The sequence below is a fragment of the Balaenoptera acutorostrata genome, chromosome 2 (assembly GCF_949987535.1).
Source record: "Balaenoptera acutorostrata chromosome 2, mBalAcu1.1, whole genome shotgun sequence".
Taxonomy (NCBI): Eukaryota; Metazoa; Chordata; class Mammalia; order Artiodactyla; family Balaenopteridae; genus Balaenoptera; species Balaenoptera acutorostrata.
Genome location: NC_080065.1, coordinates 54,669,035 through 55,245,750, shown reverse-complemented (window position 1 = coordinate 55,245,750; position 576,716 = coordinate 54,669,035). Strand labels below are relative to the sequence as shown.

The 576,716-nt window shown below is 37.3% G+C and overlaps 4 protein-coding genes across 8 annotated transcripts in view; 2 read left to right on the top strand and 2 right to left on the bottom strand.

The window, feature by feature from the left end:
* ADAMTS6 (ADAM metallopeptidase with thrombospondin type 1 motif 6) overlaps positions 1–138,591 on the top strand; it is a 274,639-nt gene extending 136,048 nt beyond the window's left edge. For both annotated transcript variants that reach the window (XM_057541697.1, XM_057541698.1), the window contains exons 10-25: positions 13,920–14,066; positions 22,298–22,439; positions 33,876–33,983; positions 43,809–43,954; positions 46,102–46,165; positions 62,452–62,554; positions 70,096–70,229; positions 71,849–71,972; positions 72,497–72,577; positions 86,219–86,382; positions 86,808–86,946; positions 103,330–103,459; positions 110,861–111,065; positions 120,141–120,317; positions 122,810–122,966; positions 135,516–138,591. In XM_057541697.1, coding sequence (XP_057397680.1) covers positions 13,920–14,066; positions 22,298–22,439; positions 33,876–33,983; positions 43,809–43,954; positions 46,102–46,165; positions 62,452–62,554; positions 70,096–70,229; positions 71,849–71,972; positions 72,497–72,577; positions 86,219–86,382; positions 86,808–86,946; positions 103,330–103,459; positions 110,861–111,065; positions 120,141–120,317; positions 122,810–122,966; positions 135,516–135,625 — 2,131 coding nt within the window. In that variant the 3' untranslated portion in view covers positions 135,626–138,591. The remainder of the gene's footprint in view (positions 1–13,919; positions 14,067–22,297; positions 22,440–33,875; positions 33,984–43,808; positions 43,955–46,101; positions 46,166–62,451; positions 62,555–70,095; positions 70,230–71,848; positions 71,973–72,496; positions 72,578–86,218; positions 86,383–86,807; positions 86,947–103,329; positions 103,460–110,860; positions 111,066–120,140; positions 120,318–122,809; positions 122,967–135,515) is intronic.
* A 96,011-nt stretch (positions 138,592–234,602) lies between these two features.
* CWC27 (CWC27 spliceosome associated cyclophilin) lies at positions 234,603–483,430 on the bottom strand. 3 transcript variants are annotated; one of them, XM_057540311.1, is made up of 16 exons: positions 483,275–483,430; positions 482,971–483,167; positions 481,983–482,050; positions 472,507–472,603; positions 463,354–463,466; positions 460,986–461,129; positions 458,843–458,941; positions 458,129–458,232; positions 456,363–456,432; positions 445,446–445,525; positions 444,435–444,468; positions 441,294–441,451; positions 362,886–362,989; positions 310,330–310,439; positions 305,917–306,020; positions 246,965–247,390 (listed from the first exon to the last, which is right to left on the bottom strand). In XM_057540311.1, exons 3-16 carry the CDS (start codon positions 482,022–482,024, stop codon positions 247,228–247,230), a joined length of 1,422 nt encoding a protein of 473 aa, XP_057396294.1. In that variant the 5' UTR covers positions 482,025–482,050; positions 482,971–483,167; positions 483,275–483,430; the 3' UTR covers positions 246,965–247,227. The 3 variants fall into 3 exon arrangements, with proteins under 3 accessions (XP_057396296.1, XP_057396294.1, XP_057396295.1); XM_057540312.1 differs by lacking the exons at positions 482,971–483,167; positions 483,275–483,430 and adding an exon at positions 482,144–482,217; XM_057540313.1 differs by lacking the exons at positions 246,965–247,390; positions 482,971–483,167; positions 483,275–483,430 and adding an exon at positions 234,603–234,931 and having other exon boundaries at positions 481,983–482,250.
* Positions 482,468–542,026, top strand: SREK1IP1 (SREK1 interacting protein 1). Of its 2 annotated transcripts, XM_057540314.1 has the most exons (6): positions 482,468–482,662; positions 493,727–493,774; positions 511,355–511,498; positions 533,366–533,438; positions 535,809–535,897; positions 536,521–542,026. In XM_057540314.1, exons 1-6 carry the CDS (start codon positions 482,650–482,652, stop codon positions 536,559–536,561), a joined length of 408 nt encoding a protein of 135 aa, XP_057396297.1. In that variant the 5' UTR covers positions 482,468–482,649; the 3' UTR covers positions 536,562–542,026. The 2 variants fall into 2 exon arrangements, with proteins under 2 accessions (XP_057396297.1, XP_007176096.1); XM_007176034.3 differs by having other exon boundaries at positions 482,471–482,662; positions 535,809–542,026.
* A 124-nt stretch (positions 542,027–542,150) lies between these two features.
* On the bottom strand, positions 542,151–560,497 carry SHISAL2B (shisa like 2B). Its single transcript, XM_007176039.2, has 3 exons — positions 560,307–560,497; positions 556,001–556,158; positions 542,151–542,275 (listed from the first exon to the last, which is right to left on the bottom strand). The coding sequence occupies exons 1-3, from the start codon at positions 560,495–560,497 to the stop codon at positions 542,151–542,153; spliced, it is 474 nt and encodes a 157-aa protein (XP_007176101.2).
* Positions 560,498–576,716: the final 16,219 nt, after the last annotated feature.

Here is a 576,716-nt window from a genome sequence, read left to right as displayed (position 1 = left end):
CTTTTAGTGGAGAATTTAAAAGTACATGTTCTATGTACTAGTGATTATTTAACAAAATGAAAGGCAGGGTTTAAAGTACCATAGTTATCTAACAAGAATAATGATAATATATTAGCAACATGGTAAAATTGATTGCTTAGACACAAAAATTCAATTAAGCATTTTAAGATTTTCCTTAGCTGTACAGATTTTGTTAGGTTTGAAAACATCTATTTTGATTTTTAAAAGAAATCCAGACTAAATGCATATTAAATTTATACTCAGTAGTCTATGTTTACTCTTTTTCGTTTTTACAAATCTTCCAAAAGAACCAGTAATAATAGTGTACCAAAATCAAGAGTAAGCTGTTATTTTGTGATACAATATACATTGTATTACTTTTGAAATCTTAAGTGGTCATATAATATATGGTGAAATGATGTAAAGTATAATCACAAATGAGCTGCCTCTTATATATCCTAAAAAATACAAAACTTAAATTCTCTCCTTATATATCTCACCATATCTATCTATCTATCTACCTTCGTATAAAAGGAAATTTTGTTTTGTTACATATAGTTTCAAATGAAAAAGTATCAGTTTCATAGAAAACTATGTACTTTACTAAAAAAAGTATTCGAGAAAAGCGTGTGTAACAATAGATTCATATATATGATAGACTCTCCCTGAGTTATAGAAGCTTAACTTAACGAATAACCTTTAGTGCATAATCTCTCAGTCTCTATATAGCCACCACCTTGTCTCTGACTGGTGATGCCATTTATTTTGACCCCAAACCTCTCCTCTCCCCCTCTTATTACTTTTTATATGATACTACATACTTTTAGTACATTATTTACTATCAAGAGAGGTATACATGTATGATACTTACCAAATTATGTCTCATGATTTACAGTTGATCAGTAGGTATTCTGTCAATGATGTACAATTTAATTGATTCCAGAGATTCACTGAGCACCTGCTATATTTACCTAATATAGAATGTATTGTGTATACAGTGATAATGAAGATAAAGGCTCCTCTCCTGAAGGAAGATGTCTTTTTATTCACTTTCTCTTTTCCTACTCTTGGTCAGTTTTCCAACTCTTGATCAACTGCTTCAAGAACATCTTCTAACTCACTTCTTTTTTTGTATTCTTTTTTCTTCCAGTTTTATTGAGATATAATTGAATATAACACTGTGTAAGTTTAAGATGTACAGCATAATGATTAAACTTACATACATCATGAAATGATTATCACAGTAAGTTTAGTAAACATCCATCATTTCATATAGATACAAAATTAAAGAAATAGAAAAAAAATTTGTGATAAGAACTCTTAGGATTTACTCTCTTAGCAACTTTCATATGTAACACATGGCAGTGTTAATTATATTTATCATGTAGTTACATCCCTAGTACTTATTTGTAACTGGAAATTTGTACCTTTTGACCACCATCATCCAGTTCCCCCTCCCCCTACCCGCTTCCTCTGGTAATCACAAATCTGATCTCTTTTTCTATGAGTTTGTTTGTTTTTGAAGCGTAACTGACCTACAACACTATGTTAGTTCCTGTTACACAACACAGTGATTTGGTATTGTTATACATTTCAAAATGACCACCACAGTAAGTCATTACCATATGTCACCATACAAAGATATTACAAAGTTATTGACTATGTTCCCCACACTGTACATTTCATACCCATAACTCATTTATTTTGGAACTGGAAGTTTGTACCTCTGAGCCAAAACGAAAAGCAAAACTGCTAGGTTGGGGTTATGTAGTGTTCGTGGTATATCTTTATGAAGGAAAATAAGAAAAACACAAATTTTAAGATTCAGACATAAAAGAGTCAGAACCATTTACCTACAGAACTTTTTGATAATACTTACAAGTACCTTTTAGTACTTCTTCAGTAACTTTCACTTATCTTTTCCTTTAGTAAACCTGCTTTTCTTTGAGTACTATTAATTCTACAGAAAAAAAATTAAAATGTATTCCACTTTGTTTACTTGTTAGTTCCAACAGTGTTGTCATATACTATTATTCATTTCAGAGGCACAGTTTTAGCCTGTAAAATAGGTTAAATAGGCTTGTGTAGGCTACCCTGGACATAGAAAAATAATTTATATTATTATTTCTGGAGTAAAATGTTTCAAGGTCCCCAAAATTAGCTTTAAAACTTTAGAACTAAGTCAATTTACAAAGGCAAGTCAGCTATCTTGTATAATTGGTCTGAAAGGAAAATTTAATTGCTAAATTTTAGAACAAAGTATTCTTTATATGTTCAGGTACATGTAATTCACTATATATTTTCTTTTAAAATATTTTACTTTGAAATATTCTGTGTTTGTGTATGTATGCTTGTATGCATGTGCGCATGTGTTACAACAGGCATCCGTGAGCACACCAATCAGATTTAACAAATGTTAGTATTGTTCCATTTTTGTTTTGGAGCTTTTATTGTTGTTATTTTCAAAGGTTCCCTGTGCCAAGATCATGTTGCTTTAATTACCATAGTTTTATAACAGATATTGAAGTTCTCCCCTCCTTCTTCAAAATCCTCTTGGTTTTTTTCTGACCCTTTACTTTCCTATATTAGTTTTGCAATCTTAATGTCAGTTTTCATAAAAAATATATGATAGGATTTTAATTAACCTTTTTATTAAAATGGCATTGATAGGTTAACAGGTGCTTTGTATGATTCCTGAGTGTTTCTCCATGCACTGAATGAACACCTGTTCTCATATGGGGTGAAGTCAAGAACCTAGGTTGCACTTTAGTGAGAGGGACCATCCAGGTAGGACTGTGCCCCAGAGAAGAGAAACCCTGCTGGATAGGGCAGGTGAAGAAATCAGGCCAAATGAATAGAGTGCCTTTTCCCCCCCTCTAATGGTATAGTTGTAATTCTTAAGATCCTATGTTATTTAAAATTATGTTTTTAAATGTTTACATATGAAAAAATTGATTAGCAACCAGAGTTTCAAACTCACTGCTTTACAATTTTTCCTACAGAAATTAAACTGCTAAGGGTTTAGATCAAACCTGACAAACCTAATTGCATCATCTTTTTCTTTTTAACCACACTCCACAGCCACTGTCTTCTCTGTCCCTTTTCCTTGACCTTATATTTTTGCCTAGAGCAGCACAATGCATAAGCATCAATAGTTCTTAACAAAAGCACACAAAACCATGAGTAAAATAACACTCTAATAAAGCAACTATGTGTTCCTATGCTATAGTCATAAGCTTTTATTTTCTAAATTGGTCTAGTTCCCAATACCTCCTGCTATATAATCAACAGGATCTATTTAAAGTAAATTATGTTAACTAATTAATTAAGCACATCATATCCAATTCACTTTGTGAGAACTTTACTAGTTTAGTCTGCCAGCAGTGTTTAGATAAAAATTCAGTCAGGAAATTGTCAATATCAGGGAAGTCCTGTAGATAGCTGTAAGTGTGTAGCCCAGAGGGTGAAGCATAAGGGAATCTGGGCTACATACCCAGAACTTCAATACCACTAAGCCCAATGGAATCCCTGATCAAAAAGAAGTGGAATACTGGTCAAGGTCTCAGAGTCTCAGGAGTAGATGAAATAATCAAGGAATTCAGTTACTAAAGATTTATGTGCAAGGTAGTGTCTTTTTCACAAGAAGTAGGACCAGAGCCCAACAACTACAATTACCTCAAAAACTAGAACTGAACTGGACCAACAACATGCCATATTTATTGCTGTTCCACAAAGCTATTGGCTTCAGTCTCTGTATATTCTCCCTAATGGTGAACAAAGTTAGTCCCAGAACCCATGAGCAGAGTTGAGCCTTCCTGTACTTGTGAGTTATATAACTCTAGTTATGGTAATTTCAAGAACAAGTGCAGAAAAAAATTAAGTTCATTGTAGTGAATATGGAGTGTCAGATTCTATGGATTCCATGCTTTATAAGAGAATGTTTATTAGATCTGCATTTTAACCTTGTGAGTCTCCTCAGTTTATCCAAGTTAAATCTCAGCTGATAGATTTTTCGTTCACTTCACTAACCCTCTAAGTGTTCATCTCCAATTATTAAACTCTGATCAGATGTTAAGTACTGTGAATAAAACAAAATATAAAAAAAAACTTTCTGCTTAGTGAAGTAACTAGTATAAATAGATCCCTTTGTCAAGCCATACATAAGCTTAAGATGTATTATTAACAGTCACTTGGGAAGACAGTTTGGCATTTTCTTACAAAGCTAAATATATTCTTACCATAGGATCCAACAATACCGACATGTAGAATTCAAACCATTACAGGTTTTAGAACATATAATAGAAGTAAGACATAAAGAATACTAACCATTAAGTATGATTGACCAAATTAACTACATTAAAATTAAAAACTTAATTGAAAAACACCATAAAATGAAAAGATAGGACACAGTGTAGGAAAAGATGTTTGCAAATGACAGGCAGCTGATGTAAGGAACTCCTACAAATTAAACATACAAAGTACTTGAACATTTTACAAAGGAAGAAATCCAAATGCTTGATAAACATATATGTCAAAAGATGTTCAATCTGATTAATAATCAGGAAAATATAAGTTATATCCACCATGATTAGCACAAATTTAAAAGTCTGAAAATACCAAATATTGGTGAAGATGTGGTACAACTGGAATTCTTATACACTATAGGTGAGAATGCAAATTGGTGCAACCACTTTGAAAAGCTGTTTGGTATTATCTAGCAAAGTTGAAATTTTATCTAACTATGACCCAAGAATTTATTTTCTACAAATATCCCAGAGCAGTGGTTCTCATATTGTGGTCCATAGTCCCTGGGATTCCCAAAGCACTTTCAGATTAAAACTACTTTCATAGTAATACTAAGACTTAATTTGTCTTTTTTTTTTTTTTAAACTGTGTTGTTTACTCTGCGCAAAAACAGTGATGGTTATGTACTGGCACTTTAGCATGAATCAAGGCAACCATACTAATAGTCATTGTATTTGTCACCATCATGCCAGTTTCACTTAAGAATGTCTTTGATGAACCAAAAGAATTATTAATTTTATTAAATCATGACCCTTAAGTACATGTCTTTTATCAAATCATCTGTATCACAAAATGGGAAGTATGTAAAGCACGTTTTGCTCCATATCTCAGATGAAATAGCTGCTTTTTCCCTGGAACACAATTTTTTTTTAAAGAACAAATGAGAAGTTATGAGTTGTTGGCAGAAATTCACTTGAAAAATGAACAAATGAGTTTATTGTTCAAGGAAAACAACCAACATTATTTATTGCCAATGATAAAATTTGAGCTTTTGAGCAAAAATTCAAATTTAGGATAAGTTCCAGCTGTCAATATGAGCTTGACAGCTTCCTAATGCTTAAAGACTTTTCCAATGAGATTGGTGATATTGATGAAACAGGATACAAAGAGATCACTGATAATGGATTCAGAATCCACATTGCAACTAACCTTTAAGAAATTACTAGTTGTCAAGTTTTCTTGTAGAATCAAAAAAATCTATCATTATCTGAAAGGGCTAACGAAAATACTCTTCCCTTTTCTAACTATACATTAGTGTGAGGCCAGATTTTCATCATATACTTCAACCAAAACAAAATACCACAATAGACTGAATGATGAAGGAGATATGAGAATCCAGCTATCTTCTAGTAAGCCAGACATTAAAGAGATTAGCAAAAATGTAATTAAACAATGCTATTATTCTCACTGACATTCTTTTGTTTGGGAAGATTTTTTAAATTAAAATGGTTATTTATGTTAGCATGTATTGGGTTTATTATTACTTAAAATGAATTAATAACTATTTTAAAAGTTTCTCAGTTTTAATTTTTATTATGATAAATATCACCACATACACCCTCATAAACAAAAGATCTTTGGGGTCTTCAATATTTTTAAGAATGTAAAGGACACCAAAAGTTTAAGAAGCTGTTTTAGAGATACTCTTACATATATGACCAGGAATTATGTTTAAGAACACTCATAGCAACATTATCCATAGTAGCCCCATATCAGGAACCACAGCAAATCCTTCATCGTAGAATGGATAATTAAATGGTGTATTTATAAAGGAAATCTATATAGCAGTGAAAATGAGTGATGTATATAGCTAGACGGCTCAGCAGAGATGATGCTTTCTAAAAAATTGTTGAATAAAAGAAGCAAGTTTTAAAAGAATATATACAGTGTGATTCCACTTTTATAGATTTCAAAACCAGGCAGAGTTAACATATATTGTTTAGAGATGCATAGGGAATGATAACCACAGAAGTCAAGATAGTTCTCTCTCAGGGGAGGAAGAAGAATATAACTGTTAAGGTGAATACAAGAGACAAGCTTTTATTATTCTGAAAATGTTGTACTTCTTAAATTTGGTAAGAGATAACATGGATGTTTGCTTTATAATTATTCTTTAAAATGTAAATATATGTTTTATTCTCTCTTAAGTATGTATGATATAAAATATCATATAGTATGAACATAAGAGAATAAATTAACCTCAGAAAAACAAAACAAGATAATATAATTAAGAAGTATGACAAGGGAGTTAATCTGACTGGTGACCAGTTTCACTTGTGTTGTATGCATTGCCTGCTATGAAACTCAAATAGAGTCACATAGAGTCAATAAACCATCAAACTTTTACATTATTTTTAAACAAAGCTGAAGTTTATCTTGAAGCAATTTTTGTTAGAATGATTCATAAGACCTCTATTTCTTGAGTTCTTGTTCAAAATGATTTTATACTCAGTTTGGCTGGATGCAAGATTTTTCCTAGGCACTGCTGTATTGTGTGCTGCTGTTAAATGTCACCATGGAGAAATCTGAAGTTAATCTGATTGTTTTACTATTACAGGTAATTTGTTCTTTTGCCCTGATTGCCCAAAATATATTTTATTTTTGATGTCCAGTAAGTTTACTGGGATGTGACTCAGTGTGGATTCACCTGTGTCAGTTTTTCCTAGTAGAATAGTTCACATTTGATGAGATTTTAGCCATTTTTGTTTCTTGAAATTTTTCTTGTATTTTTAAGTCACTTTTCTTTCTGTTTATTATTTTGATTCTTCTCTTTGGGGACAACAGTGATATATATATTGGATTCCTTTACTTTGATCCTTTTAAACTCTTTGTACAACTTTATTTTGCTTGCTCTTTTTACTTCTATGAGGAATGTTTTCAGCAGTTGCCTTTTTTTTTTTTTTTTGCTAACTCATCATGGTCTTTTTCCTGTGATGGTTTTATTCAAACCCCCCCCCACATTTATTTCCTCTGACAGTTCATGCTTTCATCTCTCATCTTGCCGTATCTTCCCTGATTGCTTGTATCTCTGCGTTAAATTCTTGTTTTTATGAAATGATGGCTTTGTTAAGTTTGAGTTCATATGTGTCCAATTTTTATCTTTCCTGTAGCAATATTTTTTTCTGCCAAGTGTCCCTCATCTTCTGTTTGTATTTTCCTGTTCTTTTTTTAAAAAATTATTTAATATATTCTAGACATACTTCTTGTTCCTTTTGAATCACACATCTTTGAATGAGTTTGATTTTTCTGGATGAACTACTTGTAGAAGGTTTATGTTGGGTAGGCACCAGAGCTACTTTCTCAGCAGGAATTTATTACTGATATACAGTATTGTATGATTCAAGTTCTTTAACCCTGTATTTCTTTAACAACTGCTGGCAAGGTAGAATCTCTCTTTCACCTTTCCTCACTGACAGACTGATTCCTACAAATATGGTTTTTATGACTCCCCAGTTAGCCCCATCTACTCTTCCTCTGACAGCTAGAACAAGGGTGTATATTCCAACAGTTTGCACCCTTACACCAATTGCTTATGAGAAAGTATTGTTGGTTTTGTCCCTCAGATTGTTGCACTTAACTTTGGAGAACATGCTCTACTCGTTTTAGCTTAGATCACTTCTTCTTGTCCCCTCTGTGTGTCTTTCCACATTGCTCTGATTTTTCTGTATTCAGTCATCCTCCCACATACATTATGATATGGTGGTTTATGGTTTTAGAAGTTTCCTACTTTTCATTAAATGTAAAGTTTGTGTTTCTTTTTTCTTATTTTTCTTATTGCTTTTGGGTGATATCTTAGAGGAAAAGGGAAAACTTTTTACTCACAATGTAGAAATAAGAGTGTCCTTTAAACTTTTGAAATAGATCAGAAGTACTAAGATATGAGAAAAGGAATTTCTGATCTTTCATTTGTTTCCCCTGGGAGATTTAGTTGAAAATCTTCAACATATAATTTATTTCCTGGGAAATAACTTACTTTGTTTTAATAGATTTGGGGCTTCATTTTCTGAAAAATTAAGACTAATTTTGAAGTACTTTAGTTTCAGGATTACTTAGCTTTCCATAATTGGGTATGTTATCCTAATCAACTACAAACTTCTCTCTCATTGAGTTTGAGATTTGATTTTACCTTATTTATAAGCTAATAAGTTAACTTATTACCATTGCATGGATGCTAGCAAAAGACATGAGATTCCTGGATCAGAGACTTCAGCACAGCAAGCAGCATAAGCATCAGCATATTTATTTTGGTTCCTTTTGGCCCCAAATCCCAAATGGACAACACAGTATGGCCCAGATGAATGCCACACATGTAGTGGGTTTGCATCAAAACTGAGAAACACCGAGCTTGGGAAATCTAATACTTTTATAGCAAGTAGTAAGTAAACGTGCTTTGTCCAGGGGGAGATGTTACCTCATTTCCTAAAGTTGTCCTGAGGAATGGCCTGGGTTAAGAGCAGGCCTTGCAGACTTGGCATACTCAGCAAAATGTGGGGGAATCACAAGAGGCCTAAGGAAGACTTTCTCTCCCGATTTTCTCTCTTTCTCTAACCCTCCACAAATGAGAATCATTGCCTAATCTATTAATTTTATTAAAATTAAATGATTAATTTTATTAAACACATAAAACCAACCATGGAAGTATTCTCTTGTTATCACTATTCACTCACTGGGGTGGGCGCCAGGTTCACCAAACTCTCTTTTGTTCTTTTTTTTTTAAATTATTATTTTTTAACTCAAGAGCAGAGAGTTGAGTTTATTTTCTATCTATCTATCTATCCTTATTTCTTGGCACAACATCATTATCAGTCCCAGCAAGGCCCCTTTTTGTTTCATATATGTGTGTATATTTCTATATTCCTATTTTCCATTCCCATTTCTTCCCTCCCATAGATAACTCCTTTAATAAATTTGATATCTATATTTGAATTCATATGTATCCTTGCAGAATATTGCAGGTTGTTTTATATATGTCTGTGTTTATTTTTTAACTTTTTAAGTTTGAAATGTTTTCAAACTTATGGAAAATTTGGTACAGTAGAAAGATTTCCTATGTGTCCCTGAGTCAGATTTAAAAATTGTTAATATTTTGCAACATTTCTTTCTCTCTTTTTGTATATGTACATGAATTTTTTTCTGTACTATTTGAGAAGAAGTTGTAGACATGTCCCCTATCCCTAACTATTTCAGCATCTGTTTCCTGAGAAGAAAAGATAATCTCTTACATAAGAGTATAATTATCACATTAGAAAGTTTAACATTGATACACTACTATTATCTGATATATAGTCCTATTCAAATTTCCTCACTTGTGCCAGCAATATTTTTATAACTTTTTCCCCCTTCAATCCAGTTTCTGTTGCATTTGGTAATGTCTCTAAAGTCTTTAATCTGGAACAATTCCTTGGCCTTTCTCTGTTATTTGATAAGATATATGTAATTTTTGTTTGCATGTATGATATAGTGCTATAGACCTTGTTCCTTTTCTCAATTTTTTCAGTGTTTTTAAGATCTACCTATATTTATGTGTAGACATCTATCTTGTTTGTTGCTTCCAACTTCTGCTTAGTATTCCATAATATGCATCTGCCAAAGTTTATTTATCCATTCCCCAGTGATGAATACCTAGATTGTCTTCAACTCCTTGCTATCATAAATAACTCTGTCATGAACATCCTCATACATGTTCCCTTTGGGAATATTTCTGGGATATCTCTCCAAGAACAGGATTGCTGGGTCATAATGTTTCCTCTATTTAATATGACCAAATACTGCTGAATTGCTCTCTGGAACTGCTGCCTGACCACACTATAACTGTTGCATGCTAAGATCCCAGTTTCTCTACACCACTGTCAACACTTAGTCCTAGGTAGCATTCTAATTTTTGCCAGTATGATGGTTTAAAGTAGACTCGTTTATTTTCTCTAATCACGAGTAAGTTTCATTTCTTTTGACAAACTCCTCACTGATAGAGTTTCCTCAGGAAGGAGCTTATCTGTAATATATATGTGTATATATATACATACACACACACACGCATGCACGCACGCACGCACACACACACACACACTCTCTCTCTCTTTCTCCAGCTTGGTCAGTGTATTAGAGGGATCTTTTGAAGCTGATGTCATGAACGGCAATTGTAAACTCCCATTTCACTTTGTGTCACTGTCAGTGAACTAGTTGACATTGGTCAGGTCATTTCTGGGATGTCTTATGTTTTAAATATAAGCTGCAAAAGTATACATTCTCTTAGACACCTGAAACTGAAATCCTTAAGACAGCTATCTGCATCTGACACTTAAACTATAAGGATTGTAAGTAGAACTAGAATTTAAGGTTTACTTCTTCAGATACTTGAGTTCATTAGTTTTTAAATCGTTTCCCTTATATACTTCTGAATTTTTTTTTAACATCTTTATTGGAGTATAAGTGCTTTACAATGGTGTGTTAGTTTCTGCTGTATAACAAAGTGAATCAACTATACATATACATATATCTCCATATCTCCTCCCTATACTTCTGAAGTTTTAAAAACTATGTACCCTATTGTTTATTTTTCAGTTGATGTCCAAAATTTTTTGTCTGACTAATTGCAAAGGATAGAATTTCTAGAGTACTGCAAAAATTAGTATGTAAAAAATAAAAACCTCCTTTAAATATACCTGATTGAATCTAAATGCCATAGCAATTTGGTAACCATCATTATGCATTTTAAAAATACACTAACAGGGGACTTCCCTGGTGGTCCAGTGGGTAAGACTCTGTGCTCCCAATACAGGGGGCCCAGGTTCGATCCCTGGTCATGGAACTAGATTCCACATGCGGCAACAAGGATCTCACGTGCCGCAGCTAAGACCCTGTGCAGCCAAATTAATAAATAAATAAATATTTCTTAAAAAGATTATTAAAAAAATACACTTAACAGCTTCTTATTTTATAGCCAAAATTTGCATCTTTTTTCCCTCCTTTAACTCAATATGTCTGCTCTTCCTTTCCCTCCCAGAATATCAACCCTAATGTATATTTTAATATTTCTTAATATACTTTTAAAATATGTTTTTATGCTTAAAAGTATTTTTAATTATATCAAATATCTCTGTAACAAAACAATTTAAGTTGTAATTACATTTTTTAAATTTCCTGTGATCATAAAAATTTTTTTTCTGAATTATATGTTCATTACATTACAACTATTAGTTAATAATTGATTAGAAGAATATATCCATATTATGAATTTTAATAATTAAATATAAAAATAAAGTTTCTGTTAGAAGACGTATCTTTAAATGTATATTTTCAATTACTGCCGTTACTTCATTACTGCTAGAATGAGGCAGGATTTCAGCACCAATTCAATTTCTTTATTTTGTTTCTATAGATGTGAATGTTGAGAAAATTGGATCACATAAGTAAATAGATAAGATGAAAGGAATTTATTATAGAAATATCACTCTGTTCTTTGAGCTCCTTTTGAATTCTTTGTCAAAACGTAACCATGGTGATCTATCATCAAATTTTTTAACGACCCGTCAGCTGTTAATTTGATTATATCTTCCTATAAACTTGTTGAAAACAAGAAACTACATATGTTATTCAATCAATAAAGTCATTCTTTTTCTCAGTGCTGACCCTAAATGTTTCCAATTGTCTCTTTCCTTGACACCCATTTTTTTATAGCCAAAGGCAATGAACTATTGTGAAATTATGGATGACTGAAAGATAAGTCTTACTTTTATAACGTGGTAGAAATATGATTTCAAAAGAAGCTTTACTTTTTTTTTAGAAAAGAGTAAGTAAGGAAGTTGGGAATCTCAAAAGTGATTTTCTGAAAGCTATCTGTGCCTGCCTACAACTATCTTAATATTACTCAGAGATTTGTATGAGACTACTGCTAAAAGGAAATAATATTTTTTAAGCTATCAGTATCATCATTTGAAAAGAATCATAGTGTAATCACATCGTAGCATCAACCTTTGAGAGAAATGTAGAATATTAAGTTTATTGAATTATAAATTTATAGTAAGGAATTTTTAATGTAAATCTATAGCTGATTGTTTTCACAGAATATATGTCTAATTCAACAAACAGTAAATTCCACCATTATGTTCCTAGAAGAGGTTGACTTGAGTGTGTTGATGTCAAACACAAGAAGACTAAGTATTGATGTTCTTGGAAGGTTATTTGGTTATTTGGAAGGGCTCTCATATGATTCTCTTCCTTTGCTTATGTTAGTCCCTATACCTGAATTATTAGTTCCTCCTCCCTCCTCCCGCCATACACGGACATATTATATGTCTTTATTATAGCTCTTTTATATTGTATTTATGAAGGCCAGTTAACTCACCTTCCTGAACATGTCTCAAATCTAATCCCACTTCTCTATGCCGTGCCCTAGTTCAGACCTACATCATTTCTTAATTGGTTATCATCTTCTCTCTGCGCTCCCTGGCTCTATTCTCTTTCCACTCTATTGTTTCCACCACAGAATTACTATAATGATCTGTCTAAAATACAGGTCAATTCCACATTTTCCTACTCAGAAATCTTCAGTTGCTCCTTCTCACAAATCTTCAAAGTCTGTACACTGCCAAAAGTATTGATATTTACTTTCATTTATTATCTTGTCATTATCTGTTCTCAACTATCTCTCCAAATTTTTCTCCAGCAACTATTCTTATCTGTATTATACTAATGTCACACAAATTAGTTATTCCCTTGAACACATATCATGGTGCATTTATTAGAATGTCACAGTGGACACAATAAGGATTTTTTTAGTGATTTTCACCTAAACTTCTGGCTACTTGTGCTGAAAGGCTTAAATTTATTCATATGCAGTGGATAGATCCTTTACAGAAAAATTTTATGATTTATCATTGAGATATGTTTTTAAATCACATTGATAACACTAAGCATGGCTACAGGACACAGGAAAAAATGACAAAGAAAAGCTTTAAAAAATCAGGGAGGCCATGGTAAAGAAAAGGCTATATTCATAATCCTTAAATGTATCAGGATTTTTCAAAAGGTGTTTTGAAGACACATACACACACAAACATAAATTACATAATGTATTTAATTCTCCTTTATCCATATTAATAAGAAAAAGGACTTTTATGTTTGGCTTATAACCTAGAACTCTGGATCATAACTATCTTTTCATAATTCCCTTTTGGATTCAGCAAGTGAGGTAGCTTGAACTCTAGCATGTTAGAGGTAGGTTCTACTAACAATTTCAACACTTATTAACTGTGTGATCTTTAATAGGTTAATTACCTTTAGTAAATCTCAGTTTTTCTCATTTATAAAGTTAGAATTAATATATATCCCCTCTCTGTTCAAGGAGAGACTGCATCATATGAAATAACATTTGAGAGTATATGATAAATTTAAAGAGATTTAGAAATATATTGTATCATTGAATTATTCCTTAATCTCTAACATCAATTCTATATTTCCTTAGAGAATCTGGTCTATCTTGATGGAAGCCATATGTTGATAAGGCTAATAAATGATCAAATAAGGAAATAAAGGATGTATTGAGGGTTTGTTTGTTTTATTTTTTTCTTATTTTTTTCTTTTATGTTTCTTATGTTTCTTCCTTGTTAAAACAGTTTTGGTATGAACCATGATGGAATTGGAAATTCTTGTGGGACGAAAGGTCATGAAGCAGCAAAACTTATGGCAGCTCACATTACTGCAAATACCAATCCCTTTTCCTGGTCTGCCTGCAGTCGAGACTATATCACCAGCTTTCTAGAGTAAGTAATCTCTGGAGAGTGATGATGAATTGCTCCAGAAGTCAGCCATTGATAGAAGCCTAATATGTAGTGCTTCAAACTTTGCATAATGAGTAACTTTTATAGGGCCCAGTGTTCCCATATTTCAGGCTGTTCCCAAAATACTTTACTATATCATTGTGGCAAATTTTCTCCTGCATACTCAAACAGAACACAAACTGAACAGATTAGGGGAACTGAAACGAGGCTGTAAAAGGGGTTGATGATGTGAGTGTTAGAAATGTTAAATAAATGGGAAGAAATATCAGAAAGAATTTAGATTTATATAATTTAATAGCGCATAAGCCAAGCTTTAATTCAGTGATTACATATTTCATTTTGTTGGTAAAAAAAACTAAGTTCTATAGGAATGCCAAAGTATCTAATAGTAACAAACAACAACAACAAAAAACCAACGCCCAGGAAATGAAAATGAGAAAATGAAAATTTGTCTTTGAAAATTTATTATAGTGACTCATCTTTTCTACAGTTTGAGAACTTCTTTGCTGGTCCTTTAACATATATTCCAAGAGTCTAGTTATTTAAATATGAAGAATATAAATTAGCTCAGGTATAACTAACTATATTTAAGAAAGCAGATGTTTTTCCACATGTCATCTGCATAGGGCTTCAGGATTAGACTTTGGAAACTGATAGACTTAGGTCTAACTTCCTAACATTGTGACCTTGGACATATTACTTAACCTTCCTAATATTCAGTGACCTCATTTGTTGAGTGAGTTTAGGTAGTAATACACACATCATCTGGTTGTCATGTAAATAATTATGTATAACACTGTAATGTATATAAAACACTTAATAGACGTTCATTAAGTGGTATATTATTTTTTTTAATAATATCGAGGTTTTAAGCACTATTGCTCTATCATTACCTTCAACTATTAAATACTTTGTGAAAAAGTGAGTCATACATAAAGTACAGGCAAGCAACAAAAATTCTTTTCAAAAATTGTCTTTGTTCAAAGTTCACCTTAACATGATTATAGTGTAAAGTTTTAGAAATTCAGATAGGTTATGTAGGGCAACATTATTCATTAAAATTTTGGTTCATATCTGCTAATAGCCAGATTATATTCTTAAAACTTATAGTTACATATTTTTAAAAGCCCCAAACAAGAGATTTTCAATTACCTAGCACAATGCTTTACTCAAAGATCAAAAGATAAATGTTTAAAATGGGCTCTTTTGAATTAATTAATGTGATGATGAAATTGAAGGAATTGGAAATTTATTTTAGAAGGTAGCTCTTCTGAATAACCATACTATAACCTAACAATTTTTAATGTTAGTAATAGATAAATTATAACACTGTACTTGCCTTGTGCCAAAACTGGGTAAAGGGCTGTAAAGATAGACCACAGAGAATTTGTTTGACATCTTTTGGTAGTTATTAACAGAAAGCACTAGCAATATCATTTTCTGAGATGTTTTTAGCGAGATCATATAACCTAAATATTAAACATTGTTGAAGATCTACTCTCCCCAGAAATCAAGCCAGTCTGGAATTTCTCCCTTGACTTGGCTCATGTTTTTATAATGGAATCTTAGTGTCTACCACCAGAAAGACAAACTGTATGCATGCTCAGTATTCCTGTGCATTTTTGAAGGCTTTCCTCCGCTTGCTTTTTTTTTTTTTTTTTCCAAGTACCATTTCTCTCTCCTCTATCCTGTTTCTATTGCACAGCCCATTTGCTAGGACAATCTCTGTATACTAAATACAAGGACCGGTTTTGATCTCTTGCCAGACCCTGCCTAGTTAAAGCTCTATGAAGGCCTTTAAACTCCAAAAGGGAATCCCTAAATTGCTGATAAAATACAGTCAAGAAATCACCACTGGTTTTGTCAGAGATGTAAGATTATTACTAGTTGCAATAAAGTGTTCCATTGAATTAATTGAAAGAATTAATCCAAAAAGCATTATGTAAGCCTTATTGCCTCTTTGCATTTTCTATGTGTAAGCATGATTAGTGTTGACAGGGCTGTAATGGGTTTAATTATCCTGTATTTTATAAAAATATTTCAGTTGTGCATCCTCATGGGAATGCTCACAAAGTTAAAGCCATTAGTAAAAGATAGATGTGAAAGACAATGGGTAGAGATTTTGGGGAAAGTTGGTGCTTTTTTTTCCCTCTTTAATAGTAAACTGAACAACTCTGATTGTAATCTGACCAAGTAATAAAGTTTTTTTAAACACAAGGCCCTTTAAAAAGGTCAGTTCACTGGAGCACAAAGACATAATAGTAACTTTCTTGAATTTCTTTTTTCCTCTTTATTAATGCAGTGGACTTAATTGCTTTAACAGCTATGTGTGATATTTTAAAAAATGCAGTGATATTTTGATCAGGGATTGAGATTACATTTATGTTTTATAGTTGGCTCAAAAAGAGTCATAACATTTTATTTTAGTTTCTCTTCTCAAGAAAAAGAAATCCTGAAAGATGAATTGTTTAGGAACTGCAGCCCAGCCAACAGAATGCATACTTTTCTCTACTTAGTGACTGTATAGGCCAAAGATGATGGTGGATTTTAACAATGAGCTTTCTATGATTTATAGAGATTCACTATTCACTATGTTCAACTGAAAACAGTTTCATGGCCTTTAAATGCCAATAGAGTAAAAAGTCTCTCGTGTCATTCTGAAACACTAGGTGCTATTGATCAATCAGGAGATGGTGTTTACCAACTCCCAATATTTTTTTTCAGATTTCTTAAACTCGGTGATTCAATAAGTGGTTCATGAATCGCCCAGAAGCCGTCCTGATTAAATAATAAAGAACCCATTACCGTTAAAATGGACGTGTTATGCCAGCTTCTGATGTTTTCGACGACGGCTTTGCAGGTAGTGTCCTTCCTATCTGCCTGCGGGACTTATTTATTTATTTATTTATTTATTTATTTAGAAACTAGAGAAGATGAACCTGGTGTTATGGCTCACACTCATTGATGTCTGTGGGCTAATTTACCAGGCAGTGGAAGGCAGCCAGAAGTAATTTAGGCCAGTTTTTCATACATTTTCCACCACTCAGTGGTAGTACAGAGTAATTTCATATAGTCTTCAAAAATCCTGGGGCCTCTGTGAATCAACTCTTGCTCTATTTAAATTAAAGTCTGTTATATTGTTTGAACTGTCAGAGATCCATAGCAAAATTTCCTACAGTTCCAAATTAAATACAGACTAGCCATTTTCACAGAAAGGATGAAAGCTGAAAAAAAAGAGAAGCAACATTATGGTTGAAGATGAACTAGGAAGAAAAGTAGAGCTGCAAGAGAAGTGATATAAGATGAACAGGACAAGCAAGGTGCTTACAATTCCTCTATAGCAATTACCTTTGAAAGTCGCTATCAATAATTTATTAGAGAGAAAACAAATTTTATAGTTGGGACCTCTTTTTTATGTGGAACCCCAATACAGCTTAGCAAAACAGATTTCTCCTTCCATTTATCTGACACATTTTGGGACTTCACTCTAACCCATAAATATCTTTGATAAGTCATAACTACATATGGAGAAAAAGAGCATAACTTAGTAAACGTTACTAGTATAGTGTTTGTATATTGGAAGCCTCAAGTTCAGTTGTATTCAAGCATCCTAGTCATACAGAGGGCAAGAAAGAAAGGTCTGACTTAGAGTAACTCATTTTAGAAGGTAATAATATTGTTAGTTTTCTGAAGATTGATAGAGCAGTTTATGAGAATGTAGTAGGTAAGACACTTGACTTGCCATAGATGAGTTAACCTAATTCATTTTTGCTTAATTTAGGTATATTAGCACAATTTTGTGGGAAAAAGTAGGAGGTGGTATTATCTGTTAACTTTTTGTTGTTGTTGTTAAGAAACTGTTAAGATATGTACAGGGTTATATAGAAAGATTTATTTCTTAGATTGACCCACTGTGTTGTAGACTGAAGGCCTGTCCTTTATAGTATAATTGTTTAAGTGAAAAATAAATCTAAAATTTCAATTAGGAGTATGTCTTCATGTGTTCTGGAAACAAAGCCAACAGACCGTATTTTACATAAGGATCTGTAAATTTTAATTGAAGACTCAACTCTGGCTCATGTACCTATTTTTAAGGCTAATTTTTGAACTATGTGAATAAGACTTCTCTAATTAGAAGTAGAATACATAAAACATGACTTTGCTATCATACTGCAAGGATTCTGGAAATGTAAACATACTTTGATTTACTAATTTCATAATCAAGGGAAAAGCATGTTCTCAAACTAATAGACATTTTTTTGCCTTGTCTTAGAAGCATAAACAAAAGTAGAGTGTATTAATTCAATAATTACCTATAGTGCTGTAGATATTAATCAGGATTGGGCTTTTAGTTGTGAAATATATGCTGCTAGGGAATTAATCATAGTTCCACTTTTTATGTATACAGTTTTGCTCAGGACATGCTTATGCTCTATGCTTAACAACAGTAAGTTGTAATAACATCTCATATATGGAAACTACAGTGTTCTTCATTTCATTTATTAATGAGTGAGGTTTATGTTTTCTAAGTGAAAAAATTCACATATGACACCAGGGCACAAACCAGCTATACTTAAAAGTGGCATTTTATGAGAAAATTCACGATGATTTATATATAGTATTACCACTATTAATTTGAAAATAGTAGCATAAATAACCCTAGGCTTAGTATCATAAGAATTGTATATTGATTAACTAGAACCCTAGATTAAATAAAAATTACTCAGAACTTCTTTTTGTTAAAAGGAGACAATTACAAAATATAAGAAAATAACTCATATCTAATATTTTTAAGAAAAGCATTGGTACCAGAAGACTATACAAAAATGTTTATATCAGCATAATTTGCAATTTCCAGAAATTAGAAATAACTTAAATGTTTATTAATAGAAGAATGGATAAATAACTGTGGCATAGTCTTAAATGGAATATCAAAGAACAATATAAATGAGCAGCTTACAGTTACACACATCAACATGGATGTGTCTCACATTCATAATATTGAGCAAAAGAATAAAGTCACAAAAGAAAACCTACAGTATGACTCCTTTTATATAGAATCCAAGAGCAGGCAGATGAATAATTGGGATATGAATAATTACTGAGAAAACCAAAGAAATTATTATTTTAAAAATCAGAATATTCATTAATTCTTGGGGAGACAAAGAGGAGTATGATTGGGGTTGAAAACTGGGAAATTTTCTAAGGAAAAAAAACAAAGAAAAGCACTCCTAGGGTTATATATACATCTCTCAGATTCATGTCCTCTATACCTATATACCTTCCATACCTATATCTGTGATATTTCATAATGGTAATTGATGGCACAAAGGCATGAACATATCCAGAATTATTATCTTCTAAGAGTTAATTAATAATTGTGGTCTACAGATTTAACTTACTTGAAAGTAGCAGGAAAGTGGCACACAAGTTTTAGTAACATTATGCAAAAAAAATATTTTCATAGCTTAACCCTCAGTTAAGAATTAAAGTATGAAAACTATCTCACCCCCCAAATACTTTAATCAAGGTTTTACTGTATGTAATGTTTATGGTTACTAGAAGGAAAATATGTAGTACATTTTCTACCCAAAATGTACAAACAGTTTAAATCAACCTTGCACGTATCCCACACTTGCTATCCTGGAGCCAATACTAGTAGGTAAGACGCTTGACTTGCAAGCATTGATATTCTGTACAAATATAGCCAAACCCATTTTAAAAGGTCTTTGTTGATGCCATATTCCTAAATACATGTTCATTATTTAAAGATCTATATAATTTTTCACTTATTGTATTTCATATGGTGTTTTGTTCTTCTGCAAAAATATACTGGAAGAGAGAACGAGACATCTAGATATTTAACTAGACCACATTAATACAAAGCAATAGTTACTTCCAAAGAATTGAAACACAAATCACTTTTGGGATAGACTTTCTCAGAAGAATTTTCCCACAGGTGACCACAGTGCATGCCATTACTTCGTCGTCTGGAGGCTCCTGCAATGGTCATCTAATTTGGTATTTTTTTACAGAACGTGAACTGTGATTTGAAGACCATTAATACCTGGGAACAAGAACTTTAAATGAAGCAATTATTCTTGCTTCCTCCTGGGTTAAGCCAATTCTCAGTTTGCTATCAGGAAAGAATTTTTTCCTCAGGTTATTTTTTCCTCAGGATTCTCAGGTTATCCTAAACTATTTTGGGGGGTCCACATACTTCTTCCTCTAAGTTTTTAGAGTAATTTTCTGTAGTAATAAAAGTAATTATGTACAATAATTTTTAATGGATTTTGAGTTGGTGCCACTTAGGTGAATATATCTTATACTTTCTTTGTTATGCTATTGGCAAATATTTTTATCCGTAGGATCCTGTACTTAAGTACTTCAGTGCTTAAAATTTTCCCGTTGATTTATATAGAACTTAGCTTGATATTTTATTTTTATTACATATTTAGCTCCTTTCAGATAGACTTTTATAGTTTTGTTGTAGATAGAGATGAAACTAATATTTTAGGAGGCAAATTAGGAAATTAAACTACTAATACAATTATCTCATAAATTCTTCTTCCATTATACTTTTCGCATTGACCACTTTATCACTAACCTTAATATAAATTTTGAATTTACTAGTAGAATTACATTTGCCTAAAATTTGCATACCCATATATTTTGCATAATAAAATAAAAAGAACTTATTATTTTTAAAATTCACTTAGAAATAGTTTTTCTTGCTGAGGTACATGACAATTTCTAAAAGTACAAAAAACAGAAAATAAAAAGCATTCTGTCATGAAATCTGGATAGTTGGGTGAAAAAAAGTTGTTCTCAAAAAAAAAAAAAGTTGTTCTGTATTAGTTAGACACCTAGAGCAGTGACAAATGAAATGATTATAATAGCCAATAATAACATACATCTATTCAGTACCACATTTAATATTCCATTTAAATATTTTTATTGTTTAAAAAATTTATCAAGAGGGGCGTAAATGAAAGAAAAAGGGCATAAAGAAGATAATTTTCTATCCTTTGGGTCTTTGAATCTATCACCTTATGCATAGTATGGTTCAGTTTTTTAAAGGTATTTGCTACTGTGCAAATATACATTTTTATATAACAAATTTGCTTTCGCATTTTAAGAATATGATAAAATTTTAAGTGAATATGAAACATTATTATGCATGGTTCTTTCTTACTTACCTATAAATGAAAATTTGTACTGTCCTAAATAATAGTTGAGGAACTTCTACTTGTGAAATTATTTTCCTTTGGCAAAGTGGATGGAAAAGATTTGGAAAAAAAAACACAAGTGCTGGCACAATTGACAGGAATGTTGGAAAAAATTTTTAAATGTTGGCATAGGAATTCTTTAAAAATTCTAACTTACTCACATATGAAATGAAAGTAAAAAAGCATCTGTCCTATTTTATGCACACTGACTAAATAAAAATGAACAATTATATTTAGCAAAGTATAAAGCTGTTTAAACTAAGATATTCTCTCTGGCTTTTGGCGATCTTTATGTTATTTGTTCCACTGAATTAAAATATTATGTTTGAGTGCAAGCATACTTTGAAAAGCAGAAATTATAGAGAGAGGAGAACATTCTCTTTTCCAACTCTGATGATCCTAGATGAAATATGAAATTTTTGAGAGACTAAACATTTCTAATATACTTGAGAGGACAACTTTGGATCTTGGCCTCATCTGTCATTCAGCCCATTTGTTATTGAAATATTTCAAGAAGCTTTGGACATGTCTTACCACAGCATCTATTGTTCTGCCCAAGGTGGAAGTATATAGATTAGGTCTTTAAGGATCACAACCACAGTTTTTTTCCACATTTTATGTTTTTGATTCTACTACCAGATGTGGTTATATTTCCACTGAAAACAAACAAGAAGCTTAGAGCAGTATGAAATTGTTTTGATTCCTTCAGAAATTAGTTTAAATCAGTGTTTAAAGGCCAACATAACATTTTTAGATTGTTTTGTGAGATGCTTGTATTGTGTCTTGGTGCTGGAAAAAACTATTGGAGCTCTTATTCAAGTTGTAGTAAAGATATACTATTTTGCCATATGATTATTTATTTGTAGAATATATTGTTTTTCATGCATCAATTATTAAAACAAAGAGCTCAACACATGGTTTCATAACTGTGATTGAAATAGTCCACAGTGTACCTAATTTCCTTTGATCCTTTATGTTGAACAGTTCAGGCCGTGGTACTTGCCTTGATAATGAGCCTCCCAAGCGTGACTTTCTTTATCCAGCTGTGGCCCCAGGTCAGGTGTATGATGCTGATGAACAATGCCGTTTCCAGTATGGAGCAACATCCCGCCAATGTAAATATGGGGTAAGAAGTCTTAATCCTTATGTTTAGTCATTTATATGTGTTTTTCATGACACAGTTGTTAAGATGGAATTTTGATGAATGTAGTTTACCTCTGGTAACAGTATTAACACAAATATGGCCTTTAACACTGCTCTTTTTCTGATATAATTTGTATAATATCTATTTCTAAATGTTTGAGTAATCCTTAATTAGACAAGTTTCAAATGTCTTGTGAGGGTTGTGGGCAGAATTTTAAAATTTTCTAACGTATTCCTTTTTTAAGTTCTGAGTTTACAATACCAACTTTTGTTTGTCTTTGAAATATTATGATTTTGAAACCTCCCTGACTCCCCACCTTTTCTGGTACTCTAATAATTGGGTTAAGGGCATTTTTACTTTGTCTAGGAGCCTTTATTTTAACTTATACTTTTAGTATTGAGTCATTTCAAGTTACTTTATCCACTGCCCACATTCTAACACGATAACTGAGTGCGGACAAGATGACATTAACCCAAATAGAGGAACAAGGAAAATTGCTATGGAAAAAAATGGAGGTATAATGATTGACTCTTCTTGTTTGCCTAAAAAAGTCTCAGTGTCTATCTCAAAATATGTGAAAAAAAAAATTCTTTTTTAAGTCTCATAGAGAAAGATTTCAGTGTCTAATATTGGAAGATGTTCATAGTAGATACACAATAAAAGCATGTTGAGTGAAAGAATAGGATTTTTAAATGAAGAGTTGTTTGTCAAAAAATATTCAAAAAATATTTAAAAAGCAAGTTTAAGGCTTAGTTCCAACTTTTACGCAAATAGTGTATTTAAAATCCCTTTTTAAAAATAATAACAATAAAAGGAATTAAGTTTTAAGGTAGTTAAGACTAAACAATATATGCGTTGTACTGTACCAATTATTCTTCTTGGGTACAGTACAAAGGAAAGTGATTTTTTTAAATATCCCTTGAGTGACAAGTATATTATTATTCCTAGTAGGCTTTGGCAGCACATTTTGTGCACTAGATTCAAAGATTGTGTGCAACTATCTAAAGATCTAGAGCCTTGAGTAAAACTTTGGCATTTCTTGTCTCTCTGTGAAGAGTCTGTACTTGTTTCTTGTTTCTGTATGGTTTTAGTTTCTTTTTTCCCTTGGGTTGTTTTTTCCCTCAGAAAAAGTCAGTCAAACTGTAATCACAGTCTTTGTATATACTTGTAGCTTAGTAGGTTGAAATTCATGATCAAATGTGATTACAGATTTTCTGTTAGATTATTCTCATCTATGGTCTCTCATTTCTTTGTTAGCAAGTGAAAATGTTAATCTACATTTACTGCTATATATTACTAACAAAGTTTCTTGGGTTGTAACAGATTCTTTACAACCACTTACGCCTCTTAAGCTTGTGCCTGAAAAATTGGGTTTACACAATTGACAGCACACACACACACCCCCCCAAAACACATGTGTTTTATCGGGATTATCCCTAAGATTTTAAATGATTCTAAATGCTACTTTAGAAAATAATAGTGGCTTTGAAGGTGAGAATCCAGACAGGTAAACAAGTCATGCTTCAGATGGTAGCTGGAGGGAAAAACAAACCAGCCCTGATTTAGATGGCTATCTGAGTGTAGTATCCTGAGATGAATGCTAAACACAAGCACTGGAGGTTTAGAAAAGCACTGTAGCCTTTTAGTGAGGAGATACATTTGATGTTGAAGCATCATGAAATGATCCCTCTTTCAACTAGCAGGTCTCTAATGATGTCAGGGAAGATTTTAAACAATGATCTGCAGAATGACCCAGAACTGGAGCAGTGGTCAGCTTTCCATCTCCGTCATGTGGTCATTGTGGAGATTATCAATGACTACATCTGTAGTTATGAAAAATCTTGCCTGAATTCCTTGTGAGTAGGTTCATTAATACACATTTGGCAATTTACCAGTGGAACAGAATAGAGACCCAAAAATGAACCTATGCATATACGATCAACTGATTTTCAATTAGGGTGCCAAGAATACACAATGGAAAAAGGATAGTCACTTCAATAAATGGCTTTGGAAAAACTGAACAGCCACATTCAGAAGAATAAAACTGGACCCTTATCTTACAACAGATGCAAAAATTAACTCAAAGTGGATTAAAGACAAATGTAAGACCCAAAACTATAAAACTACTAGAAGAAAATATAGGGGAAAATCTTCTTGATTTTGGTCTTGGCAGTGATTTCTTGATATGAAAAGCACAGGCAACAAAAGTAGATATAGACAAGTGGTACTACATCAGAATAAAACGCTCTGCACAGCAAAGGCACAGTCAACAAAACAAAGAAGCAGTTTATGGAATTTGGAGAAATTATTTGCGAACCATATACCTGCTAACAGGTTAATGTCCAAAATGTATAAGGAACTCCTACAGTTTTAGCAAAAAAGCAAGTAATCCAATTTAAAAATGGGCAAAGGAACTGAATAGACATTTCTCAAAAAAAGATATACAAATGACGAACAGGTATATGAAAAGTTGCTAAACATCACTAATCATCAGGAAAATGCAAATCAAAACTGCAATGAGATATCACCTTACACCTGTTAGGATGGTTATTATAAAAAAAAAAAAGATAACTAGTGTTCACAAGAATGTGGAGAAAAGAGAATTCTTATACACTGTTGGTGGGAATGTAAATTTGTGCAGCCACTGTGGAAAACAATATGGAGCTTTCTCAAAAAATTAAAATAAGAACTACCATATTGGGGCTTCCCTGGTGGCGCAGTGGTTGAGAGTCTGCCTGCTAATGCAGGGGACACGGGTTCGAGCCCTGGTCTGGGAAGATCCCACATGCCGCGGAGCAACTGGGTCCGTGAGCCACAATTACTGAGCCTGCGCGTCTGGAGCCTGTGCTCCGCAACAAGAGAGGCCGCGATAGTGAGAGGCCCGTTGCACCGTGATGAAGAGTGGCCCCCACTTACCACAACTAGAGAAAGCCCTCGCACAGAAACGAAGACCCAACACACCCATAAATAAATAAATAAATTAATTAATTAAAAAAAAAAAAAAAAAGAACTACTATATTATCTAGGAATCCTACTCCTGGGTGTATATCCAGAGGAATTGAAATCAGGATCTTTGAGTGTGTATTCTCATATTTATTGCAACATTATTCACAATAGCTAAGACATGGAAGCAACCTAAATGTTCATTGACCACCAGCAGATTTTACTCAGCAACAACTTTTTACAGCGAACAGCAGCTAACTTGTTCTTGAAACCTTTAGAAAGTTAAAGAGTATGACAAGCATGCAAAGTGCTTTTCATTTACCTGGCACATGGCAGATATTCTATACATGTTTCCCTTTCCTCTATGAATATCTATGTCATCCATGATACCATCCTATATAGCTGATATGCTAATAGTGCTTTAGGAGAATCTGAGCCATCTGTACTTTGGGGACCATGTTAAGATACTCTAAGGGTCACATTTTGACTCATTCTCATCCTTCAATCTCAGCTCACATGCAGATTTTCTGTCTGATCCATCTATATGCAAAGGCTTCTCCCAGTTACTTACATTTATGCTCCCAGTTAAAGCATAAAGGAAATTATGCTTTTTATTTCCTTCATAGCACTTATTACAATCCATAATCATTTTGCTTATTTGATTGCTTGTTAATTAGTTAAATGCGATCTTCTAGGCAAGGCCTTCCCTAACAACCTTATCTAAAATTGTGCATGCATGCATGCACACATGCACACACGTACACAGACACACTCAATTCTTGTCATTTTTCCTTGCTTTATTTTTCTCCTTACCATTTGTTACTTTCTAACATACTATGTATTTTACTTGTTCATCTTGCTTACTGCCTGCCTATTTATTCATGGCTATTTATAAAGTGAGTAGCACAATGCCTGCCTCATAATAGGAGCTCAGAAAACATTTGGTGAATAAATGAGTGAGAAGAATTATCTGGTAAAGAGAGAGAGGAGTAAGTTGATACAGCCACTATGGAGAACAATATGGAGCTTCCTCAAAAAACTAAAAATAGAACTACCATATGACCCAGCAATCCCACTACTGGGCATATACTCTGAGAAAACCATAATTCAAAAAGAGACATGTACCACAATGTTCATTGCAGCACTATTTACAATAGCCAGGACATGGAAGCAACCTAAGTGTCCATTGACAGATGAATGGATAAAGAAGATGTGACACATATATATACAATGGAATATTCTTCAGCCATGAAAAGAAACGAAATTGAGTTATTTGTAGTGAGGTGGATGGACCTAGAGTCTGTCATACAGAGTTAAGTAAGTCAGAAAGAGAAAAACAAATACTGTATGCTAACACATATAAATGGAATCGAAAAAAAAAAAAAAAAGGTTCTGATGAACCTAGGGGTAGGGCAGGACTAAAGGCACAGACGTAGAGAATGGACTTGAGGACACAGTGAGGGGGAAGGGTAAGCTGGGATGAAGTGAGAGAGTAGCACTGACATATATACACTACCAAATGTAAAATAGCTAGCTAGTGGGAAGCAGCCGCATAGCACAGGGAGATCAGCTCCGTGACCACCTAGTGGGGTGGGATAGGGAGCGGGGGAGGGAGACGCAAGAGGGAGGGGATATGGGGATATATGTATACATATAGCTGATACACTTTGTTATACAGCAGAAACTAACACAACATTGTAAAGCAATTATACTCCAATAAAGATGTTAAAAAAGAGAGAGAGAGAGGAGAGAGGACCTTTGTGAAGACCATGAGGCTGTGTATTTGGAGAGCTGAGAGAAGACCAGTGAGGCCGAAGCTCTCAAAGCAAGCATCATATACATGAGGCTAGAAAAGAGTAGGATCCAAATCAGACTTATAGGCCATGTTAAGAATTCTAGGTTTTTAAGAGCAAAGGAAAACTACTGAAAGATTTTTAATGAATGAAACCAAGAGAACTTACTGATGTGCAGAGAATCACGGAATTTCAAAGACACATTATCTTAGGAAACAAATATGATTTTGTAATCTGGGAAAATCATATTGGAAAATTGATGACTTTTGTAAAGTGATCTATGTCCTCTTCCCTTCCCTTTTCTCTTCCCCTCCAAAAACACCCTACACAGAGTACTAAAGCAACTCTGCCACTGATAATACTCCCTTATAGCAATGCCCTTGTTTTTCTAGGGAATTGCAGATTCACTCTTATTTTATGGGAGGGTGCTGCTCCATAATTTTATGAAATGAATGGAGGTGTTTATGTACAGAAGTATGTGGGCTCCATAATTTTGACTTTAATATTGCAGAATCCCAGTGTATTGTGGTGGAAACAGAACATACAAAAAGAAAATATGACATTGCTTTGGAAACTTTAAGACTTCTCATTCATTTTGAATCTTTCCAGGGGAAATGTGTTTGTGGCAAGTGCTCTATTTTACTTACAGATCATTAAACTTTTTAATGTTTTGCTTCTACATACCTCAATTAAGTGATTAATGATAGAATAATCTATAAATGGCTAAGTGTACTATATTTGTTCCATACTTTAAGTTATGAGAGATTTTTAGGATCTAATATTAGACATGAAAGATCAAGGGAATATATATGTTTATATATAAAATTGGATTTATTAATTTATAGTAAGAAATATAGCCTCTCTGTTTATATTCAGTCAACTGTACTGAAATATGAACATTTTATTACCTAAGGAAGTCTACCCAGTAGACAAATTTATTATCAAAAGTTGTTTGGTAAGCATAGAATTAAAATACAGGATAGTATAAATTATTTTTGTTTAACATGTTAATTAATATCTTTAATAAGCATGCCATCAAGCTGTGTCTGCCTGAAGTATAGCTCTTTGGAGTAAGCATAACCTGCTAAAGATAAGATATTTGAGTTCTCTAATCAGGGTATTATCCCTGTGGAGTATACTTAAGACAGACCTCTTTTGTCTCTTAGACTCAGTTTTTAATGTTTTCATGCTTACTCCCTTTTGTTTATTATTTTATCACTATCAGCTAAGATTCAAGTAATTTTTGCTTTCTCATTGAGAATCATTCCAATAAAAATATTTTATTAGTCTTTTTAGGGTACTATTGACTACCTACCTAATTTTTTTCTTAAGAGATGCAGATAACTTGGGAGAGGATAATAGTGAAATACTTAGAAGTACATATAAGGGAAGTTTAAAGAAATTGAGTTTGAATAGCCTGTGAAAAAGAAAGCTAAATGTTGGCTTCAAAATCACTTTCAGGCTTTGGAACATTTATTATAGTTTGATTCCTGGTAACAAATTGTTCTCCTTCCCCACCAAGAGCATAAAACAACACAGTCGCCTTAATTTTTACAGCTGAAAGGTTGTAGATTAGGTAGTAGGAAGAATTTCAAGTTATTAAATATTGAAATTTTGTACTGAGGGAGATTGTAGAATCACTTTCCTTGAGGATTTTAAGTTGGCATAAATATTCTACAATATGGTTTGATATGGGCTTAGGGAATAAAAGGTATGGAATTGTTTTAGCACCTCAATATTCTTTTGGAGTCCAAACATATATATCAGGCATATACTTGACAAGAAGTTGACGTAATTTTTATTTTTCCTTGAATTTCAAGCCAAAATCATAGGTTCATAATCATTTGTGTTCTTAGAGATCAGTAGTTTTTACTCTGGGTTTGCTTCTTAGAAGTATTTTTTTAAAACAAGTTAATAATTTTTAACCCCTTCAAATTGATAATTAATTGTTTAATCTGCATTTCTAGATTAGTTTTTTGTTTATATATGTATATATGTGTGTGTATTTAATGTATATATAAAATACATATATAACAAAAAACATATATAGATATAATCTTTTTTGGGTTTTTTTTGCCTTTTTTAGGATCTCTTGCACCTAAATTATCCACATAACAGGATTAACCTATTTAAAGCTGAAATAAGGGTGCATTATTTTCTTTCTTCAAATGACTACTAAATACCTGGAGCCAGGCCACAGGGTCACCATATGTTGGTTTTCAATTTTCCTTTGTGTGATACAATGATAAGTAACCTTTCTAATCACTGATGCTCCTTCTTGACTTCTTCAGTGCTCTGCTCTCCCCCTGGGTCATCATGATCCTTTATTCTAAACAGCTGTGGAGAGATATTACCAATAGGATAATGAGGACAAAGAGAATATTTCATATCCAGAAGCAAGGACCCAAGATGGCCTGGGCTTTAGGGTTTCCCAAGGGCAGAAAATTTGTGTGTATATCTTTATTGATCTTTACAGTTGTTTAAAAAATTAAAAAACAAAAACCATCTAGCAATAAAAGTGCCATTTTCTCTTCATATACTGTTTTACTTTCTTAATGATACAATAGTTGCGAAATGGTTTTGCGCTTTTATGATATCCCTTTCCCCCTTATGTAAACTGCAAATTTTAATTTTCCCAGGTAAATCAAAGGGCTTTTCTTCACATTTTTAGCATCATTTAATAGCTATAGTTACTTGAAAAGAATGGAAACATTAGAAAAGATAATCCTAATTTCTTTTATTGTACTGAAAGGGTCTTTGACTGTAAAATAATCAATTATTCTATTCTGATCAAAGGAGCCCGAGTTCAGTTCTTTACAAAGTTATTTTCTGAATATCAGGTAAATTATTCTTCATTAGGTAATTACTTTAAAACCCTCTCTCTATATTTTAAATTATGATTTATACTTGCTAATATTTTCTTTGTTATTAATGTTTGCAAACCGTGTCATTCATTTGAAAAATCAAATAGAATAGAAATCTGGGAGTTGATATTAAAATTTTAAATAAGCAGGAATGTTTTAAATGTCCTGTCTTTTGGAAGACCATGGAACACTTTTGAGGAGTATGTTAACAGTATCCGTAAGTGGTGATGTTACATTTAGAAGTTCCAATAATAATAATGTATAAGTTGGTGCCTAAGCTCATCTATTGAATGGATATATTATGAATTAGTACATAATAGTCTTAATTTGAGATATCGTCCTTTAAAATACGGGTAAAGGGTAGGAGGATATTACAAACATTTAGTGAGTTTTTGTATTATATTAAAATACAAGTAAACCTTTACTAATCAGCCTTAATTGGCCAAAGACTTTATTCAATTTTGATACATTTAAAAGAAACTGAAAAGTAGCTTAATTGTGTGGAGATATTTTGGGCATTGATATCAGACAGCTGATTCAAATCCAGATGTAGTTAGGATTGAAGCAAATTGCTAAGTCTTTCTGAACCTAAGTTTCTCATGCTTTCTAAGATAAGAAGATTGTCATGATGCTTAAATGAGATACAAAGATGCCTAGCACAGTAGTTAACAGTATACCCTGAAAAAATGTTAGTTTCTTTCTTTTTTTCCTGCCTACAACATTGCTGCTAAGAGGTTATTTAGTGTATGCTGGAGTATCTCCAGTGATGGGAAATTTCAGTTTTATTTTATGATTGTTCAGGTCTGACTTTTGGAAGATTTTCTGTACATTGAACTGAAATCTGCATAGCCCCCAGCTTTTTTAAACCTTTTTTCCCTGGTTTTATTGAGAAATAATTGACATAGATCACTATATAAGTTTATGGTGTACAGCATGATGGTTTGATCAACCATGGTCTAGGATCTAGCAGTTTAAAGAAAGAAGGGTATTTCTGAAAGTATGAAATTGTTCTCAGATTCTTTCAGGAAGTGTACATCTTGCTCTCTCGGTAAGAAATAAAATTTTATTGTTTTTTGTCTTCCAAGAGAATATTTTTTATCTTGGGATTCTTAATTGGGGTATCAAAATCTTTCTTAACCAAGTTAATATTCTGAATGAGAGATCTATTTGAAAACTCTTCAGAGTCTTCTCCAAGACTAACTTAACATCTTGAGAGTGTTTCCCATCCTTAGATTTCTAGTCCCATACTTTAAACAACAATCTGTGAGAAGTTAATGCCCTAGCAGAATTCAAATCCCCGAGAGCCCACTAACATAATAAAATCTTTCAAAAGCAAGAATCAAACTTTCAAAATGTGTCATTCCCTGAAGGATAAGAGGGCTTTATCAGAGGACTGTATTGTGAATCTTGAGATTAAAGTTTTGGAAAGAGTATCTTGAGCACTTGCCATTTTGGGTAGAGATTTTCAAGGCATTTTTGGAAAATAGTTTCTATAACTTGACTAAATAGTATGTTTTCCTAATAGGTTCTATGAACATTGTCCTTTTCAATGATAGAATTTTCATTGCATGGTTCTGTCTAAAGAAACTTTAGGCTTCTTTTACTTCTGTCTAAAGTAATCATAAAATATCAAGAGGATGGTCCAGGATTATGGATAATTTTGTTAGCAATTTCCTAATACATTGTCCTAGCAGTGCGTCTCTGTTTTTGTGAACATATTTCTCTTTGAATATGAATATTTTTGATACATGGGATAATATTTTAAGAGCTTAAAATGGTAATCCTACTGCTTTTAAAATTAACTAAGAGAATATATTTAGGAACATATAGTAAGAAACCATCTCCTATAGAAAAGGAAGAATAAAGTAGTATAAATAACATTCTCTTTAAACAGAAACTGAAGCTTTGAAAGAAAGAATTTGTAATACCTTGGATTGTAAGAACAGGAAAGTTTTATCTTTATATTATGATCCACAGCACATGTTTTTCTTTTCTGATGTTTTAACTTTCTTCTAGCTCAGTAGTTCTCCACATGGAATTTAAAGTAGATGAATAAATTAGATATAATATATAAATTTTGAAAAGTATTTTAAAAGTCTAATATAAATTTTATGTCTCTTTCTCTGCCTGGTGGAGTGGAGCACCCTAAAGAGGGGCCCATAAAGATTCTTTCTTTTTGCTATACTCTGTGAGGCATCTCCATTTGTAGTAATGGTTAACCAGTGAATTCAATGTTACCGCTGTATTTCTGAATTGTGTTTATGTGACATGAATTCTTTTTAAAAATTTTTAATTAAGATATGATTGACAAATAACATGTTAGTTTCAGTTGTACAACATAATGATTCAGTATTTGTATATATTGCAGAATGGTCACAACAATAAATCTAGTTAATATCTATCACGATACACAGTTACAGACTTTTTTCTTGTGATATGTGACATAAGTTCTTACAATTATGTTTTGAGAAGAAAAGAGCAGTTGGGGAATAATAGCAGTAGAATTGAATGTTATATATAAATGTATCTTTTTTTTTTTTTTTTTTTTTTATGGCTGTGTTGGGTCTTCGTTTCTGTGCGAGGGCTTTCTCTAGTTGTGGCAAGCGGGGGCCACTCTTCATCGCGGTGCGCTCGCCACGCCTCTCACTATCGCGGCCTCTCTTGTTGCGGAGCACAGGCCCAGACGCGCAGGCTCAGTAATTGTGGCTCACGGGCCCAGTTGCTCCGCGGCATGTGGGATCTTCCCAGACCAGGGCTCGAACCCGTGTCCCCTGCATTGGCAGGCAGATTCTCAACCACTGCGCCACCAGGGAAGCCCCTATAAATGTATCTTTACATTCAAGATTAATATATTTTTTATTGTAAATATATATTTTTTACTTAATGGTTCCATTTTAAATTAAAAACCTTTAATATCAGTAATGATGCTAGTCGACGACCATATATAACAATAAACTGAAAAATTTGAGTATTTTCTTCAAAGCAATCTGTGTTTTGGCTGTTCAAAGACTTTACTTTGGGATATGTTGGACAGCTTATTTTAAAATCTGATAGATTAATATAAGTGTGAACAAAATGAGGTATTTTATATTACCAACATTGCAATAAGTGTAGTTCTCCCATGGTGAGGTGGGATAATGAGAAATCATAATAAAGAAGACAAGACAGCGCCAAATAACATCTGAAATATATCAGTTATGGAAATGGCACATAAATAGCAGCATTTGTTCAAAACCAAATTTCCCTTTCATGAAAGTGGGCTACATTGATGAACTGCAAATAACATTGCTAGATTGTTCTTTAGGCATTTATGAATTTTATAAATCACTTCCTGTCCATTCCCATAGTCTCTCTCTTTCTCTCTTTTTAAAAAATACACTTTATTTGAATATTTCAGTAGGACTAGGAAATCACCTACTTGGCCACTCTATTAGTAATTGGAAAGTTTGTGCTATTGTATGTTTTGGGGAGTAATAAACATATATTTCCTTTCTACATATTCATTCTTTCTCACTACTCTTCTCTGTTAATGAAATTTCTGCACATTATTTTAAAAAGATTCTAATCAGTATTAAAAACTAAGATATACTTTATCCACTGAAATAAGAATTATAAAGACAAATATTAAAATGATTTTGTGAAATGAGTAACCTACCTTCCAGAAGGACCACCTCCAAAATCCTCATCTCTGATGCTTCAACACCAGCAAGAGATGAGTAATGCTTAGTATTGCTTATATACTATGGGTATTTTTATGGAAGAGTGGACATGATTTTAGTCTCTACTTCTGATCAACTTGCTTTTGCCTTCTTTCCTAGGAAGTGTGTAGAGAGCTCTGGTGTCTCAGCAAAAGCAACCGCTGTGTCACCAACAGTATTCCCGCAGCTGAGGGAACACTCTGTCAAACTGGGAATATTGAAAAGGGGGTAAGCTCAAATGATTCATTAGCTATTTAACATGTAGACTAAACTGATAAATTTCTGGTGTTGATATTCAGCCACTAGGAAATCATGCATACTAATTAAAATGTGCTTGAGAAAATAATAAATTCCTAGCCTAATGAATTATCTTGATATCTGCAAATATGCATTGTTTAGCAAAGTATAAAGAGCATTTTCTGGGTCAGTTTCACCTTTCTATATGTATACGTTTGAGTTATATTTGCACAAAAACGTTCAACAACAATCTTATTTAATAGAGTCTGTTTAGTCATATGTCTGTTTTTTTTCTGACAGTATCCAAGAAAATTACGTGATCCTAAAATAGATTTTATAACTATGGTCTAATGAGTCACTTTTAAATTGCAATGTGAGAGAAAGATCTAGTAGTAGAAGAATAGTTAATTTATTGAGCATAGAAATTCTTGCTAAATAATTTTCAGTTTCATCAGCCTAGTTTTCAAAAACTATAATTATTAAGAATTGTTCAAACAGATAAGAATATTTTAGGGTATTCCTGAAATTCTTTAGGAATTGCTATATATGTGGATTCTAAAATTTATTGCTATGGCCTGAATTTACAACAATAACGACACTGTCATCTGTTCTCAGTTCTGACTTCTTCCATGTTAGTTGGGCTAGTTTCAAAAAAGATTACACTGAATTCAGCTTGCAATCTGACGTTTAAATAAAAAGAATGAAAGCTTTTGGGCAGCTGTCACAATTTATTAATCCTTGCTGACGGCTTCATTCAGGACCCATGACCTAGTGCCATGTTGATGGCTTTTCCATGCTGAGTTTGGAAATGTTGGTAAATTATGCTAAATGTATGAATTGATAGGGTCATTTTTTAAAGATTAAGGATCTTTTTTTGAAACTTTTGTAAGTAGCCAATAAAAATACAGAGACCTTCACACACTACCAAAAATTCCTTGCTTTTTTTCATAGATGTAATAGAAAATATTAGGAACTGCATTCTTGAAACAACAATCTGGGTTTATTTTGGAACCAACAATTCTTGTCAACGACAAGTAGCAATTTTTTTTTTTTTTTTACAAGTAGCAATTTACATCAATCTGTACTTAGAAGAAATACACAACTGTAAGGGGAAAGTCACAGTGAGAATCTGGTTCTTTATTTGCCACTGATTGATTATTATTATTGTGATGTATACCAGTCGGCCACTGTTTCTATTTGCCTGTAATAATACTATTACTAGGCCTGATGGACCTTTTTATTTTACTTTATTGTTTAACCCAAAGCACAAAGAACTCATTCTTTTAAACCTAGAGCTCTCCTGAAAGCATTGTATAAACTATATAATCACTCTAAATAGGTAAACAACAAGTAGTGGCTATCTGAGAACACAGAACTCAACTCAGTCATCTTTATGGTAAACACATATTTAATATCTTATCATTTGTGCTTAATGGCAGGACTCTGGAATGTCATATCTTACAGCTTATGTGCGTATATTTGACAGAGATGACATTTACATGCCAATTACAATTTTGAAGGCTGCTTAGAAAATGCTCAAAATAATATCAAAGCTAACAGTATCGAATTTAAATTTAGATAAGCGAATAGAAGGGAAATATAATTACCTCTAAGCATAAATAAGAATAAGCACAGACAAGAGAAAGTGAATAAAATGGGGCAGAAATGTATATCATTTCTAAAGATTCACTTTCTTAATCTAGGCTAATGGTTGTCAACTTTTTGATCCTTAAACCCTTTATTCAAATGCATTCGACATAGTCCTGAGATATACATTTGAAAAAAATGGAAAAGCTCAGGTTAAAAGAACCCCTTGGCTGCCTCCTTACCCTGTCCTTAGAATCTTGTCAGCTTCCAGAGTATCTTGGCACAGCATCTTGGGCTCCATGAAAATCTATTTAGGAACTTGGAAGCGTAGCAAAGTTTGTATACCAAGAGGTCATTAATATTCACGACATTAGAGTGTAGTTTCGTAAAGGCAATACATTGGATTTCATCATCTCAAATTAATCTACGAAACAAATCTTAGCCATTCTTCCAGAGGCATGGAAGGTCTGTAGACAGCTTTAGGTATAGCACTAGGAGGTTTTTAAGTGAATGAATAAATGAAAATAACAAATACACATGCAGACTCCTAGAAAGAAAAAGGACAGAGTACTAGGAGAAGACACTCAAAATATCCCTATCATTAACTTTGAATTTATAAAAAGGCTTTTAAAGAATTAGATCAACTTACATTTTTAAGGGAAAAAGAATACAAAGAACTATTCATGTGAGCTGAGCACTTCATTATTTTTAACTTATTTTTTCACTAACTGCATATGCCGTGTTATCTATTCATGAATCTTCGTTGTTGTTGCTTTTTTGCTTAAGAGAGAAGCATGTTTACTATTGACAAATGTGGATTTTCCTCTTAAGGCTATACCTATTTGGATATTAAACAAGAGCCCAGAATTTTGACTCAAACCAAAACAGTCATGCAAACACTTAATGACAAAATTAAAGTGAAATTTTCAGTTGGTCTGGTCAACTTTGTGTGGCTAGTCTGTGTTCTCTCCATCTATAAATAGTTGACATTATCAGTAATAATGATGATAATATAATGAATAGTTTTATTTTTTATTAAATTTATTTATTTTATTTATTTATTTTTGGCTGCATTGGGTCTTCGTTGCTGTGCACAGGCTTTCTCTAGTTGGGCAAGCTGGGGATACTCTTCGTTGCGGTGCGCGGACTTCTCATTGCAGTGGTTTCTCTTGTTGCGGAGCATGGGCTCTAGGCACGTGGGCTTCAGTAGTTGTGGCGCACAGGCTCAGTAGTTGTGGCTTGTGGGCTCTAGAGCGCAGGCTCAGTAGTTGTGGCACATGGGCTTAGTTGCTCCGCGGAATGTAGGATCTTCCTGGACCAGGGCTCGAACCCGTGTCCCCTGCATTGGCAGGCAGACTCTTAACCACTGTGCCAGGGACCAGGGAAGTCCCATGATATTGAATAGTTTTATCCTTACACTATGCCAGGCGCATATTTGTTCGGTTTACTACTGACAAAAATTCTATAAGGTGGGTACTGTTTTAACTCCATTTTACAGATGAAGAAAGTGAGACTTGAAAGCCTAGGATTACATAACAATTTAATAATAGAGCTGAGATTCCAGCCCGAGTCTTTCTGATTCCAAAGAGGAAAACTTTACCCCTCTATACTGCCTCTGATTATACTTTACTTTCAGATGGGAAATTGTGTAGAATAAAAAGCAGATTTTCATTGTCACAGGAATAGTGAGTCACTGAGCCTGAGATGGGTTAACAATATGTTTTACCCTTTATTACTAAGTGCATTTTTCATTTGTTTACCTGTAACAGTTTGTTACCTCTGGAATCACAATAAAAAAGGCACCCAGACAGAACATTGAGCTAAGAATATATGATAGTGTTAAAATTGGCAAAATAATGAATCTCCACTTTAAAATGAGAGAAAATCGATTTCTACATATTTCATAGAGATATTGTGAGGATGGAATGAGATAATATCTCAGTGAGCTTTTTGTTGCCTTCCTCAGAGGGAAGGTGTTAATTTATATTACTAGAGCATCATCATTACTTTTCATTATTATGTGCCAGCCTTAGATGATGGTGGGCAGAAAATTCTTTGCCAGACTGTTTTAACTGGCAGTAATGAGCATAACAGACCATAAGCATGAGTTTGTGTGTCTCAGAAGCATGAATGGTATATCCACGACCTCTGATCTTAACTCTGAATTTCAAAACTACTCTCATCAGAAGGAACAAGAAAGAACCTACATCCTGTCTAGCCAGCAGGATAAAACCAAAGCTGCTCATAGCTTTTTGAATAAATCTTTTTTTAAAAGGTTGGGGGGAGGGGAGAAATATGGCTCAAGTGATAGCATAGACATATCCAGAGGACTGGATCCACAATGATCTCGTCAAACTCTGGCTGCAAAAGATATGGGATCTTTGCCCGGGGGCGCAGTTCCACAAATGTTCCATGTAAGTATGGGAACTGTTCCATGCACATTTAGCAGATGGAGTAAGAAATATGGCCAAAAAATTAAAAACTGATCTTTGCGTGAGTCCTGGGGGGTCTGACATCGCTATTACAGCCATTGGATGTTTGCCTGAATAAGCCATTCAAGGACTGAATAAGAACCATATGGTCTGAATGGATGTGCTCAGGGACAGTAGCATTAACCAAAGGAGGAAATTTGATGAGCCCAGACAGTGCGCTGGTACTGTGTGTCCATGGGTCATGCTTCTACAAATCAATCAGTGTAACTTTCAGCCAAAAGAACTTTTCTTAGACATGGCATCAGCAATAGCCCTTTGGACAGAAATCGGAGGGATGCCATATTTGATGAAATGGTAAACAAAGATCTACACTATAAAAACTCTGATAGCAGTGTTGGCATTATTACTGAACAGGATATTAAGGATAATCAAAACCCAGTCCTTGCAAGCTCTGATGGTGACCACAAAGAAGGTTTCAAATACTTGGTTTATTGCCAAGAGATTGATTTAATGATTCTACAAGCCCCAATTAGAGACATAACCCAGCATTTGGGCTTACATATACATGACATTGATTCCTAATATTTTTGCATGGGAAACACAGGGCTGGATTAGAATAGGATTATTACATGCCCTTCTAAAGCACTGGATATATAATAGGACATTTGCAGCCTTAGATCTTAATTCACTTAAAATAGAATGTAATATGTTTTGACTGAGTCCCAAACTATAAACACAAGAAGTGAAGAAAGAATGACTCTTCCAGTTGCTCTAGAAATTTAAATAGTATGGGATGACAAGTTCTGATTTAGAATTTAGGCTGAAATAAAATTTAGCATTCCCGCACCTGCAGAGCAGAAAGATAAGGCTTTTAATAGCACTGTGCTCCAACTCTCAGCTTTTCTGATTTAGGAAGAATGTTCTATATTGAATCACCAATATCACTTCCTTTAAAATCTTAGGATTTCCTTAGAGATATCTTATTCCAGATGCTGGCTAGACCCAGTGCTGGCTGTGGTACAAGATCTACCATAATCACATCCTAAAATATATCTAGTTTTAAAAAAATTATTTTAAAATACTGTATATATACTCATTTTGAAATTTTCCTTTGTAGAATTCTGACAAATTTTCAAAGTTAGATTTTTTGATTCATAATATATCTTGCTTAAGACAATTCCCTGATGGAGATCGTGAAATTCAGTGGCCTAACAGAAAGAGATGTTGTTTAATGATGAATAAGTGTTTCTTAAGAAAATAAGTGTTTCACTAGAATATATCATCTTTCTAGATAGTTTTAAAGACATATTTCTTTTATTTAGAAGGAATGTGAAAAACAAGAATGAGCAATATGAGATTTTATTTTTGAATGCGATAGTTTCACTTCTTTCACCTTTCTGAATCTGGTTAAACACACCTGAATTAGCAAAAAGAAAGCCAGATTTATCCAATTTATCTGGATAATTTAGGCTATAGTAATATGACTGATATTTAGAATAGTCCAAAATCACTAGATTGGATATAACCCTTGGGAATAAAGATTAAAAACTAGCTTTCATCTGAATATTGAACTCTTCTAGTTTAAGACATGAAGTAAAATTCTATGCCTATGGAAATAGAGCTTTTACAGTTTTAGCACCTTTAGATTAAAAAAAAAAAGGATAAAAATAGGAAATACAAAACTCAAAATTCTCACCTTTAATGTGCTTGTAGGATTTGTGTACTTGAATCTACTTTATTTGGTGTAATCCAATTATATTAATTATGACTTACATTAAAATCTTAGTATATATTGGTTAATATAGTCATCTAGAAAATTAGCTCAAATAACTTGATTCACTTGAAGTTCCCTATAGGTTTCTTAAAAAACTTATTAAGTTAAATAAGTTTCTTCTGTTAAAATCATGTACTACATCAAGATACTTAATACTACCAGAAGGAGAATTAGCAAAAATTCCAAGGAGATCCTTTCCTATAAACACAAGGTGAGGGGAAAGCACAAAAGAACATTTTGCTAGAGAACAAAATTAAACAAGTCGTTTGATAGATTTTTAACTTCTTTGAGGGTATGTCTGTATAGAACTAATTTCTATAGTCATCCTAATCCAAATCATATTATAATCAAAAACTAAAGTTAGTCCCCATTTTGTAGTCAGGGAAGCTAAAGAAAAGAAACAAATGACTTGCTCTGGACCAAAGAAAGATATTGCTAGAATGAGAGCTCAAGTTTGTAACACAGGATACCCACAGACTGAAGTCATCCCCACATAGACTGAGTTGTTAATTAGTTGTTAAACTAGACACTAGTCTCTTGTCAACTGCTAAATGACTGATACTTATATTATTATTATGAATTCTGCATTCTTTACCCATTAATCTATGTTTTTTAACTTTCTGATATAATTGTCTATTATATTATAACTCTATGGAATAGATATAATCAATAGCATAAATTTATGCAGTAAAAGGTTTTAGCAAACCACTTATAGAATACTGCTGCTGTGTAGATATTAACTAATGGTAAGAACTGAGCAACATTTTACAAACTGAATATTTGTCTTTATCTTTTACCTTCAGAATAAGTTTTAAAAGGAGAACAAGAGAATTTATGTGACTCTTTCCCTGTGCTACATTTTGTGTGCATCTAGGACACATGTAAAACAATATTATTAAATACTTTAGAATCTACAACTTTCAGTGTTTTTGTGGCCTTCACAATTTCGTCCCCTGAAAAATACAAAAAGTGGGATTTTTCTCCTCTGCTAATTATGAGAATACTCAAGGAGGTATGAAATAACATGTGGTTGTATACTTGCAGCTAAGTGGGTTTTTTTTAAAAATCTCTAGTGTTATTTTGTATTTTATGTAGTAAAAACAGTTCAGTAAAATATACTAATGTATTCTTTAATGTCTTCAAATATGTAATCCTACACATCCAATTGATTTTTTTTTCCACTGTTTTTTTGTGCGTATTTGGACAGCTAATCCTTTTCTGCCAGTAAGTGACCTTGGGCAAGTCAACCTCCTTCAGGTTCTGGTTTCCTCATGTGAAAAAATGAAGTGCTTAGACCACATGAATTCTAAGGGCTCTTTGAGCTTTAAGTGCAGCTCTCTGATTATATAAAATAAATGTAAAATCAAATTTTATTGTTATTTGAAATCAGTAATACTAAGTTTCCAACTTGAAGAAAATAGGCAAATTTTAAGATTTGGAATTTTTTAGTATTAAGTGTCATTAATTGAAACCAAAGGAAAAAACAGTAATTGCTGGTTAATACTACATTGCTCAGTTACTCTCATAGGTGCAGGCATAAATATTCTTACACATAGCTACTTGTAATAACAAAAATGTAAAACTGGAGATTATTTGGTCCACTGTTGTGACTTTTATATAGACGAAAATCTAACGCAATTGGTATATCATTATGCACACGGTTGGTCTTCAAGATCAGTTAGGTAAATCATAAGCTGGCAGCTGGAACATTCTCCCTCTCACATGCACATTATTAGCAGCCCTGCTCCCAGAGTTCGTACTGTATTATCAGTTCAGCCAACTACCTCTGCTTCATCATTTTGGACAGATGATTTTCTTTTTCTTCATGGTAATTTTTGTTGCCCAAAACTCGTAATCTTTTTTAATGTCCAACTTTAATATTTATTAGATTTAGGGTCAGAATGTTTGGTCTTATAGCCAACCAAATTTTGACTTCCTCTTGCCTAATTGCTTAGCACTTTTCTTAAGAAGTCCTTTATGTTGTTACAACTGCTGTAATATTCGCTGAATGCCAACTACCAGGGAAGCAAAGATGAATATGACTTTCTTTACCCTCCAGTGTCTCCAGTTCCTTCCTGAAATGTAGTAACCAAAACAGGACACAGGATTCTATAATTTAATGTATTCATTCATTCAATAAAGTTTTGTTGCATATCTACTACATTCTAGGCACTGTTCTAGACATTCAGCATTTCCAATTAGAACATTCTGTGATGATAGAAATGTTCTATATCTGCTCTGTCCAAAATCATAGCCGCTAGCCACATGTGGCTATGGGAGCCCTAGAAATGTAGCTAGTGGGTCTAAGGAACTGAATTTTTAATTTTAATTAATTTAAATTTGAATAGCCACATTTGGCTCTCAAGGCTTTTACGTACTAAGGAGAGGAGACAATAAAAATAATGAGGAAGTAATCTGAGAAATAAATAGGGTGATTTAAAGTAGGTGTAAGAGGGGACTAAAACAGGAAGATGTAATCTCTATACATCCTGGAGTAGGGGGAGGGGAGGGTGGAAGGGGTAGTGAAGTACAACCACTTCAGAATAAGAGTGATCAAGGAAAGACCTCTCTGACTGAGTGACACCTGACCTGAGACCAAACGATGAGAAGACAATATAAGGAATCTGAAGAGTATTCCCAGCAGGACCAGCAAACGCAAATGCCCTGAGGAGAGAACAGGTTTAGTGTATGGAGGAAAAGAAATAAGGCCAGTGTGTCTGGAGCATTCTGTACCAGAAAGAGAATAAGGCTGGAGAAGGAGGCAGAGGCTAGGTCACAAAGGCCACCATTGACCAGAGTTAAGGGAAGGAGGAAACCACCACAGTCTTTTAAGCAAAAAAGTGACATAATGCCGTAATATGTTTTTAAAAGAGCTCTCTGATAGCTCACTGGAGAATAGATTGATTATAGGTAGAAGAAAGTGAGGCAGGGGGACCAGGTAACAAGCTGTTCTATTTGCTAGTTTGGTCTAGTGGTAGTAGTACAAATGGTGAAAGTGAAAGAATTCTGGATATACAGAATTAATATAATAAACTGATTACTTTCAAAGCATCACATGTCATAATCCCTTTACATTTTAATATAATGGTTGAATTTTTATTTAACAATCTAACATTGCTGACAGTTACTCAACTCTAATAATGTTCCCTATTGTTATTCATATAAACAAATGACTTTCATAGCATCAGTATGGTTCATCAAATTTTGATAACTCAGAAAAATGCACCAATAAAAGCCTAGCCTAATGCTTGGTTTAAAAAAAAAATCATTTTTACCAATTCTGCAAATAAGATTTATCATGTTAGAGTTATGAGCTGATTATGTGATGTCTGCATCTCGATAAATTATTCCTGGCTTTCTACTTATGTGCAGTATGTGTGGTTTATTGCAGAGAGTAAAGCTGAGAAGAATTCCAGTACACATGTTCATGCAGGGACTATACACATGGCTAGTCACTGTATATAAGGGTTTTTTTGTACCCTGTCCCTAGTGTCTTGGCATTACTTTTATTATGTCTGCAGCAGTCATGTAGATGAAATGCCACAACACATTCTTTTACTATTGTAGCCTCAACCGGCCTTTTTTTTTTTTTTTAAAGAAAAAGCAATTACCATCATAAAAATTCCTTACTGGGGAACTTTCCATATTGCGTTATCATTCCATGAGTCTACTAATAGTGGAATATAAAGAAAAAAATGTTTTAATACTAAAATATCTAAAAAAGACTTTTGAGGTCTCTATAATGAGAAACACTAAAAGTCTGGAGGAGAAGAAATAAGGAAAAAAGAAGTAAAGTCAAGTTTTTTAGACTCCTGGTACTTGTTAGAGATTTATAAATCATTGCCTAGCTAAAGATAATTTGCAAATCACATGCACCTTTACCAATGTCTAAACACAGTTAAAGAACTCTCAGTCTGTTATCTATTGGGAGAATGCTAATGCCTGACCCTTATGTATTTATTTCTATCCTGATAGCTCTATCTGCCTAAAAGCTAATTCTGTGTTTTCTGTGAAATCTTGCAGTGGTGTTATCAGGGAGATTGTGTTCCTTTTGGCACTTGGCCCCAGAGCATAGATGGGGGCTGGGGTCCCTGGTCACTATGGGGAGAGTGCAGCAGGACCTGCGGGGGAGGCGTCTCCTCATCCCTAAGACACTGTGACAGTCCAGCGTAAGTAGCTAAAGTAAGCCGGAGCCAACAAAAAGACACAGTTGGAAATGATTCAAAGCTGTGGTTTCACATGTTATCTGTAAAAACGTTTCACTAGAGAGCCAAGTGCTTGTCTTCAGAACAAGCAATAGGCACAGGAAAGTGGAGGAGTCTTGTTAGACAGACTTTCTTTTTCTTCTTTTCACCTTACTATGTAACTAAAAATAAAAGAAAAAGAAAAAAGAAAAGCATTGTGTATCTTATCCCAGGTATAGCCAGACTTTTAATCTAGTAATAATCAGATAGATTTCCTCCTCCAAAAACTACTGAATTATGGATGAATCCAGGTCTTGTCTTAGCTACATTACCATTATTCCCAGGAAACATAAGGTCTTTTCACATGTCACATAAAATTATTACTGCTACATTAGTATTAAAAGGACCAATGAGAGCACTTTGAGGGTTGAAATGCCTTGATTCGCATCACAAATCACAATGAAAAGAATACTGCCCATGTGTTAAAATAGTTTCCATTCACATGCCCCCATTAATCACCTTCCGGAGCTGCATCCACTTTTCTCCTCACGATTGTTTTATGCAGGTCAGACTGCTCCTCTCCCACCACTCTTTTTCTCCAGCCGGAGTCCCCCTGGCATAAAGCCAGCCCCATCAGTATTTCTTGCTAGCTGTATTGCTTCTCCCTTCCACCAGTGCCCTTTGCAGGTGGATGATTCCTTTAGTTGGTCTTGCGTGTCCTCCTGGAGACTAAACTGCTCCTTAGCTGCTTCTTGTCGAGTGCTCCCATTTCTGTCTAGAGCTCAGGTTGAGGACCTTCTTTCCTGACAATTATTTGGTGCAGAATGGTGTTATAATATCACTTCTGCTTTTTTCCCCCTGCTGGGGTAGAAGATGGTCTATTTTTATTTTTTATTTTTTCTCCTTTTAACTCAGGATACCTGTCTTTGGTTCCTCTCTCTAAATGTCTCTTTTCTTCTCTTTTATTCTTTTTAGCTTGAAATTGTTTCCCTTTGTATTAGTTCTGTGTTTTCATTCTCCCACTTTCTATTATTACCATCCTGCTAAACAGAGCTCACTGTCACCCACTCATAAAACAGCATTGCCACCACCGTCCCCACTACCTTGTTTTTGTCTGACCAACCCATTTCTCCCAGCTGGTTCAAGCTGGGCCATTTCCTTCCCTTGCTTAAAGTCAGCATTCACTAGCATTCAAAATATATTCAAAGTGTAACTTTAATTTTCTCATTGATACCTGTGAGCCAAAATTATAATTGAGACTTGATCTTTTTAAAACAAGTGCAGAATAGTTAACCTAAGTTCAACTGCAGGCTACTGTAATTTAATAATCAAAAGTATAAAACCCTATGATAATAAATAATATACCCAAATACTTAAGAGAATGACTTGGACCTCTTTTAAAAGAACAAGTTAGTTTTTCCCATTCAAAAATTGCATGTCCAAATAATAGCATATGACTTTCTCTAATGTTAAATACTCCAAAAATTAATTTATATATAACACGTGTTTAACATCCTAATTTGAATGTAATATAAAGTATCTATATAATGTAAGCCTATCTTAGATTTAGATTTTTTTGAAACTGAAGTTTTTAAAACTTCATGTAATATTTGAATTGAGATAGAAATTTATGTCTGAATTAAAAACTTTGAACTGAAGCTATTTCCAGGGAGTTATTTTGTGTCCTTTCCTTATTTCCAGTCTGGAAAAAAACACAAACTTTCCATTTTCTACTTGGTGAACATATAGTATCAGATTATATGTTTTGTTGAATATGATTCAAATGGCTTTTCATTATAAATGATTTTTAAACTCATTGTGTTGAGCTGAATACCTGTTTACTATGATAATTAGAAAATACATTGATTTAATTGCATTTTCTTAAGAATGTATATCATCACAATTAAGAGCCTTATAAAGTTACTCATAGTAGATTGCCTTAATTTTTTGTTCAACAACCATAATCATTATTGCTAACTATCACCAGCATGATTATTATTTTAATAACTAATAAAATGTCAAATTTTTTATTTTCTTAAAGTAAATATTAATATGTTTTCATCAAGCAATATATATGCTGTTTATGTGGTTAGATATATTATATTCACATGTTAAACAAAATGTGTTTGCAGACCTTCAGGAGGTGGAAAATATTGCCTTGGGGAAAGGAAACGGTATCGCTCCTGCAATACAGATGTAAGTAAAACCAAACTCTGCTATGAAAAATTAGCTTACATTTCCCCTAGAGCAGGGAAATTTTTTAAATTGTGAGCTATTTGATCAGAAATCCATGTGCGTGAGGGTCACATGAATTTTTGAAACTGAATGGAACCAGCCTCAGGTCCATCAATTCCTTTAAGAGTCAAGAGGAAGCTCCAGCACTAGAAGTAAATACACTCTCCCCCAGTAGGAATCAAGAGAGAGAGACACACCCCCTGAACTTCCCTGGCCCCCCAACACTCACAGCTTTGCCACTGTTATCTTTCTTGAGTTCAAAAAACAAGGATTAATCTTATTATGGCTTGTATTCCATTTTATGTTTGCCACTGCAAGAAGTCCCAGACTTCCATGTCACTCCTCATCTCTTGCCATCCAATTCCATAAATCTCTGCATATCCCTTCTTCTGTCTCCTATCCCTGCCCAACCACCGAAACTCTTCTGTGCCCTCAGAAACTCGTGGTCCATCATCAGCAAAATCCCTTACATCCTGACATCTCTGAATTTTTCTTCCCTTCACCTTCTTGTTCTAATAGAAACTGGCTCTCCTCTGAAGATACTGCTTCCTCTGCAGGCCTCTAAAGTTAAGGACATGTATTTTCTCCCTTAGCTCTTGAAAGACTGGGCCTGGAAGTGAATTGACTATCTTCTTTATATCTTATTACTCCTCCCAGATAATTTTTCCTTCCTCCTATCTAAAAACCACAGCTTTTAATTTCATATCATCAGACTATTACCCACACTCCCACACTATTCCTCACTCTTACGCTCTCCAACCCTATGCCTATCCTAATACTTGTTTATTCATAAACATGGATGATTTTTTCAACATCTTCTCTTCTGGGTTTTTCCATAACCATACAAACATGCTGTTATTTCTCCTATTTTGAGAAAAACAAAACCAAAAATACTTACCATATCTAATTCCTCTTCTCATTTTTCCCTAAAATTGCTCATATAAAGTTTTTGCCTCCAACATTCTACTGAAAATGTTCCTGTCAAGTCAAAGATGTCTTCCATGTTGCTAAACCCAATAATCAGTTCTGAGTGTTTATTTTACTTGATCTTTACCAGGCTTCCATGACACTATAGCTTTTTGGTTGTCCTTCTATATTGCTACTTATTCTTTCTCATTCTCCTTTGCTGGTTCCTATTCTTTTCTCTGACTTCTTAATGTTAGAGTACCAAGGACTTACCCCCTTGGTCTTTTTCTCTGCCATACCAATACTCATGTCTTTGGTGATCTCATCCAGCTTCATTGTTTATGATACCATTCATACGTTATTTGACCCCAAATTTATATTTTCATCCCAGACTTCTTCCGTGGATTTCAGACTCATATCTTACCATTTATTAGACTTTTAATAGACATGTACTATTTAACATGTCCAAATGCTGTCTCCAAAACATTTCCACAAACATGTTCTTCCAGCAGTTTTTCCCATCTCATATGTCAGCTTCATCTGGCTCAAGCCAAAAACCCTTGAGTCATTCTTGATTCCTTCTCTGTCTCACAGACTATATCCAGTCCCTCAGAAAATCCCATTGGCTTTGCCTTCAAAATATATCATGAATCTGACTTCTTCTCACTGCCTCTACTGCTACCTACCACCCTTTCACTGGATTACTCTAAGGAGCTTTTTCAGTGGATTTCCAGATACTACTCTTGCTCCCTACAGTCCTCAGTGTAAGAGGCAGAGTGATTCAGTTTCAGTATATCCTTTACCCAAGACCTTTCGATGGCTCCCTGTTTTACTTAAATCCAAAGTTCTTACAAAGGCCTGCAAGGCCTTCACAATCTGGCCTTCTATTACTTCTCTGAACTCATCTTTTATTATTTTCCTCCTTATTCACTCTGCTCCAACCACACGGGCCTCCCTCATTGTACATGCCAGGCATGCTCCCAACATAGGGCTTTTGCATTGGCTGTTCCCTTTGCCTTGTATACTCTTCCAACCCAAATATCTACATCGCTAACTCCCTTACCTCACCTTTACTCAGCTGTCATCTTCTCAATGAGGCCTGGCTTGAATACTGTATTTAAAGTTGCAACCCTCCCTACTCCCTACAACCCTGGGATTCCTAGTCTTCCTTACCCTGCTCTATTTCCCTCATACTACCTCTAACACACTCTATAGCTTATTTATCATATTTAATTCTATAAAATTTACATCTTGAATTCATTACATGTAGCTTCAATTACAATTATTATATTGTTTCCAGCATTATTTATTCATTCACTCAACAAATAATTGAGTGCTTACTCTTTATCAGACTGTGATAGAGTGAGAGAGGCTCTGCCCTCAAGGATTTTATAATTTCTTGGGAAGTTGCAGAAAATCACAATGCAGGGTGATAAGTGATATGATATGATATGATATGATATATGATATGATATGATAGAGTAAGTATGGAATGCTGTAAAAGCATGTGGAATTGTCACATAGCCTAATTAGGGATTTAAGGATTTCTTCCCATGGGAAGCTAAAGATCTGAAAGGGCAAATTGTAGCTGACCAGAAAAGAAAGAAGTGACAATGAAAGCATTCTAGGCACAAAGAAAATTAAGTGCCAGGTGGGTAGGTTAAAAGATTTAGCCTCAGATTTATGCTTTAGATAAAAATGGGTTAGGGAAAGATGAGATTACAACAGAACAGTAAACAAATCAAGAAGAATTTAAGGATACTGGTGAGAATGACGTGCTGAGCCATGCACTCTATACTAGGGAATGACAGTGGAGTCTAAAGAAGGCTAACGGGGAGAAAATTAAGGATGTAACTTTGAAAAATCCATAAAAATTAAAGAACCAGTGTTGTAGGAAAAACAGGGTGAGAGAGAGAGCAGGTGAGGGGATCAGAGAGTGGAATGTATTTGAATTTAAGATATGAGAAGTGAGACTGTTCTCAGTGGGAACAAATCTGGAGTGTGGCCATGGGAGTGCATGCCTAACCTTGAGTGGAGGTGAAGGAGTTCTAGGAATGTTAAGGCTAGGGAGTTTGGGGAGTCTTCCGTGTGGATATTGGATTCACTCAGGATGTTATTAGGACTTGGAGTGTGTAGTGAGACTGTGAAGCAGGTATCAAGCTCTTTAACAAATGAGGGGAAATGACCATCATAAGGTTAGGAGAAAGCAGTGATGAAACTAAATAGTGATTTGGATGAATAACATGAATCTCGGAAAATAGAGGTTTTATGCAAGGGAAGAAGAATGGAGTACCTACTGCATATTAGACTGTGTTAGGTAGGAGTGAGAAAGGCAAACCCACCTCTCAATTCCCATCTATTTCTGTTATGTAGTTGTAGGGGTGGGCACACATTTTGGGTCTAATAACACAGGTGCTATACAATATGAATAATGTATGATAGGTAACAGAAAAAGGAAAAAAAAGTGCCAGACACACATGCCAGGCTTGTTGCATTTTACCCATGAACTATGTTTTAGATGCTCAGATTGTAGAGTTTGTTATTGGTAGATTGACATTTCTATTACTATCTTTGTCTTCTGTTTCAGCTTTTTGCAAATGTTAAGGAGATATATTTAACATATATGTATCATGAATATACAAATAATTATGTTTTCTTCATTAATCTTGTCTCTACTAGTTCAAAATTTGAGACAATTCAGTTACCACACCAAAATTTATTTTCACGCTATCCAAGTTAATAAAGCGGTCTGAACATAAGTTGTATAAACTGGAGCCTTTTAAAATGTAATCTAATACATGAAAATTTAAACTTTCAAAACACGTAATCTAGCCCAGCACTGTCCAAGAGAACGTTCCTCAATGATGGAAATATTCTATCTGTGCACTGTCCAACCTGGTAGCCAGTAGTCAAATTAGCTTTTGAGTACTTGAAATGCGCCTAGTGCAACAGAAGAACAGAATTTTTAAGTTTAACTAATTTAAATTTGAATAGCCACATGCGGCTAGTGACAACTGTACTGGGCAGCACAAAGCTAGTCTAGCTATGCAGTAGAAAAATAACTGTTATGAAGAAGATTGTATCTGTTAATCCCAAATCCCTAATTTATCCCTCCCCCTTCCCCTTTTGCTAACCATAAGTTTGTTTTCTATGTCTTTGGATCTGTTTCTGTTTTGAAGCACAGGGGACTATATTCAATATCTTATAATAACCAATAGTGAAAAAGAATCTGAAAAAGAATATATATAATATATATATATAACTGAATCACTTTGCTGTACACCTGAAACATTGTAAATCACGTATACTTCAATTTAAAAAAATTTAACAGTATAAAAAGAAGACTGTAAATATTATGTATAAAATTCTCAAAACAAGTCAAATCAATCTTAGTTCATTTTAGAAACAAACGTGAAATTTCTATTTTTGGTAATGATAGATTATTCTGACAGAAAAATTTTTTAGATTGCTGAATAAGATTTTTTTTTTCACATTTTAAAATCAGCAAAGAGCTGACCAGATAGTAAGGGAAATGCCCTAAGGTCATATTTTTTGAAGGCAAACTCAAAAGCATCAAAAAGGAAACATCAGAGCAACTAAGGTACTCTTACCCTGACAATATTCAGAGAAGAGATTAAGTGCTCCAGTGTGTCTTAAGTATATGAAAAGTTTTTCCCGAAGCTTCTCCCATGCTACCTCAGCAGACTTCCTTCATATTTTATTGGCCAGGAGGCCGAATGCCCACCCTTAACCCAGTCATGGGCAAAAGGAATGGTATTACCATAATTGGTTTTGACTAATCCAGATATGCCCCTAAAATGGGGTTAGAGTCATTTTCTTTTAGAGGTAGATTCCTGAGCAAAAATCAGAATTCTGTTAGCAAGAAAGTAGGGAGTGATAGATATTGAGTATGCCACAGATGTCTGCATCAGAGCTCTTTTAGTTTCCATCTTTACTAGTAGAAGTAGCAGCAACAAAAGTAGTAACGGTAGTAGTAGGACTAGTACTAGTAGTAGTACCAGTAGTAGTAGTAGTGATGGTAGTAGCTGCTGCTAACATTTATTGAGCACTTACTACATACCAGACCTATTATTTTAACCATATTTTCTTTCCATACTGAGAGTTCTCCTCAGTGGTGAGTTGACTTGGTAAGATATTTTTAATTTCCATTTGTTCAATATAAATCTAGAAAAACTATGCTCTAAAGTTGTGTTATAATCTGTTTTGTTAAAGCCTTGTTTCTGCAACACAAATTAGCTCATAAGTGACTGAGTTATTTTGTGCCGCTAAGAAATACAGCAGCTGAAGTCAAACTACGTTTTGACTTTATACAGCTGAACAGCTGATGAAAATTGTACTGTACATGATGACCATTCACCTCACACTCTTCTTTTTGTTCACTTTGGCCACATGCTCTGTCATTTCTGTGTGTGTTATTGTGTGTTTCTGCCTGTTCTTTGTACATTGGCCTCTTGTCTCTATAATGTATAATGTTTTAAATGTTCTTTTTCTTTTTTTCTATAATGCCTGGGTGTCTGTGTGAACTACCCTAATTTAAGGGACTCAAGATAGTATACTTGTCTTTTATCAGATCAGCCTCCTGCCTTAGTGCATGTTTTATTTAATTTAATACTTTACACATCATATTGAGTGACCCTGTAAATAAGATGTGAGAGAAAACTTTCCAATTAGTTAGAATCAGTTTGACAGTCAAGACCTAGAAAACAATTCATAGGCATTGTTGCTTTGTCATTTGTGATCCAAGAGCTTTTCTGGAGACTTAAATAGGGATAAAACAATGGATAAATTCAAATGATCCTAGAAGAATTTTCAAATCAGTGTCCAGAATGAGATTATGTTAGGCAATCAAAGAGTAAGAGCACCAGCGTTCCTTATCTAATGTCATGAATCTTTGAGGCTTGCTCTCTGCTTTCTAACTTAAGCATGTTATAATAGAAAATAGGAAATCTAGGAGATATAAGCCTGATTAACATATATTTGATACATCCTACTTGCATTTCTTTTAAGATCTTGCGACCCATTCCAAACAACCTATCAGTTTGCCGTATAGTATAGCAGTTTTGACCCTATCTTTTCTGTGATTGACCAGCTGGTACTATAGATTACAGCTTAGTTCTTACGTTTTTACATATAATAATAATTATAATTATTATTTATAACTCTCTTATTAGAATTGAATTAGCTTCATTAAAATCACAACAGAATAGAATAAATTAGAAAATCAGAAGAAAAGGAAAAATAATATAAGGCTGGGATCAGTACCTTAAATATGTACCACAAGGTCCTTTCACTCACTAAAAGTGGGCCATAGATTTTGCTCTGAGTTTCCTAGTAACCTGAGTAAAGAAGCAAACACTATCAGTTCTAAGATTCATAATGTCTGATAGCTATGACGAAAGGAGATATATCCACAAAGGAACACTTCATTATTTTGAAGCTTTGATACTTCTCCTATGTGGATCCCTACACTAGTGAATCAGATTGAAACATACAAGGCTGACAGTGTTCTCTCTGCTTAGGTTTGAGGAGAAATTGGACCTAGAACCAATGCAGGCCAGTCTTAAAAAGTGGCAAGCACAAAAACAAGATAGCCACACTTTCTCCCTAATCCCAGTGTAATTCCTACCACAGACTTTTGAAGGGTACAGGAATGGTAAGAAGAGAAGAGCTCTCCAGTGGAAAGACAACAGTGTTCCCATTAAGTCCTGTCCTACTTACCCCAGTTTCAAAGAAAGCGATCCACAGAAATAGAAGAGGCAACTTATAAAGAGAGAATCTTTAAGATTTTAAAATTAAACAGAAAAGCATAGCCAGCTGTAAAATTGGCCTGACCACTCTCAACAGCAACATAACCAGCCTAGAGGCCAAAGGTATTCACACAATAGACTCTGAGGCTGGTTATCTGCATCAGGATGTATTGGATGTGCAGTTTGTTCCCTACATCACCATTGGTCATCCTCAGGAGCCTTCAAAGCCATCTAGAAAAAGATTCATTCTTTGACATTAACATCATGGTCTCTAGGACAGAATACCAGGTAAAGACAACAGCTGTGGCAGGAACAAATGAATACGCTTTTTGCCTTGAAGCTACTGAGAAACCAGGAGCATCTACTAAAGACATAGGATATTTGGATGATGTTTGCTCTCACCATTAAACCAGGAACTTCAATAGAATATTTGGGATCATAAACTAATCTAATAGATATGGTCTTAGGGAACTTGGGTTTGGAGAGCAGAGATTTATGGAAGTCATGATGCTGAGGGTTCATTGTTTGAGGACACAGTTCCCCTCTTAGGACTTAAAGATAAATGATTGATAAGGTCCTGACAGTTTTTATAAATGAGCAAATGTAGGAACTAGCATGATTATCAGGTAGTGCCATTATGAGAAATAAAGACCCCAGATCTATGCTCAATCTTCTAAAAACTGCTTTGCTCAAGAGCTGCTCAAAAAATACTTTATTATGTATATGGAATCTCCCTTTTATTGACACAAAAGAATATTGACTATTAAGCAGGCATTTCTGCTTTCCTGAGCAATTTTCCACTGCAGTGACTGAAACTATCACGCAAAATGTACTCAGAGGGTAAAAGTTGGTGTACATAGTATAAGTATTTTAAGTAGCAGAATTTATAGGTCAGTGTTATAAATACTTGAAAACTTGATATTTGTCAAGAGTAAAAATATTGTTATATTGAGGTTATAAATCAAATTTTATATCAAAGCCTAAAGAAGAAATATTAACTACTGTGCAAAGGACTCTTCTACATTTCTAAAAAGAATGTCCTGGTGTTGCTTGGCTATTTTCCAGAAAATCCTTGTGTTTTTCCTATTCCATTTTATTTGTGATTTGCATGTCTGCTTGATAATGTGACTAGGATAGAACTTCTGGTGAAAAGCCTAAGCTCCACCTTGGCTGAGGTGAAGTCATATTATTCTTGCATCTTAAGCATCTCATTTCCTCCTTTATTTTATGCATCAAAACTATAAAAAATTATGGAGACGAAGGATGTTCCAGGTTATCTGTGGTCTGTTCTAAAATTTAAGCATAGGTTATGTAGTACAGGCACATTTTTTCAGTCAGCTTTGCTAGAGGCGCATGCTGTTCTGCAGTTTTTTTCTTCTTCATTGCGTAAGGTCATTAAATGGTGTCATTGCCTTGGTTGTGGTACACAGGAAAAGTATAGCCTATATTCGGAAGTAGTACTGTAGTGAAAAAAGTATGGACTTTGGATTCAAACTGACTTAAATTTAATCCTGACTCTAACAAGATTGTTTCTGTTTTACCTTGACAAGATATCTAACTTCACTAAACTTCAGAGAACTCCTATATAAAGAGTATAATTATATCAAACTTGCAGGGTTGTTTGAGAATTAAAAGAAGTAACACTTTAAAACATCTAGTGCTATTCCTGGTACTTAATCTGTATTTACTACAATGTAGCTATTACTGTATACACTTATGTTTTATAGATTACAAAGTACTTTTTATATAACCTAATCAAATCTTCAAATCACTTTTATAAAGGGAAGGACAGGGTTTTGTTTTGTTTTGTTTTTTAATATTTTAAAATGAGGAACTAAAGCTCAGCAACAGGCTAGTGTCTTGGAAGGGATTCAGTAAGGCATAGAATTCCTGAGTGCTGCTCTAGCACTCTTAGAACAAACAGATGGAGCCTTTGGGCCGTGGGTGTGGCAAAGTAAGCTCTGAAAGAGTTTGGTCACCTTTGACATTGTCTTACTTCCAGTCTAACCTTACCCTGCAACAGAACCAGATAGCTGAGGACATTATGAAACTACAGACCTTGCCCCCAGGGAAAGGTGTGGGGTAAGTGATGCCAAGGTACAGAGTTGATCCATTAACTAAGTGTTATAACTGTGTCCCAAGTTATAATTAGAAAACATATATGTATCAACCACATTATTCTCATATACTTCAATATACTTATAAAAGTAAACTTTCATATATATGTATATATATGGGTGTGTATGTATATATGTATAGATATATGTATCTATACATATATATATAATGGCAAAAAATAGCAGGAGCAGTGTCATTAATCTTTAGTATGAATTTTATAGAGTGCCTCTTGTTGTGAGAAATAAAGATTCGCTTTTAAGCACAGAATAGAGCTTGCTTATTTATTTTGTTCTTTAAAGCAACATTTAAAAAATCACAAAGTAAAAGTTTGTTTCTTAACATTTTTACAGGCTTAGGGGAAAGGGTCATGCTATGGATAGACGACATTTAAATTAAATTTAGGCCATACAAGGCATATAGAAATAGCTTTAATTTTGAAAACTTGCATACAAGATTATGGTATCAAACATGACAGCTAGATTTAAGTTTGTCTAGACAATGTAGGTTTATCAGGCTTTTGTTTTCTTTTTCTTCAAAAGTAAAGGTACAGTGAAATTACTCCCCCAAAATCAGAAACTATTTGGGGGAGAAAATATGAGAAGTTTTCCTCAAAACTGGGGTTGAAATGATTCACCACATTCATTGAACACTAAATTTAACCTTGGAAATGCCCTTGTGAATTACTTTAATGAGCTAATTAGTACCTGATAATTAGGAAATCAGGAGTTTTGTTTGCAACTTGTAAAAGAGGGTGTGGAAGCAAGGCTTTTGTTAGCCCATGTGGCATCTTTATGTGTATCACTCCTGTCTGGGTGAACAAGCAGAAATATGTCCCTTCTTCACAGTCTCAGGTCAAGTGCATGACTTGCTAAGCAAAGCAAAGGTTGAAATCCAGCCTCCACTTATGCTCCTTCAACTAACAGGGTATAATTGACTAAGAGTATGTTGCTATCCTGAAGAAAAAGAACATTAAATTTGGGGAGTGTAGAAGGTTGGTCTAGTGTAATAGTGAAGAAGCACAAGTGCATCTGGCATGAAAGTAAGAAAGGAAGAAGAAGCAGAAGGTGGGAAAGAGAGAGAAAGGGAGTAGAAGAACAAAATGCCAGTTTTGCTCAGTTTGCTGTGTTCCCTGAGGCTGTAGGAATCCTGGCATCTTCCCAGCCTGTAGGAATGCTGGTATCTTCCCAGCCTACGCATCTTTTTTTAGGAAGAAAAGAGGAAAGGAAAAGGGGGGAAAGAGTTTCATTCTCGGCTTGCTTCTCACTCTTTATTACCCATAAGACATAATACAGTATTTGCAGAATTTTCCTCATTTGGAAAACATTTTGGGATGTATGGCTCTTGAAGGTAAGGGTATTTGGGGTGTATTTTGCAAATGAAAAAAAGAAGGCACAAAGAGATTCCGGGACTTTCCAAGGTCACCTATTCTTTGGGATAAAATCCAGATTACAACTCTAGTAACAGAAATGCTCCTAGACAGTTGGTCAGCAGAAGCTGAGATTTCTTTCTGCAGCAACTTTTATGCCCCAAGGAATTTTTTTTTTTTTTAGATTTATCTACCAATAAAAAGCATAGTCAAAGGAGATTCTTTTAATCTATCAGTATAACTGGAAGCATAAGATAGTCTATAGAATGTGCTAACTTACATATTTCTCTAAAAAAAAAAAGTAGTGAAAAAAGATACTAATATTAACTTTTTGTATCTTTGAAAATACTAAGATCAAAAGATACTGAGACCTGAAGTGTTGCTTTCTGGGTCTATGTGGGGCCCTGCTGGTTACTTTTTAGAAGAAGAGGATGCTTGATAAGTATTAACACTAGGAGGCTGAAAACCCGTCAGGCTTCACATAAAAAATTTGTTGCTTATGCCTACTGTTTTCTGTTGCGGTTTCTGCATAGTGTCAACATTTATTATACTTAAGTAACTTAAAAAGCATTACTCCCTAAACTCTCCACTATTCTTAAACAAAACAAAAACATACTTTATGTAATTTTTCCTTAAGAAATTACTCTTTTCTTTGATCTCTCTCATTCTTTGCAGCCGGAATACACAACTCCTACTGAGCTTATTTCTAATCAACACAGATTCAGAGCATTCACTGAAGGAAACATTTAAATCAAGAGAACAGAACACTAGCTGATATATGCTAGAAACAGAAAGGCATGGGATCAAGTCCCCAAGTCTACTACAGTTTCCAATTACAGCACCTTCCATTTTCCATGTTTTTCTGTGAACATCCGAAACACTCCTGCCTCAGGGCTTTTGCATTTAATGTTTCCTGGAACACTCTTTTCACAGGTTTATATGTAAGTCACTTCCTCAATTTCTTTTAACTCTGCTCAAGTGCCACCTTATCAGAGAGAATTTCTCTTGCTCTACCATTTAAAACAACTCCCTCACCTGCGCCCAGCCCACCCCGCCACCTTAGTACCCTGCTTTATTTTTCTTCTTTCTCATCTCCAACTACAGTGAGCTCCAGGAAAACAGGGACCTAATCTGATTGGTTTATTCTCCAGAGCCTAGATCATATGCTATGTATAAAAGCTTTTTATATATATTTGCTGAATATAAAACAGACACGTAAGGCCAGTTCTTGGTGCCCGGTTTTAAGAGTACTGATGACAAGTTATTATGTCCCCACAGGAAAGCCATCAAGGTCTAGATACCTTTCAATAAGGGATTAGATTTGTTCAGTGTGGGTCCAGAAGAAAGGCACAAGACCACTGGGTTATGGGAAGGAAGACAGATTTTGGCTGAAAGAAAGAACCAGATGATAATTGCAGCTGTCTGAAAAGTATTTGATCTATCTTTCTGTAGATTATGCAGATTGTATGACCACTTTGGGGGTAACTGTACAGGAAGTTTAAGAGTTTTGTGCAAATTATGTTATATTCTGACATCAATTCTTAAAAGTGTATGATTCTGTATTGACTCAAAAATTAATAATTGAGCTTGGTTCTTCTGCAAAATGCTGCCAGACAGATGTATCTATATGTTAACACCCGAAATAAGGGGTTGGCAAATTGCACCTTCTGGGTCAAATTAGGCCCATCGCCTCTTTTTGTAAATAAGATTTTAGTGGAACACAGCCCTGACTGTCATTTACATAATGTTTATGGCTTCTTTCACACTATAATATCACAGTTGAGTAGTTGTAACAGAGGTTATATGGCCCACAAAGTCTAACATATTTACTGTGTGGCCCTTGACAGAAAAAATTTGCCAACCTCTGCCCTTAACCAATAAATTGCAAAATGTAACACAAGGAAACATAACTCTATTCAGTCTCCCGAGTACCACTACCACTACTACCATTTCCTCCTCCTTCTCCTCCTTCTTTTCTCCTTCTTCATCATCATCATCATCAACTATTTTATCTGTAAGATCCAACCATAATAATATAAACCACTCTAAATATTTAAACAGAGGGAATCTAATGCAAAGAATTAGTTACGTGGATAATGGAAGAGGCTGACAAGCCCATAGATCAGCGTCAGCAGAAAGATACCACCACTCCTACCAGAAAAACATAGGAAGGAGGTAGTTTTATTAAAGCCTAGAGGCTGAAATCACACAGCAGAATCTGGAACCATACAATTGGGGGTGGGGGGGGCTGTTGTCTGATGTTGGAGCCACAAAAATATTCTGCTTCTGCCTAAGATGCTGCTTGAGGTAGAGAGGAAATGAGAGAAATACCCTGGCTTCTCCCACTAGTGCCTTCCATTGCCTGAACTCAACCAGAAGTCAGCTGACACAGAGGCCTAGGAAATGGAGCCTGCAGATTTGTTCCCCCGAAATAAAGAGCAGAGCAAGAGAATGGTGAGGAATGAGTCTATGGATGCCTAGACCAAAGACCACACAACTGCTAATGGTTATTGAGTGCTACCAGTACCAGGTACAGAGCTAAACAGTTGACATGAATCCTCACCTACTGAGTAAATGCTAGTGTTATCTCCAGTTTATAGATGAGGCTTGGAAAATTAATACATTGCTGAGGGCTATGAATTAAATACATAAGTTAGAATTGAATCCAGGTCTGTCTTACTCCAAAATTCTTACTTTCAGCCCTCTCATTTTATAAATAAGAAAAAAGTAGTTTGGAGCAGATAAACTTATAGCTGGTAAAGACAAGGCTAGGTCTAGAACCCAAGTTACTCCTATTAGGTTTTCGTACATCTTAAGAACTTCAAAACCTATTGTAGCATTTAGAGAGTCCAGAGGAGGCCCCCACTCAGATGCAGGAAGTGTCTTTGCACCTTGAAACTATTACTAAGCAGCCTTCCTGGACACAATTTACTCAGTTATAAAATGGGATTGTTAATCATAACTACCTTATGAGAGTGTTGAGAGAGCTTAAATAGATACAGATCTAGAGACCTCTGAACAGTGTGCCATGAGATAGGTACTTACTAAATGCTTGGGAAAAGGTAAGTAGGTGTTCTTATTGTTAATATTTTTATTATGCTGAACCTGGGAGTGGTTATCACAGGAAAAGAATAGATCAGAAATCTTATGAAATGTTTATCCAAGTTTGTCATTAAACAGTAATATCCTCCTTTTGGACCTTTTACTTCTCTTCTATCTAGGATAATAATTACAAGATAGTCAAGAATAGGATTTTTGTTTGTTTTTTTTTCTTTATTTTTATTTATTTATTTATTATTTATTTATGGCTGTGTCGGGTCTTAGTTGCGGCACGCGGGATCTTTCATTGCGGCAGGCGGGCTCTTCATTGCAGCGCGTGGGACTTCTCTCTAGATGCGGCACTCGGTCTCAGTAGTTGCAGTGCACAGGCTTAGTTGCCCTGCAGCATGTGGGATCTTGGTTCCCCGACCAGGGATCGAACCTGCATCCCCTGCATTGGAAGGTGGATTCTTAACCACTGGAGCACCAGGGAAGTCCCTGTTTGGTTTTGTTTTAAGTGAGTGGCCCTCGAGATGCCTTAGTTTATTAATTCAGGGCTTTTTTTTTTTTAACCAGTTCTTATCTATGAAGTGTTATCTCTTATGCTTCTATACAGTTCCTTTCTTTCATCCAGGATAGCTGTTGTCCAGCTATTCCCAAAATATGACCTTTTCTTTCCTGTCCCCGTGGCTTTACTTGGCTTCATTTTTAATAGAAGTCCTTTTTCTTTCTTTCTTTTTTTTTTTTTTTTAATATGAAGTAATCTATTTTTTTTTTAATTTAATAGCTACTTTATTTATTTATTTATTTTTGTCTGTGTTGGGTCTTCGTTTCTGTGCGAAGGCTTTCTCTAGTTGTGGCAAGGGGAGGCCACTCTTCATCGCGGTGCGCGGGCCTTTCACTATCGCGGCCCCTCCCATTGCGGGGCACAGGCTCCAGACGCGCAGGCTCAGCAGCTGTGGCTCACGGGCCCAGTTGCTCCGCGGCATGTGGGATCTTCCCAGACCAGGGCTCGAACCCGTGTCCCCTGCATTAGCAGGCAGACTCTCAACCACTGCGCCACCAGGGAAGCCCTCCTTTTTCTTTCTTAACCAGCTCAATTCCTATAATACTTTATAATATTATAAAGAATAAGTATGTATGACACTTTATTATAATTCTTATAATATACTCAAGATTTTCTTCCTCAACGAATATTTCCCTAACTAATCACATGGCACATTGATCTTTCACCTATATACAGCACCTGTAGACAATCTATAATGTGCTGTCATATACTTATTGGCTGAGATAGGGCTGTAGCTTTTCCATTTTTATCTTGTTACTCCAAATAGATTGACAGTCATGCTTGGGTGAAGTTTTGGGTGGTTGGTGCTTTACAAATACTTAAGTATTGTGTGAAAACTTGTGGCTAGATTTCAAGTTACCTGTGTTTTATTAAATTGATGATATTTGCTTAAAAACTAGCTAGTCTTGCTACATGGCAAAGCCACTGACAAACTTGGTCGTTTTCTGGGATTCCCTGAAAATGGCTTGTAAAGGGAAGCATTTCTTTATTCCAAAGATTAGCATACCATGAAACAAAAGACCCTGGAAGCATATCCTTCCAGTGTCATGCAGTATGTAACCTATGGTAAATAGTTATTTTTCATTTTTTTAAAAGGCAAATAAGAAGGATAATTCGACAGGCAGAACCATTAGGTTTAGCATTGTAGTCTCATATTTTAATTTGCAGAAAATATTTTAAAATGCAAGGCTCATAACAGAATGTAGACCTGCTGTCACTATTTTCAGAATATGAGGCTTTGGACTTGATATGGTAGAAATTTTAACCACAGTATAGGAAGTAATGATGACCATGCACATATTTGCACCTTGTGGTCTATTTTGCACATGCTTCAAGGGACCATTTGCAATGTACTGATCTCAGGAAACTGTATAAAGTAAATGTAGAGATCTAAGGGAGGGTAGTAAAATGTCCTCAAAATGATCTCTGAGAATGTAACATACTCGCCATTTATTCACAATTGAGACTTTTATCTAATGACTTATTTTGTTCTGTCATATTTAAGGGAAATGTTTTCCCCACCCATGTTTCAAAAGCAGTACTTTGCTTTTTAAGTGCTACTGCTCCAGAACTCTAAAAGATAAGTCAAATTAGGTCATATTTCCTCAAACACTATGAGAAGTTATACTTTTAATTCTTTGTGAACTTTAAGATTAAATTTAGGATGGCCCTGTGGTATTTGGAATCCAGACCTAACTAGATTGGCAAGATTTTCTTCTCTAAAAAACTTAGGTAGAAGAAGCATTCCAAACTTTTAAAAACAAATAATCCTCTCTTCACCCTCTCAACATCCTTCTCTGCTCCACCACCCAACACATGTACATGTTTTGAAAATTTAGTATTTTATTTTCTGTGATGTTAATAGATTAAATGTAAATCTTAATAAGTCTGAATTCCTTGAATTTAAAGGTGTTTAGACTTGAGGCCTAGCATTTTGCCCAGTTCATTCCACATCTTAAAATATGGTTTTTGTCAGGGCTAGACAGTAAACAGCTATAGTAGTTGGGATCCAAACCACAATTAATAGTGCTGAATGTCATGTTACAAACCTGCCTCTTAATTTCTTAAAATAAAGAGCTGGGAGTAGCTGTGGCAACTGGACCTCAAATACTGTTACCGAAAAGGATTTTGTGTTTTACTTTCTTCATCTAGTTTTTATGTCTGTTTATAAGGAGATACCTGATGGATTGATTGCCAAGTGGACTATGACATGCATCTGAGTGTAAAAGTTGTATGGAAACTGTTTAACACTTAACTTTGTTTAAGTCACTTCAGTTATTTCTTCTGTGGCTAAGATTACAATTCAGACACTTCAATCAGAATACTGGTTGTAAAACAGTAAAGCAAATGCCAGAATTATAGCCAGTTTATAAGGGAGTGAGCTAATGTGATGGAGTTCAGGCACTTTTAATTTTAGGGACATTGTCCCTTGGTTTTGGTATTTTTCAACAATCATACTATTTATGATTTTATTTTATTTTAGCCATGTCCTTTGGGGGCCCGAGATTTTCGAGAGAAACAGTGTGCAGACTTTGACAATATGCCTTTCCGTGGAAAGTATTATAACTGGAAACCCTATACTGGAGGTAATGTATAACCTGGCAGAGTTTTCATCATGCTTGAGAGCTTTGCAAATATAAAGGAATATATAAATATATACAAACATGCCTGTACATTCATATACATACTAGTAAAAATTAGTGTTTGCAAATCACAGGAAAGTGCTTCTAGTACTATAAAGGTCTCGTGTTTTACTTTCCCTGTAATAAAGTTAATATGTTAGTACAAATGATCAGAAATCATTTTTTAAAACCCAATTCTATTTAACAAGGTACAAAGTTCCTAGAAATGATGTAAATCCAAATAATATTTCTGAGTTCTTGAGACTTCCTTGGGGTGTATAGACATTATATTATAATAATTTACAATTATTGAATATGTGGAATTATCACCCTAAAAACAAATTATAACGATATAAATCAACTCAAAAGAGGCCAGGAAAATCTGTGTCTTTCTTGGTCACAGACCAAGGATCTTTCCATAGATGATTATTGTTCTTTTTTAGCGAAACATTTTTTGCTCTTTATTTTAGACAAGTATCAGACGCTAATTGCTCTGTAAGCACAAGAAGTTTTCTTACGCTCCCAAAATACAAACTAAATTTTGTTAAAATTTTCTCTTAGAAAAATAGAATGTACTCTTAAAAAAACTTTTATTTATTGTTTTTCCAATATCTTAGTTAGTCTTTTGTTTTTTTTCTTGGCCATGCCACACGGCTCTCGGGATCTTAGTTCCTCAACCAGGTATTGAACCCAGGCCCCAGCAGTGGAAGCACCAAGTCCTAACCACTAGACCACCAGGGAATTCCCCCAACATCTTACTTTGAAAACTTTCCAACATAGAGCAATATTAAAACAATTTTGCAGTGACAACTATATACCCACCACCAAGATTCTATCATTAATATTTTTAATATACTGTCTTTATTACATGTCTAGTCATCTCTCTATCCATTCATTAATTTATTCTGTTTTTCAGGTGCATTTCAAAGTAAATTGTAGTCATCAGTATACTTTCCTCTAGATGCTTCAACTTGTATAAGTTTAACCACAGTTCAATGTTTATTTTCTTTTTTCTTTTCAGGGAAGATTATGTACAATGAAATGCACAAAACTTAACTGTACTTTCCCTGAGTTTTGACAAATGCATACACCTGTAAAACCTTACTGAGTTATAGAACATTACCATTACCTCCAAAATTCTCCTAGTCCTCATACTTCCTCCCATTTAGTAGCTGCCTCTACCTACTTCCAAGAGGCAACGAGTTCTGACTTTTTTTCCTTACCATCAATTAGTTTTTTCTGTTACAGAGCTTCATGTAAAGGAAATCATGGCATATTTACTCTTTTATGCAAGGCTTCTCTAAGCCTAATGTTTTTGAGATCCATCAATGTCCTTGCAAATGTAATTAGTTCATTCTTTTTTATTGCTGAGCAGTATTCCATTGTACTAACCAGTTTGTTTATCCATTCTGCTATTGATGGAAACCTGGATTGTTTCTAGTTTTCAGCTGTTATGAATAAGCAGCTATGAACATTTGTGTATGTCTTTTTGTGGGCATATGTTTTCATTTCTCTTGGGTAAATACTTAGGGGTGGAATTGCTGGGCAATAGGGTAGCTGTGAGTTTAGTTTTAAAAGAAACTGCCAGATGTTTTTCCAAAGCGATTGTACCAGTCACACTCCCATCAACAGTGTATAAGAGTTCTGTTTGCTCCCCATCCTTGCCAACATTTGGTGTTTTCAGTCTTCTTCTGGTGGGTGTATAATGTTGTCTCAATGAAGTTTTAATTTGCATTTTCTGATCATTGAATATGTTGAGCATGTTTTCATGTGCTTATTGAGCATTTATATATCTTCTTTTATAAAATGTTTGTTCAAATCTTTTACCTATTTTTTTTGAATTTTATTTATTTATTTTTTATACAGCAGGTTCTTATTAGCCATCCATTTTATACACATCAGTGTATACATGTCAATCCCAATCGCCCAATTCATCACACCCCCACCCCCACCCCCCGCTGTTTTCCCCCCTTGGTGTCCATACGTTTGTTCTCTACATCTGTGTCTCTATTTCTGCCCTGCAGACCGGTTCATCTGTACCATTTTTCTAGATTCCACATATATGCATTAATATCCGATATTTGTTTTTCTCTTTCTTACTTCATTCTGTATGACAGTCTCTAGGTCCACCCACGTCTCTACAAATGACCCAATTTCGTTCCTTTTTATGGCTGAGTAATATTCCACTGTATATATGTACCACATCTTTATCCATTGGTCTGTCGATGAGCATTTTGGTTGTTTCCATGACCTGGCTATTGTAAATAGTGCTGCAATGAACATTGGGGTGCATGTGTCTTTTTGAATTATGGTTTTCTCAGGGTATATGCCCACTAGTGGGATTGCTGAGTCATATGGTAATTCTATTTTTAGTTTTTTAAGGAGCCTCCATACTGTTCTCCATAGTGGCCGTATCAATTTACATTCCCACCAACAGTGCAAGAGGGTTCCCTTTTCTCACACCCTGTCCAGCATTTGTTGTTTGTAGGTTTTCTGATGATGCCCATTCTAACTGGTGTGAGGTGATACCTCATTGTAGTTTTGATTTTCAGTTTTCTAATAATTAGTGATGTTGAGCAGCTTTTCATGTGCCTCTTGCCTTTGCCTATTTTTAAATTGGTTATTTATCTTTTTATTCTCAAGTGGTTCATTTATCAGATAGGTTTTACAAGTATTTTCTCACAGCCTATGGCTTTCTTTACTTTCTTTGTTTTTCTTTATGTTTTAAATGGTGTTTTGGATGAGTATAAGATTTTAATTTTGATGAATTCTAATTTTTCAGTTTTTTAAAATTTTATGGTCATTGTGTTCTATGTCCTGTCTTAGAAATCTTTGCCTACCTTAACTCAGGAAGATATTTTCTTCTAAAAGCCTATGGTTTTGATCTTTGTATTTAGATCTACAGTCTAAAAATAATTTGGGGGTATGGTATGTATTTTTAGTGTATTTATAGACTCTGTTTTGTTTCATTGATCTATTTGTCAATCCTATGCTGGTACAACACTGACTTGATTACTCTAACTGTAGGGTCTTGGACATGGGTAGTGTAAGCTCCTCCTACTTTGATCTTTTTTTTAAGAGTCCTTTGTATATTCTAAGTGCTTTGCATTTCCACATAAATTTTAGAATCAGTTGTTAATGGTTACAGAAGAACATGTTGGGCTTATGATTGTTGTCATGTTGAATCTTTATATCAATTGAGGAAAAACTGATATACTAACAATATTGAATTTTCCAATTTATGAACATGGTATATCTCTCCATGTTTTCCTTAATTTCTCTCAGCTATGCTTTATAGTTTTAGGTGTAAGGTCATGCACATCTTCTGTTAAATCTATTCCTGAGTAATTTATGGTTTTGACACTATTGTAAATAAAAGTTTACAATTTTTTATTTTCAATTGTTTCAATTGATTTTTATATATTAACTTTGTATTCTGTGACCCTTCTAAATTCCCTTACTAGTTCTAATAGTTGCTTTGTAGATTGTTTAGAATATTCTTGGTAAATAGTCATGTTATCTGGAAATAGAGATTATTTTTTTCAATCTTTGTACCTTTTTATTTTATTTTCTTACCTTAATTCACTGACTTGGCCTTTAGTACAATTTGTGCATGTGTTAATTATATGTGTTTTTCTTCTTTATTCTGTTAATATAGTGACTTAGTTGATAGATTTTATAATGCCAAACTGACATTTTACTCCCAGGATAAACCCCATGTGATAATGATTTATTATCTTTTTATTTATTATCTTGTTATTGGGCTTAATTGCTAATATTTGATTAAGGATGTTTACATCTATCTTCATAAGGAATATTGATTTGTAAATTTTTTTCTTGTCATGTTTTTGATAAGTTTTGGTATCAGAGTTACTCTGGCTTCCAGAAATAGAATCCTTATTTATCTTGAAAGAGTTTGTAGGGTTGATAATACGTCTTCCTTAGAATAGGTTTTACTAATAAAATCATCTAGGCTCGGTATTTTCTTGTGAAAAGAATTTTTTTATTTTTTTTATTTTTTTATTACAAACTCAACTCCTTTAATAAATAAAGAGCTATTCAGATTTTTTTATTCTTATGTCAGTTTTTGAATTTGTGTCTTCAAGAAATTTGCTACTTCCATGTTGTCCAATTTATTTGCAGATAATTGATCATAACATTCTCTTATTATCCTGTTTAGTATCTATAGGATCTGTAGTGGTATACTGCTATTGATAATATGTATCTTCTCTCTTTTTCTTGATCATTCTTGCTTGAAGTTTATCAATTTTATTACTCTTTTCAAAGAATCAACTTTTGGCTTTAGTACTTTTTTCTAAGTAATTTTTTGCTCTTATTATTATTTGGGGAGAGGGGTTTATTTTGCTGTTCTGCATTCCTAACATTTGATGTATTTTTATTTGCTTATTTACTAATAAAATCATCTAGGCTCGGTATTTTCTTGTGAAAAGAATTTTTTTATTACAAACTCAACTCCTTTAATAAATAAAGAGCTATTCAGATTTTTTTATTCTTATGTCAGTTTTTGAATTTGTGTCTTCAAGAAATTTGCTACTTCCATGTTGTCCAATTTATTTGCAGATAATTGATCATAACATTCTCTTATTATCCTGTTTAGTATCTATAGGATCTGTAGTGGTATACTGCTATTGATAATATGTATCTTCTCTCTTTTTCTTGATCATTCTTGCTTGAAGTTTATCAATTTTATTACTCTTTTCAAAGAATCAACTTTTGGCTTTAGTACTTTTTTCTAAGTAATTTTTTGCTCTTATTATTATTTGGGGAGAGGGGTTTATTTTGCTGTTCTGCATTCCTAACATTTGATGTATTTTTATTTGCTTCAGTTCAAAATATTTTATTTACATTGTGATTTCTTCTTTGACCCATGGGTTATTTAGAACTGCGTTATTTTTGTCTCTAAATAGTTGATTTTTTCCAGATTTTTTGTTATTGATTTATCATTTAATTACATTATGATCAGAGAATACTCTGTATGATTTAAATTTTTTAAATAGTTGAAATTTGTTTTATGATGCAGCTTATTGTCCAGGTTGATGAATGTTCTATGTATACTTGAAAAGGATGTGTTTTCTCCAGTTGTTGGATATAGTGTTCTATATGATAATAAGGTCAATCTGGGTGATAGTATTGTTCAGATCTTTTATATTCTTTCTGATTTTTTTCTGCTCTGGTTTTTTAATCAGTTCCTGAGAGAAGTGTGTTAAAATCTTCAACTGTTTTATGGCTTTGCTTTTTGTGTGTGGGTGTAGGTTTTTGCTTCATGTATTTTGAATCGCTTTTATTAGGTGCATATACATTTGGGTTTGTTTTGTCTTAATGTAGAAGTAAGTCTCTGAAATAGTTCACAGATTTAATAATTAACATCTAGATAATTGTGTGCTTTGTAAATTAACCCTGAATTCATAATAAGCTTTAACTGAAGGTAATTGGTAATGTGACCTTCCATTCAGAGAATCATCTTAAATCCCTTCTTGAAATAATAACATTACCTCTTCTGAAAACTTATTGTAGCAGAGGAAGCTGAACACATCTTCAGCAATAAAGGAAGAATAAATATATTTGTATTATTATCACACAGTGTAGTGGGCTAAGGAATACAACCAGAGCATTTATGTGTTCTGCCTATCAAATACTACCTTACATAATTAATACTAAAATTGTGTAAATAAAAGACTCATGTTCTCTTTTTATAGTCTGATGCATAAAAAGCTGCATTAAATTCCAAAGCATTATAATAAAAAATGGAGAAAGAACTACACTGGGTAGTAATGAAAAAAAAAATCCCAGTTAGATCTGTGGAAATTTAGAGCAATTTTATTCATGAGAATCTTATAAAAATAAATATAATACCTTGATTATCAGTTCAGGAAGAAATTATTTTATTTATTACTTGTTATTTCTGTGCTCAGTACAGCAAAATGTATCATTAACCTAAGCCTAATAATAACATTATGTTATACAGGAGTTCTATAGCCTGTAGACATTGAAAATGGAAGAAAACACGGACTTCAGCCAGAGGTTGTAAACTGCCAGTTCAGTCACCGTTTTTACTTATATACATGTTTTAGCCTCCACAGTATTTTTGAAAACTTTATATGAGTTGCCAAGAAGAGTTTATATTTTTAAAATCTAGGTTTCCATCTTCTCTTGAAAAAACAATGTCTGACAATATTGGGCCATCTTCTTACATGACAAAAGTCAACTGTAACAGTGATCTACTTTAATCGATTGTTCTCTCTATAATTTATCATTGTCTCCATCACTCAGTTGGCTTCTCTTTTACTTCACCCCATAGAAACCTGGTTTCTGCCTTCACTGAGACCTAGGCATGTCATTTCATCTTTCTAATTTTCTTTTTTAGAGGTAGTCTTTTTTATTTCAAAGAAATTTTATCAGATCATTATAATAAGGCCAAAGTGTTTTAAACATCATGAAACAAAGGTTCAAAAGAAAGTATTTTTAAGTCCTAATTTTAATCAATAATTACATTTTTATAAATAGCTTTTTTATGTTCAGTTTTGAATAAAGTAAATCCATATTGATTGCTACTTTTCCAATATACTGAGAAGTTATGATATGTACTTGCTTGTTTTTTTTAAATTGCTACTATTTATACCTATTTTTCACGTCAACCTTGAAATACACACACAGCTATTGAAATACAAATTTCAAGTTACAAAATGAAAATTCTCAAGTTACTATATGCGTTTATTCACAATATAAAATTAGATTTTTAAAAAATTATTCGTTTATTTCTTTAAGTTTTTATTCAATTTATTTAAACTAAAAAAAGTTTGATGCTATGTAATATTGGGTTGACCATCTTACGGAAAAACCCAAACGAACTTTTTGGCCAACCCAATATTTATCTTTGATTTATTAATCTCATAAGAATTTTTCAAATTTAATGCTATAATTAATTTTATCTTTGACTTGCTAATCTCATAAGAATTTATCTCCATGCTAGAGCCACTTTCATGGAATATGATATGTTTAAAGCAGGTCTAAGTTTACTTTTATTTTATAATTACCGTATCTCTGGTTGAAGTAGCAGTTTTTGTATCGTATTCAGTAACAAGTGATATAATTTGCATAAATTCCTATTTGTCATACAAGGTCATTCTCAAGGACTTCCTAAACTTTATTTTTTTAGTTTTTAAAAATTGCTTTTATTTCATCCATTTTTTCCAACATTCAGTTACCTCCACTGTGATCCCTTTTGACCTAAAATATATTGAAAATCTATATGGGAAATACCTGAAATTTTAAAACCTTAAGATTACTCAGCAGGTCCTCCTTCAAGTTGCACAAGCAATGAAAGTAAACATGAAATTTTAGCAAAGAAGAAAAGAAATCTACACATCTAGGTATATAGTCAGAGAGTGATGGTCTGTTATCAATCGTAAATATGCTGTGGATGATACTGAATCACTGTTCCTTAGGAGAACCACTCCATTTATTTCTCTTCTATATTTGTCCAGGTGGGGTAAAACCTTGTGCGTTAAACTGCTTGGCTGAAGGTTACAATTTCTACACTGAACGTGCCCCTGCGGTGATTGATGGGACTCAGTGCAATGCAGATTCACTGGATATCTGTATCAATGGAGAATGCAAGGTTGCTCAGATTATGAATTTCATTGCTTTTTGTTGGGGTTTTTGAGACTTTTGTCTTTTTTTTCTCAGATAGTAGCTCCTAATTAATACTATGCTAATTTTTAAAAAAGAGAGCTGCATTTTAATTTAATTTTCAGTAAGGAAATATACATAGTTACAGGTAGAATTATCCATTCACATTCAAGCACCACGCAAGTGTGATTTATTCTGGTGTTCTAGTTATGTTTATAGGGATTGCTAGAGCTATGAAAATATTTTGGAATTTAATTTCCATTATTCTTCTGTTCTGTTTACAAACAAGATGATAGCAAAGAGGGGGAATGAGGATTCAGCTCATTCATATGTCTACTGTGTGTTCTCAATGAAAGATTATTTGATATATTTCATAGCATAATATTTCCTCAAAGTGTAAAACAGCTATGCTTTTCCCATTTTGTCTTCTTTTGAAGCATTTATAATGGTTTTCGCTATAGGATTACTCTTACCTTATTAATGCATTTACTTCAGAGAATTAACCAGACCAGCTGGGAATTGCAGGAGCAAATCCATGGTATTTTCCTAGACCTGTGTATGAATCTTATCATAAGAAATTAGCCACAAAAACCACTGTTTTCTTAACATTTTTCCTTGTCTGCTTTTGTTTGACCTTAAAGAGAAGCATAAAACTAAATGCCAGAAACTGAGAAAGATGAGATAAAAAACACTGTCTATTTTAATTAGTCTCATAATTTCTTGCAAGTTTCTGTCCTTCTGGTTAACTTGTCTCCAAATGTATCTGATGTTGCACTCTGTGTGTGTGTGTGTGTGTGTGTGTGTGTGTGTATTTACTTGAAGAAAAAGTTATTTCTGGGACGGTGTAAAAATGTTTTTCAGATAACCAAGACCCAGGCACAGGTTATATTCAGACATTGCATGCCTGGTATCAATGGCTAAAAGTCAAATTACAAATTTAAGTGCCAAAATATGCCAAAAATATATGAAGGCCACATTTCTATGATTAAATACAAAATTGAAAGGTAGAATTTCAGCTTCTACAATAAAATTTCATGTTTACATCTCCTTTTTCTTTATGGTAATTTTATTCAGCTAATGGAAACAGGTATTCATTTTTAGAGATTTCCTCAGGCATGAATTCCACAACTAATCCTTGACACTAACACTAACAATTGGATATCCAAAAGAGCCAATGGTTTAGAAAGGGCAAACCATAATGCTCAGTTAAGACTCTTGTTGTTATAACCCTTGTTGTGTAGGACCATATGCCATTTTTTCTTAGTTCTTGCATTTCTTAATTGAGGGTATAAGTAAGAGCCCATTGCCAACAAATTACAATATTTTAAGAATTGGAGCCTGGTATCTATAAATGAAGAAGAAGTCTAAGCTAGAAATATAGGTGTACATTCCTGGGGAATCAGAATTTTTTTCTTTAAACGTATGTGTTGAGAAGTGTTAGCTAGAATTACTTAGGGAATGAAGGTAAAAGTGGAAAGAGGAAAGTATTTCCTGTTTAGATTTCCTGTACTGGAAAAACATGTAAATAAATAAGTTATATTCATTTGGTTAGTGGGTCCAAGAGTTCCTCCTCTTTTTGACACACTGATTATTCTTCTCCGTTTTCAGCATGTAGGTTGTGATAATATTTTGGGATCCGATGCTAGGGAAGATAGATGTCGAGTCTGTGGAGGGGATGGAAGCACATGTGATGCCATTGAAGGGTTCTTCAATGATTCGTTGCCCAGAGGAGGTGAGTGTGTAGAAAGAACTCTTCCTCACACCTCTGGTGTACTTGGAATAGCCAAAATATTTGATTTCCCCCCTTATTTTAAAAATTTCTTTATTCAGGCAGACAATGGTTTTTCCCCAAATTGCTTTCAGTCCTTTAAATATTAAATGTGGCTTCAGGTTAGATATTTTAAGGAAATATTACTCCATTTCTACTTGACTTCATTTAGCCACGTTTCTTTAAGATGGGAATTCCCGCAGAGCCTTGAAGTGGGGGCCATGTGTTGAGGGGAAAAAAAAAAATGAACCAATATTATATATCTTGAGACTTTAAAGATATCTTGAGATAATTTTAGAGGAAAAGAAAAATACTCTTAGATGTATTCATGAACCCAAAGGGGAATTTGCTCGTTATTCACAATTTATAAAGTGTAAAAGAAAGCATGGAAGAATAAGGAAACTGTTATTACTGAATGCTTACTAAACACTCATTTTCTGACGAAAGCTCCAGATGCTGCTTATTACTGGCTGTCTTCTCTGTTCCAGGCTACATGGAAGTAGTGCAGATACCAAGAGGCTCTGTTCACATTGAAGTCAGAGAAGTTGCCATGTCAAAGAACTATATTGGTAAGTAGCATATTTTGCTAGATTTTAAAAATTAATGAGGAAAAGCATTGCAGTATCATGAAGGAAAAGACATACTGCTTTGAGGTAGAACACTTTCATGTTACAAAGGAAGAAGTTCCACATGAAAGAACTAAACAAAAAAATTAGTATTTTATAGCTTACTCTTCACTGGGTTAGTTGATTTTTTTTTTTTTTTTTAATTTTTGGCTGCGTTGGGTCTTCATTGCTGTGCACAGGCTTTCTCTAGTTGCAGCGAGCGGGGGCTATTCTTTGTTGTGGTACGCAGGCTTCTCATTGAGGTGGCTTCTCGTTGCAGAGCACGGGCTCTAGGCGCACGGACTTCAGTAGTTGCAGTGCGCAGGCTCAGTAGTTGCAGCACGCGGGCCCTAGAGCGCTTGGGCTTCAGTAGTCATGGTGCGTGGGCTTCAGTAGTTGTGGCACATGGGCTCAGTAGTTGTGGCTCACGGGCTCTAAAGCGCAGGCTCAGTAGTTGTGGTGCATGGGCTTAGTTGCTCTGCGGCATGTGGGATCTTCCCAGACCAGGGATCGAATCCATGTCCCCTGTGCTACCAGGGAAGTCCCATAGTTGATTTTTTAAAATCAATTTTAGTGAGGTATAATTTACATATAATAAAATGCATCCATTATAAGTGTATAGTTCAAAAAGTATTTACAATTTTATCTGTATCTATCTCTCTCTATATATAGATATAGATATCCATATAAATACCACAACCAAGATGTAGAACATTTCTGTGACTCCAAAACATTCTCTCATTACCCTTTGCAGTCAAGTCCCCCTAGCCTTAGCCTCAGAAAACATTGATCTCTTTTCTGACATATTATTATTTTACTTTTATTTATTCTGGAATTTCACATAAATAGGATCATCTAGTATGTACTCTTATATCTGGCTTTTTTTTCATTCATAACAATGTTTTTGAGATTCATCTATATTGTTGAGTGTATCTGAAGTTCATTCCTTTTTATTGCCAAATAGTATTCCATTGTTTGGATATACCATAATTTATTTATCCACTCACTTGTTGATGGATATTTGGGTCACTGTCAGTCTTCGACTATTATGAATAAAGCTTCTTTGAACATTCATAGACAAGTTTTGTGTAGGCATATGTTTTCGTTTCTCCTGGGTAAAAAGCCTAGGAGTGAAATCACTGGGTCATATGATAAGTACATGTTTAACTTTATAAGAAATTAATTAAATTAACTGTTTTCCAAAGTGATTGTATCATTTATATTTCCACCAGTAATGTAAAAGAGTTCCAGTTGCTCTACATCCTGTCAGTACTTGGTATTGTCAGTCTTTTTTTTTTTTTTTTAAAGGATTTTCTTATTTATTTATTTATTTATTTATTTTTGGCTGTGTTGGGTCTTCGGTTCGTGCGAGGGCTTTCTCCAGTTGCGGCAAGCGGGGGCCACTCTTCATCGCGGTGCGGGGACCGCTCTTCATCGCGGTGCGCGGGCCTTTCTCTATCGCGGCCCCTCCCGTCGCGGGGCACAGGCTCCAGACGCGCAGGCTCAGCAATTGTGGCTCACGGGCCCAGCTGCTCCGCGGCATGTGGGATCTTCCCAGACCAGGGCTCGAACCCGTGTCCCCTGCATTAGCAGGCAGATTCTCAACCACTGCGCCACCAGGGAAGCCCCTGTCAGTCTTTTTAACTCTACCCATGTAGATATTTTTTTTGTAAAATATCTAAACAAATATTTTGCCTATTTTTACATTTTTTCTTTTTATAAAGTTATGAGTTCTTTATATATTCTAGTTATGTCTTGTTCAAATATATGTTTTATGAATATTTTCTTCTAATCTGTGGCTTGTTTATTTCTATTCTTAATGGTGTCTTTTAATTCTGATGAAATCTAATGTATTAATTTTTTTATGACTTGTGCTTTCACATCCTATCTTAGAAATTTTGCCTACCGCAAGGGTGCAAAGATTGTCTTCAATGTGTCTTAAAGAAATTATGGGTTTAGCTTTTACATTTAGATATATGGTCCATTTTGAGGTTTTATGTAAGGTATAAAGTAAGGATTGAAATTCAGTTATTTTCACATGGATATTCAATTACTATAGCACCCTTTGTTCAAGAATGTTATTTCCCCCATTGAATTACCTTGACATTTGTGTTAGAGATCAATTGCACATGAATGTATGGATCCATTTCTGTTCCCTGCCATTGTTCCATATGTCTGTCCTTAAACCAAAACCACACTGTGTTGATTAATAGAGATTTCCATTAGGTCTCAAAAAGAGGAAACATTAGTTCCTCAAATTTGTTCCTCTTTCTCAAAATTATTTTTGCCTTTCTAGGTCCCTTACATTTCTATATACATTTTAGAATCAGCTTGTCAATTTCTACAAAAAGAGATTATTTGGAATCTATAGATCAATTTGGGGAGAATTGACATCTTAAAAATATTGTCTTCCAATACGTGAAAAGACTTACCTGTATATTTATTCAAGTCTTTACATTTGTTCAGTAATGCTTATTTTTCAATGTATATATCTTGCACATATAGATTTTTTAAAAATCTATCACTAAATATTTCATGCTTTTTGATGTTATTGTAAATGATATTGATATTTTAATCTCATATTTGAATTGTCAGTTGTTATACAGCAATTGATTTGTTTTTGTATTGACCTCATGTCCTGTGACCTGGTTATACTCATATATTAGTTCTAATATTTGCTTTGTACATTTCTTTGGATTTTCAACATAGATTATCATGTCATCCTTCAACAAAGGCAGTTTTACTTCTATCTTTCCAATATTTATGTCTTTTATATCTTTTTTCTTGCCTTATAATAGTGATCAGGACCTTCAGTACAATGTTGAATAGAAGTGAGGAGACTGGACATCCTTTCATTGTTACTTATCTTAAAGGCAAAGAATTCAGTTTTTTGGGGTTTTTTGGGTTTTTTTTTTTTTTAACCACTAAATATAATGTTAGCTAGAAGATTTATGTAGATGCCCTTTATCAGGTTAAGGAAGTTCCCTTCTGTTTCTAATTTTGAGAGTTTTCTTCATGAATAGGTTTTGAGGTTTACTGCATGATCAAGTGTTATTTTTTTTCCCTCCGTTTCCTGTTAATATAGTAAATGCATTGATTGGTTTTCAAATGTTAAATCAATCTAGCATTCTTGGGATAAAAATCACTTTGTCATAAATTTATTATCCTTCCTATATATTGCTACAATTGATTTACTAATATTCTGTTAAGAATATTTGTTTGCATCTATGTTCATGTGGGATATTGGTCTGTAGTCTTTTCTTATAACATCTTTGTTGGTTTTTATATTAGGATAAACCTGTCCTCATAAAGTTGGTTGGGAAATATTCCTTTCGTCTCTATTTTCTGAAAAAGTCTGGGTAAAATTGGTATTATTTCTTAATGTTTGATAGAATTCAACTGTGAAGCCGTCTGGGCTGGAGTTTTCTTTGTGGGAAGTTTTAATGAAAAATTCAGTTTCTGTAATAGGTATAAAGTTGTTGAATTCATTGGCATAATTTTGTGCATAATATTCCCTTATTCTGTTTGAATGCCTGTAGGATCTGTAGTGATGGCTCTTCTCTCATTCCTCACATTGGTGATTTATATCTTATTTTTCTTGATTGTTCTAGGGAGGTGTTTATTAACTTTATTGATCATTTCAAAGAACAAGCTTTTGGTTTAAATGACTTTTCTATTATTTCTCCATTTTCCAGTACATCGATTCCCACTCTTCTCTTTATTTTTTCCTTTTTGCTATTCACTTTGTGTTTAATTTGTTATTTTTCTAGCTTCTCAAGATAGAAACTTAGATTATTGATCTTAAAAATCTTTTTTCTAATCTAAAATAGGCATTTTGCAGTATAAATTTCCCTGTAGACAGTGTACCGGCGCGCGGGGGAGCCTCAGCCCGCAGTGCGTCCCGGAGCCGGAGTCCTCCCTGCACAGAGCCGCCCGCCGGGACCGTCCCGAGCGGCGACACCCCGGGCGTCCCGGCCAGGGAGCCGGCGCAGCAGCGGCCCCGGGACTCGGCGGCAAGCGCTGCGGGAGGGATGGTGGCGGCGGGGCGCGGGCCAGCGCAGCCGCCCCCGCCTCCCGCCAGGCTGCGGCCCCCGGCCCCCCGCCCCCGCGCCCCGGCCGCATGCCCCCGCGGAGTTCGCCGCCCGCGCCGCAGCTGAGCCGGGCACCCCACCATGCCGCGGGCCCCCGCGCCCCTGTACGCCTGCCTCCTCGGGCTCTGCGCGCTCGTGCCCCGGCTCCCAGGGGACACAGGTTCGAGCCCTGGGCCGGGAGGATCCCACATGCCGCGGAGCAACTAAGCATGCAAGCCACAACTGCTGAGCCTGTTCTCTGGGGCCTGCGAGCCACAACTGCTGAGGCCCACGCGCCTAGAGCCCGAGCTCTGCAACGGGAGAGGCCACCGCAATGAGAGGCCCACGCACCGCAATGAAGAGTGGCCCCGCTCGCCGCAACCGGAGAGAGTCCACACGCAGCAGCGAAGACCCAACACAGCCAAAAATAAATAAATAAATAAATAAAATTTAATAAAATAAAATAAAAATGAAAAAAAAAAAATTTCCCTCTAAGCATTGCTTTAACTTCATCCCATATATTTGATATTGTTTTTTTCCAACACTCAATTTAAAGTATTTTATTTACCATATGACACATGACTTAGAAGGTATTATTCAATTTCCAAATATTTGGGGGATTTTCTTAATTCCATTATGGACAGATAAGGTACTTTGTATGATTTTAGTTCTTTTGTTGAGGTTTGTTTTTACAGCCCAGAATATGGTCTCTCTTAATGAATGTTCCATGTACACTTGAGAAGAATGTATATTATGGTAGTATTGGGTTTAGTATTCCATATATGTCAATTATATTAAATTGGTTGATAGTTTTGTTCAAATCTTCTACATTTTTATTTATTTTCTGCCTCCTTGTTTCAGCAAATATTGAAAGAATCATGTTGAAATCTCCAACTAGAATTGTGGATTTGTTTATTTCTCCCATTAGTTGTAAGGTTTTGCTTCATTTATTTTCAGAGTTTGTTATTAGGTGTATAGACATTTAAGATTGTTAGATTTTCTTGATGTATTGAGCATTTTATAATTATCATATGTTCCTCTTTATTTCTTTGTGTTTTTTTTAATTAATTAATTAATTTATTTATTTTTGGCTGTGTTGGGTCTTCACTTCTGTGCCAGGGCTTTCTCTAGTTGCGGCGAGCGGGGGCCACTCTTCATCACGGTGCGTGGACCTCTCAGTATCGCGGCCTCTCTTGTTGCGGAGCACAGGCTCCAGACGCACAGGCTCAGTAATTGTGGCTCACAGGCCGAGTTGCTCTGCGGCATGTGGGATTTTCCCAGACCAGGGCTCAAACCCGTGTCCCCTGCATTGGCAGGCAGACTCTCAACCACTGCGCCACCAGGGAAGCCCCGTTCCTCTTTATTTCTGATGATATTCTTTGACCCTCGTCTATTTTGACTGATACTAATCTAGCCACCCAGATTTCTTCTGATTAGTGCTTGCATAGTAAATTCTTTTCCATCCATCCACTTTTCACATGTAGGTGTTTCTGAACTTTAAATATGTTTCTTTTAGACAACATGTAGTTTGACTCTGATTTCTTGTTGTATCTAACCATCTTTGCTTTTTCAATTACAGTCTCTAAATGGGGGGCTTGCCAAACTTTATCTGTAAAGGGACAGATGGTAAATATTTTCAGCTTTACAGGACATGAAGTTTCTATCTCAGCTATTCAGTTCTACTATTGTAGTGTGAAAGCAGATACAGATAATACATAAATAAATGGGTATGACTGTGTTACAATAAACTATTTACAAAACAGGTGGTGGGCCATAGTTTGTCAGCTCCATGTCTGGATCATTTATATTTAATGTAATTATTAAAATCATTGGGTTTAAGTCTACCATTGTGCTATTTTTCTATTTGTTCCATGTATTTTTCCCTTTATTCTCCTTTTATGTCTTCTTTTAGGTTTATCAAGTGTTTTATAGTATTCCATTTGGACTCTACTAATGGCTTATTAGCTATACTTCTTTGTTCTATTTAATTAGTGGTTGCTCTAGAGTTTACAAAATGCATCTTTAATTTATCACAATATACCTTCAAATAATATTATACCGTTTATGTATAATGCAAGATGCTTATAACAGTTTATTTCCATTGTCTTCTTCCATCTTTTGTGCTAATTTTTAAAAACACATTTTACTTTTTCATATGTTATAAACCCTACAATACATTGTTATTATTTTTGTTTTAAAGAGTCAGTTATCTTTTTTAAAAATTTAAAAATAAGAAAAATTATTTTCTATTTACCTACATATTTATTGTATCTGGCATACTTTCTTTGTGTAGATCTGAGCGTCCATCTGTATATATCTTCCAGTTTTTTCTCATTATATTTGTTTGCCTTTAAAATCCTTGAGTATATTTATAATAGCTGTTTGAGAGTTATTTTCTGCTAATTCCATAATTTCTGTCATTTCTGAGTCTGTTGCTTTTACTTGGCTTTCTTCGTGGTTTGTACCACGTCTTCCCCTTTCTTGCCAGTTGTAGTAGTTTTTCATTGGATGTTGTACATTGTGAATATTTTTTTATTGAGAGTCTGGATTTTGTTGTTGTTGTTTTTTCCTTTAAAGAGTGTTAACTAACTTGTTGATGAGCTTGATATCTTTGAGGCTTGTATTTGAGTTTTGTTTAGGTGAGTCCAGAGTAGCCTTAATTCTAGAATTGCTCAGCCCTACTAAAAAGGCATGATTCTCTGCTGAATGCCCTAGTGGTTGAAACTCTCTGAATTCTTTCTCTAGAAATTTTTCTGCTTGTGGTTATCTAGTTTTTTGTTTTTGTTTCTGTTTGTTTGTTTTTTGGTGTTTTTTTTTTGGCCTGGCTTCATGGAATTTTATCCTATGCATACATGGATTACTATTCAGCAGCAGATTCCCTCCTTTTACTCTGATTCTCTGGTTCTGCAAATTCCAATTATCTTAGCCTTCCCAGTTTCTGATCTCTGTCTCCTTAACTCAGTGAGACCACCATCCTCTGCTTGGGTTCTCATGGTCTACACTGACAGAAAGTGCCTCCAGGCAGGAAGCTAGGGAGATTATATGGCTCACCTTGTGTTCCTTTTTGCCTGTGTCACAGTCCTGCACAGTCCTGGACAATGTCTAAAAACAGCTGATTCATATATTTTGTGAGTTTTCTAGTTATTTATAATTGGAGGGCAAGTCCAATCCCAGTTATTTCCTCTGTAAAGAAGTGGAAATTCTGTTTATTTGATGTTTGATCCCTTGAGACAGATTTAGACTCTGCAGAGACCCTTATGAAATCTGGTTGAGTTCTTTTTCCCCTTAAAATACCACCTCTTTTTCCTTAAATCTTTTAAAAATAAGACTATATCTAGGGCTTCCCTGGTGGCGCAGTGGTTGAGAGTCTGCCTGCCAATGCAGGGGACACGGGTTTGAGCCCTGGTCTGGGAAAATCCCACATGCCGCGGAGCAACTAGGCCCGTGAGCCACAGTTACTGAGCCTGCGCGTCTGGAGCCTGTGCTCCGCAACAAGAGAGGCTGTGATGAGAGGCCCGTGCACCACGATGAAGAGTGGCCCCCACTTGCCACAACTAGAGAAAGCCCTCGCAAAGAAACGAAGACCCAACACAGCCATAAGTAAATAAATAAATAAATAAAATTTAAATTAAAAAAAATTCATTAAAAAAAAAAAAGACTATATCTAGAATGCATCTTTAGGTAGAATACCAGTATCATCAGGCTCCTCCTTCCTTTATTTAGGAAGACTCCTTTATTTTTACACCATAATTTTAGATTCTCTTCTGCATCAGCAAGAATCAAAACAAAAATAAGACATCAGATGTTTTCCCTTTGATAATTCTTTGTCCATAATGTCACATCCTCCTCCCTTAGCAAATTCTTATTCAGTCCTTCTTAAATGTTTGGTGTTTTTCTGAACTACGTTATGGTACCAGCGAAGGTGAGTTAGGATTCCTTAAGTGAGTAGATGGGAAAATGGAAAGTGAGAGCTTAAATTGAAGGAGAATTCAAAGCTGCTAGAGGTTTTGTTTTTATTTTTGTTTTTACTGTTTCATGTGATACAGGCTCAGATGTCCTTATGTAACCAAGTAATTTTGATGTTTCAAATGAGACAGACTATTACTGTAAGAGTTGAAAATAAAAAATTTTAAATACAAGACAAATTTAAGACTAAATAATCCTTAAATTTGGTTAACATGTTCTTATCTCAGAAGATTAATTAGATTTATTTTTGACAATCAGATGAATTTTATAACATATGTGAAGTCAAGAAAGTACAGATACATTTGCCAGGCAGATGGGGGTGGGGGGAATGAAAATGGTCTATACTCTTAAGGACAAGTGGCAGAGGTCCAGAGAGTCAGAGACTCTCTGCATCATGACCCTTTTAGTCCTTTGGGCATGCTTGTTTATCTGGCCTGATAAAGTTTTTGAAGAAGCTAGCATACTAACAAAAAAATTAAACTGACTTGTTTGTCACTGTCAAAGCATGAAAATCATTATCAAAATTATCACTCATTTATTTATAGAAGTTTTTGTATAGTAGTGCTAATAACCCTTTTTCTATCACATATTTTTAAACTTTTTTATATGTTTTTTCCTATAGAGGTTTAAAAAATTATGCATGCATATCTACTAATCTTTTTCTTTATACTTTCTGAGGTTTTGGTCATGCTTAGAAAAGCTTTTCAATACCCCAATATTATTTTTTAAAAAGTACTCTTACATTTTCTCCTACCACTTTATGATTTAACTATGTTTACGTTTAAATATTTACCCATCTGGCATTTATTCTTTTCTCTCTTTTTTTTAAACTTTGTTTTTATTGAGGTAAGATTCAAATAACATAGAATTCAAACATTTTTAAAGTGAACAGCGTACTGGTATTTAGTACATTCCAAAATATTTTCATCACCCCAGAAGGAACCCGGTGTCCATTAAGCAGTTACTTCCCATTCCCCAGCCCCTGGCAACCACCAATCTGCTGTTTGTCCCTATAGATTTACCTTTTCTAGATATTTCTTATGAATAGATGCATAAAATATGTGACCTTTTATGTCTAGCCTCTTCCACTCAGTGTAATTTTTTTTTAGTCTCATCCTCATTGAAGCATGTATCTTCATTCTTTTTTATGGCTGAATGTTATTCCATTGTATTGTATATACCCCAATTTGTTTATCCGGTCATCCATTGATGGACATTTGGTTGTTTCTACCTTTGGCTATTGGGAATAGTGCTACTATGAACATGTGTGTACATATATTTGTTTGAGTACCTATTTTCACTTCTTTTGGATATATACCTAGGAATGGAGTTGTGGTATCTATTCTTATATAAAGAATGAGACAAATTCAGCACTTTTTTTTTTTTTTTTTTTGGCCAAAAAGCTAGTCTTTTGTTTTAGTTCCATTTCTTGTTATCTTTCCTTTACTAATTTAGGATGCTTCCTTTGTTATATATTAATTCCCATATATACTTTTGTTTATTTCTTAACTGTCCATTTTGTTGTATTGTTCTGTCCATCTGTGTGCCATACCACAGGTTGTTCCCACCCCATATTTGTATAATTACCGTTTTAATATTTGGACAGGAAAATCTGCTCCCTAACCCCACCTCCATCCCCAGTTATTCCTTTAGTCATAATTTCCCTTGGTAGTTCCACATTTTTATTCCTATAGATAAGCCTTTCATTCCTTTCTATCAATAACATTATAAATACTTAATATCTTCTTGACATTCACATGGAAAATTACTATTTTAATTTGTGCTTAAGAAAATGGTCAAGAATCCCATCTCTACATCCAGCACAGCAACAGTACCCTTGGCTGAGTTTGCAACAGACTACTATCATCCAAAAAGATCTATCTAGTTTCTATAGGGGCCACACAAGTGAAGTAAATAGGTATATGGTAGAGACCACCACCCCTGCACACTTTAAGACCTTATGGGTAGCATTCACCTCTGGCAATCCACACTCCCACCGCCCCCACTCCAAGATGCAATATTGTTTGTAGTTTACTGTTTTAGCTGGGGGAGGAGAGAAGTTTCAGAGACTTCAACCTGGTCTTCCCCACTGGGATAGGTGTTATTTTACAGATCAAGAGATAAACGTGAAGGTTATGCCAGCTACCAAGTATACTGTTTCCATTTTAAATTCACGTCTGAGAGAAATAACCACTGACTGGATTCATGGACTCAGTGGACACTCTGTGAGCTGGACCTGGTTCAAAATTCCTTTTATTACTTTACTTCTACGTGCCCTTATCCTAAACAAGGGACACCATTTGCCACTTCAGGTCAACTCAGTCCCTGTGCCCAACAGTCCTCAATATATTTGGATTTTCCCTTTCCCTGCTGGTAATGGCTTTTATGTCCTTTGAGGAAAGACGAGGAAAAATTACCACTGAGTGCTATGGTGTTGTGATGTTGTAGGATCCTATCTCCTAGTCACCCAGCCTTTTCTTAAGCTCAGTGGGTCTGGATCAGAAAAGTGCCCATCTCTTGGGCCCCTTGGAAGACTGTATTCTGTTAAATATCTCCATGACTGCTCCTGACTGCCATGCTAATTTGTTACTGTTTGTGATAACTGTGCCCACCTCCATTCTAATGGTTACGCCATGCCTCCTGGCCTCTAGTATGTTGGGATCATCCCTATTGCTGTCTGTGAGCCCAGTTCTGTAATGACAGTTCCAAGCTTAAAGAGAAGAGCATCTCAGTGATGCTGGTGCCTGTCTCACCAGCACATTCTTTTTTTTTTTTAAATTAATTAATTAATTAATTTATTTTTGGCTGTGTTGGGTGTTCATTGCTGTGCGCTGGCTTTCTCTAGTTGCGGTGAGCAGGGTTACTCTTTTTTTTTTTTTTTTTTTTTTTTTTTTTTTTTTTTTAAAGGATTTTTCTTATTTATTTATTTATTTATTTATTTATTTATTTTTGGTTGTGTTGGGTCTTCGGTTCGTGCGAGGGCTTTCTCCAGTTGCGGCAAGCGGGGGCCACTCTTCATCGCGGTGCGGGGACCGCTCTTCATCGCGGTGCGCGGGCCTTTCTCTATCGCGGCCCCTCCCGTCGCGGGGCACAGGCTCCAGACGCGCAGGCTCAGCAATTGTGGCTCACGGGCCCAGCTGCTCCGCGGCATGTGGGATCTTCCCAGACCAGGGCTCGAACCCGTGTCCCCTGCATTAGCAGGCAGATTCTCAACCACTGCGCCACCAGGGAAGCCCTGGGGTTACTCTTCATTGCGGTGCGGGGCCAATTTTAATATGCTATTAGATTGCTATAATATGTTATTAGATACATATCTGGAGCGCAGGCTCAGCAGTTGTGGCACACGGGCTTAGTTGCTCCGCGGCATGTGGGATCTTCCCGGGCTGGGGCTCGGGCCTGTGTCCCTTGCATTGGCAGGCAGATTCTTGACCGCTGCGCTACCAAGGAAGCCCCAGCACAATATTGTTCTAATAAATGGAAGGTCTTTCAGGCCCTTGTGTAGAATATAGTCAGCTGATAGGGTTTTTGCCTTATATACTATATCCACTTTTGAATGTCCACTTCTGTGAACTTTTGATCCCTTCCTCTTCTCCCTGCTTCCACCTCCTGCTGATAAATGCTACCAGGCCCTGCAGCACCACAGTGCTCTCCACAACCATTTGGGAATTTTTATTGAAAGTCACTAAATCTATAGCTTAATACAGGCAAAACTGAGTCTTTACAAGAACAGGTTATTTCTCTCCACTTGTTTAGATCATCCTTGATGATTTTTATTAAAATTTCATAATTTACTCCACTAAGAGTTTGCCTGCCTTTTGATAGAATTATTTCTAAGTATTTGTATATTTTACGTTGCCACTGAGAATGTCCTCATTCAAAACTGCTTTATAGGAAGAGATATGGGAACATATTGTATGTGTATAACTGATTCACTTTGTTATAAAGCAGAAGCTAACACACCATTGTAAGGCAATTATACTTCAATAAAGATGTTAAAAAAAAACTGCTTTATAACTGCTCTTCCTGATGTAGTAATACAACTGACTTTCATATATTGATTTTTATATCAAAACTTGCCAAACTTCCTTATTAAATATCTTATTTTTCTATAATTTCTTTTAGATTTTTTACATTAAGATGAAAATTATATCATCTGCAAAAAAAAAAAAAATGAGTCTTTTGGCTCTTCTTTTCCTTCCTTATTGCCTTTATTTCTTTTTTTCCTACTCTGTTACACTAGCTAGATCCCACAGTCAATGGTTGAATAGAAGTGATGGTAACAGGCATCCTTAACTTTTTCCTGATCTTAAAGAAAATGCCTTCAACATTACATCTTTAGGTTTGATGTTTACTATACATTTTTGTTTGAGTGTTTTTGTTTGCCTTTTATAAAATTAATGAAGTTCATGCTTTCCTAGTTTACTAAAATTTCTTTTAAATCATATATGAATATTGAACTTTTTTTTTTTTTTTCAGTTTTATTGAGATATAATTGACATTATTTGCTTGTTTTTATATCACGTAATTAGTTGTAGTTATCCCTTCTGAAAGTACTCTAAAAGTAGTATTCAGTTTTGATTCCTCTTCTTTTTTTTTTTTTTTTCCACACACACACACTGTATTTTATTTTTACAAGAGATAGATAGACTGACACCAAGCATTGTACATGGATGACCACAACAAAAGCAACAATGATTGCAATTACCAAACATGAAACACACTTATACTATGTCATAACTTTTAAAAATGCTTTTTCTGCATCTATTAAGGTAATCATCTGCCTTTCTTCCTTTAATAATATGAAAAAGTATATTAATTGATTTTCTATTATTAAACCAGCATTGCAATCCTAGGATAAACTTACCTTACTTCTGATGTATTAACTTCTATATTACTTTATGCCAATTGCTAATATTTTATTTAATTACTTACATTTTGCATGTTTGTTCAAGAGTGCTGTTGTTGCATAATTTTGATTTATTTGACTGGCCAGGTTTGAACATGAAAATGCTGGACTCATAAAATGAGATTGGACGTATTCTCTTCCTCTATCCTCTTGGAAGAGTTTTGTGAAAAACTGAAATTATTTTTTCCTTGAATGTGTGGTAGAACTACTCTGTACAAAGTTGTCTGAGTCTGATGTTTTCTTGTGGGAAAATTTTTATTGACTTTGAATCATCTGCATTTTTTGGTATTTTCTGAGACACTAATTCACTGGCAGGTGAATCACAGTACTTCTACTTTACCAAATTATATAGCATCATTATCTATGAGAAAGAATGTACTTACTGAATTTCTACCATCAGTGGCTGGAGATTACCAAATATTTCTGTTTCTGTGGTAGAATTCCTGGCACCTCATTAGGAATCACTTCACAATGTATATCTGAGTAACAAAAAATAAATTGTTGGTGTTGTCTGTAAAAAAAAAGAAAAGATTCCCATCTCTAAATGGAAATAGATATTCATTGTACACGTCAGTGCAATTATTAATGAGTGACATTGTGGTAAATGAAGTTTCACATTTTTAGGTAGACAGTGATTTTTTTTTTTTTTTTTTTTTTTTTTAGCTTTAAAATCTGAAGGGGATGATTACTATATTAATGGTGCCTGGACTATTGACTGGCCTAGGAAGTTTGATGTTGCTGGGACAGCTTTTCACTATAAGAGGCCAACCGATGAACCAGAATCCTTAGAAGCTTTAGGTCCCACCTCAGAAAATCTCATTGTCATGGTAAATATGCCTTTGCCGCTTCATTTCTAATCTTTGTAATCTGCCCTGTGAAGTAGGAAGGGGCAGGCTTTATCATCTGAAATTAAAGTGGTGAAATTAAAGTAAATAAAGGTAAAATGGTATGCCCAATGGTGTAAAAGTCTGTGTAAAGTTAAGACCATAGTGCTCTTTCCATATGACTGATCTTTTCAATGCCTGCTTGAATAATATTTTTATAACCAAATAAGGCAAATGAGAGAAATGGCTCCAAATTACCCATGAAAACGGAAGTAGAAAATTCAATATAACTGCATGTGTTCTAAAAGTTGTCTTAAATTTCCCTTAAGACTTACATTGTGACATTTTCTTCTTCAAAAGAAATAATAAATATCTGAATAAAGGCTCATTGTATTTTAATTATCTTCACCAGTTGTTTTCAATGTCAGGTTCTGCTTCAGGAACAGAATTTGGGAATTAGGTATAAATTCAACGTTCCCATCACCCGGACGGGCAGTGGAGACAATGAAGTTGGCTTTACATGGAATCATCAGCCTTGGTCAGAATGCTCAGCTACTTGTGCTGGAGGTAAGACACCCACTAGGCAGCCCACCCAGAGGGCAGGATGGAAAGCAAAACATTCTGAGCTATGCTTTGTGTTTGCTAAAGAAGCTAATTGGAAATATTTCTTGCAGGTTTGCTTCAAGCTGTAATTTAGCAAAAGAAACTTTGCTTTAATTATATTATATTCCGTTTGTTTTTAACCTCATGTAATTTGTACAGATTTGTTGGTAAAATACATCTTGGCACAATGAGTGTCTCTGCTGGTGCTTCTCCCAAGACTATCTTGAAGGTGGGCTGTTTGCTTTTCGTGAACACATTCTTGGTAAAGAACATCAAGAGTTTTAAATAAGAAAATGAGCAAGAATCAGACGGCACAGATGTAACGTCTTGTAATGGGGGATGAGAATGTATGTCTGTGTGCTTGTGTGTTTGTGTTTGTGTGCTTGTATGTTTCCCACAATCCTATTCAAACTCCCTTCTGCAGCCATCCAAGTTAAGGGGCTATATACTGGGATACTACAATAATTACTGGTGTCTGGGTCTCTGGGTTAATGGTGTTTGCAGACCCCATGATAGTCCCTCAGAGAGGTAGCTGCTAGGCGGTGGTTGGTGATGTGTTGGTTGTCCCATGTGCGTTTTTCATGGGTGCCTTTTCCCCACAATTTACTCTATTCCTAATCCTCCTCCCTCTAGTGGCCACCAATGCAATTCTTTACCTCTGGCTGGGAGAGCAGGACAGTTGGCTTCCTTCAAAGCCAACACCCTTGCTGCTGCATGGACTGGTGAGTAGAAGTGCTGTGCAAGCAGCATCTTCCTTCTCTCTGGAGACTAAATGCATCGCCTCCACCGTACACCTTGGTCCCAATAGGCAAGGAGACAAAACCTATCCCTCAGGCCTGTGCTGGACTAGAGCACCTCACCATTCCGAAAGCAAAGATTCAATTTTGAATAGTGATATTTAGAATGGGAGAGATGGAACTAAAGTGAATCATCCCATTTTACCCCATATTCCAATGTATGACCTATTTTTCCTTTCTGAACCTCTCAGAAACACATGATTTACATGGACTTCATCCTATCTTGTCCTGTACTCACTGACTCTCTAAACACTTCTGATTCTCAAAGCTTGAATCAGAGAAATTATTTTCACAGAAGTGAATAATCACAATAATACATTCAGTAATTTTAGACTCATACAAAATTAAATCATGGATAATCTCCAACTCCAACTTAAGTAGTAAACACTATGCAAAAAAAAGCAAATGAGCAATAATAATGTTTTCCTCCTGTGTGAAGTGTCATGAAACATGGTTATGTGTAATCTGTGGCATATTTTAAAAGATCTCTAATTCCCATCCGTTCTATGTATGAAATGGCTGGTGATTTATAAAGTTTTAAAAAATATAGGGCTTTACTATTTCTTTTAACAAAATAAAGGATATTTGAAATTAATTGTTCAAGTGAATGCCATTATATTATAGTGGCATTTATATATATATATATATATATATATACATATATATATATTTCTTTGTTCCAATTAAATTCCTTTTTATTTAATCTATAAATTAACTCTCCCCTTTTCACATACCAAAAAGAAGTCTTCATGATAACAGTAAATACATAATTCAGGCCCTGAGGTAAGGTGGGATAAACTTATTAAAGAAGAGTCAAAATAATTTAAAGTTCAGGAAATCTAATGAAGTAGTCTAAATGTCGAGGTTGATTAGCTTGGAGAAGAGAAGGCTGAGGGAAAGTATATTATGATAGTATCTTCAAGTATGTGACAGAATGTTGAATGGGAGGTTCTTAGTGCCTGTTCATCTTTGTACTGAAAATTGCTATATTTGGGGATGGTTTAGATACAGTCTTGTCTGAGGCCAAGGAGGGATTAAGTGAATTCTCAATGTTCCTTCTAACTCTATTCTTTTGTTCAGAAAGGAGATAGTGCAACAAAAAAGGGGTGGGGGAGAAGGCCAAGAGAACTGAATTTAGAAGAAAAACTATGATTTTATTAAAGTAAGGAAGTATGAAAAATCTGAATGTGTGTTATTCTTTTCCATAACACTTGTATTGAGAAATCATAATAGAAGAGTGATTTCTTGTGATGGGGCATAAAACAAAAGAAAAACAAGGAGGGAGCAAAACCCCTGGAAAGAGAATTTTCTCTTTATTTTTTATACTTCTTTCTTCTCTTCTGGAGCTACCAATCCTAGATATTTGAGGTGGTTCTGGGAACTGTAATTTTGCTCAATTGTGAGTGAAAAGCCTTTATAAGGCCATTGCCTTGTTTGGAAGAGAGATGTACAGTGTTTGAAAATCAGCAGGCATAGTGTGATGAGCTGCATTTCTTGGTAAGTGGTTCTCAAAGTGTGGTCCCCGAACCGGCAGCATCAATGTCACCTGCGAATTTATTAGAATGCAAATTTTGGGGCCCCATCTCAGACCTACTGAATAGAGTCTCTCTTTGTGGGGCCCCAAAATCTATGTTTTAACAAGTTCTCCAAGTGATTCTGATGCTTGCTCAAGTTTGAGTACGACTGGTCTTGGTTGACAGAGAAACTGAAACAGCACTCTAGACACATAGAATCCACGTCCTCATCACTGGAGTCTATGCATCTTTCTAGACTCATTTTGTATCTAAAACAATGTCTGGAACATACTAGGAACTCAATAAATGCTTACAGATAAGTGAATGAACAAAAGGAATTAATTATTTTGGCAATTATGTATTTGTGTTATTCTTTCCAGTGTGGGAAATGAGAGTTTAGAATTGTTATTTTTCTTGTAAGGTGGGGCAAAGCAATTGCCAGGGAAAGATAGTATAATTTTGATTGTATTCTTTTGTTTACTTTGAATAGGTTGGAAATATTTCCTAGAATATAGAGTACAGATATCAATTATTGGAGTTATTCTTCCTACACATAACCCCACTTTTAACCCCAGGTTCTTTAAATACAGGAGGCTTAGGATTGAGGAAAGGAAAATCCCTTAGGACTCAGGAATCTTGATCAAAGAGAGAGCCAGAGTCATCTGCTCAGTAATGGTAAATGGAACTTCATCTGTAGTTAGGGAATCTTTCAGGAAAAAGTCACTTCTTCTCAGTTTTCACTCAGAAACTAAGGATGAATACTAACGTGTGTTCTTAATTGGGATACTCCACTCTCATCTTTCCAAAGTGGTGCTAGGTATCTTGAGACTGCCAGAACTTTTTAAAATGGAAAAAGAGGGAACAAGAAAGATCTCAAAGAACTTTCTATTGCAGTCTCACAAGACTGTTCAATGTTCTCACGACCTTTGGACTTTGAGTTTGGGAGCAATGTTGATATTTTCTCTTACGAGATCTTTTAAGATAAGAAGTTTTGAGATTGTTTTTCTGTTGCTTAGCAGACCCAGTGACAAATCTAAGACTGCAGGAAGCACTGCTAGTGATTCAGTCCAAGAAATGGTCTCTTCTCTGAGTCAGTGCTGACACACTTCCTTAGCCTGAATAAGAACATTGAGATGCTGTGGAGTGTTGTCTTCAGGATAAATGTGATTTTTAAGATACAGTTATGACTTTTCCTTTGAGAGGATTAAAACTTGACTATTTTCTGAACCACTGTTACTCCCACTAGAGTTTTGTTTCTATACTCTGTAATTAATCTGACTCCTAAATTTATATACTACTATTGTATTCGTGATTAATGTGTTGATTGATAAAGCTTGGCTAGGTAGTGAGAACTGTACTATTTTAAAATACAAAGCTTTAGGAGTTTTTTTAAGTAGTAATTTATGCCGATATGCCTTTGCACTGTGACTTTTAAAGATTGAAAAAATAATGTGTATTCATCTTTTGATTTTAGTTATATATACTCTCTTTTTAGTGATGTTTGGCTAGATGTGTGGTTTTCAAGTTGTAGTGTGCATCAGAATCACCTGGAGGGCTTGTTCAAACAAGATTGCTACGTTCTGCCTCCAGTTTCTGATTCGGTAGGTCTGGGGCAGACTCCAAGAATTTGCATTTCTAACAAATTTCCAAGTGATGCTGGTGATACTGGTTCAGCAACCATACTTCAAGAAACATTGGGCTAGATACTTAGATTTCATAAAATAAATGTCTATTAAAACAAAGTGACATATCCTTTAGGTAATAATCCATATTACAGTTATAATCACATTACACCTAGTGTTGTTAATGATAAATGGTTCTAGCTCAGCTATGTAATGACAAAGAAAACTTTACAGTTTATGAAACATTTTTTGGTGCCCTGTTTCATTTGCTCATTCTCAGTAGCACCATGAGATAGGCACTGCTGTTGTTATTCCTGTTTTACAGATAATACTCAAGTGAAGTAACGCTGAAATCAAGACTTAGAAGTCTAGTGATTTTTTTTTTTAATGTAGCATTTTCTCTTGTAATAAAAATGGTCCTTTACCTTGAAGAGAGCTTTTTCATCAGTTGACATCATCAATAGAGCAACATGATATATTCCCCACTCAAGAATTTCTCCTTTACTAGCTTGAAATTTCATTTTTTCAAATGCTTTCCCTAAAGCAATGATTCTCAGTTTTGGCTGCACATTGGAATCACCTGGGGAACTTTAAACAATTTTGACGCTTGGGCCCGTCCCCAGAGATTCCGATTTAATTGCTTGGGAGTATGGCCTGGGCATCAGATTTTTAAAAGGTCCCTAGGTAATTCTAATGTGTAGCCACGGTTGAGAAGTACTGCCTTTGAGGCTAATTGAAGGTTTATTTAGTATTCAAATAATTTACATTCAGATGCAAATACCCCTGGGAGCATTACTAACTCACATCTCTGTTATTAGTTGGCTACTAGTTGAATGCAAAGGTTAATGGGATTTAGGTATAAGCATCTGGGGTGGGAAAGTAGCTAGGGACATCAGAGAAGGGAATGAAAAAAGTGGTAGAATACCAATTAATTTCATAATTTTGTTTAGTGTGACCATTGGCCTTGGACATGCCTTTAGAAAGCTTTTTTGTAGTTTAGTTTATTTACATGCTTTCTTCTTTACCTGATGGATCATTTATAAGCAGCTAATTAATGCTTTCAAAACTGACTGAAATTGTGCTAAATATCATTTCTTGGCCTTTTGGCTAAGATCAAGTGCAATTGTGCTAAACAGATTTTCCAAAATTCTTTCTTCTCATTTCAAGTTTCTGTGGTACTTAGGGAGCTAAAATGAATAAGTGGTTATGTACTTAACCAACTTTAATTTAGACTCGCAAGTCAGAATATGAGGCCCCTGTTTTAACTCAACATTTGTGAAAACTGATCAACTTTTTTTCTCTTTGTGACTTACAGTTGTAATCAGAGAAGGCCTTTTATTGTTTTAGGAAATTGTTGTTTTTGTTAGGGAATGAATTTTTGCAAAATGCAGCAGTATTCATGATAATTTCCTCCCCTATCTTTCTGGATGTGCTCTCATTTCCCACTATTCAAACCATTCCCCTTCCACCCCCACCCTACTCCCCGCCCCCCCCCCCCAACTCCTCCTCTTATTTAATACAACCCTTAGGCTTTAAAGCAAAACTTCCAAAACCAATTAACTGAGAGTTGATGCTGTACTGTTGTACCTGTTCTGTTAGGAAAGAAACCTTAAGGATCCTTTAGTTGTGCAAAGAAAGGTCAGAAATACATATGTATTTTCATGTATTAGTTTTACATTTATACTGTAAATATACAGTCTTTGTCCTGCAATCAGTTCTACTGACACTTCTGATTGTTTTTTGAACAATCTTCAAATTGTTTTTTCTAGGCTTTTCTTTCTCTTTGTGTTGAAGTACAAAAAATTGCATACCAATTTGGTCAGGTTTCTGCTGACAAAGGCATCTCTCTGCTAAACATTCATTGCTTAGCAGCTCAGGGAAAAAAAAAAGATAAGCTAAAGCTATGCTTAGATGGAGGACTGGGAGGGGGAGACAGGTTTATTTTTAGAGGCAATTTTGATTTTGTTTGAAGATCAAAGAGCACAGATTTTTCTTACTTATACAATGGAGTGTTTCAGGAATGTTTCTGATCAACTGTCTTTGACCATTTAGAATGTTATCATTACTTTTTCTTTTACATTTACATAGCCTAATTAATTTTTATTGTGTGTTTGACGCTCAAATTTTATATAGATGCTTGTTTTATTTGTTATTCTTTTTCTTCCCTGGATGGCATCTTAAGCCTAATGTGGTGTGTGTGTGTGTGTGTATGTGTGTGTGTGTGTGTGTGTGTGTGTGTGTGTGTGTAGCATATAAATTTGAAAAAGATTTTCTATGTTTTTCCTCTTTTTAACTAGGGCAAATTCTTTTTATTTTACTTTTTGTGGTTTCACCTGGCTCACCTGGATTCTTATACATATTGAAACTGGTTTCTACTCTTTAAGATTTTTAAGATGCTTTACATAGTTTCCAAGTACTATTTTGTATTTTCCTGATTTAGGGCCATATTTTTCATACCGCCCCATAGTACCCCAGGACACTACAGCAGACTCACAAGAGGCACTGCAGAATATTGTACATTTTCAATGGAAACACAGTGACACGGTCATACACCACACAAATTATTACTATTGAGTTGTTTAGACCTAACTACTTAATAAGTGAAACTCAGATTTTTTTTTTTTTTTCTGCCTGGGAGGGCTGTGAAAAAAGTGCTGGGACACTAAGAGTACTGTGAACCAGGAAAGTTTGAGAACTCTTGATTTCAAACGAGTGTCCGTAAAGTTGGATAAAAATTAGTCACCTAACTTCCTTTCAGTAGATGGTGAACTTCATTTCATAAGAGGAAAAAAATGCATATAAAACTGCTTATTCAGCGTCCTGGTGATGTTCAGAGTTTAAAAATGGAGAGTCTTCTGCACTTTCATTAAGAAACTAGAGGTTTTGAGTAATATGTAAATTTCTCCTTCATATCTGTATTAAGTATTTCTTCTGATGTGCCCTCCTGAATATGCTTCCTTCCTCTGTTAGTTCAGTTTCAGGTTAGTGGGTGATTAAAGAGAAAGAAAAAAGAGAGAAAAGAAAAAGAAACTATATATTTAAAAGAGCCCCTGATAGCAAATTCTCCCTTGCAGTTTACTACCTAACAAGTTTATGTAATAATCCACACTATTCCATTTATTAATAATAGACTTTTCAAATTATTTTAATGAATCTATCATGCAGATTACCTGGCCCCTTTAGAAAGCTGGATATTTCTACACTGTTTCTATGGAAGCACTTTATGTTAATGTTACATATTTTATTGTTTTCAAGAATGATACAACAGAACTATAATTGTGCACTTAAAAGTACGGTTAAGTCCATTCTAAAATAACAATTTTAAAAAGTAATTATTACAAAAATATAATGCAATCTTTTTGGCAGTACTAGTATCTGACTGAAAGAGAATAGCTCTCAAAGTACCAGATAAAACAAAGGCAAATGCTTTACATATTCACAGATGTCCTTTTAATTTCTTTGCTAATTCTAACATGGCTAACATATTTAACATCACTGATAATGGTCAGCTGACCATTAACACGTATTGCAGCTTATAAAGGACATATTCACTTAACTTGGAAAGAAACTCAAAGTGGAGGGGGTCCCAAAATGGAACAGAGGAAAACAAAATTCAATTGTTTTTCAAGTTTCAAAATAGACTTGATTGAAATTAAGTGTGAAAGACATTAATAAGTCAAATCTTATAATTGTTTGCTTCACTTTGATTTAGGAATTACCATCCAAAATTTACTTTCAGAGTTAAGTAAAAGATACCAGATGGAAATTTTAGTTTGAATGATGAAAAGCACTTTAGTCATTGTCATTTATTTCCCTTTGAAGAAATATAGTTATATAATTAGTTTTTAAGAAAAATTCCCTATAAAAGATATTTTCTGTGTGAAGTTATACTATTGTTTGAAACTATGAGGGTCCTTTTACATTTGGTTCCTCTATATACCAAACTTAGACATAAAACAGATGACTGTGATATTTTTAATGATACAAGTCCGTTGTAAAACGTGACTTGAGTTTACAAGGAATAAAGATTTGCATCAGCTTTGTTCATTATTCCGTAATTTTCTCTTTGGTCTTTGAAAAATAAAATTTTTGTAAGACTAGACAATAGTCTGTCATTGCATTGACTGTGGCATTCCCCTATTCACTCTCTCCCATCATCCCCTTCTTTCAGTTCATTTTCATTGTTGAGAAGGAAGAGTACCCTTTAACATATGGGATTAGTTGTACCAGGCATCAGAGCAGGGCACCTGTGAACATCACAGCTCCCAAAAGCCTATGCTCTGTAGCCATCAATTGCATCTGGCTCAGTTCTCATGTAACATGCCCTTGAGAGGGCTACTCCTCTAGGTAAACTCATGCTCTTGGCTGGTTCATGGTTCGGAAGTTAATATGTTTTTTCTTTCATTTGTCTCTAATAATTATTTCTATTTATCTTTTTCCTTAAGTATGTAGTTTCCCCTATAGAATACACTTTTTAAAAAATTCTTTGAATTCTCCTGTGTATTTTCAATATAATTTAAGCTTTCTAACTTCTTGTAAAAAATATACATATGAAAGTTTAGTTTGATAACCTGACATTTTTTACTGTTTACCCTTGCATATTGTGGCTTGCATTTTCTCTAACGTTAAGATTTATAACTGAGGGCAAGAAATCTGTGCTAACCTAAAACATTCCTCCTAATGCTGTTTTCCTTCCTCTTCCATTTCATTTCTGTTGCTTTAGAGATTATATTCTTCTCTAACATGAATAGGGCCTGGATACATCTTACTCACTAAAAAACTTGGGTAAGGCTGAAACCAAAGTTTAAGTGCATTCCTATTGTATTTATGGTCTATGTGTCACAGGTCATGTTTCACTTCACTGAAATTTTGCCCCAAATCTCATTTTTGACAATCATAACACTATGCATCTTTACAAGGTATTATGCATAAAATACTTTTGGAAAAAATAAAACTTCTTAAAATGATAAGCATTATCACCCAGATTTTATAGGATATTATGATATTATTATTCCCATTTTTTATCTAAACAAAATTAAGATTTTAGTTTAAAACTATACAGCTTGTTTATGATTGTGTCCTTGTTATAATTCAAATCTGAAATATTTACTCTTTGGTTCCAAGAAAAGGATTCTATATATAATTAAAGAAAAGCTTCTTTATTGGTAATAAATCCATCACAATGTGTGGAAGAAACTCAAGACCTCCTTGTACTCCAGCATCATTCCTCTAAAATGTTTAATGAAATACCCAAAACAAGTAAGCTCCTACTAAAGTTCATGGAAATTCCTTTTTAGTATAATATGAGTTAATTCTTTTTTTTTTTTTTTTAAAGAATTTGATACAACCTTTTTTTTTTTTTTAATTATTATTTATTTATTTATTTATGGCTGTGTTGGGTCTTCGTTTCTGTGTGGGAGCTTTCTCTAGTTGCGGCAAGTGGGGGCCACTCTTCATCGCGGTGCGCGGGCCTCTCACTTTCGTGGCCTCTCTTGTTGTGGAGCACAGGCTCCAGACGTGCAGGCTCAGTAGTTGTGGCTCACGGGCTTAGTTGCTCCGCGGCATGTGGGATTTTCCCAGACCAGGGCTCGAACCCGTGTCCCCTGCATTGGCAGGCAGATTCTCAACCACTGCGCCACCAGGGAAGCCCCAAGTTAATTCTTTATATTAGGAAACTTGTCTCTCACAAAGTCCTATTTCTAGTTAGTGTTCTGCCTCTTGACATGTCTAACCCCTTTGATACGTACCTCACGCTGCTAAGAAATGAGACACTGAAACACAATGCAGAACCAAATGGAATCTAACAAATGCCTGTTTTCCAGACTTATTATTCTGTAGAGTACAGGGGAAAAGCAGACCTAGAAGGGGGGAAAAATGAACAATTGAATTGTGGAGGAAAAAAGAAAAGACAACTTTCACAGAATTTTGGATCTGAAAGGAACATTAGAAATCATCTAATTTTTTGGTCTCATTTTACAAAGGAGAATGAAAACTTGCCTTAGGTCATTTACCTAAACTGCCTAGAACTCAAAAAGAGGTAGTTACTAAACATGGCAGAAGTCAGAGTGAGGAAAAAAATATCGTAACAAGATAAAGTGAAAGGGAATTACATCATAGACATTTGGCTATGAGAAGAGTTCTTAAGATCCATGAAGATCAAGGAAAGAGAAATCAGACAGCAATATAACAAAATGAAGGAACTGTAAAATTAAAAATATTACATCTGAAAGTGCATTGTTATATTAGATAAGGTAGGTTCCATAATATAATTATAATGGTACTTGCCTTATCCCCTCCCTTCATTATTAATGTAATCTCATTGAGGTCAAGTCTGTCTCACTCATTTTCCCCCTTATGATAATGAAAACCCATGGCTTAGACTAAGTAGGAATTCAATGAGTTAAGTTAGACCTTTCCATGGAAGAGATTACTGTTAATTTATAATGAGTAGTCGGAATTCTCTCCAGGGATAGAGTGATTTCAAATAATCGCAGTATATGCATGTGCCACCCTACTTTACCATCACTAAACAGAGCTGCTCTAGAAAAATAAATATTTTTAGAGCTGCATTTTCCTTTTCTTAATCCTGCTTCCTTGGGACATTTAATTTTGCTTAAGACAGAAGGGAAGACACTGGAAAGGCAGAGAAAGAAAACCTTTGGGAGATAAAAACTAGCAGGAGGCTCTTGAGAAGAAGGAAGCAAATGGGTGGAGCTGATTGGTACCCTGATGCCAGCTGTTAGATCCAAGGCAGATGGGCTTTGCTCTGCCCTACAAATGCTTATGTCTGGCCAATAATCACACAGCACAGCAGCCAGATTCCAGCCATGAAAGGCAGAGCAGAGAGACATTTTTTTCCTGGCACTTGTTGCTCTCTGGATGCTATCTGCACTGAAGATTTAGATTAAATTAATGTTGTTGGCCATATGCTCTGTATACTGTGGTTATATAGTGTTGTCTTGGTTGCTAGCTACTTTGGATGCTGTGGTTAAGCAAATTGTTGCCTTAGCCACCAACCACATTTGTACTGTAAGCTCTGACTTACTAACTTTTTCCCCCCTATTCTTCAGAAAACTGTTTCTTGTGTAGATAGGATGTGCTCTGCCACTAGGTTAAATTATCTAGATGTTGATTAGCCCATCAATCCCAAAGTTACACTTTTCCTTTCTTTCTTTCCCTTACTGACCTACATGTAGTTATAGACTGCTCACTTACCAATTGAATCGTCTAGGACTGAAATGCTGGTTCTTATGAGTAGATTTGAGAAGACCTAGAAGATCTTTCTCTTGCCCTTAACCTCTCCCACATCCTTCTTGGTTTAATACATATCACTCTTTCAAATGAGATTCAAGTGGTAATTTCTGTGCATTAAGTGCCCTCTCTCTACCTTTAAAATGATGAACTACCCTGAGAAAAGCAATAAATTGCTAAATATTGTTACACATGAACTTCTTAAATGATTTAATTTACTGAAAGAAGAGAGATGGGACATGAGAACATTGAGCAGCTTATAAGAAGAGTAGAAGAGGGACTGAAAAGGAGGCAAGAAATGAAGAGGAAGAATGGTCTCTAAAGTCTTCACTCAGGATTGGCTCTGCAGCTGCTGAGCAAAAGACCCTATATTCTTGAACCATCACCATTTCCTAGAGTAAGCACAACAGATGAAGGGTTCCATATAGGACTCACGTGCAGCTTGGTGGACTTCTTGCTCATTTTCCTATGGTATATGCTACTTCAAAATACTAAATGCCATTTCTTCACGTGTAGCTTGAACAGTGATTCAAGTTGGGTACTCCTCCCTCCCATTGGACAACAGAACCTTTGATAGGCAAGTAGATCATCTGTAACTTTTAACTATTAGCAGAAATTAAATATAAGATCTGACAAATTTAAACTTCCAGGCTAAAAATAACAGTTACATTTCCGTGTTAAGAACCATCTTTGGGGGCTTCCGTGGTGGCGCAGTGGTTAAGAATCCGCCTGCCGGGCTTCCCTGGTGGCGCAGTGGTTGAGAATCTGCCTGCCAATGCAGGGGACACAGGTTCGAGCCCTGGTCTGGGAAGATCCCACATGCCACGGAGCAGCTGGGCCCGTGAGCCACAATTACTGAGCCTGCGCGTCTGGAGCCTGTGCTCCACAACAAGAGAGGCCGCGATGGTGAGAGGCCCGCGCACCGCGATGAAGAGTGGTCCCCACTTGCCACAACTAGAGAAAGCCCTCGCACAGAAACGAAGACTCAACACAGTCATAAATAAATAAATAAAAGAACGTGAATTTCTTAAAAAAAAAAAAAAAAAAGAATCCGCCTGCCACTGCAGGGGACACAGGTTTGAGCCCTGGTCTGGGAAGATCCCGCATGCCGCGGAGCAACAAAGCCCGTGAGCCACAACTACTGAAACCCGCGCACCTAGAGCCCGTGCTCCACAGCAAGAGAGAAGCTACCGCAATGAGAAGCCCATGCACTGCAACGAAGAGTAGCCCCCACTCGCCACAACTAGAGAAATCCCGTGTGCAGCAACGAAGACCCAAGGCAGCCAAAAATAAATAAATAAAATAAAATAGATTAAAAAAAAAAACAAACCATCTTTGGTATCAAAGAACCAAAATGGTAAGCAAATTAAAAGACTCTAAATAGGATACACCCATTTTAGAGAGTTTAAAGTAAATATATATTGGTAATGGCATCTTTGTACTTAAATTTTGTAATATGAAACCATTAAAGTTTTTGGGTTTTTTTTAAGCATGGAAGAAGAATTGCGTTTAAAAACAGAATTGGTTATAGAATTTGCATGCCAGTAACTTCAGGTGTTTAAGAATAAAATATAATTAGTGCAATTTTAAGTCTGACCAATTAAATTCTGCAGAACACCTGCATATCTCCAGGGGATATGGGTACTAAGCCACCAGAATTTTGTTTTTGATTAGGCATATACTGACTGGTTATACGGACATTTTATGTTTTCGGTTATAAACCATACATCTTTAGATTTGAAAGCATAGTGGTTTTGTGTAACTGGATGTAATTATTCCTGAAAAGGTTTAAATCAACTTCTTAGCAATGTTTTACGGATTACTTTAAAAGAAGCTATGTACAAGAGGGTTGATCATATAAAAAGATGCAAAACTCAATCATTTCTCTTGTTGACTTGGTTTAGATTATTTCCAGTTGATCTGTATTTTCTAAAGCTAAAAGCTGCATTTTCCTTAATCCAAAAGTATGTGTTGAAAAATCCATCCAATTAGGTGCATTGGTTTAGAGAGTTATTCTGTTGCTGCTGATTTAAAAAGAAAAAGAAAAAAAAAATTCTGTAAACCTGCCAAGTGTGGGGGTAAAAGTTGGAAGGAGATTTGTGCTATTGAAGGGAGATAGTTCAGCATTTTAGGAAGGTTTGGAATAGATTACTAGTATAGTCATTTCTCGAGTGTGAAATACCACACTGTCTAATATGACATTTTAGAAGAAAATTAATAAAAGATGAATGCAAGGAAAATGCATCTTTGTAAAATACAGTTATTTCAGCTGCTTATTCAAGGACTTTAATTTTTACTTCATAAAAAATAGCATTCTGAAATTATGAAAGTGAAATGTACCCCCCAAATATCCTAAATTCTAGTTTTTAAGAAGTCTCAGAGGCATGACAAAATTAAGTCAATTTGTAATTCTCAGCACTTAGCTCAATATCTCATAAGAAGTACAGTGCCTTGTATTCAGTAATTATTCTCTATTGAATGAATGAATGAATGGATGAATGAATGAATGACTGCCAACCATATTTAGCTGGCATTTTTAGTTGTGTACTATGTAATTTTAAATTAATTACTGGATCCCACCAAAGAACAAAATAGCCTTAAAACTAAAGGTCCAGAGCAAAGATATGAGATTGTGGATAATTTTTATTTTGTTCTTTCTGGTTTTGTGTATTATCCAAATTTTTAACAATAAATGTTATGTAGCTGAATTTTTTCAAGATCATACATGGCTAGAATTTATCTTAAAATCAAATGTAAATCTTACCTCTAATAACTAATATCTCATCTGTGATTCAAATTGCAGAGGCCTTGCTTTTATATTAAAGGCTACTTTTAAAAACTAATGTCATTATAACCAAACAACATTTCTAAGATTTTTAAAGGAAGTAGAATTTTATCTTAACCTGTAGAAATTAAATTGATGTTTCTGCCACTGATATAAAACAATATCAGTTCCATTTTGTAGTGTTGGAAATGTTTATCCTCCCTCAGTATAATAAAATAAAAATAAAAAGTTTATCCTTTTCTGAAAAACAACCGAGATACTAGCTTGAATGCCAACTTCCTTATTGCAAGTTTAATCATTTTTTTTTAGTTATTAAATGTATTTATAAAAGTTGGCTGAAGTTGTAAATCCTTTGTGTAAGTGGATGTTTTGAGTCTCCCCCCTCCAAGTATAATCATATTTGAATGGTTATTTAAAAAAATAACCATGCTAACCTATAAAAACAGTCCCCTGCTCCTCCTGATAGGAGCAAGTATTGAACCCAGGTAGATGGCTATTGTGAGCCACTGTGGCAGTGGGTGTTGAATCCTATGACTAATAATAGAGATTTTTGTCCAGGTGAATCACATGGACTTAGTTATCTGCCCACTGGAATGACACAATGAGGAGATATGTGGTGAATACTGTGGAACATCTGTGAATGGGTCAAAGCTATGCCTGATGTGAATCATTCTTCCCTCAAAAATCTAAAGTTTAATAGTTAAAAAATTCCAAACTGTTGTCGCATAAACTGAGATATTTGGCCTATTCAAGGGGTTGGGATGAAATGAATACAGCACATACTCTGAGACATTTTGCAAGTAAGTTGTTTGGCTATATTTTAAACCCCTAAATTTAGGAAAACCAAAAAACTTGATCAGTAAGAGCCTTGGGTCACTGCAAGTAATAAAATATACCTTCTTCATCTGCTCACCACCATCATGGAGGCTATGGGACTTAATGGTTTTCCCCATCAAGGAAAGAGATTTCCCTATCTTTAAATTCAAAGTGCTTAGTTAGAAGTGTGCAAAACATGATGACTGAGGTACTCCCACCTGCAGACGTCCCAGGATGTTTAAAGGACCTTGGGGAAGCATTTGGTGCGTAGCTCTTTAGGTGACAGTTTCCTTCACTGAATGGTCCTGTTTCACATTGATTTCCCTAATTTGGGGTCAAGCTCTTTTCTTTAGGGCACTACTAAAAGCAACTGAGAAAAAAAAGAGAAAAACTGAAGGTTTGTGTGGGGCTAGGTAGGTATGAAGCTGTAGTTGCTTGGATACTGCTAATGCTGCTTTTGTAACTGGTTCTAGGTAATTTAGCCTACCGGGTTATAGAGATGGGGTGGGTGAGTAGGGGGATAGCTTAGTTTGTGCTTTTATTTTCAATTCTGGGAGTAAGCTGCTACCTCTATAGGATCTGGAACATTTAGCATTGTCTTGTAGATTGACTTTCCTCTGAGACCTTGATACACCTATCTTTGCTTCTTTTGATTCTTCCACACTGAAGAGAAAATGAATCTGCATAAAGTCTATTCACCAGGCATGTTTACAGATAAGAGTGTGTTTGTGTGTGTCTTCGTATTTTGTGAAATGTGAGCAAGGTGTGGTCGATATCTTTGCCAATAAATAATAAACATATATTTAGAATTTTACAAATTTTATGAGAATATTTTTAGCTGTGGCAAACAGGCTACATAGACCAATTTTTAAGAATGAGATAAGTATTTTGTAAGTTAATATTTGATGGAATATGTGTATATCTGTTTGCCAGTGGTGTAATCAACAAGGGCCGACTCTATCAAAGCAAACAGATTACTGATGGGTTGCAGTCCAAAGAGGCTCACTGCAGTCTTTAAATTCTAGACTTTGTGGGCTTTCAGAGAAATAAATCTGTAAATGGAAGGGGAAAAAATGAAATGTGTGAATGTTACGTGTTCCTAACAAAGACTAAATTGATTGGATTTGTCCTACAAAATATTAAAAAGTAAATTTGTCCCTAATGTTTTGTTTTTACATAGATATACGACCATTGTTTTGCACTGAAATGTATATTCATACATTTTATCTGATGATATTTTGGGAAAATAAAGTTTCTTTTTTTAAAGGAAAGCATGAAGAAGAATATACAAATGGGAATACTAATTGTTTAAAATTACCAATAGTTTCTTTTCTGAACTTGAAAACAGTTATGTTTCTAAATATGAGAACAATAATTTTGCCTAAATTTGCAATATAATGACCAGGTCTTCTCTCCTTTTTAGAGGAGCAGTCAAGTGTTTCTGGAACAGATAAGACAGCAGCGATCCAGTGAGGTTGATTCCCCACAGAGGAAAGCTATGCATACCTAACTTACTGGAAGGTAAACTACTCTTCAATTAATGATGTCCTCCTTTTCTCAAGGTGTCCAAAGACAGGAGGTGGTCTGTAAAAGGTTGGACGACAACTCCATTGTCCAGAACAATTACTGTGACCCTGATAGTAAGCCACCTGAAAATCAAAGAACCTGCAACACTGAGCCCTGCCCACCAGAGTAAGTAAGAGAAAGAAGTGAGAATTATTTTCTTCAAGTGCAAAGAGAAAAACATTAGATATTCTTATTTGGAAACATACATTCATACGATATAAATAAATTAGGCTGAGAAAAGGGGGTAAAACATCACAGAGGGTGGAATTTTGATTCCTGTTTATCCACAGGACTTAGTAATTAACCCCTTTAAAGCAGGAACTTCAATAGGTTGATCCTGGCATAGTGCTGGCAATTGTCATATTTCATTAATTCTAAAGCACATATCATTTGCATTTTAACATCTCTGAAATTAGATTCATTTTGCAATTGATGGTATCTTACAATAATAATCGGCATTATTTTTCTTTAATGGTACCTAAAATAATGATATCTTAGATCCAGTAAAATATAGTAGATTGGCGTGCAGTCCTATCTTTTCCAGATATTTATCCTAAAGGCTTAAAGACTTTTTAAATAGTTTAGAAATATTCTGTAGTGGAGCATCAGTGCTTTAATTTGCTGACCCACTTTTAAGTTCTGTCATCCTAAGGCATCCTGTCTTCTGAGTGTAGAGTACATGCCTAGAGGTGTATTTTAGTCCCTTTCTGTTGATTAATGTAGCAATTACAACTCACTGTAAAGGGAGGCACAAGAAGAGAGCCCATCCATCTTAATGATGACTTTTAAAAAATTTAAACTTAAAAATATGAGACCTGCTATCAGTGGGCCACACTGTATAATCTGTAGGAACAGAAAGGTTTCTTGTTTGAGCAAAAGGCAATAATTATGTGAAAAAGGACAGAGATGCTGAGTTAATCCTGAAAATACTGATCTTTGTAAGGATTTTGCCTGATTGACAATGGCAAGACAAAATATGTGTGAATGGCATTTCATTCTTGTTTGAGAAATCAGAGTAACCATTATCCCCTAGATTAGCTAATTATCCCAACATGAAATTGATAAAGAAAACGAGAGTAGGCAAATGAGATTATGTATTCCAAGCTCCCTAGAACTGGAGAGGAAAGCTCTATAATGAAGTAATCCTTTTTCTAAAAGTGGAGTCACAAAAATCTGGGACTTACAATGGATAAAGAATGCAGGTCCCTAATATGGTTAAAGCAAGATGCATTTCTTGATATTTGTTCCAAAATAATAATGCCTTTGAACTTTCAATATCCAAAGTCAGTGTCTGCCTGAATGTTTTAATCTTAAAGGGAAATACTCACTCCTAGTCTCTTGAAAAGGTTTAGGGCAGTGGCTACCAAATAAGGAACACAGAATCTAGGGTGATAGAAGTTTTTATTCTAAGACTTTTAAAATTTCATGTCTCTTCTTTTTCAAATGTGATCACCATGTAACTAACTCCTTAAAAGCCAGACATGAGAAAGTATAGAAATACAACCTATGATATGTATTACAAAGACAAGATATTTAATTGTTTTTTTATTTTCCTTTCTTCTGCTAATTATTTTTATAAATTTATCTCAAGAGAAACTGAAAAGCTATATAAAACAAAGTGATGCTCAAAAACCACAAGGTATTTTTTGACGTTTCCAATAACTTAAGCATATTTTCATATAATTGTGAGCCTCAACCCAGTAAGTTAATTCCCCGACACCCAGTACTTTAAGTATTATGTTTGTCATGATCAGCCATTTAAGGCATCTGAGTGGGCCTGGTCACACCTGTTCTATTTTGGCCTCAGCTTTTTATTTGTTTAAGTTCAAATGCTATTCAAACATCCTTTGAGATTTCAGTGGTTGGTCATTTCATTCCATATATCATGTGCTTGGATATTACATGGGAGTTTTTTTTTTTAACATTTTAAGGATAATTGACGTATTGGAATTAACCTACGCAATTAAAATTGTTTCATATTTCCCTTCCTTTTGCAGTTCGGAAATAAAAAGTTACTTCTTAACTTTTTTTTGTTGTTTGGAGGTAAGAAAATGGAATTTGAAAAAGATAGAAAATTTAGACAGACAGTTTTCTTTGTTGGAAAGAGCTAATGATACATATTTAAAATATTTCTCTTTTATCAGTCCACTTTTTCTTAGTTCCTTTTTAATTTCTTCTTTATTCCTTTAATTCAGACGATGAAAAAGGAAATCTTAATTATTCAGAATGGTTGTCATATGTAATAAGATTCCCAGTAGACATTGGTATTATAGAGATAAGGCTCACTGAAAAACTACTGAATTCAGTAAGACTTTAAATGAGTGTGGAAGAGAGAAGGTTTTTCAGATGACAATGTGATAATCATATTTGGTTTTTATCATACATATTAAAGCATAAAATTTTTTAAATGCAGATAAGTAGAAAGAAGAAACTAAAAAACCACAATACTTGTAAGACCACTGTTAATATCTTGATCTATATATTTCATCTTTTTCTATGTCTACATAGGCACATGTATATAAAAAATGGAATTATATTATTTATGATGCTTTGTAGTCAGTTCTCAACATATTGAACATTATGTTGTTCTGAACATTAAACATCATCTACAACATTTAGTAGATATGTCATTATTTATTTAAATTGATTTCCCACTGTTGAACAATTTTGTCTGGGTCCTAGCTTTTGATCCCTTTCTATTCCACAGCATTAACCATTTTTGCTACTAAAATTTTGCTCTCTATAATTATGCCCTTATGCTAAATGAATAGGAATAAAATTTCTGGTTCAAATGGAATTATATTTTACTCTTTGAGACACACTGTCAAATTGCTCTCTAGAAAGAATGTATGACTGTATATTCCCACCAACAGTACGTATATGACTGACATTTTCCTGAACTGAACAACACCGGGTATTATTTTAAAAACAATCTTTAACTATTTTATAGGGAAGAAAAATGCTTGATATCTAATTGCTATTTTATTTTTTGTGCTAGAATTGCTGGTGAAGCTGAACACTTAAAAATTATGTTCAGTGGCCATTTGTATTACTTCTTTTTTGCTTTTCCTCTTCATGGCCTGACCCATTTTTCTATTGAAGTGTTTATCATTTTGTTATTGATTTGTATGAACTCAATGTATTAAGAATATTAACTATTTTAGACATATTTTTTCCTAGTTTGTTATATATTTCCCATATTACTTATGGTGTTATGATCTATTTTTACTTATAAAATTTTTTAAATACTATGTAGGAAAACTGTCAAACTTTTATTTCTTTCATTGGTATAATGTTATGAAGGCCTTACCCACTTTATGATTATACTTTCAAAGTTTTTTTTTAAGGTAAACTCTATCTGAAATATATTTGCCTGCTTTGAGGAAAGGATCTATATTTATTTTCAAATATTATTGTTTTCCCAATACCATTAATTTAAAATCCTAAATGGTATTTTTAATCAGAAATTATCTAATGAAATATTTTAAATGTCCTTTAGTCATATTGGAGACTTTATAAGTAGAGTATGGAAAAATAGAGGGCAGTAAGGTTTATCCTTGTTCTGCATAAAGAAAATACAGGGGACTAGGAAGAATAGACAAAAGAGGCATTGGTAAAGAAATAATAATAATAGTGTTTATTTGGAGGACCTTGAAAGGCCAGAGGAAGCCTTGCTGGGAAAAAGTAATGTGGTCAGAACAGCAACTCTTTCATGAGAAAAAGAATAGTAGTCAAGATGGTGAGGTGACGAGGGATAGGAAAAAAACAAGAATTCTAGAGGCATTGAATGAAGATGGTAGGATTCATGACATAGGCAGAAATAGTTAGGAAAAGGAAAAGGGAGGAGTTGATGTTAAAGAGCATGACTGATAGGAAGCTAGTGCCCCACTGTAAGAAAAGGAAGTAATGTTGAGTTGGAATCCAAAGAGAAAGGCCAAGAGTTCAGTTTTGACCATGCTGTCTTTTAATAGCAAGAATATTTGTATATATGACCTCATGTGAAGAGTCTTTGGATACTGAATATAATTCCTGTATGTTACTGTGATTTTTAAATTTGCAAAAATCAGAAAGGTAAAAACAATGGAGTACAGTACATTGTGATAATACTGTGACCAAGAATTAAAAGACATTTTTTTAAGCAACTGCGATATGGAAGGCACTGTGCCTTAGGAAATGGTTCCTTTTCCTAAGGACAATCTAATTGGGCAAATACATATAAAAATATCTATAGTACAAGGCAAAATATGTTAAGTACAGTAAGAGTTATAAGCAAAAGGGCCAAAGGGTGGTCAGACTGGAGAGAGATTTTTACCCAGGGGCTAGGTTTTCTTTAATAGTATCTTTTTATTTTGAGTCATTGCACCTCACCCCATGGACAACTATAATCTGTTATTTTAAGTTTAGAAAAAGATCATCAGAGTCCTCTATAAAGCTCCAAAATGTAAGACCTGGGAAGAATCATAGAAATCATATAAGTCAACTCCCATCATCTCATTCTCTTCCCCCAATATTATTGTTTGTCCTCTTAAGGTACAGATAATGTAGATCAGATTACACACAGGCTGCATCAAGCCACTCATTTCAGACACTCAAACATGAATCCCACTAACTGTATACCTTCTTCACCCTGGTGAGGATGAAGACAATTTTATCACTGGGTCTTCAGCTCAGAAAGAAATAGCCCCAGTATTATTCAGATTATAATAATTCAGCAATTGATAGTCTCAGAGAGAATTTTCGTGCTCATATTTTACCACTGAAACTAGAGGATGAAAAAAGAGAAATAGGGAGAATGTCATCAGAGGGTCAAATACATGGAGAATGAAGGTGAAGGAAGCAGTCTGTCTTACACTGGACAGGAGGGTGGTGAAACTGGGACTAATAGATGCAGTGGTAAAATTGCAAAACTATTTAAATAACTGGATGGTGATTTAATCCTTTAGAGAGGCATGGGAAGGGATGATTTGGTGAGCAATAAAGACGCAACAGGGACTGAATGTGAAACCTGAAATCAGAGTTAAAGTCAGAAGGAAAATTGGAAGCGTAGTTAATATTTTTACTTTCATACATTCTGAGTTAAATGCTAGAGTGATACATCTAGGTTAAAAGATGGTTGGCAATAAAAGAGAGGACGAAGAATAAAAAGACGGAGGTGGCACTGGCCTCACGCACCAAAAAAAACAGCAACACCTCCTGAATCACTGCTGTTGCTCTGGGCACCTGTGTTTAATTTGAAGGCCTCCATCCCTCTTACATTATGAGACCTAATGAGATCATGGCTGGAGATGGTATGACTGAACTTTTTGTGGCTGTTATACACATTGCTGTTTTATCCCCTAATCTTGGTGATGAAATCACTGCTGCGAATTGAATCAGAGTTTCACTATGGCTGGCATGCAAGTTATTATTCTCAATACACATTTTCCTCTTTACCAAAAATGGTACTAACAACTTAGGATCCTGTTCATCTGCAGAAAATAAAACGGAAAGAATATGGAAATCACTTTAAATCTCCTCGGAAAATGACTTAGAAAAAAAATGTTAATATCAGATTTTTTAAATTCAGGATTAAATTGTCATTCTATAAATAAGTCTTATGTTGAAAATTTTAAAACTTTTGACAAAATATATTTTTAAGTTTGAGAAACTGGTTAATTATGATATTTCTAAATGCTGGTTTCCGTCTGTAAGTAAAGATAATAAAAATATAATAAACAAAGGCCATTGTGGCTTATTTGGCTGAGTGTAGGCTCAAATTTAGGATACTAGTACTCTGACTTCACTAACGTATTATCTTCCACATACAAAACTGGCACACATGAGCTAAGTTCATGAAAAGAGGTGAAATTTATTCTTAAACTTTAATACTCTTCCCTCTGGTTACTCTTCTACTAAGAGCATGAGCATATCCATTTAGGATATACGTGTGATTTATAAGCACAGATGGAAGAAAATGTCTTCTGACCTCATGCTTGTGATCTAGATCTATTATTTGGCAGTGTTATAAATGAAATCCAGTGGATATCAATTGATGGGGGATCTAGTCCTACCTCCATCATTGCACTTTTCATGATTTTGGAGAACTGTTTTCCTAACACTGGGTCTTACTTTCTTCTATAAAACAAAGCACAGTGCTTTGAGCATAGTAGGCATTCAGCATATATTCATTACATTAAATACAATAATATATCAGTCAGGACTCTGGTTGGAAATAACACAACTTCAACTTTGGCTAGCTTCTGCGCTTAAGAGGATTTATTGGTTTATATAACAAAGCTGAGGGAAGCATAAGAGTGGACCTAGCTTCAGGAATGGCTGGAATCAAGCACTCAAATACCTGCAGGACTCTCTAGCTCCTCTGCATTCTTTCAGATCAGCTAATTCCACTTGACAGGGGACATGGCCATCATCAGCTCTTATATCTTTATACACCTTTCTGACCAGAAAGGAAAGCGTCCCTTTTGCTCTGATTGGGATCATGATTCATACCCTTGGACCAATTAATGTGTCCAAAAGAGTGAGTCCTGCAGAAATACTACACACACACACACCTGAAATTGTATATATGAAAGTTCATTGATGACTTTAGGAGTGGTATACCTACAAATATGAGATATGTTCATTTATTAAGACACTTCTGTTTCTTCCCACATTAGCTGTGTAGAAGCTGTTTTTAAGAGTAAAGGGGTCAAAGCAAAGGATCTCCATGTTTTCACAGAGCCGGCTCAGGGCTCTGCTCTTACCGCAGAGTTTTTAGGACTCCCAAGTCTTCTGGATGGATACCTGGGCCATCTCTTCCCCTGTAAGGACAATAAAGACGTCTGTCTTATGCAGAGCGTGACATCCATTTCTGGGAATCAGAAAACAAATCCCTAGCTCCTGTAGTGTGGTTTTATCACAAAGTCCTCAATTGAGGGAGAACCTGCCTCAATGTAATAATAAAAATGGCTACTGTTTCTTGTTTGTTGTGTGTTAGACACTGTTAGAAGCTCCTGAGACCCTATTACTAGCATATCTTCTCTTGTTCATGTTCAGTATGTCAAGGTGATAGGCTGAAATTAGCCATAGTGAAGTATTTATACCACAAAAACTGGCAAATGCAACAAATCAGGATTCCATCCCTCCGATGAGGAACCAGTTGTTACCATTTACCAGCACATGGCTTGGAGCTTCATATGTTACCTTGCTTAATCATCAGGACAATCTCATGATTGATATTGTTATCCTCGTTTTAGAAATTAATAAAAAAGGACAAAAAGAAGTTTAAAAACACATAATGCATTGCTTGTTTGAACCTGGGTTCTGCCTGCTCCAAAGCCCATGCACTGTGCTCTAGAAGGCAGCTGACAGTGGGTTATCTTTTCCTTAGCAGTTCTTCCATTTGTCATTTGTCACATCAACTGACACTGAAATGTTAGCTCTTCTGAGAAGAGGAGGTAGTCCACTGAGAAAGTGCCTTCACTCTGCTGAAATCTCTGGCTGCACTGAGGGAATGCTTTTCTGTGTTTCTTCCACTTCTTGTTGCAGGTGGTTCATTGGGGACTGGTTGGAATGTAGCAAGACTTGTGATGGTGGGATGCGCACAAGGGCAGTGCTCTGCATCAGGAAGATTGGACCTTCTGAGGAGGAGACATTGGACTACAGTGGTTGTTTAACACACCGGCCTATTGAAAAAGAGCCCTGCAACAACCAGTCATGTCCACCGCAGTGGGTGGCTTTGGACTGGTCAGAAGTAAGGAAATCTGAGGCTGTATGTTTTGAGATGTCTTAGCTATCAATACCAAAGCATTTAATATTAAGGACAGCTGAGCATGTGAGCACCTTAGAACTCAACAAGTAAGGGCTGCATAACTCTGAATTTGGCCATGTTATATTTTTTTTGCTGCTTGCCAGGAAGTAAAGGTTTTTGGAGTAAGGAAAATCAATGAGAAACTAGTCATCAATTTAATTAAAAAACAAGCCTGAAGTGAATTTGAGAGAATATTATAAGTGGGTTTTCTTCTTCGTTGCTATTCTTGAACAGCATTATAGGCTCAGAATTAGTGATGTATTATATCTTTTTTTCCAAGTAATGTTCCAGCCTAACCATATAACTCTTACATATGAGTTTAATTTATCATCACATGTTATATATCTATATATATTTTAATTGCTTCTGGGGAAGAAACATGGAGTTGAGGGTTATAACATATCAAAAAGTCAAATTCAGATTTTATCATTACCTCCACTTATATGATCATTGAGGAAGATCTGACTAAGATAATGTTTTTCTGGCATACATGTATATATAAAAAGTCTTATATAATCCCGAGGCCTCAGAAAAATGGTCTTATGAAAAATGAGGTAAGAGGTAGAGTTAATTCTTGACTCTTCATCCTGCATGAGACATATACATATACACACGGTACCATTCTCTACATTTCCTAAAGAAGAACTGAATCCTTCTGTAGTGTTGGTTAATGTTAGAAAGAATGAGTATCTGGCTATATAACTAAAGGTCATTTTTCTAAGTTAGCAAAACAGGATGCATTTCCTGCTGGAAACATTGTGGTACTTGCTTTAGGTATTTCCTGTAGACCTCATAAGTTTGTCAAAAAATAAACAACAAAAAAAAATTAAACATTGTTCTTTAGGAACCTCTGGATGTAACTTTTCTCCCTGTGAATCTTACTGCTTGAGTGGCCTTATTTTGCTAGAGGCACAGGGCTAAAAGAGAGACCTGTGTTTAAGATGGTACATGGAAATGGAGATTCTGACCGGTTGTGGTTATCTGTGGAATCTTTGGCAGAAGTTGGGAGTGTTCTTCCAAGTTTCCTGGCCATAGTCCAGCTTCAGTAATTACATTCTGCCTACCTGACTTTTATTTGTGTTTCAATCAAATGTAGAGATATTCTCGGTATTATTCAGTGGTTATGGAAAACAGTATGAACTCTTCTGTTCCCTAACAGTGGGTGGATTAACTCCTACATTCATTTGGAAGATAAAATCCAGTGATAAAGAAGAGACATTTTACAGAATTGTACACATGTTAGTAGTTATTTTACTTGCAAGTCAGTGCCCAAGACCCTTATAGAAGTTCATAAATAGTCTTTGATAATAATGGCAACGTTGTTATTGGAAAATCCTAATGGGAGACCTGATAATTGGCTGCAACATTTTTAGGGTTTCAGGCCAAGTCAGTAAGTATAACTGGGTGCTTTCTAACCACACTGGGATAGGAGCTATGGAGAATTCAGAAGAATCTCATGAACTTGGGAAAATAAGAAATATCCATGAAGCAGCTAGAGAATAACATAAGACAGTGTTTAACAAAATGGTGGATTGTGAGGTATAAATGTATAAGTGATACAGAAATTCAGAGCTGAGAAGGTCAGAATAGCCTGGAGTAAGCTCAGAAGGCTTTTTAGTTGATGGCGGTTGAACTGAATGTTGTAGGAGTGTAAGATTTGAAGTAGGGAAGAGAACAAGAAACTGGAGAAGTATTCCTGATAAGAGAAACAACTGAACAGAAACACAAAGATCATGTGGTGAAAGTAGAGTGGGAGAAAAGGATTTGTTTTAAAGAATAAATGGAAGATAAAATTGAATAAAGTAGTGATAGGTAACAAGAAGGCTTGAATACAGAACTTTATACCATATCATCTTTCTACAAAAAGTGGAGAAAACTCAACAAGTTCAAAAACAGAAACTAGAAAAAACTTCTGCTGATCACTAAAAGGCCAAAATCTTCTCATGTGCAGACTCACTTCACATTGGTCTCTGGACCTACATTTTTCTGTATCATTATATTTTTAACATAAAACACCAAATATAATCACCTTAAGGAATAGATTATGTATATTACTGTATGTTTCCATTCCAAATACCATTTTAAGATTTTCTTCCTAACTCAACTTAATACAGGTTGTAGTTACCCTACTTTTAGCATTTTGCTTCTCATCTACCCAGTCTTAGAAGTGGCTTGCTCAAATGGCTTTGCGAGGCTGTTAGGTACTCCTGGAAGCTGCCTGGAGAAATATGTTTAAGTTAAGGGGACTTTTAATCACATTTCTGCTATCTTCTTTAAGATAGCTGAGTCAGGGCTTCCCTGGTGGCGCAGTGGTTGAGAATCTGCCTGCTAATGCAGGGGACACGGGTTCGAGCCCTGGTCTGGGAAGATCCCACATGCCGCGGAGCGGCTGGGCCCGTGAGCCACAATTGCTGAGCCTGCGCGTCTGGAGCCTGTGCCCCGCGACGGGAGGGGCCGCGATGGAGAGAGGCCCGCGCACCGCGATGAAGAGCGGTCCCCGCACCGCGATGAAGAGTGGCCCCCGCTTGCCGCAACTGGAGAAAGCCCTCGCACGAACCGAAGACCCAACACAGCCAAAAATAAATAAATAAATAAATAAATAAATAAGAAAATCCTTTAAAAAAAAAAAAAAAAAAAAAAAAGATAGCTGAGTCAAAGCTTAGGGGAGAGAAGTGGAGCTGGGGGCATAGAGTACACATGTTGGGACTATCACTTCCAAAAAAACCAAAAAATAGTGCCTGTTGTCTCTCCACAGACAACACAGGAAAACTATTCTGGGGTAAGCATGAGTCAGGAAATCCTGCCATTGCCGTCTCAAAGATCCTAGCTGAACATCATCTATACCATTATCTTCATCCTTTGTTCAGGAGGAAAGAGATGATTTTTGTCCCCATTCAGTCTCTCCTGTTTATTTTCCAAAGGAGAGGGTGCACTCTCATGCTTCCATTTCCCTTTACCATAAAACCTACCTCTTCTCTAGATAAGTTAAAAATAAGTAAAAGTAAATAGCATTAAGTGAAAAAAAATGTCTGAGTAGCCATGGAGAACAAAGTGAGAACAAGGAACCTGTTCTTCTCAGAGGAATGTAACATCTCCCACTAATGAAAAGAGGAGGTCCCAGCAGAAGAGCAGGCAGTGTTCAACCTCTTTCACTTAACTTTTGCAAAGATATTTCACACAATATCTTTTTCACATGCCCATGAAAACTTCCCTCCTCTTTCTGCCCCCTTCCCAATTCCAAATATCAGCTGTCTGAGCTCTGCTAATCACAAGAGTGAGGTTCAACTGGTGAAAACATGTTGCAGTAAGAGGAATGTACCCTCTGACCTTTTTCTTTTCTTTGCCGGCCGCTCTAATGTAAAATTTCCATTGTTGCAAAGCCAAGAACCGTTTTCATTTTCCCCATCAGTGAAACCCACCCAGTGCTTATGGCAAAAAAAAAAAAAAAAAAAAATTTTAAGCCAAATTACCTTGGTGGATAATGGCTCTTCTGCAGTCTTTTGTGAAACTAATGAAGCCATGGCTTTCCCATTTCCTACAATTTAGCCTCACTCCTGGGATCTCCCATGCTATGTTGGACTTAAATGGCTGTCTGTTTTTGCCCTCTCTTGGCATGTGACTCTTAAAGTGTTGCTGTGAACTGTGAATGGGCTCCAGCAATCCTTAGCCATTCTTTTGATGTATAGGAATGGTTTCTTTTGACTCCCACAGAGTACCCATTGAAAAAGTTCTGTTTTTTGTACTTATTCTTGGACAAATAGATGACTGGCATCATACTCAATTGACTTGATGGGATTTACATTTAGGTAGCATTACTTAAGAAGGATGGGGTGGGAGGAGTCTTCCTACGGAGGCACTGTTCTTTGTTTTAGTAGATACTTGTGCTGTCACCTATTTACTCCTAGGTTCTACTCTGATGCCATAACTAAATAAATTAAACCCACCTCTCCAGAGAGAATTCAGTCTAACCCCCAAATGTTAATGTTTCTATCCTTTACAAGTGAGAGCCAAATTATTTTCCCTGGTGTGGTTTCAAATGTTTTCTCTGCAAAATATGTTTTTGCTTCTTAATCATAGAATGTTGAACTGAAGTATAAATGTATCTCTCATAAAAATCACCTCCTGTATCCCACTGAGATGAGAACAAAAAACAAATGGTCTGGTCAGATTTTAAATAATTGTAAGATTCTGATTATATGAATAAAAGAAGAAAAAAAAGATATTTATCTGCAATGAGGAGAAATAGTGAGAGAAGTAATTTTACTAAAGAATCATTTTCCACTGAATTATCTTCCACCCAGCTACCTTATGGTTTATTACGAGAAGGAATTGAATGGATTTTGATATTTATAACTAGACTTTAGTCTAAAAAAATGACGTTTTATTACTAAGTATTCAATTTCTAATTATTTCTAATGAATTTTACTGCATACTCAAAAAGTGTGCAAAAAATAATACCCTTTACATGGGTATAGACTAATGATTATCTCTGAAACATGCTCTGAATCATTTATGATTAATTTAATGCCTATTAATCATATACATAATTGTGGTTACATCTTGCTTTTCTAGGATTTCGTATTTTTTTTAGGTAGTTAAATAAAACTGAGGCTGTCAGGTAGATAAACATATTTATTTATCAGAAGGCTAGAGGGGCAAAGATGAAATGTAAGCTAAATAAAGCAGAGGGAAGAAGCAAAAATAAGAACAAGCTGAGGGATGTCTCTGCTTGAACACCTCTGACATAAGGTCAGAAGAATTTGCAGGATAGAGTTCTACTTAAAACGAAGTTGGTCTAAGTGGCATCCCTGTGCCTTTACTATTTTTTACAAGCAATTTTTAAACATTTAATTTTACAGTCACCCTCTAGAAGTGCAATATTTGCAGAGACCAGAGTTGAGATTCCAGCTATAGACATGTAATATTTGTGGCTAGATCTGCAGGGCTCAGGGCTGGTATATTCATTGAATCTGAATGTAGTTTTCAGTCATTCACTATTTTGAGAATCCAGTTGATTATCTCTACTTCCAGAGCTGTAGGATAGAATATCTGTGACTTATTTAGTGGAGCTTGGGCTATAATTTTCTTAATTATTTCTTGCCTCAATAGAAGATGTCGTATGTTAAGCTTTGCGTATAACTTCACATTGTCCCACAGAGGGTTTGTGTCTTTGTACATTTATCTTTCAGAGCATTATCTTTTTCAGAGCTGCCATCTGAATTTATCTGTACTTCTCAGTACTTCAGTTTCCCACTAGTAAAATGGGTGTGAAAACAGCACTTCGTGAGGTTTCCATGAAGATTAGGTAGATTGTGACATGCAAAGGACTTAGAATGCTGCTTGACACTTAATAAATTTCAATGTTGCTTTCTCTTTTTATTCTTCTCCCTATTATCGTCAATCTTATTTGTTTTTTTGTCTTTGATTCCCTGGGGACTTCTCAGACACAGATGAATGAATTGTCTGTCTTTGCATTGTCTGCCTCCCAGAACTGTAAGCAGGACTTTGGCATAGGCTCTTAGGAAAGACCGCTAGATGTTACTGCAGTCTTCAAATAATAGCAGAAGCTTCTTGCTACTGGAAAAGGATATTAGAATAAGCGAGAGACCTATGTCCTAGGCTTTAATTAATTTTTGTATTGAAGTGGAGTTGGTTAACAGTGCTGTGCCAATCTCTGCTGTACAGCAAAGTGACTCAGTTATACACAGACAGACATTTTTTTGTCCCAGGCTTTAATATACATACATATGCTTTTAAAATGCGAAGAGGGAAGGGGAATGGCACAAGTGCCTTTTTCAGTAAATTTTCCCAATATAGAAAATTAATCATAGCCTCAAAATACTAAAACTGAATACTAAATACTAAACTGAATTCCTGTACATCCTAGGTGTTTCTGCCTCTGTCTCTAAAGTCTGAAATACCCTTCCATCCTCTTGTACTTTATCTCATTTATTTTTATAATAATTAATACTTCTTATGTATTCTCAAGACTGTTTCTGCCAATGCTAGGAGCTAAAGTATAGATCAGAAGGCTTAGGATTTAGTTCCAGCTCTACCACTTGCTGTCTGCCTAACCTCGATTAAGTTGCTTAAGCTTTCCTGTAACAAGACTCAAAAACTTATATGAGAATAATGTATGGAAAGTATTTTGTGAACTGTGAAGCTCTAATGGAATATAAGGTAGTGGTGTTATCATTATCAAGTAATAATATTAAGCATTAGGAGAGTGACAGAAATCCTCTAAGGCTGTGTCTTCTAACACTGGTGGACGGTGGAAGAGACTTGGTGACAAGTCAAGAGGACCAGACACAAGTGGGACAAGCTCAAGAGACTCGAATCAGGGCTTTATTCATTCTACAGAATGCATGATTGCAAGATAGGGTTGCGTGTCTTGGTTTCTTGATATATAAAGTGACAGGGTTGTTTTGAGGACTAAATGAGATAATATGTGCAAAGTACGTGGTGTAGTGTCTAACATGCACTCAGTAGGTGGTAACGTTAGGTCTGTCATTTAAACACTGCATGACTTTGTACCAATCACTTACTCTAGGTTGTTTCTTCATTTTAAAAACAGAATAATAATTGTCATCTCACAGGATTTTTGTGAAGACTGTGTGAATTACAGCGCTTAGCACAGCACTTGCTATCTAGAGTGTTTATTAATTGGCAGCTGCTATCAATATTATCATTATTAATAGCAGCAGTAGTCATAGTAGTAGCAGCAGCAGCATTAGCTTTGTGCCTGGCGCTGGGCTGGCACTAGGAATACTGTACCTTGTTTAGTAGGGAGAGGTGAATCTGAAGAGGTAAGCAGAGCCTTCCTATCAGTGTATAGTAAGCATATTTAAAGAGTTTGAATTTTTATCTTGAAGACCACTGAAGGATTTTTTTTAAAAATCAGAGCAGAATATAACTGATGTGTGCTTTAGAGAGTGGATTGGAGTGAGGCAAGAGCAAGAAACAGGAGACCCGTTAGAAAGCCATTGCAATGTTACATGTAGGAAATGATGTTTGTCTGTAGTAAGGTTAGTGGCAGCGGAGACAAAGAGAAATCAACAGATGTGAGAGAGATTTACGACTTAGATTAATAGAACCTAGTGACTGAGTTATATGGGTAGAGTGAGGCAGCAGCTAGAAATAATGATGTTGATTTGGCTGTGAAAAATAATAACAGGGATCGGGAATTTCTCTCTTGATTTCTAAATCCCTAACTAAAACCTTTTTGGGAACCATATTGGAAAGAACTGGATGTTATTCTCCTTCAAAATGCATCTTAATGTAATGTTTTCTAAGTTGGAGGAAATGCACTCTGTTACCACATTCATTGTGATGAAGAGTGTTCATGAGATCCTTGATTTACACCTGAAAGAATTTTAATATTTTTCTTTCTTTCTATGACATGAACCAGGTTCAAGGATTACCCCTGACAGAGCCACTCAGGGGTGTGTACATTGTTCATGAAGACATTCCCATCCCACAACTAGTACATGTTGATTTACCTAAAAGTAAATCAAAACCATCATCTTCCCAAATAAAGGAGGGTATATATTTATAGAGTGCTTTCTCAAAACCCTCTGCTGGATCCTGAGGATGAGGGTGAGGTTGTGTACGAAAATGAAGCAGAAATGAAGTAATTTTAAGGAGCTTATAGTCTGGTAGGAATGAAAAGACTTATGAATACATAATTATAAAATAAGAAATTGATGATTAGGGGCACAAGAATTTATATATTCTTACATCCTCTTTTATGTTACTTAACCTTGTGTTCACATATCTATCTCCTACATTAAAACTGTGAGCTCCTTGAGGTACAGACTGACTTATTCATTCTTATGTCTCCCCTCCCCCCGGTCTAGTGTAGTTCCTGTAGGAAATTTGGAAATGGCTTTTGAATGAAAGGTATAGAAACAGGGCTTCAAAATGTGGGTAAGGTTCTCACTTCACTGAGAAGAAGTACAGATTATAAGGAAGGGCTCAGATGTGCAGGGGAGAAAGCTGGAGGACTTCAGTCAGCTACCACGTTGAGTAGGTGGCTCTAGAACAGAGCACTCCAATTAACCTGGAAAAGAGGTAAGTAATAGACTTCATGACGTAGGAAGAATGATCTTTTCCTCAGTATGAAGAGCAGACTGGTCCAACTAAAGAACAGCCAAATTCATTATGTTTAACTGATGGACAAGCAAATGTCCAGAGATTTCCTGTACAGTAAACCTTTACCTGCGATCGTGTATCCTTAGCTAGCACACTCTAAGAATACAGTTGGCCCTCTAGATCTCTGGGTTCCACATCCATAAATTCAAACCAACCAAAGATCGAAAATGTTTGGGAGAAAAGTTCCGGGAAGTTCCAAAAAGTAAAACTTGAATTTGCCGTACACTGGCACCTATTTACATAGCATTTACATTGTATTAGGTATTATAATTAATCTAAAGATGATCTAACGTATACAGGAGGGTATGTGTAGGTTATATGCAAATACTATGTCATTTTATACAAGGGACTTGAGCATCCATGGATTCTGGTGGCCTCCAAGGTCCCGAAACCAGTCCACTGCGGATACTGAGGGACAACTGTACACATCTAAATCAAACCTTAGCTTGCTTCACAAAGACAACTTCTGATGGTCTACTAGTAACATAAGAATTCTTTTCAGAAGACTACACCTAGCAAGTAAGAAACCAAGGATTCCACATTCCAAAAATTAGCAGAATCTTATCACAACTGAATATGGCCAAGAATAGGGAGGAATCACGGAATAAGCCTACACACAATAAAAGAAGAAAGTATACTGCCAAGAAAAGCAAACTTTGGTTTTAGCTCTTAAAGACCTTAGGGAAAAAGATAAAAGTTCTTCTATTTAAAAACTTAAGGAATTTTCATATCTGTAAGACTTTGCCTAGAATTTAGTATGTGTGTATGTTGTTTACCCAAACAGCCATTTACTTGGAGAAAGACTTTCCTCAAATTTTTCTCTATCTTTAGACTATCATTATTCATTAGTATTTGTTTTTTTTACAGTGCACTCCCAAATGTGGTCCAGGATTCAAGCATCGGATTGTTCTGTGCAAGAGCAGTGACCTTTCTAAAACATTCCCAGCAGCACAATGTTCCGAGGAGAGCAAACCGCCTGTCCGCATCCGCTGCAGTTTGGGCCGCTGTCCTCCTCCTCGCTGGGTGACCGGAGACTGGGGCCAGGTAGGGCAGTTGGACTGTGGGCTCCTGCTGAAGCAGCACCTTGAGAGACTTGAGGTTCCTGATGGGGTCATTGTAGGGGCTCAAGAGATGAGTAACAACACATAGAGATCCAGGTATGAGATGTGAGTGTGAGACAGTGCATAGGCAGCAGCAGTCACACATAGACACACTGAGCCATGTTTCTCCCGCACCTGCACACTTCCCACTTTCACCTACTCCTTGGATTCTAACATTTTAACTTAAAGAGAAATAGTCTAATGGCCAGAGATTTGAACAAGCTACCAAAACTTTGGATTCTAGTGCCAACTCCCTCAACTAATTCAAGACCAAATCAGTTAACAACACCATTGTCTTAATTTTCCCACTTGCAAAATGACTTCTCTTAACCTCACAGAAAAGATGTGGAGGTTTTAATTAGCTTGATAATATGATTGACAATCTTTGAAATGTTATTAATACTTATTCTTCAATGGATTTAGCTGATGGACACTATGAATTTGGGAAACAGGTATATAGGGCTTTTAGTGTGTATTCTTATATTGATTGGACTCATTTCTGTTTTATGTTCCAATTCCTGTTTTTTCTTTCTTCTTTCTCAGTTTTAAATTGTGTTATCTTGCTGAAGGTCACCTTAAATCCTTTAAAAGCAAATCGATATATTTGGATAGAAGGAAAATTAAGTATTGTTCTTTTGAATGTCAAAAAGGAAATTTATTGGGTTATGTTAAAAAATAATGCTCCATAAAGTAAATTTCTAATGAATCAATGCCCTTTTTCTGTGGCTTTATAATTAACCTTGAGCTGGTCATTTTCTAATATCTGAGACCCAAATAAATCATAGTGGCATATAACTACACCAGCATGATTTTGTTTGTGCTCTGGGCCTGCCATTACTTATTAATAATGGCGTTTCATAGAAGTAGTTACCAAAATTATGGCCAAAATTCAATATTGCTAGAGTGCAGCAGTATCTACAGACTCTTTGGGGAGCGGGCAAAGATTTTCAGTCTCCATTAAGGCAAATAAATATACTTGCTCTGTGCTCAGCCCTGTGGGGAAACAAAAGAAGTATGATCATAAAATAATTAACATTTGCATTGTCCAACAAATAATTAATAATTTGCTTTTGTATAACAGTATTTAGTTTGATTTACAAAGTGCTCAAGTGGAATATACATCATAAGCTTAAGTAAGCATTGAATGCAATAAGTGTTTCTCTGTAGAAGTGTGACAGTTTCACAATTTATAATTGATATTATGCTATTAAAGAATCAGTACAGACATGCTCTTATGATTTTTATTTAAACCGGCTAGGAATTTCCTTTCTTATATATTCTTTGTTGCAATTCACTGTTATATAAAGGGCATTTGAAAGTTTTTGCGTGTTGATAATTTCACCAAATTTACAGTTGTCAGTTTGGGATTGTCCTTTTAAATGTTGTCAAGTCCTTTTCTTCTCCTCTATATTTTCAATTCAGTTTCCTAAAATTGAGATTAACCAGTGAAAATACATTTTCAAAGATGCTTTACTACATCTTTATGGTGCATTTATTTTTCATTCTGTATTTAGAAACTTAAAAGTATCTGTGAATATCCTTGCAAGTCCTGTAAGTGCTTTGAGAGTTTTTGCAAATAAATCCAACAGGGCCTCGGTTTGTTTACCTTGTAAACATCACCATCACCTGTCTTCTGCACAATTAGCTCCTCATCCCTTTGATCCCAAATCTCACAGGCTTTCTGGTATTCTGGGCGGCAGGCCCAAAGAATAGACCACAGCTTTATTCTTCAGCCTGGACAGCTGATCAGTCCCAGCTGAAACTAAGCCCCTCAGAGGGTAACTTCAATTCTAAAGTAACCGAATCTCCGAATAGATGAAAAAGGAGAGAGAGACATGCTAATTGGCTAACACCAGACCTCTTCTCACATTTGTCTCAGATTTGTGTGACTGAAAATACCTCACAAAACTCAAGGTACTTATTTATGCTCTTTTTCTTTTATTTTCAAACTGGCCCCATCACCAGGCCCCACAGCAGTCACTGCTGTTATACTGAACTAATATTTTGATCAGATTAAGAGCACTCCAATAGACTATCAGGTTGTCTTCCCACAAATCTATAATATATAAATAGGCAGCAATAATGATGTCCCAGCCCTAGAAGCTCTGATTATTCTACTTCATCACAAATATTTTCTCATTATACTCTTATTTAAGTTCACCAGCACTGCTTGGAACTGTTGAAATAATAGCCCAAGAAATCTCCATCTGTTGTCTCTGAAAACTAAGTTGCTTCCATTTTCTAGGGCAATAACATGATCCTTGAGCTTCCAAACCAGTTCTGTAGTAGAACGACCTAATCATATATCTCTCCAAGGTGAACTACATATGGGCTTTAAAAGCTAATATCTATGGTATTTGAAATGACATAGTATCTTTTTTACCTCCTGAAAATTGTTGAGATCAGTATTTTGTTTCTCCCTGTCTTTTGGTTTAGTGTTCTGCTCAGTGTGGACTTGGACAGCAAATGAGGACTGTGCAATGTCTTTCCTACACTGGACAGGCATCGAGTGACTGTCCAGAAACTGTTCGACCTCCATCTATGCAGCAGTGTGAAAGCAAATGTGACAGTACCCCCATTTCCAGTACTGAAGGTAAGTTTCCCAGTACCTCCAGTATAGAAGGTAAGGGGCCTCTGTTCTCTAGTGATTCACCTATACTGATTCCCAGAGTTCGAAGAGCCCCATAAAACCACTGTTGTAGTGTGTCTGCATAGAGCATTTGTGAAAGCTACATATATACTGGATATGTAATCAGGAAACCTAAGTTTTCTTCCAGACTCTTCCATTAACTGCATGACCTTATTAAGTCAACTTTTCTGGAGCTAAGTTTACTTACCTATGCAATGAGGGAGTGGAGTGGATAATCTCTAAGGTTCTGTCCAACTCAGCATTCTATGTTTGACTTGTGCTAGAAAGATAGAGATGATTTCTAATGAACCAAGCTTAAAACTGAAAACGTCTATTTCTTTTTGGCTACAACAACGGACCTCTGCTGTTGTAAAGATTAAAATTCATGCTTGTGATACACATAATGAAAGCATATGTTTGAAACTACTTATGTTACAAATGCTAATTTTCTCCTTGAAGAAAAATAGAAGAATGTTTTTATATATAGCTGTTTATATAGGAGGACAAAAGTCTTCAGACTCTGAAATTTCTCTTTGTTATATATGGGGAAATCCCTTTATTAACAGCAGATGCCCATTCAAATCCTGAATTTTCTTATATCTTATTTAAATAAAGGTACTTTGTTTATTCAGTTAAGCATTCATTGAAATTTCCTGAATGCTACTATGTACAAGGCATAATAACAGAAACTATGGGGAGTATAGAGACAAATACGGCATAGTCAGGAAGTTCAGACTGCCTTCTCACATGAAAATGGAAGCATGATCAAATATACAAACATCTGAAGCCATGAATTTTAATTATGTAAGAAACCCAGCCATCGGACTCTGCTTAAAAAACAAATAAAACAAAAAGAGCTATGCTGACTATAATTTGTGACTACTTTTCAAATGAAAATGATATGGTCATTATTCTATTAAAAAGAAATTGTTTCTTTTGATCAGATCTATCCAGTTTGAGGGATTTTTTTTTAATCCTATTTTTCAATGTTTCCATAAGGAATTTCATTTTAGGAAGAGCAATCATCTTGCATGACAAGATGCAGAAAACTTGGATCTTTGCAAGTGGCCTGGTTCTTATATCTGAGCCTCAACACAGTATACTTACTGTGTAACTTACTCTTTCAAAGAAGTAAAGCCTTACCCTATATTAATTCAAAATCAGAATTTTAATTTGCAAAATCTCTGGATCTAGTGCCATTTCCTTTTTTTCCCTTTGGTAACGGATGTTCTGGAAATCTAGCTTTCCTTCTCTTGAGAAGGGTTCAAAATCTATGACAAACAGAAGTACTTTTCATAGCAAAACTATTTTCTTTAAATGATCTAAATTTTAAAAATATCTTTTCTCTAAGATTTGTAGCAAACAAGTCTTTACGTATTGTAAATTATTGGCATTCAGTCATGTGGGTTTGGGAGTCTGTTTTTCAGAGTTGGAAGATAAAAGGTTAAGGTGGAAGAGAGGATATAACTATCATATTAAACTATGTTGGGTATTATGTTAGGCCCTTTATATTTATTATCCATTTTATATATCTCATATACATAAATATCTGTGTGTATTGTATAATCGTGATAACAACCTTTCGAGAGTTGGTATTACTGATGAGGAAACTAAGGCGCAGAGAGAGATAATGGCTTACCCACATTACAAGAGTAGGAAGTAGTAGAGTCAGGATTTGAACCTAGATTTGGAAGAGCCCTAGGGCATGTCATTTTCAACTACGTTTATATGCTATTTGTAATTCACTCTTTAAAATCAGGAATTTTAACATGAAAACAGAGCTTGTGATTATGAAGTACAGACACTTCTGGCATGACTGTCAAAAGATTAAGTCTTGGGGCTTCCTTGGTGGCGCAGTGGTTAAGAATCTGCCTGCCAACGCAGGGGACACGGGTTCAAGCCCTGGTCCGGGAAGATCCCACATGCCGCGGAGCAACTATGCCCGTGCGCCACAACTACTGAGCCTGAGCTCTGGAGCCCGTGAGCCACAACTACTGAAGCCCACGTGCCTGGAGCCCATGCTCCGCAACAAGAGAAGCCACCGCAACGAGAAGCCCGCACACCGCAACGAAGAGTAGCCCCTGCTCGCCACAACTAGAGAAAGCCCGCGCGCAGCAATGAAGACCCAACGCAGCCAAAATTAAAATAAAATAATTAAATTAAAAAGAAAAAGTTTAAGTCTTAATCGTTGTTGAAAGACTGGGTTTTTTTTTTTTTAATTAATTATTTATTTATTTATTTATTTTTGACTGCGTTGGGTCTTTGTTGCTGAGCACGGGCTTTCTCTAGTTGTGGCGAGTGGGGGCTACTCTTCGTTGCAGTACATGGGCTTCTCGTTGTGTTGGCTTCTCTTGTTACAGAGCATGGGCTCTAGGCACGCAGGCTTCAGTAGTTGCAGCACGCGGGCCCTTGAGTGCGCAGGCTTCAGTAGTTGCGGGGCATGGGCTCAGTAGTTGCGGCACGTGGTCTCTAGGGCGTGCAGGTTTCAGTAGTTGTGGTATGCGAGCTTAGTCGCTGTGGCACGTGGGCTCAGTAGTTGTGGCTCGTGGGCTCTAGAGCGCAGGCTCAGTAGTTGTGGCACACGGGCTTAGTTGCTCCGCGGAATGTGGGATCCTCCCGGACCAGAAATCGAACCCATGTCCCCTGCATTGGCAGGCGAATTCTTAACCACTGCGCCACCAGGGAAGTACCAGAACTGGCTTTTTGACATGCCCACAATAATATATGTTGAAGTTATGTTCATAACTTCATTTTAGGCCATTTTAATAATTTCTCCAAACACTTCTCTATAGTGGGTAATTATCATACCTAAGCTTTGCAGCTGAAAATGTAGTGCTCTTTTTATAGTGGGCAGAATATCATTTGCAACTGCACTTATTTCTGCCTTAAAGAAATTCTCTTAAAATGGATAGGTGTTAATCTGATATTTCTTGGATTATTTGGAGAAATACCTCATAGTCATTTCTGTCTGGCCAAATCACCTTTTATTACTATTAATCTGAAGTAAGCAGTTAGGACAATATTTTTATCCTTCTCAGTAAAGGAGGAAACTTTTAGGAAATTATTAATCCTGCAAAGTATGACTAATCTTAGAATTGTTATTCCCTAAAGCTGTTGACTCATTTAAGACACGATCACTCTCTTTTATAAAATTAGAATTAAAGTGGAAACAGTATATCTGTTGTAACTTGTTTTGTGTTCTCTTTAGCTTCCCAATAGTATATATTGAATATATTTAAATACCTGAAACCATCTGTTCATTTCATTCAGAAGCTACTTATTGAATGCTTGCTGCGGCCAGCCTCTGCCATTTATTATGGAAAATTCAAAACACTTATAAGTTCGTAGTCTTACGGGGAAGATACTTCTTTTTTTAAAAAAGCAAGGTAGAATGTGTTGTATGGAGCGGTTTACACAAGTGCTAAGAGTGCTCGTAGGAATGACTGATGACTTTAACATTTTAGATCAAGGCAAGCTTCATAGACTAAGTGGTCCGTGAGCCAGTTGTAATCTGTAGTTGGAAAAACCCAGTGTATACCCTGAGAAAAAGGATGAAACAGTGGATTGAAGTCATAACTTGTCATCCATAGAGATATGAAATGGGCAGATAACATGGATTTTAAAAGAGAAGAGGCTCTTGCATGAAAGTAATGTGAGAGTGACCTGATAGAGCTTCTGGAAATCAGATCAGGGAGACAGGAAGTGCCTCTTACAAAGGGGAACTTGGGAGGAAAGTCCAATTGTGGGGGAAGGAGCAGGTTCTGGTTAATGCAGGACGTAGAAGAGGACCCCTTTTTTTCTACCAGAATCAGGTTCCCTTGACTCTTGGAAAGGAGGCTATTGATAAACTAGTTCACCTCTACTCCAAGCAAGACAGGGTAGGACTAACAGAGCTCTCTTGGGATCTAAACTACAGTCTTTCAGTGGGGTCTTTATGGGTAACACGGGCCACTGACTGAATCTTGAGTATTGTTTCAACTACTGAAGTTTAGGAGATGGTTCCTCTCCTGATATCTTATTATTAAAATAATAAAAAGTTTCAAACATACAGCAAAGTTGAGAGAATTTTACAGTGAACACCTGCCATCTAGATTTTACCGTTAACATTTTACTGAACTTGATTTGTCACATAGATATCTATCTGTCCGTTCGGCAAGGTGATGGTGTTTAAAAAATGTTCTCTCCAGTCATCCAACCGTAAAGTCATTTAATTAGCAAACCTACCTACCATGTGCCAGCCACTGAGACTAGGAAAGGTTCCTGTCCTCAAAGGAAGCACAGTTTAGGAGGGGTGGCAACATGCAAACAAACAGTTTTCACAATATGGGCAGTACTGTAATAGGGGTAGAAAGAAACTACCATGAGTACACAGAGGAAGGGGTTATTCAGCAGAAGCATCATGGAGAAGGAAAGCTTGAGCAGGGCACTGGAAGGTGTGAAACAGTTGGCCAAGAAGATGTTGAAATGTTGGGCATTGCTGGCAGAAGGTGATTGTGTGCAGTCACGGGGCTGTGGAGTCAAACATAGTTCAGTATGGTGGCAGAGGGTGGCAGATGAACAGGTAGTAGAGATGAGGCTACAAAGAAAGAGACAGGGACTTGGTTTGGAGGGTCCTGGATGCAGTGGAAGGAAGTTAGGACTCTATCCACCAGTTCTGGGAACAAGTGAAGGAAATTGGGGAGTGACATACTTAGGCTGGCCGGTGTATAAAGGGGCAGAGGGAAGATAGCCTTGTGTGGGAGAAGAGTTAAAAAGTTGCTCTAAGAGTCCAGCCTAGAGATGATGAAGGCTTGAACTCAGGCAGATATAGCAAGGATCAAAAATAGGGTTAAAAAAAAAAAAAAAAAAGAGGGTAATGAATTGGAAAAAAAGAATAAAATGGAAAGGAGAATAAAAAGATCCTGATGAACAATTGGACATAGGGATGAGAATATGATGTGGAAATGTTCAGTATGACTCCCAAGTTTCAGATTTAGGGAACTGGATACTATTAATCATGGTGAGGAATTTAGGCATCTATATGGAAATTAAGCACATTAGTCCCTGAAAGCCATAATAAAACAGTGGAATTTGAATAACATTTTAAAAAATAAAAATAAACAATAGAGAGAGATTGAATAAATGGAAGGTTAAGGCAGCAAAGGATAGTAAGAGAAAGAAAATCAGAAGTGGAGCATCAAGAAATTAAAAGTAAATATTGAGAGGGAACTAGGAGGAGGAAGAAGGAAGATATAATTTGCCATGTTTAACATCTACTTTAGCTTTTTATTCCTGAAAGCCTTCGGCTAAGAGTGAAGGCATTATAGGCTTGATCTTAACAGACTGCCACTGATGAGGGTAACACTACATTGCTGCTAAGAGTGAATTATAGACACACTGGGTATCACTGCATTTGAAATACTACTCAGTAATTTTTTAAAGTACATCTGGCAGCTGAGACTAACGTACTCAAGCTCACCTGAATTTCTATCCCAAATGCCATTTTATTCATCTTTATTCAGTTTCAGGTTCCCTTGTAGTTTATATGGTGAGTCTTTTCAGCTTCTCAATAGCACAAGGCATTCTGTCATCCAGTATTTATTGCTGCCAAATAATGATTCATGGTGTGGAAAGATGAGCAGGAAAGGTGTGGTTAGTATACATTGGTTTACCAGACCAGGTTGTCTAACGGTGGCTTTGGCAGGTCTCAGTCTCCCTCAAGTACATGATTTTGAGAGAGCCTAAGTAGCTCCAGAAATCTCCTGAGAGCCATGGAACAAAACAGCTACTGAATATGGGTTTTAAGGTGGCTGCTGATGTATTAAAATCAGTGAAAGGAATGAATTGTGAAGGTCATTTGAACTTTGATTTCAAGGAGGTGAGGAAGACCGGACGTTTTTGTTGCCATTTTTTAAAATGGTCATAATCCACCTTAGCATTCAGGGTTTCATTCCCGGCTGTCTGGTTTGGAGGGAACCCTGGATTTGTATTGGGATCAAAGCACCTCAAGTTGACTGTGGGTGGCATCCAGAGAATAAGACTGGGTAAGAAGAAACCAAGAAAGCAAAGAGAGAAAGAAATGGCTTAGTCCATGGTAGGATGGAATCAGAATAAAGTTCCATAGTTGATATCACCTTGCTTCAAGGGTAAAAAGTCAGTGGACTCTTCGCACTGCAGTGAATACTGTCAGGTTCCCAAGCAAAACATGTTATTCATCCTTTTCCAGATTGAATGTGTAAAATATCAAGGACTCAGGTACAGTTTCATCAGGAAAAGTCTGCTGAGTTCACATCCCCCGCCCCCAACTCCTGCACCACACATGCACATGCACAGCCTTTGCCACCATCTCACTTCTCACCAGGCTCTGCGTCTCCATGGGCAGTTTGACAGAGGTACAGCTGGTTGTACTTTTGTAATCCAAAGGATAGACCCTTAGGTGAGAGTCATAACTCTCTGCTTACTGTGCTCTCCTTCTGAATTTCAGAAAGAACTTACAGGCACAGAGAACATGCATTCTCCAAAGAAGGATGCTGCATGGTCCAACTTGGTCATGGAAGGCTATGTCCCTGTGTATCCCAACTCCTCCATTGATATGATTTAGGCAGGCTTGGCAACATTTTCTGAAATGGATACAGTTTATTTACAGAAATAAATACAGTTGCTCTTATACTCTGTGGATTAAGTCAAGCCATCAAAGTCACAATGAATCCCAATCCAATTGCATTCTAAATTCATAAGCCTATGTTCAGTGTGAGTATTTTGAAATCATGTCTTTTAGGTCAGAGTTTTGAAATATTAATGTAAAGCACCTGGGGAAAAACTCACCGGCACTTCAATGATAAGTAGATTCATGTGTTGCCTATGAAACAGGTTGTCTAATTTTATCATTCAACTCTACCAGAACCCAGATTACCAGTGAGACCCACTCCAGCATACCTGGCAAGTTGCTTAAGATTCTAAATCATGGGTCTAGTTCACATCGTAGGGCCTACGAGCTGGCTTTCAGCCCTTGATACATCCCTAAGTCTCTCTGAGAAAATTTAGGAATAGTCCATAAATTGTCATTCCCACCAGAAATCTCTTGCCTTGGATAAAGTGAAACTTTATTTTCAGGCAGGGAGGTGAGAGGAGATTTAAAAAAAGGAGAGGCTAGTTAGGTCCACAAACTATTTCCTAGAAACCGCACAGTAAGGACCTCTCACCCTTCTGATAGACTCCAAAGAAAAAAGGTAAAAAGAGTATCTTGTCATTCTCCTCCCTAGAGAGTACTTAACTGGTACATGAAGATAGTAGAAGAGAAAATCGGGCTCCTTCATCTTAAAATCTTTGACCCTGCTGGCTCAGATTCTGCTACTTAAAAAGCAGTAGATACAAGTGTATCTGTGTGGAGAAAACATGATAGTAAAGATCAAACCTTCAAAATAGATCAATTACAAAGTGATTATATTATTACAAAAAATTCTACCTAAACTAAAGGATTCCTTTCAAGAGCTCTCCTAGTATAATTGTTTATGTGCAGATTATGTATTACTTGGGTAGAGAGAAACCAATTTTTAGATATTTTAGATATTAGCTAGAAATCAATACCAACTGAGGATCATTCAGAAATTCAATCAAAACATGTCTGTTATTGTTTTGATTTCAATGGGAAAATGTGACTTAATTTATGCACAACTTTTCCAGAATGGTTTTATCACAAATGTAACCTGTATTGTGTATTGGCTGAAGGGTAGGAGTGAAGAGGCTATTTAATATTTTAAATGGGCTTTGGGGATGAGGCAGACAGACTAGTCAATGGTAAGTTTTATAATTAAGGCCTCACAACTACGTACATCAGCAAAATGTCAGTGAGTCAGTCCAAGGGCTTATCAGGTCATTCCTCTCTAGCTAACTAAAAAAGTGACACATGGGCTGAATGCACCAATATAATTTAAAGCTTGTACTGATATTTTTAAGATTATACTCAGCTTTGTGTAATAATGGGGCTTTAAAACTTCTTGGTGTGTTAAAATTACCTTTCATTCATGTAATTTTACAAAATCTAGGGAGAAAAAGGGGTAGTTGAAGAAATGTATTCAGGCTATTCTGAATGCCCATGACCTAGAACCCCCCTTTAAAAAACTATTTACCCCTTCTCTAAGGTGGCAGAGCAAACCTCCTGATAAGGATGTCCCCAAAGATTGAATTATCAGGGGTATCAGCCAAGAATAAGAAGTATTGACAGGCAGAAACCTTTTTGCGTTAAGATGCCAAGAATGCTGCCAAAATAGAGTGGTTTTGGAGTCAGACAAACCTGAGTTCTGGTCCCACTTCTTAGACCAGCTAGCTGTGTGATCCATAGTGAGTTTCATACGTAACCTCCTTGAGCTTCAGTTTTGCCATCTGTGTAAAGCTGACATTTTATATACTTAAAACGATTAAATATATATAAATATGTAAAACTGCCTAAGGCAATGCCTGGCACATAGGAAGCACTTGATAAATTATTTTTAATGTTATCATTACTAGATTAATCTCTCATGGAGTTAAAAGACTGAAAGAATATAAGACCAGTCATTGGTGAGTAGGTTTTCATCACTCTGAAGACTGACTCTTCCAGTCTAGGCAGTCCCTAGACAGCAAAACCAAGAAGTAGGAATGGGACCTTCCTCAGGGCCCCTCCTTCATGGGAGCCCCCTACACTCCATCAAGGCTGTGTCCTTCTACAGCCCAAGAGTCACCATTTAATATCTCATCAAGGCCCATTATCTTCTTGGCAGTCCTCAACCCTGGGTCTTCCCTCAGATCTCTCCCTATCTATCTCATCATAATTTACCTGCTCTCTGTTAAAATCTTTTCATTAATTTGCTTATGTGTGCCAATGAAGAGCCTATATATATTTTGACAGGGATCCCGGAGAAATAATACAGGATGGTTGTTCTCAGATGTGTTATTGGTAACAGTAACAAGAGCTGATAAACTGAGTGCTCACTCTGTGCCAGGGCCACACATGTGCTGTAGGTGTTACCTCATACAAGCCTCACAACATCCTATGGGCTTCATGTCACAGATGAGGAAACTGAGGTTTAGAGAGGTGAAGTCACTTGGCCAAGGACAAACAAATGCTGGGAGGAGGCAGTGCCAGAATTCACCCCCAGATCTGCCACCCCTCACCACTGGTGCTCTCAGGTCCTGGGACACACACAAGCAGTCCCTACCTCCCTAAGCTTGATCCTGCTCCTAGGACCCAAATGAATTCCTGCCTTCAATCAAGTTACTTGGAATCGAGTTAGCTGAGAACAAACTTAAAAGAGGTATTGGGAAGTTCAGAGGGGGACACCCTGGCAGCTGGCCTCCAGCTGGCCCCTAGACTGGACACTGCTCCTGGCCAAAGGGCTGTGCTGGGGCCTCTGCATGCAAAGGAGGCTTCTCATTTCCAGCACCTACCTAAGGAGCTGAATCTCTGAGTATTTAATAGCCTGAATGGGTGGATGGAGGGGGTGGTTGGAGGAAGAAATAATTTATGAATATTTTATTTTATTTATTTTATATATAAAATATATTTTTATATAAAAATTTATATATAAATTATATATATAATATATTTTGTATATAAAAAATATATATATTATTTATTTTATAATATTTATTTATTTATTATCTACTATTTAATCAGATTCTAAAGTCTAAATCCAAAAGAAAAATCTGTGAATTTTCTTGTATTTTGCTCATCTCAGAATTTTCCTGGTTCAGAAACTCTTCCAAAAATGGAGTAATGAATCTCCCAATAAAGTTGTACCTCAGGAAATATTCTTCTTTGTTTTGTCTTCAAACTGACTTGTGTCTATAGGACAGCATTTTCTCAGTAGTAATCTAAATATTGCATGCTTGTGGAGAAATTCAGAGCACAACTTACTGTCATCAGGTAGTAATAATAACTAATAGTGATAATGATAATAGTAATTCAGTATATTATACTTATTGAGAGCCAATGACCATTCTATGCACTGAGCTAGGTGATATCATAGGATACACATACTACATGCGGGAGTGGGAACACTCGTCTTCCCTATTCACAGATAAGGATGCTTAACCTCCTAGGCACAGAGAAGTTAAGCAATTTGTTCAGAGTCATAAAGTTAGTAAATGGTAAAGCTGGGCTTAAACCCAGCAGCCTGGCTTCTAATTTTATTTCCTTGTACTATTAAAACAACCAGTCGTCCTCTATCCATTTATCAACTAAATCATTTTTATATTTTAGCAAAATAGACCAAAGCCAAAGTTTATTTGGTACATTAAGCAGTCCCACCAAGCCCTGTTAACAGAGCATGACGGTGGTAGTCTCCGCTGGAGGGCTGCCGCATTAGGATGGTGATTTGAAATTAAAGATGAGTGATATGTGTCAGCTGTCCTCATCCTTTATGCTTAGCTTTTCTCATCATTTTAATAAATGCATTATCTGGACAATATATTCCTCTAGGTAACACTGATACAACTTTTTTTTCCCACAAAAATATTCTTAGTCTAAACTTTTTTTGGTTACTTTTCACTGGTCATGACAGAGAGGGGAAAAAAATAACAGGTGATTTCCAAATTAAAATATATGGGGACTTCCCTGGTGGCACAGTGGTTAAGAATCTGCCTGCCAATGAAGCAGACATGGGTTCGAACCCTGATCCAGTTAGATCCCACATGCCACGGAGCAACTAAGCCCAGGCACCACAACTACTGAGCCTGAACTCTAGAGCCCATGAGCCACAAATACTGAGCCTGTGCGCCACAACTACTGAAGCCCATGCGCCTAGAGCCCGTGCTCCGCAACAAGAGAAGCCACTGCAATGAGAAGCCTGCGCACCTCAGTGAAAGAGTAGCCCCTGCTCGCCGCAACTAGAGAAAGCCCACGTGCAGCAACGAAGACCCAATGCAGCCAAAATTTTTTTTAATTAATTAATTAATTTTAAAATAAAATAAAATATATGGAAAAAATAAAATAAAATATATGGAGATATTTTCACCTCAAATTCAAGCTTGATTCACCAAATATCATCCAATTTCTTTTTTTTACTACAAAGTTTAAAGAAATTTTTAATGTCTCTCCTACCTTCTTTCAGCCAAAACTTAAATTTATTGAAAATCTTAGTGTAGAAAGTTTCTATTCAAATTTCTGTTATTCTCTTTGTAAATCAAATCTCAAGTAAGGGAGTTCGATGGTGGCAGAGCTTATGCTTTCAGAGGAGTAAGGGTTACAGTTTAAAATTTTCAGTCTTTCACCAAAAGAGCCTTGAAAGTGAGATCAATAAAATTGTTTCCTTACTTTTTAATAATAAGAACTGGAAACTTTCCCATTTCTTTGCATTTAATTTTCCATATTTACCATATGTACCATCATGTACATGGTACAACCATGTACATGATCTCTTAGAACTTTAGTGGATTTCTGAAGCCAGGAAAGATAAACAAGGAAGCAACAACAACACTGTTACACTGAACATTTCCCAGGGTTCTGCCTGATTCTAATTACCTTAAACAGTTTACCCAGGATGCTTCAGTATAACCACCTGGAAAAACGAGGGTGGAACTTTGATTCTGGGAGGCAAACATAATTACTAGATTTACAAAGTATTTTAAAATCCCCAGATAAAATTGAAGAGAGGACTGGAGAGGAATGTCACTATTAGCAGTAGTGAGGTTGTAGGGGGTGGCGGGGGTTTCTGAGAATCAAAGGTCAGTGTCTCTTTTTCTGCACTGGCCCCTCAGCCCCATCTTGTGCAACCAACCTCAAGGGGAGGTGGAGAAAGAATCATTTATTCACCTTCTGGCTGCAAGAACTGCAGACTTCAACTGTGGCAATTCTAGCACTGAGGAGAAAACACACATAGGAAAAAAGAAGGCCATGTCTCACTTCCAAATTAAAAAAAGACATTTCTACATGTTTCCATAACCCACAGACTGCTGCCATTTGAGGCCAACCCCTCAAAGTTTTCCTCTTTGTCTAGTGTAGTTGCTGAATCTAGGCCACTGTCAGCAATCCTTTTCATTCACCGAGGCCCATCCCCACACCCCACAGATGCAGAAATTCTCCTGGGACATGTGTACTTTGGTATCAAACAATGCAACTCATGTTTGATTTTGGATAACCTTGCACTGCTGAATAAAATAACCCTTGAGAAAGAAGCAATAAAAGCGCTGTAAGAAAAATGACTCATGTTTCCAAGCTGTCTAAAGTGATCACTTATCCCAACAAATGGTAATTCTTTCAAGACACAGTGGGCATACACCATACTTATAAAAGTCTGGGAGAAAAGCCTTGCAATCATTTTTTTAAAATTTGTGTTCAAATGTATCAAAAGACTATTTCTGGTAGGGTGTACCAGACAGGGTATGCTTGAAAACAAAAACAAAAACCACATGAATGTGAAAGCCAAGGTGCACTGGCCCAAGGAGGCGGGATGGGGCGGGGGGAGGGGGTGGTCCTTGCTGGACATCCAGGCTCATTGTTTATGTACTTGTTTATGTGCCTCTAATTGTTTTCCCCTTTCTGCCCTCACTCATTAGAGTGCAAAGATGTGAACAAAGTGGCTTATTGCCCACTGGTGCTGAAGTTCAAATTCTGCAGTAGAGCATACTTCAGACAGATGTGTTGTAAGACCTGCCAAGGACACTGACCCATGGAAAGCCAGAGAGAGCGCCTTGTCATTTCATCGTGGAAATGCATCCATCACAGAGAGCCACCCAGAGGAAGAGGATTGATGTCCTTGCAAATGCATTACCCTGTGGAAAACGTAACCACTGGTCAGCCCTAGCTGACAGGATTTCAATATTATTTTAACTTCTGTGAAGTGGGATTTATTGATCCAAAGTGCTGGACACGGTATTAGGAGGGAATGCCAGATTGGAGAGATCCAAACAACACAGGGAGACTTGTTTACTGTGGAACGTTTGTGTTCTTTCGAGTAAGTCCAATAGCCTGTTTACCTCCTTGGACCATTAAGATAATTTTTATTATGGACTTAGCAATGACACTGAATCCATTTGTATTTAAAACTGTTTAAAATGTAGCTGTTTTGACTTGGTCAACTATGGAAGTAAAGAAGATTCAGAAATCTTAAGTCATAGCTTAAAAATATTTACTATACTTTATCACTACAACAGCACCATGATTTAAATTCTAAAACGGGCTTTGAACTGTAATTTAAGGAGCAATTATAAACCAAAAGTAATGAAAGTTTGTATTATTTTTCTTCATTCCACTTAATTTCCTTAGGAATAATCCCCCTGTTCTGAACACTGCTGTGAGCCATATATAAACTATATTAAACTGAACAACAATGAAGGACTTAGTTTAAAGCAGCGCATCAGTTACTGCAGCTGTGCAAGTCTATAAACTCACTGCTAAAAGACTGTGGCTAACTTGCCATTGTGCAAGTGAAGCTGAGATTTCCATTAAAACTTTAAGAGAAAAACATTTCAATTTCATGCAGAAGCCAGACCTGGGGTATGGTAGAGACTGAAGTACCAGGCCTTTTGCTGCCATCACACAGGATGCCTCAGTTCTTATTTGAGTCACCCCAACTCACTTGTGTTTACATCCTCTCCAGCCACAGAACGGCTTCTGCCCTATTGGATTGTTGCATATGCATGTTGAGCTTGCTGAGATGACACCATGCAAAAGATAGACTGGCTCAGTGACAACCAGGCAGACCCTTTTGCTGACAATTACGATGGGTTCCAGATGTCCCTTCTTTGATATGGCAGAAGGGCATTTATTTATATGAGAACAAGTGTGTGTGTGTGCGAGCGCTTTTGAGTGTGTGGGTAGATGAGTGTGCTTGCACATAGATGTGCTATTTCTGTGAGTTTTAAAGTAGGCAAGGGATAATAACCAAAGAAGAAAAACTCATGAAGACTAGAGATCATAAAGCATCATTTTAATAGTCACTCAACCAAGTATTTTGTATTTTTTATGGATACTCTGAATGGCAATTAAATGTGAAACCCAATTTCTTGGGCAAGTCAAATTCTAGAATCAAGTCCACCTAAATTAAACTGACTAAGCTCACATTTTCCCAGTCCACATCACACTCATCAAGAGATTTGACAGTGAGATTTTTAAAAAAGAGGAAAAAAAAGAGGGTACTTGCTTATATGAATATTTTGTACTTGAACACTTGCAGCAGGATCTTGATGAATGTGTTTTGTGTCCTGCACATGCGTGCACCTTGCGACACCAACGCCTCAAACTCAAACCAAACAGCTACTCTGTAAAGCTACTACTTGCAGTTAAAGAGTATGTCTGGCTTAAATCCATCACAGTGCTCTGAAACAACATGTCAGGTGTGTCACGTACACCATAACCTAAAGTGGTTGATTAGGTTTTTTCAGAAAGGGAGACTCACAGACTTCAAAACCAAATGTCAGCTTTGCTGTGGACAGTCAGCACGGGACGCTTGTTGCTCTGTGTGCTCAGTCGCCATCATCTGAGTCTCCTCACCTGCTTTCTCTCTCAGCACCACAGCTCATGTCCCTGAGTTTCCAGAGAGAGCGACTGACAGTAGACAAGAGTGGCCAGGACCCCAATCTCTGCTGCCTTGGAAGATAGCCCAAGTGCCACCTCAGCCATCAGTGAAGGGCAGGCGGCCACAAGCAGCACGGCCCCAGCACTGACCTCCTTTGGCCCCTTGCAAAGAGCACTTAACTTGGTGCTAATGTGCCCTGGTGAAATAAAATAAGCGAACAAAAGATGGTTGGTTTCTCTGGCATTTTAGGCATAGGTTTGCTATCGGGATCTGCTTTTCTCCAACGTAAATATCAGCTTATGTTTTTATTTCAAAAAGATTCCTTACATTACTGACTAAAGGCTACTTTTCCCCTCACCCGGGAACTAACATGGTGAGGGCCATACCCCTGAGCCCCGTGCAGCACCCCAACTGGTGCTAGAAGAGGAGGGCAGACGTGTCCCTCTGGGGTGTGCAACGGCACCAAGGCCAGGGGTCAGAGAACTCCCGGGGACAGCATCAGATTACCTTTCTAGAAGGAACCAAGCACAGGATGTGTAACAGGACTAAACTTTCAATTGGCCTTGAATTTAAACCTGAGTGAGGAAAAGTCATACTCCACAGCACATCACAATACTGCTGCTACTCTGTCGTCAACCACGTGGCTACATGATGCTCTATTCCTAAATAATAACAATAGGATTGTCGGCAGATGCTGAGCCACCATGGCTGGCCCTCCAAAATATATATAGGCTACTTAGGGAACCCCAAGGAAACTGGTACCCCGTGGCTGAGAGCAGTATCCGCCACTGGCGTAAGACCCACCAAAAAAGGCAAGGTAAGCGTACCCAACTGACTCCTTAAACAGTCCATTTCATTAAGAATTTTATTATTTGAGTGAATGTCACATAGGTATCCTTAATAATACAGAATGAAATTACCTTTGTATTATTGCGATTAGTTGTTGCTTATTATTTTATACTCAGTATTAATGTGGTACACTGTTACTTTTTTTTTGCTTTTGTAAATTATATTCTAATTTATTGCCATGTTTCCTAACACGTGTCCTACATTCAATCTCCTGCTTGTAATGAAAATGAAAAAGTCATTGTAACACTTGATGGAGTGAAATTCCACACCAGGCACAGATTTTTTTTTAACATAGATAATTTAGTAAAAATAAAATTCAGCTTGTAAGAATGATTCAGATGGAAGTTGTCTATTCCCTGAAAAGCCGGTGTTAAACTCACAATAGGAAGACTCTCTATCCCTTGCAATACCACACTACATTATCCAAATTTTCCAGGTAGTGTACAGGATTGCGATAACTTGTTGCATTCTTTTTTTTGGCCGTGCCGAGTGGCATGCGCAATCTTAGTTCCCCGACCAGGGATCGGACCCGAGCCCCTTGCAGTGGAAGCGCAGAGTCTCAACCACTGGCCGGCCAGGGAAGTCCCACTTGTTGCATTCTTATTACCCTCCTCAGAGATTGCATCTACTTGTATTTCAGTAACATCTAAATGCAAGGCCTCAGTTATTTCTGGTGGGGCTATATCCCCAGATGCCACCAGCCAGCTATTCTAAGACCAGAAAGGAAGTCCAGATTGGCCACTGCCACATACCTTCAGTCACACGGCCCACAACTCTTTTGCCCCCTGCTTCTTTTGCCTTCCATGTAAATTCTTTAGCATAGAAGAGGACGCAAGATATTTCACTGTGGAAAGGGTGCTGAACAAAGAATTCATACTTGAAGGGTTTTTCTACTCAGACTCAACTGGGAACGAAGAACATTGGTGAGCATACTTTTCTGCCTCCAGACTTTTCCTCTTAGGCTGAGCCGCTTTGCTAAACTGGGGGATACTATCATATGCAAAGGCAACTCAGCAGTTAATCTGAAGGTGTCCCTCCTGCATGCTTAGCTATTTGAGTACTTTCATAATGACAACTTCATCAATTACATAAGAAGATGTACAATGTCCAGACATGGTTGTGTTTTAATGCACTTACCCCCATATCCCTCCCCCACAGATTCAATTGTATACATTAGAAGAAATCAAGTGAGGTGATTAGAAAGTCCTGGGGGGTACTTCCCCAAGGTCATCTTAGGAACCAAAAGTGGTGAAGTATTATGAATTCTTAGTTAACAGGAAGACCCTGGCACCGACTATTTTAACCTCCCACTGCATTTGCAAAGGGTAGTTCTGCCTAGGGGTCAGGGAGGGGGGGAATACTGAGAAACAAGGCTTACCTTAGCTTAGATTCCTCAGATTCAAGTCTATCTTTTCATCTACAGTTGTTTTCAAGCTTTTGGTTTAATGTTTCTCTCCCGGTGGAATATCTACAGGGCACTATCCTGCTTAGGGCTCTGACCCCAGGGACAGTCTGCCTTCCATTAAAAGATTTTGCCACCTCCCGAGGCCAGGTGACATTTTTTCAAGTAAATTAGGAAGAAAATTGGCTATTGATCTTGGTTACAAAAATATGTGAATTTGTGTGGCAAGGGTAAGATTCATTACTTTTAAAAGAAGAGAGGAGAAATGTAATTCAGGGAGAAAAAAGTCATAGGCCAGGAGGACTGGAAAATTCTAAATAAGTGGTCACAGAAAAAAGATCACTCTCTGAATAAAAAAAGGGACAGATTAACTATTTTTGCAATTCTGTCTCATGCATATCATCAGAATGTGTGGAATAAACTAACATGTTTTTAAAAAGAGCAGCTCTTCACAATGGTTTTGTGCCTTAAACTTCAAAACCTCAGGCTGGAACTTAAAAGGAAAATGGTCTGTTCTCCCGTCTCTTTCTCAGAGGGTTATTTCTAGCATTGCTTGTCCCTCATTTCATCCACAGATGATATCTGAGGCCAGAAATGGAATAGTGGTTTGAGAGCTGGAGGAAACCAAGGTTATGCCCATATTGTCTCTTGGTCAGTGGCTTTCCTTAGCCCACTGAAAGCCTTGAGCTTCTTGGATCTTGGTTTGGATACCTTACCTTACAGAGAGGTTTCACATAAGAAGAGGTAAGTTATCACACCAGCTCCAGGCCTCCTAGCAGTCAGAGTGCTTCTTCAGGTCAATGGCTCAAGAGTTGGTGGCATCCACCAGCCCAAGGCGGATATAATTCTTGGAGGGCCTGGTCTGTGCCCCCAGCAAAGGCAGTTGTGGATAGCAGGCTACCGTATGGGCCCATAGAACAGTAATTATGAGATGAGGCCCCTGAAATCCCAAGCAAAGGTGACCTGAGGAAGTGCCAGTCTAGGGCCAGTCCAGGCCAGGTGTGGCCTCTGTGTCTGGAGAGCGGCATCAGCCGCGGTCATTCATTCATAGCAGTATTTGCTAAGGCCCTACTGTGCCCAGGTTCTGTGCTAGGCACGTAGCATATGCTCTCTCATGGAATATTCTCTCAACAAAGCTATTGAGGACAATACTGTCAATCCCCATTTACAGATGCCAATACTGAGGCTCAGAGAGGTTAAGTTGCTAATAGTCACAGACAGATGAGGAAGAGTCAGCTCTCTGACACACGGAAGGGAGCTGCCTGGTCTGCCTCCAGGACAAGGAAGCTGGGGAGGATGCTCCTCTACCAGAGAGAAAGTGACTCACCAGGCCAGAGGAAGCGGGGTCCTGCTTCCCGGGAAGCAGTGGGCCTGAGGCCTCAGGAGGGGCCTCAGGGGACAGGGAAGGGTGAACTTTGGGCTCCTGTCTGGTAGGTGGTGTTCGCTGTTCACTATGAAAATTCCTATGTCTGGTGACAAAATTACAGGTGGGGACCAAAAGTGGTTTCTTTTTTTTTTTTTTTTAAACAATGTATATTTTTAAAATTTATTTATTTTTGGCTGCGTTGGGTCCTCGCCACTGCACACGGGCCCTCTCCAGCTGTGGCGAGCTGGGGCTACTGTCTTCCTTGCGGAGCACGGGCTCCAGGCGTGCGGGCCCCAGCAGCTGCGGCAGGCGGGCTCAGTAGCTGTGGCGCACGGGCCCAGCCGCTCCACAGCCTGCGGGATCCTCCCGGATCGGGGCCTGAACCCGCGTCCCCCGCATGGGCAGGCAGACTCCCAACCGCTGCGCCACCAGGGAAGCCCCCAAAAGTGGTTTCTGAGCATGTGGTTAGAGTTTGTGGGAAGAGTTGGAGAAGGAAGGTCAAAGACATTGGAGGATGAACGGTGTCTGCAATGGCAGCAGCCAAACAACATGAAGGCTCTCACCTCCCCTGAAATGTCCTGTTTTGAATCACAGAGCCTGTCCCTGCCTGACAGCCCCCCACACCACTTCCAGACATGCCAGATGGCCTTGCTGACCTGCCTCCACGCAACTGGAGCAGAATGATTCCCGTGTTGGCTTTGGGGTAAGTTTTGAAGAAGAAAGGTGGATTTCTCTCTGTTTCAGTCAGAGCAGGACCATCGGGGCTTGAAAGCTCAGGCCATGGCGTAGCTGCCAGCAAGCACATTCTTTGACCTTCTGTGGTGGGTCCACAGAGTGGAACCAGGTGTTCTTTCAGCCCATGCCAGAATGTATCGGCCGCCCAACTGGCCACCTGCCTCCACCCCAGCGACAGGGCTTTGGCTGGCCCTCTACCAAACAGCTGTGCTGAGAGCCGCAGATGGCCGCCCACGCTTGTGCCCAGGCCAGCAGCTGCACTGGCCTGACAGCCTGGCAAGGTGGACCTCGTGTGCTTCTGCCCTCCGTCCTAAGTCCTCCCCAAGCCAGGTCACTCAAGGGGCTGGGAAGAAGGAAAACCAAAGCTCACATACACTAAGGAATTGCTTTTGTGGTCCAAAGGCAAGCAAAAAGCACACTGTTCTCTTCCCCTTCCTTCAATATCATCAATTTTAGTATTTTATTTTTAATCATTCAAGTTAATCTGATATAAATGAATCAATATTTAGTTCCTGTTTGTCGAGTGTATTATTGTTAGAATAAAAAAAACTCCTGATTTTTTATTTTCTATGTATCTATACAAAGGCAAAGGAGGATGACATCCCAAGTTCAAAAAGACAGTATGTACTTATTATCTAGATAATAATAAGCATTGCTTGATATTTTGAAAAAACACCCACAGAAGTGGCTAAAGTGTGAGTTTGATTTAAAATGGGTAGGAAAAAAAAAGTTATCACAGCTGAACTAATTGCAACAAAAAATCATTTGATTCAGAGTTTTAAACTTTAGAACAGAAAAAAGTAAAATTGAGAAATTAAATATATTTTATTTTGAGATTTAAAAAAGGAAGTATATGTTGAAATTACGAAACAAGGTAATAACCTGGAGCCCCATTTATCTTTGAAGATTTTCTGATTGTAGGCTGGGCCCGGAAGACATTATTATCTGCTGTGCTCAGGAGCCAAGTCCCCACCAATGTGGGAAGCTCCTGCTGGAGGGAAGGAGGAGGGGACCCACTGTTTTATTTCTTCCCACATTTAATCTCAATTGCAGAAACTGCGTGTACCAGCTATCTCCTAAGTCTGGCTTTTAAAATCGATACATTAGAACTTAACTCTCCAAATGAGTGCTGTTCCCTTCCATGTAATCACCGGAGATCACTCTGTACTCATTCTAAGAGCAAAATCATCACTCAAAACTGTCTTAAAATTGCTTGTTTAGATTATCTTCCAGGGTAAGATAGATTTGATTTTCATAAAAGTCCAAAACCAAATCTGGTGAGTAATTTGCATATAATCATTTTGGTTACAAAATCTTCTGTGTCTTATAAATTGACCCCAGGTGATACCACAAAAGCAATTCCAAATATTCTTTGAGTAAGTGACTTTTTTGAAGGATTTCACTCATTTGGGTACAGAAGTGCTGGTGTTTTGTCTAAAAATTATTGGCACTGCTGTATAATCCAATTTAAGACTGATAGAATACAAGCTTTCACTAAATGTTATACTATTTCCAATTCTAAAATTAGCTGGAACCTGGACCACCTAAACTGGCATGTGATCTGTTAGGGAGAAGAAAGGTCTGTGACCTCTCAGAATTGAGTCAACCCTTAAATACAGGAGGCAAAACCACTGTCTCAGACCCTGGAGGTTAGCAAACAGCTGTCCTTCCAGAGGGCTAATTAACCAAGGTCCGCCAGCAACACGAGCGAAGCTGCTGCCAAGTGTGCAAGACCTGGTGCTCTGCTTCCTCACCGCTGGGATGTGCCGCGATTTACACAACTGTAAGTGTGTTCCATTCCTGTAGCTTGAGTCCTTTCCCATTGGCTTAAATGATAATTCCAAGATGAGCCTGCCCCCCCCCCGATCCTGAATTGGCCGGGTGTGGGGCTGACAAGCCAGCCCTGAGTGTCTTCTCCCTTAGTCTGCCTTTTTCCTAGAGTTTTCAAGGAAGTTGTTAATGATGTGTAAATAGATAACTCAAATCTATGGGGCCGACTACTGCTGTGAAGAACTCCCAGAGTGGCCTTCTGAAGAGGAGAGTTACTCCCTTATTCATTCAACTTTGAAGGGTGAATTTTCACCATGGGTTTTTATACAACAGATAGCCGTGTAAATATCAAGACACAAACCAAACTTTTGTTCCCAACATTTTTGCTGGAACATGCCTTAAAATCCACAATTTTTATACTTTTTTTCCCCCCTGAAAGAACCAAATCATTTTAAATTCACACCCTTTCTTTCTAAACAGCTTCAAAAAGGCTTCTTAGGTGGCCAAGAATCCTTGTTCCTCAAAATTAACAATGACAGCTATGGTTGGGGACACTGTTGGAGTCCATTGTCACTCCAAATCAAGAAGAAAACTTCACTTTAAACATGTTTACAACTCCCGCCTCCAGTAGTCTAACCAGATGTATCTTTTGCATCAACTTCATAATAATTCAATTGCTGATAATTGCCTAGGAGAAAAGCTCTGATAAGACAGATGGGGTCCCTTCAGGAAGTCCTAATGAAGAAAATAATGAGTGACTGTGTGCTTATTTAATGCAATATCCTTTATAAGAGTAAGGGGTGCTGAGAAATTAATAGTGTTTCCTGCACTGCTGAAGATATTTAATTCAATTTCTTTTTTGCTTTAGTCAAGAAAGTATCAACTTTGCTTATTTTGTTTTTATTTATTTTGGAAATTTTCAAGCATATGCAAAGAGCAGAGAGACTTGTTTAACTACTCCAGCCTTCCTCACCCAGGTTACAGCAGTTATCAACATGTGACCAGCCTTCTTTCCATCTATACTCCTCTACTGTGGATTATTTAAGCAAAATTATTTCATCATTAAATATTTTGGAACGTGTCCCTAAAAGATAAAGACTCTTAAAAAAGACTACACTACTATTTTAAAAATTTATATTTTCATTGTAAAATTGCATTTGCTCTTTCTAAAACTACTGTCCCCAAACTTGAAAAAAGTAATAAAAATTGTATATACCACTTAATGAGCACCTATTGTATACTCTATTCCAGGCAGTATAGTAGGTGTATTCTGTCCATTATCTTATCATCATTATTATTGATTTTTATTGAAGAGGAAACCGAGGCTGAGAGAGGTTAAGAGACTCATCTGCTGGCAAGTCGAGCCCAGCAGGACTGTGGAAAACCAGGATTTATGAGAAAACAACTCTGCCACCACCAGTGCCTATCCTGTTTCTCTGTTGCAAATCACATTTAGGAAGAGGAACATCCAGCATCCCTCTCTGCTTGTTGGTCCCAGAAGAGTGGTCCAAAAACAAGTAACTCCTGGAGAAAACTATCCTCCTTCTCTGGCCCTTCTGGACCGTGGCTGCTTCCAGCCTTAGTGGCACAAGTGTTGCCTTCCTGTAACTGCCTTGTTGCTGCAAATGATTTCAGCCATATTTTTCTTTACAATCAGCGAGTCAAAATCTACACTAGTTAACGAAACTTCTCTCCAACTCCAACTCCATTGCAAAATTTCTAACTGTAACCATACGTAATTAATAATTAATTGTAACAAACTCAACTGTGGAATAAAATGTGTAATTAAAAGTTATCTGTAGGGAAGTGTCATGATGTCTGCAAATACATAGCTTTCAAAGAATTGATTTTTTTAATGGGGGGAGGGACAGAGAGAGAACAATAAAACAAATATGGCAAATGTTAATAATTGGTAAATATAGGTGATGGGTAAATAGGAAGAAGAAAATTCATCTCTGTAGAATGTGTGTGCATGTGTGTGTATGTGCATGTGTGTACATGTGTGTGTTCACATGCATGTGCACGTGTGTACGTGTACGTGTATGTTCACGTGCACGTGTGTGTGCATGTGTGTACGTGTATGTGTGTGTTCACATGCATGTGTGTGTGTGTGTGTGTGTGTGTGTGGAGAGAGAGAGTGAGAGGGAATGAGCAATGGTTTATTGATATCTTGGTCAAAAAAGAAAGCTTAGTGAACTAGTCTTTCCTATCCTTTTTCATCTTTCTAAGCAGGAAACCAAGTGAAGGGCAGGACTTGGAGTCACAAGTCTTTCATATAAGGAGTAGCCAGAAAGGAAAGCAACTGGGCTAAAACCCAATTCCTAGTCCTGGTCCAAAAATGAGTTTTTCTCAAGTTGGAGCAGTGGTTCCCAGACTTTCAGATTTCATGGACCAGTAAAATTTCAAACTACTTTGAAGACGGATGTAGAGTGGCTAACGTTTTGCTTTGCCAAGCAAAGACATTTTAAAAAATCTATCATTTACTATTGCCATAAAAGTACCTTTCTAAGAGAAAGTACATTTTAACCCCAAAGACATGAATATATTTCTCTTTAGCGGAAGTTACTACCTTGTTCTTATTTTTCCATTTAACATCTTTTTTCAAATAAGAAGGCTTTTAGCTGCAAGTATACAAAACTAAACAACGAGTGACTTAAACACTAAAGACAGGGCAGTTCCAGTTCCAGATGGAAGTCCACTGTTCCACAGGGTCCTAAAGGACCCAGGCCTTCCCCCACCTCTCCCCTCGGCCTGTCTCCATGTGCCCATGGCTTCCCTTATCCACAAGACGGCCGTGGCAGTTTCAGGGGTGCATGCAGAAGAGACAGCTGCTAGCAGAGGGCAGAGGCTATTTCTGCTGGCGTGTCACCATCATGGAGAAAGAGTCTCCCAGAAGCTGCAGCTCATGGACCCTCAGGACGCAGCGGCCAGGACTGAGCCACACTCCATGCTCCAGCACCAGGGAGGCTGAGACGATCTGCAATATCTTTGCATCTCTACTGAAGCTGCCTCTGCTACGAGGGTCAGGGATTGGCTGTTTGTAGGGACCAAGGGACAATATCAGGTCTCTGAAAGCCTCATCTGGGGCTGAAGCCTGATATTTGGGAGCTCTTCACTTAGAGCTTCCCATGCTGAGGCCTGCAGTGCCTGCTGAGCATATATCCACAGTCTAAGAAATGCTTTATTTAGTTTCATCCAAGTTGAGAGCAGAGATTTATGTAATAAGTCTCAAAATCTTCCCGCATTGCAAGGGAGCCTGAAGAAACCTGGCCAAATGATATCATAGCTCTGCTGAGAAAAGCTTGAATAATCTCCCATCATTTCACCCCCAATTGCATGTGAACAATTACTCATCTTTATTAACTGCCTTATTGAATTATTCATGAAAGCCAAGGTATTCAGACCCACAGAACTGGCCTTCCTCTGCTACATAAAGGAAATTGTAACAGCTCCTAGTGAGAATCGTTAGCGTAATTAAAATGAACTTTTTACTCTCTTGACAAGCTGTGGAAAATGTGATAACCCACAGATAATTTTAAAACAATGCTTTAGCCTGGAGCTGCAGTCTCTTTTGAGACATGTACCATCACTGAAATTGTATAAAAGATAAATTACAATTTTAAGCAAAAACTAAAGAAACGGATTTCCAGGATAAAATGACAGAATAAAACAATAATATAGAATCTCTCTTCCCCCAAACCAATAAAATAAACAAGAGGATTTTTAAAAGGACTTAAAAAAAAAAAAAAACCAACAACAAGCAAACAAGAGAGGCAGAATAATTTTCTGCTGTCAGTACCGAAAAATGGTAGCTGAAGGGAAGTCTTGCGTAGTCCACAGTTGACGCGGCGTCTAACTTTGCACCCACCCATCGTCACTGGTACTCAGAAAAGAAGGTGAGTACCAGTCACCTTTACTAATCCTTTTAGGATTAGTAAAATCGTAAAAATTCTTAGTAATACTCTCAAACATGGGAAGAAACAGACTGAGGGACTGAATAGGTGGCTCGGGCAAAAACAGAGAAAAGTCATCAGCAGCAGAAGTCTCTGCTTACCACAACTTCAGAGATAAGAAAGGCCACAATCTATGAAAAACAATATGGGCATTCCTCAAAAAATTAAGCATAGAATTACCATATTTTCCAGCAGTTTCACGTCTGGGTATGTACCCGAAAGAATTGAAAGCAGAGACTCAAGATATTTGTACACCCATGTTTATGGGTGGCATTATTCACAACAGTCAAAAGGTGGAAACGACCTAAGTGTCCATCGACAGATAAACAAAATGTGATACATACATACAATGGAATACTATCAGCCTGAAAAAGGAAGGAAATTGTGACACCTGCTACAACATGGATGAGACTTGAGGATGTTATGGTAAGTGAAACAAGCCAGTCACAAAATGACAAATACTGTATGAGGTACCTAGAGGAGTCAACTTCATAGAGACAGAAAGTAGAATGGTGGTTGCCAGGGGCTGTGGGGAGGGGAGTGAGGAGTTAGTATTTCGTTGGAGTTTTAGTTGAAGAAACTGAAAAAGTTCTGGAGATGGATGATGGTGATGGTAGCACAACGACATGAACGTGCTTACGCTACTCAACTGTGTGCATTAAAATGGTTGTTGTAAATTTTATGTTTTGTATATTGTACCACCATTTAAAAAAGAAAGAAAGTCTACAAGGACTTGCTATCTCCTAAAGTACTGTGCAGATTTTGGGAAAAGATCCGAAGCCCACAGGATAGGGATATACTAGCTACATAAGTGTGTCATGATACAGGGCTGTGGTGGAATGTATTGTCCTTCCCAGCTGCTCCTTTGCTTCCCCATCCTTGCCCTTTGCCCTGTGACTTAAGGTGGCCCCTGCTACGGAACAGAGTCTACTCCCTGCCCGTTGACTTTGGGCCTGGCCATATGACTTTCTGTGTTTAGCCAGTGGAATGTGAGCAAATGTGATATACTCTGTATCTTGGCCATTGGCGGTTGACTCTTTCTTTGTTCTTCCTGCCATGAGATTGGCTTGTCCAAAATAGGCACTGCTTGGATAGTTTCCACTTTGGATGTTCACTTGAGTACATTGGAAGCACACATCCACACTAAGAACAAGAAGAAAATGTTGACGTGTTAGCTCAAGGGATCCTCTTTCCCTACCTGCTCTTCTCTCTGTAACCTTCCCCCTTGTTTCCCCCAGTAGGGGGGATGCTTCCTGAAAACATTGCCCTAGATGGAATGTTCTTTTCTGCCACATGCCTAGCTGCCCAATCTTGTGAGCCAGGTTCTAGCTGAGGGTGACTATTCTGAGATTCCATTGTGAAATCTGTCTTCCTCCAAATTTATCTAGAGAAATGAAAACAGCCCATCCTTATGAGCTCATGGGAAAATCCTGGCGCTCTTGCCAGAGCATCAGAAGGGAAAGGTCATTGCTTCAGACAGACATGGGTGTCCAAACCTGGAGTGGAGGGAACGTTTTTCACCGCAGCCCCATCCCTCAATGTTCTTCCTCAGCTCATATAAATATACCCTCTGTTGTTCTTGGTTTTCTTCTTTATTCCAATATTCAGAATTTTTCTACTCCTACTTGAGATGTGTAAGTTGCTAAATCCAGGGCAGATCCTTTCTTTCCCAATCTAATACTGCAGGAATTCTTGCCTGTTCCCTCAGTGTCTGCCCGAAATAGGTACAGTTATGAGAGCGGCTGCTGCCCACAAAGTGCAGGCTGCTGTGCCCTGGGCTGTGGAGCAGACAGAGGGAATGAGAGAGGGGTTTTGCTAAGAAGACCTGTGGCAGAAGACTGGATGCACACACTTGCCAGACAGAAAATAGCCCAAGATGATGATCTCAACTTATTCTTGATTGCTGCTAATTTCTAGTTGCTGTACTGAACACAGAGTGAGAAACAGTCTGTGCTCGGAGGGTTTGCAGTCTAAGCTGCCAGTGTTGTGCCCTGTGCATGAGGCTGGTCAATAACTATCATTTGATGAGCCAGAGGTCTTTTGTGGGGGACAAACCTGCTCCCTGAAGAGTTCAAGCACTCAGTCCAAGAGGAGAGAAATGGGATTCCGCCAGAAGTCAAAGTCCGGCCTGGATGAGAAGTAGTAACAAAATGATAAATAGTCATGCCTGTTTATGAGCAGGGAGCTTTTATGCCACAGGACTCAGGTACTTCTGAACATAGCTCCTGCCCCTGCCCAGTGGCCTCAGGAAGCTTCGAGGGACAGAATCATCCCCATTTTTGAGAAGGAGAAGTTGAGTCATGGAGACATGAGTCAGCTTTTCCACGGTTGTATCGTACAAATAGCCCCAGAGTTAGTTTCCTGCCTACCAGCCAAGGGAGGCGTTTTTCAGACCTCTCGCCTCCTTCTCGGGAGTTCTTGTGATACAATGTCACCTGTCAAACATCCAAAAAGTTCTACAGCCCAACACAGTTTGGCTTCAAATTCAAGTTGGCAACAGTTGGCGACGTGAAATGGAGACCTTTCCTCAAAAGGGCAGGAGTGAGTGTGGCCCAGGGCGGCGTCCTCTGCTGGAGGGAAGCAGACGGACACCAGACACCTCTGCTTCCCTGATGTGGGGCCCCCCACAGGTGACAAACAGGACAGACCCCCCTGCCAGTGCTCAGCTCGTCATCTGAGACACTGGATAACAGTTGGCAAAGAACAGACCCCACACCTGGCTGGTCCGGCTCAGACCTCTCAGAATGGGCAGGTGGCCGCAAAACCCCTGTAAGTGCCTCCATTCAGCTAACCTGGGACAGTCTGAAATGTCTAGAACCAACTTAAAACAGCAAGAAAACTCAATGGCTTCCCCACAGGCATGGTTGCCAAGTTGATCATCAGCAAAAAGAAAAATCAATAAGCTGAGTTATCCTGAAAAAATGAAGTGGAAGCCAACTAGTTCAACCAAAGAGGCAAGAACCTTAGCTCTTTAAAAAAAAAAAAAAGTCACCAGACACCACCAAAAAGAATAAAATACAAAGCCAAGAGTTGCCAGTCAGTAGAGACTTGGCATGTTGAACGTGGTGGACCAGCTGTCCAAGATGACAGGATTGTTGTTGACGGGTACAGGCCTCCAGGGAGATGGGCTTTGGATGGTGTTGCCATGGCCTGAACACAGTTGTTTACGTCTGTTCCTTGGAATACTAAAACAGCATTGTACTCCAAGCCCGGTGCCTCAGAAACTAGCTGCTGCCCCCTTGGAAGCACAGACAGCCCTGTCTTGAGAAGATCCTCCAGGCACAGGTCAACTAGAGGGCACAAGGGGACACCGGGGCAGAAAAAGCATTAGGTGAGGGGTCATAAGAGCTATCTTCCACCTCTGCCTCTGTCACCTGTCTGATGTTGCTGCTTCACTTTCCTCTGGGTGACGTGCAGCTCGTACTTTCCTACCCCATGTGCTGATGTGAGGCTCCAATGACATCTTGTGTGTAAAATGCCAGGTCTTGAGGTTGTTGGTGTCCCAGGGCTATTCCACCACCACCACGGCTTCTGGTAGATCTCAAGGTGGTTCTGTGCCGTCATCTCAGTAACAGGTGGGGCTTGGCCTGCCACTCCCTCCCTCAATTCTTGGAGTGTGAGTGTATCTTTGGATGTTCCTGTGGACTGTGGGTCCTGTTGGATGATCGCCACCTAGGGGCTACAGTGATACCCCAGCGTCTTCCCTGTTCTGGACATGTTTGCTAGAATCTAATGTTCACTCTACTCCAAGCAAAGATACTGAAGATTCTGGCAAAGGCTTAGAGTGTCTCCTAAACCTGCCCCCAAGAATCAATCCTACAGAAGATTGTTTGACAAATCCTGAGAATCAGCATGATTATCTCTACGTTAGAGGAGGGAACTGAGAAGCCAGGACTAAAAATGGAGATGCAGTGCTTCATGAGATGAAAAGCTTGAGACAATCAGAGTGAATGCATGAAAACAAATAAGCACGTGGAAATCATGAGTTGAAATCAGACTGTGAAGGATTGTGTCTTTTGGGGTGCCTGCTCAGCCCCTCTTCTCTGAGAAGGGCCCCCTCTCATCCATCAGGTGAGAGTCTCACAGCCATATTTCTAATATGTGTCCTTGCTTCCTTGGCTACAGCTGATAGGGGCCTTGGTGTGGAAGGGCTGATGGAATTTCCCTGGAAATGTGGTGTTGGGATTTAAAGATGCAGCCAGTCTCTGGGCGTGGCTGGACCTGCAGGACATATAAACTTGTTCTCTGTGGAACAGACATCTTCTGGAGAAAAAGCAGACACACAGAGACAGCCAGAGGTGAGAGCCCATATAGCCCCAAGGAGAGAGTGGCCGCCTTAGTTCCTGACAGCCACCCACTCCCTTGTGAAAGCAGCTCCTTCCCACTATTCCATGAGACACTTCTCAATCCTTATACCACATCCTCCTTTTCTCACTTATACTAGATTGAGTTCATTTCTATTATTTGCAGTTCTGTAATATAATTATATAATATAATCATAAGGAACTCAAGAATCTTGCCGATCAAATGAAGAAGTTTAGACGTTATTCTATAAGCAATGGGGACGGTGCACAGCCAGTAAATCAGTAGCTCCTCAAACCACCACTTAGAGAAAATGTTGAAATGTATCTGGCACAACATCTTCACATAACAGCCACTCAATGAATGGTTCTTGAATTACAAAGTCAGGATAGGACTTGAGTCATGTGTAGTCCACTGTATTGCATTTCAGTAAAGGAGAGGAAGACAGTGAGAAAAAACTGCTTATAGGTCTTATTGATCATCATGACAATTGAATGATCTGTTACTTAGGAAATTATACCTGGGGGCCTCCATCTCCTCTAAGTAGTAGTATTCACATGGTACAAGAAAGGCAATATTTATGGAGTCTTCTTTTATGTACGGTAATTACAGACAGATGGATCTACACTTCAAAATACTTCCAAGATGTCTCCCAAATATATATATAAATATTAGACAAATGCTGGGGGAAACCTAGTCATTTCCTTTCCAGTGATGTAGGGCTTCTCACCCTCCTCCATTGTGCCACATTGGAGATTATGCTGGGGACCGAAGAGGGATAGACACGGACAAACTAGAAGATGAACATATGACTCGCCATATGAGGGGACTTTACATTAAAGAATGAGGTCTTAGACCAGGGAATATTTGGCATGGAGATGAATTCTTAGTCTTTACACCTGTCTTTAAATATTTTAAAGATTTTCAAGTTGGAGAGAAATTAGACTTGTCATAAGGCTGTTCCAGAGGAGGAAACTACAGGGGCATATTTTTCATCCAGAAAAAAGGCAATATCATCTCAATATTAAGTAGTTGGTATGGGTTCACTACTCCTTCTGGTAGCAGCTGCTATGCTTGGCCTCACAGTGGGCCAGTCATGGAATCCTGTGACTTGGCCTTACCCATTGTTTGGTACGTGAATCAGGAATTTCCCTTTCCATTGGTGTCTTTGCCTGTTCAGGCTGCTATAATAAAATACCGCAGGCTGGGTGGCTTATAAACAGCAGAGATGTATTTCTCACAGTTCTGGAGACTGGAAAGTCCAAGATCAATATGTCAGCATCTTCACATTCTGGTGAGGACCCTCTTCTTGGTTCACAGCCAGTGCCTCTTGCTGTGTCACAGGGTGCAAGGGGCAAGGGAGCTCTGTGGGATCCCTTTTATAAGAGCACTAATCCCATTTGTGAGGCTTCACCCTCATGACCTGAGCACCTCCCAAAGACCTCACCCCCTAATACTGTCATCTTTGGGGTTAGGATTTCAACATATGAATTTGGGGGGACACAAACATTCAGACTGTAGCAACTGGGTTCATGTTACAAGCAACCAAGAGAGTCCTGCGCAGGATCTATAAGAGCTGCCTGATAAGAAGCAGGATGCCCCTCAGCAGTCAGTTACCACGACGGGGCACGTCCCCAGAAGGGCTGGAAGCCGCTGAAAGGGCACACTGGGGGAAGTGAAAAATCAAGATGTCCTCTGCACTAACTGTGATCCCTCTAGCTTCCTGATCACTGAATAACGGTAAAATTCTTCTTTCACAAATTATTCACTGGCAAGCAGAAAATAATGCATAGCCCATGCCACATAAAAAATAAAAAGGCAGCAAAATGCTGTAAGTGAATTAATATTATACTGAATGACAATTTGCATTTATTACTCAGCTCATCTTTATTAACATCTACCTCTCTTCCTAGCCTGTAAGTTCTTGAGGACAGTGTCCATATCTTTCTGGGGTTTGGGGAGTTTTGGTTTTTGGTTTTTTTCTGTAACCCAGGACCTGGGACAAACATTTTTTACAGAATTGTGTATAGGTGGATCTTTGTTTTTAATAGTTTTGAGCTTTTAAAGGAAATGACTTACTTGAATTCAGGGATTTACTTAAACTGGCAAGTGTACTATCTTAGTCAGCTTGAGCTACTATAACAAAATACCATAGACTGAGTGGCTTAAATAACAGATATTCACTTCTCACAGTTCAGGAGGCTGAGAAGTCCAAGATCAAGCTGCTGACAGATTCAGTCCCTGCTGAGGGCCCTCTTCTTCTCACTGTGTGCTCATTGGCAGAGAGTGAGCTCTGGTGTCTCTTTCTCTTCTTCTTTTTTTTTTAGCCTTTCTTTTAAAACATTATTTATTTAGTTAGTTATTTTATTTTTGGCTGCACCGTGTGTTAGTTGCGGCATGCGGGATCTTTCATTGTGGCATGAGGGCTTCTCTCTAGTTGTGTCGTGTGGGTTTTCTCTCTCTAGTTGTGGCATGCGGGCTCCAGGGCACGTGGGCTCTGTAGTTTGTGGCACGCGGGCTTAGTTGCCCTGTGGCATGTGGGATCTTAGTTCCCCGACCAGGGATCGAACCCGCGTCCCCTGCATTGGAAGGCGGATTCTTTACCACTGGACCACCAGGGAAGTCCCTCTCTTTCTCTTCTTACAATGACATTAATCCCATCATGGGGGGCCCATCATCATGACCTCATCTAAACCTAATACCTCTCAAAGTCCCCACTACCAAACACCATTATACTAGGGTTAGGGTTTCAACATATACATTTGGGACGAAAACAAACATTCTGTCCATAACACACATTTATTAAGAAAAGAAACTCTCCCCAGTCTCACTCAAGGTCCAGACTTCCTCTTGGAGGAAGAAGAGAATGCTCATTAAGGCTGTGCACTGGGTTAGGTTCTGATTTCCCACTTCCCCGGGGGCAGCCCACCATATGGGAGTGTTTGAAGCAGGCTCTTTCATATCCCAGGATGGGACTGGCCCTCGTGGTGGGTTGTCCTGCTGCTGTGAGAGGATTATATTAGTGTCAGATTTCTTACCTTAGCCCCAGACTTGACAAGACTTGGAAGCTTCCCTCTGGAAATCAGTCATGATAAAATTAGCCCCACCAAACTCCAGACAGAACGCACCAGAACTCTACAGGCTGAACCTCCATAGGCTGACCCAGGGCAGCAGAAACTGTTAGAATGTTTAAGGAAGATTTCTTGTGGCTTTGGCCATTACTGTTCCCCTCTGACCCCAAGTGCCTATCCTCAAGGCCTCTCAGATCACTACAGGTCAAAGGCCCCAGATCTCCCTTGCATAAACAGTTGTCAATCACCATCCAATAGCATCCATTGGACCCTGGAATCCTGAACATATGGAAGCACTGGGGAAATCTGAGGAGTAGTCATCTGTTTTTTGTAGAGTACGGTCCTTTATAGGGTGAGGGTAACCAGACAGAACTGTGATCTCTGTTCCTGGAGAGAGAGAGAAAACTTAAAAATCATTTAATTATGACTTTGGGGCTTAATATTAACAAGCTCAAAAGTTTTCCAACACCCTTCCACAAAGCCTCTTAGCCTCCAAATGACTTCAGCTGCTCCGAGACAATCCACTCTGTGTCTGGGGCATCAATTTGATTTACAGAGCATTTCAAAATATTTATATATTTTTTAGGGTTTCCATCATGGCCTCAGCCAGTAACCTGCTGTGTTTGAAAATGTCTGGGCAGTAATTGTCATTGTTTGCAACAGCTATTTTGGACTCCAGCGAGTGCCGTGGCATTTTGTAGAATCTAGGAATGCAATTACCAAAATTGTATACATAATCCAAGTGACCTCCTGGCTTCAGAAGCTCAGCCCCTAGGAAAAAAAGGATAACAACAACAAAACGTTTGTTTAATTTTTCTTCTGTACTTGGTCAGTGGTAGGTGGATTATATTATGGCCAATTTGGCAAAAAGATGATTAGTGTAACAATTCCTTATAAGTACAAAACAATGTTGAATTAAACATACAAGAAAGAATATGACTGGGATGATGGGCTCTTCTGACCCACTTTCTTACCTAAGTGTTTGTGGAAGAAACTGGATACTGAGGGGACGTCTGGGTCCTGTAATGACTCATCCTTCAGGATGCAAGAGATTGTTTTTTACCAATTAAAAGTGGTCACTCTAATGTCATTTAAAAACAAGTTGCTAACAGTCAAGAAGTTTATGTAAAACAACAACAACAATAACAAAAAACACTTATTCGATAAGAAGAGACCATTTTGGAGTCAGTAAATGAATTTACAAATTGCCCCCAGTGTCATTAGGGATTTAAGTTTCTTGGATCTTATCAGTTTCTGACAGGCTCAGGTTACTCCCAAATTAATTTCTCCTCTCCTGTTGTTTTTCTCCTTTCAGATACTATCTGGAAACTGCACTGTGAAAGCCCTCCCTTGGTGTGAAACAGAGTTGTCAGACCTAGGTAAGGAATTGATAAACACGATCTCTTGATTTCCTAGCAGAACAGTTGTTTGGGTAACTCTGTTGCTGGAAATACAGAATTGCCAAGAACAGCCTCCAAACTTCCAGACTTCCCTTAGAAAAAAACCAATAATTTGTCATATAGAAATACCCAGGATTGGGCTTCCCTGGTGGCGCAGTGGTTAAGAATCCGCCTGCCAATACAGGGGACACGGGTTCGAGCCCTGGTCGGGGAAGATCCTACATGCCGCGGAGCAGCTAAGCCCCTGCACTGCAACTACTGAGCCTGCGTGCCACAACTACTGAAGCCTGCATGCCTAGAGCCCGTGCTCCACAGCAAGAGAAACCACCGCAATGAGAAGCCTGCGCACCGCAAGGAATAGTAGCCCCTGCTCTCCGCAACTAGAGAAAAGCCCACGCGCAGCAATGAAGACCTAACGCAGCCAAAAATAAAATAAATTAATTAAAAAAAAAAGAAATACCCAGGATCATTTTGCTAGTACCTTTCAGGCTTACACAGCAGCTCCCCTCTCCTGTCTGTCCACAGCCATGTACAGTGCCTGTAGATCTAGACCCAGTATGTTTCAAGCCTTTGCCAGAGCTTTCCCTCAGATCTAGCGCTAGGTGGATGACATCGCTCCGCATGCTGCCCTGGGCCTTTGCTTGATGATGGTCTTTGTTTTCCAGCTTGTTCACAAGGTACTTAGCAAACTAAAATGAAACTGGCCGTAAGCGGGTCCTCTGAAGCTCTGTGAGGGCCTAAACCTCCCTGAAGTGACTCAAGACCAAAGAAGCGGGCCCTCTCACTGCTCTCACTGTCTGGGGTTCATTTTTATTTATTCTAATTCTTTACCAACCCCTTCATTTCATCTACTGTTTCTTCACTCCTGCATGGAACTTTACTAAGTATAGACAAACACCCTTCAACCCTCACATCCCCCCAAACCACACGTTTGTTCAGAAGGCTGCTCTAAGCCCAGGCTGGGCTCCCCAGCCGCCTAGGAGAACAGCAAACCAGCGCGCCAGGAGCACACACACGGGCTGTCTCCGAAGGAAAGCACTGCCAGTGAGTCTCATTTGGGGAGGAGCTTCGTCAGGACAGGCTAATCACTGCCAGTCGAGCTAGGTGCTGCGGGATTGTGTGCAGACAGCTGTCGGCGGTGGTTACAGAGGCGGTAGCCGGCCCAGAGAGGCCAGGGAGAGGTCCTGAGCCCAGACTCGGGAGGGTCTCATTCATGGTCATAATAATTATCTCTAAAGTGTCTGCCACCTAAAGAAGTGACCTTATGTGCAGGCTCTTGATAAATCATCTAGAAAGCTCCAGCGGGAAGTTGTCCTCCAGGAAGGTCTCTGGTTTTTTCTTTTCAGGTTATGCACATGACCAAGATAAAATATCTCAGTGGCTACCGTTTACATAAATTATATGGCTCTGAAATGCCAATTTTGTATCCAGACAGGCAAATCTTTCAGCCAAAGGAGCTTTTATAATGTGAGCTTTACTAGGTACCTCCTCCCGCTTTCATGTATACTCAGTTACCCCGGTTTGTCTTTTATTACTGTAAGCATGGCTTTTGATTAAAGGAAATGAAAGCATCGACATTTTTGTTCATTCATTCATTCATTTTAAAAGGAGCCTGATGCTTTTGTGATGTAAAGATGTTCCCTGGGAAGCAATGACAGCTCTGCTGGAAGAGCGGATTTAACAACAAATACATTATTCTTGCAGAATTTTTCCTTGTGCCAGGAAAGCAAAGTGATATGAGCTTCATGGGGGAATGCTGCCCTGTCCGTGCGAATTCAAGGCAGTGGAAAGGGCTCCAGACCCTCTGGTGTTCACTCCAGCTATGAGCTAAAATGCCCACACCACGAGCTAGCAAATTAACCCTTTAACATGTCTTTAACTCTGTTAAAGTCTAGATAGCCAGGGAATGAGGAAGCTACAAATTTATCATCCATCATGTATGCCTGAGTCTGAATGAAATATTTGAGAGCAGATTTTGACAGACGGGAACCACAGAATGTTAGAGTCTAAAGAGTCTTTAGAGGAGACCAAACCCAACCCCCCAGTCCTACATTCTACTTTCTAAGTGGTCTGGACAATGCCAGCCAGTCTCTGAGACAGGTCTGTGGGAGAGTGGTTCTTTGGAATTCTATTCCCAAGTGATATTGGTCCTAATTCTGTTGTTTGGAGCAAAATACAAGACATTCTTTTTTCTACCTAAAGGCCTTCAAATATTTGAGGATAACCACTGTGTTTCCATTCAGTATTCTCTTCTCTGGGTTTCTGTTCCTTCGGTCTCTCTTCATATGGTATGATTTCCAGACCCCTCACGTCCTAACTGCCATCTGCTAAACCTGCTCCAGTGGATCAGTGTTTTTAAAATGTGGTTCCGAGAACTGAACACAGTATTCCAGGTGCTCTGTGCTCCAAACAGTCCAATTCTCTTCTCAGAGCCCACTCTCTTGTTGAGCTCAAAGCCAGCTTTCTTCCTCATGAACTGGTATCAAGCCATGTCACCCGCGTCCTGTATTTATTCTTAATGTAAAATTTATATTTATCTGTATTAAACATTTCTCCTTGATGCTTCCCATCTTGGTTGTATCTTGATTCTGACACCTTTTGTACTTGCTAACTTACTTAGTTTTGTGTCAATCTCAAATGTGACAAATAGGTCTCCTATTAATGTTTATCAAAATCATGGGTAATAATATTGCATAAGATATGAACAATGCCTGAGATTTGTGGCATGCCACTGAGGACCTCCCTCTAGAAAGAAACCAACTCACTGAATGGCATTTTTGGATTCTGTTCTTATTCACTTTCTACCATGATCAATTTGTCTTTGTATCTCCTTTAATTAGCCCACTGCCTGGCACGGTGTAACTTAACTGTTTACTGAATGAATGACATTCACTGTATTTCTCCACTCGATGCATAAGAATAGACACTTTATATATGTATATGTCTGCATTGTCTTCCCTAATCTATTAATGTGGTAACCCATGTAAAAGGAAATGAGTTTGTCTAGAATAACTAATTCAGGGTTGCATTCTTTCCCAACCAGGACCTGTACTTTGGTGTAGCATACCTGCCACAGCTGGGAGCCCAACCTTCTTTGGAGTTTGCCTATTCTTCTGATTAAGTCCTGGTCCTCAGTTTTCTCTGCCATCCTGCAAGAGCTGGGAGCCTTTTTATATGACATGTGGGAGGCCCTTTGCTTTCACACTTCACTTTCTCTTGCCTGCTTTTTCCTTTCAGCCTTTTATTGTCTTTTCCTAATGTCCATGGAGCTTAGCAATATCCATTCAATTTCATTGGCTTTCAGTTATTGTTTGTCTCATATACCTCAAAAGCCTGACACTTTGTCCCAGTTCATATATTTCCTTCTGCTGGTATAACATTCCAATTCACCAATAGTGGAGCTTTTAACAGTTGGACTTCTACCTTGTGCTGAGGGCTATTGTGCTCTACCTACCACCAAAAGGGCTATAAGTAATCCAGCTCTAAAACCCAATCTTACCATCTCTGCTCCCAGACTACTCCTGGTACCCACTTCTCCAGGAAGCAGGTTCAGACAGAACTTATCATGCAGGATATTTATTAGGAGTACCCTTGCCATAAACACCTGAATATCACCCCAAAATGCAAATCAACTGTGTTATGAAGGTTCAATAAAGAAACAGTAATGTATTTGAACTCTGGAGGGAAAACTGGCTTTGTTAAACTTACTAACAGATGATGACTTTGGGTCCTGACATAGCACCTTCTTGAGGAAATGTCAAGGGGAATTTTGACTTCATATGAATTTCATATTATGCCTAGAAAACTAGCCCCATGTGAGCTATGCTTTACTTCCCTGCACTGTTGCCCTGGAATCTTTGGTTCGCTTGCCTTCACCTGTTCTCTCTAGTTTCACATCATTCTCGAGGGTGGAAAGCAAACCTGAGTGCACTGACACAGGAACTGAGGGGGCATTTGCCTACATCACAGTTTTGTCCATATTTGGAGATGAATAAGCCACAGAGTATTCTCACTTCTCACCATACATTCACTGACATACTCATTCATTCAACAAACATTTCTGACTGCCACACACCAGGAATCAAACGTAAAAAGCCATGGGCCCTGCTTTTAAGCTACCCCCTCATAGGACAGACAGAAATATAACCAAATAATGTATTTAGGGATAAAATAAAACATGTGTGTGCAATAACAGAGGTATAGAAAGCAACATGGCATAATGAACCTGAGCACAAATCTTGGAGCCATGAGACCTGGGTTTGAATCCTGACACTGGAAACCTATTAAGCATGAAGACTTGGGCAAGTCACTTAATCTCTCTTTACCTCAGTTCCCAGTTTCTTTATTGGACATAATGATCCATACAGACTAATGGTTAGTAGCAGAGAAACTAGTATATAGTATGTATGTGATACATTATTATCATTATCATTATCATTAACATAGATTGGCCACCATGGGGAGACACAGGAAGACTACTCTAAACCTGCTTAAGAAAGTTACGGCAAGCTTCCTAGATCTCGGTTGTCTTAAGGTGGCCAAGTTGACATAGGAGAAAGCACATTCTAAGCAGAGGGAACTGTATATGCCAAGGTACAGAGACACGAAAGAAAATGACAGGTATCAGGAACAATATTGAGATAGTCAGGGTGATGCATGTCCAGAAGGGGCTGAAAGTGAAGAGAGAAACGTCAGCTTTGGCCAGATCATAAAAGAGAGGGACTCTATCTTGGGTACATCAGATAAGAACTTTAAGAAGAGGAGCAACACAATTGGCTTTGCGTTTTTATGAAGATAACTCTGGCTCTAATGGCGAGGTTAGGTTGAAGTGAATGAGGCAGTTAATCAATGAGACCAGCTGGGAGGCTACCACCTCCACTGGGCAGGCTTGGCAGAGACAGAGAGTAAAAAGGATAACAGATAAGCTTTGTTGATTGAATGGACATTGGAGAACAGGGAAAGAGGAGTCAGAAAGTGACTCCCAGGCTTCTAGATTGTGCACCTAGGAGGATATGGACCACAAGAAGTGGGCCAGTTTGGGATGTCATTGGAAATACACATCTGGAACCAAGGGAGAGATTCTAGAAATACACATTTGAAAGCCATCAATGACGAGGTGGTAGCTGGTATAATTAGTTCACCATGTTCACCCCTGTACTAAGTTCTGGAGATGCTATGACATGGACTTGCTCTCAGGGCCTTATAGACTAGTGTGGAAAGGTAAGACATTTAATAAATAATAAGAAGTGTGATGAGTAGTGCTGTGATCAAGGAAATACAGAATACCTAACCCAGTTTCGGGTTCAGAGCCTCTCTGACAAAGTGATATTTTACACTTTGACTTTAAGGATGAGTCAAAATTAGTTGAAGAAAAGCAATTCAGGCAGAATGAATACTATGTACAAAGGCCCAGAAGTGATCAAGAGAGAGCACTGCACATTGGGCTCCACCGCATGTGCGAGCAGGAATGGAAGAGATGGGACCAGAGAAGTGGGCAGGAGCACGGGCGAGCGGAGCCTGGTAAGCCTTGGAAAGGAATTTTGCCTTTTAAATCTGGAGTGTTTTGATAAGGATGGAGTTCTAGAAAAGTCATGGTGGCTACCCTGGGAGAAAGACATAGAAGGGAGTGAGACTATTTGCAAAAATCAATTAGAAGGCTTTCAGTGGCCTGGATGAGACTGATAGTAGTACGCACAGAATGAGCAGAGAACACTGCAGATTTGATTTGTTACATTAATCAGAACTCTCAAAGAGACAGAAACAACCTCTAAGAAGCTCTGCTGAAGATGGGGAACTTTTTGGCTCCTATAAGCAAATCATGGAAAGGCAAGGCAGCTGCTGGCTCTGGAACAGCTGGAGGGGGGATGGAATCCTGCCATATCCTTCTATTTTTGTTCTTATCTCTGAAAGTTAGCTGTTCACTCTTTCAGGCCTGGGTACGTGACCTGTTGGTGGCTCTGAAATCATGTCTTTACAGCTTCTGATGAAAGAAGGAGTCCTGGACTCTCTGATTCAGAACAGATTCAGAACATAGGGGCCCAGGAAAAGCTGTTATTGGCCAGGCTTGGATCATGTGCTTACACCTGGGCTCATCTCTGGATGCAAGGGGAGAGGTACTGTGTCTAAGGGACATGCTCTCGTCAGTGGTCAAGGAGGTAAGGACTGTCACCACATAAGCAGAGGGGAGATACAGGCAGTCCTGGGCAGACACAAAGGCACTGCAGAATTAACTGAACTTGGTGATTGATTGAGATTGATTGATTGATTGTGGAGGAGGGGCAGGACTGAGACAAGGAGAACACTTAGATTTCTAGCTGGGGTGATAGGGAGGAGGTTGGGGCCATTCTCTTAGGAAAAGAGTAGAAGCAGGTTTGAAGGAGAAGACAGTGGGTTCAGATCTGTACCTGGGGAGTGTTGAAGAGCACATGGAACCTCCAACTTGAGATGCCCAATAAGAAGCCTGGCGCTCAGAAGAAACAGCTGAGCTGGACAGAGATTTGGGAATCATCAGCGTTGAGAGGGTCCTTGCAGCCCCAGGATCGGAAGTGATCTTCCAGGGAGAATGCAGAGTAAGAAAAGAGGTGGTTGAGGAGGAGTTCTGGGGAGCTCCGTCATCTGAAGGAGAGACAGAAAAAAACAAGTAGCAGTAGGGAGGAGGAAACCAGGAGAGAATTCTAGCGTTATGTGAATTCTGGTTTACAATGGTGGGAAGAGCTGGCAAAGAAGGATCAAAAAGCTAGTGGCAAAGGGTAAGAGAGAAGACACACTCCCCAGTCTCTTAGAAGCTCACGATGTCTCTAACAAGAACACATCAGCTGACAAAGCAAGTAGTGTGTCATAGGTGCCAAAATGAGTTCTAGGAGGGAGGGAGGGAGAAGGAGCGCTGTGATTGATCGGGGTAGTCAGAGAACGCAGGATTTAAGTAGATCCTAAATGTTGAGTAAGAGTTCAATAGCTGGACAATGGGAGTGGGGGGAGGAATTCCAGGTTGGAGGATTTCATAAGCAAAAGAGGAACCACAGCAGAAACATTAAGGAGACATGCTTATGTTGAGGATTGATGAGAGATCATTTTAGGAGGATAAGCTTGGGCCGAAGGAGAGGGCCTTGAATGCCAAGCTACGACATCCGATAATCAATTCTAGTTAGTAGGGAGCCTTCAAAGATTTTGAATATGCCCTAAAAGAAATTGTCTTGTGTTATTATTATTTTTTTCCTTTCACAACATCTCTGTCAGACCAGGCCTGTTATGTACACTTATTTCTCTCCTATCATGTTGTACCTCCCTTTGTTGACTTTATTTTCAAGAATATTAGGTGTGATTCTGACACTTCTTGAGTGTCAGAGTTGATCTGGGACTATTCAGAAGCTTTCTCCAACAGGTAGTTAAGTTTTCTTTTCTTCCATCCTATTAGTTCCAGTTACGTCCCTCAGGGACTATGTGAAACAATTCCATGTTCTCCTCGTGTTTATGTTCTGGGGATGCTTATAGAGTTTCCACATTCCCTCTGCTTTGAGCTTAGCCAAGGTATACATGTTTAATTCTTTTAATCTCTTCCCCTAAGTCACTCCCTCTGGCCTCTTAATCATCCTAATTGCTCTTCTGTGAATGGCGGCCAACTCAGTGTGTGCATCTTCCCTGTGAGGCCATGAGGAACATAGTATTCCACATGTGGTCTCACTAGACCCATTTATTACCTCCCAGTTTCATCATCTGATGGCTGGACATGTGGAGCTGCACCGCTCCTGCTCTGCCCTCTCAACTCAGTGCACCCTGGCCTGGGTAAATCCCTTATCTCAACAGGTTATCTTTCATTTCCAGGTGGCCTGTTCCAGAGCTTGGAGCCTGTATTTGTTCTCCCCCAAGCTCCCATCCCTGGAGGCTTCTTCCTGGGGAAGGTAGCCTGAGACCAGGCTGAGGATCTGTGGAAAATTGCAGCTAAGCTTGCATAAGTAAACCTTGGAAGATGGGAGGCTGAAGAGTGCCCAGATTGGAAGGATGCTGAGGGCTGCCATGAGCTCTCCGGCCTGCTGAGCTGTGAGCCTTCAAGAAGGTGCAACTTGGAGGCTGCTTCTCTGTTTCCAACTCTCCTTTTTATCTCTGCTCTGGCCCCTCTCCTTACCTAAGTGTTTTCATAGCTCTCAGCCATTACTGTTTAGCTTTGGGAGGATAAATGTGAAACCAAACAGATTATAAATATCCTGTTTCAAGATGTGTTATCACTCTGTGAATAGAAACCCCCAGAAGCTGAATCTTTTGAAAGCTCCAGTCTTCTTGTTTTTAAGCCTCGGGAAAAAAAAAAAAAAATCCTCTGCCCCTCTGAGGATGTGGTGGCAGAGGTTAAACTGCCTTTGAGAAAGTTAAATGTTTGGATTTCAGTGAAGGTTGACATGGAAACCCACCTGAGGCTTCCTCAGGCGTCTCGGGAGGAAATAAAACCCGAGATGGACGTTCCTGTTGCAAGAGGAAGAGCAGCTCGGTGGGATGGCAGGTGGGGCAGCCGGTGTGACCGGGAGTGGAAACTAAAAGCCAGAGAGGGCACGCGTGGCGCGTGTGCAGGAGCCCGGGGGGAGCTGACAGTCCCGGGACTTTGCAGGGCTGCCACTGGAAAGCTGTTTTTTTTTTTTTAAAATTCCAAACCCTTCCTTCAAGCGGCTCGATAAACAGCAGCGGCCTCCGGGAGGCCACGGGGATGGCGGCCGGGGGCACCTTCCTCCCGGGGCCCCGCCGTCCCGCCCGCACCCGCCCAGCCTCCTGACTGGGGGCTGCAAATCCTAATGAAGCTTCGCTCGCACCTCAGGGTTAATTGCTTCAGCCACGTCCACACTCAGGGCACATAAAAACCACAGTGAAAAAGAGGGTTTTTTTTGTTGTTGTTGCTGTTGTTTGTTTTTTTGGCTTTAAGGGATACCGTAGGGAGAGGAAGGGGCGGACATCTGTCTGCTTCCACCCTGCGGGCCAGGTAGACCAGGTTTATGGGATGGACTAGCCCTTGCCCTCCAGGCGTTTCAGACTCTCCACTTCTACTTCGGCTACTTGAGGATGCCCTGGAAACCTTGAGAACCTTTCTCTTTGGGATTTTGTAGGCCTCATTCTTCTACAGCCCCTGTTTCTTCCAAGTCTGGGTTATCCATTCAGTAGAGGGTTGTGAGGACGCCCAGTTCAATTTGAACATCAGATAAACAGGGACTATGTTTTAGTATAAGTATGTCCCATACAATATTGTTTGTTTGCTTGTTTGTTTTGCTAAATCCGGCAACCCTAACTCAGCATGTATCTATGATTCCTCTAGTTCAATTCCTGTCCAGACAGCAACTCTTTAAAGCAGGAAGGGGGCATGCTCTCACCATGCCGGCCACCAGGCACAATTTCCTGTCTTTCCCTTTGTCCCTTCTAAAATTGGTGCAAGTCTATCTTTAGGCTAAACCCTCAGGTGTTTTCTGGGGCAGTCAGCAGAGACCGTTGAGGTGGGAGTGGAGATCTAAGGGGCAGTAATTTAGGTCACCTAAGTCAGCAGCTGGAATATCCAATGTGAGATAACATTACTAGTAAGTGCTGTATTCTTATTTACTGGAGGCGTTTACAAGATGTGCTGTGAACATAAGAGTTAAATAGTAATCGCCTTTTGTAAGCAGCAACTCTAACTGGGGTTTACATTTGGGATTAATAGTAAACTCCCCAGGCCTTACTGACTGAAAAATGTAGTTGCCCAAATAAACAATATTTTCAATCGGGAGTCAGGATCAGTCCTCAGAGCACATACCTTCTTCCTAGCAAGGAGCATTTCCCAACTCTGAAGTGATTTGTAATGTGCTAGGAAAACATTTTCAAAAAATGGATATCTTAGATACCATAAAAGGGAAAACAGTGCTTTCTTTTGAAGTAATCAATACCATTTGTAGCAGAATTCCTTCAGTTTGTATTTCTCAATTATTTTCTGATAATGCTAGGCTTATAGTGCCTGAGTGGTGCCTACTGCCTAGTAAGGAAGCATCTAGTGGAACAATGTGGGTCTGGGGTTTACCGTCCTCTAAATGTTACACATTCTTCTCGGGACATAAAGCTAAGAATGCCTCCCACTTATTGGATTACTGTCCGCTTCACGGGGCTAGGCATTCAGACACAGAGTGGAAGGCCCTGCAGACGGTGGAATTGTGTTACACAGTCTCCTAGCAGCCACTGTTCCTTCAGCCTCTCTAACCAACAGGGTAGAATGAATTATCAACATTTCCCAAGGAATAGCAACTTTCCAGCTAACTGCCTTCCTCTCCTTCCCGTCCTGACCCGGACATCACACGCTGGATTTCAGAGATACCTCACTTTGACTAGAACACGAATGTGCCGAGGAACACAGAAAATATGTTGTTGTTCTACTGGGAGGTCTCAGATGGCTCCAGGAAAACTCTCCTGAAAAGGCACCGGCTCTCGGTCAACTCCGAAGTGCTGCTCACTCTGCCCCCTGGTGCATGTGTGTGCGGCTTGTTCAGTAAGGAATCCCGTCCTCCCCACTTCCAGGTGATGCTGTGAGCAGCTTGGCAGGATCCTGCCTCCCAGGGGCCCAGTGAATGTTTCTCACTCTGTGTGTCCTGTGCTTAAGGCTTGGGGAAACCAAAGACTTGGATTCCTTTCCAATTCATTCCTTCAACAAATATTTGATGATTTCCTTCTGTGTCCACATCACTCTTCACCAAGCTGTCAAGGGAGGCAGGCTTGTGGATAAATGTAGGGTTCTGAGTCATCGTGGGGAGTGGTGAGGGGTTGGGGGTGGCAAGGAGACAGGGTGGGCACGCGGGACTTTAGCAACAGTAACGCTGCTGTGTGCCTAGTGTCCGGCACTGCGCCTGGCACCAAGCAGACGCTCAGAAAATATTTGCTGAATCTATTTGAGGATGAAATATTCTGGGTAATTAAGTTTCTTGTTATCCCTAAACTAACTCCTCTTTTCATCTCAGTAACTATCTCTTATCAATCCTACCTTAGTAATGGTGTGTACTAAACAAAGCAGTTTTTTTTTTTTTCTTGGATGGTTAAAAACCTGGCAACATATCAGACTCGTTCTGATTGTGGATTGAGTCTGCCTGGTAGGGAGTGGGTCCTCAGCCAGAGGCATTGTAGGAGATGGGGTGAGTGTGCACTGACCCAGGGACAGGTCTGGCTTTCCTGAAGGAATCCCTGATGTGAGTTTCTTTGTGGAGATGCTGTATCTCACTGAAATCCGCACGTGATGTTTGGATTCAGGATGGGAAGGAGAGTAAAGTAGTTAGCTAGAAAATTGGTACTGTTTGGGAGCCCTGCTACTTAATGCAGTGTATGCACCCATCCCATGGCGATATGCAGGTGCTTTAGGTTCGCTTCAGTAAAGCGGATGGGCCTCTCCTCAGTCTTTGGCTGGCTCATAAGAACATTCTGGGAGACACCTATCAAATCCACGTGGCTGGGTGCTCACCCTGCATGAAATTTTAAGAAAAAGTTTGCCCAAGAGTTGACATGAGAAACAATGCTACTGACTTTTCAAGCAATTAAATAATATTTTTCAAGCAATCAGATATTTAAGTTTAGAATGTGAGAACATTCCACAGTGTTCGATGTGGTGGGAGAGGAGGAAAAGGCTCTGTCTCTACCTGGTGGGAGCTTGTAGTGTAGTTGAGGAATCACAGCTAACACACACAAAACCACCAGGTCCCTTTGTTTGTTTTTTTAAAATAAATTTATTTATTTACTTTTGGCTGCATTGGGTCTTCATTGCTGCACACGGGCTTTCTCTAGTTGTGCTGAGCGGGGGCTACTCTTTGCTGCCGTTCGAGGGCTTCTCATGGCGGTGGCTTCTCTTGTTGCAGAGCAAGGGCTCTAGGCGCGCGGGCTTCAGTAGTTGTGGCACACGGGCTTGGTTGCTCCGCGGCATGTGGGATCTTCCCGGACCAGGGCTCAAACCCGTGTCCCCTGCATTGGCAGGCGGATTCTTAACCACTGTACCACCAGGTAAGTCCCCACCACCAGGTCCCATTTTAAGGAAGAGTAGAAAAGGCAGAGAAAGGTATGGGTCTCAGGACCTAGAGAGAGTTGGAAGGTAAGGAGGGACTTGAGCTGATAGTGTCACCAGCAAAGCCCATTAACAATTCCTGGGAAATAAAAACAGAATCTGGGTAATAAAGTCTAACCTTTTTTTGATCTTTTGTGCTTAGTCTGGTTTCACATGTTCATAGGGGGCCACGTGCAGAGGCCTCCCAGACCGGAGTCTTCAGACCAGAGTTCGTGGTATGAAACACCTGTTCCCAACACCGCAGCTCGGGCCCAGCCATGTGCAGTAGCGCCAAGCATGACGCTCAATTCAAGATGGCAGCAGTGGCAGCGGGCTTCATGCAGAGACGCTGCACCCGGCTCTGCGATCTGGAGCCTGAGAAGCGCACCTGCGCCAGCCTCGCGAGAACTCCGCCTCCTCTGACGAGATCCCTACAAAGGAGACCCGCCCACAGCCTGTGGGGAGGTCGTTTGCTGTGGAGCGGAGCTATGGCGTCTCCGTTCTCTCATCAAAAGAACGCTTTCCCCTGCTTCTGAACTGGACTCAGTCTCACTGGCTCGAAGGACACGGGGCAGGAGGACCTTTGTTGGAGTCCGGCTTGAAAGGGTCGGTAACAATAGGGTGATAATAATGGGCCAGGCACTGTGCTAAAGGGACTGAGTAGCCAGTTTCCGAAATCCTCACAGCAGCTCCGTGGTAGTTTAGCGTTGTTGTCCCCATTTTCCGTGTCAGAAAACTGAGCCTTATGGAAGTTAAGTAACTTGCCCCATGTCACTCAGCAAATGGAGGCGAAAACGGTTGTACAGAAGGTAAGAAGGGTGGGTGAAAATTGTAGTTTAGTGGAAAAAACACTGTTTCCTCTCCCCCTTCTCTCTTTACACTGCAGATAATAATTCCCACCTTTCAGGATTGTTAGGCGGGATAAGTGAGAGTGTTTGTGAACGTTCTGAGCTGCCTGTGCTCAGTGGGAATTCAGACCACATTAGGGAAAAGGAGGCGAAGACAGATGTGGCACAGAGGGAACTGTGACATGACTAATGGCAGCAGTGGGAAATAAATTTGGGAAGGAAAAGGGGTCTGGTTCATAGAGGACCTTACAACCTGAAAGAGAGGGTGGGGACTGATGTGGCATCAGCTACTTTCAGAAAAGTGATTGTTCTTTCCGTATTTTAAAAGTAGTACATACTCATGAATATTTGGGGGGAAAAACCCAGGAAAGTATAAAGATGAAAATAAAATAATTCCACCAGCCAGAGATACCCACTTGGAATCTTTTTTTGTATTACTTAACTTTGATCCTAACTTTACGAAAGGTGATACAGGAAATTATGGTATTAACATTATGAAATAAAGTGTTTATATGCATAATATGTATATAAATAGAGTCTTTATGGTTATACTGTATAATAAGCCCTGCTTTTTTCACTGTTTGTTGTGAACATTTTCCTCATCACTAGATAATATGTTTTTAAGTTTCTAAGGCTATAGAATATTAATAAAGTAAACCATAATATACTTAACAATTTATTATTGTCTATTTCGATTGTTTCCAATTTTTCACTATTAGAAATAGGACTGTGATGGATATCCTTATACATAAAAGCTTTAATTACATTAAAAATTATTTCTTTAGGCTGAATTCCTAGAAATAGAGACATTAGGTCAAAGAGTATAAGTGTTTTTAAGGCTCTTGATTCATATTGCCAAATAGCTTTCAAGAAAGGTTGAATTCACTTATACTCCCATCAACAGTGTATGAGAGTTTCCATTTTATGGAACCTTTGCCAACAATGAGGGTTTTTTTTTTTTTTTTTAACTTTGTCAATTTCAAAGAAAAAATAGTATCTTGTTTCAATTTGTATTTTTTGGATTATAAGTGAGGTACAAACAATTTTTCGCAGTTTATTGTCCATTTGTAATTCTTCTTCTGTGAATTGTCTCTTTGCTTTCCTAATCGTTGTTTTAAAACAACACTTTCCAATAAAGACCTAATGTGAAACATGTATGTACTTTAAAATTTTTTAGTAGCCACATTAAACAAGTAAAAAGAAACAGGTAAAATAAAATTTAATGAAAAGTTATTTTAATAATAAAATTTATTTAGCCGAATATACCCCAAATATTATCATTTCAATATTAGCACTAGCCATGTTTCAATTGTTCTTGTGGCTAGTGGCTACTATATTGGACAGTGCAGATTTAGAACATTTTCATCATCACAGAAAGCTCAATTGGATAGAACTAGCACAGAATGTTAGTATCTTTGATATTAATTTATAAGAGACCTTTATATATTTGGGTGTTACCTTTTGTCTGTCATACTTGTAACTTTTTCTAGTATGTTGTTTGCCTTTTAATTTTGTTTATTCTTTTGAATTACACATTTAAAAATTACATAGACAAAGCTATCATTTCTTTCCTCTGTTGTTTCTTCCTTTGTTTTTAGACTTACCCATTCCTGGATCAGTTAATTTTTCACCTGTATTTTTCCCCTAGATTTTTTTTTTTAATGGTTTCATTTTTAATGTAATTATTTAATTCCAGAATTTGTTGCATTTATTTTTTATTTTTTTTAAAGATTGATTGATTGATTGATTGATTAATTGACTGATTGATTGCTATGTTGGGTCTTAGTTTCTGTGCTAGGGCTTTCTCTAGTTGCGGCAAGTGGGGGCCACTCTTCATCGCGATGCGCGGGCCTCTCATTATCGTGGCCTCTCTTGTTGCGGAGCACAGGCTCCAGACGCGCAGGCTCAGTAGTTGTGGCTCACGGGCCTAGCTGCTCCGCGGCATGTGGGATCCTCCCAGACCAGGGCTCAAACCCGCGTCCCCTGCACTAGCAGGCAGACTCTCAACCACTGCGCCACCAGGGAAGCCCTGTTGCATTTATTTTTAAAGTCTACTTGACTTACCAAAAAGATTACTCTAATTGTATGTCTATTAATTTCTCCTTGTAATTTTTAATTGTTTCTATCTATGTATTTTGATGCTTTGTTAATTAGTGCACAGCAGATCCTGATTGTTGATACTTGTAAAGGAATATGGCCCTCCTTATTCTTTCTAATGTCCTTTGCTTTAACTTTACTTTGAAATTCATATTGTCATTCCTGGTTTTGGTGTCTGCATATGCTTAAGAAATCATTGCCCAATCTTCAATTTTTAACCTTTCAATTTTATTTTGTACATAGTTTTGTGATCATTTTTACAACTGTCATTTAATCTCAACTGTTAAAAGGATCTTGGTTCTTATTACTGGTCCTTTTATATAGTGATTTCTCTCATTTTTGAGTTGTTATTTTTATCACTCAAACATCTGAAGTATGCCTTCAAGTAATTATTTTCAAGTGCCCATTTTATAGTGAGTGCTTAATAATATTTTCTGAATGAATGAAGGGCGTTAGGCCTATTCATGTCACAGAATGTCTTTTTGTACTGTCATTCATGGATGGCATCTATTTAAATATAAAATTCCCCCTCAAAATTCTATAAACTTTGCTGAATTATCATTTAGTAGAATAGCAGAAGAGAAATGGAGGCCAGCATGAATATTTATGCTGTGATAAATCTACTTTTCACACCTGGAGTGTGGTCTCATGCCTCTCTCTGTCCCTCCTTTTTAACAAACTTTTACTTTTTGAATCCTATATATAAGATTATATATTTTTATATTTTACATTTAAACATTTTGCTCCAGTAAGTCTATGCTCTGGTTTTTTTTTTTCATTGGTTTTGCCTGAAACGTAATGAGACACTTATATCTGCAAATTTAAGTTTTTTTTTTGTTTTTGTTTTTTTCATTTTATTTTATTTTTATTTTGGAGACAGCTAGATAGCCATATTTATTTATTTATTTAGAATTTTTGAATTTTATTTTATTTATTTTTTTATACAGCAGGTTCTTATTAGTTATCCATTTTATACATATTAGTGTACATATGTCAATCTCAATCTCCCAGTTGTTTTTAATTCAGGAAAGTTTTGTTCTGATATATATTTGTCTGTTTTGTATAGTTGTTCTGGGTCCATTTTCAGGAACATGACTAATTTTGAGATTATATCCCAAGCTCTAGCCCTCGTATCTATCATTAATTTTTACCTGTCCATTTTATTAGTGCTTTAAAGGAGTTTTGGCAAATGACACAAGGTAAGGGATTAAGTTGGTCTTTTTCTAACTAGTTTGTCTTCTCAAAACTGAAAAAAAGAGTACAAACCTGTTTTTATGTCTCTCACTCCTTTTTCAGCAATGTCAATTGTGTGCTTTTCAGGCTATGGTGCATATTTTACTTCTGCTATTACATTTAAAATATTTATTTATTTATTTATTGCAAGCAGCTTCCTTTTCATCCCAGCCTGTTTGCTACTCATAGTTTTCTGCTCTTGTTTCATAAAAGTACATGTATCCTTTTGTCTAATAAATGGTGCCAAGTCGCTTTATCAAATATTCCTATCATTATCCTGATAAATAGTTTTCAGATGTCTATTTCAGCAAGATGCTCTCTTTCTCTCATTCTTCAGTAATTTTCTTTGTTTTATTTTCATTTTTGAAAATGTTTTATTAATAGCATACATACCATAAAAGTACATAAATTATAAACAGCCTGCTCCATGAATTTTCTCAGAATGAACACCCCCATGTAACCACCACCCAAATCAAGAAAGATAACAGGGCCAGTATCAGAGAAGCACTTGTCCCTTTCCAGTTACCATGCCCAAAGGTAACCACTATCTTGACTTGTGTCATCATATGTTAGTTTCACCTCATTTTAAACTTTATATGAACAGATCCCAGTGACTCTTTTATTTCACTTTTTTAGTTATCCTGAAACAAGCAGAGATAGATCCAGATCTTGTGTTGGCCAAAATGGTGATTCCCTTGTCCCTTTCACTATATTCTTTTTTTTTTTCCTTTCATTATATTCTTGAGTAGATAGATTCTCCTTCACAAAGTTACAAAGTATCCTTCAAAGCACCAGTGAAATCAGCAAAGTATCCTTTCAGTTTCCTAGAAGGCGGAATTGTTATACTCTTCTCTCCCACTCTCTGATTCCTTGATACTCCGAACCTATGGTGCGTAAAAAACATAAGTTCCAGCACATACTATGTCTTAACTAGGATTTAGTTCAGTGTATGAAATAGAGGAAAAATTACAGCTGCTTACAGGAGATAGAAATGTATTTCCCGCTCACATAGGAGTCCAAAGACACGCAGTCCACGGCTGGTGTGAGGGTAGCGTTCCACCAAGTCCTTGACAACCCAGGTTCTTTCCAGCTTTCTGCTTCTCTGCACCTAGGATGTGGTACTCATTCTCAGGGTCCAAAGCAACCATTAGAATGCTGGCAGTAGAATGGAAAAAGGGATGAAGAAAAGGAGGCAAAGAGAATGCACCAGCTGTCTCTTAAAGAGGCTCATGCATCTTTGACTTAAATGCCACTGGTTAGAACTTCGTTCATGGGGATACCTAGGTGAAGGGCAGATGATGGCTTTTTTCTTGGAGCCATCATCTAGCTATACACTATTACCAGAGAAGAAGGAAGACTAAGTGTGGAGGGACAACAAGAAGTTTCTGCCACACTAACAAACAGCAGAGTTCTCTCTGCCTCCGTCTGGTCTGTAGCACACCACATCATGGGACCATGGTCTCCACACCCATTTCCCTATATTCCCACCCTGTTGTAGACTGGAAGCGCCAGTCCTAAAAGGATGTAGAAGGGGACACACTCATGAGGATACTTTTGAGGACACGAGGGGTATGTACTGTGCTACTTCAAAAAGCAGTACACACACAGTACAGTGACAGCTGCCTGATTTTCTAAAGTACATACCAGAATGTCAGGCAGGGAGCAGGAAGTGGGAAAAAAACAATGTCTTTGCCTTCTTTCATGGTTTGTTCAATTTTAAGTGGCAAAAATATGTCACCTTCTATAGAATTTCTCAATTCAGTGCCAAAGGTTTTGTAATTAGTAGATTGTCCTCCCATGTTTTAGAAATGGATTGACTGACAATCTTGGTTTTAGTTTCTCTCTGTTCATAGATACACACACATTAGGAATTGTTAGTCAAACACCACATGTTTTTCCTCCGTGTTAATAATTCATTTCTGACCAGAAGTTGAGATCATGAAAGCCATGCTTTAGAAGGATGCCTGACTTTACAAAAGATGTTTTGGAAGAGTTTGATCTTGGAGGCATGTACACAGGCTGGGAGGCAATTGCAACAATCTTAGACTGAGGTAGTGAGACCCTTGATAGGATGGGGACAGGAGGAATGGAGCAGAAAGTGTGTGTCCACAAACAGTTCCTCTCAAAGGAAACACTGAGTCTTTGTAAAAGATTGGACATAGCTGATGAAGAGAAGAGAGTTGACTTAAATTTTCTTTTGTTTGGTGGACAGAAATTCTGTGTGGTATTGCGTCACAAAAAATGGGAGGATTGGAAATCTGACTTACGGGAAAATGTTATTTTAATTTGGGATATGCTAAATTGGAGGAGAAAGCAGTCCATATGTGGAAGAAACTGAAGATTAGCTTATTCAACACTCATTCCCTCTCCCTTCCAGCTGTCTTCTATCACAGGGTGTAGAAAACACACCTATTTCTCTCAAGCTCCTCAACAGATAGGCTATAAGCATGTGACCTAGATCCCACCATTAATTGCACCTTGTGAGATGTAATTGCAGAATTAAGCACAAACAGGCTTGGGGAAGAGGTAACATTTGAGCTTGGCTCAGTAATTATTTGCTGAGAGTAATGCAGTGGTAGGAGGCTGGCTACTCAAAGAGAAGAAAAACGTGTTGGTAAAAAGTGCGGGGATTGTGTTAAGGAGAGACTTTGAAAAGCATAAAAGGATTGATTAGATGCAGTTGTGGGGCTTGTTGAGGCTAAAAGGCATGAAACTGTAAGGGCCATATCAATTCAATTTTATATCTTTTTTCTTTGGCAGCCAAAGCAGTGCCTGGCAGAGTAACATGATCTGTATTTGCTATGACTTTATTATTACTTTTAATAATATGACCTTCAGCAAGTTGCTTAGAGTTTCTGAATTTCAACTTCCTCCTCTGTAAGATGAAGATCATCTTACATATGCAGCAGAGTTTTTGCCAGGACTGAAGCACCCTCCAAAGTGAACATGCAATAGCAGTTCCCTGCCCCTATAAATCAGGCAATGGGCTAAGCAATTAAGATACGAAGATTGTTATGACAAGGTCCCTGCCCTCAGGGGCTCACATTCTATTGGGGGGAGCAGACAAGCAAACAATAATGACAGTACAAATAAAGCCTATGATAAAGGTATGCACAAGGTGCATCTCTGCTTGGGTAGGGCAGGGGAATTGCAGAGGAAATCTGGGAAGGATTCTCAGGGAGCGTAGATTTGCTCTGGATCAGAAGGGTGAGTGTAAGTGTTAAGAGAGAAAGCAGGTCAAGTCATTTCTAGCTGTGTTGAGGTCCCTGGGGAGGAGGGATAACTATGATCGACCCTTCTACTGCCTCTGGGACTGGCTCCATCAGTTGACTCCTTCCTTTCCCGTATCTTCATAATTCCTCTCCCTTGACTGCTTCTCCTTGGCCAAAACCTATAAACTCAAGTTTCCTCAGGTCTGAAATAATTTTCCTTTTTTGGCTGTTTCTCAGTCTACTGTCCTGTATCTCTCCTTCCTTTCCTTTCACTCTTAGCCTCCTTTTTCTCCCTTCTCAACTCATTACTTAATGCCCTGTGCTCTGGGTTCTCTGTCCATTCCTGTCCTGAAGTGTCACCAACGGCCCCCTCTGTTGCCCTCTTTTTCATTCTCTGTTAATTTACCTCTGTGATATTTAGCCTTTTGCCACCATTTCCTGAGTTTTCTGTCTCACTGTCCTCTCAGATCCTATTGAGTCTCCTCTCACCTTTGTCAGTTCTCTTCTGCTGCCCAACCTTAAAGTTTGATGTTTCATAACATTCTTTTCTAAGCTCCTTTCTTACAGTCAGCAACTCTCTCTGAGTAATGTCATCCACTCTTGAGGTTTCAGTTACCTCTCCTAATTATTCTAGTTATTTCCAAACCTTTATCTGTGGCCTCTGCCTCTTTCCTGGCATTCCAACTCACATTTCCCATCTCCCACCAAGGAATCCACTTCTCTGTCCCTCAGGCACCTCTGAGTGAATATATCTCAAATCAAACTTACTGTATTCTCCAACAATCCTATTTCCTATGTGTCCTATTTCCATTCCCATTTCATAGTCCAAACTTGAAACCTGGGAGTGGTCCTTACTTCTTTTTCTCTCTCCTCCATATCCAATCTGTCTACAAATCCTTTTATTTCTACTTTCTGCATACCTCATGAGTTTATTCTCTCCTCTGTCTCTACCTGTCACTGTCAAAGCTCTTATTCATTGTTCAACTCGAGCAGCTTTCTAACGAATGTCCTTGCTTTTCCTTTCACCCCACTCAAATTCATCCTTGAGTATCTTTTATTTTTTATAAATTATTTATTTACTTATTTATTTATGGCTGCATTGGGTCTTCGTTGCTGCATGCAGGCTTTCTCTAGTTGTGGTGAGCGGGGGCTACTCTTCGTTGTGGTGGGCAGGCTTTTCTTGTTGCAGAGCCCGGGCTCTAGGCATGTGGGCTTCAGTAGTTGTGGCGCACAGGCTTAGTTGCTCCAAGGCGTGTGGGATCTTCCCGGACCAGGGCTTGAACCCCCTCCCCTGCATTGGCAGGCGGATTCTTAACCACTGCACCACGAGGGAAGTCCCACGTTGAGTATCTATTACAGTGATCATTGCAAAATACATTCATTCCTACAGTGAATGATTTCAATCATGCCACGGTCCTGATTTAAAGTGTGTAACTGTTTTTTGTTACCAAAAATAGTAGTTCCAATCCTTTTTGCATGGAGTCTTTTTCATGTCAGAAAACATTGTGGAGGCCCCCATGATAGCTGTACTCTTATTACCTGTTAATTGAGAGATTACATAAACTAAAAACTACTTTTTTTTTTTTGGCCATGCCGTGCAGCATGTGGAATCTTAGCTCCCCGACCAGGGATCGTACCCGTGCCCCCTGCATTGGGAGTGAAGGGTCTTAACCACTGGACCGGCAGGGAAGTCCCTAAAAGCTACTTTGAATTCAGCAACAATTTACAGTTTATTTTGTTATTAATAAATAAAGCATTAACATACATTTGATCAATAATAATATATATCCAGAAACACAAGATGCATTCAATCTGTAGACAGTGAATGGTTATCGATAGATTCTTGGCTCCTTGCGATAACTGCTAACCACCAGTCAAGAACTACTGCCTTAAAGATGACATCCAAATTAATTAGTGAGCTGTATAAGCTACTTTAAACTCTTGAAACTGTTTCCAGTTTCATCTCCAGTCGTTTTGCGGTCCTTGCCTTCTTGCCTCACTTTAGCCACACAAGCTGCTCCTGTTCCTTCCACTCCTCACTCATCAATATTCCCAGGAATGCCCTTCCTTCCTTTTCTTTGCTTCACCTTATCCCACAAGATTTCTTGCTCTTCTGTGCTACTCATAACATTTCATGCATCATCCCTAGTGAAGCACTTATTATGTTTACTAGGGTGTTTTTTGTTTGTTTTTTTTGCCTTAAAACAACCGTTTATTTATTTATTTTTTAACATCTTTATTGGAGTATAATTGCTTTACAATGTTCTATTAGTTTCTGCTGTATAACAAAGTGAATCAGCTATATGTATACACATATCCCCATATCTCCTCCCTCTTGCGTCTCCCTCCCATCCTCCCTATCCCACCCCTCTAGGTGATCACAAAGCACGGAGCTGATCTCCCTGTGCTATGTGGCTGCTTCCCACTAGCTATCTGTTTTCCATTTGGTAGTGTATATATGTCCATGCCACTCTCTCACTTCGTCCCAGCTTACCCTTCCCCCTCCCCATGTCCTCAAGTCCATTCTCTATGTCTTGTGTCTTTATTCCTGTTCTGCCCCTAGGTTCTTCAGAACCTTTTTTTTTTTTTATTTTAGATTCCATATATATGTGTTAGCATGCAGTATTTGTTTTTCTCTCTCTGAGTTACTTCACTCTATGTTACTTCACTCTGTACTTCACTCTGTATGAGGTCAATCCACCTCACTACAAATAACTCAATTTCGTTTCTTTTTATGGCTGAGGAATATTCCATTGTATATATGTGCCACATCTTCTTTATCCATTCATCTGTCGATGGACACTTAGGTTGCTTCCATGTCCTGGCTATTGTAAATAGAGCTGCAATGAACGTTGTGGTACATGACTCTTTTTGAATTATGGTTTTCTCAGGGTATATGCCCAGTAGTGGGATTTCTGGGTTGTATGGTAGTTCTATTTTTAGTTTTTTAAGGAACTTCCATACTGTTCTCCATAGTGGCTGTATCAATTTACATTCCCACCAACACTGCAAAAGGGTTCCCTTTTCTCCACACCCTCTCCAGCATTTATTGTTTGCAGATTTTTTGATGATGGCCGTTCTGACTGGTGTGAGGTGATACCTCATTGTAGTTTTGATTTGCATTTCTCTAATGATTAGTGATGTTGAGCACCCTTTTATGTGTTTTTTGGCAATCTGTATATCTTCTTTGGAGAAATGCCTATTTAGGTCTTCTGCCCATTTTTGGATTGGGTTGTTTGTTTTTTTGATACTTAGCTGCATGAGCTGCTTGTAAATTTTGGAGATTAATCCTTTGTCAGTTGCTTCATTTGCAAATATTTTCTCCCATTCTGAGGGTTGTCTTTTGGTCTTGTTTATGGTTTCCTTTGCTGTGCAAAAGCTTTTAAGTTTCATTAGGTCCCATTTGTTTATTTTTCTTTTTATTTCCATTTCTCTAGGAGGTGGGTCAAAAAGGATCTTGCTGTGATTTATGTCATAGAGTGTTCTGCCTCTGTTTTCCTCTAAGAGTTTTATAGTATCTGGCCTTACATTTAGGTCTTTAATCCATTTTGAGTTTATTTTTGTGTTTGGTGTTAGGGAATGTTCTAATTTCATTCTTTTACATGTAGCTGTCCAGTTTTCCCAACACCACTTATTGAAGAGGCTGTCTGTTCTCCATTGTATATTCTTGCCTCCTTTATCGAAGATAAGGTGACCGTATGTGCATGGGTTTATCTCTGGGCTTTGTATCCTGTTCCATTGATCTATATTTCTGTTTTTGTGCCAGTACCATACTGTCTTGATTACTGCAGCTTTGTAGTATAGTCTGAAGTCAGGGAGCCTGATTCCTCCAGCTCCGTTTTTCTTTCTCAAGATTGCTTCGGCTATTGGGGGTCTTTTGTGTTTCCATACAAAATGTGAAATTTTTTGTTCTAGTTCTGTGAAAAATGCCATTGGTAGTTTGATAGGGATTTCATTGAATCTGTAGATTGCTTTGGGTAGTAGTATAGTCATTTTCACAATGTTGATTCTTCCAACCCAAGAACATGGTATATCTCTCCATCCATTTGTATCATCTTTAATTTCTTTCATCAGTGTCATAGTTTTCTGCATATAGGTCTTTTGTCTCCTTAGGTAGGTTTATTCCTAGGTATTTTATTCTTTTTGTTGCAGTGGTAAATGGGAGTGTTTCCCTAATTTCTCTTTCAGATTTTTCATCATTAGTGTACAGGAATGCAAGAGATTGCTGTGCATTAATTTTGTATCCTGCTTCTTTACCAAATTCATTGATTAGCTCTAGTAGTTTTCTGGTACATCTTTAGGATTCTGTATGTATAGTATCATTTCATCTGCAAACAGTGACCGTTTTACACTAGATTGGTTTTTAACATTTGTTTCCCTCACCAGATTCTGGGCTCCTAGGCGGGAGAGTCTGGGTCCTATTCATCTTTGTATCCTGGCTCCTATAAGAGTGCCTGTTATATAGTAGGTGCTCACACGGTGGAGGTGGATTCATAGTGACTATTAGAATATCTTTCACAGACTTCCCTGGTGGCACAGTGGTTAAGAATATGCCTGCCAATGCAGGGGACATGGGTTCGAGCCCTGGTCCGGGAAGATTCCACATACCGCAGAGCAACTAAGCCCGTGCGCCACAACTACTGAGCCTGCGCTCTAGAGCCCACGAGCCACAACTGCTGAGCCTGTGTGCCACAACTACTGAAGCCCGTGTGCCTAGAACCTGTGCTGTGCAACAAGAGAAGCCACCACAATGAGAAGCCTGCGCACCACAATGAAGAGTAGCCCCCGCTCGATGCAACTAGAGAAAAGCCCGTGCGCAGCAATGAAGACCCAATGCAGCCAAAAATAAATAAATAAATAAATAAATTCATTAAAAAAAAAAAAAAGATTATCTCTCACAACCTCAGAAAGAGCAGTTTCCTGGCAGAAGATAAACAAAATAACCCTGCCCTAAGTGCCCAGGTCTTTCCTTGTAATTACCACTCTATACAGGAACAAATAATAATCAATCTTACACTTAGCCATAAAACTGTAGAAAGTCACAGCTGGAAGGGACTGCAGCTGTCATTCAATATGACTCCTTCATATTGGAAATCAGGAAACAGCACCAAGCCTTTCCTTTTCCAGATCCAGCAACACAGTTTTCAACTTTCTCATGTTCGGGTTCTCGATTCATTTTCTTTGGCTCCTGATTTGTCTACATTCCTCCTAGTTTGCTGGAGTAAGTTGTTCATTTACAAATGGTGTAAAAATTGTTTTAGTCCCTAACTTAAATGCCTGCAGCTCATAGATAATTTATATTTTAAAAGGATTTAGACATGTCAACCTTCTTCTTGGCCAAGTCTTTTACCAGGCAGTATCTAAGGAGGAACTGAATTGGCAGACCTGAATTCTAACTTCATTTACATCTCTTGCCCAGGCTCTGGTGGAAGTATGAATGGGCAGCAAAATGCCAAAGGCAGGTGGCCAGAGGAAGAGCAGCAACCTGGACATTCAGTCTCTGGAAAAATGAAAATGCACGGGAGTCTCCCGTCGTTTCAGAGAGCAGAAGCTGCCTGGTTTGTGAGCTTCTCAGTGCTGAGCCTCAAGTGCCAGGTATCAAGTAGGAGATGGGCGTTTATGTGGCAACGTGGATGGATGTGTGGGGGGAATGATTTGCATGGAGCTGTGAAGTAAGTAGATTGGGGAGAATATGGGGAAAATCTGTCTTTGGCAAGATGCTAAGCCGCTGAAGTATCTTCAGGGCACTGCGTACAACATGGAAGAAACTGAACTCTCTTCTGTTGCATCCAACTGCATGGTCACTTTGACAACAACAAAGCGGTAGTTATTCTCAAAGAAATGTGTGGCAGAAAAATTAACAAAAGGAAGTTACAACCTAGGACTTCTGAAGAGCCTGCCCAAGATCTAAGATAGATTATTGCCTCTCCACAGAGGGAAAGCCTGGGCATCTCTCTGAATTTAAATGAGGTATTACTGCTAGCCATTAAAAATGAAAATTCTACATTCAGTAGCCTATGGGTATGCAGGCATCCTTACCAATCTGTGTTCCATCTTTTGGCAAGTAAATACGACCTGAAACCATCTATTTATACTTTATGCAAAATTCCTAACTCCAAGGGATAAAAATTGTCAGGCTCCCAAATTCAAGTCTAGAGAATTTAGAATCCTGGTTATTTACAAAGCTTGCCCATCAAATGGAGCTGGTGTTAATTAACTCTGGCATCCCTAAATTCACTTTGCATATTCAATGGTTGCTATGAAAAGCTGGGTCTGAATAACAAATGCACAGACGGTACCATTAAGCAGAGTGCAGGCATCACATATTTTTTCTTGGGTTGCTTCTGTTAGCAATCAAACTTGCAGACGTGAGACTAGAGCGTTTCTGACAGTAAGTCCCACAAAAAGATGCTGTTCATTTATTTTGGCAGTGGGTTGTACTATTCTAAGAAGGCAGCTGTGCGTGGCAGAGCCCAGCATTATAACTCAAAATTTGTCCTTTCTTAACAGTTGCAGGACATTGGGTCATGGCATTTCAGAGGGAGATAGAACAAATAGAAAGCTGTGTTGAGAAACAGCAGTTAAAATGCTATGCCTTGTAAAATCCCTTACGTGCGGTACAATGTTTTCAGTTATTAAATGAGCATAATTTAAAGGGCAATTTACTTTTCATCATTTTTACTATTGTATATTCCTACCATATTGGTCAGTTTTATTTCTTTGTAGACAATTTTCAACTTGTGCAGTTCAGTAGTAGCTCATGGATATATTTAAATCTCAAGCCAAGAGGTTTACATTGATATTTTAGCAATTGTAGTGAACATTTTCCAAGTTATATTAAGTTCTACAAATGCCCTATTTAAATAGAATATTTCCAGACATAAAGCAAGCCAGCAATACAATAACTGAAAAGTGGGTCTTTATTTTTGACACGATACTTTTCTGGACAACACAACTGTGAGGTCACTTTGAGGGGTTTCCCAGGCACCCAGGGCAACACCCACACATACAGCCCAGGAGCAGACTGACCTATGATGAGCGTGGCTTTGCCTGGGCTCACATGACAAAAAAATTCACAGATGCTCTAATGACTGACACATCTTTTTCCTTTTGGTTGTTGGCAGGATGCTCACTACAAACCCACAGCAGACTGGGTGCTAAGCAGGGTTGGGGGGTGAGAAGGAAAGAAGATAACAAAGTGCCCCAAGCAGTTTTTGCTGTTTTTCCTCAGCATGAAAAGTACACAATGTGTGTCTGTTTCCTCTATAAATTACCAGGCAAATATCTAACTATCTTTATGTATGCTCAAATCAACTTTTTAAATCAATGCTTCAGGAATAAAATACTACAAGCATCCAGGCCCATAGATGTATATCTATGCGTATATGCTAGAGTCTACTGACTCCAGTTAATTCCATTGTATCAATATTAGTACACAGTAATATCTGCATTATTTGATGTTGGAATAGAGATTTGGGTTTGGAACTGAGATCTATCCATAAATTGTTTTTGTAATTCTTCCTTCTCTGATTATTTCCTTTTATTCTACTCTGCTTTAAACCAGACACTCCTAAAATAGTCTGTACCTTGAACAGACTGGGCATTGTTGGGGATACGTGCTTGTAGTTCCATGGAAACCATGTCTATGAATCAGAAAGCAAACACCAGGACTCTTGTATTGATACCATGATGTGTGTTACTAATGTAACACCTAACATGTGTGAACTGGCCAAGAGTTGCTCCCCCAAGAGTCGCTGTGCAGGATGCAGGGAGGGTTGGAGCTAATTGGGAGTATAACCCATGGCTGTTTGCAAAAGGTAAAGTCATGCTATGTCAGAGGCAGGCCTTCCCTTCTGTTTCTCAGTGGGGCTTCTCTTTCCTGAACAGTGCTCACGGCTTTATGGCAGTGAGTGGAAGACAAGAGGCCATTTGCTTCCTGAACATCAATCACTATGGACCTGAGACCTCAGGGTATGTTTGTTCATCAGAGGGCAGGCCACACAAGCTTCGCTCCTGAATTCTTGGAGAGCACTCAAACAAGTCAGCTAACTTTAAGAGTCCAATTAATCAGACTCTATGGTGGAAAGAGGTGAGAATAAAAACTCAAAGGTCTCAAGTGATTAAGCAAAACAGATTGTGTATCTGTTGCTGTCTGTGGCATCTGCTTTAAGCCAGGGGTCAGCAAACTATGGCCTGCAGCCTGATTTTGTGCAGCCCACAAACTAAAAATGATTTTTCACATTTTTAAAGCCTTGTTAGAAAAAACACTAAAAGCAAGGAATATGGGATAGAGAGTGTCGGTGGCCCACAAAACCTAAAATATTGGGCTTCCCTGGTGGCGCAGTGGTTGAGAATCTGCCTGCTAATGCAGGGGACACGGGTTCGAGCCCTGGCCTGGGAAGATCCCACATGCCGCAGAGCGGCTGGGCCCGTGAGCCACAACTGCTGAGCCTGCGCGTCTGGAGCCTGTGCTCCGCAACGAGAGAGGCCCGCGCATCGCGATGAAGAGTGGCCCCCGCTTGCCACAACTGGAGAAAGCCCTCGCACAGAAACGAAGACCCAACACAGCCAAAATCAATCAATCAATCAATCAATCAAACATACGCATCTGATTCAAGATCCTCATTAAAAAAAAAAAAAAAAAAAAAAAAAAAAAAAAACCTAAAATATTTACTGTCTGGCCTTTTACAGAAAAATTTTCTAAGCTAGGAGGGTGCAATAATGAGAAATTTCTCATTTCTAGCTGCCATATCACTTCTCTTTGTCCCTTAAGTCCACCTGTGTTGTCCGTCAGCTCAAGAGAGGACTTTGGTTTTGGCTCAAGGGAACCTATGAGAACCATGTGTAGTTTTGGGGTTTCCTGCATCACTTTGAGGCAGGCCTTACCACAGTCCAAGGCCGCCATACCTTGTGTTCAGCAGGTAAGTGGATGCAGAACCAAGGGCTTTCAAAAAGTGAGACTGAATACGGATTAGAACAATTCCCTCTAACTTCCCAGCCACGACAAGGCATCCAGAGCAGCGCAGACTCTCAGTGAGCACATGTGTTTATCAGATCTTCTGAGCCATTTGATACTTGGGTGTTTTTCTTCCAATACCCTTCTTTAAGAGCTGGCTTACCTCCAAAGTTTTGGGAAGATAAGATTCTAAATTAATTCCTAAAGTTTCTGGTTAGATAGAGACCGCCTTTCATTCCAGGTTCTTCCTCTTTGTTCTTTGATCTGAATCCCAGGAGAGTCATGAGTGTTTCTGCTGCTGCAGCTTTGTCTGAATATTGCCAGTAAGCTCTGCTGATGTGTCCGTAGGTTGATTACCAGGGGTTGGAGGTAGAGGGGAGGAGCATCCTTTGTCTTGCTTTCTCTTTGGGCCAAACTTTCTCTTCTTGAAGGAACGCAAACTCCCAAGGCTAATGTGCTCCCCCTGAGGTAGGTATTCACATAAGCAGACTAAGCAACAGACCTAGGGTTGGCATCTGTCACCATTTCCTTGTGACCCTCATTTCCCCCACTCTTCATCCTCTTTGAGGTTGCCCTAGCTCAGGCCCTCCTCATCTCTCACTGAGACCAAGGTAGTGGCCTCTTCACTGGTGACTTGACTCCAAAGGCCAACTCAGTCTACTCTATACCCTGTTTCTAGAGAGCTGAAAACCTGGCCATGTCACCAAAGGTTGGAACCTTCCTTTTGGTTCCCCATTGCCTACAGAATACAAGTTCAACTCTGTTGCAGCATTTTGAGATCTACTTAGTTTCTAATAAATCTTCCTACTTCCTTCCCTCACCTTCTATTTGCTCTTATCCTTCAGCCATTGTTACTGAGAGGCATGTGGTTACTTAAGCAGATTGCGTCACCTACCTATGCCTTTACTAACTCTGGTTCCATCACCTGAAATGCCCAGTTTGCTTCACTAATACCTAATCATTTTCCAGTTGAGGGGTCAAGGATCATGTTAAGGATTGAATTGTGTCCCCTGAAAAGATGTTGAAGTCTTAACCCCCAGTCCCTTATTTGGAAACAGAGTTTTTGCAGATTAACAAGTGAACATGGGGTCACACAGAGTGAGCCCTAATCCAAAATGACTGGTGTCTTTTATAAGAAGGGTAAATTTGGACACAGATAGATGTGCAGAGAGGAAAGACAATGTGAAGACATAGGGAGAACACCATCTACAAGCCAAGGAATGATTAAGGCTACCAGAAGCCAGGAGGGAGGCATGTAACTGATTCTCTTTCACAGCCCTCAGAAGGAACCAAGGCTGCTGACACCTTGATCTAGGATTTCTAGCCTCCAGAACTGTGAGAAAATAAATTTCTGTTGTGTACACCACCCAGTTTGTAATACTTTGTTATGACAGTATTAGCAAATTAATACAGTTCATTTTTAGTGTAGAGCCTTTTTTGATCCACTTAAAGTCAAAATGACCAGCCTCTCATGTGCCCTAGCTTGTTCCAGGTAAAGCCCGCAATCCCAGCAGCCATAACACAATAAAGCAGTACTTTTATTTTAAAACCATTTTTTAATTGAACTATAGTTAATTTACAATGTTGTGTTAGCTTCAGGTGTAAGCAAAGTGATTCAGTTATACATATATATATATATATATATATTTTCAGATTCTTTCCCATTACAGGTTATTATTATAAGACATTGAATATAGTTCCCTGTGCTATACAGTAGGTCCTTGTTGGTTATCTATTTCATACATAGTAGTGTGTATCTGTTAATCCCAAACTCCTAATTTACCCCTCCTCCCTCACGGTTCCCTTTCATAACCATAAGTTTGTTTTCTATTTCTGTTTTGTAAATAAGTTCATTTGTATTATTATTTTAGATTCTACATATAAGTGATATCATATGATATTTGTCTTTCTCTGACTTAATATGATAATCTCTAGGTCCATTCATGTCGCTGCAAATGGCATTATTTCATTCTCTGTTTATGGCTGAGTAATATTCCATTGTGTATATATACCACATCTTCTTTATCCATTCATCTGTTGATGGACACTTAGGTTGCTTCCATGTCTTGGCTGTTGTAAATAGTGCTGCTGTGAATATTGGGGGTGCATGTATCTTTTTGAATTAGAGTTTTTCCAAATATACACCCAGGAGTGGGATTGCAGGATCATATGGTAACTCTATTTTTAGTTTTTTTAAGGAACCTCCATACTGTTTGCCCTAGTGGCTGCACCAATTTACATTCCCACCAACAGTGTAGGAGGGTTCGCTTTTCTGCACATCCTCTCCAGCATTTATTATTTGTAGGCTTTTTGGTGATGGCCATTCTGACTGGTGTGAGGTGATACCTCATTGTAGTTTTGATTTGCATTTCTGTAATAATTAGCGATGTTGCGCATCTTTTCATGTGCCTATTGACCTCTGTATGTCTTCTTTGGAGAAATGTTTATTTAGGTCTTCTGCCCATTTTTTGATTGGGTTGTTTGCTTTGACATTAGATGTATGAGCTGTTTATATATTTTGGAAATTAAGCCCTTGTTGGTCACATTGTTTGCAAATATTTTCTCCCATTCCATAGGTTGTCTTTTCGTTTTGTTTATGGTTTCCTTTGCTGTGCAAAAGCTTTTAAGTTTAATCAGGTCCCATTTAAAGCAGTACTTTTTAAGTTATAATGGTCATACAGATCACCTGGTAACCTTGTTAAAATGCAGATTCTGATTCAGTAGGCCTGAATTGGGGCCTGAGATGCTGAATTGCTAACCAGCTCCCAGGTGGTACCAATGTTGCTGGTCCACAGGCCACACTTTGAGTGCCAAGACTTTACGGCACTTGTTTATATGTCTGTCCATGATGCTGTAATGTGCCTGAGGACAGAGACTATGTCTTTGAATACCCAGTGTTTGGTGCAGTGCTGGGGACATGACAGGTACATAATAAATGTTGGTTGAATGATTGATGAATGAATGAATGAATCTGTTATTAGGATCATTTGATATTGAAGGGTTCATGGTCATTCCCAAGGTATGTTGGGTGTATACTAATTGCACTCCCAACTGTCTCCTAGCTTTCCTACCCTTCAACATTTTTATTCATTTAAAACTCATCTTGGAGAGGAAAAGAAGCTCTAATCACACTTGAGGAAAAACATTCTGGAATGCCACAGTGATGGTAGGGAGGTGTATCACTATTCTTTCAACTATATTTGAGTCGACTCTTTAACACCAGTTGGCAAAAGCCACCCCTTCCGCCATATCTCCCGTTCAGATAACTCCCCAGAAGCTGGTCACTGAGAGCTGGAAGACACGCAAGAAATGTATGTGACTAAGCTCATGGTAGGACTCTGGCACTGTATACTTAAAACATCTCACCGGGGTAGGTATTAGTATTCCTATTTATAGATAGAAGTTGAGGCTTGAAGAAGTAGTTTGTCCAAAGCTATCAAACTAGTGGGTGACAGAACCAGGGGTCAAACAGATTTAACTTTAAATTCTGTGTTTTTTCCATCTCCCTGTGAAAAAGAGATCTAACAGCCTAACTGGCCACACTGCTGGGATATCTATGCTACCTTCTCTCCTCCCAATGGAAAATTGAAAGCAGCAGGTATTACTCTATAGCTCAGAGGCAAATACTCAGCTGCTTTCTAGAGTATTCCAATTCCCATAGTTACAGAGTTGCCTCGTTTTTTGGCATCTTCAAGAAACATGCTGTTTCTTCCTTTGAGTGATTCCTTCCTTTAAATTAGAAAAATTATTTTAACAATTTTGGATAGAATAATTCTGATACATAGTACTCTTGTTTTGTTGTCTTAAATAAGACATATCTTTTCTTAAAACTTCAGGGCCACTGTTAAGGATTGTCAATCCCAGCACTACGCTGAAATTCATTCATACTGTCAAGTGTTACTGTAATATAGTGAACTGTTTGTCCCTACATTAAATGGTCTTCAACTTAATATTTTTGAGACAATATTTCTGCTTTTATAGCTTTTTCCTATTCCTCCCTCAATCTAAAGACCATCAGTTAGTCCTTTTTGCTGCAGGAAACATTGTCTTGTTTCTAAGTTTTTAATTTATTTCTCAAGGATGAGAAAAACTGATACGCAAGCCTGTTAGAAATGTATGCACAGTATAAGTGAGTAGGATATGAAGTGAGCATGTTAAGAGGTTTCCTTTTGAGTTAGCCTGTGAGATTTAGCACCTTTAAACAGTTTTTGATCCTCTAGAGGTTTCTGTTCATTTCTTGGTTCTGAACATTATGATTTCAAGTTAAGGTCATCTGAAAAATGATATTTATAAATATGCAGTGGTGCTATACAATATAGTGGCTTTAGATTCCCTGTTGCTTATAGAATAGCTAATTATAGTAAAACCTCACTAATCTGGAACAGCTTTACTAAAGGGGAAGACATCCTGAATTAAATTTTTAAAAATCTGATTTAAGATATTTTTCAAAAGGTATGTAGGTCTCCTGCTTTCAAAATCAAAAAGTAAACTCATATTAGCTGCTAAGAAAAGGTTGCCAAGATTTCTTGTTGGATGCTTTCTGTTGAAAAGCTATCTGTTGGAAGCTATTGTTGAAAACAATATTCATTTGGCTTTAAACAGTATGTCCAAACACTTTATTGTAATTTAAACTTAATGCTATCATCTTTTGTGGTATTATACCCATGTAAAATGATTTCTAAAGAGTAAAAAGATAAACTCTAGTCTCAACCAGGTGGAATTATTGTAAATTCCTAATGGCTTTCTAATGAATAGGGTCTAACTTTATTATATATGTGTGTGAGTGTGTGTGTATGTGTGTGTATTAACTGCTAAAGGGTCATCTCAGTGATGTTTTGACATTTCACAATTTAAGGTTTTCCTGTACCTTTGGGAAGCAGTTTTTGAAGCTGAAAGATAATTTTATTTATACCTATTTATCATATTATATGCTACAGCTTTTCATTTAGAAAAACGATAGAAGGACAAGCAAAGATGAAGAGAAGAGGGGAAATCGGCCAAAATTAAGTGTGATATATGTAAGGCAGGCTGTGGGCCAGAGGATGGGCCCTGCTCTGATTGACTGGAATGTTTGGGCGAGAGTGAATGGGAGGCACAGCCCCTGGAGGCAGCCTAGTCCTCATTGTTACAGACAGATGACCCCTAGGTTCTTCCAAAAAAACAGCATTTCAGAAGTCAGTGCGGTTTATCTAAGAAGAAATCCCTGCTAGCAAATTAGTTCTTTTAAAAGTACAAACAAACCATAAGGTTTATTTTCTAGACTGGGTTTTTCATTCCAAATAGCTTTTGAATAAAGAGGCTCACTGCAGACTAGAAGTACATTCATCTCAGAGAATGCAACAAGTTTGAGTTCTAACAGGATTTCCTGATTTAACAGAAGCTTTCCATAACAAGTTAATTGTAGTCTAGCAAAAACAAGGAAACCATGCTTTATATGTCTTTTCTTACCTTTTATTCTTTTGAAATAACAGCAGTTTTTTTCTTGTTTCGGAAAGTTTTTATGATTAATGAAATAGGCTAATATGTTGGAGTTTAGAACTAAACACCAGGCAAACATGCAGTTTAAAGAAATTTACAGCTCGCTAGCCAGAAACACATCTGTTGGGCAAAATGCCTTCATAAAATAATTATGAATATAAATAGTTAACTTTGGTTTTCATTGGTCATATAGAAAAATTAAGGGCCGTTTCTTTGGCAATAATAGTAGTATCCAAAAAAAGAAAGAAAAAAGAATATGGAAAGGACATTTTTATAATATGTATGTTCACACAATCTAAACAGATTCTTAAAGAGATATAACCACCTAGGTGCAAATTAAATATTCTCCTAAGCTTCAGTTGTTTTTAACCACTGTTTTACCAACCTTATTTTTTATTATTTTGATTTAAGGAAAAAGCTATTTCCACACAGTGCTTCAAAGAGCAGGAAAGTCTCTGTCAATAATCTTCTCTAAGCTTTCTGCTTATCCACATCAAAAGGATTTAACTATTTATTTGTCCCCCCAGTCAGAGAGATGGCCTTCTTTTCATGATCTAGATGGCTCCCTAACTCTGGGAGGGAAATCTGCATTTTAATAGGGAAAGTGCAAATTGTATTTGCCTATATCTGCAACTCTTGCATCTTTCCTTTACAAGTTGAAATTTTCTAAATCAATCAGAAACCAAGGGGGGAAAAAAAAGGAAGATCAAGATGTCAGCAAGACTCCCCACAGCTTGTGAAAGCTCCATGATGGCTTTTCCTAACTAGGAAACATGTCTCAGGAAAAGGCACTCATTAAAAAACAAAAACAAAAACACTTCCTCTTCTCTCTGTATCATTGAAACTCAAGTTTGTATATAAATTAATTTGCATTGAATTACTAAGCCTCTTGTTGTCTTCAAAACTGCTTCTCAGAAAAGTTTAGCCCTTTTTCAGAGCATTTAAAAATAGGTTTAAACAGAAGTTTTAATTTTAAAAAAGCCAGTATAGAGAAAAGCAGTATCATCACAGAGTCCATTTTGCAGGTGGACAATGAGGACAGTTTGTTAGAGACAAAAATTACTAGTGGTTCTAAGACCCAACTACAAGAACGCTCCTGTGCAGTTACTCCTGTCACTCACGTGATTGCTTTCCATGTACTCCATATCTGATTATTCATAACCAGGATAAATTAATGGACATGGTTCATTGACATTGTATGTTTTGGTTACCTACTTTTCCAACCATTTAAAAAAATAAACATTCTATATATGTGCCAAACTTGTGTTTATTATGAAAAATGAACTTTAAATGCTTTTTGGCCAAGAGAATATATGTTTGGCTTCAATATCATGCCAGACTTTTTTTCTTAAGTTTGTAAGACCTTGGTGGACTTCTACTTCTTGGAATCCAGGGTCTTTGTGTGTGTGTGTGTGTGTGTGTGTACTGTTTTTAAGTAAATGCTGAGACATTTAAGTAAATGTTTTTAAGTAAATTGGATTCTTTATTTTAAACAATCTTAATTTCCCTCTCAAAATTGTGGTTATGGGTGAGAAACTCATGGTCTCAGTGTTACAATGATCTAATTTTCCTATTACTCAGACTGCACCTCCAGAAAACACTGATGTCTTCCCCCAAGAGAGGCTGCTCCAACAAATTCTAATGTCCTTATTGATCTTCCTGCATCAGTGAGTTGACAAATATTTCATGTGGTGCCAGAGGGGACAGCCTGTTTTCCTTCCGTCCTCAAGGACATCACCTCTGTTTGCTACAGAAATGGATTTTGTCTTTATGTGAGAATCTTGTTCATTGGAATTGTGTGTTCTGTTAGCTTTTTGTGGTAAGGGAAAAGCATTTCAACAATTCCCTGCGCTTCTGCTGGAAAATATGTCTCACCCTGGCCTGTTATCTTCTTTTTGTGTAGAGTGAGGTAAAGAAATGATTTATCCTCTCAACTGCCTGCTCTGCATTGTCTTGCTGACTTCCCTTCCAGGCTCTCCATGGGATTTGAGACTTTATATTTCCTTGCTTTTGTTTGCTGATTGTATAAAGGATTTTTATCTTCTTGTTTCAAGTTAAGTCTCACAAGCTAGAATTTCCTTTCTTTAGTAACACTTGGTCTCCTAAGCATTTCTGAAGCTTTTTTTTTTTTCTTGAGTTTGTTCACACTCTATTTCACTCTTATTTTGTTTCCTTTTTCATGGATACTTTAAGAAGCCATTGCTTTTCAGCTTTATCTGTTGTCTTTTTCTTTTCTCTTTTTTTCTTTATTCCCCTGGAATGGCAAACTATTGCCTCCCTCTCTCTCCTGTCTTTCTTTCACTATTATTTAAAATGATCTAAAAGGTGAAGTCCAATATCCACCCGGTGGGCTCCTATTTTTTTGCTTCTAAAAGCACCACCAATCAGAACTTACACCCATACTGAATAGCTGTTCTCGAATTAGAATCCCCTATTGTCATCCACCTAGTGTCATTTGTCCTTGGGGTGTAAGTTTAGCTCTACACAGGTGAAATGGAGTATACACCAGAGGGAACAAAAGAACAAAGACCATCCTTCTCTGGGCTCCCACTTACCTAATCACTAGCAGACAAGGATTCAGGAAAACAAACACTTTAGGCCTAGGACTTACAGTGTTTCACACCACGGTGTGTGTGTGAAATATAAATTTCTGTAAGAACAACAAAAAAATTGATAAATCTCATAGAAGACAAAAGAAATAACATTGCAAGTTAAATTCAATTTGTATAAAATAATTATGACAGAAGCTATATTTATAAGATGTTTTCTAAGCTGCAATGGATGGCTCACACTTTTTAAAGACCATATTCTGTATAATGAAATTCCAAGTCAGTGAAACTGGAATGTGGCTTAGAATTTGCTGTAGGCAAATTTGGTTCGTATTTAGTTAATTCAATTATTGTTTTGAAGTTTTTCTCTTAAGTAATACTTTTTAAAAATTTTAACTAATAAGTGGTAGCATTAGTTTGATTCAGGTTTATCATAAGGTATAAAGTAAAATACCTAATAAATTTTATGGTTTAAGGCAGCAATGAAAAAGTCTGGCTCTAAAAATTTCACATGTTAGCAAAAGCAACAAAAAGGAATCAAATCATCAGCATTTTCAAACATTAACTCTACCATCTTAGGAGAAAAATCACTGCCCTAAGATGTGTAGGACATCATCTTATGAGATGACTCATGGTATGCACTAAGGAGAAAAGGTCAGAAAGGGCTAACTAAAAAGCAAGAGTTTAAAAAAGCACAGCAAAGGTTTACCTGACTTCCTCTGTTCAGAATTGTGCTAGCTTTCATGATTGTGTCAGGTGTTTTCTATATATGTACTATCGAGGCCATATATCACAATCTAAATATACCTATAACAAATGTGCAAAAGGATTTTTAGGATGGTGAAACTAAATTGCTCTCTATGAAACTATAATGCTGGATACATGTCAGTCATTATACGTTTCTCCAAACCCATAGGAGGTACACCAAGAGTGAACCCTAATGTGAGCTATGGTCTTTCAGTGATTCTGATGCGTCAGTGTAGGTTCAGTTGTAACAAATGTACCACTTTGGTGGAACATGTTGACAATAAGGGAGGCTCTGTGCGTGTGTGGGGATGGGAGTACACGGGAATCTCTGCACCTTCCTCTCAATTTTGCTGTGAACCTAAACTGCTCTAAAAAATAAATCAATTAAAAAAAATGTACAGAGCAGAGACCTGCCCACCTCCCCTGCCCCCTCTCTCCAGGCATTGTAGTTCAGCTTTTCAAATGCTTTGGAGTAACAGAGAAAGCACATAAGTAGCCTGCAGACACATCCTAGATCTAATATTACCATAGAATTTATCAACTCCATAAAGCACTTTTGGGAGTGAAGGGGCCCCTATTAATAATTATGTAGGGGGCTTCCCTGGTGGCGCAGTGGTTGAGAATCTGCCTGCTAATGCAGGAGACACGGGTTCGAGCCCTGGTCTGGGAAGATCCCACATGCCACGGAGCGGCTGGGCCCGTGAGCCACAGCTGCTGAGCCTGCGCGTCTGGAGCCTGTGCCCCGCAACGGGAGGGGCCGCGATAGTGAAAGGCCCGCGCACCGCGATGAAGAGCGGTCCCCGCACCGCGATGAAGAGTGGCCCCCACTTGCCGCAACTAGAGAAAGCCCTCGCACGAACCGAAGACCCAGCACAGCCAAAAATAAATAAATTAATTAATTAAATAAATAAATTAAAAAAAAAATAATTATGTAGGAACAACAGGCACCTGAGACTATTCCAGCAAAACAGGATGTGTGATTATTCTACCTGATATTCCCCAGTTTACCAGCATTTTTAGACTATGAAAGTAATACAGCAACATAATGGAAAATTTGAAAACCAGGGGAAAAACATAATCTCACCATTCTAAAACAACCACTCAGTTAATAATTTTGGATTTGCTTCCAGTGTTTTCCATATTTTCAAAATAAATTTATTCATTTTTTAAAATTTATTTTTGGCTGCATTGGGTCTTCGTTACTGCACATGGGCTTTCTCTAGTTGCGGCGAGCGGGGTCTACTCTTCGTTGTGGTGCGCGGGCTTCTCATTGCGGTGGCTTCTCTTGTTGCAGAGCACAGGCTCTAGGCACACGGGCTTCAGTAGTTGTGGCTCGTGGGCTCTAGAGAGCAGGCTCAGGAGTTGTGGGCTTAGATGCTCCGTGGCATGTGGGAGCTTCCCGGAGCAGGGCTCGAACCCGTGTCCCCTGCATTGGCAGGCAGATTCTTAACCACTGCGCCACCAGGGAAGTCCCTTCTATATTTTTTTTACAATTGCAATCCTAATATGTCTATGATTTTGTATCCTGTGTTTTTCTCTTAGTGTTATGTCATAAACACTTTTTCATGTTGCTAGTTTTCAATATCATTTTAACATCCATTTCAGTATTCCAGGGAGAATATGTACCTACCATTTATTTAGTCATGTAAGTGTTTGATTTTTTTTTTAAAGTTACATATAAAGTAAGCCCCTTGATACTCAAAGTGTGGCCTGAGTAGGAGGGTATCACCTGAGAGCTTGTTAGAAATGCAGAGTTGAAAACCCCACCCAGACCTACCAGACCTACCAAATCTGCCCTTTCAGAAAACCTCCAAGGGATGCACATCACAGTTCGAGAAGTACTGAGTTCCTCTACTTATAAATAATGCTGCCATGAACATCTTCATGTACATATATTTCCCGTGCTTGTGGATAGTTTAGTTGTATACAATTCCCAGAAGTGAGATTATAAATTAAAAGGACTTGCAGATTTTTATGCTTGCCAGAATTGAAGGAGAGTGCTTTAAGAGCCAGCAAGGCGGGTTTAACTGAGTGCTGTAACCTGAAGATTGGTCCAGTTAGTGCACTCTTTGGGCTGGTGGATTATAATTGACTCGTTGGGGCCCTCTGGTGTTAAAAGTTCTACAGTTTAAAGAACAAGCCTCATATTCCCATCTGGAGGCAGAGCCAGAGAGGAAAATAACTTTCTGTTCTATCTCCCTGCCCCATAGACTCACAGAGCTTCTTGCAGTGCCCATCAGATTGCAAGGCTGACAACTCCTAAATATTCCAGATACAGGCCAGAAACCTCCTTAAATTTCATGTCTAGGGAATTCATTCCTGACTTTCTCTGAGTCATGAAGAGAAAGAAATGCTTCTTTCAGGGGCCTTCAGAGTCACCTTCCAAACCACAGTAATTCTAGCTTTGCTCTGGCATCCATAACCCAAAGGATCACTGTGCTGCTTCCTTGATGGCTCCCTAAGTCTCTCTTCCTCCCCGGAAGCTGCCGGTATTTTCTTTTACAGATCATCTTAGCCCTTTAGGGGCCTGTAATTCCAGTGCTTATGCCCTCCTCATTGGGTTCCAACATACTAGCCAGGCTTTGCTCACCACTGCTTTCCTATCTGACCTGCTTTTGTACTTCAGCATCTCCAGTTTTTCAGCTGGCCTCTGGGTTGCTGTTTTTCTTGGGACAATGTCACATTCTGAGGTTTATGATATGCTTTCCTGATAGTGATATTGTCCAGATCCTCAGTTTGTTTCTTAGTGTTCTTAAGCCTGCCCGTCAAAACTGCCACACATCAGGCCTGCTTATCTGTGTGGATGTCTGGGGTAGAGTCTGGCAGCTTCATCCTGCTGGTTCACCTTCCTTTAAGGATGATCTCAAGGGAACATCTGGATTTGTCTTAAGATAATTGGGATATCAATGTCCATCCTGACGGACTTGACTAGATCACTAACATGCCCTTACTATTTCTTCTGAAGACATTTCCCCCAGTTAAGTTGCTTTCCCTTTCCCATCAATGACAGAGCTGAATGTTATCTCAGAGAGACATGGAAGAGAGGTTTCTGTGACCTACTCTTCTTTATGGGATTCAACCTGTAAGTCCCACTTTATGTTTATATAGTCATCTTTGGTGTTCAAGCATGGTACTATAACTAGCGTCATTTAGAACTATTTGGGTAAGAGTGTGTGTGTGTGTGTTAAGAGAGAGACAAATGTTGAGAACCTAACTGAACTTTACTGTAGTTCATTTTGCCCTGAGATAGGCCAAGTGTATTAACTTGTCCCCAAGATGACTGCCATCCTTTCCTTCCTGTATGCACAAACCATTCTCCCATTGAGCTGTAGAATTCATGCCTCCACTTCTTTGAATCTGGTCTGATCTGTGAATGCTGTGACCAATAGAATACAGAATATGTGAGGCTAGTTCATAAGAAGGCGTAAGCTTCTGCCTGGCTGTCCTGCAATGCTCACTCTGGGGGAAATCCAGCCATAATATGAGAAATCTGACTGCCCCAAGGCTGCCATGCTGTGAGGAGGCCCAAGGTAGCCACATGGAAAAGCTACTTGGACAGAGATATGGCCAAGAAGCCCACAGTTATTTCGGCCCACATGCCAGACATGTGAATGAGGACTTTAGAAGCCTTTAGAAGACTCCAGCCTCTGCCTCCATCCAGCTGAAATTATATGAGGGACCCCAGAAGAGAACCACACAGCTAGCCCTTAAAGCCTCAGACCCATGAGAGAGAATAGTAAAGAGTTGTTGTCAACTACTGAGTTTTGGGGGTGGTTTGTTGGGCAGCAATAGATAACTAACTACAATACCAGGTATCTATCTTTTGTAAGGAAACCTCTCAGATCCAAGGTAGTAAAACAACTGCCTCTGTAATTAGGCCACAGGGTTTGAAGTTCTGCTTCAACTTGTCTTTAAAAGTTATGGCATGGTGAATTAGCCTGGAAAGGGTAAAGTGTTATGGCTACTTTAATTTGTTATCCAGGTGTGGCTTAGATGTGCTTTTCTCCAGAGCTGGGTGATAAAGGACGTCAATTCAGTGCTGATGGACTAGCTATGTTCTAGGATTTTATTCGTGGAGAGTCTGACATTATTAATATTAACTACAGTGTGAAAATAGGCAATAGTCATAGAAAGTTAGATGAAGAAGGGGCCACATATATAGAAATCGCCTAGTCCATTCATCCATTTTTTTTAGATTAAATAAGCAGAGGTGCACAAAGGTAAAATGTTTTGCCCGGATCAGAGAGCTGGTTGGTTTCCATGTCAAGACAAGAATTCAGGTCTCCTGGCCCAGGATCAGCTCCTTTCACCACATCACTCTGCCTCTTGGATGCTAAAGAAACACTGAGGAAATTAGTATGCCATGTAGCTTTATCTTCCCTTCCATTTATTATGTATGTGCCACGTGCTATTGATCTGTATAGTGGGGCTAATACCGACCTTATATGATCATTATGAGAGTTAAAGGATACAGATCGTGGAAATTATCTGGCAGTTACTGTGTACTCAGTAAATGGTGAGTATCATCTTCAAGAGCCTAGTGAGACAAATTCTTTGGATAATCATCTCAAGGGCCTTTAAATTGAAAGAGTTTCCCCCCCAAACCATACCCTAGTTTTGAGAACTTCATCACTGGGGAGGACTACAGAAGGGAATTCAGCATCCACCCAGGTTCTAACTCAGACAAGTAGACATTTAAACGACGTGTGAGAAAAGAAAGGAGCTGGATGTGGATAATTAGCACGAGTGCATGGAATAACTCACCATTCTGCAAAGGGAAACAGAGAGCTGAGTCAGCTCTGGACACAGGAATGAGAAGGGAGCAGGCCTGGATGTCTGGAGTTCTTTCTGTCAACTTTTTATAAAAATAAGTACCTCTAGCTGTCTGTCTGCCTGCTGAGGAGACGATCCATCACCCGGTCTGTGAAAGTAGCTTTCCTTGGGCCCATCTCTCCAGACTTCTGTTGTGGTTACTTGTCTCACTGTGGTTATCCCCACGTCTGCTTCTCTGTCTCCCTTGTATCGTATGCAATGTGTGCGTGTAAAACTCTTTATGTGGAGTCTGGGAATGGTTTTTAATACATTCAGAGCAATAAGCCAGAACCTCCACCTTTAATACCTGCTTCTGCCATTTCTCATCAGTGGGGCTGTGAGCACATGTGGGGAGCAGCCGCCCGTGACGGATCGGGGCTTCACTGTGCAAGGAGAAGCAGATGGAAAGAAAAGGGAGCCATTGTGCTGAACACCTGTCTGGCAATAGGGACCACAAAAAAAAGGAGTTGTAGCAGCCATGAGTAATAGTGGACAGAGCCCAGGTTGAAGACACAGTAACCAAGGATGGCACAGGTTAACTATCATAAGAATTTCAGGTGATGAGCAGGAAAAATTATTCTCACTAGTTTTTTGCTCACCTCATTGCAAGGTGAAGTTGTTTCAAAGCTGTTGGCAGATGCCTTTGGAGTTAGACTGATGGGTTCAAATTCCAGGTCTGCTGCTGCTTGGCTTTATGGTTTGTGGTAAGCTATTTAACTTCTTTGAGCTACAATTTCCTCACCCCAAAAATGGGGATGATAATTATGCCTGCTTTACAGGCGTGTTGTAAAGAAGATTACATGGAAGTAGTGTAAGAAAAGTGCCTGTCACTGCCCTGGAATATTACAAATGCTCCATAAATTATAGCCATTATTATGTTGATAATGATTTTCAAAATAAAAGGGGGAAAGTGCTGTAAAGTGAAGAAAATTAGCTTACTCATTTGGACTAAATCTTCAGCCTAACACTTAAAATATCACTTAATCTCTCTGGACCTATTAAATGAGGATCATTTTGTTTGACCCATTCACAGGTTTGGGGAATCTTAATCTTAGGTCTCGTTGGACTTCCTTTTCTCTGCAACATCAAGATGTAGCTCCAGAAGATGTGAAGGTCCACAGCATTTTAATCCAGGGGTCAGGATTGGTCTGAATCTGTTTATAAGACAAATTCAGGGATTTTTTATTTTTTTAATTTGATGGGACGTTGTTTGAGCTCCTCTTCAAAAGAACAAATTATAAACATCTGCTACTATTGTTTATGCTTTTAAAATGTTAATGTTCTATGTAAAGAGTGAAAAGGGAACTTCTAGTCCTACGTGTTTTTCTAACAGTTTTGTAATAAGTATAACAGTGAATTGTGTTTATAGACTTAACTAATAATAAAAAAGAGAAAAACAACCATGTATTGAGTGCCTGCTCTGTGCCAGGCGTGTCACAGTCCTCTTCTGAGGATTGTTGCATTCCCATTTTACAGAGGGGAAATCTGAGGCTCTGAGAGGTTAAGTCCTTTCTGAAATCCCTGCTGGCAATTGGTGGAGTCAAGGTTTGGATGCAGATCTGTCTGATTCCAAGGCCCTTGCTCTATTCAGTCCACTTTATTGCCTCCCGACTCAGCTGCATTTGCTTGACTTTAATGTGGACCCAATAAAAACAGCCTCACATTTTTCTTAGGCTACTTAGATCCTACGAAGGATCCTTGCTCTCATCTTTGGAGTGGCTTGCTGCTTCAGCTCTGGGTCCAAATGATAGACACTCTCTGTTCATATGTCAGTTATTTCAAGATGCTGAGTGTGAAAATTTTAATCAAATCTTTCAGGGGAAGGTCACATCTGGAAACAGTTATCCAGATGTTGTATACCACTTTGGCCAGTGTTTGCCAGACTGCTGTCCAGGTGATGAGTATAGGACACCCCCTCCATATGTGGAAGATGTTCTGGAGTGACTGAGAGCTGAGAAGTTTGTAACTACTGGGCTGTGTTCTTCCCTGGAAGGGACGTCAGGAACTTGTGTCCTCAAGACCAAGGATGTCCTGATGATTCAGAAAAATCTCTGATCTGAAGAATAAATGGCCCCATTTTCCTCGTGATCCCCAGCACTGTACCCTGAAAGAGGGGTTGGGGAGTAGTCTGCACAACTGCAACGCTATGGGCACCTGCCCCCGACAGCTCCAGTTTGGGACTTTGTTTATGGGTTGCTTTCTTTTCTCCCAAGCCTCTATGGAGAAAGCTCTGAGTCTCAGAGCTGCCTTAGAGAGAAAAACTGCAGAATTACAGAGTTATTGCTACTGGGAGATAGAGGCATGGAGAAGATCCTCCATCTGGATCCTCCATATGATGTCCAGATTTTTAAAGAGCTAGAATCACCATCTGCAAGTGGGAGGGCTCCCTGTGATTCACACAGCTCTGTGTGACGAAAAATGACACAAGTTCTAATCAAACTTTATGGTTTGTTTTATATCACACAGCCTTTTTGTTTTGATCTCAGTGTTCATTGCTGCTATTGTCAATTGAAGCCACTCTATCATAAGGAAGCAATATGGCATCAGTCAAAAAGGGTAAAAAGCATAGATGTGGAAGTTAAACTATCTGCATTCAAATCTGTTTCTTTCTACCTGTGTGACCTGGGATGAGTTAACCTTAGTCTCTCTAAGCTTCTGTTTTCTCCCCTGAAAAATGGTAACATGACGGTAATATCAAACTCCATAGCACTGCCATGAGGATCTAAGGAGATGATGCAAGTAAAGCACTTAGCACAATGTAAATACTGAATGGACGTCATTATTGTGGTGCTGGCTGCTGATGACCATTTGTTCTAAGAAAACTTGATGTCTTCCTGTTAGCTGGAAGATGAATGGCAGGTGTTGGGGTCACTTGTATTTAAACTCAATTGGCTAATGATTTGGGCCAGAGAAGGGAAGGGCTGATGGGGAGGGACTGAGATCCAGCTGATGCTATTCATATTCTCACTAGCAGACGCAATTTGTAATCTGGCCCAGGCAGCTTGATTCAACATCAGCCTCTCCACAGGAATGTCACACATGCAAATGAGGATTTTGATGGTCCTTGTAAAATAACCTCTAGTTTAGTCTGCACAGCCTTGCCATTTAAGAGCCAAAGTCCCCAAGGTGGGCCAAATTCACTGCACAATTGCTCTAGTCTGATCCCAGCCTCGGGAACCACAGAGGCAAGTTTTCCACCTTCCAGTCTTGGAGGATGCTCTCAGCATTGCTATTGAGTGAGAGAGCCCTGTGGTTGGTTATTTCCGAGCAGAGGGGGCCAGGCAATACTGAGGCTGGGAAACAAAAGCGAGCCCTCATTAGCCCACACCGTCTAGTAATATGTTCAAGCAAGAATGTCAGTTTAACCTTTAAGGAGGAGAATCTGTGGTCTGTAAAACCAGTAGGACCCTTTCAAGGTCTACCTATATGCAAACTTTTCTTGATACATTCAACATTTTGGATCAGGATTATATGCTTGTAATTATTCACTTACTCCCTGAAAACCTTTATTTATTTTTAATTTTTTTCCCAGAAGAGTAAAATAGTTGAGCTCTTGGAAATATTTAAGTATAATTTTGCTTTGTTTTATCTGATACATCTGGATTAATTTAGCCCCAGGCAAAGATCCATTTGCATCAAACAAAACAAAACTGCTGCCTTCAAACCATATTTTTGACTAAAAATTTCCACCTTAAGGCAAAGGATGTTTATATAGTATGATACAGAGGAGACTCATACTCTGTCTTCTTGGATGATACCTTTGTATTTACTTCTTTCTTCCTCTCCCTCAAATGTGGGCCTATCCCAAGGGTCTGTCCTTGGTCCTCTTCCCCAATCTTACGATGCTCCTGACCGCAGAGATCTTAGTCACCTCTATTGCTTTGCCTGTTACCTCTGCTCAGGTGCCATCCAAACAGTGACGCTAAGAAAAAAAATGAATGATCTCTGCTTCAAATGTATCAAGCCCACAGGATGTTCAAATAGAAAAGTCCAGCAGATGCATGAAGAGACACTCTTAAGCAAAAGCTTTTTCTCTTGCCTATAATCATGCCTTGAAAAAGCTCCTGTTTTAATAAATCATGGGCCATATCTTTTTGCCAGAAAGGCTGATGAAGCAGGTCTATTTTTCTAACTTCTTTTTTTCCCTAGCCTGTGGGGTCTCCCATTTCATGCTTCTGTTTATCCAAGTTTTATTTACAATATCCTAATAAATCTTTGTGCTCTGGGATCATGTGGACATGAAGACGGTTTCAGGGGTTACCCATGAGTGTTGTAATGTTACGAACCATATGGCAACACTTTACTGTTGAGGACACAGGGATCTCACTGTGTGAGACTGAAATCAGGTTTCTTGCTCTTGACTTAAGGAAAGAGATTCAGACAGAGGACCAGATGGAGTCTTACACAGGCCCTGTCCAAACCACCACTGGGCTAGGAACAGTGAAAAATGCCCGTGCTATCCTTTCTTCACTTGGATGGTGACAGGTAGGAAGCAAATTACTTCCATAATAAAAGTGTAAGTAAAAATTCTTATTGTCCAAATGTTCCCAAGTCTCATCTGCCTGCAGGTATAAATGAAGTCATATCAGTGTCACTTCCTTAGCCTCCTTCTAAAACCCTACCCACACTGTTTTGGGGAGTCTCCAGGACTGTCCTGCATGGGTTAATATTTTGATATTATTCCATCTGGACATACATTTGGTATATATTGCTTTGTTGTCTCCTTTTTCACTTAGTGTACTATGAACTTTCTCCTATGGGTAGATATTTTTCTATAAAATGACTTCAAAAAAATTGTTTTTAATTGAAGTATAGTTGATTTACAATGTTGTGTTAATTTCTGCTGTACAGCAAAATGACTTAGTTATACACACATACATATGTTCTTTTCCATTATGGTTTATCCCAGGATATTGATTATAGTTCTCTGTACTGTACAGTAGGACCTTGTTGTTTGTCCATTCTATATGTAATAGCTTGCATCTACTAACCCCAAACTCCCAGTCTGTCCTTCCCCCACCCCTCTCCCCGCTTGGCAACCACAATGTTCTTTATGTCTGTGAGTCTGTTTCTGTTTTGTAGTAGGTTCATTACTTCCATATTTTAGTTTCCACATATAAGTGATATCACATGATATTTGTCTTTCTATGTCTGACTTACTTCACTTAGTATGATAATCTCTAAGTTCATCCATGTTGCTGCAAATGGTATTATTTCATTCTTTTTTATGGCTGAGTAGTAGTCCATTGTATATATGTACCACATCTTCTTTATCCATTCTTCTGTTGATGGACATTTAGGTTATTTCCATGTCTTGGCTATTGTGAATAGTGCTGCTATGAGCATAGGGATGCATGTATCTTTCTGAATTATAGTTTTGTCCAGATATATGCCCAGGAGTAGGATTGTTGGATTATATGGTAATTCTATTTTTAGTTTTTGGAGGAACCTCCGTACTGTTTTCCATAGTGGCTGCACCAACTTACATTCCCACCAACAGTGTAGGAGGGTTCCCTTTTCTCCACATCTTCTCCAGCATTTGTTTTTTGTAGACTTTTTGACGATGGTCATTCTGACTGGTGTGAGGTGATACCTCATTGTAGTTTTGATTTGCATTTCTCTAATAATTAGCAATATTGAGCATCTTTTCATGTGCCTGTGGGCCATTTGTATGTCTTCTTTGGAGAAATGTCTATTTAGGTCTTATGCCCATTTTTTGATTGGGTTATTTGGGTTTTTTTTGTTGTTGTTGAGTTGTATGAGCTGTTTGTATATTTTGGAAATTAAGCCTTTGTTGATTGCATTGTTTGTAAATATTTTCTCCCATTCCATAGGTTGTCTTTTCATTTTGTTTATGGTTTCCTTTGCTGTATAAAAGCTTGTAAGTTTGATTAGGTCCCATTTGTTTATTTTTCCTTTTATTCCTATTGCCTTGGGACACTGATCTAACAAAACATTGGTATGATTTATGTCAGAGAATGTTTTTTCTATGATCTCTTCTAGGAGTTTTATGGTGTCTTGTCTTATATTTAAGTCTTTAAGCCATTTTGAGTTTATTTTTGTGCATGGTGTGAGGGTGTGTTCTGACTTCATTGATTTACATGCAGCTGTCCAACTTTCCCAGCACCACTTGCTGAAGAGACTTTTTCCCATTTTATATTCTTGCCTCCTTTGTTGAAGATTAATTGACTGTAGGTGTGTGGGTTTATTTCTGGGCTTCTCTATTCTGTTCCATTGATCCATATGTCTGTTTTTGTGCCAGCACCACACTGTTTTGATTACTGTAGCTTTGTAGTATTGTCTGAAGTCTGGGAGGGTTATGCCTCCTGCTTTGTATTACATTTTTTTTTTTAAATCTCTGTACTTCATTTTATTATTTGTTGATTGAATTGCTAAGTGTATCCTGAAGCTTCAACATCCACAAACTAAAGTCAGTTTTATCTGTGCTCTGACACTTGATTGATATAAATGTCTTTTTTTAAAAAATTTTTATTTATTTATTTATTTATGGCTGTGTTGGGTCTTCGTTTCTGTGCAAGGGCTTTCTGTAGTTGTGGCAAGTGGGGGCCACTCTTCATCGCGGTGCGCGGGCCTTTCACTATTGGCCTCTCTTGTTGCGGAGCACAGGCTCCAGACGCGCAGGCTCAGCAATTGTGGCTCATGGGCCTAGTCGCTCCGCGGCATGTGGGATCTTCCCAGACCAGGTCTCAAACCCGTGTCCCCTGCATTGGCAGGCAGATTCTCAACCACTGCGCCACCAGGGAAGCCCTACATTTTTAATGATTATATAGTATTCCATCATATGGCTAATTTATTTTAACCAGTCCTCTATTGTTGTATATTTACTACCGATAATAAATAATTCTGTGGTGATTGTCTTTGCACACACATCTTTGCACACATCTCTAGTTATTGTCCTGAAATAATTTCTGGACATGGAATTGCTTGGCTGAGGCTGTGCTCATCATAAAGGGTTAATTCTATTATTATTAATAAGTCATGATAATGATATCAAGTACTACTAAATATTGGGCTATTAGGAGGTAATTCCTCTGGAGAGAGCTCTTGAAGACAAAAATACAACACTTACAGTCTCTAAAAAAAAAGAAAAAATGCATTTTAAGAAACAAAGAACCATTCCAATGTGATCAATACAAAGGAATAATTTTGAATTTCTGAAACCCCTTTATAATCTGACATTTTTGTTTCCTAAAATTTAAATTAGATACAGTATTTTTATGTAGGAGTAGTAAACATTTCTTCAAAGGACAATAATGTTTAAATTGTTATTAGTGATATTTATCATCAATAAATCATGCAAATCTGGACAGATATTTTCACTTTATGTGAAAGCTCAGCATCCTAAAGTTTGTTAATTCTCTACTAGAGAGATTTTAAAATTCCAGAGGTCCATAATGGATTAAGTGGAATGTATGACTTGTATACTTAACTAGATTTTAAGAGAAAGGAGTTGTCATCAATATATTTTGACCAAGTGTCTTATTAAAGACACCACCAAGAATGTAGTTTGGAAGCAAGGGCAGCCCAGACACTGCTGGCAGCTCCATCATTCTGTACTTTAATAACTCATTGGCAACAGGATGAAGTAGTTTATGTTCCAGACTTTGCCTCCTGGTATCTAGATTTTTATAGGTGTTTTGACTGAGGTGTACAGGAGGCATTTTTTTGGCCGCTGATTTCTATTCCAGATTGTGGGATGTGAATAATTTGGTAAATTAACATCAATAGGTTAGACTGTTCTTTGTTACCAAATGCCCCTGGGCTGCCTGTTCCACTGGATGGTCACATTAATTTGCAACCGCAGGAGGATGGCTGCTGGGCACGCACACCCAAGTTAAATTTTCTTTTGCAGGTTTTCCCCCTAGTTTGGATGTTCAGGTAGCCACTGAAGTCTGAGGCAGCTCTCTCTTGTGCATTCATAGTTCTGGCTAAACCTTGGGCTTCCAAAACTAATATCAGGGAGGAAAGATCCAAACTTAGTGCTTTTGTGGCTTTTTTTCCCCCCTGGGGCCAGCTTTCAGCCGTGATTCCAGTGATCAGTCTGTACTCCTAGTTATATACTAAATGCATAAACTGTGTGTGCTACAAATGATGTTTTTCTAGCCTGTCCGTATAGCCTATTAAACCAGAGTTGGCAGTTTTCCATCCCTTAGGAGAAGCATTTGGCATAAATAATATTGTCATTTGGGGAGGCTAGACATGGTTTGAAGAAGTGACCTTGTATAAATATTGTCTGAGGTATGACTGAGGCTAAATTATATGACAGGGAGCTAGTATAGTCTGGGTTCTGGGCCCTCCTGGTAATGAAGTTGCTTCTTGTAGTAATGGAACCATTTGAATTGGAAATGTAATCAAATACATCAGAGGCTATTAAAAAACACAGAAGCCAGGCTATTTATGAAGCCCCAGGGTCCAGAGGATGGCAAAAGGGTACTGGAATTTCTTTGTCATTCAAATGGCTTTGTCTTTTTAAGAGACAAGTTGTCCTAGAAAGTGCCTTTTGCCTTTGCCATGGAACTTCACTCAGTGCTGAGACGCCAGAGCGTGCCAGACGTTAGCTGATCCTCCATGCAAGTTTGGGGCGAGCTGTGGGCACTGAGCACCGTGTTGCTGGCTGTTTGTGGGTGACCTCGTGTGTCAGCACAACACAGCCCCCCAAGACAGCTACTTTCCATTCTGCGTGCAAAAATCCTACTTTAGGGTTTTGTTCCTCTTTTTTGGCCTGTGTTACTCTAATGGCCTCCTAATTATACAGAACTTCCCTTCCCTTTCTCTTCCTTCGGTTAATTGATTTGCCAGATCTGTCTTTCAAAAGCATGGTTTTATTTTCATCAGTCCATCAATTTATCCATTCATTCAACAAATATTTATAGAGTGCCAACTGTGTGTCAAGCACTTTGCTCCCTGCTATAATAAGATTTGTAGTCTAATGAGGGAGAGAGACATTTGACAAAGAATTCCAGTACTCGATATACAATTATAAATTAGTGTGAGCATTCTGTAGGAAAGAAGGAAGATTCTTTGATAGTACATATAAAACTAATGAACCTCATCTCAACTGAGGGGTCAGGAAGGCTCCTTTGAGGAAATGATGATTAGGTTGCTGTGTGAGCATGTGTAGGTATAGGTCTCAACTAGGCAAAGGAGGGGGCTGGGGAGTGGGGGCAGGTTGGGCTGGGGCGTGTTTTCCAAACAGAGTAGCAGGCCATGGCAGGGGGAAGCGTGGTGCCATTGGAGGAGTGGAGAAAAGGTCATTGTGGCTGGAACAGGAGAGTGAGGGCCACAGGAAGAGGGATATGTAAGCGGTGTTAAGAATAGTGGTCTCTGTCTACCAGCAGTGGGAAGCTATTGAGGAGCCTTTGAGCAGGCTGTGATTTGACTGGATTTGCATTTTGAAAAGACCACTTGGGCTGCAGTGGGGAGACTTAATTGGCAGTGGGCAAAGAGCTCAGGAAGGAGAGATCATTTAGCAGTGGAGATGAGAAATAGACAGGTTTGAGCATTGTCTATGTGGGGGAAAAACCCACAGGGTTTGATGATAGATTGGACTCAAGGGAAAGGGATCAAGGATGACTGTGAAGCTCTAATTTGTGCAGCTGGATCGGTTGAGCTGCCACTTGCTGAGTGAGGGATCACTGAAAAAGAGGACTGAAATCATGAACAAATGTGACCTTGAACTGGGAAAAACTTGATGATTTTCAAGGAATAGCATGGGGGATAGCAGTAGGAGATGAAGTCAGAGGTGTGATTGGAGAAGGTAGCCAATGTAGGTCACCAGAAAAGGATTTTACCTTTCAACTGAGTGATATGGGATGCTATTGGAGGGTTCTGAGCAGAGGAATTACATGGTCTGACTTACATTTTTGAAAGACTACTTCTATATAGAGAAGAGACTCTAGGAGGACAAGACCAACGTCAAGGAGATCAGATGGGTGACAGTACAGTAATCCAAGTGGAAGGTGGTGGAGGTGACTTACTTCAGGTCAGTAGCTGAGAAGGTGATGAGAAGTGCTTAGAACCTGGACAGATTTTTAATACAGAACCAGCAGCATTATCTGATGGATTGGGTGTAGTGAGCAAGAAGAGAGGTGTGAAGGATAACTCCAAGACTTTTGGCTTGAGCTATTAAAAAGATGGATTGCCACTCACTAAGATGTAGAAGACTACTGGAGATTAAGGAGTTTGATTTTGAATATTAGGTTTGAGATCCTTATTAGATAACCAACTTGAAAGAGTGAGTAGGCTGTTGGACATATGGGTTAAAGTTTAAAGGAGAGATCCAAAATAAACATATAAATTTGTTTATGTTTGGGGTGTAGATAGAGGATACTCAAACGAATGAGAAAGGATGAGTTCGACAAAGGGATTAAGATAGAGAAGAGGAACACTATGTTTAGAAGCTAAGCATAAAGAAGATAATTCTAGTTAGTACTCAAGGTTGATATCAGCAGTAACAAGACATAGCAACATCACATACCCCTTGATATGATGCACTGAGAAGAGTATGACATCACTTCTGTGGCATTTTTGCCAAAAAATACATAATCTCAGTCTAACCATGAGAAAACATCAGACAAATCCAAACTGAGAGACATTCTGCAAAATAACTGACCAGTACTCTTCAAAAGTGAAAGACAATGAATGACTGAGAAACTGTCACAGATTAAAGGAAACTAACAAGTCATGACAACTAAATACAATGTGGGATCCCAAATTGGATCCTGGAGCAGAAGAAGGATGTCAGTAGGAAAACTGTTGAAATTCAAATGTAGACTGTGGTTTAGTTAGTAGTATTGTACCAATATTATTTTCCTGGTTTTGATCATCGGATATGGTTATATAAGACGGTTTATGTGGTTATATAAACCATTAAGGAAGCTGGTTTAAAGAAATGGAGGAATTTTCTGTTTTATTTTTGCAACTTGTCTGGAAGTCTAAAATTATTACACAAGAAAAAGTTAAAGAAAATTAAGTGCATGGCTTTCAGGTGCATGCCCCCCAAGGATGCGGCTGCCCTCACAGCCAGCATAGAGATGCCGGAGAAGTAGGCAGGGCCATCCTGTAGCGTCTTTAGATGGCGTTAGAGGCTTTGGACTTTCCTCTAAGAGCCAGTGAAGGATTAGGCAGGGAATTTGGAGGAAGATGAGAAACTAGACATGTTTGTTTTAGGCAAAAAGAGAGAGGAAAACAGAATAAATACTGGGTTAGGCCCAGATTCAGGCAAACACCCAGTTACTCTCAATTATTCATCCTGTTCTGCAAACAGAATTGACCATGAGTTAGTTCATGACTCACAAGGGTGTTAGCACATTGTAACGTCTGGCTGGGAAGATTGCTCAAATCCCAAAGGATTATCCTTGAGGAGCCTTGCAGCGTCCTGTTTTCTCCTGGCACTCCTACAGTTCAGGCATAACTGTGGAGGGGATTTTAAGCTCGTAGGCCTGAGAGGTGAACTGTGTGCGTGTTACATCTGACCCTGCCTGTCTGGAATGATTCCAGAACAAAGAGTGCAGCTGGATTGAGATACCAACCTGCAGTGAGTGAGGAAATGGCCCGCTAGAAATGAGGGGACAGCCTCCTTCTGCGCCCTTCTCTGCCAGCACTGCTGGGGGAGGGGTGGTGGCAATGTGGGGGGGGTGGGGGGGCATAGTAAAGATTTCATCACATCACAGTTCCCAAGAGGGGTGTAGAGCCGTTGGAGATGGTGACTGGGAAGTGCTAATTGTAAAATTATATGTTAAACACTAGCCAAGGGGAAATTGTGAAAGTGGTTCATGTAGAAGATAGAAGGGTTCCCTGAAGCTGGAGAGTCTGTGCCTCTGCCCAAAGAAGGGGTGAACCATGGAAAAAGGTGCCATTTAAGTCCCTGCGGTCCTCTGGGGACGGGCTGAGGATCAGGAGACTCCCTGGAGTCTAGGCTTTGATCACCTCCCACCTCCAGCTTGCCCTCATTTTCTGGCCTGGCGCGAAACTGCATTTCAGCCCCGAAGCCTAGCTCTGCTCTCAGAAACTCCAAAAGCATGCAGTCTAACATTCTGAAGCTCAAATCCTACAAAATGTTATTACTAACAGTGGGTGTCGGTTTCTGAATACTTGCTCCATGCTAGGCTCTTTATATAATTGTTCCTAATGCTTTCAACAACCCCTCCAAGTAGTTATTATGATCCGCATTTTACGGGGGATATTCTTGGTGAGGACACAGAGGCGCGGCTTGTCTGAGTAAGTGGCTGAACCAGGATTTGAACCCAGGTCTTGCTCGCCAGTATTGAACGAGCCCATGGTGCTGGGAGTGAGGAATCCTCCAGGAAGTGACATGACTGGCACTGACCATCACCCCCGGGAGCCCAACTTTATAGACACATACCAATGTGCCAGATTTCAGGAAATTTCACTGGGGAGGTGGAATCAGCAGCCCATGACTCATCAGGCTGAATTCAGGGGAGGCTGCCTGTTGGGGCTGCTGCAGTCAGTTTATAGTTACTGAGGTCTGTGAAGAGTGAGGGGGAAGGGCATGAAGAGTCATGACCGGCACACCTGGGCTCCTGATGTTGGAAAATCATGAGGATGTTCTGTCAGTGTTGGCCTGCAGCTACATTTCTGGCTTAAATTTGGGGGTGGGCCTTGAAAGTGGAAAGAACACATCATATTGAGAGTCTGACAGTGAGCGAGGTCCAGGGTGCTAGCTGGCTCTTTGCCACAGACTTGACACGTGAAGAGGAGCAGAGAAGCTTTCTCATTACCATTAAAGTCTGTCATGTGCTCTGGGCATCCCACAGAGGAAAGGTAGCCAGGCCTCAACCCCACTCCCTGGAGCAACCCTTTTGATGCAGAATTATAGAGGAGCCCAGGCCCACGAAAGACACTGTGTCACGACCTACCACATTGATTAAACAGATTCATAAGTGCAAGCAATGGGGCAAGAGCATTTTGCATGTTGGAGACATTTTAAGATGTCAGCATTTCCCGGAAAAAATAAAGGAGGAAAAAAGAAAAGTCAGTTCTCATGGTAGGTGTTGAGAAGAAGGAGTTGAGAAATCTCCATCGCACTATTCGTTAGGTCAGAACCCTGCCTTTGCCTTGTTTTATCTCCACTGTTGTCCTCCTCAGCTTTCGTTCCCTTTTGTTCTCTTGCTGCTCTGCTTTTGCACATTTTCTCCTTCTCCCCGGCACAGCCCCTGCCTTATCCCTCTCCCTGCTCCCCATCACCTGAGTAGCTCCTACTTTTCCTTCACAACACCGCTCAGTATCTTCCTGGGATGTCTTCCCCGCCCACCTCAGCTTAGGTAGGAGCCATCCCTGTGCATCCTGTGAATTCTTCTAGCCAAACACTCACCCTTTTGTTTCGTTAGCTCCTCCAAAGCAGGAACTGAATCATTGTTCCCGGCTCTTCATGTGCTAGCCTTCAGGGATACGCAAGAACAAGGAAGTAAGGACATCCAGCTGTAGACTAGATACGAATGCCCGCTGGCTGCTCCCCTGGGTTCCTTGTCGCTTCAACCCCCATCAACCATCTTTGACTCTTCTTTCCCCCATTTCCTATATTCAGTCACCCACTAAGTCCTATCCATTCAAACAGTAAGATTAAGCCCTTAATATATGTTAGGTATTGTCAAAAGTACTATACATGTATTTCCATCAAGCCTCACAACAAATTTATAAGGTGGATGCTGTCATACTGTTGCTTTACAGATGAGGAAATTGAGGCAAAAGCGATTAAGTAATTTGCCTGAAGGCACACAGCTAAAAAGTGATGGAACTAGGTAGGATTGGAACCCAGGTAGTCTGGCTTCAAAGCCCTAAATCCTAAATTTGTCTCAGTCCTCAAAGGCCACCATGATGTCATTTCCCCCTGCACTCCATTCCCTATAATGCAGCCAGAGCAATTGTTCTAAATGAACTGTCTTTAAAACCCTCCATAACTCCCTATTTCCCTCCAAAGTCTAAACTTCTTAAGGCAACAGACAAGACCCTTCCCCGATCTGCCCCTGCGCACCTTCCAGACTTGTCTCCTGCCACTCCTCACCTCAGCTCCTGTGCCCAGGATTTTTGCGTATGGAACACTGTGGCCGCCTCCTCTCTCTGCCTGGCTAATCCCCTCTTGCCCTCAGGTCTCAGCTTAGAGGTAACTTCTTCCAGGAAGCACTCCTTGACCCCCTGATTGTTAGTGCTGCCACAGCATCCCGTGTTTACCCCTTTGCAGCAACTATGGTACCTTTAGAGAGCCTGCTCCATTCCTCTGTCTCCTCCACCAGCTGTAAGCTACATAAATACAAATATTGGGTCTTGTTTTTGGTGAATCCCCCAGGAATAGCACAGTATTCAATAAACATTTGTTAAATGAAGGAATTAAGGGATGACTTCTAAGTCACAGTTCTGACCTTGGCTGATTCTGTGGAGGTCCGTATCCCTGCCTCTTCCCACCTTGTACAAGGTACAAAATTGCCAGATTCACGAGTGAAGATGGTATTAAAGGGCAGATGACATGGAAGAGGGAACCACAAAGGAAAGCAGCCACTCTCCCCATAACACAATATCAACTTCTACTTCCCAGGGGATACAGAAGCCTTCCTGGGACCTTTTGCTTAAGAGTCTCTGGCTTTAAATCAAATCCCCTGCACCTGTCCACCAGCTAGAGTGCTGTGTGAGAGGTCAGACTACCTGCAGCTCCTTCCAGGTGTCAGCACTACTCATGTACTGGCTTTTGGACTTGGATATAGCTTTATTAAACCTCATTTTACTCATCTGGAAAAGATTACCTGGGTTTCAGTTTCTGGCAGTATAACAGATTAGATACACTGAATGACACTTCCAACTAAAGCAACTAAAATGGAAGAAGAAAAAAAGAAGTGTCTTTTTTTTTTTTTTTTTTGAAAGCATACTGTTAAGTGTCTTGAGAGTAAAGAATCTGTGAATCCCGAAAGGGAAGTAAGAGCAGGAATCCAGAAATCACTGAGAGACAAGGAGATTTTCACTCTAAGGTTTTCTGCCTGGGCCAGGGAACTTCTACTTTGATGGATGTACAGGAGTCAAGAAGTAGGAGATAAAGCCTACTTGCCCAACATGGAGATTGAATAAGACACTCTAGCACGAGCTGCCGCACAGAGAGCGCAAGGGGACCTGCCTGCACTGACCTGGTTACTGGGTGAAGGGACTAAACAGCTCTGCCGCAGATTATATAATCACAGCTGAGCCCTCGTAAGGATCTGTCAGGCTGAATTCATGCAGCTTCGGGGTCAAAAACAACTTTAAGTGAAGAATTCAACTTCAGATAGTACCAGACTAGTACGCCCCAGGAGACTGGCAGAAGCAATTTGAATCTTCTGAAGAGGAACTCACCTTCAACCCAAGACTTAAATAATTTTTTCAGATCAAGTTACAAGGAAAATGAGCAGCTCACAATAAAATAAAACCCCAAAAAACACACTAGGAAAACAGGACACTATGAATGAGGGGAAAAAAAAGAGACAGCAGAAATAAAACTTCAGTTATGAAAAGATTTCCTAGATAAAAAGACAGCATGATGAAGAACTTTCTACCAATAAATTTGAAAACTTAGATGAAATGGATTGAATCCTAGAAAAACATAACAGAAAAACTGACTCAAACAGTAGAAGATCTGAATAGTTCTATAATAGTTTTTAAAAATGAATTAATAATTTAAAATCTTTCCACACACAAAAACAAAACAAAACAAAAAAAGAGCTGCCAGGCTCATATGACTCAGAAAAAGGCATTTGATAAAATTTAACACCAATTCATGATTAAAAAAAAAAAAACAAATAAAAAGGAGATTTATCTAACCTGGAAAATGGTGTCCATAAAAATCTTTACAGAAAATATTATAATTTTTAAGGAAAACATTAAAACACTGAAAACATTCTATTTAAGATCCAAAAAGGGAAGCCAATTAGTTATTCAATATTTTACTAGAACAGTCAATCACATTCAATATCATTCATGCTCAGTAAAAAAAAAATGTATTTAAAAATAATAATTTATGGAAACACCAAAATATATGTAGGAACAAATCTAAGAAGAAAATGTGAAAGTGCTTTGGGGAGAAAGTTATAGAACTTTATTGACGGAGATTAAAGAAGACCTAAATAAATGGAGCCATACAGCAGATTTTTCAGAAGCTTCAATAGCTTACAAATCAATAAATACAGAGATTCAATAGAAATCCAGTCAATATTCTCTCAGAGGTTTTCCTGGAACTTGACAAAATGATACTAGAATTTTTCTGGAAGAACAGAAGGGCTAGAATAGCCAATAGTCTCTGGAAGAAGAAATGCTAGGGAACTTGCCCTACCAGATAAATAGCAAGACCTGATAAAGCTACGGGAATTAAATCAATGTGGTATTTGTACAGGAACAGATCAACAGGCCAGTGGAACAGAATAGAGGGCCCCAAACAAACATGTATATATGGAAACTTGAAATAAGTCAAGGTAGCCATTGTGGATAGCATGGAGGTGACAAATGGTGCTGGGACAATTGGTTATCCATATGGAAGAACCTGAAATCAGATCCCAACTTACCCTGCACACAAACATCAAGTTCAAATGGAATAAAGACTTAAATATGAAAGACAAAGGTATAAAACTTTTAGAAGGCAAATTAGGAGAATATTTTTATGATATTCTAAGGGTAAAGGAGGATTTTTCTAAGCCAAAATATGAAAACATAAACCATAAAGAAAAACTGAAAAATTCAGTTCTATTAAATGTCTGTCAAAAGACACCATGTAGAGAGTAAAAAGAAGTAATAAAAATGAAGAAGGTATTTCAACACATAAAATCAAATATCAAAAAGGACTAGTATCCAGGGCTTCCCTGGTGATGCAGTGGTTAAGAATCCCTCTGCCGTTGTAGGGGAGATGGGTTCAAGCTCTGGTCCGGGAAGATCCCACATGCTGCGGAGCAACTAATCCCGTGGGCCACAGCCCCTGAGCCTGCGCTCTAGAGCCTGTGAGCCACAACTAAAGAAAGCCCATGCGCAGCAAAGAAGACCCAATGCAGCCAAAATAAATAAATAAATAAATAAATAAATAAATAAGTTAGTTAGTTAGTTAGTTAGTTAGTTAAAAAAAGGACTAGTATCCAGAATACATGAAAAATTCCTACTATCAGTAAGAAAAAGACAGTCCAATAGAAAAAACAGACAAAAATAGGCATTTCATGAGACGTGCCTCAACTTCACTAGTGCTCATCCTTTTTTAGTAATCAAGGAAATATATACATTAAAATTACAATTTCCTACTCACTGGATGGGTGAAAATTTTAATTCTGATAAATCCAGATGGCAAGTCCATGGATTAATGAGACCTCTAATCCACTGTTAGCAGAATGTAATAACTTGGTGTAAACATTTAAAAAATACTTTGGCATTACCTGGTGAAGTTAAAATGTGCATATCCTGAAACCATCCATTATACTTCTGAGTAGGTAGCCTAGAGAAACTCCACCTATGTGCATTAAAAGACACATAGAAGGGGACTTCCCTGGTGGCGCAGTGGTTAAGAATCCGCCTGCCAATGCAGGGTTCGATCCCTTGTCTGGGAAGATACCACATGCCGCGGAGCAACTAAGCCCATGCTCCACAACTGCTGAGCCTGTGCTCTAGAGCCCGTGAGCCACAACTACTGAGCCTGCATGCCACAACTACTGAAGCCTGTGTGCCCTAGGGCCTGCGAGCTGCAACTACTGAGCCTGCGTGCTGCAACTACTGAAGCCCGAGCGCCTAGAGCCTGTGCTCTGCAACAAGAGAAGCCACCACAATGAGAAGCCCATGCACCGCAATGAAGAGTAACCCTTGCTTGCCACAAGTAGAGAAAGCCCACGCACAGCAATGAAGACCCAAGGCAGCCAAAAAAAAAAAAAAAAAAAAAAAAGACACATAGAAGAATGTCCTAGTAGCATTGCTCATGATAGCTCCGATTGGTAATACTCCAAATGTCCATAAAGAGTAGAATAGATAGATTGTGGTTTATTTATACAATGGAAAATTACATAGTGGAGAAAATGATTGAACTACTATAACATGTATCAATATGGATGAATCTCAAAAAACATAATGATGATAACAAAAGTAATAAAAAACATAAAGAAAAACATAAAATAAGCTATTAAGAGTACAGATGGCATGATTCCATTTATATAAAGAACAAAAGTTGGCAAAACCAAGTATTATACCCTAAGAGATGCATATGTAGTTGGTAAATTATAAAGAAAAGCAGGACTGTGATTAATACAAAATTTAGACGCTGTTTCTCTTGCAAGGAGAGAAGGCAGTTTAGCTGGAGAGAGGTCCACAGAAACCTCTGAGATACTGGTAATGTTCTGTTCCTTATTCTGGGCAGTGGTCACACATTTCATTATTATTTAAAAATTTCTACAGATAAAATTTATTCATTTTTATATATGATACATCCTGCAATTAAATAAAAACTTTGCGTCATGGTATTATGGCAAAGATTGAATGACACAAGACACATAAAGTGCCAAGCATATAAGAAGTGCTCAATCTAATATGTGTGTAAATTTTAAAAAATAGAATAAAATAATTCTTTCCTGAGGCCTGACAAGGGTGGGGCAAGAAGGCACAGAGGAGTAGGCTGTGGACAGCAGGACAGTCTCATGGGCCCCAAGTAAGGATGCAGAGACTCGGACATTGGCTGGAGCTCATCCAGTCCTTGAGGAATCTGCCAAGTGAAGCAGGCAGACACATTCCAGAGGATGGCATGTTTACAACCTCTTGGCCCGACACCACTGCCATAAAAGCAGCCAGCCCAAATCCCTTTCTTCTTATCTACAGATGAGCCCCAGGACATTATACCCTTCCTGGGAGAAAATACTGTTTTCTAAGAGAAGATGACCTGCATTTTCTACAGCTCCTCTCCACCCACCAGCCCTGTAGAGATTTCACAGGGGATGATGTGACCACCAGACAATGCTTATCCACCTCACCCCTGCCCATGGGTGGAGGGTCTCTAACACGCTGGTTGGAGGCCAGGTCTCACGGGGGGGGGGGGCCCTCAAGGTCTTTTAATAAACCTTCACTGAGCGTTGATAACTGCAAGACACTTTGCTGGATGCATGGTGTTATGGGTTGAATTGTGTCCCCTCCACTATGTTTCAGTCCTAATCCCAGTCCCTGTGAATGCGACCTTATTTGAAAATAGGGTCTTTGCATGTGATCAAGTTAAGATGAGGTCATTTGGGAGGGCCCTAATCCAAAGTGACTGGCTCCTTATAAAAGGGAAATTTGGACACAGAGACCAGGCACACAGGGAGAACGCCATGTGAAGATTAGTGTTCTGCTGTCGCAAGCCAAGAAACTACCAGAAGCTGGGCGAGAGGCCTGGAGCAGATCCTCCCTTTGTGCCTTCAGGGAAGCATGGCCCTGCCCACACCTTGATCCCAGACTTCTAACCTCCAGAACTGTGAAACATTTCTGTTGTTTAAGCCACCCAATTGTGTTAACAATATTTTGGCAACCCTAGGAAACTAATACAAATGAGCAGACATAGAAATGAAAAAGATAGGACTTCCTGCTCTCATGGAGCTCACTGTCTCCAAGGGCGTGGGAAGAAACTGTTGTATTTCAAGCAGAAAGAAATAAGTAAAATAATTAAAAAAGCAAGGAAACTGTTCTGGCTGTGCAGGCTAGAGAGTAATACAAACTGTAGAATGCAGTACAAAGCTTTACACTTTCATTTATTTATTTCTTCCACATATTCATTTATTCACAGGGGCCATCAAGTATATTGATTAATTTGGAATCAAATAAATCCAAGTTCAAATTTCAGCTCAGTTGGTTTTTAGTCATGTGATACTGGGAAATTTATATATCTTTGTTAACGCTCATTTTCCCTGTCTGTGAAATGAGGATCATCATACCTACCTTGTAGAGTCATTATCTGTATTAAATAACATAATATATGGGAATCTATATATACTATATATATATATGTCATATATATTATATATATATATATATATATATATACACATATATAAAAGTATCTTAGTACAGTTCCTGACACATAAGAAGTGTTTCATAAATGGAGTTGATTGCCCGCAGTAGAGGAAGCAGCATTACTATTCATCCAACAGAATTTATTGTGTCTGCTATGAGTCAGACAACATGTTAGGGATACAAAAATAAGGCAATTGTTCCTGCCTTCAAGGAGCTCACAGTCAAGCTCCTTCCTGTCATGGAGACAGATATGGAAGCAAACAATTACAAAATAATAGAATAAGTACTGATAGAGATATGTGTCAAGGGAGAGCCAAATTGGGGGTGACTCATCCTGAATGAGGGATCGGGGTAGAGGCAGAGAAGAGGTGACGCTTGAGATGAGTTAGAAGGATGAGTAAGGGTTTGTTGAGGAGAAGGCCATTCCAAGGAGCAGGAAGGAATATGTACAAAGAAATAGAAGCATGGAAGAATAGGCAACGTTTGGAGAAGGGCAAATAGTTTGGTGCAGCTGAAGCACAGGATCCTGAGTGAGGAGGTGATCTTGGAAAGATGGGCAAGGGCCACGTTGCAAAAAGCTCTATATGCCAATCTGAGGAGTTTGGACTTTATCTACAGGCAATGAGAGATTTTGAGGGATTTTTGTTTTTTAGTAATAGATGGCAAGTAGGGGTAAGATTTGCTTTTAGACATACTGTTCTAGCATTAGTGTAGAGGTGAGAAAGGAGGCAGGGGAAACCAGTTAGGAAGGGATCACATTAGTCAAGACCACACACTGAAGACTAGCACTGCGTCAGTGGTGGTGGATGAGTTCAGGAAATAGGAGATAGTGTTAACTGACATCTGTAATGCCTTGTAGCTGCCCTGCATTTCTTAAACACTCTTCCTATGCTTGGGGAATTTCCCAAGAAGCCAGAAACTCACTTTCCCAGCCTTCCTGTCAGATGGGGAATAGGCATGTGATCTAGGCTCTGCCTATTAGGACTTGGTTTTAGAAAAGGGGGATGTGAAGAAAGAGATAGCACATGGAGCCCATTCTGAAGAGGAGAGTGGGGGGACATTGTGTTTTGAGAGACAGTGGTCCCAGCCATCATTTTCTGCCCTGGAGTTTGTTGTGATCCTTGGGGCCAGTGCCAGCTGTGGCAGCAGCAGGATTTCCACTGGGCAGCCTGGCAGGGTGACTTGGGCATTATTCTTGTCTGCAAATCCTCCAAGTTGGGCCTTGGCCCCTCCTGAAGATTCTGTGTGCTACCTAATAATCTAATAAATGTTTTAAAATTTTTCTTAAAGTAGCTAGAATGGCTTCTGTAGTTTGTAACCGAGAACACAATCTGATACAAGTAGAAATAATAGGATTTAGTGATAGATTGGGGGTGAGAGGGTGAAATCTAGAACGATGCCCAGAGTTCTGTCTTGGAGGTCTAGGTGAATAGTAGTGCTGAGTGCTGGTAATTACACTTGGTAATGATGGGGGATGAGCAGCTCGGGGAAGGGAATGGGAAGGAATAGTGAGCTCAGTTTCCAACAATGCTGAGTTTGAGTTTCCTTTGGGACTTGTGGGTCATAGGCAGGGAGATACATGGATCTGAGTATTAGCAAGGAAGTCTAAAAACAGATCTTGGTCTTGTTAGAATATATTCATTCATTAAATTAATATCAGTTGAACACTTACAATGTGCCAGGCATTGGGGAAACAACTGTGAATAAGACAAGATCCCTGCTCTCATAAAACTTATAAGCTAATAGGATAAATCAAAAATAAGTAAACACATAAAGTATGATTTTGGGAGTGATAAGTGCTTACAAAGAAAAATAGAGCAGAATAAAGAGATAAAGAATGATGGTTGGGCAGTTCCCTGGCTGTCTAGTGGTTAAGACTCCACGCTTCCACTGCAGGGGGCATGGGTTCAATCCCTGGTCAGGGAACTAAGATCCCGCATGCTGCCAAAAAAAATAGAATGATGGTTGGAGGTGGGGTTGGAACCGCTATTTCAGAAAGGGTATCCAATAAGTCATCTCTGAGGAGGTGACATTGAAAGGAATTAGGGAGTGGGTCCTACAAAGGTTTGCGGACTAGGAGAAGCAGTCTGAGTGAAGGAAACAGCAAATGCAAAGGAAAGATAAGCTTAGGGTGTTTAAGGGACAGCAGGAAGGCCAATGTGGCCAGAGGGAAATGAGCAAGAGGAGAGTGGTAGAAGATGCTCTTGGAGAGGTGATCAGGGACTAATCACATTGAGTTTACATTGTTGACCATGATGAGGAATTTGTTTTTTATTCTAAGTTTGATGAGAAGCCGTTAGAGGGTTCTGAGCAGCGAGAGAAATGATGCCATGTGGAGTAGAGTCTTTGGGAAGCAAGAGTAAAAGAAGGTAGGCCAGATGCAAGGCTAGTGCAGGAATCCAGGCAGGAGATGATGGTAACTTAGACTAAAGAGGTGATGGGGATGGCAGGGTGGTGAGAAATGGTTAGATGCTGGATATCTTTAGAAGGTACAACCAAGAGGACTTGCCAATGGAATTTCTGTGGATGTTAGGGAGAGAGAAATCTAAAGTGACTCTCATGCTTTTGGCCTAAGGAATTAGGTGACCAGTGGTATGATTTAATGAGGTGGATGAGAGCGGGTTTGGGGAGCAGTGGTGCAAATCAAGTATTTTGTTTTGGACTTAAGTTGGAGATGTCTATTAGATATCAAAATGGAAAATTAGGGGCAAGAATTATCAATTTGGAAGTCATCATCTCAGAGACAGTATTTAGCCATCTCCCTTCCCTCTCCTTCCCCATAAATCCCTTCTCAAATCCCCTCTGCAGCCTTGGGGAAGCCTCCTGTCCTGGGTAAGTTATGGAAGGAATCTTCATCTTTCCTCTCTGACACAATTCTTTCCCCAGGAGGTCTGTGCTGAGCCTACCACAAGTAAAATATAGAAAATAGGAAAAGCAGAAAACCAAGGCAAGACATTTTAAAGAAAAGTACATTGCATTACATTGTATTATGAATTTCAAAATTTTAAGTTGCCTGAGTATGTAACATATGTGTGCTACATGTTTTAGGATTTAAACTTCTGTGAGGTAGCAATTGTTCTCTTTTATGTCTTCTTGGGAAGCAGTTTAGAGAAGTGGTTAAGATCATTGGCCTTGGAATCCCGCTTCTTGTTCCAACTTAGAAATGCATAGTCTTGGTCTAATTAGGATCTTTCAGTATCCTCATCTGTAACATGGGGATTGTAACAGAACTACAAGTTTGGGACTGTTGTGGAGGTTAAATGACTGTGTAAAGCCCTTGGAATGGTGCCCATGTTGAATGCACTCAATAACTGCTAGCTGTTAGTATTATGTATTCTGTAGGAACGTAGGCATACTGTGAACCCCACATAGGAAATGCTTAAGCAGAGGCTAAAATACTCCTATTAAAATGTTGTAGGGGAATACAGTATCGGGAGGTGGGGGGACAAGGGTGTCTGGATCTAACATTTTCTCATCTTAGATTATTTTTCATTCTATGAGATAATTCATGTGCTGCCTGAGAGCACAGTGTGTACCCGAGGACAAAGAATGAGGCTGGTGAACAGGGAACTTCTCAGGCCCCTTTCAATGCCACTTCCTTTCTTGAGATGCTCACCCTCATCCCAGATGCCAGATGATTGGTTGTGCTTCCTACTTATTTGGGTTTCCTGCTTCTCCATTCTTCCTGTCTGGGTGAAGTCCCTTTGCCACATAATGCCTTTCCCTATCAGCTTGAAAAATAACCCATCCTGATTCCTGATTCTTCAGGTGAGCCTTTGCTAGCCAGCTGACCATAAAGATGAATCTTTTATCCTTTCTTCTAGGCAATATTTGCATTTTAGCAAAGGCCACTATGACGAGGTTGCAGAGGTGAGTGGCGATGGGCACACCGAACAAGGGAGGGGATTGCAGGGCCCACACTGAACAGTGTAGTGGGACTTGGACAGGTCCCCATGGCCCACGCTGCTGGAGCCCTTAGAAGAGTTATTCTAGAAAGGATTGAATTTATCTAAACTCTAAGCTCTGAAAAATAGGAAATGAAGTTTATACACTCACTGGGTGTCACCATGCTTGTATGTAGCATTGGACTCTAATTTCTCTGGAGAGAATGCATAAGATCTTTCAGGCTAGAAACAAGGACAATAAAACTCCTTTGCTGCTATGTTTGCACACTGTGCTGCTATTCTGAGGTAGGCACCATATCCCTGCGCTTGTCTCGGGAAATCCAGGTCAGTGGTTTGCATAAAAAAGCACAAAATAGAACCTAACCATTACAGTGTCTTCTCCAGGTGATTCCTTCCTGATGCAACTGGACAAGACATCACTCCCTCCTCTGCTTCTCCCTCACTGAGACTGTGAGAGGGGTGGTCCTTGTCTGTGTATTTAATGGAGGGGAGGTCTCACCAGGGGAAATGTCAACACTTTCACTGGGTCTTTGTGTAACTAAGTGAGCAGCCAAGAAAAAGCTCACATCCTCTGTCTAAAGGGACATGACAGCCAAATGTAATGAATGATTCCTGACTGGATCCTGAATCAGAAAAAAAAAAAAACAGAACTGTCAAAGATATTTTGCAACAATTGAAGAAAGTTGCATATGGATTGTATATTAATTAGATCCCTGCTATTTAGAGTGTGGGCAGCTGACCAGCAACAGCAGCAGCAACTGGAAGCTTGTTAGGAATGCAGCTCCACCCCCACCCCAGGTGGTTTGGATGCACATTAAAGGTTGAGAAGCACTGTATTAGACAATATTATTTTATCAATGTAACATTTTTTTTTTATTATTTTTTTCTATTTAAAAAATTTTCATTGGCACATAATTAATTTACAGTGTGTGTTAGTTTCAAGTGTACAGCAAAGTGATTCAGTTATACACGTGTATACTTTTTCAGATTCTTTTCCATTATGGGTTATTACAAGATATTGAGTATAGTTCCCTGTGCTACACAGTAGGTCCTTGTTGTTTACCTATTTTATGTATACTAGTAGTGTGTATGTTAGTTCCAAACTCCTAATTTATCTTCCTCCACCATCCCCTTTGGTAACTATGTTTGTTTGCTGTGTCTGTGAGTCTATTTGTTTTGTAAATAAGTTCATTTGTATAATTTTTTTAGATTCCACAAATAAGTGATATCATATGATATTTGTCTTTCTCTGTCTGACTTACCTCACTTGACATGATAATTCTCTAGGTCCATCCATGTTGCTGCAAATGGCATTATGTCATTCATTTTTATGACTGAATAATATTACTCTTCTTGCTTATGATATTGCTATAGCAGGGGAATGCCTCTGTGTGTGTGTTGTGTGTGTGTGTGTGTGAGAGAGAGCACATGGGCCTTCCAAATGGAATTCAGAGTCATGTTTGCAACCCAGACCAAAAGTGAAGGCTTCAAGGGAACAGGATCCTAGACTCTTGCAAGGCACCATGGATTGTGCTGCTGGAGCCATTTAGGGTCTTTTGCTAGGCAGGATAGGCCAGACATGGAGATGGGTACTACATGGAGGAGACGAAGAAAGATGGAGGTAGACCAACCCCCATGGGAAGAAACTCCAGAGTCCCAAATGTGCCTGGGGATTCATTCCCACTATGTGACAAGTCAAGAAGTTTAGGAGTTTGGGTGTGTCCCCTTAACTCGGTGGAGATTTTTTTCCCCTGTTTTGGATGACACAGCTTAAAATTCCTTCCTTCATATGTTGTAATTCCCTTTGGTTTTCCCCAACCCTTTTCTGAGGTCTGATAACACCCCCTACAATTTGTGCATTGGTGACAGGGGAGAAGAGACCTGCCTGCCCTGTGTTCACGGCCCTCAGTGGAGGGCTTTGCAGAGGGAGTAGCATGCCTCCGGGGTGGGGAGGTCCCAGGGTTCCAGGCTGCATTTTTCAGAAGGGGAGTTGAGCTGCTGCCAGCTCCCAGGTCTCAGTTGTGTCTCTGTCTCCTCGGCAGGTCTGAGTCTTATATTCAGGATTATTAACTTTGAGACCTTTTCTCTACTTGCCAAATCACATAAGGGAAGTGGTAAGGATGAACCTCCCCTAAGCCCCATATTTCTGTAGCTGTAGAAGATTTGATTCATGTTGGGTGTTTATTTCAAATAAAGACTAGCACAAATGGAAAAGATCTGAGAAATTACCTCCTCCCAACTCGTTTCCAAATTCCATTCAGGTTTGGAACTTATTTGAATACTTTTCATTTTGAAACTTGAAAAGGTAGAAGAATCCAGCCTTCTTCTGCTAACAGGAGACAAAGATAAGCATCTCTCCACAAAGGTACAAGATTATGTTACCCTTCTGGAATCCTGGTAGCCAATTCAAGTTGTTTGTGAAGCACAATGCTACCCATGAGGCCTAAACTAAAAGAACCAGACATTCCAGATTGACTCAAATAATTCCATTTTTTAAATGTAATGTTCTGGCACCTCTGTGATATCCATATTTGTTCCAGTTTTCATCACACCCTGTGATATTGAATGGCAAGATCAAGAACAAAATGCTGCTTTGAATGACTCAGCTGCCTTCCTACCTTGTGGCTGTCAGGTATAGGATACAGTTTGTCAGGAATTAGAGGAAAACAAAATATCCATTTGAGAATTTAATTCTCTTTCAACAAATATAAGGAAGGGAAAATTTGTTTTGTGGTTGTTTGGAGAGAGGAAATCTTATTTAAAAAAAAAAACAAAGGAAGGAAATCCTCAATAGAAACTATGGATCTTTGATGAATTTATCATTTCTACATGATTTGAGATTTATTAAGAGCCAAACTAATACCAATTTTGTTTCTTCACTGTATCTTATAATTCAGGGGGAAAATGGCATTAGTAAACTATTGAGCCATATGACTCTCAAACACATAGTAACTTGTCTGTGCAGGCAAGTCACAATGCCTCTAGAACCCCAAGATAGGAAGGTTAAATCTGTTTCATTTTCTTTGGAACTGTTTGGAAATATTCAGAGCTCAAAGCTGGGATGTCCATCCTATGGTCTGTGTAGCATAGCTGTGTTGTCTCTGACTCCACAGAATAAGAGTTTACAACCGAACTGGAAAACAGCTCTCCTGTGCTATGTCTAGTCTAGTCTGTGTAGGCCAGGCTTTATCAGTTTTTGGTACTCCGTGTGATAATTACTCCTTGCCAAACACACTTGTCTGAATTATTCCATAAAACAACTTGATGAATGGGTTTATCAAGACCATTAGGTCTTGAAAACTAAATTAGTCCCAGATGACTCTCTTTTCAGTTGAAAAAAATTTAAATAAAATGTGAATGTAAACATATTTTCAACTCAGAGTTCTATTTCAACCACTGAAGTAAATTCTGGCACTCAGCACTATATCTATTTTTGACATTTATGACTTTTGTGCTTGTTGGAAACAAACAAGACCTCAGGTGCCTGTATCTGTTTTTTATATTTATGACCCTTTTGTATCTGCTGGAAATGAACAAGTTCTCGATTTTTCATCTGTAAAATAAAATAGTAACAGCTGCTTCATAAGGATCTTAAGATGATTAAGATAGTAGACATAAAAGTGATTATCACAGTATGAGGTACATAGTGAATGTTTAATAAACGTTGTAACTTAATTCCTTTAGCTTATGGTAGATGTATAAAGACTAGGGAAGTGATTTAAATATACGGGTTTCTCCCACTATCTGAAAGTAGAGTGCTTCTAGGAAACATTTCATAAGCAGAAATGGCAAAAAGCAAAAAAGCAATTACCGCAGGACACATCTTGCTAAGGATGCATGAAATAAACCAAGATAAAGCACAGATGCTCATAGACACAGTTCAAAGCTATGGCATCTTTTTTTCTTTTTTTAAATTGAAGTTTAGGTGATTTACAATATTGTGTTAGTTTCAGGTATACAGCAAATGATTCAGTTATAATATATATATATATATTATATATATAATATATATTTTTTCAGATTATTTTCCGTTACAGTATAGGTTATTACATGATATTGAATATAGTTCCCCGACTTATACAGTAAATCTTTGTTGCTTATCTGTTTAATGTATAGTAATTTGTATCTGTTAATCCCAAACTCCTAATTTATCCCTCCTCCCATTTTCCCCCTTGGTAACCATAAGTTTGTTTTCTATGTCTATGAGTCTGTTTCTGTTTTGTATATAGATAAATATTATATGATATCACTTATATATGGAATCTAAAAGCTAATACAAAAGCTATGGTATCATGATGCTGAGATGTTGAGTGTAGCTCCTGGGGAAGGAGCTTGGTGGTGCCGCTCCCACCACTCAGGGTGGGTGCTGCCTCTGTATATCTGATCTCTGCAAATCAAACACTAAACAGTATTTTTCCTTTTCACCTTTTTCGTAAAAGCAAAATAATCCTCTTCTGATTTCTCTTGGTTAGCAAAAACAGGTACTAACTTAGGCCTTTTTGTGAAAGTGAAGTGGTGTAAAGCCAAGTTTTGAAAAGTGGGGGACACCTGTATTAATTTCCATCAGTTTTCGAATTAACATATTTATCTTTCATTGTAAAATAACGAGTTTTAATAGCAATTCAGAGCTAATATTTTGTGCATTATTTAAGTTTTAAAATTTAAGGGTCTTCCTGATCTGCTTTTAAGGCCCTCTGCTTTTCCGGTCCTATTCTACACCACTTCTTTCCTGCTCCCACTTCACCCATCGGACAGAACCATGTACTAGTCCTGTTACGCATTCCGCAGCTTCTTTTCCAGCTTTACTGAGATAAACTGACATACAACGTTGTGTAAGTTTAAGGTGTATAATGTGTTGATTTGATACACTTCTATATCGCAGAATGATTATTACCACCATAGCATTGGGTAGGATGTGACACCTACATCACATCACATAATTACCATTTCTTTTTTGTGGTGAGAATATTTAGGATTTACTCTCTTAGGGACTTTCAAGGATGTAATACAGTATTATTAACTATAATCACCCTACTGTACATTAGATCCTTGGAATTTAATCATTTTATAACTGGAAGTTTGAACTCTTTGACCAACATCTCCCTATTTCCTACCACACCAACCCCCTGGTAACTACCATTCTATTCTGTTCCTATGAGTTTGACTGTTTTAGATTTCACATATAAGTAATAATCATACAGTATTTGTCTTTATCTGGCTTATTCTGACAATTTCATTTAGCATAATACATTCAAGATCCATCCCTGTTGCCAAAAAGGCAGGCTGTCTTTCCTTCTTGTGGCTGAATAATATATATAAAAAATATAAGACATTACATATATTATATATTATATTGATATTATTTATATAATATATATATCTTTATATATTTTTATATATCTATATATATCTTCTTATCCATTCATCTGTTGATGGGCACTTAGGTTGTTTCCATATCTTGGCTATTGACTCCACAGTTTCTTGTATCATTTTTCACCTGTCTAGTTAACTTCTTCCCAGGTTCCCTTTAATATGATCCCATTCCTCTAAAGTTCAAACATCTTTTCTTCTACAAAGTCATCTCTGATTCTCTTAGTACAAAGATAATCTCTTCCTTATAGTCATTCTCATGACATTGCAAATTTTTAAAATAAAAATTTAAATATAGAATAGGATTAGATTTACAGAAAAGTTGCGAAGATTGTATAGAGGATTCCCATATTCCCCTTAGCTAGTTTCCCTTAACGTTTACATCCTACATTACTATGGTACATTTGCCACAACTAAGAATTATCACTGGTATATATATTGAGCACTTTAACTTACATTGTAGCTGACTCTTAACTGTAAACTCCTTGAAGCCTGGCCCTGTGGCCACTAACTTTTTCATTTCTGTAATAGGTACAAAATCTATGTTTACCACTGAGCACTGAGTGGGCACCAAAACAATACATGTCAAATGAAAGAATAATTGTCTTCATTCCCTTCACTGCCTACCTCAACAAAATCCCTCTGTTTGTTTATTGTAAGTCAACTTTTTGTTGATGTAGAACATACATGCAGAAAAATGTGATCATAAATTACAGAGCTCAGTGAATTTTCACAAGTGAACACACTCATATAACTATCACCCAGATCTTCAAACAGAACATTTCCTGCACATTTCCTTTCCCCAGAAGCCCCCCAGTGTACCCCTTCTGGTAACTACTTCTTTCCATTTTGATGACTTATATTGCCCTCAGTTTTATTTTAATAATGAATTCACAGTATCACAGTATCTTGGTATAACCCACTTTTATATTATCATACCCATGCAAAGTGGCTTGAATCTATCTATTAAAAAATTCACTGCTTGATTAAAGGAAGTACAGTGAAGTAGATTTTCCAACAGCCAAACAATGTCCATTGTCTTTATAGTTTATATAGTTTCTGCATCAAGGTCCAGCTTATGATTGGGTGTACCCACTCTGGGCTGAAGGACAATTCCAGTTTGACAACATCAGTCAGGCCAGTGTAGGAAGTAGGACATAAACCATTTTGGTTTCTGTTCCCTTAGAAACAGATGGAACAAAATAGAGTTTGCCAAATGGAAATATACAAAACCACTGGGGAAATAAATGTTATTTTTAAGCTTCTAAGAGGCTATCACAAATAACTGGGAGGAGAGTGGAAAGAATTCAAAAAGCAGGTGACCTTTTAACAGGCAGAACACAGCAGGGTCAGCAAGTGCTTAGAGGATGTTGTGACTTGGAGAAAGAGATGCTGAGAGGGACTGACCTCACTGGACATGATGGGAACTAGCCGTGAAGGAGTTGGCTTTTCCCCAGTCCTACGAGAGCCAGATAGCAAAAAGGAAACCATTTCCAGAAATGGGAGCTTTGAGAATCCCTGGGCACTAAAAATGGAGCAGATTTGGAGATCTGGGAGCTGGTGGGTTTGTTGCTGGCAGGCAGGTCTGGAGTGTTGCCCTCAGAGCAAATACCACGGTGACGTGTCTTCTAGGTGGAGACCACAGAGGCCAGGTGAGTGGGTTAGAAGGAGGGAGATGGCTCCACCACCAGTAGAAGGAGCTGCTCCGGAAAGTGGACAGGGAGAAGGGCAGGCACCTCTTCTGTGTTCAGAGGGAAAAGAAAGCCACTATGGCCTGTCTCTGCCCTTGTGAAGTTATATCATTGCTTCATGGCTAGTTCTCAGATGGGTCAAGAATCAACAGCTGCTTTGCAAAGTGTATGCCAGTTAGGCAAATTGCCTGCTTTGTGGTGCATATTTAAATCAAGACAGAATGTTACCAGTTGGTCAGTCTAGCTTTCCTCACAGAGATAGCATTAAGGAAACTGGCTCCACTGGAGAGCGAGCTCTCTTATAAAGGGAAAGCATCCCCAGACCAAGCAAAGAGGGAGATGCCAAGAGCTGGCTGCTCCTGCCTTTCCCTTGGGTTGCAGACAGTCGCAACTCCAAGCACGGCAGGGACCTGTACTGTTCTGGTATCACACAACTAGCAGAGTGGTGTGCCCTTTACTAGCTAGACTAACAAATGACAGAGTGCATAAGATCCGGAACAAAAGGCCCTGGGAGGCTGAATTTATTCTCCAGCTGCCAGCCTCTCTCCCACCATCCCCTTCTTCTATCACAACTTTCAGACAAGGTGACTTACAGAAGATAAAATAGGAGTGGGCTTATGCAGGCGCTCACAGAGAAGTTTTGGATGGCTCATGGGCTCTGCTTATCCTAGCTATCTGGAATTGTACAAAAACATTACACCAATTTCTCATAAAGTGGGGCAGGGACTTTCCAGAGTGGCAGACCACAGCAAGGCAGAAAATGCAAGTGGTGTTACTCTCCCGTCACTTAGGCCTAGTTCTTTTTCCTGTATTTCTCTGATTTTTTTTTTTTTTTGGTAAGAGAAACAGACAAGAAGAGTTTTCCCAAGTAATACATTGGAGCTTGTGACCAACAGAATTAAAATAGAATGTTTAATTATAATTCTAAAAATAATCAACCACTTATCTTCCCAGGGAGTTTTCCCCAGATTACTGCCTTCTTCTTGGCCTCTCTTTCTCACCTGAGCGGAAGGCACATCTTCTCTGCCACCAGCCTCCATCTCCATTGCAAAGCCTGTGGTCTCCCACTTCACAAACACAAAAGCTCATCCTGCAATCAGCCTCCACCCTGGTTCCCCATCATCAGCAATATGGAAAAGGGCAGTTTTCAAGTCTTTGTCTCTCTTTAACATATACTGGGTGAAATTCTCTCTTTTTTTTTTAAATAAATAAACTTATTTATTTATTTTTGGCTGTGTTGGGTCTTCGCTGCTGCGTGTGGGCTTTCTCTAGTTGTGGTGAGCAGGGGCTACTCTTCGTTGTGGTGCACAGGCTTCTCATTGTGGTGGCTTCTCTTGTTGCGGAGCATGGGCTCTAGGCACACGGGCTCAGCAGTTGTGGCTCGTGGGCTCAGTAGTTGTGGCTCGTGGGCTATAGAGCACAGGCTCAGTAGTTGTGGCGCATGGGCTTAGTTACTCGCAGCATGTGGGTTCTTTCCGGACCAGGGCTCGAACCCATGTCCCCTGAATTGGCAGGCGAATTCTTAACCACTGTGCCACCAGGGAAGCCCAGGGTGAAATTCTTAGTTTGGGTTTTTATGCTCAACCGAAAAACAATCCCAGGCAAACATGGGAAAGGGTTCAGTGTTGGTCTAACTGCTACCTTTATACCAGTAAAAATTGGAAACATCTAGATGCCCATAAATAGAAATAATACTTACGTATCTAATACTACGTCCACTTAGGAGACTCTTTAGGAGCTTTACAGAAATGCTTGCTAATCCAAGCACATACAGTGTTTCTGCTAAAACATTAAGTTAAAAAAGTAGGATATAAAATTATTTATTTGTAACACAACTGCAGCTGAGCAATGTTTTTTTTTTTTCTTTTCAATATTTATTTATTTTGGTCGTGCTGGGTCTTAGTTGAGGTAGGCGGGCTCCTTAGTTGGGGCATGTGCATTCTTAGTTGTGGCATGCACGTGGGATCTACTTCCCTAACCAGAGATCAAACCCGGGCTCCCTGCATTGGGAGGGCGGAGTCTTAACCACTGGGCTACCAGGAAGTCCCTGATCAGTGTTTAACACCAGAAAATCTGTTGCAAAGAAAGAGAAAAAAGGCTGGAAAGAAATGCATCAAAATGAACAGAGATTGAGCCCGCAGGGTGAGGCTTTAGTTGATTACTTTTCTCTTTATAATTTTCCACCTATTGAAATGAGCATGTCCTACTTTTATAATTATGAAAAAAGACAGAAAACTTTGAACTTTTGCATTTAACCAGTGGGCCGAAGCAATAAAGAGCAGAGGCTCTGTGACGGGCACCAAGCGCTCCTGCCGGGCCGCGGAGCGGAGCTGGCTGTGGCCCTCTGGGCAGGGCGAGGTCCCCGGGGCAGTGTCCGGGGTACAGGACCCTGCTCTGCGCAGGAGCCTTCAGAGAGGAGCCTGTTTTATCTCTGGGCAGCGATGACGTCACCCTAGGAAAACCCGAAAGTGCCGATTAATCACGAAGTCAGGACTTATCACTGAAAAGAACTCGGGTCGGGGTGAGACAAAAGGGTGCCCCACACGGATGGCGATGTCAGACGCCGCCGCGGAGCCGCAGTCTGGGCCGCCACGCGGCTCGGCCTCCGCAAAGCTGCCGGCGGCGGCCTGCTCAGGAGCGCATGCGCAGCAGCCCGCAGGCCGCCCGCTCTCGCCGCTGGCCGGCCCCCTATTCGCTCCCGCCAGGCAGGTTTGCTCAGTACTGCGACCGTTCTTGACTATCACCACGGTGGTGAGACAATGGTTTCACCGAGATCTGCTGTAGTATCAGGGCCCCAAAGGGTAAATTAGATCTTGGACCGTAATTGGAATGCACTTGGAGAGAGAGGCCGTTCTTATTTTTAAAGTACAGGGTTTTATAGCCGCCTGTTTTAATGAGATCTGTATTATAGTTACATTATTCATGATTTTATTTTTACTAAAATTGTTCTAACCGTTTCAAACCGTTGTTGGCACGCTTTGTTAGCCGATTGCCGGAGGATGGCAGGGCTCTGGGATCCCGAGCCAGGGTGCAGGCCTGTGTTCCCCACCGGCCCTTGCAAGCAGCCACAGCAGCAAAAACAGAATGGGCACCTAGCAGCATTGTGGAACAGGGCTGCTGGTCCCTGGAGAAGCCCTCTGAGGGATAATGAACCTTGGATCCCATCCGTGTTCCTTGGAGAAGCTCCTCACGCTGGTCTTGCTAAAAGCTGTCTGTGTCCTCCAGGAGAAAAAGTGATCAAAGGACTGTAGGGGGTCTGAGATGTCAGGAGAGACACCTGGCAGTGAAATATGTTGTTCTTATGAATGGCTTTGTAAAATCTTCTGAAAAGAATTCTGGTGAGGTGACACACTTTTCAGGCCGGTCAAGCAAAGGACTCGAAGCATTTTAAGTGGGAAGCTACTGGGCTCTGCTCAGAAGGAAACGCTAGGGAGAGTGCCCAGGAGCGCATGGAGCGAGGGACGCCTCCATCTTGCCTTCCCAGCATTTCCTCTTACAGCAGATTCTTATACTAACTTGCCTTGTGGTCAGTCTTGAAGGAGCTCCCACTGGAGCCCCTGCAGCTCAGTGCCCCAGCTCCCCCATCCTATGCTCGTTGTCTAGTTTATCAGGCAAATGTTAAACAGTGAATCACACTATGAACCACACCAGTGAGCAGGGTGTAGGCAAGTACCTGGAACCTGGGGATGAGTGGAGAGAGAGCTGGAGTTGGGGTCCAGGTGAGAAGCACTGGTACCCCTTGAAAATACCCACAAACACAAATTGCCCTGCTGATTTGTTTTAATCATATTACAACTTGTCACCATCTATTTTCTTTCTTTCTTTCTCTCTTTCTTTCTCTTTTGCTTTTTTTCTCTCTCCGTTCTTTTTTTCGTTCTTTCTTTTTCTCCCTTCCCTCCCTCCCTCACTCCCTCCCTCCCTCTCTCTCTCTCTCTCTCTCACACACACACACACACACACATACACACACACACACACACACAAAACAAAGGTCTCACTAGGGTTGCTTTATGAACTTCACCAGTTTACTCAGTGCTGCATCATGTTAGATTGCCTTGGCAGGGTGAAGGGTGTTTATCTGCTTTTGATCACTGTTGGCGTCTCAGGCCTTTAAATCTTTTGACTTAGATCCGTTGTTCCACACTAGCCGCTACTGATTCTACAACCCTGGTGCTCTCTTGATTATATTTCTATGATGCCTTTTCTGCCTTTTGGGCCCAAGGGGCTGGGGATGTGGAGGAGGGTTCCTAAGCCATAATCAGCAGCTTGAGTCCCTGTGACCTGTTCGGAGCTCCTAGTAACCAGAGTCAACAACTAACTGGGTTTGGGAGATACAGCAGTGGGTTTATGTAGCTCAGGAAAGATAATCCAGTTCCAAGGCATGGGAGGAACAGATAGGGATGTTTGGTGGCTGCTAAAATCAGAGCTTCTCAAACTGGGGTTATCATCAGAATTACCCAGGAAACTTAAAAATAGAGGCTTCCAGGGGCTGGGAGTGGGGCAGACATCTGCGGTTTTCAGAGCTCTTGCGTAATTCTGACACCAGATAAGGTAGGGCCCACTGGTTTATGGCTTGGGCTCCTGTGAATCAGGGGCAGCGCTCAGCTTAGGCAACACAGCGTTTCTGGGGGTGGGGTTGGTGGTCAGAAATAATGAGGTTTTGGAGATACATTTGGCCCAGTTTTCCAAAATTAGCCTTACTGTTGGGGATGACCTTAAGACTTGGGACACAGAGCTAAAGGGATCTGGGAAGAGGACAGAAGTACCTACTTCCTGAGTGACTAGGAGGCAAAGGTTTGCAGGTGTCTAAGCCCAGGGGAAGGGCATTCGACTCAGGTCAAAGAAACACCAATCTTTTGAGGTAAACTATATGTCCAAATTACAGATGAGGAAACCAAAGCTCAGAGAGTTTAGGTGAATCATCAGGATTCCCAGCTAGTTGGTGGCAGAGACAGAGCTTGAATTTCTGGCTGTTTGATTTCCCAGGTGTGAGTTCTTTTGATGTCATATTTCCCATTTCAGAGGCCCTTGTAGTCCCAGAAAGGAGTTAAATACAAGTTGAAGAGTTGGGGTAGTGGTGGTGAGAGAAGTTTAGGGAATGAATGATAGTCAATGCTAAAAGATGCAAAGAGCATTTATTTTAAAAACTCACATATTTGGGGTTGTTGTTTCAATTAGGTTTTTCATAGTCTGAGATTTTAGTATGTCCATGACACCTTAAAATCAACCTGAGTATTAGGTAGAGGTATAATAAACCAAATCAGTGGAACCAGAGGATGATTAGGTTCTAAATTTTATTTTAATAAATAACTATTCATACGTTTCCAGAATCATTTAAGAGGAAGCTGGTATAATTTTGTTAATATAGCCCTCACATTTTAGCAGTGTCTCTGAAGTGCTCACCAACTTGGTTTGAGAAGAAGATTGGCAGTGACTTGGAGACCATGCCATACTTGTAACATGGGCTTGAGAGTCCAGTGAGGGAAAATTAAAGAAACTGACAAAGCACCCTTTGGAGGATGATGACAGAAGTCCATGTATGAAAATAATCACACCTTGGGGATCTTGGAGGGTCTGCAAGCACTACCGATTACTCACCAGTTGTAAGATCTCCCAGCATTAATCCATCTTGGCAGTGGGAAGGATGTTACCAAATGACTACATTGCCTGCTCGCTTCTTCCAAACTCCTGGCTGGAAAAGAAAAATGAGTGAATATTCACTTTGGACGATGGAATTGTTTCCTGTACAGGGTCTACCTCATGGAGGTCCTTCAGGCAAGTAAGCCAGGATTTGAAATTTTATTTTTCTGTTGACCACATTCCAACAAATTCTGAAGCATCTAAATCCTATCTTGGAAGCAGTTTCCTTAAAGTTTAACCAGACTCGTGTCAGACCAGTGACCACCAAGGTTATTTTTTTAGCCTTATATTTTAAACGTTATGGAAATGTCAAACTTGGCCCCATCATATTGGATGAGAAGGGGGAAAAAAACTTCTTGGTTCTTGAAGGTGCCGTAACATTTTTAGGTCAATGTTTACTTAACTTCCAGCACATAAGATTATTGGAAAAAAGTGCACTTGCAGAAAAACAAAATAAAACAAATTTTTTACCCCTATTGGTGGGAGACATTTTACTTAGAAACAGTAAGGATAATGTGGGAAAGAAGGCAAGGGGAACTGCATTCAGGTGCACGCAGGTGCTAGAAGAATTCTTTGGCCACCACAGATTTTGAAATGGCTCCTCTCTTCAGGTGGTACTTGATGGGATTGTCATAAAAAAAAAAAAGCCCCATTATTAACTAATAAACCTCAGGAGGCACTGAGTGTCTTGGATATTTAAAGGAATGAAAGAGAGACAGAGAGAGGTAAGTGTACCATCCTAGCATATTACTAACCCTTGTCAGCAGAGAGGAGGTTTTCTTTGAAGACAGGCACTAAACACATTTTCACATTATATCTACAGAGAGGGTTCACCCAGGAGCCAAAGGCAGGTTATGGACCACATCAGAATGTCATCCAGGAACACGATCTTTTCTCAGCTCAGCAGGTCATGAGGACCTCATTCTTAAACCTGGGACTATCACCAGCCTGTGAAGAGACACTCTGGCTACTCACACAGCTCACAGGCCTGGGAAGAGTGTCTTTGTTCTATATCTTACTGGGTGGCCATTGAATTGGAAGCCTGGTGAAGAACCATTTTCTTCAAAGCGCTGCAGACGGTTGGGGGCCAGAGGCAGAGGGCTGTGGTCCTGGGCAGTGGTGCTCAGAAGTCTGCTTAGTTATTGGAGAGTCTGAACTTCCAGACAGACCTATTTCCTGAACAAGCCGTGGGCCGCTGCAGGTGACATGGAACATCAGATGGCCCAAGTCATAGATTGCTGTCTTGTCACTAAATCTACTGGCCTGTGCCCCAGGTTTTACAGGAAAACAAGTATTTGCTGTGGGAAGCAGTGAGGTGGTACAGGCTAAGTCATGTGGAACAGGCAGCACTTTTAGCTTCCACCTGTTAAATGCCTTGGCTCCAAAGACCATTTTATCTCAGGAAGTACTGACCAGATTCCTCAGAGCTACAGCCTAAGAACAGAGTCCACAGAAAAGAGAAGCAGGACAAGAATTGCTGGTAGGAAAGGGAGAGTCAGGATTATGAGGTGGGAGGAGAGAGTTCCAAGAAGGCAGTGTTACCGCCCCCCCCCCCCCCCCCCCCGTCTAGTCAGGCCCCAGCAAGGGTCCTCCCGCCCAGTGTTGTTTGAGCCCGTAGAAGAAGACCAAGTTCAGTTCAGAAGCAAAGGAAAGCTTTCTTCTTTCATCAGAGGATGGAGAGGTGGACACGGGCTCTAGAGCGCAGGCTGTGGGCGGGGCTGCTTTATGGGGATCTCGTCTGCGGGGAGGGGAGGGGGCGGGGTTCTCACCCCCGGGAGCAGCTGTGGCTCAGGCTCCAGATCGCAGTGCCTGGTGCAGCTTCTCGGGTCATGGCCCGCTGCCGCTATCTTGAATTGAGGTGTTGTGTGCAGTGCTTCTCCACGCAGCTCACCAAGCTGGGGTGTTAGCACAGCGCTGGTTCTGCGCTGGGAACTCTAATCCGATGTGTTAGGTGCAAGGCCTCTGCATACAACCCCCTGCAGGCAAGGAAACTAGACTCAGCACAAAATAAGAGGTTAGACCTTATCACCTGGATTCCATCTTATATTTTCCAGGGACCCCAGTGGGCTTTAGATTTGAGTTTGGCTGGAAGAATATCATGGATGATCTTCGAGAAAGCAGTTTTATAGAGTTTCTGCAGGACTCTAGAGCCTTTGGGCTGGGCTTGCGAATGGAGAGGGCTGACAGTGAAGGGGGTGAGAGAAAGGGCTGTCACGCATAGCCGTGCTGTTGAGCTCTGCACAAGGGCACCACGTCTCGGGGGAGGTAATTCACATCATAAGCAATATAGGTTTGACATTTGTTATGGTGATTTTTCCTGCAGATGTGATAAAGTGTCTTGTTCAAAGAAACTCAGTATGTTATCACAGTTTTCTGACATATGGAAGTAAAGTGTCTTGAGGAATGGGTGCCTTTTTCTAATTCACACAGAGGCACCAAATGGGCTAGCAATGGCCCTGAGGAAAAAAGCACGGTACTGGAAGCCATTGTATACCATAAATGATATTAAAGCAGTAGACTCAATGAAATACTCTAAAGAGAATTTGTTTATTTCTTACCCTTATCAATACTGTGGTTAAGATGGAGGCATTGAAGGTTAGTATTTTTATGTGGAGGATAAAAGAGGATCATTGGAAATGAATCTTTCTCTTTGTTTTAACCTGTATCAGAATGCAAGGACTTTTTATGTTCTGAAAACTCCTAAGGGTTTTCTTTTGCAATCCTAGCTTGTCCTAACTCCCTCCCACTAGGACATGAGACCATTTCCCATGGTTGCTAGATGAGATTTGAAAGTGGCAGGAGAATGGAAAGTGGGAAAGAATCACTACTCAAGTCAAAACCACTTGGGTTACATGTGAAACCCTTGATTGTTTCAAAAGCAGCATTCAAAGCACAATAAAAGTAAGTTTGACTTTTAATCGTTACACCTTAGGTAATGAAGGGCCTCTAATAAAATTCTCCCATTTTATTCTTTTTCCTGTATCCTTGGGAAAAGATTTAGGTGAGTGAGTTGAGTTTAAGGCAAATGGAGCCATAGCACCAGGAAAAAAAAAAATCCACTAATCTTTCTTGTAGTAGAGTTAGTACTGCCAAAAAAGGGGTACCTAAGCGATTATATGTAGAGAACAAACACTCTAATCTTGATGTTATGATGGGGGACATTTCACTGATTAACTTTTTGAATAACTAGTTTGCTATCTACTAACTTTGAAGTATTTCTTACAAAAAGATGGCTGTGGGAAGGTTATATTCAAACACACCTGGATAAATCACCCATTGTTTCAGTGAACCCAACTGTTTTTTCTATCTGATAAATAAGTGACTCACTTAGCCTTGGAGCACTAGAAAGACTTACCAAGATCATTAATTACATTTTCCCATCATGTAAACATTTGTGTCCGGGAAAGGCTGTAGTGGGCAGTACTGTGAATTGAGAACAGACAAGCTGTCCTATTTGTCTTCTGGGCTTCTAGGTTGACTGCATAGGTGTGCTTGACTTTATGCAGTTTCTATGAAAAATTCTGCATATCAAAGAACACAGTGAATTTACGTAGGAGCTTATTACATAAAGGAAAGATTAAGGGATGTGTAAGAAAAAACAATATATATCTGTTTTACCATTTTAGATTTGCATTTCCAATGGATGCTTTTCATTCTGTAGCTTTCCGCTTTAGGGCAGGATCTAAGTCTGATTTTCAGAAAACAGTCATCAGAATTAGTTGGGGGAGCTTGTTAAAAATCAAACAGAAAAACCAACAGATTCTTGGGCTCCCACCCCAGATCAACAGACTTGTCATTTCTGAGGCCTGGGAAACTAATTTTAACAAGTTTCCTGACCCCTCCACCTCCCCCAGGGTGATATGGAACACGTTATATATTTATGGTCTTACATTCTGTGTTGTTTCTCTGGTGGGGGGAAGGGGAAGGGGGGGAGAGAGAGAGGGAAAGAGAGAGAGACAGGGGGAGAGAGAGAGAGAGAGATTGATTGATCCTCAGTTTTGTTCCAAACCATGAACAAAGAGAGTAACCTCTGTTGAAGGTTCCTTCCCTCCTGAAATGAACAAGGAAGCAGTTGAAGAAACCCCGACTGTGTCTGTAAAGGGCACACAACTGGTTGTGTGGGCTGATAAGCCTGGGGCTGAAAATATTTGAAAATGCAAATTTGCAAAACGATGACTTGCATGGATATTTAGAATTTTTTTAATAAGTGGGAGCACACTATTTTAGTTCAAATCCTAGTGAATTAGAATTTGTGACTATTTATAAATAAATATAAACTCGATTCTTGTCTAATAAGATATTTGGAATTTTAAAAAAATCTGCAAAATATCCAAGCCAAGAGTTGAACATTCCAAGGTTTCATAAATGAAGGATTTAAAAAAATATGTAAATTCTTGAATTTTACCATTAATTGTGCCTGTTAACAGGCTTTTATAATGCTAACTAGGTAATATAGGTACTGTATAATTTCCCTTAATCTCATCTAATTTATTCATACCCCTATACATCTTAGTTTACATTATATGCTGTGTAAAAGCAAATGTCATTACAATATTGTCTTTTTAGACTTTTCACTGAAGCTGTGTCTACCTGACAATCTGAATCTAGCATTCTCAACCCCTTCATGAAATTGGACTTGAAGGGAAATCAACTTAGGTGGCTAAAATGAATAGGAAACCTTTCATGAGAGTTGTGTTTGTGGTCTCCCAAGTTCCCCCTGCCTGTGGGCCTGGCTCTGGACTCTGGATGGAGATTGAGGGGAGGGGTCTCCTGGGGATTCCTTCTTGGTTTACTACTGTGGTGAGGCTGACGGCAGCTGCTTTCCCAGGCCTGGAGGCTTCCAACCTTGGGGTGATGTGCAGTTGCACTCCCTTGTCTAGCCCATCATGACTTCCTGTTCTTTTTCTGTAATGTTTTTCAGATCCGTTCCTTCCTGTTGCTTTCCCAAGCCTGATTCTGGTCCCGGCTCTAATTACCTCACACACACCTGCGCTCTACTCACATCCTCTTTCCTGTCTACAACTTTTCCTCTCACCATATTTTTTTCCCACATAGTTGTTAGAATCCTCTTCCTTAAGCATCATTTCCATCACACTCCTCCTCCAGCAGCTTCCAACTGCATCAAATCCAAGCTCCAGGTCCCCCCTCATTGCCTGGACCATTATCTCCTTTATAGCTGGACTCCACTCCAGCCAAGCAACGTCCTGACACTGTCTATACAATGCTACAACATATAGTTAATTCAGTCAACTCTGTCAGATCTTCAGTTAATCATCTGGATGTTTTGTCTACAAGACGCCAAACATCTGGATTGACTGAAGAAATCTACTATGTTGATGGAGGTTTTTTTTTTTTAAACTCAGTTGACCAGATGTTTTGGCATTATGCAGACACATCACTGTCTCCTACATTTGTCTTAATGGCTTGTCGGTATAACGTTCTCTTCACCTGGAACAGGACCTGTCTCCTCGATGCCACGTTCTCCCTTCCTTCCAAATTATGGTCAGAATTCCCTTCGCCACAAAGCAGTTCTAGATTAATCCCACTAAACCACAATGTTGGTTCCTTCTAGCACTCACTCAGTTTTTACATATATAATTCTTTTCAACTGAAATCACCGTGCTGTCTTTTTATTTTGGGGTGTTAGCCTCCTTCTCTACCTACTGGATTATAAACTCTATAGGTATATTAGAGGTGTATTGTAAAACAATCTGGTTTTGTGTAGCAAGAGGCATGGTAGTCTAGTGATCAGCTGAAACTCTGGATTCAGTCTTGTTTTAAATTCTAGCTGCTTTGCTTCCTGTGTGACCTGGACAAATTACTTAACTTTGCTAAGCCTCAAGTCTCCTCCTCATTTGTAAAGTGGAGATAATAATAGAGCCTACCTCATAGAGTTGTTTATGAGGATTAAAAGGATTAATACAGATAAAGTGCTTAGAAGAGTGTCTGGCATAAAGTAAGTATCTGTTAAATGTTAGCTCCTATCATTATAAGCTTTGTAAAAGCTTGGTTTTCTTGTTTATTCCTTCTTTAGTCTGTGACAGCTAGGTAGGTAAGGCAGCAGATATTGTTCCCATGTGAGAGAGGAGAAAACTGATATTAAGAGGTTATATAGTTTTTCTGTTAAAGCAGTTGCATGTCTGAAGCCTTATAGCCTTGCATTCTACACATTGCATGTTGGCCCTCAAGTTCTTTCTAGTCTCAGGAATAGAATATTGCTTTCTATAAAGAGCACGTACTCAAGGAAGCCATATAGGTGTAAATGTGTTTTCCTACCGACCAGAGGTTTTCCCAAAATGGTCTTTGGATCTGTGCCCACCTGTGACAAAGTGTCTTATGTTAAAATGAGAAAAAGACAATGTAGTAAGGTTTTCCTAAGGCTAAATTTATTCAAATGTTAGAGCTGTTTCTGAACTGAAGTTATATCCTTCCTTCATTTTTAGTGTAAAAATGTCCTAACTTTATGAAATGATGGTAATATTAAGTGATAAAATATGGAATAACACTATATTGGATCCTGTTTTTTCGCAGGGGGGATATACTGGTTTATTTATTCATTCAACAAATATTTATTAAGTGTCTACTCTTTGCTAGGCATGGTTCTAGGCACTGGATCAACAGTAAACAAAACTGACAAAAATCCTTGTCCTCGTGGAGGGCATTCTATGGTGGGAGGTGAATGATAAACAATAAGTAATTAACATCTGTAAGGCTCGGTTTCCTCATCTGTAAAATGGTAACAAGGGTCTGTACCTACTTCATAGGGTTGTTTGCAAGAGTTAAATAAGTTAATAAGGCAGAGTGCTTAGGAGTTCATAGTGCCATTGAATATAACTAGAGAGGGAGATTGAGAGGGACTGAGAATGTGGGGTGGGGATGGGCTGCAATTTTAAAGTAGAGTGGTTACTGTAGGCCTTATGGAGAAAGGGCCATTTGAGCAGACTTGAAGGAGGTGCGGGAGTTGGCCACTTGGACATCTGGTGGACGAGTATTCCAGGTAGAGGAACTGGCCAGTGCAGAGCACCTGAGATGGACCACACCTAGCTCATCTGATGAAGCGCTGGACAGTTGGTGTGGCTAGTACAGTGAGTGATGGGGGAGTGTAGTAAGGGAGGAGGTCAGAGATTGAGGGGCGGGTGTGGTGATTATCTAGAGCCTCATAGGCCGTTATGAAGATGTGGGCTATTACTGTGAACGAAATGGGGAGCCATTGAAGGGTTTTGAGCAGAGAAGTATAACAATGTGATTTATGTTTTAAGAGGTTTCACTTGGCTGCTATGTTGTTAATAAATTTAGGGAAATAAGCGTGAAAGCAGGGAGACTAGTTATGGTGCTTTTATAAATAGTAGTCCACATGAAAGTTGATGGTCCTTTTGACCAGGGTGGTAGCAGTGGGAAGTGGTAAATAATGGTGAAATTCTGGATATATTTCAAAGGTAGAGCCAACAGATTATCATAACAGACTGGATATAGGGTGTGAGATGAAGACTGGAATCCAAACTATTTGGCCTGAGTAACTAGAAAAGTGGCATTGCCAATAGGGAAGATGGGGAAAAGTGCAGGTGAAGCAGGTCTAGTGGAGGAAGGGCTAGGACGTGTAGGTGAGTTCAGTTTTGGACATGTCAGGTTTGATGGGACATGAAATCCACACGATGGACATTAGGAAACTTCACTCTGAAATGGACCTAAGCCTCACAAAATAACATGTATAACTTTTCTAAATTAATTCAAAAATCACTTGTTGAATTCTTTAGTTGCTTGGGAGATAGTACCCATTCTTAGTCTATTCATTTACACCAATAATATAGTAAAAGTTTAGAACAGAGATAAAGTGGTCACATTCCTCTTACCCTAAATAAAATATTTCCTCAAAAATTGCAAATTAAAGAACAATTTACTCACATCATATAAAAAAGAGGTAATTCACAAATTTTAAGTTTATTCATAACCGTTGAGAACTAGCCATAGAATATATACTACTCTAGTCATTTATTTTCTATACATGATGCCCTTCATTTCAAATATATTGTTATTAAAACACTTGAATAATAAAGCTCCAACTAGATTAGTCAGAAAATAAATGGGAAAGTCACTTAAGAGTTTTCTGCTCTCAAAATTATCCTGATTATTAAAAAGTTCTGGAACTGCAGCAATGATTATCATTTCTGGCATCATGGAATGAGAAAATAACAATTTTCTAAAAGAGAAAGAACACCTTCCTTTTGACTGGTGCTGTGCAGAAAGCCTCCCGAAGATGTTGTTGCTGATCAAGTAACATGAATTAATATCATGATCTAAACTTAAAGGAATAATCCCCAGCAGATGTGGAAGAGAGAGACCAGATTCCTGTCTGCATTTCACTTAGAAGCTTCCCAGTCTTCCCTCCAGGTAGGATTCTCCATCCCTAACCCAAAATATCTTCCAAAAAAATATAAATGATGGATTTGTACATTATTACTTACAGAGAATAATTCAAATAACTATAATTACATTTCCTTCCTTTCTCCCCCCTCTTTTTTTTTCTGTGAGATTTGGACTAAACTGAGGCAAAAAGATGAGCAGAGGGAAAAATAAATGTGAGCCAAGTGACTTTGGAAAACTCCCTCAACAGAGAATCTAAAGGTACAGACTAGTCATAAAAAGCATAGGGTGCAGATGTTGCTACAATTTAGAACTTCACCAAATTGTCTGAAGTAATCACATAAAAGAGAAATACTCTTGAAGGTTATCATCTTGGAAAAAGGTTAAAAACCTTTGTGAGTTCTTTAGTGCCAGTGCAAGAGTTACTACATAAGCTTTTAGCTAGCAATGAAACAGAATGGGAAAAATAACCAGTTGTATCCTGGAGCTACCTTTGGTGGCTTGAAATCAGCCATGGTGAGAGTATTTACACCACAGAAGTCAGCAAATGATGCAAATCAGGGCTTTTCTTGCTTTCTGTTTTTTTAGGGAGCCAATTTAGCTGTGCACCACTGAAAACTCTGCACAGGGATTAGCACGACCCTTAGCACCTGTGACAAAGATGTTCGAGCATATATAGCTTTGTCAAGGAAGATTTGGGGGAATAAATGAGTATTCTTTCTACAAGCAGGGGACTTCTAATACCCATCTTAGTAAGATTTGGTGTTTTATTTCTCTAGGAATTCAGATTTCATTGAATCCTTATTAGAAAGGATTTCTCTAAAATACGGCTCCTGTTTCACCTCTCTTCATTAAAAGCTAAAAGGAAGGAGATAAAATATATGTGCGACAGGAAAACCTCCTGGTTTCTAGTAAGCAGAAGTGGTACCCCATGATAAACTGTATAGAGTCACTGGAAAGGAGTCAAAGCCATAGAGAAACCAGACCTGCTTTTTTTTTTTTTTTTGTGAATGATGGTGTTAAAGAATGTAACCCCTCTTAACTTCTCTACACCCCGTACATACAAATTGCTTATACTGATACAACCCTCAATGGTAACTCACTTCACACATCCATTTTCTTTCTTGTTATCGCCAAGATTAAACAGCATGTTGGGGCAATATTCTGCATTTATCTAACCTTTTCCATTCAGGCCACAGTGATACAACAGCACAGGTTTATGTACCTCACACGTCAGATCCTATCAAGAGACTTGGTAGTGACAGTTTGATAAGGACACCATAGCTTATTGAACTTGTTCTAAAAACAACAGCAGCAAACCACTCATCTCCTCACACTTTTTAATGACCTTTTTCTACGGTGTCCCCATTTTTAGATGCAGCAGATGCATTACTGACTGCGTGGCCACAGAGCATACAGAGAGCTGAGGGCATGTGATAATGTGTGTTTTGATATTATACCATTAAAAATTCTAGAGCGATCTGCATTTCTTCAATTACCTATTGAGAAAGGAGAGGTCTAGAGTTAATTTTAACTTTCACCTCGCTGACAGCTTCAACCAAAGTGAAAAAATGGCTTGTCAGAAAATGAGAAAAAAAAATTGCCAGGAGTTGCTTTTCTCTCTGTTCTCCACAATGCCCAGCATCACCACAGATAACAAAGGAGAAGGCTACCGGACTTCACTGTTTCAGGATAACATCCCTAGGGCAAGTACATAGAGAAAAATAAATCCAAATAAATATAAAATTAGAATGAACTATACAGGCTAATTTTCTTACATGTTTTCTCTTTTTTTGGTCTTTGAACTCATTTTATTTCTTTTTTGCAATTCACATGGCCCAAAAACGTTCCTGTGACGTTTCCAAAGATTTTACTATAAGCACATTTAATACTATATATGACATAATTTAACCATGTTAAGCTTTTAGAAAATTGTTATTGCTATTATTCAGTTAAATTCAAATGAGTTTTATTATCATGGTGCAATTCTGGTAAGATGCTAATCTCTGTAGAATTTCACATCTTTCTGCTCCTTGCAGTTTAAAGCAGGATGAGGAGCATTCAGCCAACCTGTTTTCATTTTGTCATTCAGTTATCTTTTTAAACCTATAAATACTAGTCTTCTGGTTGTGCCCTAGAGGCCTGTGGTTCCCTCTGTTTTAGGGATAAAACCACACTGTTTTAGGTGGACACAGTCTTGGAGGAATGGTAGAGAAACCTATGGGGTACTTCAATACAAATAGATCTAGTGGTAATACTTTTCGTAACACCAACAGAGACTTTGTGAGTTTAGAAAACAACATTTTGCTTTGTGAACATCTGTAATACAATTGATATTGCAGCGGTGAGGGAAAGATAGGGCACATTTCCAAACACTGGCTTAGTTTTTGGTGGCTTAGCATCTGTTTCCCAGAACACCTTTATCATATCCCTCTCTTCCTCTTTGGAACTTTCTCCTACTTCTGAAGCAAAAAAGAAAGGGGGTGTCCTTCTATCTTCTCACCTCAGGTTCTAGATATGATCATAAAGAACAAATTATGAAATATTTCAGGCATACCAAAATGTAAAGAGAATAATATAATGAGGCTTGACTACCCAACATCTATCTTAAGAAATAAAACAATTACAAACACAAGTGAAGTCCCCTGTGTATTCCTTCTGCCTCCTCAGAGGTAACCACTAGTTTTTATGTTTTTATACTTTTGCTACATGTATACATCCATAAACAATATACAATGGTGAGTTGTGTGTTTTAAATTTTTATATAGGAGGTTGCCTATTCCTCACATTATTTTTAAGATAAACTAATACATACAACTCTGGTTTATTAATCTTCACCGCTTACAAAGTATTCCATAGCATGGATGTATAATAACTTATTTATCCACTCTTTGGTTGATGCTTCAACGTATATTTAGTACAGGTCCCCTTGAGCAATGTGTGAGAATTTCTTTAGGCAACAGACCTAGGATTAGAAATTTTGGATCACTGGATATGAACATTTTTAACTTCACTAGATATTGCCAGTCTCCAAAGATTGGATCACCAGCAGTGAAGCCAGCAGTCTGTTTAACAAGCCCTCTATGATCAAAGTTTCAGATTCATTAGTCTGGTGAGGTTTTACTAGGTAACTGGAAGTTAACCTGTGGTATAATCTTGGCATTCAGATTCTAGAAAACACTGACTAAATAGTACAGATAATATATAGTAAATAACCAGCATGACTGATTGTCATAAAAGGCTAAATTCTTAATGAGTTCTATTGCCAGGATGGGACGTCTGCATGTGCTCCTGCCGTTGCTGTGCTGAGAAGGGCAGAGGAGTGAGCAGGTAGCCTGGGGTCAGGCCAGGGTGTGCAATAAGCTTGGCTGACATTACTTAGTGTTATTGTCTTGACTGCATCAGTTAAACCCAGGCATTGGCCTAGACGCAGGCGTGAACATTCACTTAGGGGTTCCTTAAGATTTAAGGCTATTGAGTCTTACTGATTTGGCTATTTTTAGATATTTATATGCAAAACAAACCCATCAATCTTTATATTACATAATTTAAAAATCATATTTCAAAGTTAGTGCTGTGGTAACAGAATGCCAAAGAGGTTTCCCTTAAATATTCTTTCTGTAAAGATGTCTTATAAAAAATCTTGAAAAGGAAGACTTCACATATTTTAGGGTAAAAAGATACAAACAGATTTGTACATTCTGCAAATGGTTAACATGTAAACTAGAAGGAAAGTGACTTTATTTCAGATTTAGCAATATAAAAGCTCAATTAGGGGGAAAAAAACATGTACCAGTAACCAAAAGCATTTGCTTACATCATTCCACAATTTACATAACAAGATGATAATTGTTTTTTCAAAACCAGACAAGTTCAAAAATGCTTCTTTTCACACCCTTAAGTGATGCTGTTGGGAACAATGGCTGTTTTAAGGCCATTTATTGCAGGCACATTTCCAGCTAGTTCTGGTTTATCATTACTCTCATTTTATCTTCTTTCTTTTTTCTCTCTCATCAGCTTTTTGCTTTCTTCCCTTCTTCTTTTATTCACTGGATTCCGAGGATCATAGATTTCAAACGTGTCTGAATCTTGCATGCTTGCATCTTTCACTTTTCTGCTTTTATCCTCAAACTGAAGTACATGCGACATCCTAAAGTGGGAGAGAGATGGTTCACTGATTTTTGCATGAGAACTGAAAGTAGAAATTCTACACTACACTTGTTTTGGCATGATGAACCAAAAGGGTACAAAACACCAAGATGGGTTTATTGTTTACTGGTGCTTATACCACATGGAAGCCAACTTCTCAGAAAACACTTAAATTTGAAAAACATGTCTGGAGTTTGTTTTGTTGGTTTGTATTTCTAGTAGTGAGTCTCTTTGCTTCAGACTTCACTCGAGGTTCCTTTCCTGATGGGAGGTTAAAAGTGTTCTACCCAGAAGTCTTCCTTCAACTAAACTCAGAGAACATTCTTCCAGCTTCCTTTAAAGAGCACACTCAGCCAGGTTGCAGAGCAAAACTCCCGACATTAAACCAGCCCTATCTGGTTTTGTTTTGTTTTGTTTTGTTTTGTTTTCAGTAGTTAAACGGGTCAAGTAGGGAATGTGTTCAGAAAATTCCTGTTCAAATGCTGTTATGAATCCCTTTTCTGGGGAATTGCTGAGTTTAAAGAATTTTTTGTACAAAAAGAAACTGAGCTTTTGGCACGGCTCCATGGACTAATTTCCTCCTCCTACTGTTGATTACAGCAAATCTAACCACCCTGCTTTCCTACTTTATCAAATGCTTACTGGTCTTAAGGTCTCAACATGTGCTTGAATCCTAAGTGGTTGTAAGCTGGCTATGCTTAGCAGCAGAGAAATATGTAAGTGATTAGCTCTGCTCCCCATTAGGAGGTGCCGGGAATAAATAGGGAGGTCCCCAAACCAGATTCTAGGGCAGGTGAATGAATTTGGAAAGAGGAAAGTTCAGTTTTTATATATAAACAAAACTACTAAGGCTTTCCCCACTAAATATTTAAGCAGTTTTAAAAACAGGCGCACCCAACACTTTATCACAGCAGATGGGGGTAAACCGCCTGAAAGGTTAACACTCCCCACATGTCAGTTGTAACTTGCAGATGAAACCCACATATTACAGTGATTTCTGTTTCCCTATATGAGCAGAGATTGGGCAGTAGGTACTAGCAGAGATTCCCCTACCCTTTCTTCCTGCAGTACCACAAATGCGGAGGGAAGTTTACTTTTGTTAAAAATTCCCATGGATATACTCAGATTTTGAAGAATCCTAAAAAGATTTTGTGAGGGAAATGAAATGTTACAATATTAATGATACTACAATTGCACAGAGTTCAGTAGGGTTGACTGTTCACCAGGTTGACAAGTTTTATCTTACCACCTCTTCCTTCCCAGAAACCTTATTAGAATGCAATGAGTATGAGTGATATTATTATGTGGATGAACTAGAGTCTACTTTTATTTACTGAGGTAAAGCACATTTGCCTTTCTATACTTTATTATTAATAATATATTATTTGCATCAGATTTCATAACATGCAATATCACACATGAGAACTGCTGACTTTTTATACTTCCATGGATTTAACCTTGGAAACAACCTCATTTAGAAAGTGCAGCATAGGATTATTGCTTATTTAGATGGAGTACTCAGAGTCTGATTTTCTTGTGCTTTCAATTTTCTACACTGTTTGAGTATTAGCGTCTGAGAATAAAACAATCCTCAACTCCTAGCAAAAGGATAATTATTCTCCAGCCATGGTAGCAAGTGACCACTATAACCAGACTGAATCAATCAAACAGGATTTAATCAATTAATGGTGACTTGCCTAGGCCAAAATGATCACTAATAACTCACTTCAGTAAATACACCTCTGAAAGCCACATAATCAGTGACAGCCTCATGCTTTTGAAAGTTGGCCAATCAGTGGCAGACCCACGCCATTGACATGCTTCTGAAAGCCAGCCAATCACCAGCAGTCTCTCCTGAATAGTGGTGCTTCTGAGGCTGATATTAACCCCTAAACAATCCCCGACCCCAAAACTCTGCATAAGGTTTGCAACCTGCTTTGCTCAGAGAGACTGTGTCTAAAAGCAAGCTCTTTCTTATTTAAGTAATAAATTGAGCTTTTTTTTTTTTTTTCAGGTACTGAGAGGTGGTCTTTTTCTTTGATACTCCTTACAATCTATGCAGCATTCCCTAGAGTGAGCTCTTCAGAATTTGTAAGTATATTACCACTGATGAGGACTAAGTTTAGAAGTGTGGCAGGACTGTCCTGTTAAAGGTCCTTATCACATGTCATGGGGAGCCCAGACTCCTACACTGTATTTTGGTAAGTGCGCAGCGGCTTTCCAAATGATTTGTGCTGATGCCTAACCCCAAACCAGAAAATAGCTGGAATCATATTCCCTTTAAAACAATTTTATTCAATACTCCTACACTGATATAAAAATACAAATACCACTATATTAGTTAACTTATTAATACTTTTCCATATACACATTCTTCTATTTTAAAAATTATCCCTTTCTCTGCCCCAAAAGACAGATGGGTCTTTTGTTATAATCATTTCTAGTAGGGACTGTCCATGTTTCAAAAATGACTTTATCAGAATTTGTCAAATAAAACCATAAAAAGGCAGCTTCCTCCTTTCTATGCCATGAGAGGATCTTACAACTACTAGATTTAGTTGGCTTTGGTATAAGAAATGAAATCTAGACATGTGAACAACAGCACAAAGTCCACAAAAAGAAACAGATTTTCCTACAAATCTGAAAAAACAGAAAGCTGTAAAGTAGCTGTCTTTTTCAACTGTTTGTTTCATACACCACTGCACTAAACAAGTCCAACATTTTGATTAATAACAAACCTAAACCCAGAGGAAAGAAGGGGCTATCAGCTTACAAATTACTTCAGCTTTAATATCATAATGCTTAGCATGGCTGGTTACTCAGCATAATATTTAATCTTTAATTGAAATAAAAACATAATCAAAATGCTTCACCCATTTATCTTTCAACATGCTTCGGTCACTTCATTTTAAAAAGCAAAACGAAACAGTTATTATGATTTTCAGCATAATCAACTCCTGACCTGTGCGCCTCCATAAATCACAGGCTGCATGAATTGAAAGCACGCCCACATCTTACAGTCTCCTGCGAGGACACACATGCAGACTTAGTATACAGACTTAATTCAAGTACATAAGGTCCGGTAGTTTACAACCTTGTACGTACCAATAACTCAATACTATCCACTCTGTGACTGGTCATAGCATTGGCCCAACAAGAGCAGTGAAGCTTTTGGAATTACACACTGATCATTTACATATGAAAATTTTAGAACTTGTTCATTTGAAGGCAAAGACAGAAGTTTAGTTCTGATTAATAAAAATTTTTCATAAGATCAGATTCTCAAGTAAGAACATTGACTTTAGTGGTTATAGAAATATGGAGGCTTACCATTTTCATAGAGGCTGTGTATGACCAGGCCGCTCAAGATGGCGGTTCTCTTGCTCTCTGTACATCCCCTGCTCAACCAGTCCCAACTTCACCTACTCACATGACTGATTTTCCCTCTTAATCACAGAGCCTTAACGGTAACTGCCTACGTGTTTGCCCCCTGTCCCAGGTGGTTATCATTCTAATGCTTAGACCAGAACCACTCCACCAAGCTAGGTTATCAAAGGGAAACATCTGCCCCACTGACGATTGTTAACCTGAGGGGCTGAGAGGGACATGCTCCTCTGCTGGTTTCCCTGGTAACTGATGAGCCAACCTGACATCAATTCCCCCTATAAATGGTAACCTCCTTCTCCCTTGCAGTAGCGAAGATTGCTGCTGCATCCTGCCTGCCGTCTGCTATAGGTGGGGTGTCACTCCAGGACATTTTGCTTCTGACTTGTAAGATTCCCTATCCAATACACCTTGGATGTCTCTTTCACTGTTTCCAGGCTCTTTCTTTGGTCTCACGGTTGGGCAACTACAAGGCTTGCAGACCTGAGGGGTACAGCCCCAAAACAAGTAAGTTTATTCTTTTTCTTTTTTGTATGAGGCTGTGTGGAATTATAAACAAAAGTAAACGAGAGTCTTCGAAAAGGACCTGGACCTTGACTAATTTGACATCCATTTTTAAAAACTCTCATTCAATTGTAAAATAGATTAAGATATGACAGCAGTTAATATTAATTGGGAAAGCAAGAGAGGTACTAATTCTCAGACATACAGTAAGTAGTGCAATATAGAATTCCAATATTAATAACTCATTTCAGACTGAAATGCATTTAAATTATTTATGCTTATGTAATATAAACAGCTATCTTTTTCATCAGAAATTCTATAAACCACTCTTTCCCATTTTCAAGTCTCCCTAATATAGGAACTTACCACCCTACCCTTAGATTGTTGTAGGTGTCTTAACTGTTTTATGTCTGTACTATTTCTCCTTCTTCTAACCTCCAAAGGTTCTAAAATAATCTTTCTTAATACATCTTTTAGCATCCCTTTGACCAGAAACTATTGGCTATTGTATTCCACTGAAATAGCTGAGCCTGACCCTTAAAACCCTCAAACGACTGGATCTTCCCATCTCACCAACTTAATTTTGTTTCTTTCATCAACTCTCACCATTTTGTAATTGCCTGTTCACTTAATTGTGAACATCAGTTATCTGAGACAGTTTGAGTCTTGTTCACAGTTGAGTTCTCAGTGCTCAGAATGGTGATTGGTGCTGGGAATCAAAGCCTTTAAATCCTCTGTATTGGCCAGGACCTCTGGCTGGAACTAGCTGGTTTGCTAACCTAACAGTTAACCTTCTTTTGTGGGCAGGGACTGTCTTTTATTTCTATGATAAACTTTTAAAATGTCTAACAGGTTCTGCAGAACGTCTGGAGCTCTTCACAGGTCCACCTTTTCATGACCTCTCATAGCTCAGCACACACTGATTGCTGCTTTTCCACTGCTCTCAGATCAGTGATGGCTAGTTTTTATTCCCTGTAGACTCTGGTGGGAGCATGCCTTATGTTCTTTCCCATTTCCTATGGTACCTAATGTAGAACTAGATAGGATTTCTTTTAAAGCAATATTTCTCAAAGTCTAATCCCAGAGCCCAGCAACAAACTCAGGCTGCACATTACAATCACTTGGGTAGCTTTTAAAACTATCAACACCAGGCCTCCACCTCTAGAGGTACTGACTTAATTGTCCCAGGATGGGGCTCTAGCATCAGTAATCTAAAGTTTTTTCCTGGTGATCTAAAAATACAGCCAAAGTTAGGACTGCAGCGTTAAAGTTTAAGAGTCTTTAGGCTTTCAGATTGAGTTCATTAGCCATTTGTTTTGGCCCCTTCAGAGATGAAGAACAGCTGGTTCCTAATGACAAACTACTCACATACTTAAAGAAGCTTAAGTGGCTTCTGAGCCTGTTTTAACTGAATAATCTCAAGTGTATTATCCATTTCTTAAATATAGTCTGAGGAAAAGGCAAGGAGCTAACTGAATTATTCATTCAACAAATATTGGAGCCTTTTTATGTGTGAGACCCAGTGTCAGACAACAGGGAAATAAAACCAAATAGGACCCAGGCCCTGCTCTCCTAAAGTGAAAAATCTGTTAGGGGAGATTAACACACAGGCAGCAGAACAAATGTACATTTTGGAAATGCCTGCAAAATGCGAGGGCACAATAAGAAGAGCATCCTCCGACATAGCAGTCTATGAAGAGCTTTCACACGTCTGGTATTGTCTTCACAATAACTACATGGGGTAGGTGGGAAATATGTTATTCACCTCCATTTCACAGGCAACCTGAGAGATTCATGGTCAAGAAACTTGTAGCTGGTAAGTAGTTGACCAGGTACTTGACTGAATGTCTTCAGAGGTAACAAACTTTCATCTTGTGAAGATGTATTTAACTTCAGGAATAAATCAAAAGTTAATTCAGTGCTAAGTCTAGTGAACAGGATAAAAAAAAAATCAGATCGGGCAATACTTATTTTGGAATACAGCATTTTGAAAAGGCAACTGCAAAGAGACAAGAATGATAATCTGTGTGGCTCCCAGGCTGGCCTATAATGCAATTAGGAAAGAAGTTCCAAAAATGTCTTGAGCCATGCGGGAGCCTCTTTGGGAAAAGACACCTCTCTACTAGGTGAACACTTGCTTTAAAAAAAAGGCAATTAATTTTCACTGTAAATTTTTATCCCTTTATTGCCTTTAATCATTGCTCCCTGGAATTAGTCCCAATTTCTCCCTATACCTCCTAAAATGAGGGTGCTAAGTAGGGACACACCATTCAGCTGGAGGTCCAAGAGGAGCAGAGCCAAAGGGCCCGTAAGGCCCTTTGTAAGGGTGGATGTCTGGCAGTCTCTTCGCAGGCGTCAGATTACTAAGGACTGCCTTTATGATTGATGATGATATCCAGGTATTATCTGTTACATATATATTTTTCGAAAATTCAGATTTAGCCATGAAAACTGTCCTGTTTTGAATCCTTCAGTGGTTCCCTGTTGTCTAAACAATGAAACCCAAATTTCTTACGTAGCCTCTATGACTTGGCTTTTGTTCCTCTCTCTAAGCTCCTATGTCATCTTCACATCTTATGCTCTAGACATCCTGAATTACTTGCAGTTTCCTGTATAGAACGTGCTCTCTCCTGCCTCCTTGCTGCCTCTGTATGGTGATATACTTCTCTCCCTGCTTCAGTTGAGGTGTCATGCCCTCTGGGAACCAGTCCCTGAATCCTCTCCTGGCCTGTCCTGCTCTTTTTCCAGGAGGGTTAAGGTCCTCTTCTGTACATGTCTTAGTTTAGCCTCCCTCACTAGACTGCAGATGGCTCTGTTTTATTGGCCTTTGTAACAGCACCAGTCACCAAGCCTTGACAAGAAGAATGCCCTCAATAAATGCTGAATGAACACATGTTTCTGGGTAGCCAGTAACCTCTAAAAACCTGGTTTTGTTCACCTTTCTCCTTGAGTATCAATAGATAATTCCAAATTATTTAGCAATTTCAGTTGACCCTTGAACAACATGGGTTTGCAATGCGCAGGTCCACTTGCATGCGGAGTTTTTCAGCAGTAAACACTATAACGCTATATGATCTGTGGTTGGTTGATTTTGCAGATGTGGAACTGCTTCTGTGGAGGAGCCAGGTACACAGAGGGCCAACTATAAATTATAAGCGGATTTTCAAGTGCACAGAGGGTGGGTGCCTTAAACCTCCACGTTGTTCAAGGGTCAACTGGATGCTTATAAGCCTTTCAGTTTTCTAGGTAAGTAACTCTTCTTTCAAACTCTACAATACTAGAGAAAAGGCTAATAGTCTAAGACCTAAAACAACATATTTCCACCACCATTAAGTTTATGCTATAAAACTCCAACAGATCTTTCTCAAATGAGCCAGTTAAACTGCCTAATGATTGGTATTTGTCTTCTGTACTCAGCCTTAGAGGTGTAAGGTAGGGAAAAAAATGCATATATTGTCCTCAGACAGCCTTCCTCTACTTGGGTTGAAAGGCCCTGCCTTTCTTTGTGAAACTTTGTCACCTACATAATTTGTCTTTAGTGTTGACAGCTTCTCATTTCTCTGTTCAGTTAGAATTCTTAAGAAACCCAACTAAATAACCCCTGATTATTACTTAAGTTATCGTTCTTAAGGGACTATGGATAGAAACTTAAATGATCTAGTTAAGTTTTCTTTTTTGTTTTCTTCTGGTGGGAGAGGGCTTGAAAGGAGACTTGTATTTGAAAAGCAAAAGCAGGCTTTTTTTAAAAGAAATTTCAGTGAGACAAAATAATTTTTAAGTTTAACCCACGTTTGATCCTTTGAAGAAACCACACCCTGCTGTGTATCAGAGATGGGCCACAGCATGCTTCTGTCCATGTCACTTCTCTGGAATGCCCTACGACCTCCTTCCCACTGGTTTATGTCCCCTGAGCTTCCAAAGCCCAATTTAACTGCCATTTCCTCCTAAAAATCTGACTGCCTTGGGCCTCAGGACCTACTTTTGCCTTTGAATTTCTCTAACGCCTTTTATGGAAGCTTTTGTGGATTGAAGTCAGAAGACCTGGGTTTGAGTTAAAATTCAGTCATTCAGTGTTTCTGTAGGAAAGTCACATTGCTCTTCAGGTCTCTGTTTCCTCATCTGTGAAGAGGGTATGGTGATAAGCACCATATTTACATAGTTAGAACGAGGTTCAAACATCATGCCTACAATTGTGGTCCAAACACTTACCATTTTAACTTATTTTGTATTTTGTGTGTATGGGTGTTAATATAAAGTGAGCTTGTATATATTTATCATTTTTATACTATTCTATTAAACTTCATACCCTTTTTCAAAGTGTTTTCATGTACATTATCATACAAAACTTATTTGATCTCACTTAACTGTAGGTTTATATGTATATTTATAATATGTCCTGTCTACACGATGCCATAAGCCATTGAAAGGGCAGAAGCTATTTATAGATTGAAAGAATTATAGAAATCTTATTTTTACAACTTTCATAGCATGATTAACATACACTCACTGTCTTTGTATGTTTTTTCTTTGTGCAAAGTAAAGCAATCCTTAGAGGCAAAAAGAAAAAACAAACAAAAAAATTACCTGTAACTCCATAGCTTATCAATAACTACTGTAAACATACAGGCACATCGCTTCCTACACTTTGTTCTATGCATGTCTAAATATGTATATATACTTATAGTAAGTCCCCTACATATGAACCTTCAAGTTGCAAACTTTCCAAGATGTGAACGTGCATTCGCCTGTCCAGTCATGTAAGTTAGTTCACGTGTCTGGCGTACATTATCATGTGTGTGCATCCTCTACAAGTGGTTGTGCTTTTGTGTACTTTACTGTACAGTACTGTATAGAGTACAGTAGTACGGTATCTTTATTTCAAGCCCAGGATGTCCGGAAGCAAGCATAAAAGCAGCTGTGATGTAGCTGGTACTGTCAAGAAGCGCCAAGCAATAACGATGGAAACAAAAGTGAAAATAATTGAGAAAGTGGTGCGAGGCGAAAAGATGGTAGACGTCGCTCGTTCTTATAATGAGGAGCTTACTAATGAAGACCTGATGGAATTGGAGGCCCAGAGAGAGGACTAAGAGAGATAAGAGGAAGAAGAGTAACTGAAGAACCGAAGAGATTCATGACACAGGAAATGGCAAGGGGATTTTCTTTGTTTGAGGAGGCACTGTTAGTTTTTTGAGGCACAGGACCCGAACATAGAACAGTACACGAAGGTTGCAGCAGCTGTTCAAAATGCAATGCAGTGCTACCATGTCATCTATGATGAGGAAAAACACAACTACTACCCAGACATCACTGGATCATTTTTTCAAGAGGGTAGATAGAATTGAATCCAGCAAGGAACCAGAACCTGTGTCATTAATGTCAGGTGTGAGTGAAATTGCAGCTTGCCCTCCTTCTCCTATTGCTGACGATCCTTCAAGCTCTACCATCTCCTACCTCCTCTCCCTCCTCCAGTCAGTAACTCTTCTTGGCTCTTCACTTGATGCCAGCCCCTGTATGCCAGCTGTTGTACTGTACTACTGTACTTTTCAAGGTACTGTACTGTGAGATTAAAAATGTTTTCTTTATTTTTTGTGTTTGTTTTTTATGTATATTTGTGCAAAAAGTATTATAAACCTATTACAATACAGTACTATATAGCCGATTGTGTTAGTTGGGTACCTAGGCTAACTTTGTTGGACTTACGAACAAATTGGATTTACGAATGTGCTCTCAGAACTTGTTGGTATGTCGGGGAACTTACTATATATTTGAATGGGTCATAATGCATATATTTTACAATTTGCTTTTCATACCGAACTACACCACAAACATCTTTTTAATAACTATACTTTTACATCATTGTATTCATTGCCTAATATTTGGTCCTACAGATAATTTAAAATCCACCCTATATTAGAATTCTTACTCTTGTTCAAATTTCTACCTTTGCAAACATTACTGCAAATAATATCTATGTGAAAAATATTTGGATTTTCTTATTTGTAGTAAATGTTTCTGAGGGGGGGCTGGTTCAATATTCTTTCTTTTAGTAGATTGGTCTTTTCCTTTAAGAAATGACCCTTCCCCACTGTCAGCCCTTGTGGTTGGGACCCCCTCATCCTTGTCTGAGGAAGGGAACACATGGTATAGGCCTGTGCAGACTAACCAGTGATTAGATCAGGGAATGGGCATTTGAATCCGGCAAGGTCAAACAGAACTGGCTCAGGACTTTTTCTGGAACTATGGGGTTGGCCATAATGGAAACATAAGCCCAGAGCTTCTGGAGGCCACCTCCTGGGTGGGAAGCCTGCCTATGGAATGAGAGGAAAATGGAGCCAGAAGACAGAGATTCCTGACATTGGCTGAACTCTGACCCAGCTGTGCCCTAGCTTCAGTTCTTAAGCTTCCCATGCTGATAAACCCCCATTTTTAATTGAAGACATTTCTGTCATTTGTAATAATATTTACTAACGCTTAGGATAAATTCCTATAAGTAGAATTCTTAGGTCAAAGATTTGTACACTTTTAAGGCACTTGATATATATGATCTACCTTCCCTTCAAAAAGGATATACCAATTCATTCATCAGCAGAGTGCCTTATTTTGTTTTGATTAATAAACTGATTTTTGTTTTCATTCCCCACCCTCCCGTAATGTTTTTGGCTATTTGTATTTCTTTTGCGACATGTATATTTGTGTCCTTTGCCCATTAAAAAAAAAAAAAAAGGCATACTCATCTTCTCCTTATGGATTTGGGAGAATTAATATATTAAGAATATAAATCCTTATTTATCACATAAACTACAAATAGACTTTGTAGTTTGTCATTTGTTTTTTGAGTTTCACCTCCTTTCTTCCTTCTATCTATCCCTCCTTTTCCCTTCCTTCTTTGCTTCCATACAGAACTTAACAGTTTTTTATACAGTGCTAGTGAGTAGTGTCTTCCTTTAAGTCTGTCTTTAGAGTTATACTTAAGAAGTCCTTCCTCACATTATGACCATGTAAATATCCACCTATATTTTCTTCTAGCACTTTTACAGTTCTTTTTTCACTTGTTAATCTTTTATCAATTTAGAATTTTCTTTTAGTATTTGGGTAAGATAAAATTGTAATTTCTTTTCCCCAAATAGTTACTTAGTTGTCCCAATTTCATTTCTTCAATAATCTACCCTGTACTGTTTCCCACTGCTTCAATTAACATAGTTTTGGCATCTTACTGAGAAAGATCATTACCTTCTTACTCTTGGAAAAAACATTTCTCAAAATTTATTTTACTTTTATTTTTAGAAGAGGTTTACATTTACAGAAACACTGACCAGATAGTACAGTTCCCTTATACACCTAAACCAATTTTCCCTATTACTGTCTTACATTAATATGGTACATTTCTTATACTTAATGAACACTGATATCTTATTAAGTAAAGTTTATTTAGATTTCCCTAGTATTATGGACTAAATTACATTCCCCCCAAATTCATATGTTGAAGCCCTAACTCCCAGTGTGACTGTATATGGAGATAGGGCCTTTAAAGGAGGTAATTAAAATTAAATAAGGTCATAAGGGTAGGGCCTTAATCCAAGAGAACTGATGTCCTTAAAAGAAGAGAAAGAGACACTAGGAGCACATACAGAGAAAAGGCCATGTGAGGAAACGGTAAGAAGGCAGCTGTTTTGTTGATTTCAACAGAAATCACCCTGCTGTCATTTAGATCTTGGACTTCCAGAACTGTGAGAAAATATATTTGTTGTTTAAGCCACCCAGTCTGTGGTATTTTGTTATGGCAGCCCTAGGATACTAATATGCTTAACTTTTACCTGACATCCTTTTTTCTGTTCTAGGATCCCATTCAGGATACCACATTAGATTTAGTTGTCGTGTCTCCTTAAGCTATTCTTGGCTGTGGCAATTTCTCAGAATTTCCTTGTTTTTGATCACTTTGACAGTATTTTTTTAAATTGAATTATAGTTGATTTACAATGTTGTATTACTTTCAGGTGTATAGCAAAGTGATTCAGTTATACATATATACATCTATTCTTTTTCAGATTTTTTTCCCATATAGGTTATTGCAAAATATTGAATATAGTTCCCTGTGCTATACCGTAGGTCCTTGTTGGTTACATATTTTATATATAGTATATATATGTCAATCCCAAACTCCTAATTTATCCCCCCCCACCCCACCTTTTCCCCTTTGGTAACCATAAGTTTGTTTTCTGTGTCTGTGGGTCTATTTCTGTTTTGTAAATAAGTTCATTTGTATCATTCATTGGAAAAAGAATTCCACATATAAGTGATATGATATGGTATGTCTCTTTTGCTGTCTGGCTTACTTCACTTAGTATGATAAGCTCCAGGTCCCTCCATGTTGCTGCAAATGGCTTTATTTCATTCTTTTTTATGGCTGAGTAATATTACATTGTGTATATATACCACATCTTCTTTATCCATTCTTCTGTCAATGGACATTTAGGTTGCTTCCATGTTTTGGCTATTGTAAATAGTGCTGCAGTGAACATTGGGGTGCATGCATCTTTTCGAATTATAGTTTTCTCTGGATCTGTGCCTAGGAGTGGGATTGCAGGATCATATGTAGCTCTATTTTTAGTTTTTTAAGGAACCTCCATACTGTTCTCCATACTGGCTGTACAGATTTACATTCCCATCAACAGTGTAGGAGGGTTCCTTTTTCTCCACATCCTCTCCAGCATTTGTTATTTTAATGATGGCCATTCTAACTGGTGTGAGGTGGTACCTCACTGTAGTTATGATTTGCATTTCTGTAATAATTAGTGATGTTGAGCATCTTTTCATTTGCCTTTTGGCCATCTGTATGTCTTGTTTGGCGAAATGTCTATTTAGATCTTTTCTCTATTTTTTGATTGGGTTGTTTGACATTAGATATATGAGCTGTTTATATATTTTGGAAATTAAGCCCTTGTGGGTCACATCGTTTGCAAATACTTTCTCCCATTCCATAGGCTGTGTTTTCATTTTTTTTTTGTATTTTTGAATTTCATTTATTTTTTTATACAGCAGGTTCTTATTAGTCATCAATTTTATACACATCAGTGTATACATGTCAAACCCAATCTCCCAATTCATCAACCCCCCCCACCCCCCGCCACTTTCCCCCCTTGGTGTCCATACGTTTGTTCTCTACATCTGTGTCTCAATTTCTGCCCTGCAAACTGGTTCATCTGTACCATTTTTCTAGGTTCCACATATATGCGTTAATATACGATATTTGTTTTTCTCCTTCTGACTTACTTCACTCTGTATGACAGTCTCTAGATCCATCCACGTCTCAACAAATGACCCAATTTCGTTCCTTTTTATGGCTGACTAATATTCCATTGCATATATGTACCACATCTTCTTTATCCATTCGTCTGTCAATGGGCATTTAGGTTGCTTCCATGACCTGGCTATTGTAAATAGTGCTGCAGTGAACATAGGGGTGCATGTGTCTTTTTGAATTATGGTTTTCTCTGGGTATATGCCCAGTAGTGGGATTGCTGGGTCATATGGTAATTTTATTTTTAGTTTTTTAAGGAACCACCATACTGTTCTCCATAGTGGCTGTATCAATTTACATTCCCACCAACAGTGCAAGAGGGTTCCCTTTTCTCCACACCCTCTCCAGCATTTGTTTTTTGTAGATTTTCTGATGATGCCCATTCTAACTGGTGTGAGGTGATAACTCATTGTAGTTTTGTTTTGCATTTCTCTAATAATTAGTGATGTTGAGCAGCTTTTCATGTGCTTCTTGGCCATCTGTATGTCTTCTTTGGAGAAATGTCTATTTAGGTCTTCTGCCCATTTTTTGATTGGGTTGTTTGCTTTTTTAATATTGAGCTGCATAAGCTGTTTATATATTTTGGAGATTAATCCTTTGTCCGTTGATTCGTTTGCAAATATTTTCTCCCATTCTGAGGGTTGTCTTTTCATCTTATTTATGGTTTCCTTTGCTGTGCAAAAGCTTTTAAGTTTCATTAGGTCCCTTTTGTTTATTTTTGTTTTTATTTCCATTACTCTAGGAGGTGGCTCAAAAAAGATCTTGCTGTGATTTATGTCAAAGAGTGTTCTTCCTATGTTTTCCTCTAAGAGTTTTATAGTGTCCGGTCTTACATTTAGGTCTCTAATCCATTTTGAGTTTATTTTTGTGTATGGTGTTAGGGAGTGTTCTAATTTCATTCTTTTACATGTAGCTGTCCAGTTTTCGCAGCACCACTTATTGAAGAGACTGTCTTTTCTCCATTGTATATCCTTGCCTCCTTTGTCATAGATTAGCTGACCATAGGTGCGTGGGTTTATCTCTGGGCTTTCTATCTTGTTCCACTGATCTATATTTCTGTTTTTGTGCCAGTACCATATTGTCTTGATTACTGTAGCTTTGTACTATAGTCTGAAGTCAGGGAGTCTGATTCCTCCAGCTCCGCTTTTTTCCCTCAAGACTGCTTTGACTAGTCGGGGTCTTTTGTGTCTCCATACAAATTTTAAGATTTTTTGTTCTAGTTCTGTAAAAAATGCCATTGGTAATTTGATAGGGATTGCATTTAATCTGTAGATTGCTTTGGGTAGTATAGTCATTTTCACAATATTGATTCTTCCAATCCTAGAACATGGTATATCTCTCCATCTGTTGGTATCATCTTTAATTTCTTTCATCAGTGTCTTATAGTTTTCTGCATACAGGGCTTTTGTCTCCCTAGGTAGGTTTATTCCTAGGTATTTTATTCTGTTTGTTGCAGTGGTAAATGGGAGTGTTTCCTTAATTTCTCTTTCAGATTTTTCATCATTAGTGTATAGGAATACAAGAGATTTCTGTGCATTAATTTTGTATCCTGCAACTTTACCAAATTCATTGATTAGCTCTAGTAGTTTTCTGGTGAAATCTTTAGGATTCTCTATGTATAGTATCATGTCATCTGCAAACAGTGAGAGTTTTACTTCTTCTTTTCCAATTTGGATTCCTTTTATTTCTTTTTCTTCTCTGATTGCTGTGGCTAGGACTTCCAAAACTATGTTGAATCATAGTGGCGAGAGTGGACATCCTTGTCTTGTTCCTGATCTTAGAGGAAATGCTTTCAGTTTTTCACCATTGAGAATGATGTTTGCTGTGGGTTTGTCATATATGGCCCTTATTATGTTGAGGTAGGTTCCCTCTATGCCCACTTTCTGGAGAGTTTTTTTTTTTTTATCATAAATGGGTGTTGAATTTTGTCAAAAGCTTTGTCTGCATCTATTGAGATGATCATATGGTTTTTCTTCTTCAATTTGTTAATATGGTGTATCACATTGATTGATTTGCATATATTGAAGAAGCCTTGCATCCCTGGGATAAATCCCACTTGATCATGGTGGATGATCCTTTTAATGTGTTGTTGGATTCTGTTTGCTAGTATTTTGTTGAGGATTTTTGCATCTATATTCATCAGTGATATTGGTCTGTAATTTTCTTTTTGTAGTATCTTTGTCTGGTTTTAGTATCAGGGTGATTGTGGCCTCATAATGAGTTTGGTAATGTTCCTTCCTCTGCAATTTTTGGAAGAGTTTGAGAAGGATGGGTGTTCACCTGTGAAGCCATCTGGTACTGGACTTTTGTTTGTTGGAAGATTTTAAATCACAGTTTCAATTTCAGTGCTTGTGATTGGTCTGTTCATATTTTCTGTTTCTTCCTGGTTCAGTCTTGGAAGGTTATACTTTTCTAAGAACTTGTCCATTTCTTCCAGGTTGTCCATTTTATTGGCATAGAGTTGCTTGTAGTAGTCTCTTAGGATGCTTTGTATTTCTGCCGTGTCTGTTGTAACTTCTCCTTTTTCATTTCTAATTTTATTGATTTGAGTACTCTCCCTCTTGATGAGTCTGGCTAATGGTTTATCAATTTTGTTTATCTTCTCATAGAACCAGCTTTTAGTCTTATTGATCTTTGCTATTGTTTTCTTTGTTTCTATTTCATTTATTTCTGCTCTGATCTTTATGATTTCTTTCCTTCCGCTAACTTTGGGTTTTGTTTGCTCTTCTTTCTCTAGTTCCTTTAGGTGTAAGGTTAGATTGTTTATTTGAGATTTTTCTTGTTACTTGAGGTAGGCTTGTATAGCTATAAACTTCCCTCTTAGAACTGGTTTTGCTGCATCCCATAGGTTTTGGATCGTGTTGTTTTCATTGCCATTTGTTTCTATGTATTTTTTTATTTCTTCTTTGATTTCTTCAGTGATCTCTTGGTTATTTAGTAACGTATTGTTTAGCCTCCTTGTGTTTATGTTGTTTACATTTTTCTCTCCATAATTCATTTCTAATCTCATAGCGTTGTGGTCAGAAAAGATGCTTGATATGATTTCAATTTTCTTAAATTTACTGAGGCTTGATTTGTGATCCAAAATCTGATCTATCCTGGAGAATGTTCCATGTGCACTTGAGAAGAAAGTGTAATCTGCTGTTTTTGAATGGAATGTTCTATAAATATCAATTAAATCTATCTGGTCTATTGTGTCATTTAAAGCTTCTGTTTCCTTATTTATTTTCATTTTGGATGATCTGTCCATTGGTGTAAGTGAGGTGTTAAAGTCCCCCACTAATTATTGTGTTACTGTCGATTTCCTCTTTTAGAGCTGTTAGCAGTTGCCTTATGTATTGAGGTGCTCCTATGTTGGGTGCATATATATTTATAATTGTTATATCTTCTTCTTGGATTGATCCCTTGATCATTATGTAGTGTCCTTCCTTGTCTCTTGTAACATTCATTTTAAAGTCTATTTTATCTGATATGAGTATATTGCTACTCCACTTTTCTTTGATTTCCATTTGCATGGAATATCTTTTTCCATCCCCTCACTTTCAGTCTGTATGTGTCCCTAGGTCTGAAGTGGGTCTCTTGTAGACAGCATATATATGGGTCTTGTTTTTGTATCCATTCAGCAAGCCTGTGTCTTTTGGTTGGAGCATTTAATCCATTTACATTTAAGGTAATTATCGATATGTATGTTCCTGTGACCATTTTCTTAATTGTTTTGGGTTTGTTTTTGTAGATCCTTTACTTCTCTTGTGTTTCCCACTTAGAGAAGTTCCTTTAGCGTTTGTTGTAGAGCTGGTTTGGTGGTGCTGAATTCTCTTAGCTTTTGCTTGTCTGTAAAGCTTTTGATTTCTCTGTTGAATCTGAATGAGATCCTTGCTGGGTAGAGTAATCTTGGTTGTAGGTTCTTGCCTTTCATCACTTTAAATATATCATGCCACTCCCTTCTGGCTTGTAGAATTTCTGCTGAGAAATCAGCTGTTAACCTTATGGGAGTTCCCTTGTATGTTATTTGTCGTATTTCCCTTGCTGCTTTCAATAATTTTTCTTTGTCTTTAATTTTTGCCAATTTGATTATTATGTGTCTCGGCATGTTTCTCCTTGGGTTTATCCTGTATGGGACTCTCTGCGCTTCCTGGACTTGGATGGCTATTTCCTTTCCCATGTTAGGGAAGTTTTTGACTATAACCTCTTCAAATATTTTCTCGGGTCCTTTCTCTCTCTCTTCTCTTTCTGGGACCCCTGTAATGGGAATGTTGTTGTGTTTAGTGTTGTCCCAGAGGTCTCTTAGGCTGTCTTCATTTCTTTTCATTCTTTTTCTTTATTCTGTTCAGCAGCAGTGAATTCCACCGTTCTGTCTTCCAGGCCACTTATCCATTCTTCTGCCTCAGTTATTCTGCTATTGATTCCTTCTAGTGTAGTTTTCATTTCAGTTATTGTATTGTTCATCTCTGTTTGTTTGTTCTTTAATTCTTCTAGGTCTTTGTGAAACATTTCTTGCATCTTCTCGATCTTTGCCTCCATTCTTTTTCCAAGGTCCTGGATCATCTTCACTATCATTATTCTGAATTCTTTTTCTGGAAGGTTGCCTATCTCCACTTCATTTAGTTGTTTTTCTGGGGTTTTATCTTGTTCCTCCATCTGGTACATAGGCCTCTGCCTTTTCATCTTGTCTGTTTTTCTGTGACTGTGGTTTTTGTTCCACAGGCTGCAGGATTGTAGTTCTTCTTGCTTCTGCTGTGTGCCCTCTGGTGGATGAGGCTATCTAAGAGGCTTGTGCAAGTTTCCTGATGGGTGGGAGTGGTGGTGGGCAGAGCTGGCTGTTGCTCTGGTGGGCAGAGCTCAGTAAAACTTTAACCCACTTGACTGCTGATGGGTGGGGCTGGGTTTGCTCCCTGTTGGTTGTTTGGCCTGAGGCGACCCAACACTGGAGCCTGCAGGCTCTTTGGTGGGGCTAAGGGTGGACTCTGGGAGGGCTCACGCCAAGGAATACTTCCCAGAACTTTTGCTGCCAGCGTCCTTGTCCTCACAGTGAGCCACAGCCACCCACCACCTCTGCAGGAGACACTCCAACACTAGCAGGTAGGTCTGGTTCAGTCTCCCCTGGGGTCCCTGCTCCTTCCCCTGGGTCCCGATGCGCACACTACTTTGTGTGTCCCCTCTAAGAGTGGAGTCTCTGTTTCCCCCAGTCCTGTCAGACTCCTGCAATCAAATCCCTCTAGCCTTCCAAGTCTGATTAGGAATTCCTCCTCCTGTTGCCAGATCCCCAGGTTCAGAAGCCTGATGTGGGGCTCAGAACCTTCACTCCAGTGGGTGGACTTCTGTGGTGTAAGTGTTCTCCAGTGTGTGAGTCACCCACCCAGCAGTTATGGGATTTGATTTTATTTTGATTGCACCCCTCCTACCATCTCATTGTGGCTTCTCCTTTGTCTTTGGATGTGGGGTATCTTTTCTGGTGAGTTCCAGTGTCTTCCTGTTGATGATTGTTCAGCAGTTAGTTGTGATTCTGGTGTTCTCACAAGAGGGAGCGAGAGCACGTCCTTCTACTCTGCCATCTTGGTTCAGGCTCTCGTTTTGTTTATGGTTTCCTTTGCTGTGCAAAACCGTTTAAGTTTCATTAGGTCCCATTTGTTTATTTTTGTTTTTATTTCCATTATGAGATGGATCTAAAAAGATACCACTGCAATTTATGTCAGAGTGTTCTGCCTATGTTTTCCTCTAGGAGTTTTATAGTATCTGGTCCTACATTTAGGCCTTTAATCCATTTTGAGTTTATTTTTGTATATGGTGTTAGAGAATGTTCTAATTTCATTCTTTGACATGTAGCTGTCCAGTTTTCCGAGCACCACTTATTGAAGAGACTGTCTTTTCTCCATTGGATAGTCTTGCCTCCTTTGTCATAGACTATTTGACAATAGGTTTGTGGTTCTGGGCTTTCTATCCTGTTTCATTGATCTATATTTCTGTTTTTATGCCAGTACTCTATTGTTTTGATTACTATAACTTTTTAGAATAGTCTGAAGTCAGGGAGCCTGATTCCTCCAGTTCCATTTCTTTTTTTTTTTTTAAATTTATTTATTTATTATTATTTTTTAAATTTTTGGCTGTGTTGGGTCTTCATTGCTGTGTGCAGGCTTTTCTCTAGTTGTGGTGAGCGGGGGCTACTCATCGTTGCGGTGCACGGGCTTCTCATTGTCATGGCTTCTCTTGTTGTGGAGCACGGGCTCTAGGCGCGCGGGCTTCAATAGTTGTGGCACGTGGGCTCAGTAGTTGTGGCGCATGGGCTTAGTTGCTCCACGGCATGTGGGATCTTCCTGGACCAGGGCTCGAACCCGTGTCCCCTGCATTGGCAGCCGGATTCTCAACCACTGTGCCACCAGGGAAGCCCCCAGTTCCATTTCTTTTTCTCAAGATTGCTTTGGCTATTCGGGGTCTGTTGTTTCTCCATACAAATTAAAAAATTTTTTGTTCTGCTTCTGTTAAAAAAAAAATGTCATTGGTATTTTGATAGGGTTTGCATTGAATCTGTAGATTGCTTGCGTTGGGTAGTATACTCATTTTAACAATATTGATTCTTCCAATCCAAGAGCAGTGTACATCTTTCCATCTGTTTGTGCCAACTTTGATTTTTTTCATCAGCATCTTATAGTTTTCAGAGTACAGGTCTTTTGTCTCCTTAGGTAGGTTTATTCCTAGGTATTTTATTCTTATTTTGAAGTGGTGGTAAATGGGACCGTTTCATTAATTTTTCTTTCTGATCTTTCGTTGTTAGTGTATAGAAATGCAACAGACTTCTGTGTATTAATTTTGTATCCTGCCACTTTACTAGAGCTCATCAATGAATTTGGTAGTTTTCTGGTAGCATCTTTAGGATTTTCTACGTATTGTATCATGTTATCTGCAAACAGCAACAGTTTTACTTCTTCTTTTCCAATTTGGATTCCTTTTATTTCTTCTTTGATTGCCTTGGCTAGGACTTCCAAAACTATGTTGAGTAAAAGTGGTGACAGTGGATGTCCTCATCTTGTTCTTGATCTTAGAGGAAATGCTTTCAGCTTTTCACCATTGAGTATGATGTTAGTTGTGGGTTTGTTATATATGGTCTTTATTATGTTGAGGTAGGTTCCCTCTATGCCCACTTTCTGGAGAGTTTTTATCATAAATGGATGTTGAATTTTATTGAAAGCTTTTTCTGCATCTAGTGAGATGATCATATGCTTTTTATTCTTCAATTTGTTGATGTGGTGTATCATACTGTTTGATTTGTGGAAGTGAAGAATCCTTGCATCCCTGGATAAATCCCACTTCATCATGGTGTATGATCCTTTTAATGTGTTGTTGGATTCGGTTTGCTAGTATTTTGTTGAGGATTTTTTGCATCTATGTTCATCAGTGATGTTGGCCAGTAATTTTCTTTTTTTTGTGATCTCTTTGTCTGGCTTTAGTATCAGGGTGATGCTGGCCTCATAGAATGAGTTTGGAAGTGTTTCTTCCTCTGCAATTTTTTGGAAGAGTTTCAGCAAGATAGGTGTTAGCTCTTCTCTAAATGTTTGATAGAATTTGCCTTTAAAGCCATCTGTTCCTGGACTTTTGTTTGTTGGGAGTTTTTAAATCACAGATCCAATTTCATTACTTGTGATTGATTGGTCTGTTCATATTTTCTATTTCTTCCTGGTTCAGTCTTGGGAGATTGTACCTTTCTAAGAATTTGTCCATTTCTACTAGGTTGTCCATTTTATTAGCATACAGTTGCTTGTAGTAGTCACTATGGTCCTTTGTATTTCTGTGGTGGTGGTTATAACTTCTTTTTCATTTCTAATTTTATTCATTTGAGCCCTCTCCCTTTTTTCTTTTTTCTTGATGAGTCTGGCTAATGGTTTATCAATTTTGTTTATCTTTTCAAAGAACCAGCTTTTAGTTTCTTTGATCTTTTTCTGTTTTTTTTCTTTTTTAGTCTATTTCATTTATTTCTGCTCTGATATTTATGATTTTTTTCCTTACACTAGCTTTGGGTTTTGTTTGTTCTTCTTTCTCTAGTTGCCTTAGGTGTAAGGTCAGGTTATTTATTTGAGATTTTTCTTGGGTCCTGAGCTAAGCTTGTATCGCTATAAACTTCCCTCTTAGAACTGCTTTTGCTGCATCCCATAGGTTTTGGATCATCGTGTTTTCATTTTCTTTTGCCTCCAGGTATTTTTTGATTTCCTCTTTGATTTCTTCAGTGATTCACTGGTTGTTTAATAGCATATTGTTTAGCCTCCACATGTTTGTGTTTTTTGCAGTTTTTTTTCCTTATAGTTGATTTCTAATCTCATAGCATTGTGGTCAGAAAAGATGCTTTACAATTTCAATTTTCTTAAACTTTGACAGTTTCCAGGAATACTGGTTGGGTATTTTGTAGGATGCCCCATTATTAAAATTTGTCTGATATTCTTCTCATGATAAGACTGGGCTTTGGGTTACTGGTATAAAGACCAAGATGTAAAGTGCAATTATCATTACATCATATCAAGGATACATACTATCAGCATGATTTATAATGTTGATGTTGACCATGATCACATTGCTGAGGTAGTACTTGTCAGATTTCTCCACTGTGAAGTTACTTTTTTTTACTTTTTTTCCCTGCTTTCCATGTTGAATTCTTCAGAGGGAAGTTCACTATATGCAGTCCACACCAAGGAATGAGGAGTTATGCTTCCCTACTCTTTTTATTAAAAATTTTGTTTTCTAAGCAGTTATTTCAGAGCAACTATTGATTTTTGTGTATTTATTTTATATCTGGCCACAATACTGATTGCTTAGAACTTCTGGTAGATAGCTTTGGATTTTCTAGATATGCAAGTAACTTTGTTTCCTTCATCCCATTTTACAGATAAGAAACTGAAGAAAGCTATTGAGTTTATTTACCATTCTGAAGCCTGATTCCCAGTTCATGCCTAGAAATCAAGTCTCAATATGTCTAATATTTTTACAGGTACTTTTGCTTGTAATGAAAAATAAAGACCAAAATAATTTCTAGAGAATTTAGATAACTATGTGAAAAACATTTGGTACTTACTACAATTTTAAGAAAGTACAACTAGTATAAAAATCACAAGCTTTTAGATTCACAGCAAAGGAATTAATCAAAACTAGCTTTATAGAGAATAATGAAATTATCAACCACAAATATCACAAGTCTTTTTTCTTTGATTCTCAGTTCACTTTTGACACTTAAAATATAATAGGCATTTTGTTTAAAAATTGACACTTTCTTATGACTTCTAGAATACATTTAAAAACATTAATTGGATGACTTTATTTCTGTATTTTAACTTCAAAATGTAATATTTAAGTTAAAACCTTATGAATTTTTAATTTTTAGGACTTATCACCATCACTAATTACAAGTAACTTAGTGTTCTCTTTTTACAAATGTTCAAAGCTTCTATAGGAATTAGGATGTTAAAGGGTTAAAAAGTACCAGGACATACGAAAAAAGAAGTATGAATGTTTTTTCAACATGAAGTATATAGAGATCGCAGTAATTCATAGGAAGAGACAGACAGACAAACATGAATGAGTCCAGAGATCTAAGAATGTATGTTTAAAAAAATTCCAGGAGAGACTTCCCTGGTGGTCCAGTGGTTAAGATTCCACGCTTCCAATGCAGTGGGCACAGGTTTGATCCCTTGTCGGGGAACTAAGATCCCACATGCCAAGTGGTGTGGCCAAAAAAAAAAAGAAGTCCAGGAAAATGAGGTCACTGGCATTCTTTATGTCCAGGAGAGCAGGGTGGCACAGGACAGATGACTGAGAAACAGAAGAGACTAAAGATCAAGAAATCAAGGAGGAAAGAAATGTAAGAAGACTCAAAATGGGACAAAGAAACAGTAACTAAAAGAAGCATAGAAAAATGCAGACAGAAATGTCCAAAACTCAGAGTTTTACAAATTTACATAGGAAGAAAAATAGGACCAAGCAAAATATAGGAAAATAGAGCATTAGGTAAACTAAGCAAAGAGGAAAACAGACACTGGCCTTTGGAAAAAGAAAACAAAGATGAAAACCAGTGGATTTTCTTTTACTGTTCATTGTTCATATGGGAAAACCTCCTTTGTTCTGAATTTTGAATGACTATTAATATTGCTCCTTCAGTTTGGGATTTTGAAAAGCCAATGTTAAAAATGTATTTTGTTCCCTTTAGTTAAAAAGAGAAATTCCACAGTATTATAGAGTGTCATTAATAAATATTGCATATTGTTGAAACAAATGTGAAAGATGTAATTTTTAAAATATATTCAGCAACATGTGAATGGAGTTTCTCAGCTTTCTGGCCTAATATACTTCACACTCAGCATGACACAGGTAGAAAGATTTAAGAGGCTTTCCAGAATAAATCTGTAACATGCATTCTCTTACACCTGCCCTGAGATTTAACCAACTGCTCAGCCAATAACTTTTAAGCTATGGCCAGTGAACTAATAAAACAACATAGGGAAGATGGAGTTCCCAATCCAAAAGGCCTGGTAAGCAGCTGGGGTGCATGGCTATCTGCCTGTCTCAAGACAAATCCATGAACAAAGCAAACTTCTCTAATGTGATAGAAACTTATTTCAAGGCAAACAAACAGTATGAAAGCAGAGTCAATACAGAAGAGTCTTCTTCATCCAGAAGAAAAAGGCAGAAAACGAGGTGACTTCAGGGATTGGACAGAGGGCTTAGAATTTAAATAATCACCTTTTTAGGCTCAGCAACTCTGACAAAGACCTATTTATAAAGAACCATGCTGGTCTTCTGCAGCATTATTTATAGTCCTGTATAAAATGAACACTAAGTAGGAAACCTGGTCTATAATCATATTCCTTCTTCCTTCATTTTATTACCACCTTAGAACTTGGCTAAAAGGGAGAAATGGAAGGAAAACATTCACATTACACTGAGCTTATTATAATTGTATGATCTCCAAAGCGATGATATTCTCCTGCTTCATATTTAAGTTGTATTTATTATTGATACCCCCTCCCCCAATTTCTTTTTAGTACTGGCCTCAAGGAGAATACCAACAGTTCATTAATGAGGCATTACTGTTCACCATAAAAATGTCAGATCTCAATTTTATCTCAGAATGTTAAGAATTATGATAGAAACTAGTTAACCACTGTAACTTATGGGTTAATTAGGAAAAGGTCATAAAAACTGTCAAACATTAGAGAAATGGTATAAATTCCAATCGTCATCTTGATCTACTGACAGTAGTCAAATATAGAGAAATTAATTCTTAAAGATATCAGTGATAACACTGAATGAGAACAAAACATTTTCTGGAGCACTGATTGTTCCAGATACCATGCTAAATCCTTTAAAACCAGTATTTCATTTAATCCACAAATAAACCTATTAGAAAGGTACTATTATAATACCCAATTTACACTTTAAGGAACAGGGTAAGAAAGGATATATTAATATAATTTGCCCAAGATCACACAGCTAGTAAACTTCCAAGCTGGCATTAAAATTCAGGCCTGACTCCAAATTCCATACTCAACCACTCTATTTATATTCCTACAAAAAGTTACAGGTAAATCTGGCAGTCACTTCTTGTTCAAGTTAAACAAGCTTTTAAATAACTTTCTGAATTCGAATTCTTCAAATAATACAGGGATTATAATATTAAGGCCAAGAACTTAACATCTTCCATGATTTAAAGGCAGCCAGACAATTTTTGATCAAGAATTAATAAAGTCCTGAAGTCACTTGTTTGGCCTTGTTACTACAGTTTGAAACAACATTGCTTCACTAGAAAATATGAGAAAATGCACTGTTGAAATACAAAATCACAAACAAGACATAATGTTTTTGAAAGCAAATAGAATCAAACTATTGAGCCAAGCATGACTGGCTATTTCTGAAATCTACCACTTCCTAGCTATGAGATCTTGACCAAAGTTATGTAACCTTTCTGCGCCTCAGATTCTTCCCATATTATTTGGGCCTAAGAACAGTATCAAGCTGATAGGTTTTAAAAAAGGTGCTTTGTAAATGTTCAGTAAAAGTTACGTTCTTACTATGGCTTATTTCTACTTAGAAAGACAGCGCAAGCCCAACGTTTTATTTATCATGGTCAAGTGAACTATCTGCACACAAAGAACAGATTATTATATGTAACTTGATTACCTCCACTAGTGCCAGAGAAGAGAAAGGATATTAATAATCCAAAATAGCAGGTGGTAGAAAGATTATTAATGAATGTCTTTGGAAGAGGGTTTTATGACTTGCATTTATACGTGGTCATCCTAGATGTCCTGGGAATTCACATGATGTAAAATAAAAGTGAGATGTTGTCTACTCTATGACTTTGTTGATCCTTTGCACTTTTGTTCAGAACCAAGGAGATGGAAAAATTCTGATCAAACTTCTCATAAAAACTTTTATATATCTATAACAGAAAATGGCAATCAAATATCCTAGATTTTGTTCTTTTTTATTCCTCATGCTACTTATTTTCCACATGCAATCTTTTCCATTACTTTGAAGGAAGGGGGTTTGCCTAGGATTGATTACTTCCTTCTTGGCACTAGGGCCACAATTCAGGGAGCAGCCACCTGTAAAATAATGAGGGCTTTTTATTGATTCCATGGTCAATTGTCTAAGCTTTTTCCAAGTTGTGGTTAACTAAAAGAAAATAAGAATGTAGCACATTAACCAGTTGCTTAAGCTTTTAAAGTAAAAATACAAATGTTGAACAATAAAGGTCCAACTTGCTTCCCAAATATTAAATAGTATGATATTGCTATAGAAATTTAGTAGTGAGGTACTGACACAGGAATAGACAGAAAAATCCAAGTAATATAATGAATTTGACTCCAAAATATACATAAGATCTTATTCCATCATAAAGGACATGTTTAATGTCAATGGGGGAAACACAGGACTATTCAATTGTGGTGATTAGTAATTTAGAAAAAAAGTTATAACATTAACCTAATATAATAACACTAAATCAATTCCAGATGGGTTAAAGTGTAAAATTAAAAATAAAGCCATAAAAATACTAGAGAAAGATATAACTAGGTATTTATATAATCCTGGGATTATGAAGGCCAAAAGATGACACTGGGCAGAAAACATGGAGAAAAAGATTAGCAGATTTGGCAATGCAAATTTAAAAGTCTGTTAAAATCAAAGCAAAAAAACCCCTCCATAAACAAATTGTAAGGCAATGACAAACTGGTAAAAATATTTAAAACAAAAAATAATATCCTTAATATTTAAGAGCTTTTGTAAATCAACAAGAAATATATAGTCATATTAGACTATACAATTAACCATCACCAAAACAATAATGAAATACAAATGGCTAGTTAACATATTTAAAAAGTTCACTTTACCAGTAAACAAAGAAATACAAAATAATGCAAAGTACAAACTGGCAAAGATTACTATATCTGTTTTCTGGGATACATTACAACACATACACACTCACATAATACCTAGAATATGGAGAATCAGCAACTTCATACATTGCTGGTACAGGTATAAATAACTCAACTTTCTGGAATTCAATCTAGCAAAAGTGTCATCAAAGGCATACCTGAGCTGACAGAAATCAGAGAGTGCTTGGGGGAGGGGACTGGCTGAAAAGGGGCATGAGGGAACTTTCTGGTAGTGGTGTTTACATGGGTGTGTATAATTATCAAAACTCATAAAAGTGAACAGATAAGAATTATGCATTTTTTTAATCTGTAAATTATACCTCAATTAAAAAAAAAACACCAAATAATGCATACCTGGCTCAGCAGTTTAAATTCCTTTAGCCTAAGGAAATAACAGTGGATTTACAAAATATTTAATACTGGATAATTCAGTGATGAAGAAAGGCTTATAATAAAAAGCTGGATGAATTTTTTCCCTCTAGACAAAAGCATCAATGATGATTATCTGTGGGATATGAGATTAAAATGATGTTTTCTTTCCTTTTTCAATGTTTTGTAATACTGAATATGTATTATAAATGCAAATTAGATTATTTGAAAAATAAATATGACAATTAGTATTAATTTCATCTAATAACTATGAAAGAAATGACACATTGTTTAAAACTGCCTTTAGAGAAATACAAACAAAACTATGTACAATTTATGCATCTTTCCTTAAATTTTGCCTGGAATCCTACTAATTGGGTTTTTCTATCTTGCTTTAAGCATCATTTAACTTCAGATATGGTTAAAGTATCAAAATGCCTGTTGAGAATTTCTTGATTGCCTGTGTATGATGGCAACTTTCAGTCTTTCATTTTGTACTGGCTTGGTTGCTGTCTGTAACTACCATTGTGAAATGACTTTTTAACTACATTGTGCTAATCCCAAGGACATTTGCTTGCTCCTAAAACTTACTTTTTAAAAAAAATTTATTTTATTTTTGGCTGCGTTGGGTCTTTGTTGCTGCACGCAGGCTTCCTCTAGTTGCCGCGAGCGGGGGCTGCTCTTCGCTGAGGTGCGTGGGCTTCTCATTGCCGTGGCTTTTCTTGTTGCGCAGCACGGGCTCTAGGCGCGCGGGCTTCAGTAGTTGTGGCACACGGGCTTAGTAGTTGTGGCTCGTAGGCTCTAGAGCGCAGGCTCAGTAGTTGTGGCGCACAGGCTTAGTTGCTCCACGGCATGTGGGATCTTCCTGGACCAGGGCTCAAACTGTGTCCCCTGCATTGGCAGGAGGATTCTTAACCACTGCACCACCAGGGAAGTCCCTTTAAACCTAGTTTTCAATAGAAATAAACTACTTTTGCCTACACAGTTTTCTCTGTTCCAAAATGCTGTCAGTTGGGGAAAAAAAAAAGATTCTGGAGAGACTCCACAATCTGTGACTGTATATTCCATGACCAGCATAGAAAAGGAAATCTTCTCCACTCTCCTCCTCTTTCTCTATGAATGCTAAATTTGCATTAGCTAAACTCTGCCTGCCTCAGCATTTTATAATTTGGATTCAGCTAAAGAACCTGCTTTACTATACTTATCTACTTTTCTCAACAGATTTAAAAATAGAATCATGCAGCATTACTAGCAAATTTAATGAATATATCTACATTCCTTCTAGGTCCTAGATAACATAAGTATATTAACATTTGCCTTTTTTATATATTTTCTTTGAGGTTATACACAATGAGAGGACTGTATAGCTAACATTTTGCCAATTTAGTTTATTTAGTTTGTGCTGTCTGACCAATACTACCCCAGTACCATGCACCCTCCTCCCTCTCTTACACCTAATATTTCCTGAGCATGTCCTAAGAGTCAGGCACTGTGTTGACTACTTTACATGAGTTATCTCATTTAACTCTAATAATAACTCTGAGGTAGGTATTGTTATCTCCATTTTACAGGTGAAGAAATTGAGGCTTGCAAGAGAGGCTGCTTGCTCAGGTCATTCAGCAGTCATTGTCAGAGGAGGGATTTGAACCAGGTGGTATGATTTAATAGCCCACTGTATAATTAGGAGATAATTCAATATGTGGGATTACAGGGAGCCTCCATGATGGTATATTTCTTTAAAGGAATGTGGAAAGTATTCCAAAGATGAGAATGGGTGATATATGCTGTAACCAGCTCCAGAAGACAGATATTATTATTTAGAATCAAAAGTCTCTGAAAGTCAAGTTGAATTTTTCTTTTCATCCTACTGATTATTACTTCATGTTGAAATCACTGGTGGTAGGAGCTGGTGTTCTGGAAGCAGGATGGGCTCTTAAGTGTGACCAACAGCTTCACCATTTATTACTGTGTGATCTTGGACAAATCTAATTTCTTTGAGCCTCAGTTTCCTCATTTATAGAATGAAAATAATACTAATTATCTGATGGAGTTGTTAGAAATAAATCCACCACAGCTGGTGCCTAGCCTATGAGTCCTATGAGGTTCTTAGGAGGGTTGAATAAGGGAAGATAGCATAAAAGATAGGGCTTCCCTGGTGGCGCAGTGGCTGAGAATCTGCCTGCCAATGCAGGGGACACGGGTTCGAGCCCTAGTCTGGGAAGATCCCACATGCCGCGGAGCAACTGGGCCTGTGAGCCACAATTACTGAGCCTGCGCGTCTGGAGCCTGTGCTCCGCAACAAGAGAGGCCGTGACAGTGAGAGGCCCGCGCACCGCGATGAAGAGTGGCCCCCGCTTGCCACAACTAGAGGAAGCCCTCACACAGTAAACGAAGACCCAACACAGCCATAAATAAAAATAAATAAATTAAAAAAAAAAAGATAGCAGGGTGCCTGAAATATAGCACATGTAAATATTTGCTTCAAGAATGAATTGGTGGTGGCCAACAGACAGATGAAAGAATGCTCAGCATCATTAATCATTAGAGAAATGCAAATCAAAACTACAATGAGGTATCATCTCACACCAGTCAGAATGGCCATCATCAAAAAATCTAGAAACAATAAATGCTGGAGAGGGTGTGGAGAAAAGGGAACACTCTTGCACTATTGGTGGGAATGTAAATTGATACAGCCACTATGGAGAACAGTATGGAGGTTCCTTAAAAAACTAAAAATAGGGCTTCCCTGGTGGCGCAGTGGTTGAGAATCTGCCTGCTAATGCAGGGGACACGGGTTCGAGCCCTGGTCTGGGAAGATCCCACATGCCGCGGAGCGGCTGGGCCCGTGAGCCACAATTGCTGAGCCTGCGCGTCTGGAGCCTGTGCCCCGCGACGGGAGGGGCCGCGATAGAGAGAGGCCCGCGCACCGCGATGAAGAGCGGTCCCCGCACCGCGATGAAGAGTGGCCCCCGCTTTCCGCAACTGGAGAAAGCCCTCGCACGAACCGAAGACCCAACACAGTCAAAAATAAATAAATAAATAAGAAAATCCTTTAAAAAAAAAAAAAAAAAAAAACTAAAAATAGAACTACCATATGACCCAGCAATCCTACTACTGGGCATATACCCTGAGAAAACCATAATTCAAAAAGAGTCATGTACCAAAATGTTCATTGCAGCTCTATTTACAATAGCCAGGACATGGAAGCAACCTAAGTGTCCATCATCAGATGAATGGATAAAGAAGATGTGGCACATATATACAATGGAATATTACTCAGCCATAAAAAGAAATGAAATGGAGGTATTTGTAATGAGGTGGATGGAGTTAGAGTCTGTCATACAGAGTGAAGTAAGTCAGAAAGAGAAAAACAAATACAGTATGCTAACACATATATATGGAATCTAAGGGAAAAAAAAAAGTCATGAAGAACCTAGTGGCAAGACGGGAATAAAGACACAGACCTACTAGAGAATGGACTTGAGGATATGGGGAGGGGGAGGGGTGAGATGTGACAGGGTGAGAGAGTGTCATGGACATATATACACTACCAAATGTAAAATAGATAGCTAGTGGGAAGCAGTCGCATAGCAAAGGGAGATCAGCTCGGTGCTTTGTGACCACCTAGAGGGGTGGGATGGGGAGGGTGGGAGGGAGGGAGATGCAAGAGGGAAGAGATATGGGAACATATGTATATGTATAACTGATTCACTTTGTTATAAAGCAGAAACTAACACACCATTGTAAAGCAATTATACTCCAATAAAGATGTTAAAAAAAAAAAAAAGAATGAATTGGTGGGATCTAGAGCCACCTTAATCTCCTACTACCAATAGAATAGCAAAAGCAAAAAAGCATAAAAAGGATGTATACTTACTTTAAAGTCAAATATAAGTGACTTTGATTGTCAGTTATTTTGTATAATCTTACTAATTAATCTGAATAACTGATAATTGGCTAAAAATATACTTAACAAGTGGTTTTAAAAGAAATGATGAGATTTCATATTAAAGGAACTCTGAAGACGCGCCAAAACAGAAAGTCTATGAAAATATAAACACCCCACAAGCAAAAAATATGAATCTAGACACAGACCTTACACCCTTCACAAAAATTAACTCAAAATTGATCATAGACCTAATGTGAAATGCAAAAGTATAAAACACCTAGGAGATGACAGGAGAAAACCTACATGACCTTGGATATGGTGATGACTTTTTAGATGCAACATCAAAGGTGTGATATATGAAAAAAATAATGAATAAGCTGGACTTCATTAAAATTAAAACACTTCTCTGTGAAAAACGATGTCAGGAGAATGAGAAGACAAGCTACAGACTAGGAGAAAATATTTGCAGAAGATATACTGATAGAGCACTGCTATTCAAAATATACAAAGAACTCTTTAAAACTCAACAATAAAATGAACAGGCTAATTAAAAAGTGAGGAAAAAACCTTAGCAGACACCTCACCAAAGTAGATATACAAATGGCAAACAACATGTGAAAAGATGATCAACATCATAGGTCATTAGGGGATTGCAAATTAAAGCAACAATGAGATACCACTCCACACTTATCAGAATGGCCGAAATCCAAAACACAGCACCAAATGCTGGTAGAGTATCAGGGAATCCCATTCATTGCTGGTGGATATACAAAAATGGTACAGCCACTCTGGAAGATAGTTTGGCAGTTTCTTACAAAAATAAACATACTCTTACCATACAATACAGCAATCATGCTCCTTGGTATTTATCCAGAAACTTATGTCTGTACAAAAATCTACACACAGATGTTTATAGTAGCTTTAATCACAATTGCCAAAACTTGGAAGCAACCAAGATGTCCTTCAAGTAGGTGAATGGATAAATCAACTGTGCTACATTTAGACAATGGAATATTATTCAGCACTAAGAAATGCGCTATAAAGCCATGAAAAGACTTGGAGGAACTTTAAATGCATACTGCTAAGTGAAAGAGGACAATCTGAAAAAGCTATATACTGTATGATTCTGACTATATGACATTCTGGAAAAGGTAAAACTATGGACACAATAAAAAGACCAGCGATTGCCAGGGATAGGGGCAGAGGGAGGGATGAATAGGCAGAGCATGGATAATTTTTAGGGTGGTGATACTATTCTGTATAGTACTGAAATGGTGAATCCATGTCATTATACATTTGTCCAAACCCATAGAATATATAACACCAAGAGTGAATTCTAATGTAACTTTGAGTGTAATGTAACTTTGAGTCATAATGATGTGTGAATGTAGGTTCATCAGCTGTACCAAATGTCCCACTCTGGTGTGGGATTTGATAGTTCAGACAGCTGAATGTGTATGTGAACAGAGGGAACATGGAAATTCTCTGTACTTTCTGCTCAACTTAGCTGTAAACCTAAAACCTCTCTAAAAAAATAATGTCTATTAAAAAAATTTCTGAAAAAGAAGTCTCGAGGTTCAGATGGTATCACTAGCAAGTTCTACTACATATTTAAAAGGAACAAATAACACCAATTCTAGATAATCTTTTTTTCAGAAAATATTATAAAGATGTGGAAACATTTCCCAATTCATTTTATGAGGTGAGCATTATTCTGATACCCTTACCAGACAAAAATAGCACAAGAAAACTATAGACCAGTATCTCTCATGAACATAAACACAGATATCCTCAACGAAATACTAGCAAGTTTAATCCAGCAAAAAAGAAAAAGAAAAATATACCATGACCAAATGGGGTTTAATATGTGACTGCAAGTGTAGTTCAAGATTTGAAAATCAATGAGTGTAATCTACCCTATTAACAGTCAAAGAAGAAAAACCACATGATCATATCAATTAATGCAGAAAAGTATTTGACAAAATTCAATATCATTCATGTTAAAAACTCTTAGCAAACTAGAAGTTGAAGGGAACTTCCTCAACATGATAAGAGGCATCTACAAAAAGCCCATATTAACATTATACTTAACTGAATACTTTTCCCCAAAGACTGGGAACAAGGGAAGAATGTCTACTCTGACAACTCCTAGTTATCTTCATACTGGAAGTCCTACCTAGTGTCATAGGGGAAAAAAAAAAGAAAAAGAAAGAAAAAAGGAAGGCCTACAGATTGGAAAGGAAGCAATACAATGGCCTATAGTAACAACTTGATTCATATGTAGAAAATCCAAGGAATCTACAAACAAAACAGCCTCCCCTCCAGAAAAAAAAAAAAAAACCCAACCCCGAAACCTCCTAGAATTGATACCTGCGTTTAGCAAGGTTGCAGGATATGAGGCAAACATTTTAACATAAACATATATCATATTTCTTTGATGAACAATGAAGAACCAAAAAAAACACCCCCCCAAAACCCCCAAACCCCGCAACATTTACAATAGCTCCAAAAAAGGGAGAAATATTTAGACATAAATCCAACAAAACATGTACAGAAAATGTATCCTGAAAAATACAAAATGCTGATGAAACAAATCAAAGGAGACCTAAATAAATGGGGAGACATATGTGTTCATGAATTGGAAAACTCAACATAGTAAAATAAAGATGTCAAGACTTCACAAACTGATCAATAAACTTATGAAATTCAAATAAAAATCCAATCAGTAATTTTTTGTTGATAGAGACAAAATAATTCTAAAATTTATATGGAAAGGCAAAATGAATCAACAAACTGGACTTCATTAATATTAAAATTTTTTACTAGGTGAAAAATGGTGTTAATAAAATAAAAAATAATAAATATGTAAATAAAATAAAAAGTAAAAAATAATAAAACTTTAAAAAGCACTATAGCAAGGAAGAAAATATTTGTAAATCACATATCCAATAAAAGACTTAGATCTAGATTATACAGAAAACTCTCAAAACTCAACAGTAAGAAAAAAAATAACCCAGTTAAAAATTAGCAAAAGACTTAGACATTTCCCCAAAAAGGAAATATGGAAGGCAAATAAACACAGGGTAGATTAAAAATCACTTCTGATTGGTCACTGTAACGAGTAAGACCACTGAAAGACATTTAAAGAAGTTAATTATATCTTCTCCCCATGGTCTTCTGTGCCTACTATTCCCAACCCCCATCTCCAACTACCCAATGATAACACTATGGCAGGTATGCAGACACTCTTCCCCAGGAGAGATCTTGCTGCACATAAAATCAACAAATATTTCTTGGGTCCCTACTGTATGCCAGGCACCAGATGAGGTACCATAGCAATGAAAAAGTAGACAGATTTTTAAACTTACCTGTGCCTCAGTTCCCTCATCTGTAAAATGAGTATATTAATACCTACCCCATTGAGTTATCGTGCTGATCAATGAGTTTAAGGCATATAAAGTACTTAGAACCAATAGGACATTATTATTATGATAATCTCTTTGGAGAGACTAGGCACAAATATATGTCATAGAAGAATTAAAAAACTATAAATATGATACAATATCTAAACAAGCATCTAACTTCTAAAAACAGGGAGAAAGCTCTCTGTGAAGGGATTACAGAAATGAGCTACAAAAAAATGCTAGGATTTTGCTAAGTGACAAGTAGGGACTGAAGAAAGGGGGACTTTAGGCAAAGAAAACAGTATGAGCAAATACTTATGGGTGGGAAGGTACAAAGGTTGACTAATGGACAATGCATAGACAGGAAAGGCATCTTGGAAAAAGGACAGTCAGGCATTCCAGGTAAAGGGAACAGCATTTGCAAAGGCCCAGAAGAGAATATAACGAATTTGTGGAAATACAGTTACTTCAATATGACTTCAATATGATAGATGAAGGTAAAGAAAGCAGAGGGTCGATCTTGTAGGGCTTTGTAAACCAGACTACAGGCATTAGATTTTATCCTGAGGCAAGGGGAATCAAGAAGAGGTTTTAAACAGACTAGTAAGACCTAATTTGTAAGATAGAAAAGTCAACTTGGGCCAAAGCAATCTTGAGAAGAAAGAACAAAGCTGGAGGTATCACGTGCCCTAACTTTATACTACAAAGCTACAGTAATCAAAAGAGTATGGTACTGGCACAAAAACGGATATATAGATCAGTGAAAGAGAAGACAGCACAGAAATAAACCCACACATGTATGGTCAATTAATCTACAACAAAGAAGGCAAGAGTATACAGTGGGGAAAAGACAAGTCTCTTTAATAATGGTGCTGGGAAAACTGCATAGCTACATGTAAAAGAATGAAATTAGAACATATTCTCAAACTATATACAGAAATAGACTCAAAATGGATTAAAAATCTAAATCTAAGACTTTCTTTAAGAAAAGATAAAACTCCTAAGAAAACATAGGTAGAACACTCTTTGACATAAATCATAGCAATATTATTATGAATCTGCCTCCTAAGGCAAAGGAAACAAAAGAAAAAATAAACGGGACCTAATTAAAACTTAAATGCTTTTGCACAGTAAAGGAAACCACTGACAAAAAGACAACCTATTGAATGGGAGGAAATATTTCCAAATGATATAAGGGGTTAATATCCAAAATATAAAAACAGCTCATACAACTCAGTATCAAAAAAACATACAACCTGATTAAACATTGGGCAGAAGACCTAAATAGACATTTTCCCAAAGATATACAGATGGCCAACAGGCACATGAAAAGATGCTTAACATCGCTAATCATCAGAGAAATGCAAGTCAAAACCACAGTGAGATATCACCTTACACCTGTCAGAATGCCTATCATCAAAAAGACCACAAATAACAAATGTTGGATAGAATATGGAGAAAAGGGAACTCTAGCACACTGTTGGTGGGAATGTATACTGGTGCAGCCACTATGGAAAACAGTATGGAGATTCCTCAAAAAACGAATAATAGAACTATCATATTATCCAGCAATTCCATTCCTGAGTATTTATCTGAAGAAAGCAAAAACACTAATTCGAAAAGATACACATACTCCAATGTTCATAGCAGCATTATTTACAACAGCGAAGATATGGAAGCAACCTAAGAGTCCATCAACAGAAGAATGGATAAAGATGTGGTATATATACACAATGGAATACTACTCAGCCATAAAAAAGAATGAAATTTTGCCGTTTGCAACAACATGGATGGACTTGGAGGGTATTATGCTAGGTATAATAAGTGAAACAGAGAAAGACAAATACTGTATGTTATCACTTATATGTGGAATCTAAAAATTAAAACAGAAACAGACTCAGAGATATAGAGAACAAACTAGTAGTTACCAGTAGGGAGAGGGAAGGAGGGAGTGGCAAGATAGGGGTAGGGGATTAAGAGGTACTGTATAAAATAAGACACAAGGATATATTGTACAGCACAGGAAATATAGCCAATATTTTATAGTAAGTTGAAATGGTATAATCTATAAAAATATTGAATCACTATGTTGTACACCTGAAGTTAATATAATATTGTAAATCAACTATACTTCGATAAAAAAGGAAAAGTCAATTTGGCTGATGAGTGGTAAATGGGCTAGAAAGGAGCATGACTGGAAGCAAGGAGATCGTTGGGAAGCTGTTGCAGTAATCCAGGCAAGAGATAATGGGGCTTGAACTAAGGTGTTAGTGGTGTAGATGGAAAAGAATGGATGTATTTGGGCAAAAACAGAAGGCTTCATGATAGTAGTAGGTGAGGGCAAGTGAGACAGGACTTAAAGATGATATCCAGGTGTTCGGACTGAATAACTGGGTGAACTGTGGTTCATTTTAAAAGATAGAGAATGCAGGAAGAACAAGTTTAGAGTTAAGGTCAGATATATACATACTGTGTTTAGGAGACATAAAAGTGCCTAGAAGACATCCAAATAGAGATGCTTAGTAAGAAGCTGAATACAGGCAAATCTCATTTTATTGTGCTTTGCTTTATTGTGCTTTGCAGATATTGCATTTTTTATAAATTGAAGGTTTGTAGCAACCCTGTGTCAAGCAAACCTATTGGTACCATTTTTCCAACAGCATTATTTTAAAATTAAGGTATGTACATTGTTTTTTTTAAAACATAATGCTATTGCACATTTAATAGACTACAGTATAGTATAAAGGAAACTTTTTTTTTTTTTTCCCTACTTTATTTATTTATTTATTTATTTTTTATTTATTTTTGACTGTGTTGGGTCTTCGGTTCGTGCGAGGGCTTTCTCTAGTTGCGGCAAGTGGGGGCCACTCTTCATCGCGGTGCGGGGACCGCTCTTCATCGCGGTGCGCGGGCCTTTCACTATCGCGGCCCCTCCCGTTGCGGGGCACAGGCTCCAGACGCGCAGGCTCAGTAATTGTGGCTCACGGGCCCAGTTGCTCCGCGGCATGTGGGATCTTCCCAGACCAGGGCTCGAACCCGTGTCCCCTGCATTGGCAGGCAGATTCTCAACCACTGCGCCACCAGGGAAGCCCCTAAAGGAAACTTTTATATGCACTGGGAAACCAAAAAATTCGTGTGACTCACTTTACCACGACATTTGCTTTATTGCAGTGGTCTGGAACTAAACCCACAGTATTTCCAAGCTATTCCTGTACTTGGCTGTATGGTTTAGCAACAAAATCTATGTTGGGGATCCAGATTTGAAAGAGAATTGCTTCCATGTATAGATAACTGTATAGGTAACTAAAAATGGATAAGATCACTCAGTGAGGGTGGAGTGATGAGGTCACCAAAGGAAGAAGTGTGAGGTTTGAGAAGAGGAGATGAACTTTAACATTAAAGGAGTGGGAGAAGAAGAATCTTCAATGATGGGTCCTGGGAAGATGTGGTTAGATCGATGGCGGGGTGGGGGGGGGGAATCAGGTCAGGCTGGCGTTATAGAAGGCAAGGAAGAGAATATTCTGAGGAGGAGTGATGAGTTAATATGATCTCTAAACTGAACTGTGTCTCTGGCCTGAGAAGCATCCTCTGGATTTAAATGAAAATAGTGCTCAAACACTGGTGAGAATATTGTCAGAACGGAAGCAGTGCAGTGAAAGGGATGTGCGTAAGTCAGTGGAGAAGGTGAGGAAAGACAACACCATACAGAAGACCAACGAGAAAGATAAGAGGAAGAGGTTTGGTTCTTGTTTTTTGATTGGAGAGAGATTTCAGCATGTTTAAATGATAATGGGGAGAAGTCAACGGAAAGGAGAAAGATACAGGAGAAAGAGGGGATAACTGATGAAGCAAGATCCCTGAGGAGAGAAAAGGTAAGGGATCAACAGTATAGTGGAGATATAAACATTCACTGGAACAGAAGGTAAGGAGAAAAGGATAAATGCAGATGATTACCTGAAAAAAACATTAGAATTAATAAGGGAATTTAAAAAATGGCCATAGACAAGATTTTTAAAAAATCAGTAGCTTTCTTAGATCCCAGAAATCACCAACTACAAAATATATTACAAAGAGTAGTTCAGAACAGCACCAAAAATATAGTGCCTGAGAATAAACCTAATGAAAATGTGTAAGGCTTTAATTAAGAAAATTATACAATTTTCTTTAAAATTATTAGAAGAAAATAGAGTTGATATCCTTATAACTTTGAATATAGATGATATCCTTATTACCCTGGCGATGGTAAAGGCCTTCTTAAATCTTAAATGAGATATTAAAAAAGAAACCCATAAAGAAAAAGGTTGATAAATCCAAATAAATAAAATTTCTGCCACAGAAGTGCATGCCAACAGCCAAGACCCTCCTAGCTACCTGTGGGCTGGGAAATGACCCTATCTCATCATTGGTCTGCACCTGCCACTAGCTGCTCCAGCTGTGCACTTGCAAACCCCAACCCAATACCCATCACTTGTATCTACTGCTGAGTGCTCATGGTAAGACCCTACAGCCAGAGGAGTGTGTTGAAACCCAGGACCCTTGCAGCAGCTTAGGGGCCCAGATTTAGACTTATCTTCTGTTATTGGCCCACACCACAGGGCTCACCTGCAGCTACCCCTCCAACTGTGTGCCTGCACACCCCCAGCCCAACTCTTAACTCCAGCCTCCGCTGCCGTGGCCTGTGGTAAGACCCTATAGCCATGGTAGTGCACAATGACAGCCGGGACCCCTGCAGTTGCAGTGTGCCTGCAATGTACCCAGGCCCTGGTGCCTACCACTCTGTGTGTGTCTGCTGCTGGCCCCTAGCACTAAGTAGGCACCTGTAGCTCACCCCCACAGCTGACTGTGTGCATACTACTGGCCCTGGCCACCACTGCTGCCTGCCCAGGTCCCTGGCTGCTGGACCTGGAGGCACTGCTGAGAATCTGAACAGCCCTTGCAGCCACTGTGGGTGTCCCACAGTGCTCATCAAGGACCAAACAGTTGTCAGTGCTGTGGACCCCAGTGGCCTGAGGTGACGAGATGTCATGCCCCCTCCCCTCCGAACCTGGAGCCATCACATGCTCCTGCACTAGGTGTGGTGCACCACTAGAGCTGGTGTCACAGTATATGTAAGTGTTCCCACCACACAAAAGTAAAGGTCTTTTCTTACTGAAGTCAGTCCACAAAGTGTGGAAGAGGTGACAGTGTCTTCAAATGTGCAGAACCTACACAAGCCAATGGGGACTATGAAGAATCAGGGAAACATGACACTACCGAAGGAACACAGTAAATGTCTAGTAACTGACTCCAAAGAAACGGAGATACAGGAATTACCTGATAAAGAATTCAAAATAATTGTTCTAAAGATGCTTAAACAGAGGCAAGAGAAATCAGATAAACAATTTTAACAAAATCAGGAAAATAATACAAGAATAAAATGAGAAACTGAACAAATAGATACAAAACATAAAAAAAGAAGTTTTGGAGCTAAAGAATAGGGTGACTAAATTGAATTATTCAGTAGAAAGCTTCAACAACAGACTGGACACCAAGAGGAAGAAATTAGTAAGCTCGAAGACAGAGCATTTGAAATTATCCAGTCAGAGTAACAAAAGATAAAAGACTGAAAAGAAATGAAGAAAGCCTATGGGAGTTGCAGTGTACCATTAAAAAATACAATCTATGTCTCATTGGAGGCCCAGAAGGGAAGAGAAGGTTAAAGGGGCAGAAAGCTTATTTAAAGAAATAATGGGGAGGAGCTTCAAGATGGCGGAAGAGTAAGACACAGAGATCACCTTCCTCTCCACAAATACATCAGAAATACATCTACATGTGGAACATATCCTATAGAACACCTACTGAACGCTGGCAGAAGACCTCAGACCTCAAAAGGGCAAGAAACTCCCCACGTACCTGGGTAGGACAAAAGAAAAAAGGAAAAACAGAGACGAAGAATAGGGATGGGACCTGCACCTCGGGGAGGGAGCTGTGAAGGAGGAAATGTTTCCACACACTAGGAAGCCCCTTCGCGGGCGGAGACCGTGGGTGGCAGAGGAGGGGAGCTTCGGATCCACAGAGGAGAGCACAGCCACAGGGGTGCGGAGGGCAAAGCGGAGAGATTCCCGCACAGGGGATCAGAGCCGACCAACACTCACCAGCCTGAGAGGCTTGTCTGCTCACCTGCCGGGACAGGAGGGGGCTGGGACCTGAGGCTCGGGCTTCGGAGGTCAGATCCCAGGGAGAGGACTGGGGTTGCCTGCGTGAACACAGCCTGAAGGGGCTAGTGCGCCACAGCTAGCTGGGAGGGAGTCTGGGAAAAGGTCTGGAACTGCCTAAGAGGCAAGAGACTTTTTCTTCCCTCTTTGTTTCCTGGTGCGCGAGGAGAGGGGATTAAGAGCGCAGCTTAGGGCTTCCCTGGTGGCGCAGTGGTTGAGAATCTGCCTGCCAATGCAGGGGAAACGGGTTCGAGCCCTGGTCTGGGAAGATCCCACATGCCACGGAGCAACTAGGCCCGTGAGCCACAACTACTGAGCCTGCGCATCGGGAGCCTGTGCTCCGCAACAAGAGAGGCTGCGATAGTGAGAGGCCCGTGCACCGCAATGAAGAGTGGCCCCCACTTGCCACAACTGGAGAAAGCCCTCGCACAGAAACAGAGACTCAACAGCGCCAAAAATAAATAAATAAATAAATAATAATTAAAAAGCTCTTTAAAAAAAAAAAGAAAATGCAGCTTAAAGGAGCTCCAGAGATGGGCGCGAGCCGCGGCTATCAGCGTGGACCCCAGAGATGGGCATGAGACGCTAAGGCTGCTACTGCCGCCACCAAGAAGCCTGTGTGCAAGCACAGGTCACTCTCCACACCTCCCCTCCCAGGAGCCTGTGCAGCCCGCCACTGCCAGGGTCCCATGATCCAGGGACAACATCCCCAGGAGAATGCACGGCACCCCTGAGGCTGGTGCAATGTCATGCTGGCCTCTGCCGCCGCAGGCTTGCCCTGCATCCGTACCCCTCCCTCCCCCTGTCCTGAGTGAGCCAGAGCCCCCTAATCAGCTACTCCTTTAACCTCGTCCTGTCTGAGTGAAGAACAGACGCCCTCAGGCGACCTACACGCAGAGACGGGTCCAAATCCAAAGCTGAACCCCAGGAGCTGTGCGAACAGAGAAGAGAAAGGGAAATTGCTCCCAGCAGCCTCAGGAGCATCGGATTAAATCTCCACAATCAACTTGATGGTACCTGCATCTGTGGAATACCTGAATAGACAACAAATCAGCCCAAATTGAGGAGGTGGACTTTAGGAGCAAAGATATATATATATATTTTTCCCTTTTTCTCTTTTTGTGAGTGTGTATGTGTATGCTTCTGTGTGTGATTTTGTCTGTATAGCTTTGCTTTTACCATTTTCGGGTTCTGTCTGTCCATTTTTTGTTTTTTTTTTAATTTTTAAAATTTTTTTCTTAATAATTATTTTTTATTTTTTATTTTAATAACTATTTTATTTTATTTTATCTTCTTTCTTTCTTTCTATTTCTTCTCCCTTTTATTCTGAGCCGTGTGGATGAAAAGCTCTTGGTGCTCCAGCCAGGCGTCAGGGCTGTGCCTCTGAGGTGGGAGAGCCAACTTCAGGACACTGGTCCACAAGAGACCTCCCAGCTCCACGTAATACTAAACGGTGAAAATCTCCCAGAGATCTCCATCTCAACACCAAGACCCAGCTTCACTCAATGACCAGCAAGCTACAGTGCTGGACACCCTAAGCCAAACAACTAGCAAGACAGGAACACAGCCCCATCCATTAGCAGAGAGGCTGCCTAAAATCATAATAAGGCCACATACACCCGAAAACACACCACCAGCATGGACCTGCCCACCAGAAAGACAAGATCCAGCCTCATCCAACAGAACACAGGCACTAGTCCCCTCCACCAGGAAGCCTACACAACCCACTGAACCAACCTTAGCCACTGGGGACAGACACCAAAAACAACAGGAACTACGAACCTGCAGCCTGTGAAAAGGAGACCCCAAACACAGTAAGTTAAGCAAAATGAGAAGACAGAAAAACACACAGAAGATGAAGGAGCAAGGTAAAAACCCACCAGACCTAACAAATGAAGAGGAAATAGGCAGTCTACCTGAAAAAAAATTCAGAATAATGATAGTAAAGATGATCCAAAATCTTGGAAATAGAATAGAGAAAATACAAGAAACGTTTAACAAGGACCTAGAAGAAATAAAGACCAAACAATGATGAACAACACAATAAATGAAATTAAAAATTCTCTAGGAGGGATCAATGGCAGAATAACTGAGGCAGAAGAATGCATAAGTGACCTGGAAGATAAAATAGTGGAAATAACTACTGCAGAGCAGAATAAAGAAAAAAGAATGAAAAGAACTGAGGACAGTCTCAGAGACTTCTGGGACAACATTAAACGCACCAACATTCGAATTATAGGGGTCCCTGAAGAAGAAGAGAAAAAGAAAGGGACTGAGAAAATATATGAAGAGAATATAGTTGAAAACTTCCCTAATATGGGAAAGGAAATAGTTAATCAAGTACAGGAAGCATAGAGAGTCCCATATAGGATAAACCCAAGGAGAAACACACCAAGACACATATTAATCAAACCATCAAAAATTAAATACAAAGAAAAAATATTAAAAGCAGCAAGGGAAAAACAACAAATAACACACAAGGGAATCCCCATAAGGTTAACAGCTGATCTTTCAGCAGAAACTCTGCAAGCCAGAAGGGAGTGGCAGGACATATTTAAAGTGATGAAGGAGAAAAACCTACAACCAAGATTACTCTACCCAGCAAGGATCTCATTCAGATTTGATGGAGAAATTAAAAGCTTTACAGACAAGCAAAAGCTAAGAGAATTCAGCACCACCAAACCAGCTTTACAACAAATGCTAAAGGAACTTCTCTAGGCAGGAAACACAAGAGAAGGAAAAGACCTACAAGAACAAACCCAAAACAATTAAGAAAATGGGAATAGGAACATACATATGGATAATTACCTTAAATGTAAATGGATTAAATGCTCCAACCAAAAGACATAGACTGGCTTAATGGATACAAAAACAAGACCCGTATATACGCTGTCTACAAGAGACCCACTTCAGACCTAGGGACACACACAGGCTGAAAGTGAGGGAATGGAAAAAGATATTCCATGCAAATGCAAATCAAAAGAAAGCTGGAGTAGCAATTCTCATATCAGACAAAATAGACTTTAAAATAAAGACTATTACAAGAGACAAAGAAGGACACTACATAATGATCAAGGGATCGATCTAAGAAGAAGATATAACAATTGTAAATATTTATGCACCCAAACTAACAGCACCTCAATACATAAGGCAAATACTAACAGCCATAAAAGGGGAAATCAACAGTAACACAATCATAGTAGGGGACTTTAACACCCCACTTTCACCAACGGACAGATCATCCAACATGAAACTAAATAAGGAAACACAACCTTTAAGTGATACATTAAACAAGATGGACTTAATTGATATTTATAGGACATTCCATCCAAAAACAACAGAATACACATTCTTCTCAAGTGCTCATGGAACATTCTCCTGGATAGGTCATATCCTGGGTCACAAATCAAGCCCTGGTAAATTTAAGAAAATTGAAATCGTATCAAGTATCTTTTCCAACCACAACGCTATGAGACTAGATATCAATTACAGGAAAAAATCTGTAAAAAATACAAGAACATGGAGGCTAAACAATACACTACTTAATAACCAAGAGATCACTGAAGAAATCAAAGAGGAAATCAAAAAATACCTAGAAACAAATGACAATGAAAAAACGACGACCCAAAACCTATGGGATGCAGCAAAAGCAGTTCTAAGAGGGAAGTATATAGCAATACAATCCTACCTTAAGAAACAAGAAACATCTCAAATAAACAACCTAACCTTACACCTAAAGCAATTAGAGAAAGAAGAACAAAAAAACCCCCAAAGTTAGCATAAGGAAAGAAATCATAAAGATCAGATCAGAAATAAATGAAAAAGAAATGAAGGAAATGATAGCAAAGGTCAATACAACTAAAAGCTTGTTCTTTCATAAGATAAACAAAATTGATAAACCATTAGCCAGACTCATCAAGAAAAAAAGGGAGAAGACTCAAATCAATAGAATTAGAAATGAAAAAGGAGAAGTAACCACTGACACTGCAGAAATACAAAGGATCATGAGAGATTACTACAAGCAACTCTATGCCAATAAAATGGACAACCTGGAAGAAACGGACAAATTCTTAGAAATGCACAACCTTCCAAGACTGAACCAGGAAGAAACAGAAAATATAAACAGACCAATCACAAGCACTGAAATTGAAACTGTGATTAAAAATCTTCCAACAAACAAAAGCCCAGGACCAGATGGCTTCACAGGCGAATACTATCAAACATTTAGAGAAGAGCTAACACTTATCCTTCTCAAACTCTTCCAAAATATAGCAGAGGCAGGAACACTCCCAAACTCATTCTACGAGGCCACCATCACCCTGATACCAAAGCCAGACAAAGATGTCACAAAGAAAGAAGACTACAGGCCAATATCACTAACGAACATAGATGCAAAATTCCTCAACAAAATACTAGCAAACAGAATCCAACAGCACATTAAAAGGATCATACACCCTAATCAAGTGGAGTTTACCCCAGGAATGCAAGGATTCTTCAATATACGCAAATCAATCAATGGGATACACCATATTAACAAACCGAAGGAGAAAAACCATATGATCATCTCAATAGATGCAGAGAAAGCTTTCGACAAAATTCAACACCAACTTATGATAAAAACCCTCCAGAAATTAGGCATAGAGGGAACTTTCCTCAACATAATAAAGGCCATATATGAGAAACCCACAGCCAACATCATACTCAATGGTGAAAAACTGAAACCATTTCCACTAAGATCAGGAACAAGGCAAGGTTGCCCACTCTCACCACTATTATTCAACATAGTTTTGGAAGTTTTAGCCACAGCAATCAGGGAAGAAAAAGAAATAAAATGAATCCAAATTGGAAAAGAAGAAGTAAAGCTGTCACTGTTTGCAGATGACATGATACTATACATACAGAATTCTAAAGATGCTACCAGAAAACTACTAGAGCTAATCAATGAATTTGGTAAAGCAGCAGGATACAAAATTAATGCACAGAAATCTCTTGCATTCCTATACACTAATGATGAAAAATCTGAAAGTGAAATTAAGAAAACACTCCCCTTTACCATTGCAACAAAAAGAATAAAATATCTAGGAATAAACCTACCTAAGGAGACAAAAGACCTGTATGCAGAAAATTATAAGACACTGATGAAAGAAATTAAAGATGATACAAATAGATGGAGAGATATACCACGTTCTTGGATTGGAAGAATCAACATGGTGAAAATGACTCTACTACCCAAAGCAATCTACAGATTCAATGCAATCCCTATCAAACTACCACTGGCATTTTTCACAGAACTAGAACAAAAAATTTCACAATTCGTATGGAAATGCAAAAGACCCCGAATAGCCAAAGCAATCTTGAGAAAGAAAAACGGAGCTGGAGGAATTGGGCTCCCTGACTTAAGACTATACTACAAAGCTACAGTAATCAAGAAGGTATGGTACTGGCACAAAAACAGAAATATAGATCAATGGAACAGGATAGAAAGCCCAGAGATAAACCCACACATATATGGTCACCTTATCTTTGATAAAGGAGGCAAGAATATACAGTGGAGAAAAGACAGTCTCTTCAATAAGTGGTGCTGGGAAAATTGGACAGCTACATGTAAAAGAATGAAATTGGAACACTCCCTAACACCAAACACAAAAATAAACTCAAAATGGACTAAAGAACTAAATGTAAGGCTAGACACTATCAAACTCTTAGAGGAAAACATAGGCAGAACACTGTGACATAAATCACAGCAAGATCCTTTTTGACCCATCTCCTAGAGAAATGGAAATAAAAACAAAAATAAACAAATGGGACCTAATGAAACTTAAAAGTTTTTGCACAGCAAAGGAAACCATAAACAAGATCAAAAGACAACCCTCAGAATGGGAGAAAATATTTGCAAATGAAGCAGCTGACAAAGGATTAATCTCCAAAATATACAAGTAGCTCATGCAGCTCAGTATCAAAAAAACAAACATCCCAGTCCAAAAATGGGCAGAAGACCTAAACAGACATTTTTCCTAAGAAGATATACAGATTGCCAACAAACACATGAAAGAATGCTCAAAGTCATTAATCATTAGAGAAATGCAAACCAAAACTACAATGAGATATCACCTCACACTGGTCAGAATGGCCATCATCAAAAAATCTACAAACAATAAATGCTGGAGAGGGTGTGGAGAAAAGGGAACCCTCTTGCACTGTTGGTGGGAATGTAAATTGATACAGCCACTATGGAGAACAGTATGGAGGTTCCTTAAAAAACTAAAAATAGAACTACCATACGACCCAGCAATCCCACTCCTGGGCATATACCCTGAGAAAACTATAATTCAAAAAGAGTCATGTACCACAATGTTCATTGTAGCTCTATTTACAATAGCCAGGACATGGAAGCAACCTAAGTGTCCATTAACAGATGAATGGATAAACAAGATGTGGCACATATATACAATGGAATATTCCTCAGCCATAAAAGGAAATGAAATTGAGTTATTTGTAGTGAGGTGGATGGACCTAGAGTCTGTCAAACAGAGTGAAGTAAGTCAGAAAGAGAAAAACAAATACCGTATGCTAACACGTATACATGGAATCTTAGAAAAATGGTCATGAAGAACCTAGGGGCAAGACGGGAACAAAGACACAGACCTACTAGAGAATGGAGTTGAGGATATGGAGAGGGGGAAGGGTAAGCTGTGACAAAGTGAGAGAGTGGCATGGACATGTGTACACTACCAAACGTAGGGTAGACAGCTAGTGGGAAGCAGCTGCATAGCACAGGGAGATCAGCTCTGTGCTTTGTGACCACCTGGAGGGGTGGGACAGGGAGGGTGGGAGGGAGGGAGACGCAAGAGAGAAGAGATATGGGAACATATGTATATGTATAACTGATTCACTTTGTTATAAAGCAGAAACTAACACACCACTGTAGAGCAATTATACTCCAATAAAGATGTTAAAAAAAAAAAAAAAGAAATAATGGCTTTGAACTTCCTAAATCTGGGGAGAGATTTGGACATCCAAGTTTATGAAGCTAATAGGTCACCCCATAATTCCAATTTAAAACAATCTTCTCTAAGATGCATTATATTAAAACTGTCTACAATAAAAGAAAATGAATTTTAAAAGCAACTAGAGAAAAAAATTCTTTCATACAAGGGAACCCCCATAAGGCTATCAGCAGATTTGTCAGCAGAAACATTGCAGGCCAGGGGACAGTGACTTGATACATTTAAAGGGCTGAAAGAAAGAACTGCCAACCAAGAATACTTTACCCAACAAAGCTGTCCTTCAGAAGTGAAGGTGAGATAAAAACTTTCCCAAACAAACAAAAATGGATAGAGTTTATCATCACAAAACCTGCCTTACAAGAAATGCTGAAAGGAATTCTTCAGCTGAAACAAAAAGATGCTAGTTAGTAACATGAAAACATATAACACACTGGTAAAGATGAGTATATAGTTAGATTGAAAATACTCTAGTACTGTAATATGGTGGTGTGTTAGCTACTTAACTCTCTAAAGGTTAAAGGACAAAAGTACTAAAAACAACTATAGTTACAATAATTTGTTACTGGATACACAATATAAGATGATGTAAATTGTGACATCAAAAATAAAATGTTTGTGGGGAGTAAAAGAGCAGAGTTTTTGTATGTGGTCAAAGTTAAACTGTTATCAGATGCTTATAATAGACTTTTATATCTACAAAATGTTTCAAGTAAGCCTCAGGGTAACCACAAAACAAAAACCTATAGCAAATACTCACAAGATAAAGAGAAGGGAATCAAAGTACACCACTATGGAAAATCATCAATTCACAAAGGAAGACAGCAAGAAACAAAGGAACAAAAGACATACAAAACAGGCAGAAAACCACTAACAAGATTAAGCATAGTAAATTCTTAGCTATCAATAATTACTTTATATGTAAATGGATTGAATTCTTTAATCAAAAGGTACAGAATGGCTGGATGGAAAAACAAAAATAGACCCAATTATATGCTGCCTCCAAAAGACTCACTTCAGCTTCAAGGACACACAGAGGCTTAAAGTGAAGGGATGGAAAAAGATATTCTACACAAATGGAAATGAAAAGAAAGCAAGGGTAGCTATACTTATATCGGACAAAATAAACTTTAAGGAAAAAATGATAACAGGAGACAAAGAAGGTTACTATATAATGATAAAGGGACCAATTCATTGAGAGGATATAACAATTGTAAATATATATGTACCCAACATCAGAGCACCTAAAATATTAAGCAGATGCTAACAGATCTTAAGGGAGAAATAGATGACAATACAACCACAGTAAGGGATTTCAATACCCTACTTTGAACAATGGATAGATCATCCAGGTAGAAAATCAATACGGAAACCTTGCGCTTAAACTATACTTTAAAGACTTAACAGACGTATAGAGAATATTCCATCCAACAGCAGGAAAATACACAATCTTCTCCAGTGGACGCAGAACATCCTCTAGGTTAGATCATACATTAGGTCACAAAACAAGTCTTAGCAAATTTAGAAACAGTGACATCATACCAAGTGTCTTTCCCAACCACAATGATATGAAGCTATAAATCAATGACGAGGAAGAAAACTGGAACATTCACAAATAAGTGGAAATTAAACTACATACTCCTGAACAACAAATCGGTCAAAGTTGAAATCAAAAGGAAAATCAAAATATATCTTGAAACAAATAAAAATGGAAACACAACATTGCAAAACTTATGGTATGTAGCAAAAGTAGTACTAAGAGGGACATTTATAGTGATAAATGCATACGTTAAACAAACAAAAAAAGATCTCAAATAAACAACCTAACTTTACACCTCAAGGGACTAGAAAAAGAACAAACTAAGCCAAAGTTAGCAGATAAAAGGAGATAACAAAGATCAGAGCAGAAATAAATGAAATAGAGAAAAGAATAATAGAAAAGATCAACATATCTAAGAGGTGGTTTTTTTGAAAAATAAAATTGATAACCCTTTAGCCAGACTTACCAAGAAGAAGAGAGAGAGGACTCAAATAAAATTAGAAATGAAAGCGGAAACACTACAACTGATGCTACAGAAATACAATGGAGCATGAGACTACTGTGTGAATCATGAAGAAATAGAAAATCTGAACAGATCAATAACAAGTAAAAAGACTGAATCAGTAATCAAAAACCTCCCAACAAAGAAAAGCTCAGGACCAGATGGCTTCATGGGCAAATTCTACCAAACATTTAAAGAAGAATCGATTATTCTCAAACTCTTCCAAAAAACTGAAGGGGAGGGAACACTTCCAACCTCATTTTATGAGGCCAGAATTACTTTGATGCCAAAGTCAGATAAGGACACTACAAGAAATTAAAACTATAGGCCAATATTCCTGATGAGTATGGATGCAAAATTCTCAACAAAGTACTAGCTAACTGAATTCAACAGCACATTAAAAGCATCATACACCACGATCAAGTGTGATTTGTCCCCGAGATGTACGGACGGTTCAACATACGCAAACCAATAAATGTTATATACCACGTTAATAGAATGAAAGACAAAAAATTAAAGCATGATCGCAATAGACACAGGAAAAGCATTTGATAAAATTCAACATCCTTTCATGATAAACACTCTTAATACATCGGTTATAGAAGGAACATTACTTAACATGATAAAGGCCATATATGACAAACCCTACAGCAAACATCATACTCAGTGCTGAAAGGTTGAAAGCTTTCCTTCTAAGATTGGTAACAAGACAAGAGTGCCCACTATCACCACAACTATTCAACACCATACTGGAAGTCCTAGCCCAAACAATTAAGCAAGGAAAAAAAAATAAGGTATCCAAATTGGAAAGGAAGAAGTAAAATTTTCTCTGTCTGCTGATGACATGATCTTATACATAGAAAATTCTAAAGACTCCATCCAAAAGCCAAAGGAACTAATAAATGAATTTCGTAAAATTTCATGATATGAAATCAATGTACAAAATCAAAACATTTCTGTAAACTAACAATGAACTATCTGAAAAAGAAATTTTAAAAATCCCATTTTCAGTGGCATAAAAAAAGAATGCTTAGGGATAAATCTGACCAAGGAAGTAAAGGATCTATACACCAAAAACTGTAAGACACTGATGAAGGAAATTGAAGAAGACATAAATAAATGGAAAGATATCTAATGGATCAGAAGAGTTAATATTTTTAAAATGTCTATACCATCTAAGGTCTTCTATAGATTCAATACAATTTCTATCAAAATTCCAATGGCATGTATTTTTTTGGCAGAAATAAAAAAAAATCCTAAAATTTGTATGGAACCACAAAAGACTCAGAACAGCCAAAGCAATTCTGAGAAACAAAAATAAAGCTGAAGGCATCACACTTCCTGATTTCAAACTCTAATACAAAGCTATAGTAATCAAAACAGTACGGTACTGGCATAAAAACAGACACACAGACCAGTGAAACAGAATCAAGAACCCAGAAATAAACCCATGCATATATGGTTAACTAATATTGGGTTGGCCATAACAGTTTGTTCAGGTTTTTCTGTAACAGCTTACAGAAAAACCCAAATGAACTTTTATCGCCAACCCAATATTTGACAAGGGAACCAATAATACCCAATGGGGTAAGGATAGTTTCTTCAACAAATGGCTCTGGGAAAACTGGATATTCACATGCAAAACAATGAAATTGGACCCCTAATTCATATAATACCATTCACAAAAATGAACTTGAAATGATTAAGGATTTAAACGTAAGACCTGAAACAGTAAAACTCCTAGAAGAAAACAAAAGGAAAAAGCTCCTTGACATTGGTCATGGCAAAGACTTTTCGGATATGACATCAAAAGCACAGCAACAAAAGCAAATGTTAAGAAGCAGGACTACATTTAAAACTAAACAGCTTCCGCGCAGGAAAAAAAAAAATCAACAAAATGAAAGGGAGAATATATTAGCAAACTATATACTGATAAGGGGTTAATATCCAAAATATATAAGGAACTTACGTAACTCAAAAGCAATTAAAATCAATCTTACTGAAAAATGGGCAGAGGATCTGAATAGACATTTCTCCAAAGAAGACATACAAATGGTCAACAAGTACATGAAAAAATGCTCAGCATCACTAATCATAAGGGAATACAAATCAAAACCACAATGATATAACCCCCTATACCGGTTAGAATGGCTACTGTCAAAAAGAGAAGCAGTAACAAATGCTGGTGAGGATGTGGAGAAAAGGGAACCATTATGTACTGTTGGTGGGAATGTAATTTGGTATAGCACTGTGGAAATAGTATGGAGGTTCCTCAAGAAATTAAAAACAATTACCATATGATCCATCAATCCCACTTCTATGTATATATCTGAAGGAAACAAAATCACTATCTTAAAGAGATAGCTGCACTACCATGTTCATTGTAGCATTATTCACTATAGCCAAGACATAAAAACAACCTAAGTGTCCATCGACAAATAAATGGAGAAAGAAAATGTGAGATATATATATATATATATATATATATATATATATATACACACACACATACATATATATGCAATGAAATATTATTCAGGCATAAAATATTGGGTTGGCCAAAAAGTTCGTTCAGGTTTTTCCATAAGATCTTATGGCCAACCCTATAGAAGAAAAACCTTGAGGGCATTATGCTAAGTAATGAAATAAACCAGATAGAGACAGACAAATAGTTTATGATCCCACTTATATGTGGAATCCAAAAACACTGAACTCATGGCAACAAACAGTAGAATGGTGGTTGTCAGGGGTTAGGGGGTGGAGGAAATGAGATGTTGGTCAAAGGGTTTAAATTTTCAGTTATAAGATGGATAACTTCTGGGGGGTACAGCAACAAAATGGTAATTATGTGAGGTGAAGGATGTGTTAACTAACCTTACTGTGGTACACATTTCACAATATATCTGTGTATCAAATCATTATATTGTACTCCTTAAACTTAAACAATGTTATACATTAATATCTCAATGTAATTGAGCTGGGGAAAAACAAACAAGAACAATAAAATCAAACTGGCATGCCACAGACCATTCCAAAGCAGCTGAGGGCCAGTAAGGGGTTGCTGTGGAAGTGGTAAGAATTGTGTTGTAACAGGTCTAGGCCAGTGGTGCTGGGCACATTTAATTCAGAAAGCACTACTTTTGTATCGCTTGAGAACAAGGATCACAAACCAGGATCTGGAATGAAGCTTCCCAGGACCTACAGATTGGGTCATAACCTCTGATAAATAAGGACCATCATGACACACACAATGACTAGAGATGCTATAACCCAGCAGTTCTCAAAGTACTGGGGATCACTGTGCCTGCAATGTCAAAATTATTTTTGTATGAATACTAAGACATTACTTGCCCTCATTATTCTCATCCTCTCATGAATGTACAGTGAAAATTTTCAGAGAACACATGATGTAAATATGAGATCAAAACAGAGTGAAATGCAGAAGCAGATATGAGAATCCAGCTGCTCCTGTTACGCTAGACATTAGAGATATGAAAAATAATACCACTCTTCTCACTATATTTTCTGCTTTGAAAATGTAATTATTCTTCATAAAAATATGTTATTTATGTTAACATGTAATAGGTTCATTATTGTTATTTTGAAGTGATTTAAAATTTCTTAGTATTAATTTCTAATAAGGTAAATATCAATAAATATATTTCACATAACAAAAGCTCTTTGGGGTCCTCAGTAATTTTTAAGAGTATAAAAGTGGTCCAGAGACCAACAGTTTGAGACCTGCTGTCCCACCTACACTAAAGGGTAAAGGTCTCTCACTTGGCTAACCTGGGCTTTCATCAGTCTCACAGTCTCCTTAGAGCTGTATTTGTGTTTGTCTACACCAGCTTGTTACCTATGCCTGGCAATGTCCTGCTTGAATGAAGTGGGGACTATAATTAAAATATTCATTTGTTGTCACAGCCCCTTTCACTCAATACATGACCAAATCATATACAATATGTATTACATCTGTAACTATAGTATTACATATAAAAGGTGTTTAAAGCTTTGCCAATATAAACAATGAAATGAGGCTATGTCCTTTAATGGTATCTTATAACGAGGTCTAAATGGGTCTAACAGTTTATAATCTTTTTTTTTTTTTTCTTAACATCTGCATTATTAAATTTTCACTGTTTTGGATACTCAAGACAACTGGTGCTTGTTGCTTCCATGCTATGCTAACTTGGTTCTCAGAACTCCAGTCTTTAGCAGAAACAAACTGTCTGGCTGATAGACAAGACTGATTTTTTTTTTTTTTTTAATGAGATGATCACACTTGCATTTATTTATTTATTTATTTATTTATTTTTAATTTATTTTATTTATTTATTTATTTATTTATTTTTGGCTGTGCTGGGTCTTCGGTTCGTGCGAGGGCTTTCTCTAGTTGCGGCAAGTGGGGGCCACTCTTCATCGCGGTGCGGGGACCGCTCTTCATCGCGGTGCGCGGGCCTTTCACTATCGCGGCCCCTCCCGTTGCGGGGCACAGGCTCCAGACGCGCAGGCTCAGCAGCTGTGGCTCACGGGCCCAGCTGCTCCGTGGCATGTGGGATCTTCCCAGACCAGGGCTCGAACCCGTGTCTCCTGCATTAGCAGGCAGATTCTCAACCACTGCGCCACCAGGGAAGCCCAAGACTGATTTTTAATGCAAGCCAAGGTGCAGTAATAAAACTGAAAAAAAAATCTAGATCATAAAGTTCTAACCCATAGGATTATCTTGGAGACTTTTTCAGCACCAAGAACAAGAATACTTAGAGCTGATGATCTTGAGGAGTTACGTTGTAATTTGTACCAGCTATATTAAAAACAGAAGCAAACCAGACTGTGTATTTTTTAAAAGTTTACAAGGGCAAAGCATTTCTTCTAAAATGTTATTCTCTTTCACTAAACGCTGCAAAGTACCTGACTTAATTCTTATGATCCTAACAGCCCTAAAAGCAAGTCATAAAAATGAAATTTACTTGGGAGTATAAATTGGAATGACATTTTGGTAGGACCATTTGAAAATATTTAGCAGAGCCTAACATGCATACCCACTGACTAAGCAATTCCAGTTTTAGAAATTTATCCTGAGAAAAGCAGCAATGACATAGATATAAGGATGTTCATTACAGTGCTGTGTATAATAATAAAAACCGGAAAGAGCCTAAATATCCAACAACATGGGGCTGATCAAGTAAACCATGGTTCAGCATATAATGGAATACTATATGGTCACAGTGCAGAATTCAAACAGTATATCATAAAATTACGTATGGCAAGGAAAAGTACTCACTATATATTGCTGAGGGAAGAAAAGCAAGTTATAAAACTGTAGTATTATATGATCTCATTTCTGCTTAAAATATGCATAAAAGTATGTGGAAGGGTATATATATATATATATATATATATATATATGTATAAATTAATAGTATTTATTATTGAGTTTGGGATCACAAGTGATTTAATTTACTTCTTTTGCGGGATCTATACTCTGGTTTTTCTACAGTGAATATCTTTTCTTTATATAATAAAAAAATGAAAATATTTACTTGAGGCAACCATGCAATTGTTAGTGTTTTCCTATCCTTATATTACTGAATACTGTATGTACTAAGGGAAAGTGGTGAAGGGGAGAGAGAGGAGAAGAGGAAAAGGGAGGAAGGCAGATAGACATTTATATTGTTTATTATTTTATCTTGTATGTTTGTTGTGAAGTTTTATGTTAACAATCTGGAAAGAATTTTCAATGGAACATAGTAGTGAATAGTTAATGTTCACAAGACTGCAGTCTACTCTCATAGATTTAATTTTTTCCCTCCTCTTAGAATGCCAATTTTGTTGTGTAAGGAGCAGGTGGCTTTCTTTTTTACAAGTCTCTCTACTGCCTTGTCAGACAGCTCTCAAAACTTTTTTTGGGAGCTAACCAAGCTTTATCTAACCAAACCCAAAATGGCATATGGACTTCATCCACATGGTCATATGAATCCTTTGGCTGATAACTCCTGCTATGTATCTAATTGGTTTTATAAAATCCATGTTTGAAGGTTTCTATAGCTATAAGAGTGTGTGATGCTGTGGGATGAAGGAATGTAGTGGCAAAGAGCCTCCTTTAGCTGCTATACTACAGTCTGGTGCCCGTCACTACCACTATCAAATATTGGCAGTATATATCCCAACAAAGGAAGAATGATAATAATTTTGAGTGAAAAATTTCTATCATGCATTTCAGCTTAGACCTACTAATAACACTTCCTTAAATGCCTTGTTAGACAGTGAAATCTGGGAATAATTAGCAAACACCATATACAGTGTTTACAATAGAATCATATTTCTTTTCTTTCTCTCCCCCTCCGACTTTTTTTTTTTTTTTTTGCATAAAAAGTAGAATGCTGCTGAATGGTACCCAAATGTCTGTTGTATACTATGCCAATACAGCAGCTCAGCCAAAAATGTGAATAGAACAGTTTGCCAAGTAAAAGAAAACATAACAAATTGGTAATGGTTTCTATCTTGACAGAAAATGAAAATGATCCCTCAATGTGTGGTCACTCATGTGGACACATAAAAATGTCTTAGAAGCAATCATTTTACCTCAGATAACAGACCCTGACGGTGTAGTACAGCACTGGCTGACTTTCACTTCTTAGAAAAGCGGCAAGCGTGACCTACAAAATAGTCTGGGAACCATGTAATTTATGCATAACACACATGCACATGCCATGAAGTCATAATATTTGCTATAAATCATTTTGAATACAAGACTTCTTTTCCGAGTGGAGTATACTTCATGAGAGATGACCTAAATCACCAGAGACTTGATAAAGCTGAACCGGTTTATTTATGAACAGAAGTGATGCTGTTGCTTATCAGGTTACAAGATTTCAGTATTCTACAGTGCAACAAAAAGGCTGTGTATAAGTGCCCCCATGTATTCTGTAAGAATACTAAAGGTACTTTAATTAGATGTTAGATTAAAAAAATATACAAAAAGTATGTAGGTACATAGTGTAGAGTTCTGACTTTCTGGTTAGGTGACTGCAATTGCAAGCAGAAAGGAACCCCTGGTAATGGTTCCTTTACCCTATTTCCCCTTCCTTTACCACTTATTTTTGTTCCCCAGATGGAGAACTAGCCAATGTCATTGACCAGTGATTTTTTTTTCCCCCCCAATCTGGTGAAGTTTCCCCATTTGTTTAACTCTCTAATGAGGATGTTAGAACATTGATTGTATTGTGAAATCACATCAAAAACAAGAATGACACTTTCAAAAACACTAATTGATACCTGATGCTAATGAGGAATTCAGAATGAGAGGACACTGAACCAGGGGACTAGGAAGGACCTTGGGAAGGTAAATGGCCTTGCCGAGTTGAAAGTAAATTTGAATCCTGTGGGTTGAGTTTCAAATGAAACTTCTGGGTTTAAATTTGTTGGTGACTTTCCTGTTCAATAAAAAAGGACTTAAATGGCTTACAAAAAGGTTAAAAAAACTTATTGGGCATCAAACTGCTCTTACAAAACACCATCTTGATGAGTTAAGTGTAAATGAATCAGAAACACATGGATCATATTTCCTTAAAAAATGCATATGGATTCAAAAATAAGGGGAAGAGGACTTGGCAAAACATTTTTTTGTGTGTAGTGGCTGAACCCAAAACATTTGAAAGATATTTTGAGACATTCAAAGAATCCAAAATAAAACTAAACCTGTCCAGTCATATCAAAAGAAAGTTTTCCTGTGCAATGTGCATTTATCTCTATGGGTCATTCAACACTCACTGAGCCTTCACCTTTGGCAAAGAACTATGGGAGGAGCCAGCTTCTGCCTTAAGCGACTTTGAATTTAAGTATAGACAAATACACATAAGTAATAGAAACCTATTAAAAGAGACCTAGGGTTTTACAAAAATTGGCATCATAACCCAGATCATACAGAAATCACGTATCGAGAAATATACAAGTATTTCCAGGATCATATGGTAGGTAGGATTCATCCCATTCAAATCATCATCACCCGGCCCTTTTGATTAAAGTTATATATAGTTGCAGAGCCTTACTTGCTTAAATGTTTTCTTAATAAGTGTTTTTATGTCTTTTTTAATATGTGTTCCAGCCCTCTTTCCTCCACCCTCTAGATTTGTGAGTGCTCAACAAATCTTGCTGACTGGTTTCCTGGAGGATGGGAGTGTTGAACAGAGTTTTGAAATAGGGGAGAGATGCTGTTTGGCAGAGAGGAGTGAGGCTATGATTCTGGGTTGGGGTAATGGCACATGTGACAGTTCAGAGGCTCCAGAGGGTGAGTCATGTGTGGGGGGTGACCCACTGGCTTGCTCGCAGCCATGTGCCTGAGCCAGGGTGTAGTGCGGGCGTGGAGGCAGTTAGGTGCGGGGAGGCCTAATATACTACATGTGGAGTCAGCTGGAGGGCAGAGGAGTGTGAGAAGAGAAAAGCACAGTGCTTACTCTTTTTTTTTCCTTTTTGCCAGCATAGGATAAAGTGCTAAGCACAGGACACATACAAGTCATTAATCCCTTTATTTCTTATCAGTGTCTTAAAAAGCTGAAAAATATCCAAAGATAAAAATAAGTTAACTATGCATGTATTGCTAGGATCCTGTAGGTTATAATTTGAAGAGGAACTTAGTAGGATTATGAAATGGACTAATGAGTTCTAAAATGTTTGTGGGAAAGTGTAAAAAGTTAATGACTCAGAATCTTTTAAGGCTGTTTTCTAGCTGTTTAACCTGAGTCTTTATCTTTTCCACAATATTAGAAAGTTATTTAGGGCAAGGATAGGGTCATATATTTCCTGTGTATTTTCTACTGGCTAGCACAATACTGGGAATACACCAAGCACTAAATAAATGCTTACTGAACTGAAATGAAGTAAAAGGGTGCTGAGGCCCTATAATGATGAGGGTATAATTGAAGGTAAAGTCTGAAAAAAAAAAAGGGATGATATAGTAGAAATATCCTAATAGTGTCTCTGCTTTGAGCATGTTTGTTCACGGTAATATAAAGAAATCAAAGGCCTTACCATCCTTCATCATCTTCTACTTCTGTTTCAGAAATGTCATTTTCAGGAGTTTCAGCAATTGCTTGAGTGAGTTTAGATTTAAACTGGTTCAGCAGCGCAAGGGTCTGAAATAACAATTAGACTGCTAAGTTTCCTGATAAGGATAAATATAATTTCAGAAGAGACATTTAAATTTGGCAGAAAAGAAAATATCCTTCCAGGATGTAAAACACTTAATTTTTTTAATTTTGAAGGAAAATAACAAAACTGCCTTCCAGCTGCAACAGTGATTGATATTCATAAACCTTGACATTGCCCCATTTGCACTTGCAGTGACATTTTCCCTCAGGGATATGTGACTATTTTCTGATTTGGGGAAAATAAATTTGTTTATGTAGAAGATGTTTAAACTTTAAAATGCATGCTTACTAATAGCTAAGTTTTTAGTGTCCACAAGATAGGGAGGTACTTCACTAAGACATGTGAAATCAAAAACAAAACACCAAAAAACAAATAGTATTGAACAAATTTCCAAAAATATAAAAATGTCAATGTTGGGGAAGGTGAAATGAATGAACATGTTAATTGTTGGAAGGTGCGTAAATTGGAGTGACATCTTTGGAAAGTTTTTTATACATATCAGAAACTTTAAAATGATCATTCCCTTTGATTCAATAATTCCAATCCTGGGAATACATGTAGAAAAATAATCTGAAACACTGAAAATGGCTTATGCAAAAGATGTGCGCTGCAGCAATATTCATACAACTGAAAAATGGAAACATGTTAAATGTCTATTAATAAGGAGCTAGATAAATTTGGTAAAAAGCAGTGAATATGTGATTACACTATTACTAAAATTATACACATGAAATATTATATTCTATTGTTAAGTGAAAGAAGTAGGATATAAATATCACGTTGAGTGTGTTTTTGTAAAAAAGGGACTATTTCTCTGATATTTTTATTTTTGGCTCCAATGCCCTTTGTAGGTAAGAGGAAACAGCAGGTGCCTGAAATTTTAATCACATTGTCCCCTGGCTATACCTTAACAGTTTGCTTCAGAATTTGAGCAGAGAATCAGAAATTAGAGAAATGTTTTTTTATTCTATAGTTTTAAAAAGTACATAACTGTGAAATGGGATAAAGTACTACCTTGTCTACAAAAATCAAGTTTCTAATTAAGACGCTGGTACATTGAATTCAGTACTAAAATACAGTTGACCCTTACACAACATGAGTGTTAGGGGCACCAACCCTCTGAGCGGTTGAAAATCCAGTCATAACTTTACAGCCAGCTCTCCCTCTACACTGGTGGTTATGCAACCAACTGCAGTTGGTCTAGAACTGTAGTACGTATTTACTGAAAGAAATTCACATATAAGTGGACCCACAAAGTTCAAAGCTGTGTTGTTCAAGGGCCAACTGTACTTACATTTCATAAGGAAAAATGTGTGTGATAGTTCAATATGTGAATAACAAATATAATAAAGAATCACGGTAACTTGGAGGCTCCAGAATTTATCTAAAATATCATTAAGACCATGGTTCATGAAAAAATTAAGTAGGTTTTGGTGGTCTAGGACCTAAGCTCAATAAAGACAGGTGATGTCAAAATATCTGCAAGAAACAAAGGCAGTTATTGCTAAAAAATGATAGTGAAAAGTGCCTTATATGTTTCTGCAAAATTTAATGCCCACATGGACAACAGTGGAAAATACATACATTACCATAGTTGCTGAACGAGCTGAGTTTTAAGGAAACACTATAAATTCTATAGAATATCCTCATAGGCATTCTGAGGGCTGCTAGCATGTTAGGGTTTAGATATTTTATCTTTTTCTAGAGTAGCAATTATAGGACTAAGCTCTTCAAACAATGTTAACAGATAAAGAAAACATCCTTTGTTTTAAAACCTTATTCATTAAAAAAACCTTTCACCTACAAACTTTTATTGTATTTGCTTTATAATAAGAAAAGTGATTATTGTAGAAATATTAGAAAACAAAGAGAAGCAAAACAAAAATATCTATTATCCCGCCACTAAGAATAAGTAACCATTGTGGACATTTGGTATATATCCTTCAAGGCTTCTTAAGTGTTTCTGTGTGTGTATATATCTCTATATTATATAAATATATATCTCTACATGTGTATCTCTATATCTCTATACCTATCTATCTATCACTTAAAAGCAAACCCCATCAATTTTTGATGGTGGATTTTCACACACTTGGAAACGTCTTTTCTGAGGGCATAAAGAAAAATGAAAACAAAGGAGACCTCTTAGTGGAATGAAATTTTAAAACTTCCTAGAAAACTGCGCTAGACCTGGATTTTATTCTTTTGAGTTGAAAGTGGCGAGGCAGTCTGTTTTTAGAGCCAGTTAACGTGCTATTGGCATCTGCTCAAAGAAGGAGGACTGGGACTATGGCAAACAACATCCTCTCGGCCTTCCTTAGTTTCTCCTGTATTCAAGATTGGACTTTCTCTAGTTGCATTCGAAAGGCAAGAAAGGACACGAGGCAGAAAAGCTAACACCACAAAAAAAACAGGGCACAATATAGGTTGAAGAAGATAGGATCTGCATGGAGGCATTTCTGTTTGGCATCTCCAGGGGAATTAGTCTTCTGGCTTTTGCTGAAGGAATGAAGGGCCAACCATTAACAGCATGCTCTTCAGCACAGAGCAAGCCTTCTGGCATGAAGAAGCTGTGCTGAAGGGGCCTGCCCTGGCACACTTTGTGCATGCGTATCTACACAGAAGAGTCTCTCAAATGGCTTCTGTGCTGCCAGTCCTGCCCCGGGTCCAGTCTACTCTCCATACTGCAGCCAGGTTGGAGGGATCTTCCCATAGTGCAAATGAGATCATATCACCTCCTTCCTTCGATGGCTCCCCATTGCTCTTAGGGTAAATCTCAACTCCATCATATGGCTCAAAAATCTGAACGTATTCATCTTGTGTGAACTGGCTCCTGCTTACCTCTCCAGCCTCATCTCTTTCTTTCTCTTGGTCTAAGTTCCAGTCATACTTAACATCTTTTAGTTCTTTGCAAAAGAGGTCAAAGACTCCTCATCTACTGTCCCTTTAGTCTAGCCATGTTATGTCCTATCCAACCCTCAAAGCTCAGCTGACAAATCATTTTCTCAGGGAGGCCTTCCCAGATTCTTATGCCGTGTTAGGTCCTACTGTTATACATTGACATAGTTTCCTGTATCTAACCTGTCATAATGTTCACCGCCTTTTATTAGTATTACTTAACTGCCTCTTTTTCCTGATAGCTCAGAGAAGACAGGGATGTTTCTACCTCGTTTACCACCAAATACAGTGATTAGGACATGGTAGATTCTTAATAATTATTTACTAGGAGGGAAGAAAGAGGAATGCAAGAATGAGAGTGATCCTGCGCATCTTTTGGTAGTACATTCAGAGGACTTTGTGACTCCATGAAAACAAGTTAATGAAGTACTTTTTCTTAATTTCATTTGATGTGCCATTGCTTTTGAAAACTGCACACGTTAGTTCCCTGTACTTACAGTTTCCTGTACCTGAATTCTTGTTGAATTTTCCCTACGATTATTTTCACGCTGGGCACTGATGCATGATCTTCCCTACCAGTAATTAGGTGTCATTTATAATATAGTTCCCGATTAGATTAATTTATTCAAACAGGCTTGGGCTTTTTAATTTACTTTTATTTTGCCTATTTTATTTATATGCCTAAAACGGCATGTTCTCATGTATATATGGCAGCACCGAATATCAGTAATTTTGGTCTGCTCCCTAGCTTTTCAACATAAAGAGCTGCTGAAGAGATTCATTTTATCAAGTGCCAAGTGCTGCATGGTGTTGACTCCCAAATTGATGAGCTCGCTTCCTGTCTTTTTTTTATTCTTGATTTCTGACAATACTCTTATATTACTACTTAAAGATTCAGGAATGACTTTCAGTAAGCAGACTTTCGTGGTATTATTTATGGTAGAAGTCAACTAGCGGACAAAGTGCCTTATTTACAGGCACTGTACAATTTCAAGTGGAGCTGCCTAGGCAGCAGGTGAGATGCTGATTCAGAAGAGATACCTTCATCATTTATAATCACCCCATCTCATAATATTCACTTAGTCAAAGGTTCTACCTGAGTATCTGGTAAAATGTGGTTTTACTACGTTCCTTCCTGTGTTTAATAAGGGAGTACAAGGTCGAAACCTAAAAGTTTTAGGCTTTATGCCTTTATGTCAGGAAAGAACTCTATCATCTGGATCTTTGCTTAAGTGGCCAAGGTCCTTGTCACTTCACCCCTATATTAATATATCTTTTTCCATTTTTAAGAGGTGATGTTTCCCCTTGTGTATAATCAAATTAGGCTCCATTAACAACACTTGAAGACAATTAAAAGGCAATGAACTGCGTATGGATTTTGGTTTGTGAAGTTACCTGGTCTTCACGGGAAGTTCCCTTCTTTGCCTGCTGCTTCCTCAAAGCTTCATACTTTTGCTTTTCTCGTCTGTATTCTGCAACAGCACCATCTGGAGCAGCCTCTTCCTCTGAGGAATAATAGAATAGTCTTAGGCTAAATAGTAAAAAGGCTCTATTGAAGCTCCACAATGATTACCTAGATTAGAAAGTGATTGATGTTAATTTATCAACCAATTTTATAAACATCTTTATTATATACTGTACTACTGTAGTTGTTCTCAACTGTATTTATTTGACTATAAAATCACCTATCTCACTTTTTTCTTCAGTTATTATTTTTTTTATTTTATATTGTATAGTTGATTAACAATGTTGTGTTAGTTTCAGGTGTACAGCAAAGTGACTCAGTTATACATATACATGTATCTATTCTTTTTCAAATTCGTTTCCCATTTAGGTTGTTACATAATATTGACCAGAGTTCCCTGTGTTATACAGTAGGTCCTTGTTGGTTATCCATTTTAAATATAGCAGTGTGTACATGTCAATCCCAAACTCCCTAACTATCCCTCCCCCTAACCCTTCCCCCTATCTCACTTTTAAAATAAGTAAGGTATTCCTAAAATTCAGCAATACTATTTTACATTATTCTCTTGCCTTATAAGATATAATTTTTCAATATTGGTTGATTTTCCAATTACCTGCCACTTTTGCTCCCCAGTTAAAATAATAACAACAACAAACAATTTCAATTTAATGGCATCATAAAATATAAATATATCTAACAAAAAATCAGGACAGTTACCTAGAGCAGATAGAAATAATTTTTACTAAATTAGAAATTAGAAAAAAAAATCTATGGATTTGATCCTGCAATAATTCCATACAAACAAAGATTAGCTAACATCTGGGTTCACAGAATACAGGTTTACCTCAAAAAAAAAAAGTACTAATATTTTACAGTATGTTACATTTATATATATTAATGAAAATTTGTGATTTAAGGAAAAAAAACCCCCAAAACCTATCTCTTCTCATCTTTGGCTGGCAAACCGAGATGAGCCAGCTGAAATCAAGAATACCAATAATCTTTCTATTCAAGCCTTGGTTTGTTGCTTGCCTCTTTGTTACCTAGTTTGAGGAAAATAAGTAATGTGTAATGTATTAATAATCAGCCATTTTGTTCAAGAGATTGTCTAGTTAAAAAAAATGTGTGAACTAAGAAACAAGTAGTCTTTTTATGTTTACCTAATATGATTTTGATGTTGGTCAAAGGGTACAAAGATTCAATTATGTGGGATAGAAAAGTTCTGGAGATCTAATGTACAGCATGGTAACTACAGTTAATAATACTGCATTGTATAATTAAAATTTGCTAAGAAAGTTGATCACCACACACACACACACACACACATACACACACACACACAAACTGTAACTCTGTAAGGTGATGGATATGTTAATTAGCTAGACTGTGGTAATCATTCCACAATGGGTTCTCTAGTTCTTAGTCTTCTGAGATTTTTAATTGTCTGGCTTTAGGATGTCTTTCCTCTCCTCCTATTTTTATTTCTAGCCAAAATGAATAGGCAAACAGCTTGAGAATAGCTGTGAAATCAGCTGACCTTTCATTATATACATCTGTGATACCAGGATTAAGCCTGCTAAGGTTCCATCTGGACTGCATGGAAACTATAACCCAAACACTTCTACATGGTACACAGAGTCAAATGCAATGATATCTGCTGCACAAACTCAACTGTGTGAAAAATATGGTCAACTCTCCTATTTCCTAACTGGGTGTATCATATCAGTATAAACTACTTCTGTTTATAGTGTGATCAAATGTTCACAGCACATTCATTTTTCATGTTTTTATTTCTCAACACTATGAATAATTTCCTTAGCTCTATATTTCAGTTCACTAATTCTCTGTTTAGTTGTATCTAATCAGTTTTTAAGATATAAACTGAGTCACTGATTTTAATAATCATAGCTTAAAATTCTAGACACTTGTTATGTTTTATCTTTCAGATTATTCTTGGGGATCCTTCTATTATGTCTTCTGACTCTCTCCCCAGAGTGGTTATTTCCCCATGTGTTTTCTAATTTTTGACTGTGTGTGTACCTACAGCTAGAGCTACATCTTCATCATGCTCCATAGGAATCCTTGGCACCCAGGATTATGTAAGGAGTCCTACAGAGAGCTTTTGCATTTGTTTCTACCAGGAAATTAAGGGGTTCCATTAGTGCACAGCCATTTTTTCCCCAAGTTAATTTCCTGGCTTAGGATTCCTGTACCATATAGGCAGTGTACATTCAGACTTTATAGCTGTGCCTTGTAGAGTTTTAGAGTTTTGATTTTTTTTATGATAGACTTTTTTTTTTTCCTCCCACATATAGCTCTGAAAAATGACATGCTTCTTTGTGGCCTTCCTGACCAGGTGGACAGTTTTTTTAGTTCCTTCCTCTCTTGATCCAAGACTATATCTCTGTCCAAGTGTGAGATTAAAACCTCAGCTTCTAGCTATCAGAGCCTACATCTGGTTCCAATATCCCCCTGGGCAACTATAGTGTCAACTTGCCCACTTGATGCTCTGGTTATGCCTCACCTTTGTTTCTGGTACGTAGGAATTTTCTTTTCTTTCTTATCTTCTCTCTTTCTCCCCGCCCCCCCCCCCCCCTTTCACTTTCCCTCACCCTGCCAGCCCCTTCTCTGTATCTTTCAAGCTTAGCTAAGTATTTAAATTGGGCTGGATCATATTTTATCCAGAATTTCTATATATTTGTAGAAGGAGAAAGTTCTGTCTTAACTCAGTCCATGTTGCCAAAACAGGAAGTAGCACATTCATTTCTCATGTATTTGAATGCCCCTGAATAAACAAAAATTGAATAAGTGACTGGATGATTTTAGTCACATAAAACTAGCTAATAAAATATTAAAGGAGTTTGAAAAAAATCAGTTTAAGTACAGAGTACTCTACTTCTGCTTTTCTTAAAAATCTCAATATATGCTGGATGATAATTTATAAATAATGACGCAGTATGACAACTATTTGTTATTAACTGAAATTTCTATAAAATATATGCTAAATAAATAGGAATGAAGAATGGGGGAAAAAAGAACATTTACTAAAAACCTACTATATGTTAGGTACCACGCTAAGGTTCTTTGACTATCCATGAAGAAAGTATCTATAAACCTATTTTACAAATTAGGAAACAGGATAAGACCACAATTAGAATATACTAAAGCTGGAACTTGAACCCAGGTCTCTATGATACTAAAATCCCACACTGTGCCCTACTGTCTTCAATTAAAACTTCAGTTCAGAAAATAAAATTTAGTAAGTGTTGCCCACATGCCTGACACTCTAGGAAATGCTATGAATGATATCTAAAGCATACATGATGCAGGCTTTTCATTCTAGAAAGTAATCTAAAGAGTAAAATAAACATAATATATGTAAAAATAGTTAAGAAATCAAGCCATTGATTGTAAGTATTATGTTGCTGATTCTTGGGTAGAATATTAGCCACCTAGAGAGGAGTTAAAGCTTACCTATGTTATAGTGTTAGAATAAAAAAATTTTAATATCTTAGTGACCTCTGAGATAATATTAGGAAATATATATAAAAGGGTTTGGTGACAAGAATGTCCAACAACACTATAACCATCAATTTACTACTAGAGCATCAGTTTGCTAGAGCACTAGAACTTAGCTAGTGTCCCACGTGGATTAGCAGCAGAACTTGGGCTAAAACTTATGTTCTGACTCCTAGTTTTGGTGACGATCTGTAGTAAGACTAAAGGTTCAATACTGCACTTTTCCCCCTGCATGTTATAAAGAATGTCTCTAACTCTTCCCTAAGAACTAGTCAGAAACATAATCTTTGCTCCACTTGAATCTCTTCATTACAAAACCTTTTTGTTCTGAGCATAAAGAAGTGATGACTACTCAATTATTGATTACTTAGCTAATGAACCAATGGTATCCATCTATTACAAATCTCATTTTATAGATAAAAGGGCTTATACCCTCTACTGTCTCAGTACCAGAGCTCAAGGAGCTAAAAGCTTCAAGTAGCTGCACATTCATTCATTTTTAAAAAAACTTTAGTAAGCGATTATTATGTGTCAGAAACTGTTAATAAAGCTACTTATACATGATTTTAAATAGATCTAGATCCACTATTTCAAGGAAATTTTTGAAAAATTCCCAAAATAAATAAAAACTTTTATATAAATAAAGGTAAATGTTGTTTACTAGTGATAATAGTAAACAACATTTGAAAACAAAAGGGACAGACTTTAGTGGATATAGAAAAATACCAAAGCTACTGACATCTCATCATACTCTGTATCTCATCATACTTTCTGGAAGCTACAAAGTATGTTTTAATCAAATTTTATACATACCAGATCTTAAATTAATTGTAGGAAAAGTACCAGACTTGAAAATAGCTAACATGATAGCTAACATTTCAAGTACTCACTATGTGCCAGATACTAGTACCTTGAATTACTTGTTTAATCCTCATAACCAACAACCCTATGAGGAAGTCATATTATTAACCCCATTTTGCTGATAAGGTAACTAGGGCAGTAAGAGGTTAGGTAACTTATCTCAGGGATTATAAACACAAGCATAAGAAACCATGCAGTCTAGCTCTAAAGTACAACCTATTAACCAGCTTGCTTATTTCTTCTTCATGTCTGAAATACAAGAAAACTTAGAAGAAAATATTCCAATCTGACATAAAAATGCATCAGGTCACCATACTGGATGTGTCCTGATGAAATAAAGTCCTACCAAAAAAAGGTCCTGAATTCCTCCCAGACCATAATAAATGGGAACTGCAGTCTGCCAAACAGTGGGTTAATGAAAATAATTTCCTAGAAAGAGTTCTTTATGGCTTTTCTTGATTCTCCATAATTAATCATATATTGTCCTCATTTGAATTTTTAAACACTTTGTAGCTGCTAACTTCATTATATCAGAACTACCTCTTTGTACTGCCCCCCCTCGGCTATAAACTCAAATGGCAGGGACAGTGCCCTGTTTGTGGACTAGTATACTCCTTGCATATAGTATGTACTCAATAAATAGTAGCTGAATGGACAAATGAACAGAGTGATCATTTTTAGATCTTAAATTACAACAGTGTGCATGGTTGCCTTATAGCTCTTGCTGGATAGAATGGCTCCTTGAGGGCCTTGTAGGGGGTTAGGCCCCTAGTGTACAAATACTTTTTCTGTAGATAGCTGCCTAATTAAGTTGAGTTGTAAGGAATTAGATGATTTCTGACACTTATTAAATAGAGGTGAGAGGAGTAAAAGTCAACTTGAAGGCAATTATCCCTGATTAAGCCCTTGAGCACTGAGCTTTCTGAGTAGAATCCCTGTAAGAGCTGCAGCCATTCATTGTAGCCATTGACTGAATGTAGCCATGCATTGAGGCTTCATCTCCTTGAGGAGCTCCTGGGGATAAACTACGTATCCTCCACCGCAAAATGCCTGTTTTTCGGTTTGTTTTAGTAAGAAAATCCATTATAGAAATGGTAACAGTGGGAATATTCTCTGACATAAAAATGAGAGCCTACATATAATATATTCATAGTTATAATCCATAATATTTATTGAGTGAACCTGTACTAATTTTGTTTTGAAGATAATTGAAAGTGCTTAGATGATATCTTTAAAAGGTGAATAAGAAGAAAACTGGTTTCTCTATCAATGAAACTGCTCAAATAAAAACTAATTCACAATAAAGAAATTATATAATGGAGGTATCTATATGCACATTTATGAAGAGTAGGCAGAAGTTTAGGCAAAGACTGGGCTAAAAGTTTTCTGCAATTTATTAATTTCATTTAACCTATTTTTATTTTCAGCATATTTTTAATTCTACAAATCAAACAATGCTGGCTCCATCTGGTGGTCAAAATAAGCCTCTGTAGCTTCATGAAAATTAGTCAAAAGTGGTTAAATAATTTAGGGACTACATGAAATAATATGCTTGAACATTGAACACTGAGGTATGCTTCAGCACCGAACGTTAAGTGGAAGTGTCTACATTTACACAAATTTTTAATTTTTCTTTCTCTGTTGTTCATCCTAGCCTCATTTCTTCATGTTATTTTGGAGCTTAAAATAATTCTCAAAAGAAAGTAATGGGGGCTTCCCTGGTGGCGCAGTGGTTGAGAATCTGCCTGCCAATGCAGGCAACACGGGTTCGAGCCCTGGTCTGGGAAGATCCCACATGCCGCGGAGCAACTGGGCCCGTGAGCCACAATTACTGAGCCTGCGCGTCTGGAGCCCGTGCTCCGCAACAAGAGAGGCCGCGATAGTGAGAGGCCCGCGCACTGCGATGAGGAGTGGCCCCCACTTGCCGCAACTAGAGAAAGCCCTCGCACAGAAACGAAGACCCAGCACAGACATAAATAAATAAATAAATAATTACCAAAAAAAAAAAAAGAAATATAGAATATTTTCCTCTGTGTTTTTCTATTAGCTGATTTGAGAAATGTGAAGGTAACAAGTTATAAAACAGTTAAATTTATCCACAATTTCAGACTGTATTCCATTTTGGAATATAAACTATAAAAATACTGATTTTCAGTTGTATTTTCCATTAGGCACTTCCAGGAGGGATGGCTAGTGAATATATGATAGTTCATATCTAGGGGGGTCTATATATTCATATTCTATTGGCTATTTAATCTTAAGTTTTAAATTTAGTACAAAAGGAATATGTCCAGAATCACAAGACAAAAATATTAATACTAAGAAGTTCTTAGAGGGTAATAACTTGCTCATTTTACAGATGAGAAAACTGAGGCTCAGCGAGGTTAAATGATTGTGCCAAGCTAGGAATATCAGAAACCAGATTTTTTGATAACCCAATGTTGTTTCCTCTCTATATACACTGCTATGTGTACTTTCTCTTTGTAGTACATAATCACTGCAGATATATGTCATTACAATCTAACAATCACTTTGAAATTCTATACAGTTGTCCCTCAGTATCTGTGGGGAATTGGTTCCAGGACCCCCAATGCCCATACTGAAATCCAAGGATGCTCAAGTTCCTTATATTTGCATATAACCTATGTATATCCTCCCTGTACATCCTCCCATATCCTTTAAATCATCTCTAGATTACTCATAATACCTAATACAATGTAAATGCTACGTAAATAGTTGCTGGTGTGCAGCAAATTCAAGTTTTGCTTTCTGGAACTTTCTGGAATTTTTTTCTTCCCAGGATATGGTCTACCCAAGGTTGGCTGAATCTGTGGATGGGGAACCCGTGGATATGGAGGGCTGACTGTACATTTACAGTACAGTGTGACCATTTATAAAATGGCATGAATATCCAATATAGGTGTAGTTCTCCAATTAGAAGTTTTCTTAATTTTTACTTTTGTTACTTTCCCTTAAGATATTAGTAATTAAAAAAAAAAAACAACTTGTTTTGAAAGCCCCACTCCTTTCCAAATACAAAATTTTGCCTTTTTTTTTTTCAGAGTATTATATATTGCTTTGTTGAGTTTATAATTCAAATAGCAGCCATGTTGGTAATAACTTATAGTCATAACATCACATAAATTAATTACCACAAAGTATATATTATATTAAAAATCAACTCAAATAAAGTTAAGTGGACTTATCTAATGAATTAAGAGATAAGAGAACTTAGATTGGTAAAAACAGGTTCTGAACACTAAACATTAAATTGATTTAAATTAGGCTTAATTGTCTTATCTTTTACTAATGAAGTTTTTAATTGTATAGATTCTCTGATAAGCTTTTTATCAGATGTTTCTCCATTCTTATTAATAATGAGCACAAGAAACAATTACAATATATAAATAGTTACTGAGGGACATGAATGGCTTCTCTTCTGGGGTCTCCAGCTTCCCACCTGTTGGCTGTAGTCTGTGCTCCTGTTCACTTTTACCTCATTCCCCCTCACATGGACTTCAGGACTAGCACAAGGTTGATTGATGTTGCCCCCAGGCCCCTCAACAGAGCACGCTTTGTATTTCTCCCTATGGTGTGACCCACAATTCTTGTAGTTTGATGGCCATTTTGACAACATCCCTAGGTTGCCCTGTCATTCTGGGTGTGGAACCTACACATTATATACTCTATGTTGTAGCAATAAGAAGAAAGCCCCAAATTCTTCAAGACAAAAAGATTTCATGAAGCCAATCAAGGAGAACACTAAAGAAAGAATTGCTATCTAAAAATCACCTAAGGCTATGGTTAACCTAGCAAATTCAACACTGCAGAATACCATGCTTGCTAACAGTACTTAAAGGAGGGTTCCATTATTTTGTAGTAAACTCATGAGGTACTTTTCTTCAAGTAATTATGACAGTTTCCAAACTGGTTCAAAGTAGTCCTTAAATACTTGCATGTGTGGTATGTCAGAAAATTCTTCCTGCTCTCTATGTGGACTGAGGAAACTGAAGCAATAAAGTGGCTTCTAAAATACAAGTACGACCACTACTACCAGCACCATCACCAGTTTTTAAGACCTAGCATGTCTGAGATACAATACTAGGAACTCTCTGCCTGCTTTCTCACTTAACTTAATGCTGTAACAACAGAAGGGGTATTATCGTCTCCATTTTATGCATGAGGAAACAGAGGTTCAGAGAGGTTAAGTATCTTGCCCAAGGTTATATGGCTAATAAATGATAGAGCAAGGATTTGAAATCAGGGCTGTCAGACTTCAAAGCCCATGCTTTTTCTACCCTATTATACTGCAGACAGTTATGGAGGGGGGCACTGTTATGTATGAGAGTGAGGGAAACAAAGGCAGTTCTGATGTTGAGAAGCTTATAGGCTGGAAAATGGATAAGACATACTCTTTAACTGTGTGGTGGTACAAATGACATATGAGAGGTCCTGATAAAGTACTTATAAAATTTATGCAGAGGAGGAAGAGGGAAAGTTGGGTGGAGGAAGTGGCAGTATAACCGGGCCTTAAAGGAGAAATAAGATTTAGCCACAGCAGGTAGAAGAGACAACATAACCAAAGCATGAAAGCAACATAGTGCAGGATACACACGAGGAAGAGGAAAAATGTTTTGTGAAAATGAAGAATGGGTAAATAAAATGGGGAATAAGGAAAACAAGATAAAAATCTGATCATGTAAGGAATCTGAACTTCATTAGGGGAAGCAAGGAGTGAAATGGAGCAGGGCCCTATAGTCTGCATGGCCATGTCCGCAGCCTGCCTTTTGTCTGTGGAAGAACTTTAGCCAAAGAATAAGTTTAATCAGAGAAGTGAGAAAATGCAGAGGCAAAGAAAAGCAGTCAAACAGGAAAAAACAATAATGGTTTAGTCAGTAAGCAAAGTCAAGGGCCTTTAGTTCCTTCTCAAGGGCTACAGATAATATTCTGAGCCATATCCTGTGAACTTGTGAGCTGTCTTACAGATACTGAAAGCCCCATCAGGTGGAAGAAGTTAACTACATGAGGACCAGGCTGTAGCCATGACATAAGCTGTCACAATTCCGAGAATTTGCCTCAAAGAACTGGAAACAAACCGACCCTGGAACTGAAGACTAACTGTACCTCAAACAATCAAGATGACGCTGATCAGACCACCCATGACCAATTTCAAGATGCCTGTCAGAGCTGACTGTAGCCGCCTCCCTCAGCCTATAAGAGCTCTTGCCCACTGGTTGTCAGGCGGGGAGTGGGCCTCTGATGGGGGTTCCCTGCACCCCCCACCCCTCGTTGCCGGCATCCGAAATAAAGCAAACTTTCCTTTCCACCAACCTTGCTTTTTTATTGGCTTTTGAGCGGTGAACAACCGGACCCTACTTTCCGTTCCAGGAGGAGTCACGATCTATATATACCTTGCGGGTCACAAGTGTTTGTGAGCCTTTTAGAAAATGAAACGAAGTGTGCTGAACCACCCTAGATTGTTATGTTGCTTGAACTCATTTCTAAGAATTTGTTTAAAGGGTGTTTTCTTATTATGGTACTAGCTTAAGTTAGTTAATAAAATTACAGTGCCAGGTTTCCTGACATCCATACTTCTCTTAATCAATGAAAACAATGCTTTTCCCAAGTTCAGTGACCAAGAGAGCAAAGGCAAGTGAGTGAGAGAGAGAGAGAGAGAGACAAAGAAAGAAACCGACTCCCCAAATCTTGTTGGAATTTCTCCCTAATTATTTTAGGAAGAAACTTTGAAAAATATCCTGGTAAAATAAATTTCCCACATCTATCAGAATATTCTAATTTAAATATGAAAATATGAGCCATTATTTGAAAGGACCATACTCAGTGTTTCTGGCTCTGTTCAGTACCTCAGATTTTTTTTTTTTTTACCTGCCTAGACTGTTCTATAATCTGGTTCAGATTTTACCCCTTCTTCCCCAACCCCCATCTTTAATGATATCTCTAACAAGCTACATCTTGAGATGAAGTGATAAAGGTAATCAAACTATGCTTCGTCTGAAGTTGACTGTGTCCAAATATACTTTCTGGAACCTGGGGTTAGAGGGTGAGTTGGATGGGGGTCACCTTGCTCAATCTTCGTGGTGATGCTGTGAATTGTAGGCCAGTCCTCAACCTGCTGATTCTGGCTTCATGCTAACAGGCCATATTGCTTGTGGCTTCTTTTATTTTATTTTTAAAGGAAACAATGCTTTGCAGTTTTATACAGTAGCGGAAAGAGTACTGGACAGAAGACCTAACTCCTCAAATCTGCTGTTTAAGTTAGGGTGAGTACAAAATATCTTTAATACTTTGGTTTCTTTCTTTGCAAAATGGACACAATAATACTTGTTTAATCTACTTCTCAGGACTGTTACAGAACTAAATGTAATGAGGCATGTGACAGGATTTTGTAAACTATTCATGTTATATAAGTAGGAGGTATTATTATTTGGCAGAGAATACAGGGCACCATATTTTATGTCTATAAGCTACTTACAGCTATGGTTCCCTTCAAATGATTAGATCTCATTTGAAGAAGCAAGGAGTAGACACAATATTTTTCATTTTATTAACATACTTGTTTGAATAAAAAATAGTTCTGTATATTAAATCTTTTCAAAGGACCAATAAAACTTATAATTGGAAGAAATGTGGAAAATCCTTTTGTGACATGCATTATCAGAACAATTTGTATTTTTCCAAATTTGAATGTTCAAGGTAGCATTCTTATTATGAGGCTTACCTATAATTCTGAATTTGCTTAAGAATAAGCAGTATCTACTGGCATGCTGGTAGGATGGAAAATGCTTTGCTACTCCTATCTTCTACCTGTAGCTAACACTTATACAAATAGTGCTTTCCATGTGCCAGTCATTCTAAATGCTTTATCAATAATACCTCATTTAAATACAGTAAGGAAGTAGCTGCCACTAGAAAGACCAGGGCATTACACTTGGAAACCTATCCTTTTGGAAAAAACTGAAAACTAAAAAAAGTATGTGATGAGTGAGTGTCAGTGAGCTGTCACTGAAAAGGGTGCCAAAGTTGGATCCAAGCTGTGAGTTTCTTGAGGGCAGCGACTTTTCTGCTTTATTTGCCATTTTGTGTCTAGAGCCTAAAACAGTGCCTATATGTTTTCTGGCATTTGATAAAATATTATTATAATGAATAAATTTTTTAAAAAAGGAAAGTGATATTTCAGAGGAAAGTGGATTCTTAAAGAAAGAAATTGAGAGTGGGAAATGGTAGTGTGTCAAAGCAGAGTAGGCTGAAAAACTGGTCTTCTTTGTCTCAAACCATGAAGAGCTGTAATCATAAGGTGCTTTCTTAGGCTTAATGTCTCTGAACATTTCTTATATGGTACCCACAGCCAAAAAATGATCAGGAAACAATCAAAATATAATACTCATCAAGGTGGTTTATCAACTAAAGTTGAAGTATCTAAACCCTATGGTACAAAAACACATTTGCTGGATAAAAAAAAAAATAATGATTTAAAAAGTGCCTAAGTTTTCAAATGGCATTAATTAATCCTTTAATGAAGAAGGATTATTTCAGTTTGTTTGTCTGATTAATTTCATAAACTGAAATCGTTACCAAAGCAATCTTACACTTTTTTCTTGGTGAAGTGGAAAATTTCTCACCCTCTTATTTTGGATTAGAACAGAATTACAGACACATTCTCACTGATTAATTTTTAAAAATTTTTGGCTTAGTCATAAAAGAAAGCCAGCACATTGAATGGACTGCGTTCAATATTTTGAGTTAGCAATTCTACATTCTGTTTCCAGCTTTGTCACTCACTGGAGTAAAGGCTTGAGTCGACCTCACAAATACTTTGTCTCTATTTTCTTAGATGGTAAACTCAGTATTAATTACTGCTGCCTTAAGAGTATATAATGTCGGACTTCCCTGGTGGCGCAGTGGTTAAGAATCCGCCTGCCAGTGCAGTGGACACGGGTTTGAGCCTTGGTCTGGGAGGATCCCACATGCTGCAGAGCAACTAAGCCCGTGCATCACAACTACTGAGCCTGCGCTCTAGAGCCTGTGCGCCACAACTACTGAAGCCCACACGCCTAGAGCCCGTGCTCCGCAACAAGAGAAGCCACCGCAATGAGAAGCCCACGTGCCGCAACAAAGAGTAGCCCCTGCTCACCACAAATAGAGAGAGAAAGCCCGTGTGCAGCAACGAAGACCCAACACGGCCAAAAATGAAATAAATAAATAAAAAGTATTTTTTAAAAAAGAGTATATAATGTAGTAAATTAATCACTGTGATATGCTGTTAAAATACCCAGAATAATGAGTGTGAATAATAGAAAAATAAGCAAGCCAATCTTGAGAAATATTTCTGAGAAACTAAGTTGACTGGATTCTATCCCAATAGTCTGCCCAGAATCTTCACAAGACACCACAGACTAGCAAAGTCTTTGGCTGTAGCAGAATAAATATTACAGCCATTTTCTCTTCAACCACAGCCAAACTGGTAAGAACAAACATAATTATTCTTCTATATTTGCTTCATATGCAACTCAGCACAATATGAAATAAAGTGTAAGGGACTTCTCCATGGGTTTTATAGAAGGGAGAGTACAAAGGACTTACTTTTGATGTTGTTTTCCTATAGCAGACTCAGCCCATCTCCTTAAGTCACAGAAAATACTGCAACTAAGATGTTCAGAAATAAACCAGAAAAGAGTGGTAAATAGGAAATTAATGCTGCTAATTCTTGGTTGAGATTATTTGAAAAAAGCCCAAACTATAAGGTTGTTTCCAGAAAGTATCATAGTATAGTGTCGAATATACACTGCCAAATAGTACACTTGACCCTTGAGCAATGTGGGCAGTTAGCGGTCCCAACACCCCAACTGTTCAAAATCCGAGTATAACTTTATAGCCAGTCCTCTGTATCCGTGGTTCCACCTGCACAGATTCAACCAATCATAGATCGTGTAGAACTGTAGGATGCAGTTATTGAAAAAAATCCATGTATAAGTGGACCTGTGCAGTTCAAACTCTTGTTCAAGGGTCAACTGTAATAATAAAACTATAGACTTACATATTAGGATAAAACTTTTATTTAATATTCTTTCTTAGGTGTTCATATATATATATATATAAATATACATATATACATATATACATATTTATACATATGTAAGAGAATAGAGATATTCTTTCACTAAACCTTAAATTATTACAGTGAGGGAGAGGGTAAAAAATGACTGCGTGAAAATTCCTTTCTATTCTATGTCCCAGATACACAACTTGCAAGACATGAAAAAGTGCCATCCTTTCTCTCATTTCCACGCATTTGCGTGCACTGTATCTTCTGTCTAGAACACCTTTATTCAGCTGACTCACTCACCTGGACCAGTAGCCTCAAAAATCTGTAAAAGTGAGAGGTTTCTAGAATACAAATGACCCACTGAGAGGTGAAAAAAAAAAATGTAAGAATCCTATTTATATTTTGTTGTTATCTTTTAAGCTATTATTTTTTGTGTATGTTATATATAGTACATAATATATTCATTGAGTAGTACCTACATATGAGTCATGAACACACTTTTAAAATGTATATTGGAAGTGTTCACTATTTTACAACCAAAATGTCCATCAGTTGACAAGGAGATAAACAAAATGGGTATTACCATAAAATGGAATATTATTTAACCATAAAGAGGAATGAGATGCTTGATACATCCTACAACACAGATGAACCTCAAAAACATGGTGATGAGTGAAAGAAGCCAGTCACAAAAAGGCACATATTATATGATTCTATTCAGATGAAATATCTTCAACAGAGAAGCCTATAGAGACAGAAAGTAGATTAGTGGTTGCCTAGGGCTGAGGGAGGGGAGGTTGAGGCTGTAGCAGGAGATAATAAAGGGTACATCTTCATTTTGAGATGATGAAAATGTTCTAAAATTGTGGTGTTTGGAGAGATTTATGAATATACTAAAAACCACTGAACTGCACACTTTAAATGGGTGAATTGTATGGTATATGAACTATATCTCAATAAAACTGTTAAAAATAAAATAAACAAACAAAAAACTTTATTCTACAGGTGTAATAAAACATTTTTTGGAGACTAACGGTCTCAATAACTGATGATCTTGCTCTTGGCTTAGTGTATCTAGAAAGCTATGTTGCCTTCTAGATTTAATTGCCTTTCCTTTGCTCCCCCAGACCATGAGAATATATACCATGCTGCACTGGTAACTGGTAATTTGTATCTTTCACCTGCTAAACTACAAACCTTATATCCTCACTCCACATCACAGATTAAAATAATTTTCAGGTGGCTTAAGGAATTAAGAGTAAAAACAAAATAATAGAATAATTATAGGAAGATATGGATGAATATTTAAACCATCTTGACCAGATACCTGGGGAGTTTCAAAAAATACTGACCCTGAGTCTCACTTCCTGAGCTTTGGAATTTCCAGGTGATTCTAATGTGCAGAAAAGTTTGAGAACCATCGGTCTAGTGATGAAGGAGAGACCAGGAAAGGCATCTTAGAGAAATGATCTTAAATAACAACTTGAGTATGGAGGCAAAATCCATTACATACAAAAAGCATTCCAGGAAGAGGGAGCTGTGATACAAAGGCTGGGGTGGGAAATAGGTTGGTATGCAGAAAAATTTAGCCTGTATGGAGCACAGAATCCATAGTGAGAGATGAGACTAGGGTGGCAGGGGGTGGCAGGCAAAGTTTAGTCCATGTAGGGCCTTGTATGGCATGCAAAGGATTTTATCCTGTAGGAAATGAGACGCCGTTAAATAATTTTATGAAGGGGATTGACACACGATCAAGTTTGTGTTTAAGAAAAGCCACACACAGAATGTATTGTCAGGGTCTGAGATTAGCAACAGAGATCTGTTGGCAGCGTGTTAGCAGGTTGTTAAAATAGCCTAACAGAAAAAATTGTGGCTAAAACGGTCACGGTAGGACAAAAGGTGTGGACTAGAAACCTTAGTAAAAGAGGTGGAATTTGCAAGAGAAATGTAACACAGAACAGACTTATTTTGAGGATATGGCAATATTTTGAGATCTAAATCTAATTCTTTTCATTCAGAAAAATATGCAAACACTAATCCCTCATTGATACATGATAAATGATGTTTTCCTCTAAAAATTCCTCTAGGTATCTAGACAATAAAACAGTTTCCGAAATAATTATCCCCGAGGTCATGGATTTCACATTCATTTTAAGAAATCTTAAACTTTTTATTTGCTAAGTAAAGTAATAAATTTCCATGAGGTTATAATTTCTACATTTCCCAAATTTCTTAAAAGAAAAATCAAATCTCAAAAAGAAACAAAAAATACTCACTAAGTAAAATTAAAGCTGTTTTGTAAGGTACCATAAGCTCTAAAGTGAGATTTCAAAAGTCTTTCCAACAGTAGGTCCATGACCAAATTAAAGTTAGGGGTTTTCAAAGTGACACTGTTTTCTGATCTTATTTCATCAAAATTATGTACCATTCATGATTTCTCCCTTATACAGGTTACTTCTTCGATGTTTCTTCAAGGTTCTATAAATTATCGAACTACTTAGCTCATGTTACAGAGGTAAACAGGTTATAAGAATAAGCCCTCTCGTCCAGTCAGACCCATTTCTTTATTTCACCTCCCTCAATCAGGAACCTTTTTTGATTACAGTATTTCTCACTGTTCTGAATGTCTCTAAATCTTATAGTTCATCTGTACAAGAAATTTAGCACTTGAAATGTCTATTAATTATGAATACTATTTAATTATGACTATTAATTATTAGTACTGTATGATTATTAATTATCTGTTTCTCATTAGTAGTCATATTCTACCTAGCAGAGGCTAGCTATTTTAGAACCAGGGGAAAGCATTCTGTGGGTTTTTTTTCCTGGCTTAGCACAGCGCTATTAGACATTTATTCTAACCCAGTGATTTTGAACTTTTTGGACCATGACTTAGCACAGGAAGTAAGTTTTTCATCTGAACTCTGCACACAAATAGGTTTGGTATACACAGCTAATATATAAAACTGTATATGTAAGGTTAAACTATATGAAATTAATGGCATTCTATTGTTCTGTTTACCTACAAAAAAGGCAATTTCGTATTGTTACTAAACATAATGAAAAAATTTCAAAATTTCATAAAACAATATTTACCCTTACTACCTGTGATGTACTCTGATGTTTTCTGGTCTGTGCCATTCCGTTAAATTAAAAATGTTGATTAAGATACACTACTGATTTCATGATCCACCAGTGAACTACTGGCTACAGTTTGAAAACCCCTGCTCTAACCTCTAACCTACTGTCTAGGCCTGCCTCTAGCTTAAGACTTAAGCTAACAGGATAAAAAGATTTTGAGAGACTCACAAGTGCCCAGGGCAGCAGGGTAAAGATGAAACAAGTCATAAAGGTGGTGCAACTGCCTGGAAACTCTGTGCATCCCTGAGCACTTAGCAGAATGGCAAGGACCATACTAAATGGGGAGAATTCAGAGTTTGGAGATTTTCAACTAAATCCTTTCTGACTTGACACGACTAAACTGATCATATAACTAGAATGTGATTCAGCATGGTTGACTGGTAATGTTCAGAATGAGGGTTATCCCTTGGGACACAGTGATATGTTTTATAAGGCTCTCTCCAAAGTCCTTTCCTGAATCTAAAAAAAACTCTACATGTAATGCCAGATTTCTTTCCACAAAGAGAGGAAACCCATAGGGAATAGCTCTGTCTGACACTTCTTTTCTTGCTTTCTAGATGATCATCATTTTGTTGGATGAAATGAAATTTTCCATGCTGCATAACATTTTCTAAAAGTGAAGCTTATCCAGTTCTGTTAATAGCTAGTGAAACAGTACAGATGATAACAGATTGCAGACATACTGCTTATATTCTGATTAGGCTTTTAGCTTATTAAAAATGATGTTTATATAAAGATCTGTACAAATGCTTAATTATTAACCATTTTGTCAATGAAAACCAGAAAGCATGAGTTCTTATCCAAGTGACTCAACTATTAGCAGACAGATGCTGACACATGCATGGGCAAGTGTCACTCTCAGCACTAAGGTACAGCTAAATTAGACTAGACTTCAAGCAAGAGCACAGGCACTCAGGCTAACATGGGAGCAAGGAGAATGCTGTTAACCCGCTCTTTGGTGCCTAAATCAGGTGCATACATACCACCTTCTCTCATCCTTTACGTTACCAACAGCTTTATCTGATGGAACAATGTTGACAGAACTTGAACTGGTGCCAGCCCTACTGATGAGGAAAAAGGTGAAACAGTTGCTGGCTGGAGGGAATGCTTCCTTTTTTGGAAGTAGCAGTAAGATGATACATGAAAACATGGCTGAAATGGACTATCACAGGTTCCTGATATAAAAAATGATTCCAGTTTTTAGAAAACAAAGGATCAAAGAAAGAAAGTCAAATAAATGGCCAATGTGTACAAGAAGGCACTCAAAAACACTGAGATGAAAAATAAAAATGTAAAGGAAATAATATCTGGCCACATAGATAAGCACACTAGCAACTGAATTGAGTTCTAGTTCATGCAAGATTACGTTTGGTCCTTTTATATCAGCAGGGAAAGCATCAGAAGAATAGTAAAGACAAGAATGCTAAGTCCTAGTCAGTTGAGAGGCCAGACTACTCATCATGCCAATCAAAAACCACAGACCTATGAGGCCAATATAAAAATCAGAGGGAAAAGAAATTTCTTGTCTAATTGCAGGAAAGAAGTAAAACCCGAAACAGGTAACTTTTATAATTGTAAAAGCTAGTAAGGGCAAATGGAAACAATAGTTTCAATAATTAACATCTTTTTTTTTTTGGCTGCACCACATGGCTTGCAGGATCTTACTTACCTGACCAGGGATTGAACCCGGGCCCTTGGCAGTGAAAGCTCAGAGTTCTAACCACTCGAGCATCTTTCTTAAACTCAGCATAGATGTATTCATTCTCAAGTCCCAGACCAAGAAACCCCAACTGCTTTCATCTGTTCCATCCTGTAATCTCATGTTAGAACATAAGGGCAGTCACTGTGTCTTCTTCACTGAATGGAAAACCTGAATGTCCATCACACTATTCTTCACAAGTTTTATGAACCTGAACATGTTTAACCACAATGCAATGATAAATAAAGGCCCTGATGTCCACCAAAAGGAGCTACAAAATTCAGAAATGCATTTTGAAATGCCAAAGAGGGACATTTGACACACATTTAAATCACATTCAAGATAGTTTTAGTGTTAGATATTTTATTATATGCATTTATTTTATGTTATGCATTATATAATATGTACAAATTTATGGTATTTATCTATGTATATATACACAGCTAATGTACTGGTATCTCAGCATATTTCAATACTTTAAATAATTCCTTCTAGGTGAAAGAGTTTACAAGTATCTTTTTCTCTACTACTTAACCAAAAAAGGTGACAATTATGCCTGCTCACCTTACTTGACTGATTAAAAATAACAATTTTATTTAGCATTTGGAATATTTTTACTGTGGTTCTGGCTTGAACAGTTGCTGGAAGAGATGATTTCTGGTGGGGAGGCAAAGGGAATCATGTGGGCAAAATATGGAGGAATCTGATGGCAAAGCATAGTCTGCACACCATTATGTAAAAAGTACATACTGACAGTAAATAAGATATCAGTAACTAATGTATAAATTATTACAAAAGTACTTTAATCCAAAATATAGAAAAGAATAGGCTCATATTAAATATTCAGTGTTCTTGTTTTTTCCATTTTGAGACAATAGGCAAAGAAAAAGGTGGATTCATAATCACTTTTCTGGAGGTAAAGGCTCTCTTGGCTCACACGAAGGATTACACAGTACTCCACAAAATACTGTACGAGATATTGACTATTACCACTATGGAAAGAGGACTGCAGTTGCTGTCAGGCAATTTAGGTCCTACCACTGTGTTGGTGCTCTTGGGGAAAAATCAATTAACTTATCTGAGCCATAATTTCCTTGTGCAAAATACCACCTGTCCTACCTTCCTTATGGGTTCTTATAAGAGAGAAATGAGGGGGAGGAGAAAAGGAAAAAGGCACTAAGTGATTCACAAGTATGGGCTTGTGTTAGACACAGTTGATTGCCCAAGTAATAATTCTTCTACCTTCTTTTTTGCTAACAAAATCCAGATTTGGTTTAGGCAACAGAATGCCTAGTATCAGAGGACAAATCATGACTGCTTTAAGCCAGTTAGTTCATCTTACATCTTTCATTTCACTCACTCATTTTCCAAATATCTTTTTTTGAATGCCCACCACATGCCAAACATTGTTCTAAGTGCTAGGGAGATAATAATAAAGAAAAAAGACAAAAATTTTGGTGGGGAAGACAGAAATCAATAAATAAGTAAAACATACAGTCTATCAGAAGGTGATGAGATAATACAGAGAAGAACAAAGTAGGGAAGGGCAATAAGGGAGTGCCAAGCAGAGGTGGTCAAAGAAGGCCTCAGTGAGGGTAAGACCTGATAGGTAAGGGGATGAGTCATATGGAAGTCTGGAGGAACTGCAGTGCAGATAGGGTATGAGCATGTACAATGGCCCTGAGGCAGGAAGCCTGCCAAACATGTACTCAGATCAGCAAAGAGGCTACTGTGCCTAGAACAGAGGGAAGGAAAGGGAACTACAAGTAGGTGAAACGAGAGAGGTATAAAGGAGGTGGGGGAACAGATTAGGTAGACCTTTGTAGACAAACACTGAGGCTTGGCTTTTAAGAAACCCACTGGTAGGTTTAAAAAAAAAAAAGGAGTGACAAGATCTGACTTATACTTTTAAAGGACCATTCCGGCTACTATGTTGAGAACAGACTTTCAGAGGCCACTGGTAGAAACAGAGAGCAGTTAAGAGACAGATGCACTAATCTAGGTGGGAGATGATTGTGGCTCTCACCAGGGTGGTAACAGTGCAAGTGGTCAGATTATATATCCTAGATTAACTGATCAACAGGATGGGAGGGATAAAAGAATGAGAGAAGTCAAGGATGACTCTAAAATTAACTGACATAGGGAAGATTTCAAGAGGAGCAGGTTTGGGAGATAAGATCAGGGGTTCAATTTGGGACATGGTAAATTTAAGATGCCTACTAAACACTTTGAAAATTATTAGCATATAGATGATATTTAAATCCATGAGACTAAAAGACACCCCAAAGAAGTAAGTATAAAAGAGAGAAGAAATTGAAGGCTAAGAAGGTGACTGAAAGAGGGGGAAGTGATCAATAGTGCAAAATGCTGGTGATAGATCACCTAAGAAAAGGGCTAAGCAGTTGACTTGTGAGGATGAAGGTCTAATGAGTAAATTTAAGAGGGAGTGGCAGAAGAGGAATTAGAGATGGCAGGCATGTACATTCTTTCATAGAGTTTTTCTGGAAAGAGGAACAGAGCTAAAGAGCAGTAGCTGGAGGGAACTATAGGGACAAGAGAGGTGTTTTATTTTTGTTTTTGTTTTTAAATAGAGAAAACACTGCATATTTTCATGCTGATGGTAAATGATCCAGTAAAGAGGGTGTAGGAAAGAAAGAAGAGAACTGTTGGAGTGATATCTGCAAGTAGGTAAGAGGCAGCAGGATCTAGTGCACAAGTGGAGGAATTGGCCTAGGAGTGTGAACAGCTACAGGGGGACAGGCAAGCAAATGGCACAGATGCAGGTGAGTTCATAGCTGTGGTGAGAGATGTTTTCTTCCAGTTGCTTACAGTGAAGAAATCCCACTCCTCTTTGACAGAGTAGTCCAGTAGATCCAGTTTTGGCCAATGATATGCAAAGGGAGGTCTGGTAGGGGATTCTGGGAAAGATGTTCTTTCCCATAAAGAGAAAGGTCCAAGATGAGAAACGCCTTTTGCATCTACCTTTCCTTCTTGCCTTGGATGCTATTTTATGAAGATACATTGCTTAGAGTTGGTGTGGACATCTTACGACTGTGATGGGAAATCTACAATGTATATGCCAGTAACTTTGCAAATATGGGTAGAAGGAAAGATCCATTAAGGCAGAGGTCTTTTTTTGCTTCTCCCACCCCAGTTTTATTGAGGTATAATTAACAAATAAAATTGTAAGATATTTAAGGTGTACATTATGATGATTTGATATATTTATACATTTTAAAAGGATTCCAGAGGTCTTCATTTTGTTACCTGGTGTATCCAAAGTGTCCAAAGAGTGTGTGGCACATAGTACACACTCAATAAGTATTTGTTGAATAAATGAACTATGATCAAGATGGGCCATGTTTTTCAGAAACTCACTGTATAGTGATATACACTAGTAAATAAAGAGATAATTACACTCCCTTGCTCTAAGTGGTAACATAGGGGTAAGCACAGGATGTTGAGAAGCTGAGGCAGATTTAGCAATGAACTTCTATGCAGACTGTGAAATACAATGAACTTCTTTGCAGACTGTGAAAATAAGCTTGCCACTATTTGAATGTTAATTAAAAAATGTTTTGTCCCATATGAATATTTTGATAATTTCTTCAATTTCTTTATAAAAATAAATTGAAAATAAATATATTTTATATAATCCTTATATTTTTCCTTAGTAAGACACATCTAGGGCCATGATCTGGGGTAACATTTGTTTTATTCATTAACTTCATTTTTTCCCCTTGTTTCCATCTTTTTTTTGACCTAGGAGTGAAATCATACTGATGAAACATTTTACCACAGCTATCACCGGTTTTTATTGAAAAGCATACAGGATGCCCTGTTTTAAACATTTAAGAGTTTCAATGTCTGCTTTTTTCTTTAGAAGAGTTATATTTCTCTGTTCCATGCCAGCACACTTCTTCCTCCTTTCATTTTAGCAGATAAACCATTATCTTTTTCTTCTGGAATCATTTTTGTGTACCTGAGTACAATGAGTTCCTTTACTATACAACAGAAGATAAAGCCTTTACAATTTTATTATAGGAGCACACATGTGGCATTATATGCACAGGAATAAAATTAAAGCTGAAGTATCCAAAGCTTGGAATAAAACCATATTTATGCTGCTGAAGACAAGAAAAATTATTTAGTCTACAGTAATGAGTAAGTAGCGGCAAAACAAATATTTGGTTGACTGTGGAAAGCCAATGTTTTCATTACTTGTTACAAGCATAAAAGCTAAAAACAGGCTGACCAAGCACATTCTGACAGCAAATAACACATGCATTCATCAATTTTTTGGTGCATGTAAAACTATGATTCCTAATTTATGGATTTATATGTAATGAAGGTATAACTAACTTTGCCTTAAATATATTATATGTTATTATATAGTATATATGTATACATGTATATATTTATATTGTCCATTTATTTTAAAAAGGTCTATTGCCAATTTTTTCTTTATTAGTAGAAGATACAACACTTTCCTCCCTTAAAAGTGCTTTAATCTAGTACAATATACTCAACATACTAACAAACTTGTTAATAAAGTATTTACCTACACATGTAAAAAACTGCTTTGATAATCTGCAAAATGGTTATATTTGCTGAATGCTTGCTATGCTAAGAAGTCTGTGATTGGTAATTTATATATATTACTTAATATGTTACATCAAGTTTATTTATTATACTCAGATCTTATAGATAAGGAAACTGAGGCTCAGAAATGACTTGCCCAGCTCCCAAAGGTTGCCCATCCCCCAAATCAGAGTAATGAAGCCCACATCTATCTGAGAATTCTGTAAAATCATACTTCTGATAGTACAGCAGGGACAATCAAATAGTTCAAGAAAAAGACATTAGGTATACATACAACATACATGCATTTATTCATTCACACATATATACATACATATAGCACACGCAAATGTAAGAAAATGTAAACTACAGGCAAATCAAGGTGAAAGATGTATAAGGGTTCACTGTACTGTTCTTGTTACTTTTCTGTAAGTTGAAAATTTTCAAAAGAAGTAACCATTTCTTATGATTTGAATGCTTAGTCCCTGGGACCTTTGGAAAATCACTTTTTTCTAGGTTTTAAAAAAGAGATTTAATTCTATTCAACATATATCCAATGAGCAGTTCATTTGTAATACCCCATGCCAGGACCTACAGATCAGCTCGAGTGGTGGTTCTCAGTGTGGTACCCAGACTAGACTTGCAGTATCAGCTTCCCTTGAAAACCTGATAGAAATGCAAATTCTTCAGCTCCACCCCAGACTATCTACGTTCTACTGATAGAACATAGGGCGGTAATAGGGAATAAGATGGTAAACCATTTGAAAGCAAGATTATGGATAACAGAGGCAGATGATTTTATACTTAATTTGGTATACGCTAAGACACCATGGAAGGTTTGTGAGCAGAGGAATAATACAATAATTATATTAAGAAGATCATTCTAGTAGGAGTATATAGAATGGATTACTTCTGGGAGATTCTAGAGGAAAAGACCACTTTAGGTTTCTTATAATAGTGCCAAGAAAGATGTGTTAAGAACCTGAACTAGCCTATAGGACTAGAACAGGATGGATGAGAGATCCCACAACGGGTGAGTACATAAGCCCTACTGATTGGCTGAACGTAGCACAGGCACAGAGTGAGGAATCAGGGTGAGAGGAGGGGAAAAGGTAAGGGAGAGACAAGAGTGATCAAAGGTTACTGAGATTTCATGCCTGGACAGTTGATAGAAGAGTTTGGATCCAGATGAATTCACGAAAACTTCCTATAGCTAGGCCTTTTAAAGGCCAAGGATCCCAGCCTTATAATCCTATAAAAGCATGTTCTTCTAAACAGTGTCAAGTAAGGAGGTGGTGATTCCAGCCTTAAGATTCTATAAAGCATGTTCCTCTAAACAGTGTCATGTAAGGAAGTGGTTTTCAGACGTGCAGGTTTTAGAGGTCTGTAAAGTTTCCAAAAAAACTTAATGGACGAGTTGCTTTTTAATTTTGTAAATTAAGAACTTTAAGAAACACTTCTATTAGCTGTTGAGAGTATAAGTTGGTAAAACCACTTTGGAGAAAAATGTCAATATCCAGAGGAGCTGAAGGTGCTCATATTCTGCTGAACGTGGTTTGTGTACTGTGTATTTGCTAAGAACATACATCAGTTGAATCAGGGCTCTGACACCTCCTACCTGCCATACATCACGGCCCTTTAGTCCTTAATATTTCAGTTTGTACTTCACAAGAACAAGGGTAATCTCTTATGTAACTAACGCATGGTTATCAAATTCAGAAAATATAATGTTGATGCAATACTTTAGTATACCATCCACATTCCAGTTTTGTCAAGTGCCCCAATAATGTCCTTTTTTAGTGTTATTTTTTTCCTTTGTTCCAAGAGCCAGTCCAAGATCATGTACTGCATTTAATTCAATGTCTCTTTAGTCTCCTCAGCCTTGCTTTGTATTTTATAATATGGACATTTTTGGAAGAATACAGTGCAGTTGTTTTTTTAATAAACAAGTTTGGATGGACTTCCCTGGTGGCACAGTGGTTAAGAATCTGCCTGCCAGTGCAGGGGACACGGGTTTGATCCCTGGTCCAGGAAGATCCCACATGCCACGGAGCAACTAAGCCCGTGCGCCACAACTACTGAGCCTGTGCTCTAGAGCCCACGAGCCACAACTACTGAAGCCTGCGCACCTAGAACCCGAGATCCGCAACAAGAGAAGCCATTGCAATGAGAAGCCCACGCACTGCAACAAAGAGTAGCCCCTGCTCGCTGCAACTAGAGAAAGCCCGTGCGCAGCAATGAAGACCTAATGCAGCCAAAAACAAAAAAAAACCAAAAAACAAGTTTGGGTTTGTCTGATGCTCCCTTAATAGAATTCAGGTTATGCATCCCTGGCTAGAGCCACACAAGGGACTTCGTGTCTGTCTCAGGGTATTGTTAGGAGGTATGTGGTGCCCCTCATTGCTGAGGTTAATTCTGATGAGCCAAGGTGATATCTTATTTCTCTACTCTAGAGAAAAATAATGTATATATTTCATATTGCAACTAATAAGCAATCAGTGGGGAGATACTTTAAGATCATGAAAATATACTGCTCTTCATCAAATATTCCCCATATATTTAGTATCCTTTGAAAACTTTTGGCCAAACCAATCTTGACTATGAAAATACTAATTTTCCAATTCTACTACTCCTTTCACATCTACTGGTTGGCATCTTACTACAAGGAGGAGACTTCCCTTCTCTTCTAAGCATTTATTTATTCATTTATAACATCATGGACCCACAGATTTTAATTTTTTCCTAATAGTTTAAATTTCATCCCTGTTCTAAATTACTATTTTTTACATTTTCTTATTAAGGTAAAATTCACATAAAATTCACCACTTGTAAGTGTATAAGTCAGTGGTTTTTAGTACAATCATAACAATGTACAACTATCACCACTACATAATCCCAGAACATTTCCACCATGCCAGAAAGAAACGGTACCTGTTAGCAGAAACACTCTCAGCAATAAGCCACAATTTTCATCTCCCTGCAACCCCGGGCAAGCACTAATCTTTTTGTCTCTATGGATTTGCCTATTCTTGACATTCCATGTAAATGGAATCATATACTATGTGACCTTTTGTGTCTGGCTTCTTTCATTTAGCATAATGTTTTCAAGGTTTATCCATGTTGTAGCATGAATCAGTACTTCACTCCTCTTTATGGTTGAATTACATTTCATTGTATGGATATACCACATTTTGTTAGGTTTTGTTTCGGTTGTTTCCACTTTTTGGCTATTATGAATAATACTGCTGTGAACAATTGTGTACAAGTTTTTGTTTGAACCCTTGTTTTCAAGGTATATACCTAGGAATGAAATTGCTGGGTCATCCAGTAATTCAATGCTTAACTTTTTGAGGAACTGTTAAATTTTTTCCACAGCGGCTGCACCATTTTACAATCCCACCAGCAATGTATGAGGGGTCCATTTTTTCCATATCCTTGCCAAACACTTCTTTTTCTTCCTTTCTCCCTCCCTCTTTCCCTCCTTCCCTTCTTTTTTTTTTTTTTTTTTTTTTTTATAAATTTATTTACTTATTATTTATTTTTGGCTGTGTTGGGTCTTCGTTTCTGTGCGAGGGCTTTCTCTAGTTGCGGCAAGTGGGGGCCACTCTTCATCGCGGGGCGCGGGCCTCTCACCATCGCGGCCTCTCTTGTTGCGGAGCACAGGCTCCAGACGCGCAGGCTCAGTAGTTGTGGCTCACGGGCCCAGTTGCTCCGCGGCATGTGGGATCTTCCCAGACCAGGGCTCGAACCCGTGTCCCCTGCATTGGCAGGCAGATTCTCAACCACTGCGCCACCAGGGAAGCCCCCTCCTTCCCTTCTTTCATTTCACTTAAAAATTATAGCCATCCCAGTGGGTGTGAAGTAGTATCTCATTGTGGTTTTGATTTGCATTTCCCTGACAGCTAGTGATGTTGAGCATTTTTCATCTTACTGGCTGCTTGTGTTATCTTCTTAGGATAAAGGTTTTGCCTATTTTTATTTATTTATTTATTTATTTATTTTATTTTATTTTATTTTTTTATTTTTGGCTGCATTGGGTCTTCATTGCTGCACATGAGCTTTCGCCTAGTTGTGAGAGGGGGCTGCTCTTCGTTGCGGTGCACAGGCTTCTCATTGCGGTGGCTTCTCTTTTTGCGGAGCACGGGCTCTAGGCATGCGGGCTTCAGTAGTTGTGGCACACGGGCTCAGTAGTTGTGGCTCGCGGGCTCTAGAGTGCAGGCTCAGCAGTTGTGGCGCATGGGCTTAGTTGCTCCGCAGCATGTGGGATCTTCCCAGACCAGGGCTCGAACCCGTGTCCCCTGCATTGGCAGGCGGATTCTTAACCACTGTGCCACCAGGGAAGCCCTCACCTATTTTAAAATTGGGTTGTTTATCTTTGTATTCTTGAGTTGTATATCCTCAACTAGTTGCAGCTCAAATTATTCCACATTTGACCTGGGAGTGGGGAGGGACCTTTCAAGATGCCTCCTATGACTTCTTGACACTTGCCTGCATAACAGGTGTTCCAGGCGTGGGAATACTGCATTTCTCCAAAGAGCCCTGGTTCCTTTCAGTGGGAAATAGTATTAGAAACCAATATGTGGGTGCCAGGTGTGCTCATTGCTATTGATTCTCTGCTTTTAGGCCTTTTTTAGCAATCGGAAGTAGGAATTACATATATACGTGTATATGTATATACACGTATATATGAAATTTCATATATATATGAAATTATGAGTTTATGCAAATCCAATCCCTCCCCCAAAGTTTTTCCTCATCTTCCTTCATTCTGTAGTTTTATCTCCTTTCTTCTGTAATGAGAACTCTGGCTCCCTACAACATCGACATATGCATTCATTTACTAAATCTCTCATTCATAAACATACTTTTATAATTAGTATGTCTATAGCACAACAAAAATAAAATCTACTAAGAAGAGTTCAAGATTTGTTTGCTATTCTCATTTCCCCCCCAGGCCAAAGATAATATAGTCAAAGTACTAAGTTCAGAGTTTGAATTAATTTTCTCTTTCTTTTATTCCCTCATCAGTGTAATGTTATTCATTTGACATATAGTTGGGTTTATTTGTTTCTGCTTACACTCAGTTTTAGTTCTTTTTTTCCTTCCCTTGCTTGTTGATTTAATTTTTAAAATACATAGAACATGAGTACGTTTCCCGAAGTCAAAACCACACCAAAAGACAAATGCAGAGCACCACAATGTTCATAGCAGCACTATTTACAACAGCCAAGACATGGAAGCAACCTAAGTGCCCATCAACAGACAACTGGCTTAAGAAAATGTGGTATACATACATAATAGAATGTTGCTCAGCCATGAAAAAGGATGAAATACTGACACTTGCACCAATATGGATGGACCTAGAGAATATTATACTAAATGAAGTATGTCAGATACAAAAAGACAAATATTATATGATATTACTTATATATGGAATCTAAAAAATAATACTAATGAATATAAAAACAGAAACAGACTCACAAACGAAATAGATTAACAAAAACAGAAAACAAACATGGTTAACTAAGGGAAAGGGAGGCAGGGAGGAATAAATTAGGAGTGTGGGATTAACAAATTCAAACTATTACACATAAAATAGATAAGCAACAAGGATTTACAGTATAGCACAGGGAACTATATTCAATATCTTATAATAAGCTATAATGGAAAATAATCTGTAAATATATATATGTGTGTACATATATATATATATATAAACTGAACCACTTTGCTGTACACCTGAAACTAACACAATATTGTAAATCAAATATACTTCAATTAAAAAAGAAAAGGACGATTTTGGGACAGTTTTGTAGTTAAGAACCTAGATCCCAAGAAATAATTAGAAGTTGTAAAAAGAGGAGGCAGGATTTAAGACTACTCTTTTCAGAAGTAGGTCAATAGTGGAAGGCAAAATTTGGAAGGGAGCACACAGAAGAAACAAAGTTAAAACATTATCTTAAAGATCAGAGGGGAAATGAGCAGATGTGAGACAAAGGGGAAAAAAGTTTGTGGATATGGAGAGACTTTTTGCACAAAAGCAAGGAAGGAGAAGAGAAAGTTCCTGAAGACTGTGGGAATGGGTAGAGGGGTGGTTAGCTGTGAAAAGAATTAGGGTCACCTTGTCCTGAGGCAAAAGAAAGTCTGGAGAAATATGTGGGGAAACAAATCCCGTGGTGGAGAGGAGCAAACCTAAGGAAGGTCATATCAGATGGTCTTTTGAAAACAGTAAAGATGAGGTAATCTGTGAAAAGTTGGGGCAGGGAGGCAGGGTTGACACTGCGATGTGAGAACTGTGCAAAATGCTTGGCAGGGAGAGGCCACGTGGAGAACCCAGAACAGAATGAACAATATAAATATGACAGTCTCTGTACTGGAATTTATTCAGCTTTGAGTTTAATAATGTTAAGTACACTTACCTACATTAAAACCAGTGATGTCAATAAAAAGTAAATTCTTTCAATTTTCCCCTATTTTAGTGGAACACTTGCCAGGTACTAAATGATATGACTGTTCTAAAACTGCTGCTATCTTTTTATTATTGAACTAAAAATTTTAATCTATCCCATAAAATCACAAACAACATATCAACTCAATGAAGAGTTGAATTTTTAAAAATACAGTACTTGCTAAGTCTGAATTAGAAATATGCATATTTGTGATTATATGCACACATTATTTCTACATGTTATTTTAAGCTGGTAGTAGTATTAACTATTTAAAGAATTCTATTCACCATTCTAAGTACTTAAAAGAATGAAGTGACTTAAGGTTAATGTTCAATAAACACTGCTATTACACAGTAAAACACCATCTTTGAGAACAGTTTTTAGGAATGCCTCTTGCTTTTTAGAGCAAAAAAATCAAAGGAAGCTGACTGCTCATAATATAAAATGGTGGTGAATCCCAGCTCAGAGAGAGATTAAAAAGTGAGAAAGTTAAAGAAACTGAAAAGACATTCTGTGAGATAGCTCTGTGAAGGAAGTAGTATAATATGCTCTTTTCCTTCTTTTATTTGAAGTCTGCCATCTAATAATTTCTTTTCCAACACTACTTTTACAACACAGAGATTTTAAAAACAAACAAACGATCGAACAAACAAACTTTCTGGCAACGTAAAACTAGTATAATTGTCATTACCTAACATTATATTGTATATTTACTTCTTTTACTGCCTATCCCAACTCACCCCATGCCCAACTGGAAAGTAAGTTCCATGAGAACAGATACTTCATCATTTTGTTCTTTGTTTTCTCCTCAGAGCCTCAAATGTTTAGAATATAGTAGGTACTCAATAAATATGGATTAATAAACAGAAAATCAAATATAGAATACTAATGCATTTAAAGGAAAGAGCAAGCCTAGGAAAAAAAGGTTTATATGATATAAATAATGTCAGCCCTGTGGACTACTAGGAACTGACTATGTATTTGGTTTATTAGATCATTGCTAAATATCTAAGATATAGAGTCAAGAGTTTATAAAATTCCTTATTAAAGTAAGATTAAAATATTGTCTTGAGTAAAATAAATGGTTTAAAGTTTCAAAAGTTATGTATATTTAGTTGAAATTATGTTTAATTCAATGGAAGAAATATTTATTGTGAGCCTTCAGTATATATGATATAGATTGGTACATAAGATTAATACAAGGCAGAATATAGTAAGTATCAAAGAAATCCACTGAGATATCCAGGGAAATGTATTTTGAAATGTGTCTGAGGTGTGGAGCTAGAAATGAAGACTGGTGAACCAGTAACCACATCTTTTATGGGATTTTGATTAGAGTCTAAGGGAGTTTGGGAAAGGTTTGTAGGAGGTGGAGTGTTTGAGATGGGGCACGAAGGACAAAAATTCCATAGACTAAAACAGTGGAAGAATGGTGCAATAGAATTGCATAAGCAATATGACATAGACAAGAAAGGGTGGGGTGTGGTCAAGGATCCATGAGGGCAGCTGGGGGAGAAAATGGAATCTGGGGAAATAATGGAAGAAAGGACTTCAAATCTGTTTTATAGCAGATCCTGAGGACTCTGCATATAGTTTTCTAGAGAACAGGATGGGCACAGATCAAGGGATTTTGCTTACCTTATCTGATTTAATCATCTGGACAATCATGGAAAGTTGTATCACCACTGTGGTGGACACACCCCTCCCTGCACGCCTGAGTCCATGTGACTCTAGGGATGCTGACTGTATCTCTGCCTTGAGAAACGGCATGTGACTCAGGACTGGTGAATCAGAGCCTTTAATTCTACAGCTGCAGTAATCATTTCAGGATGGGCACATGTTGAGACCTCTGGGAAAAAGGCAAGCATCCTTTATCCACTGGATTAGAATCACGGAAGATGTGAGGAGTTGATATGACTATTCAAACCCATGAGGGGGAAAGCCTGAATAGCACAAATAAGCGTGTGTACGTGGGGTTAGGGGTGGGCATATGAAAGCAGAATCAAAAGATGGAGACATAGAGAAAACCAGGGTCTACTTGATATCATTTTAGGCTCTGATAAAGCTGTACCTGAAATCAGTTCTACCTATAGCTCCAATATAAGCTTTTTAGAATAAGCGTGGTTAACTATTTGAACCCATAAGACTCCCAACTGATAGAATGTCATTCCCATTTTACAGGTGAAGAAACTGAAGGATAGAGAAAGCAATTTGTCCAAGATCACATAGGTCTTAAATAACAGATTTATAGCTCTAACTCATATTTGATGGCTCCAGGCCCATGTTGCTAACTACAAAGTTTTAGTTTTGTGTGTTTTCATATGTATGTGTATATATGTGTCTAAGAAAGAGAGGGAGGGAGACAGAAAATCAGGGCCTAACTTTAGTTTATTTTGGTATATAAAAATAATAAGTACTACTTGTTGAGCATACTATGCTAAGCACTTTACCTAAAATGTGTATAGATGCCAATCATTACCAGCTTGTCCACATCCACTTTTAATAGAATCTTTCTTGTCCACAACTGCTGCTCCTTCTATCAGCCTCAGAAGCTACAGTCCGGGGTAGCACGTGAGCCATGCATGCTCACAAGGGGCTATGACTTGTGTAGATAGTCAAAATATGTGATAGGCCAATCAGATTCCTTTCTTGACAACATGGTGAGACTGAACCAGTTGGTGTTAGGCAAAAGGATGTGCATATTCAGAGTCGGGGTGGTCATTATGAGACTGTGTGCAACACAGAATTCTAAAGGATAATAAAAAGAGAAGACTGTGCATAGAAAGACGAGTACAGGGCAGATGTAGAAAGAAAGAAAAACAGAGATACAAAGAGGAAAGGAGATTACATATCTCTGGAAGGAGAACAACTTCAGTTTCTGGTCACATTCTCTTCGGTTTCTGTCTTTGGGTATTCATGAGATTCCACTGTATGCTTACAAAAATCTCCCTTTTACTTAAGGTAGCTTGACTGGTTCTTTTTTTTTTTTTTTTTTTTTTCTTGACTGGTTCTTGAACCATGAAACCAATAAAGCATAGACTAGAACAATATACCATCCAAGTGAATTATTACAGTGAATTAACCCGTGAAGAAAGTTATTTTCAAGATAAAGAAACTGAGGTTCAGAGAGCCTAAGTAAATTTCCTAAGGAAAACAACTAATATGAGACGAGGCTAGGATTAAACCTCAGGTCCATGTGTCTTAACTCCACAGGTGTAGGACTAACTGGAATAAGGAAACCAACTAGGAATTAATGACAGTGTTTTAGGAGGAGGTAGTGAGAGACACACCTAGAGCAATGGACGAGGTAACATAACTGAAAGGACAGGTAAAAAATGTACAGGGTTGCCTATGGGGGTAAGGATGAAGGGTGAGTAGAGATGAGGGATGAGTAAAGAAGCGGAAGAAGCCAAAGATGATACTAAGATTTCTTAACTTGCCTGACCAGAAGAACAGTGGTGCCATTAATAATAGTAGCAGGGAAATTAGGTCAGGGGATTGGTTTCGTGGAGAAGAAAATACACTTAATTTTGGTCACTATTAGTTTTAAGTGAATGTGTTTAAAAAGGGAGTTGGAAATGTGGGGCTGAAGCTCAGATAGAAAAAGGGATTTGGGAATTATTTTAAATAACTGACTTCACTGAAGTCTTTGTACAACTCAGTAAATCATTATATATATAGAAAAAAACTCAGTATTGCATAAGTACACAGCTTTAAATTAAGAGATAAACACCATATTTAATCTTAAAAAGAGACTGCTTTAGATTTCTACTTTTGCCCCAGCCAGCTTTTACAGTGACAAATTTACTGTACCCAAATGACAAAATGAAGCAACAAAATCAAAATCTAGTTATTTATTTCTATATAGTCAGCAGCATGTGCACACATATGCTCAAACAAACCATTTATATCTTTAGAGGATAGAATAAGGTTTTAAATTGTACAGCAAAAATATATGGATATAATATAATAAAAATGACTTGTTTATATGCCCTGCACTTCTCCATGGAACTTAAAATCCTTTAACAGACATTATCTCATTGTTTTAAGAACTGTTATGAAACAATATGACATTTATATAACACCATTCATTCTCAATAATCCCAAAGGGCTTTACAAACCCTGGAAGAATGACTTTGCTCATGTTCAGTACGCAACCACTGAGGGATGGAGGTGGGGTGGATGGGAAGAAAAGTGGACAGAACTGTGGTAGAAATTCTGTGGAACAGAGCAGTAATATTATACAACTGTTTAAGAAAGGAAGTGAAAGACATTATTATTAAATTGAAACCAAGAAGAAACAAGCAGAAAAGATCCAAGGTAAGATTGCAGTACACCTGTTAAATTTGAGAAAAATATTAATACCAACTGGTCTTATTTTCATTTTTTAGTCTTATTAGAATAATATATAGATAACTTCAAGGTAAAAAAAATCAGCTATTTTATTTAAAGACTTCTCTCCTCCTTCCTTCCTTTTTTGAACTGAGACTAGGATGCTGAAAAACAAACACTCAGTTGGAAAAATATAAAAGGATTTTTTGTTTTGTTTTGAATTTACCAGTTGTATTAGTCTGGGGTCTCTAGAAAAACAGAACCAATAGGATCATACATAGTAACAGATTTATTATGAGGAACTGACTCACAAGATTATGGACTCATAAGAAGTCCCGAACCTGCAGTTGGCAAGCTAGAAATCCAGCCTTAGTCTGAAGTTCTAAGAGCCAGGAGAGCTGATGGTTTAAGTTCCCGTCTAAAAGTCACAGGTTTGAAACTCAAGAAGAGCTGATGTTTCAGTTTGATCCTGAAGGCAGGAAAAGACTAGTGTCCTGGCTCAAGGCAGTCAGACAGAAGGAGTTCGAGTTCCCTCTTACTCTCAGAAAAATCAGCCTTTTTGTTATATTCAAGCCTTGAACTGATGGACGAGTGCCATCTACATACACTAGGGAGAGCAATCTGCTTTACTTGTCTATCGATTCAACTGCTAATGTCATCCAAAAACACCGTTACAGACACACCCAGAATAACATTTGACTGAATACTGGGCACCCTGTGGCCCTATCAAGTTTATACATAAAATTAAAGATCACATCAGATTAAGGGCCTTTGTCCTTTCCATGACAAAACTAACAGAATTCTGTTTTCTAAAGCACTTGAGGTCAATGTAATAATGCATATAAAGAAGAAACTGCCAGATACCCACTTTGGAACAAGGAAATATGCCAACTAATGCTGAAAGGATGTAGCACCTCAGTGTGGTCTCCTCTAGTCACAATTACATGAAGTGGACTACAGAAGATGGGCGATGCCTTGGTTGGGCACATGTGTGGAAGCAGAGGGAATTCAGGGGAAGAGCTGAATATCACAAAACAATGCAAAACTAATCTCCCAGTGCCAAGTCATATATATGAGGAAACAGAGCCAATTTTCTGGAGGAATGAGAACATAAGCCTTATAAGGGCTTTGACTATCTCTTTAGCTAACTCATGGTAAAAAGGGGAGAACATCCTTATTAACACCCCCAAAATACCACTTGAGGTCCTGAACCTGAAGATCACCTTCCAACACAGAGCAAATCCTCTATACCATTCCTGCCACTATCACTACTGCCACCAGAGCTACCACCAAAGATACTGTATACTTTACATACTTAAACCTTACAATAAACAAATATACCCATTTCACAGAAGAGGAAACTGAGGCTAAGAGAGGCCAAGTGTTGTAGGTATGCTTTTTGTTTGCCTAGTGTATTTCTGACCCCTTCCTCTGATAACAGATCCTGCCCCTGATGACAGAGTGACACATGACTAATCAATCAGTGTCTGACTTCTGGGAGGTGGGTGCTCAAGAAAGCTAGAAAGAAGCTAGAGTGAGTTGTCTGATGATAGATCCAGGTAAGAGTCTAAGACATCCTGCACCCAAGGCCCTTGGTCTTCCTGCCCTTCCTGAAGTTTGGCTATTCAGTGCCTTGTTCCATTTTGTGTGCTATCTCAGTATCCTATCCTGCAGTTTAAACTGTAGCTGGGCGTTTTCTTGATCATATATCTTGGCTTCTTTAGTAAATTTTTTGAAAACAGTCAAGCTAATATGGAAAATCTTATAAAATTACTCTATAAAATATTATTTCATTGTTGAAAGCGAAAATTTTTAGTGGGCATATTTGAGTTGCATTATTTGAATACTATATAAAAGAGACAGCCAAAGGTATAAGAAAATGGTACTTGAACTGTGCTCTTTTTCAATCAGTGAGAAGAAATGAGAGCAAAACCTTCCAGAGAAGCAGGTGAAGAGTTGAAAAGAGCACAGACTTTCTCTTGCAGGTTAATACAATGGAAAGACCCAAACATTCAGATTCTGCTAGTTCTACAACTGTGTGGAATGGGCTAAATTAATCTCCCTAAGCTTCAGTTTTCTTACCTACAAAATGGGGATAGTAATATCCATCTAAATAGGGTTTCTGTGTGAGAACTAAATTCAAGTAAATAATATATAAAGCTTCTAATATAGAGCCTATAGAGCCTGGCACATGGTAGGCATCCATGAAATGGTAGCTGCTGTTACTGTTGTAGCTGTCATTAAACTGAGTCAGGTGAAGATGGTTAGGGGGCTGACAGGAGAAGGATACTGAAAAACACATAGTTGGAAACCAAAAGAATAAATGTATCTAATGGGTAGGAATTTTTACTTTGTTGTTAGGATCTCTTGCGTGTGTGTGTGTGTGTGTGTGTGTGTGTGTGTGCGTGTGCGCGCATGCGAGCACATGAGCGCCTGTCTGTGTGTGTAATCTTGTATTTATCGTAACACATACACTGAAAAGATTCGGGAAGTGGGGTGCTGCCCTAACAAAATCCTAAAGTTAAATTCATGTGAGTGGGTTTAGAACCTTATAGTGGACAGAAGCTGGAAGGACTTTGAGGAATCTGTCAATAAAAGTTTCAAAAATCCTGAAGAAACTGTTTGTAGAAGCACAATAGGCTTTGAGGAGACCACTGGTGAAGGCTTAAAGCAAAGTGAATGTACAAGAATGTTCACAGAAACACTATTCACAATAGCCAAGAAGTGGGAAAAACTCAAAGGTCTTTCAACTGATTAGCAGATAAACAAAATGTGGTATATCTAGTCAATGTAATATTATTTGTCAGTAAAAAGGAATAAAGTACCGATACATGATACAACATGGATACCTTGAAAATATGCTAAGTGAAAGAAGCCAGTCATAAAAAACTAAGGCAAAGATTTCTTATACCCAACACCAAAAAACTCAATCCAAAGTTGAAAAAAAATAAGTTAGGCTTCATCAAAATTTAAAAATTTTGTTTTTGAAAGAAATTGTTAAGAGAATGAAAAATTAAGTCACTGTCTGGGAGAAAATATTTTCAAATCATGTATCTGATAAAGGACTTGTATCCAGTGTACATAAAGAGCTCAAAATCCAGTAAAAGATAAACAACATGGTAAAAATGGGCAAAACATTTAAATAGACTTTTCACTAAAGAATATATACTGATGACAAATAAACATATGAAAAGATGTTTAACATCATTATTAATTAGAGGAATGCAAATTAAACCACAAGGTAACATTACAAACTATTAGAATGACTAAAGTTACAAGTGACCGTAGGGGCTTCCCTGGTGGCGCAGTGGTTGAGAATCTGCCTGCCAATGCAGGGGACACGGGTTCGAGCCCTGGTCTGGGAAGATCCCACATGCCGCGGAGCGACTAGGCCCATGAGCCACAACTACTGAGCCTGCGTGTCTGGAGCTTGTGCTCCGCAACAAGAGAGGCCGCGATAGTGAGAGGCCCGCGCACCGCGATGAAGAGTGGTCCCTGCTTGCCGCAACTGGAGAAAGCCCTCGCACAGAAACGAAGACCCAACACAGACAAAAATAAATGAGTAAATAAATAAATAATAATAAAAAAAATAATAAAGGAGTTCCTTTAAAAAAAAAAAAAAAGTGACCATAACATTGCTAATGAGGATGTGGAGTAACAGAATATCTCACACACTATTTGCAGGAATGTAAAATGGCACAACTAGTTTGGAAAACAGTTTGACAGTCTTTAAAAAGTTAAACATACAAAACATACACCTATCACATGATCTAGACATTCCACTTCAAGATATTTATCCAAGAGAAATAAAAGCATATGGCTATATAAAAATTTGTGGCATATCTATATCATGGGCTACTATTTAGTATAAAAGGAATAAATTACTGATATACACAATAACACAGATAAATCTCAAAATACTTATGCTGAGTGAAAGAAGCCATACCAAAAAAGGGTACATACAGTACATAATTCTATTTAAATAAAATTCTAGAAAATATAAAATGTTTTATAGTGATAGGAAGGACTTAAGTGGTTGTCTGGGGATTGGTGAGGGCATTACCAAGGGGCATGAAAACATGTTGGACCTTGAAGAATATGTTCATTATCTTGATTGTGGTGAAGGTTTCTCAGGTGTATACAAATGTCAAAACATGTCAAACTGTTCACTTTAAATTATTCCTCAATAAAGCTGTTAAAGAAAAAAAATTTTTTTTCTGTGTTCAAATTAATGTTTGTGGATTCTGTCTGTGACTGGGTCCTTTCTGATACCCACCCAATTTAAAGTAGCCCTCCAGTCACTATATTACATTGTCCTGTTTTATATTATTTTCTTAGCCCTTACTATCTGAAGTTAATTTGTTTATTATTTGTTCTTCTGTACTCTTCATTTTAACATGGATTCATGCTCCAAAATATATCTTGAGTTTCTTTCATTCTTATTTTCCTTTCCCCTTACATTATAAATTATATAATTATCCATTTAGACAGAAAAGTCAATTTCATTCATTCCTTCAGCAAATATTTGTTGAATGCCTATTATTTTGCCAGTCACTGTGTCAAGTATCAAGCATAGGGAGGAAATGAATCAGCTATGACTCCTGCCTGGCGGGGCACCCTTCCAACTATTGCTCTACTTATTGCCCTTCATTTTATGGTGAAATCTTACTTATCTCAAAACCTGGCTCAGATACTCCGTCAGGCTTTTCCTGACCAAATAGACTACCTGCCTCTTTGTTCTTCCTAGGCCTTGGCTTATACTATGTAACAGAATCTGCTAATTTTTTCCATGAATTCATTCTCTCCTTTTACCTTTTAGTGATAGAACAAACACTCATCTCCCCACTCCTGACACTAAATTCTAGCCAGGCATTTGGACACCCAACTGTAGTCTAGCCTTTTGTAGAGCTAGGCATGGCCATGTGATTTCAGGATAATATGATATGAGTGAAAGTGCTATGTGCAACTTTTGGATCATCTTTAAGATGAAGCATTTGTCTGGTACTTAATCTTTCCTCTTCCCACTTGCTAGAACACAGACATGAAGGTGGGCAATGTGGACAATGAAAATACCCTCGGAAATGGCAGAAAAACAAAATGAAAGAAACTTTGGTCCTTGAATCACCTGCTGGCCCTGAAGTGTTTACTCCTGCATGGTCTGCATGAGAGAAATAATCCCCAATCTTACCTAAACACTGTATTTTAGAGTTTCTGTCTATCTGTTTCTCTCTCCCACTCTTTTTAACAGCAACTTCTTTTGTAGCTAATAAAAACAGCACTGTTAATAGAAACTTCCCCTATGGAACTCCTTGTACAAAGTAAGTAGATCTTATTTTCTCTGGACTGGAAGGACATCCAATAAAGAGCAAGTGACAAATGTCTAAGACAACAAAATAAAATCAATTTCCCGGTTATCTACTATGTGTAAGGGACTAAGAAGTTATACTAGCAGTAATTTATTATTGCAGCCCTGTTTTGTAAGAACTGTTTTCTGGTACTTCCCTGGTGGCGCAGTGGTTGAGAATCCGCCTGCCAATGCAGGGGACACGGGTTCGAGCCCTGGTCCGCGAAGATCCCACATACCGCGGAGCAACTAAGCCCGTGCGCCAGGACGACCGAAGCCCGTGTGCCTAGAGCTAGTGCTCCGCAACAAGAGAAGCCACAAAAAGTTTAACACTTAAAAAAAAAACCTGTTTTCTATTTTACTGATTCCTGCTCTTTATTATTTCCTTCTTTCTACTTCATTGGGTTAATTTTGCCTGCTTTTTGTCTTTTCTAAAGCTTCTTTACATGGGAAGTATTTTTAGTAATTTCCTAAAATATAAGTATCTGAAGCTATGATTTTCCTTCTAAGTACAGTGGTGGACACATCAACATATTTGGAAATCAGTAACTGTTTAAAATCAGTCGTTACTAATTCTTAACAACTGCATTTTGTCAGAGAAGGTAGTCTGTTTGAAAACAGTCATCTGAAATCTTTCTTTCTTCAAGAGTGCTGGAAAAGAGTGTGCATTCTGAAGCTGTTGAGTGCAATATTCTCTTCAGGTGCATTATATCAAGTAAGTTAACTGTGTAGTCCAAATCATCTATAGTTTCATTAATTTTTCCATATACTTTTTAAATCAGTTACTGAGAAAAAAGTAGTAAAATCTCCCACTATGATGAACTTATTTACTTCTTATTATAGGTCTATCAATTTTTACTTCATACATTTTGAGTCTGTGTTATTGGGTCCATTCAGGTTTAGGACTGTTAAATCTTCCTGGTAAATTGAAATTTTTGTTATTAGGTAGAGACCCTCTTTATGCCTAATAATACATTTTGCCTTAAAGATTTAATTGTACAATATATTTAAGATGTTTCTCAGGTAAGTAGTACATGATTAAATTTCTTTTTTCAATCCAGTTTGAAAATCTTGGTCTTTTAAAGTATTTGACCTTTTTTTTTTTTTTTCCACACACACACACTGTATTTTATTTTTACAAGAGATAAATAGACTGACACCAAGCCTTGTACATGGATGACCGCAACAAAAGCAACAATGATTGCAATTACCAAACATGAAACACACTCATACTATGTCATAATATTGACATTCAGTTCAGTAATCCTCCACTGTAACAGCTCCTTTACTTTGCAGTGAAAATTGATTTGTATATTCTTTGCCTCTGAGTCCTTGTGGGATTTTTTTTTTTTAAATTCAGACAGAAAGTCACAAAAATTATACTCATCCTCATCAGTTCACTCAGTCCCATGTAATTAATTTTTTTTTCATCTTGATCTTTTGTTAGCACTTTTATGAGTTCATCAGTTTTTCATTAGAGTTCTGAAAATGCTTATTCATTCAGTTCAGCAGTACAGTCAGTTACCAGAAACCTGTACTTGTCAGAGTCTTTTCCATGAATTTCTTGAAGATGAAACCCTTTTATAGGAACATATTTGCAAAATCATCAGAGTACACCCAGAACTGTCTGTAAATGACAGAAGACTTAAAAATGACCATGGTTAAAGATTTGATGAAAGTTCATAATAATGCAGTTGACAAGAAAATTAGTTATTTCTGAGATATACATTTTAAAGTAATAACTAGGATTATTGCTTATAACATTATACCAGAACATATAAGATTTTTAGAAGTTTCCTGTAATATCTGAAACATTTATATTAACATATTTCCATACAAATACAAATATAAGATTTTTAGAAATTTCATGTAATGTCTGAAACATTTATATTAACATATTTCCATACATATTTCCATACAAATACAAATATAAGATTTTTAGAAATTTCATGTAAAGTATTTGACCTTTTGCATTATTTCAATATAATTACTAGTATATCTTTATTTTATTTCTCCTATCTTATTTTGTACCATTATTTTTAATATCTTGTCCAGACTACATTTCGTTTTCTCTTTTTTCTTCTCTCCTTTTGGGTTCAATTTTTCCTTAATCCATCTTTTTCTCTACCAGTTTGGAAGTTATGACCTTTTCCAATTCTTTTAGTAGTTTTCTTTAAAATATTAACATGCATATTTAGTGTGTTAAAGTCTAAAGTTAATTTATATCTTTACCTTCTTCCCAAATAAGGACCACACAATGCTTTTCCAAACTTCTTTTATCTGCTCCTCAAACTTATATTGTTATTATGTATTTAATTTTATCTTCATTTTTAACACATTATTGTTATTTTATTCATTCAACGTTTATTTAGATTTACTCATATACCTACCACTTTCCACATTCCTTTCTCTTTGCAGTACAGATTTTCCATGTGGACTCACCTACCTTTTGCCTAAAGTATGTCTTAGAATTTCTTTTAGTGAAGGTATGCAGGTAGCAAAGTCTCTCCGTTTTTGTTTCTCTGAAGAATATTTTCCCTCAGTACACTGAAGATAATATCCTGTCTTACGTCCTCACTTGCTGCTGTTGAGAAATCAGTTCTTGCTTTTTTAAAGATGTCTTTTCTTTCCTGCTGCTTTTAAGGTCTCTGTGCTGAATGCTATAAAGTATTGTCATGATGTGTCTAGATCTGTATTTTTAAAAAAATATTTATTTATTTATATTTTTTGGCAGCGTCGAGTCTTAGTTACGGCAAGCAGGCTCTCTAGTTAAGGCACGTGAGCTCAGTAGTTGCAGTGTGCAGGTTTAGTTGCCCCATGGCACGTGGGATCTTAGTTCCCCAACCAGGGATCGAACCCGTGTCCCCTACATTGGAAGGCGGATTCTTAGCCACTGGACCACTAGGGAAGTCCCTAGATTTGTATTTATTTTTATTTTTTTAATCCTCTATTCATTTAAAAAAAAAAAAAACTTCTTTACTCTGTGAATTGAACTCTTTCATTAAAGAGAATTTTCAGCTATCATCTCTTCAACTATTGCCTCTATTTGCCCTTTGATCTCCTCCTAGAATTTGATTAGACATTTATTAGATTTTCTTTCTCTTCTTCCAGGTCTCCTATCTCTTGAGCTGAATTCTACATAACGTTGTTTTTTTTGGGGGGGGGGGGAGTTTTTTTTTTAAAATAAATTTATTTATTTATTTATTTTTGGCTGCGTTGGGTCTTAATTGCTGCACGCGGGCTTTCTCTAGTTGCGGCGAGCGGGGTCTGCAGTGCACGGGCTTCTCATTGCGGTGGCTTCTCTTGTTGCGGAGCACGGGGCTCTAGAGCGCAGGCTCAGTAGCTGTGGTGCACGGGCTCAGTTGCTCCGCGGCATGTGGGATCTTCCTGGACCAGGGCTTGAGCCTGTGTCCCCTGCATTGGCAGATGGATTCTTAACCACTGTGCCACCAGGGAAGCCCAAAATAATGTTTTCAATTCTGTCTTTCAGTTCACTCACGTTCTTCTTAGCTGTGTCTAATTTGCTAAAAAAAACCTCTTGAATTTTTAATGTCAACTATTATATTTTTTATTTCCAGGAAATTTACTTAGTTTGTTTTAAAATTCATTTGTTCTTTATATTTTAAACTTATCATTTCTTGAAATATATTACATATACTTACTTAACATTTAGTGTCTGAATAAAGTCTGAAGGTTTTGTGAGTCTGATTCTGTTCTCTGTTGTTTCTATTAGCTTTTTGTCAGGGTGCCTGGATTGGTGTGTGTTTGTGTGTGTTTTCATTCAGAGCTACTCATTTTTTTTTGAATTTTAAGAACAGGGGATGAAAGCAGGTTCCTCCTGAAAGGATTTATGTTTGCTTCTATCAGACTTATGTGGGCACTAAGAATCCAGGAGTACTCCCAACTAACTTCATGGCTGGAGGATTTTGAGGCCACCCAAGCAGGGTGAATTGTCACTCCAAACTGATGAGAGAACTGCCTGTGGCTAGACTTCCTAGGAAATGCTCTTGTCCCAAAATACTCTGTGCCATGATTTAAGACAGGAAGTTTTCCTTGTAGTCCTCTGATGGGTAAAGTGACTCTGTTTAATTCTCCCTGCCACTAATGATGAGATCCTTTGGGCCCCCAACTACATGGGACAGTCTTCTATTAGAGAGCCCCTACCTCAGGAAGACCTTAGGTTTTACATTCTCTCTTGGTGAGACCTCAAAAAACAATGCTCCAGTTCACCCACTTTAGCAAATGTCACTAGAGTTAAAGCTAGACCTGGTTCCCCACTTACTTTTTTTAGTTCACACTTTTACTTATTCCCTGGTGTGAGTATTTCTTGTGGTTTTTTTTTTTTTTTTTTAAGTTCATAGGAGCACATGAGAAGATGTTTTTATAGTATATCTAACATTTTTAGTTGCTTTTAGTGGGAGGATCAGTTTGGATTCTTAGTCCGCTACGTTATTAGAAATGGACATTTTCTACAACATTACAATTTTTGTCATTCATTCCAAAATTACATGTTTAGTCTTTGAAAAGGTGCAACAAGTATAATAATTATGTGCTATTTAAAGGACTCTAGGTTTGTTGAGAAGGTTTTAAAAGAAACAATTACTCGCACTAAAACCAAAGTGGATTTTAATAAATGACAATTAAAAATTTACACTGTACCTACTCAAGATTGGATCAAATTGAAGAATGGAGTTGTGGAAAGAACACTGGACTGGAAACCTGGGGACCTCAGTTCTAGTCCTACTACTTTACTGTGTGATTTTGGGTAAGCCCCTTAATTGGCTGGCCTTTGGTTTCCTATATATAATAGAGAGGTAGGGCTGGATTCTCCTTTCAGGACCAAAACTCTGTGACTGCACAGAACTAGGTGATGTAGAGTATACCCAAAATAGAAGTTTCTGATGCTCAAGACATTGCTTAAGGCAAGCCTACTTTCACATTTTAAACATACTGCAGCATGTTTTAAATAAGCTTACACACTAGTGTGGCCTTTAAAAAAAATCAGTATAAACTACTTTTGTACTTCAAATAGATTCTTAATGATTCTTAATATTTTGACATGTTCTTAGTTCTGATAACTTCATTATTCTCTTCGTCCTTTCTGGCATTTCAAAATTTTTCATGTAGCTATTACAACTTATGGATTATCTGGTTTTTGCATGAAAAATTACTAATACTCAAAAGCTGCATCTGAATCATCTGCCAGGAGTTTATGTGAAGAATTTTGAAAATATAACCATTTAAAACTGTCAGCATATTGCATTAATCATTAAAAAAAATCAGCCTAATACCACACAGATTAAATTGTCCAAAGTAAGTTTTAATGCAACATATTCACAGGTTTACACTATAAAGTTGTGAAAAGAATATCTTTTTCAAATTTGATTAAGTGCTGCAAGATGTTGAAGAAACTCAGCACTCAAATGAATTATATGTTTGATGTCATTTTTGGCAAAGCCTCAGAAAATGTCACATAAAAGAAAAACATCTTACTTAAAATAAGGTCTTGACAGCAGTCTGGAATAGTTAACAACTCCATTCCCAAATGGGATTGCTGGTTATAATCAAACTCTTAATGATGGTATTAGTTCCCCCTTGAGACAATTTAAATACCCAAACAAAACAAAAAACATGTGCACGCACACATACGCAGCCCTCACCTCTTTTATTTTCTAAAGTGGACAAATTTATAATTATTTCAATTCAGGTTCCAAATATCTAATCTGATTACAAAGTTTCCTTGCAGATGTGTCAGTGGCCACTTGAGAAATGACAAGACGGCAGGCTACCAGGCAATGTCAGTCAGTATTTTCTCATTTTGTTTTAATTTATGAGAGGTATAAATAATTCCCATCAGCGATGGAGATGTAGACCCTGAGTGTCAGTGCCCTCACATCTTCTAAACCCTAGAGCTGAAAACGGTGGGAATTTTTCATCTCTCATTTACATTTATACAGTTTTTGTATCCATCATCTTCTAAATCTTACTCTGCCAGATATGAGAGAGTTAAGAGGAAGAAATACCTCTAAAAGCAACTTGTCCATTTAAGAGTTAACAGTCAATTTCACTTGGAAAGTTTGAAAAAAAAGCATATTATGAAAAGCTTATGATAAAATAACATTATGGAAAATAATATACATGTGTGTTTCTGGCATGAAGATTAAAAAGTCCAGAAAAATAAATATCACAGAGTTAACCATGGCTGTCTTTGGAAGAAGTATTATGGGGTGATCTTTCTTTTTCTCCTTTATGCTTTTCTACATTTCTGATATTTTTGCAAAGGACATATGTTACTTTTACAATTGGAAGAAATAATACAGCTTTTTTTTTTTAAAGAGACAGTTATGCCCAAAGGTTAATATATACCTGTATCAATTAGCAAACCTATTTTTAATGGGTTAGGAATGGCATCGATATTAATAAAAAGAAGACAAATTGCAGTTACTAAAAATATAGCTTAAGGCTTTTGTCAGATTTCGCACATTGGAATTATATCAGTCACCAGGCAGAAAGAATGCTTATTAAAAAAATTATATTAAGACAGTGAAGGGCAGCAAAGAGGTACCCCTAACACATTGGTTTTTAAAAGTAGCAAGAGATGAGTCCTAAGTAACTACTAGGAGGTCTGCAAGATGGCACAGAATGCAAGAAAATAAAATTAAATATGCCCATAGCATATGGTTATCAAAGTAAAGCTCAGCAAGATTTGTTCACGATAGCTAGTGAGAAGTTTGAGATGGACTGTCCAAAAAAAGAACAAAGTACTTTATGGATTCTCACATTAAAGGTGATCATCTCTTACTCACTGTATCAAAAGATTAAATTCTTGGTCTAATTGTGAGGGTATGTACATCTTTAAACTTGCTATACCCCTTTAAAAGTCTTTATTATTTTAAAAATTATATTTTTGAAAAATATACTGTTAAAAATAAAGCATGCTTTCTGGCACATAAAGGTAGTAAAATGCATTCAGTAAAATTTCACTTGAGAGACTGTCCTGGCTACAAAGGGAAGCTTCATTTTTCTAGGACTTCTAGTAAATGAGGTGTTCCACACAATTACATATTTCAGATAAGAGAATCTTATCTTTAACTGATTAAAATAATTAAAAACTTTTTTTTTTACCAATTAGGTTAGAACGATTGCCTATTCTCTGCCTTATTAAACAGTAATAAATAACATCTAGACTTTTCTTAATGAATCAGGATCAGTATAATAAGTGTCAATTATTTGAATACTGACCTGCTTTCAGAATATAATGAAGTATCATCTACAGCAAATATATCCATAATATTCCACTACTATGTTCTTGTGTTTCCTTACCTAATGTCAAGTGGTCACGTATCACCTCCTACTGCTACCTGAATCGATGTCCCTAGCCATGCCTTTCTCTCTCACTTTAAAAAATTTTATATTATTTTTAGTCCTATAAAATAGTAGGCTAGAAAGATCCACAGGGAAGTCCCTGCCCTGGGTTTTCTTTTGCTTGTTTATTTATTTATTTTCTAATCCTTGAGGTACACTTTATATACCATCAAGTTTACCCTTTTAAAGAGTACTGCCCCACACTTTTATTATTCTTTAATCTGTTTTTAACTTAGAACCAGGTAATCAATTTATTAGCACCATGCCCAAAGTAAGAATAAACAGAGTATTATTGATGGCTGGACTGAGAGGTTTTCTATGAGTCAAGGGCAAATATACTTTCACTTTTCCATGTAAATAACATTAAAAGTTACCAATATATTAAGAGTAGACTATGGGAAAAATAGGTCTGATACTTCCAGCCTCCAGGAACAAAATGATGACTTAAGGCTCCCTGAAGAGAGCTAACTGCTTTGGAAAACAGGACCAGTTTGCTCAGAGAGGAATTAATTCTACATGGTATCAGGCACAACATAGAGCTAACATTCCAGAAGGGTTTCTGTTTCTTATAAAAACCAAGATTAAGCTAATTTAACATTATATGTTAGATAGATGAAAAGTAGTCAAAAACTATATACTTTCACAACCTATCAAGCCTGAGAGGCCCTCGTCTGACTTAATCCAGCATTAAAAAGATAGTTTGAAGAGACCTGAAATGGCCCAGTGCAATTTGAGAGGTACTAAGCACCTCAGGGATGTGTTTCATGAAGAGGCTTTAAAATTGTTTCTTGATTTACAAGCTCAGATTGCTCTTCCTACTCTAATTTCTGGCGCTAGTCATAGAGCAGGTATTGTGTGCTTGGAACTTTGAAAAGAGGATCTGACACCTTATCTCCCTAGAGCTGATTAGAGAAGAAGTCCAAACGCATATCTCTATGTGACTATGTTCAGTTTGGTGCTGCTTTTGATATGATGAAACTTAAAGAAATCTGGAAAGGACTTAGAGACATAATTTAACAAAAAGGATTATATAGTTTATTAAAGAACTTGACAGAGCCAACACAGGAAACCAACTATCTCCAATTAACTATCAATCTTATTCAAAATTTATTACCCCCTACAAAAATCCTATGCACAGGCCTGGATGATTTACAGTGGGACTAAAGAGACTCCCAGGCTGTAAACAGGATTGTCCTGCAGTACATCTCTTTTGACATTGCTGGTATCTAAAGTAAAACACCACATTCCTTGTTTATTTAAATTGGGATGTTAGAGCCTACTGCAGATTTTGTATTCAACTAAGAAATGTAATTTTTTTGAATTTTAGAGTCAAATTTCATGCTGCTATAAAAATTCTCATTATATGACTATAATAATGGCTGTATTCCTTCACATTCTATTTCTTTCGTTTACTGAAGCCTTCTTTATACATTACCTGAGGCCTTTAAAAAGTAAATAGGTGGCAAAGCAATGGCAAAAATTATGAGGTTATATTTTTGTAGTGCTTTTCTCCATACACAGAGGCATAATTATATTTATTATCTGACAATATCTTTGTGATATAAGAAACAGCAGATCTTGAGCTTTACTGGGAAGACTGAAGAGAAAAATGGATGGTCCCATACACATTTTTACTACATAGAGAAGCTTTTTACTACATTGGTGTTAAAAAGATTAATACGTTGACTCAATTATAAGTATATACTTTCATACTAGGGCAGAGATGTTAAGAGGTTTCTGGGTTGTAGATCAATATTCTTTCTTAGGGGGCAGCTTTGTTGAGGCATAATTGGCATACAAATGAGCTGTACATGTTTGAACGTGTACAGTTTGATGGGTTTGGACATGTACGTATGCTCATGGCACTATCACTACAATCAGGTAATATCAAATGGCAATGTATTTTGGACTGTTTAATTGTATGGGGCCCAAAGTATTTATTGATGCAAAAGTAACAATCTTTCTTTCAAATGACTTTTAATTATTTTATTTTCTGTCATAATGGAACTGAAGGAATTAATAAAGAGTAAATACAGCAAAACATTAAAAAAATTAAAATAGCACACCTTATTTATCTTAGAATTTCTATATGGAGAAACAGATGGATCCTGATTTCAAAGTAACTTGTCTCAGGTAATAGAATAGATTTAGAAGCAGAACTATGGTTAGAATATAAATTCCTAATTATCTATACAAATCTGGCTAAGGATCTAGCCCAGGAAATTGGATAAGGATTATAAAATCAAAGGAATATTACTCCCTGATCAAAGGTGGTTTCCTAAGATGACAGAAGCCCTGAAAAAGTATCACATCTATTAGAGCACCTGGCTAAATGGGAGACCTCCATTCATGCAAGGACAAAACTAGGTAAATTAATGCACGGACATTAGAACACAAAGCTTTCTTGTACTTATGGGTTTCTTTCCAAGTGCTTTTAATGTGAGAATAATACATTAAATTCTAAAATAAAGTGGCAGTAGTCAGCAAGTGTTAGACTTGCCAGATTAATTCATAGAATCAGGAAATAATACTACTGGAAGCTTTACTTAAGAATGTACCTAAGTTCACACACACATACCTTTTAAGAAGGAATATGATTATAAAAATGCAACTGTGAAAACACAGTTAAGGAAAGCTTATTTTGAGATTTTAATTTATGTCATATTTATATGTAAACATATTGATTATAGGCTTTAGCTCTAAAACAGTATTAAAATTCATATTTTCAGGACTTCCCTGGTAGCGCAGTGGTTAAGAATCCGCTTACCAATGCAGGGCACACGGGTTCAATCCCTGGTCTGGGAAGATACCACATGCCGCGGAGCAACTAAGCCCGTGCGCCACAACTACTGAGCCTGCGCTCTAGAGCCCGCGAGCCACAACTACTGAGCCCACGTGCGTGCCACAACTACTGAAGCCCGCGGGCCTAGAGCCTGTGCTCCGCAACAAGAGAAGCCACCACAATGAGAAGCCCGCGCACCGCAACGAAGAGTAGCCCCCGCTCGCCACAACTAGAGAAAGCCCACGTGCAGCAACGAAGACCCAACGCAGCCAAAAATAAATTAATTAATTAATTTAAAAAATAGGCTTAAAAAATTCATATTTTCAATTTGTAGATTTGGATAGGAAACAAAATGAAACCATGAATAACTATATTTTTCTCTTACAAATGTAAAATTATTATTTTTACATAGCACTATAAATTTATTAAACGTCTTCTCATTACCTAATTTACTTCTTTCAAGCAACTTGAAGGATGCACAGGCATTTTATCCCTGGATTTATGATAAGAAAATGGAGTCACTAAGGCTTAAATAACCTCACTGCTAGTAACTGAAATTGAGTCTTAATACTTTCCTGTTTACTTTGAAATATAATATTCCAAAGCATTCGTACAACCATTAGTGTTTCATATAATGAGCACCTAGTATTACTGTCAAAATTTGTATTAAAAATAGTAAATTCTTCTTAGTGAAGAATTCCAAGTAATAAAAGTAGTACTAATCAGGGAAATAGTCACCATTAGAACACCACAGTAAATAACTGTTGCCTATAGGCAATATCCATCAATGGATGCTAAAATTAGTGTGAGGAAGCTTGAAAAGAAACAGGATATTTGTAGAGTTGCAAAGTATCTTCCCCTCCCTTACTTATAATCTCATAGGGAAAAAGAGTAACTTAACAGTGTAGCAACTAAGCAGAAACCACCTTAACCAAGTGATCATGGTAATATCACCAATAAAAAGACAACAGACATCTTGTTACCTCCGGTACAATGCACTGGGAAGGACATGCCACTTATGTGGCAATCTTTCCAAAAAATGTGTAGCCTCAATCTAATCATGAGAAAACATGAGACAAACTCAATTGAGACATTCTACAAAATATCTAACCAGTGTCAAGTTCATGAAAGAGAAGAAAGGATTGAGGAACCGTCACAAATCAGAAGAGACTAAGGAGACATGATGACTAAATGCAATATGGAATTCTGGAAGGAATCACAGAACAGACAAAGGGCACAGGTGGGAAAACTGGTGAAATTCTAAGAAGGTCTGCAGTTAGTAATAGTGCCGTGTTAATATTAATTGCTTGGTTTGGATCATTGTACTATGGTTACACAAGACCTTAACATCTGGAAACTCTCAATTTTTGTAACTTCTCTGTAAGTCTAAAATTATTTCAAAATAAAACAATAAAAAAATAAATAACATGGCCCATTCTGAGACTAGAAGAAAAACGATAGCAACCAAATGATTGCTTTCTTTGGGAAGTTAATTTAACTGTCTCTCAGATTTAGGGAAAATCCAGGTATTTCTAGATGATATAAGAAAAATTAAATTCAGAAAAGTAATATATATATTACTCTAAAAGTAATATATAATTCTCATTCTAATTATGAAATAAAAAGATTTTTAACCTGGCTAACTTTCATATAAATAGACTGAAATAAGCTCCAGAAGAATCTTCTTTTTGTGTGTGTGTTAAGAAATCATTCTTTTAAGATTCAAATCTTTCTTTACCTAATTGTATTAAGTATTTCAAAGGCAGACAAATAAATCAACACAGCACTGTTTATGTCTAATACAGGCCTTAACCATACAGCTCTATTTCAGTAATTTCCTACTGCAATTCTCTGACTCCTACTAGATCATGAACTATGTACAAAGGCAAGAACCATCCACTGCCAACTTCATAGCCCTAGTCCATCATGGCTCTTCAGATGGGGTGGGAGAATAATAATTACTAGCTCAAAAATGAATAAAAAATTAAAATAAAACATCTTTCCAGTTAAAAGGAATTACTTTCATATATTTAAAATGCTTTTTAATTATAAGAAACAGTCCCCTGGGAAAATTATATATAAACTTAAAATTAAATAATCCTCACTGTATTCTTTCAAATACAATATTTGAAAATCTTGTACTCTTTCAAATCTCAATATTGCCAATATAGCTTCTTTCTAATCTGGGTTACATTTTACTCATATGATCTAGTCACATATAAGTCTATCCTTTCCTTCAAATTCCGTTTATAATTTGTGTCATTCTGGTGAGTTAACTTTTTAATAATTTGTTTCACTCAAACATATTTTGGTGATTCTAAGTTCTACATCAAGTACCTGCCTTTACTATAATAGTCACTGGGGACATGGTACAAATAATCTTAAGAACTATGAGCTTTAGATAGTTACGTGGTATTACTTGTGCTACTTAAAATAAATAATAATGCCTATGGCCAAATGCTGTACCACTGTTCTGTATTGGAATACGTATTCTTTAAGGCTAGATATTACATCTTATGCTTTGATATATCTCCAGTGACTGTTATAGAACCTAGTAGATAAAAATATTCATGCTTTCCAAAAGCATGAGGCTACACAAGATATATGCACAAAGCAAATTTGTTAAGCCAAATTTAGTGTACGTTATTAAAGGTAACAATCAAATTTCTGATCATGTTCACTGAATCTACAATGTATTTTATTATTGTAAAAAGAAGACAGATTCGAGAGTTCCAATTGTTATTTTGGAAATTGAATATTACATGTTTTATAGCTGAAACAGTTTTAAACTAAAGATCTTCAGTAAAAAAGCTTTTTTGAAGCTATTCTAGAGCTTTATTAAAAAAATCACAGTACAATAAAGAAATATTTAACCTGTGTAAAAAGCAGGATATTATTTTGATCAGCTTTTGATCAGTTATATCAATACTTTAGATTTTCTGTACCTAAACATAAGAGCAAAAACAAACAAAAAACAAGAATTTGTATTTAATACTATTCAAACCAACGTATGAATAATGTCTATACAAGTCTCACATATAGGGCCTAAACACCTTTCTTAAATGTTTTAAAGGGTATGCAATGTAAAAATGGACATTCCGTCCTGTGTACTTCTAGATATGTACTATGGCAACATTTAAGTTTTGCTTGATGTGAAGTACTCTGTTTATTAAGGAACACTAGTTACGATCATGTTTGATTGAATTTCCTTCTCAGACAAAAGTCCTAAGTGAAACTTAATTTTATTGGCTAACTGGCCAAAGCAAGCATTAAACAACAACAACAAAACTCAACTCAGGAAGAGGGAATAAGTACCAAGTGAAAATATAAGCTTGATAACTGGCCTTACCTTCACTTCTTTGTTCTGCTTGTTTTGCTGCATTTTCCACTTTCTTTTGTTTTGCTGCTAAGAGTTCCCGCTTTAATTGTCTTGCTTCTTTTCTGAGCTCTTCCCTATAAAGCAAAAACAATTATATAAGTATATAATAGACCAAAAGAGAAAGTTGTTTAGCAGAAACAACTAAATCTAGTTGTCAGGTACACTAAATCTCTAAGAAAAACAAAGTGAATAATGTAATTCATTTTGTTTCTGTGTATGTGTATTTGTGGTATGGAAACATACTTAAAGGATATATTAAAAGTTGTGATTTTCAAAATAGCAATATAATATGAGTTACTATGACATATAGCCCCCTTCAAATATATCAAACAGTTGGTAAGTGATAAATGAACTATTGTTCTCCCTCTAATTTACTTGCAAATTTAACATTCTAGTTTCAGTTTAATAATTCATGGAGATTCCAAATCAAAACAAACTTTTTAATATAAATACTATTCATTAAACCTGGGCATACACAAAAACATTTGGCTTCGAAACTTGTTGAATTCCTGAACTGGCACCAATAACTACCATTTATTAAGCAATTATTATATGCTAGGAGCAGTGCTAATTTTTTTTTAACTCAATTAATTTTGAACCCATTTATATCACAATTTGCCAAATAATTTCCTCTCCTGTGAAACCTATCAGGCTGAGGTATTTTGATAATTAATACAATCATATATTAAAGGCAAATGGAGATGTAAGTTGTTGGCTTCACTGTAAGTCGCTTGTTAAGTGATTGGTTTCTACAGGCCACTTTAAGGGCAGGAGATTCAAATTCAAGCCTTGGAAAAAATTATTAACTGTCCATGTCATTAACCCTGAGGGTCACTTGTGAATAGTTAAAACTATGCATTTTACATTTGTGAATGTCAGGCACCCACTCTATTTTCCACAAGCTAGAGTGGGTCACGGAGACTAAGAACACGGTAGCCCAAGGAGGCACCCCATTCTGGAATGTTCTCTAAAGATAATCAAGGTTTAGCAAAATCCTAAGTCTAAATAGTTCCCTACTGATTCAGCCTTTAGTGCTTCCTCCTAAACCCCAAATCTCATACTTTTTTACTTCTGTCCTGTATTAGAGTCACCAAACTGATAGGTCTTGCAATGTGCATGACTCAGTTCTTTTCACCTTTTTTCCATATCAAACACACACAGCTTGGCCTCCAAGGTCCTCAATTCTGAAACTTCCCTCTCTGATCAAAATCCACTATGTTTTTAGCTTTCTCAGCCTTTCATTCCTACTAAACTTATGCTCACTCTTTTAATAATGAAAGCCAACTCCTTAATCGTAGTTCACAGTCCACCAGTCTTATTCTAACCCAGTCGTCTCTCTATCCATTCTGGATGCTATGGTCAGTCATTTCACTGATGTCCTCACTGGAACCCTTAATTTTCTTGATTTGTTTGGCCTGATGGATACATCATAATCACCTAGAAGAACTTGTTAAAACATGTTTGGGGAGACACAACTCCAGAAAATATTATTTCTTTAGATGTGAGATGTTGCCTAGGAATTTGCTCCTGTGACAAGTTACCCAGGTGACTCCAACATGAACTCAGGTTTGGGACCCAATGCATTAGGACCTTACTATAGAAATTATCTTCTCTTTCTTATAACTTCAAGCACTCCTACTTCACTAATCCTTTCATTCAGCCAACAGCATGCTCAAATTTCCCTGTACTCTGCTCCAATCAAGAGATTGCTATCTTTACAAGTGAACTCCTCGCTTGAAAGAATAGTTTATATACAGAGTCTAATTCATCAGCCTCTAACTTCTTAATCTCTTGCAATCTATCCTTCTTATACTCTATTGAAACTGCTTCTATATCAATCAAATTCAATGTCCTTTTCTCAGTCCTCCTCTTCCTCTTTGGCCTTTCTATCATTCAATGATAAGAACTACTTCTTTCTGAAATTCTATCAGACTGTGTACCACTTTAGAGTCTTGATTCTCTAATTCTCTAATTCTCCTCTTTCTCTTCTCATCCTATAATTGTTGGCATCTTTCTCATTTCTATACCCTGTACGCCAGCATTTTTATCTAATCTTATAACATAAGCTATCACTTTTATAATGGGTTATTTCCAAATCTAGACATTTTGCCCTACATTTCTAACTATCTATTACAAATCTCTGTGTACATTAGTGCTGTCCAACAGAAATATAAGGTAAGACACATATACAATTTTAAGTTTCCTAGCAGCCACATTAAAAAAAAAATGGTGAAAAGAAATGGGTTAAATTAATTTTAAAAACATATTTTATTTAACTCAATAACTCAAAATATCCAAGATATTATTATTTCAACATGCAACCAATATGAGAATATTAATATTTTACATTCTTTTTTTGGGTACTAACTCTTCCAAATGCAGTGTATATTTAACACTTACAGGACATCTCAATTCAAACTAGCCACATGTCAAGGGCTTAGATCCAGATGGATGCTTGAGGCTAGATGTCACAAGAATTACAAACTCTCTATGTCAAAACTCCAAGCCATCTCCTTCCTGGCCAAATCTGTCTTTTCTCCTGAAGTCCCTATTTGACCGTGAAACCATTTTCCTCCTAATGACCAAACTCTGAACTTCCCCTGGGACTGTTCACCCTCCCTTTCACTGAATCACCGTAGAGGTATGTCATCTTCCAATCTCTCTCACATGTAACTGCTCCTCTTGACTCTCATCACCAATGCCTAGTTTAGGCTCTCAGGATCTATTTCTCTGATAAATGTAATTACTTCCTATCTCTTGACGTTATGTGAAAACAGAGAATAGCAACCACATCTTTGCTCCATCCACTAAATACCCTTATCTTTTTATTATACTAGTTTAAAAAATGTTTACTTTGGTAAGTAATTCAGGAAACTCAGATGATATTTTCTGAAGACTAAGGCCTTGAGGGGAAGATTATTTTGAAAGTTGAAGAAGAAATGCTACATGATGGCTGAACAAAACTAGTTATTAGAGTGATCTGAAGTATGCAAAGAATGAGAGGCAATGAGAGTATAACTATTGTAGAGTCAGTAGAGCACAGTCATTAAAAAGATTAACTTAGGGTTCAGAAAGTCCTGACTTAAAAGCCAACTCCATTACTTATTGTCTGGGAGACCTAACAACAATTATTTAACTTCTCTGAGTCTCAGCTTCCTCAACTATAAAATCAGAGTAAGGTATCTGAAATATTGGGCATTCAATACATGTTCAACAAATGATGATGGCTATTATTATTCAGATCTTATGTTCGAAACAGTACTACAGTTAAGGGCTGTTTGTCAAGTAGGAATATTTCCTTATTATATTATTTATTATAAACGAATGTTACCTCTACTCCATATGGAGATCAACCCTGTTTGTAATTTTTAAAAAGGGCAATGAATGTGTAATGCCAGCTTCTAAAAATTTATCCTTAAATAGTAAAAGATTTAGATACACTATTGAAGTAGCCATAATAATATACAAACTGAACAATGATGAATAAGAACTCAAAAAAGACAAAGTGAGACAGAGAAGGTTTAGGTCTTTACAGATTATTAAAGTACGTTTTCATTATACTGAATTTTTCAAGTAATTAAAAATTTACAACATTGTCAAAATCTTTCAGATTATTCAAATAACACCATTTGTTAGTACTTGTGGAATCCATAACTCTTGGAATGAAGTGCAAGTTTTTAACCTAGTCTTTAGATCACAGTCCAGTTTTAGGGTTCCCAATCTTACATTCTCTGGAATATAATTTTTTCCATTGGTAATAGAATATATTTGAATCTGTTAAAATGAGAATGAAAATTGTAAGCCTGGAGTATATGTCACCTTATACTGCTTACAAAGCAATCATACAAACTATGGGTTTGCTTGAGTCTAGGAAGCATCTTTTTGGCTCCCTCAAAACCTAGTTTCTACTTGTACGGTAAAAGAAATAGCTTCTATAAGCTACTATTAACTCTAAGCTAATTAATTTTTTCCTAATAGGTAGGTCTCTAATTTGGATTCATTTGAATTTTAACATGGTTTGTATGATGTCACCATTATCCATCAAATAATTCTGCATTGTATATATTTTTAATCTGGTAAATCTGTAGTATACTCTCTTCCAATGAAAAAAAGAATTCCTTAAAAACATCATCCCAATAAAATATCAGGAGCCTAGAAACTATAGTAGCCTTTATATACTTAGTAATAGCAAAGAAATTACTAATTCATTCAGCAATTTCTGGAGCATCTAATATCTGTACTGTACCATTCTGAGTGATGACACAGAAATCAAGATGAATAAGGAGGGAAAGGAATCTAACTTTGTTAGGTTCTTTAAATCAGTTACCTCCCTTACCACTTAATCTTCTCAATAACCTGTGATATAGGCATTTTATAGGGAGGAAGGCTGAGGCTTACAGAGCTTAAATACTAAGCCTGAAGTCACACAATCTATCAGAAAGTGAAAGAGCTAGAAACTGAAAATGAGATTGTCTGAATTCTAAGTCTATGCTCTTTTCATTATGGTATAACTGAAACCTTGAGAAAGTCTCCAAGGAGCCTAAATTCCAAGGAGAGAGATAAATCATGTACATAAATAATAATAACAGTACATAATAGAAAGCAATAACTGCCATGACAAAGAAATGACTGAAGCATTTTGAAATTCTGCGGAAAGAATACTATACACTAAATGAGGGATGGCTTCATAGAGGAGGCATTTGAAGTGGACCCCAAAAGATGAGCAGAAGTTGGCCAAGAGGAGATACAATGAAAGGCATCCAAGCAGTGTGTCTTAAAAGACGGGAGATGGTAAAACAGGGTGCACGTTAAAACATTATGCTATAGCATAGATGATTTAAAGGGGGACGGGGACTAGAAACAAAAGATAGAGCTAGGAAGAGAGCCTGGGGCAAAGTCTAAATGCTAGGTATTTGTGAGGAGCCCAGGTGAGAATGTTGCCCTTCCATTTTTTTCCACATCTTTGAGCGTCCATTTCTTTTTTTTTTTTACAACCAATTTCTCAGTGGCTCTTGTCTTGATTGTATCCACTATCCACCTATTTTAATACCTTACCAGTAACCCACACATTCTTTAAACTGCTGTCCTAGAAGAAGTACCTTCTTCACAAACTTCAGTGGCTTCCCTTTAGATCATAACTTAGACCTTCAGAAGAATCCAACTTTGTTGACCCTTGACCTCTAACCTTTTGCGACCTCAGACCTAGTGCCATGCTTGATCTTGTTCTACCTTTTGGATATTCTTTCTCTGTTTCCACTGGCTTACTCTTCCACCTCTTGCTTCTCAAATTTAGGTGCTTCTTAGTAGCCTAGTCTCAACCCTCTCTTTTTTTCTTCTCTTCTTTAGAAATTTCATCCACGTTCAGGATTTCAATTCTATTTTCTTAATGCAGTCAAAGTGTAAAAGCCAGATCGTTAGCCTATGCTCTTTACACATTTCCACTTTCAAGCTTAAATTCGCATTTCCAACTGCCAGATGGATACTTCAATTAGTATCCCACAAATGCATCAAATTTACCAAGTCAGATTGATCATTTTGGCTACTCAAAAAACACCACCTCATTTTCCCTCTCCTTTCTTTGATAAGCCACCAGAACGCTGGTCATCAGGCCCATCTTCTAGTATTGCTCTCTTACTCTCTACAGCTATTCAGTAGCCACATTCTTCCTCCTTTACAAAGTCTCTTCCTTTCTGTGGTTAGTGACAGCTGTTTAGGCTTTCGTGACTTCACTATGATCACAGTCTCCTACTTGGTCTATGTGCTTCTGGTCTGACCTTTCTTCCATTCATTTTGCACACTTAGGCCAAATCCTACAATTCTACTCCCTAACCTTTTTAACTCCCTAAGTCCTATTGAATTGTGCACTAATTTCTTTCCCAAGCATTCAAGTCCCTCTTACGAGCTACCTTCAAACTGCTTTTTCAACTTTATCTATCACAGTATCCTCTACGGTTACTCTAAATTTCAGCCAAAACACACTAGTCATAATTACCTTGGCAAACTTTGAGCTTCAGCACATACACGCCTTGGTTCATGCCATTTCCATTACCTAAAATTGTCTTTTCTCCCTATTACTGCCAACTAAAGTCTTCCTCATTTTTCAAGGCTTCATGGAGAAAGTGGCACTAGAGCACAGCTTTGGGGCAAAGTTTTCAAGCTCACTGTACCTCAGTTTTCTCATCTGTAAATTCTGACTATATTCAGCCTATTATTATAACAAAGCTGATGCAAAGATTAAGGATTAAAATGAGTTAAGAGCACTATTAGGTGCTTAGATGGCAGTTTTTTTTTTTTTAAATAAAATATACTACAACCAACTCATGACTATTAAATTACATAAGCAATTCAAAGAATTAAAACTTTAAATAAAAATCAATCATTTTAAGTAAAATGATACTAGTTACTATACTATTAAAGATACATACTCTAATCTCATTGATGGGTTGTTTTATCTTCTTATGGCCAATGTCCATTCCAAAAGAGTAAATACAACTTTTGTATAAAAAAAGGAGACATGTTTATCAGAACACCTAAACCCAACATCATTATATGGTCACAGGAAAGCAATTAATCCTCCTTTGCCTCAGTTTTATCATCACCTAAGAACAGTATGAGGAAGGTGTAAATTAATATTTCTAAAATGCATAATCACAATTATAAATGTAAAAAGTGATTATACTCTGCAGATCATTCTATTTCAAGTCCTCTGGATTTAGGATCTTAAAGTCCATAATCTAAGGAAATGGCGAGATGCTGAATATAGTCTTCACCTTAGACACAAAGAAGTTGAAGTATAGAGATGGTAACAGTTTTTTTTTCAATATTGCCTAAGTCAGTAACAATACTGTAAATATGATACAGACATCCTAATTCTTTATGCAGTTTTTCACTTAATGTGCTTACTACCCGCTGAATGAAAAGTACATTTAGACTTGAGTACCTTATTTTTAAGCTGAACAACAGAAGACACTATGAGTAAGTAACTACGCAGGAAAGTTTTTATACCTACAGTATATTTATATTTTTATCGGACTGTTTATAGTACTTTATAAAAGTTAAAAATCTTGCAATTTTTTTTTAATCGTACAGCTTTTCAACTTGAGATTGAGGATTTAAAATGTCAGTGACAAGTATCCTGCATGATTTTCAGTCAGTTTTTATTTTTTCCCAGATGCTTTTCTCATTTTCTCCAGTTTCCAGGAATGTGCCTTAGGAAAATTTTGAGTTATATCTGTTCTTTTTTCTTATGGCATGAGAAATAGTATCTTAATATAAGGGTGGTGAACTCAAACACTGACTTCCTCTAACATTCACCTTCAAAAAGAAAAAAAGGTAAAGTTATCAAGACCTGAGTATTTGACATGCTTTTGAAGAGAACTTTAATCTACAAAAATGAAAGGGACTATGTATACATATCTCCTTAATACATACGACGGTAAATGAATTTGCTTAGAGACTTTGTTAAGCAAGCTGACAGCTAAACACATGTCCATTACAGATCACTGCTTCTTGGACCATGGATGTAGTACTTGCAGTTAGCTTAAGCCTGCTATTTCCCAACATCTGATAAGAATTCATAACACATGGAAATGATTGCAAGCCAAACAGTACAGCCTTCATGGTTTTTAGTCTGTCGCTTTAATCACAAAGATACCAAATCTGTTTGTAATGAAACAACAGCTTGGCTGTTGATGAAATCATAAAATAGCCGTAATAAAAGCCCATCATAAGTATTAAAACTAAAAATGTATGGCACGATTTTTAGTATGGTACCATCAGCAGGAGCAGAGATGCAGGTTAAACATGTATCAGGAAAGTATTTCAATATGCTATAGTTTATACATTAATTTTGAAAATATATACAGGAAATAAAAAAACAAATTAAATCATGGAACCCCTGATTTGTGTGTTCAAACTCTGTTCTACCTATTATTAGCAGTATGGTCTTAGACAACTAAGTTAACCAATCTAAGTCTGTTTTCTCATCTTGGAATGAGAATAAAAGTAAGGTTGTAAGGAAGAAACATGATTCCATGGAAATTACTTAGTGTACTTAACATGGTGCTTGGCCCAAATATGTGCTCAACATGAGTTTGCTTCTTCTATTATTATCATTATCGTTCTCTCCAGCACCAACACTACTTCTATTCTTACTATTTACAGAATCAATTACTGACAAAATGAGACCTCAGGCTAACTAAAGAGATCAAAAAGGCAAACCCTTCCATTTTTCTCATGGATGCATAGATTTCAAATCTTACCGATAAGTTTTTCTGTTTGATGTACTGCTTGGATTAAATATCATATACTATGAAAATAAGAAATATAACAGTAGAAAAAAACCCTAAAAATTACAAAATTCTTATACCTTAATTCTGGTCACTAAACACTTGGAATGGAATTGCTTATTGTCATTCATTATAGTCTAGTTGAGAAGGTAAGGAGTAAATAAGTCAACAAGGAAATGTGTATATGTGTGTGTATATATATATATATATATATATATATATATATATATATACATATGCACATTTATAATTTCTAAGAGGAAGATTAACAGAGAACCTATATTATTTTATCTAAGTGATCTTGGAAGCATCTATCAGGAGATAAAATTTAATACGAGAGATAATGTTCCACATGTCCTTTATATTGTTACATCAATATGTAGGAAAAGAAAGACTATAATCCCTATCCATAAGTACACAATCCCTATCCATAAGTACACTGAAATTTGAAAAGAAGGAAGAATTTAAATGCACCTGCATCTGGCCTTTAGAGTTACAATCTTACTCCTTTCATATGGAAGATCACATTTATTTTTAAATAAAAAGTTGAGACGTTTGATATAGATTGTCATTAATCTTTGCAAGACCTCCTTCAAATCTTAGAAAATCTTATTGTCTTTTCCAAAACAGACTAAAGAGTAAATCCTGCACCAAACCATAAAATATCCATGATAACCATAGGTGATATTGTTATTTTCTCTAAACACCAAGTAATAAGTTCTGAATCAAACATGTTATTTCACAGCAAGAACTTGGCTTAGCTGATATTTGACAGAAGTGGAGTAAATCTGTTGTGGCAGAAATTCGGTCTTTAGCCATATGTCTATTCCATAATCCAACTTTACAAAATGATATTAACTCAATATGAAAAACAAATGAGATTTCCAATTCCAGTAAGGCAGCATACCAGGTAAAACCCGAAAACTCTCTTACAAATACCTAGGAGTGCTGAATAAAGTACATTAAAAAAAAAAAAAAAACCTTTAAATGCATAGCTTAGCTCACTAAAAACACACATATCTGAAAAAATGCATAGCTTAGTTCACTAAAAACATGCATATCTGAAAACACGCATAGCACAGGATGCAAAACACAGAGAGAAAAACATCAACAACTATGAGAGATTAAAAGACATGGAAGACAGAGTGAGAAGGTCCACCACATGTATAAGTGGAATTGCAGAAAGAGAAAATAGAGAGAATGAAATGGAGACAATAATGTCTGAGAATTTTCCAAAACTGATAAAAAACATTAGTCTTCAGATTCAGGAAGCTCAATAAATTCAAGCAGGATAAACAAAAGGAAAATCCAAATGTAGACATATCATAGTCAAAATGCAGAGCACCATAAAACAACCAGCAGAAATTAATAAGGATAAATCACTTCAAATTAAGTTCACCTTTTTCTTTGACAGAGAAAGTAGACTGCCATATTGTGAGAATAAAGTAGTCATGGACTTATGCAACATAAGACATAAATGATGTCTTTCATTACAGCCATTAAAGCAGAGAACAAATAATGCCTGGCTGCTTAAGCAAAAATGATTATGAATTAGTCCTTACTAGTGCAACTATTCCGAGAATGCTAAATAACAGGTCAAAGTTAGTTTTGAGATATATTTCTACTGAGATACTGTACACTAGGTCCTTACCATATTTTGGCATATGATGCTGCATTGAATATAAAGTAGAAGACAAACCAATTACAGGTAGAGGGTATATGAATGGGTCCAGGAGGTAGGAGGAGTAACAGCAGCAGCAAGAAAGAAAAAGACAGTGAGGCATTTAGTTGACAGCACAATCTGAGTCAACACTGTGATGTGACTGTCAAAAAATGTGTATGGTCTTTAGGTCTCATTAAGAGAAGTACAGTATTCCCAACATGTGTATGTTACACCTTTTGTAATTGTTCCGCAGTCCTTGGAAGTTCTGTTCTGTTTGTTCAGTCTTTGTTCTCTTCACTTTTCAGTTTTTAAGGATTCTATTGAAATATCCTCTAGCTCAGAGATTCTTTCCTCTGAATCCAGTCTGCTAATAAGCCCATCAAAGACATTCTTCATTTCTCTTACAGTGTTTTCGATCTGTAGCATTTCTTTTGGTTCTTTCTTAAGATTTTCATGTCTCTGCTAACACTGCCTATCTGTTCTTTCATGCTGTCTACTTTATCCATTAGAGCCCTTAGCATATTAATCATAGTTGTTTCAAATTCCCAGTCTGATAATTCCAACATCCCTGCCATGTCTGGCTCTGATGTTTGCTTTATCTCTTCAAATTGTGTTTTGCCTTTTGGTATGCCTTATAATTTTTTCTTGATAGTCAGATATTATGTACCGGTAAAAGGTACTGCTGTAAATAGGACTTTAGTAATGTGGTAGTGAGGTATGGGGAAAGGGGATGTGTCCTATGGTCCTATGATTAGGCCTCAAGTCTCTTAGTGATACTATGCCTCTGGGCTGTGAACTTCACAAATGTTTCTCAGGTTTTTTCTCCTCCCTTAGGTGGGGGCAGGATGGTTAGAATGGGCTGCATTTGGGTGTTTCAATTCTCCAACATGGAGGGTTAGAGCCAGCTGAAGCCGGTTATTTCCCTTCTCCCAGGTCCATTAAGCTCTGATAACCCACAGCAGGTTGAGCTCTGGGTAACTGGTTTCCCCTGAAGGAAAACAAAAAGAACAGAGTGCTCTGGCATAAGTCAAAATGGTTCCTTTTCCTCTCCCCCTGAAGGAAGTAGTAGGGGATTTATTTCTGTGAGATTTACTGTGAGAACCTAGTTAAGCTCTCAGAGGTAAATCTCACAATATTGTGGGGCTCCCCCCTATGGCTGGGTGTCCCTGGAGTTTTTAACTCTCAAACTTAGCCACACTGAGCGTCCAGCCACTTGTCAATTATAGTTCAGGTTTCCTATCCCAGCACTGGTTCCCATGCAATTTCTGCTTGTCCTCAGATAAACTAAACTCCCTGTATTCACCTGTCTGTCCCTCCATCTTGGGGGGCAGCGGTTTGCCCTGTGTCCTCACATCTCTTAGTGATCCAAGAAGAGAGAAAAGCAAGGTTAAATAGATAATTTTATTAAAAGAGAATATTATATTTTATTTTACTTGAATGTAACACAAAAATACTAAATGGAAGTAGACCAAGAAATTTCTAATTTTTATATGTTTCTTTGCCTCAAGAGGTTTCCTAAGAAATTTCTCCATTTTATGAAAAAATGTTATGAAAATATTAAGAGAATGGAGTCACTTTTTGAAACTACATGATTTAATTTTTGTTTATACTGATTAAACTGCCCTAAAGGTTGAGGAAATTAGTATACTTGACATTTTTTCCACCTTTTCCTTCCTTCATTTTCCAATTTGGGTTATATTAGTGTTTTTAAATTGTCAATGTCCACAGCATCTATGCACAAAATTTTCACAGTTGTACAGTCTTAGTTTTCTATTTAAATGAATTCATTGTTCACCACCATCTCTTTTACCCCAGTACTTCTCTCTGGTCCTGAGTTCAAGAGATGTTTGGAATAATGTTCACTTACTGTTAATGATAGTTATTTCTGGATGTTTTCAGTTGAGTTTTCATTTTGGGTTTCCTATTTTCTTCTCTCTCGGATATACTGCCTTAATTTTTTATGGCATCATTTTTACAAAAAACTAAAGTCACTATAGAAAATTTAGTGAGCTACATTTATCACAGTATCTGACACTGTGAGTATGCTCTGTAGTATATGCTAAAGAAAAATAGGCATAAATTAAGGGAGAAATGGTATCAGAATACTAATCCTGGAAACCACCAGAGGGAGGTGTGGGAGCTAGGAAAGAGGAGAAATTTTGTGAGAAGAAAGACATCTCAAATGTATCACATAGGATAAAAATCACTAAGAAAACGACATCAGATAAAATAATGTCTACCTAAAAAGGATGAGGTCGTTTTTGTGAAGGTCATAGTTACTCAGTGACAGAAAAGCATTATGTAAATTATTTATTAAAGATTTACTATTTCTCACAGTATTCTTGCCTTGTTAAGTTTGCTTTCATGACATCAAAATGATTTCAACATTATGTAAAAGAATGAAAACATAAACAAATGATTTTAAGTACAGTACATGGTATGGATTATATAAGGAAAAGAAATTGAGGCACAAGTTTTTCTGGCATTCATCTAGAACTTTTATCAGTATGGATTAGAATTATATAAATTGGCTTCTAGAGAACCATTAAGTTTTATACAGTGTTTTACAAATGGAGTTGCATGTAGATGTTCCTCTTAAATCACTGAAACTTTTCACATTTTAAGTTTAGGGACTACTGTCCCTGCCTTTCTTATCCAATGCATGCAGAGATGTTAAGGTCCCTCCTTCATCTACAAGCCCACTTCACATGCCTCCTGAACCATTTATGATGAAGACAAAAAGTATATTATGAGCTTCTATTACACTCAAGAATGAGTCACTCTGTTTTAGGTCTATAATCAAGTACACCTAAGTGTAGCCTTTCTGATAATAACTATAAGATGATGGTGGTGGTGATGATGATGACCACTGAGATGATGATATTACTAATGCACCCTGTTTTTCTAACCCTAAGTTCAGACTCTCCTCACTGCGTGGGTGGGAGTTCCCAAGTCCTCCGGGAAGTACTTTGTGTGTTTTTTCAGGAGAGAAGAACCATTAGATAAATGATGCTTTTGCTTACCTGACTTTGAAAATTGCCCTTCCTTACTGCCTTGTATAATTGGCAAGCTTGTACTCTTCTGGTACAGATGCCTTCCTAAATCAAGCTCACCATATCCTTTTGACCTTGGGGCTGTGGTTTGCTTGACTTCAAATCACTCTCCGAACTAGAGCCAGGATAATTTTTTAAAGTTCAAATTTGATCTCATTGCTTCCTTGCTACACAGCACCCCTTAATTCTCAAAGTCCATATTCATTAACTCTGCTACAAGGTTTTTCATGATTTCAGATCTGTTTTATTATTCAGCTCTAGCTCTGGTGCCTCACTCCCTTTGTGCATTCCACATATTCTAAAATCCTATTAGTTCGTAGAACGTGTCATAATCTTTGACACCTACTCCTCATGGCCTAAAATATTCGTCCCTCTTACATCCTTCCTCCACATACATTTATCCTCAGATCTCAGCTTTCATGTCACTTTCCCCACAAAGACTTCTGAACTCCTGATACTGGTACACAAGCTCCCTATATTTATCCTTACTGGCACACTTACCATATCATATTTTAACTGCCTGTTACTTCTTTGTAATCTCCATTAGTCCAATAAAACTGAGTCACTTCACTTTTTTTTTTTTCAATAAATAAATTTATTTATTTATTTTTGGCTGCATTGGGTCTTTGTTGCTGCATGTGGGCTTTAGTTGAGGCGAGCAGGGGCTACACTTTGTTGCGGTGTGCGGGCTTCTCATTGCGGTGGTTTCTCTTGTTGCGAAGCACGGGCTCTAGGCATGTGGGCTTCAGTAGTTGTGGCACGTGGGCTCACTAGTTGTGGCTCGCAGGCTCTAGAGCGCAGGCTCAGTAGTTGTGGTGCACAGGCTTAGTTGCTCTGGGGCATGTGAGATCTTCCCAGACCAGGCCTCAAACCCGTGTCCCCTGCATTGGCAGGAGGATTCTTAATCACTGCACCACCAGGGAAGTCCAAATCACTTCACTTTTACAACCCTAATAACTAGCACAGAATCTGACACATAAGCAGTATGCAGCATTCAGTAAATATGTCAAATTGAACTAAATTGCTGGTGGCGCTAATTTTTCTTCTAAATTGCCTAGCGTGGCAATTTTTCTTCATTCTGGTAGGTGAAAAAAGTACATTTAACACTAAAAAATAATTCCTTTCTCTTAATCACTGACAACATGTATCAATACTAAATGTATGTACCCTGAGCTCAGCAATTCCAGGCATTCATCCTAAGGACTGCAAAGTGTTCAAGCACCTGGACAAGTGCAAAAAAAAGAATGTGCTGGCTGTTTATTATAACACCGTTAAAAATGGGAAATATCTATTTAAAATAATTACACTATAAAATATAGATTACATAATAGAGACAAAGTATCATTCAATTTATATAAAACCATGTGTTTGTGTGTGCATGCCAACACACAAAAACAAAAACAGAGAAAGATTTGAAAGTAAGTTTACCGAATGAAAACAATGATTAGCTCTGTAGAGTGTAATACCATGTGACTTAATGATTTTATAAACTCTCAATGCTGATTCTAAAGATAAACCTATTTCTGTTTAGAAAAAGAAAAGTTTCTTTTTCAGGGGGAATATTTTTAATAATTTTCCCTGAATATCTTTGGTAAGTATTATGATTTAATGTTCCTTCCCTGACCTTCTTTAAAATAAAAAAAATTTAAAATTACAACTAAGAAGTTAAATTTAATCAACTGAAACTTCTCTGATGTCCAGCACACTTCATGCATCATTTTTACCAATTTAAGAATCCATTTGTTAGAACTTTTTGATTTCACAACAGTCTCACTGCATAATCTCAAATGTCTTAGAGCTTATTAATAGAGTATGTTAGTCAAGAAGAGAAGAGAGAGTGTGGCATATTTGAATGCTTACACAATGTTTAGATTTTCCTATTTGCAAGACAAATTCTATCATAGCGTATATTATGATTTGCACTAAGTTTACTATCACAATGGCAGTTTTGAGACTTTAAGAAAAGGTTTCTTAAAATTTCCATTGCAATTTTATTTTCCGTCACTATGTATAAATAAACTTAATGTACGAATTTGATAAAATCACAAACCCAAATTAGTCAAAAACTTTTTGCTCAAATTTGATCTCACCTCTAAAAACTAAAAACTTTGGGACCTACACTGAGATATGCTTTTGTTCCACAGCCACTATGCCACTAAGAGGGTGTTTTGGAGGATGAACATAGACCTTTACATTTTTTTAAAGCTTCTTTCCTATCCTAAGAGCCATGGGGGCAGGGAATGGGGGGAAAAGCAAGGAGACAAGACAATAAGGGGAGAAGAGGAAAGATTTTATAATGTTTTTAACAGTGAACAGTAAAGCTCTAAATTTAGAGAAAAAACCCTCACTAGTTTTCTTTCCTCTCTAGGTATATAACATACACAGTACAGCATGAAAGTATTATGGATACAATAGGCACTGAGCCACAGCAGGGGCTATCAATTTGGGCTTCCTGACTTTTGTAAAAACTCTCACTTACGTTGTGTGCTCTAAATTAATCTGCAGATTCTCTACATCCAAAACCCTAGCTGGTATTTAGCTGAAAACAAGTGGCATCCTCAGAGCATTAGAGGCTGGATGCAAGGGCCGACTCATTCCCAGGCTACTGCTGCAGAAAAGGCCAGTTTTTCTTTTCTGTAAGTCTGTATAGACTTAACCTCTCTGTGGGTTTCCTACTCTGTTACCACCTGGCAGACAAACAGGACCAAAAATTTTGCTTGAACTGTGCTAGAGCAACCCTTCAAGAAAATAAGGACAAGATGTGAGCCAGGAAAAGCACTTAGGAAACTACTTGCACCTAATAAAAACATATTTTTAATTTAGCTAATGTGAAATCCAAACTAGCTCAGTCTAAATGGAAAAGATGCTTTATTTATATTTACATGAGTTCTTAATTTAGGCTTGATTCATGATTCATGAATAAAAGCCACCATTTTATAGAATAAGGTGCACATTTGGCCTTCATGTACCCCTACTGCTTTTCATTAAACTAATATGAGATGTGTGGCAAGATTCAGTATTTGTCCTTAATTTTGTCAATAAACTAAAATTTTCTCTTATGGAGTAAATTGATTAAAAAGTTATAATCAGTAAAATAATATGATCAGAATGCACACAGTTACTTTTATCTTTTTGTCTATTCCAAATATGTTCCAAGTGCTATGCTAATAAGTACATCCATATATGCTATCTCATTTAGACCTCACATCAAACTCTAAAGGGGTTTTATTTTTACAAGTGAAGACTGGACAGAAGGAATGCTGTGGGGAATTGGATAGAGGGAATGATATATGCAAAGATAATGAGGCAAGAAACAGCAAAGCAAATGAGGTAACATTTCAGCTTACCTGGAAGATAGTGTACTATAACTAAAACTACAACTATAAACCTGGGAGAATAAAAATGACATATTTCAACCATTTTGCACCCTCAACACCAAAAGAGTCTGACTGGACATAGAGCTTAAACACCACTTAAGATAACACTGGGGGCAGGTGGAAAGTATTTTCAATGGACTATAGTGGTTCTAAAACGTTAGCATACATCAGAATCACCTGAGGGCTTTGTTAAAAGAGATGCTGGTCTCTACTCCCTGGCTTCCTGCTTCCATAAGTTTGAGGTGGGGTCTGAGATTTCCGTTTACAACAAGTCCCTGGGGAAGCTGATGCTGCTGGTCTGAAGACCACACTTTGAGAACAAATGGCTCAAAGAAATGTCACATATGCAAATCAAATTTTGTTAATATTAGCTTAGCTTTGAAAATAAACCTAGGCCAGCTGCCGAACAGAATGAGTTACTTTACATTTGATCAAACTTCAGTATCTATAGCTGGGATCACTAAAAATTGCAGAGGCAACTGGGAAATGGTGGATAAGTATGTACACATAATTTTGCTCTCAAGTAAGGTCCTCAATAAACAATTTTCTAGGGGCCAGAGGAACATAGGTGTCCCTCTACATGCTTAATGCTCCTTCACTGTTGCAGTTAACATGGAGAGTTTTCAGAATGACTTTTCTAGTATGTGGTTTAAAAGCGGGTAATAAATTTGGGGTGGGGAGAGTAGTCTTCTAGAGTCTTGGTAATTTCTTGATGAATTTTCAACATTACCATTAGCTTTATGGATGTTACTGCCCTCTGGTTTTATGATGTGCATTCAGAACTGGCACTATAATACTACTACTGGTTCAAAAGGACACAAATCTGGCATGTGACATAGCAGTGAAGGTCTAAAACTAATGTCAAAAACAGAACAAAGAACCATAACAAATAGGTTCTGGAGACATCTCCTAAAGTACTTTCCTCCTCCTCTCCCTTTGAGGAGCTTCCCTAGCTCTGGGTGAGAGGAGGTTAGGGTTAGAGGTAAGTCCTAATGTTCTGCATTAAAAATAACCTCCTACTCTCACTATGCTACAGGAATCTTCGCGTGGGATCGCTGTCATTCAGTGGAGTATGGTTCACACTTCACACATCAAGTCTACTTAAAAAGTGCTGGAATATTATGGCGGAGATTACTTTCTCATGTCCCACTGATTTGCAGGGTAATTCCTTATAATTCACACTGGAGGTCTGTCCTAATGCCTAACAACATTTTCTTGATAAAAAAAATCAGGACCCTTGATTTAGTCTATAAACTTGGACTCTGTGATCTTACCACATGGTTCAGATTCTGATTAGCTCTGCTCTCCCAGCTGTTAGGAATAAGTTAATGATAAATCACTGACTGCTTTATTAGGAGATTTCATCTCCTGTCAACATCCACATGAAAAGTGTGCTAATAAAATAGAAACTTATTCTTGTTAAAGTGCAAATTCACACTGACTATCTCTTGAAACTATATCTATTTACAACAAAAATAGCAATAATACCAAAAGCAAGTTTCATATGTATTCCCATCTGTAAGTTCTATATGATAAGTTCAGAAGCTTTGCAGTCAGAAATACGTGGGTTCAAATCCTGACTCAAAAACTCATAAGCTGTGTGACATTAGGAAAGTTTATACAAAATTCCCAAGGCTGCTTCCTCATATGTAAAAAGGAGTAATGCTCATAGTATTGCTGGTAATTTTCAACAAATGTTGATTCTCTTTTTCTTCCATTCTTCAGACTAACCCAAAGTGTTTCCCTTCTTTGCTAGAAGCTACTAAATTCTACTTATCCATAATCCTTAGGTTTGTGAAATGTTTATAAAGTACTTCAGTAGAAATGTCAAAGCAAAAGTGTCATAGATTTTTTCTACAAACCTTCTCATGTCTTGTAGTGAGTGATCAAAGGTATGGGCTCTAATCTATAGAACACTTCACCCAACAAGAGCAGAATACACATTTTTCTCAAGTGTATATAAAACGTTCTCAGGATAGAACATATGCTAGGCCATGAAACAAGCCTCAATGTAGTTAAGTTAAAGAAGTGAAATCATACAAAGTATGTTCTCCTAACACATGGAATGAAATTAGGAATCAATAACAGAGAGAAATTTTGGAAATTCACAAATATATGGAAATTAAACAACACACTCCTAAGCAACCAATGAATCAAATAAGTCCCAGGGAAATTAAAGTACTTTGAGATTAATGGAAATGAAAATACAACATACCTAAACTTGTGGGATGCAGCTAAAACAACATTTGGAGGGAAATTTACAGTTGTAAATGACCATATTAAAAAAGATGTCAAATCAATAATATAGAACTGGAAAAAGAAAAGCAAACCAAAACTAAATCAAGCAGAAGGAAGGAAATGATAAAGACCACAGCAGAAATTAATGAAATAGAGGATAAAAAAATAGAGAAAATCGTCTAACCCAAAAGTTGGTTCCTGAAAAGATCAACAAAATTGACAAACCATTAGCTAGATTGACCAAGGGAACAAAGAGAAAAACCTCAAATTATTGAAATCAGAAATGAAAAAGGGGATATCACTACTGACTTTACAGAATTAAAAAGGATTATAAGGGAATGCTAGGAACAATTGTACGTCAACAAATTAGATAACCTAGATGAGATGGACAAATTCCTAAAAAGACAAAAAAATATTGAAACCAAAACAAGAATAGAAAATCTGAATAGACCTATAACAAGTAAAGTGACTGAATTAGTAATTGAAAAATTTCCCACAAAGTAAAACCCAGGATGGTTTCATTGGTGAATTCTTATAAATATTTAAAGAAGAATTAATACCAACTCTTTATAAACATTTCCTGAAAATAGAAAAGGTAGGAACACTTCCTAACTCATTCTGTGAGACCAGTATTACCTTGATACCAACACTAGACAAAGCTATCACAAGAAAATTTCAGATCAAAACCTTTTGTGGATACAGATTCTAAAATCTGTATCTAAAATCCTCAACAAAATACTAGCAAACTGAACCCAGTAACAGATAAAAATAATTATAACCATGATTAAGTGAGATTTATCCCAGGAACGCAAGGTTGGTTTAAAACCAATTAATTTAATATGCCGTATCAATGGAATAAAAGACAAAACCCATATTTTAATCTTAATAAATGCAGAAAAGGCATTTGAAAAATCCAAAACCCTTTCAGGATAAAAACACTTAACTAGAAATATAAGGGAACATCTTCAACCTGATAGTGTCTACATAAAACTCACAGCTAACATCATACCTAAAGGTTAAAGGCTGAATGCCTTCCCCTAAGATCAGGAACAACACTATATTATTTGCTCTTGCCACTTCTATTCAATATTGTATTGGAGATTTAGCCATTACAATTAAGAAAGAAAAAGAAATAAAAGACAGCCAAATTGGAGGTGACATGATTTCATGTAGAAAATCATAAGGAATCCATAAAAATAATATTAGAACTAATAAACAAGCTCTGCAGGATTGCAGGATACAATCAATATTCAAAAATCTATTGTATTTCTATATATTAGCAATGAACTATTGCAAAATGAAAATAAGGAAAAAATTCCATTTATAGTAGCATCAAAAATAGATTACTAAGGAATAAATTTAACAAAAGAAGTACAAGGCTTGTATACTGAAAACTAGAGAACATTGTTCAAAGAAATTAAAGAAGACATAAATAATTGGGAAAACTTCCCATATTCATGTATCCGAAGACTTAATATTAAGATAGCAATACTCTTCATATTGATCTATAGATTGAACTCCATTCCTATCAAAAGTGTAGGCTCTAGAGTCAGGCTGCTGGGATTTAAATTCTAGGTCAGTCACACTCTAGCTGTATGACCTGGGGTAGGTAACTTAAGTTTTCTAAGCCTCAATTTCCTCATCTGGAAATGAGAATAATAATAGTACTTACTTTATAAGGATGTTGTGAAGAATAAATGAGATAATTGTAAAGTGCTTTTAACTGCTTCAGCACATTGTAAGCCTTAAGTAAACATAGGCTATCAATATGATACTCATAGCCTAGTAATTTTTCTTTGATATTTTTTTCCTATTTTGGACCATATAATAAGAATCAACCAGTGAATAATTTCCTCTTGTCATTTGCTAACTGGGAATTATACTTCTGGGGGGTTCTAAAAGTTAACGTGATAACTTGGAGATACAAATCACTGGCCTTGGTCTCTGAATCACATATTCAAATTACACCTGCAAAGTCTGTGTACACACATAATCTTACTGAAGTCTCAGAGAGTGGGCAGGGCATGGGCTTATCATCTGTTCCATGGATGAAAAAACTGAGGCTCTAACTAAGAAAGCTTCCTGACAGACAGTGGTCTCAAGTTCCAGGAACTTTTGAAGTCTTTGTTATGTATGTTTGTGATTATTTTAACTAAGCCTTTCTAACATGCTTTGGTCATAATGACTTGTTTTTAGTTCCAAATATTTTAAATCCAGATTGATTTTCTTATAGTCACAATACATGACAGATGTACTGTATCTGGAAGACTTCGAAGTAAGTGGAGCTTTTTAGAAAATGATTCTAGATATATTATTACTTTAAGATTAATATTCTAAGAAGATAATAACTGGACAGATTCATCAATTTATAAAAATCCATGAGTCATAAATAACACTCATAAAAAGAAAGCCAAGACAAACAAACAAAAAACTCATTTGCCATCTTTAGAAGTGACTATTATACTTGTTGCTAGAAAATTTGGTAATGAAAAGAAAGAAATAAGGATTTAGCCTGCCTTTTCAATAGTAACAATATCTCAAAGTAACCAAAAGCCTCAGCTAATGAGTGAAAGCTCTTCTTTATAAAAGAATGCAAGCTAATAAATATAGAAGGGATGATAGAAAAAGAAAATCATTATTTTGCAACTTCTACTGAAGTAACTGATTCAGGACAAGAATCACCAATGGATGTGAAAATCTTTACATAAATGTTTTATGGAATACTAGATACTCATGTGATACCAAAGTATCACCTCATAGAATATATACTAGGAAAAACATAACTTTACAACAGAGTAGACTGGCTATAAGTACCTGAAATTATTTCGTCAATCTTGAGTAAGCAAGAGATAACCAGATATCATATGCCTCCCTGATGTGACAGTGTAGGCAATTCATGATATCACCCATCCCAAGAGTATTTAATCTGAACCATACTTTTAGATCTAACTTTCAGTTAGCAGAAAATACAAAGGATAGAGGAACAAGTTACATGATACCATATAATAAAAAAAATCTGGCACATCTAGAAGGTGAATCTATAAGACCTGCCCCAGGTCTCTTCAACAGTGAACAGTATGAGAAAAAAAAGAGTGTGGGAGACACTAAAGACACTAACAGTAAAATTCAAGATATGAACCTTGACTGATTCCTGATGTGTATAGAAGAGCTGTGAAAGATATCTGGGGGACGACTGGGAAAATCTGAATGTGGACCGGGGATTAGATGATTATTAGAAAATTATTATTAATTTTATTAGATACAAGAGTGGTATTATGGTTACCTAAGTTCTTTGTTTTAAGGTAAAACATCATGACTTCTGTAATTTATTTCTTTGCTAAGGATTTTTAAAGCAAATAAGGCAAACTACTAATAATTGTTAAATCCAGGTGACAGATACATGGGTTATTTTTTTCTGTGCTGTTATATCTTACTTCCTGGTGTGCCTATACTTTTTATAATAAAAAGTTTCAAAAAGATGATTTGAGCTGGCCATAGTGGCATAGAGCCCAGTAACATAGTGGTGAATATCCTATGGGACTGCGCTGTACCTGTGGTGGCAAATACATAGTAGTAATGCAGCCAGAAGGAACAGTCTGCTGGGGGAACCTAGGCTGTGCCTTGCATCCTGCCTCAGCCTGGCTCTGCAGCCTTCACATCAATTTCATCAGCGTGCTGATGCCTTTCTGATATGTTCATTTGTGGCTTAAATTAACCGAAAGGGTTTCTGTTATATGCCTCCAAGAATTTGAAATTATACACCAAACCTATCTGATGTCTTGCACTCTGTGCTCTGCACATAAAACATTTCCCTAAGATAGATTTTTAAACCTTCATACCAAGATGCATAGGCTATTACAAGGTATTATATAATAATATTGGAAGACACAATATTAAATCATTATGATATTTAGCCTTCAAATAGCATGACATTGAACATCCTCCTGGAAAATAATGAGAATGATACTTTAGTTACCTAAATTCTTACAGAGATGCAAATATTGTATGGAGGTGTAATATAAGGCAGCATAATGGCAGTTGGGATCTGGTATTATCTCTGCTGCTAAATTATGCAAATAGAAGGACCTCTATTCATGGATATTCATTTAAAATAGTCACTTATTCAAGTCCCTGTATTTTTCTAACCTTATTCATATATTAATGGTTAATGTAGCAAAATAAAACAATTCGTATAAACAATAACAGAAAAAGCATATGCAAAAAATGTCCTTGATTTTACAATCAACAAGTACCAAGTGGGGGGATTGGAGAAGATGGCGGAAGAGTAAGACGCGGAGATCACATTCCTTCCCACAGATACAGTAGAAATACATCTACACGTGGAACTGCTCCTACAGAACACCCACTGAACGCTGGCAGAAAACGTCCGACCTCCAAAAAGGCAAGAAACTCCCCCCGTACTTGGGTAGGGCAAAAGAAAAAAGAAATAACAGAGACAAAAGAATAGGGACGGCACCTGCACCAGTGGGAGGGAGCCGTGAAGGAGGAAAGGTTTCCACGCACTAGGAGCCCCTTCGCGGGCAGAGACTGTGGGGGGCAGAGGGGGGAAGCTTCAGAGCCACGGAGGAGAGCGCAGCCACAGAGGTGCGGAGGGCAAAGCGGAGAGGTTCCCGCACAGAGGCTCGGCGCCGAGCAGCACTCACCAGCCCGAGAGGCTTGTCTGCTCAGCCGCCGGGGCGGGCGGGGCTGGGAGCTGAGGCTCGGGCTGCGGTCGGATCGCAGGGAGAGGACTGGGGCTGGCGGCGTGAACACAGCCTGAAGGGGTTAGCGCACCACAGCTAGCCGGGAGGGAGTCCGGGGAAAAAGTCTGCAGCTGCCGAAGAGGCAAGAGACTTTTTCTTGCCTCTTTGTTTCGCGGCGGGCAAGGAGAGGGGATTCAGAGCGCCGCCTAAACGAGCTCCAGAGAAGGGCGCGAGCCACGGCGATCAGCGCGGACCCCAGAGACGGGCGTGAGACGCTGGGGCTGCTGCTGCCGCCTCCAAAAAGCCTGTGTGTGAGCACAGGTCACTCTCCACACCGCCCCTCCCGGTAGCCTGTGCAGCCCACCACTGCCAGGGTCCCGGGATCCGGGGACAACATCCCCGGGAGAACGCACTGCGCGCCTCAGGCTGGTGCAACGTCACGCCGGCCTCTGACGCTGCAGGCTCGCCCCGCCTCCTCTGTACCCCTCCCTCCCCGCGGCCTGGGTGAGCCAGAGCCCCCGAAGCAGCTGCTCCTTTAGCCCCGTCCTGTCTGGGCGGGGAACAGACGCCCTCAGGCGACCTACACGCAGAGGCGGGTCCAAATCCAAAGCTGAACCCCAGGAGCTGTGCGAACAGGGAAGAGAAGGGGAAATCTCTCCCAGCAGCCTCAGGAGCAGCGGATTAAAGCTCCACAAACAACTTGATGTGCCTGCATCTGCTGAATACCTGAATAGACAACGAATCATCCCAAGTTCAGGAGGGGGACTCTGGGAGCAGGAGATATTAATTTTTCCCCTTTTCCTTTTTTTTGTGAGTGTATATGTATAGGCTTCTGGGTGAGATTTTGTCTGTATAGCTTTGCTTTACAATAGCTTTATTTTACTTCACTATATTATAGCCTCTTTCTTTCTTTCTTTCTATTTTTTCTCCCTTTTACTCTGAGCCGTGTGGACGAAAGGCTCTTGGTGCTCCAGCCAGGCATCAGGGCCGTGCCTCTGAGGTGGGAGAGCCAACTTCAGAACACTGGTCCACAAGAGACCTCCCAGCTCCACGTAATACCAAACGGCAAAAATCTCCCAGAGATCTCCATCTCAACATCAAGACCCAGCTTCACTCAACGACCAGCAAGCTACAGTGCTGGACACCCTATGCCAAACAACTAGCTAGACAGGAACACAACCCCATCCATTAGCAGAGAGGCTGCCTAAAATCAAAATAAGGCCACAGACACCCCAAAATACACCACCAGACGTGGACGTGCCCACCAGAAAGACAAGATCTAGCCTCAGCCACCAGAACTCAGGCACTAGTTCCCTCCACCAGGAAGCCTACACAACCCACTGAACCAACCTTAGCCACTGGGGACAGATACCAAAAACAACGGGAACTACGAACCTGCAGCCTGTGAAAAGGAGACCCCAAACACAGTAAGATAGGCAAAATGAGACGACAGAAAAACACACAGCAGATGAAGGAGCAGGCTCAAAACACACTGGACTTAACAAATGAAGAGGAAATAGGTAGTCTACCTGAAAAAGAATTCAGAATAATGATAGTAAGGATGATCCAAAATCTTGGAAATAGAATAGACAAAATGCAAGAAACATTTAACAAGGATGTAGAAGAACTAAAGAGGAACCAAGCAATGATGAAAAACACAATAAATGAAATTAAAAATACTCTAGATGGGATCAATAGTAGAATAACTGAGGCAGAAGAAAGGATAAGTGACCTGGAAGATAAAATGGTGGAAATAACTACTACAGAGCAGGATAAAGAAAAAAGAATGAAAAGAACTGAGGACAGTCTCAGGGACCTCTGGGACAACATTAAACGTGCCAACATTCGAATTATAGGGGTACCAGAAGAAGAAGAGAAAAAGAAAGGGACTGAGAAAATTTTTGAAGAGATTATAGTTGAAAACTTCCCTAATATGGGAAAGGAAATAGTTAATCAAGTCCTGGAAGCACAGAGAGTCCCATACAGGATAAACCCAAGGAGGAACACGCCAAGACACATATTAATCAAACTGTCAAAAATTAAATATAAGGAAAACATATTAAAGGCAGCAAGGGAAAAAAAACAAATAACACACAAGGGAATCCCCATAAGGTTAACATCTGATCTCTCAGCAGAAACTCTGCAAGCCAGAAGGGAGTGGCAGGATATACTTAAAGTCATGAAGGAGAAAAACCTACAACCAAGATTACTCTACCCAGCAAGGATCTCATTCAGATTCGATGGAGAAATTAAAACCTTTACAGACAAGCAAAAGCTGAGAGAGTTCAGCACCACCAAACCAGCTTTACAACAAATGCTAAAGGAAATTCTCTAGGCAAGAAACACAAGAGAAGGAAAACACCTACAATAACAAACCCAATACATTTAAGAAAATGGGAATAGGAACATACATATCGATAATTACCTTGAATGTAAATGGATTAAATGCTCCCACCAAAAGACACAGGCTGGCTGAATGGATACAAAAACAAGACCCATACATATGCTGTCTACAAGAGACCCACTTCAGACCTAGGGACACATACAGACTGAAAGTGAGGGGATGGAAAAAGATATTCCATGCAAATGGAAATCAAAAGAAAGCTGGAGTAGCAATTCTCATATCAGACAAAATAGACTTTAAAATAAAGACTATTACAAGAGACAAAGAAGGACACTATATAATGATCAAGGGATCGATCCAAGAGGAAGGTATAACAATTGTAAATATTTATGCACCCAACATAGGAGCACCTCAATACATAAGGCAAATACTAACAGCCATAAAAGGGGAAATTGACAGCAACACAATCATAGTAGGGGACTTTAACACCCCACTTTCACCAATGGACAGATCATCCGAAATGAAGATAAATAAGGAAACACAAGCTTTAAATGATACATTAAACAATATGGACTTAATTGATATTTATAGGACATTCCACCCAAAAACAACAGAATACACATTTTTCTCAAGTGCTCATGGAACATTCTCCAGGATAGATCATATCTTGGGTCACAAATCAAGCCTAGGTCAATTTAAGAAAATTGAAATCGTATCAAGTATCTTTTCCGACCACAACGCTATGAGACTAGATATCAATTACAGGAAAAGATCTGTAAAAAATACAAACACATGGAGGCTACACAATACATTACTTAATAACGAAGTGATTACTGAAGAAATCAAAGGGGAAATCAAAAAATACCTAGAAACAAATGACAATGGAGACACGACGACCCAAAACCTATGGGACACAGCAAAAGCAGTGCTAAGAGGGAAGTTTATAGCAATACAAGCCTACCTCAAGAAACAGGAAACATCTCAAATAAACAACCTAACCTTGCACCTAAAGCAATTAGAGAAAGAAGAACAAAAAAACCCCAAAGCCAGCAGAAGGAAAGAAATTATAAAGATCAGGTCAGAAATAAATGAAAAAGAAATGAAGGAAACAATAGCAAAAATCAATGAAACTAAAAGCTGGTTCTTTGAGAAGATAAACAAAATTGATAAACCATTAGCCAGACTCATCAAGAGAAAAAGGGAGAAGACTCAGATCAATAGAATTAGAAATGAAAAAGGAGAAGTAACCACTGACACTGCAGAAATACAAAAGATCATGAGAGATTACTACAAGCAACTCTATGCCAATAAAATGGACAACCTGGAAGAAATGGACAGATTCTTAGAAATGCACAAACTGCCGAGACTGAACCAGGAAGAAATAGAAAATATGAACAGACCAATCACAAGCACTGAAATTGAAACTGTGATTAAAAACCTTCCAACAAACAAAAGCCCAGGACCAGATGGCTTCACTGGCGAATTCTATCAAACATTTAGAGAAGAGCTAACACCTATCCTTCTCAAACTCTTCCAAAATATTGCAGAGGGAGGAACACTCCCAAACTCATTCTACGAGGCCACCATCACCCTGATACCAAAACCAGACAAAGATGTCACAAAGAAAGAAAACTACAGGCCAATATCACTGATGAACATAGATGCAAAAATCCTCAACAAAATACTAGCAAACAGAATCCAACAGCACATTAAAAGGATCATACACCATGATCAAGTGGGGTTTATCCCAGGAATGCAAGGATTCTTCAATATACACAAATCAATCAATGTGATACACCATATTAACAAATTGAAGGAGAAAAACCATATGATCATCTCAATAGATGCAGAGAAAGCTTTTGACAAAATTCAACACCCATTTATGATAAAAGCCCTGCAGAAAGTAGGCATAGAGGGAACTTTCCTCAACATAATAAAGGCCATATATGACAAACCCACAGCCAACATTGTCCTCAATGTTGAAAAACTGAAACCATTTCCACTAAGATCAGGAACAAGACAAGGTTGCCCACTCTCACCACTATTATTCAACATAGTTTTGGAAGTGTTAGCCACAGCAATCAGAGAAGACAAAGAAATAAAAGGAATCCAAATCGGAAAAGAAGAAGTAAAGCTGTCACTATTTGCAGACGACATGATACTATACATAGAGAATCCTAAAGAGGCTACCAGAAAACTCCTAGAGCTAATCAATGAATTTGGTAAAGTAGCAGGATACAAAATTAATGCACAGAAATCTCTTGCATTTCTATACACTAATGACGAAAAATCTGAAAGTGAAATTAAGAAAACACTCCCATTTACCATTGCAACAAAAAGAATAAAATATCTAGGAATAAACCTACCTAAGGAGACAAAAGACCTGTATGCAGAAAATTATAAGACACTGATGAAAGAAATTAAAGATGATACAAATAGATGGAGAGATATACCATGTTCCTGGATTGGAAGAATCAACATTGTGAAAATGTCTCTACTACCCAAAGCAATCTACAGATTCAATGCAATCCCTATCAAACTACCACTGGCATTTTTCACAGAACTAGAACAAAAAATTTCACAATTTGTATGGAAACACAAAAGACCCCGAATAGCCAAAGCAATCTTGAGAACGAAAAATGGAGCTGGGGGAATCAGGCTCCCTGACTTCAGACTATATTACAAAGCTTCAGTAATCAAGACAGTTTGGTATTGGCACAAAAACAGAAATATAGATCAATGGAACAGGATAGAAAGCCCAGAGATAAACCCACACACATATGGTCAACTTATCTTTGATAAAGGAGGCAAGCATATACAGTGGAGAAAAGACAGCCTCTTCAATAAGTGGTGCTGGGAAAATTGGACAGGAACATGTAAAATTATGAAATTAGAACACTCCCTGACACCATGCACAAAAATAAACTCAAAATGGATTAAAGACCTAAGTGTAAGGGCAGACACTATCAAACTCTTAGAGGAAAACATAGGCAGAACACTCTATGACATACATCACAGCAAGATTCTTTTTGACCCAGCTCCCAGAGAAATGGAAATAAGAACACAAATAAACAAATGGGACCTAATGAAACTGAAAAGCTTTTGCACAGCAAAGGAAACCATAAACAAGACCAAAAGACAACCCTCAGAATGGGAGAAAATATTTGCAAATGAAGCAACTGACAAAGGATTAATCTCCAAGATTTACAAGCAGCTCATGCAGCTCAATAACAAAAAAATGAACAACCCAATCCAAAAATGGGCAGAAGATCTAAATAGACATTTCTCCAAAGAAGATATACAGATGGCCTACAGACACATGAAAGAATGCTCAACATCATTAATCATTAGAGAAATGCAAATCAAAACTACAATGAGATATCATCTCACACCGGTCAGAATGGCCATCATCAAAAAATCTAGAAACAGTAAATGCTGGAGAGGGTGTGGAGGAAAGGGAACACTCTTGCACTGTTGGTGGGAATGTAAATTGATACAGCCACTATGGAGAACAGTATGGAGGTTCCTTAAAAAACTAAAAATAGAACTACCATACGACCCAGCAATCCCACTACTGGGCATATACCCTGAGAAAACCATAGGTCAGAAAGAGTCATGTACCAAAATGTTCATTGCAGCTCTATTTACAATAGCCAGGACATGGAAGCAACCTAAGTGTCCATCGACAGATGAATGGATAAAGAAGATGTGGCACATATATACAATGGAATATTCCTCAGCCATAAAAAGAAATGAAATGGAGGTATTTGTAATGAGGTGGATGGAGTTAGAGTCTGTCATACAGAGTGAAGTAAGTCAGAAAGAGAAAAACAAATACAGTATGCTAACACATATATATGGAATCTAAGGGAAAAAAAAAAAAAAAAGGCCATGAAGAACCTAGTGGCAAGACGGGAATAAAGACACGGACCTACTAGAGAATGGACTTGAGGATATGGGGAGGGGGTGGGGTGAGATGTGACAGGGTAAGAGAGTGTCATGGACATATATACACTACCAAATGTAAAATAGATAGCTAGTGGGAAGCAGCCGCATAGCACAGGGAGATCAGCTCGGTGCTTTGTGACCACCTAGAGGGGTGGGATGGGGAGGGTGGGAGGGAGGGAGATGCAAGAGGGAAGAGAAATGGGAACATATTGTATATGTATAACTGATTCACTTTGTTATAAAGCAGATGCTAACACACTATTGTAAGGCAATTATACTTCAATAAAGAAGTTTGAGGAAAAAAAAAAACAAAACAAAACAAAAAAAAAACAAGTACCAAGTACCTGATATGAACTCAGAAGTGTGCTAAGCTCTTCTGGTAAACTGTTACATTGGTGACTCCCAGTAAGCCACAACTCCCAGTATTCATATCCTTGTGTAGTCCCTTCCCACACTGAGTCTGGCCTTGACTGTGAAACTTACTTAGGCCAATAAGACACCAGAAAATGTGATAAAAGAGGCTTGATAATTACTTGAACATTAGGGTTTGTATTCTGGAATATGCCCTCTTGGAACCTGAGACCCTCATGTTGTAAGAAAAACCAAGCTAGCATGTGTGGAGAGTTCATACATGAAGAAAAGAACTGAGGAACTGGTCTGACAGGCAGAATCAAGGCCCCAGACATACAACTCCAGTTGAGCCATGCCATGGGCTGTCCCAGGCAGTCGTTAGCCAATTAAGCAATGCCAGCTAAGGCCCCAGATAGAGTAGGACAGAATGAATCATCCCCTTTGTACCCTATCCAAATTCCTGACTGGAAGAATTACAATTTCTTGTTTTAGTCACTAAGTTTTGGGGTAGTTCCGCACAGCAATAGATATTGATAACATACCAACAGTACTCATAAGTTAGCAATGATATCTTCTGAAGAAATTCACCATTATTAATCATTCCAAATGGTGCCCACAAAGAGTTGGATCAAAGTATTTGAAGTTCAGAGGAAATACAAATGTTTATATTACAACAGTTTAAAACATACTGTTATATATGTAAAATAGCCACTCAAAAATTTGATGTGAAATTTTAAGCTAGAAAGATTGATGCTGTTACTATAAACAACATTAAAAACCAAAACAAAAGACACCCCACTGAGAGCCTTGCATTGAACATATTTAAAATAAAACACAGTCAAAACAACCAAAGATAAAAATTGAAAATCTAGCCTAAAAACCTGGAGTCTAGACTAGCACTTCAGCTTTATCTGATGACATCCATCACACCATGGTGGTGTGCTTTAAAATCACATGCAGGTAGCACAGGGAGATCAGCTCGGTGCTTTGTGTCCGCCTAGAGGGGTGGGATAGGGAGGGAGGGTGGGAGACGCAAGAGGGAGGAGATATGGGGATATACGTACATGTATAGCTGATTCACTTTGTTAAAAAGCAGAAACTAATACACCACTGAAAAGCAATTATACTCCAGTAAAGATGTTAAAAAAAAAGATGTGCCCAATAAATACTTGTTATTGTTACATTTTAACTTTACCAACAATAAAATGTTGACACTACAGTTTCAAAAGTCAAAATTAAATGAACAATAACATTTTTAAACTTTCACACCCTCTGGAAAAGGTCTCATGAAAAATAAGAAAATCAACATAAAGGACTCAGTATAGTTCCTGAGACAGAATAAATACCTACAACAATAATAGGATCCTAATAGGAAAGGATCTTAAGAAATCATCTGATTCTGCTTCTAGAATATGTTGCCTTCTTATTGCTTGAACACATAGTAGTATCTTCCTTAGACAAACTTTCCTTAGACGAAGTCACTCTAGTAACTTTATCATTCCTGGTAGGTCTACTTCCCATCACTTTAGTGACGTTGCTATGCTACTCTGAATTCTAATCAGGTCTTGCTATTTTATTAAATTTCTTCTTTTCTTTGAGGTATAATTTAGACACAGTGTAATGAACTGTATCTTAAGTGTACACAATCCAATAAGTTTTGACAGCTGTTTACACCTGTGTAACCCAAGCTCCTAGAATGTTTTCATCATCTTAGAAAGTTCCCTTGTACTCCTTTGCACGTAATCTCTGCCATCCCTGATACCTCCTCATGCCCTGCCCACAACCACTGTTCTGTTTTCTATCACCATAGATTAGATGTGCATGTTCTAACAATTCATACAAATGGAATCACCCAGTATGTCCTCTTTGGTGTCAGGCTTCTTTCACAGAGAACAAAGTGTTTTCTGAGATTCATAGAAACTGCTATAGTACGTATCAGTAGTTTGTTTCTTTTTATTGCTGAGTAGTATTACATCATGAATACACACAGTTTGTTTACCTCTATCCTGTTAATGTAAATTTGGGTTGCTTCTAGTTTTGGTTATTATGAATATAGCTGTTATGAATGCACATGTACAAGTCTTTTTGTGGAAAAATGCTTTCATATCTCTTTGATAAACACCTGGGCATGATGGGACACAGGGTACATGTACGCTGAACTTTATTAAAAACTCTCAAATTGCTTATCATATTTTATACTCCCACCAGTGATTGGTGTTTAACAGTTCTGGTTTGCTGCATCCTTGCAAAATTACGTTTTCTCTGTCTTTTTTTTTTTTTTTTTTTAGTCAATCAAGTGGGTGTTACCTCATAGTGGTTTAATTTTGTTTCCTTGAAAATGATGTTGAACATTTTTTTATGTGCTTATTGGCCACTCATTTGTCTTCCTGTAAAATGTCTGTTCAAGTCCTTTCCTCATTTGAAAAACTGTCTTCTTATTTTTGAATGGTAAGATTCTAGAGACAAGTCTTTATCAAATATACATGTTGTAAATATTTCTCCAAATCTGTGGTCACTTATTCATTTTTTTAATGATGTCTTTTGACATGTAGAAATTTTTAATTTTGTAGAAGTCCTTGCTATCCCTTTAAAGTGCAATTGATACTGAAATTATGTAAAGTGCAATCATAATTCTAATAACCATTTATTAAATCCAGAAGAAAACATAATGAGGCCCAAGATGAATTTCCAGTAGGAGATGTAGATCTGTCACTGACTTCTGGTCCATGATTTCCTCCACTACTTTAATACATCTGACCTAAGTGGGCTTTCCTTTTTTAAGTCTTTTTTTTTTTTTCTGACTTATCAAGCTTATTTTTTTTAACATCTTTATTGGAGTATAATTGCTTTACAATGGTGTGTTAGTTTCTGCTTTATAACAAAGTGAATCAGCCATACATGTACGTATATCCCCATATCTCCTCCCTCTTGCGTCTCCCTCCCACCCTCCCTATCCCACCCCTCTAGGTGGTCACAAAGGTTATTTTGAATCTGATTTCTAGTATTTTAGCAATGTTACCTTATTTGTACAAATATATTGAATATTACCTTGACTCCTTTTTTCAAAGTCAACAAATTGGGTATTCACATGGATCAGGCACTCAATATACCCTCCAGGTTGCCAAAAGCTACTAACAGGTCCTCTGTGGGTGTGATCCTTAAGTTACCTAACAGTAGGTCCCTGTCAAGGGTTCCATTTTGTAGGCTTTGTATTGCTCGATTTCTTAAACCTGGTAGCCATCAGGTGAAATCCTGACTGAGCGCATTCTGCCCACACATAGGCATTTGTTTTTCTTTTTTGGGACAGTGGTAGAACACCAGTCAGTGAGTAAATGTAGTGAAAAATGAAGGACAGTCTTAATATATTAGGCAGTGTTGAATGAACTGAATACTGAAATTTAAACTGGTAATAAATGGTGCTGCCTAGACTTTATTCTTTAAAACAGTATATCACCCAGCTATTAACTTACTCAAAACTTAAATCAAGTAAGAGCTTACAAAGTCTCTAATCTGATACCTTCTCAGAAAGAAAGGACTGGAAAATGCATTGTCAACTGACACTTTTCTCTTTGCCACTAAAATATTACTACTCTTCATAGGCTTTTACACATTTATAGGTCTTTATCAACATACTTATATTTTCAACCTGGACTAGTTACATTAGCTAGCAGCATCTGGCCCATCACAAAGTGTTACTATATGGAGATCATTTACAGGAATAATAAAACTTAATGTATATTTGATTTTGGGAATTATAAAAAATGGGGTTGATTATACAGAAAGGCTATGAAAAGACAACTAAGAATAAGTCAGTTTCTACCGCCTCCAAATATTCCTTCAAATGCTTATCTGTAACAATGTCTACCTCTTAAAACTACCACTGACTTAATATGATCTCCTTTTCTTCCAATGAACATGATATCCCTGAATGATCCAAGTCCCTAACTCTTCCTGGAATTACTTTTTACAACTACAGCAATAAGAGAACCTCACAAATTTCTTATCCCAAATATTCTGCTCTGTTTCAACAAAAACAAAAACTTGTTGAAAAGCCAAACTATTAAAAATTCAGACTAAAATCTAGGAAACATATATATACACTAAATTTCTTTAAGATAAGTACAAAAGTGGCATAACAGCTCTCAAAATATAAATACAGGAAATAGTTTTGAGAAAAGGTTAAAAAGCTAACTCTTTAAGTTTTACAGTAAATGCTTTATAATATTTCTTCTCATTAGGAAAACTTTTTATTTGCTTTTGAAAATATACTCTACAAAAGCTTTAATTAAAGCATAAATATATTAGCATTAAAAAAGCTAAGACAATTAGAACAAATCAATTGTGTCTATAAGTACTGATATTAGGTGGTGTGTGCAAGTAATGTAATTGCCTCATTAAAGGACACTTTTTGCTTTTTTAAGAGAATGTGAGATATCTGTTTAAAAAAAATTGTTAATGTTGGAGATTGCAGTCATCTAAAAAACTACAGAATCTGCATCCAAAAAGAACAATCTGTAAGCTTTTGGCCTAAAGGGGATGGTGATGTTAATAATAATTCCCTGTAAGCCAAGCTTCTTCTTGATAGCCAAATTTATGTTTGACCTGCTCATATTATGGATTTCTTACAAATAGCCTTTTTCTTTCTTTGCTTATTCCTCGGAGACCTAAAACAAGACTGCATTAAATCAAGAAAGAAGTTTCTTCTATACAAGCAAGTGTGAGGGAAAATGTCTGAATAAAAAAGGTTACTCCCATGTGTTCAATCTGATAGTTAGTCGTACTTGCATACCCTCATTTGTCTTGTCCTGTTAAAATAAAAAGAACCTGAAGAAGCTTTCTGAAGAATCTTTTTGTGTTCAACCAAATATTATTTGTGAAATGGTCATGATGGAACACTATTTAAGTAGGTAACATTATTACCACATTATTCCCAACTGCTCACTGTGTAGGCTTGCTTTGGTTATTATTCAATAAACATTTATCCCTGGGAGGTTAAAAGACGTTCCACTTGTTTGAGCTTCATAGTACTTGGTTTTGATTCATAAATAGAGTATAACTATACCTTACACATTTCTTATACTGCTCTCAAAGAAGCAATAAATTAATTGAAAGCTCCTCATTTTAAACATAGAACAGAGCCCTGCTCTATGTCAACACTATCTATACAAGGTTAAATAGCTACAAAGTACCTGTTTATTATGCCAACATGTTCAGAGAAAGATATATATTTTCTACTTGCAAACACAAAAGTCTCTGAGAATGCTGATTTCACCCATTGCTAACAAAATCCTATTGAAAACATTCTTCTGCCATAATTATTTAGGAGTGAAAACTTTCAGCTCTCTTACTTATTTATTCCCAAATCATTTTTTTTCAAATATGACAACAACAATAAACCTCTTTTTCAAAAGGCCAACAACTGCTAATTGTTAGACCATTAATACTAAGGTTACCAAGCATTTATTCAAGATAGCAAAAGTTTAAACATGACCACACTAACTATAAACTTGGCTCAAAGTACCGGTGATCTCATATCAGCCTGTAGGCACTGCAGGGGAAGAACGGAAAAGAGAAAAACTAAACACCACAACTCCAAATGTAGTAAACCAGATTCTTTTCTTGACAAGACTCTTTTATAAAAAAACTCCCAAAACCTTAATTCCTAGATACAGTGAATAGTTTTCTTGTGGAGAAATCAGTATGTTTGTCTTTCACAAGTGTTATTTAAAAATTGCTAGAGTAAAAGATGGAAGCAGACTGCTAAAACCAGGGATGGTTTATGACCCTAAGCTAGGATATTGATGGGTATTTATGAGAATAACACATATAAGTTAACATCAGTGCTGAAAACTGGAATATTAATAGAGTTACTGCTGTAAGAAGAACTAAGATGTGTCTTCCTTATTTTATCCTAAAGCACAGAATATTGACTCTATTAATAATCTTTATCCGAGATCAAATTTATAAAATGAACACTTTATGAAAATATAATATAAAGTTTTAGTATATCTCAAGCATGAATTTTTACAAAGTAGGTGCTATGTGTAGGAAATTGCACAAGGCACTGAAGTCAAAATGATCAGTACTCCTCACACCCATTAGAATGGCTACTATCAAAAATACCAGACAAACAGAAAATAACAAGTGTTGGCAAGGATGTAAAGAAATCAGAACCCTTGTGTACTGTTGGTAGGAATGTAAAATGGTTTAGCACTATGGAAAATAGTATGGCAGTTCTTCAAAAAATTAAGAGTAGAATTACCTTATGACCCAGAAATCCTACTTGTGGGTATATACCCAAAGAACTGAAAGCAGGATCTCAAAGAGATATTTACACACTCATGTTCCTAACAGCATTATTCACAATAGCAACCCAAGTGTCTGCTGATGGATGAATGGATAAACAAAATGTGGTATATAAATACAATGGAATATTATTCAGTCTTAAAAAAGAAGGAAGCTCTTGACACATAACATGGATAAACCTTGAGGACATTATGCTAAGTGAAATAGCCAGTCACAAAAAGACAACTACTGTATGATACTACCTATATGAGGTATCTACAGTAGTCAAAATCATAGAAACAGAAAGTAGAATCATGGCTGCCAGGAACCTGGGAGGAAGGGAAAGTGGGGAGCTGTTTAATGGGTATAGACATTCAGTTTTGCAAGATGAAAATATTCTGGAGATTGGTTATACAACATGAATATACTTTACTGATTTGTACACTTAAAAGGGTTAGGATGGTAAATTTTATGTTCTCTGTGCTTTACCACATTTAAAAAATTTAAAAAAAATTAAAAAGTGAATTCTAAGGGAAGGGGGCCAAAATTATGTCAATACTTTGCACATGACAGTAGTCAGTAAATATTTAATAAGTCAATTAACTTCTTGATGATATGCTGAAATAAGGTCCAGAAGTTTTGCACTGCTCCCTCAGAGGAAAGCAGGGGTTCATTGTTTGCATCAAAAGGAGCCTTAAAGTTCATTTCTTATACTCAAAAATAAAAAGTCCACTCCCTCCCCACCCACACCCCACCCCAGCACAAATGGCAAAGGGCCATTAACTGCCATTTGGAAAACTGTACCGCTCTGTGATATGGCAACCCAGACCCATTTTGGGCTTGGTCTACCTGTTACAAAGTTTTTATTTATTGTTGAACCCGAAGCTGCCTCCTAGTAACCTTCATTCATTAATTCTGGCTCTGTCTTTAGGAATTCTAGAGAGGACAGAAATAACCTAGTTCTTTCATATGAACATCTTTCAGTATAAAGGGGTTGGAGAGGATGCCATAATACCATAGTCTCTAGTTTCTTTGCTAGCAAGTTCATTAGTCTGTTGCCCTGAAGGACAGGTAATAAGACCCATATAATTCCAAGTCATTTTCTCTTAAAATAGAGTTCAAAAAGTTCTGATTAGAAGTTCAAAGGAATGCGAATTCATTTGAAATCATTTATAATTTTAGGTTTTCCTTCTATTTGAAAATGCAAGCCTTTAATCACCAACAGGGCTTTTCTTCTTGAATCACCAGCAGCCAGAACCTGAAACTCCATTTGGCTCTTCTGTCCTTCCTCCAAGTAGCTCCCAGACTTCTATAAATGCTGTTAGCAAAGTGCTTTAGCCCGAAGGTTGTGACAGAAGTATAGTATCTTATTAGTAGCCATTTATTTTTCATTTGTGTTGGAGATTTTAGCTGTTCAGTGCTTACATACAGTCTAAAGTGATTAAGACTTTTTTGTCACTGTGATGATTGGGCTCATTTGTGTCAACATAAACTGATACTATGTATTTGTTAGCAGCCCATCTAAATTACTGAAGCACTCTAACCAATTACTTATGTTTTCATCTCTGAGGAAATCTCCTGTATTTCAGTACTTGTGAAAGTTTATTTCAGGAATTAAGGAAAGTAATTTAGGTAACATTATCATGTCTTCTAAATTATTCGGATAGACTATGCTCTCTAAACTATATTGACAGGCTATGCCATGCACTGAAATAATTGCTTATACACTTTTTTGAAAAGTCTAGCTTCACGTACTTAATTGAAATTTTTATTAGCTTCTAAAAGGGTTGAAATTTACCTGAAAAGGGAAATGAAAATAAGTATGATAAATTAAATGCAATTAAATTTTCAACAAAGTATTGAGTAAACGAGTATCTACCTACCTTGCACTTATTAAGTGTTCAATAAATCTTAAATCGAAATGAGCAAAGATTTTTACTGTACCTTGTTTAGCATTTAAATTAAGTCATATAATTAAGTTTGATATTTCTCAAAAATTTTCCAGTGAATTTTATTTAAAAGAAAAACCTACATTAGGTACTTGAATGGCTACAACTACATTTCCATTTTGATTTTCCAGTACTATAAAAAGTTCTGTTAATGTTCAGAAAGAGACAAGAAACTAATTTCCTTTTTGAAGCATCTGTGACCTTTCCCAAATCAAAATCCATCAGTTCCTTTCATTTTCAACCTAGAAAACAAGGTTCTTCTCTTCTGTTAGAATTCTTTCAACTACATGCAGATATACCAAAACATTTACATAGTATTTAGTTTTATTGGGATAGAGGGTAAAAAGAAGAATGACTTTGTGTACCGCCAATCTCTTCTATAATATGTCATTAATGGAGTCTGAGGCTAAACTTGCAAACCAAATGCCTTAGCACTAAAAAAAAAAAGCCTCAATATGATTTATTTAGAATTGAGATGCTAAAAAGAATGTTCTCTCATGTATGTAGCAAAACTTTGATTCTATTTTCTCTTGCGTAGAAAGCTGTCTTTAACTTTCCCATTGTGGTGAATTTGGAAGTCCATAAAAGGCTCTCTGAGTTTCCTGATAATATGTAGTAGTGGTCTTTTCAGAATCACAAAATAAGTGAAAATAGCAGAGGTGTTAAAAATCTTAGCAAGCTTCAGAGTTTTTTGTTGAACAAGTAAAGCTAATGTCTGACAATAATATTTACTCTCTTCCTTTTCACTGACATATACAACTGACAACCAATGGATGGGGGTTTTCTAAGAAATATCATCTCACAAAAACAGATTCATCGAAGACTCTCTATACGAGACTTTGAAAGATTAAACCTCATAACATTAACATTAATGGAGATTGTTCTCATGTAAATGATCCCTTTAAAGTGAACCATTACAAAGGACTTGACGCTGAGATAGGGTTTATTGGCAAAGGCATTCTGAGGAAGAATTGAGATTTGAAAAACTATACTAGAACTCATCACCTGCTATGCTAAGGAGTTGTAGATTGAATTCTGTTGGCTGTTGGGAGCCATTAAAGAAATATGAGCAAGGGGGGTTGACATGAATAGAACTGTTTTAGGGAAGTCACTCCATCAACATGGTAAAGGCCAGATAGAAGACTGAAAGCAGGGAAGCCAGCTATATTACCACATTATAAGCCAGGGGCCAGCAATATTTCTGTAGAGGACCAGATAGTAAATATTTTAGGCTTTATAGGCCACATGGTCTTGATCACAACTACTCAACTCTGCCCTTGTGGTGTAAAAGCAGCAACAGACAAAATGTAAACAAATGAGTGTGGCTGTGTTCTATTAAAACTTTTGCCAACCCAAAGAATGTCGCTAGCCACCCACTCTACAAGGATTGAGTCATTAGCCACTGCAGTCGCTGACCTTCAACACAGCCTGAAAGGAATTCAGGGTGGAGATCAGGAATGAGGTACTCTGTGCTCTGGGAAAACTGGCAAAACAGGCCTTCAAATAGTTAGATATTTTCAGGAGAAAATTTTATGAACCGAATTTCTTGCATCTTCCCATACTTAGAAAAGCACTAAAATCATTAACTAAGATATCTGTGCTTCGTAACTAGCAGCAACCTTCTACTGGGATGTGTGTTTGATTGCACGTACTCCTTTGCCAAAACCACATATGTGCCGACCTCTACCCTTACCTCTTCGGAGCAGTTCCTCAGAGCTATCTGAGAGGCTGTCTCCCGGGCTACAGTCCTCAGTAAGTCCTCAAATAAAATTGAAACTCATAGCTCTCATGTTGTGTTTTTATTTCAGTCAACACTTTCAGAAACAGGTGATTCATAAACAAATGGCAGGATGGATTTAGTCTGTAGGCTGTAGTTTGCCAATCCCTGTTCTAAGTAAAAAATAAAAACTAGAACTTGGCAAGTACAGTGACAATGAAGATGTAAAGAAATTGATCTTAAAGATTTAAGTGGAAGATCTGGTAGGTTTTGGTGACTGACTAGATGTAGAGGTAGATATTAGAGAAATAAAGAGTCTAGGATGACTTCCAAATTTGTAGCTTGGGCATCTAGGTGGCTGAGGACATGGTTACGGAGAGAGGGAACCTAGGATGGGGAGTTAGTTTGGTAAGAATAGTGACAATTTCTGTCTTGGACCTGTTGAATTTGAAGTTCCTGTGGGACATCTAATTGAGACAATTTTAAAGTGAGGGGATATGATAAAGCAGAAAGGGTAAAGTACAGCATGCTTTTCCACCTCCACACCTCATCAGTCACCACGTCCTGTCAGTTGCTCCTGATAGAACTCTCAAGTTCCTTTGCTACTCCCCACTCCCAGTGCCTTGGTTAGCCCTTTATGACAGGGGCTACTGCAGTGGTCTCAGAATTGGCTCCCAGGCGTCAAGCCTTGGGCCCTCTAATACACTGTCTACACTATGGCCAAAGGAACCATTCGCCAACATAAATCTGATCATGGCACTCCCCTGCTTAAAACTCCTCAACAGCTCCCCAGCAATGCATAAGCCTTTTTAGGATCTGACTCCTGTCTACTTGTTGACAAATAGTAACAAGCAGTTAAAGTAGCTCTCTGTTGCTTTATATAGCACACACCGTTACCTGCAGCTGAAAAAACCTGCTCCACAGAAAGACTTACAGAAATTACGCCGAATTATTTCCAGAAGCTCTGCATACATTGCATTTATTTGCTAGAGAAAATGGTAATTTTCAGCTTTGCCCTTACAAGGTGTTTTCTTTTTTTTTTTTAACTTATTTATTTATTTATTTGTTTGTTTATTTATTTATTTATTTATTTATTGCTGTGTTGGGTCTTTGTTTATGTGCAAGGGCTTTCTCCAGTTGTGGCAAGCGGGGGCCACTCTTCATCGCGGTGCGCGGGCCTCTCACTATCGCGGCCTCTCTTGTTGCGGAGCACAGGCTCCAGATGCGCAGGCTCAGTAATTGTGGCTCACAGGCCTAGTTGCTCCGCGGCATGTGGGATCTTCCCAGACCAGGGCTCGAACCCATGTCCCCTGCATTGGCAGGCAGATTCTCAACCACTGCGCCACCAGGGAAGCCCCTTCTTTTTTTAAGGTGACGTTATAAATATCTGGGGCAGCATAAACATTATAGAAGAAGGGCCCTCTGCAATCTGATTGGGCAGGTAGTTATCCTAATTAACTTACAGTTTATAAATGAACAAACTGCTTTGTACAAGGAATTTATTCCATCCTAATTTCTTGAATGGTAAATCATAGAAAGATTCAAGTTAATTCAGATTAAGCGTGTTAACAGGATATAGCTTTTACATTTTGCTGTTCAGTTCAACTGCACCTTTTAATACTTTAAATGTATTATATGTATGGCCCTTATGAAGATATTTGCTGTAATTCTATTAAAAGACTTTCGCTTATGGAAAAAAAAAAAAAGAAATTACGCCAAAAACATGAACAACTCTATATAGATGATGAAAACTTTTTCTTTTTTAACCTCTTTTTGTTTTCTAAAATGTCTTAAATTAGTACATATTATTATTATCTTTTTTAATGAAAAGGGCGAGAAAGTTAAAACACATACAAGAGCAACAACAGATGCCCTTTTCTGCCAACTCCTTCTGCTCAGTGCTTGCGAATGCTCCATCTTCACACCTGTTGTCCCGTGAGGACAGTGCTCTGGGGCAGCGGAGTCATTCCTCCCCTGTCTGGCCGCTGCCCGTCCTCCTGAACACCCTGCAGAGTTCAGTTCTCCGCCTGGCACACGCAGCTACTTGTTCCTACTACACTGACTCCCAGACCCAGACTCGGAGATTTGGCTCAGGAGAGGGCAGGCCTGAAGGGCTATGTCCCTGGCAGGGAGCTCATCTGCAGTAGTTTTCTCCCCAAAAGAGTCCTTTGAGATTAGGTCTGAGAAAATCTATAATTTGCAGTCTTCTGGCCACACGTGGCCCTGCTCAGGCAGTTACCAGGCCCCTTACAAGAAGTGTCAGGATTCTTCTTTGTTCTATCTCCTTTGGGCACTCAATCAGTTGCCATGTCTAGTTGCCATTTCTTCTTTTACAATCAACTTCCCCCCCAACCCCTATCTTTTCCTTTCTATGTTCTTTTCAAGTGCTTTAATCTTTCCCTGTATAACTGCCCCAGATTCCTAACTGAACTTTTCGCCTCCAGTCTTCCACTGCTGTAATCCATGTTATGAATGTAGCACTCAGAAACCTTAAATAACCCTCCAAAGAAAGCTGAAACAGTCTGCCTCAGACTCCACTCCAGCCCAACACTTCTTTCCCCAGTATTTGCCTGTGGAGATAGTTGGGCCTCTCCCAGTTCCCTCACCAGACCTCGTGTTGTCCAGCTGCCAGGTACTTTCTCAAATCCCCTCCAAAATGGAATGACCTCCTTCTACCTGTCTTTATCCTACTCAGGTTTTAAGGCCCAGCTAAATGCTACCTACTCTCTTAAGCTCTCCTTGTTCACAAAAGTCAACTTGAATTCTTTCAACACTGCCTACACGATAATACTTAACTCCCCAACTTCTGTCCCCTACCCCAGTATACTGCCTTTTACTAAAGCTATTTTACCCTCATTTTCTTCATTCGTGGAATCTTCACAGAGGCCAACATAATTCAATGTACAGTAGATGAATACTGAATGAATGTTTCTTCTCAACAAATGTTTCAAGGACCAAGACTTTGTCTTCACATCTCTAACCTCTGTACATCTAATTAAGGACCTAATGAAATTACTTAATAGATATAAGTACTTCACTTATTCACTCATTCAATAAATGTTTCCTGAGCACCTAGTATATGTCAGGCACAGAGGTTAGGAGTTCACAAAGAGGACTGAATTGAAATTATGAAAATGGTCTTTGACATAAGAAGGTCTGCCCCTGACACAGATCTCCTAAAACCTTTGTAATTTCCTGAATGATGGGGGTGAGAGAAGTGTCTTATACAGAGCTCCTAAATTCCCTGGAATTTCCTGGGTGATAGGAGTATCTTTGGTTCTAATGAGGCAACTGTTGGTGGGCTAACTGGATAGCTTCAGGATGGAGACTGGCACCAGAAAGGTCAAACTGTGATTAGAAGCTTGGTACTTTCAGCCTCACCCTCCATCCTCTGGGGAGGGAGGAGGAGCTGGAGATTGAGTTAATAATCAATCATGCCTATGTAATGAAGCCTCCATGAAAATCCCTAAACTATGGGTTTTGGAGAGCTTCCAGGTAGGTGAAAGCATCCATGTGCTGGGAAGGTGGTGGACTCTAAACTCCATGGGCACAGAGGCTCCTGTGCTCGGGACCCTTCCAGATCTCATGCTATGTACCTCCTCATCTGGTAGTTCACCTGTATCCTTTAAAGAATCCTTTATAATAAACTGGTAAACAAAAGTGTTTCCCTGAGTTCTGTGAGCTGTTATGGCAAACTACTGAACATGAGAAAGGGGATGTGGGAGCCCCAGGTTTGTAGCCAAGTTGGACGGACAGAAGTGTGGGTAAGCTGGGAACCCACAACTTGCGATTATAGTCTGAAGTGGGGGGACAGTCCTGTGGAACTTTAGCGTAAAAAGGCTATAGTATAAGAAAATATGTGATTGGGCAGGGAATGGAAGCTGAGGAGTAAGCATGTATGAAACCTGTAGGGTGTGTGTTAACTCTGTGTAGTAAGTATCAGAACGGAATTAAATTGTAGGACACCCAGTTAGTGTTGGTGAAGAATGGCTTACTGTGGAAAACCCACACATTTGGTGTCAGACGTGTTGTGAGAAATAGTTTTTTCTTTTAAGGTGCCACCTCGCATTGTTTTGAAAGATTCTTTTCCTATCAAAGAAGAGAGAGACCAGGCAGCTTCTCAGTTCCTCTTGAGTCAAGTTTTCATAATATCATTATTTTTCATAAGTACCCTAGGCACGTGTGACCACATCAAATCTGAGTATGAAAATCATTCTAAATCCAAACAATTTATTGCATAAATTTGGCTAATTTAGATTAGCATACTTCTGTTCCTTCTCTCTGATGCAAAACATCAAGAGCTTACTAAGTTATTCTAAGATTCAAAGTTATAAATTTCAGCTTTAATACTTAGGGGGAAATGGGCTTTCCAGAACACTTGTAAGTTAAGAGGCAGAGGACACCTGTGTATTAACTCTGCTCTCTCCCTCTGGATGAGAAAATGTCCTTGCTGATGCTGAGTTTGGTTCAAGAACCAGGAGTCTGGTAATTATAAACATTCCCTTAAAAGGAAGTCCACAGATTGTTAGTTCAAGTTCTTCTGGAATAGTGATGAAAATGGAATAGTTCCCAGATTGTTAGTTCTTTTAGAAGAGTGAATCTAAAAGGGTAGTGACATAGCAATAAATGAACTTTTCCTGATTCAGGGACCCTGTCTCGCACGTATACTGTTATTAGCAACTGCTGATCCCTACCATGGGCTAAGAGAAGCTATGCTGAGATATGCTGAATCCGCTTCTGCCCTGACTTTACTTCCGATAAAATACTGGATCTTTGGTTAATTTAATAGGGAACTTGAGCTAAAAAGCACACATGTATGTACATATGTTATCCTCCTGTCAATCTACAACCCACCCAAAACACTGTACTTAACTTAGAGAAAAGCTAAAACAGCAAAGGCAGTCTAATTGCTTCAATTAAATAAGTAATGTTACTTATATTACTCAGGAATATATCAATGACGTGATCTATACTAATTGTGGAGAATGCTCATTTGATTAACTGAAGAGAGTTACTCTTAAGTAGGGAGTACTCCTGCCCAGGAAACAAAATGTAGATAATTTGCGAATCTCTAGGAAAAACGTAGTGTTAGTAAGGTGCTTTTTAAGAGATACAACTTTTTAGAAATGATGCCTCAAAAGACAGAAAATGTTAAAAATATCTTCCAAAGGAAATACTGTTAAAAGTTTTCAACTTCAAAAATACTTTGAAAGGAAAAGAGTTTCTAGAACCAGCAACAACTACTTCAGATTTTATATTTTGGAACAAGTTCAGCAAAATTACACACTAAATAAGTCGTAAAGTTGTAAAACTAAATAAGGAAGATCCCTGTGAGTGGTGTTTGGTTTTTTTTTGTTTGTGTGTGTTTTTTTTTAATGTCCAACATGGAAAAAAGAGTGGTAAAATGGATTTTGTTAAGCCTGGATTTCTTTCTTGTTGGCCTAAGGACAAGCCGTTTTGCTATAGAGTAAAAGATAAGACTAACACTAGGTATTAAACACAACTTCACTGAAATCTTTTCTGGTTTCCTTATGAAAAAAAAGACTGATTAAAATCTTCTCCTGAGTTTTGAAACCACATTTGGCAGTTTAGTAGCCAAAGTAAGCAATGGAGTCACTTTAAAAACTTATCAGTGTACAGTTCTTTTTAAAAGTTAACTAAAATAAAGTAAGCTATTGAAGATTTTAACATCTTTAAATCCCAGTTCAACAACCAAAAATGTAGTTACATATGATACAGATTATAACAGTGCCATTTCACCTCAAAGGCATTAGAATTCCTTCCAGAAATAAAGTGAGCCTCTGATATGTCTATTTTTATGCAAAAAAAAATTTTTTTTAATTAAATTACAAAAATTGTAAATCTTAAAAGCGAAACCTCATTCCAGAAGTCCAGAGGGAGACAAATTTTCCAAGGGTTTCTCATTTGTACCTGGAAAAGTCTTGAGCTTGAATGACTTGAGAACCACAATTACGTACACCCACAAATGGCCCACTGCAGACATGAGTATTAGCTTGTAATATTTGGTGGGTATGAAGTGGCAAGTACAAAAGCCATCCTTTTGAAACTTTTCCTGGTGTATGGAAAAACTTAGTTTCTCATTTATGTAAACCAGTCCTGTAACTCAGATAAATACAACTTTTTTAGAATACGAATATTACAGCAGCCTTGCTTTTCCTCAGCTAAACTTAGAGCATTCAATGATGGGCACATTTTCTGGGCTCCACCTTCTGCAAACAAATTTAAAAGTACTGAAAAGCAACCAAAGCTTTACATCACAGAGTAACAGATTTAGGAACGAAGACTGGAGAAACATTACAAACAGTACTGCTACCCTTTTGGGTGATTTAAACAGTAAGATTTATTGTCTCTTTCTAGTCTAAATTTTAAACCATGGATTTTGTCAAAGGTTAGTACTAACTCACATCAAATTAGGCTTGATGTGAATGGGCCAACTCACTCCTAACCACACACTAAAAGTAAGAAAATGATTTGTCTTTTTTTTTTTTTTTTAAAGGTCACATGTCTGGGACCACAGCAAACAGTATTATTATTAAAGGGAAAACTCAGTGTGGTTCCAAGAATAGCAAAAACATCTTCACAGAGGAAACTCTTGATTAGCAATTGAATGAAAGTAAAAACATAGAACATATCACACAATGCACTGCAAAGCCACAGCAAACAATCTGTGCTATTTGTGCCTCACTGTTTCAGATTCACCTCTTTTCTCTTTCCTGTCCATTGTCTGCTAGAACCACCAAGGAACATTAGATTACTTCAAAAGTGGAGGACTTAAAAACATTTTGAAACAAAGTGGTACCTCAGCAATATTCCAACTTCATTGTAAGCCATTAGCTGAAGGTTCACCAGATTCAATTATTGTAAATTGATAAGAAGAATATACTCTCAGTCGAATACCTTAAATGTGATAATTAAATAATTAATTTGAATATAGTACTCAAATATCTGTTAAACGGGATGTAGGATATAATTTATAAACTAGTTTGCTTAATTCAAGAAGAAAATAATGAAGTAATTTCTGTCTGTCTATTTTATCTATCATTAAAATTAAGCTGGCAAGTTTTAAATTTTTGCTTGGGTTTGATTGCCCACATTTCAACAGTACCAAGAATTAAGACAGGCTCACAAAGAAACAAGAGATATAGAAGCAACATATATCAGGACAAAACAAGTCTTTTCTCCTTAGGCAAGAATACAGTGATCTCTAAAAACAAAGCAACAGGATATACTGTATAGCACAGGGAATTATAGTCATTATCTTGTAATAACCTATAATGGAATATAACCTACAAAAATACTGAATCACTATGCTGTATACTTGAAACTAATATAATATTATAAATCAACTATACTTCAATAAATAAATAAATAAATAAATAAATAATATGAAGATATCCTATAAAACAAATCAGCAGAGAAGTCTGATTAATTTTGCTAGAGGCTATAATTCCACAGACGTTTAAAAGAAAAAATAAACTACTGAAAGACACTGGGTCTTCCATACAATGAAAAATATTAATATAAAATCTAAGTTATACCAAAAATTTAACCATCAATTCGTGGCAAACTAGTCCTTCTAATAGAAATGAATCCACATTACCTATATTTAGCAAGATAACATCATAGAGAAATATACAGCTATTTCCACTGCTAATTTACATAATGGAAAGTGGAAAAGTTTGCTGTTTCCAAATCCCAAGCCAAAGCATATAATTATCTTTGCCAAACATTCAGCAATCTAGAGAGTCTGAATGCATAAGATATCCATAGCCAGGATTACATCTGCTTTATAGACAGGCATGTAATGGGAAGGAAGAACACAGATTTAGCCTATAATCCTCTAAAAATGTGACTTAGACTTTTACTTTACATAGAAAATTATCATTCATTTATATAGTAACTTTTTGAAAAGTAAATTTTCCAACTATAATATTGGAAGATGATTACTATTTAAAGACACAATGTTAAAAAAAAAAAAAAGACACAATGTTAATACATACTGAAGTTGAGTGGAAATACCCTATTGTTAGAAAAGTTTCTTCATTCTACTATTTATGTGCCTGAAAGAGTAGCTTTTTATTTATCAAAATAAATAAAATTACTTGTAAATCTAAAAACCATGCACATTTATTATAATGTTCTCCATTTCTGTTTTGTTAGTTCAGATTTTAAAAGAGTGTCTCTGTCCTGTTTAGAGGGGGACGTATGCAGGCTCCAGAAACCTTCAGTTGTTTTGGCAGGAGGAGCCAGGGGAACTCCCAGAATTGCAAATTCTTTTCCTGTTCTACAACTGAATCCAAGGACAATCTTTAGAAACAATTCTTGCTTCACCAAATATGAAGCCTGCTTTTGGAGATGGCTCAGGGGAAAGGATTAAGAGCTTAGGTGTACACAAGTCTTGAAGAAACAGCATAGTAGAAGCATATGAATGGGAAACTTTTAGACCCTAGGTATACATATGTGTCCTTGGAGTTTAAAAAGAAACTTTAATTTCAATCAAAGCAAACAGTAGAAAATACAAGAAAGGACATACATCAGTAAAAATAAAGTTAAGATATAAATGCCTGGAAATCTCTCCACTTTCCTTTTGAATGTGTCACTGTACTGAGCATTACCTTTTGGCCAGACTGAGAAGAGTGATTATCATCTAGTCTAACTTAGAGTGAAAGGCGTTTCATAGAACTCCAAAAACCAAATTATAAACATGAGGTTAAAACAAAATATAAAATTATTCCAGACCTTTTGTAGGGTCCTAGCAAATTACATCAAAGTCCCCTTGGTTAAAAAAAAAAAAGTTCCTTTTGTGTTTTGATGTGTAGAAGAATAGTGAGATAGTATGAGGAAACATAATAGAGCTTTATAGAAGAGTTCATTTAAAGTTCGAATAAGAAAAGAACAGAGGTTTGTTTCTGGTTACAAAGATGACAGAAGAAAACTGTACTTATTACCCTTTTATGCAAACAGATGTAATTCAATAAATGTTGAAATTTTTCAAAGAAATAATTTGGCTTTACTTTCTTTAGAATTTGAATGTTAATGACACAACATGACTTCCTTTAAAAAAGGCAAGCAGCAAATTTTGAGGTTGCTTCCAAAAAAAAAAAATTCAGTTGATTTTCCCCCATCTCATGTTTAGTGATACTAAACAAATTCACATAATTGTTATTTACTATTCTAATAGAATAATTTCATTTGATGTGATTGATCAATAGCATAAAGGCTCCTGTTGGCCTCAAAAATATGGTTAAGCTAATTTTATATTCAATCAGAAGTTATGGCAAATATATTCAAAAAAGATAAGCAAACAATACCTTGTGTATTCTGGATAAATGATGAATTTAAATTAAGCAAAGACTAATTTTGACTATATTCAGAGACTCAACATTTTCCTCCCACACTGTGTGGCAAAGATGATAATTAGCCTCTTAGTACAAAGCTCTGGGTGAAGGCCATAGGAAAGAAAGAATCAAAACTCTGAGGTTGTCACAGAGCTAACAACTCCCAAATATATCCAAGTTGCGAAGAACGTATGAACTGAAAGCAAAAGCCTACAGAAAGCAATACAAATGGTTGTTTAACTTCAGGACTAGCCAAGTTGTGCTATCATTTAACACTGAAGGCCAAAACAACTCACCAACCCCTTTAACACTACTGAAAATACCTCTTAAGGCCACTTAAATTGCAGAAGGAATCATCTCAAAAGCACACATTGATCAACTGATAAATAAGAAAATCCACTTATAGCACATAGATGGAAGCATTTACTCCTCCATTACTGCTATTGAAGGAATTCAGAGTATACTCTTCAAACTGAAGTAGTGTAAACAAAATATACAAAGAACTGTCTCTGAGCATCTTCACAACTAAAGTGTGTCATCTATTTGGTTTGGTTTAAGTATGAGCTGATTTGAAAGCAGTGAGATGAACCTGGAGTTTCCAAATATCCAGAATTAAAGGAATACATACATAAATCTGTATAATACAAAATAATAATTTGAAAACACATAGGCTTACTCTATGCCAGGTAGTGTTCTAAGAGCTTTATATATATTAACTTATACCCTCCCACAAATCCTATGATACAGTACTATTATAAGCTCACTTTACAAATAAAGCTGAGGTAATTACTTGCTCTAGATCTCATACCTAGGTAGAACTACATAAGCAGTTGTCAAAGTATGGTTCGTAAACCCTGGAAAACCCATTTCAAAAGAGTCCACAACCTCAAAACTATTTTAGTAATAATATTAAGATGTGGGGCTTCCCTGGTGGCGCAGTGGTTGAGAATCTGCCTGCCAATGCAGGGGACACGGGTTCGAGCCCTGGTCTGGGAAGATCCCACATGCCACGGAGCAACTAGGCCCGTGAGCCACAACTACTGAGCCTGCGCGTCTGGAGCCTGTGCTCCGCAACAAGAGAGGCCACGACAGTGAGAGGCCCGCGCACCGCGATGAAGAGTGGCCTCCACTTGCCGCAACTAGAGAAAGCCCTCACACAGAAACGAAGACCCAACACAGCCAAAAATAAATAAATAAACAAAGTAAACAATGCCTTAAAAAAAAAAAACAAAACAGAGTGCTCTGGTGTATTTCAAAATGGCTCCTTTAAAAAAAAAATATTAAGATGTGATTTTTCTCTTTTCAGTGTTTTGACATTTGCACTGATGGTACAAAAGCAACTATAGGTAAAACTGCTGGAACCGTAACATGAATCAAGGCAGTGGCAGCACACTGTGCTAGAAGTCATTGTACTTTTCACTGCCGGGCACTCACAGTAAAGAAAAAAATTTTTAAACCAGTTCCACTTATGAATATCCTTGATGAAACAGTAAAAATTATTACTTTTATGAACCTCCAACCCTTGAGCACAAAATTTTATGTGATGAAACTGAAGTATGTATAAAGCACTTTCACTACATAAAGAAGTAGAGTTGTTTTGAGGAAAAACAACAAATGACGTGCAATCATTTGAATGGTGAGCTAAAACAGTCAGGTGTTTTTTTGTTTGTTTGGTTTTTATAATACACCACTTTTATTTGAACGAACAACTGACAAACTGGTTATTCCGATCTGGGAAAAAAGTAATCTTCTCACTTCAAGGATAATGATTGAAAATGACAAATTTGTTGACAATGATAAAATATGAGCTTTCAAGGAAAAGAAACTGAATTTTAGAAAACTCAGAACCATACTACGACTACTCTGGGAGACTCTGGTGATCAGTGATGATATTGATGAATGTGATTCCTGTTTTAATTGTATGCCAAACTGTATCAACATTTCGTAGATCTGCGTAACTTAGTGGATCAATACTTTCCAAATAGCCAATGCATAATATTACAAAATCATGCATGGGTAAAAGATCCATATAAAGTACAAGAAAAACCAATGGATTTTAATGTATAACAGATTATGAAGGGCTTATTGGTTTCATATTGCATTTAACCTGTAAGAAATTAGTACTTGTTGAGTCTTGGTGTATTATCAAAGAAGAATAACCATAATTAACTGAAAAGGCTATTAAATACTCATCTCTCCTCAAAGTACATATCTGTGTAAGAACATATTTTCCTCCTATAATTTAAACAAAACAACACAGTACATGCAACAGACTGAATGAAGAAGCAGATATGGGAATCCAATTGCCTTCTATTGAGCCAGTCATTAAACAGATTTGCAAAAATGTAAAACAATTCCACTTTTCTAACTAAATGGTTTTTATTTAGGGAAAAAGGTTATTTTTTTTCTAACATATGTGTTATTTATGTTAAAATATAATGAAGTTTATTATTGCTATTTTAAATTTATATTAATAAATATTTAAAAAAATTTCTCTGTATTAATTTCTAGTAAGGTAAATACTGATAGATACACCCCCCCAAAACGAAAGCTCTTTGGGGTCCTCAATAATTTTTTAAGCATATAAAGGATTCTGAGACCAAAAAGTTGAGAACTGCTGCACAAAGCTATACTATCACTCTTCTATACATGTGAGTGTGTGTGTATCCATGCACACGTTGGGGGATGGAGGGAAAACAATAGCCCTTGGCTGCTTCTATATTCACTACTAAACTTCTGGAGCTTTGTTTTGCTTGTGAAGTAGGATTCTCTACTTGCCTACTGGGAAGAGAATGTACTGACCACAAACATGAAGATAATCTTGGCAATTATAATTCTATAACTCAAGAAACTATTGTTAAGCATTAAAAAAAAGTAGTATTCTGACTAAGCAGAACGTAGTAATAGTAGCTTAGAAAGCTATGAGGGTCAAATGACCAGCAAACCTATGTGAGCACTCCTGAATATCTGAAGAACACAAAATTAAATGTGTGATTCACAAACAGGCCTTATTCACAATGTAAGGCAAACACTTATACAAGCAAAACAATGTAATATACCACATGTTCAAATCCTATCCATCTTTGAAGATCCAGCTGATATATAAGCTTCTTAAAATATGCCCTAAACACACAGCAGATGCTCAATAGATGTAAACAAAAAAATAGATGAATAAACTGATTAAAATGATTCTCCTTCCTCAGACCTGCCATTGAAATTATTGTCAGGATATCTTCAGCAATCATGTATGTGGGCCTTATGTGTAGTTCTAATGGCATTTCATAGATTTTTACACATACACACTCTTTTGTATATGTATACAAATAAAGTTACATATTTATCTCTTGATCCTAGTGGCATTCCAATACATCCCAAATTTCACAAATTGAGGAAAACCAATTATAAGTTACAACCTGTTTCTATAGGAGAATTTTCTTCAATCCTAAATAAAACACAAATAAAATTGCAAATATGATCCATTTATGAGTCAGTAAGCACCCTGATGTTGAGCCAATAATTCTAAAATTGGAAACTGACTGAATTTCCTGGACCCAACAAATAACCTAACAAAAAAAGAATGAAACATATGAGTCATAAAAGGTAAAAGGTGAGGCAACTTTTTAGAAAACCCAAATCAAGAAAAATCATTTTATAAGTCACATTAACAGCTTAATTATTCTTTTCTAATCAAATTTATCTTAAATAAACATAAAAATACTGAAAATCACACTTTTATTTTGCACAATCACTGGGATTATCATTTGCATAATCATAGATTCAATATTCACTCATTCTTTAACAATGGCTGAATATTTATCATATACCAGATGGCCATTGGTAGAAGCTGTGACTAGTTCTTTAGGTGGCTTCCTGGCCTTTTGCTTGCTTGTACCCTTTTTAATAACTATTTAGTGAGTGGAGGAAAAATAATGTGAACTTAATAGCTGCTTCCAGAATTTAACATGTTGCTGTAGACTGGTGAGTTGTTTAGAAGCTTTCGGAGGGAAGTACATGAAAAAGTACGTCAGATTCACATTCAAACTCAGTGAGACCACCTAGTTTTATCTGTTAAATGAGGAAACAGAATGACAGTTGGTATGGATCTTCCAGCTTTAAACTTACATAATTCTATTTAGGTGCTGTGAACATTTGGCATAGAAAGATTAAGTGAGACAGGAGATTATATGCTACTTAGTAGGAAAACAAAAGTAGTATAAATGACTCATCCTAGCTATTAAAAGAAAACATACTAAACATTATTCATGTTTTCTTAAATTAAGAAACTAAATAGTAAAATGAATAGTATTCAGAAAGAATCACTTGAAAGATTCTGAAAATATATTACAGAATATCATTTTAAGTACAAAGTTTCTTAAAAACAAAAAGAAAATATTATGACTGATGTAATTTTAATAACTGATTTACTAAATGCCTACCAGCTGATTTACTGAATGCCTTATCAACTCATCTCATCATATAACAATCTGGTAAAATAGGTATTTTTATTCCTATTTTAAAATAAAGAAACTGAGGCTGAGAAAGATTAAATAATTCATCCAAAGACACTAAACTAAATAATGGCACTACTGGTATTCCAACCTGGGTCTGGACTAAAAAGCAATACTCTTTTTCTGACTACAAAGCAATACTCTTTCTACTATAACAGCATTTTGATTCCTACAAATGAGTCTCTTTTTTATAGTCAAGTTTTAATTGCTAGTGGTAATGGGAAAAGGAACAACATGGAAAAACAAATCCCACACAAGCACGGTATAAAAGTTTATGACATGGAGTTAATTCCAGTAAAATGAGTTCTGGGGCAAGGTGAGATTCTAGATCAGATGGCTTCTTAGGCCCTTTCCAAGTGTCAAATTTAAGCAGTATTCTCGATTCACTGAAGCTTAAACAGGTTAACTAATCCATTTTCCCACTCATTATATAAATTTATAATTTATATACATGAATTGGAGATTAATCACAATTGAAAGGAATAATACTGGGAATCTGTTAAGAAAAGGATCCAAAGACTTGCTTTCTTTTGACTTTCTATTTTCTTTCATTGAATTTGTTTAAAAGAAAAATACTGAAAACTCAAAAGGCCATTTTAACCCTGGCTAATAATGCTTTCTTAAAGATGGGAAAAACCTGCTCCAAAGAAGAATATACTGATTTGATTTTTCATTCCCACGTACTTTTTCTGTTCTTAGGGTGAGAGAACAAAATTGCCACACACACACACACACACACACACACACACACACATACACAATGTTCTGAAGAAAATTAAGTAGGACAAGTCCAAGAAAATTTACCAACTGAAAATTTATTCTTGGATAATCAAGAGGAAACAGAAAGATTTCAAAGTATTATACAAGATAAAACTGAAGGGAAAGACATGAAGCTAACAGTTGTCTTACATTTTGACCTACTGCAAATAATCAAGTAGTAAGAAACAAAGTTAAAATAACTATTAACTTATTAATTGAAATAACTAATGAAGTAGAAAGTCAGAACTTACTACTCAGTCTTTTAGTTTTTGAGAAATAGCATCATTCCCAAAAATCTGATCAGTCAAAGAAATTTATAAGCTAACAGGTATAATTTAAACATTAAAATGCAAGTCTAAGGTGCCATCAAAAATATTGGGGTCATTTATAGAACATTCCAAAAAACCACAGCAGGATACATATTCGTTTCAAGTTCACATGGAACATGCAGCAAGATAAGCCATATCCTGGGCTAAAAAACAAGTCTTAATACATGTAAATAACTGTAATCTTACAGAATATGTCCTCTGACCACAAGGAAATCAATTTAGACATTAGTAACAGAAAAATATCTGGAAAATTCCCACATATTTGGAATAAACAGCACACTTCTAAATGACCCACAGGTCAAAAAAGAAGCCACAAGGGAAATTAGGAAGCATTAGAACAGAATGAAATTGAAAACACAATTGTATCAGTCCAGGTTTAACCAGAGAAACAGAACTCAAAGAATTTCTTCTTCAGGGAGGCCTCAGCTCTGCTCCTCAGCCTTTCAACTGATTGAATTAGACCCCTAGATTATCTTGGATAACCTCCTTTACTTTAAGTCACTGATTATGGACTTCAATCATATCTACAGAATACCTTCAAGACAGCAGAAGCAAGAGGAATTAGAATCCTGCATCCTGTGGAATGAAAACCACATTCACAGAAAGACAGACAAAGTAAAAAGGCAGAGGACTATGTGCCAGATGAATGAACAAGATAAAATCCAGAAAAACAACTAAATGAAGTAAAGATAGGCAACCTTCCAGAAAAAGAATTCAGAATAATGATAGTGAAGATGATCCAGGACCTCGGAAAAAGAATAGAGGCAAAGATGGTAGAAGATGCAAGAAATGTTTCACAAAGACCTAGAAGAATTAAAGAACAAACAGAGATAGATGAACAATACAATAACTGAAATGAAAAATACTCTAGAAGGAATCAATAGCAGAATAACTAAGGCAGAAGAACAGATAAGTGACCTGGAAGACAAAATGGTGGAATTCACTGGCACAGAACAGAATAAAGAAAAAAGAACGAAAAGAAATGAACACAACCTAAGAGACCTCTGGGACAACATTAAACACACCAACATTCCCAATATAGGGGTCACAGAAGGAGAAGAGAGAGAGAAAGGACCTGAGAAAATATTTGAAGAGATTATAGTCAAAAAGGTCCCAAACAATGGAAAGGAAATACCCACCCAAGTCCAGGAAGTGCACAGAGTTCCAGGCAGGATAAACCCAAGGAGAAACATACCGAGACACATAGTAATCAAACTGACAAAAATTAAAGACAAAGAAAAATTATTAAAAGCAACAAGGGAAAAATGACAAATAACATACAAGGGAACTCCCATAAGGTTAACAGCTGATTTCTCAGCAGAAATTCTACAAGCCAGAAGGGAGTGGCACGATATATTTAAAGTGATGAAAGGGAAGAACCTACAACCAAGATTACTCTATCCGGCAAGGATCTCATTCAGATTTGATGGAGAAACCAAAAGCTTTACAGACAAACAAAAGTTATGAGAATTCAGCACCACAAAACCAGCTCTACAACAAATGCTAAAGGAACTTCTCTAAGTGGGAAACACAAGAGAAGAAAACAACCTACAAAACCAACCCAAAACAATTAAGAAAATGGTAATAGGAACATACATATCGATAATTACCTTAAATGTGAATGGATTAAATGCTCCAACCAAAAGACACAGGCTCGCTGAATGGATACAAAAACAAGACCCATATATATGCTGTCTACAAGAGACCCACTTCAGACCTAGGGACACATACAGACTGAAAGTAAGGGGATAGAAAAAGATATTCCATGAAAATGGAAATCAAAAGAAAGCTGGAGTAGCAATCCTCATATCAGATAAAATGACATAAAAATAAAGAATGTTACAAGAGACAAGGAAGGACACTACATAATGTTCAAGGGATCAATCCAAGAAGAAGATATAACAATTATAAATATATATGCACCCAACATAGGAGCACGTCAATACATAAGGCAACTGCTAACAGCTATAAAAGAGGAAATCGACAGTAACACAATAATAGTGTGGGACTTTAACACCTCACTTACACCAATGGACAGATCATCCAGACAGAAAATTAATAAGGAAACACAAGCTTTAAATGACACCATAGACCAGATAGATTTAATTTATACTTATAGGACATTCCATCCAAAAACAGCCGATTACACTTTCTTCTCAAGCGCACACAGAACATTCTCCAGGATAGATCACATCTTGGGTCACAAATCAAGCCTCAGTAAATTTAAGAAAATTGAAATCATACCAAGCACCTTTTCCGACCACAACACTATGAGATTAGAAATAAGTAACAAGGAAAAAAACATAAAAAACACAAACACATGGAGGCTAAACAATATGTCACTAAATAACTAGGAGATCACTGAAGAAATGAAAGAGGAAATCAAAAAATACCTAGAGACAAATGACAATGAAAACAGGATGATCCAAAACCTATGGGATGCAGCAAAAGCAGTTCTAAGAGGGAAGTTTATAGCAATACAATCCTATCTCAAGAAACAAGAAAAATCTCAAATAAACAATCGAACCTTACACCTAAAGGAACTAGAGAAAGAAGAACAAACAAAACCCAAAGTGAGTAGAAGGAAAGAAATCATAAAGATCAGATGGAAATAAATGAAACAGAAACAAAGAAAACAGTAGCAAAGATCAATAAAACTAAAGGCTGGTTCAATGAGAAGATAAACAAAATTGATAAACCATTAGCCAGACTCATCAAGAAAATGAGGGAGAGGACTCAAATCAATAAAATTAGAAATGAAAAAGAAGAAGTTACAACGGACATGGCAGAAATACAAAGCATCCTAAGAGACTACTACAAGCAACTGTATGCCAATAAAATGGACAACCTGGAAGAAATGGACAAATTCTTAGAAAGGTATAACCTTCCAACACTGAAACAGGAAGAAATAGAAAATATGAACAGACCAATCACAAGTAATGAAATTGAAACTGTGATTAAAAATCTTCCAACAAACAAAAGTCCAGGACCAGACGGCTTCACAGGTGAATTCTATCAAACGTTTAGAGAAGAGCTAACACCCATCCTTCTCAAACTCTTCCAAAAAATTGCAGAGGAAGGAACACTCCCCAACTCATTCTACGAGGCCACCATCACCCTGACACCAAAACAAGACAAAGATACTATAAAGAGAGAAAATTACAGACCAATACCACTGATGAATATAGAGGCAAAAATCCTCAACAAAACAGCAAACAGCATCCAACAACACATTAAAAGGATCATACACCACGATCAAGTGGGATTTACACCAGGGATGCAAGGATTCTTCAATATATGCAAATCAATCAATGTGATACACCATATTAACAAATTGAAGGAGAAAAACCATATGATCATCTCAATAGATGCAGCAAAAGCTTTTGACAAAATTCAACACCCATTTATGATAAAAACTCTCCAGAAAGTGGGCATAGAGGGAACCTACCTCAACATAATAAAGGCCATATATGACAAACCCACAGCAAACATCCTTCTTAATGGTGGAAAACTGAAAGCATTTCCTCTAAGATCAGGAACAAGACAAGGATGTCCACTCTCACCACTATTACTCAACATAGTTTTGGAAGTCCTGCCACGGCAATCAGAGAAGAAAAAGAAATACAAATTGGAAAAGAAGAAGTAAAACTGTTACTGTTTGCAGATGACATGATACCATACATAGATAATCCTAAAGATGCCACCAGCAACCTACTAGAGCTAATCAATGAATTTAGTAAGGTTGCAGGATACAAAATTAATGCACAGAAATCTCTTGCATTCCTATAAACTAACAACGAAAGATCAGAAAGAGAAATTAAGGAAACAATCCCATTCACCACTGCAACAAAAAGAATACAATACCTAGGAATAAACCTACCTAAGGAGGTAAAAGACCTGTACTCAGAAAACTATAAGACACTGATGAAAGAAATCAAAGATGACAGAAACAGATGGAGAGATATACCATGTTCTTGGATTGGAAGAATCATATTGTGAAAATGACTATACTACCCAAAACAATCTACAGATTCAATGCAATCCTTATCAAATTACCAATGGTAATTTTTACAGAACTAGAACAAAAAAATCTTAAAATTTGTATGGAGATACAAAAGACCCCAAATAGCCAAAGCAATCTTGAGAGAGAGAAAAAAAAAAAAGGAGCTGGAGGAATCAGACTCCCTGACCTCAGACTATACTACAGAGCTACAGTAATCAAGACAATATGGTACTGGCACAAAAACAGAAACAGAGATCAATGGAACAGGATAGAAAGCCCAGAGATAAACCTACGCACCTATGGTCAACTAATCTATGACAAAGGAGGCAAGGATATACAATGGAGAAAAGACAGTCTCTTCAATAAGTGGTTCTGGGAAAACTGAACAGCTACATGTAAAAGAATGAAATTAGAACACTCCCTAACACTGTACACAAAAACAAACTCAAAATGGATTAGAGACCTAAATGTAAGACCGGACACTATAAAACTCAGAGGAAAACGTAGGAAGAACATTCTTTGACGTAAATCACAGCAAGATCTTTTTTGACCCACCTCCTAGTGATATGGAAATAAAAACAAAAATAAACACATGGGACCTAATGAAAGTTAAAAGCTTTTGCACAGCAAAGGAAGCTATAAACAAGATGAAAAGACAACCCTTAGAATGGGAGAAAATATTTGCAAATGAATCAATGGAGAAAGGATTAATCTCCAAAATATAAAAACAGATCATGTAGCTCAATATCAAAAAAACAAACAATGCAATCAAAAAATGGGCAGAAGACCTAAATAGACATTTCTCCAAAGAAGACATACAGAGGGACAAGAGGCACATGAAAAGCTGCTCAACATCACTAATTATTAGAGAAATGCAAACCAAAACTACAGTGAGGTATTACCTCACACTGGTTAGAATGGGCATCATTACAAAGTCTACAAACAATAAATGCTGGAGAGGGTGTGGAGAAAAGGGAACCCTCTTGCACTGTTGGTGGGAATGTAAATTGATACAGCCACTATGGAGAACAGATGGAGGTTCCTTTAAAAACTAAAAATAGATTACCATATGACCCAGCAATCCCACTACTGGGCATATACCCAGAGAAAACCATAATTCAAAAAGACACATGCACCCCAATGTTCATTGCAGCACTATTTACAGGTCATGGAAGCAACCTAAATGTCCATTGACAGATGAATGGATAAAGAAGATATGGTACATATATACCATGGAATATTACTCAGTCATAAAAAGGAACGAAATTGGGTCATTTGTAGAGATGTGGATGGACCTAGAGACTGTCATACCGAGTGAAGTAAGTCAGAAAGAGAAAAACAAATACCGCATATTATCGCATCTATGTGGAATCCAGAAAAATGGTACAGATGAACCAGTTTGCAAGGCAGAAATAGAGACACAGATGTAGAGAACAAACGTATGGACACCAAGGTGGGAAAGCGGGGGGTGGTGGTGGTGGTGGTGTGATGAGTTGGGAGATTGGGATTGACATATATACACTAATATGTATAAAATAGATAACTAATAAGAACCTGCTGTATAAAAAAATAAAATAAAATTCAAAAGAATACCTTCACAGCAACACCAATATTACTGTTTGAATAAACATCTAGGGTCTATAGCCTAGCCAAGTTGACAGCTGATGAAACTGACTGTCATAACATGTTAAAATTGGTAAGATGAAGATAAAGAAGTGGTTAGAGGGAAATTTAGAGCTTTAAGTGCTTACATTAGAAAAGAAATTCCAAAATCAACTATCTAAGCTTCCAGAATAAGAAGCTAAAAAAACAAAACAACAACAAAGAACAGAAAAGAAGAAGAAAAAGGAGAAGAGAAGAATGAGGAGATTAAATAGAAAGTAAGCAGAGAGAAGGAAGCTGGAGGACTACTTGATTTCAAGACTATTATATATTATAGATCATGTAAATAGATATCTCAAAGACTTTTAATGACATATGTTGTGCCAATTTGGAAAATTCTGAGCTCCAACTTCTCCTTGCTTACCATGCTCCAGATACAACGTTCATAGAAGTTGAAAGCTGGATGTACCCTTGAAGGTAGAAGGCAGTTCAATCCCTTCGTTTTCAAGAAAAGAATACCCAAGGTGAAACAGCTGGGAAAAAGTTGTGCAAGGACTAGCATGCTGGTTTCCAAGACCCCTTCCCAGAGCTCTTCCCACTGCAATATACTGTCTCCCAGTTGCCTTACATGTCATTAAAAATCTGCCACATCTAGGCCACTACCCTGCAGTAACCATTCGGAAAACATATCACTATACCTATCTGCTTATTTTCTTTCACTTCTTAAATTTATCCACAGGCCAGCACATACAGCACCTCTATGTGAATTCCCTCTGGGAAACCCACTAGGAAATAAACACCTTTTCTCAGCTGAAAGATTAGAAAAAGGCACCCAATTTCTTGGGGCTGATGTGGCCCCTCACCAGTACACAAGGCTTTGAGTGCAGCTCTAGCTAGATTTCAGCCGATGCTCACACTCCATGGCTGAGCCCCCTTTTCCAGGTTACAATGGGCACAACTGTCTTCAGCAGCCCTGCTTATCACTCATTTGCTATGTTGTCAAATGCACAAACCCAAGTAATGTCACTCCATAAAAATACTCCCTTCATAAATGAGTCTAATGTATATAAAAACAAACTTTAAAAGCCACATCTTAAAACTCTTAAGCTGTATCTTAAAACTCTTGGCATACTAAAGTACTAATATTATAAATATTCAAGGAGAACCTCAATGTTAAGAGTAGACAGAAAAAGTTTACTACCAATACTTCATTTTAAAAAGTGACATGTCACAGCTCTTAAGCTGTGACAAAGTGAGAGAGTGGCATGGACATATATGCACTACCAAACGTAAAATAGATAGCTAGTGGGAAGCAGCTGCATAGCACAGGGAGATCAGCTGGGTGCTCTGTGATCACCTAGAGGGGTGGGATAGGGAGGGTGGGAGGGAGGGAGACGCAAGAGGGAAGAGATACGGGAACATATGTATAACTGATTCACTTTGTTATAAAGCAGAAACTAACACACCATTGTAAAGCAATTAAACTCTAATAAAGATGTTAAAAAATAAATAAATAAAATGATTAAAAAAAAAGACATATGCAAGGATTTTACTGAGCCCACCAATTCCCAACCTCAAATGAGGATCTATAACTAGGTTAAACAAAGAAAATATGGTGTAAAAAATAAAGGATCATAAGAATTTAAATAAAAATTAAATTACTGCTTTAAAAAAAAAGTGACATTTTATGTTTGTGTTGTTTAGTAAGATTTGAAGTGTTTCTGTAAGTGCTGTATTAAAAAATCACATAGAAGGAAAAAATAAAGCAACATGTTTTCCTAAGCAATAAATGTCATCGTTGAATTTTCAGCATGGACATTTATCATCCTAAAATAAAACAGTTGCATACACTAGCTAAAGTTAGAATTTTATCTTGTAAATTTGTTTCCTTAAGTGAACATGCCCATAATCACATTTGTAGACACATGCTATTTTTGTTTTATGAAGTTGTCATTAAGTTTTTATTATAAACAGGATGTTCTCAAAAATAATACTTCCATTTTTTATAAACATTCAAAATGAAACAAAAGAAAGAAAAAATAGTAATTAACAATTTCAGTAAAATGCATTATCTTAGAAAAAGATTTCTTTTACTAGCAAAGTTACTCCTACAATCTACTTACTCCAGTTTAGGTTCTGGCTGCTGGCAATATAAACCTGCCTTAAAACACACCTTCAGGAAAACTAATTAACCTCATCTGACTTAACAATATTTTACTTGAGATTTCCTATGTATTTAGAGTACTCAGTCTGTCTACGCCATTTGGTACTTTTTAATGTATTACTTTCTTAAGTCATTTCATGTGCTCATGGTTTACAGAGCATGATTTAGGCATTAATCGCACCTGATGCAGACAGAGTACATTCTCTGTAGCTAACAGAGGGATGTGGGAGGTCAGATAACCAGATGTTTACGAAGAACAGCAGTGATTCATTTTCTTTCTAGGTAGGCTTGGCTTGTCTCTCTACCTTGTTCCCATGTTTTGGGTTCATCTCTTCTACTTTGTTGGTGTCATACCCCTTAGATACATACATCCCCTTAAATACTACTGTGGTTGCCATATATGCTTAATAATTATTGTCAATTACCTGACAAATTAATTTTTCATTTTATTTTAAAATATGCCATGGTTGGAAGGAGTACCAGAATGTGAGCCGCCCTATGGTTGTTAAAGAGAGGGTTGGATTGTGAGGTAGCAAAGGCACTTTAAACTCTATAATCATGGGCCATCAATGGCATCATGTTTTAAAGGTTGTCTCGCATTATTTCATTTGATCTGACCACAATCCTATTGAGATAGGGAGGACAGGTATTAGTCACATTTTACAGATGAGGAAACAGATTCAGAAATGTTGACTTGTTCATATCTTATTTAGAGTAAACAATGCTGGGATCACACTCAGTCTTTATAGATCACAGTTGTCATTAAATTTAAGTAACTTGAATTATACAAATAAAATTTTTAGCATAGTACTAGAGATAAATTTGTTTTTATCTTGCCATTAGGTAGATTCATTTCTCTCCTTAAACTACCACCTCATTAACTACAGGCATTCATTTTCAAATGATAAAAAGTAAAATAAACATAACTACCTGCTATAGTAATCTCACCAAACCCTCCTACCCGTACTGCTCCTTTCCAAAAATGTAGAAATCCAATATTCACCCAACCTTGAATCTTTCAAACTGATTTACTCTAGTTGAAGAAAAGAGGTTGATCTATGTTTATATGTACACTTGAATTAAGACAAAAATCAAGCAAAATGAGTTATATTTCTACTTTACTATCGTGGAAGGTACCTCAGGATCTGGTCCCAAACTATCTTTCCAGCTTTATTTCCAACTATATCCTCTCCTCTAGTCACAACAGATTGTTCCTCAAATATACTCTGTACTTTTCTCAGTTTCCTCTACTGGAAATACCCTTTCCCACCCATTTCCTCTTATTCAAACTCTAGCCCTTCTTCAGGGACTGGTATTAATGCTATCTACTTTGCATACATGCAGACTTCCTGATCCCTAAAGTCAAAATTAATCTCTCCCTCCTCCATGAAGCTACTGTACTTTCTCTGAACCTCTGTTTCATATTGAGTTCATCCTGTTCTGTAGTTCATGGCTATATATCTGCCTCAGCTGAAAGCTTTTTTGTGGCAAGGGAGTATCGTTCTTTATCTTTATGTCTGCCACATGCATACTGTAGATGTTTGAAAAAATGTTTACTGAATGCAAATTACCTCGCAAACAGAACACTGTCTTAGTTCAGGCTTTCGTATCTTATCTGGACTTGGACTAGTAAAGCAGTCTCCTGGTCAGTTTCCTCAACCTCTAATTTGGCTCTCTCCAGTTTATTTTCCATATTACTAACACAGTGATCCTTCTGAGACAAAAACCTGATCCAAATAAACCCTTTCCAATTTTACTTTATATTGTTCTCCACCATCTAAAGGAGAGTCCGGTTTCTCAATGTGCCATACCTAGCCCATCTTGATCTGGCCCTAGTCTACTTCTCTAATACTCTGTACCATTAATTCATGCAGATGTGCATCCATGTTTACTCAAGTTCCCACAGTTATCAGGATATCAAACTCTCACCTATCCCCCTGCGTGAACACCTGCATCCTTGGTCCACCATTCTAATAGCTCATTCTTTGCGCCTCATCTCAGGGGAGGTATAATATGGCAGTTGAGTCAAACATACCTGTGTTTAAATCCTAGATTGTCCGTTACTTGGAGAGTAGTTCTGAGTAAGTTAAATTTTGCAAATACAATTGAGGGAAGATTGGAAAGCTCTCTAGCTTCACCATTCTTCCCCTGCTCTCTTCGCAATACCACTCTGCTCTAGTGGTTAGGTGGACAACTTCAACATTTTGTGTAAAATACAAAAATAAGAGCCAGCATTAGAATCTAAGCTCTAGGTTCCCTGTCAGTAGAAGTAATTAATTAAAGTTCCAGATTTAAAAACAAATAAGCTGTAATCTTTGTTTTCTTCTAGCTCCTTATTCACTATATACTAAAATGTGAAGTAACAATACAGAGAAAAATTTAAATACTTTTTTGCTTATAATAGTTGTCTATCTCACCAAGGGTATACATATAGCATATTTTCATATATTGTTGCCTCATACGTCTTTGGTGAAATCTGTTCAGATCTTTTGTCCGTTTCTTAAATTGCTTTGTTTGCTTTCTTATTGTTGAGTTTTAAGAGTTCTTTATATATTTTGGATACAAGTCTTTTATCAGATATGTGATTTGCAAATATTGCTTCCCAGTCTGTGGCTTGTCTTTTCATCCCCTTAACAGTATTTTCTGCAGAGCCAAAGTTTTTAAATCTGTCAGTGTACTTCATGCTTTTTGTGTCTAAAAACTCATTATCAAACCCAAGTTCATATGGGTTTTTCTCCTATGGTTTCTTTTAGAAGCTTAGAAGTTTTACATTTAGATCTTTGATTCATTTTGAGTTAATTTTTATTTAAATGTGAGGTATGTGTCAAGGTTCATTTCTGGGGCACATAGAACTCTATTCTAGTACCATTTGTTGAAAAGACTAGCATTTCTCAATCAAATTGTCTTTGCACTTTTGTCAAAAATCAGTTGACTGTATTTGTGTGAGTCTATTTCTGGGCTCTGTATTCTGTTCTATCAATCTATCTCTCTAGCCATCTACTATTTTTTCCTCTTTAAGATTTAATAGGTATGTAATGCTTTAGATTTGGCAAACAGCATATACTTAAGCACCCCTTCTAGTTCAAGGTATCATAGCTCTATACATGAATTTCTTTCTGTCAAAAGAATCGAAAATGGAACTCTAACAACAATGAAAAAAAGTTACCTTAAGCAGAACTTGACTAACGTGAAGCAGAAAAAGAATGCTGTAGCATGCAATAATATACTAAGGCTAGGCAATTGCTCTGCCTAGAAACTGGGAGTTTTTCAACCTTAAAGAGCCCAGATGAGGTAAATCCCTTTGGCATAATCTATTTCCATATCAGATTTATAGCTTTATTGCTTTTTAATTGTTTGCATTTTGTTTTAACCTGGTTTAGGTGCCAGGTGTTCATCTATACTAAACTTCAACAGTTATAGTGTTTTAAAAAAGAACAATTCAAAAATACATACAGTATGAACTTACAAACATTCTTAAAATGTTACTTCAAAAACTTTTTAAAAGGACAAACTGAAATTAATTTTCTCATATGCAAATATGCCTTATATGCTTTTTTGGTGGAATAAACAGTGATTTATCAGTATTTTATGAAAAGTACCTTGAGTTAGTAGGAGCTTTTATACATGTAAAAGGCTATTACCTTAAACTCCATGAATTAAGGTAATTCAAACATTTCTCCATTTTATGGCCCTAGCACCAAAGACCCTAAGCAGTGATGCTGCAATTGAACCATCCTTAGGTTGTAGCCCCCCTCTGGAGGCCAGGGCCCTAGGTGTTTAATTTTTGTTGAAGGCTGTGTGTAAGTACTATAACAGGTGTTACGTTCCTTTCTTCCTAGCGAAAACTGTTGCTATTCAGTGGCACAGCTTAGAAACAAGGCTAGCTTGGCTAGGAGAAGGGACCTTCTCACTTTGTCTCCCTAGAGTAGAGTAATCATTGTCTTCCGCAAACATCTGAGCCTAACATTGAAAAAGACAGATCATCTAGATTCAAACTTGCTTTTTAACCTTTTTACCTTTATTCATCTATACTTTCAACATATAGGAAAACATTAAGTAACGTATTTTTATCACTAATTAATTTACTACAAAACTATTAGCAAAGACTGTTAAATATCTACTAAAATGTAAACACATTTTGTTCCAAGATTCATTGCATACCACACAGCATAGGCTAAAACAATAAAAGGTACAAATCATAATTTTTAAAACTTCACTAGGATACTGATAAATCCTACCTAAGAGTGTAATGATGAGCATAAAGTCAAATAATTAAGATTGGTGATAACTTTGCAATGTTATCCTGGCCTTCAATTTCTGGGCTACTCTCCAGCAGCATCAGGATTAGACATTCTCACCTTTTATCACAGGTCAGCTATATATCTTTTTTTCTACCTGACTAGGCAAGTGCATACAGACTGCACCTAAAACTGAATCTTACCAAAGAGCAGCAAGGACATAAAATACGATGACTGTAACACTCAAGTCTTTGTCTGAGGCTTACATGCTATCTTTCTAAACTCTCTGAAGTCAAGCCAAGGGTTTTTCTTTTTAACTCCCTTACATAAAGCCCGTCTTTAAGACATTTCAAGTTACTGTCAATATTGCAAACAAATAAGCATATCCAGAAATTTTCTATTAATTTGTAATGATTAATAAAATTTAAAAAGTAAATGCTTATCTAAAAGGAAAAAGAAATTGGCAAGAAGTCATTATATAACTTTTGAAGTTAAGAAGACATTTTCTTAGAATCAAGGAAATCAAATATACAGCAAAGAACAAATCTAACTTCCTATCTGCTGAGTACATATATACCTTCGATCTAATGAATTTCTAGAACAAATTTAAAACACGAAAAGAAATAATTCAGTACTTAAGCTCACATGCCAATTAATAACTGCCTTTGACTATAAGAAAAGTACTTTTCAGTAGGAACAGAGTCCTATCCATTATCATATAATAAATTTGAGGCTGTTTAAAAACAAGATAATTCTTAAAGAAGCAGCTAAATCAACAATATAAATTTTAAAATAGAAAGCAAACTACGTTGACATCACAAAATTTGCAATTAGCAATACTAGAAAAATGTATTAAGGTCCTTTAACAAAAAAAATTGAGTATAAGATAATAAATATAAGTAAGGCTTATATTCATTTCCTCTCTGCCCACATTCCCACCTGAAAGAACTTACCCTACTCACAGCCCTGGAAGAAATAAGCTTATTGTTTTTATTGGCTTACTGAAAAATAAATCAAATATAAAATTACATTAAAAATCTAGTAAGCCACTGAAGCTATACTTCAAAGTAATAATGGAAAACCTATTTAAGGTTTAACACTCACATAGGTGCACTTAAATAGTATGCACATTGAAATCAATATAAATGTACACTTATATTGAATGAACTGATACACGTGGTATAGCAATATCTAAATAATAATAAAAACTAAGGAGGAAGGAGACATCAAATATTACTAACATATCAAAATTGGCAAAAAGGTAGGAAAGAAATGTAGTGAATTCTATGAGATTCTTCTTCAAAGTAGGTCATTACTGAATAGTTTATATTGTGTCTACTTTTAAAAAGACAAGCTTAAATAAAGGCAAAGATGCAATAAGGCTAAAAAAATAGAACAAAGTCCACTTGTTTAGAAGATTAGTGTTGATGAAACAATATATCAGTCATTCTTAAAAAGTTGTAGAACTTGTAGAAAAAGTGATTTTGGCTAGGAAAAGAGACCCTCTAACTTTGCCTCCCTAGAGTACAGTGACCGTTGTCTTCTACAAACATCTGAGCCTGAAAAGGACACATAATCTAGTTCCAAACTTGCTTTTTAAACTTATTTACCTTTATTCACCTATGTTCCCAACAGTAGGAAAAGGTTAAGTAACGTGTATTTTCATCACTAATTAACTGGCTTCAAAAAATGAGCAAATCACGTTAGACCTACTGAATGAGATTTCCCCCCCACCCCGCCCCGAGGGGAGTAGTCCTAGCATATGCATTTTGTAAAAGTCAAACAAATTTTTAAAATTTGTCCCCAGGTCATTTGGATATGTACCCTTGGTAGGGATGAAGGCAGTTATTTTAAGTAGTGTGGTAGCCTCTCTGATAAGATGATACCTGAATAAGGAATTGAATGAAGAGAAGGAATGGTTACTAAGAATATCTCAGAGAAGAACGTTTCAAGCTGAGGTAACCCCAAGTGCAGAGGCCTGAAAGATGAATGATCTTCATATGTCTGTGGAACAGCAAGAAGAACAATATGCCTGGTGTGAAGTGAGCCACAGGAGTAAGGTGGATAACAGCTTGGCCAAAATGTGTAAGAAAGTGAGGACCAGAGCAGAGAGAGGAGGGGTTGCCTTTGCTAAAAGAATATGGATTCAGATGCAGATGAGTAGATTTGGTGGTGGGAAAATGAGGAAGTTCTCCTGCTACTTCTGTTTCTGTAATGAATTAAGGAGCAACATGATCAGCCAAAAGTGAGAAGAGGGGTGGATATGTTGGGTGCTATTAATTCAGATGATTCTCTTCCAGGAACAATGAGAAAACCAGCTAAGAAAGCTATTTGAAATAATGAAGAAGCTATTCATTTCCTCCCTGCCCACATTCCCACCTTAGAGAACCTACCCTACTCACAGCCCTGGAAGAAACAACCTTATACTATCAGTTAGGTTTAGGATCTGCCACACTTAACAGAAACCCCAAATAATGTGGCTTCAACAATCTTAAGATTATTTTATTTCACATAGAAAAAATCCTAGATAGGCAATCCAAGTGGGAATTGTAATTCCATGAAGTCTTCAAAGACCCAGGTTCCTTCAACCGCTCCATTCTGCCATCCATAGCTCCAACCTGTGTGCCAGGCTGATAGCAGGAGGAAGGGATGAAGGAGGGCTAGCCTCTTCCTTCTTTCCTTTATAAAAAGACTGCCTGGGGGCTTCCCTGGTGGCACAGTGGTTAAGAATCTGCCTGCCAATGCAGGGCACACGGGTTCTGAGCCCTGGTCTGGGAAGATCCCACATGCCGCGGAGCGGCTAGGCCCGTGAGCCATGACTACTGAGCCTGCGCGTCTGGAGCCTGTGCTCCGCAACAAGAGAGGCCGCGATAGTGAAAGGCCCGCGCACCGCGATGAAGAGTGTCCGCCTCTCTCCGGAACTGGAGAAAGCCCTCGCATAGAAACGAAGACCCAACACACCCAAAAATAAATAACTAAATAAATTTATTAAAAAAAAAAAAAAAAAAAAAAAAGACTGCCTGAAAGTCTGACACACTTCTGTTTTATCTCACTAGCCAAAACGTGGTCACAAGGCCATCCTTAGCTACAAAGGAGACCGGTGAATGTCTTTTAGCTAGGCAGCCACGAATCCAGCTAAAAATTTGGGTTCTCCTTACTAAATAAGAAGGGAAGGATAGATGATAGAGGGCCTATTTATTTCTGTCACACCCACATATCTCATGGCTTTTAACTCCCCCTCTGCTACCATTATCCTCTCCAATAACAAGACTGAATGGACACCTATCCCAAGCCAAGCCAATAAGATTCTCTCTCCCAAGAATTTGGGACACAGAAAGCAAGTCAATTTACTTCTGAAGAGCTGAAGTGCAAGAGGGAACAGACTAGAGCCTTACAGAGAAAACACAAGATTATAGAAGATAAGGGAACAAATGAACAAAGGCAAGCAGAGATTTGAGGCTGCAGAAGGAGAGAGAAAATATAAGTTTCTGACAACTTCCTTTCCTGTGAGGACTGTGTGCAATTCTTTTATCTGGATTCTGCACAACTCCTCTATTCCCTTACATAGAAATCCCTTTACTTGAGATAATTTGACGTAATTTATGATTTAATGTTATGCACATAATGTTACCTTTCTGCATCTTCTATGAAACTTGTAGAAGACAATCATTATGTTCTTCTCCACCCCTTGTGTAAAGACTGATAAGATAGAATTTCCTTTAGAATTTTATACTTTTTAAAAGACTGAAATAATTAGGAATTGATACCTTTCTTTTTAAAATTCAGATAATGGCAATTATGTAATCCTTATTACGTCTCTTTTGTCTGCCAGGAAGATGATGAATAAATTTATTACACAGTCACAGGTACTTATAGCAATTCCTGGCTAAAGCACAGAGACTGTAGTAGATTGCATTACTATTTCTAAGCTCTCAGTGAAAGGTTTATACTTCATCATATGGACATCAGGCTTGGCCATATCATTTGCTCTGGCCAGTGAAATGGTGAAGTGATTATGCCACTTCTAAGCAGAAGCTTTAAGAACTAGCATATGATTCATCATCACTCGTTTCCCTCTGCCATGCCTCTCAGAAAGAGGCTCTCCCTTCATCCTCAGCCCTTGAATGAAGATGATACGGAGCAGATGCACAGATCCCACCAGGATGTAGCCAGAGCAAGAAAACAAACACTAGTTTTAAACCACTGAGATATGGGGATTGTTTGTTACCATAGCATAACCTAACCTAAGTTGACTTATAAAGGGAGCATTAAATAAGAAACAATTCAGGATGTACGTTTATGTGTCAGGACGTCGATGTAAAACAGAAAGGACTAACAGGACAAAAATGTATGACATAAGCACTAGGACCTTCCAGGGTTCCTATCTCAATGGTTATAACCACCACTTGGCCAGTTATCTAAGCCACAAAACAGTCATCTGGAATATAATTTTTTCCTTCAGGTCTCCTACATCCAATCTATTACCCCCTTAATATCTCTCGAATCCATCCCCACAGATACTACCTTAGTTAGTTAGATCCTTATTACCTCTCCCTTGGACTAATCTAATAATCCACTAATTTGTCTTTCTGCTTCAGTCTCCTTCCTCTAATCCACCCCCTACATTTATATAGAGTAATACATATTCCTAAAATGATGTTATACCTTGGCCAGAAACATTCCACATGAGACTTACACTTTAGCTGGACACGTATGAGTTGGCCCTGGCCAACCCCTCTCTAGGCTCCGTAGAGGTGTCAGACCATTGCAGGTTCAGGCACAGGCTTTGCCACTTTTGGACCATAAGCCACTTATCCTCTTCAAATCCAGTTTGTTTGTTTGTTTTCATTTGTAAAATGAGAATCATAATATAAACTGTAACTTGTAGCTTTGTTCTAGGGGTTATATTAGAGAAATAAACTGCCTTGGCAAAATTTATTGCCTGGTCACACTGCAGAAGAACGATAAATACTTGTGGAATAAGAGAACAACTCTCTGGCTAGATCACCTATGAACACTTCACAGCCCTTATTTGCTTATACAACTGTCCCCCTTTACTATAAAGTAAGCAACTTGAGAAGAGGCTGAGCCTTTCTAATCTGAGCATCCTGGGACCTAGCACAGTGCCTGGTACAAAGGAGGAATTCAATTAATGTGCAAAAGCTAAGTGATCCCTGAAATAAAATCCCTGAACAGTTAGAGAAGGGAACAGAAAGAAAGGCTAGAGTCAGACAGAGTACAATCACTAATAACTATAAATCTTCCTCAGGCCCTTGTGTAACTTCATATGCTTTTAACTTTGTGCTAAACAAGAACTTGGTATCTTGGGTGGCTATTCTCTTCTGTATTTTACCCAAAGTATACATGCCAATTTAATTTACAGGTGAATTCATAATATACAGATAAGGAAGGTAGGAAAGCAATGAATGTTTCAAAACTCTTCAGTGTGACTATATTTGTTTCAGGGCAGAGAACATTTCCTCAAATGCTGAATAACTTAAAGAATGTTTTTCTGTACATAATCTCAATATTACATTTCAAATGTATAATTCCGTTGCCTATAAACAACTGATACTGCAAGGTCAGTAGAATGTAACTCTCAAGGGTAACACAAATCAATACACTCTAAAGAGATGCAAACAGCTCTTCTCCCTTTTGACAGGAGAACCTCCCCCACGTATGTATTTCACTGCTTCCTGCCTGCCAAACAAAATCTAATTGTGAAAACAGTAGGGTTGTTGTATTTCCTAAGTATATAACTGAAGTTCAAGGATTTTTTTTTTTGTTTTATTTTGAAAGTGATTCCTTGGATATGGATTAAGGTTCTCAATGAACTAACTGGACATTTTTAAAGTGGTATTTTATTTCAAACAGCCCAAGAAACAGTTTTACCCAGAACATCCAAAAATTCTTGCTATAAATACCTAAAAAGAAGAAAAATGGAAGCTCGCCAGAAATGCCAGATGATGGTGTGGTTTATATTATAATTGTTACTATTCCAAAATTTTAAACATAACAGGTAAAGACAACAGGATAAACCATCTAGTCTACATTGGGAGATTATGCAACATTAATTTAAAGGACTTGAGAATGCTAAAATGTTATCTCTTTTAAATAGTGGTTCCAAAAAATGGCTTATCATACTAGCATTAGGATGAAACTTATGAGATTGCTCTATTTGACTATTCTTGATCTACAAAAATGGCAATTTTATATTCATCCCTTTTTAAACCTGGTATTTTAATCTTGTCCTGAAAGATACATTGCCTACTTATCATCTATAATATTTTGCATGCACTTCTATTAGAGCACATGCCATACTGAATTGTAATTAATTGTTTATAATTCTTATGCTATATTGTGAACATTTGTGGGCAGAAACCATTTCTCCTTTTTTTCATGTTCCTGGAGCCTGGCACGGTCTGGCATATAGCAGTTCTTGCCCAGTAACTGACAGTAAGAGTAACACGTATTGGAGAATAGAATGATAGGTTAAGAAAGAACATATAAAAAAGAACTGTCAAGTTCTAGTAAAAGTTAGTATGCAAACTAACTGCTACCAGACTGCTCCAAAGCTTAATATCTGCTGTTAAACCCAAATATTTCCTGAAAATACAGTATTTAGACCACTACTACTCTATACGAAAGAAATAATACCTGCAAATTTTCAGAGACCACTTACGCAATGTATAGATCTCGCATTTCTTTCTCTTCCTCTTTTTTTACTGTCTGCTTCAGTTCAATACCTTGGGGCAACAGAAGGTGAAAGGAAGCAAAAATGCTCTGACTGGTTAATTTCATTCCTTGCTTGTAAAAGTTCTGAGGAAAGAGGGGGACTTCTTAGAGATGATGATTCTAATGATTTAAATAGGGTTTTAGAATGCCTGTGGACTTCAACCTTTGTTATTGTACTATCTTTTAAATTTTGTACTATCATTTTTATATGTGTACTATCTTTTAAACTTCTCAAACTTAAATATGACACTATGTTTTTGAATTTGCTAAAGCAAACCAAGTTTATGTACTAAAGACATCTATGTACTTCCTAAAGTCTGATCATAAAGTAAGAGAAACCAGAATACAAAGTATATATTAAGACTCAAAAAATTCCCTAATGCTGAGAGAAAGCTTAATTAATATTTTTGAGAAGGCTAGAAATATTGGGGGAAAAAAAGTATTCAAAGTTCCATAAGAAAACGTGGTCACATATTTCAAATTCAACAAAAGGAGACTTGAAAGATTAAAATTAGCAGCAGCTCATTTGGGTGTTCACCCAGGCCAAAGGAGGTATTTCTGATTGTATTATCCCTTGCTTCATAATTTAAAGTTCAATCCAACTCTTTAGAGTTCAAACTCAACTTCAATATTTATATTTAAATTTCTGATACTATCATATAAGATATTTCATATTCAGTCAACGTAACACAGCTCATGAGTAAAACACAAATTCTACTTGACTTTACCAAATAAGAGAATTGTTTTATGAAATAGGAATAATGCCACAGTCAACTAAATATGACAGGTAAACAACACAGCTAATCAAACCAGAACCTGTTCAAACACCAAAACTAACGTAGTCTAGTTAACCTTGAAGGACTACTACCAAAACTCGTAATGGCGATTTCAGGGTATATGTCAAGATTTCTTTGATTTATATTTCATTTTGATGAAAATACTTTAGAAGAGTAATCACAATAAAATTAGAGATGACAGAAATTACACTATAAAAGACAGAATTTCCATAATGACTATAATCAGCACAACAAACCACTGATTTTTGACTCTCCAGTCTGCTTGCTATATCTGATTTTACTGTTTAGCCATTTATTATAAATCTGTAAACAGATGCTAAAAACAAGTAGGGCAGACGACTCAATTTGCTTTATATGATTAACTTGCAGCAGGTGAGCTCCACCTGCAGGCAAAGAAAAGATCCTTTAGAATAAGTTTTAAAACAGGACCTTCCAAAGACAGGCTGTAACTACCGCCTTTCAGTTAACCTTGAGTGCACATGAGAATAACCCGTGCTTTTTAAAACTTCTCATGGTCGAAAAATTCTGATCGGCTTGACCAGGGGTGGGGCTTGTAAGGTGACTCAAATATATGGAAAACATTGAGAGACACTGATTTGAATCTTTACCAGCACACATCTTGAAAAACATTAGGAAAACTCAAATATCATTTTGTTTCTTCTAAAATGACTTCTCACTATACTGACCCTTTCACCTTTTTCAGAGATTAAACTGAATTCAACTGATATAAATGTCTTATCTCTGTTAGACTACAAAAAAGACCTGAGGTGACACTACAATTTTTTAAATCTACCTTTACATTATTCTGTGCCTCAGAAGTAATCAAGAGAGTGAGTGTTTGGTAGGGACTGGGGTTCTTAACCCTTAGCTGCACATTAGAATATCTGGAGAGATTTTACAAAGTATTATTGCCCTAAATTAATGTTATGTTCTTGGAAGTTAGAAAAGTGGTTACTATCAGGGGAGGAGGGGAGAAATAACCAGAATAGGGCAAGAGGGAGACTTGTGGGTAATGGCAATTTTCTGTTTCTTGATCTGGGTGATGGGTATAGGGGTGTATTTGGCTTGTAAAAATTCAGCAACCTGTGTATTTATTATATGTGCACTATGAAATATAGTTCATACAGATATAGTCTGTACATATACTATATTTCAATTGAAAGTTAAAAAGTAAAAATGCATGTGCCCAGGCTTCACTGCAGACCAAATGATTCAGAATCTTTGGGATTGGGACATGGGCATCAGTATTTTTTCTTTTCAACATTTCTCCAGTGAATCTAATGTGGAGTCAGGAGTGAAAACCATTCTTCTAATGAATCACAAATGTATTCATTCATTTATTCGCCCACTCATTACACAAACTTTAATGACCAATTACCACGTGCTTATTATACAAGACTTGGAGGATGTAAGACAGTCTCTGAAGGAGCTCATTATAGGCAACGGATAGTAGGCAAAGCAATAAATCTCATGTGATACATACAAGCAAGTTACTTATAAGATCTGGAGGAGAAAGTGATTTGTCAAAGAAGGAGTCACTCTTTTTTTTTTGTTCATTCATTTATATAAACATCTGAGTACCTATGACGTTTGACCACAGGTAAATGGACACAATCTCTGCCTTTAAGAAAATTACAGTATAAGGGTACACAAGGAAGAAAAAAAATGTATAACTGATGTCATAATATCACTGAAGTATGAGAAAGGTGCTATGGGAATACCCTGGGGAGTCAGAAGTTGCTGACCTTGGAGCTAAGATGATACAAACTTGAACTAGTCCAGTGGCACTGGTGGTAAAAATTAGTATTCTAGAGAAGTGCTTCTCAAACTTTAATGTACAAATCACCTGAGGATCCTATTAAAACACAGATTCTGATTCAGAAAGTGTGAGGTGGGGCCTGAGACTTGGCATTTCTAAAAAGATTCCAAGAGATGCTAATGCTATTGGTCCACAGGTCACAATTTAAGTAGCAGGTTCTTGAGGAAGATGGTTTTCAAGAGGGAAAGGCAAAAAATGCCAAATTCCACAGCAGAGATACCAGGAAAAACAAAAACTGGAAAGTAGCCGTTAGATTTGTCAAGTACATGGCCTTAGGGAGAGTAGTTTCAGGGGAGTGATGAGGGAAAAGCTAAATGATGTGTATTTAAAAATAAATGGGAACTAAGGTGGTGGGGACAGGAAATAATGAAGTGGTGTTTTTGTTTTCACTCTTGAATGCTGGAAGAGGCTTAAGTCTATCCACAAGCTGAAGGAAAGGAATGAGTGAAGAGAGAAAACTAAAGACAAAGTAAAGAGGATGGAATCATTTTGAATGGGTAGAGGGATTCCTCCCTTTAAAGCAGAAGAGAAGGAGATAAGAATTGGTCTGAATAGGTACAGCGAAAAGTGAAAAGAGTAAGAGTTGAAGAAGTTACTCTTGTTTCACAGAACAGGAAGCCAGGTGACCTAATGAGAGAGAGTGAACCTGAGGTTGAAGGGAAGCACTGGGGGCACAGCTGAGGCTGGACTTGTCCACGGCTGTGTGATTCTGCTCAGCAGTATTCAGTAGTCAAGGTACAGGCTTACAGAAAGTGGACTGGACAAGAAAGAGTGAGACTGATGCATTTAGAAAAGGAAGGAGGCAAGGGACAGAAATCCTCAAGAAATCAGAATAAGTACAATGAGAGAAAAGAAAGGAGAGAAGGTAAGAAGAGCTTTGGACTTTTTCCTCTTGAACCCCTAAGTACTTTTCAATAGAACAATTAGGGAAATAATCTACTCTATGTAAATCTGTTGAAAATTATATTGTTAAATATCATTCCCCAATTTAAATATTAAGTACTCAAGAAACCTGCTTGTAGGTTTACTATCCAAAGTGATAAGCAGCTTTAACAGATTCCAGGTGTTTCTTTACAAATAGAAGCAATACCACAAATTTTCAGTAAAATCATACTTTGAATGGCTCCTTGCCTAAAAGGCTGGGAGGCTAGTCTAGTCCCTGATCCTACTGCTTGAATCAGAAAATGACTGAAGGATAATGGAGTACTTCAAGCACATACAGATGAACAGTTTGTATATACCAAGAGCACTGATTTCTTAATAGATAATGATTTCACACTGACATCCTATCTGGCTGGCAGGTATACCCATTATAATTCAACTTAGACTGAGCAGTGATTTTCCTTCAAATATAATTATCCTTTTTTACCACATTACAATTTTTTAAGACTCTTAGAAGTTTTTCTGTTTTTTTTTAACATAAAATTAACATGAGACAAACTATAGTGAAGTTGGTATAACTGACCGAAAGCACTAATGATTTCAGACATTTGCTGAAATTTCTTTTATGATATCACTGAGATTAGGAGGGATAGACAGTATAAATCAGACTTGAAAAGACATTTAAGAGCGTTTTCAGGCCCATACATTTCTTAACCAGTTTAGACAAATTTTACTCAAATCTGAGGATGTCTCTTTTTGTTCCATACAATTGCTTTACTGCTTTTGTTGGTTTTAAACAAATACAACCTTCCACATCTAGCTAATATATTGTTTGTCCCAAATATAAAAACAATTTAGAGGCTTTTAAAGAAGAGATCAGAGAGAAATGAACTGGAATTTGACTCGCATGACCACTGCTGTAAATAAAATTGGTCTATTTTCTTTTAGGCCTCTGAATGGGCTAATTTAGCATGACTGGTATATATATCAAACATTATGAAAATAGTATTTTAGAAAGTAAGTTGAATAAAGGGCTCAATCTTAATTTAAAATTAAGTATAAAATGACAAAAACTCTGATACTTACCTAAATGGGAAGGAAATCCAAAAGAGGAGATATATGTATACGTATAGCTGATTCACTTTGGTGTACAGCAGAAACTAACACAACACTGTAAAGCAACTATACTCTAACAAAAATTAATTAAAAAACAAAAACAAAAACAAAAACAAAACTCTGATACTTAGAAGCACAACGCTTGACTCACCTGCGGCTAACTGATTTCTTCTCCACTTCACTCTCTCCAGCTGTCTTAACATTTGCACTTGTGCCCTTTTTTAACTTTTTTGCAATTCTTTCTCTCATCAGGTCCTTTTCATCACCATCAACATATTCATCATGCTCTGCACTTCCATATTCTCCATCCTGTAAAAATTGAAATGGAGTATTTGCTGGGCATTCCATTTTCTTCTTTCACTTCCAGAGGTCCATCTCAAACTCTCCTTGTTGCATTCTAGGCCAGGTTTATTTTTTGTTTCGTTTTGTTTTGAACTAGTGAGGGCTTGAAGAATCTGCTACAGGCGGGAATACCCCCTGGGATCTGCTCTAGGCCGGCTATGTAAGTACTGTATAGCCCAGTAAGGGTTGTTGCTCGATCCACACCCAGCTCCTCTGCACAGCAGACTATGCTCCCTCTGGATCACCCAGGATATTGTCTATCTACATTCCTATTCCTTCCCAGTAGGAAATGTGGTTTTTGGAGGCAGTTGGCCAGCATACTGACCTCACCCAGGGATTAATGCAAGTAAAAGAGGTGGAGGTAGAGAAACTGATATTTCTTCCTACAATCTAAGTCATAGCAATCACTACTCGGCTCAAAACCCTCCAGTGGATTCCCAACTCACTCAAACCCTACACAATCTGGACCTCCCTGACATAATCTCCTACAACTCCAGGCCAGCAACACTAGCCAACTTTGGAGTTGCTCTTCTTTCCAGCCTGAAACTCTCCTATTCCATGTATCTGCATTGCTGACTCTTTCATCTCCTTCAGGTCTCTGCTCAAATGCTACCCTTTTGGTGACACTTTTCTTGATCCCCCGAATAAAATGGCAGAGCTGCCCACCCACCTCCAGTACTCTCTATTCCCCTTCCCTATTTTATTTTCCTCAAAACATTTATCACTCATCTGACATACTATACATTTTAATTATTTATATGATTATTGCCTCTCTCCCATAATCAGAGAAAGGAGTCCATTAGAACTAAAATTCTGGATTGTTTTGCTTATTGCTAGATCTTCAACTTCCAGAATAGCTCCCAGCATCAAGAGAGCAAGCAATGGAGGGAGAAAGGAGGAGAGAGGGAGGGAAGAGGGTAGAGAAGGAGAAGGAAGAAACTACCCAAGTGGATCTTTTTCTCTTGTGATTCTCTAACCAGGTGAGTCATGGTGAGGCAGGATTCTTAACTTGAGGCTTGTGGACCTTGGAGCAGTGGTTCTCAAAGTCTAGTCCTCAGGCTATAAAACATGGATTGTCTCTAAAAATGTAAAATCCTAGCCCTCATCTCAGTATTACTGAACCAAATCTGTAGGGATGGAAATTGTGAGTGTTTTCCATGAGATGTTTAAGAAATTCTTTACCCTTAAAACTTGATAACCACTGACCTAGGTCTTCCATGGTTGGTCCTCAGGAGATATAAAGAAAAAATGCCCTGCAAATTCATAAAATTTTGTTTGTGGATATAATATATTTCCTGGGAAGAAGGTCTGCAGTCTTAGTGATTGCAAAGGATCTTGGGACACAAAACAGATTAAAGACCATACAGTGTCCTTAGATGACCTCACTCCCTCAAGACTATAAGAACATAATTTTACATTAGGCCTTGAGCCTATCTTCCAGATCCATATTAATGTTACACAGATGTCTCCAAGTTATCTGAATCTCAAAATGCACATTATTAAGCACGTTATTTTTCATTGTTCCCCCCCGCCATCTCTTGTACCCATCTAACAAGTTGCCCAAATCAGAAACCTTGTGGTTGTCCTAGACTCCTCCTTCTCCCTCACCTCATAGTATGGAATCAGTCACCTCTTAGACCTCTTTCAAATCTGTCTCTCTCCCATGTCACACCTGTGGTCTTCTATCAAGCTCTCCTCCTGCCATAGCTTCCCAATAGGTCTCCTTGACTCCAGCCTATTTCTTCTAATTTGTCCTCTCTAATATTGCCAACAGTGATCTTCCTAAAATGCAAAGTTGACCATAGTACTCTTCCTTTTAACTAATACCCTTCAGCTGTTTCTCATTACTTTGAGGATGAAATTCAAACTTCTCCCCATAGCCCAGGAAGCTCTGTAATATTTGGCTTCTTCCTCCCACTCCAACCTCACCCACTCTCCCTCCTGTCATGACGCTCTGGTCACACTGGTTTGCTTTCAGCTCCTGGAACACATCAAACTCTCCTACTTCAGAGCCTTTTGTACATGTAGTTCCCTCTACTTTTAACACTCTTCTTCCCTGCTCCTCACAAGGCAGGTTCCTTCTCAAACTTTAATCTTAGCTTGTACTTCCTAAATAAGGTATACTCTCTCCTTGTTACCACGTGGTAGCATATGTGGTTCTCTGAGGAATCCCACCCTTCACCAGTTTCTTTTTTGATCTAGTTAACTCCTAATTCTCCTATAAGACACAACACAGCATCATCTCTTCCTGGAAGGTTTTCTTGACCAGGTTAGATAGCCATCCTTTCTCTATCATACATAGTCAGAGAAAATCCTCTCTTTTGACTATGGTAATAGATGAAGCTGTGTTCTTGCATGGACAGTTATGTACTTCCTTTATACAACGCACAGATCAAAGGGTTTTTATATAAAGTGGCAAACGAATGACTTGAAAAACTTGATCTCTTATACATAAAGGAAACTCTGCCTTCTGTTTTATCAGCTTTAATAGCCAGTACAAGTAATGAAGCAAGGTCACTACAGTCTTGAGAGAGAATCTTCCAAAATGTGTGTATGAAGAAGGAAACTACCATAAATGACTGGTATCCAAGTATTTCCCATCCATCATGTAGGATGTCATGCATCAACATTTAAACTTTTATCATAACAAAATAAAATCAATGACATCTAAATTTTGAGTATTCATGTTATGTTACGTGACAGGGAGAAAAAACAGGCTAGAAATTCATATATAAGATTCTGATTTTGTAAGGAAACATACACATACTATGAAGGAAAATTCCAATATCAAAATAAATAATTTATTTTTCAACTCTTTTTCAAAATTTTACATATATAATTATAAAAGGTAATACATATTACCTTTTAGGAAAAATAATTTAATCATTTGTAAAGATTTTGAATTTTCTATAAATTGTTCAACTATATTTATACTAAAATTAATACTCACATCATCTGAATCTCCCGCTGCATCCCCTTTTTCACTACAAAAAAATAAGGAAAACAAATTTTAGCTTCAAAATGAAACTAACAAAATTATTCAATTATCCAAAAATTTAGAATATTTTGCTGGGATTAATAGTTCAAAAACACTTCAACACAGGAATTTCAGAATGGCATTGTAGAGCAAATAGAAACATTCTAAAGGGAAGTTGTTTTTATACATAGAATAAAAGGTATGCTCCATTAGCACAAATACAAATCCACTAGAATTTTTTTTAAAAAGCAAACAACCAATAGTGTTATTTTCATGAACAAAAGGCTGCAGACAACAATTTCTTCTATTGGCTTGATGTATTCAGGCTGAAGAAGCCAAATCCTTCAAATAAAAGTATATTAAGAAAAGATTGTTTTAATATAGAATTTTTAAAAATGAGCTACAATAGTGAGTACAATAGTATTTTAGTCCCCTTTTGAGACACTGGCCCAGTGAATCATGTGCAATTATATTTAACACTAAGACATCTTCTCTTATCAAAGAGAAGCAACAAAAATTTTCTGATAACTCCTGAAATATGTAAGGAATAATACTCAGTGAACTGGCCCAAAATGTGGTGACTTCTTCACAAAACCCTTCAAATCTGATTTGCTTACTCATGATTCTGAGACAAAAATTATGCAAGAAAAAAGTTAGCAAAGAAATTTTCAATTAAACATTAAATTGTTAAAGCAGACAGCTTCCTAGTATTCAAACTATCCCAAGATTTAAAAGTTTAACAGCTAATTTTAAATTTAATTAGTTCAGCAGAGGTTGATAGATAGCAAGGAGACTGAATGTGACTAGAGTGATTCTCTCCATTATGCTAGTAGCTCTACTACCCCCATTACCAAAATGCTTTAGTTTTTTGGTTGGGTTGACAAAATTTGACTTATGAGAACTGACTGTTTACTTACAAAGGAAGCAAGAAAATGATCTGAGCCAGAAAATAAGAACTTAGGATCACACTAGCACCATGCTAACCTTTCAACAGCTGGAACAGAGCTGAGATGTGGATCATCCTTAAGCAAGTCATGACTACTTTTGCTTTTTCCCTTCATGCTCTAGAAAGGAATGTATGATATAATCATGAGTGGAGAAAAAATAGTCTTCCAAAAGGACAAGTTAACACATTTACGTAAAAATCTAGTACTGATATAATGTGGTTAGCAAAAGATATATGTTCCTGAAAATTTGAGTATAAACAAAAGCTTTATAAATAGCAATCTTATTCTCCCATTGACTAAAAATATTTTAGAACCATCTTTCTTTCAAAAAGTGATATATCCTTAAAAATAAGTTTATTGATTACTATTTCCAAACACTAAAACCTCATTGTGATTTACCACTAAACTAATTAATTTTTGACCAATATATTAAAACTTAGAAGATAGATCACAAAAGTAATTTGAAATAAACACACACTATTATTCTTCAAATATACTGTCTATACTGCACAGAATCACTTTAAAAATGTACCCAAGCAACCAGATGAGAGCACCTACAAGGTGCTATTTAACATATGTAAAAAAGCCTTTTATGTATGACAATATTCATCAATGACCTAATATTTATTAAATACTTTAATTTCAAAGTTCATGTTCTCAATAAATTTATATTTTAGTAGGGAAACAAGACATAGTAAGATATAAGAAGTAGAACTATTAAAAAAACTACTACTACTATTATTCTAATTTATTAAATATATACTTTGTGTCAGGCACTGTGCTACAGTACAATATTCCCACCTTTCAATTCCTCCTGTCCCCAAATGAAAGTAAATAAGGTGGGTGTTATTAGCCCCATTTTACAGATGGAAAATAAAGACTTAGAGAGATTAGTGATTTACTAAAGGTCACAAAGCTAATGGTATAGGATCTAGGATTTAAATCCCAGTCTGTCTCACAATGATATAATAAATCCATTTTTCTTTTCCTAGAGGCCCCTATGGACCCAGAACAACTGGCCTGGTTTCAGAGCTGCAGACTATCCTACAGACTTCTCCACCACAAGGTATGAAAACTTCAAATTTATACCTTGTATCTCGAGGTGGAAAGCTGCTCACCATCCCCACCCCTCAACTAATCATGTAAGAGTGAACAGTATGAGGTTAGAGTTGACAGGAAGAAAGGATAATTTCTCTCTATTTTGAAGGAACATTTTATTTTGAAAAATTCATCACAAAATGTGTTAACTAAAATTTTTAAATGTCAGATACAGAGAGGTAAAAATACCTCTTTCTCTTTAGCCCCATTCTTGACTGTTTAACAGCTCTGGGAACAGACTTCTAAATTTGACAGGCTTTACTTTGAGGCAGATGTATACTTTCTGAAATTTATTTCCATGATGAAAATAATGGATTTTTAAATTTCTGTATTAACATGGAGTACTCCACATTTTCAAGACTTAATCAGTTTAAACATGCTTATAGTCTAGTTTCAAAAGGCAAAACAAAAACTTTTCTCAAACAGTTAATCTAAAGATACTATTATCTGTAATTTAAAAAAGTCGTAGAATCTGAATTATGCAATTAAAATATATTTCTAATTCCATAACCTTACACAAACCAAGGAGTAATAAAAAGACAAAACATCAAAGAATTACTTGATGTTTGTCTAACAATGAAAACTGTTCAAAAACCAGAAGATGGTATAGTAGAAAGAACACAGGAAAAGAAGATAAGAGTTGGACCAAATGAGTTTCAAAATCTAGTATTCAGTAATTCTATGGGCTTTAGTCCAAAACGTGTACCATTTGAGGAAAGAGAATGACCTCATCCAACCTCAGAAACTCTGCTTACAAAATGGAAATAATAATAGCAGCCTTGCTTGCTTCATACAAGAGAACTAAACGAGATATGTACAAAAGTGTACAAGTGAATATAAAATGACCTCAACTAGAATAAAACTTGAATATCTTTTTTTCATGCTTTCCTTCCTAAAATTTCTTCCTCCTGTGTCTTCAGCCATCAATGTTTATTTTCATCTATTCTAAGAAATAGTCCCTTATTAATTCTCCCCATGTGCCTCCCTCATGGGAGTCACAGTCAAAGACATTACAGCCAGAGTTGGCCTCAGACCCTCTTGTCCAGCCTCTTAGTAACATATCAGAAAATGAGAGTTGCACTAATAAATAACAGGAGTAAGATTAGAATTCAGGTCTCCAGGCTCTTGGTCCATTAATAAGCTCTACTGTTTCATTTACTTGTAAATGTTAGTTTACAATTGTTAGCTTAATTAACATTAAAAAAATGGGTTCTTGTTTATCTCCCAAAACTTAAACCAGCTTAAAGGGAAAAAAAGAAACTTGTCTTACATTAACTTTAAATAAGACTTTACAATAGAAGGAAACTAATTAATCTGAATAATCATTACCATTTCAAATTTTAATTAATGTTTTAAATTAACATAGAAATATATGATCAAAAGCAAATTTTTAGAGGTCGCTTCCTACTACAGTAGACTTTGAATCCTGCAGGCAGAGAAAACAAATTGTGGAAGAGCTGTAGAAATTTGGAGATAGTCTCAAAGAGGATAAAAATGAATTCAGATATTTCTCTTTCATGCCTACTCTTTCTGAATGACCTATTTTAAGGTTGTTATTTATACCATCAGGTAACAATAATTTTAAAGGAAGAACAAACACCTAATATATTTTAAAACAATTTTTGAAAAAATTACATAAAAGCAGCTGGCTCATTAAACGGTTTAGGGCTGAACAAAATACTAAATATATTTAGTGAACACAATGCAAGAAGCGCCACAGTAAATTCAAAACTGTCTGTAAGCAAATCTGAAAATGAACATCAAAGGGGATGTGGGAAAATTATATTATCTGCCACTTCACACCCAAGAACATAGAGGCAATGAAACAGTGGGAACTAAACAGAGTACAAGTGGAACGAAAGAAAGCAAGAGGCATAGTGGTACAGAGGAACAACACTGGTCAAGAAGTGGGAAGATCTGAGTCTCAACCTCTAACTACCTCTGTGTGATGGTTAATTTTATGCTATGGTACCCAAGTCGTTTGATCAAACACCAGCCTAGATGTTGCTATGAAACAATCTTTTTTAGATGTGATTAGCACTTAAATCAGTAGACTTTGAGTAAAGCAGATTATCCACCAAAATGTAGGCAGGCCTCGTCTAATCAGTGGAAGGCCTTAAGAGCAAAGACTTTCCCAAGCAAGAAGCAATTTGGCCTCAACACTGTAACACAAAAATTATGCCTGACTTTCCAGCCTGAAAATTTTGGACTCAAGACTGTAACATTCACTCCACCCTGAGTCTCCAGCTTGCTGGCCTACTCTACAGATTTTAGACTTGCCAGCCCCCACAAACATATGAGCCAATTCCTAAAACTCAAGCAATCTATCAATCTTAATCTCTACTTCTCCCCCTCTCCTATATGTGTGTGTGTGTATGTGTGTGTGTATATACACACATACACACACACGCACACACACACATATATATATATATATATATATATATATATACACATACACACACATATATACTGTTTCTCTCATGAACCCTATTACATTCTGTGACCTTTAGCACAGAACCAGAAAACTTAGTAGTTTGGGGGAAAAAAAAAGATCTTACAGGCCACTTAATCCAGTCTCCACACAATGCAGGAATCTCCTTAACATTACTGCTGACTATCAACCAGTGTCTCCACACCTGAAAGGAGCTTAATAATCACACACACACACACGAAAATCACCCCTTTTTAAATGGCTTCTATTATTGGACAACTCTCTCTCTAATTGGAGAAAAAAAGAATATGTGTAATTTTCAACCATCCAACTAATCCTAGTTGTACCTTCTAGAACTAAAAATGAACTACAAACAATTGCTGTTATTAGGAATATTCCATACAGTTTAGTTTAGATACAAATAAATTGGTAGGCAGGGTAACAGCCCCTAAAGATGTCCACTTCCTGATCCTCAAAATCTGTGAGTATGTTACTTGACTTGGCGAAAGGGATTTTGTAGATAAATTAAGAATTATGAGATGAGGAGATTATCCTGGACTATCAGGGTGGGTCCAAGGTAATCACAAGAGTCTTTATAAGAAAGAGAGAGGCAGGAGAGTCAGGTGCAGAATGATGAAAGATAAGAAAGACTTGACCTGCTATTGCTGGCTTTGAAGATGAAGGAGTCGTAAGCCAAGGAATATAGGCAGTCTCTAGAAATTGGAAAAATAAGAGAATGGATTCTCCTCAGAGCCGCCAGAAGGAAGGCAGCCCTGCCAACACCTCGATATCTAGCCCAGTGAAACCTGTTTTGGACTTCTGGCCTCCAGAACTATAACATACTAAATTTGTTTTGCTTCAAGTCACTAAATTTATGGTAATTTGCTACAGCAGAAATATGAAACGATTACAAATATATTAACATTAAAAAAAATTAAATATAAGCAACTAGAAAGATAAGTAAATCAAAGTTTAATACAATTTAATGGGGCAAAAACATTTTATAAAATAGACTGGGGAATTCCCTGGCGGTCCAGTGGTTAGGACTCTGCGCTTTCACTGTTGAGGGTGCGGGTTCAATCCCTGGTCAGGGAACTAAGGTCCCAGAAGCCATGCAGTGCAGCCAAAAAATAAAAATTTTTTTGAAAAAAAAGAGACTATTTAACACTTCTGACAACCTCTGTACAAATGGCCTAGCAGCACTCTCCAAGTCATGCCCAACCCACTTCCCAAATTTGGGGGAAACTGAAATTTCACAGGATAAATGAGAATAAGACAAAAACCTTCTTTATTCTCAAAAGTGATGCATTTGTCTATTGATATACCTTTGTCTGGGTAAGAAAATAGCTTTTTTATAACTTTGGATTTAAAGTTAAAATGCTAACATATACTGTAGTAAGATAAATATTGTGTATCAATGTGAATGTGGCACACATTAATCACTATTTTCAAATTTAGCTATTGAGATATTTTTATACTGGACCTACCATTTAACTTGCCTCAAGAAAACTACTTGTCTGATTGTAGCTTTTACTTGAAAGATATTTTCTGACATTTGTATTTAAGTTATACACAAAGATTCAGGGGTGAACTTTAAACCAATACAGACATTTGAATGAAACTGTTATTTAAGAAAGCAATATGAAGGGGAGGATCTTCCAGATAAAAACCTTTCAAATATTTGAAGCCTAGGATCACATTTTCACTCAGTTTTTACTTCACCGAAGTATATCCAGTCCTTAAGCCTTCCCCGAGTAAGATGCTTTTTGGCATCATCCCCATCCTCCTCATGACCCTCTGTTCCTCTGGATACATCCACTTTGTCAGTATCCTTCTTAAATGTGTTCAGAACTGAACAAAATGCTGCAAATGTGATCCCCCAAAATGCAAAGAATGTTAAATTCCTTATTCCAGAGACTTTATTCTTAGTAATTCAACTAGGGCTTACAGGCTATTAAGTCTTACACCTATTCAGCTGATTTCATTAAACTAAAGTACAGAATATACACGTACTCTTATTACATTTTAACTTATTAGTTCAAATAATCAGGCACAGGTTGACAACAAAGCACTCTTTGGGCAGAAGTATTCAATTAGCTATAAATCCATCTGACTGTACTATCTCCCAGATCACATTTCCTCATGTTGTCCACAAGAATATCATGAGAGACTCTGACAATGTGCTTTCCTGAACTCAAGATATGTTATTATGGCATCCTCCTATCATGCAATCCTATCAAAAAGGAAATGAAGTCAGTCTGGCAAGTCACTTAACCAGGGTCTCAGTTTCCTCATCTATAAAGAAAGGAACTTGGACTAGATCCCTTTGAGCTATAAAATTCTATTATTCTAAAAGAGATTTTATCAGGTAGTAGAAAGATACTGAAATAAATAATGAAAGAAAGCTAACCCATGGGACAGAGGCACCTTGTCATGAATAATGAGTGCCGTGAAGCAGTGTCTGTAATCCCACGCTGATAATCCATAAACCAGAGGGGACTCTATCTTATTTCTCCTTCCACATAAAGTAAACCCTCAATTCAGACTTTACCAATTACTAACTTGTGATGTTAGGTTCTGGAATAAAGATTAACACTGTGGAGTCACTGAAAAAAGAAACTTGATAAGCAAATGAATAATGAAACAATTATTTTCAAGCCCTCTAGAAATATTTAATTTCATGCAACCACTGAAACTGCAAATTGTTCTCAGTCATTGTAAAAGACACTGACTTGACTTTGGCTCTAGTTATTTACACTTAAAAACAGTAAGGCTAAATTTTAAAAAATATATTATTTGGTCACACTTTTCCAATATTCAGGCTAGCCTTCCCTTTTCTGGCCAAAGTTTCATTTTACCCAAAAGGTAAAATGTATTTGAAGGATGCCCACAGTCTGAAGAACAGTACAAAAGCAAAATAAACAAAATACACTCCCATTTCTGTTCTCGCTAGAATTTATCTCATGCCCTCTAGAGAAATGTCCTTTCCTTTAAGCCAGTAAATTTCAACAATTTTTGCTTATTGTTGCTCTCTTTTCTCAAGCTAAACTTACCCATGACTCCATTATATGAACACACAAAACAGTTAAATTCGGTAGGCCAAAGATTCTGCATGGTGTTTCAAGACCCACTCACATGTGGAGAGTGGATTCTTGGTGGGTCACGATGTACAGATATACACCCATGCTCTCCAAGGCTGCTCAAGCTACTATTCAGGACCCCGTGGGAGCGCTCAGGAAGGGCACTGCACCCACAGTGCTGTGCTTATGGCTTCCTCCTTCAGGAAGCTGAACTGGTGAAGTTTCTCACTAGCCCTCTAGACTGCTTGAGTATGAGGGCAGCAGCTTCTGCGTGATAATCATGATTATATTAGTGACTGATATTCTTTAGCTCTCTGAGAATAAAATACAATTTATAACATAGAGTATACAGTTTAAGACATTTGACTTTTGAAACCATTTTTCGATTGCATGACGTATCAAAATAAGGACTATCTGTATCCTTATTTCACAACTGTAAATGGTACATATTAATGCCATGTTACAAAGAGGAAAATGGAGACTCAGAGAGACTAAGTTATTCAAGGTCGCAGACTATCTATAGAAAGTGAAGTGCCAATATGAGTTTTTATGATCCCAAATCCATGCTATTTCTACTGCAACACACTGCCACTCAAAGATGACACAAAGTTTACTATGAAGGAGCTCACAGCCTAGGACCCTACAAAATTAATAAGGCAGAAAGAAAAGGGTATAATGTTTGAATACTACACAACAAGAACACAGTCATACATTTCTTGTGTAATAAAGCAAAAAGAATGTTTTTAAAAGCAAAATATAAGTATCACAAGAAAGGTAGACGTTAGATCAGGAAAAGAAAAGATTAAGAAAACCTGGAAAAGACATTTAGAAAAGATAGTATTCTAGGTGTTGAAAATACATATGACTTTGACATTCAGAAGTGGGATAGAACACTTCAGGCAGGGGAAAGAACATGAACGAAGACACACAAAAAGGAAAATACAAGGCATATATGTAGAACAGCAAATATTTCAGATCTGTTAACACAGTGTTTCCTACATTTCCCAGGTAAGATTTCCGGTGAATTCATTAAAAGTACAGATTCTCAGGTTTCTCCCTCGGAGATTTTGATTCAGTAGGTCTGAGATGGGGTCTAGGAATTTAAATTTTTTTTAAAGTACTACAAGTGATTTTTTTATTACTAAGGAAGTTTAAGAAGCATTAGACTAAAGGACAGAGTTGGCAATGGGGAGTCATGAAAGAAAAAGCTTGAAATAATAGGCCAAGGAATTTGGCCTTATTTCTACAGTCAACAGAAAGCAACTATAACATCTTAATCAGGCTTCAGGAAGACTATTCTGATAGTAATGAGTGGAAGGGAAAAAAGAGAAGGGAGATGGGAGACCAGTCTGTAGACTAGGGCTGCAGCCCAGGCTAGAGATAATAAAGCCTGGAACAAGGGTAATAGTAAAATAAATTAAAAAGAAAAAACAGATTTGAGATACGCCATGGATGAAAAATTGGTAGAACAGTTCAACTAACTGGTTGTGCAAGGAAAAAAATAAGAAAAATGTCAACTAAATCTAAAATTCTTCTTTAGGGGGCACTGATACCAGGGAATTAGAAAGAGAAGTCACAGAACAGGGAGAAGTTTGGGAAGAAAAGATAATGAATTAAGCCTTGGCTAGGGCTTGGGTAACAAGTGAGATATTTAAATATAGAGATGTCTAGTAGGCAGCTGGAGAAAGGAAAAGTAAGTCAGCCTAGAGATATAGATTTGAGAGTCTGAAACAAACATTTGATAATTTTATCACAGAGCGCCCTCAATTAAAAAGTCAGACAAGAGAAATGTGATGACACTATACTAGAGTTATCCTACTTATTTGATAATGGACTGTGGGTTGCAATTTTCTTGGCAAAGAGGAAAGAATTTACTTGGTCTTTCTACTGTTTAAAGTGTTTTACAGGTTTAAGAGCAAACATAAAAAGCAAGCTAGAACTAACGATGGTGGTATCTTTCACATTTCAACCTTGTAGCAAACACAAATTGCTTTTGGAGTATCCAGTTCACTATAATTCAGTAGAAGTTAAACATTATTTTCTTTTCTGTTTTTACTTTGTGCAAAGTAAGCAGCAGGAGGAAGGTATGCTTTAAACATTTAAGACATGCTGTTGCTACCAATAGAAAAAATTCAAACTAATCTCCTAGTAGAGTCAATCTCAAAGTAATTGTGCACAAAAGTTATTTTAGACCAGAAATTTAATTCAACAGAAGATTGACAGAAAAATTCCTTTTGCCTACACTTGCTCTACAAGGCTGCTAAACTTAGTACTATCCAGGACCCCACGGAAGTTAGGGAAGGGCAATGGGCCGACTGCATTGAGCTGCCCCCCACCCCAGAATGCTGTGCTATCAGTGAAATTTCTTGCCAGCCTTTTAGAAGGAGGCAGCTTTTGCAGCATTCAAAATCACATTAGACACTTTAATAGCTATAAAAACCTAAGGTCAAAATTCTGATTCCACGACCTCCTAATTACACAGTCTTAGGCAAGCAACTTAACATCTCAGTATTGATTTCGTCATTTACAAAACAGGAATAATAACATCTATATCACATGGTTGTTATAGAGATTACATAAAATAAATACTTAGCATGGATAAGAAAAAAAATCATTACAATGCAGTATAACAAGTGTTTGATGGCTCAGCCTGGGTGAAAGTTGTCTTGGGGAGGGAGGTAGAGGTAGTGAGGAGTTAATAATGGAGGTAAATTTTAAAAGGAAAAATAAAAATTAGCCAAATAAAAGAGAGCACACACTCCAAGCAAAGGAAAAAGAGGGGTGGGGGGACACTGGGGAAGGCATGGATATGCAAGGAAACTTGACATCTTCACAAAACATCAGTGAAAGAGAATCCTGGCAATTCCCAGATCTAACATTCATGATTTTTTCCATTTACAAATATACCTGCAGGATCATGACATATAGTGAATCTTTCAGTTTGATTAGGGACAAATTTGAATCATGAATAATATAAGACTAGTATACTGACGATGACTTCTGAGATACCAGGGGGACAGAGTGATTGGTGATGTTGATAAGGAATAGGAAAAGGAGGTTTTCATGTAAAGATGAATTTAATTTTGATATCTAAAATACAGATGTTTCCTAAAGGCAACTCAGAAAGAGGGATAAGAGCCCAGAAGAAATATTTGGCCTTGTCTCCTAGAGTTCAGAATGTTAGTATACATGTGGTAACTGAATCCATGGTATTAAATAGGTCAATCAAGGATACTGAAGACAGCAAAAAAAAAAAAGACTAAATATTTCTTACACATGTCCATTCTAATTCAGTTTTAATGTAATGGGTATAAATAGAGTGCTTACTATATGCCCAATATTAGCCTACCAAAACCAGGCTCAATGATGAGGGAAGCACGTGGATAAAGAAGTAAAGACAAGGGTAAAAATAATGTGCTTTTAAGTCGATGCTATTATAAGTGTCAGTAAGAAATAGGTGACCACATCAAGCAAGTAAGGTAGTACTAGGTTACAGAGTTTTAATTACATACTACAGTAAAGACTTTGAATCTTATCCTTTAGGTCTCAGCATTCACTAATTTTTAAGAAAGAAAGACATACGAAAATTTGGGGGAGTAAAAACCCTTGAAGATGATTTTCTTGGGGCATATTTGTCAGAATCACTGCTTTAAACAATGGTGGGGCACTGTAGGTGTTTCAGCAATGAGTACTGTGATGAAAGTGATATTGAGGAAAACCATACTTAAAGGCCTATGGCAAGCATTGGTGGGATAAAGGCCAGGAGGCAATGTATAATCTTGAGACATGGATTTTATAGTGAGACAGATGTAGGTTCAACTCCCAGCTCTAGCTACTTACTAGTTATGTGACTTTGAGCAAATTACAACCTATTAACACCTTAACTTATTCATAGGTAAAATGGGAATGATAATTCCTATCTTAAAGAGCTGTGATGAGAATTAATGAAACGATTAGAATACATATAAATGATACTAAAATGAATATAAGAGCTTTGGTCTGTCACTGTTTATTACAGTAATGATAATTACTAAATCAACTAGCAATCCAATTAAACCAAGCATAATTAAAATCTGAATCACAAAATTAAATCATTCTTTAACTCTAGTTGTAATTGATTTTTTTAAATGCCAGATTAAAAAAAAAAAAGCTATCTCAAATCATCTCAGAAGTTGCAAATACTACTGACCACAAATCATTTTATGAATTGGTTCAATGAACACTTACTGAATGTGTACCATGTAAAACATGCTGTGCTATGTATAGGAGATTAAAAAATGAATGAGATATAGACCCTAATCTCTTTTATAATTCAGAACAAAGGGCAAATTAAGAGTTTTACCTGACTAACTCGATTTACTTCCTCCTCTTCTTCCTCAGCTTCCTCTCCAAATGAAAGTAAACTAAAATTTCTGATCAGAAATAAAGAAAAAAAAAGAAGGAAAAAAGAATTAAAGAAAGAAAATTTAGGAAGAAAAAGTTAAACAAAACTTATAAATATCCTACTTTCAAAGCAATAGAACCATTAAATACACTAAGTCAAGCATGACAGAAATAATTAAAGCTTTTTATATTTACCAAAACTGGTTAGCAAAATGGGGATTTCTAAAAAACTAATAAACATATAGCTCTGAGAGTACTACAAATGGGAAGCAATTTATCTAGTGTCTGCCAAAACAATCTTAATATTTTAAAATTAATAAGTTAAACAAAATTGTCAAAAAAAGCAAAAAATTTAGCTAACCAAATGGTACATGGGAAGAAAAATCAAGTTTGTCTTTTTTGAGCCTTCAAATTAATATATCACAAGGAAGATAAATAATAAGTTATTAAAACTCTCCTTTCAAATATTGGAAAAATAAAAGATTTGGCCACAAAAGAGGAATTTCATTTCAAAACTTAGATATAATCAATAACTACCTCATCATCCCTATTATATTTGCTATGAATTAAAAACAAAAACAAAAATATCCAACTTTTGGGCTTGTTGTCAAGATAAATCACAGTTATGGAATATTATATCTGAATATAGTGACAGTGACCTTTCACCCAGAAATAAATTAGTTAAAATAAATAATTAAAAATAAAAGGAAGTCAAATATATAGCTGTATAAGAAGTTATTCTGCCACAAGATATCAACTGCTTATTAAAGTGTCTGGCTCATATTTGACAGTTTAATAACAGCAACTTAACTTACTTACATTGTAGGATATCAAGAAAAGAAATGAATATGTATTGAATACCTACACTATTGGGTGTTTTCAAATTCCCCTTCTCATTTAATTTTCATTATAACCAGGTGTTGTATTATAAATCTCCATTTTATAAGATGGGGAAACTGAAGCTCAGAAAGATTAATAAACTTTGCTTCTTATAACTGGGGTAGGCAGTATTATACTTAAAACTGTCTGACTCTAACACTTATAAGTACAATAAAATCCCTAATATGACATTACAGTTCAGTAAAGAGTAAGTTGAAATCCAACTCTCTGATATCTATTTTAATAAAATAGGCAAAATTAATAATGTAAAGAATATTGTTCACAAATTACTGAAATTTATTAAAAGAAGAAACTTCTATTTTTAGAAAACTATCCTTAGGAAATAATCCAGAATACAGAAACAGCTTTATGTTTAAATATATTTATAATAAGATTATTTTAATAGCACCAAAAAACAAGAGTGAGAAGTTAAATAATGTAACCATGTGGTCATTATATCCTTCATACTTTACTTTCCAAGTTCTTTATCCTGAGCATGTATTAATGGAAAAACAAGTAAAAAACAAAAAAAAATTCTCAATAACTCATTTACATATATGTCTTGTAGTGATCATAAATATTTACCTACTTATTAACACAGATTTCATATAGAAATCTCAGACAATACTTATTTACCTTAAGTTTTTAAAGTTATATACTGTCTTTGAATATAAGAAATGTACATTTAGAAAAACACACACACAATATAATTTAGATGGTACCTCTTGGTCCAAACTGACCTCCCCCTCACTACTAAACAATTGTTACTAAAGGAAATAAAGTGAACTAAATGAATCAGTGTTGCTTTTCAAGCTGAGGAGAAAATCTTTCTACTCTGATTATTACTTTGTGCCTCTGGGTTTCAATTTCTTTACTTCCTCCTCTGGTTTCTCTTTTTTTGGCTTTTTTATTTCTCTTGGAATGATGTCATCAAAAGGATTAAACAAAACCTATGGAAAGAAATATTTTGAAAACATGATTCAATTTTTTAAAATTTCACAAAAACTTAAAACCAATATTTAATTACGTTGCCATTAGTGTCTATAATTTTTCCTCACATAACCACTACAAGCATAATGATATATACTTCCACTTACATGGCCTCACTGGATTCTCCCAGTAATCCAATATGCTATTAAGTAAAAGGTATTTTATCCCTATTTTACAAAAGGGAAAAATATTCAAGAAAACATAATACATAGTAAGAGAGACAAACTCAGGTATTTTGACTCCAAATCAAATGCTCTAAGGTCCTTGCTTCCTCAATGAAGAATCACTCTTAAATTACCTAAGATATCACTTCACTGGGCTAAATAAACCTAATTCATCCAGCTTTCCATTATGAGTCGAGTATTGCACTCATTGGATTACCAGCTAAAGTTTCATCTTTGAATTCGAAATCTTCAATTAAAAAAATTCTTAATCAGAAACTGTGACTAAATTACAGAGATAAAATCTAAGTAGTGATGTTAATTTCATCTGATAATTTAACAATACAAATAATCAATTTCTCTTAAGTGATAATTTAAGTAATGTGTCTCATAATAATCATGCTCCTACCTCACAACATTTTATTTTGTGTGGATTACGTGGTCTTTCTTCATCATCAATGTCTACTTCTGTCAGTCGCAGCATGTTATATACTGTATCCCCTGTAACCTATCAAATAAAAAAGAAAATTTAATTGAAAAATATTAAATTCATTCTTTGAAATAAGGGAGGACTTTTGAAAATATTTTTTAAATAATTGAAAGGGAATTTCATATTGTTATATACGAGTATATGCATTAAATAGTGTAAAAAAGCAACATCATCCTAAGGGGAAAAGGCATTGATGAAGTTTAATCCCTTAGTAAGATTTTTGAGAAATTTCCAGTATATACTTAATGTCAGTTTTTATTAAAAATATAATGCCAAATAACCTTCTGAATGACTACTTTTTGTTCAAACATTATAAACAAATTTACACTTTAGAATAGGGTAGATCAAGCAAATAACAATAACAATGTGGTAAGTGCTCTGCAGACATTATTAAAGGCATTCTCCAAAGAGATAAAGTTGATTGTTTTTAGAGGTCGGCCCGTGTCTGCTAGAGTGGGCCAAATACATATTTCAGGGAATCGTATACAGAACATCCAATGATTCCACTTTAGGTTTGTTTTACTTTTAGTAAGGATACGAAAGAGTAATATAACCCAGATAACTTCTAAGCCCTGGAAGTTATATCAAATAAAAGAGAAAAGGAATTTTTAAAAAAGACATTATCTCGTTAAATGAGATAAAACATCCTAAAAGTAGGTACTATCATTATCTTGCTTTTCCAGATAAGAAAATTGCGGTTCAAAGAAGTTATACAGCCAACAGTGACGGCCATTCTAACTTGTAACCACTATGCTATACTTTGTCTCTAATGTGTAAGTTATATAACATCAATTGTAAACAATGGTGCAGAATGGTAACATAAATCTCATTTTATTATATACTTATTTTTTGTAAATAATAGGAAGGAAAATCTGTGAACATCAGACAACCTGTGTTGGAGTGGCTCAAATGTGCCAATGCATATTTCTTAATCCACGTTGTTAAGTATTAAGCAACAATACTGTATTGCATGTTTTTGGCATGACTCCTCTTATTCAACATTTCTCAAAAGTTCTAAAATAATACCAGTTTTCCAGTTGTGCTAAGTGTGTTCTTTCCCTTTTCATCTTTTGTCTAGGATAGGGGGAAACCATTCTTATTGAACCAGCAGAGGGAGCTGATGCACTAGTGATGTCTAACACGCCTAAGACTTAAACTATCTGGGAAAATATTGGAATATTTATGAAAAGGGAGAAGCATGAGAAAAAAAAATCTTCAGAATCCCTTTTAAAGAAAACTATTGAAAATTCTATGGAAATGATAATCTCTGATATGATGTTAAATGTAAGCAGGATTAAATAGGTATTGTTCAAAGTAATATTTCAGGCAAAAAGTTATAATGTTGGGACTTCCCTGGTGGAACAGTGGTTAAGAATCTACCTGCCAATGCAGGGGACACGGGTTCGATCCCAGGTCCAGGAAGATCCCACATGCCGCAGAGCAACTAAGCCTATGTGCCCCAACTACTGAGCCTGTGCTCCAGAACCCGAGAGCGACAACTACTGAAGCCCGCGTGCCTACAGCCTGTGCTCCACAACAAGAGAAGCCACCGCAATGAGCAGCCCGCACACTGCAACGAAGAGTAGCCCCCGCTCGCCACAACTAGAGAAAGCCCAGGCGCAGCAGTGAAGACCCAACGCAGCCAAAAATAAATAAATAAATAAATTTATTAAAAAAAAAAAAGTTTTAATGTTAACACAAGTTCCACTTTAAACTGAAGGGAATTCATCATTAACAAAATAAACTTTAAACTACTAAATGTTATTACCTAGGTGTCTTTCTAAAAATGTTAAAACAGTATCAGCTGAGTGACATAATAGTTAATAATACCATTAATACAATTTTAGAAAACAGAAAAATTTAAAGTTAAAACCAATGACTTGTTGGAAAAACACACACAAAAATTCAGGTGGTTCCTCATAGTTTATTATAACAGGAATATACAGTATTCCATCATTTTTAGAAATAATAAATAAATATCCTAGGGAATATTTTTATGAAGGCAGCTCTTAGGTAAGTTGATCATATATATCATAGAAGCCTAAGATAACTGGACACGAACCTTTCCAAAGATGGTGTGCTTATTGTTAAGTTCATCTGCTCGACCCAGCGTAAAGAAAAACTGACTGCCATTATCATGAGGACCAGCATTTGCCAGGGCAACCAGTCCTCTCCGATTAAAACGCAACCGTGAGTGGAATTCATCCTGAAGCATTAAAAAAAAAAAAAGATTTAGTGAATGTCCTCAGTTATAAGGCCCTTCATATTTCAGCTAACAAGCAAGGTCCCACACAACTTCTAACCAAAAATGCTGAAGTTTTATTTAACTGATTTTCACATATAATCAAATCCAGTATCTATGGTTCCTTCAATTCTATTAAACTTCACTAGCCTGTAAGTATCTTCTAAATATACTCAGCCACAAATTTAGCCTATTTTGTGGAAAGCTTACTACTTACACAGAGGAAGGGTACTCAAGGGGAATGGATTTCTGAGTCATTTCCCTATTCTTCTCATCCCTCAAAGCCATCTAAGCTTTTAGAACCTTCTATTTTTTTTCTCCAGGATACCTACTTTTGAATCATTACAGAGTCTTCAACTATACCCTTCCTGAGCCCATTCTAAATGTCATGAAACAATTGTTTTCTTCTTATTTTTTAATTCAAGGAATCTAGTATGATTATGTTATGTGCTTCACTGTGTTTTTTAAAGTCCTAAGTTGAATCCTCTCTGAACTGACACTGGTCCCATTTGACAGTTTTCAAAAGAGCAGGAGCAAGCCATTCTAAGGTGGTTTTCTTGCTAGGGTAGGGTTACATAACATATACATTAGTCTCTCAGTTAACAGAAGACCTGATACTAGACTCATTTATAATATAGCCATGTTATGTAATCAATGTTTTTCAGAAAGGAAGTTCTGTTTCCTTAATAAATTCGTCTCAAGGGATTTGAACTCAAAGGGTCATAACTCTGGATACTGTATTAAAAATGACCTAATTGAAAAACTTACCAAGATATCTGTATTACTTGAATATAATAAGCAAAAATCTCAATTTAGAAAGGAATTGTCACAAAGAGCTATTCTGTTAAACCAAATAATAGAAAAAAGGAATGCTTCCTACCAGATGGAGGCTCTAAAATAATGAGATATCTCAATTTTGTAAAATATAAAATAGTCTAACAGTAACATTTGAGACTCTTTTATAACCATTTCACATGCTCTAAGGCCACTATCATATGAAAATTAAAGCAAACAGTTCAAGTATTTTTCTCAAGAATCATACAGTAACCCAGTATAAAATTAAAGGACATTCCAGACACTCTATCTAATTAGTATAAATTCGAAGTTTTTAAAAATTCACATATTTTAAGAGCTATTGATGCTTACTCATTAAAAGAACATAATATTGATACCATCAGATTAATAAATAACCCAGCTTTTAGCTTTTACTTGAACCCACTGCTATCCTTTATATCTTAATTATGACATTAACTCTTTTTTTCTTTTTCGATCTATGTTGGCAGTTAACAAAGCACTGACCTATTCTTGATTAAAACCCACACCTCTTCTAACTTTTATGTTGCTTCTTCCTTCTGTTTCCCCTTGTGATTTCTTGTCACGGCATGCATTTTGTGCTACAAAGGTCTATTGTGTACAATTTAAAATGAATTCTGCTATGGACTGAATTGTGTCCTCTCATAGTTCATATGTTGAAGTGCTAACCTACAATGTGACTGTACTGGAGATAGGGCCCATAAGAAGATGAAAAAGGTTTAATGACTTCACAAGAGTGAAGTCCTAATCCAGTAGGGCTGGTGCCCTTATTAGAAGAGGAAGAAACACCAGAACGTTCTCTCTCCACCATGTGAAGACACAGCAAGAAGGCAGCCATTTGTAAGCCAGGAAGAGAAGCTTCACAGAACTGTATGCTAACACCTTGATCTTGGACTTCCTAGCCTCCAGAACTGTGAGAAATAAATTCCTATTGTTTAAACCACCCAGTCAGAGGTATTTTGTTATAGCAGTTCAAGCAGATTAATATAAATTCTATACTGTGTTAAATAAAATGTTTTAAAATAGGATGGCATATGCAATGTTCTAGAAATGTTTTACACATACAAAGTTGCCGAGATCAGATACAGTCAGATATCGGGAAATATGTTATATAGTCTTTTTTTCTGACTCACATTTTCCTCACTACCACCTTTAGCTCCATCTGAATTCAATCTAGCGTTAAACTTTGTGACAAGACAACTTAGAAAGAATGCTTGATGGGGTAAGTGCTGCTCTTATTCTGTATAATCCTAAGTATACGATAGACCCGATTTCGTGCACTAACGTAAAATGCATTTTCCTCTGTGGGGCACAATCATTTTTGATTAAGCAATCCAAACTGACTTGAAAATAGATTAAAAAAATTCAGTCTCACCTTGAATGGGGCTCCATAGATAGACTCTCCACCAGTCCCTGTACCAGTAGGATCTCCCCCTTGGACTATAAAACCAGGTACAACTCTATGAAATATGGTGTTGTCATAATATGCTGCAAGAAAATAAAAAGAATTTATCATTCTCTTTCTGATTTTTCATTGTTAGTGTAAAGAACTGCAACAGATTTCTGTATGTTAATCTTGTATCCTGCTACCTTGCTGAAATTGTTTATCAGTTCTAATAGTTTTTGTGTGGTGTCTTTAAGTTTTCTACATAGAGTATCATGTCATCTTCATACAATGACAATTTTACCTCTTCCCTTCCAATTTGGGTACCTTTTATTGCTTTTTCTTATCTGACTGCCATGGCTAGGACTTCCAATACTATGTTGAATAGCAGTGGTGAGAGTGGGCATCCTTGTCTTGTTCCAGATTTTAGCAAGAAAACTTTCAGTTTTTCACCACTGCATATTATGTTGGCTGTAGGTTTGTCATAAATAGCTTTTATTATGGTGAGATATGTTCACTTCATACCCACTTTAGTGAGAGTTTTTATCATGAATGGATGCTGAATTTTATCAAATGCTTTTTCTGCATTTATTGAGATGATCATGTGGTTTTTGTTTTTTCTTTTGTTGACAAAACAATCCCTTTTAAAATCACATAAAAAAATAAAATAAAATATGTAGGAATAAACCTGACCAAGGAGGTGAAAGACCTATACGCTGAGAACTATGAAACATTGATAAAGGAAACTGAAAATGATTCAAAGAAATGGAAGATATCCATGCTCTTAGACTGGAACAATTAATATTGTTAAAATGGCCATACTACCCAAAGCAATCTACAGATTTAGTGTGATCCCTATAAATTACCTATGACATTTTTCATGGAACTAGACCTAATAATCCTAAAATTTATATGGAACTACAAAAGACCCAGAATTGCCAAGCAATCCTGAGGAAAAAGAACAAAGCTGGAGGCATAACTCTTCAAGACTTCAGACAATACTACAAAACCACCGCAATCAAAACAGTGTGGTATTGGCCCAAAAACAGATATATGGATCAATAGAAAGGAATAGAGGGCACACACCTATGGTCAATTAATCTTCAACAAAGGAGGCAAAAATACACAACGGAGAAAAGACAGTCTCTTCAACAAGTGGTGTTGGGAAAGTTGGACAACTGCATGTAAATCAATGAACTTAGAACACTCCCTCACACCATACACAACTACAAACTCAAAATGGCTTAAAGACTTAAATGGAAGACATGACACCATAAGACTCCTAGAAGAGAACATAAGCAAAACATTCTCTGACATAAATCATAGCAATGCTTTCTTAGGTCAGTCTCCCAAAACAAAAGAAATAAAAGCAAAAGTAAACAAATGGGACCTAATCAAACTTATAAGCTTTTGCACAGCAAAGAAAACCATATACAAAGTGAAAAGACAATCTACAGAATGGGAGAAAATATTTGCAAAACATGAAACTGACAGGGATTAATTTCAAAAATATACAAACAGCTCAATATAAACAAACAAACAAACAACCCAATCAAAAATGGGCAGAAGATATAAATAGACATTTCTCCAAAGAAGACATACAGATGGCTAACAGGCACATAAAAAGTTGCTCAACATCACTAATAATTAGAGAAATGCAAATCAAAACTATAATGAGGTATCACCTCACATCAGTCAGAATGGCCATCATGAAAAAGTCTACAAATAATAAATGCTGGAGAGGTGTGGAAAAAAGGGAACCCTCCTACACTGTTGGTGGGAATGTAAATTGGTGCAGCCACTATGGAGAACAGTATGGAGGTTCCTTAAAATAACTTAAAATAGAGTTACCATATGATCCAGCAATCCCACTCCTGGGCATATATCCAGAAAAGACAAAAACTCAAATTTGAAAAGATACATGCACCCCATTGTTCATACGGCATTATTTACAATAGCCAAGACATGGAAGCAACCTAAGTGTCCATCAACAGCTGAATGGATAAAGAGGATGTGGTATATATATATATTACTCAGCCATAAAAAGGAATGAAATAATGCCATTGGCAGCAACATGAATGGACTAGAGATTATCATATAAAGTGAAGTAAGTCAGAGAAAGACAAATATCATATGACATCACTTATATGTGGAATCTAAAAAATGATACAAATGAACTTAATTACAAAACAGAAAGAGACTCACAGACATAGAAAACATAGAAAAAAAACTTATGGTTACCAAAGGGTAAAGGGGTGGGGAGGGATAAAACAGGAGTTTGGGATTAACAGATACACACTACTATATATATAAAAATAGATAAACAACAAGGACCAATGTATAGCACAGAAAACTATATCTTGCAATAACCTATAATGGAAAAAAATCTGAGAAAGAATATCTATCTACCTATATCTATATATATATCTGAATCACTTTGTTGTACACCTGAAACTAATACAACATTGTAAATCAACCATAGTTTAATAAAAGAAAAATTTATCAATGTCTAAAACTAAGTGTATCTATAGTTATCAGAGTAAATACAACTAGTCACAAGATTTTTTCCCCCAGAACGTTAAATAGGCTCCTAAACCAAAAGCTTTTCTTCCTTACTTATTATAAAATATCTACTCAAAACAGAACAATTTCTATAGAAACCATGGTAGTGGTTGTTCCGTATCTACTTTCAGGATTCTCTTAAACTCCGGATTACAGTTTTCAAAATAAAAATTGGAGAGTTTTGGTATAGATCTGTGGTTCTCAACTGGGGGTTGGAGAAGCAGCAATTTTCTCCGTAGGGAACACTTGTCAATGTCTAGAAATATTTGGTTTTCACACATGGGAGATGTTACTGGCATCTAGTAGGTAGAGGCCAGGGATACTGGTAAACATCCTACAAAGCACAGGAAGCCCCTACAACAAAGAATTACTGGCTCAAAATGTCAACAGTGCTAGATTGAGAAACGCTCATAGAGATAAATACCTTATTTCCTAATTCTTCCTCTTCTCCCCATGGAAAATTAACTTATACAAACAACATACAAACCCAAAATATATCAAAATTACTCACTGATTATAGGTTTAGCACCATCAATGCACCCTCCTCAAGAAATTTTCAATAAATAAAACAATCAACACAATACATGAGTCCAATTAGACTCGCAGTAAGTTTGCTAAATGACTGAAGAAAATTACTTATATTTATATATAAATATATTAATTGGAAGCTATAAACATACAAGAGAGATCATATATGATCTCCTAATTGGTTGAGTTGGATTCAGTTATTGAGCATAGTCATAATTTAATCACATGCTGAGGAATGCAAAGCAAAGAGATGGAAAGAGCATAGTTCACAAAAGTCTTTACTGAGCTGCAGAACTTCTGGACACCAGATTTCTTATCACAGAGGATGATAAATGTCTTCATTAATTAAATAATTTTGAGTTGAGTCTTCTATTACTTGAAACTGAACCAACCCAACTCATTCAATGACAGATACTTATCAAGTGCCTACTGTGGGCCAGACACGGTAATGATACAATTACTGACATAATTCATAAAACACCAATTACATGAGTACTTTGTGATACTTTGTTAGTCAAAACATGACTATGGTTTATCATAATTCATGAAGTACTATAATATTGTGGCTTGCAGGCACCCTCATAATCATTTACATTTGCAAGCTATAACTGGAAATAAAATCCACATTTTAAAAAATGTAATCTGTAATCTAACAACTGTATCCAGTTCATAGGATGGATTGGAAGAAGTAGAAAGGAAGATTAATGGATTTTTTTCAATCGCTTCTCCCAGTGAAGAGCTGTTAGGCTATATTAACAAGAACTCCCCAGTACAGACAAGTTCTCCTTGGTTACAAACCAGAAACTGTAAAAATCAAGAAGTCTACAAGTATTTCTCCTGTATCCCTAAGTAACCATTTACTCTGATTAAAAATGTATATAGCAGTCAGGAATTCTGAGCCTTGCCTCTTGTTAGCTGTGCAACCTTAAACTCAATTTTCTTTCTTTCTTTTTCTCTTTTTTTTCCTCTCTCTTTTTTTTAATTGAGATATAATTGACACATAACATTACACTAGTTTCAGATGTACAACATAGTGATTCAATATTTTTATATATTGTGATATAGTCACGGGCAATAAAACTAGTTAACATCCATCCATACATAGTTACAAAATTATTTTTCTTGTGATGAGAACTTTTAAGATCTACTGTCTTAGCAACTTCCAAATATGCAATACAGTATTATTAACTACAGTCATCATACTGCATATGTAATTTTCTCATTATAAAACTAATAATATAAATTAACTCACAGTGCTGTTCCAAAGATTAAATAAGATAATGTGGAGGCAACCTATAAATTTTCAAGGTCAAAACAAATGTGAGGTCAGACTTTAATATTTTCACTTAAATCCTACAAATCCATACTCAAATTTGAATATAATACTTACCCGAGTCTGTATCAAAAAATAAAAATAATCTTTTATGCCCATAATATGCAATCAACAGTTTTATTATTTTTTTTGAATTTTATTTATTTTTTTATACAGCAGGTTCTTATTAGTCATCCATTTTATACACATCAGTGTATACATGTCATTCCCAATCTCCCAATTCATCACACCATCACCACCACCCGCCACTGCTTTCCCCGCCTTGGTGTCCATACATTTGTTCTCTACATCTGTGTCTCAATTTCTGCCCTGCAAACGGGTTCATCTGTACCATTTTTCTAGGTTCCACATGTATGCGTTAATATGCGATATTTGTTTTTCTCTTTCTGACTTACTTCGCTATGAGTCTCTGTGACAGATTCATCCACATCTCTACAAATGACCCAATTTCGTTCCTTTTTATGGCTGAGTAATATTCCATTGTATATATGTACCACATCTTCTTTACCCATTCGTCTGTTGATGGGCATTTAGGTTGCTTCCATGACCTGGCTATTGTAAATAGTGCATGCAATCAACAGTTTTTGAGCACATGATCAGATTTACTTTTTCGAAGGATCACTTAAACTCCATAACGAAGAACTGATTGGAAGTAACAAGGTGGAGAGAGAGAGAGCAACTGTTGTCCTAAGAGTCAAGACATGACTATGGCTTATTTTGTGAGGCACAGATTCAAGAATTCTCTAGGAAGCAGGATCTATAAGGCTCAGAGATCTATTAGATATGAGGGAAGGGGGACATGAAAGAGGTCTTTATTACTTGTGCTTTCAAATTTTAAAATTACCCATCTTATTTCTTTTTCCTATTTCCTATTAAGTCTTTCAGTGATGTTGGATTTTAACTTTAAGCTTTCCTTTATTTTCCTAATTATATTCTTGTTGGATAAATGAAATTATTATAATACTACATATATTGAATAGAAATTTCCTATAATTTCTCTACACCTTAAATTTTGTATTCTATTGTGCCTAGAATTGCAAATTTCCAGATAATTTCCATATCCATTATTTCCACTTCCTTGTAATTTATTAATAATCACTGTTGAACTATGCATTTATAGTTACAGCTTACCACGTGCTTAAAAGATCTTCCTGCTTGCAATAATGTTTGACGTCCTTCTTAAATGTTTATGTATCATTCCCATAAGTATTTTGAAGAGGTTTTATTATCTCAATATGTGTGTTCATAATACCCTCCTGAATTTTCTCCACTATTGAAAAAAAGAAATTTACATGTATCTCAAATAGGAAATGAAGTTTCTATTCGGATGCCATGAGTCTGCTATTTGTCATTATGTTTTTTATTTCTGGCTGTACAATGTATGGGTATCATGACATATTTTGACTAATTATATTTCTGCCCAAGTATTAATACACACAGGAATTTATATTTGCATTTTAATATCATGTATATCTGGTTCTTCTTCTAGAATTTTGTTTCGTGTTTAATTTTGTAAATACTATCATTAATAACTTTTTATTTAAATCTCCTTTGTGAGCTCTCTATTTTAGCCTCTTGGGTTTTTTTAAACAAACATTTTAGTTTTGTAAGATATTTCTTTAAACCTCTTACTATATACCTACGTTTGTAACTTCTAAAAAATTATTAAAACTCTTGTTAAAGGAGGAAGGGGATAAAAGATAACTGATGAAGCATGGACATTTAGGAGACAGGGCTGAGGTAAAATTTCACAAGAGTTAATAGTCACATAAAGTATAAAAATTTTGATTTTCTTATCTACTTCTCTTTCTGCTCCCCACTTTGTTTTTCAGACCTAAAATTCTACTCCTTCCTCATTCTTCAGAGGAACTAACAAAATTTTCAAAGATAACAAGCTTCCCTTTCCTTCTCTTCTTTTTTAACCTACTCTTTAAACTTATAATTTTTTAAAATTTTCATGCATTTTTAAATGTTTACCTAACTATCCTACAAAGACCTGAAATCCAAGATTAAGTCTGTGTAACTGTAAATGTTTTGTTTTCATAAAAACTAAAAACTCCCCCCAGACACAGAAAGACAAATACTGTATGTTCCCACTTATATGTGGAATCTAAAAAAGTTCAACTCATAGAAACAGAGAGTAGGATGGTGGTTGCCACAGGCTGGAGGTGATGGGGGAAATGGGAAGATGTTGGTCAAAAAGATACAAATTTTCAATTATAAGATGAATAAGTTCTGGGGATCCAATGCACAGCATGGTGATTTTAGTTAATAATACTGTATTGTATACTAGAAATTTGTACATCTCATGTTCTCACCACATACACTCACACAAAAAGGTAACTATGTGATGTGGCAGATATGTTACTTAACTTGATTGTGGTAATCATTTCACAATGTATACATATATTAAGTCAGCACATTGTACACCTTTAAAAAAATCATGTTGTATAATCTAAATATATACAATTTTTGTCAATCATACCTCAGTAAAGCTGGGAAAAAAAATACTAAGAATTTCCCTTTAACTGTGAACACCATTTTAGTTGAGAGCCATATCTGAGGCTGTGCTCCCACTTGCTCATTTTTATTCATTTGCTTTTTAATTTTGGAAATGTCTTTTTTTTAAAATATTGATATGACCATTACAAGATCTAGAAATATTATCACTCGTTTAAATCATATAATCAGAGAATTAAGATGAGGTTCTCTGAATTAAATTTTTAAAACCTTGACTTTATTCATTTAGGAGCTTTATTTAAATTAGTTTTCTCAGGCTTCTTGTTAGCCTTTGCAATAATAATTCTATTTCTCACCTATTCAATTAAAAGAATTGCTCTAGTTATTTTTTCTTATTATTTTCCTATTCTTTTTTCTTTCTTATTGTATTCTCATAAATAGGGAAATAATTTTTTAATGTTGTAATTAAGTTTCATCATCACCTAACTTAAGAACCTTATTTCTTCTTTCATTGTTATATTATATCCAGATGTTTTCTGTTTCTTCCATTCACCTGGTCATGGATTATAATTTACCATTTATTCTTTCTAATGTTTTTGTACTTTCACTCTTCTGTAAAATTTGAGCTTTTGATTCTTCAAAACTTCTTTCCAGAAACAAGTCTGACTTTTCAGTGTCTACTGTGTTTCTCGGCTCTGTTGACAGTTATTTGAGGCTTCTCTGACTGAACTACCTGTCTGATTCAATTTCCTTCCTGCCTGCCATAGCAATTATTAATAATGGTCTTTACAGATGTCTTCTTTTCTCTTTTTCTTTTTTGTCAGCTCGGTTTTTTTTTGTTTTGGAGAGGCAGTTGTTTTTGTTTTGGTCTGGGTGGTTTTATTCCTTAAATCTTCCCCTGGTAATTTTCTGTTTGTTTAGTTATCTATTTGGAGAACTCTCACTGTACCCTACTACTGGTTATTTTGTATTCTCTTTCACATCTTGCTTTTGACTCAAAGTGCTGTTTTCTGATACCTTGAACTTCATTACTCAAATCTAAGAGTTACTAGTGACATTGATAATACCATCACTGAAAGCTGGCTGGAAGGCTTTGTGGAGAAAGTAGAATTTTGAATAGACATTAAAAAGTGGTAGAATTCCCTGGCGGTCCAGTGGTTAGGACTCAGTGCTTTCACTGCTGGGGCCCCGGGTTCAGTCCCTGCTGGGGGAACTAAGATCCTACAAGCCAGACCACGTAGCCAAAAAAAAAAAAAAAAAAAAAAAAAGTGATTTGAATAGAAAAAGAAGGGAAGAGAAAGTATTCCAAAAAGGCGAGGGAGGATATGAGAAGATTCAGGATATGAAGGAGGTATGAGTGGAAATGGGAAAGAACTGCTCAGGAAATAAAGATAATAGTCAACTGAAACCATGTGGTTATATGCAATGAAAAATAAAGTTGGAAAGCTAGGAAGCTAAGCTGCCTGAGGATTCAAATACCAGATGAATAAATGTGAGGGTAAAGAGATCAAAGATGAGAAAATGCAAGACCAGGTAAAAGGCAATTACAATCACGTCGGTGACAGTCAAGGCAGTCTGGGGAAGAAACTGGTAAATTTGGTTTTTATCAGTTTAGTTGCAGCTGACAGTAGAAGATTTGAGTAGAAAAGTCCACTAGGCAATTAGATATGTAAATTAGAGCTCAAAAGAGAAGAAATGGCTGGAATTCTATATTTGACAGTCACTTGGTTGGAAGTAACAATTGAAGAGTAAAGACAATAGAGAACTAAAGGCAATCTTAGGGAATACCCATATTTAGAGGATGAAAGAAAGAAGTGAAAACAGCCAAGGAGACCAAAAAAGACCAAAGTATTATTTGCTGAGATAAATATCTCTGTTAAAGACATAAAGATTAAAAAAAAAAAAGATACAGAGATTTATTGGGGGAGGAAGGATTTTTATCTCCTCTCTCCATTTCCTGACACACAGCTCAAGATGGTATCATTTATATCAACTCCCAGCATCCATTACCACTATTTAATACCAGTCTTCAATGTTATGGAAAAATACACTGCAGTTTATTTTATTTTATTTTTATTTATTTATTTTTGGCCACACCGTGCGGCATGTGAGATCTTAGTTCCTTGACCAGGGATTGAACCCATGACCCCTTCAGTGGAGGCACGGAGTCTTAACCACTGGACCACCAGGGAAGTCCCTGCAGTTTATTTTTAAATTAACAAAATTTCTCCTACAGAATAAAATTCAAGAATTATGATTACCTTCCAAACAAAGCTGAATGAAATTTCTGCAAGCTTTAGGAGCTTCTTTTGACCACAACTCTATGTCAATATCTCCAGCTGTAGTTTTCAATAAAACCTGTAGAAAGCATACAAAATCACTATGTTAATTATCATTTTGCTTAATGATGAGTTGATTGGCTGCTCAACTTAAAGTATTCACTACTGAATTTTCAATTTTAAAATAAAAATTAGAAACTTTGCTTGGTTTTGGTTATACTCAAAAAATTTCAAATATTCAGTACAAGTCACTGTACATTTATACCTTTCAAATACCATTTTCAGAAATAATTTCGGCTTTAAGAAAAAATAGCATATATGTTTTTGAATCACAGAAAAAAAACCTCATTCATTTAAAAATCAGTAATATAAACTTGTTTTAACTTAAAAAGTGTTCTACAGCATTTCTTCCAATAAAATTGGTGTAGCAAATTACGAAATTAAAGAACAATCCCATGAAATTACAGCACTGTAGGACAATTTCACAATTACCTTTTAACATATAAACACTCTACTTTTTCATTCAAAATCACGCCATTCCTAATTTACAAAGGAACATTCTTAATCTAATTCTGGGTTGTATATTACTAAAATGGTGTGTCTTAAAATTACTGTCTACGGTAAATGGAATCCTTTGATAGCCTTCTTTCCATAGCTCATGAAGGCAGTTACTCCTTGGTGCAACCAGCCATCTTGCAACAACCAAAATCCCTACTGAGCCCACAGGAGGAGACAGCTTATAACAGTCTTATTAATAAACACAAATAACCAAAAAGAACGGAAAGCTCTAAATTTGAACACTGTGGCACAGCTGGAATCCAACTTCTCTAGTATCACTCCCCCCACGCACCCACCCCACAGTGTGCCAAAGTAGATCAGTGTCAATCTGTGATCAATGGTCAATGATATATGACCATCACCATCACTTTTGCTATAATTGCCTTTCAGTTTCTGTTTCAGAAGCTCAAATTAATTGCCATAATTTATGTAACATTGATGAATTTATTGTATCTTTTTGGGTTTTTACTGGCTACATAGTTCTCTTACAATTATGCTCCATGGGGGTGGAAGAGGTGAAAATATCTATACTGTGGTAGCTTTTAAAATGGTTCTTAACCCTTAAAGAAATATAAAAGAACTAAAAATGCAAATGTGCATGATTTTCTCAATCCATTACACTTTCTCTACAAAAAGAAGGGAACATTTGTTGAGTGCCTTCCAGGTGTTAGCTTCTGTGTCACTTTACATATCCTATCTCATTTAATCCTCACCTACAAGATAGGGATCATTACTCTTATTATACTTATGAAGAAACAGAGACTCAGATAAAGTAAATTTACCCAGGGTCTCACAGTGAACAATTTAAGCCAAAGGCTGTCTGCTGCAAAGCCCATGCCTTTTCTATCTCACTGTACTGCCTCCAAAAAGTTCACCATAAATTCCATACTATACTGGAAAAATAGTCCATCAAGCTCTAGGGCCCTGCCACATGTCGCAAAATAAACCCCCAAGTTACCTGGTCACAACTGATTTGAGTAGAGAAAAGTGCCTAAGTCAAAAGCATTCATATATTGGTTGGACATGAGCAAGGCATTCTAACTTGGCTTGGCATGAAACAATGCCCAAAAGAGATTCTCCATATTGAATGGTGACACACCAATCCAAGTGGATTCTCATTCTCCTGGAAAATATACATGTGGGATGCAAAATGAGAGGCTGAGTAACTCCCTCTACCTCAGATTGTATTATCTAAAACAACACTGTGTAACACGTTTTGATTTTCCACGAGGCCAGATATACATCCCAATCTTAGAAGTACAGTATACATAACAAATGTCCTTCCTACCTCATTATCCCCTTGTATACTTGAAATAAAGTTCTACTGTTAAAGAGAACCTAGACATGTTTCCATATTTCCTATCCCCTGGCAACCACTAATCTACTCTCTGTCTCTATGGATTTGCCTATTGAACATTTCATATTCAGGCATACTGCTGAGATATTGCAGGTTTGGTTCCAGACCATTACAGTGAAATGAATATTGCAATAAAGTGAGTCACATAAAGTTTTTGGTTTCTCAATGCATACAGAAGTTTTATTTACTCTATATTGTAGTCTATTAAGTATGCAACGGCATTATGTCTTAGAAAACAATGTGCAAACCTTAATTTTAAAATACTTTATTACTAAAAACTGCCAATCCTCATGTGAGCCTTTAGCAAGTCATAATCTTTTCCCTGGTGGAGGTTTTAAAATATTGCAAGAATTACCAAAATGTGACACAGAGACACAAAGTGAACAAATGCTATTGGAAAAATGATGCCAAGAGACTTACTCTTGTATGTATAAGTGAATCACTTTGCTGTATACCTGAAACTAACACAACGTTGTAAATCAACAATACTTCAGTTAAAAAAAACAACTGAACAACCAATGGATCACTGAAGAAATCAAAGGAGAAATAAAAAAATACTTAGGTACAGAAATAGCACACACCAAACCTTATGGGATGCAACAAAAGTGGAAGCAACCTAAATATCCATCGACAGAGGAATGGATAAAGAAGATTTGGTACATATATACAATGGAATATTACTCAACCATAAAAAGGAACGAAATAGTGCCATTTGCAGAGACATGGGTGGACCTAGAGATTGTCATACAGAGTGAAGAAAGTCAGAAAGAGAAAAACAAGTATTGTATAATATTGCTTACATGTGGAATCTAGAAAAATGGTAGAGGTGAATGTATTTGCAAAGCAGAAATACAGTCACAGATGTAAAGAACAAACTTATGGTCACCAAGGCGGGGAGGAGTGGGTGGGATGAATTGGGAGACTGGGATTGACATATATATGCTACTATGTATAAAACAGATAACTAATGAGAACCTACTGTATAGCACAGGGAACTCTACTCAATGCTCTGTGGTGACCTAAATGGGACGGAAATCTAAAAAAGAGTGGATATATGTATATGTATAACTGATTCAGTTTGCTGCACAGCAGAAACTAACACAACATTGTAAAGCAACTACACTCCAATAAAAATTAATTAAGAAAACAAAGAAATACCACACACCAAACCTTATGGGATGCAACAAAACTGTTTCTAAGAGAGAAGGTCATAGCAATACAGGCCAATCTCAAGAAACAAGAAAATCTAAAACAATCTAACTTTACACCTAAATGAACTAGAAAAAGAAGAACAAATGAAGCCCAAAGTTAGTAGAAGGAAGGAAATAATAAACATCAAAGTGTAATAAATGAAATAGAGACTAAAAAACAATAGAAAAGATCAATAAAACTAAGAGCTAGTTCTTTGAAAAGATAAACAAAACTGACAAACCTTTAGCCACACTCACGAAGAAAAAAAAAAGAGAGGACTCCAATAAATAAAATCAGAAATGCACGAGAAGTTACAACTGATACCACTCAAACACAAAGGAGCAAAGAGACACTCTGAACAATTATATGCCAAAAAATTGGACCACCTAGAAAAAACAGATAAATTCCTAGAAACATACAATCTCCCAAGACTGAACCATGACAAAATAGAAAATAGAAAATCTGAAGAGACCAATTACTAGTAAGGAGATTGAACCAGTAATCAAAAACTCCCAACAAACAAAAGCACAGGACTAGATGGCTGATGAATTCTACCAAACATTCAAGAAAGATTTAATACCTATCCGTCTCAAACTCATTTTACAAAGCCAGCATTACCCTGATAACAAAACCAAAGACACCACAAAAAAAGAAAATTACAGGCCAATATCCCTGACAAACATATATGCAAAAATTCTCAACAAAATATTAGCAAATCAAATGCAACAATACATTAAAAGGATCACACAGGATGATCAAGTGGGATTTATCCCAACGATGCAACAGTGGCTCAATATCCACAAATCAACCAATGTATTACACCACATTAACAAAATGAAAGATAAAAATCATATGGTCATCTCAATAGATGCAGAAAAAGCTTTGGAAAAAATTCAACATCCATTTATGATAAAAAGTCTCAACAAAGTGGGTATAGAAGGAATGTACTCCAATGTGATTAATGTGATATATGACAAACCCACAGCTAGTATCATACTCAATGGTGAAAAGCTAAAAGCTTTTCCTCTAAGATCAGGGACGAGACAAGGGTGCCCACTCTACCCACTTTCATTCAACACAGTACCAGTAGTCCTAGCCACAGCCATTAGGCAGGACAAAGAAATAAAAGGCATCAAAATTGGAAAGGAAGAAGTAAACTGTCACTATTTGCAGTTGACATGATACTATATAGAAAACTCTAAAGACTCCAGCAAAAAACTGTTAGAACTAATAAATGAATTCAGTAAAATTGCAGGACACAAAATTAATATACAAAAATCTACTGCATTTCTATACAGTAATAATAAACTATCAGAATGAGAAATCAAGAAAAGAATCCCATTTACAACTGCACCAAAAAAAAAAAAACCCAAAAACAAAAAACCTAGGAATAAATTTAACCAAGGAGGCAAACGATCTTTAAAATATAAGACATAGATGAAAATATAAGACATAGATGAAAAAACTGAAAAAGACACAAAATAAGTGGAAAGATATTTTGTGCTCATGGATTGAAAGAATATTGTTAAAATGCCCATACTACCCAAAACAATCGATAGATTCAGTACAATCCCTATCAAAATTCCAATGGCATTTTTCACAGAACCAGAACAAATAATCCTAAACTTTGTATGGAACCACAAAAGACCCCAAATGGTCAAAGCAATCTTGAGAAAGAATAACAAAGCCAGAGGTACCATGCTCCCTGATTCCAAACTATATTACAAAGCTATAGTAATCAAAACAGTATGGTATTGGTATAAAAACAGACACATAGATCAATGGAACAGAATAGAAAGCTCAGAAACAAACCCACACATACACAGTTAATTAATTTACAACTAAGGAGGCAAGAATACACAATGGGGATAGGACAGTCTCTTCAATAAACTATGCTGGGAAAGCTGGACAGATGCAAGTAAAAGAGTGAAACTGGACCACTATCTTACACCATATATAAAAATAAACTCAAAATGGATTCAAGACTTGAATATAAAACCTGAAACCATAAATATTCTAGAAGAAAAGATAGGCAGTAAGCTCCTTGACATTGGTCTTAGCAATTTTTTTTTTTTTTGTATCTGATCCAAAGGCAAGGGCAACAAAAGGAAAAATAAACAAATGGGACTACATCAAACTAAAAAGCTTCTGCACAGCAAAGGAAACTATCAACGAAATGAAAATACAACCTACTGAATGGGAGAAGATATTTGTAAATTATATATCTGATAAAGGGTTAATATCCAAACTATAAAAAGAACTTATAGAACTAAGTAACATAAAAACAATCTGATTAAAAAACGGGTATAAGGATCTGAATAGACATTTTCCCAAAGACATACAGACGGGCAATAGGCACATGAAAAGATGCTCAACACCACTAATCATCAGATAAATGCAAATCAAAACCACAATGAGGTATCACCTCACACCCAACAGAATGGCTATTATTAAAAAGATAAGAAATAACAAGTGTTGGCAAAGATGTGGAAAAAAGGGAACCCCTGTGTACTGTTGGTGGGAATATAAATTGGTGCAGCTACTATGGAAAACAGTGTGGAGGTTCCTCAGAAAATTAAAAATGAACTACTGTACTAACCAGCAATTCCACTTCTGGGTATTTATCCGAAGAAAATAAAAACACTAACTAGAAAAGATATATGTGCCCCTCTGTTCACTGCAGCATTATTCACAATAGCCAACATATGGAAACAACTTAAGTGTCCATTGATGGATGAATATAAAGAAGATACACACTAGAATACCACTCAGCCATAAAAAAGAAAGGAATATTGCCATGTGCCACAACATGGATGGAGCTTGAGAGTACTGTGCTAAATAAGTCAGACAGAGAAAGACAAATACTGCATGACTTCACTTACACATGGACTCTAAAACACAAAACAAACAAAACAAAACAAAACCTAGACTCTTAGATACAGAGAATAGACTGGTGGTTGCCAGAGGCGAGAAGGAGTGGAGGTAGGTGGGAGGTGAGTGGGTAGAATGGGTGAAGGGGATCAAGAGGTACAAACTTCGAGTTAAAAAATAAATAAGTCAGGCTTCCCTGGTGGTGCAGTGGTTGAGTCTGCCTGCCAATGCAGGGGACACGGGTTCGAGCCCTGGTCTGGGAAGATTCCACATGCCACGGAGCAACTGGACCCGTGAGCCACAACTGCTGAGCCTGCGCGTCTGGAGCCTGTGCTCCGCAACAAGAGAGGCCGCGACAGTGAGAGGCCCACGCACTGCGATGAAGAGTGGCCCCCGCTTGCCGCAACTGGAGAAAGCCCTCGCACAGAAACGAAGACCCAACACAGCCAAAAATAAATAAATTAATTAATTAAATAAATTAAAAAAAAAAAAAAAGAAAGCCGAGAGGGTTGCACTAAGTAGAAGAATTACTAATCTAAAAAAATAAATAAATAAATAAAAAATAAATAAATAAGTCACGGGCATGAAATGTACAGCATGAAGAATACAGTCAATAACGTAGTATTAACTTTATATGCTGACAAGTGGTAACTAGACTTATTGTGGTGACCATTTTGCAATGTATCCAAATGTCAAATCGTTACACTGTAACACGAAACTAATATAATAGTGTATGTCACATATACTTCAATAAAAAAAAACAGGGATAATAATATCCTCATAGGTTTGTTGTGAGGACAAAATGAGTTATACACAGACTGCTTAGAACAGTACCTGACAAATAGTAAATGTTCAAAATATGATAGCTATTATTGTTGTAAATATTATTCTTATAAAATTTTTTGACCACAGGAAACTTATTCCCAGTAAAAAGAACGCATATATGGTTGGGCCACCTTGTTTACCAGGTTTTCTTAATCTTTTAAGAAGATTAACTACTGAATTAAAAAAGAAGGCACATGGCTCCTCCTTTGGCCATGCATTCCCATTAGCCATAACTACTATGTCAAGCATCAGTGGCTCTTTTTCTTAAAGCTTACAAGTAAGACAATACTTTGATAATAAAATGTCTCTTAAGAATAAATATATGGGTTAATATAAAATTTAGATTAAATCATCATAATATGTGGAAATTTCATTTTCAGTAGATAAGAAAATTTCTGTCAAGGGTTACATTTCTGTGCCTCATCCTCAAAGGCCAGAGTTATAACATAACACAGCATATTTACAGACTACTGCCAGGGGTTAACCACTGGTATAATGTGTCAATTACTTCCCAAGTTGATACTATACTCTTTGAAGAGAGAAATTTTATCCCACATATTTGGAATATCTCTGAATCCTTTCAGTACCTAATGTAGCATTAGACAGTACAGCCACTAAACAAACATTTCATTAAGGAAACTTTTTATTACATCTGCTTTAAATTCCTTCCAGGCCAAAATTCTTGCCATGCTCTCTATGGTACAAAATCTTGAAGCCTCAATGTCTTCAATCAGTCTTATTATGCTGGAAAAAGTCCCAAACTGGTTTTGAAGGAAAACTTGGGCTATGTCTCATATTCTCCCTCAGCCCAATTCTGTTCAGAAGGACAATATTCACTGCAGTTTGCATACACTTATTTGCATGATTATTTCACCACGGTATATTTCACTCAACTTACTCTCTGATAATAGGGACAATGCTGGTTTTTCTTTCCATTGTGTCCCTAAAACCTAGCATAGAGCCTGGCCTATGCTAGGTGCTCAGTAAATATTTGTTGAATGAAAGATTTCTGTTCAGGCAAATATCTTTGTTAAAGCTTCTCATCTTTATGACCATGTTGAATCTTCCTCCAGAGTAAAACAACTAAGTCTGCCCTTGACAGTAGAAGTATAACCTCAAACTCACTGATGCTTAATACTTCTCAGAAGTTAAGAGAAATACAGTATTAATTCATCCACCCATCCATTCAGTACATATTTGAACTGCTGCTACCATGTGTCAAGCACCATTCTAGATGTCTGTCTCTGCCCTCATAATGCTCATTCCATGGGCGAGAGTAGTGGAGGAGGATACAACAATAAAAAATAAGTACTGAAAAAGTAAAAAAGTACTGGAGAAAAAACTAAAGAGGTTAAGGAGGCCAGGGAATGCTGGAATGCAGGATATGAATGAGGTTTGCTATATTATAGAGAGTTGATAGGAAAGCCCTCTCTGCTAAAATGCCATTTGAGCAGGCTAGAGTATACTACAGAAAGGAACAACAAGTGTGAACTCCCTGCCTAGCAGGATGGGCAATGTATTCCATCTCTACCAGTGTTTGTCAACTGGGGGTGATATCACTCTCAAGAAACATTTGGAAGTAAGAAGAGATAGATATTCTGGGTTTTCACAATGATGTAGGGTAGGAATGAGGAGGGGGAAAAGTGCAAACAGCAGAACTGAAAGAACTGCTCTGCCCAAAATACCCACTAAAATGTTTGCCGGGGGTATCATTTACAGCATTTTTGCTTTTGTTTTCAAATTGCTCTCACTGTGTTACAAAATGTAAATAAACAAGATTCCAACATAATTGTATCTGATACAAATTCAGTTTATCCTAATTCACCTCTATGCTTTCATTCTCATTTTATTTTCTCCATTATGCTGGTTCATCATATTTTGTGTGTGATACAGACTAGGTCCCAGTTCAAGAATTCAAGGGATACTTATTCCATTATTGACTCTGCCTCATACTGCATATAAACGCTTTAAATAGGAATTGACATACCTTGACCATCAAAATCAATCAGGAAATTATTCTCTAATTCTAATGTGGGAACATTTTCCATTCCCCACTTTCGCTGACAAAGACCAGCTCAAACGACACTTCGTCCATGAAGCCTTTCCCTACTTTCCCAGTTGCTAACTTCTCAGTACTACCAAAGCAATATGCTCCTCTCTCCATTAGAACGCCTACCAAACATATAGGGTTTTTCTTTACCTGCCTGCCTCTCAAACTAAACCATTAGCTCTTCTAAGGCAACAACTAGGTTTTTTCCATCTATCTTTATATCCCCAGCACCTGGTGCCTAGTAGGCATTCAATAAAGGATTGTAGAACAAATGGAGAAAGAGCGATCTCCAAATTAAGCAAAAAAAAAAAAAAAAAAGTCAATTTAAAAAATATACTTGGCTTTTTAACCTACGACCCTAGAAAACGCCTGTAGAGTTAGGTTGAAGCCAAGTAAGGCCAGGAGGTTGGTAGATGGAGGAATCTCCACTTGAGGACTTTTCCAATTATGTGCTGAGAAGTGCCAGTATATGGCTTTCGATGCAATCCTGTTCAGAGGCAGGGGTAAGGACAAGACTTCTAATCTCTTCCAACCCTACGACCCCAGAATTCCTTTAATCAGTGAGATATCGCTTTGGGGAGCCCAGGTACCCTAGATGACGCTCACCTTCCCGTTCGTGGGAGGCTCCTGGATGTAAATGTTGCTCATGCTGGTCAGCGCTCAGGACTCTGCTCCTAAGTGGGGATGAGAGCGAACGGTCGATAACTAAAGCTGTCCACCTATCGGTACACGCTTCCTTAAATCGGGAGGTCGTGGAAAGCTCCAACCTGTCAAAATCCCGCAAGACAGCGACACCAAACCCTCTCTTTTCCTAAAGCTAGCGCCTCACGGATGCCGCCATGTTGCTCCCGGACCCGAGCACCGCTAATCCTGAGAAGGGGGGATTCCAGTGGCCTCCAGGGAATCGAAAAAAAGATTATTAAGCCCCTATAGATTAATTTAATTTGTATTAAAAATTTTAAAACAACAATTCTTAAGTCTTGGTGTTGCTTACTTTACTCCACGCGTGTGCAAATCCATTAACCCCCTGGAATCTGGTAGTAATGGTTCGGACCGAGTGATGTCTACAATACAATTCCCCCAGAAACTACAGCAGCAGCTACTTGGTTCCGCTTTCGCCGGAGACTTTTAGGGCCTTCCCCGACTGTCACCTGGGTGCCGCGGCGCGGGTGGGAGGAAGAGGCAGTCCTAGCTGTGTGTTGTCCTCGCGGCCAGCGGGAAGCGAGCGCCCTCTCGAAAGCCCAGGGGTCCCGCGACCCCTCTTACCAGCGCCATGGCAGTTCCAGGTAAAGACCCAGGGTCTGGGCGAGGGAGGGAGCGGGTAGGGTAGGGTGGAGTGCGCTGGGGTAAGGAGTAGAGCTCAAAGGCTAAGGCGTTAAAATTAACAGGTTCGCTTGGTTTACAGGGAAAAGTTTACAGTTCAAAAATAAACTCTGAAGGAAAGAGAGAAGGAAAGAAACTATCTCCCCTACTCCAGCCAAGCTCCCAGAGCACCGGATGGACCACAGGGAAAGTATATATAGGGTGGGGGAGGGGTGTTGCAGACAGACTAGTAACTGTAGGCCTAGGAGGCTGTTGGCCGAGGAAAACTTACCTTTAGTTTTGAAAATAAAATTGAAAATAAAATTTGAGGTGGCAACACCTGCGAACCCAAGTAACCAGAGGCATTGTTTGTACTGGAAGGGCCGAAATGGGCGTCTGGGGTTCTACTTCTCTCTCTTCCTTGTTGTATGTAGTTGCTGTGTGGCCTTGGACCGGTCGCTTTGCCCTTCTGGGCCGCAGTTTCTGAATCTGTAAAAGAAGGAGATTTGTTGACTTCTGCGTATGGTTCCTTCCAGCACTGGTTGACAAGAGATATTTGGAGAAATATACACCACTCCCCCCGACCCCACACTCACACAACTTGGAGATTCACAATGCCTATAGTATAAAAAAGATGCTGAGAATTGCTATGGTTCAGAAGCAACTTTGTTTCCCAGTATTATTTGACCACGTTTGTTCTGTGGCAGCCTTTACTGAACTGGATGTTACAGATAGCTGTTATGGGAAGGTAGTGCTGTTCTACCTACTGCAGTTTTAGGAGGAGCACGGGGGGGGCGGGGCATTGTAGGAGAGGAAAGACACTCATTCATACACATAACTTTTTTTTTTTTTAAAGAGATTTTTTAAAAAAATTATTTATTTATTTATTTATTTATTTTTGGCTGTGTTGGGTCTTCGTTTCTGTGCGAGGGCTTTCTCTAGTTGCGGCAAGTGGGGGCCCCTCTTCATCGCGGTGCGCGGGTCTCTCACTATCGCGGCCTCTCTTGTGGAGCACAGGCTCCAGACGCGCAGGCTCAGTAGTTGTGGCTCGATACACATAACTTTTTATTAAAGGCGTACTGCATGCTAGGCACTGGGAATACAGTTGCCCTTCACACAGAACTTACAATGTAGCAGTGAAAAGAAAGTACCAGAAAGTCTGACAAGTGTAAGGCAGGGAAAATACAAACCCTTGAGGAGCACATAGTAAGGGCACCTAACAGGAGACTGGAGGGGCCAGAAGGACTTTCCAGAGGATGTGGCATTTAGAATGAGACCTGAAGAATTGTGGGAGGGGGAGTTGTAGCCAGAGGGACTGGATATGTAAAGGAAGAAGAAATGTGTGAGAAGACGAAGTGAGAGATGTGCACTATGGATGGAACTCAGAATACAAATGGAAGAGAAGTGAGAAATTAACTAGAGAGGTAACAGTAGCTAATATTTACTAAGCATTTACTATGTGTCAGATGTGTCAGACACTGTGTCAAGCGTTGTATTTTATCTCATTTAACATTCGCACCCACACTGTGAGTTCGGTGTTGCTATTTCCATTCTACAGATGAGGATACTGAGGGACAGAGAAATCAAGTACCTTGACTGAGATAGCTAGGAAGTGACGGGTCACTCTGGCTCCTCTAGACCCCACGTGCTTATCCATTTTGCTGTGTTTTGGTATAATTTACAAGGCAATTTCCAGTGCTTACAGGATGTTTTAAGCCATGACAAGGAGTTTGGATGTTTTCCTAAGGACCATAGTAAGATATTTAAGGATTTTTAAACATATTCACATTATGGAGAGAGCATTCTGGCTGCACAGTAGATTGAAGGAGAGCTAGTTTGCAGACAGTCACCAGTTAGGAGTAACTCTGGTAAGCTGTGATGATGCCTCAGGGATGGTCTCATTAGAAAAGGAGAGAAGCAGATTGGAGATATATTTCTGGTGGTAGAATCACTGGGAATCAGTGATATATTCACTGTAGGTGAGTAAGATTGGAAATGAGGTATACCTGGGTTTCACTGTTAGGCAGTTGGGTGGGGCTATTTACTAATACAGGCAAAACCTGAGAAGGAACAGTATTTAGGGGGGATGATGATGATTTCAGTTGGGGCTTGTGTTGAGGTGTACTCAAGGAATGGAAATATCTAATAGTAAGAGATAGGAATGGAAATATCTAATAGTAAGAGATAGGAATGGAAATATCTAATAGACACTAAGAGAAAATTTGTAGCTTAGGAAGGAAGCCAGAATCAAAGAACAATTTGGTGTCATCCACACATGTAATAGGCCATGGGAATGGAAGCCTTTGCTCAGGTGGAGTGCATAGAGTGTGAAGGGAAGGTCTGTGGCTGGAGCCCGGAGAATATCAACATGTAAGGGGCCTGCAGAGAAAGTCCTGTCTGCACAGTAGATTGCCTAGGCATCCTGATAGGCCAAGTCAGCCCTGATGACTTTGGCCACACACAGCTGCATCCAGAGTTGACTTGCTGTCACTGTTGGTTTCATTATTTGAGCAAGCATTTTGAGCATCTACGTGGTATAGGTATGTCACGATCTGTGTCCTCATAAAACTTAAGTCTAGTAATGAAAATGTCATGTGCTGCTTAAGAAAGAAGACAAAAGTGATTTTTTAAGTCCTTATTGAAATTCCCTTAAACTTAGACTAGTGTTATAGATATGTTAACCTTCTTTCAATTCAAAATAATGCTTCAAAGTGTAATAATCTTAAATTGTGCCATTAAGCTAGATGGTAAGACATAGATGAACTATTTAAACCCAGAAAAAATTGAAATAATAGGCATGACAGCACTGTAAAAGTACAATGCAAGTGCCATTAGAAAATACGGAAAATGTTAAGGTAATTTCTTGGATGATTGATCCAGACAGTGTATTACAGGAAAATAGGGCTCCATCAGAAATCTTTGGAGATAATCATCAAGAAGGACAAGAATGCTCTTTTATTTTTAGGTATAATGCTCATATGGATCCAGCATGGCATTTTTTGGGTGGTCCTGCTAGTGATTATTACAAGGTATGACTACAAAGTACTGAGGTTCCTTTCAACAAATGATAATCAGCCTCATCTATTTTATGGTCACCTACTTTAGCTGTTTTTCCATAGCAGTGTGTGTAACCATTGTGTAGGTAACACAGTGAAATGTATACTCTGTTACTTAGAGAAATCATAGACTTGTAGTTGTTATTAAAGAAATGACATTTAAACACACTGAAACTCAGTGAAGTTTACTTTCTTTTAAAACTGTTTTTACCATTCACAGTTGTTGAAATTAGTTCTGACATTCATGTTGATAATTAACCATTCCCAGTGAAGAGTTACCTGACACAAGTGGCAATGTATGTTATTGATGTGGTTGGCAGGAAAACTTTGTCTCTCTCTCTCTCTCTCTCTCCCCCTCCCTCCTTCAGTGAAATCTGTATAGCCAAGATAGTGAATTTCCTATAGCCAAATTAACATTACATTCGGCTATGAAAGTGTGTCAGATTCTTAACAGGTTACTATTGCAACTTAGTAATAGAACGATTCTAAATTACGCTACATCCAAATTCTTTTCACTCCTAAACTATACTATACACAATTTCTTTTTTCTCTAGTCTATGCAGCATGTTTCTCCTGAAATACTTTTCCTAAATCATATACCTGATCCTGTCATTCCTGGGAGACAGGAACTTAATTCTTGACCCATATCTGTGAATTTTCTATTTCTTTTCAAGCACCTTAACCTTTCAGAGGCTCAGTTTCCTTGTCTCTATGGTGAAGGAGCTGATGACTAAGCTTTCTTTCACTTCTAAACTGTTATAATGCCAAAGCTCCCCATCTCTGCAAGAATGAAGTACACACTGCCTAAGCACAGCCGAATCACTCTTGCTGCCCTTTCCTCCCACCACTGCTCTCATGCATTCTGCAGTCTTCTGACCTGGCCAACTATTCTCAGAACCTCTGTGCTTTTCTACCTACATGCTTTTGTTATCACTGTCCCAGCTCTATTGTCCATGTCTAACTGCGGGAAGCTTTCCTGATCTCTCAATGGAAAGTTATGCCAGCCAGTTCTTCCTGCTGACTAATGGAGCTATATGTCTTTAAACTGGCACAGTCTAGCATGCCTTACAGCTGTGGATGCATTAGCCTAGATAACCTAGTATATTGTAAGTTTCCTCTAGTATAGGAACTTTATTCAAGTTCTCTCACATCTATTTCAGAGTTATGCCCATTATAGGTAAATAATATTTAGAGGGATGATCACTAGAATTGCTGCGGAGCAGAATCTGTTACTAAAGTAAACTAGTAAACTAGTAAACTAGACAGCAGTCTTGATTCTGTTTCATTAGATAGTGAATTAAACTTCTCCATGTCTCTTCTTATCTTAAACTGGTAATATCTATAGCCTTTTTTCTTCACAGGTTATTTGTATTTTGTGAGGCAAGCAAGTGGAAGCATTTAATACATTTACTTAAATGTTAGCTCTTTCATGCCAGTAGTTTAAAATAAGCAATTCTTTGATTTACTTTTATCTCTTCTTTTGAGGGTCAAATGATTATGAAGGCATTTTTAACTGAAGGTGGGGACATCTGCTCTTTTAAAGTATTTACATGAGTGAACTCATTTAACCTATTTTTTTAACATGCAGAGAATTTTTTATTTCTGCTGTTCTTTCTGTTTTTCCTTCAGTACAATCTTTGGGGATCCCAAAGAAAGGATTATATCTATAAATAAAGCAGTGGAAAAGTTTAAATACATGGCATTTTACTCTGCATTCAACTTCAGCAGAGTACATATGCTATATACATATTATATAGCACCTCTATGGTATAAAATCTGGCCACGATTTGAATTTTAAAAGCAGAAGAAATTTAAGTTATCTTTAAGGGTCACCAAATTATAACTAAAATTATTATTGAGTAACCAAATGTAAAATTTAAAGTTTTACAAAACAGAAAAGGAATCTAATTTGAATCTAATCAAATTAAAAATGAAAAGAATGGACAGAGGTGATTACAATTGCTAATCACTTACTACAAAGAAAACTTAGTTACTTAAGCTGTTTACTTTTAAATTTAAATGATTATAGAAAATATTTTAATTATAAAGAAAGCTTTTACAGGCTTCCCTAAAATCTAAAATATACAGCACGAGAGAAATATAATATTAAGTTCCAAGCATCACTGTTAAAGTTCCCAGTGACAAAATTGTTGACTTTGGAAACAGGTGATGTGAAATTTCAAGAGAATAAATTGAGGCCAGTATGATGGCTTGCCATACCTTTGGGGGCCACTGAACAGCCTGAGGCTACTGTCAGGAACACTCCATCCCTTTGTCTCACGTTTTCTCATTCCTTTTATTTTGTCCCTGCTTTTTCATCTTTTCTAACGTTTCTCTTTTCGCTTCCTTCTTTGCCCTACTATTACGTTTTTTTCATTTTATGCTAACTACTAAAGTATAATTCATATATGTCAAAATAAAATACACAATCACAAATGTACAGCTTGAAGAATCATATATATAATAAAGATTTTGAATATTTCCATCATCCCAGAAAGTTCCCTGTGCTTCTGTCATTTCCCCCTTCCCAGCAGTCATTATTTTCATTTCTTTTGTCCTTTTATTCCTTTTCTTTTAGTGCCTGTCATGCCTCAGGTGGACCAGTGACACTGCAGACACTAGTTTCATAGCTGGCAATTGGGAGCAATGGAAGTTACTGATTCCCAACTGCTGAAGTATTTTCTTAAATTTATAACCTCAAAGCAACAAAGATTTGTTGAGGACCTCCTAGCAACTCTACACCGTGCTAGGCACCAAGTTGTATACAAAATGTAGCATGGTCCGAAATCTAGAGAAACTGACATTCTCTAGCCCTTTAAGTTACTGGGAGAGGAAGGACCCCTGCCACTCAAGTTCAACAGAATTCTAGATCAGAGTAAGGCTTTGTTAACATATAACAAATACAATAAATAAAGACCTCTACAATTTGTTCCTAAAATTGTCAGTTAATAAAATTTTATTGAAAATCTGCAATGTAGCTTCTCTGAAGAATTTACAAGTGCAGTCATTGCCTTTTGTCAAAGAATGCTTGCATGACAGCACCTCTTCTTAGTGTTGGGGCTAAGGGAGGTTTCTGGGTTTGGTTTTTGAGAAGGCAATTCATTCACGTTTCAAATTTTAGAGATATACAAAAGGTCTGTAGTGACGTGTCTCTCACCCTTTCTCCCCCTGGACCCAGGACTCCTTTCTTCAGGTAACCAATGTATATATCCTTGCAGATATTCTTTTCTTTACATATCTCTATCTATTAATATAATCTATATTATATGTAAGTGTGTAGGAATATATTATATATATAATCTATATTATATATAACGTGTAGGGATATATATATATATATATATAATTTCCTTTTATACAAATGGCAACGTTCTGTAAACACTGTTCTACAGTTGGCTTTTTTTCTCTTTATATCTTAGAGATCATTGCATATTATTAAGTAAAGAACATCCTTATTCTTTTATACCAAAATTGGTGACTAAATTATTTCTACTTTTTTACTATTACAAACAATGCTGCAGTGAATAACTTTGCACATAAGCCTGTATGCATTTGTGCAAGTAAATTGAGAGGATTAATTCCCAGATGTGGAAGTGCTGTATCAAAGGAGTGTGTACACTGGTAGTTCTGATAGATTTTGTCAGCTTACTTTCCATGGAGATGGTACCCATTTTTACTCCTACGAGCGATACATGTGTTTATGTCCCCCCACACCCTCTTCAACCTTTTCAGTTTTTGCTGTTCTGATAAGTGAAAATGGAATCCCAGTTTAGATTTTTTTTAAATTATTATTTATTTATTTATTTTTGGCTGTGTTGGGTCTTCATTTCTGTGCGAGGGTTTTCTCTAGTTGCGGCGAGCGGGGGCCACTCTTCATCGCGGTGCACGGGCCTCTCACTATCGCGGCCTCTCTTGTTGTGGAGCACAGGCTCCAGACGCACAGGCTCAGTAGCTGTGGCTCACGGGCCTAGTTGCTCCGCGGCATGTGGGATCTTCCCAGACCAGGGCTCGAACCTGTGTCCCCTGCATTGGCAGGCAGATTCTCAACCACTGTGCCACCAGGGAAATCCCCCCCCCCCCAGTTTAGATTTTAATGTACATTTCATTTATTATGAATAAGGCTGAGCATCTTTCTGTACGTTTCAGAGTTGTTTCTGTTTCCTTTTCTGTGAACTTTCTGTTCAGTTCCTTTGCCCATTTTTTTCCTATTGGTTATTGATCTTTTTCTTAATTCTTTGGTGGGTTTTATAGAGTAGGGATAATTGCCCTTTGTTGGTGCTATCAGTTGCAAATGTTTTTTCCCAAGTTTTCATGTGTCTTTTGAGTTTGCTTTTGGTGGTCTTTGCCATTCAGATTTTGTTATGTAGCCAAATTTTTTTTTTTATGAGCATATGTGTTCTTTATTGGGATGCTCACAAGAATGACACATTAGCACTGTCCTTCTGCTGTGATAGAGAGTACATGCATCTGACCCACCTCATGGCAGGAAATAGGCAGGGGTAAGGGCTCTCAGAGCTGGTACCAAGTGTCCACTGAAGAAGTCTCCATTCACCAAAGCAAGGATGTTTCCTTGAGTTCCATCATCTCTGCTGTAGCTTCCGGTTCTCCATGACTGGCCCAGAATCCTCCATTCCAGAAGGTCACCTGTTCCATGTCTCACTCACCGAGATGCCTCTGGAATTTTGCAGCACATCTCTTTGGTATGTTGCTGCCCTGCCACCCTCAGAGGCATAGGTGGGAGCTGGGGGGAAATATATTACTGACATGTAGCCAAATTTATAAGTTTTTATTTGATGGCTTTTGAATTATAGGTCATGATTATTTAATGGCTTTTGGATTGTAGGAACATTTCGAGGGAGGCAGGGTCTATTATTCTAGCAAACTTTGAAGAGGAGTGGAACAAAGAACAGCATGGGAACCTAAGATGGGGAAATGGATAACTTGTCAGAGTCAGGGCCTCCCTTATAGTCTTGCTATTCAGTTTGACATGGATCTCAAGTACCATTGTATCAGCAGAGTTCTTGTTCCAGACAACAGAAACTGACTAGTTAACTTAAGCAGAAAAGGAAAGATACCAGGAAGCTCACAGACTCTAAGAAAAGGCTGGATAATAGAGGCTCAGAAAACAAACAAGAGCAAGGGAACCCGTAGCCAAGATCCTGCACAGGCCTAGACCTGGTTAGGGCTGCTGCTGCCAGTGGCATTACTACCACTAGAAACTGGATCCTGACAGCAGAATGAACTAACTGTCCCTATTTCATTGTGTCACTTGTCTCAGATTTACTGTGTCTGTTGCATCGGATTCAAAGTTCCAGGTAAAAGTATTTAGTTGGCCAGACAGTTGTGAAAATGATAGACAAATGAAGCTTGAAATCTTAATTTAGCCAAAGGCTGGTGAGGAAATAACTGATATGAAATTATTTAGAGTTCTTGTTATACTTCTCTTTCATGTAAAAATTACAACCTTGTTAAAGAAGATGATCTGCTCTGAAAAAGTTTCATATTTTGTTCATTCTAAAAATAGGAGATACTTGAATGATAATTTTTATCGATGTCTTTAGTCAAAGATGAGTTAATTTCTAATACATGCTGAGATGAGATCATTTCGAATCTGTCCACTGCAACATTTTGAGTTCGTTGTAGGAGAGGTAATGGTGCATTTAGCACAGTCTTGTTCAGTATTATTCAGTGTCTGTGGTTTCTGTGGGAACAGACTTAACATTGACCCGGATTCTCTGAGCATCTTTTTCAATGTGCAGTTATTTCATAACGAAAGAGCCTGATTTTATTATTAATCCAGTTTTATACCACAGTTCTGCTACAGTGCAGCTTATGTGTTTCTATACTCTGCAACAAAACCCACAAGGTTTATGGAAAAACAAATGAGGTTGGTGGCTTCCCTGGTGGCGCAGTGGTTGAGAATCTGCCTGCTAATGCAGGCGACAAGGGTTCGAGCCCTGGTCTGGGAAGATCCCACATGCCGCCGAGCAACTAGGCCCGTGAGCCACAACTACTGAGCCTGCGCGTCTGGAGCCTGTGCTCCGCAACAAGAGAGGCCGCATTAGTGAGAGGCCCGTGCACCGCGATGAAGAGTGGCCCCCGCTTGCCACAACTAGAGAAAGCCCTCGCACAGAAACGAAGACCCAACACAGCCAAAAATAAATAAGTAAATTTAAAAAATAAAATAAATAAAATAACAACAAAAAAAGAGGTTGGGGCACAACACTCAAAAACTTCATCAGCGATACATTAAAAAATCATAGGAACTTATCTGCATATGTTAATTGGTTAAAAGATACATAAATACTGCAATAAACAGGACACTATACCTTTTAAAAGACCTGAAGTTTGCTGTGGAAGAGGAATTCAGAAGAATTGTAGCTTATGAGTTGTTCTGAAGTAGTGGTAGGAAGGTAGTAATACAAAATCAGATGGGAAGTTATAGCACCAGATGTGGGTGGGTGCTGCTCACAGCACACGTGGTGAACTGAAGTTGCTAGAAACATTTGAGATGTGTCCGTGTGTGTTTTGAGGCTCAGAGCAACTGGGTGCAGGTTTCTGTATTCACCTAGTGTATTTCATGGACACTTTGCCCTCAAATTGTTCCCTCTTATATCAGAGGCATTGGAACAAATTTATGTTTTTTAAAAAAGCATCATAGCAGAACGGACTGTATTTTTACTAGAACAACTCAACAATGTATATTTTAGGGGGAAATGACTAATATTTGACTTTATACCATTAAAGAAATGGTTTGAAAATGATCTTTCTTTTAAAATTAAATGTATTACATTTGCACTATATGTACTTTATTATTAAACTGAGATATCTCCATTTGAAGGACTTAGGAGTTAGATGCCCTTCATTAAGAAATAGAGTAATACTGTACTGGCCCTCTGATTGGTTAATGGAAGCCCTTATTGGAGGTTAAAATTGGTTTCAACTACATATACATACAATGGAATATTATTCAGTCATAAAAAGGAATGCCATTCTGGTGTGTGCTACAGTATGGATGAACCTTGAAAACTTTATGCTAGGTAAAATAAGCCAGGCACAAAAGGATAAATATTGTATGATTCCACTTATATGAGATCCCTAGAACAGGCAAATGCATAGAAACAGAAAATAGAATAGAGATTACCAGGAGCTCGAGGGAAAGGGGAATGGACAGTTATTGTTTAATGGTCACAGTGACTGTTTGGGATGATAGTGATGAAGTTTTGGAAATAACAGATAGCGGTGATGGTTGTATAACATTGTGAATGTAGTTAATACCATTGAATTGTGCACTTTGAAATGGTTAAGATGGTAAATTTTTATGTTATATGTATGTTATCACAATAAAAAATCAGTTTTATTTCCTCTGTTATTTGTATCTTCAACATTACCTGCATATACCACTATTTATACAGAGATACTGTAAATACTTCTAAACATTGATCACACCGAATACGTGACTAGTTTTTTTCTCTTTTCAAAATATGAGTGCTGAATTGAGATGTTTCTTACAATACCTAGCAATTAAAGTATGTTTCTGGAATTTCACCAATTCCTTTAAGAAAGTTAGAATTCTTTTTCTTCTAAGAGTAAGCAGAAAAATATTTGTTAACCTGCATGTTTACGTATATGTCTAGTCAGTTAATTATTTTACGTTTGAGAGACAGGCCAAAATACCCCGGAATTTCTTCTGCAGTGTTATAGAATTCCTAGAATGTTGAAGCTCTTGACTATAGTACAGCATTTCTGTTGAATTAGAGAAAAATATCTTCTTTAAGTATTTGTCATGGAAATAATTTGAATAAATTAGCTTTTCCACTGATTTCTAATAATTATAGTAATTGAGTAGTATTCTAAACTAGGTCAGAGATTATTTTTTTTTGAGAAATAAATTCCATAACAAGTGGTTTTCTCAGCTTTTCCATGTGATGAAATGTTTGTTCTTATTACTTATCTATATGTCTCCTAAAATGTTATCCAACTGTATTTCAGGTTGCAACAAGGACAGTGTCCGAGCAGGCTGTAAAAAATGTGGCTATCGTAAGTACATTAAAAAATTGCATTTTGTGCAGTGAATCATTGCCTCTTTGGGCAATATGATTTAGCATCCTGATTTCAGGGCCCTGAGCATAGTCCTTTAGCCCTGTTATTTAGCTCAGGTTTGCAGATAATTCAGAAATTCCTCTGTCAGCACCGAATACTCACTTTTCTTCCCTGCTCTGGACCCAGTGACAGGTGGCTATATATCTGATGACTAGCAAAAATGTCGTGAAGTACAAGTGGAGTAGTAGATTTAGGAGTCTGATGAAAGTATATTCCCCAAAAAAGTACATAGATACTTATTCTTTTATTCCTTATCCTTGTAGATACTAGGCAAAGAGGTGAAAGCAATGAAAACTATTTATGAAAGGTTTTCCTGTTTATTGAATTAACTCTTTATAAGGGTGAAATTGGTCCCAGAATTTCTGCTCACTGGTGAAACCTTGATTTAAACAGTCAACCTCCATTATGATTAATGAAATGGAGTGGAAAAGTAAACTTCAGCATGAGCAATTATGTAGTCTAAATTTGTACTTATGTAGTATAAACAAGTATCATTTCCCTAGGTAAATGTAACAATTCCTAAAGCCTTAATAACAGCTCTAACAGTAGCATTACACTGTTTTCTAAGTTGTTTGGAGGACATGCAAATGAGCCTGGATTGTTGTTAATACTCCCATTCACAGCAGAGTTATTTTGTAACGAAATAAAGATGTTCTTGTATGGAAAAAAAACTTTTTTTTTTCAAATCATGTAATAAGAGAGCACTTGGGGCATGAATCTCCAGTAGAAGGGCTAAGAATAAAAGCATGCTAGGAGAACACCAAGTCACATGCCTTCAAGCAAAGGCTGAAACCTGGCTCAGTTGAAGCTTGCTCAACTAGCAAAAGTGGACATATAAGTATACATATCCTTCATATAAATAAAAACTCCTGAAGAATGTGCTTGCATGCAAGAAATGAGGGCAATGATGTCTTTTCCGTTTTTTTAATTTGCTTATATTTATTTATGCTTTGTTCATGTTTTTTCAATCCTTGCTAACTTCATTTCTTTATTCAAGACTTAAGATTAGGAGTACATACATAAGGAGTAAAACCACAAAGAAAAGCAAAGAAGACATACATAAGTGAGGCTAGTGGTTATCTGGGGGAAGTGGGGGACAGCAAGTGGTTTGTGGGGGGAGGGCACACAGAAGATTAATTAGGGTTCCGGTAACAATCTGTTACCTAACCTGAGAGATGGGTATGCAGCTATTTACTTTATTAATTCTCTTTCAACTGTAAATATTCATTGTATATACTCTTCTCTATGTGTGATGCACTTAATAATAAAGATTGTTTGAATTTTTACGTTAAAAAAAAGACTTAAAGTACTATATATATCGATGCTGTATTCACTTCAAAATCTAGAATGGATTTCCCGGTCTGTCTACTAATACCAGTTCATCTACTTGGACTCCTTTTAACTTGTAGGAAAGCAATTAAAATCATTTTTTTGGAAATAGAATTCTTGTTGATCTAGTTTCCTCATTGCTATTTTATATTAGACAATAATGGAAGCATCTGTAGTAATTATAATTTATTTAGAGAAGCCAAGTAAGCAAATAGTTTTGACTGTCTGTCCAAGTTTAGTGCCTTCTGCTATATTATTCAAATCTTTCTTTTGATTTTGGTGATTAAATTATAAACAATTTCTAATTTGTCTCCTATGGAAAATTTTAGTAATATTTCCCTTCTGGGTTAAATTTACATCGTACAGCTGCTAGAGATGAAAGTCTTCTCAGTGTACACCTCTTTCTAATAGAAACTACATTTTAAAAATTATCTGTTATTTGGAGGCCAGAATCTTTGTGTTGCTTGTAGAGGTAAGACAAAGGTCAACAAAACCCTTCAAAATGTTTTTAATGCCTAAGAATTTGAATATTTGTCAGTGAGGTACGAAAGAGTATTTTCTCTCTATTATTGTGAAAAGAGTGGTTTAGATTGTACACTTTTTAAAACTTCAGTACTTGATTGAAAAATATTTTATTGTCAGTATGTTTCAATAATGGTTATATTGTTTTTTAAAAGTTTCAAATTAAACATGAATGTGTTGCTAGGTTAACATAGATCTCACTTTTTCGTGGCAGAATTTCCTCAGCAAAATTAGAAAAATGGTAATTTCTATAATGAGTTTTTATTTGAATTTTTTTGAAGTTGGCAACTTCTGAATATTTAAAAGCTACAAGGACGCTAAGCCTTTGTCCATGCAATAAATGTCTCAGATAATTATGACAGTTCTCAGAAAATATGATAAAATGAGGTTCAATACAGTACACTCAGTAGTTTCTCAGAGCATTTGATTACAGCAATAGGAAATAAAAACATTTTATTTAACTTAAAAATGCTAATCTATTGATATAATATACAGTCATGACCTTTTCTTTGCCATGGGTCTGCTAATTGGTGTTACACACAATCTTTTGAGTGCAAATCATATTTGACATGTATTTTCTACTTTTTGTAGTTTGTTTCTTCAAAGATGAGCAAGCAGTTAAGATACTTGTAAAGAAATCTGAGTGCAAAATCATTCTATCATTAGTTCTCAACTAGAGGTGATACAGCTTCCCTGGAAATATGTGAAGGTTTTTTTGTTTAGTTACCCATAACAACTGTCATACCGGAGAAGAGCAGTATGACATTTAGTATGTAGGGTCCAGGAACTATAAACATCCTGCAGTGTCTTGGACAATGAAGAATTGTCTGGCCCAAAATGCCAATGACACCCCCTTTGAGAAAAAAAGATACCTTTTCTCACTGTTTTAGGTTTTTTTCTCCTATCTTTGCAGTCTTCTTACCAAGACTTAATTTGAAAACTGCTTTTTTAAAGCAGTTCGTCTAAATCAAGCCTTTCCAGAAGTACTGCTTTGTTTCATGGAAACAACTACTCTTTTTTCTTTTTCCACATTCATATTTTTTGACTTACATGGTATTATATAAACAAATTTTGGAACAATGAATAACAGACTCTTGGTGGAGTAAAATATCAACAGATGGAGTAAAATAGATAGGCATGAGCTGAGGAAAAAGCGATCAAGAAGGTACAATGCCAGGAGAAGCAGGACTAGGCAGCATCATATAAGCCGAAGGAGTAAAGGTTTTCAAGGTTGAGGAGAAATGTCAGGTGTAGTAGATAAGATTTGTGAGAAACAGATTGAAAAATGTTCACTGGATTTGCCAGGTAGAATGCTTTGCTGACCTTAGCAAGATCAGTTTAAGTAGAGTTGTAGGTCATGAAACAAACTATGTAGATTCAGGCCTGAATGGTGAGGGATAGGGCCTATGTTATTTCCATTTTTCAAGAAATTTACATGAGGGACTTCCCTGGTGGCGCAGTGGTTAAGAATCTGCCTGCCAATGCAGGGGACACAGGTTCGAGCCCTGGTCCGGGAAGATCCCACATGCCGCAGAGCAACTAAGCCAGTGCGCCACAGCTACTGAGCTTGTGCTCTAGAGCCCACTTGCCACAACTACTGAAGCCTGTGCTCCACAAGAGAAGCCACCGCAACGAGAAGCCCACACACTGCAACAAAGAGTAGCCCCCACTCACGTAACTAGAGAAGCCCGTGCGCAGCAACGAGGACCCAACGCAGCCAAAAATAAATAAATAAATAAAATTTAAAAAAAAAAAGAAAGAAAGCAATTTACACGAGAAAAGTAGGGTACTGTCTTAAGGTCCATATGGGCTGCTATAACAAAATAACACAGGCTGGGTAGCTTATAAACAACAGAAATGTATTGCTCACAGTTCTAGAAGCTGAAAGTCCGAGTTCTGGATGCCAGCATGGTCGGGTGAAAGCCCTTTTCCAAGTCACAGATTTTTGTTGTATCCCCAGTTGGCGGAAGAGGCTAGGGACCTCTCTGGAGTCTCTTTTAGAAGGCACTAATCCCATTCATGAGGATACCACCCTCAGAACCTAATCACCTTCCAAAGGCCCCACCTACTAATACCATCACCTATGGGGGTTAGAATTTCAACATATGAATTTTGGGGGACACAAACATGCATATCATATTGAATAATTCCTAGAAGGGCATATGGGATAAATGGAGGGTTTTATATTTGAAGTATAAGATGTGTATATAGACCAAGAGGATATTAGAAGAGATCTTGTAGATATTGGAGACAGGAGAAGATTATGGAATTTTCTCTTACGAGGTATGACAAGGATACCTCTTAAGTCTGGAGAAAACTAGGTGAGAAAAATATGGTGGTTTTCAGGTGCAGAGACAAAGTAGAAGGAGATGCTGCCTGTTAATCTTAATTTTCTTTGTAAATTAGGAGGCAGGATCATCTGTTTTGGGAGGAGGCACTGAGTGGGCCAGGGAATGGTCGAAGAATGATTTAAGTCAGGCATTAGTTTGGAAAAGTCATTAAGGGAAATAGGAGAGGAAGTTGACCAAAGACAAACAAAAAATGAAAAAGTTTGTGTTTGTTCTCATGTCCATGAATGTGTGATTGTGTTCAAGCATTGTTTGGCTGCTCAGGGGTAGGCATGACTCAAAGAAAGGATAGCTTTGACCCAGACTAGTTGTTTTACAGTGAGGTACAGTAAAACAGGAATATGAAAGAGTCAATGAGGCTTATAAAAGAGTGTTCAGATGGTCAGGAATGATAGACTAAGAGAAAAATGAAGCGATTAAGTGACTGAAGGTCTTAACGAGATTCAGAAACAGATCTGTGCATGGGTATAAGGGAATAAGGAAACTAGAAGGATAAAAGGTTATAGTCAAAGTACTATAATAGTGGAGTTTAAAATTTCAGACATGATACAGTTCCAGGTGATGACAAGGAACCTTGTGTGGCCATGGCATCTAGAATGTCAAGGAGCTGAGAAAAGCCATCCAAAGCCATAGGCTGTCCGTCCAGGCTATGGAAGGGCTTAAGGTAAAGAGCTAGAGTGTGAGCCAGGCTCCAACAATTTTGGTGGATGGGGCTGTTACACAGCAGCAGAGGGCTGAAGGGGAGCATAGGGGACTGCTATGTGGAAGCAGTGTTGAGGAGCCTGGAGGATGCTAATAATACAGAGGTAAGCTGTAAAGAAGCGTCTGCAGGAAAGAGCCAAGTATCCCTTAAAAAAAGCAGTAGAGGGAGCATTCTGTGAACAGGTAGCACAGTTTGTTTACCAGGGATTGCAGGTTTCAGAAGCTGTCATAAAAAGATGGGAACAGAAGGGGGTGATGATTAGTTAAGTCAGAGGAACAGAAAGAGCAATGTGTGGATGAGACTTCAGGGAAGTAATATGAATACAGAGACCTGCACTTTTGGGTGGGAACCAAAATGATAGGGATGTGAAGTTTGGGGAATTAACTGGGTTTAAGAATTCAGAAGTTTATAATGTAGCTTTCATCATCTCAAAACTCAGGACCTTAGGTAGAGACGAAGCCTGGTAAAAATTAGTACTTGTTAGCCTAGTCTGTACACTCTGTAGGCCAAGAAAGAAGTGCATGGGTACCCTAATTATAAAACAAGAGTTTTTTTAATGCATTGACACATTTTTATCTGAACAGTCTAAATGAAACTGTAGGTTTTATTGTTACTGGACACTTAGAGTTGCCCACATAGCCACTCCTTGAGTGAGAATATGCCTTTGCTTTTATTGGTACAATAACTGGTAAGAACCTGGTACTGTGTATTGAATATCTACTTGGTGCTAGGGTCTGTACTAAGCAGTTTAAAGATATGATTCATTGCATTTCATTCCTAAAACAACGCTGTGAAGTAGGTTTCATAGTCTCTATTTTTATGAACATTCAAAACCATTGGTCTGTGTGTAGGTGCAAACCTTAGCTGGCAGTTACTAGCTGTGTGACTTTAGGCAAGTTACTTAACCACTCTGTGCTTCAGTTTTGTGTCTGTAAAATGAGATAATTATATTACTTAGTTCCATAGACTTGTTGTAAAGATTAAATTAGTTAATGCAAGTTTTACATCAATGCTTTGCCCAAAATCATTATTATTGATTATTATTGTTACAAATAATTATTGTGACAAATCAGAAAACAGGCTCAAGAGGATTACTCTGTTATTAAATAGGAAAACTGAAAATTGAAATCTGGTTATTAGTAAGACTTCATACTGTGCCATGGTGCTTTTTCCCCATTTAAAAAAATTGTGGTAGGAGATTGGTTCTAGATGGCGGAGCAGAAGGACGTGTGCTCTCTCCCTCTTGCAAGAGCACCGGAATCACAGCTAACTGCTGAACAATCATCGACAGGAAGACACTGGAACTCACCAAACAAGATACCTCACATCCAAAGACAAAGGAGAAACCACAGTGAGATGGTAGGAGGGGCGCAATCACAATAAAATCAAATCCCATAACTGCTGGGTGGGTAACTCACAAACTGGAGTACACTTATTCCACAGAAGTCCATGCACTGGAGTGAAGGTTCTGAGCCCCACGTCAGGCTTCCCAACCAGGGGACTGGCAACAGGAGGAGGAATTCCTAGAGAATCAGACTTTGAAGGCTAGCGGGATTTGATTGCAGGACTTTGACAGGACTGGGGGAAACAGAGACTCCACTCTTGGAGGGCACATGCAAAGTAGTGTATGCATAGGGACCCAGGGGAAGGAGCAGTGACCCCATAGAAGACTGAACCAGACCTACCTGCTAGTGGTGGAAGGTCTCCTGCAGAGGCGGGGAGTGGCTGTGTCTCATCATGAGGACAAGGACACTGGCAGCAGAAGTTCTGGGAAGTACTCCTTGGCATTAGCCCTCCCAGAACCTGCCATTAGCCCCACCAAAGAGCCCGGTAGGCTCCAGTGTTGGGTTGCCTCAGGCCAAACAACCAACAGGGAGGGAACCCAGCCCCACCCATCAGCAGACAAGCAGATTACAGTTTTACTGAGCTCTGCCCACCAGAGCAACAGCCAGCTCTACCCACCACCAGTCCCTCCCATCAGGAAACTTGTACAAGCCTCTTAGATAGCCTCATCCACCAGAGGGAAGACAGCAGAAGCAAGAAGAACTACAATCCTGCAGCCTGTGGAACAAAGACCACAGTCACAGAAACATAGACAAGTTGAAAAGGTAGAGGGCTATGTACCAGATGAAGGAACAAGATAAAACCCCAGAAAAACAACTAAATGAAGTGGAGATAGGCAACCTTCCAGAAAAAGAATTCAGAATAATGATAGTGAAGATGATCCAGGACCTCAGAAAAAGAGTGGAGGCAAAGATTGAGAAGATGCAAGAAATGTTTAACAAAGACCTAGAAGAATTAAAGAACAAACACCTAGAAGAATTAACAAACAAACAGAGATGAACAATACAATAACAGAAATGAAAAATACACTAGAAAATACACTAGAAGGAATCAATAGCAGAGTAACTGAGGCAGAAGAACAGATAAGTGACCTAAAAGACAGAATGGTGGAATTCACTGCCATGGAACAGAATAAAGAAAAAAGAATGAAAAGAAATGAAGACAGCCTAAGAGACCTCTGGGACAACATTAAACGCAGCAACATTTGCATTATAGGGGTCCCAGAAGGAGAAGAGAGAGAGAAAGGACCCAAGAAAATATTTGAAGTGATTATAGTCTAAAACTTCCCTAACATGGGAAAAGAAATAGCCACCCAAGTCCAGGAAATGCAGAGAGTTCCAGGCAGGATAAACCCAAGGAGAAAAACGCCGAGACACATAGTAATCAAATTGACAAAAATTAAAGACAAAGAAAAACTATTGAAAGCAACAAGGGAAAAATGACAAATAACATACAAGGGAACTCCCATAAGGTTAACAGCTGATTTCTCAGCAGAAACTCTACAAGCCAGAAGGGAGTGGCATGATATATTTAAAGTGATGAAAGGGAGGAAACTACAACCAAGATTACTCTACCCGGAAAGGATCTCATTCAGATTCGACAGAGAAATCAAAAGCTTTACAGACAAGCAAAAGCTAAGAGAATTCAGCACCACCAAGCCAGCTCTACAACAAATGCTAAAGGAACTTCTCTAAGTGGGAAACACAAGAGAAGAAAACGACCTACAGAAACAAACCCATAACAATTAAGAAAATGGTAATAGGAACATACGTATCGAGAATTACCTTAAATGTGAGTGGATTAAATGCTCCAACCAAAAGACAGGCTTGCTGAATGGATACAGAAACAAGACCCATATATATGCTGTCTACAAGAGACCCACTTCAGACCGAGGGACACATACAGACTGAAAGTGAGGGGATGGAAAAGATATTCCATGAAAATGGAAATCAAAATAAAGCTGGAGTAGCAATTCTCATATCAGACAAAATAGACTTTAAAATAAAGAATGTTATAAGTGACAGGGAAGGACACTACATAATGATCACGGGATCAATCCAAGAAGAAGATATAACAATTATAAATATATATGCACCCAACATAGGAGCACCTCAATACATAAGGCAAATGCTAACAGCTCTAAAAGAGGAAGTTGACAGTAACACAATAATAGTAGGGGACTTTAACACCTCACTTACACCAATGAACAGATCATCCAAAGTGAAAATTAATAAGGAAGCACAAGCTTTAAATGACATAATAGACCAGATAGATTTAATTGATATTTATGGGACATTCCATCCAAAAACAGCAGATTACAGTTTCTTCTCAAGTGCACATGGAACATTCTCCAGGATAGATCAGATTTTGGGTCACAAATCAAGCCTCAGTAAATTTAAGAAAATTGAAATCATATCAAGCATCTTTTCTGACCACAACGCTATGAGATTAGAAATCAATTACAGGGAAAAAAACATAAAAAACACAAACACATGAGGCTAAACAATATGTTACTAAATAACTAGGAGATCACTGAAGAAATCAAAGAGGAAATCAAAAAATACCTAGAAACAAATGACAATGAAAACACGACGATCCAAAACCCATGGGATGCAGAAAAAGCAGTTCTAAGAGGGAAGTTTATAGCAATACAAGCCTACCTCAAGAAACAAGAAAAATCTCAAATAAACAATCTAACCTTACACCTAAAGGGACTAGAGAAAGAAGAATAAACAAAACCCAAAGTTAGTAGAAAGAAAGAAATCATAAAGATCAGAGCAGAAATAAATGAAATAGAAACAAAGAAAACAATAGGACAGATCAATAAAACTAAAAGCTGGTTCTTTGAGAAGATAAACAAAATTGATAAACCATTAGCCAGACTCACCAAGAAAAAGGGAGAGGACTCAAATCAGTAAAATTAGAAATGAAAAAGGAGAAGTTACAACAGACACCACAGAAATACAAAGCATCCTAAGAGACTACTACAAGCAACTCTATGCCAATAAAATGGACAACCTGGAAGAAATGGACAAATTATTAGAAAGGTATAACCTTCCAAGGCTGAACCAGGAAGAAATAGAAAATATGAACAGACCAATCACAAGTAATGAAATTGAAACTGTGATTAAAAATCTTCCAACAAGCAAAAGTCCAGGACCAGATGGCTTCACAGGTGAATTCTATCAAACATTTAGAGAAGAGCTAACACCCATCCTTCTCAAACTCTTCCAAAAAATTGCAGAGGAAGGAACACTCCCAAACTCATTCTATGAGGCCACCATCACCCTGATACCAAAACCAGATAAAGATACTACAAAAAAAGAAAATTACAGACCAATATCACTGATGAATAGAGATGCAAGAATCCTCAACAAAATACTACCAAACATAATCCAACAACACATTAAAAGGATCACCCACCATGATCAAGTGGGATTTATCCCAGGGATGCAAGGCTTCTTCAATATATGCAAATCAATCAATGTGATACACCATATTAACAAATTGAAGAATAAAAACCATATGATCATCTCAGTAGATGCAGGAAAAGATTTTGACAAAATTCAACACCCATTTATGATAAAAACTCTCCAGAAAGTGGGCATAGAGGGAACCTACCTCAACATAATAAGGGCCATATACGACAAACCCACAGCAAACATCCTTCTTAATGGTGGAAAACTGAAAGCATTTCCTCTGAGATCAGGAGCAAGACAAGGATGTCCACTCTGACCACTATTATTCAACATAGTTTTGGAAGTCTTAGCCACGGCAATCAGAGAAGAAAAAGAAATAAAAGGAATCCAAATTGGAAAAGAAGAAGTAAAACTTGTCACTGTTTGCAGATGAAATGATACTGTACATAGAGAATCCTAAAGATGCCACCAGGAAACTACTAGAGCTAATCAAAATTGCAGGATACAAAACTAATGCACAGAAATCTCTTGCATTCCTATACACTAATGAAAAATCTGAAAGAGAAATTAAGGAAACACTCCCATTTACCACTGCAACAAAAAGAATAAAATACCTAGGAATAAACCTACCAAGGGAGACAAGACCTGTAGGCAGAAAACTATGACACTGATGAAAGAAATTAAAGATGATACCAACAGATGGAGAGATATACCATGTTCTTGGATTGGAAGAATCAATATTGTGAAAATGACTATACTACCCCAAGCAATCTACAGATTCAATACGATCCCTATCAAATTACCAATGCCATTTTTTACAGAACTAGAACAAAAAAATCTTAAAATTTGTTTGGAGACACAAAAGACCCTGAATAGCCAAAGCAATCTTGAAGGGGAAAAAAAAAAAAAAAACGGAGCTGGAGGAATCAGACTGCCTGACTTCAGACTATACTACAAAGCTACAGTAATCAAGACAATATGGTACTGGCACAAAAACAGAAACAGAGATCAATGGAACAGGATAGAAAGCCCAGAGATAAACCCACACACCTACGGTCAACTAGTCTATGACAAAAGAGGCAAGGATATACAATGGAGAAAAGACAGTGTCTTCAATAAGTGGTGCTGGGAAAATTGGACAGCTACATGTAAAAGAATGAAATTAGAACACTCCCTAACACCATACACAAGAATAAACTCAAAATGGATTAGAGGACTAAATGTAAAACTGGACACTATAAAACTCTTAGAGGAAAACATAGGAAGAACACTCTTTGACATAAATCACAGCAAGATCTTTTTGATCCACCTCCTAGAGAAATGGAAATAAAAACAAAAATAAACAAATGGGACCTAATGAAACTTTAAAGCTTTTGCAAAGCAAAGGAAACTAGAAACAAGATGAAAAGACAACCCTCAGAATGGAGATAATATTTGCAAACGAATCAACAGACAAAGGATTAATCTCCAAAATATATAAACAGCTCATGCAGCTCAGTATTAAAAAAACAATGCAATCCAAAACTGGGCAGAAGACCTAAATAGACATTTCTCCAAAGAAGACATACAGATGGCCAAGAAGCACATGAAAAGCTGCTCAACGTCACTAATTATTAGAGAAATGCAAATCAAAACTACAATGAGGTATCACCTCACACCAGTTAGAATGGACATCATCAGAAAATGTACAAACAACAAATGCTGAAGAGGGTGTGGAGAAAAGGGAACCCTCTTGCACTGTTGGTGGGAATGTAAATTGATACAGCCACTGTGGAGAACAGTATGGAGGTGCTTTAAAAAACTAAAAATAGAATTACCACATGACCCAGCAATCCCACTACTGGGCATATACCTAGAGAAAACCATCATTCAAAAAGACACATGCACCCCAATGTTCATTGCAGCACTATTTACAATAGCCAGGTCACGGAAGCAACCTAAATGCCCATCAACAGATGAATGGATAAAGAAGATGTGGTACATATATGCAATGGAATATTACTCAGCCATAAAAAGGAACGAAATTGGGTCATTTGTAGTGACGTGGATGGATGTAGAGGCTGTCATACAGAGTGAAGTAAGTCAGATAGAGAAAAACAAATATCGTAGATTAACACATATATGTGGAACCTAGAAAAATTGTACAGATGAACCGGTTTTCAGGGCAGAAATTGAGACACAGATGTAGAGAACAAATGTATGGACACCAAGGGGGGAAAGAGGCAGGGGAGGTGTGGGGTGGGGGGTGGGATGAATTGGGTGGTTGAGATTGGAATATATACACTGATATGTATAACATGAATAACAAATAAGAACTTGCTGTATAAGAAAATAAATAAAATTGAAAAAAAATTGTGGTAAAATACATATAACATAATTTGCCATTTTAACCATTTTTAAGTATACAATTCAGTGGCATTAATTACATTCACAATGTTGTACAACCATCGCCACTATCTATTACAAAACTTTTCCATCACCCCAAACAGAAACTCTATAAACCTTAAGCAGTACCTCCCTGCTCCTCCCTTCCCCCAGACCCTGGTAACCTCTAATCTACTTTCTATCTCTATGAATTTGGCCATTTTAGATATTTCATGTAAGTCGAATCTTATAGTATTTGTCTTTTTGTGTCTGGCTTATTTCCTTTAGCATAATGTTTTTAAAGTTCATTCATGTTGTAGTGTGTATCATAACTTTATTCCTCTTTATGGCTGAATGATATTTCATTGTATGAATACACCACATTTTCTTTATCCATTCATCTATTGATAGACACGGGTTATTTTTACCTTTTGGCTATTGTGATTAATGGGCAATGAATTTTGTTGTGTAAGTGTCTGTTTGAGTCCTCGTTTTCGATTCTTTTGGGTATATACCTAGGAGTGGAATGCTGGGTCATCTGTGTGCAGCTTCTTGAGGAGTTGCCAAACTGTTTTCCACAGCAGCTCCATCATTTTATATTCCCTCCAGAAATGTACAAGAGTGCCAGTTTCTCCACATTCTTGCCAACGCTTACTTTCCTTTCTCTTTTCTTTTTTTAAAATTGTAGCCATCTTAATAGATGTGAAGTGATATCTCATGGTTTTCATTTGCATTTCTCTAAAGACTAATGATGTTGGGTATCTTTTCATGGTCTTACTGGCCATTTGTATATCTTCTTTGGAGAAATGTCTATTCAATTTCTTTGCCCATGTTTTAATTGAGTTGTCTTTTTGTTCTTGAGTTGCGGGAATTGTATATATACTAAATAGTTAACCCTATCAGATATATAATTTACAAATCTTTTCTTCCATTCTGTAGGTTGTCTTTTCACTTTCATAATAATTTCTTTGCACAAATGTTTTAAATTTTGATGAAATCCAACTTATCGGTTTTATCTTTTGTTACTTGTGCTGTTGGTGTTTTATATGTAAGAATCCATTGCCAAATCCAAGTTAAAGAAGATTTACCCCATGCTTTCTTCTAAGAGTTTTATGGTTTTAGCTCTTATATTGTTGTGGTCTTTAATCCATTTTGAGTCAGTTTTTGCGTATGATGTGAGGTGAGGAGTTCAACTTCATGTGTTTGCATGTGGAAATCCTGTTGTCCCAGCACCATCTCTTGAAGAGACTGTTCTTTCCCCACTGAATAAACTTGACACTCTCGTCAAAAAGCAATTGGCTATATATGTATGGGTGTATTTCTGGACTCTAAATTCTATTCCATTGGTCTATATGACTATCCTTATGACACTATCACCCTGTTTTGATTACTATAGCTTTGTGGTAAGTTTTGAAATCAGGAAATGTGAGTCTTCCACCTTTATTCTTTTTCAAGATTGTTTTGGCTGTTCAGGGTCCCTTACATTTTTGTATGAATTTAAGGATTGGCTTTTCCATTTCTGAAAAAGCCACATTACTTTTTACATTCAGCTACTAAAATGTTATAACTTGAAATGTCTCTACATATCTGTGGTCAAAATTTAAGTTTCTGGTCATCTAAGAATTTTCTCCTCAGGACTTCCCTGGTGGTGCAGTGGTTAAGAATCCACCTCCCAATGCAGGGGACACGGGTTTGATCCCTGGTCCAGGAAGATTCCACATGCTGTGGAGCAACTAAGCTCGTGTGCCACAACTACTGAGCCCACGTGCCACAACTACTGAAGCCCACGCACCTAGAGCCCGTGCTCTGCAACAAGAGAAGCCACTGCAATGAGAAGCCCGCGCATCACCACAAAGAGTAGCCCCCGCTCGCCACAACTAGAGAAAGCCTGTGCACAGCAACAAAGAACCAATGCAGCCAAAAAAAATAACTAATAAATAAACAAACAAACAAACATGGAGAGGATGTTGGCCCCGGGGGGTGTGGGTGTGGGTGGGGTTGGGAGCTGCTGGCTGGAGAATGTGGCTGAGGCCGGACCTGCTGGAAGTCACCATGTCCAGGCAGGTCCACGGCCTGTTGTTTTTTTTTCTTTTTTAAAGAATTTTCTGCTCATTGTCTCCTGAGAGTCTATGTAGAAAAGAGGTAACAAGAACTATATTTTGGAATAATTTTCTAAGTTTGTTCACTTATTCCCCAATTTAAAAAAAAAAGGAAAATTTATTTGTAGCTTCACAAACAACTTGTCTTATTATCAGTTTAGGGTCAGTTTCATTGAAGTAAGGCTGAAATGGGTGTGAGACAGAGACTGCTGCCAGTGTGGTTATTAAGTATTTTATTTATATGAAATATTTATTACAATATAAGGTGTTTGGATGCAAAGCTAGATTAAGTAAAGGAAAAATTGTATCATCAGGAGTTCTGATCAGAATGGCAAGCTGAAGCAACATAGAAAGTCCTCCTTTCTGCTCCAAAAACAGAGAGATACTGGAGAAAAATAGAGTAACAACAAAAATAAAAATAACCAAGCTCAAAAGAATAAAAGGGAAATCCCCAGGTGTTGGAAAGGAAAAGGAGCTCAAAGCTAGAGCAGGGAATGATAGCTGAAAACAATGAGGTCCACGGGCCTACTGAGTAGACTTTTATGGGATACGGAATGAAGCTTTAGACCCCTGTTGGATGGCAGCATGGCCAGAGTGGAGGCTCTTGTTTAAAGCCAAATTGCTCAAAAAAGCAGTAAAGCAGGAATTAGAAAAATTCCATATACTGTCTAGGGAAAGTGATGAGAAAGTTTACTGTGTTTAAGTTCCTATAAAATAATAATTAGAAGAAAAGGAATAATCGAGAATTGGCAACCCAAGCTTATACCTTGAGTAGGTATGAGGAGTGAATTTATACTGCCCCCAGTGAGGCAGGAACTATTTGTCGAAGCTAAGAAATTAACAGGAAAAATTGGTCTGGTATCAAATTAAATTAAAAAAATAAGTCCAGCTACATGTCATTATTAGTGAAACTACTTAGAAAACTAAAAACTGCATAGAAAATTTTAAAATAAAGGGATGGGGAAAAAAGAGCAAATAGATATTAGGTTGAATATTGTTGATAATCAGCTGTTTTACTCACAAAAGTTGCAACTTCATATGATTCAACTAATAATAATGGAGAAATTGACAAATCTATAGTGATAAAGGTACTTAAAATTATACTATCAGAAGTTATTACACAAAAAAGTAAGATGGAGATTTGAACAACAAAATAGACATCAACAAATAGTGATGTATATTCTTTTAAAATACATATCAAGTTTTTCCCTAAATTTACTACATGATAGGCCATAAAAGAAATCTCAGCAAATACTAAAAAACTGATGTCATACAGACTTCACTCTCTGATAACAGTGTAATAAATTTAGAAATCAACAAGAGCATAGTCTGAAAGCTCCATATGTTTGGAAACTAAAAAGAACGCTTCTGAATGATTCATTTGAAAGAAATCACAATAGAGAAAACTTGGTTCCAGCAGTATGGCAGACTGGACCCTTCTGTAAACAACTAAGAAACTTGTATGAAATATGCAATACATATTAGATATATTAGTGTGCTAGAAGAAAATAAAGAATTAAAGAATCCTTAGAGGCCAGCAACCAAAGGAAAGCAGAACCTCTAGGAGGTTAAGTCTTGAGGGTATTTGCTGAACCCAAGGTTCTTGAACTTCTACTGTCATGTGTTGGCAGGGTGCAGGGAATAAAGGCAAGGCTCAGGGCCCCGCCCAAGATTGGTACCCTACTAGGAGATGCTCTTGTATAAATCTAGGTCTTCCAAAAGTCTTCACCCTTAATTAAGAGAACTAGAAATAAATTCTAGTCCAGGGTTGTAGTGAATCATTAGTGGGTTGTGAAATCAATTATGTGGTTTCTATCAGCATTGATTTTTTTTGAATATCACATGTCATAATGCTTCATGTAATTTTTGTTTTAATTTTTGTGGGTTAGTGTGTATATGTATATGAATGTATATATGAATATACTTGGTTGCATTGTTATTTTTTACCATCGGTCAGCCCTAGTCAAAAGAATTCAAAAGCTACTGCCTTAGAGAAGCTGTGCCATGTGTGCACAGAGAGACGTGTATAGCTACGCATTTCAGCATTATTTATAATAGCAAAATACTAGAAGCAACCTAAGATCCTATCAGTAGTAGAAAGGGTAAATATATTTTTATATAATGGGACATTATTCATCAGATAAAATGAGATAATTATATCTACTTATGTTAACATAGATAAATCACAAAACATAATACTGAATGACAGAAACAAGTTACAGAACGATAGGTAAGTATAATTGAGTTTATGTTAAAAAATAATAAAAATACAATATTCTGTTTTGAAAAGATAAGACACCAACTTCAGTATACCAACTTCTGAAGAGAGAATGGAATGGGATTGGGGCAGGGTTCCAGGGGATGGTGCAAGCTCTCCAACTTTGTGTATGTGTGTGTGCACACACACATGCAGTTTTTCACTTTAAAAAAAAATTAAGTAAATAAAACAAAATGTTAACATGTGGGTGATAAGCACTTACGTATTATTAGTGATTTTATCTCCTGTACTTTTCTGGTGTTTGTATTCAATAATATTTGATTTTTTAATTGCATCATGCAATAAGTAGATAACTGTTGTAGTTTTTTTTTTAAATTTATTTTTGGCTGCATTGGGTCTTCCTTGCTGCACGCGGGCTTTCTCTAGTTGCAGTGAGCGGGGGCTACTGTTCGTTGCTGTGCGCGGGTATGTCATTGCAGTGGCTTCAATTGTTGCAGAGCACAGGCTCTAAGCGCACGGGCTTCAGTAGTTGTGGCTCATGGGCTCTAGAGTGTGGGCTCAGTAGTTGTGGCGCACGGGCTTAGTTGCTCCGTGGCATGTGGGATCTTCCCGGACCAGGGCTCGAACCCGTGTACCCTGCATTGGCAGGCGGATTGTTAACCACTGCGCCACCAGGGAAGCCCTGTTGTAGTTTTCTTATAGGGAGAATCTTTAAGGACTGAATGATGTCAGAATTAGAATCTTAGGTGTTCTTTTGAAGAACATGTTCAATTATGTTATTATGGCATCTTTAATTAGGTGACAGCTGTGTAATTGCATAAGTATAGTAGTCAAGCTGAGAAGCAAAAAAGTATATGGAAAAGGAATAAAACATAAAATCCAACGTTGAGAATATTTTCTTTAGTACATACTAAGTACATTAATTCAATATCCTGAAATCCATAAGAAGTAACCAAAAAGCATGCTTATTGAATTAGAAGCCCTGTTGAAGAAAAGAAAAAGTCCTCTGAATATTTCATTCAGGTAAAGCAAACTACCACCCACTGAATAAAAGTTAAAACTAAACGTTATATTACTAAAATTGTAACTTGTTGCTTAGTGAACAAACACAGCAAAAAGTATAATGTATCTATAGTTTTGTCATTCATGTTTTTTTGTTTGTTTTACTTAGCTGGTCACCTGACTTTTGAATGCCGCAATTTTCTCCGAGTAGACCCCAAAAGGGACATAGTTTTGGATGTCAGCAGCACAAGTAGTGAAGAGAGTGATGAAGAAAATGAAGAACTGAATAAACTGCAAGCATTACAAGAAAAAAGTAAGCAATACTTTTTTTTCCCCCTCCATCCTTTAAAAATGTTTCTAAATGTTCTGCTATATTATGTCATGTTTATCTATTGTTCTATTATATTTGTCATTAAGATATCTTTTGCCTCTTATGTAAGAAGTACTGCATAGGTAAGGAAATAGGCTCTGAACATTGTAAGTAATTTGCCCAAAGTCAAACAGTTGGTCAGTGATAGAACCAACAGGCAAGTCTATTTCTGATTCCCCAACACAGGTTTTATTGTGTTTTGTTTTGTTTTTTGTTTTTCCATCTTACTGGGATGTATCACATGGTACAAAGAGTCTGATTTAAGATTTGGTTTCTATTCCTATTTGGCTACTTTTTAGTATGTGACTTTTAGCAAATCACTTAACTGCTCTGAACTTCAGTTTCCTTGTGGGATAACACAAAGGATTGTATTGTCAAATCACACTCATTCATATCAGAGGTCTTAGCAGTATCAAGCTTTACTAATACCGTTGACCCTTGAACAACATGGGTTTGAACTGCATGGGTCCACTTTTACGCAGATTTTTTTCGGTAATACATACTGCAATACTTTATAAGCTGCGGTTGGTGGAATCCGCAGCTGTGGAGCCATGGATATGGAGAAACTGCATATATGGAGGGCAACTATGAGTTACACTTGGACTTTGGACAGCACAGAGGGGCAACATCCCTAACCCCTGCGTTGTTCAAGGGTCAACTGTAATTTCAAGTATACAAGTGATCATGAGGCATAGGCAAAGCAGCAAGAGTTCCAGGACTATAGTATAATTTCCCAGGTACCCACTCTGGCCAAGGTTAACATAAATGGTTTCTACATTACTTACATGAAAGAAAGTCTTTTTGGTCATGAAGCATCTCAATTTTATGCCCATAGTTACATTTTCCAGGGATTATGGATTTGTGCCCCATAAATCCCTAGATTCCAGGATTATTTGCCATAAACAATCTTAGACATCCTGCTATAAGCAGTTTATAAATAAGGATTCTCTTGCCAAACAGCTTGATCATGGACTTCTAGCTTTCAGAACAGTGAGGAAATAAATTTCTGTTATTTAAGCCACACCCCTCCTCCCCCCACAAAAAAGGATTCTCTGGCTAGCAAATAATTTATTTCCAGGAGGTCTGTCATTAGCATGTTGATGAAGAGATTTGACCAAGTTACCTTCTTTCTTTCCTGGGGCATTCTCCTTTCCCCTCAAAAAGAAAACAGATTTCAGACCACTGTTTAACCATTTGTTTCCCATCTTGTGTATAAAATAACCTATCCTTGCAATGGGGTTTTTAGAGATAAAATGTGATGCTGTATGTGAAAATATTTTGTAAACTACAAAATGTTACATGGTAGTTGTCACACAGAAGCAAAATGGAACTTATTTGTATATGGGTTTAGGCATGGCATGAGAGAGATACAAAAAAGGTTAAACTTGTTTTAGATCATCAGAGAACAGTAAATGCTTAAAAAAATTTTAACCTTTCCATATTATATCCAGTGAAGGTAAGTGAAAAAGTCAAATGCCAGGGTACTAGGACAAGCTGAGAAGGCAGAAGAGGGATAGTGTTCCAAAGAAAGCAAACAAGAGTAACAGTAAATATGAGTATATACAACTTAAGGGTAAAGATAGCTGCTTGAATATAAATATTTACTTTTGGGACTTCCCTGGCAGTCCAGTGGTTAAGAATCTATGCTTCCACTACAGGGGGCACGGGTTCAATCCCTGGTCGGGGAACTAAGATCCCGCATGCCGCAGGATCTTTATACATAAATAAAGATATATATTTACTTTTGCTCCCTACTGAAACAACACTAAAATAGTAGTAGAAGAAATTTTTAAAGACATAAACTCACAAGGACAAAGAAAATAAGAGTCAAAAAATTTTGCTGAAAAGCAGATGGGTTAGTGATAATGGACTGAACACTTTAAGAGAGCTCAACCCTTTAACAGTGTGGAAAACTGAGAAGTAACCTGATTATACACTGTAAACCCCCCTAAAGTCTTGATAATGAGTATCCTTGGGTACGTGAAGTAGTTATATGTTCTGTTCCCTTTCCCTACTCTGTGAAGCCCTGTTGCCTCAGCAGACTGCCACAGGTCTATTTTCTAGACAGGTAAGACAAACGGTCTTTAAACTGGGACACACCAAACACAAATGAAAATAGTTAAGTTAAAGGTTAGATACAGAATGGTGAGAGCCTTCTAGCCATCTTCACCTATTTGGTTCCCAGACATATATCACCCAGGCAGAAGATTTGAAGATACATCTCTGGGAAATCTGACCAGTCTAAGAAGAATGAAATAAGGATACTGACATTAGGGATTCTTCAAAGACAAGGCCTCACCAGATTATCAGTGAAGTCCAGATTTTCAAGCTTTGCTTGCTAAAAGCTTCCAGTCAGCTTTTTAGACAATGAGGAGCACTAAATTTCTGAGGAAAGAGTCTCACATGAAATATAGATACCAAAACAAAAACCAGAAAAAATCAACTTGAAAAATACAGAGTCTGTACAGGGAGAAAACAGAAATCATTAGTATTTAGTTTCATAGAAAGTTAAGATACACCACACATGAAACATGAATAAGATACTGTAAAGAAGAACAAAAACAACAAAAGAACTTTTGAAAATTAAAAAAGAATCATACATGGAAAACTTGATAGAGTTGGAAGATAAAGTTGAAGAAAAATAAGAAGAGCAAAAAGAGAGAAAAAAGATAGAACAATTGAAGGGTCATTCTAGGAAATACTTCATTCAAATGAGTCCCAGAAAAAGAAAACAAAAGTTTTTCAAGAACTGAAGAATTAGTTTCCAGATGAAAAGGTTCAACACGTACCAGGCACAGCGGTAAAAGCAGACCCACACAAAGGCACACCATTATGAAACGTCATATCATAGGAAACAAAAAGATATAATCCAGACTTCCAGAGTTGAGGATAAAACAGGACACAGGTGAAGGATCAGGAGTCAGAATAGTTTCATACTTCTCTAAGGCAATACTGGAAGCTAGTAGAATATGGATAATGCTTTCAAATTTTTGAAGAAAAATTATATCCAAATTAGAATGATATACCCAACGAAATTATCAACCAAGTGTGAAAGTAGAATAAAGACATTGTCAGACATTCAAAGTCTCCGAAAACAATTTGCCTCTCACTTACCCTTTCTTAGAAAAGCCCTGGAATAAGTGTTCTACCAAAGTACGGGAATAGACTGAAAAAAGGTAAACAAGGAATGTAGGAAATAGAAAAGATAAGTAGAGAAATTTGTAGGATGCTAATAAAGAAAGAACCCAGAAAGACAGCTGCACCAGAATAGAGAGCAGCCCAGCCACATAGGAACACAACAAAAGATACTAGGACAGAAAGCCTAAGACCCTTAATTCCACAAGGACACTTTCTACCCCATTCATCTATACTGCTCTGTTTTTTTTTAAATAGATGCATAAAACTTTAGAATTAGTAAGAATCTTTAGAACAAATAGTTTAAAAACCAGTTTTGTAGAAAAAGAAAATGAGAACAAGTGACTTTCCAAAGTCACTAGCTGGTCACAGTAGAGCCAGCACCATGATCCAGGTTTCTTTCCTGCTAGTTCTGTACCATTTTCATTACAATGTGCTGCTCTCCTACCTTAGAGATCATCCAGTCTATTGGTTCTTGACCTTTTTTTCCTTATCACATCAATCTTGAAGGATAAAGTACACTCCCACCATGAATAGTGGTTTATTCCAGAGGTGATTTTCAATCAGAAGACCTGGGACAGATCCTCTCTGGGAGAAAGGGGAGGGAGTTAACATATAATAACCTCCAGGACAGGGTATAGTTGGTGAAGCTTCCTTATTAGCATCAGCTTTCCCCTAACCTCACATTGAGAATGGCTTCCTCAATCTAGCTTTTTTCCCTTTTTTTTTCCTTAAAAGGTATGCTTGACCATAGTCACTTAAGGGCTCAGAATTTGTGTTCCGTCTCATGACTTCCACCCAGGACAGTGTTCATTCCAGTATGTCATAGAGATTCCAATAATAAATATTATAGAAGGGGTCCATATTTATTTCATGGCCACCTGCTGGAATCCCAGTGACCCCTACCCAAATAAACCATAGATTGGTTCCTAAGCACACAGAGGAAGGGGCCTAGAGGTTGTGGTTGTTAGTTCCACTGATAACTTGCTGATATTGCTCAGAATCTCTGAAAGGGTGAGGAGGAACTACTGACTGACTGAGTGTGAGTTCTTGACCTACATCCTTTAGGTAGTCCTGGGGGCTCCTTGAATCCTTCCTTGGTCCTTAGAGCTAGAGAGCTCTTGTACCAACACTCTTGAATATGGTAAGTTTTTTGTTTTTGTTTTTTTTAATGATAGAATAAAAATAGTGAGCCATGAGAAAACAACTAATTTTTAGTTACTTACCTAATTAGTTATCCTGCTGTTATGAAATAGAGACATGAAAAGGGAAAAGAGAGAAATGTCACAAAAAAATGGGTCTCAAAACTTATTTTTGTAGAAGTTTTGCTTTCTATTTTGTTTCTGTATATATTTGCTTCTATTATATTTCATATTTTTAAATGTTGATTGAATATCATTCATTGAAAACAAAAGACTAAATAACAAATATATCGATTTTGATTAAATTATTACATCATAATCAATTATTGATGCAAATTAGGAAATGTGAGGGCAGGCCTTGACATGGATGGGAACAAACATTATTGTCTTACTATACTGAGACCTGTGCAGCCTTAGAAAATTATATCACCAAGAAAAAGATCAAATGATGAAAGCAAGAATAATAAGCTCTTACTGACTCACTGTTATGTGTGTGTATGTATGAACATGCTTACTGTCTAGTGGTACTACAATTTCAAAATTATTAAGGTTTTAGACTGTGCTTTGAACTTCCTGAAGAAATTTGCTTTTGGAATTGTAAGTGGTAGTAGCAAATATCTCAAGAATAGTTTATATTACAGTACAGTGAGTCCCCTACAGACCTTCAAGTTGTGAACTTTCAAAGAGGCGAATGTGCATTTGCCTGTCCAATCACATAAATTAGTTCACTTGTCTGGCATACATTGTCACATGCATGCATCCTCTACAAGTGGTTGTGCTTTTGCATACTTTACAGTGCTGTATAGAGTACAGTAGTGCAGTATCTTTATTTCAAGCCTAGGATGTCCGGGAGCAAGTGTAAAAGCAGTGGTGATGCAGCTGGTACTGCTGAAGAACGGAAGAGATTCATGACTCAGGAAATGGCAAAGGGAGTTTCTTTATTTGAGGAGGCACTGTTAGTTTTTGAGGCTCAGGACCCAAACGTAGAACGGTACATGAAGATTGCAGCAGCCGTTCAGAATGCAATCCAGTGCTACTGTGTCATCTATGATGAGGAAAAAAAGAACTACTACCCAGACATCACTGGATCATTTTTTCAAGAGAGTAGATAGAATTGAATCCGGCAAGGAACCAGAACCTGTGCCATCAACGTCAGGTGTGAGTGAAATTGCAGCTTGCCCTCCTTCTCCTATTGCTGATGATCCTTCAGCTCTACCATCTCCCACCTCCTCTCCCTCTTCCAGTCAGTAACTCTTCTTGGCTCTTCGCTTGATGCCAGCCCCTGTATGCCAGCTGTTGTGCTGTACTACTGTACTTTTCAAGGTACTGTACTGTAAGATTAAAAATGTTTTCTTTATTTTCTGTTTGTTTTTTATGTATTATTTGTGTGAAAAGTATTATAAACCTATTACAGTACAGTACTATATAGCCGATTGTGTTAGTCGGGTACCTAGGCTAACTTTGTTGGACTTAACAAACAAATTGAACTTAGGAACGTGTTCTCGGAATGGAACTCATTCATATGTAGGGGACTTACTGTATTTACAAAGGACCAAAGAAATTCAAGAGTATAGATGTTTTTTTCCCCTCATTCAATTTACCTAATGTTATTTAATATTAATCAGCAATTTGTCTGTAATTAGAAGGTAGTCCTTTCCTGATATCTCATCCCTTAATATTTAACAGTATTCTTTTAGTTCAGTACAGAAATGTATTTTGACAAATTTGGGGGCTTTTGTGGCTTAGTTTGGTTTTTTGTTTTGTTTGTTTAGGAGAGTTTATGTTAAATACATACATGATTTTATTTAAAGATGGTTTACACTGCAAACTGCCTAGGGGAAAATGCCAAAATCAGGTATTTGCATCTTGTCATAAATCTCTCTCCATCCCTTTAGTAACTGCTGGAATCAGATTCAAATGAATGACTTACAAGGGTGGTTTCAAGCTTCATAAAGATAGGACTTAAATGAATCCACAGGATAATTGGAGTAAAGCCTATATTTGGCTCAAATGTACTTTTTTTTTTTTTTTTTTTTTTTTTAATTTATTTATTTATTTATGACTGTGTTGAGTCTTCGTTTCTGTGCGAGGGCTTTCTCTAGTTGCGGCAAGTGGGGACCACTCTTCATCGCGGTGCGCGGGCCTCTCACCATCGCGGCCTCTCTTGCTGCGGAGCACAGGCTCCAGACGCGCAGGCTCAGCAATTGTGGCTCACGGGCCCAGTTGCTCCGTGGCATGTGGGATCTTCCCGGACCAGGGCTCGAACCCGTGTCCCCTGCATTGGCAGGCAGATTCTCAACCACTGCGCCACCAGGGAAGCCCTCAAATGTACTTTTTATTGTAAGATAACTACAGAAGATATTTGCTAAGTGGTTGATTGGAAAACACAAGAGGGAATGGGAAATTTAGATTAATGGGTGTAGGTTTGGAACTGCCTAGTCAGGCATTTAAAAGCAGTGAGAGTAGCTACAACCTGGTGACAAATATGCAGACAAAGATCTAGCAGCTGAACCTGCTGATGCTGCTAGGATGAGTCTGCCATAGTATCCTAAAGCTGTCTCTAAAGACTGGATCATAACCTCTTGAGTCCTGTGTGTTACACAAGAGACCACCACTCTTGCTTATCATTACAAAATTTAAGGGCTAAAGTACACAAGGACCTTCTTGCCTTCTATTTTGTACTCCAAAGGTTGGTTGTATCATTTTCCAAGAAGTTATTATTTTGCAAAAACTCAAACTCTTTTCCCTACTATGCTTGTGTATATTTCAACATTCTGTTCAGAGGAACCTCAGTAAATAGAAGTGAAATTGTTTTAATAGTGATAGTATAGAAACAGTAAACTATCAAAAGTAAACTTTTGTCTTCAGTGCTTGAATTCTCATATCCTCTTATTATCACTACTGCTAGTTCCTAGGGTAAATGACCAGGAAAAAAAATTCCTGAACTCTAGAGCTAATTTCTCTATATAATCTAGTCAGTGGATTCCTTATCCGTCATTCCTAAATGGAAGAGGAAATTATTCCCAGAGCTCGTTTTATTTGTTTAATTTCCCATAACTTTTTTTTTAACATACTAACAGTAGTTCTTCTAAACGTATGGTAGCTATAAAACAACAACAGCAAAAAAAGACAGCTCTTCAAGAGAAAGTGAAAGTGACTATTTTAAGATCAAATCAAGTAGATTTCAAAACTAAGAATATTACAAGGGATAAAGAAGGTTTTTTTTTTCTTTCATAATGATGAAAGGGTCTGTCAAGAGAACATAGAATACCAACACTAGTATTCTATACCTAGTAACAAAATTTGAAATATATGAAGCAAACTCTGATAGAACTACCAGGGAAGTTCCTTGTGGATAAAAGAAATCTACATTTATAGTCGGAGATTTCATTACAATTCAGTAATTGTTGGAACAAGTAGGCAGTAAATCAGAAAGGATAAAGTATACCTGAATGACACTGTCAACCAACTTGTCCTATTTAACATTTATAGAACACCTCACTCAACAACAGCAGAATACACAGTTTTTTTTTTTCCTCAGTGCACACAGAACATCTACCAAGATAGACCTTATTCTGTGCTATAAAACAAATCTCAATAAATTTGAGTGTTCAAGTCATGCAAAGTATCTTCTCTAGCCACAAGGAAATTAAATTAGAAATCGATAACAGGTAGCTTCTTGGAAAATTTCCAAGTAATTGTAGCCTAACACACTTCTAAATGTCCCATTGGGTCAAAGAAAAAAAAAAGAGCCAAAGGAAATAAGAAAGTATTTTTCAACTGTATGAAATAAAAATACAACATAACATTTATGAGATGTCCCTAAAGCAGTACTTAGAGGCAAATTTACGGCACTCCATGCCTGTATTAGAAGAGAAGAAATATCTCAAATTTATGACTTCAACTTCTACCTTAAACTCGAAAAAGAAGAGCAAATGAAACCTGAAGTAAGCAGAAGAAAGGACATAATAAAGATCAGAGGTGAAATCAGTGAAATGGAAAATAGAGAAACAATAGAGAAAAATCAGTGAAATCAAGAGCTAGTTCTTTGAAAAGATCTATAAAATTGAAAATTCACTATCCAAACTGACTGGGTTTAAAAAAAAAGTCATAAATTACCAGTATCAAAAATGAACGAAGTAACAACACTACAGATTACACAGATGCTAAAATAGAATATTATGAATAACCTTATGCCAATAAATTGGACAACTTAGATAAACTGGACAAATTACTTGAAAGATACAAACTACCAAAACTCTTTCAAGAAGAAATAGGTAAACTGAGTGGTCCGCATCTATTACAGAAGTTAAATGTTTTAAAACTTTCAGCAAAGAAAATGCCATGGCTGAATGGCTTCTCATGAATTCTGCCAAACATTTAAAGGAGAAGTAATACCACTTCTACATAAAATCTTTAAAAAATTAAAGAGGGGATACTTTCCAACACAACTTATAAGACCAGCATTACCCTAATAACAAAACCAGATAAAGAGGGGCTTCCCTGGTGGCCCAGTGGTTAAGAATCCGCCTGCCAATGCAGGGACACGGGTTCGAGCCCTGCCCAGGGAAGATCCCACATGCCACGGAGCAGCTAAGCTCGTGCACCACAACTACTGAGCCCACATGCCACAACTACTGAAGCCCACGTGCTTAGAGCCCATGCTCTGCAACAAGAGAAGCCACTGTAATGAGAAGCCCGTGCACTGCAGCGAAGAGTAGCCCCCACTCGCCGCAACCAGAGAAAGCCCACACACAGCAACGAAGACCCAACTCAGTCAAAATTTTTTTTTAATTTTTAAATTAAAAAAAAAAAACCAGATAAAGACATTACAAGGAAAGCAGAGACTCTCAAAAGGGAATTTTAAGCAACTCTAAGCAATTAAGAAAATGTTAGTAAGTCAAATCCAACAATATATAAAAAGGATAATATAGTATGACCAAGTGGAGTTTATTGCAGGAATACAGTATTTGTTTTACATTCAAAAGTCATTGTAATTTGCTATCTTTAACAGACCAAAGAAGAAAATCTGTAGTATTTTAAGAAAACCAATATTTTAAGAAAAGTTATTTGAGGAAGTCCATCTTCCATTTCTTATAAAAATTTTCAGCACACTAGGAAAAGAAGGAAACTTCATCAGCCTGATAAGGGATGTTCATAAAAAACAGAAAGATTACACTATACTTAATGGTAAAAGACTGAATGTTTCCATAACATAAGGAACAAATCAAAGATGTCCATTCCTACCACTTATTTTCAACATTGTAGTGGGGATTCTAGTCATGTAATAAGGCAAGAAAAAGAAATTAAAGTCATCCAGATGAGAAAAGGAAGAGTAAAAACTGTCTTTATTTGCAGATGACTTGATCGTCTACATAGAAAGCCTAGAAGAAAAGTTCTAGAACTAATAACTACGTTTAGCCAAGTTGTAGGATGCAAGATCAATCAATGGGCAAAAAATCAATGTATTTCTGTATGCTGGCAGTGAACAATCAGAAATTGAAATTTTAAAAATACCTATTATAATAACATTAAAAGTATGAAATACTTAGGGATAAATCTGACAAAAGATGTGCAAGACTGAAACATACAAAACATTGATGAGGGATATTAAATAAATGAATAAATCTAGAGATATACCATATTCATGGACTAGAAGATTCAATCTTTTTAAAAGTTAGTTCTCACTCTTTGACATAAATTGTAGCAGTATCCTTCTGTATCTGCCTCCTAGAGTAATGAAAATAAAAACAAACATAAACAAGTGGGACCTAACTAAACTTAAATGCTTTTGCACAGCAAAGGAAACCATAAACAAAATGACAATCAACCCACAGAATGGGAGAAAATATTTGCAAACAAAGCAACTAACAAAGGATTACTCTCCAAAATATACTAACAGCTCATGCAGCTCAATATCAAAAAAAACAACCCAGTCAAAAAATGGTCAGAAGGGCTTCCCTGGTGGCGCAGTGGTTGAGAATCCGCCTGCCAATGCAGGGGACACGGGTTCAAGCCCTGATCTGGGAAGATCCCACATGCCGCCGAGCAACTAGGCCCGTGAGCCACAATTACTGAGCCTGCGCGTCTGGAGCCTGTGCTCCGCAACAAGAGAGGCTGCGATAGTGAAAGGCCCGCGCACCGCGATGAAGAGTGGTCCCCACTTGCCACAACTAGAGAAAGCCCTCGCACAGAAACGAAGACCCAACACAGCCAAAAATAAATAAATAAATAAATAAATAATTTAAAAAAAAATGGTCAGAAGATCTAAATAGACATTTCTCCAAAGAAGTCATACAGGTGGCCAACAGGCACATGAAAAGATGCTCAACATCACTAATTTTTAGAGAAATGCAAATCAAAACTACAATGAGGTATCACCTCACACTAGTCAGAATGGCCATCATCAAAAAGTCTACAAACAATAAATGCTGGAGAAGGTGTGGAGAAAAGGGAACGCTCCTACACTGTTGGTGGGAATGTAAATTGGTACAGCCACTATGGAGAATAGTATGGAGGTTCCTTAAAAAACTAAAACTAGAGCTACCACATGATCCAGCAGTCCCACTCCTGGGCATATATCCAGAAAAAAATATAATTTGAAAAGATACATGCACCCCAGTGTTCACTGCAGCACTATTTACAATAGCCGAGACATGGAAACAGCCTAAATGTCCATTGACAGCGGAATGGATAAAGAAGATGTGGTACATATATACAATGGAGTGTTACTCTGCCATAAAAAAGAATGAAATAATGCCATTTGCAGCAACATGGATGGACCTAGAGATTATCATACTAAGTGAAATAAGTTAGACAAAGACAAATATATGGTATCAGTTATATGTGGAATCTAAAAAGATGATACAGGTGAACTTATTTACAAAACAGAAACAGACTCACAGACCTGGAAAACATACTTATGGTTACCAAAGGGGAAAGGTGGGTGGGAGATAAATTAGGAGTTTGGGACTAACATATGCACACTACTATATATTAAAATAAATAATCAACAAGGACCTACTGTATAGCACAGGGAACTCTACTCAGTATTCTGTAATAACCTATATGGGAAAAGAATCTGAAAAAGAATGGCTATATGTATATGTATAACTGAATCACTTTGCTGTACACCTGAAACTAACACAACATTGTAAATCAATATAAAATAAAAATTAAATTTAAAAAATAAATTAATTAAAATGTCAGTTCTCTCCAACTTGATTTATAGATGCAAACTAATCACAATCAAATTCAAGCAGGCTGTTTTAGACACTGACAAGTCAATTCTAAAGTTCTCGTGGAAATGTAAAGAACCTAGAATAGCCAAAATACTTTGAAAAAGAACTAAAGTTGGTAAGATTAACACAGCCTACTTTCTGAAAAAGAACTAAAGTTGGTAAGATTAACACAGCCTACTTTCAGAACTTTCTGTAAAGCTACAAGTAATCCCAACAATGTGGTATTGATGTAAAAGTTGATTAGTGTAAGTGAATAACACCATACATATATGGCCAATTCATTTTTTTTTAACTTTTTATTTTGAGATAATTGTAGATTCATATGCAGCTGTAAGAAATAATACAGAGAATTCCTTGTACCCTTTATCCAGTTTCCCTCATCTTCCAAAATTGTATTACAGTATCACAGCCAGGACATTGACTTTGATACAATCAATGTACACAATATTTCTAACACTACAAGGATCACTCATATTGCCCTTCTATAGCCATACCTTTCCTCTTGTCCTTACTTAATCTCTGGCAACCAAAATGTTGCTATTTCTCTAATACTGTAATTTCAAAAATGTTTTATAAATGAAACCATACTTTTCCAGATTGGATTTTTTTCACTAGCTATAATTCTCTGGAGATTCACTCAGGTTCGTATATTTATAAATAGTTTGTTCCTTTTTATTGTTGAATAGTAGTCTATGACATGGATACCACAGTTTAAGCATTCACCCATTTAAGGACATCTGAGTTGTTTCCAGTTTGGGGCTATTACAAGTAAAGCTGCTATCAACAGGATTTGGGTAAACATAAATCTTTATTTCTATGAGATAATTATCCAAGAGTACAATTGCTGGGTTTTATGGTAGTTTCATGTTTAGTTTCTTAACAAACTGCCAAACTGTTTTCCAGAGTGGCTATACTATTTTACATCCCTACCAAAAAATGTATGAGTGACCCCATTTCTCTGCATCCTCACCAGCATTTGATTTTGTTGCTTTTTAAAAATCTTAGCTTTTTGATGATGTACAATTACATCTCAATGTAGTTTTAATTTATATTTCCCCAACAGCTAATAATGTTAAACATTATTTCATAGTGTTGAATGTTGAGTTCTTTACATATTCTAGATACTAGTCCTTTTTTAGATGCCTGGTTTGCAAATATTTATCCCAATATGTAGCTTTTCTTTTCATCCTCTTAATAGGTGTTTCACAGAACAATAGTTTTTAATTTTGATAAAGTCCAATTTATTAATTTTTCCTCTTATAGATTGTGCTTTGGTTTCAAGTGTAACTCTTTGCCTGTCTCTTGGTCTCCTTTACTTTTTTCTAAAGTTTTTATAGTTTTATATTTTACATTAGGTCCATCATCCATTTGATTTGATTATTGTATAAAATGTGAAACTTAGAGCACTTAGTATTTTGCTTAAGAATGACCAATTGTTCCAGCACTGTTTGTTGAAAGACTATCTTTCTTCCATTGAATTGCTTTTGTGCTCTTGCCAAAAATAAGTTGGTCCTATCTGTGTGGGTTTGTTTCTGGGCTGTCTATAATGTTCTATTGATCTATGTATCTATCCTGCCACCCAGTCTTGATTAATGTAGCTATATAATAAGTCTCAAAGTTGGAGGGACTGATTTTTTCTACTTTATTCTTCTTTTTCAAAATTGTTTCAACTATTCTAGTTTCTTTTCCCTTCCATATAAATTTTAGAATAATGTTTATATCTACAAAGAATCTTGCTGGGATTTTGATAGACATTGCCTTAAGCATGTTTATCAATTTGGGGAGAATTGACACTTTTACTGTGTTGAGTATTCCAACCCATGAATGCAATATGTCTCTCTGTTTATTTAAATCTTTGATTTCTTTTCTCAGCATTGTGTAGTTTTAGGATTATACCTATAATTTTTTTTTTGGAAAAATTGTAAATGTTTTTTTTTTATTTCGTTGTCTGCATGTTCATTACAAGTATATAGAAATACAAATGACTTTATGTTTATCTTTTATCTTTGCTAAACTTACTGATTAGTTCTAGGAGGTTTTGGTAGATTCTTTGGAATTTTCTATGTAAACCATCATGTCATCTGCAAATAGGAGCAGTTTTATTTCTTCCATTTTGATCTGTAAGCCTTTTGTTTTCCTTTCTTGATTCATTGCTATGGCTAGAACTTATAGCACTATGTTGAAAAAGAGCAGTGAGAGATGAATTCTTACCTGGATTCCAGTCCTAGGGGACAAAACCATACAGACCTTAATGGTTAGCTGTAAGGTTTTTTGGTAGCTGCTCTTTATCAAGTTGAGGAAGTTTCCCTCTATTCCTATTTTTTAAAGAGTTTTTATCATGAATGGATGTCAGATTTTGCCAAATGCATTTTCTCCATCAGTTGATATGATCCTACAATTTTTCTTCTTTAGCCTCTTATTACAGTGGATTACATTAATTGATTTTTGAATATTCAACAAGCCTTGCATCCCTTGAATAAATCACTTGGTCACAATGTATAACTTTTTTAAAATATTAAATGCTGAATTCTATTTGCTAATATTCTGTTAATGATTATTTGCATCTATGTTCATGAGAGATGTTAGTCTGTGGTTTTCTAATTTTGTACTATTTTAGTCTGATTTTGGTATCAGAGTAACATTAGCATCATAGAATATTGAGAAGAGTTACCTTCTCTTCTATTTGTTGGATAAGATTATGTAAAATTTGTCTTAATTCTTCTTTAAATGTTTAGTAGAAATTTTCAGTGTAATCATCTGGGCCTGGAAATTTGCTTTTCAGGAGCTTTTAAATTACAGATTCAATTGTCTTAATAGTTATAAGGTTATTGAAATTATTTGCATCATATTAGATGAGGTGTGGCAATTTGTGTTTTTTGAGAAAGGGGTCCATATTGTCTAAGTTGTTAAATTTATGTTTGTAGAGTTGCTCATAGTATTCACTTACCCTTTTGATTTCTGCAGGGTCTGTAGTGATATCCCCATTTTATTGCTGATATTAGTAACTTGTGTCTTCTCTTTTTTCTTTCACAGTCTTACTAGAGATCTCTGGTATTTTATTGATCCAGTTCTTTGTTTAATTTTTTCTTCTGTTTTCAATTTCATTAATTCTTGTTCTTATTTTTTTCCTTCTACTTTTTGGGTTTATTTAGCTCCCCCCGCCCAGGTTCTTGAGATAGAAGTTTATATTATTAATTTAAGACTTTACCTCTTTTTTATTGTAAGTATTTAGTGCCATAAATTTCCCTTTCAGCACTGCTTTAGCTGTGTTGCACAAAATTTGACATATTGTATTTTATTTTTATTCAGCTTATTGTATGTTTTTAAATTTTCCTTAAGACTTCCTCTTTGCCCAGTGGATTATTTAAAAGTGTGTTGTTTTGTTTGGCATTTTGTCTTTCTGTTACTGATTTCTCAGTTGATTCCATTGTGGACAGAAACATACTCTGTATGATTTCAGTTCCTTTAAGTTTATTGAAGTTTGCTTTATGGTCCATGATATATTCTATTTTGGATGATGTTCTTTAGGCACTTGAAAAAAAAAAGTGTATTCAACTCTTGTTAGGTGGAGTGTTTTTTAAATGTTATTTAGATTCTGTTAATTTATGGTGTTGTTGAGTTCTTCTATATCCTTGCTAACTTTATGTGTAGTTTCTGTCAGTTGCTGAGAGAAGGATGTTGAAGTCTCCAACTGTCATGGATTTGTCTGTTTCTTCCTTCAGGTCTATCGTTTTTGCTTCATGTATTTTTCAGCTCTGTTGTTTGGTGCATACACACTTAGGATTGCTATGTCTTGTTAGTGGGTTGAAACCTTTATTGTTATATAATGTCTGTCTCTCTCACTGGTTATTTTCTTTGTTCTAAAGTATGTTTTATCTGATATTAATATAGCCACTCTACCTTTCCTTTGATGTTTGTGTTAACATCTTCATTTCTGTCCTTTTGCTTTCAGTGTGCCTATATCATTATATTTGAGGTGAGAGCCTTATAGACAGGATGTAGATGAGTCATATTTCTCAATCCACTCTGCCAATTTCATTGGTATTCTTTTGAAGTTTAATATAATTATATGTTAGGGCTTAAGTCTGCCATTTTATTTTTTGTTTTCTGATTATTCTGTTTTTTATTTCTCTGTTCTTTTTTTTCCCCTACCTTTCTGTGGGTTCCCATGAAGTATTTTTTTAGGATTGTCTATAGTGCTTTGATTTCACTATAGTGTCACTTGAACACTTGTGCAGTTCCATTTTGATTTATCTATAATGTCTTTGAATATATCCATAATGTTTAAAATTTTTTCTGTAGTGTTCTGTATAACATTTTCAATGGTTACTCTAGGTATTACATTATGTATACATAATTTATCATAATCTACTGGTGTTGTCATTTTACTAGTTCAAGTAAAATATAGAAATCTAACCTCTCTTTATGTACCTTTACCCTCTCCCATTTATAGTCATCCTCAGTATGTTCTCTACATACACATAGAACCACATCAGACACTGTTATACTTCTTGCTTCCACCCTCAAACATAATTTAGAAATTCAAAAGAAGGAAAGCCTGTTGCACCCATATTTTTGCTTACTGTGTTCTTTCTTCTTGATGTTACAGCATTTCCTTTCCATTAGATAACTTCCTGTAGCCATTCTTTTGGGGAATGTCTGCTGGTGACAGATTCTTTTAGTTTTCCTTTATCTGAGAAGATCTTGATTTCTTTTCATTTTTTTGTAACATCTTTATTGGAGTATAATTGCTTTATAATGGTGTGTTAGTTTCTGCTTTATAACAAAGTGAATCAGTTATACATATACATATATCCCCATATCTCTTCCCTCTTGCATCTCCCTCCCTCCCACCCTCCCTATCCCACCCCTCTAGGTGGTCACAAAACACCAAGCTGATCTCCCTGTGCTATGCGGCTGCTTCCCACTAGCTATCTATTTTACATTTGGTAGTGTATATATGTCCATGACACTCTCTCACTTTGTCCCAGCTTACCCTTCCCCCTCCCCATATCCTCAAGTCCATTCTCTAGTAGGTCTGCATCTTTATTCCCGTCTTGCCCCTAGGTTCTTCATGACCATTTTCTTTTTTTTTAGATTCCATATATATGTGTTAGCATACGGTATTTGTTTTTCTCTTTCTGACTTACTTCACTCTGTATGACAGACTCTCGGTCCATCCATCTCACTACAAATAACTCCATTTTGTTTCTTTATATGGCTGAGTAATATTCCATTGACTATATGTGCCACATCTTGTTTAGCAATTCATCTGTTGATGGACACTTAGGTTGCTTCCATGTCCTGGCTATTGTAAATAGAGCTGCAATGAACATTGTGGTACATGACTCTTTTTGAAATATGGTTTTCTCAGGGTATATGCCCAGTAGTGGGATACTGCTGGGTAGTATGATGGTCCTATTTTTAGTTTTTTAAGGAACCACCATACTGTTCTCCATAGTGGCTGTATCAATTTACATTCCCACCAACAGGGCAAGAGGGTTCCCTTTTCTCCACACCCTCTCCAGCATTTATTGTTTGTAGATTTTTTGATGATGGCCATTCTGACTCGTGTGAGATGATATCTCATTGTAGTTTTGATTTGCATTTCTCTAATGATTAATGATGTTGAGCATTCTTTCATACGTTTTTTGGCAATCTGTATGTCTTCTTTGGAGAAATGTCTATTTAGGTCTTCTGCCCATTTTTGGATTGTGTTGTTTGTTTTTTTGATACTGAGCTGCATGAGCTACTTGTAAATTTTGGAGATTAATCCTTTGTCAGTTGCTTCATTTGCAAATATTTTCTCCCATTCTGAGGGTTGTCTTTTGGTCTTGTTTATGGTTTCCTTTGCTGTGCAAAAGCTTTTAAGTTTCATTAGGTCCCATTTGTTTATTTTTCTTTTTATTTCCATTTCTCTAGGAGGTGTGTCAAAAAGGATCTTGCTGTGATTTATGTCATGGAGTGTTCTCCTTATGTTTTCCTCTAAGAGTTTAATAGTGTCTGGCCTTACATTTAGGTCTTTAATCCATTTTGAGTTTAGTTTTGTGTATGGTGTTAGGGAGTGTTCTAATTTCATTCTTTTTACATGTAGCTCTCCAGTTTTCCCAGCACCACTTATTGAAGAGGCTGTCTTTTCTCCACTGTATATTCTTGCCTCCTTTATCAAAGATAAGGTGACCATATGTGCGTGGGTTTATCTCTGGGCTTTCTATCCTGTTCCATTGATCTATATTTCTGTTTTTGTGCCAGTACCATACTGTCTTGATTACTGTAGCTTTGTAGTATAGTCTGAAGTCAGGGAGCCCGATTCCTCCAGCTCCATTTTTCTTTCTCAAGATTGCTTTGGCTATTCAGGGTCTTTTGTGTTTGCATACAAATTGTGAGATTTTTTGCTCTAGTTCTGTGAAAAATGCCAGTGGTAGTTTGATAGGGATTGCATTGAATCTGTAGATTGCTTTGGGTAGTATAGTCATTTTTACCATGTTGATTCTTCCAATCCAAGAACATGGTATATCTCTCCATCTATTTGTATCATCTTTAATTTCTTTCATCAGTGTCTTATAATTTTCTGCATACAGTTCTTTTGTCTCCTTAGGTAGGTTTATTCCTAGATATTTTATTCTTTTTGTTGCAATGGTAAAGGGGAGTGTTTTCTTAATTTCACTTTCAGATCATCACTTTGTGATGATCATCATTAGTGTATAGATCATCATTAGCATATAGGAGTACAAGAGATTTCTGTGCATTAATTTTGTATCCTGCTACTTTACCAAATTCATTGATTAGCTCTAGTAATTTTCTGGTAGCATCTTTAGGATTCTCTATGTATAGTATCATGTCATCTGCAAACAGTGACAGCTTTACTTCTTCTTTTCCAATTTGGATTCCTTTTATTTCTTTTTCTTCCCTGATTGCTGTGGCTAAAACTTCCAAAACTATGTTGAATGATAGTGGTGAGAGTGGGCAACCTTGTCTTGTTCCTGATCTTAGTGGAAATGGCTTCAGTTTTTCACCATTGAGGATGATGTTGGCTGTGGGTTTGTCATATATGGCCTTTATTATGTTGAGGTAAGTTCCCTCTATGCCTACATTCTGGAGGGTTTTTATCATAAATGGGTGTTGAATTATGTCAAAAGCTTTTTCTGCATCTATTGAGATGATCATATGGTTTTTCTCCTTCAGTTTGTTAATATGGTGTATCACATTGATTGATTTGTGTATATTGAAGAATCCTTGCATTCCTGGGGTAAACCCCACTTGATCATGTTGTATGATCCTTTTAATGTGCTGCTGGATTCTGTTTGCTAGTATTTTGTTGAGGATTTTTGCATCTCTGTTCATCAGTGTTATTGGCCTGTAGTTTTCTTTCTTTGTGACATCTTTGTCTGGTTTTGTTATCAGGGTGATGGTGGCCTCCTAGCATGAGTTTGGGAGTATTCCTCCCTCAGCTATATTTTGGAAGAGTTTGAGAAGGATAGGTGTTAGCTGTTCTCTAAATGTTTGATAGAATTCGCCTGTGAAGCCATCTGTCTTTTCATTTTTGAAGAATATTTTCACTGGGTAGAGGATTCCAGGATTCCACTTCTTTCTGGCTTCCATCTTTTCTGATAAGAAATCTGCTTTCATTCTAATTGTTTTGCTTGTATAAGTAACATATCATTTTTCTCTGACTGCTTTCAATATTTTTTCTTTGTCATTAGTTTTCAGAAGCTTAATTATGATGTGTCTTGATACGAATTTCTTTGAGTTTATTTTGAATTTGTAGGTCTGTGTCTCTTACCAAATTCAGGAAGTTTTCAGCAATTATTTCTTCAAGCACCTTTTTTTTTAGCCTTCTTTATCTTTGCTTTGCAGGACTCTAATGACATAAATATTAGCTCTTTTGCTGTTACACCACAGGTTTCTGAAGCTCTGTTCTTTTTAAGTCTTTTTTCTCTCTGTCATTCAGATAGGGTGATTTATATTGTTTTGTCTTCCAGTTCAGTGATTATTTCCTCTGTGTTTCCATTCTGCTCTTGAGCCCTTCCACTGAGTTTCTTATTTCAGTTTATTGTATTTTTAGTTCTAAAATTTCTATTTGTTTCTTCTTGGATTTTTTTAAAATTAATTAAATTATTTGTTTTTATTTTTGGCTGTGTTGGGTCTTTGTTGCTGTGTGTGGGCTTTCTCTAGTTGCGACGAGCAGGGGCTACTCTTTGTTGCAGTGCACGGGCTTCTCATTGTCATGGCTTCTCTTGTTGTGGAGCATGGGCTCTAGGTGTGTGGGCTTCAGTAGTTGTGACACGCGGGCTCTAGAGCACAGGCTTAGTAGTTGTGGCACACGGGCTTAGTTGCTCCGCGGCATGTGGGATCTTCCCGGACCAGGGATCAAACCCGTGTCCCCTGCATTGGCAGGCGGATTCTTAACCACTGAGCCACCAGGGAAGCCCTCTTGCTTTGGATTTTTTATTTCTTTGGGGATTTCTATTTTTTCATTTGTTTCAAGCATGTTCATAGTTGCCCATTGAAGAATTTTTATGATGGCTGCATTGAAATATTTTTCAGGTAATTCTGATATTTCTGTCATTGTGGTGTTGTCATCTATTGTTTAATTTTGTATTCAATTAGAGGTCTTTCTGGTTCTTGATTTGATGATTTCTTTTCAGTTGAAATTTGGACATATATAAAACTCTGGCTTTTCTTTAAACCTTTTGTTTTATCTGATTTTCTCTGGTACCACTCCAGAAGGAAAATTGAGGATGCCAACTTGTTACTGCCAGATGAAAATAAAAGTTCAGTTTCACCACTCAGCCTCCACCAAAACCTAAGGTGGACACGACTTCTTGTTACTGCTGGGTGAAGGTCGGAATTTCAACTCCCTGTGTGGTGCCCCCTGACACCGTGGTGAGGGTAGTCTTGTTACCACTGGGTGACAGTGAAAGCACTGACTTTCATTAGGTCTCTTCTGACAATACTTAAGCGTGGAGGGGAGGAGTGCCTCATTACTGCTGGGTGGGGTTGAAGTCCAGGCTCTTTGCGTGGTCTCCACTGACACTGTTAATGGAGGTCTTATTACTGGTCAGTGGGGATGAAAGTTTGGCTCACCACTTAGACTTCTCAGGAAGGGGGATTGAGATATCTCATCACAGACTCACAGGGGGAAGTCTATGTTCTTCACTCAGCCTTTGGTACCATGGGTGGGGGTGGTGCCCCATTTTTTCTGTGGTGTTTGGCTGGAAATGGCAGTTATTATCTAAAAGTTTCCTGTTACTAGGCTGTCCCTTTCTTGGTCCTTTGGCTAGAGAGAGCAGGCTATTGTTGGGGTATTTTTGTCTGCACCTGTTGATATTGCCAGGTTGCCGGCTTCTTCAGCTGTAAGTCTGGGCTATATAAAGCAAAAAGAAATTTCAGGGAACTCAGCAGTGTGTCGTTTTCTGGATTTCAAGATCCCTAGCTAGTGTCTGTCTTTCCACCTTTTACAGTCTTCTTATGCTTGTTTTTGTAATGTCTGGGGTTTGTAGTTATATTTAATGGGAGGAATAGGAAAAGTACATCTACTTCATCTTCCTAGAAGCAGAAGTTCAATTGATTTTTGACAGAGGTGAAAAGGCAGTTCTGTATAGAAAGAATAGTCTTTTCAGCAAATGGTGTTAGAATAAAAGAATATCAAAAAAAGTGTTAAGTGAAAGAAATAAGTTGGAAAATATTATATATTATATGCCACAATCCATTTTTCAAATGAAATAAAAACTTGGGACTTACATGTAATTATGTTTGTATAAGTGAATGTTTGTATGTATTTGGTTATGTATAGAGAAAGCCTGGAAGAATACATACCAAATTGTGTATTTAAAAAGCAAGATAGAGAATAGTATGTATTCTCTCCTTCCAAGATACCAACGACATAAATATGAGATGTGGTTATTGTCCCATGACCCTAGGATTTCATGATCCTAATTTTGCTTGAAAAAGAAGATTTTTTAAATTATACATGATTGTATTGTTTCATTTCTTAAGGCCTGGAATAGTACCCACCAAACTGTTGACATGGATTTGCTTTAGGAATTAGAAATGAAATATTTGAATTTTTTACTTAATGTACTTAGTAGATTTGAAATCTGTATTAAAAGCATATAGTACTTTTATAATGTTTTTAATGAGTAAAAATAATCAAGGGGACATTGTTACAAAAAAAGTGCAGTATCCTAACCAGTGAAATTCACCAACCAACAACCAAACTCAAAAAATGTATACATACCATATTAGTATATAAACTGATGGTGACCTGATTCTTTCCCCTCAACACACAGGAATAAATGAAGAAGAGGAGAAGAAAAAAGCAAAAAGCAAAGAGAAAATCAAGTTGAAAAAAAAAAGGAAAAGGTATTTTTTTAACATTTTTTTTTAAAAGGCAAGACTGTGGATCTAGATGGATTATAAAATTTTATTTTTCATGTTATAGTCCAGTTAATTTAATATTATCTTAATGAGAGTTAGATGTTCAGTTGTTTCAGTAAAATAACAAAATCCTTCATGTCAGGAATCAAAAATAAAGTCAGCACTCAGCCACCTTAAATTTTCTTTTTTGGAGCAAATCAAGGTATAAATAAATAACAGCCCCATCCACTTCTTTTATGTATTCTATTTGTATTCTAGAATTTTTAAGTTTTAGAACATCAGTTAAGTTTTTAATTGGACATATGTCTAAATTCTTCACATATATATTTTGTCCTCATATGTATGAAGTTGGAGCTTAAATATTTGTATTCTCAAAATATTATTGCCATGGCTAATAAATTAATTTATTAATAGGATTTATGTACTCATTTGTCATGCTAAAAATACCTTCAGATCTTTCAGAATTCTCATCAGCCACCTATGAATTTTTACTATCAACTCTTTTAACAACAACTGGTTAAAGAAATTGATCAAAAGACTTAAGAGGCAACTTCTTCCTTGGTTCATGAGTGCACTTTCATTTACACTAGAATAAACATGTACATATAGACACTTTTTAGGGCATTTAGCAGGTAGTCATATCTAGCTTGGACCTTAGTTCTCTGACAGTAGGTTCTGCACATCAGGTGTTGTCACTTTGTAGTTTTTATAGAGCATGTAATATATACATTCTAACACCCTCAGCTACTTTATAAATTGGAAAAGTTAACTCACTTTCAGGTGTTGGGAGTTAATAATGTTTAAGAACTAACACAAGAAGGTAGAGCTCAGTGTATCGTGTAGTCTGATGAGCGTATTGTTTAATCATTTGCATTAGCACGGCATGTGGATCGCTTACAGGAGAAGTGAGATTTTCTGTTTTCTTCCAAATTTTCATGTACTGGTTTTAGAGTAATGTATTATTTACTCAAGCCTCTCTACCTTGGGCCTCACCCACCTCAGGCAGGGCCTGAAATTAAAAGAACTTTTCTAAGTACACTTAGCAAAGGTAACGCCCCCTGATGTGGTTGCTCTGCCAAAGTGTAACATTCTGCCTTAAAGAGAACCCAGGTCCAGAAAGCCAAATAAAAAAGCGCAGGCAGAGAAGCAGCGCTGGTTAGAATGTAGAGGTCAAGCAGGTCTTTAAACAGGAAAGCAGGCAAGAGTTGAGAAAAAGAGTTGAAGAGAGTGCAAGAGAATACATGAGAAAATAAGCTCAGGAGATGGCCAGAGTCTGAGAAGGTGGACAAGGAAGAGGAAGGAACACAATGTTACAGAAACGGGGGAGGCTGAGAGTCCCTGATCAACGAAGGCAGTCAAGGAATTCACACAGTGAGTCACTCTACAGACACAACCTTGTAGTCTCATGTGTTTACTTTGCCTTCTACTGTGTTTCTCTTAGGTTTTCTTAGTTTGGGTTTTAACTTCTAATGTTTAGATCACTCAGCTATCTCTGGGATGCCTTTTAGATTTTAAATTAACTCAGTTTCTGTTTTGTCACACATATTTGGGGTTTGGATATTGTTGCACATCTTTTTATACATCTCTTAAGAGAGATGGATTTTTTTGTTCATTTTTTGTTATTTTTCATTAGAGGAAAGAATTCTACAGTTTATTTTCCCAATTTAGTATTCGAGTAATATAAGAAAAATAAAGTATAATGATAAGTTATTCTCATTCATTTATATAGAGTATGCATTTAAAAGCATTCTTTCTGTAACTAGTGAAAATTATTTCAGAATGCAAGTGTTCATCTGTATCACTCTGCTTGTAAAAGAATCAAGTACTTTAACTTGAAAAATAAAATAAAACAAAAGTGCTTTTATTTTGCTAATTTTCAGCTTTCATTCATTTATACGGAGGTACAACTGTAGCCCTTTTTATATAATTGTATCCTTTGTGGCTCTTTTAAGAGAATATGTGAACAAGTTATTATATACACAAGTGAATTATGTATATAATGAGGGTTGGTAAATGCCATTTTCTTTGCCTTATAAGAAAGATTTTGAAGGGTACACAGGATGAAAAACTGAAAATCACAGAAAAATTATTTCATCCTTACTGAATTTAAAACTCATAACTAGAACTGAGCAGAATAGAGACATTTGTTTTGTTAGTTTTTCTGGCTAAGTGGCAAAAACTCTGAATACAGTATTTTAAGAGAATACAAATATATAAAGCACATTTTGTTTGAATTCCTTTATATTTATACTCCCACCTTGTTCCAAGAAGGATTTTAAGGCAGTTCAAATTCCATTTAAATGTACCCATCAACCATAAATACAATTATCAGTCAGCATGCATTATTACTCATAGGTCTTATTCATCCAGTTCCACTGAAGAGGACACTTCAAAACAAAAGAAACAAAAATATCAGAAGAAAGAAAAGAAAAAAGAGAAAAAGAGTAAGTCAAAAAAGGGGAAGCATCACAAAAAGGACAAAAAGAAGAGAAAAAAGGAAAAACATTCTTCTGCCCCTAATAGTTCTGAAATCTCCAAAAAGTAACTGAGACTTTGGCCTGAACCATTAAATTAAAAAATTTGGTTTTGAAAATTATTAGACTTTCCTTGAAATTTGCTATATAATTATGCTTTGCAATAAATCACAGCCTTTTCCATATAGACATTTTTTCATATATGGGGCCATTACTGTCTGGCAGTATTTTAATGTACTATGATTATAGAGTATTGAATCAGTCTTATTACTTGATAGCCATGCCCCAAGTATGGATATTTGTGCAACAAAACTCATCGTTTTTGGTATTCCTCTGTGTGTGTGTCTGGCTAGTGTTATTACTTCATAAGTTGATTGTAAATGGCTTTACTACAGTCAACACAGGCAATCTACGTAGCAGTTAATGAGTACTGCTGAATTAAGTGTCCACCTTCCAGTGTTAAAGTGAGGTAGGGTTTAATGCTTTGCGCTTGACACTGAAAAATTTCATAGCTTTATATCCTATGATAATGTATAAAGAGAGTGAATTCTTCACTGTTGTTTTTAAGTCTTGGCTTTTTTTGGATGTCACAGGAGATGACGCTGCTTTATTGGTCTTGAGCAGAACTTTTTAAATGAATGGCATCAGCAGGAAGATGATAATGAAAATATTTATAACAAAATTTCACTGTTTTCTGAGATGCAGAGTTCCTAGTACCTGCCTCCTTGGTTTTTGTAACAAAATATTTCTTCCTTGCTTAAAAAGACAAGTCTAGTTCAGCCTACTTGTAGGTCTCGTAGAGATGATGCTGTGTTGGGCAGGATGTTTAAGATAGACTCCTGGGTTGTTTTACAAATATGCCATATTGGCATGTCTTAAAGAGATACCTCAAACACAGAACTTTTTATTTAGGAGGATAACAGCTAAATCTTCATTAGAACTGATTTTTATTGTATTCGGTATGTAAATTTTATGACGCTTGTTTCTATGAGTAATGTGGAAATTTTTTATAAATGTGAACATATATATATATTTGTCTGAAATAATTTGTAGTTTTGAAGCAGGTTTCCACTGAATTTATGGTTTCATAAATGACTAGTTTGGGGTGTTTCTCTCTTTGACTTCAATCATAAACCTCAGGAGCAGTGACAAAAATTTAGGATTAAGAATTTTATTCTGTACTTTTTAAAATTTAAGAGTCAGGGAGTTACATCATGAAAGCCTTTATATAACAATGGAAATTTTATATGAGTCAGCATTTTCAAACACATAGTTGTAGATATAAATGTTTCTACATTTTTTTAATTTCACAGTGATCAATGTTACTTACTTTGCTGAATACTTGGATATCCCTTACGTCCAATAAGTTAAATACTTATTATTGTAGCAGCATCGAAAGTCAACTAGTTATCATGGTACAGCACCAAAGATTGTAAGTACCTCACTGTGGTGCAGTTATAAATTTTCAAATTGGTAGCCTACAGACAATGGCTGCAGGTGAATTCATTATGATGAAATCAGGTAAGTACACATAACCTCACAGGCTGGAAAGGTGTACTGATTCTTCCTTCACCCAGCACTCCTATCCGGCATGACCTCAGTAAGACTGGGAGAGCCTCATAACTCCTCTTAGCATATGCTTACCTTGTGCAGATTCTAGGGAAGCTACATCCACATCCCTTTTCTAACATTACAGCCATGGAAGTGCTCACACTTGTAGCTTTTCCATAACCTAACTTAGTCCTATGGCCTCCTTAAAAAGAAATCCTCTTGTTTAAATAGCTTAGTTATTTGGAGAGAAACACAGAGCTACTAGGTTTTTAAGGGTTTGTTTTGCCTTTGCTGTAGTTTATGTATTTTTGAAAACTATATTTTATGAAAATACAATCCTTTGGTTATCAGTATGAAAAAAATAAGTAAAAAAAAAAACTTTAAAAAATGATTAGAAAATGCTACATGCAAACATATGGTCTCGTCCTATTGAGTGTGTAACATGGTTAAAAATGATAATTGTAGTGACACAAGAGTTGATCCAGTTATTTGTAAGTTTTACTTCTGTTAATTGAAGAGATAATAAGTTGGCTCATCAGATTTGTTATCTGAATGGTGAGACAATCAGTGGCTCAGGAGAGTTATATAAAATTCAGGCCTCATTAGCTAATAGAGTTCGCAAATTAAAAGATTTTAATGTTCAGTAATTTTTTTCCCCAGAAAAAACTCTTGGAATTATTCTTGAGTAAATTTCCCATAGTCTGAGAATAGTTTATGAAAGATCTCATCTGAATAAACTTCATTTATTTTTACTAAAGTAATTTTCTTCTGAAGTGATCTTATTATTATTGGGATTAGATGCAAATCTCACTAATATATTGTAGGAGAAAATTAGTGACATTTCCTCTCAGGCAATATGTAGCATAAGGTAAACTGAACTGAGTAGTAAAAATCCAAAAGTCCTAGTTGTTGGCGCTTCCAATGCAGGGGGCAGGGGTTCAATCCCCGGTCGGGGAACTAAGATCCCGCATGCCGCACGGTGGCCAAAAAAACAAGTCCTAGTCGTTCTGGGTACCTGTGTGACCTTCAACAAAGTCATTTACCTTCTCTGGGCCTTGGTGTCTTTCATCTATAAAATATTGTACCAAATTATCTCTGAGATCCCTTCTAGTCCTTAATATATATGATTATCAATACTTCAAATAATATTATTTTAGAAATTATTTTCATTTAGAATATAAATTATTATATTCATTTATAAATTGTTACAGATAAGCAGGTAGCATTCTGTAAACGGTAAAAGTTGAATTTATTAATATAACTGTTAAACACATGTTACTTCTTTAAGCAGATCATTGGTATTTGGTTCATATCCTTACCACCCAGTGTATGTTATTTTCACTAGATGCAGACAGAATTTATGTTTAGATTTGTATCTGTAACCTGATTATCTGAATACTTTGAGACTATTGCTTTTGGGCTGATGGACCTACGCCCCATGCAGTTCCGTATTTCTTTTCTCCATATCTTCTGTTGGCTAAAACCTCTCAGAGGGATCCCCAGTTCTTCATACTTAATACATATCTGTTTACATCTTTGGTTCTCTGAGGCTAAAACATCAATGAATAAAACAACTGTGTGTGTCTGTATTTACGACTCATTCTGTCTAAAATTACATAGGCCTAGGTTACCTTCAATTAAACTAGATTGAAGAGTTATCAATAATAGTCTTGTTAAATGCCACTGAGTCCTTTCTTCAATAAACATTTACTGAGTGCCTAGCATGGCAAACACTTTGTTAAATACCAGGGATACAGAGATAAATAAGACACATTTGCTTCCCTGAAAGGAATTCACAGTTTAGTTGGTAGGAGAAACAGCAGAACTCATCATTAGGTATTAAGTGCAGTAATTGGGCTTATAGAAACACACAGGAGTACCTAACAAAGTCTGGAGAAGTTAGAAGAGGCTACTTAGAAAAAGTAATGCCTGCAGTGCATTTTGATTGAGGATGAGAGTGGGAGTTGACAGAATGAGTACTGTGAACAAAGCCCACAATAGAAAAAGCTGGGGTGTGTGTGTCAAGAATTACAAGCCCCGTGTGGGGCAGGAGTGGTAAGAATTGAGACCACCATTCTAAGTTCTTAGGTACAAGAGAAGGAGGTTTTATGTTCCATGTTTGGGAGCTTGGACTTTATCTGTAAACAAGAGACGCCATTAGAGAGTTTTAAGGAAAGAAATGACTTTTATTGAGGTTTGGTTTCATCCATTTCATAATCCAATCCCACAGTTTTTAAAGGATGAAATTAGTCTAATTAAAAGCCCGCATAGAAAATAATTTGTATCTTTGATATTCTATTATCTGATCTCTTATTCTAGGCCCACTTTTCTTTCTAAGTTCTGATTTCTAAAACTTGCAGTCTTCTAAAAATCTACTATATTCTTTATCAGACCCATCCCCAGAATTAAATGTATATGTACATAATTTGAAATTTGTTTTGCTTTTAATTTTATTTTAGGTTATTTTTGACTGGCAGAATATATTGTGTTGTTAGTATTTTCAGTTGATATAAATCATTTAAAATATATTTTTCAATGCAGACTGTCGTAATTTGGTAAGGCTTCTTTTAATATTTTTAATATTGATTTGACTATTTTAATATTTAAATCAATATTATGAATATTATGAAGTGCAACTGCTTCAAAGTCACAGTGACACACACCAGCTGGTCTACTAGATAGCCCTGTCGCTCTCCCCCAGGTTTCCTGGCTTGGCAGGGAGTGCTCCACAGATTCCAACTGATACTAAGTGCTGAGACTCAGTTTTCCTGGGCAGTTGGCATCCAAAAACAGTAGGGTTTGTTATGCCAGCTCAACGATCATTTCACTTGCGAAGCCCAGGATCTTCAGACCTCACTTGTCTCCTCCTAACTCCTCTAAAATTTTGCAAAGCGCCAGAGAATTGGGTTGCCTCTTGTAGAGCACAGCCCGTGATGCATGCAGCCATGCCCAGCCCGTTTGCCTGTCCCACAGGTTGGGAAGAGTCCGGGGAACCAGGAGCATTTTGCTGGCCCTGAGTCTCTAAGTTTCCTGCTTCTTGTCTGGCCTCTGCTGTTCCCCTTGAGCAACAAAAGTAGACTTACCAGTGCCTTAACTAACTTTGTCAACCTAGATTTTCACCTGAGGCAACATCTAATTAGTAATATAATTATTAATATCTGTGTATCAAGATAGCCAATTTTCTGGGATTTTTAAAAAAATCAAAGCTGGATAAAAGATCAAGAAGTACCCACACTTTATGTGCTTTCACAAAAATAGATGAAAATTCTTTGCTTTTATGACCACATAAAATGTCATTTTTGTAATGGAACTGTTTCAACTTTCAGACTTCACACACACTCTGAGCAATTTTAATATTTAAACATTGGCAAAACTGTGCTCTTTTTGAATGTGGAATCCAACACTGGCAGTAGGATGTTGCAGTAATGATCTGGAACTGTGCTGTCAGTGTAGCCACATGTGGCTATTGAAATTTAGATTAATTAAATGAAAATGTGTCTCTTCAGTTGCACTAGCCACACTTCAAGTGCTGAGTAGCCACATGTGGCTAGTGGCTACCATGCCAGTCAGTGCAGATATAGAAAGAACATTTCCATCATCACAGAAACCTCTACTGGACAGCGCTGGAATCCCCAGTTCTTAGTAGAAATTTTGACAGGCTAATGATCAAAAGTTTCTAACCCTGAGCTTTGCATGCCTGAGAGCCATAAGGCATTCCTTTCTTTTCCCCCAGCAGACCAGAGAAGCTGTATTTGGCACATTTTGAAAGGCTAGTCTTCCAACTCCAGAAACTTGGTACAACACGGTACAACACGGTAGATGTGTTCAGCAGAGCCAGCTTAAAACTCTTTTTTCCTATTGAATTCCATTATATGACCAGGTCTGTGTTCTTATAATAGAAATCACATTTATGAATAAAAATCTTTTAAAACAATTTTAATTTGCAGAAACTGTAGTTTTATTTCTAGATGTCTAAGTGATACCACTGCAGTAGCCTTAGGTGGGACCAGAGAACTAACCTGTTTGTTTTATAACTTTCATTCTAGAAATTCCTTAGGAACTTTATCAGTGAAGGATTTTTGTTATGGTTATCCCTTGCAGGAAATATTTATCATGCAGATTGTACATAGTGATACATTTTGTTATTGAATGTTAGTTTTTATAAAGGCAATAATACATTGTGTGCTCAGCAAATCCCCTAAAAAAGGCATGGGTTGATTTCTAAGAGACTTAAGAACATGCCAATTCTCGTTCATAAGGCCACCCCCCGAGATTTACCTATCTAGTACCATCTCTTATAAAAATAACTGCCTCGAAGTGTGAGAAACTTGTGAAATGCTGGTAATGTGACATAAACTTCTCATTGTTCTTCACTGACATAGGTGTGCTTATCTTGTTATTGATAAATTCTATAATTTCTCCTGAAGTATTAACATAATTTCATGTAATGTAGAAACATCTTAATTAGCAAATAAAAGTAAACTTATGCACATGGAAATCTATCAGAAACCTTAGTGGGTGTTTAATAAATTAATTGAATGATCAAAACTGCAGCTGTGTCTTGCTTTGTGCGTGGTGAGTTTTTGAAAAGTATTATTACGAACTGCATTTGAAGTGAACTCTTTATTTTTGTTGCTCCATCTCTTCAGTGAGCCTTTACAACACAGGATATTTAACAGTAAGCAGTGTTGATTTGGGTCATATCCATTGTTTTTTCTTGAATTATATCATCAGCTTCATAGAATGTTTCATTTGTTGAATTTGAACTGGGGGCTTTGGTTTTTCTATTTGAGTTGCCTGCAAATACACAAAACAAAATGAAATAATTATTTGAAATTATGACATCAAATCTTACTTTAAAATTTGTCCTTAAAAAAATAAACTTTTTAGGAATGTTGGAAATATGATGTCCTAAAGACATTATGGATGAGTGAGAATTGAATCATTTCAAAGTTGTTTTTGAGCATTTTCTCCTGAAAGTCAAATAAGGGAAATACTCAGTAACAGAAGTAAGGATTTCGTTTCCATGCTTACCTTTCTTTCTCCACACTTCCACGGAGGAAACTACACATTTGATCAGAAGGTAACAATTTCTGGGTTGCTTAATAAAAGTGTGACTATCCTTATGCATAAAGGGAACAAAACTAAAATCGATCATAATAATTTACAACAATCTTAAGACTTTGCCATTATAATCAATTGAGATGTAACATTTAAAAAGAGCATGTTTATTACACAATCCCATTCACTCGTTCTATATAAATGAGTCCAAAATGCACAAGGGTAGAGGAATGTGGATATTTGTTCATCAGAAGTTAGACTAACAAGCTCATAGCAAAGAAATGGATTATTAATCACTGAATGATGTTAGAAAAATTAAGTGTGAAAATAATGTCATATATTTCACCAATATATACAAATTTAAATATATTTAAATATTTTTATAATTATGTAAAAGCAGTGCAAGAAATCACAGATGTTACTAATAACCCCCTGTTGCTAAACCCACAGTCCAGCTCACAAGCCACATCTTATTTGACCTATCAGCAGCATTTTCTTTCTTGGCTTCCCAGATGCCACGCTTCCTTGACTCGCTCCTGTGTCACCGTTGCTCCTTTTCCATCTTTCTTGTTGGTCCCTTTTCCCCTCCCAAGCATCTTAGGCTGAGGAGGGTCTGAGGGCTCAGCCATTGGTTCCTATCACTGTGTCACTGCCTAATTACTCTCATTAGTCCCACAGTTTTTAATACCATCTCTGCTGATGACTCCCAGATACGTATCTCTAACCCACACCTCTCCTGAACTCCAGACTCAACTTCCTAGTTGCCACCTCCACTTGGATATCTAGTAGACATCTCCAAGTTAGTCCAAAACTGATATTTGGATCATTGCCAGGAAAAAAAAAAGCCCAATCCACTTACAGTCTTCCTCTTCTCAATTGCCAGCAACTTCCATGTGTTCAGTTGCTCAGGATGAAAACCTCCATCAGCCTTGGTTCCTCTTCGCTCAACCCCACCACCAATTTATCTGATATCCTGTTGACTACATTTTAAAAACACATCCAAAATCAGACCACCTTCACTGCTACCACTGTTCTATTTTCAGCACAACACTCAGAGTGATCCTTTGAAACATAAGTCAAAGCATGTCCTCTGCAAAGAACCCTCCATTTCACCCAAGTCTTTATAATGGCCTACATGTCCACACACACACACACCATTAATCTCCCTGACTTCATCTTTTTCTTCTTCATCCTCTCATTCACTCCAACCTCTTTGATCAAACATTTCAGGCATGTTCCAGCCACAGGGCCTTTGCAGTGGCTGTTCACTTTGTCTGGCATGCTCTTTCCTCAGATTATCTGCAGGGTAACTCCCTAATTTCGAATCCTTGCTCAGAAGTCACCATTTCAATGGGACCTAAACACTGTATTTAAAATTGCAACCTACATTCCCCCCACCCCATCCCCACTCCCTTTGCTCTCCAGTTTTTCCCATAGCATTTATTTACTAATATAATTTACCTTTTTATTATGTTTATTATCTATCTCCTCTCACTAAAATGTAAGCACCACATGCCAGAGATCTTTTACTATATTTTTCATTGATGATGCAGAAAAATTGCATTGTACATAGCTAATGTTGAGTAAATTTGTTGAGTGAAATGATAAGATTGAAAGTGTGACATAGTAAAAACTTTAAAGTTGTAGATTGCAAAAGACAAGATTGAAAGCCAACTGGGAAGAAATGTTTAGAACACATGATTCACGTCTAACATATAACCGGAACTTACATATCAATATGTAAGACATTAACACCTCTTAATCAGTAAAGAGATGGGCAAAAGATCTACTGAATCTCCAATCTTACTAGTCAGAAAGAAATGTAAATTCAAAAGGTAATATACCAAAAAAAAAAAAAAAAAGGTAATATACCATTTTTCATGTCTCAATCAGGAACAGATAAAATCTTTCTTGGCCAAGAGTAATTTAAGTAATTTATTTTACCATCACAAAAATTCAGAAGAAAAGAAATAAAGCCATATATCGTACCACTCAAGGCTCCACATTTTAAGCAAGATACTTTTAATATTAGCCCAGAGAATAATGCCATGCATGTTTCAGGCCTATGGGCAAGATCTAGGAGCCGTAGTGAGACATCATCCTTGAAAACTTATCAATAATATTACCCCTTTGGGTAATGTGTTGGTCTATGAAATCAACCCATAGTGGGGGATGTCCTGCTTGGCCCTAGAAAGCAGGGCCAATGGGATGGCATGATGGGAGTGTAAATTGGTACATTTATTTTTAAGTCTGGAGTGTTCCTACCTTGTGATTTTAGCATGAAGTTCCCAAGGAAACCATAAGAGATGAGCTCTAAAACTTATATATAAAGATATTCACTGATTCTTTTCAATACCAAAAAAATGTAAGTACCCTAAATTTATAATAGGGAAATTGCTAAATTATCATGCATAAGTATGATGTAGCCATTTAATCCGAAAAAGTGATTTCTAGGAAATTTTTAATTACATTGAAAATGCTTAGAATACAATGTTAAGTGAGAAAAGATGCAAAACTATCAGCAATACAATAATAGTTAATACTTTGATAATGTTTCCTCAGAGCATTTACTATCAGCTTCTCTCTGCTTAAAATTCTTTAGGATCAAATCTTAATTTCTTGGTTAGGCTGAGGATCAGCCCTACCTCCCTCTCCTGGCTCAGCTTACCCCATTCCCTTCCTGGTACTTGGCATTTCAGACATACAGAAATACTGACTGACAGGCTCCCCAGACTTGCCCTGCTCTCTTGCTCTCTCTCTGCCCCAAGCCTTTGCATACTTCCAGCTGCCTGATATCCCTAGCTCTCTAATCTTTGCTTGAAAAACTCTTATTTGTCCTTTAGGTTTTGGAAAATCTGCTCCAAACCTACCTAAGGGGAAGGGGGACTCACTAGCCAAGAGGTTTCACTATTAGAAGTAGCTTTCCTCTACTTTTTTGCCATGTAGTCTCTCTTCTTATATGACTTTTTCACTTTTTTTCTTTAGATAAGTCTAAGCCTCACCTTGAAGTGTGTTCATACTGCCTGGCTTTGCCCATTTATAAGTAATTGTATAGACTGCTTTCTAGAGTCAATGAGGACATCCCTCACTATGGGTTGTTTTCATAGATCAACACTCAAAGGAGCAATATTATTGATAAGTTTTGAAGGATGATGTCTCACTACAGCTCCCAGATCTTGCCCATAGGCCTGAAACATGCATGGCATTATTCTCTGGGTTAATATTAAAAGTATCATAATTTTAAAATGTAGGGCCTAGAGCAGTACAATATATGGCTTTATTTCATTACTTCTGAACTCTTTTGGTGTTAATGTTCTACTTCTAAACATCCAATCATAATGTTTTGGCTATATAATTTGATTTTTAAACAAAAACAACAAAAAGTTAATTTGTTGTAGGCACAACATTTTCTAGCCTGGCAAGTAGCTCTTTGCCCAGTCAGCAAGCAAAATTGTTTAAGATAAATGTAGTAGGGAAAGCTAGCATGAAAATTTGATGACCTGATAAATTCTTGACTGTTACTTGCAAAGTAGACTTTAAAAGATATATGGATTCAAATTTAACTACTAAATACTTAAGTAATGGGGTATATGTATATATATATATAGAGAGAGAGAGAGAGAGAGAGAGAGAGAGAGACCCTTGAAAGTATTTTCCTTATATAACATTTGTAATATTTGAAAAACAAAATGTTTGTAGGCTTATTTTTATTGGTTCAGTATTGTTTGTACTCTCCGGCATCACAGCAGGTAAAGGTAAAAGACCAAGGATTTAGATGTAAATTAGTTTCATATTGTCTGGGCAGAATTTGTATCTTATATAAGCATTTTTTTTCTTTTTTTATTGAAGTATGGTTGATTTATATCATATTAGTTTTAGGCATACAACATAGTGATTCAATATTTTTATAGATTATACTCCATTTAAAGTTATAAATATTAGCTATATTCCCTATGCTGTACAATATATCCTTGTAGCTTATTTATTTTATACATAATAGTTTGTGCCTCTTAATCCTCTTCCCCTATCTTGCCCCTCTAGCATTTTTTTAAACATCTAAAATTTTAACCTTTTATTCGAAGTCCTGAAGTCTGAAGACTGTAACGTTTGATTAAGTCAAGTCCTTCATGTTTCCTAAGCTTTTTACATACTTAAATTCATAATATTCTAGTGAGACTTTCAAGGTGGTTTTTCTACCTTGTCACATACAGGGTTTTTTTCTTTTTATGGGAGTTAAACTCAGGAAGTTATTTCCTCACTTAGTTTGGGGTTCTCTCTAAGAACCCCTTAGTCTGGGGTTCTCTCTTAAGCCATCTCCATTCTGACATTCTCTGGTTTCCATTATGCGTTTTTCTGGAAACAACTGAAAGAGTTTAACCTGTCTACTGCCCTCTGAGATTTAAAGGCTTGCAAAATACATTCCAGTATTCTATCAGTAGATTTTCCTTCATCTAGGACTTGTAAAATCCCCCATTCCTCAGCCCTGATTCATTATTTCCTTGACTACTGGATCCTTCTAACCAGTGCAGGTACAAAGATCATTTCTTAGATTGGCTTCTTAAGGCAATGCAGTTCCCCTAACCAAACTGATTTGCTACAGGAACAAGAAAAGATTTGATATAAACACCATAATGACACCATTTGAAGCAGGAGCTTTGATTAGCAAGTCAACACCCTGGTGTTCCCTCTCTTCCTGCAGCTTATAAAAGTCCAAATGTGCTTTCAATGTATATCCCTCTGGTAAGTTAGAATAATTGGGCATATTATGGAAAAAACAACTGCTGCAAGTGGGCTGTGCTGTAGTGATATCAGAGTCCAGCTAACTGCATCCCTTTGTAATGATTTTAAAAGAGAGAAGAGGAAAAGTCTCAGCAACCTCACCTTTTCCTAGTTTTTCTTTAATAAATAGAAACTAATTTCTTAACCAACAGAGTAGAGATAAAACCAGCTGCCTCTTCTGTCACGAGGTTACAACATGGATTAAATTTTAAGCAAGAAATCTGTTATACCATTGAGCTCTTAAGGGATTTGTTACATATAAAGGGTTTTTTAAATTTAATTTCTCATTTTCTTTACCTGAGTGCAGACTGGAAAGATCCAACATCACTGTGCTTTCCTGGGTTGACATTAGTTGCTCTTTCTGCTGCTAGTGTCCCATTTTTATTATTTTCTTCAGTCTGGTCATCATATGTAAATCTCAACCTTCCTTTAATCCTATACCTCTCAGCCTGGCATTTAAATGAAAGCTTTGGCCTTTGCCAAAATTTAAATGCAATTCATCAAGCAAATCAAATTCGCCATTTAAATCAAACTCATCAAACAAAATCCACCTATCCTCATCACAAACTAGGCCAATATATTTTTTCTATAATAGTTAAATTTTACATTCATTTTCAGAAGCATTCCTCAGGGATCCATTTATCCTATAAACCTTCCATGAACTCTGCTCTTACCTGCCATTTCAAAATATCAAAAGAATACTGGGCCCTCTGCAGGTCTCATCTCCTGGCTGTGTGGCAGAGCGGTAATTAAGCTTTTCTGCCATTATCTGCCTGTGTCCTTCTAGCTTCTGCATTACCAATCTGCTGCCCTACAGCAGCTTCAATGACTAATCAGCTGGCTCACTTTAGTATTTAGTAGAAATCTACACATCCCACTCATCCTGCATTTCTTTCTAGTAGAAACAAGCAATCTTAAATTTGCGCCCTAAAAGTGTTCTTTATTTACTAGGGGACATTTTCCCTTTAAATTTAATACGATGCAAAGAACTGGATCTGAGGTAAATGGTGAAGTGAGCAAAACTTGCCTACTGACCTCCTGACCTATTGACTTCTCCCTTCTTCAATGCCCTGCCTTCCCCTTGAGAATACACAGGTATCTCATGTAAATACAGTTAAAAATTCATTTTGAAAGTTAGAATCTTAGACTTGCCCTTTTGCTTTGCCCATCCATCAAGGAATGAAGGCAGTTCTCTCCAGAAATGTTTTTCCTACACTATTTTTTCCACAATTGGACTTTTTTTTTTCTTTTCTGCATTGCTAAATTCAACTATAGATGACTAACATAGCTCACAGAGGAATTTAGCTGATATTTTAAATCCTTTAAATGAATTTTCACAATGAGAGACTGGCTTCTATTTTGCTTTTTGGTTCCAGCATCAGCCAGCATTGCCTAACCCTGCTCCCTGAGGAGGACTCACAAATGCTAAAAGTAGCAGGAGCTCTGCCGAGCAATTTGGTTTTCTACATTCTAGAAACAAAAAGAGTTGTAGGAAATTCCAGACTCATTATTTTCAGTAGAAAAGCCCCTTTAGGAGACACAAGTGACCTTTTCTGCCATTGAGTTCAAATTACCCCATCTTCTACTAAGATCTCAGTGAGTTTTTAAAGCCTCTCTGAAACAAAGAATGGCATTTAAAAATAATGTGGCAGCGTAATTAATAAATGTTTTGAGTAGAATTTGGTTGAAGCAATGTTAAGGCTACTAAGAAAAATAGCTCTCAAAGTTATCTATAGATTTAGTACAAAACCCATCAAAATGCCACTTGATTTTTTAAAATTTGACAATGTGATTCAGAAGTTTATTTGGAATACTGAAACAAGAGTAGCTAAGAAACTTTGAAAAAGAAGCATAATGGGAAGGAAGAGAAAGTCTTCCCTAATTAGATACTAAAATAAATTATATAGCTACAATAATTTTTAAAGTATATTATTGACTTAAGAATAAACAGACTGATAAATTTAACAAAATAGAAAGTCTAAAAACAGAGCCCAGTATATATAAGAATTTAGTTTATGACAAAGGTGACATTTTAAATTGTCAAGAAAAAAAGGATAGATTTCCCAATAAATATTTAGACAATTGGCTCATTATTTGTAAAATAAAAATAAAGGCAGATCCCTACCTCACACTTTACACAAAAATTTTAATTCCAGGATTATTAAAGATTTAAATGTAAAAAACAAGTGCATGTATGTATTGTATTAGAAGAAAATATAGGTGAATATCTTTATATCTTAGAGTGAGGTAAGAACTTTCTAAGTATGAAATTAAAGGAAGAAATCACAAAAAGAAACTTCTACAGTTGAAAAATTGTCACATATAAAATTAAAAAGGAAACAACTATGAAAAATACTTTCAATATATGTGAAAAAGAATGTAGTTACTGTATGGAAAGTTCCTATAAAGCAATGAAAAATGAACACCCCCATAGAAAAATGTGTATAAGATATGAGCAACAAGATACCACAAAGACAATGACAAATAAATATGAAAATGTCCACCCTTGCTCCTAATTAGATAAATTAAAAATAAAACACTATATTGTTTCCCTCAGTGAAATTAGTAAGATATATATCTTTTGAAATAAAAATACTCATGAAATAGTACTTTTCTGGAGGACAGTTAGCAATTTGTATCCAAAGCCTTTTATATGTACCAAATCCTTGGTCAGCAATTCCATTCCTAGGGATTTATGCTAGGAAAATACTTCAGTGTTCAATGCTTGTGTGTAACAGAAAAAATGGAAGCTAGTTCAAAGTCAATAATTTAATAAAATATGATATACCCAGACTGGTTTCTAAACACCATTCCAACTAAAAGGGCAACTTCTTGGCGACTTCTTGGACAAATGGCAGATTTCAGGGCTGGAACAGGAAAAGCACAGGCTGCTCGAGAACATTTTGTGACAGAGAGCAAAAAAAATGCTCAAAAAATGATGGACATATTTCAAAAGGATATAGGACCCAATTTAAAGGGGCTCCCACAGGCCAAATCTGAGATAATTTAAGAATCAGAATAAATGATGATAGTAATAGACTATTTTAGAATAAAGAATCCGAGTCCATACTGATACTAATAAATTAATTAATAGGTAAATAGGGGGAAAGGGAAAGCTCTTCCTTGTAGTAGAATAACAACTAATAAACACAGAAGGAATGATGAGGTTAGAAAATCACCATTTCATAGCTATCATAATAATAATTCTAAAATTATCTTGAAATTTTGAATGAAAACATTCAGTCAAGAACCATCAATGGGTGTGTGAAAGTTGGAGGAGGAACAGGATTTTTTCATACCTCCCAACAAATTACTTAGTAATGGCAAAAGGAAAAATAGTGACTATATATTCAGTTATATATATATCTGACTCACTTTGCTGTACACCCAGAAACTAACACAACATTGTAAATCAACTATACTTCAATTGAAAAAAAGAAAGGTAAAAGGATGATTTAAAATAAAAATAAGTTTCAAAAAACAAAAACAAAAGACTAAAGAAATATGATAACTAATTACACGATGTAATTCTGGACTAGATCGTAGATAAGAAAAAAATAGCTATTTAAGGATATTGGAAAATTTTAATATGAACTGAAGATTAGATAATATTACTATATCACTGTTACATTTCCTGACTGATAAATGTACTGTAATTATGTAGGAAAAAAAATCCTTGTTCTTAAGAAACACATACTGAAATATTTATGGTTAAAAAGCATGATATCTGCAAATTATTTTCAAATGGTTCAGAAAATATTCATCAAAAGAAAGTCAATTTTGAAAAAAATGAGGTAAAATATTAACAATTAGTAAATCTGGGAAAAGGTATACAACCTTTTCTATACTTTTCTTGCAACTTTTCTGGAAGTGTGAACTATGTCAAAATAAAAGAATAAAAATTCATAGCACTCCATCAAGGTAATAAAATGTAATCATTAAAAGTGGTGTTTATTTATTGGCAAGCGATGATGTCAATGTTGTTCAGTGATAAAAGAAAAGCTGTTATAGGATTCATTTTTTCCCCCATTTTGTTATATATACATGTATCTATAGATACATAGAAAAAAAATCCATGAAGGATATTCACCATGGTGTTAATATCTGTTATCTCTGTGTGGTGGGATCATGGATGAAGTTATTTGTTTATTTGTTTTTCTATATTTTCTAATTTTCCTAAAATGAAAGTGAATTAAGGGAAAGGTTTTCTTTCTGGGGGTATAAGGGTGTCTTCTAAGAAGAAATATAGTAGACTATTCTGAACGGTCAAGTCCCATTTTGCTCACAGGCAGAACAAACAATTGTATACACAATCATCAAATTTGCTTGCTTTCTCAGTATTCTATATACAATTTATGCTTTTCTCCTAGACAACCTGTGCCTTACTGCTGATTTGCTTCCCCTTTTCCATTTATATTGCCTGCCTTTGCAAAAGAGACTACCAAATAATAGATAATTGGAGTTGTCTATTATTCCTAAACAACAATATTATTTTATTTGTGTCAAGCAGCTCTACTCTCTGCCCTTCTCATTTTCATCAAAAACTCTGCTTCTAAGAACCTTCTGGATTCTCCACCCCTCTCCACAACCCTAGGGTGTCAATGGATACTCATAACCACGGGATGAGTATATTTTATCTTCTTGGAGCATCAATTTTACTCAGAAATGGGAAGGATATAATGTTATTATTAGAGTAAAACAAGTCATTATACTAGTAATCAAATTAAAAATTCCCATAATTTAAAAAATATAATGGGCAACTTCAAATAATTTAAAGCTCACAAGCCAGGGCTTTCCATTCTAACCCTGGGAATTCTGGAGGTACACATTCCTTTCTTATCTACCTTTAAGGATTCTCCAGTGGAAAAGTTTGGGAAGCAGGGATCTAAGACATTCATCCCTTTAATTGCTCCCCCATTAACCATTAATTCTTCCACATCTTATGAAATAAGCCCTCGCCCCAGGAGTGTCTACTCAGAAAGATGCCCTTCACACAGCCATCTTCTGCTCAGAACTGTTTGTCCAATACAGTACAATTTACAAACCACGGTATTCTTTTAAACATTGGCATTTGATACAGGCATAACTCAAAACACAAAAGTTAAAAAGAAAGAAAATGATTATGGAACACAATGTAAAGACCAATCAATTGCTTAGCAATAGAACCTCTGTACAAAGTGAGCCCTGGAGGTAGCCCAATTAAACTCTACAGGCACTACCAGAGACCTGCTATTTTCAGGATCAATTCAAAATGTATAAAGACTTAAATTGTATACATTAAAAATAATGAACCCCAATAGGATAAAGATACATGAAAGAAAAATCTTGGCAAAATAGTCTAAGATTAGACTATTTTAGACTTAGACTATTGTTAAAAAAACAAAATTCAGCTGAGTGAATTTGAAGACCTAGTTGGCTTTATCCAACGACTTGTGAATTGGACAGCATCCCACCTAACAAGTAGAAAGGGGCTCTGAGAAGATGTAGGAAATGAAGGGTCTTATAGGCAGAAGGGGATAGGACAAGGAAGTCATAAACAAAAGAAAGGATTTTTTTCAGGCAGGTCACTTTCCTTTAGGGGAGGGGCAGGGGTCTATCCTGAAGATTAGCTTACTAGTGTTGATCAGGAAATTCCAGACGGATAGGTTTAAAATTTCACTCCTGGGAGAGGCTGAAACTGCAGTTAGGTAAGGTTTTGGTTTGCTGATGTGGGGCTTAGCACAAAGGGCTCCGTTTTGGGCCTGTTGTTTCTTCTTTAATGCTACTGTCATTTATAGAAACAAAAAAGTCCAGTGCCTTAAGTCAGTTTTAGTATGTGCACAAAAACACATTTCCCTTTAGGCCATTCAAATTGCCTATAATGAAAAAAGTCTCAATTCTAAAAATTAATCTAAAATAATGGGAGGCTGACTCTTAACAGATAGTTTTCAAAGAAAGGAGTGGTAACTGGTGAAACCAATTTTCCTCCAATGTAATTTTACTTGCTTAATTATTACACAAACATTATGTTCCTAACCTTTAAGGCATTCCTTAAGTGGAATAAAGTCTTGTTTTCTCACTAGCTAGAACACTGACATTTATCCCTAGGTGGGAGAATCACTGGAATGAAGCATGCATATTTAACAATAGGCACAGCAATGGTTTTTAATTATCACTTTGAAGGGTCGCTTTCAAATATGAACCGTTTTCTCTTCCTATTCCTGGTGACATTTGGATTGCCTATTTTGTTTTCTGCTCTCCACTATGTCTTATTTGGTTAATGTCAACCAAAGGGCCCAAAATTATCTAATTTGAAAGCAGCAGAAGGCAATGATCATATAAAATTCTGCCTTACCAAGAGTAAGCACTCAGGAAAGGTGTATTGAATTAATTTGCTGACTTGATAAACATAGTGTTTTTCAGAGGGCCAGAGTGGGGATATTTCACTGTAAGAAAGTAGCCTCAACTAACTACATAGGAAGTGCACTAATGGATCTCCTTAGCTAAAGAGCCATAAGACTACAAAGACTTGAGTCAACAAGCCAACTAATTCTGTTGCTGGGCTCTCAGATCCAGCTTGAAATAAAATTCTGGAGCAGTCCCTGAGATAGATCAGGAAAAATATCAGGAAAAATAATCAATTTTTATTTAGCACACTGCATTGTATAGAAGAGGCACTCAGTGAATGTTTGATGACTGTAATGGTGACAATAAACATGCTCCTTTGATCACCTATGACAGAGGTGCAGTCCTACTTCATTCAACTCATTCAACAAACATTTGTTGTGTTCTAAGCACTAGAGAAACAGTAGTGAGCATACAAGACAAAAATTCCTACTTTCCTGGAACTTACTTTCTAGTTGGAGTAGAGAAAAATTGGACAACAGGTAAGTAAAATATATAGTAGATTAATGGTAAGTGCTTAGGAGAAAAATTAAGCAGGAAGAGGGCATGAAATGTTGAAGTTAAAGATGCAGATTGAGTGACCAGGGAAGAACTCCCTGGGAAGGTGACTTTTAGTAAAGATTTAAAGAAAGTGAAAGTGAGGGAAAAGCATTCCAGACAATGGGCACAGCATGTGCAAAGGCCCTGAGGCAGGAATTTCAAGGAACAGCAAAGAGGCCAAGGTGGCTGGGCATAAGATGCTAGAAATAAACGTGTAAAGGGCAGACCACAGAAGCCCCCATAGTTCACATTTAGGACTCCATATCTATTGAAAGATGGGAAGCGATTAGGGTTTTGACCAGAGTAGTGACCCTGGCCTGACTTAGGTTTTACCAGGCTCACTCTGGTTTTTCTGTGGAGAGTAGACAGCAGGCGAGCAAGGGCAGGGCAGGAAGAGGAGCTACTTGTTTTAAAATGCAAAGTCTGGAGTTCGTGGTTTTAACAAACTCCCTAAGTGATTCTTACACACAATAAAATTTAAGAACTGATACTTTAAATTATCTAAGCAATTGAGACAAAAATTGATTTTACTTTTTGATTATTTGATAATCACTAATCCACTGCTTCATTTTGCCTGTGGAGAAACAGAGTCTAAGCCACAGGATAAATTCAGCTAACAACTGGTCAATTCGGCCATGTAATCTCCAAACAGTACTTCAGAAAAAGAACTCCAAAGGGATCTTGACTTCTTGCTTTGTGATACAGGGCACCCTCTGAGATCTCTACAGAGAAGAAAAATAGAGCTAAAGTAATCATGCGGTGCTGGTGTATTTGAGAAGATCGCAGAGCATGTACTCCATAAACATGTTTCTGGATTCAGCTAAAATGGAGCATATGGGAAGGAAATTTTCTAAATTTTTTGGAAGAAAGTTTTTCACTTCCTTTTAAAATAGAAGTTAGTGAGCACCTGTGTCTTATTCTAAACATATATATCTGTAATATATATATTCTAAATTTTTATTAACAATATGTTCAAAATACATATATCTAAATAAAATTCATGATCACTACTTTTAAAATACACTAATAGAAATTTATATTCACAAAAAATTTCAACAATTCTTTCTGTTTCATAATGATAATGATTAGCATATGTAGCACATTATAATTAAGATAACAAAGAGACTCAGTTCTGAAAACCTTACATAAACATTTTTACTTTATAGTTGCACTACACACACAAACACACACATACACATACCTGTATAGCATAACTAGTTTGTGATCTATTCAAGAACAAAGACTGACTTCTATTTATTTTTTAGTTTCTTTTATATGCCTCTGAATTACTTACTACACCGCCTCTGAATTCTGCACACCATAGGCACACAGGTAATGCCTAACTGACTACTGACTAACCAATCTAGAGCAATGCAACACTGACAATTAATTATTGGATATTTTGTTCCTCTATCTATTTGACTTCTTTGGCTCCATCAAAAACAAAATTTAAAAATTCCAAGAGGATACAACCTTTATAACTGAGAGATACATAAATAAATTAAAGTGGATTTACTGGATCAATGTATTATTTTTTCATGAGAATATTTACATCCTGCCACTATTTTTCCTTGGGCACAATCCCCCTAAGGTATTTCATCATTAAGACCTAATTTAACATGAATTTTTATAAAGACATATAATAAACTGAATTTTTAAAAAGCATTCATTGCTAACAGAATGATCGGTCACCCAGGCACAGGTTATTATTTTGAACAGAGTACAGGTAATTGGTTACAAATAATGGATACAGATTACCTTCTTGAGTGGAAGTAGCCTCTAGGTGTTGAAGTTTAAGGCCAGTGTCTAATCTTTGAGGCTTTGTATACAGAAATAAGTAGCAAAGAACACAGACGCTGATGACAAAGGCAAGTAAAACAAGGGCAGCAATTCCCAGTCCAGTCAGAGCTCCAATGCTGAGGAAAACAGAAAAAACACTGTGACTGTCACACAAACTGGTTTGCACATAAAATAAAGGTTTAAATATTGTTAATACTTGCTTCAGTCGTTCATACCAAATTATGTTTTATTATAAACAGTATATGATTGAAATCTATGGCTCACCTTTTTCTACCATCAAATTCTTATGATATTTCTCTATACATTTATATGTTAATATTAGTATAGAATACCATGTGAATTCATATTACAGTAAAAGGTCACATGATTCTCTAGGGATGGTTCAAAAAACATTTCTATCAGATAAACCTCTATTATTAATATATTTTAGGAGGAAAGATTAGATTCACCAATAAAAGGTGAATAGAAAGATATCCACCTCTGCAAAAACAGTGAAACAAATGTTTACCAGAAGTGTAGAACTTTTATTTTGGAGACATGTATGGGAGTTTTCATGTATTAATATACAAAACCACAACCATTACAAGAGAGGAGAAGAAAGTTTAATTAAAGGAAAGCAATGTTTATGAAATTTATATAAAGTTCATGTTCAATCTGAATTTTTCCTTTCTAAAAGAGCATAACATCAATGGCTTCTGGCATTTAGGAAGAAACCCTTGTACTTTTCTCTAAAAATGCAGTGTAAATATGATATTATTTGCCCTAAATTTGTAACAATTCCTTCTGGTACAGTTATCTATAAGTCTAATCACTTGAGAAATAATACAATTTTCACAAACCTGTGAACTTATTTTTAAATGGGAAAAGAAGTTTGGAAAAAAGAAAATTATCTTGCAAGACTAATATGCAAACATATGTACTTTACTTTCATGAGCAATATGTATGTATGGGTATGTAAATACATATAATTAGATTTTAAGCTGCTCAAGAGCAGATACTTCTATTGACTTTCCCATAGTCATATGCACACATTAAAAGTGTTTAATAGAGTATTTAGCTTGTAATTAATGTTTCATAAATGGAAGTAAATGATAATTGACTGGTGATTGATCCATTAGTAGTCATTGAAAAGTAATCATCCTTGAAAAGTAACAATCATTGAAATGATCACTGAAAAGTAGTGATCTTTTTCTTCATTATTTTCCTGGCTTGCCTTTCAGCTTCTGCTATTTCCCAGAGATTAGGGCGCGAACAAATGTGACATGCTGAAAGTGACGGAAGGGAGAATTTGACCAGGGGTGCTAGGTGTGTCACTGCTTTGGGAGGAAGAACAAAATTAAAAGAGAGGGGCTAAGCTCATCCTACTTATCCTTAATTTAAGGAGATAAAGCCCCCTTGCAATTTAGAGATTGCCTCCTGAGCCAGACATGGGGGCAGACTTCAAAAGATTCTTGTGCTTGTTAATTACTATCAGCCCAGTTCCCCTAGCCCTGCACAGAAGTGAAGACTGGGTAATTTTCTGGCTAGAGTCAGTATATAGTTGCATATTTAAATTGGAGTTTGCCCTCACTTGATGCCCTCTTTTCCAAGGGGTAGACTCCCTGGCTCTGGCAACATCTCTTTCATGCTTGTTTGCACCAAAGCTGACTTTTGTAGATCATATGTGTCAGGGAGGGTTAGGACTCTGCACAGACACATGGGAACATAATCCACTTAATTAATATTATCTGCTTCACAAAGCAGCTAGGAGGCCAGACATCTGGAAAGATTCCTGAAATGAGAACCCGGTTACTAAAAACATCTTCAAAGTGAAAAAATAATTTAGTCAATTAAAAGTAAAATTGTCAACTTAATTAAATTCAATGTATGTATTACAGACTTTACATGTACACAGTTTAAAAACCAGGCCACATGATTGGAAGGAAAAGCAAAAACGAAGCATGTCACTTCTTTCTATTACAAAAGGATGTTCTTCATAATCCTGACAAACTGTTTCAATGTCATAGTTCCACTTTATAGAAATGTTGCTTTATGCATGCAAAACTCTAGATAAAGATGGAGCTCTGGGAATCTCCTAAAATATTCATTTCAACAAATAACTTATTGAACTCAAGCGTAGCCCTGTGCAACACACATTATTTTCCTAGGTCCTGAAGAAGGTTTCCAAAGGAAACCCTTAGAGGTTAGGGATTTATAAGAGGAGAAGAGATGGGAGTGGGCCAGACACAGAAAAGGGAGAATTATGCTTTCCTCACAGCACCATAGGGCAGTTTGCTTTGCAGTCCCTGAGAAAGGGTCTGTAGCTGCTGTCACATTAATGAATTCTCCTACTTAGCAACTTCATTCACCTGGAGGTACCATACCTGTGCCCTTCTGCAGTGGCTGCAGAATCTCAGAACAAATGCTAGTGACTTCTGGGATATTTTTCACAGTTGGTCTATTTTAAATTAGGGGAGAGAGCAAAGAATATGAGGGAAATGAAGTTCTAAATTTTTACCTTCCCGTTGTGTTCTCAGAGCTCAATAACTAAGGAAGAACCCCAGGTGGTTTTTTTTTTTTTGGTTTTTTGTTTAACATCTTTATTGGAGTATGATTGCTTTACAATGGTGTGCTAGTTTCTGCTTTATAACAAAGTGAATCAGCTATACATATACATATAGAACCCCAGGTTTAACATTGCCCACTGATGCCATCAGTTGAAATGATTTTTATATTTCCCAGGAACTAAGCTGCATTGTCAGTGCTAAATGAAGACCCCAGGAAGCTGTTCATTCCTTTGTGCCCTCATAAACCTTAGGAAGGTTTTCTATCCTCTGCTGCTTGTCACTTTGGAACTATTCAGGGACCTGAGAATCGCAGGCACTTTTCCAATTGAGTTTGACTTAAGAGTTGCCAGTCTCTCATGGAGGTGCTGCCACCATTATTAACACCTCCAAAGACTCAGAGCTAGGTTACTATGTTATTTTCCAAAAGGCCAGATAATATGCCAGTGCAATACAAATTGCTTCCCCAAGTAATAAGGATAAATTGTCATCATTTCCTGTTCTGGCATGACACAACTATGTTAGTTGAACTTGTTGGTAAGTAGGCACTCCTTTTGAGATTTTTTTGAAGCCTGCAGTGTGCAAAAAAAAAGACTTTACTGGTCTAAGAAATAACATTTAAAGTCATTTGCTGTAGACTTGGCATGTGTGCTGAAGTCTGGACCATGGTAGGAGATTGGGAGAAATAACACTCTTCTCCTTACTTAGCAGAGTTGGCCTCTCTCTCTCTCCCAGTCATAAGCTAATTTGTAAGTAACAGTTTGAGGTGGGGTGGCAGTTCTTTCCTGTAACCCTGGCACCCCATTCATTCTCCAGGCAAAATGAAAGAATCAGGTTCTAAGTCTGCAATCCTTTGGAGTGGAGGGGGGGAAAAGCATTTCGTAATGAAAATATCTGTGTAAATACTAATTGGAATACGTTAAATTACCATCATAGGAAAAAGAGGCAAGGAAGACACCACTTTTGAAAGTCTCTTCACTTTCCAGCAATGGCCAAAGAGCTCAGGTGTTGAGAAAGGGGGTGTCCTGCGAAGGTTCAACGGAGTGTGTACTCACAGCAACTGAAACTCTTCCTCTCTGTGGGTCTCCAGTTCTGTTTGGGGGTCAGTGTGAGATCAACTGAAAGGGCAAATTACAAAGCCCTGTTGCCTGTGCGCGTCGAAGCATACACACACACACACACACCCTTTCTTGATACTTTAAAGGATGCAGCCAATTCCTTCTCACCCACAAGAGACTTAAAATACTCTGATCTTTGGTTAACGCGTTGAGTCTCAAAGGAGCTCCTTTTCCATTCAAATGCACCAAATGCCCAAACTAATCAAAAAGAGAATTAAAATCTCCTCCTTAAGTTATGTGCTTGTCTGTCTCTGCCCGCAGAGCCGCAGGCCTCGGACTGGTGCAGGCGAGAGAGAGTGAAGAGTAGTCCGCTCCCCACGGGCGGCCCTGCTTGCGCCCCGGGCGCAGAGCCCGCTCGCCTCCCGCGCGCGCCTCGCCCGGGGTCCCCGGCGGATTCACACTTCTGGCGCCACTGCCCGACCCTCGCCGGATGGGGGTGGCACCGAGTGGGTTCTCTGCAGGGCCCTCTTCAGCCCTCGGAGGCTCCTGTCCCCCCGGAGGGATCCGAGCAGGTCGCGAGGACGCGGGCGACCTCCCTCCTCCCGTCGTGGCACGACTCGTCGCCTCCCCAGCCCCCTGGCCGCCAGCCCCCTGCCTACCCACCTGAGGCTCCACATGTAGCTGTGCTTGTAGGGGAAGTAGCTGCCCGGCTCACTGCAGCAGTACTTGAGGTCGGCGAAGCCGCAGCAGTAGATGAGGGTGGCCCCCTCGCCGCGCCGGGGACACTGGAAGGGCTCCACGAAGCTGTGGTTGAGGCTGTAGTAGCCGGAGCACACCCGGCTGGCCTCGCTCATCTCTGGCGGCTGCGGGCAGGGGCACGCTAAGCCCCCGATCTGCCCTGGCTACACACGTGCCGCCCCGCCCGCGGACCCCTCCGGCCGGGCTCGCCTCTTGCGATCCCGGGCTGACTGCCTGGGCGGTCCGCCTGGGCGCGCCTCTTCTGCTCGCTCTCCTCCCCTCGTCCCCATGGTGTCTGGTCGCTTTGCACGCGCTTCTCCCTCCCGCTACTGAGTGGTCCTATTATCTGCCGATCTCCGGCCCTGTACCTTTTTCTCCCTCTCCCTTCGTCTGCTTTCTCCACGTTCTCCTGACTTCTCTCCACTTTTCCTCAATTCACGGAGGCGTCCCCACTCCATGCCAGAAAGAGATTCCACCTGAAGGAGAACGGGAGGTGTGGTGTGGGACGTGTTTGCCATCAGAACAGATGCAGCCAAAGTTGAAATTCCCTTTGCCCAGGGACAGGGCAGATGGGTTTCAGGCAAACGAGCAGGGCCGGGGAAGCAGGGTAGAGGGCAGAACAAAAGGCACTGAACTACCAGTGAGGGGCTGTTGAGAAGTACCCCTTCTTCTTTGAGAAGTATGTGTAAGACGTTAAAATCTGCCAATTTAAATATCAAAGACAAGAACAAAATTTTCTCCAAAAACTAGCCATGCATTCTGTATTCAGTTAACCTGAGAAAGGAAGGACAGGTTAGAGATTGAGGTAAAGAAACTGAGGACTTTCTGCAAAGGTAGGCAGAAAGAGGAGGCAAAGGAAGTAGGGAGAGAGAGAACTTCATCCTTTTAAAGCACTGCAGAAATTTCTCTTGTTCTCTTTTTGTTTGGTATTCTCACTTTAGTGATTCATTTTGTTGACCAAGTTTTTAAAAATAACAATAGTAATGGATGCTTTTGTAATTAGTCAAACAATACTATGATGTGTAAAGAAGAAAATATTAATAGCCATAAGATAGGAGAGGAGGTGACTATAACATTCATAAAATTTCTGAGATAGAACTTTATTCCTTCCTCTTCCTTTTCTGCTTCAGCTGAGGGTTGACTGGATGCCAGAATCATGAATTTTACCCTACTAGGTGCTGTATATTTTTGTATTTGCATAAATATTCTTGAGCTTTGTTCTGGGATGCAGTTAAGTTACTTAGAGATGTTACTGGAAGGGGGAACCCTTCCAGGGCCTGAGAGAGAGATCTTGTCTAACGCTTGGAAATGAATTGTCCGAGGAGACAAATGGCAAAGCAAAAGACTTTATTGGGAAGGGGCACCCGGGCAGAGAGCAGCGGGATAAGGGAACTCAGGAGAACTGCTCTGCCACGTGGCTCACAGTCTCAGGGTTTATGGTGGTGGGGTCAGCTTTCTGGGTGTCTCTGGTCAATCATCTTGCTTGTCCCCATATTTGGTCCAATTCAAGGCCATTCCTGATGGTGCACACATCTCTTAGCCAAGATGGATCCCAGCGGGAGGGTTTCTGGGAGGTTGGCAGGACATATTATGGTCTGGTGTCTCCTCCCTCCTCTTGGCCCCTCCCAAATTCTCCCGGTTAGTTTTTGGTGGCAGCACCCCGTTCCTTATCGGGACCTCCTGTTGGGGACAACTCATGCAAGTGGTTATTATCATGCCTGGCCAAGGCAGGCTGTTTCAGTCAACGGTTCCCTAACAGAAACTGTTGGATTCTTTCAGGTTTGATTTTTTTAAAAATTTATTTAATTAATTAATTTATTTGGCCGCGTTGGGTCTTTGTTGCTGTGCGTGGGCTTTCTCTAGTTGCGGTGAGCGGGAGCTACTCTTCGTTGCAGTGCGCAGGCTTCTCATTGCGGTGGCTTCTCTTGTTGCATAGCACAGGCTGTAGGCACGTGGGCTTCAGTAGTTGTGACTCGCGGGCTCTAGAGCACAGGCTCAGTAGTTGTGGTGCACAGGCTTAGTTGCTCTGCAGCATGTGGGATCTTCCCAGACCAGGGCTTGAACCCATGTACCCTGCATTGGCAGGCGGGTTCTTAACCACTGTGCCACCAGGGAAGTCCCTTCAGGTTTGATTTTAAACTTTGTTAGGCAGGACCAGAGCAGACTCGAGGGCTAAATTGATGGTTATCTTCTTGTTGTAGGAAGATGGGGCACAAGAGAATGGCATGTCACAGGTCTTGGGTGAGTCCATGGGACAGACCGCCAGGTGAAGGTCCTTGGCTTCGCGTGGGAAACAATTCAAGAGCGAACCATAGCAAAGTGAAAGCAGTTTATTTGGAGAGATGTCTGTTTATTTAGACAGAATGCGGTCCCTCTCGAAAGGTGAGAGTGGCCCTGAAATATGGGGTGGTTAGTTTTTATGGGCTGGGTAATTTCATAGGCTAATGAGTGGGAGGATTATTCCAACTATTTTGGGAAAGGGGCAGATTTCCGGGAACTGGGCTACCGCCCACTTTTTGGTCTTTTATGGTCGGCCTTGGAACCATCATGGTCCCTGTGGGTATGTCATTTAGATGCTAATGTATTACAATGAGTGTATAATGAGGCTCAAGGTCTACTGGAAGCCAAATCTTCTGCCATCTTGGGCCTAGTAGGGTCTAACCAGTTTTTATTGTAACCTCAATGGCTATGTCATTCTTTTAAAGGTTGTGCCCTGCCCCCTTCCCTCCTATCTCATTCTGAATACTCTACTGGGTACCTTGTGAATTACAAGGCTTACCATTCTGACTGGTGGAAATAAACTATTCAAGGCCTTGTGAAGGCTCCAAGAAGTGTTCCCTCTGATCCTTTTAGGTGACTCTTTCCCTGGCTTCCAGTAGTTTCTTTACAGGCATGTACTGATCACGACTTAGCTGAAGGCTCAAGGAGATCCTCCTGTGAGCCAGATCTTGAACTAACTCTCTCTCTCCCCTACTCTTTCTCTCTCCCTCCCATCTCTCTTTCTCTCCCTCTCTCTCTCTCCAGCTCTCTTCTCTCTAGTACTCTGTCGTGCTATCTCTATCCACCATGGTTTCCCTGGACTCCAGCTCTGTGTTCTCAACTCAGAGAGACCACTGGGCTCCACCTGGGTTCCCCCTCCCCATGCTGCGTTCTGGAAACTCTCTCCAGGCAGCAAGCTGGGGCAACCATAAGGCTCACCTCATCCGTTTGCCCTCTCTCAAGGTTCATTGTCCTGCGCTACCTGATATCCATGTTCAAAACCCATTGCTTCTATATTTTGTGTGTTTATCTTTTTCAGGCAGGAGGGTAAATCTGATCCCTGTCAAGCCATTTTAGCTGAACTTGGCCAGGGGATTAGGCCTGATCCAAGCTAGCCAGTTGGGTTCTCACTCCTGGAACTGGGATTCTGCCATGTGGACACTGTGGACTAAGAATGCTGCCTGCCACATCAGTAAACAAAGGATGCCCTGCCATCAAGCCATCAGCTGCTGCAGTCACGCCCAAGGGTGCACCCTGAGGAGACTCAAGATGGAAAAAAAAACAGGATACCGGCCCTAGTTAGCTGAGGTGCATATCAAAGAAATGATTTCAGTGAGCCCAGAACTTTGCATCTTCCCATACATAGAAAAGCACTAAATTCATTAACTTGAGAGGTCTGGTTTTCTTTAATTAACAGTAATCTTTTGATGTTCCGATTACCTGGTTTTTGTTACAAAACTCCTTTATATCCTGGCTCCTCCCTTCCCTCTTCAGAGTAGTGCCTCAGAGCCGTCTGAGAGTCCTGTCTCCTAGGCTTGACGTCCTCAGAAAATCCGCTGAATAAAACATAACTCTCAACTTTTAGCTTGTACATTTTCTTCAGTCGACAACAGGAAGCCACAAGAAGCTGGTGTACAGGAAAGAGAAAGATGAAGCAAAGAGGAGCAGCAAAGAAGGGTGGAAGGAGTGCTGATGACTTTGCAATACTTGTTCAAGTCCTTTCCTGAGACCCATGGCATTCCTACCACTGGGTTTTTCTTTATTATTTAAAGTCCTATTTTCCGACTAAAGTTCACTCAAGTTGGATTCTACTGCCTGCAACCGAAGGGTTCTAACTCAAACAGCATGTCTTCAGGCAAAGTTGAGGGAAGAGGAGGGCAGTTGAAAAGGAAAAACTGAAGCTCTTTAAATAATGGAACAGGTTCCCTTGGAAAGGGGAGCAATAGGCAGCACAAGTGGACTTTTCTTCTTGTTGTGCGAGAGGAAAATAAATTTTGAGAGGAAGAATTTTGAGGATTTCATTGTTTTTCTGAACAATGATCTTGTCTCAGTAAAACGTACAGAAATCTTCTTGGAGCGTGAAACAACAAGGTGGAATTTGAGTGCTTGAGAGAAGGGGGAAAAAAGATTGAGAATAAACACTGGGAAACATCCTGGAGGACAGGCAGAGTGGGAGAAAAGGATTGGGTGCATCGTCGAGGGCCCAGTTAATGGTTAGAAATCATAGCTCGCTGGTAGAACTAACCTGTTGGTTTATGTGATTTTCTCCAACAATGAATGTTCAATAGCCCAGGAACAGGAGCAGAGAAGTGGGCAGCAGGATTTGTCAGGATGGTTCTCTAACCCATTAATGCCTCTGCAATCACAGCAGGGCCTTAGCCTTTTCCAAGCCCCTGAAACATACAGAAACACACAGAGGAAGGCATGCCCACAGCTGCTAGTCTCTACCAAGCTTAGAGCACTTGAGGCCTCTGAAATTCAAGCAAACAAAGGAGCATTTTAATGCCTGAGGCTCAAGGCAGTGTTAAGACTGTGACTTTCAACAAGACCAGTTCAGAAATGCATATCCCTTGCTTGACTTGCCTGCTGTGTGGTCCCATGTGAACCGGTCCCCAGCTCTCTGCCTCCAGGCAGGGGGAGCTCTGTCAGGGAGTGGGAGTGGGGCTGGCCCAGCACCAAAAGACAGCCATACATTACATCTTTTATTTTCTTATATCTCACTGCTTCTCAACCAAGGTGGTACTCCCCTTTAGAGAGTCTTTAGGACATATTCTGGAAATAAGGAGACATTTTTGGTTGTCATGATGGCTGTGAACCCTACTGGCAATGAGGGATGTGGGCCAGAGATGCTAGACATCCTGACAACCTGCAAATGTACAGAGAAATGAAGAACTGGCTGTGACTTTCAAACGTTCCACAAGACATTCATGGAGATGAAAAACCTATTTATAATTATCTGTGCCTAGCACCTGTTCCTGTGTGTCAAATAAATACCGCGTATTTCTTGAATTTTCCAGGAATGTAACTACCATGTAAATTGAAGGAAGATTGTTGTTTGTTTCGTTTGGAACTTTACCAAGCGTTTTTCACTCTTTCAGAAAATCATGTACGAACAGTAACGGTGCTCGAAATTTTGTATTTGAGTTGCCAATAACGTGTGCTGTCTGTGTCAGCCCACATTTGTACTGTCACACTTAGAGCCACTGCATGCCCAGTATTGGTATAAACATTACGTCTTTTGGTATAGCTGTGCTTGAGCATTTACAAGTGCAAATATGTATTTTATTGTAAATGAGGTTCCATTTATTTCTTCTTTACATTATAATAAAGGCATTACATATAATGAGTAAGCTAGTTTGCTAGGGTCGCCATAATTAAGTACCACAGACTGGGAGGTTTAAACAACAGAGGAATAATTTTCTCACGGGTGTAGAGGCTAGAACTCTGAGATCAAGGTGTCTGCAGGGTTGTTTTCTTCTGAGGGCTGTGAGGGAGGCACCTGTGACTGTGTCTTCACATTGTCTTCCCTCCGTATGTATCTGGCTCCCCTCCTGAAGAAGCTGTGGAGGGTAGAAGCAGTAGTCAAACTTAGAATTCACAATCTGACGTAGAAGAAGGTGTCAGATTTCATCCAAAACCTGAACATACCTGGTGAACATTCTGACCCGTGAATAAGCTAAAAGGGCTCGTGGCTGATGGTCCAGTGGACATGGCTGACTTACATCCTTCTCCTTTGGGATGAGCATCACCACGTCAAGATGTTCCAAGAGTTTGTGCCCCTAACATGAAGAATATGACTGAACTAGTGCAGAGTTGGGAGACCCAGCTAATCACTGTGAAGACAAATAGCACTTCATCAGGAGGTCAGGTTTGCTGTCACCATCAAATGATACAAATGTTCCATCAAGAGCATGTCACACCACATAACATGCAGGACCTGAGCTGAGAGAAGATTCTTTCCCAGCGTTTAGGGGCCTCCATCTTCCTTTTAGTCCCTGGGATGGGGCTGAAATGAGACAAGCTTACTGTACCATAACAGAGCCCAGTGACTTGTTTCTGACCCTCCTCTTTCCCTAGAATTCTCAGGATGTGGAGAGAAGGAAAAGAGTCTCTGCCTCATTTGAGGAGGTGGTTTGATTAGAGTTACATTTGTCAATATGTTATTTTCTAATTTTTAAGGATTTTCTCTTACTGCAGTAGCCTAAACTTAATCATTATTAACCTACTTAATAGTCACTGTTTAAACTGCCCTCCCCCGCTCCAAGAAAAAGAAAGAGGTTCTCATCCATTTAGCATTTACTATGACTGAGGAACCGTTGTAAAGAGTTATTCCTCCTTCCCCCTTCTCCAGCATTAAAGTGGAACTTGTGATTTGTATTTTTGGGGTCTAAGGTAAGATGAGAGAGGCGCTGTCAAGCCTGTTAAGGCTGGTGAGAATGAGTGGTTCAGGGGCAGGTAGGTTCCAGAGAGTGGCAGAAGTGGGGTAGCCTCATGCATCTATATCATTAGTTTTGGTTCATGGAACCTGTATGTAGTTCCCAAGGATAAAATTGATAGTCAATCTACCAAGGCTCTGTTTGATTTGTATGGCTGGAGAAACTAGTCTCAACCAGTATTCACTCAAAGATTCTGCCTCTCTCTCTCTGGCAGATTATGTAAATTTGAGCATCAAGGACTGGGGATAGGCTCTGCTGGTCTGAAAATTTGGTACCTCGGGGAAGGATGCTCCTACTAGGAGAGATGATCATTTTTCTACACACTGGGACCTGAGACTGCCTCTCGGCTGTCTCAGATCCTTCATGCCTCCTGGGGAACATTCTTTCCTTGTTTTCCTCCTAGAATTAAGCGTTCATGTTCTTCACTTTGGTTGTAATTTCGAGTGCTGCTACCCGTATTCAAATGCCTGTGGGAATCTCACAGGTCAAGCCTAAGCCGTGTCACTGCACCAGTACTGGCTATGGCAACAGTAGTGACAGCAACAGCTTTGTGGAGGTGCCATTGGTGTCCTCATTGGAAGCAGAGGGCGATTGTTGCAGCATAGGTGGCCTTAGACGGCTCCATGGCTTTCAGGGGCAGTAAAGATCTCTGAGTTGATAAAGGTTAAAGAGGGCTTATTGGTTTGCAAAAATTAGCTGCCCCTCTGAATTCACCTATAAATAAATGCAGGTAATTTGGAAGATGGAAAGTGACCTGAAGTACTGAAACAGTGGGTGGAGCTGAAGCAAAAAAATACTGTTAATTACTATTTATATGACATCATTTTACTCCCAGAATGGTTCAATCTGGGGAAATTACAGGCTGAGTAATTTTCAAGCCTGGAACACTTTTAGTGACTACCAAGTTGGAGAGGGAAAAGATTACATTTTTACCATAGTTATATAAGATTTTCTGGTAGGAGAATTATCTAGAAAATTTGTCCAGAATCATAAGTTCTATGATTGATTTACTTTATCAAATTTTGAAAATTTGACCACTTCCTCCCATATTTTACCAGAAAAAAAAATAATCTCAGAATGCTTAGTTTTTTTAATGTAGAAAAAAACCAAATGTTTAAACATGTAATATGTCACTCATGTTAGTTATGTTATGGAAATATTATGTTATATTATTATAACTGATAAGAATTTACAACATTCAGGTAAAGAATCATTTTTTAAAATCAAATGAAATCGGATGCAAACACCAGTCTAACAGGTAGAAAATTTAATCTCAGTTATATTTTGGGAGGCCTTTCCCTCTTCTCTTGGTGATACAGATGTCCTGGAGAGATTATGCAATTCCAAACAATTTGTGGGCACAAAAGTGGGCTGGTGGGAACAGTCTGGTCCAGGTGCGGGCCATAAGGGGGTGCATTTTTATGGGCAATTAAGAATAATAATGCTGATTAAAAGGTTGCTCTGCTTTTTATTATCACCATGCAGCAGCAATTTCAAACACTCAGGGACAGATACTCCATCATGAGAAAAAAATCTTTGAGTGCATGAATTCTAAACAGTTGCTGTGAACACTGTTGAGTTCTAATAATATACATTAAGCTACACATTAGCACCTTTATTATTTATTCTTTAAAAAATATTTCATTCTACGTGGACTTCAATTAGAAGAAGTTTTAGTAATTCAGTTTTTCCCTGGCCCCTACCCCCATTTCTGCCATGGACCCAGCGGTCATACATGTTTGCTTAGTGATAAATTCCTAAATGTTAGGAATCACTTGAGTGAATCCCTGTGGTGCTACGTATTCCTGCATTTAAACAGTGGATTCAATTCAAAAAAAGCAAAGATAGCACACTGATTATACAGATGAAGATATAAAACTTCAGACACTCCAATACTAGATGGCAACTTGGAATTTTTGTGTTTAAATTTTAAAACAGTGAATCAGAGTGTGTATGGTCAGGCCACTCAAGGTGGCTGTTCTCTTGCTCTCTGTACACTGCCTGCTCCACCAGTGCCTGCTTCACCTACACCCTACTCACAAGGCTGACCTTCCTACACACTTGCGCAATGTTCCAGGTGGTGATTATCGTTATCAAAGGGGCAGTGAGGGGCGTACCCCTCTGCTGGTTTCCCTGGTAACTGATGAGCCCACCTGACATCAATTCCCCGTATTACTGGCAATCTCCCCTTCCCCCGCTGGGAGTGAAGACAGCCGCCATGTCCTGCTCGTCATCTGCCGCCATCCGCCCGCACACGGTGGGGTGTCGCTCCAGGACCTTGCTTCAGACGTGGAAGCTCCCTCATCCTTAAACCATTGATGTCTCTGTTGCTGACTCCAGGCTCTTTCTTTGGTCTTGAAGCTTGGCAAGTACAGGCCTTGTAGGCTTTCGGGGGACAGCCCAACAAAGCACAAACTGTGATGTGTAATACTTTTGCTTGGTTAGTGCCTTTTAGTTCCTACATGAAATATCCTACTGCCTTTGTATAATAACTCTTAAATTGAAATTTTATATTTTAAACCGTTAACTGTTTTAAAACTAAGGAATTGAGTCAAGAGAATAATTATTATGTGATTAATTCTTTAAAAAATTTGCCTTATGGAGGTAAAGATGTTAAAAGAATGATCATCTCCTAGTGTCAAGTGTGCTATAGCTATGCTACTGCTCTGGTGTTTCATCCATTATAGATGCCACTGCCCTTGGCAGTAGGGTCTGTTTAGAGGTGACGGGTCTGCCCCACACAGTCACTGGTACTTTCTGTGGCTCCTTGGCATTCATGCTCTGCTTATCAATAAAATAGCCACTTTCTGCCTTGCTGTGGGCAACGTGGGAATCATTGGTAACTGCCATCCCCTCCTTATTTCAGTGTCGGGTCAGGCCATTCCCCTTCCTCTTAAACCTTAGTACCACACCCTTCCTGGATAATTCTGCTTTTTGCTTAAGTTTTTTGAGGAAAAAAAATGCTCATAGCACAGTCCTGGGGCAGAGAAAGCTCAACTTTCCTTTTGTTGTTTGTGTATCATTAGAAGAAGATGAGTCAGGATGGAAATAGGGAATTTGGAGTAACGTATCTCATTGTTTTGTCTTGAGAGTGTAGAAACATGAAACACAGTTAATTTTTCTCTTGGGTTATCTTGCCACATTGGTCAAGATTACTGTGGAATTTTATTCAAGCAGCAATTCTTGTGAGTACTATCAATTTAGAGAATTAAAAAAGATTGCATTTGTAGTACTCTTATATCACACAAGCTTAGAAATACTGCATTCCACGTGAGTCGCCGAGTTTGGTAATTACAATTTGGCTTCGTTCTGTGGGCTATGGCAGTGTTCATCACTGATTATATCATTGTCCTGTGGTCTTGTCAGTATAGCATGTTATCGTGTTATAATCTGGGTGATGGTATTTCTTTGAAGACGACAAAATAAGCACATTTTTGTAAGATAGAATTCATTGATTAAGCCATGCGGTATTAACTGAACATCCAATTGTGCATAATGTTATGCAAGGTGCTTAACTCACCGTACAGAATGTTGGAGGTTCTGTTTCAGGATGCTGTCTTCTCCTCAACACTGCTCTCTGTTTGCCTTTGGAACACAGTGGCTATTCAAACTAGACGGTTACTTTTTCTCATGTGCGTGTAAAAAACAAGTTACTAATCCTCAGAAGGTATGCATGGAGATTCTCTTAGGTCTGCTGCACTCAGCAAGAGAAGAAAACTTTCTTTAACGGTAGGACTAGGAGCCCTGGGTGGATGCCCCAAACAGGCCAGGCACATCCTTAGTCTCTGACTCCAGCTTGTGGCAAACTAATCAGCACAACCAAATTCCTCTCCCTACTGTCTATAGCACCCATTCATGATCCACTGTCTGGTTTTCTCTGCAGCCTCTGTGTGATCTCCTGTTCAACACATAATAAGCTCTCATGAAACGTTAGTTCCCTTCCTCTGCCTTTCCTTTTCCCCCCTCGTTGAATGAATGGATGAACAATGAATTAATTCTTCTCGGCTGCAAGCCAGTTTTCTGTGTTCCATGGCCACATGGCAGAACATGCCTACACAGAGTCCCTGAATTTTTGTATTTTGTGTTCAGGTATACTGAGAGAACCTCACTTCTGCCGATCTTAAAATCAAATTCCTGGGAAGGTAAAAGTTCTATCCTTTGTCTAATCTATGTTGTTCAGATAGAGTCATTGAATTACCCTGGTGGCCCCAGACTGCAGTGACATGGTTGTGGATAGGGGTAAGGACTAGGGAACAGTTTCTCCAAAGGAGGTTCTGGGCAGAAATCACGACAGTTTTTACCACTCCTTACATCTCTCTTGTTCATAACCTTGGTCCAGTCCCAGGTTTCCCCTGTCCTAGATTTGATATAGCAAGTCCCCCTGTGACCATCCTGGGCCCTGTTAGTTGGCCATCTCTCTACTCTACCAATGACACTGGCTGCTCAGGCAGGAGGGTTCCCAACAGTGACTTTTCCACCTCCTCTTCTCCACCAGCTAGGCTCGCCCATCACAGCTTCTGTAGCAATAACTGAGGTCAGTTTTCTTCTAACCCTTCCACTCCTACTGCAGCTCCATTAACTCTTTGTATTCCACCAGTGCCCTTCTGATTCCACCTTCTCTTGTAAGAAACTAGTGAAGTTTCCTTTTCCACAGCTGGAGCTCAGAGGCTTGATCCTGGAACTGCTAGTTAAAACCCAAATTCCATTTCTTCACAGAAATAGTTTTTGTCAGAGATGAAGTACCATACCTCTGGTGCATTTTGTATCGAATAGGCTTTTTACAGGCTGACATGAGAGCCCAACGACAATTTATAACGTCGACTCTGAGATGATTGTTCCTGTAGACTCGATTATTGTCTTAGAAGTAGACTTTTCTGGGGAACGAAACCCATTCGTAAATTAGAAACCCTCTGATACTTCATATATAGTCTGGACCACGTGCTCCAGCCTATGCCAGAGCACCAGTGTGCATGGGCCTCCATGTTCAGAACCCGGGTTCAAAAAAAGGGCATCAAAGCAAGGCATAAAAGGATAGTAACATCATACTTCAGGATTTATCAAAGAGGCATGGACACTGGAATTTGGAGTGCACGTGGAAAGGATTGCAGTTGGAAGGAGAAGTGAAGGCTGGGGTATTAGACCCCTCTAGTCAGGCATGGCAAAAACTGGGGTGGGACTCAGGACAGGGCTGAGAAATGGTCACTGTCAGTCACAGACCAGGGAGAATCTAGGAAGGGCACTGAGGATGGTGAAGCCAGGGCAGGGATGGTAGCTGGAAGGCACAGTTGTTATTATCAAGGCATCTGTCCCAGGTTGGGGTTAAGACTGGGGACTCTAAGCAGGATCTCGAGAATGAAACAAGATCTCCAACTGGGAACAATGAGAAGCGTGGTCCTCAGAACTAAAATAAATCAGGAGGGGAAAGGAGAATGTACTGCGGAGAAGAGATGCTTACTGAGACACAAGAGCCCCCTTATCAGAACGTGGCATCAGGGCAGGGAATGGTGATGAGCTGCAAACGTGGGCCCCAGAGAGAAGCCCAGAAGCTAGTGCTGCATCTCCATATTTTGGGCCCACCTGCCCCTGCACGTTAAACCGCTCCCCTGAGGAAAAGGAATGACTGGCAGGTCTTCTTTACAGTGCTGAGACCCAAGTACAAGGCTTCCTGCTTTCCTTTCCATTGCCTAGCAACACCACCTCCTTGATTACCAGAGTTGTCATAGTTTTTCTGTATCTATCTACTCTGTATTTAGGTACATGGGGCCTACAAGGAAGAAGGCAAAGTCCTGGTTGTTCAACCAAGTACAAGTTCACTTGCAAGTATAAGAAAGCTCACTCTCAGTACAAGCTCAGAGTAGGGGGATCAACAAGACTGATTTCATGCTGAACCCAAAAATGGACCAGGAGAGAGAGGGAGATGGGAAGAAGGACATTCTAGGGATTCTGTAAATCCCAGAATTACCAGAGACAGAGAGACAGGCAAAGAGAGTAAAAAATAAAGTGTCACATAAAGTTATTTTAAATGTTAGAGGATATGTTTTATTTATTTATATATTCTTAAAATGTAGTATTTTTTATTTTATTTTATTTACTTTTGGCTGCATTGGGCCTTCGCTGCTGTGCACGGGCTCTCTCTAGTTGCGGTGAGCGGGGGCTTCTCTTGTTGCGGAGCGTGGGCTCTAGGGCGTGCGGGCTTTAGTAGTTGTGGCACGTGGGCTCAGTAGTTGTGGCGCACGGGCTTAGTTGCTCCGAGGCATGTGGGATCTTCCTGGACCAGGGATCGAACCCATGTCCCCTGCATTGGCAGGCGGATTCTTAACTTTTTAGGGCAGTCCTAGAGGATATGTTTTAAATGTATATTAAAACAAAATTTCTTCATCAATCATTGTCTTTCTAGTATAGAAATTATTTAATTCTGTCAAACACAAAGAAAAGCATGTGGTTTGCCATTCAAAAAGCCTAAAACTCCCCAGATAAAAATGGTCATAGATGTTTCTCAATCATTGAGGTCATTAAAGGCCAACATTTAAAACTGCTGGGAAATTCTGTTCTCTGTAAGGTAGAAGGAAGATGCATCAAGTCTTCCATAATATGACATAATGCCTCAGACAGTTTCAGAAAGTCAAGGGTAGACATCTGCAGGTTCTATTCCCACCTGAAAGCGTATCACGTGGATAGCCTCTCCCTTCAGTGTTCAAGTGGGGGTCTGGAGGCACCGTGCTTAGAAGCGTAGAGTGTTGAAAGAGTCCATGTGTCTGTACAGTACATATTCATCCACCAAAGGCTGTTGGAAAATACACTTGTATATTTTTCTTCTTTTAAATCAGGGATGCTGAATCTTCTTTTATTATTAGGTATGGCTAACACTCCCACCCGAATCAACATTCTCATGCCAGTAAAAAACGTACCTAGTTCTTTTGGTCTTTGTGAGTGTTTGAAATATCATTATTTTGTTTGCACAGAGGAAGTTTTACCATTTCACTCGTCACTTATATATTCAATGAGGTATGTCTAAAAAGAGAAATCTTTCTGGTATGGTTAGTGCTGATAAAAGTTGGAGCAGCGAAGAGGGGACAGGAGAGGAGAAGGGGGTTAAGGAACGCAAAAAAGGTGGAAGGGGGTGAGGACCTAGGAGGGAGAGACTCAGCAGGAACCTCACTCTCATGTCCCCCAGGCAAGCAGGGTCGCAGATATATGTCTGAGAAAATTATTGTTATTACCACCCCTTGAAGTTTTTATTTCCTTCTTGCAGTAGAAATTATTGCCTGGCTTCTTTTTTAAACTTCAAAGTTTATTTTCTCAAGGACTTACTAAGATTTTTCCTCCCTGAGGGATCACGTAAGGAAGTAACCAGTTTACTTTAAAATATTAGAAGAGTTGACCAATTTATGTAGCTATCAGCTCAAAAGTCCTTGCTCTCTTTCTTCAAAAACTGTAATTCAGAAAACAAACCAAGCAATGCCAACTAAAATACTATGTCTGGGTTTTCTCTTTTAAATTATTTTTTACTCTTTATCCAAGTAATATCTATGGGTAGTTCAAACCTCAAGCAGTATTAAAAGGCTTATAATGGACAACAGTAGTTCTTTATCTGGTTTTCCTTCTACCAGCCCTTACCTCCTATCCTCACTCAATCCCACTTCCTGGAGGCACTCACTTACAATTGGCTTAGCTGGTAATTTTGATACTGTTTGATACTTTTCTGCATATTTTAAAATAATATATTAGTTCTTTATCAATTTATCCATTTTAGACATTATCTATTGATTTACTTTATGGTGTAGATGATTTAGCATTTTTTAAAATTTAAATAGCCTCAAGCTTCTCATTGGTTATTTATTTATTTACTTATTTTTGGCTGTGTTGGGTCTTCGTTTCTGTGCGAGGGCTTTCTCCAGTTGCGGCAAGCAGGGGCCACTCTTCATCGCGGTGCGCGGGCCTCTCACTATCGCCGCCTCTCTTGTTGCGGAGCACAGGCTCCAGACGCGCAGGCTCAGTAGTTGTGGCTCACGGGCCTAGTTGCTCCGCGGCATGTGGGATCTTCCCAGACCAGGGCTCGAACCCGTGTCCTACTGCATTGGCAGGCGGATTCTCAACCACTGCGCCACCAGGGAAGCCCCGATTTAGCATTTTTAAAATACATTCCTCCCCTCCTCCTTCCCCTTCCAATATAGTTATATCACCTTGTTTAGTCTGCCTTTACATTGTAATAGTAATATTATGTATAATTATAATTAATAATAATTACTATAATTATTCACTACTGAGGCAAATCATCTAATATGATTATGCTTCTTGTACAATGTTTTGTTTTCCTTGAAGCTCTTTTGTCCCTCATTGTACGTGTCTCTTCCGTTTTTCTCCAAGAGTCAGATGTTTGTGTGTGTATGTGTGTGTGTCTTTCATATTAGAATTACTCATTAAATGTTTGGTGATCCCAATCCCACCCATCTAGGTGGGATAGGGAGGATGGGAGGGAGACGCAAGAGGGAGGGGATATGGGAATATATGTATATGTACAGCTGATTCACTTTGTTATACAGCAGAAACTAACACACCATTGTAAAGCAATTATACTCCTATAAAGATGTTAAAAAAAATGTTTGGTGATCTTTGACTCTGTTCATACTGAAATGTGAAGTTACTAAAAATCTGAATTGAAGTTCTGGGGGTTGTGTGGGTTTGCCAGATTTGTACTGGGAAAGCACTAAACATCATTTGTGGAAGTCTTTTTCTTTTCGTAGCACATTCAGTTTTTCCGGAAAAGAATCCATGAATTTCTTGTGTGTGGGGTGGGATGTGTGTGTGTGTGTGAGCGTGTGTTTGTGCGCATGCCCATGTGCTATCCTTGCTGCTGGTATTCAGGGCTGTGAACCGGGTGAAGGAGGCTACATATTCCACCATTAGGTGTGCAGATGGTCACTTGCCCTGTTTTTAAGACCTGTGCCCCTCCTCCATTGGGGGGGTGGGTACCTGAGTCCTGTGTCAGCCTGTGTCAGCCTGTCCCATACCTCCTCCTTCAGTGTGTGCTGTGTGGTCTTAGAGGAGAGTGTTTTCTACACTTGTGGTTGGCAGCCCCTCTGCAGACCCTGGATCATAGCTTCCTCAGCTTCTTCTCCAGTCCTCCACGCAATTTCCATTGAAATGACCATGTTTCATGGGGAATCCTACGTAAATAATTCATCATGAATGAAAAACACAATCCAAAGCCATTACAGTATACACTTTAAATGGGTGGATTGTATAGTATATGAACCATTCTATAGCACAATAAAACTGTAAAAAATTAATAATCCTTACATCAAAAAATGGTGGAAAACAAGTGAGCATTACTTTTCTAATGAAATAAATTGGGAAGGTCTACATGTGTGTATAAAATAATTTTAATTTTCATATGAGAGATGAAAAATAAAACAGTAAAAAGGCTACAGAGAACAATCAACTTGGTAACAATAAATAATGTAAATCATAGAAACTGTCAAATTTGAACTTACTTTATAAATGACACATAAAATGTAGGAAAATCTGAGAAATAATATGGACATATATAGCAATGAAAATTATTTTCTGTAAAAGTTCTGTTCTCTATGGAAATTACTCTCATAGGAATAATTCCAAAAGAAATTAAGGACCAAAACAA

What these genes read in the sequence shown, in the direction of transcription:
- SHISAL2B (XM_007176039.2), bottom strand. Translation starts at nt 560,497, where the DNA reads ATGAGCGAGGCCAGCCGGGTGTGCTCCGGCTACTACAGCCTCAACCAC. An exon ending in AGCTACATGTGGAGCCTCAG is followed by an intron (nt 556,159 to 560,306) that starts GTGGGTAGGCAG and finishes TGTTTTCCTCAG; the next exon opens with CATTGGAGCTCTGACTGGAC. An exon ending in GGCTACTTCCACTCAAGAAG is followed by an intron (nt 542,276 to 556,000) that starts GTAATCTGTATC and finishes GTGTATTTGCAG; the next exon opens with GCAACTCAAATAGAAAAACC.
- SREK1IP1 (XM_007176034.3), top strand. An exon ending in CTGTAAAAAATGTGGCTATC is followed by an intron (nt 493,775 to 511,354) that starts GTAAGTACATTA and finishes TGTTTTACTTAG; the next exon opens with CTGGTCACCTGACTTTTGAA. An exon ending in GCAAGCATTACAAGAAAAAA is followed by an intron (nt 511,499 to 533,365) that starts GTAAGCAATACT and finishes CTCAACACACAG; the next exon opens with GAATAAATGAAGAAGAGGAG.
- CWC27 (XM_057540311.1), bottom strand. Translation starts at nt 482,024, where the DNA reads ATGAGCAACATTTACATCCAGGAGCCTCCCACGAACGGGAAG. An exon ending in TTGAAACCCAGAGGCACAAA is followed by an intron (nt 456,433 to 458,128) that starts GTAATAATCAGA and finishes ATTTCTGATCAG; the next exon opens with AAATTTTAGTTTACTTTCAT. An exon ending in TCTGTTCCAGCTGTTGAAAG is followed by an intron (nt 444,469 to 445,445) that starts GTTAGCATGGTG and finishes ATTTTTTTGTAG; the next exon opens with TGAAAAAGGGGATGCAGCGG.